Source organism: Ranitomeya variabilis, chromosome 2, assembly GCF_051348905.1.
Source record: "Ranitomeya variabilis isolate aRanVar5 chromosome 2, aRanVar5.hap1, whole genome shotgun sequence".
Classification (NCBI taxonomy): domain Eukaryota; kingdom Metazoa; phylum Chordata; class Amphibia; order Anura; family Dendrobatidae; genus Ranitomeya; species Ranitomeya variabilis.
Genome location: NC_135233.1, coordinates 882,610,657 through 883,187,372, shown reverse-complemented (window position 1 = coordinate 883,187,372; position 576,716 = coordinate 882,610,657). Strand labels below are relative to the sequence as shown.

Below are 576,716 nucleotides of genomic sequence, written 5' to 3'. Positions count from 1 at the left end.
CCAAGGACTCCTTTATATATTCTCGCATAGCCGCATGTTCAGGCACAGACAGATTAAATAAACGACCCTTAGGGTATTTACTACCCGGAATCAAATCTATGGCACAATCACACTCCCGGTGCGGAGGTAATGAACCAAGCTTAGGTTCTTCAAAAACGTCACGATATTCAGTCAAGAATTCAGGAATCTCAGAGGGAATAGATGATGAAATGGAAACCACAGGTACGTCCCCATGCGTCCCCTTACATCCCCAGCTTAACACAGACATAGCTTTCCAGTCAAGGACTGGGTTATGAGATTGCAGCCATGGCAATCCAAGCACCAACACATCATGTAGGTTATACAGCACAAGAAAGCGAATAATCTCCTGGTGATCCGGATTAATCCGCATAGTTACTTGTGTCCAGTATTGTGGTTTATTGCTAGCCAATGGGGTGGAGTCAATCCCCTTCAGGGGTATAGGAGTTTCAAGAGGCTCCAAATCATACCCACAGCGTTTGGCAAAGGACCAATCCATAAGACTCAAAGCGGCGCCAGAGTCGACATAAGCATCCGCGGTAATAGATGATAAAGAACAAATCAGGGTCACAGATAGAATAAACTTAGACTGTAAAGTGCCAATTGAAACAGACTTATCAAGCTTCTTAGTACGCTTAGAGCATGCTGATATAACATGAGTTGAATCACCGCAATAGAAGCACAACCCATTTTTTCGTCTAAAATTCTGCCGTTCACTTCTGGACAGAATTCTATCACATTGCATATTCTCTGGCGTCTTCTCAGTAGACACCGCCAAATGGTGCACAGGTTTGCGCTCCCGCAGACGCCTATCGATCTGGATAGCCATTGTCATGGACTCATTCAGACCCGCAGGCACAGGGAACCCCACCATAACATCCTTAATGGCATCAGAGAGACCCTCTCTGAAATTCGCCGCCAGGGCGCACTCATTCCACTGAGTAAGCACAGCCCATTTACGGAATTTCTGGCAGTATATTTCAGCTTCGTCTTGCCCCTGAGATAGGGACATCAAGGCCTTTTCCGCCTGAAGTTCTAACTGAGGTTCCTCATAAAGCAACCCCAAGGCCAGAAAAAACGCATCCACATTGAGCAACGCAGGATCCCCTGGAGCCAATGCAAAAGCCCAATCCTGAGGGTCGCCCCGGAGCAAGGAAATCACAATCCTGACCTGCTGAGCAGGATCTCCAGCAGAGCGAGATTTCAGGGACAAAAACAACTTGCAATTATTTTTGAAATTTTGAAAGCAAGATCTATTCCCCGAGAAAAATTCAGGCAAAGGAATTCTAGGTTCAGATATAGGAACATGAACAACAAAATCTTGTAAATTTTGAACTTTCGTGGTGAGATTATTCAAACCTGCAGCTAAACTCTGAATATCCATTTTAAACAGGTGAACACAGAGCCATTCCAGGATTAGAAGGAGAGAGAGAGAGAAAGGCTGCAATATAGGCAGACTTGCAAGAGATTCAATTACAAGCACACACAGAACTGAAGGGAAAAAAAAAAAAAAAAAAAAAAAAAATTCACAAGCCATTATGCTGTTCACATTTCATGTATTGCACATTTCCTTGCTTTAGCACAATAAACTTGAGTGCAGCCATTATCTATTTGCTATGTAAGACTTTTTGGTTATGCACCAGTTCAGACTAGATGGCTGTTCAGTCAGTTTTTCTATATTTACTATGCATTGCTTTTTCTGACTTGAACGCCCCGCCCTTCACCATGCTGTGATTTTAATTACATCCAAACACAGTTGGTTCTAACCTCCTCTATAAATACAGGCTTTACCATTTTATTAGCCATAGGTAAGTGTTCACACTAGGCAGACAGGTTAGTTACCCATTCGATCTGAGATTACCTTGACTATATAGTAAATATAGAAAAACTGACTGAACAGCCATCTAGTCTGAACTGGTGCATAACCAAAAAGTCTTACATAGCAAATAGATAATGGCTGCACTCAAGTTTATTGTGCTAAAGCAAGGAAATGTGCAATACATGAAATGTGAACAGCATAATGGCTTGTGAAATTTATGAAAAGACACATGAGATTTTTAGCACAAAATTTGGCCAAATGTTGTGAGCCCATTCACCAAACGTCAAGGTAATCTCAGATCGAATGGGTAACTAACCTGTCTGCCTAGTGTGAACACTTACCTATGGCTAATAAAATGGTAAAGCCTGTATTTATAGAGGAGGTTAGAACCAACTGTGTTTGGATGTAATTAAAATCACAGCATGGTGAAGGGCGGGGCGTTCAAGTCAGAAAAAGCAATGCATAGTAAATATAGAAAAACTGACTGAACAGCCATCTAGTCTGAACTGGTGCATAACCAAAAAGTCTTACATAGCAAATAGATAATGGCTGCACTCAAGTTTATTGTGCTAAAGCAAGGAAATGTGCAATACATGAAATGTGAACAGCATAATGGCTTGTGAAATTTATGAAAAGACACATGAGATTTTTAGCACAAAATTTGGCCAAATGTTGTGAGCCCATTCACCAAACGTCAAGGTAATCTCAGATCGAATGGGTAACTAACCTGTCTGCCTAGTGTGAACACTTACCTATGGCTAATAAAATGGTAAAGCCTGTATTTATAGAGGAGGTTAGAACCAACTGTGTTTGGATGTAATTAAAATCACAGCATGGTGAAGGGCGGGGCGTTCAAGTCAGAAAAAGCAATGCATAGTAAATATAGAAAAACTGACTGAACAGCCATCTAGTCTGAACTGGTGCATAACCAAAAAGTCTTACATAGCAAATAGATAATGGCTGCACTCAAGTTTATTGTGCTAAAGCAAGGAAATGTGCAATACATGAAATGTGAACAGCATAATGGCTTGTGAAATTTATGAAAAGACACATGAGATTTTTAGCACAAAATTTGGCCAAATGTTGTGAGCCCATTCACCAAACGTCAAGGTAATCTCAGATCGAATGGGTAACTAACCTGTCTGCCTAGTGTGAACACTTACCTATGGCTAATAAAATGGTAAAGCCTGTATTTATAGAGGAGGTTAGAACCAACTGTGTTTGGATGTAATTAAAATCACAGCATGGTGAAGGGCGGGGCGTTCAAGTCAGAAAAAAGGATGGGGGGAATGAGGTTTCTGCATTTGCCGTACTAGGACCATGGACTACAGGTTCAGGAATGACCACGCCAGGACCAAGGACTACGGATTCAGCACACTGGCTACACCTGGACCAGGGGACCTCACAACTCACCAGTAGACTACCAAACTACCTAACGATTCTATGTTGCTTCGGCACCTCCCTTTTGGGGAGGGTGCATTTTAAACAGGATGCCTCCTAGCTATTGCCTGGGAGCCATCTTGCAGGTGCACGCTTTACCCTTAATAATAGTGCAGCGGGATCACATTAGGGAACACAGGGGACTACGCCACGTGACCGGGGAGGTTAGTATGTTAGCGTCCCTGCATGGAGGCGGAAGGGGAACCATGCAGGGACGCAGGCAATAGTGTTACAAAAACTTGGTGCCAGTAATTTCAATGCCCTGTATCTTAACAATGGAAAAGAAAATAAACATTTTTATCTATACTATGACAATTCAAAAGCTGATTGAATGGAGGAATGGACTGGCGATGTAAAGGCATGCCTAGACTTGTCTTTGAAAGAGGTACATGCTCACATAGTTTGGGGGATGAAATACTTCTGACAGATTCCCTTTAAAGAGTTAAGATGAGCAGGCAGTTCTGGTTGTGCTGTGTCGTTTGTAATCCCAAAATCATTAAGGTAACAATCATACATTGTTCGGCCTTCCCACAGTGGAGACAGATTCTGTTCTTCGCATATAGCAATCCAGTTTCATGAGAAAATGGTTGCTGGTGGTTTATCTTACATTCTATGCAAACTGGAGTAATGACTTTATCCATTACCGCAATGATGATCCCAGTTTTTGGCCTCCTATTGCCTTCACTTATACTAATGAGTAACACATGTTAACATCCATCTGTAGTCAGCCATTCCATGTATTATTAATGTCAAAGTTCCACAGCCTTTGTAGGTAGAAATAATATCATTTCTCTGTCTTTTTTGCTGACTTCAGCTTGCACAGAAAAGATCACATTACCAAAGGCTTTACATAAACTTCCTTAATTTATGCTAGAGCACCATACATTGGCAGTTTCTGCTTTTCATCATTACTACTTTGTAGTCATTACATCAAAATTAAAAAAATGCAATTATAAAATATATGGTACCCATATAATTTTAGAGCCGTTTCACATGGGCTGATAATAGGAAAACAATCATTCATAAAACTCATTACTGATCTTGTAAAGAGAAGCAAGATAAGTTGATCGGATTGTTAAACAAGTCATTAAATCATAATTTTTGATGATCGAGCCAACAACATGTAAGCTGTATGGGCTGTAAGGCAGCACTTTCACAACAGTATGGTAAAGAGGCAGTGAACCAAGACAGTAAAACTCAAATGTCTTTATTTTGGCTACTTCCGAAAATAAACTCACGTTATCCTCCGGTTTGCACCCAGATCATCCGTAACAGACGGTATCAATATGTTGCTGTGGGTGACTGCACCACTGTGTAACTAATGGGTGCGGCAATGGCTTTGCTCTCTGGCTCTGGTCTGTGTTCAGTCTCAGGCCGGGATCACACATACGCGAAATACGGCCGAGTCTCGCAGGTGAAAACCCAGCTCTGGCGCCAGCACTCCGGAGCCGAGTGTGCAGCTCGATGTATTGCTGTGCAGCTGCGCGCTGCGCTCCGGAGTGCCGGCGCCAGAGCTGAGTTTTCACCTGCGAGACTCGACCATATCTCGCGTATGTGTGATCCCGGCCTTACACAGATCTGTCATACACAGAGCACTCGGCTCTGATACTTGCAAAACCAAATACTGACATACCCAACCAGGGAACTTGTCACTCCCCCCAGGGCCTATTAAGGTAAAAGAGCCACCTTCAGCAGCACTAAGGCTGCATGCTGTGAAGGTGGCTCTTATGTTTAGTATCCCTAGGAATGCTGAAATAATCACTTTTATAAATTTTAAGCCATACCTGTATTGTGTCAGGGAGGTATGATTTCTCCCTGACTCAAGCGCCTCGCAGCCGTTCATCATACCACTGGGCACCGCCTCCTCTCTGACTTGTGCCGTCACCAGCGCCTGCAATTATTTCTCGGGCATGCGCCGTGCACGCTGCCCTGGAACTTACATCAAGTGATGTAAGTAGATCACGCCTGCGCACAGCGTCATATTCCCAGCCCCGCAGTGTGAATACATCAGAACACACTGCGGGGCGGAATCTGGGGCCTCTGCTGTGCGCAGGCACGATCTACTTACATCAAGTGATGTAAGTTCCAGGGCAGGGCGCATGGTACATGCCCAATAAATAATTGCAGAGCGCAAGGGCCGGTGACAGCACAAGACAGAGAGGAGGTGGAGCCCGGTGGGATGATGGATGGCTGCGAGGCGCTTGAGTCAGGGAAACATCATACCTCCCTGACGCCATACAGGTATGGCGCGAAATTTATAAAAGTGATTATTTCAGCATTCCCCTGATACTAGGGGTCACGCGTGCAACAGATAGTAAGTGCAACAGGATAAAGTGCTTTGCAGTTATACAATGGCATTAAAGCTGATGATCCTCTCTTCTCTTCTTCACACAGGTATTTAATCCATCATCCGTTTGTGTGCTGACTGACAAGTGTGAACAGAATCATATCTAGCATGATTTTTTCATGGTATTTACTCCATCACTCCTGTGTGTTTTTTTCTGCTTTAAAATGTTCAAAGCTATTTTTTTCCACTGTTTTATGGCTTTGTTCAGCATTGGTTGTTTACCCTACATAGTAATACCTGCTCTGGCCTTGTGCTAATTGGTTAATTACTGATTGTGGCCATTTGATGCCTGATGCTAGCAGACAATTCATTTCATATACATTGTGTTCCAAATTATTATGCAAATTGCATTTAAGTGTCTTAAAGATTTAATTGTTTTGTTTTTCAAATAAACTCGTGGATGGTATTGTGTCTCAGGGCTCACTGAATCAATTGTGTCTCAGGAATCACTGAAATCAATCTTAAACACATGTGATAATTAGTTTTCCAGGTGATTCTAATTAAAGGAAAACTACACAAAAATGATGTTCCACATTATTATGCAGGTCACAGGTTTCAAGCAATATGGGAAATAAAAAGGATCTCTCTGCGGCAGAAAAGCGTTAAATAGTGCAATGCCTTGGACAAGGTATGAAAAAATTTGATATTTCACGAAAACTTAAGAGTGATCATCATACTCTGATGAGATTTGTGACTGAAACAGAGCACAGACAGAGTTCATGCAAATAAAGGCATAATGAGGAAGTTTTCTGGCAGACAAATTCATTGGATTAAGAGAGCAGCTGCCAAAATACCATTACAAAGCAGCAAACAGTTATTTGAAGCTGCTGGTGCGTCTGGAGTCCCTCGAACCTCAAGGTGTAGGATCCTTCAAAGGCTTGCTGTGGTGCATAAACCTACTATTCGGCCACTCCTAAACAGTGTTCACAAGCAGAAACGGTTGCAGTGGGCCCAGACATACATGAAGACTAATTTTCAAACAGTCTTGTTTACTGATGAGTGTCGAGCAACTCTGGACGGTCCAGATGGATGGAGTAGTGGATGGTTGGTGGATGGCCACCATGTCCCAACAAGGCTGCAACATCAGCAAGGAGGTGGAGGGGTCATGTTTTGGGCTGGAATCATGGGGAACCAGCTGGTAGGGCCCTTTAAGGTTCCTGAAGGTGTGAAAATGACCTCAGCAAAGTAAATAGAGTTTCTGACTGACAACTTTCTTCCATGGTCTAAAAAGCAGAAACGTGCCTTCAGGAACAAAATCATCTTCATGCATGACAATGAGTACCTCTGAGTAATTGGCTGCTATGGGCATAAAAAGAGATAAACTTATGGTGTGGCCACCATCTTCCCCTGACCTCAACCCTATAGAGAACCTTTGGAGTATCATCAAACAAAAGATCTATGAGGGTGGGAAGCAGTTTACATCAAAACAGCAGCTCTGGGAGGCTATTCTAACTTCATGCAAAGAAATACAAGCAGAAACTCTCCATAAACTCACAAGTTCAATGGATGCAAGAATTGTGAAGGTGATATCAATGAAGGGCTCCTGTGTTAACATGTAACTTGGCCTGTTAGGATGTTTTGGAGTTAAATAGCTTTTTTGTTCAGTGAATGCGACCTCCTAATGCTGCAAATTCCACAAATGAGCATTTTCAGTTCATTAAAACATATCAAATGTTTAGAAATACTACTGTGCCTAATAATTTGGAACAGTGCATTTTGAGTTTTTATTCATTTTGGAGATTATACTGTTATCATTGGGAGGTTTCTTCAATAAAATTCGATGTATACTCTAACGGGTGATGACTTTTATTAGACTGACTGTCATTTGCACCAACCATTTAGGAAAATCCGAGAAAAATGTCATTTGCATAATGATTTGGAACATAGTGTATATTCAGCTCTGGCTTGGGAAAGCATGTGTGCGGGGTCACGCGTGCAACAGATATTAAGTGCAACAGGATAAAGTGCTTTGCAGTTATACAATGGCAGTAGGGCAGGAGACAGGTAAGGTGCATAAGTTTTTCATATAAACATGCTTCTTGGTCAGTCGTACTACATTAAGCATTGATCATATCAATCTGCTTCTTATTTGTTTTTACTTCTGCTTTCTCACAACTCGCCCGCCCTTTAACCTATTCTGCGCACTCTCTTCATATCCACCCCTCCCTTCTTCCTTCTCCCATGTATAACTCTGAGGCTCTACTGACATTTCTTACCCACTCCAAACAATCCAATACCTCCATGCAGCACTCAAAACGTTCATACAAATCATCCCACCACCTGCTCTGTTTTTTCTCCTTTTACTAGCTGCAGGCGACATCTCCCCTAACTCTGGGCCTGCCCCCACTAGCATAAATTATTCTCCTCCAGCTGCATATAGAAACCCTGCTAATCTTAATAACATTCAGTGCATGCCTCCTCCTATCGCTTTCCAATGTACTCTCTGGAATGCACAGTCTGTGTGTAACAAACTAACTTACAATCACGATTGTTTCCGCTCTAATTCCCTTAGCCTTCTGGCTATTACAGAAACCTGGATCCAGCATTCAGACACCACCACCGCTCTCTTGTTTGGTGGGCTGAAATTTTCACATACCGCCAGACCTGAGAACAGACAGGGTGGAGGTGTTGGTTTGCTCCTTTCATTGCAATGTGCTTTCCAGGTCATCCCCCCGGTTCCCTCACTTACATTTCCTTCCTTTGAAGTCCACACGGTCAGACTCTTTAAGCCCTTCTCCTTGCAAGTGGCGGTTGTTTATCGCCCTCCAGGCTCCTCCCGCCAGTTTCTAGACCACTTTGCCACCTGGCTTACTCACTTTCTATCCTGTGACATCCCCACCCTCATCATGGGAGACTAACATCCCCATAAATGATCCCCTCTCAATCTGCCTCTCATCTTCTTTCTCTAACTTCTTCATTCGGCCTCTGACAGTTCACTAATTCTCCTACGCATTAGGACGGGAATACTCTGGACCTGGTTTTCTCCCGTCCCGGCTCGCTGCACAACTTTACTAACTCCCCTCTCCCGCTTTCGGACCACAACCTTCCTTTCCTGTATTCTGATAAGTGTCTGATAAGTGTGGTAAGTGGGGGTGTCTCGGGTGAGGAGACAATTCTTGACAGACACTTATCAGAATACACGTACCATTAATACCCAGCAGCTTATGGGCAATCTCCACACATCTTTAGCCCCAATCTCCTCCCTCTCCTGTCCAGACTTAGCATTGTCGCACTTAAATAATACACTGAAGAATGCCCTACATGAAGCAGCACCTTCTACACGCAGAAACACCCGACACAGACAATGGCAGCCCTGGCACACAATGCAAACACGCTTTCTTCAGTGCTGCTCAAGGTGTGCAGATACAAAGGAGAACAACGGGAGCGTTTATAGCAAAAGTGAATGTAAACTTTATTAAGAAAATTAGTTAAAAGCTGACATACTTAAAAGACACCAAAAGAAAACACCAGAGAACAATATCAATGCCCCTTTGTTAACAACAAAATTGTTGGCATATATTAATGCATCAGGAAAAGATCCATGATCCCCAAAGGCCACCCCAACGAAGGACCAAACTGCCTTAGACCTGCCTATATCTCCCGTAACTAATTAATATCGCCAATGTGGCTGGAAACATAAGAGGGGCCGGCCGAAACATGATCCCAAATCGGGGTAGTAATGGGGAGTGCCCAGAGGAGCAATGTAGGTGAAGTGCCGCCTGGCGTAAAGACACCCCTACCAGAGCACCAGCAGGATCTTACCCAGTAATAGAGTCCCTGGATTGGGCGCAACCCCCGACGCGCGTTTCGCTGCTTTCCTGCTGCTTTATCAAGGAGAAGTGTTGTTTCCTAACATCCAGGACCTTATATCCCACAAACCCCTAGTCACATGACGATCATGTGACCGGGTAATTACCAGGCTGTATGTAACGGCGCATGCTCCCGTGGCTCTCCGCCCCTCCACCCCGTGGACCGGCCAGCGTCTGAGAACAGGCGAGTAGCGGCCGGGTAGCCCCAGCAACCAAAACACCAATCACAGACGCATGGCGGCCGGGCACAGGAGGCGTAGGGAAGGAAGCAAGCCTGCGCACGCCCACCACAGCTTCTGGTCCCACGATATCCATACTGAAAATTTTGAAAAATGCAGCAACCATGAGAATAACATGCAAGATTGATAACATATAAATGACTGATAAATATGATTATAGCAATAGTCCAAGTTCCACAGTCGCTGCAGGATATAATGACATTGTGAAGTACTTTTGCTTAATACAACCATCTTCACCAGGGAAACAAATGGGTCCGAAGTTATACAAAAAAATCTAAATAGGAAAAAAGTAATATGTTAAAAACAATTAAAAGGAACAAAACAACAAACAGGAGGGAAATACCCAGGAGATAGTGCCTATATACGCATGTATATCACACACAAACGTGTTGCTAAGTCGTATTACAGGAATGGGGCAAAATTTAGGGCTTCATTCAGACCATGGGGTTTAACCGTGTCCAAAGTAACAATCCATTTGAGTTCACGCTGAGCGAGGAGTTGCTTACTGTTTCCACCTCTTATTCCCATATGGATCAAATCAATCCCCCGCACCTTAAAACTCTTTGGGTCACAGTTGTGAACCTCTTTAAAATGCTTGGGGATAGTGGTTAACTCAGATGTGTCCACCACTGTCTTCGCTGCGCCAATGCCCCGCACATGTTCCCTCACTCTCAATTCTCTGGAAGTCAAACCCACGTATATTAGTGGGCACCTTTAGGTGTAGTAGTTTGTTCCTCCAATAGCTCCTCCAAAATCCGGAGAGCCTCCTCCTCAGTGCAGCCCAGAGGGTCCGACCCCTGTCCCCCTCCGGAGTGTAACTTCTTCAAAACCAGTTTACGAGAAAAAGAGTGCAGGTCTTCCCATCCTTTCCCGTGGAGGATAATGGCATCAGGGAGAGGTGGGAGGAATGTGCCAGCAAATGTTCTGTAATATTTATGGAGATCCTCAAAGAGATGAATGCTAACTCACTTAAGGAGATGGAGGTCGAGTTAGAGGCTTTACAATCAATCATTAGGAAAGAGATGCCTAGTGAGGCCTTAAAGAAATTTAATAATGATATGGATAAGGAGGTCCAGAAATGGGTGGAGGATATCCAACAAATGAAATCAAAAAAATTTCAGCGTGATACAAATGACAAACAAACGAATAAAATGTATAAGTGGAGAAATGGTAATGAACGTTCACGCTCATACTATCGAAACGAGTCACGCTCTAGGTCCCGATCTACGTCATATAAGTCTACTACATCAGTGGATAACAGTTATGGAGGAAGAATGGGCCCCCGTGATAAAAATAAGGATGGTCTTCAAGGAAGTGACAGGATGACCACTAGACAGAATGCCAAGAAAGGGCCGGTGGGGAAACAGTCGGATGGTCGGTCCCAGGGGGGATTACAGGTAATCAATCTGTCCGACCATGTCCTCTCCAGTAGTCAACTTAGGGTACTGTCTCACAGTGGCACTTTTGTCGCTACGACGGTACGATCCGTGACGTTCCAGCGATATCCATACGATATCGCTGTGTCTGACACGCAGCAGCGATCAGGGACCCTGCTGAGAATCGTACGTCGTAGCAGATAGTTTGGAACTTTCTTTCGTCGCTGGATCTCCCGCTGTCATCGTTGGATCGGTGTGTGTGACACCGATCCAACGATGCGTTCGCTTGTAACCAGGGTAAACATCGGGTTACTAAGCGCAGGGCCGCGCTTAGTAACCCGATGTTTACCCTGGTTACCATCGTAAAAGTAAAAAAAAACAAACAGTACATACTCACATTCCGGTGTCCGTCAGGTCCCTAGCCGTCTGCTTCCCGCTCTGACTGACTGCCGGAAAGTAAGAGCAGAGCACAGCGGTGACGTCACCGCTGTGATCTGCTTTCACTTTACGGCGGCACTCAGTCAGTGCGGGAAGCAGACGGCAAGGGACCTGACGGACACCGGAATGTGAGTATGTACTGTTTGGTTTTTTTTACTTTTACGATGGTAACCAGGGTAAACATCGGGTTTATTAAGCGCGGCCCTGCGCTTAGTAACCCAATGTTTACCCTCGTTACCCGGGGCCTTCGGCATCGTTGGTCGCTGGAGAGCTGTCTGTGTGACAGCTCTCCAGCGACCACACAACGACTTTCCAACGATCACGGCCAGGTCGTATCGCTGGTCGTGATCGTTGGAAAGTTGCAGAGTGTGACAGTACCCTTAGTGTTCTTGGCAGAGGTCTCTCTTTTTCACCCACTAATGCCTTTAATTTCTTTACAGCCTTAAAAGACCTCCATCTTTTTTCTCGTAAACTGGTTTTGAAGAAGTTACACTCAGGAGGGGGACAGGGGTCGGACCCTCTGGGCTGCACTGAGGAGGAGGCTCTCTGGATTTTGGAGGAGCTATTGGAGGAACAAACTACTACACCTAAAGGTGAGTTTCCATCGGTAATATTTCCCAGATCCACAAGGTTTCCCCCCTTGTCTCTTTGCCCCGCTGTGGAGGTATTTACGAAATTAGTAACTGAAGACTTCAAGAAGCTCTCCACACGGAGGCAATATGACAACTTGACGAGGAATGAAAGAGAAGCTATTTGTCAGTTGCAATCAATGAAAGATGTGGTCTTTAAGGCAGCAGACAAGGGGGGAAACATTGTGGTCTGGCCAGTGGAAAAATACGAAAAGGAAGCATATAGACAGCTCCGTAATAATATCTATGTAAAACTTACCCATAATCCGGTGGCCACCTTCTCTGGGCAGCTACAGAGGATCTTGTATCGGGCATTTGAGGAAGGGACTATTAATAAAAAAGTTTTGGATGGCCTGACGGTTGAGTTTCTCAAGGTCCCAACATTCTACCTCCTTCCTAAGGTCCACAAGGACCCGGTCAACCCCCCTGGGCGTCCGATTGTGTCAGGAATGCAGGGTCTGTGTGACCCTATATGCAAGTTCATAGATTACTACCTGAAAACATTGGTGGAAACTTTGCCATCTTTTGTTAAAGACACAACGGACGTCCTGACTAGGGTTGACGGGGTCTCTGTGGACCGGGGGACTCTCCTTGTAACGGCTGACGTGGAGGCCCTTTATACCTGTATCGACCATTCCGATGGTCTGAAGCGGTCCGCTTCTTTCTGGGGGCCTACGACCTGGGCGGCCCTTTGTGTGAGCTTATCCTTGAGTTGTTGGAATTCGTCCTCACGCATAATTTTTTTACATTTAAAGATTCATTTTACCAACAAAAGCGTGGTGCAGCCATGGGTGCGGCCTGTGCGCCCGCGTACGCCAACCTCTTCCTGGGGTTCTGGGAGAGGTTGGTTTTTGGTGACGCGGGGCGGGGGCCGCTGACCATGTGCTGTGTTGGCTGCGCTATATTGATGATGTTTTGGTTTTTTGGCGTGGGACAGAGCAACAACTCAGGGATTTTATGGCTGTGCTTAATTTGAATCCATTTAATATCAGACTTACCTACAAATATGACGATAGTACAATCGATTTTTTGGATATTTGTTTGAAGGTGGGTCCTGATTTATCTATTGAAACAGATGTATTCCGTAAGGAAACAGCGGTTAATTCGCTGGTGCATGCATCATCTGGGCACAGCCAAGCCACGATTAGGGCCGTCACGGTCGGACAGTTCCTCCGGATGAGGCGGATCTGCTCGACTGACCATACCTTTGAACAACAGGCCGATGATTTGAGTAAACGTTTTCAACAAAGGGGTTACAGCAAACGGTGTGTTCGATACGGGTATAATAGGGCCAGGAGGACCCCACAAAATCAATTACTATATAACAAAAGGAGGAGGGATGGTGGGGATGAAGCAATCAGATTTATATCTGAATACAATCACAAGTGGGACAACATCAGAGCCATCCTGAGAAAACACTGGCGTATTTTAAGCACTGAACCCTCCTTGGGTCCGTTCCTATCCGACTGTCCACTCATGACTCCACGAAGGGCCAGGAATTTGAAGGACCTCTTGGTCAAAAGTCACTATACTGCGCCAACTATTAGCTTATTTGGTGCATCACGACCGACCAGGGGTTGTTATACGTGTGGCCACTGTCTGGCCTGTGCCAATGTCCTGCGCAGTACCTCCTTTCACTCTGCGGATGGGAAAGGGAATTTCAGATTAAAGAGTATATCTCTTGCAGTAGCAAGAATGTTGTTTATTATGCTACCTGTGGTTGCCCACTAATATACGTGGGTTTGACTTCCAGAGAATTGAGAGTGAGGGAACATGTGCGGGGCATTGGCGCAGCGAAGACAGTGGTGGACACATCTGAGTTAACCACTATCCCCAAGCATTTTAAAGAGGTTCACAACTGTGACCCAAAGAGTTTTAAGGTGCAGGGGGATTGATTTGATCCATATGGGAATAAGAGGTGGAAACAGTAAGCAACTCCTCGCTCAGCGTGAACTCAAATGGATTGTTACTTTGGACACGGTTAAACCCCATGGTCTGAATGAAGCCCTAAATGTTGCCCCATTCCTGTAATACGACTTAGCAACACGTTTGTGTGTGATATACATGCGTATATAGGCACTATCTCCTGGGTATTTCCCTCCTGTTTGTTGTTTTGTTCCTTTTGTTTTTAACATATTACTTTTTTCCTATTTCGATTTTTTTGTATAACTTCGGACCCATTTGTTTCCCTGGTGAAGATGGTTGTATTATGCAAAAGTACTTATTATTATTATTATTTATTTATATAGCACCATTGATTCCATGGTGCTGTACATGAGAAGGGGTTACATACAGGTTACAGATATCACTTACAGTAGACAAACTTACAATGACAGACTGATACAGAGGGGCGAGGACCCTGCCCTTGCGGGCTTACATTCTACAGGATTATGGGGAAGGAGACAGTAGGTTGGGGGTTGCGGGAGCTCCGCTGTTGGTGAGGCGGTACTTCATGATGTCGTTATATCCTGCAGCGACTGTGTAACTTGGACTATTGCTATAATCATATTTATCAATGTCATTTATGTTATCAATCTTGCATGTTATTCTCACGGTTGCTGCATTTTTCTAAATTTTCAGTATGGATATCGTGGGACCAGAAGCTGTGGTGCGCGTGCGCAGGCTTGCTTCCTTCCCTGCGCCTCCTGTGTCCGGCCGCCATGCTTCTGTGATTGGTGTTTTGGTTGCTGGGGATACCCGGCCGCTACTCACCTGTTCTCAGACGCTGGCTGGGCCATGGGGTGGAGGGGCGGAGAGCCGCGGGCGCATGCGCCGTTACATACAGCCTGGTAATTATCCGGTCACATGATCGTCATGTGACTAGGGGTTTGTGGGATATAAGGTCCTGGATGTTAGGAAACAACACTTCCCCTTGATAAAGCAGCAGGAAAGCAGCGAAACATGCGTCGGGGGGGGGGGGCGCCCAATCCAGGGAGTCTATTACTGGGTAAGATCCTGCTGGTGCTCTGGTAGGGGTGTCTTTACGCCAGGCGGCACTTCACCTACATTGCTCCTCTCGGCACTCCCCATTACTACCCCGATTTGGGATCACGTTTTGGCCGGCCCCTCTTATGTTTCCAGCCACATTGGCGATATTAATTAGTTACGGGAGATATAGGCAGGTCTGTTGTGATCCTAATGGCAGAGGATCTCAGGGTCTTCAGCAAAGTCTGCAAACATAAAAACTAGCTCTTAGGGAGGTGGTAACTGAGCTGACCACATACCTGATCCTAGCCCACAACTAATAGCGGGAACGTACCTACGTTGGTTCTAGACGTCTCGCGCCAGCCGGAGATCTAACTAACCCTTTCAGAGAAAATACAGATCTCACTTGCCTCCAGAGAAAGGTACCCCAAAGTAGATACAGGCCCCCAACAAATAATAACGGTGAGGTAAGAGGAAAGGACAAACGTAAGTATGAACTAGATTCAGCAAAGAGAGGCCCACTAAATAATAGCAGAAATATAGAAAGCGGACTTATGTGGTCAGCGAAAAACCCTACAAAAATATCCACGCTGAATATCCAAGAACCCCCGTACCGACTAACGGTATGGGGGAGAATATCAGCCCCCTTAGAGCTTCCAGCAAAATCAGGAATCACATTATGAACAAGCTGGACAAAAAACAGAATAATACAAATAACAAAAAAAAACAAGAAAGCAGGACTTAGCTTATGTTGCAAAAATCAGGACCAGTAGACAAGAGCAACCAGACAAGGACTGATTACATGGATGCCAGGCAATGGACTAAGACTCCAGGAAGTTTAAATAGAAACACCCAGAGTCTTAACGAACCAGGTGACTACCAACCTGGGGAAAGAGTATCTAAGAGCCATACCGCTAGTGACCACAAGAGGGAGCCAAAAAGTATAGTTCATAACACAGGTCTAAGGCAGTTTGGACCTTCGTTGGGGTGGCCTTTGGGGATCATGGATCTTTTCCTGATGCATTAATATATGCCAACAATTTTGTTGTTAACAAAGGGGCATTGATATTGTTCTCTGGTGTTTTCTTTTGGTGTCTTTTAAGTATGTCAGCTTTTAACTAATTTTCGTAATAAAGTTTATATTCACTTTTGCTATAAACGCTCCCGTTGTTCTCCTTTGTATATACATGTCTTACTGGGAGTAGTGCTTATAGGGGCTTAGACATTGTCTTTGGCCACCTTGTTTATTATGAGTCTGGGTTTATGTGTAGCGTCAAGGTGTGCAGAGCGGCAGTGGAGAAAATCTCTCATAGCAGAAGACTTCACCCACTATAAGTTCATGCTCAAAACCTATAACTCTGCCCTTCATCTGGCCAAACAATCCTACTTCAGCACCCTCATCACCTCACTATCCAACAGCCCAATCTCCTAAGTGCCTGGATCCCCTTTCCTGCCGCACCTCAAGCTCACTATACATCTTTGAGCCTGTTTCAGAAGAAGTTTCCAAGCTCCTCGCTTCTGCTCGGCTTACAACCTGCAACCCCATTCCTTCACATCTCCTGCAGTCTCTCTCACCAGTGGTCACCACTCACCTGACTAAAATATTTAACCTCTCTCTTCAGGTATCTTTTCCTCATTTAAACATGCCATCATAACCCTTTGACTTAAAAAGTCATCCCTGGACCAGAACTACACTGCTAACTGCATACCTGTCTCTAACCTTTCCTTCATCTCTAAACTCCCGGAAAGCTTGGTCCACTCCTGTCTAATCCGCTAGCTCTTGGATAACTCTCTTCTCGACCCCTTACAATCTGGTTTCCACTCTTTACACTCCACTGAAACTGCCCTCACTAAAGTCTTTAATGATCTAATAATCTAATAACAGCTAAATCCAAAGGTCATTGCTCCCTGCTGATTTTCCTGGATCTCTCTGCCGCATTTGACACTATGGATTACAGCTCCTCCTCACTATGCCCCGCTCTATAGGCCTCAAGGACACAGCCCTCTCCTGGTTCTCCTCCTACCTCTCTGACGCCTTCACTGTATCTTTTACCAGGTCCTCTTCCTCTCCTCGTCCCCTTACTATCGGGGTTCCGCAAGGCTCAGTCCTAGGCCCTCTCCTCTTCTCTCTATACACTGCCCCTATTGGACAAAAAAATCAGCAGATTTGGGTTCCAGTATCATCTCTATGCTGATGACACCCAATTATACACTTCTTCCCCTGACATCACCCCTACCCCATTTCAAAATACCAAGGATTGTCTGTCTGCTGTCTCTAACATCATGTCCTCCCTCTATCTGAAACTAAATCTCTTCAAAACTGAACTTCTTGTTTCTTCCCTCTACTAACCTTACTCTACCTAACATCGAAATTACCCTGGAGGGTCAAACCATAACTCCCAAGCAGAATGCCCGCTGTCTTGGGGTCACATTTGACACAGAACTTTCCTTTACTCCCTATATACGATCACTCACTCGCTTTTGTCACCTGAATCTTAAAAACATCTCCAGAATCCGACCTTTTCTCACCTTTGAAACTGCTAAGACTCTTACTGTAGCACTAAAGGTACCGTCACATTTAGCGATGCTGCAGCAATCTAGACAACGATCCCGATCGCTGCAGCGTCGCTGTGTGGTCGCTGGAGAGTTGTCACACAGACAGCTCTCCAGCGACCAACTATGCGAAGTCCCCTGGTAACCAGGATAAACATCGGGTTACTAAGCGCAGGGCCGCGCTTAGTAACCCAATGTTTACCCTGGTTACCAGCGTAAACATAAAAAAAACCAAACACTACATACTTACATTCCGGTGTCTGTCCCCCGGCGCTGTACTTCTCTGCACTGTGTAAGCGCCGGCCGGAAAGCACAGCGGTGACGTCACCGCTGTGCTCTGCTTTCCGGCCGGCAACGAAATAAAGTTCTGGCCTTTCTGCTCCGACCAACGATGGCACAGCAGGATCCTGATCGCTGCTGCCTGTCAAACTCAACGATATCGCTAGCCAGGACGCTGCAACGTCACGGATCGCTAGCGATATCGTTCAGTGTGAAGGTACCTTTATTCATTCTCGTCTGGACTACTGCAACTCTCTTCTGATCGGTCTCCCTCTTACCAAACTTTCTCCTCTCCAATCCATCTTGAATGCGGCAGCCAGGGTCATATTTCTGTCTAGCCGCTTCACCAATGCCTCCATCTTGTGCCAGTCATTACACTGGCTACCCATTCGCTACAGGGCCCAGTATAAACTCATCTCTCACCCACAAAGCTCTCCACAGTTCTGCACCGCCTTATATCTCCTCTCTCATCTTTGTCTATCGCCCTACACGTGCCCTCCGTTCTACAAATCATCTATGACTAACATCCCCGTAATCCAAACCTCGCACCTCCGTCTCGAAGACTTCTCTCGTGCTGCGCCAGCTCTCTGGAATGCACTTCCCCAGACTGATACCTAGCCCCGACCTATTCAAGTGCGCTTTGAAAACCCATCTCTTCAAACTAGCCTACCACATTAACTACTCAGTAAACTAACTTTGCCCTGTTCCCTCCTTCCAAATATTACTCTGAATCTGCACCATACTATTCATCTGTCTCCACACCCTCCATGCACATGATAACTGGACTTGATACTTGACTATTGCACTTAAGCACACGGTCTGATGACCGGATCATGCAGCTTTTATGAAAATCCCTATTTATTATAATTGCCAGACTGCTGAAATAACAAGCACTTTTCACCTATTGTGTCCCCCCCATTTCCTTGTTGATTGTAAGCTTGCGAGGAGGGACCTCACTCCTAATGTCACTGTTTAAATTGTCTTAACTTGTATTGAATTTATTGTATGTACATGTCCCCGCTTAACTGTAAAGTGCTGCGGAATATGTTGGCGCTATATAAATAAAAATTATTATTATTATACTAAACATAAGAGCTACCTTCACAGAATGCAGCCTTAGTGCTGCTGAAGGTGGCTCTTTTACCTTAGTAGGCCCTGAGGGGTGACAGGTTCCCTTTAACGGAAAGTTTAAATGGGAGTGGAGGGAGAGATCCATCCCACTACCTTCCTACAGATCTCTCAAAATATAAAAGATCATGTCAGGTTTTCTTAAATCTGATTTTGTCAAATACAGGGCCGGCGTCACCACCTAGTGCACCCGGGAAAGTGTTGAGGCCCTGAGCAAATGGGGGGACCTACTCGCCATCAGTGACACAAGCACGCTATGGGGCCCGTGAGTCAGCGGAACCCGATGCGAATACGGGCGCTGCCACCGAACCTCCCCTATCATGATTTACGGTAAACTGTTTGAAATGCTTCTCTCTCCCTATTCCTCAGCAGTTCCAGTTTCTTCCCCATCTTCAGACTCAGGGACGTCTCAGGGCAGAGGATGAGTTGATATCACTATAGTGTGCCCTCTGTGCTGAGCACTGCAGAGTCAGAAGTCGCTGAGAAGACTGGAGCTGCAGCCAACAAGGAGAGGTATTTGATTTATTTTTTATGTATGGAGCATTATATGGGACCCATTCTGTATAGAACATTATATGGGGCTACTTTGTAGCATTATATGAAGCTCATTCTGAATGGAGCATTATATGGGGCCCATTCTGTAAAGAGTATTATATTATTTTTTTATTATTATTTATTTATATAGCACCATTAATTCCATGGTGCTGTACATGAGAAAGGGGTTACATACAGGGTTATAGCTATCATTTACAGTAAACAGGTTTACAGTGACACACTGGTACAGAGGGGAGTCCTTGCGGACTTACATTCTATGGGATAGTGGGGAAGATACAGAAGGTAGGGGTGGGCGGCGGCGGCTCTGGCGGTGGTGAGACGGCGGCTCGGTTATTGTAGGCTGTAGGCTTTCCTGAAGAGATGGGTTTTCAGGTTCCGTCTGAAGGATCCGAGGGTGGTGGATAATCGGACGTGTTGAGGCATGGAATTCCAGAGGATGGGGGATATTCGGGAGAAATCTTGGAGGCGATTGTGTGAAGAACGAATAAGTGCGGAGGAGAGTAGGAGGTCTTGAGATGAACGAAGATTACGTGAAGGAAGATATTGGGAGATTAGTTCAGAGATATAGGGAGGGGATAGGTTGTGGATGGCTTTGTAGATCAGTGTTAGTAGTTTGAACTGGATTCGTTGGGGGATTGGGAGCCAGTGGAGGGATTTGCAGAGGGGAGAAGCAGGGGAGTAGCGAGGAGAGAGGTGGATTAGGCGGGCAGCAGAGTTGAGGACAGACTGGAGTGGTGCAAGAGAGTTAGCGGGGAGGCCACAGAGGAGGGTGTTGCAGTAATCGAGGCGGGAGATGATGAGAGCATGTACAAGAGTTTTGGTAGATTGTGGGCTGAGGAAGGGACGGATTCTGTCAATATTTTTGAGTTGGAGGCGACAGGAGGTGGCAAGAGCTTGGACGTGAGGTTTGAAGGACAGGGCAGAGTCAAGAGTTACCCCGAGGCAGCGGATTTCAGGAGCGGGAGAGAGTGTGATGCCGTTTACCATAATAGATTGGGTAGGTTGGATACGTGAGGTGGGGGAAAGATGATGAGTTCAGTTTTGTCTACATTGAGTTTTAGGAAGCGAGAGGTGAAGAAGGAGGATATGGCTGACAGACACTTCGGGATTCTGGACAGCAGGGAGGTGACATCTGGGCCAGAGAGATAGATCTGAGTGTCGTCTGCATACAGGTGGTACTGGAAGCCATGGGACTTTATGAGTTGTCCTAGGCCAAGGGTATAGATGGAAAAAAGTAGGGGTCCTAGGACAGAGCCTTGAGGGACTCCAACAGAGAGAGGGCGGGATGAGGAGGTAGTGTGGGAGTGGGAAACGCTAAATGTGCGGTTGGATAGGTATGAGGCAATCCAGGACAGGGCGAGGTCTTTGATGCCAAGGGAAGAAAGAATCTGTAGCAGTAGGCAGTGATCGACTGTGTCGAAAGCAGAGGACAGGTCAAGAAGGAGGAGGATGGAGAACTGTCTGTTAGCTTTGGCTGTGACTAGGTCATTAGTAATTTTTGTCAGGGCAGTTTCGGTGGAGTGGTGGGGGCGGAAGCCAGATTGGAGGTTGTCAAGGAGAGAGTTAGATGAGAGGTGGGAGGAAAGTTGACCATGGACATGCTGCTCAAGGAGTTTTGAAGCAAACGGGAGCAGCGATATGGGGCGATAGCTGGGCATAGCAGTTGGGTCAAGGTTAGTTTTTTGAGGATAGGTGTGATGGTGGCATGTTTGAAGGCAGAGGGGAAGGTACCAGAGGAGAGCGATAGGTTGAAGAGATGGGTTAGGGCTGGAATAAGCGTGTTAGTGAGGTTGGGGAGCAGGTAGGAAGGCATGGGGTCAAGTGCACAGGTGGTGAGGTGTGATTTGGAAAAGAGGCGAGTAAGCTCTCCTTCAGTGATGTATTATATGCGGCCCATTATTCTGTATAAAGCATTTTATGGGGCCCATTCTGTATGGAGCATTATATGGGGTCCATTATTCTATATGGAGCATTATATGGGATCCATTATTCTGTGCGGAGCATTATCTGGGGTCCATTATTCTATATGGGGCCAATTATTCTCTATGCACCAATATATGGGGCCCAGTATACTGAATAGAGCAATATATGGGGACCACTATAATGCATGAAGGACTATGTATAGCCCATAATACTGTATGGAGCACTATGTGGTGCCCGTAGTACTGTATGGAGGACTATGTGGTGCCCATAATACTGTATGGAGCACTATGTGATGCCCATAATACTCTATGGGAGATTATTTTGTGCCCATCATACTGTATGGAGGACTATGTGGTGCCCATAATACTGAATTGAGGACAATACAGTCCAGTCTAAAATGAAAAGTCTGCAGTTACTCTGACTGTAGACTTTTGAATTGTCCCAGAGCACACATTGTGCGCTGCAAGGATTCGCCAGTTTCTGAGCTATTTTAGAATTTACAATAGATATCACTCACATAATGTAAGAAGTGAAATCTTTGGCATTTTACTATACCTCTATTTTTCTGCCGTATCTATGCATCATAAATCGTCGTATGTGTTAAAGGGACACACAGACTCTCTTGACCGGGGCCCACAAAAACCTAGAGTTGGCTCTGGTCAAATGTCTTGACCAAGTGCACACTCTTACTTTGCATTGTAATCACAGCGTTTAGTATGTTTCTATGCATATTCAGGGAGACACGTAAGGACCCTCGTATATGATCCACCTCACATACCCCCCTGTTCAAACTTGGGGGGGTTGAACACCTGTTACCAGTGGCGTAACTACAAAGTTATGGGCCCCGGTGCGAACTTTCAAATGGGGCCCCCCCGCCAAAATATTTTCCACCCAAATCCACATCCTGCCCATGCTCCTGCCCCATCTGTCTCCACATTCTGCCCCATCCGTCCCTGCATTCTGCCCCATCCGTCTCCGCATTCTGCCCCATCCGTCTCCGCATTCTGCCCCATCCGACTCCGCATTCTGCCCCATCCGACTCCGCATTCTGCCCCATCCGACTCCGCATTCTGCCCCATCCGACTCCGCATTCTGCCCCATCCGACTCCGCATTCTGCCCCATCCGACTCCGCATTCTGCCCCATCCGTCTCCGCATTCTGCCCCATCCGTCTCCGCATTCTGCCCCATCCGTCTCCGCATTCTGCCCCATCCGACTCCGCATTCTGCCCCATCCGTCTCCGCATTCTGCCCCATCCGTCTCCGCATTCTGCCCCATCCGACTCCGCATTCTGCCCCATCCGACTCCGCATTCTGCCCCATCCGACTCCGCATTCTGCCCCATCCGTCTCCGCATTCTGCCCCATCCGTCTCCGCATTCTGCCCCATCCGACTCCGCATTCTGCCCCATCCGACTCCGCATTCTGCCCCATCCGACTCCGCATTCTGCCCCATCCGTCTCCGCATTCTGCCCCATCCGACTCCGCATTCTGCCCCATCCGACTCCGCATTCTGCCCCATCCGTCTCCGCATTCTGCCCCATCCGACTCCGCATTCTGCCCCATCCGTCTCCGCATTCTGCCCCATCCGACTCCGCATTCTGGCCCATCCATCTCCCCATTCTGCCCCTGTCTCACCAGAACAGCAGGAACCGGAAATCTGCTGCTGGTTGATACCAGGGAACACGAGCTGCACACAACCAGGACGGAGCTGCTGAGAGCTGAAGGACCTGTGGTGACGTCATCGTCATGTGATCAGGAGGCGGAGCTGATAAATGGTGAAAGACATATGATAGTGATGACTTCACCACAGGATCTTCAGCTCTTCCTTTCAGATCAGGCGTCGGCTGCTGATCTGATGTGTGCGCCCGGCAGGTCAGGTGGAGGGCAGGTCTGTCTGTTGCCGTGTGGGAGGAATCACCTGCACGGCAACAGTTTTTAACTTTTTGCTGGTGTCGGCGTGCATCTGACCTGCCGGGGCCCCTGACTGCCCCGGGCCCGGTCGCAGTGGCGACTGCTGCGACCGTGGTAGTTACGCCCCTGCCTGTTACCATACAAGGTGCCCGTGACAGGGCATCAAAATTTCTTTGCGACTTCCCAGCTTGTTCCACTGAGAAAATAAAGTTTTGCAAAGCCAAAAGCCATCTGGTGACTCAAGCATTTGTCATCTAGACCATGGGAGAATGGTCTATAACCAAGCAAAAGTGTTGCCAAGTAAATAATAATGTAGGGACTCCAAAACCCACTTAATGGCCAAGCCCTCCTTCAGTATATAATTTTTCTATGCCACGGTATCACCTCCCCAACCTTTCCCCGGAATTCATATCGGCCTTGTCACTTGACCATGAACTTACTTTCTGTGGTGGGCACTAAAACGAATACCCTATCCCCTTTTTTAAAGGACCTGACTGTGGCCTTTATATTGTACACTCGGCTCTGCGCTGGGCATCCACTAGATGTTCATTTACAATCGGTATCACAGCTGTGATCCAGTCCTGCAAACTTACAGTGTGCTCTATTATGCTTTTAAAGTAAGTAAGCTCCTGTTCCCATGTCTCTTTGGCTATGTCCAGTAGTCCCCTGGGATGTCTACCTTATAATAGCTCGAATGGAAAGAACCCTATTCTTCCCATCTTTGGAGACGATTTCTTTTAGCATAGATTTAAGGGTTTTGTTAAATCTTTCCACTAGACCATCTGTCTATGGGTGTTACATACTATTTGTTTTATCTAGAGCATCTTACATAATTACGGTACTTTGTAGCCTTGGACATAAAAAGAAACCCCTTATCAGTAAGGATTTCATTAGGCAGCCTGTCATGATCTAGTCCGGGTTTTTGAGTCCTGTCTGCCCTTTTCCCGGACTGATCATGTCAAGGGTTAACTTTGCTTTGCCTCATTCTGGGTTAAGGTTTGCTATTTAGTCCTGCTGCATTCTGCAGGCGGTGTAAGTTACATTTTTCCCCTTTGTACTACGTGATGGTCTAGGTTTTGACTCTGCTTGTTTGACTATTCTGCTGCCACCTGGTGGCAGCTTCGCTGCAGCACTGCAGGTCTGCTCTTGATACAGGAAAGATATATATATTGGTACCGTGTTAGCCAGTGGATAGAAAAATATTAAGAATTGAGAGTCCTCAGTGGTTGATACCTTTTAATGGCTAACTGAAAAGATGGTAACAAATTAGTCGGATCCTACACAGGACTATTACAAGGAACTAAACAAGTTGGTATCTTGTCTGCCTGATGAATCCATAAGAGCCGATGACCTGATACCAGAAAGTCCAAGAATAGGGACATTCTACATGCTTCCCAAAATCCACAAATCTGGAAATCCAGGGAGACCAATTATTTCATGTGTGGGCACTCTTAGGCCGGAGTCACACTACAGTGAGATACGGCTGAGTCTTGCAGGTTAAAAACAAGCTCTGGCACTCCGGAGCGGAGCGTGCGGCTCCATGTATTGCTATGCGGCCGCATGCTCCGGTCTGGAGTGCCAGGGCTTGGTTTTAACCTGCGAGACTCGGCCGTATCTCACTGTGTGTGATCCCGGCCTTACTGAGCAGGTATCTGGATGGTTAGAGGGTATTCATTAACCACTGGTAAAGGATACCAGAAGGAACAATCCTGGCCACCATGGATGTGGAATCCTTGTACTCCAATATCCCACACCAGGATGGATTAAAGGCCTGCAAATTCTTCCTGGAAAACAGAGGGTCTGATGCTGATTATGTGGTGAAACTTATAAAATTCATCCTCACTCGCAATTACTTTGAATTTGACAACAAGATATATCTACAGGAGACTGGCACAGCAATGGGAAGTAAAATTGCTCCACAGTATGCAAATCTTTTCATGGCCAAGCTTGAAAGCGACTTTTTGTCCTCATGTCCCATCAGGCCTCTGGCCTACTACCGGTACATTGATGATATTTTAATCATCTGGACTGAGTCTGAGCCACAGCTATAGACGTTCCATGAACAGTTTAATCAATTTCACCCTACCATCAACTTGACACAACTACTCCAGCACTGAAATTAACTTTTTGGACACCATCATTAAGCTGCAGAACAATGAAATAGAAACATCCCTGTATCAAAAGCCAAACGACCATCCAACATACCTTAAAATGGGACAGTTTCCATCCAATACACATAAAAAAACTCTATTGTCCACAGCCAAGCCATCAGATACAATCATATATGTTTCAACCCATGGATAGGGATAGGCCTCAGAAAGGCCTTTTTGAATCAGGGCTACCATCCAAGAACAATTCAAAACCAAATTACAAGAGCAACTAGAATATCAAGGAATCACCTGCTACATTACAAAGCTAAAGAAGAAAATAACCGGGTGCCTCTAGTAGTCAACCAACAATCCAAATCTGGAGGTGCTAAGAGGAGCTGCACGAAAATTACAACGTTTACTACAAAAAGATGCCCACTTACAATCCATTTTTCCAGACCCCCCACTACTGTGTTTTAGGCAGCCCCCAAATCTAAGAAGCATCATTGTCAGAAGCTCCCTGTCCTCTCAAACAGCTGCAGGAACCCTTCCTTGCAACCAGAAAAAAAAATGTAAAACCTGTCCTTTTATAATGACCATGGAAAAGAAGGATCCCCAATTCACATCAGGACTACAAGATCCCAGGTACTTTCAGCTGCATCACATCTAATCTGATGTGATGTGGTACCTAATTATTTGTACTAAATGTCTAACTGGGGTCTGTATGTAGGGGAGACAGGGCAAAAACTTTGAACAAGAATGAACTCTCATCGCCACACAATAAGATAAAAAATAATGGATCTACCTCGGGCAATACATTTTTGTCTCCCTGATCACAACATTATGGACATGAAATTACTTGTATTAAAAGGCAACTTCAAATCTCAGAGAGACAGAAGATATAAGCAGAATATAAGCTGATGATGACCTTTGACACACTCAGTGCAGGAATGAATGTGTCACATGGATTTATGTCTTTTTACATCAATTAAGGAATTTGCTCCTTAGACCATGTGGGGGCATCATAACATAGAACCAGACCCCAATCAGAGGACAATAAAACATTCACACTCCTTATCTATGAACTGTTCCAATATTTATGGACATACCTGTTTATCACTCACACAATGGTAGTTCTGCTTCAAGTCACCTGTCTTATCTATGGCATTATTTCTGTGCTGTGTTGTGCATAACTATGTGATTCTTCAGAATTTCTATTAGTCTATGCCTGATGAAGGGACCTGAGTAGTCTCGAAAGGTCTGCTCTTGCAGACTTGTTACTATCCTTTCACTCTATTGCCATCTAGTGGAAGTTGCAGTTACCTGCATAGCTGTAGCGTGACACATCCCAAGGAGACAAACTATGGAAAACTGCTCCCAAGCAATAAGTTTAGCTGAGGTGTGACAAAGCGCAATTGCCTCAGGATAACGAGTAGCATAGTCTACTACCACTAACATGTGTTGGTGGCCACGGGCTGACTTTACTATGGGCCCTACCAGATTCACAGCAATCCGCTCAAAAGGTACCTCTATAATAGACAGAGGAACCAATGGACTACGGAAACTTGCGGTGGGTGTGGTTAGCTGACACTCCGGGCAAGACTCCCAAAACCTCTGAACCGCGGCATAAACTCCGGCCCAAAAGAACCAATGAAGAATACGCTCGTGTCTTTTAACTCCTGGGTGACCAATAGAGTTGAGCAAATTTCTTCAGGTCACCGCTTATTCAGCAAAATATAACGCTTACCGAATAAGTTGCATAAGGAATCCGGATACAATGAGCGTGCCAGCTGATCAGTGTCGATCAGCTGGCGCGTTCAACGTATCCAGGTCCCCTCTGCAGCTTATTCGGTAAGCGCTATAGCTTGCTGAATGGGTGGGGACCTTAAGACAGTCTCGTAAGGGTCTTTACTATTCCCACCACGTTTATCCTCGCCTCATGGAGTGGAAAAGATAACCTCCGCCGTTGGATACTCCCAGAGTTCACCATGTATACAAATGACCCTTTCTCCCCAGTGCTTTCTTACCTGGAGATCAATGACGCACAGGCTAATGTCATTAGGCTCCTGGTATCCACTGAAGCGCACCAGGCAGAGATGGCCATGCCCTCATTCCATAAACTTGTATGGAGAGAGTATGCGCCCATTAGATAGCCTCTGCCCGGGAGTATGCATATCGCATACATCACTACCATTCCCAACAAAGAAACCAGAGAATCCTCACTGCGTGCACTGGGGGTATTCAAAAGTCTGCAGTTAGTGCGCTGGGGGTAGTCAAAAGTCTGCAGTTACTGTGTGACTGCAGACTTATTCTAGACCGGACAACCCCTTTAAGGTCTTTTATCTGTACATATTTAATATGCAAATTGCCTCTTCTGAAAAAAAGAGGACTTAACTCTATAGCGCCACCTGTTGGAAGTAGCGATCCTACAAGTCACAACCAACCCTTTAACGAGTCGTGCAATATGACTTAGGATAAAAGCCAAATCAGTATCTCAATTCGCAGACACGGTGTTTCGGGCTGTTGGCCCTCGTCAGTGCGAAGCATGAGAACTGATTTGGCTAGGTGAGAGGCTCTGGACTGGGGTCTAAGGGGTATCGTTTCTCCTTATAGTGACATACCATCTGTGGCTTGTCAAGGTAAGGAGGCTTATTCGCCGTGCAATGCTCCTCTGGGAAATATAATATGCAAATTGCCTCTTCTGAGAAAAAGAGGACTTAACTCTATAGCGCCACCTGTTGAAAGTAGGCATTCTTCCCCTTTTCTGGAATTTTGTTGTTTAGATGGGACGTCAACAATATATTGCTGAATATAAGCCATCTCTGTTTATTATTTTGTGATGTTCTGTAGTGCACAGCTGTTGAATACTTGTCTATATTTATAGCATCAGGCAGCAGAAATTGGCCACTTTTATTCACAAGAGACTCATGTAATTATGATGATCTGATAGTTATCTCCTCAAATGGATCTAGAGTCATGATATCTACTAATTTCTCCTATTCTGTAAAGCATTCTTTTCTAATCATACTTTTCTTTGTGAGGAAACAAGCCGGCTTGATGAAACAAGTTTGAGTGCTTTTGTAAACTGATAACATTTATCAACACATTTACAGCAGGGGAAATACACTCCCTGACAGAAGTTATGTCGCTTAGGCTACTTTCACACTAGCGTCGTGCACTGCACGTCGATATGCGTCGTTTTGGAGAAAAAACGCATCCTGCAAAAGTGCTTGCAGGATGCGTTTTTTCTCCATTGACTTGCATTAGCGACGCATTGCCACAAGTCGCAACCGCCGTGCGTACATGTAACGTTTTTTGGTGCGTCGTCTGCAGCATTTCCGACCGCGCATGCGCGGCCGGAACTCCGCCCCCCCGCACCTCACAATGGGGCAGCGGATGCGTTGAAAAACAGCATCCGCTGCCCCCGTTGTGCGGCGCTTCCACAGCTAGCGTCGGTGCGCCGCAACGTCGCATAGCGACGTGCAGCGCATGACACTAGTGTGAAAGTAGCCTAATCCATGTTAGGTAAATAAAAGCTTATAACCATAACCTGACGTTAAATTCATCCATTGGTTGTATAAATTATTCTTTTGAAAGCTGAAACCCTCCGAAATGTGGTTTAGGTTAAGAAAATAAATTGGCATCAATGCAGAAATATTGATCAGTTAATGGACACAGAATGGTCAGATTTTGGAAAGACAAAAGTTTTGTCGCCTGGTCATATAATGCACCCAATCCTAGTTTATATCCTCACCTGTGCTCAGTAAATGATCGGTTAATTAGCGTGTGTGTGTATATAAAAAGAAACCCAGCACTCCAGACCTTAACTTGAACTGCAACTTGAGCTCTGACAACAAGCCAAAAATCCACCCTGCGACCAAAGCCTGGATTATCAAGAGGCTGAAGACCAGATCCACTGCAGAGGTGGCTGGCACCTTTAAGAATTAAAAAAAGATTTGAATTGACTGGAGATGTGTTTGACAAGCCCAGGTCTGGCAGACCCCGCAAGATAACTGCTCAGGAGGGAGGTTTGTTGGTTAGAAAATCCAAAGCAAACCCCTCTTCCACTGCAGCAAAGCTCCAACAGGCCTGGTCACCTCAAGTCCCTGTGTCAACTAGAACAGTTTGTAGGATTCTGTCTCGCAATGGCCTCCATGGTCAAATCAGTGCCCAGAAGCCAGTACTAAACAAAAGGCAAATAAAAAACCGTGTGGCATTTGCAAAGTCCCACAACCTGCTAAACAGATGGACACTGGAAAAGTGGCAGAAGGTGGATTTCTCTGATGAATCTTCAGTAGAATTACACTACAGCCGCCGCAAATAATGCAGGAGACCTACGGGAGCCCGTATGGATCCAAAATACACCCAGAAAACAGTTACATTTGGTGGTGGAAAGATCATGGTCTCGAGTTACATTCAGTATGGGGGTGTGCAAAACATTTGCAAGGTGGAAGGCAATATCAATAGCCTAAAATGTCAAGAAGTGTTACCTACCTCTTATATTCCAAATCATAAATGGGGTCAAATTCTACAGCAGGATGGTGCTCCATCTCATACACCCATCTCTACAACAAAGTTCCTCCAGGCAAAAAAGATCAAGGTGCTCAAGGACTGGCCAGCCCAGTCACCAGACATGAACATCACTGAGCATGTTTGGGGTAGGATGAAAGAAGCTTGGAAGACAAAACCAAAGAATCTAGATGAATTCTGGGAGGCATGTAAGGTTAGTTTCACACTAGCGTTCAGCAGGGCTGCGGACTTCCTCCGTGAAGCCCGCCCACTGCCTTGCCTCTTCATTCAGCTCCGCCTACGGCTGCATGCAGCGTGCATACCCTATCTTTAACACTGGGTACGCAGACCATGCCAATGTATGCCGCGCATGTGTCTTTTTGACGGTGCGAGGACCAGCACCGAACGCAATGAGTTACAATTTTGTGCAGTTGCTGCACCGTCAAAACGACGCATGCGGAGGCATCCGCATGGCCTGCGTACCCAATGTTAAAGATAGGGTACGCATGCTGCATGCAGCCATGAGCGGAGCTGAATGAAGAGGTGCAGCAGAGGGCGGGGCTTCACTTAGGAAGTCCGCAGCCCTGCTGAACGCTAGTGTGAAACTAGCCTTAGACTGCATTCTTTGCTATTCCTGATGACTTCATTAATAAATTGTATGAATCATTGTTGAACCGCATGGATGCAGTCCTTGAAGCTTATGGAAGTCACACAAAATATTAAATATGACTAATAGCACCACAACTTCATTCACCAATGTTATGCAACATATACTTGTATTTTAAGTTAATTATTTGTTTGAATATCACATTACTTTCTGTGGGCGACAAAACTTTTGTCTTGCCAAAATCTGACCATTCTGGGTCCATTAACTGATCAATATTTCTGCATTGATGCAAATTTATTTTCTTAATCTAAACCACATTTTGGACAGTTTCAACTTTCAAAAGAATAATTTATACAACCAATAGATGAATTTAACGTCAGGTTATAAGCTTTTATTTACATAACATGGATAAGCGACATAACTTCTGTCAGGGAGTGTAAGTATTTGATCCCTTGCTAGTTTTGTAAGTTTGCCCACTGACAAAGACATGAACAGTCTATAATTTTAAGGGGAGGTTAATTTTAACATTGAGAGATAGAATATCAAAAATAAAGTCCAGAAAATCACATTGTATAAATTATATAAATGTATTTGCATTTTTGCAGTGAGAAATAAGTATTTGATCCCCTACTAACCATTAAGAGCTCTGTCTCCTACAGACCAGTTAGACCCTCCTTCAACTCGTTACCTGTATTAAATACAGCTGTCTTATATAGTCACCTTTATAAAAGACTCTGTCCACAGACTCAATTAATCAGTCAGACTAACTTCTACAACATGGGCAAGACCAAAGAGCTTTCTAAGGATGTCAGGGACAAGATCATAGACCTGCACAAAGCTGAAATGGGCTACAAAACCATAAGTAAGATGCTGGATGAGAAGGAGACAACTGTTGGTGCAATAGTAAGAAAATGCAAGAAATACAAAATGACTGTCAATCGACATCGATGTGGGGCACCATGCAAAATCTCACCTCGTGGGTTATCCTTGATCATGAGGATGGTAAGAGATCAGCCTAAAACTACATTGGGGGGGGTGGGACTTGCTAATGATCTCAAGGCAGATGTGACCACAGTCACCAAAAAAAAAATAGTAATACATTACGCCGTAAAGGTTTAAAATCCTGCAGTGCCTGCAAGGTCCCCCTTCTCAAGAAGGCACATGTGCAGGCCCATATGAAGTTTGCCAATGAACACCTGGATGATTCTGTGAGTGATTGGGAGAAGATGCTGTGATCAGAGGAGACAAAAATTGAGGTCTTTGGCATTAACTCAACTCGCTGTGTTTGGAAAAAGAGAAATGCTGCCTATGACCCAAAGAACACCATCCCCACTGTCAATCATAGAGGAAACATTATGTTTTGGGGGTGTTTCTCTAATAAGGGCACAAGACTACTTCACCACATCAATGGGAGAATGGATGGAGCCATGTACTGTAAAATTCTGAGTGACAACCTCCTTCCCTCCGCCAGGACGTTAAAAATGGGTCATGGCTGGGTCTTCCAGCAAGACAATGACTCAAAACATACAGACAAGGCAACAAAGGAGTGGCTCAAAAAGAAGCACATTAAGGTCATGGAGTGGCCTAGCCAGTCTCCGGACCTTAATCCCATAGAAAACTTATGGAGCGAGTTGAAGCTCCGAGTTGCCAAGCGACAGCCTCAAAATCTTAATGATTTATAAATGATCTGCAGAGGAGTGGACCAAAATTCCTACTGACATGTGCGCAAACATTAACTACAAAAAACATCTGACTGCTGTGCTTGCCAAAAAGGGTTTTGCCACCAAGTAATAAGTCTGGTTTACCAAAGGGATCAAATACTTATTTCTCACTGCAAAATGCAAACGTATATAATTTATACAGTGTGACTTTCTGGATTTTATTTTTGATATTCTATCTCTCAATGTTAAAATTAACCTACCCTTAAAATTATACTGTTCATGTCTTTGTCAGTAGGCAAACTTACAAAATCAGCAAGAGATCAAAAACTTCTCCCCCCCCCCCTACTGTATCTTTCACTTGTTTGCTATTGAGGAGGTATATTATAGAGCATAAATTACTTAGTTAAAATCCTGACTTCTGCAAGATCTTGTCAAAATCAAATTTGTTAGTATCACCAGCACTATACCTTTCCTGATATAAAGCTCTGGCAAAAATTAAGAGACCACCACATCAAAACCCTGTCATGGGCAGCCCAATCTCCAGACTTGAACCCCATTGAAAACCTCTGAAATGTAATCAAGAGGATGATGGATAGCCACAAGCCATCAAACAAAGAACTGCTTAAAATTTTTGCGCCAGAAGCAGTGTGAAAGACTGGTGGAAAGAATGCCAAGACACATGAAAGCTGTTTTTAAAAACCATAGTATTCCACAAAATATTGATTTCTGAACTCTTCCTGAGTTAAAAAATCTGTATTGTTGTTTCTGAATGATTATGAACTTGTTTTCTTTGCATTAATTGGAGGTCTGAAAGCTTTTTTTTTTTTTTAAATTTTGACCATTTTTCTTTGTCGGAAAAAAAATCCAAAATGTATTGCTTGGAAATTCGGAGACATGTCAGAAGATTATAGACTAAAAGAACAATTTCCATTTTACTCAAAAATATACCTATAAAGAGAAAAATCAGACAAACTGAACATGGTGGTCTCAATTTTTGCCAGAGCTGTATTTTAAGGATAAATATGGAAGTCCAAAGGTTAATTTATGCATCGGAGTGCTCCTATAAAAAAGAATGCCTACTGTAAAGTCTCCACCAGCAAAGCAGAGAAATGTGATGATGGCTCATATCAGTCATCCTGCATTATGACTGGCTCATGTGAAGCAAAGCATAAACCAATGAACCCAGTGTAATTTGGGAGCCTTTTTCAGCAATCCCTGTCTAACATAATCATCCCCTTAAAATATACACTTTTATTAGGTTAAAATGTCCAAAAAAAATTCCAACAAAAACATGCATCAATAAACAAAAATTGTGTACATGAACGGTCTGATTTTTATTGTATTTCTAGCTTGAAAAAGGCCAGTTAGGGCCATAACATTGCATTGTCTACCTAATTTTTTGTATTTTCACCATGCATTTTTAAGTATGGAATAAAAGCTATGTTTTATCCCAACTATCTCTGGTGCTTCTTAGGCTACTTTCACACTAGCGTCGGGAACAACCCGTCGCTGCGCGTCGGGCCGACGTTCCCGACGCTAGTGTGGTCTCCGCCGCACAACGGGGGCAGCGGATGCATATTTCCCACGCATCCGCTGCCCCATTGTGATGTGCGGGGAAGTGCGGGGAGGTGGGGGCGGAGTTCCGACTGCGCATGCGCGGTCGGAAAAAGCGGACCGTCGGGAGCAAAAAACGTTACATGTAACGTTTTTTTCTCCCGACGGACCGCTACCATACGCCCAAACGCCGCCAAACGCATTCACCGTTTGGAAATGCGTCGCAAATGCGTCGCTAATGTTACTCTATGACGAAACAACGTATCCAGCAAAAACTTTTGCTGGATGCGGCGTTTCGCAAAAACGACGCATTTGCGACGTATTGCAGTTAACGCTAGTGTGAAACTAGCCTTAGGAGCTTTTATTTCTTTGGATCTTGTGGTGGTGGTGGGGGGGGTCATACTAAGCCAGCACTAAATAACCAATGGTGCATGAAAATCATTACTGGACAATGCCAGGCCTGGCTTGTCACACTCAAGGGGAAACGTTACCCCTTAGATCCTAGTCTTAACCCTCTCACCTAGCCAAATCAGTTCTCATACTTTGCACTGATGAGGGGCAACACCCTGAATCACCATTTCTGCAAACTGAGATAGTGGTCTGGGTTTTATCCTAAAGGTACCTTCACACTGAACGATATCGCTAGCGATCTGTGACGTTGCAGCGTCCTGGCTAGCGATATCGTTGAGTTTGACACGCAGCAGCGATCAGGATCCTGCTGTGCCATCGTTGGTCGGAGCAGAAAGTCCAGAACTTTATTTCGTCACTGGACTCCCGCAGACATCGCTGAATCGGTGTGTGCGACGCCGATTCAGCGATGTCTTCACTGGTAACCAGGGTAAACATCAGGATACTAAGCGCAGGGCCGCGCTTAGTAACCCGATGTTTACCCTGGTTACCAGTGTAAATGTAAAAAACAAACACTACATACTTACATTCCGGTGTCTGTCCCCCGGCGCTGTGCTTTCCTGCACTGTCAGTGCCGGCCAGCCGTAAAGCAGATTACAGCGGTGACGTCACCGCTGTGCTTTCCGGCCGGCGCTCACAGTCAGTGCAGGAAAGCACAGCGCCGGGGACAGACACCGGTATGTAAGTATGTAGTGTTTTTTTTTTTTTACATTTACACTGGTAACCAGGGTAAACATCGGGTTACTAAGCGCGGCCCTGCGCTTAGTATCCTGATGTTTACCCTGGTTACCCGGGGACCGGCATCGTTGGTTGCTGGAGAGCGGTCTGTGTGACAGCTCTCCAGCGACCACACAACGACGAAACAGCGACGCTGCAGCGATCGGCATCGTTGTCTAGATCGCTGCGTCGCTAAATGTGACGGTACCTTAAGTCATGTGGCAAGTCTTGTTAAAAGGATCAATATTGACTTTTAGGATTGCTACTTCCAATAGGCGCCACTAGAGTTCCAATTCTTTTCCACTATGAAGTGGCAATTAGCATGAAAAATACTAAATCACAGACTACCGTATTTTTCGGACTATAAGACGCACCGGACCTTAAGGCGCACCCCAAATTTGGGGTGAAAATTGCAGAAAAAAAGATTTTTTTATAAGATGGGGGTCCGTCTTATTGTCCGAATTTACAGTATCTTACCTGAGGGCTGGCGGTGGCAGAGCAGGGTCACAGGAGGCATGGTGTCGGCAGAGGTGGGGTGATGCGGTACGGCGTGCACCTGAGCAGGGTCCCTTCCTGCTTGGGTGGGCGACGCCACAGCCTGGTGTCCATGGGAGAGTTGCAGCAGTGGTTACCGGCAGAGGTGCTGGGATGAGGAGGTGCTGGGATGAGGAGGTGCTGGGATGAGGAGGCGCAGTGAGAGGTATGGCATCAGAGGGGTCCCTTTCCCCGGTGAGGTGATGCAGCAGCCCGGTAAGCAGCAGAGCCGGGTGAATACTGTTGTTAGCTGTGGTGGCGGCCATCTTACCGAGGCCGCGGGTGCGCAGATGAAGCGCTCTGCTTCCCGGGGCTTCAGGAAAATGGCTGCGGGAGGCCGCGCGTGCGCAGATGGAGATCGCGGCGGCCATTTTCCTGAAGCCAAGAACTTCAGGAAAATGGCCGCCGCGATCCCCATCTGCGCACGCGCGGCCTCCCGCGGCCATTTTCCTGAAGCCCCGGGAAGCAGAGCGCTCCATCTACGCACGCGCGGCCTCCGGAAGATGGCCGCCACCACCGCTAACAACAGGATTCACCCGACTCTGCTGCTTACCGGGCTGCTGCATCACCTCACCGGGGAAAGGGACTCCGCTCATTGCGCCTCCTCATCCCCGCACGTCTGCCGCCGCACCTCTGCCACCGCACCTCTGCCGCCGTACCTCGGCCGCCACGGTAAGCCTGCATTGCGACTATTTTTTGGGGGGGAAAAAGTGCGTCTTGTAGTCCGAAAAATACGGTAATTGCAAGCAGGTTGATCTGAATTGTGATCTATTATAGTATTATAGCATTCGACCTGCAAAGCTGTACTAGAAATCCAGCAGGCTGTGCTCCCCCCAACTATGTTCTGTGTTTTGTCATATGCTACACTGTGACATTATCATTAGATCTGGAAACTGAATGTGAAAAATGACAGAATTCTAATGTGCAAAAAGCTTTACATAAAGGCTACTTGGAACAGAGGGATTTTTGGTACTCACCGTAAAATCTCTTTCTTGAAGCCTTCATTGGGGGACACATAACTATGGGTGTATGCTGCTGTCGCTATGAGGCTGACACTAGGCAAAAAAAAGGAAAATAGCTCCTCCTCAGCAGTATACACCCACCAACAGGCACAAAGTACCTCAGTTAGTGTTAAAGCAGTAGAAGCAACCAAAAACTCAACATATGTACCAACTCAACAACAAAGGCAAGCAGGCCCAGTAGCGGTACAAACAGTTAGGGAGGATGCTGTGTCCCCCAATGAAGGCTCCAAGAAAGATTTTACGTGAACACCAAAAAAGCCCTCTTCAGCGCTTCATTGGGGGACACAAGTAACCATGAGAAGTCCTAAAGCAGTCCCAAGGGTGGGAAACAAAAAGAATGCAAAGAAAAACAGTCTTGGGTCGGTCGGTGCACAACTGCCGCCTGCAACACTTTGCTTCCCAGGCCTGCATCAGACGAGGCTTAAGTATGAACCCAGTAAAACCTCGAAGGTGTGTAAAGATGACCAGGTTGCGGTCTTACAAATCTGTAAAGCCGAGGCCTAGTGATGAACTGCCCTGGAAGCTCCCAGCGCCAGGGTGGAATGAGCCCTAACCTCCGGAGAAGGCCGTTTGTCCTGAACACGGTATGCCTCCAATATCGCCGAACGAATCCAATGGCAATAGTGGACTTGGAAGCCCCTTTACGACGACCTTCAGAGATAACAGATAGGGCATTAGAGAGGTGACAGGAAGCAGTCCTTGAAAGGTAGACTCGGATAGCTCAAACCAGATCCAACTTGTGGAGGGACTTCTCCAGGGGATGAACTGGAGGGACAGAGACGGAAGGACAATTTCTTCATTAATGTGAAATGAAGAAAGCACCTTAGGCAAGAAGGAACGGGTCTGAGAACCGCCTTGTCCTGATGTAGAATCAGGAACAGAGAACGGCAGGACAATGCTGCCGACTCAGAAACTCTCCTGATGGATATAATGGCAACTTTCCATGACAGGAGAAAAGACAGAATGTCTTGAATGGGTTCAAAAGGAGCGCGCTGGAGTGCTCCAAGAACAAGGTTAAGATCCCATGGATCTATTGGAGGACGATAAGGAGGTCCCAGAACTCCCTGAAGGAAAGTTTTAACCTGAGAACGAGAAGCCATATTTAGTTGGAAAAGGACCGACAGTGCAGAAACGTGACCCTTAAGGGTACTAAGTCATAGACCAGAGTCAAGACCTGCTTGGAGAAAACCCAGGTTGAAGGGAAAAGGTCATACGGACAAAATTGTCCTCATTCCACCGAAAAAAGGCCCTCCGGCATCTGTGATAGATACGCGAGGATGGTGGTTTTCTTGCTCTAATCATGGTCTGGATGGCCTGATGGGAAAAACCAGCTTCCCTCAGGACTGCAGCCTCAACGGCCATGCCGTTAAACTCAAAGACTGAACTCTGGTGGAAGAGGGGGCCTTGTGAGATCTGGATGGTCTGGGAGCCTCCACGGAGAGTCCATGAGCATGTTCACCAGCTCCACGGTACCAGGCCCTTCTTGCCAGTCTGGAGCTACCAGGATTACGGGAATGCCTTCTGCCTTTTTCACGACTCTCGAAAACAAGGGGAGAGGCGTAAAAAGATAAGGCAGCTGGAATTGGGACCATGGGATTACCAGAAAATCGCAACCGATGGCTAGCGGATCCTGGGACCTGGCTACGTACTGAGGAACTTTGTGGTTCATCCAAGACACCATCAGGTCACCATCCGGTGTGCCCCATCTCTGGCATATCTGGTCGAAAACTGCGGGGATGAGAGACGACTTGCAAGATGCGAGATCCTGATGACTCAGAAAATCGGCTGCCCAATATTCCACCCAGGGAATGTGCACAGCTGATATGGCGGGAACATGACGCTTTGCCCATCGCAGAATCCTTGCTACCTCTGCCGTAACATGTTTGCTGCGAATCGAGTCCCGCCTTGATGGCTTATGTAAGCCACGGCAGTGGAGCTGTCCGACTGTATGCGGACCGGCTGGCCTGCAAGGAGGATCTGCCAGCAGCGAAGGGCAAAGAAAATTGCCCTGATCTCCAGGAGTTTGATGGGGAGAGCGGCTTCTTGGATGTTCCAGCGACCCTGCGCTGTGTGAAGAAAAAACGCTCACCAACCAAGGAGACTGGTGTCGGTGGTGATGATCTGCCACCGGAGAGGAAGAACTTTCCGCGCAGGACAGAGGCAGATAGCGTCCACCAGGTCAGGGACTGCCTCACCTTGAGAGGCAGAAATATGGACCGGTCCTCTTGTCACAAGCAGACAAGAGGGCCAGCTGAAAAGGATGGGTATGGAACTGGGCAAAAGGCATGGCTTCCAAGGCGGCAATCATCTTTCCCAGAACTCTCATGCAGGACTGAAGGGGGAGAAGAGCTGGTCGCTTTAAAGAGCGGATCCCCTGGTAGAGGGAGAGAAACTTCTCCTTTGGAAGGAAGACACGGGCTTGGACTGTGTTGAACCTCATGCCCAGAAAGTACAGGTGCTGTGATGGGTCAGGGAGGACTTCTCCCTGTTGACTATCCAGTCAAGATGGACCAGAGTGTCCAAGGTGATCTGAAGACTCTGCTTGCAGTCTCGGCGGGATGGCTCCTTGATCGTCCAAGTAAGGAATTATGAGAATCCCCTTGGAGCGAAGGATGGCCATGACCTTCGTGAATACTCTGGGGGCAGAGGCCAGGCCAATGAGAAGAGCCGCGAACTGATAGTGTTTCTCCTGAATCGCAAACCTTAGGTATCTCTGATGCTGAACACAAACAGGAATGAAGATAAGCATCCTGAATGTGTACAGAACAAAGAAATTCTCCTGGCTCCATGGAGGCGATTACCGAACGTAGGGACTCCATGCAAAATTCAAAATTGAATGGAGCAGTCTTTTCTTCGAAACTAAGAAAAGATTGGAGTAGAACCCTGAAAACCATTCGTTCCTGGGAACGGGTACGATTACTCCTGTTGCGTAGTAGGGAAGAGAAAGTCTGAAGAATCCCTAGGGCCTGAGATGGGAGTCTTTTCGGGCGAGACAGAAAGAAACGTCTTCCAGGTAAGGGGGGGTGGAAGGGGATGGAAAAGTCAATTTTGTAACCAGAAGTCGCTCTCTCTCTGACCCAGGCATCGTCGACCACCGATAACCATGCGTCCCGAGAGAGAAGAAGCCGGCCTCCCACCCTGGAGAGATTCCCGGGTGGGGAAGACCTGTCACGCCGAGGAGAACCTGTTTGCGCGGGACCCTGAAGGCTTGGAAGAACGACCCTTTGGTCGCCAGTGAGGAGCTGGTTAGTAGGACGGCTTCTTCCTTTCCGCTTGGGCGGAAGAGCGGTCCTGCTGGAAGTCCCTGAAGAAGAGAAGGGCCGACAGGAACGAAATTGAAGTGACCTTTTCCTATTAAAAGGAAGTTTAGGCTTGGACTAGTGAAGCGAGGTGCGCTTTTCCCACCAGTAGCATCTGAAATTATTTGATTCAGTTTGGACCCAAAAAGCCTAGAGCCTTGGAGGGCAAGGTTAGTGAGGGACTTTTTAGACGGTGGATCTGCATTACAAGCTTTCAACCAGAGAATACAGCGTATAGCAACAATGTTGCTGGTAGACCTAGCAGAACAACCGGCCGCATCCAAGGAGGCGTTCAGAAGATATTTGCCGACATGGGCAATCTGGTCTGCCAAATCTCCCATCTCATCCAGAGGCAGGGGGCAAAAATGGGGCAGAGCGAGGCACCAGCTGCTTCGAAGGCTGACTTAACCAAGGATTCAATCTGTCCATCTGTAGAGTCCTCAAGAGATGCACCATCCAGTAGAGACAAGACTGTCTACAAGACAGGCAAGAAAACGGAGGGTCCACATTAGGGGACTCTGCCCATCTACCAATGACGTCTGGGCTAAATGGATAGAGAACATTTAGCTGCTTCCTTCCTGGGAAGCGCTTTTCAGGGTGTTCCTAGTGTTTAGACATAATCGCTTCAAATTCCATGCGATTGGGAAAATTCCAGAAAGGATGTTTTACCCGTTTGAAGGAAACTGAGTGCTCATAAGCAGGTGTCTCGTCCTCCTTTAGGTTGAGTTTGGGTAATTGCCAAGATAAAGCTATTGAGCATATCCTGCATTTTTTAGGCCTGGTCCATATCGAACTCAGACTAGGAATAATAATATTCTTTATTTTTAAATAGTGCCAACATATTCCACAGCGCTTTACAGTTTGCACACATTATTATCGCTGGAGTACCCTGAGTAAACTCACGCACCCAACACGGGGAGAAAATACAAACCCGCATTTGACCCAAAAGCCGACTCCGAGCAGGGGGGCATGGGGTGAGGAATGCATCCTGGAGGATGCAGAGGGACCCGAAGAACTGATGGAGGAACTGGAAAGAGCCCGCAATTCTTTTGCTTAGTACCCGATCTGTCCCTGTGAAGGTCATGGTCAGGTGCAAGCAAATCACTGTGAGAGGCGTTCAGAGCACTGGTGGAGGTAGACAAATGTGGAAGTCGCTCCAGGACCTGGACTGTGATACTTTTCACTGTAAAGGCCCCGTCTCACATAGCGAGATCGCTAGCGAGATCGCTGCTGAGTCACAAGTTTTGTGACGCAACAGCGACCTCCATAGCGATCTCGCTATGTGTGACACGTACCAGCGATCAGGCCCCTGCTGCGAGATCGCTGGTCGTGTCGGAATGGCCTGGACCTTTTTTTGGTCGTTGAGGCCCCGCTGACATCGCTGAATCGGTGTGTGTGACACCGATCCAGCGATGTCTTCACTGGTAACCAGGGTAAACATCGGGTTACTAAGCGCAGGGCCGCGCTTAGTAACCCGATGTTTACCCTGGTTACCAGCGTAAATGTAAAAAAAAAACAAACAGTACATACTCGCCTTCTGATGTCCGTCAGGTCCCTTGCCGTCTGCTTCCTGCTCTCACTGACTGCCGGCCGTACAGTGAGAAGTGAGAGCACAGCAGTGACGTCACCGCTGCGCTCTGCTCTCAGTGTACGGCCGGATCTCAGTCAGAGCAGGAAGCAGACGGCAAGGGACCTGGACACCGAAAGGCGAGTATGTACTGTTTGTTTTTTTTGGTAACCAGGGTAAACATCGGGTTACTAAGCGCGGCCCTGCGCTTAGTAACCCGATGTTTACCCTGGTTACCCGGGTGCTGCAGGGGGACTTCGGCATCGTTGAAGACAGTTTCAACGATGCCGAAGTCGTTCCCCTGATCGTTGGTCGCTGGAGAGAGCGGTCTGTGTGACAGCTCCCCAGCGACCACACAGCGACTTACCAACGATCACGGCCAGGTCGTATCGCTGGTCGTGATCGTTGGTAAATCGCTTAGTGAGACGGGGCCTTTAAGTGGCAACAGCCCACTCAGGAGGGAGGGGTGTGCTCTCATTCCGGGCCTTACTGGGCTCCTGTGGGGCAGACATGGTGGAAGGGCTGCAGGACTGGCAGAAAGGAAAAGGCTGACCTGAAGACCACTTTCTTTTGCAGAGGGCACAGGCGTAATGAATCACAGTAGGCTTAGAGGGGGAAAAAAAAGAAGCCTCTCTAGTGTTGGGCATAAGTAGAGCCTTGGGAATACTGCTGAGGAGGATACCAAGAGAAATAGAGCAGAGCCTACCCAATGCCAACGACGACCAGCAGAAAAACTGTGGATGGCTGTGTCCCCCAGTGAACAGTGTGTCCGCAGGTCAGGTTCAGAAAGCGCTGGATATGGCAGTATAAAGAAGCTGATGTAGCCTCGGCTTGTGTCACCCATGTTTGATGCACTGCAGTCTGCCTGATAAAAGAGAAAGTATCCTATAGGTTGACTCAAAGGGGGTGTGAACAGCCAGGAAAGAGAAGCTCTGTCATAGAAGCGGAAAAAAAAAGCACCGAAGAGGCGCGTGCTGCGGGGGGGGGGGGGGTATGGTTTGGGCGTTCCCACGCTGAGAAAGAAGAGGCCTCCTATTGAATAGAAAGAGCATGTGATTCAAAAGCGCGATGGTGACTAGCCATAAAAAGGCAAGAAGTGGGCCAGCAAAAGGAGGGAGTGTGATCGCAAGCACAGAGACCGGCCATGGGAGAAATGACAGTGGGTGTGCTGGCTTGTCCCTTCTACTAACGCCGCCCTGTCTGGCAAGATGAAGAGACAGTGTTCCCAGGGAAGACGCCTGCAGCTGCAGAGGGAGACATACCTGTGCGGTGAGTCCCGGTCCCTCTGCATATCATGAGCCCTTGGTAAGGTGAGGGTTGCTGGAATTAGGGATCCTCCTTCCTGCACAGTCTCCATACGGAGCAGAAGACGGTGTCAACCCCTTACAAGGATGAAGGCCACCGCTGGTGACCAGTCTTCCTCCCAGCTGCCTAAGAGGAGACGGGTGGGGAAAAGGCAAGGACCGGCCACCAGGAATCACCCTAAAGCACCCATAAAGGTGACAGGAGATTAGGTCCCGCCTTGCGGGCCCAAGAGTGGGTGACACCACACTGCTCTCTCGATCGCATAAGTATGGGAAAAGAGGGTGAGAAAGTACATCCTGTTACCCTGAGAACAAAGTAACCTGAAAGACAAAGTGAAAAGATTAACCCCTTTACCCCCAAGGGTGGTTTGCACGTTAATGACGGGCCAATTTTACCTTTATGAGGTTATAACTCTGGAACGCTTCAACGGATCTTGGCGATTCTGACACTGTTTTCTCGTGACATATTGTGCTTCATGATAGAGGTAAAATTTCTTTGATATAACTTGCGTTTATATGTGGAAAAAACTGAAATTTGGCGAAAATTTTGAAAATTTCGCAATTTTCCAACTTTGAATTTTTATGCCCTTAAATCACAGACATATGTCACACAAAATACTTAATAGGTAACATTTCCCACATGTCTACTTTACATCAGCACAATTTAGGAACCATCATTTTTTTTTTGTTAGGGAGTTATAAGGGTTAAAAGTTGACCAGCAATTTCTCATTTTTACAACACCATTTTTTTTTTAGGGACCACATCTCATTTGAAGTCATTTTGAGGGGTCTATATGATAGAAAATACTCAAGTGTGACACCATTCTAAAAACTGCACCCCTCAAGGTGCTCAAAACCACATTCAAGAAGTTTATTAACCCTTCTGGTGCTTCACAGGAATTTTTGGAATGTTTAAATAAAAATTAACATTTAAATTTATTTTACACAAAATTTATTTCAGCTCCAATTTGTTTTATTTTACCAAGGGTAACAGGAGAAAATGGACCCCAAAAGTTGTTGTACAATTTGTGCGGAGTACGATGATACCCCATATGTGGGGGTAAACCACTGTTTGGGCGCACCGCAGAGCTCGGAAGGGAAGGAGCGCCATTTGACTTTTCAATGCAAAATTGACTGGAATTGAGATGGAACGCCATGTTGCGTTTGGAGAGCCCCTGATGTGCCTAAACATTGAAACCCCCCACAAGTGACACCATTTTGGAAAGTAGACCCCCTAAGGAACTTATCTAGATGTGTGGTGAGCACTTTGACCCACCAAGCGCTTCACAGAAGTTTATAATGCAGAGCCGTAAAAATAAAAAATCATTTTTTCACAAAAATTATCTTTTCGCCCCCAATTTTTTATTTTCCCAAGGGTAAGAAGAAATTAGACCACAAAAGTTGTTGTGCAATTTGTCCTGAGTACGCCGATACCCCATATGTGGGGGTAAATGACTGTTTGGGCGCATGGCAGAGCTCGGAAGGGAAGGAGTGCCATTTGACTTTTCAATGCAAAATTGACTGGAATTAAGATGGGACGCCATGTCGCGTTTGGAGAGCCCCTGATGTGCCTAAACATTAAACCCCCCCACAAGTGACACCATTTTGGAAAGTAGACCCCCTAAGGAACTTATCTAGATGTGTTTTGAGAGCTTTGACCCCCCAAGTGTTTCACTACAGTTTATAACGTAGAGCCGTGAAAATAAAAATTCTAACAAAAATTATTCTTTTAGCCCCCAGTTTTGTATTTTCCCAAGGGTAACAGGAGAAATTGGACCCCAAAAGTTGTTGTCCAATTTGTCCTGAGTATGCTGATACCCCATATGTGGGGGGGAACCACTGTTTGGGCGCATGGCAGAGCTCGGAAGGGAAGGAGCGCCATTTGGAATGCAGACTTAGATGGATTGGTCTGCAGGCGCCACGTTGCATTTGCAGAGCCCCTGATGTACCCAAACAGTAGAAATCCCCCACAAGTGACCCCATATTGGAAACTAGACCTCCCAAGGAACTTATCTAGATGTGTTGTGAGAACTTTGAACCCCCAAGTGTTTCACTACAGTTTACAACGCAGAGCCGTGAAAATAAAAAATCTTTTTTTTTCCCACAAAAATAATTTTTAGCCCAAATTTATATTTTCCCAAGGGTAACAAGAGAACTTGGACCCCAAAAGTTGTTGTCCAATTTGTCCCGAGTACGCTGATGCCCCATATGTTGGGGTAAACCCCTATTTGGGCGCACGGGAAAGCTCAGAAGGGAAGGAGCACTGTTTTACTTTTTCAATGCAGAATTGGTTGGAATTGAGATTGGACGCCATGTCGCGTTTGGAGAGCCCCTGATGTGCCTAAATAGTGGAAACTCCCCAATTCTAACTGAAACCCTAATCCAAACACACCCCTAGCCCTAATCCCAAAGGTAACCCTAACCACACCCCTAACCCTGACACACCCCTAACTCTAATCCCAACCGTAAATGTAATGCAAACCCTAACTTTAGCCCCAACCCTAACGGGAAAATGGAAATAAATATTTTTTTAATTTTTTTATTTTTCACTAAGGGGGTGATGAAGGGGGGGTTTGATTTACTTTTATAGCATTTTTTATAGCGGATTTTTATGATTGGCAGCCGTCACACACTAAAAGACGTTTTTTATAGCAAAAACGTTTTTGCGTCTCCACATTTTGAGACCTATAATTTTTCCATATTTTGGTCCACAGAGTCATGTGAGGTCTTGTTTTTTGCGGGACGAGTTTACGTTTTTATTGGTACTATTTTCGGACACGTGACAGTTTTTGATCGCTTTTTATTCCGATTTTTGTGAGGCAGAATGACAAAAAAACAGCTATTCATGAATTTCTTTTGGGGGAGGCGTTTATACCGTTCCACGTTTGGTAAAATTGATAAAGCAGTTTTATTCTTCGGGTCAGTACGATTACAGCGATACCTCATTTATATCATTTTTTAATGCTTTGGCGCTTTTATGCAATAAAAACTATTTTATAGAATAATTATTTTGGCATCGCTTTATTCTGAGGACTATAACTTTTTTCTTTGATGATGCTGTATGGCGGCTCGTTATTTGCAGGACAAGATGATGTTTTCAGCGGTACCATGGTTATTTATATCTGTCTTTTTGATCGCGTGTCATTCCACTTTTTGTTCGGCGGTATGATAATAAAGCGTTGCTTTTTGCCTCTTTTTTTACACATGTGGAAATTTTTTTTTTTACCTTGTCCCAGGGGGGGGGGGGGACATCACAGATCGCTGATCTGACAGTTCACACAGCACTCTGTCAGCTCACCTATCTGACTTACAGCACTGCAGGCTTACCAAGCGCCTGCTCTGAGCAGGCACTTGGTAAGCCAACTCCCGCCCTGCAGTACTGGATCCGGGCACCTGCAGCGAGGAGGTAAGAGACCCTCGCAGCAACGCGATCACATCGCGTTGCTCTGGGGGTCTCAGGGAAGCACGCAGGGAGCCCCCTCCCTGCGCGATGCTTCCCTGTACCGCCGACACACCGCGATCATGTTTGTGCCGGGGGTTAATGTGCCAGGGTCTGTCCGTGACCGCTCCTGGCACATAGTGCCGGATGTCAGCTGCAATAGTCAGCTGACACCCGGCCGCGATCCCCCCGTGAGCGCCGCCGATCGCGCTAGACGTACTATCCCGTCGGTGGTCATACGGGCCCACCTCGACGGGATAGTACATCCGATGTCAGAAAGGGGTTAATAAAAACACATAGGGAAAACCAGAAAATAATAAAATGCGGATGTGGGATAAGATCCAGGTCCACCTCCTACAGACACTAAGCTTAAACTGAGGTACTTTGTGCCTGTTGGTGGGTTTATAGAGGAGCTATTTTCCTTTTTGCCTAGTGTCAGCCTCCTAGCGACAGCAGCATACACCCATGGTTACTTGTGTCCCCCAATCAAGCGATAAAGAAAGTCATGTTCCTCACACTTTGGCTATGTGCAGATAAGAAAAGAAAAAATCTAGGTGATCAAAAGTACGAGTTTTCAAAGAAAAAAATTGCTTCGGGAAGCGATCCTTCTATGGGAAGTTTGGAAGAGATTTGAAGCATTTTAAATCTTTACATATGAACAAGACTGAATTAACATTGAAATGAATATGAAGAGTCTGTCAAGTGTTTTTTTGCCAATTTTTGGAGCAGATCCACTAAAGAAAACTTAAGAGTTTGTTTACAAGTAGCATCTCCCTTGTGTAAAGGGAAGCATCACTCAAAGGAGGTCACATAGCCTGTACTCAAGTCATTACCTGTAGGTCAGAGATCCTGCTATACGTTACTAATAAGAGGTCAGGATAGTACAAGTAAGAAGTCGTGCAGCCTGCACTCGGGGGTCTCACTAGCGGGAGCTCGCAGCCTGCACTCGGGGGTCTCACTAGCGGGAGCTCGCAGCCTGCACTCGGGGGTCTCACTAGCGGGAGCTCGCAGCCTGCACTCGGGGGTCTCACTAGCGGGAGCTCGCAGCCTGCACTCGGGGGTCTCACTAGCAGGAGCTCGCAGCCTGCACTCGGGGGTCTCACTAGCAGGAGCTCGCAGCCTGCACTCGGGGGTCTCACTAGCAGGAGCTCGCAGCCTGCACTCGGGGGTCTCACTAGCAGGAGCTCGCAGCCTGCACTCGGGGGTCTCACTAGCAGGAGCTCGCAGCCTGCACTCGGGGGTCTCACTAGCAGGAGCTCGCAGCCTGCACTCGGGGGTCTCACTAGCAGGAGCTCGCAGCCTGCACTCGGGGGTCTCACTAGCAGGAGCTCGCAGCCTGCACTCGGGGGTCTCACTAGCAGGAGCTCGCAGCCTGCACTCGGGGGTCTCACTAGCAGGAGCTCGCAGCCTGCACTCGGGGGTCTCACTAGCAGGAGCTCGCAGCCTGCACTCGGGGGTCTCACTAGCAGGAGCTCGCAGCCTGCACTCGGGGGTCTCACTAGCAGGAGCTCGCAGCCTGCACTCGGGGCCTCACTAGCAGGAGCTCGCAGCCTGCACTCGGGGGTCTCACTAGCAGGAGGTGGCAGCCTGCACTCGGGGCCTCACTAGCAGGAGGTGGCAGCCTGCACTCGGGGCCTCACTAGCAGGAGGTGGCAGCCTGCACTCGGGGCCTCACTAGCAGGAGCTCGCAGCCTGCACTCGGGGGTCTCACTAGCAGGAGCTCGCAGCCTGCACTCGGGGGTCTCACTAGCAGGAGCTCGCAGCCTGCACTCGGGGGTCTCACTAGCAGGAGCTCGCAGCCTGCACTCGGGGGTCTCACTAGCAGGAGCTCGCAGCCTGCACTCGGGGGTCTCACTAGCAGGAGCTCGCAGCCTGCACTCGGGGGTCTCACTAGCAGGAGCTCGCAGCCTGCACTCGGGGGTCTCACTAGCAGGAGCTCGCAGCCTGCACTCGGGGGTCTCACTAGCAGGAGCTCGCAGCCTGCACTCGGGGGTCTCACTAGCAGGAGCTCGCAGCCTGCACTCGGGGGTCTCACTAGCAGGAGCTCGCAGCCTGCACTCGGGGGTCTCACTAGCAGGAGCTCGCAGCCTGCACTCGGGGGTCTCACTAGCAGGAGCTCGCAGCCTGCACTCGGGGGTCTCACTAGCAGGAGCTCGCAGCCTGCACTCGGGGGTCTCACTAGCAGGAGCTCGCAGCCTGCACTCGGGGGTCTCACTAGCAGGAGCTCGCAGCCTGCACTCGGGGGTCTCACTAGCAGGAGCTCGCAGCCTGCACTCGGGGGTCTCACTAGCAGGAGCTCGCAGCCTGCACTCGGGGGTCTCACTAGCAGGAGCTCGCAGCCTGCACTCGGGGGTCTCACTAGCAGGAGCTCGCAGCCTGCACTCGGGGGTCTCACTAGCAGGAGCTCGCAGCCTGCACTCGGGGGTCTCACTAGCAGGAGCTCGCAGCCTGCACTCGGGGGTCTCACTAGCAGGAGCTCGCAGCCTGCACTCGGGGGTCTCACTAGCAGGAGCTCGCAGCCTGCACTCGGGGGTCTCACTAGCAGGAGCTCGCAGCCTGCACTCGGGGGTCTCACTAGCAGGAGCTCGCAGCCTGCACTCGGGGGTCTCACTAGCAGGAGCTCGCAGCCTGCACTCGGGGGTCTCACTAGCAGGAGCTCGCAGCCTGCACTCGGGGGTCTCACTAGCAGGAGCTCGCAGCCTGCACTCGGGGCCTCACTAGCAGGAGCTCGCAGCCTGCACTCGGGGGTCTCACTAGCAGGAGGTGGCAGCCTGCACTCGGGGGTCTCACTAGCAGGAGCTCGCAGCCTGCACTCGGGGGTCTCACTAGCAGGAGCTCGCAGCCTGCACTCGGGGGTCTCACTAGCAGGAGCTCGCAGCCTGCACTCGGGGCCTCACTAGCAGGAGCTCGCAGCCTGCACTCGGGGGTCTCACTAGCAGGAGGTGGCAGCCTGCACTCGGGGCCTCACTAGTAGGAGGTGGCAGCCTGCACTCGGGGCCTCACTAGCAGGAGGTGGCAGCCTGCACTCGGGGCCTCACTAGCAGAAGCTCGGGGCCTCACTGGTAGGAGGCAGCCTGCACTCAGTACTTTCTCCAGTCCTCTCGCTACATTCCCAGCTACAACAATGGTATAATCCGGGCTGCACCTCGCCCTGCGCCTTCCCGGGCCTCCAGCCCTCCCTTCCCTCCAGGGTGACTCATCCTCTTCCCTGTTGTGCTCAGTCACCAGGCGCGCCCTCTGCTGCCCTGAGCCTGCCGGCTGTTAGCTGGCTGGGATGTCACTCACCGTGCTGAGGGCGGGGCCGGTGCTGAGTGTACGGGGAGCTGCAGTGTGCACGGTGGGGACTGGGGACGTGTGCAGCAGCGCCACATAGCGGCCTCCGGTACCGCTTCCTGTCCGGCTCTGCTGACCCTGATCGCGGCCCCGGAGCCTGTCCCTACCTCGCGCAGCCCAGAGAGCTTCAGTCCGGGAACATGAAGGTGACGGTGGATTTCGAGGAGTGCCTGAAGGACTCGCCCCGGTTTAGGTAACGTGGGACTTCTGTGCTGTGCGTGTATTACTGGGGGCATGGGACTCTGAAAGTGGGGGAAAGTATCCTGAACAGCGTCCCTGCACAGGATCCCTGATGTACAAGCTGCGACTTGTAGTACTACAGCTGCCATAGGTCACCGCTGAGGGCATGGTATGGGGGCTGGAAGGGGTATAGTATTGGGAGCTGGAGGGGGTATAGTATGGGGATTGGAGGTGACCTGGTACTGGGGGGCTGGAGGGGATATGGTATGGGGGGCTGGAGGGGATATGGTATGGGGGGCTGGAGGGGATATGGTATGGGGGGCTGGAGGGGATATAGTATGGGGGGCTGGAGGGGATATAGTATGGGGGGCTGGAGGGGATATAGTATGGGGGGCTGGAGGGGATATAGTATGGGGGGCTGGAGGGGGGGTATGGTATTGGGGGCTTGAGGGGGTATAGTATGGGGGTTGGAGGTGGCATGGTACAGGGGGCTGGAGGAAGTGTATGGGGGACTGGGGGGCATGGAGCTGGAGGAAGCATGCGGGGGGGCATGGTACGGGGAGCTGGCCACAACACTTGTCTTTTTCCACCTATAAAGGAGTCGTAGCTGTGAGCGGTGAGGGCTAGTGGTGGCCGAGCGCAGACGCCGGAGGCCATCGGATGGCTGACTGTGGGGCTTGTACGCTCTGCTGCTTTGTACATTGGCTATAAGTTTGTGTTATTCGTCACGTTCCCTCTCTGCCTATTATGTCCCTGTGAGGACGGTGCAGAAGGAAACCATCTATCGTCCTGTGTAATCACTGACATGGGTAGCTGGTAAAAATAAGGAAACTCCTGGTCCCCGGAAGTTCCCATCCGCAGCCAATCAGAGGGCGGACTGATGTTGGAATGAGCTTTGCTTTCGATCTCTGATTTGTACTGACATACTATAGTGGGCACCTTGTGTGCTCCCACCGGCCGGGGGCTTCTGGGCACAGCGGGGCAGATCTGACCCTCACCGAATGGAATCATTGTGGAATTTCTCATTTTTACCTGTGACATTTGATACATTGTTAAGATATTCTTCCAAAGATTCTGTGTCATGTGATCTGCAGGCAGGGTGCATAGAGTGCAGGAGCTGATCAGTCTGTGACTTGTATTCCCTGAAGCCCCCGGTGTTTGTGCACATGTCCAGCGGGCGGTCCCAGCGGTGACTGACAGGCTTCTCTAGAGAGCTGCATTTATATCATTAACAAACGTTCCTAAAAATGCTCCTTCATGATAATCCTTCAGTTTAACCAGGCTGCCGATCACCAGATAAAAGAACAAAACGCTTGTTCATTGGGTGAGATCATCCTTTGTGCGTTCTCGCTGGTGCATCTCCTGTGTAAGGAGGGCTCGCACCGCCGATGAGCTATGGCCGCCAATGTGCACTGAGCGATCTCCTGCAGATCTATAGAGATCTCCTACAGATCTCTGGCAGATCGCTCAGTGCACACCATTTACTACAGTCTGCCTGTGTAAGTAGGCAATTATCCAACCACCGATGGATTACATTTACACTCTGCAGTCTTTTAGTGCTGCTAGTTGATACGTTTACATAGAATCTGACTGTGCATGCATAGGTACCTGTCAATCACTGAGTAGGACCGCCCACTGGATTCTTGTATGCAAGCACCAATGATTTGAATGAGTAAAATACAAGATATCCAGAATAATTTCCCACTATACATTATATTGCTCTGCTTCTCCTTTTCTATACTGTGCTGCCCACAGATCAGTCTGTATGTACATAATGGTGGTTTCCCTTTAAAAAGTCAGTTTCCTGTGGTGGTCTTCTGCTTGCGTCCTGAATAATGGGAGCGGGCAGTAAGGCTTCTGTACACATTAGATTGCTGCCAGCCAAATGCTTCTATACCCAACAGCTATCTCAGTGGGAGGATGGGAGTAAGCCAATGCCAGACACCTGTGGGAACAGCTTACGTCCCATGTAGTAGATTTATCTGCTTTTGAGCTTTCTTTTTCCCCAACATCTGCCTTTGGGGAGAGTCAGGTGGCCTCTGCACCCATTAGACTAAAAACAGGCCACCCTGCAGATATTGATGCGATCTGAGGACAATCTATTGTGTATAGGGGCCTCCATGTCTCCCTCAATACATGGTGGGGGAGAGAAGGATCGGACACTGAATTTTTATACCCAACCCTATTAATCCCCTAGTAGATAAGTGGCGTCTGGCAGCGGCTTTCTGTGAATGTTCATGTGTGTGGCCGAACACTCTTTTGTATGTGCATGGCCAGCTTTGGATTGCTGGCTGGGTCAGCGAGTAAGCATCTATTATGTGTATCACCAGCTCAAACCGCTGCCTGATTCTTCTGATGGCTGATTATTGCCCCTGAGAACTGTAGAACGAGGCATGGTAACGCTCACCATGATCGATGTTGCTTCTCCATGATAAGTGTTGTAAGGGAAAGTCCATGTAGAAGTCAACAAACTCTCTGGGCTTGTCCCACATGAGTTGCGTGTACATGGCCATCATTAAGGTCATTCTTCCAGTCTGAAATGGTCACCGCTGGTTTACTCGATAGGTAGTGATTTTTACACTCCTCTCCTGGATGAGCCGCTTATGTACTCTGCTCTTCCTTGGTTCACTTGAATGGGTTGTGCCTCAGTTAGATATGGAGCGGATGGTGGTCTGCAGGAGAAAGGCTAAAGGATCCTCGGACACTTTCTTACTGACATCAGTAAAGGTCACAGAGTTTGGACCTTCAGCCAATCCTATGTTCTGGCATACCCTACTAATATGTCTCACAACTAACAGTTCACAATACCCCTCTAATGTATGCATTGTGTAGCAGAGCTGAGTTATCATCTGACTCTTGGCACAATTTATCTCTGTCTTATTTGTGTTTGTCCAACTACATCCCCGTCTCTGTTGCATTTTTTACTTTTACGCCGTGAGAAGGGAAACTCTTCAAAGATGCTTATGTAATGAAGGAAGGAAATGCGTCTGTATATATTTCAGTGGTGGTCCACCCTAGACTGCGTCCTGAGGGGTCTTGTGTATGCTGGGGCTTCTGGCACTGAGGCTGACCTCACCCTTAGTTGTTAGTAATGCTGTAATGTCTATTGTCTGTACAAGTCCCCTCTATAAGTTGTAAAGCGCTGCGGAATATGTTGGCGCTATATAAATAAAATAATTATTATTATTATAGTAAGGCTCAGCTGGAAGGTCTGTAGTCCCTGAAGCCATTATTAGCCGCATTGGGCCTTCTGGCCGCAGAAAACCACCTCAGTTACATCATTTGCTCATTTTGCTTGTTAATGCGATTCTGAGTTCAGGAAGCAAAAACACTGTGTAAGGCTAAGTTCACACTAGCGTTGTGCGCCGCTGCGTCGACGACGCAACGCACAACGCACGCAAAAACGCGGCAAAACGCACGCAAAAACGCTGCGTTTTGCGACGCATGCGTCGTTTTTTGCCGAAAATCGGACGCAAGAAAAATGCAACTTGTTGCGTTTTTTTGGTCCGACGCTTGCGGCAAAAAAGACGCATGTGTGGCACAACGCAACAAAAAAAACCGCATGCGTCCCCCATGTTAAGTATAGGGGGCGCATGACGCATGCGTCGCCGCTGCGTCGCTGACGCAAACCCGACGCACATTAGCTTAACGCTAATGTGAACGTAGCCTTAATGGTGTGTTTCACTGTGGCTTAATCTTTCATCACTGAACACAGCCACATGGGTCACACGTCATTGGGGTTACTGGGCGCCTCTACTAATCTTCCATGGCATCGCATTGTGATTGTCGCAAACGTTTCCAAATGTGTTGGTTTTCTATCATTGGTTACAAGTTGCATGTGAATCCTTTGCCATACACATTTTTGCGACTGCATTTTGCCTGCGATTTGGGTGATCTGTTACTGCAAAATTACAGACTCAAAATACTCGCAGTGTAGCCACAGGCTAAGGCCTCATTCAGACGTTTGTGAGTCACGTACGTGCTCTTGGGTTTTTCATGCTTAGAACATATACCCATACGAGACTGTGGGGCTGTCCACATGCAGTAGTGGTCCCAAAAAATGACACATGAATGTTTTGATCAGAGTCATGGATTAAAATTACTAATATAATTGTATGGGTCCATGAAAATCACAGAGCACACACGCATGGCATCAGTGTTTTGTCCGTGTGCTGCCCGTGATTAACATGGCAAAGGACAGGAGAAGCTTTCCAATTTGTTTTCATCCGTGAACAATCACAAAACACTGATGGTAAAAACTGACCAAGCATTGATGTACCGTATATACCTGAGCCAGCGGCGACTTCGGCACCTGGCCCCCCGTAGCACGCCGGTGTCCCCGCCTGCTCAGGACACGGCACATGGCCAGGTGAGTGTGTCATATTTTTTTTTTTAATCGCAGCAGCATACGGGGCATATTATTCTATGGAGCATCTTATGGGGCAATCAACCGTTATGGAGCAGCATATGCGGCATATTATTCTAATGAGCATCTTATGGGGCCATCAACTTTTATGGAGCATTATGGGGCATATTATTCTATGGAGCATCTTATGGAGCCATCATTAACCTTTTATGCAGCATTATATGGGGCATATTTTAATATGGAGCATCTTATGGGGTCATTATTAACCTTTGTGCAGCATTATGGGGCATATTTTTTGTATGGAGCATCTTATGGGGGCCCATTATGAACTGTATGGAGCATTATATGGGGCTCCTGATTCAATATGGATATTCAAAAACATTTAACCTACTGATGTCTCAACTAATTTTACTTTTATTGGTATCTATTTTTATTTTTGAAATTTACCAGTAGCTGCTTCATTTCCCACCCTAGGCTTATACTCAAGTCAATATGTTTTCCCAGTTTTTTGTTTTTTTGTGGCAAAATTAGGGGTCTTGGCTTATACTCAAGTGTATATACGGTAACTTGGATCCAAAACATGAATGAACAATTCTGAGTGTCGCCCCGAGTAGGGTTGAGCGACCTTTACATTTATAGGATCGGGTCGGGTTTCACGAAACGCGACTTTTTCAAAAGTCGGGTCGAGTGAAATCGGCCGATCCTATAAAAAAGTCGGGGTCGGCCGAAACTCGAAACCCAATGCAGTGCATTGGGTTTCCAATGGTTCCCAGGGTCTGAAGGAGCGGAAACTCTCCTTCAGGCCCTGGGATCCATATTTAAGTGTAAAATAAAGAATTAAAATAAAAAATATCGCCATACTTACCATCTGATGCGCCCTGGTACTAAGCGGGAACCTTCCTTCCTTAGAATCAGCCTTCCAGGACCTTGCGGTGACGTCGCGGCTTGTGATTGGTCGCGCGGCCGCCCATGTGACCGCTCGCGCGACCAATCACAAGCCGCGACGTCACCGTGACGTCACCGAGGGTCCTGGAAGGGCTGATTCTTAGGAAGGAAGGCTGCCGGAAAGAAGCCGAGGGTGAGTATATTCCTATTAGGTATATACTCGCCCTCGGACGCGCCCTGCTTCTTTCCGGCAGCCTTCCTTCCTAAGAATCAGCCCTTCCAGGACCCTCGGTGACGTCGCGGCTTGTGATTGGTCGCGCGAGCGGTCACATGGGCGGCCGCGCGACCAATCACAAGCCGCGACGTCACCGCAAGGTCCTGGAAGGCTGATTCTAAGGAAGGAAGGTTCCCGCTTAGTACCAGGGCGCATCAGATGGTAAGTATAGCGATATTTTTTATTTTAATTCTTTATTTTACACTTAAATCTGAATTCCGATACCAATTCCCGATATCTTAAACATCGGGAATCGGTATCGGAATTCCGATTCCAGATTCAGAAGATCGCCGACTTCATGGCCGACCCCACACAGGGGTCGGGTCAGGTTTCATGAAACCCGACTTTGCCAAAAGTCGGCGACTTCTGAAAATTGCCGACCCGTTTCGCTCAACCCTAGCCCCGAGTGTCGCCCCGAGTGTCGCCCCGAGTGTCGCCCCGAGTGTCGCCCCGAGTGTCGCCCCGAGTGTCGCCCCGAGTGTCGCCCCGAGTGTCGCCCCGAGTGTCGCCCCGAGTGTCGCCCCGAGTGTCTTGAACATACTGAATGCTGGATACAGACATGGTTTGTATATTGTCTAGTCATCTACTGATCCTCGGTTACACTTCCCACTTTTAGAAGCAGTGTAGGTTTTCTCCATTTTTGAGACTGCTGATGGCATTTTTTTTTGAATTCTCTGTAACGGAAGTGAAAACCTGACTATAAGAAAATGTAACAGTGTTTTAATGAAAATCCATGTTGCTCAGTAAAATGCAAATCTAAGGCCTGGTGACCACGATCCGGAACTAGCAGCACTTTGGTCAAAGTGCATGTTCGTTGGGTCCAAAGCGCTGCCGTCCATTGAACGCAGGTAAATCAGCATGTGATCACTGAATTGTGGGGATTCACCACATCCAATACATTGCATGGGTGAAATTTCTCTTGCAGAGACCAGATAAATAGACATACTGCAGTGTGGAAAGACGCATCGTGAACATGGGATTTCTAGAAACGCCATCCACTATGCCGGAACATCTGGCCGCTGCTGGTTTGACGCTGCATAAATACGCAGCAGTTCCTGATTGTGAGCACATACCAAGGCTTGTTTGTTTTTGAGCTGTTTTCGTGTGATGCTGTATGTGCAAAAGGAAAGCTTTGAACCATAAGCCCAAAGATCTTCTAATCCATTTCTGTGGCTGTCTGATCTGGTCAGAGCTGTATCAGGAAGTAAAACCGCTCTGTAAGGTCTGCTTCACACCACGTTTTTGTGGTCTACGTGACATATCCGCTTGTACTGTAAAAATAGTATTTACTTGGATACATTTGTTTTAACATGGGTTTTCCCCATTATATTCCATTACAAATTGGAAACCATATAATGTACATTTGTGTTTATTACAGGTTTTTTTCTTTTCTAAAAAGCAAAACAAAAATGTTGGAAAAACTGATCGATTTTTTTTTTTTAAGCACTGCACACTATGGAAGACGGATGTAAACATATTGGAATATGTTAGCATCCATTATTTCATCCGTTTATCATGTTTTTTTTCCCAGAAAACAAGTCGCATAATGCGATATGCCGTGAATATCTGATAGAAGCGCGCCTCACCTGTAGGTCTCACAATAAGATTAAGAACAGCTTATTTAGCTTTTTTCAAAATTCCCTTATGTGTAAGCAATAAGAGCCCTGCACATGTGACCAACTCTCCATTCACAGTGCCCACGAGGCCGGGGTTGGAGAACCCTATTCTAGAGAGATAGGAGTCCAAAAAGTGAAACTATATCTATCAGGTTTATGGCACGCCCCATTACAAATTGCTTCACATTGTAGAGCTTAGGTGAATTGAGACACACTAGTTGGTGGGAAAGATGGACCTAGCCTTTAACCCCTTCATGACCTTTGGACTTTCCGTTTTCCCGTGTTCGTTTTTCACTCCCCTCCTTCCCAGAGCCATAACTTTTTTATTTTTCCGTCAATTTGGCCATGTGAGGGCTTATTTTTTGCGGGACGAGTTGTACTATTGAACGACATCATTGGTTTTACCATGTCGTGTACTAGAAAACGGGGAAAAAATTCCAAGTGTGGTGAAATTGCAAAAAAAGTGCAGTCCCACACTTGTTTTTTGTTTGGCTTTTTTGCTAGGTTCACTAAATGCTAACTGACCTGCCATTATGATTCTCCAGGTCATTACGAGTTCATAGACACCTAACATGACTAGGTTATTTTTCACCTAAGTGGTGAAAAAAAATTCCAAACTTTGCAAAAAAAAAAAAAAAATGCGCCATTTTCCGATACTCGTAGCGTCTTCATTTTTCGTGATCTGGGGTCAGGTGAGGGCTTATTTTTTGCGTGCCGAACTGGCGTTTTTAATGATACCATTTTGGTGCAGATACCTTCTTTTGATCGCCCGTTACTGCATTTTAATGCAATGTCGCGGCGACCAAAAAAACGTAATTCTGGCGTTTCTAATTTTTTTCTCGTTACGCCATTTAGCGATCAGGTTAATGCTTTTTTTTGATAGATCGGGCGATTCTGAACGCGGCGATACCAAATATGTGTAGGTTTGATTTTTTTTTTAATTGATTTATTTTGATTGGGGCGAAAGGGGGGTGATTTAAACTTTTGTATTTTTTTTTATTTTTTTTCACATTTTTTTTAACTTTTTTTTTTAACTTTTGCCATGCTTCAATAGCCTCCATGGGAGGCTAGAAGCAGGCACAGCACGATTGGCTCTGCTACATAACAGCGATCATCAGATTGCTGCTATGTAGCAGAAATTCAGGTGTGCTGTGAGCGCCGACCACAGGGTGGCGCTCACAGCTACCGGCGATCAGTAACCATAGAGGTCTCAAGGACCTCTATGGTTACCATTCTAAAGCATCGCCGACCTCCGATCATGTGACGGGGGTCGGCGATGTCATTTCCGGCCGCCCGGCCGGATGCGGTAGTTAAATGCCGCTGTCTGCGTTTGACAGCGGCATTTAACTAGTTAATAGCGGCGGGTGAATTGCCCGCCGCTATTGCGGGCACATGTCAGCTGTTCAAAACAGCTGTCATGTCCCGGCTTTGATGCGGGCTCACCGCGGAGCCCTGCATCAAAGCAGGGGAACTGACCTCGGACGTTCTATCCCGTCCGAGGTCAGTAAGGGGTTAAAGAGAATCTGTCAGGTCATTTTTATGTAGTATAGTAATAGTATCCTGAAATACGGCTGGGGCAACCCTTTCAGGAGACAGTTGTGGCCAAAAGTATTGACACCCCTGCAATTCTGTCAGATAATACTCAGTTTCTTCCTGAAAGTGATTGCAATCACACAACAGGAACAAGTAGCCTTAATTGCCTCCGTTAAAAGGCATATCTGTGGTTGTTAATGGGGTTAATGCACACCTGAAACACACTGCTTCTTTGTGTGGCATCATGGGAAAGTCTAAAGAAATCGGCCAAGATATCAAGAAGAAAATTGTGGACTTGCACAAGTCTGGCTCTTCTCCTGAAGGTGCCTAACAACTTCCACTGGTCTTTCTATTGGCTTGGGAACAAACACTTCTCTTCAGTGACACAAAAACAGATGAGGACAAGAACCACATACAGTATGCATGCCAAATGTGTGGATGTTGCCATTTAAGGGAATCTGTGGCCAAAATCTACCCTCATAAGTTGTCTATATGGTTATGCAGGTCATACGAAGCTGAATAAAATAATGCCGTGATACCTGCAATTTGATGTCTTATTCTTGAGGAATCCACATTTTTATTAATTTGTAAATGATCTTTTAAGATGTATTGACCGAACACTGATCTGCATGAGAATCTGCCTCCAGAGCTTATTTTACATGAAAGGTGGAGTTACCAGTGTGATGTGTGATGGCCGCTCTCTGCTCTCCTGATCTCACTGTAGAGCTGCTTGTGGTTATAACTGATGCAGGGCAGCATTAAAGTGAACCTGTCGCCCCCAAAATCGAGGGTGAGCTAAGCCCACCGGCATCAGGGGCATATCTACAGCATTCTGTAATGCTGTAGATAAGCCCCTGATGTATGCTAAAAGATGAGAAAAAGAGGTTAGATTATACTCACCTGGGCGGGCGGTCCGATACGGGGGGCGTCACGGTCCGGAGCCTCCCATCTTCATAGGATGACGTCCTCTTCTGGTCTTCACGCTGCAGCGCAGGCGTACTTTGTCTGCCCTGTTGAGGGCAGAGCAAAGTACTGCAGTGCACAGCCGCCGGGAAAGGTCAGAGAGGCCCGACGCCTGTGCACTGCAGGACTTTGCTCTGCCCTCATCAACAGGGCAGACAAAGTACGCCGGAGCCGCAGCATGAAGACCAGAAGAGGACGTCATCTGATGAAGATAGGAGGCGCCGGACCGTGACACCCATCAGACCGGACCGCAGCGGGACCGCCCCTGGGTGAGTATAATCTAACCTCTTTTTCTCATCTTTCAGGTTACATCAGGGGCTTATCTACAGCATTCCAGAATGCTGTAGATAAGCCCCTGATGCCGGTGGGCTTACCTCACCCTCGATTTTGGGGGTGACAGGTTCCCTTTAAACACATCTGGTTCCTCTCAGTGCTTCGTCTTCCATCTCACAGGCTGACAATGTTACAAAACAGCAGAGCTGTGAGAGCTGCAGCTGCTAACATGTTTATGAGATAAAGTTCAGTTGTACCGTGCTCCCATATTACCGTATATACTCGAGTATAAGCCGACCCGAGTATAAGCCGACCCCCCTAATTTTGCCACAAAAAACTGGGAAAACTTATTGACTCGAGTATAAGCCTAGGGTGGAAAATGCAGCAGCTACCGGTGAATTTCAAAAATAAAAATAGATGCTCCATACTGTTCATTATGGCCCCATAGCTGTGCCATATAGTGCTCTGCACCATTATTGCCCCATAGCTGTGCCATATAGTGCTCTGCACCGTTCATTATTGCCCCATAGCTGTGCCATATAGTGCTCTGCACCATTATTGTCCCATAGCTGTGCCATACAGTGCTCTGCACCATTATTGCCCCATAGCTGTGCCATATAGTGCTCCGCACCGTCCATTATTGCCCCATAGCTGTGCCATACAGTGCTCTGCACCATTATTGCCCCATAGCTGTGCCATATAGTGCTCTGCACCGTCCATTATTGCCCCATAGCTGTGCCATACAGTGCTCTGCACCATTATTGCCCCATAGCTGTGCCATACAGTGCTCTGCACCATTAATGCCCCATAGCTGTGCCATACAGTGCTCTGCACCATTATTGCCCCATAGCTGTGCCATATAGTGCTCTGCACCGTCCATTATTGCCCCATAGCTGTGCCATATAGTGCTCTGCACCGTCCATTATTGCCCCATAGCTGTGCCATATAGTGCTCTGCACCGTCCATTATTGCCCCATAGCTGTGCCATACAGTGCTCTGCACCATTATTGCCCCATAGCTGTGCCATACAGTGCTCTGCACCATTATTGCCCCATAGCTGTGCCATATAGTGCTCTGCACCGTCCATTATTGCCCCATAGCTGTGCCATACAGTGCTCTGCACCATTATTGCCCCATAGCTGTGCCATACAGTGCTCTGCACCATTATTGCCCCATAGCTGTGCCATACAGTGCTCTGCACCATTACTGCCCCATAGCTGTGCCATATAGTGCTCTGCACCATTATTGCCCCATAGCTGTGCCATACAGTGCTCTGCACCATTATTGCCCCATAGCTGTGCCATACAGTGCTCTGCACCATTATTGCCCCATAGCTGTGTCATATAGTGCTCTGCACCATTATTGCCCCATAGCTGTGCCATATAGTGCTCTGCACCATTATTGCCCCATAGCTGTGCCATACAGTGCTCTGCACCATTACTGCCCCATAGCTGTGCCATATAGTGCTCTGCACCATTATTGCCCCATAGCTGTGCCATACAGTGCTCTGCACCATTATTGCCCCATAGCTGTGTCATATAGTGCTCTGCACCATTATTGCCCCATAGCTGTGCCATATAGTGCTCTGCACCATTATTGCCCCATAGCTGTGCCATATAGTGCTCTGCACCATTACTGTCCCATAGCTGTGCCATATAGTGCTCTGCACCGTTGCCCCATAGCTGTGCCATATAGTGCTCTGCACCGTCCATTATTGCCCCATAGCTGTGCCATATAGTGCTCTGCACCATTATTGCCCCATAGCTGTGCCATATAGTGCTCTGCACCATTACTGTCCCATAGCTGTGCCATATAGTGCTCTGCACCGTTGCCCCATAGCTGTGCCATATAGTGCTCTGCACCGTCCATTATTGCCCCATAGCTGTGCTGCTGCTGCAATAAAAATAATAAAACACATACTCACCTCTCTTGCAGCTCCTCGGCGCCATCTTCCCGGCGTCTCCCTGCACTGACTGATCAGGCAGAGGGCGGCGCGCACACTATATGCGTCATCGCGCCCTCTGACCTGCACAGTCAGTGAGGAGAGAGAGACACCGGGAAGATGGAGACAGCGCCCGGCGTGTGGAACGAGGACAGGTGAATATGCGATACTTACCTGCTCCCGGCGTCCCGCTCCTTCCCCCTGCCTGTCTTCGGTGCCGCAGCCTCTTTCTCTATCAGCGGTCACCGGCACCGCTTCATTAGAGAAATGAATAGGCGGCTCCGCCCCTATGGGGAGGTGGAGCAGCCTATTCATTTCTCTAATGAGCGGTCCCACGTGACCGCTCAGGGGAAGAGGCTGCTGCACCCGGAGACCGTGTGACAGGCAGGGGGAGCGACAGGAGCGCCGGGACTAGGTGAGTATGCATCAGCGCCCTCTCCCCCTCACCCGCCGACCCCACCGCCGACCGTGACTCGAGTATAAGCCGAGGGGGCACTTTCAGCCCAAAAATTTGGGCTGAAAATCTCGGCTTATACTCGAGTATATACGGTAGTTACATGTAATCTCTGGAGGCAGATTATCGTGCAAATCAGTGTCCAGCCCATAGATCTTAACAGATCAATTACAAGAAAAACATGTATATCTCTGGAATAAAATGCATGCGCATATAGATGGCTTAGGCGGGATGATCTTGCTGACAGATTCCCTTTTAAAACCATAAAACATTCCTTGATCAGCAAACCCATACTTCCTCAGTGAGACTAAATAGATATTTGCATGGTAACTGTTTTTTCAGGTTTTATTATTTTTCAAGGGAGCAGACCTGGAATAAAAATCAAAAAATGAAAAAATGGCCTTTTTGTTTATTGCCACCTCTAATGCATGGTGCTGGTCATGGTGCCCATTTTCTTTGCCTGCATATGTTGTCATTTTTAACATGCCTACTTTAAATAATGGCTCTACTTGCTGTTTAAGCTGTGGTTTAGTGTTTTCTTAACACTTGTAGGATCGCTACTTCCAATAGGTGGCGCTATAGAGTTCAAGTCCTCTTTTTCTCTGGAGGCAATTTGCATATTACATTTCCCAGAGGAGCATTGTACAGAGAATAAGCCTCCTTACCTTGACAAGCCAGAGCTGGTATGTCACTCTCCACAAGGAGAAACCTTACCCCTTAGACCCCAGTCCAGAGCCTCTCACCTAGCCAAATCAGTTCTCATGCTTCGCACTGACGAGGGCCAACAGCCCGAAACACCGTGTCTGCGAACTGAGATACTGATTTGGCTTTAATCCTAAGTCATATTGCACGACTCGTTAAAGTGTTGATTGTGACTTGTGGGATCGCTACTTCCAACAGGTGGCGCTATATAGTTCAAGCCCTCTTTTTCTCTGAAGAGGCAATTTGCATTCTTACCAGCTTTAACTTTTCTTTAAGGTAAATGAATGGTTAAAGGAATTCCCGGTTCTAGCGGATTCCTGGTGTGCACATTTGACCTCATTGTGGCCTGGTGAAACTTTGAACTTCCTTGGATTATTTACTGTTGGCAGTGAGAGCAAATCCCAATAGTGTTAGGCTATGTGCACAAGTCAGGATTTCTGGCAGAAATTTTCCTGACAAAAACCGGACATTTCTGCCAGAAATCTGCATGCGTTTTTACCTCGTTTTTGATGCGTTTTTATGCGTTTTTTCCCAAATGCATAGAATTGTGGGAAAAACACGGAAAATCCGCAAAATTAATGAACATGCTGCTTTTTTTACCGCGATGCGTTTTTTTCGTGGAAAAAAACGCACCATGTGCACAAATCATACAGAATGCATTCTAAATGATAGGATGCATAATGTATGCGTTTTTAATGATTTTTTTATAGCGTTTTTATCGCGAAAAAACCTGAACGTGTGCACATACCTACTGTCCAGTTGGAAAGTAAATGCAAAGAAAAGCTTTTTATATGGAAAAAGAGCAGAACCGCTGTCACTGCTGCTACACCTGTAGATTAGATAAATTGGGAAGTGTGATATGTAAAAATCCTGTACCCATCAGCCAGGTATGATGGTGCTCAGCCCACAAGGAAAGTCTCATAAAACCAGGTTATCTGGGTGGATTTTGTAATGTGAATTAAGGGCTCTTTATTGAGGCCGTCACACGAGGATAGGAAACATGGAGGAGTGACTGGGTGCGCACAATCACTTTTCTATGTCTTCCATCCTCATGTGAGAACATCAAGATTTAGGGGCAGAGACCCTGCCGCCCACAGCACAGATTGGCAGCTTTCTGTGTTCACTGTGCATAGGCAGGAAAGTTTCCAATCAGTGGAGGGGACGGGGTTATACAGAGCTCATGATTATGGAAGACTATATAGCTGCAGGTTTACTAGTCCTGTTATGAAAATTTGCTGATAGAACAGTGATTTTATCAATATTACAGCGAGCAGCCCAGTAAGTGACAGTTGATTTGGGGCCCTGTCTCTAGATATGCGGGGTTCTCTCTCTTCATTATGCTTTTCTCAGATTAGGTTGCAAAAACTGGTGACAGATTCTCTTTAAAAAACTGAACCGGTGATTGCCTCATCTGTTGGCAGAGTATCAGAAAATTCTCTGACAATTCCATACTTACTGATAACTTATGTAAAACCCTTCCTGGCTTTTCACAATAAGGGCATGTATGTGGCATCACAGCCTACTACGTTTGTAACCGGTGGCCATAAAATCCCTGTGGTTCCTCTCCCCCATTTGTGTATTAACTGTCGTTTTACTTGGCAGAATACAGTGGAAATAAGTATTGAGCAAGAGGCTGAAAACCATTGTAATATATAAAGCATTTACCAAACATCTGTATCTAATTTTTTTTTTTACTCTTTAAAGCAGTTCATGGACTTGAAAGGGTGGAAAGCAGTTGTTTTCAGCTGTTTATGAAACTTTCTACCAGAATTGTAAAGAAAACTTAATAAATGCAGAAAAATGATGTAATATAGTAAATCAAGAAAGGTTACATACACCTCAGTGGAGGCTGATTTTTATTACGTTCTGACTTATGTCATGGTATACCGGACTGTGTTCTCAAGAGTTTGCAGGGGTTTTTTTTTTAGTTGTAAATTATCCTTAAAGAATCAACTTTGAGATCCTGATTCATTAAGACCGGTGCTATATGCGCCAGTTTTAATGAAGGGGCATAGTGTAGTAAAATATGCCTAAATCATAGGTCCCCACCTTTCTGACCTTGAGAGCCACATTCAGTGCTGAAGACCGGTTGCTGTGGGCGACTGCACCACCGTGATATGCTGAGGGTTGCCAGGCCTTTTGGTTCCGCTTGGCTCCATGTTACTTCACACCGGCTGAGCTTTGCAGAGCCACCTGCTCTGCAGTTTGCAAACCAAGACTGACACACACAACCCTATTGTTGCAGGGTTTGCCCCACTACCATCCTGTAGTTCGCTTCAAAAATAAAAGCCAATGCCGGGTTTTCTTAAATCTGCCTTGGGCAAATGGCTTGCCCAAGGCCAATCTTACTTTTATTTTGCACTGCAATCAAAGCTAAATCTGTGACTGCAATGCACTCCAGTGGTCTTAATACGCTTCTATGCGTATCCTGGGGAACACATAGCGACCCTCGCATACCACACCTTTCAATGCCTCCCAAGCACCAACATATTCTGCAGCACTTTACATTTTAGATGGTACTTCTACAAACAATAAAGACATCACAGAATATCACAACTCAACAGATACCAAGAGCAGTGAGGTTCCTGCTCGCAAGCTTACAATCTATGAGATGATAGGGGATACATGAAAGGTAAATGGTAAATAATGCTTGTATTGTACAGTACAGCCATCAGTATAATAAATAGAGTATTCACATAATTCTGCATGAACCGGTGACCAGCCAGTATGTGTACAGTACAGATGGAGAGGGCTATTAACTGCAATGGAGTGTGTGAAGAGATGCTTCGAAGATTCTTAGTTTGAAGAAAATTTTATGTGGGCAAAACTGGGAGAGTTAGATAAGTGAGGTGAAGCTATAGACCAGTTTAAAGAAATACATTTTTAGTCCATGCTTAAAACTGGATATTGACAATTAATAGAATTATCCTGGGTAGGGCATTCCAAAGAATTGGCGCAGTACATGAGAAGTCTTGGGAGCGGGAGGTTCGGATTATTGAGAATGTTAATGTCTTAGGTCGTCAGCAGTAGGGTGATAAACTGAGATGAGGGAGGAGATGTAGGGTCGTGCTGAACCGCGGAGTGTTTTGTGGGTGAGAGTGATAAGTTTATATTGAGATCCATAATGGATGGGCAACCAGTGCAACTACTGGCACAGGGTGGAGTCATCGGTGTAGCGGTTGGAAAGGATTATGATCCTGGCTGCAGCATTCAGGACAAATTAGAGAGAGGAGAGTTTTGTAAGTGTGAGACCAATTAGAGAGTTGAAATAGTCCAGTCGAGAATGGATAAAATCAACATTAATATTTTTTGCCGAGTCAAAGGTAAGAAAAGGTTGAATGCCAGAGATGTTTTTGAGGTGTAGGTGATGTGGGTGATGGATGTGGGGAATGAAGGAAAGATCTCAGTTAAATATGACCCCAAGACAGCAGCCATGTTGCTGGGGAGTACTGGTAGAACCACACATGGAAATGGCAATATCATGGCCATAGATAAGTTAGTGGAGGGAGGAAACACATGAAGTTCAGTTTTTTACATTCATTTTTAGATAGAGGGAGGACATAATGTTAGAGACAGCTGAAAGACAATCACTGGTATTTTGTAGTAATGCAGGTATGATTTCAAGAGACACTGTTTATAATTGGGTGTCATCAGCATAGAGTTGGCACTGAAATCCGAATCTAGTGATGGCTTGACCAATAGGGGCAGTTTATATGGAGAAGAGGAGGAGGGGACCTAGAACTTAAGCCTGAGGAACCCCAACAGTAAGGGGAAGAGTGGAGCAAGAGAAGCCAGCAAAAGATAGTGAAGGAACAGTCAAAGAGGTGGGAGGAGAACCAGGAGAGAGCGGTGGCTTTGAGGCTGATAAACCGGAGCATATTGAGGAGGTGTTTGTGAGCCACAGTGTTGAATGCTGCAGAGAGATCCAGGAGAATTAGCGTTGGAGCAGTGGCCATTAGATTTAGCTGTTAGTAGAAATGTTAATAAGGACAGTTTGGGTATGTGCACACGTCCGGATTTCTTGCAGAAATTTCCTGAAGAAAACCGGAAATTTTCTGCAAGAAATCTGCATTTTTTTTTTTTTTTTTTCGCGTTTTTTTTAGCATTCTGCAAGCGTAATTAGCTTGCAGAATGCTAAAGTTTTCCAAGCGATCTGTAGCCTCACTTGGAAAACTGACTGACAGGTTGGTCACACTTGTCAAACATAGTGTTTGACAAGTGTGACCAACTTTTTACTATAGATGCAGCTTATGCAGCATCTATAGTAAAAGATAGAATGTTTAAAAATAATTAAAAAAATTAAAAAAATGGTTATACTCACCCAGACATCTCATCAGCGGCGTCCGTTCCTCTTCCTATAGCTGCTGTGCGCGCAGGACCTTCCATGACGTCGCGGTCATGTGAGCGGTCACGTGAGCGGTCACATGACCGCTCACGACCAATCACAAGACAGTGACGTCATCGGCAGGTCCTTCACCGCACAGCAGCTATAGGAACCGAAGCGGCAGCATGCAGCGGTGAGGCGGGAAGACATCGAGGGTGAGTATAGGACTATTTTTTATTTTAATTCTTTTTTTTTTTACCAATTATATGGTGCCCAGTGCGTGGAGGAGAGTCTCCTCTCCTCCACCCTGGGTACCAACCGCACATAATCTGCTTACTTCCCGCATGGTGTGCACAGCCCCGTGCGGGAAGTAAGCAGATCAATGGGCTCCTAGGTGTGCGGAATCCCCGCAATTCTGCATTTTTAATGAACATGTTGCTTTTTTTTCCGCGATGCGATTTTTTCGCGGAAAAAATCGCAACATTTGCACAAAAAATGCGGAATACACTGTAAATAATAGGAGGCATATGTTAGCGTTTTTTTCGCGTTTTTATAGCGAAAAAACGCAAAAAAAACACTAATAATCCTGAACGTGTGCACATGGCCTTTCAGTCTAATGAACGGAAACCAGATTGTAAAGCTTCGAGAAGAGAGTTATCTGAGACATAGCTCACTAGATTAGTTTAGAGATGAAGGGAAGATTAGATACTGGTCTGTAGTTAGCAGTGCAGTTCTGGTCAAGGGATGGTTTTTTAAGGGATGTGTATGCTGTCTTTAAATGAGGAAATATACAATAATAAGGAAAGATACAAGATAAGAGAGGTTAAATAGTTGTCAGGTGAGTGGTGAGAGGCAGGGAAATGTTCTGAAGAAGATGTGAGGTAATAGTCACTGGTTCAGGTAGTAGGGTGAGAAGATGCAAGGAGCCTGGTCACTTCTTCTGTTCAAAGACCGAAAGTGAGCTAGATGCAGTGCAGGAGGCAAGAGATTGCATGATATTAGGGGATTTGGAGAAAGTTTGTTGTTGAATATAGTCAATTAGGTCGGTGGTGGGGACCTGCACTCTTGGATTGAGGAGAGAATGAAAAGTGTTGTGAATTCTGCTCTTGGGCTCCCTCCGGTGGTTGTTGGTGGTAGTGCAGTTGTCTTGGGGTTGTAATCCAGGGCAGGTGTTTCTGCTGATTGCAGCTCTATTAGGTATTTCGGTGTGCAGTATCCATGAGTCAATGCCAGTTGTCCATTGTACTTGGAGGGATTGCATCTCTCTCTGGCTCCTCATGCCTTGCTGCCAATTCAGCTAAGATAAGTGTCTGTTTTTTTGTCTCTGTGCACACATGCAGTGTGCTTTGCAATTCAGTGCAATTCATTGTGTTTTTGTCCAGCTTAGACTTTGTTTGGATTTTTCAGTCATGCTGTATTCTCAGGAGATGCAGATATACTTTCTATGTCTTTAGTTAGATGTAGTATATTTGTATTATCTGCTGTGGATATTTTTAGTATTTTAATACTGACCGCTTAGAATTCTGTCCTATCCTTTTCTGTTTAGCTAGAAGTGCCTCTTTTGCTAAATCCTGTTTTTCTGCCTGCATGTGTTTTTCCTCTTATACTCACAGTCAATATTTGTGGGGGGCTGCCTATCCTCTGGGGTTCTGCTCTGAGGCAAGATAGAATTCCCATTTCCATCTATAGGGGTATTTAGTCCTCCGGCTGTGTCGAGGTGTCTAGGACGTGTTAAGTACATCCCACGGCTACTTCTAGTTGCGGTGCTAGTTTAGGGTTTGCGGTCAGTACAGGTACCACCTACTCCTGAGAAAGTCTCTCATGCGGCTCCAAGGTCACCGGATCATAACAGAAAAGTGTCAGTCGTTTAGGATTGTTGGATAGTGCGGTGGTGATAAGGGTGTTGATGTAGGTTTGTTTGAGGAGGTGAAGGGCTGAGCAAGACTGTGGAGTCGGTAAGCCAAACCTCCGACTCCTCAGTTTCCATGACACCGACTCCACCAAAATGGGCTCCGACTCCACAGGCCTGGGGCAGAGGTGTATGTTTTTAGCATGAACTTATAATTGATGAAATCTCCTGCTAGATTGGATTTTTTCCACAGACGTTTGGTGCACCTGGAGCACTGCGGGAGAAAACGTGTTTGCAGCGTGTCCCAGGGTTGTCACCGTCTCTGCCGAGTTATTCTATATGTAGCTTTGTCCAGGGCACTTTGCCATGTTTCAGTGCAGAGTCAGGACATGAGAGGGAGGAGATTGGGGCAATGACTGAAAATTCTTCAGACATTTCTGAATATTAATGGCACATACACTCACCGGCCACTTTATTAGGTACACCATGCTAGTAACGGGTTGGACCCCTTTTGCCTTCAGAACTGCCTCAATTCTTCGTGGCATAGGTTCAACAAGGTGCTGGAAGCATTCCTCAGAGATTTTGGTCCATATTGACATGATGGCATCACACAGTTGCCGCAGATTTGTCGGCTGCACATCCCAAAGATGCTCCATACAAGGCAGGATGGATCCATGCTTTCATGTTGTTTACGCCAAATTCTGACCCTACCATCCGAATGTCGCAGCAGAAATCGAGACTCATCAGACCAAGCAACGTTTTTCCAATCTTCTACTGTCCAATTTCGATAAGCTTGTACAAATTGTAGCCTCAGTTTCCTGTTCTTAGCTGAAAGGAGTGGTACCCGGTGTGGTCTTCTGCTGCTGTAGCCCATCTGCCTCAAAGTTCGACGCACTGTGCGTTCAGAGATGCTCTTAGGCCTACCTTGGTTGTAACGGATGGCGATTTGAGTCACTGTTGCCTTTCTATCAGCTCGAACCAGTCTGCCCATTCTCCTCTGACCTCTGGCATCAACAAGGCATTTCCGCCCACAGAACTGCCGCTCACTGGATTTTTTTTCTTTTTCGGACCATTCTCTGTAAACCCTAGAGATGGTTGTGCGTGAAAATCCCAGTAGATCAGCAGTTTCTGAAATACTCAGACCAGCCCTTCTGGCACCAACAACCATGCCACGTTCAAAGGCACTCAAATCACCTTTCTTCCCCATACTGATGCTCGGTTTGAACTGCAGGAGATTGTCTTGACCATGTCTACATGCCTAAATGCACTGAGTTGCCGCCATGTGATTGGCTGATTAGAAATTAAGTGTTAACAAGAAGTTGGACAGGTGTACCTAATAAAGTGGCCAGTGAGTGTATATTTCCATGAGTGTGTTAAGTGGAGATGTCCTTCTTAGCGTGGTTAAAGTTTTTGACATCGAATGAAAGAAGTTTGGGATGGTTAACTAGTGCAATAACTGGCACAGTGTGGAGGCATTAGTTTAGCGGCTGGACAGGAATATGAACCTGGCTGCTGCAATCAGGATGGATTGAAGAAGGAAGGGTTTATTAAGAGGGAGACAGATTAGTCGAGTGTTGCAATAGTGGATACAAGAATAAAGATCTAAATCTGCGAACTCGGCTTCAGGAAAATGGCCGCCGCGATCTCCATCTGCGCACCTGCAGCCATTTTCCTGAAGCCCCGGGAAGCACGCACAGCCTCAGGAAGATGGCCGCCGCCACTGATAAAGCCATGATTCACCCGGCTCTGTTGCTTACCTTGGATACCGGGCCGTTGCGTCACCTCACCTTTGGAAGGGACCCTGCTCACGCCATACTGCTCACTGCGCCTCATCTTCCCTGCACCTCTGCCTCCGCCACAGCACTGCTGCAACCCCCCCCCCATGGACACCAGGCCGTGGCGTCACCCACGTAAACAGGACGGGACCCTGCTCAGGTGCACGCCATATCGCACCTCTGCTGACAACATGCCTCCTGTGACCCTGCTCTGTCTCTGCCAGCCCTCAGGTAAGATACTGTAAATTCGGACAATAAGACTGACCCCCATCTTATAAAAAATCTTTTTTTTCTGCAATTTTCAACCCAAATTTGGGGTGCGTCTTATGGTCTGGTGCGTCTTATAGTCCGAAAAATACGGTATTCCTAACCTGCACAAACTCCTCATCCTGCTAATACCCCAATGCTGAGCTCCTGCTGCCGTTTGTGACCCTATTACTGCACCTGCTGTGTAGTTCAATGTGCCCTCTAAATTCTAAAGCAACCATCTAGAATATAGTAATACCGGGTGCAAGTGCCCTAGAAAAGTGCCCACATTTTGTCCCCTAGAAAGTAATAATGCTCTGTGTGCCCCTTTGACAATCACAGTAACCTGAGTTCCCCTATAACAATAAGTGCCCACTTTACATTTGATAACATCCCAAATCTCCCCCCCTGTACAGCCCCCCCACACACAGTATGATACTCACTTATGCACAGTATGCCTCCTCACTATATATATATATATGTATGTATGTGTATATATATATATATATATATATATATATATATATATATATAATATATCTGACCTCTTAGTATCACCCAAATTGTTTGATGGCTCCAATACTGTATGATGACCCCGTCACTGTAATATCCACACTGTATTATGGCACCCTAGATGGCCTCCATATAGTATAATTCACCAGATAGTCCTCCAAATAGTATAAAGCACTCCCCATAGTCCTCAATATGGTATAATGCACTCCGCATAGGCCTCTATATGGTATAATGCACTCCCCATAGGCCTCTATATAGTAATGTACTCCCCATAGGCCTCCATATAGTATAATGCACTCCCCATAGGCAGATTCTATATAGTGTAATGCACTCCCTATAGGCAGACTCTATATAGTGTAATGCACGCCCCATAGGCAGACTATATATAGTATAATTCACTCCCCATAGGCAGACTCTATAGCAGGGGTGGGGAACCTCAGGGCCATTTACGGCCCTCGATTATCTTTTATCAGGCCCCCGAGCAGATTCTCAGGGACCACATTCTTGGGCAGGGAGGTGTATTTTGGTTACAACCAGCTCATTAATTTCTTCTTGCTCTGTTAGTACACACATGCAGTGTTCACTACTGAACACTGAAGGGCATGCAATAATAATAATAATCTTTATATAGCGCCAACATATTCCGCAGCGCTTTACAGTTTAATACAATAATTAAAGCAACATAAGACGACCCTGCTCGTGAGAGCTTACAATTAATGGAAGATTACGTCCTCAAACCAGTGCCAGAGTCAGGATGTACTTTGTGGACGGAGTTTGTACGGCCCCCGAAGGATAATATAAATATCCAAATGGCCCTTGGCAGAAAAAGGATTCCCCACCCCTGCTCTATAGTATAATGCACTCCCCATAGGCAGACTCTATATAGTATAATGCACTTCCCATAGGTAGACTCCGTAGTATAATGCACTCCCCATAGGCAGACTCTATATAGTATAATGCACTCCCCATAGGCAGACTATATAGTATAATGCAGCCCACCCAGGCAACCTAATATAATGCAGACACATAGGCAGACTCTATAGTATAATGCACTCCCCATAGGCAGACAGATTCAGCACTGATGGTGATAGGGGCCTGTGCTTTAGGGATGAGAAGGCAGAGAAAAGTGTCAGTCATTTAGGATTGTTGGGCAGTGAGAAGATGAGAGCGGTGAAGTATGCTTTTTTGGAGAGGTGAATGGCAGCGTTGTATGTATTAAGCATAAACTTGGAATAGATAAAGTCTATGTCCAATAGGGATTTTCTCTCCAGACATTCTGCGCACCTGGAGAACTGCTGGAGAAAATGTTTGCAGCATTTGCCAAGGTTACCTCCGTCTGTGCCCAGTTATGGGGGGTGCAGCTTTATCAAGGGCTCTTTCCAGTGTTTTATTTTAGATTTATAACTATTAACCCCTTAAGCCCGTATGACGTACTATACCGTCGAGGTGGGGTGGGCCTTAATTCCCGGTGACGGGATAGTACGTCATACGCGATCGGCCGCGCTCACGGGGGGAGCGCGGCCGATCGCGGCCGGGTGTCAGCTGCCTATCGCAGCTGACATCCGGCACTATGTGCCAGGAGCGGTCACGGACCGCCCCCGGCACATTAACCCCCGGCACACCGCGATCAAACATGATCGCGGTGTACCGGCGGTACAGGGAAGCATCGCGCAGGGAGGGGGCTCCCTGCGTGCTTCCCTGAGACGATCGGTACAAGGTGATGTACTCACCTCGTACCGAACGTCTTCTCCCTGCAGGCCCCGGATCCAAAATGGCCGAGGGGCTGTATCCGGGTCCTGCAGGGAGCACTTCCGGGTCGGAGCAGGCTGCAGATGAAAGCTGCAGCCTGCTCCGATGAAAGTATGATCGCGGATCTGATAGAGTGCTGTGCACACTATCAGATCTGCGATCTGTGATGTCCCCCCCTGGGACAAAGTAAAAAAGTAAAAAAAAAAATTTCCACATGTGTAAAAAAAAAAAAAAAAAATTCCTAAATAAATAATAATAAAAAAAAAAATATTATTCCCATAAATACATTTCTTTATCTAAAAAAAACAAACAAAAACAATAAAAGTACACATATTTAGTATCGCCGCGTCCGTAACGACCCAACCTATAAAACTGGCCCACTAGTTAACCCCTTCAGTAAACACCGTAAGAAAAAAAAAAAAAAACGAGGCAAAAAACAACGCTTTATTACCATACCGCCGAACAAAAAGTGGAATAACACGCGATCAAAAAGACGGATATAAATAACCATGTTACCGCTGAAATCGTCATCTTGTCCCGCAAAAAACGAGCCGCCATACAGCATCATCAGCAAAAAAATAATAAAGTTATAGTCCTCAGAATAAAGCGATGCCAAAATAATTATTTTTTCTATAAAATAGTTTTTATCGTATAAAAGCGTCAAAACATAAAAAAATGATATAAATGAGGTATCGCTGTAATCGTACTGACCCGACGAATAAAACTGCTTTATCAATTTTACCAAGCGCAGAACGGTATAAACGCCTCTCCCAAAAGAAATTCATGAATAGCTGGTTTTTGGTTATTCTGCCTCACAAAAATCGGAATAAAAAGTGATAAAAAATGGTCACGTGTCCGAAAATGTTACCAATAAAAACGTCAACTCGTCCCGCAAAAAACAAGACCTCACATGACTCTGTGGACCAAAATGTGGAAAAATTATAGGTCTCAAAATGTGGAGACGCTAAAACTTTTTTGCTATAAAAAGCGTCTTTTAGTCTGGTTTCACACTTGCGTTTTTATCTGCATGCGTTTTTTAAAAAAAACGCATGTGTGAAAAAATGCATGTAAACGCGGTAAAACGCATGCGTTTTTATAGAAAAACACAAGAAAACAAGAAAAAACAAAAAACCCTAACCCTACCCCTAACCTGAAATACGTGGCACTGAAATACGTGGCACTGAAATATACGTTTATATACGTATATAAGTGCCACGATATTTCAGTGGCCACGATATTTCAGTGGCCACGATATTTCAGTGGCCACGTATTTAAGTGCCACGTATTTAAGTGCCACGTATTTAAGTGCCACGTATTTAAGTGCCACGTATTTAAGTGCCACGTATTTAAGTGCCACGTATTTAAGTGCCACGTATTTAAGTGCCACGTATTTACGTGCCACGTATTTACGTGCCACGTATTTACGTGCCACATATTTTTCAGTGCCTGAAATACGTGGCACTGAAATATCGTGGCACTGAAATATCGTGGCACTGAAATATCGTGGCACTGAAATATCGTGGCACTGAAATATCGTGGCACTGAAGTATTTACGTGCCACGTATTTTTCAGTGCCTGAAATACGTGGCACTGAAATACGTGGCACTGAAATATCGTGGCACTGAAATACGTGGCACTGAAATACGTGGCACTGAAATACGTGGCACTGAAATACGTGGCACTGAAATACGTGGCACTGAAATACGTGGCACTTAAATACGTGGCACTGAAATACGTGGCACTTAAATACGTGGCACTTAAATACGTGGCACTTAAATACGTGGCACTTATATACGTGGCACTTATATACGTGGCACTTATGACTGTCAGAAAATGTTCAGTAAACGGTTAGGGGTGTGGTTAGGGTTACTGTTGGGATTAGGGTAAGGGGTGTGTTTGGATTAGGGTTTCAGTTATAATTGGGGGGTTTCCACTGTTTAGGCACATCAGGGGCTCTCCAAACGGGACATGGCATCCGATCTGAATTCCAGCCAATTCTGCGTTGAAAAAGGAAAACCGTGCTCCTTCCCTTCAGAGCTCTCCCGTATGCCCAAACAGGGGTTTACCCCAACATATGGGGTATCAGCGTACTCAGGACAAATTGAACAACAACTTTTGGGGTCCAATTTATCCTGATACCCTTGTGAAAATACAAAACTGGGGGCTAAAAAATCATTTTTGTGAAAAAAAAAAAAAAAAGAATTTTTATTTTCACGGCTCTGCGTTATAAACTGTAGTGAAACACTTGGGGGTTCAAAGTTCTCACAACACATCTAGATAAGTTCCTTGGGGGGTCTAGTTTCCAATATGAGGTCACTTGTGGGGGGTTTGTACTGTTTGGGTACATCAGGGGCTCTGCAAATGCAACGTGACGCCTGCAGACCAATCCATTTAAGTCTGCATTCCAAATGGCGCTCCTTCCCTTCCGAGCTCTGTCATGCGCCCAAACAGTGGTTCCCCCCCACATATGGGGTATCAGCGTACTCAGGACAAATTGGACAACAATGTTTGGGGTCCAATTTATCCTGATACCCTTGTGAAAATACAAAACTGGGGGCTAAAAATCATTTTTGTGAAGAAAAAAAAAAAGAATTTTTATTTTCACGGCTCTGCGTTATAAACTGTAGTGAAACACTTGGGGGTTCAAAGCTATCAAAACACATCTAGATAAGTTCCTTAGGGGGTCTACTTTCCAAAATGGTGTCACTTGTGGGGTTTTTTAATGTTTAGGCACATCAGGGGCTCTCCAAACGCAACATGGCATCCCATCTTAATTCCAGTCAATTTTGCATTGAAAAGTAAAATAGCGCTCCTTCCCTTCCGAGCTCTGCTATGCGCCCAAACAGTGGTTTACCCCCACATATGAGGTATCGTCGTACTCAGGACAAATTGCACAACAACTTTTGTGGTCTAATTTCTTCTCTTACCCTTGGGGAAATAAAAAAATGGGGGCGAAAAGATCATTTTTGTGAAAAAATATGATTTTTTATTTTTACGGCTCTGCATTATAAACTTCTGTGAAGCACTTGTTGGGTCAAAGTGCTCACCACACATCTAGATAAGATCCTTAGGGGGTCTACTTTCCAAAATGGTGTCACTTGTGGGGGGTTTCAATGTTTTGGCACATCAGGGGCTCTCCAAATGCAACATGGCGTCCCATCTCAATTCCAGTCAATTTTGCATTGAAAAGTCAAATGGCGCTCCTTCCCTTCCGAGCTCTGCCCTGCGCCCAAACAATGGTTTACACCCACATATGGGGTATCAGCGTACTCAGGACAAATTGCACAACAATTTTTGGGGTCCAATTTCTTCTCTTACCCTTGGGAAAATAAAAAATTGGGGGCGAAAAGATCATTTTTGTGAAAAAATATGATTTTTTATTTTTACGGCTCTGCATTATAAACTTCTGTGAAGCACTTGTTGGGTCAAAGTGCTCACCACACATCTAGATAAGATCCTTAGGGGGTCTACTTTCCAAAATGGTGTCACTTGTGGGGGGTTTCAATGTTTAGGCACATCAGGGGCTCTCCAAATGCAACATGGCGTCCCATCTCAATTCCAGTCAATTTTGCATTGAAAAGTCAAATGGCGCTCCTTTCCTTCCGAGCTCTGCCATGCGCCCAAACAGTGGTTTACCCCCACATATGGGGTATCAGCGTACTCAGGACAAATTGTACAACAAATTTCGGGGTCTATTTTCTCCTGTTACCCTTGGTAAAATAAAACAAATTGGAGCTGAAATAAATTTTGTGTGAAAAAAAGTTAAATGTTTATTTTTAACATTCCAAAAATTCCTGTGAAACACCTGAAGGGTTAATTAACTTCTTGAAAGTGGTTTTGAGTACCTTGAGGGGTGCAGTTTTTAGAATGGTGTCACACTTGGGTATTTTCTATCATATAGACCCCTCAAAATGACTTCAAATGAGATGTGGTCCCTAAAAAAAAAATGGTGTTGTAAAAATGAGAAATTGCTGGTCAACTTTTAACCCTTATAACTCCGTCACAAAAAAAATGTTGGTTCCAAAATTGTGCTGATGTAAAGTAGACATGTGGGAAATGTTACTTATTAAGTATTTTGCGTGACATATGTCTGTGATTTAAGGGCATAAAAATTCAAAGTTGGAAAATTGCGAAATTTTCAAAATTTTCGCCAAATATTCATTTTTTTCACAAATAAATGCAAGTTATATCGAAGAAATTTTACCACTATCATGAAGTACAATATGTCACGAGAAAACAGTGTCAGAATCGCCAAGATCCGTTGAAGCGTTCCAGAGTTATAACCTCATAAAGGGACAGTGGTCAGAATTGTAAAAATTGGCCCGGTCATTAACGTGCAAACCACCCTTGGGGGTGAAGGGGTTAAAGAAGTGACAAGTCTTATAGGTTATTTCCATAAAACCACCATTTTAAACAGCTGTTTATATATTTTTGTAATGGGCCCCCATAAACTTTAGATTATGGGAAGCCAAGCTGGACAATAGCGGCAAGATTAAACCATCATATGAAGGTATGTATTGGTTCCTAGATCGTATTCCCAGACAAATGATCATTTGCTTTTCATCTGGATAAGCTCATTCCACCTCCTGTGATAAAACAGGCAAGGAAATGAGAGAGAAAAAACTTTGATCGACTGTTTTTTATTTTTTTTTTATTTTACTACATCCAGTTGTGGAACTTATTTTTAATGCTAGCTCTGTTGATTAACATGTTCTTTGTATGTGGAAGGGTTGTCCCACAAACATAGAACATATTAAGTCTTGATATTCTTGTGCTTCTATGGAAATTGACACCATTTACAGTGAGGTGCTGAATGTGTTCATGTGCTCTGAAGCATGGAATTGCTTAATTACAAGCTTGGCTTAAAAGAATAAAAATAGCTCAACTCGCTATAGCAAAAAGCAGCGCATAGCCATTATAATCTAAGTACCTCCCTATATTCAGAATATGTCATGGGTCTTATCTAAAGTGGACCAGAAATCCAAGGAATAACCCTAAATAATAAAAATGTTCAGATTATTTTTTCTCCAATTATTGTTTTTGTAAATAAACACTTGAATGTATATACACTGCTCAAAAAAATAAAGGGAACACTTAAGGTACCTTCACACTGAACAACTTAACAACGATAACGATAGCGATCCGTGACGTTGCAGCATCCTGGATAGCGATATCGTTGTGTTTGACACGCAGCAGCGATCAGGATCCCGCTGTGATATCGTTGGTCGGAGCTAGAAGTCCAGAACTATTTGGTCGTCAGATCGGCGTGTATCGTTGTGTTTGACAGCAAAAGCAACGATGCCTGCAATGTTTTACAATGGTAACCAGGATAAATATCGGGTTACTAAGCGCAGGGCCGCGCTTAGTAACCCGATATTTACCCTGGTTACCATTGTAAAAGTTAAAAAAAAACACTACATACTCACCCTCTGATGTCTGTCACGTCCCCCGGCGTCCGCGCTGCTGCTCAGAGCTTCCTGCACTGAATGTGTCAGTGCCGGCCGTAAAGCAAAGCACAGCAGTGACGTCACCGCTCTGCTTTAGGGCCGGCGCTTACACAGTGCAGGGAAGCGGACGCCGGGGGACCCGACAGACACCGGAATGTAAGTATGTAGTGTTTTTTTGTTTTTTTTTTACATTTACACTGGTAACCAGGGTAAACATCGGGTTACTAAGCGCGGCCCTGCGCTTACTAACCCGATGTTTACCCTGGTTACCCGGGGACCTCGGCATCGTTGGTCCCTGGAGAGCTGTCTGTGTGACAGCTCTCCAGCAACCACACAACGACGAAACAGCGACGCTGCAGCGATCGGCATCGTTGTCTATATCGCTGCAGCGTCGCTTAATGTGACGGTACCTTTAAACAACAGAATATAACTCCAAGTAAATCAAACTTCTGTGAAATCAAACTGTCCACTTAGGAAGCAACACTGTTTGACAATCACTTTCACATGCTGTTGTGCAAATGGAATAGACAACAGATGGAAATTATTGGCAATTATCAAGACACCCTCAATAAAGGAGTGGTTCTGCAGGTGGGGACCACAGACCACATCTCAGTACCAATGCTTTCTGGCTGATGTTTTGGTCACTTTTGAATGTTGGTTGTGCTTTCACACTTGTGGCAGCAGGAGACAGACTCTACAACCCACACAAGTGGCTCAGGTAGTGCAGCTCATCCAGAATGGCACATCAATGCGAGCTGTGGCAAGAAGGTTTGCTGTGTCTGTCAGCGTAGTGCCCAGAGGCTGGAGGCGCTATCAGGAGACAGGCCAGTACACCAGGAGACGTTGAGGGGGCCGTAGGAGGGCAACAACCCAGCAGCAGGACTGCTACCTCCGCCTTTGTGCAAGGAGGAGCACTGCCAGAGCCCTGCAAAATGACCTCCATCAGGCCACAAATGGGAATGTGTCTGCACAAACGGTTCGAAACCGACTCCATGAGGATGGTCTCAGTGCCCGACGTCCACAGGTTGGGGATGTGCGTACAGCCCATCACCGTGCAGGATGCTTGGCATTTGCCATAGAACACCAGGATTGGCAAATTCGCCACTGGCGCCCTGTGCTCTTCACAGATGAAAGCAGGTTCACACTGAGCACATGTGACAGAGTCTGGAGACGCCGTGGAGAGTGATCTGCTGCCTACAACATCCTTCAGCATGACCTGTTTGACAGTGAGTCAGTAATGGTGTGGGGTGGCATTTTTTTGGAGGACCGCACAGCCCTCCATGTGCTAGCCAGAGGTATCCAGACTGCCATAAGGTACCAAAATGAGATCCTCAGACCCCTTGTGAGACCATATGCTGGTGCGGTTGGCACTGGGTTCCTCCTAATGCAGGACAGTGCCAGACCTCATGTGGCTGGAGTGTGTCAGCAGTTCCTGCAAGATGAAGGCATTGAAGCTATGGACTGGCCCGCCCGTTCCCCAGACCGGAATCCTATTGAACATATATGGAACATCATGTCTCGCACCATCCACCAACGTCACATTGCACCAAAGACTGTCCAGGAGTTGGCGGATGCTTTACTCCAGGTCTGGGAGGAGATCCCTCAGGAGACCATCTGCCGCCTCATCAGGAGCATGCCCAGGCATTGTAGGGAGGTCATACAGGCACGTGGAGGCCAGCATCATTTCCTTGTCTTGAGGCATTTACACTGAAGTTGGATCAGCCTGTAACTTCATTTTCCACTTTGATTTTGAGCATCATTCCAACTCCAGACCTCCGTAGGATATTAGTTGGGTTTTACATTGATCATTTTTAGGTTTTATTGTTCTCAACACATTACACTATTAGTAAACATCTACAACTAGAATATTTCAGTGATATCTAGGATTTTAGTGTTCCCTTTACTTTTTTGAGCAGTGTAGTTTTTGCATGTACATTGTCTCACACGTACATTGTCTATTTATTAAAATAGAGTAAATATGGTTTTGGAAAATGGTAATGGGCTTGGCTGCTTGAAAAAATAACATATGGTTCTTTTGTGACACCCCAGGAGTCCGGTTGCCACAATGGCATTGCCTTCCTCGGGGGGGGGGGGGGGGTGATGATGTCATTCCTGGAAGTAATGAGGGATCCACTTAGCAGGTAGCACAAACATACAACACCTTCCTAACTCCAGACCAGAAGGGGGAGCTCTAAACCCGGTTTTCAGGGTAGCTTTCCTATGAGTTCTGGTCTGGAGGCGGGGTTAGGGAGTTCAGTGTGAGACACTGAAGGGAAAGTAAGCGTGTGAGGAGAGAGAGTGGGAATGGACCTATAACTGAGCTCTTCCCAGGATTAAGCGCACAAGAAACCGGACACCGGAGTCCGTGGTTGCACTGATACTAAAGGCCCGGCAACTAGAATCGGAGGGCAGGAGACTACAGGTCTCCTGGCCCATCTGACACCTGGAGGCACCATAGCAAGTCACGAGCCTGGGACTGCCAGTGAGAGGACCGTGCCTATGAAAGGCTCATGCTGTCAACCATACGGGTTAGGAGACATTAAAAGGAACTTGTGTAAAGCTTCAGGCAGCAAAGGACAGAGAGCACAGCGCAAAAGGAAGGCTTCCGAACCCACCTGAGTATCCCACGGTCCTAGCGGGCGCTCCAATTTCCTAGCACAGAGTACTATTATTTAGCTTTTACTAATATACTTTTATTTCCAAAGGTGCCCAGATCCTCTTATATCTGCTTCAGTTCTTGTCATACGCTTAACACAGGTGTGAGTTTAATATGCTGGTATGTCATGAGTGCTGTTTGTGAAGGGGGCTGGCTCGTTTCAGTAGCTAAGCCAGTACCCTTCTATGTGACATTTGATGCAAAGACAGACAAGGGGCGCAATACTAGCTTTTCAATGAGCCAGACAAAACCTGCCCTCTTCACATCCTGAAAAAAGAGAACAAAAAAGACCTAACTCATGCCCAAATAATCATATTAAATAATATTTATTTGTGAAAAAGTACACCATATGGTAGGGGCAAAAGAAACAAAAAAAGGGGCGCTATACCAAGGAGACGGAGAAATATTTTTAACAGAGTCCTGAAGTGGCTACATAATAATGAAGTAGATCATAAGAATAAATCAATAAATGAATGCATGCCACCCCCTGACGAAGGCTGACGTCGAAACGCGCGTCGGGGACGGGCACATCCAGGAGACTGTTGCACTGCAGGTAATTTTGGCTCTGGTCATTATTTATACTATATTACATTATAGGACTTATCCTTGGCAGCTATCATCACACTGACTAGTACTTTTGAGCATATACCTGCATGTGCTATTCTCTTAGCTCACGGTGGCTGCACATTTGCACTTTACTCTGGCATACCTATATATATACACTCCTGTTGCAGTACTCCGCATTTACTACATGCACTTTAGCCTTAAAGCACACTTCAGGCTGCACTATTTTTATGTTTAAGTGTTGTTGCACCTGCACTCTAATCTGCAAGATTTTATCCTTGCATATACCTTTGCACATTCTTATATTTGTGTGTATATTTTAATTATTTAGTTATTTATCTCAGTTCCTTTTTTGGTGGCATGCATTTATTTATTGATTTAATTCTTATGATCTACTTCATTATTATGTAGCCACTTCAGGACTCTGTTAAAAATATTTCTCCGTCTCCTTGGTATAGCGCCCCTTTTTTGGTTTATTTTCCCCCTACCATATGGTGTACTTTTTCACAAATAAATATTATTTAATATGATTATTTGGGCATGAGTTCGGTCTTTTTTGTTCTGTTTTTTTGTGTATAATTTCCGATTTGTCCATTACTTTGTCCATATTGGTATACATATGAGGTTTGAATGTGACATTTTGTTTCCTTTGATACTTTTTTACAATTGACTTGATTGTCTATGTATACCTTGCTTTGAGTTGTATATCCTCTTCACATCCTGGACTAATAACGGAAGCACTCTATGTCCAGTGCAAGCTACGATCAGACGTCATAGTTGATATCTAAATAGCATCTTTGTAATTGCAAATATATTAGTAGCTTTTATGTATTTTCATAGCTAAACAGGTTGAAAAAAGACCTAGGTCCACCAAGTTCAATTTTTCTCCAACAATTGTGTTGTTTGTCACTAAATTATCTCTAACCCTCAATGTTATGAGTACTGAGGAAATCATCCAGCCCTTTTTTAAAAACTGTTGTAGTGTCTGCCATCACTACATCTTGTTGACATTCCACAGTCTGACTGCTGTAACTGTAAAGAACCCTTTCCTATTTAGATGCCGTAATCTCCTTTCTTCCACCCGTAATGAGTGCCCCCTAGTGCTCCGTACGGTCTTTGGAAGGAATAAGTAATGTGCCAGTGTTTTGTACTGATCACACATGTATTTATACATGTAAATAAAATCCCCTCTGAGGCATCTTTTTTTTGTAAGCTAAACAAGCCCAACTTTTCCAACCTCTCATCATATGAGAGGCCTTCCATCTCTTGTAATAATCTAGTTGCCCGTCTTTGAACTGATTCTAATTTCTGAATGTCCTTTTTAAATGTGGAGCCCAAAACTGAATCCCACATAAAGAGGTAACAATACAATGGGGTCGCAGGATTTTATCTCTTTTTATACATCCTAAAATCTTGTTTGCTTTTGAGGCTGCTACTTGACATTGAGTACTGCTGCTCAGCCTGCTTTTAACCAGAATACTCAAGTCCTTCTCCTGTTCTGTAGTCCAGAGTATATACCCATTTAATGTATATGCAGCAATAGGATTACTCTGTCCTAGGTGCATTACTTTACATTTAAATACATTAAATCTCATTTGCCAAGTGTTTGCCCATTCAGTCATCTTTTTCAGATCGTTTTGCAATATTGTAATGTCAATGTCAGATTTTAGTATCCTACATATTTTGGTGTCGTCAGCAAAGACTTTACTCTAAATCCCATCCACAAGGTTATTAATAACTAGATGGTGGTCCGATTCTAACTCATCGGGTATTCTAGAATATGTATGTATGTATGTATGTACGACACGCTGTGAGTGGGGGTTAAATTACGCGCCGATATTGCTGATTGGTCGCGCCCGGCTGGCCGATCAGCAAAGTGTGGTTCAAGTCCCGCGCCAATTCGCAGCCGGACTGCACCTGTCGCTGATTGGTCGCGGCCGGCCACGACCAATCAATCACCGAAGCGGTGTTTAAATCCCGCACCAATATTGCTGATTCGTCGCGCCGGACCGCGAACAATCAGCGAAGCCTGGTTCAAATCTCGTGACAATTCGCGGCCGGACTGCGCCAGTCGCTGATTGGTCGCAGGATGTCGGGGGTTGGGGGCACTGCATGTCGGTGGTTCGGGGTGCAGGTTATAGTACAGCCACGTAATATATAGCACAGCCACGTAGTATATAGCACAGCCACGTAGTATATAGCACAGCCACGTAGTATATAGCACAGCCACGTAGTATATAGCACAGCCACGTAGTATATAGCACAGCCACATAGTATATAGCACAGCCACATAGTATATAGCACAGCCACGTAGTTTTTAGCACAGCCACGTAGTTTTTAGCACAGCCACGTAGCATATAGCTCAGCCATGTAGTATATAACAGCCACATAGTATATAGCACAGCCACGTAGTATATAGCAGCCACGTAGTATATAACACAGCCCACGTAGTATATAGCACAGCCACATAATTGCCCTGTGTGAAAAGCTGCTACATATCAAGCATATAATGAAAGTTTATATGTATTTTTTAATGATGCCGTTTACAGTATATATCTAGAAGGTATTTCAGTGGGTGAAACAAAGCAGAAGAGATTCTTCCAGTGGTTATCAGATGAAGAATGCCGGTCCTGTTCTCTCGCTTATTATACCTATGCCTTCCAGGTTGTCCTTGGTTCTAATTTTAATGAAATCTGATCTCATTCTCACAGAGCCGCCCTAGAAGATGTAGAAGGAGACGTATCTGAGCTTGAGCAGAAGCTTGACAAGGTAAATGTGACTTTATTTTACTAGAACGTGTCGTCATATTTCCATACATGAAGAAAAACAGTTATGGCTTTTTGCCTCTGTATACAATCCAACTTCTACTTTCGAAGTATTCTTTCTTTTCATGCAGTTACCTCCCATTTTTTTCAGGCATTCTTATTTCTATTAAAGTGTTTGTATTTCGTAATATTTATCCTATCGACATATCAGAAGTTTTGATCACTTGGTGTGTGGTAAGCAACCTCCATGGATCGCTAAAGGTACCGTCACACTAAACGATATCGCTAGCGATCCGTGACGTTGCAGCGTCCTCGCTAGCGATATCGTTTAGTTTGACACGCAGCAGCGATCAGGATCCTGCTGTGATATCGCTGGTCGCTGAATAAAGTCCAGAACTTTATTTGGTCGTCCGATCGCTGTGTATCGTTGTGTTTGACACCAAATGCAACGATACCAGCGATGTTTTACACTGGTAACCAGGGTAAACATCGGGTTACTAAGCGCAGGGCCGCGCTTAGTAACCCGATGTTTACCCTGGTTACCAGCGTAAAAGTAAAAAAAACAAACAGTACATACTTACATGCGTCCCCCAGCGTCTGCTTCCTGACACTTAGGCTACGTTCACACTAGCGTTGTGCGCCGCTGCGTCGGCGACGCAACGCACAACGCACGCAAAAACGCGGCAAAACGCACGCAAAAACGCTGCGTTTTGCGACGCATGCGTCGGTTTTTGCCGAAAATCGGACGCAAGAAAAATGCAACTTGTTGTGTTTTCTTGGTCCGACGCTTGCGGCAAAAAAGACGCATGTGTGGCACAACGCAACAATAAAAACCGCATGCGTCCCCCATGTTAAGTATAGGGGGCGCATGACGCATGCGTCGCCGCTGCGTCGCCGACGCAAACCCGACGCACATTAGCTTAACGCTAATGTGAACGTAGCCTTACTGAGCGCCGGCCCTAAAGTGAAAGTGAAAGCACCAGCGGTGATGTCACCGCTGTGCTTGTTAGGGCCGGAGCTCAGTCAGTGTCAGGAAGCAGACGCTGGGGGACGCATGTAAGTATGTACTGTTTGTTTTTTTTACTTTTACGCTGGTAACCAGGGTAAACATCGGGTTACTAAGCGCGGCCCTGCGCTTAGCAACCCGATGTTTACCCTGGTTACCCGGGGACCTCGGCATCGTTGGTCGCTGGAGAGCGGTCTGTATGACAGCTCTCCAGCGATCAAACAGCGACGCTGCAGCGATCGGCATCGTTGTCGCTATCGCTGCAGCGTCGCTTAATGTGACGGTACCTTTAGAGGAAAGGACAGAAGTGATCAAATGACGACCTCAACTACAGCCCTGAGTTTTGCCCAACTCTACTCAGAGAGTGTGTGGACTCAAACATTTGCTGTGAGTTTGTGTAACCACTCTGAAGAGACATTTTTATTCCAACGTGTCTGCACACTGAGGAAGATGGGCAAGGATGCTTCTCAATATAATTGACTGCCATTAAGATGGCAACCCCTACTGCATAACCCCTTAGTAAAGGACCCAACGAGGCGGAACCCTCCCAATGATCACCAGCCGGGCCGACAACTCTCCTCCATACTCAGTAATGCGCTTTCTTTCAGCTGGGAAGACATGAGAACGCTTTAGCCGATCAGCAGCTGTTGATGGGCTGCAGTGCTTTTGTTATTCCTGCTCTATATTAATGTCAAGAGACTGACACTGGATATGCAGCACTGAGTATGGAGGAGTAGCACCAGTCCGGAAGTCGAGTATCCTTTTTTTTTTTTTTTTTTCCCCTGGGTTCATTATAAAGGGGCTGTGTCCTAGGGGGCAAACCCTTAATTAGACTCCTGATAGTGTAGTTGGCTGACAATAGAAACCCCGAAACTAGGGAAAGAAGAAAGCAGACTGAACTTACAAGAAAAAAATACTCTTAGGCCACGTTCATACGTTGAGTATTTGGTCAGTTTTTTACATCAGTATTTGTAAGCTAAAACCAGGAGTGGAACAAATAGAGGAAAAGTATAATAGAAATACGTCACCACTTCTGTGTTTATCACCTACTCCTGGTTTTGGCTTACAAATACTGAGGTAAAATACTGACCAAATATTGAATGTGTGCATGTGGCTTTAGGCCTTATTTGCCTCTGCTATGGTTTCCAGTGCAAGCAAACAATATGTGAGAATATTCTCACTTTGTGACCAATTTGAATTTCTTAATAAAATACATATAATTATATCTAGTCCTGATTGATAAGGAGGACATAGTATGACTGAGACTTTGTATGCTAAAGGTACCGTCACACTAGGCGATATCGCCAGCGATCCGTGACGTTGCAGCGACCTGGATAGCGATATCGCTGTATTTGACACGCAGCAGCGATCTGGATCCCGCTGTGAAATTGCTGGTCGCTGCTAGAAGGTCTGCACTTTATTTGGTCGCTAGGTCGCCGTGTATCGCCGTGTTTGACAGCAAAAGCAAGGATACCAGCGATATTTTACACTGGTAACCAGGGTAAACATCGGGTTACTAAGCGCAGGGCCGCGCTTAGTAACCCGATGTTTACCCTGGTTACCAGCGTAAAAGTTAAAAAAACAAACAGCACATACTCACCAGCGCGTCCCCCAGCGTCTGCTTCCTGACACTGACTGAGCGCCGGCCCTAAACTGAAAGTGAAAGCACAGCGGTGACGTCACCGCTGTGCTGTTAGGGCCGGAGCTCAGTCAGTGTCAGGAAGCAGAGGCTGGGGGACGCGCTGGTGAGTATGTGCTGTTTGTTTTTTTAACTTTTACGCTGGTAACCAGGGTAAACATCGGGTTACTAAGCGCGGCCCTGCGCTTAGCAACCCGATGTTTACCCTGGTTACCCGGGGACCTCGGCATCGTTGGTCGCTGGAGAGCGGTCTGTGTGACAGCTCTCCAGCGACCAAACAGCGACGCTGCAGCGATCGGCATCGTTGTCGCTATCGCTGCAGCGTCGCTTAATGTGACAGTACCTTAACTGTTCTCTTTAATTTCCTGATTGGTCATCACTGGAGATAGCAGATGTTGGCTGCTCGCTATGCGTCTCAGAGCCAACACCCAATCACACTCATTGCTCAAAATGAGTTTTCCAGTTTTCGAGAAGCCGAACATAACTGATGACTGAGCAGAGTCTGTTATCTGCCCTGATAAACATTGTGCTCTCTTCCTCCAGCTGGTGAAGCTCTGCATTGGAATGATCGATACGGGAAAAGCTTTTTGTGCTGCCAACAAACAATTTATGAATGGAATCCGGGACCTGGCCCAATTTTCTAGCAAGGATGAAGTGATTGAAGTAAGCAGCATCTGCTCCTAAGAGAGGTTACATAGCCCGGTGTCCTTCACACACTGTGCAGATAGAGGTGGTCTGTGCTGTGTGTGTGGATAACGAGGACAGAGGCTTATTGTCATACAAGGTATTTGTTTTCTCTGGCTCGTCATACACCGCAGATAGCTGATGGCTTGAAAATTCTTCATTCTGACCCTACTTAAACATTTACATGGGAACAAGATGGAGAGGGGAGTAAGCCACTGACACACATCAAATGGTGGCATATTTTTGATGAACATAAAAGAATATTGAATATGGCATCTGCCATGAAAACACCCCATACATATTCGCTGGTTGTCCAGTCCTGCTAAATTCAGTGGATTCTGCCCACATTGATCTAATGTGTATGAACACTTTTACAATAAAACTCCTTTAACCCATTCAGGATGTGGCCAAATTTTGCATGTTCATTTTTTCCTCCCCTTCTTTCCAGAGCCATATCTTTTCTTTTTATTTTTCTGTCCAGATAGACATAATGATGCCATAGAATTGCTGCATATAGTGAAAATCACAGTGGACTTCCAAGCCCAGCCACAGGCAGGGTTTCAAGCGAGATCCATAATGACAAGCATGGAGGTCTTCAACAGATCCACTGCTGTTATAGTAACTCATCGGCGACTCGCAATCACATCACGAGCGCACCGATTTACACAGAGAATGAAGCGCCCCCGTGCCGGCTTGGTGTTGATTGATAGCGGCATTCAAAAGGGTTAACAATCACAGTTGATGCTTTGCACCACCTGTAATTCTTGGAGGAAGGTCCTGGCTGTAAAACACAGCCATGACCTGGTTATGGGGCAAGTTCATCATGTGAGCTCCCTCCATACACGCGCTGCCGACTTGCAACATCCATCTATGGCAGTCGGTAAGTGGTTAAAGGAGTTACCCACAATATGCCACAAATGTCCCACCTTTGGCACATGTGCGGCTACTAGTGATGAGCGAATGTGCTCGGATAACGTGTTATCTGACATATCTTGGGCGTGCGCAAATATTATGTTTAAGTCCCTGCAGCTGCTTGTGGTTCGTTTGCTAGACAGCCGCAACACATGCAGGGTTTGCCTAACAAACGGGCAGTCCCCGCATGTGTTGTGGCAGTCTAATGGCCGCTAATCATGCAGCCGCGGGAACTCAAGCATATTATTCCAGCATGCCCAAGATACTCCGATAACACCCAAGCATGTTCGCTCATCACTAGCAGCTACCCCTCCTTTTAGTGTGGTTGGGGACTAAGTTGCACTTGCACATCAGGAGAGGTTGGGGTCATATAGATGGAATGTGCAACCACTATGGTATGTGCACACGTTAAGTATTTAAAGACCTTTCTGCATAAAAAAACACTGCGCATGTGCTTTTGATGCTTTTTTCCTCCCATTCATTTAAGTGAGAGAAAATTGCTGCAAAACTCTGAAAGTATTGACATGCTACAGATTAGAAACTGTTAAATCTGCAAGGAAAAAAATAAGCAACATATGCACAAGATTTTAGAGCTCTCATTTGCTTTACTGGGACAGTAAATTGCTGTGCAAAAACACCACATAAAAACGCAATGTGTGAACATACCCAAAGGCATTGTGGCATGTACAGTCATGATCTAAAATGTAGGCACCCTCAAAATTGTTCCAGAAAAGAAAGTATTTCTCCTAGAAATGTATTGCAATTACACATGTTTTGTTATACACATGTTTATTTCCTTTTGGGTATTGGAACAACACAAAAAAAACTGAGAAAAAGGAAAATTGGACATAACTTCACACACAACCTGAAAAAATCGGTCTGACAAAATTGTTGGCATCCTCAACTTAATATTTGATTGCACAACCTTTGGATTAAATACCTGCAGTCAATCTCTTCCTATAACCATCAACAAGCTTCTTACACTTTTCAACTAAAATTTTGGACTACTCTTCTTTTACAAACTGCTCCAGGTCTCTCATATTTGAAGGGTGCCTTCTCCCAACATCAATTTTAAGAGCTGCCCAGGGGTCTTCAATAGATTGTCAATTCAGACTCATTGCTGGCCACTTGAGAACTCTCCAGCTCTTCGTTTACATCCATTTCTGGGTGCTTCTTGAAGTATGTTTGGGGTCATTGTCCTGCTGGAAGACCCATGACTTAGGACACAAACCCAGCTTTCTGGCACTGGACATTACGTTGCGACCTAAAATCCTTTGGTAATCTTCAGATTTCATGATTTATTGCACACAGTCAAGGCCACTGTATTTGACTGTAGGTAATGTCTTCTTTTTTTGCAGGCCTCATTCCATTTTGAGTAAACTGTAGAATGATGAGCTTTACCAAAAAGTTCTATCTTGGTTTCATTTGTCCACAAGACGCTGTCCCAGAAGGATTTTGGCTTACTCGTTGACATTTTGGCAAACTGCAGTCTAGCGTTTTTATGTCTGTGTCAGTAGTGGGGTCTTTCTGGGTGTCTTTCCATAGCGTTTCATTTTATTAAAATATTGGCGGATAGTTCGCATTGACACTGAGGCACCCTGAGCCTGCAGGACAGTTTGAATTTCTTTGGAACTTTATTGGCACTGCTTATCCACCATCCAGACTTTCCTGCATTGCAACCTTTCATCAGTTTTTCTCTGCCGTCCATGTCCAGGTAGATTAGCTACTTTTCCATGGGTTGTAAACTTCTTGATTGTGTTGCGCATCATGGACAAAAGAACCTCAAGATCTCTGGAGATGGACTTGTAACCTTGAGTTTCTTGATATTTTTCAACAATTTTGGTTCCCAAGTCCTCAAACAGTTCTATTCTCTCCTCTTTCTGTTCTCCATGATTAGTGTGATACACACAATGCAAAGATTGAGTCAACTTCTCCCCTTCTTATGTGGTTTCAGGTGTGATTTTTCATATTGCCCACATCTATTACTTGCCACAGGGGAGTTTGTTTCATGCATATGATGCTCGTTCAAAGTTGTTTACCCACAATTTTGGAAAGGTATAAACAATTTTGTTCGGCCCTTTTTTGGGGTTTTGTGTGAAATTCATATCCAATTTGCCTTTTTTTCTATAAATAAATAAAAACATGTATTTAACAAAACATATAATTGCAATAATTTTCTGGGAGAAATACTTCATTTTCTGGAACAATTTCAAGGGTGCCAACACTTTCAGCCGTGACTGTATGTGGAGAAGCCAAAACTGTCAGTCCAGAATTGGCCAACTTATCTCTTCAAGTCAGAAATGATATTTTCTAACCTTCTGCTGTCCTGATTTTTGTTCATTTAAAGGGAACCTGTCACCCCTAAAATCGAAGGTGAGCTAAGCCCACCGGCATCAGGCGCTTATCTACAGCATTCTGGAATGCTGTAGATAAGCCCCCAATGTATCCTGAAAGATGAGAAAAAGAGTTAGATTATACTCACCTGGGCGGGCGGTCCGATGGGCGTCGTGGTCCGGTCCGGGGCCTCCCATCTTCATAGGATGACGTCCTCTGCTTGCCTTCACGCTGCGGCTCTGGCACAGGCATACTTTGTCTGCCCTGTTGAGGGCAAAGTACTGCAGTGCGCAGGCGCCGGGCCTCTCTGACCTTTCCCGGCGCCTGCGCACTGCAGTACTTTGCTCTGCTCTCAACAGGGCAGATAAAGTACGCCTGCGCCGGAGCCGCAGCGTGAAGACAAGAAGAGGACGTCATCATAAGAAGATGGGAGGCCCCGGACCGCGACACCCATCGGACCCAGACCGCAGCTGAACCGCCCCTGGGTGAGTATAATATAACCTCTTTTTCTCATCTTTCAGGAGACATCCGGAGCTTATCTACAGCGTTCCAGAATGCTGTAGATAAGCCCCTGATGCCGGTGGGCTTCGCTCACCTTCGATTCTGGGGGTGACAGGTTCCCTTTAAAGGAATTTTGCTCTGAATAGCTTTCAAACATATACTGTATGTGTGCATCTAGTACAACTTCTTGGCATGACTTTTAGATTTGTATCTGTCAGCTTGGGGTTATGTTGTTTTTTTTTTCTAAAAATAATATTATTGATTTTAGTTAAAACATAAAAAAATTGCTCTGGATCTTACATTTAGTTCCCAGCCTGCAGACCTACAGCATATATGCATTAAAGAAGTTGTCTAAATATTTTTATTCTATATCCCTTTGCCTTCTAATGAAACAAAGTACAAAGATTGCTGGTTTAGGTAAAATATTAGGTATATTACTGTGATAATGTAAATGCCTTCACATATATGTAAATAGTGGCTGTAATGAAATAGAGGCAGTCTGTGTCAGCGTGGCTTTATATTTGTTTCACTATGTGTACTGTCTTCAACAGCGCAGCCTGACAAAGTTTTCAGACAGTCTGCAGGAGATGATCAATTATCATAATGTAAGTCAAGATTTTATTTGTTGTTCGTTAACTCTTTTTTTCAGGTTTTAAATGGGGAAAATGAATCCTTCTTATTAAAGCATTTCATCATATAGTTACATGTTGAAAGGAATCATTTCTATCGTAATTTATTATTTTTTTTAAGCGTTACTTCTTTAAGTTTTGAATGCAAGAAGCAGGGCTGTGGAGGCGGTAAGCCAAGCATACAACTTCTCGTTTCCCTGACTCTGACTCCACAGCACTGGTCACTACTGAGCATGTGCATAAAGTGCAGCACAGATTCATCTCCACTAAAAGCCCAGATCCTCAGATCAGGAACAGATTAGACATTTATAGGACATTTCATAACTTTCCCATATTTTCAGAACATTTATAGCACTTCCTGCATTGTACTGCTCTACATATGTGTATATTTTAGGAGTCGATCCACCAAAATGGACACCGACTCCACAGACCTGGCAAGAAGGATCCATGGCACTTGAACCTTGCTTTTATGTGTATGTGCTCCACGATATAGCATTGAGACATGCCTTATGTTTATTTTTTAACACTCATAGGGGACTTTAATAGGCCGCCAGCTGCAGTAGCAATGGCAGCCCATTGGGACCCTGCAGTTTGGCCACAAGAGGAACTCATTGGCACTAGGGATCAGCAGACCCATGGAAATTCGGGCTGTAGTACCCGATCCGAACCTTAGTTCAAAGTTCAGTTCGGGTACCAAAACTGTACCTAAACTTGAACTAGAACCCCATTTAAAACAATGGAGACCTTAACTTTGGATCTAGAAAATTCTCTCTCTTTCTTTCTCTCTCTTTCTTTTTTCTCTCTTTCTTTCTTTTTCTCTTTCTCTCTTTTCTATTTCTCTTTTTCTTTCTCTTTTTTTCTCTTCTCTAATTCTTTCTCTTTTTATTTTTCTCTTTTTTCTTTCTTCTCTTTTTCTTTCTCTTTTTTTCTTTCTTTCTCTTTTTTCTTTCTCTTTTTCTATTTTTTATTTTTCCTTTTCTATTCTTCTCTTTTTCTCTCCTTTTCTCTTTTTCTCTTTTTTTCTGTCTTCTCTTTTCTCTCTTCTCTTTTCTCTCTTTTTCTTTTTCCCTTTTCTCTTTCTTTTTTTTCCTCCTTTTTTTCTCTCCCTCTTTTTTTCTCTTTCTCTCTCTCTTTTTTTTCTCTCTTTTTCTTTCTCTTTCTCTCCCTGGAACTCCAAACATTGTCTGCAATATTTAACGTTTTGAACGGCAGTTATTGGTGCAAACTCTGGTCGTGTCTAATAGTCAGCACCCAATGTGTGCAGCAGGCTTAGGCCACTCCACTCCATACCCAACATAATATCATAACCTGTGTTGGAAAAGGGGTTACCATTTTGCATTATTTTGCTTTTATATTTGTGGTAAATTGTAGCTAAAATTTGATCATTATATTAGAGCGAGGGATGATCATTAAGGGGAATGTTCCCTTTCAGACAATGTTCTGTCCTGGCTGCAGTTTGTTATAAAATAACCAACTATGCTGCACTCACTGTCCCCAGGTCCAGCTGCAGTCTTGGTCACTGGCATTGACTGCGATGCTGACATGACGCTGACAGTGCGGCAGCCAATCTATGAGCTCAGCGGCTCTGAAAGGGCGATCCGTCTGGCTACGCCATTTAGCTCACTGGTTGCAGCTCTGGCGGACACAATGTTAGCACTGCAGCCAATGCTGGTCGCTGGTTCTCGGGATGGTGAGTACAGCGTGGTCGCAGCTGGGGGAAATCATTCCCTGAAAGCACAACCCCTTTAAGGCTCTGATCCCACTGTGCTTATAGTGTATATTGTTTGTGTACACCGGTTATATCTATATACTAAAGGCACTTGTCTTGAAGGGGTTGAATAGTTCAGAGATTGCAGTAGTCACTAAAAGTGGGATTTTGTGGTGGATTTGGAGCAACCAATTGCTTATATTAGCTGTATTGAGATATATAAATTGCTCTTGCTTGATTTATTGCAAACAGCAGAACGTTTGTCAATTTTGGAAAAAACTAATTTGCAAATTGAATAATTTTGTGTGCAGTGTTCACTCATCGTCTAACCCGGACATGTGACTCCAGCCTTATCTATAGCTTTTATGTAAAAAGTCTAGGAAAAATGCAAGTTTTTATGCTAATTGCTATACATTTTTCCTTTCTAAACAGCTTGACCCTTTTTCCCCAATTTTACTTGCTACTGTCTGATCTGTATGCCAGAGATCTGTCATTGATGAATTTCAGTATTGTTTGCTGGCCTGATTCCTGGACTGAGCAGATAATGTCTGAGGAAACAGGATATCGTCCTTGGAACCAGAGGGAAGGAAACTGTTAGACTTACTGTGCTTGTATACTCCTACTTGATGAATCTTGTTCTGAAAAGGCTTCTCATTTTCAGCTGTTTTATCCCATAGACTTCATGTAGTATAAACTACCAAACTGAGCTTTGCTTTGCTCCCTGAGACCAGTGCTGCCTCCCTGAGACCGGTGCAGCCTCCCTGAGACCGGTGCAGCCTCCCTGAGACCGGTGCAGCCTCCCTGAGACCGGTGCTGCCTCCCTGAGACCGGTGCTGCCTCCCTGAGACCGGTGCTGCCTCCCTGAGACCGGTGCTGCCTCCCTGATGCTGCCTCCCTGAGACCGGTGCTGCCTCCCTGAGACCGGTGCTGCCTCCCTGAGACCGGTGCTGCCTCCCTGAGACCAGTGCTGCCTCCGTGAGCTTTGATTGGCTGCAGCAGGGACTCCATATCGTCACTACTTTGGCCAAGCACTGAGCTCAGCGGCTCATGCCGTCAGTATCAGTACAGGCGGAGTGACAGCACTAGACCGAGGGAAGGCAAGTTGTTTAATGTCACTTACCCAATAGTACAAGCTACTATAATATTACTTATGTAAGTATTTACCACTAAGAGCAGAGACAGACTGCCACATTTCTTGTGCAAGAATCGGATCGCACTGCACGGACTGGCCCAGCACCTCTCCTGACCTGAGAAAGACAGTATGATGGATTTCTATGCAGCTGTCAAGCTCGGGTCAGGAGAGCCGACAGCCAGTACGATGTTTATGATGTGATTCTCGCAGGAGAAATACGGCAGTCTGTCTCTGCCCTAATACGTATTTGGTTACTCTATTTGTCTTTTTTATTGTGATTATTTTTTAAACATTAGTATACTATTTTAGTGGCTCATTGACAGAACAAAGAAGACCCATATTAATGTGATTATCAGTGTCTAGGAAGTACAAAATAATGTGATTTAAAAAGTGCGTCTCTTATTTGCCACTTAGAATTCTTTTTTTATGAGGCCGCGTTCTGATGCATTGCTTTCCCATGTTAGTATGGCTTTTTCCATTCACTTTGTGCCATAAACCATCATGTGACCCCTGCACCCAATCACTGGCCGTGACCGTGATGTTACACTACTACTACGTATTACTACTTTATTTTATGGCATTCTACATGTGTGGGCTTTTTTTTTTTTAAATCAAGTGTAGCTGACCGAACAGCCCCTCTAAACAGATCACCTGCTCTTTTCCTATATCGCTTCAGAGCAACAGTTGTTTGTTATGGTTATTTCAGATCCTTTTTGACCAAGCCCAAAGATCAATCAAAACACAGCTCCAGACATTTGTGAAAGAGTAAGTTGTTGCATTTTACATTTCATCTATGTTTTTTCCCTACAGTGATACATTGTACGCTGTCAAAAGAAGATAATATGTATGTGTGTGTAAAGAAGCGAGGGTAGAATTATTGTGCAGAGGTTCCAAACCATTATTAAAGTGAGAACATGCCTGTTACAAGTTGGCAAAAATCTGATCATTTTCTAGCAATGTTTTTTTTAATAGAGATTTATAACTCTTTTTTCCTGGTGTCAGCAAAGCTTCTGCATATTGTAACATACAGGGGTATGTTGAAGTTTAGAATTTATCCTTATCTATTATATAGGGGATACTGTCCTGAAAACTGCTGGTCCGACCACTGGGACCCCACCAATCTCTAGAACCGAGCCCTGAGCACCCTGTGTGAATGAAGTGGTGGTCGATCATGCACACATTCTCTCCATTCATTCTTATGGGAGTGCCGAAGGCCAGCTGATGAGGTGCTCAGATACCTCGGCGGTCCCATTATTAATTAATGGAGCAACAGTGCATATGATCGATTACAGCTCCATTCGCAAGGGGCTCTTGGGAGCCTCAGTTCTGGGCATTCATGGGGATCCCAGGGGTTTCACCCCCAAGCCAATGTGAAGTTAACCCCTATCTTATGGTTAGAGGATAACTTTCAAGCTTGAGACTACCCTTATAAGTCTGACTGCAATACAGTTAAGTTTTATGGTAGCCAGCCATAGTATTTATAACCAATTCTCAAAAGACAGGATTACACCACTGGTAAATTATGGATAAAGTGTAATTAAAATGTAACTTTTATTCCATATATGTTAAAATTAACAGTATATCAAATGTACTTGCATACATCCAATATGGATGTATATATAGGGTCAGAAAGGATTTAAATGTGACCCATAAATTCCTTATAGTGAATAAATGTGGGAGATTAAATATCAATTCAGAGGATTCTTGACTATTGTCCCCATAAATTATTGTCAACTAACTCCAATAACAATTGTGCTAGGATCCCTGATAAATGGATAGAGGTACAGTTATTGTGATTGGTGCCTTTTGGTGTAATAGAAAGTAGGATCACTACAAAAATCTTAGGATGATAAATTATTATTTATTGCAGTGCCATCTAACGATGCATAATTAAAAATTTCAGTTATAATTCTGTCCGCAATTTCAACAGTTCAAAACTCATCAAATTGAACCTGCAACTAAGTGACCGGCAGTTGAATAGCGCCCTGAGTTGGTACAACATGCGGTGGGGCAGAGTCGCGCCGATGCCATTGCATGATTTTACTCAGGAATTGTTGATAAGGAGCAGAGCAACGCACATGTGATGGGATGATCGATGCCCAAAAGCCGCTGTTAGTGGTGATATCCTGCGGCAGCGATAGTATATGTATACCGCTCAGTATTTCAGGTGTGATCTCTCCCCAACCATGCTATGACATGTGGCGTGCTAGGAGCAGGAGTGAGCACACGTTATGTGATTCAAAGCGTGAAGCCTCCACTGCAACTGGGTAAGAGCAGATTCACTTCAAAGCAGACTACTGAACTAATGTGCACTGTGCCTCAATTTCCCATGTCACTGTGCCTGACTTCCCCACATGTTATTCTAACTACAGGACATGTGTCCCGACGTGCGTTTCGCCGGTATGCCGGCTTTTTCTAAGCTAACCAGTAGTGATGAGCGAGTATACTCGTTGCTCGGGTTTTCCCCAGCACGCTCAGGTGTCCTCCGAGTATTTGTTAGTGTTAGGAGATTTAGTTTTCATCGCCGCAGCTGAATGATTTACAGCTATTAGCCAGGCTGAGTACATGTGGGGGTTGCCTGGTTGCTAGGGAATCCCCACATTTAATCAAGCAGGCTAATAGCTGTAAATCATTCAGCTGTGGCGATGAAAACTAAATCTCCGAACACTAACAAATACTCGGAGATCACCCGAGCGTGCTCGGGAAAACCCGAGCAACGAGTATACTCGCTCATCACTACTAACCAGCCATAGTGCAGTAAAGGATTGTTTAATGTCCACAAATATGTAATAATTACACAATAAAGTAGAATACAGCATTTACTACCAAAATAAATATTTCGTAGAATTTAGCATGGCAAGCATAAAAACTGAGCTTTTGCTTCACAGAGATCTCAGAAAGTTCAAAGATGCTAAAAAGCAGTTTGATAAAGTTAGCGAGGAAAAAGAAAATGCACTTGCAAAAAATGCCCAGTTACCACGAACTAAGCAACATGAAGTTGAAGAAGCTACAAACATCTTGACAGCAACACGGAAATGTTTCCGGCATATTGCCCTGGATTATGTCTTACAGGTGATTTTTGTTTTACTTAAGTGGTTAAATGCTGACCTGGAAGTTCTTGACATTATCTCTCTGATCTTTATTAACAACTGATCATTGATGCATAGACTTTAGAAAGGAACACATACATAAAATGCTTTTGTCAGTAGATCCAGTGACTTATTCCAGAGAAATCCACATTTTCTTAATATGTAAATGAGGTGGTAAGATTTATGGGCTGGACATAGATCTCCCCGAGCATTTGCTCCCAGAGTTTATTTTAAATGAAAGGGTGTGAGACATGTAATGACTGAAAGTCTCCACTTCTGATCTCATTGCAGAGCTGTGTGTGATTATGACTAACACTTCTTCAGCTTACATCTCCTGGCAGCCAGTGTGGTGGGAGAGGAGTACAGCTGAGCTGACACCACTATGAGAGGAGAGCTAGAACTGTAGATATGTTTGTAATGAGGCAAAGCTTAGCTCTGTTGTACTGTGTTAATTATAATCATATATGTCACTCCAGTGAGATCAGAGGAGCCGACCTTCAGTCGGTATATTTCTCATGCTGATAAAGCTCCCTCATGTAAAATAAATTATGGAGGCAGAATTTCAGGGAGATCTGTGTCCTGCCCGTACTTCTTAAAGGGAACCTGTCACCCCGTTTTTTCAGTATGAGATAAAAATACCATTAAATAGGGCCTGAGCTGTGCTGGACAATAGTGTATTTTGTGTACCCTGATTCCCCACCTATGCTGCTGAAATACCTTACCAAAGTCGCCGTTTTCGCCTGTCAATCAAGGTGGTCTGTTATGATCCGGTGACCTTGGAGCCGCATGAGACTTTCTCAGGAGTAGGTGGATCCTGTACTGACCGCAAACCCTAAACTGTCACCGCAACTAGAAGTAGCCGTGGGGTGTACCTAACACATCCTAGACACCTCGACACAGCCGGAGGACTAAATACCCCTATAGATGGAAATGGGAATTCTATCTTGCCTCAGAGCAGAACCCCAAAGGATAGGCAGCCCCCCACAAATATTGACTGTGAGTATTAGAGGAAAGACACCCGCATGTAGAAATCAGGATTTAGCAAAAGAGGCCACGCTAGCTAAATAGGAAAGGATAGGACAGAATACTAAGCGGTCAGTATTAAAACCCTAAAAATATCCACAGCAGATAATACAAAAATTCCACCATCTAACTAAAGACATGGAATGTATATCTGCATCTCCTGAGAATCCAACTAGACTGAAATATCCAAACACAGTCTAATCTGGACAAGAAAAAACATTGAATAGTACTGAATTGTAAAGCACACAGCATGTGTGCTACAAAAACAAAACCAGACACTTATCTTTGCTGATTTGGCAGCAGGGCAGGAGGAACCAGACAGAGATGCAAAACCTCCAAGAACAATGGACAACTGGCAAGGGCTAATGAATCCTGCACACCTAAATATCCCAGTCAGAGCTGCAATCAGCAGGGACACCTGCCCAGGATTGCAACCCAGGGACAACTGCATTACTACCAACAACCACCGGAGGGAACCCAAGAGCAGAATTCACAACAGTACCCCCCCTTGAGGAGGGGTCACCGAACCCTCACCAGAGCCCCCAGGACGAGCCAGATGAAAGGCACGGACCAAATCAGCAGCATGGACATCAGAGGCAAAAACCCAAGAATTATCCTCCTGGCCATAACCCTTCCATTTGACAAGGTACTGAAGCCTCCGCCTCGAAAAGCGAGAATCCAAAATCTTCTCAACCACATACTCCAACTCCCCATCAACCAACACAGGGGCCGGAGGATCAACAGAGGGAACAACAGGCACCACATATTTCCGCAATAAAGATCTATGGCAGACATTATGGATAGCAAAAGAAGCCGGAAGGGCCAATCGAAAAGACACCGGATCAATAATCTCAGAAATCCTATAAGGACCAATAAAGCGAGGCTTAAACTTAGGGGAAGAAACCTTCATAGGAACATGACGGGAAGACAACCAGACTAGATCCCCAACCCGAAGCCGGGAACCAACACACGGACGACGGTTAGCAAAACATTGAGCCTCCTCCTGAGACAATACCAAATTGTCCACCACATTAGCCCAAATCTGCTGCAACCTGTCAACCACAGAATCCACACCAGGACAGTCAGAAGGCTCAACCTGCCCCGAAGAAAAACGAGGATGAAAACCAAAATTACAAAAGAAGGGTGAAACCAAGGTAGCCGAACTAGCCCGATTATTAAGGGCAAACTCGGCCAATGGCAAGAAAGCCACCCAATCATCCTGATCAGCAGACACAAAGCATCTCAGATAAGTTTCTAAAGTCTGATTAGTTCGCTCGGTCTGGCCATTTGTCTGAGGATGAAATGCGGAAGAAAAAGACAAATCAATGCCCAGCTTAGCACAAAAGGCCTGCCAAAACCGAGAAACAAACTGAGAACCTCTGTCGGACACAATATTCTCGAATACCATGCAAACGAACCACATGCTGAAAAAACAACGGAACCAAATCAGAAGAGGAAGGCAATTTAGGCAAAGGCACCAAATGGACCATCTTAGAGAACCGGTCACAAACAACCCAGATGACAGACATCCTCTGGGAAACCGGAAGATGAGAAATAAAATCCATAGAAATATGCGTCCAGGGCCTCTCAGGGACCGGCAAAGGCAAAAGCAACCCACTAGCACGGGAACAACAAGGCTTCGCCCGCGCACAAGTCCCACAGGACTGCACAAAAGAACGCACATCACGTGACAAAGAAGGCCACCAAAAGGACCTACCAACCAAATCTCTGGTACCAAAAATACCAGGATGGCCAGCCAACACATAACAATGAACCTCAGAAATCACTCTACTAGTCCATCTATCAGGAACAAACAGTTTCCCCACTGGACAGCGGTCAGGTTTGTCAGCCTGAAATTCCTGAAGAACCCGTCGTAAATCAGGGGAAATGGCAGAAAGGACCACCCCTTCTTTCAGAATGCCGACCGGTTCAAGGACCTCGGGAGAATCAGGCAAAAAACTCCTAGAGAGGGCATCAGCCTTAATATTCTTAGAACCCGGAAGATACGAGACCACAAAATCAAAACGGGAAAAAAACAAAGACCATCGAGCCTGTCTAGGATTCAGCCGCTTGGCAGACTCGAGGTAAATCAGATTTTTATGATCGGTCAAGACCACAATACGGTGCTTAGCTCCCTCGAGCCAATGTCGCCACTCCTCAAACGCCCACTTCATAGCCAACAACTCCCGATTGCCGACATCATAATTGCGTTCAGCGGGCGAAAACTTACGGGAAAAGAAGGCACACGGTTTCATCAAGGAACCAATAGGATCCCTCTGAGACAAAACGGCCCTTGTCCCAATCTCAGAAGCGTCAACCTCAACCTGAAACGGAAGAGAAACATCCGGTTGACGCAACACCGGGGCAGAACTAAATCGGCGTTTAAGCTCCTGAAAGGCAGAGACAGCCGCAGAGGACCAATTCGTCACATCAGCGCCTTTCTTCGTCAAATCGGTCAAGGGTTTAACCACACTGGAGAAGTTAGCAATGAAACGGCGATAAAAATTAGCAAAGCCCAAAAATTTCTGAAGGCTCTTCACAGATGTGGGTTGAATCCAATCATGAATGGCCTGAACCTTAACCGGATCCATCTCTATAGATGAGGGAGAAAAAATAAAGCCCAAAAAAGAAACCTTCTGCACTCCAAAGAGACACTTAGACCCCTTCACAAACAAAGCATTATCACGAAGGATATGAAATACCATCCTGACCTGTTTCACATGAGACTCCCAATCATTGGAAAAAATTAAAATGTCATCCAAATATACAATCATGAATTTATCAAGATAATTCCGGAAGATATCGTGCATGAAGGACTGAAAAACAGATGGAGCATTAGAGAGCCCGAATGGCATCACAAGGTATTCAAAATGGCCTTCGGGCGTATTAAACGCAGTTTTCCATTCATCACCCTGCTTAATACGAACAAGATTATATGCCCCTCGAAGGTCAATCTTCGTAAACCAACTAGCCCCCTTAATCCTAGCAAACAAATCGGAAAGCAGAGGTAAAGGGTATTGAAACTTGACCGTGATCTTATTCAAGAGGCGATAATCAATACAGGGTCTCAAGGAGCCTTCCTTCTTAGCAACAAAAAAAAATCCCGCTCCCAACGGTGAAGAAGATGGCCGAATATGCCCTTTCTCCAAAGACTCCTTAGCATAACTCCGCATGGCGGTATGTTCAGGCACAGACAGGTTGAAAAGTCGGCCCTTAGGAAACTTACAGCCTGGAATCAAGTCAATCGCACAATCACAGTCCCTATGCGGTGGAAGGGAACTGGACTTGGGCTCATCGAATACATCCTGAAAATCAGACAAAAACTGGAAATTCAGAAGTGGAAGAAGAGGAGATTGACCTCAAAGGAACGTCATTATGAACCCCCTGACATCCCCAACTAGTCACAGACATAGACTTCCAATCCAACACAGGATTATGTACCTGCAACCATGGAAAACCCAGCACAATAGCATCATGTAAATTATGCAACACCAGAAATCGACAATCTTCCTGATGGGCTGGCACCATGTACATGGTCACCTGTGTCCAGAACTGGGGCTTATTTTTAGCCAAAGGTGTAGCATCAATGCCCCTTAACGGAATAGGGTTCTGCAAAGACTGCAAGGGAAAACCACAACGCGTGGCAAATTCAAAGTCCATTAAGTTCAAAGCGGCGCCTGAATCCACAAACGCCATGACAGAAAATGATGACAATGAGCAGATCAAGGATACAGATAATAAAAATTTAGGTTGTACAGTACTGATGGTAAATGAACCAGCGATCCTCTTTGTACACTTAGGGCAGACTGAAATGACATGAGAAGCATCGCCACAATAAAAACACAACCTATTCTGACGTCTGAATCCCTGTTGTTCCGTTCTAGACAGAATCCTATCACACTGCATTGACTCAGGCATCTGCTCTGAGGACAACGCCACAGCGCGCACAGTTCTGCGCTCCCGCAAGCGCCGATCAATCTGAATGGCCAGAGACATAGAATCACTCCGACCGAAAGGCGTGGGAAACCCCACCATAACATCTTTAACGGATTCAGAAAGACCCTTTCTGAAAATTACCGCCAAAGCATCATCATTCCATTTAGTCAACACAGACCATTTTCTAAATTTCTGACAATACAATTCTGCCGCTTCTTGACCCTGAGACAGGACCAACAAGGTCTTCTCCGCTTGATCCACAGAATTTGGTTCATCATATAATAATCCTAAAGTCTGAAAAAAGGCGTCTACATTAAGCAAGGCCGGATTCCCAGATTCCAGGGAAAATGCCCAATCCTGAGGATCGCCACGCAGCAGGGAGATGACAATTTTAACCTGCTGAATGGAATCACCAGAGGATCGAGGTCTCAGAGCAAAAAACAGTTTACAGTTGTTTTTAAAACTCAAAAATTTGGCCCTGTCCCCAAAAAACAAATCAGGAGTAGGAATCTTAGGCTCTAAAACTGGAGTCTGAACAATATAATCAGAAATACCCTGTACCCTAGCAGCAAGCTGGTCTACACAAGAAACTAATCCCTGAACATCCATGCTAGCACAAGGCCCTCAGCCACCCAGAGGAAAAGAGGGAAGAAAAGACAAAGCAGGCTACAGAAAAAAAAATGGCTCTTTCTTCCCTTCTTCTGAGATGCATTTAACTCATTGCTGGCCAGTTGTACTGTTATGATCCAGTGACCTTGGAGCCGCATGAGACTTTCTCAGGAGTAGGTGGATCCTGTACTGACCGCAAACCCTAAACTGTCACCGCAACTAGAAGTAGCCGTGGGGTGTACCTAACACATCCTAGACACCTCGACACAGCCGGATGGACTAAATACCCCTATAGATGGAAATGGGAATTCTATCTTGCCTCAGAGCAGAACCCCAAAGGATAGGCAGCCCCCCACAAATATTGACTGTGAGTATTAGAGGAAAGACACCCGCAGGCAGAAATCAGGATTTAGCAAAAGAGGCCACGCTAGCTAAATAGGAAAGGATAGGACAGAATACTAAGCGGTCAGTATTAAAACCCTAAAAATATCCACAGCAGATAATACAAAAATTCCACCATCTAACTAAAGACATGGAATGTATATCTGCATCTCCTGAGAATCCAACTAGACTGAAATATCCAAACACAGTCTAAGCTGGACAAGAAAAAACATTGAATAGTACTGAATTGTAAAGCACACAGCATGTGTGCTACAAAAACAAAACCAGACACTTATCTTTGCTGATTTGGCAGCAGGGCAGGAGGAACCAGACAGAGATGCAAAACCTCCAAGAACAATGGACAACTGGCAAGGGCTAATGAATCCTGCACACCTAAATATCCCAGTCAGAGCTGCAATCAGCAGGGACACCTGCCCAGGATTGCAACCCAGGGACAACTGCATTACTACCAACAACCACCGGAGGGAACCCAAGAGCAGAATTCACAACAGGTCTGGTCAAATGGGCGTGGTGAAATCGCTTCTTCTCCCCCAGATCTTGCTTATCTTTCCGTTGGTGGCATAGTGGTTTGCGCATGCCCAACAGCGGAATGCACTGCGCAGCTGAAGAAAAAGAGCGCGATCTGCGCTATTCACCGCTTTAACGCTGGCGGCGGCCATCTTCCTGAGGCCGTGCGTGCGCAGATGGAGCGCTCTGCTGCCCGGGGCTTCAGGAAAATGGCCGCGGGATGCCGCGCGTGCGCAGATGGAGATCGCGGCGACCATTTTCCTGAAGCCGAGATGCGAACATAAGATATAAGATGCGGCCACTGCCTTTCTGGGTATACCGTATCTACAGCATTCTATAATGCTGTATATAAGTCCCGGGTCCAACCTGAAAGATAAAAAAAAAAGAAGCTTTATTATACTCACTCAGGGGGGTTCGGTCCGATGGGTGTCGCAGGTCCGGGTCCGGCGCCTCCCATTTTCTGCCCTTTTGAGGGCAGAGTAAAGTACTGCATTGCGCAGGCGCCTCTCTGACCTTTCCCAGCGCCTGCGCACTGCAGTACTTTGCTCTGTCCTCAACAGGGCAGATAAGTACGCCTGCGCAGGAGCGCGATGCCGGGGAGCCATGAAGCAACAAGAGGGTGGCATCCCAAGAAGATGGGAGAGGACCCGGACCTGTGACACCCATCGGACCGGACCACTCCCTGGGTGTGTATAATAAAACTTATTTTTTAGGTCGCACAGGGGGCTTATCTACAGTAGAATGCTGTTGATAGGCCCTAAAAGGCAGTGGGCGCATGTTATATTGGCCAAAACAGCTGACAGGTTCCCTTTAAGTCATTGCTCACCTAATATACAGTACATGACAAAAAGTGGGGGTTGTACTATAACTAACCAGCTAGCTTTGTATTGGCCAATCTAATGGCTTTAATTCTTGCTTTCTAGATCAATGTGCTTCAATCAAAAAGAAGGTCTGAAATTTTAAAATCTGTGAGTATAGAAAGAATCATTATCAGCTGCTCTAATAACATCTGAGGATCGTGCATAGTGTTTGATTCCTGCAGCAATGTGGATGAATGGTTTACATGAATGCTCAAATGCTTAGCAATAAATGTTAAGACTAATGCAAAAATAATGAATCCAACTAAGAAAAGTTTAGCAATATATAATTTTACAGAAAAATGCTCCTTTGTCTATTTCTTTTAAATTTGAGTAGGAGACTGTATGGTATAGGGGCTTAAAACACTGGAACTACTGGTATAGTCATTTTGACTACTTGCACTTTTTAGTTCTCTTCTGTGACTACATTTTTCGGAATTCCCGCTTGAGGCTCGGTGACTTTTCCTCAAGTAAGATGTGAAAAAAGATTTTGTGACATTAAATAATTTTGGTGAAAAAATTGCGCGTTTTTTTCAAAATTTACCTTAACTACTAAAGGTAGTCATTTTGACTATCTACTATATTTTGCTGTCCTTTTGTCACTAAATGTTGCTGTAAAGTTTTGTGCATAATTTTTTCACTGTATCTTATTTACCCTGATGTTCATATAGATGTAGTTCAATTCAGATGGCAACTTTTCACATTTTCCTTGTGTTAGGCTACTTTCACACTAGCGTCGGTACGGACCCGTCGCAGTGCGTCGGGCCGACGTACCGACACATCCTGTGAAATAAAATCACAACGGGGGCAGCGGATGCAGTTTTTCAACGCATCCGCTGCCCCATTGTGAGTTGCGGGGAGGAGGGGGTGGAGTTTCAGCCGTGGTCGTAAATGGCAGACACGACGCACAAAAAAAGTTACATGGAACGTTTATTGGTGCCGACGGTCCGCCAAAACACGACGCATCCGTTGCACGATGGATGCGATTTGTGGCAATCCGTCGCAGTGTGCCGCTAATGAAAGTCTATGGAGAAAAAACGCATCCTGCGGGCAACTTTGCAGGATGCTTTTTTTCTCCAAAACGACGCATTGCGACGTGCGTCGTACGACGCTAGTGTGAAAGTAGCCTAAGATACAGTGAAAAAATTATGCACAAAACTTTACAGCAACATTTAGTGACAAAAGGACAGCAAAATATAGTAGGACCTGGTTCTATATACTGTGTGATGCTTAACTGAAAAGAGTTTGTTTGAAATACTGTAGGCTCTTATCTTATGCTAAGAAGGGTGTTGTTTTTCTCTGGTCCTAGCAGTAGACAGTAGTCTGGATAGTAAAGGTACCGTCACACTAAACGATATCGCTAGCGATCCGTGACGTTGCAGCGTCCTGGCTAGCGATATCGTTTAGTTTGACACGCAGCAGCGATCAGGATCCTGCTGTGATGTCGCTGGTCGCTGAATAAAGTCCAGAACTTTATTTGGTCGTCCGATCGCCGTGTATCGTTGTGTTTGACACCAAAAGCAACGATACCAGCGATATTTTACACTGGTAACCAGGGTAAACATCGGGTTACTAAGCGCAGGGCCGCGCTTAGTAACCCGATGTTTACCCTGGTTACCAGCGTAAAAGTAAAAAAAACAAACAGTACATACTCACCTGCGCGTCTCCCAGCGTCTGCTTCCTGCTCTGACTGAGATCCGGCCCTAAAGTGAAAGTGAAAGCACAGCGGTGACGTCACCGCTGTGCTGTTAGGGCCGGAGCTCAGTCAGTGTCAGGAAGCGGACGCCGGGAGACGCGCAGGTGAGCATGTACTGTTTGTTTTTTTTACTTTTACGCTGGTAACCAGGGTAAACATCGGGTTACTAAGCGCGGCCCTGCGCTTAGCAACCCGATGTTTACCCTGGTTACCCGGGGACCTCGGCATCGTTGGTCGCTGGAGAGCGGTCTGTGTGACAGCTCTCCAGCGATCAAACAGCGACGCTGCAGCGATCGGCATCGTTGTCGCTATCGCTGCAGCGTCGCTTAATGTGACGGTACCTTAAGTTTACTTTCAGTTCAGCTGAAGAGACAAAGAGAACACATTCAGACATAAGAGCTCAAAAAACTCATACAAGTATATAGCAGATACAACATTTTATTGTCATATTATTCGATTATTTTGTACTTTATAGTGTGAAGCAGCAATTTTTTTGGGGGAAAAACTATTTGCATACAGCTTGATGTTATTAGTTATAGTTTACAGCTAGAAAGAATATTTTTTTATCTGCAAATGGGCAATATGCATGAATATAGCAGTAATGGTTTATGACTAGTGTTGAGCATTCCGATACCGCAAATATCAGGTATCGGCCGATACTTGCTGTATCGGAATTCCGATACCGAGTTCCGATATTTTTGTGATATCGGAAATCGGAATTGGAAGTTCCCAGTGTATAGTTCCCAGGGTCTGAAGGAGAGGAGACTCTCCTTCAGGCCCTGGGATCCATATTCATGTGTAAAATAAAGAATTAAAATAAAAAATATGGATCTACTCACCCTCTGACGCGCCCTGGTAGTAACCGGCAGCCTCCATAAGAATGAGGAGTTTAGGACCTGTGATGACGTCGCGGCTTGTGATTGGTCGCGTGAGCGGTCACATGAGCGGCACGCGACCCAATCACAAGCCGCGACGTCAGCCGCGACGTCATCGAAGGTCCTAAACTGCTCATTCTTAGGAACGGAGGCTGCCGGTTAACAGCGGTAAGGTCCAGGGGCCGCCGGACGGGTGAGTATATCCATATTTATTATTAAAAATTCTTTATTTTTTACATTAATATGGATCCCAGGGCCTGAAGGAGAGTTTCCACTCCTTCAGACCCTGGGATCCATCCAGGATACCTTCCGATACTTGTGTCCCATTGACTTGTATTGGTATCAGTTATCGGTATCGTCGATATCTGATATTTTTCGGGTATCGGCCGATACTATCCGATACCGATACTTTCAAGTATCGGAAGGTATTGCTCAACACTATTTATGACGCGAAAACGATAAGAATTACGTGTTTTTTTTTTTTTCATTTTTCTTTTGTTTATGATCAACCATGTTCACATACAGTATAATTCTGCGAAAAAATGTATAAATTAGCTAAAACATCAAGACTTTTATAGGTCCAGTCAAAAATGAACGAACATTATACGTCTATTATTATTGTTTTACTTAGTTTACTTTTGTTATTTCCTGTAGAAAAATATGAAAAATCAGAAAAAAAACATTCCAAAGCATTACTGTTGGATCTCACAATAATAATACATTAAAAAATATATAATTATTAATAAATAAGCACAAATGAAACTCTAAAAATAAACGAAAACAAGTCAGTAGTCAGAATGACTACATTCAGTAGTTCTAGTCGAGGTCACGAGTCCAGTAGTCCTAGTGGTTGTTCACCTTTTGGGGCAATTGGACGTCATTAACAATTTTGCACAGTTTGCTGGCTGCAGAATGAGTTAAAGGGGACAGCCACATTATGCACATGTTGGCCAGTATGAGTTAAAGGGGTTGGCCCAGGCTGCGCGGCTCTCCTCACAGGCTGCGCGGCTATCCTGTCCATAAAATGGCTGCTGATGGAGGAACATGTAACCAGACCTGTCCATCAGTCTCCTTCAATAGAAAAGCAGTTTTCTGATGTGAGGTTTTCAATTGGACAAGACTGATGGACAGGTCTGGTCACATGCACCTACATCAATAGCCATTTTATGGACAGGAGAGTTGTGCAGTCTTTGAGGAAACCTGCCCTAACAAGAGCAGGAGAACCGGTCATACCTATATTGTAGTAGTGCAAACTGTAGGAAAACAAGGAGCGCAAATAGGGTCTTATCCCACGTTATACAATGTGCAATTTTGATAAAAAACTGCTCACCTGGTGGTGTAGAAACAAGGCTTGTATGTCAGCTGCCGCAGATCCACGGGTGGGCTAGCGACTTAATTACAGCTATTATCAAGGAAGATCCCACTGTCTTTGTGGTATTTCCTGAAGAATTCGTCATGATGACTTCGAAAAGTGTAGAATAAACCACCATCCTCCTTTAACCATATTTTGCATTCTGAATTGTCTGGCAGCGCGGATATAATCCACTATCTTCCTTGATAATATCTATATAGTAGTAAGTGCCACAAAATTATGTCCCCAACACATCTATTAAAATAAAGTGGCCAACCCCAGCCAGCAAAAGGCAGCGTTATACAGCGGCCAAAGGAGTCAAACGGTTCAAACCTTGTAATGAAACTCAATTGTAAAAACGAATTTTAGTGCCAAATGCGTACTTTTCAGTAACAATAAAAAATTGTCTCAAAAGGTGGACAACTTCTTTAAGAGCCCAGTTCTGTCAACTCGATTTTCTGTGTTTTGTGTTTGTCCAATGCTTCTTTCACCTTCCCCCCTCCTGTATCTGAGGGTGACGGCTAGTGATGAGAGTAGACCTACCAGGACAGAGAGGCATGGTGTGTGCTATGCATCATGCTGCCATGGACATTGATAGTTGGGTGAGGTTGAGCGCATGGTTATTAGTGTGAGCTATTGATGTTGCTTAAAAGAAATGTTAGAGTAGGCTAGCACTAGCACTAATCCAAATATAATTCTGTTTGGGGGCCCCAATAATTCTTTGGTATCCTAGAGAAACTGTTACCCCCATCAGCTTAATTTATTGTCGCACTAAATGCTCTGTGTCCATTGGCGGCTCTGGTCTGGGAGCCATGGCTGTGGCTGTACCTCGATGTAAAGGAGGCTGTTTGGGGTTGGCAGACAGAGAAGGTGACGCAAAAACAAGCTAGGACAGCCACAATTATTATCGAAAGCCCTCCTCCTCAGTGGTCTGCCAAAGGTAATCCAAAGCAATGAGCATCTGATTTCTCAAAAACTTTTCCATTAATTTTAGGAAAATTCTTCAGACTGCAAAATTCTATGGGCAAGTGTTTCTTCTGATTTGGCTGAATTGGATTTGCATGTAGTGGCATAAATTCATAATTGGCAGCACTTTGGCTGATGTAAATGGCGGACATACTGCTGACACCGTGATGCTGTATGAGGACAGAACAAATGTATTAATAATCTTTTGTCCCCATCATTTTTCATAGGTTCTGTAAACAGACGTGTAAACAAGGACTAATCAGCTTGTATAGAGTTGTTCAGCACTCGTTAATAGGTCCAGATTGAATTTGCTTTAATTGTTATTTTGGACATTTTACCCGCCATTAGTATTTTTTAAAGTGGCTACATGGATTAGATGAACGTTGGCCAAAGGCTCAACTTGTGGCAGGACAAGTCAGCCATTGATTGTGCATATGTATAAAGGGATTTGTGTGGTTGGAATAATTTCCTTTTTTTTAATTACAATTATAATTACCACTATTGATCACCGCAGATCTGTATTGACATGTCCGTTTATAAACATGTATGGCGTAAATTGAATATTGGATTAGATTAGAGCATCAGTGTACAGGACTAGTCCACAAATTGTCATTTATTGGCCTTCAGCCCATCATGAAGCTGATTTCTGAAATCATTAATACTCCCGGCTAAAATACTGACTCTCCGAGATCTTCACATTTGCTTTTTCTGATTCAAGGGGGAATATTGATCGGTGGTCATTCCTCTTGTCTGCAGCATAGGTCTGAGCTAGCGTGTCTCCGTAGTTGCCGGTATGAGCTGCTGCAGGGCTGCTTCCAGCTGCTGGTGTTTCTTCTTCCTTTGTAATACAGAGATCTATAGCCTGTTTTCTGCTGTTTGCTTTTCAATAAAATATAAGAGCTGGAAGAATGTTTATTAGATGGAAATCGTAGATCTTTTAAAACGTGTTTTTTTTCCCCTTTGTGTTAGACAGGAGAATGGGTTTGTACCAGATTTTGCTGACTCACTGAATGCACGGTCCTCGCTGTGCAGGCTGAGTGTAGTTTCCATTAATGTGTTACTCGAGAAGACAGGATATATATATATATATATATATATGTATGTATGTATGTATGTATATATATATATATATATATATATATATATATATCTACTGTATCTATCTATAGCAATGCCACAATCTCACAATCTGCATGCTCGCTTGTACTCTACGTCTGCTTTCTCCTGCATCAGTCCTTTCTTTGTCTGTCCACAGATGCTGTCTTTTATGTATGCCCATCTGGCTTTCTTCCACCAAGGATATGACCTTTTCAGTGAACTGGAGCCTTACATGAAGGATTTGGGAGCACAGGTAAATATTTTCATTTTCCTTTGTTATAGGCATATGACTAATCTGCTCTGTGTGTTGGGCGCGATACCTTATTAATGGTTTTATTTTTATATATGAATGTAATAGAGTTCTCACCACCATCTCTGGGCTGATACCCTACCACTGTGCTTTTTTTTTTTTTGTATGGAGGCGCGCTGAGATTTCATCAGATTTTTTTGAAATGGCTATCCCCAAAGGATATGGGGACAACTTTCTGCTTGTTGCTCGGCCTGTGCTTCATTGTCTATGGGACTGCCAGAAATGACTGACTGATATACTCTACTTTATCAAGCAGTTCTATAGACAATGAATGAAGTCAAGCATGCGCACCTTCGCTCCATTCCAGAGGCGGCCCTGTTTTCAGGGTTGTAAAGCCCCATTCAGTGCCTCTCTGGTGTTCCTAGTGAATGGACCCCCAGTGATCAGTGAATTATTCCGCATACTATTCTAACGCTAGGGCATAACTTGCTACTTTGGGAATACCCCTTTAATATTTCAGTAGGGAAAAATTATAGAGGCCACCATTGTTCTGCGGATTAATACTTTGCCTGACACCGAGTCACCATAAAGCCGCCATGATTTCAGGGGACTCAACAACTCTGTATTTAGTTTTGTGTGCAGAAAGGGGAGCAGAAGTAGAACTTATGTTACCTTCCTAGAATTCTCCCCTTTAATCGTCACCATATAATCAAAAGGAAAATGGATTCAGACAAGGAGCTGACATGTTCATGTACAAAACAAAACCTCTTTACTCCACAACAAAAATGTGCGAATTGTACAAAGAGGAGGTTGTTCATCTTGGTAGAAGTGATCACCTTTAGGCTCATTATTTGGGATTTTGAAGATTGGTAAAAGCTGGAATTTACACAGGCAGTTTTCTGGTAGTTTTTGATCAAGCTTTTTTTGAGCCTGAGCCATTTATGAGAATTGGTAGAAGTAATGAAAGCTTTAATAGATGGGATAAGGAATACATTACATAGAAAAAAATGACCCACTGCGCTTCTGTCATGAATAAACTCATATTATAGGTCTATACATTGACTGCCAAGTATATGTCCTGCGACTGATCTTCATCGGAAAACCTCAGTTGCTCAATGCCATGGTGTAGTATTGCCGTGTATTGTATAAGCCATCAGTTGATTGCATATTCAAGTCTCCTAATTTGACTAATTAAAAAAAAAGTTTTTAAGACACCCCTTTCACCAAACATAAGTAACAAAATGTAAAAAAAAAAAAATTAACATTTGGAAAAGCCACGTGGATAATTCCCAGAACTAACAAAATATCTATTCCATAGCATGAACTACAAAGCAAAACACTAAGAAATGGCAGCATCGCTGCATTTTTGTGATGCCAATTCCCCCTAAAAATGGAAAAACAAGAGGTCTGAAAGTCTTATGGAACCCAAATTGGTACCAAAGAAACTACAGCTTTCCCCCTGGAAAACAAGCCCTTACATAATTGTCTGGAAAAAAAAAAGGCCCTCAGAATATGGCAACTGAAGTCAAGTTTTTTATGTATTTATTTTTTGTGATTTTGTTGCTTAGAAAATAAATAAATTGTCATTTTCCATAACCATACTGACCCGTAGATGGTTAATATTTCATTTTTACCGCAAAGTGATTAGCGTAAAAACAGAACTAAAAAAAACAGTGCTGACTTTGTTTTATTTCACCTGACTTTTTTTTCATCCCAAGTTTTTCAGCAGATTATATGGTAAAATGAATCTTATTAAAAACAACAAACTGGTCCTACAAAAAAAAGCCTTCATATGGCTGTGAATGGATAAATAAAAAAGATGTGGCTCTTGGCAGAAGCAGAGGAAATGACAAAAGGGCAAAAATGAAAAAATTCTCAGGCTTTAAGGGGTTAAACGTTTGAAAGGTGGTCCTGCAGAAAATCTCTATTTTCTGGTGTACTGTTCCCCCTACTATACATTAGGCTACATCTCGGACCTGTGTACATGCACAGTAGCCTCGTGCTCCATTTATAGGCTGATAGTCACGGATTTGTGTGTCGTGTCCTTAATATCGCCTTATATTGTTCTATGTTCTGGTTTGTCCAGGGGTTGTTCTAAATACACAATCTTCTGACAATTGTTTAATTGTCAGATGAAAATGAATTTACTGGAACATCTGGCAGTCGCATCTGCATTGCACACTCCATAATAAGAGGTCTCTTTTTGCCTCTGTTCAACTTTATTTTACAGCTGGATAATCTTGTGGTCGATGCTGCTAAAGAAAAACGAGACATGGAGCTTAAACACTCAACAATTCAGCAAAAGGTAGGTGTAAAGAATAGAAAGCTGTAGAAGGTATGCAAAAGGGTGATTGTCTTCTCCTTGTGTCATATTGGCGCTGTCATACTGATTAAAATGGTACCGCGGGTGAAGAAATCTGTTTTGTAGATTTTCTTTAACCTTTGTTTGACGTTTCCTTGTATTCATATCTTCATGCATCGGGGCGAGACCGTGGACGGGGTCTTCAGCAAATATAATTTTTAGCCCTATTTAGATACATTTAAGTAAAAAAAAAAAAGTCCCCAAAAGTGGACAGCTCTTTTAAGCCAGAAAATAAAGCCTGAGGTGGATTTCCGCCGCAATACAATCAAGTTTTCTTTAAGCTACACACCCTTTTTTTTCTTCTAAGCACCACTCAGTTTTAGAAAAAGTTTTGGGCCAGTGTTAAAAAGCAAGAAGTCTCAAAATACCACTTACAAGTTTTGTTACTTTTTGAAATGTTTTTGGGCATAGTGGGGATGATAAATTCCCCTCCCCTGTGGTAGATCGGCTCACTCTGCTGCTTAGGTAGACACGGGAACACTGCTGCTTGAAAGATGCTATTGGTTTATTAAGTACGGCATAAACTAAGGGTTAAGCACAAAATAAACACGGCCCTCTGGGCAAATCAGCAAAACAAAATGTTAGCACTAGGTGCAGTCCTTGCGTTAGTGGGGCTCAGCCCACTCAGGGTTAGCTTTGTTCTTTAACAAAAATCCCATGTGCACAAACACTTTCCTGGAGTCCCTTCTCTCCAGACACTCAACACACCCAGACTGACTCTGGAGCCCAGGTATTTAAGCTCAGACCATGTGACTCCTCACCCATGTGACTGATCACATGATTGTGACATCACACAGGTCCTGTCAGCACACGGTGGTGCCGTCTCTGCAGGTGGAGATAAGATGGAAATTCTCCCACCCGCTCTAATGTCCACATAAAACAAGCCCATGTATGCAACATAAGCCTCACTTTAGTACGCTGGAGGAAAATACTCTGGCTTTATTTCGCTTACGCCATTAAGTGTAGTGACATGTATTTCCCCTCCAGTACTTTACCAGTGACTGTCACACCCCATAGTGATTGTTCACAAGCTTCGAGTGGAAATGGTAGGTCGTAAAAATTGATGTTGCCCATAATACAACATACAACTAATAAAAAAAAAAATTTCTTCCACGTAAGTTGTTATCCTGATGTAGTAAGTCGTTGAACATTTTCCGTCAATGCCTCCATTTGCTCCACATATGCTGTGTGGCGCCACATAGTGTACTCCATGTCCTCACTGTTCTGCCTTCTCTCAGGGATTATCTGCTGATGACTCCAATTTGGAATGCAATGTTGATGCAGAAAATGGCATAGTTATGGAGGGATACCTGTTTAAACGAGCCAGCAACGCTTTCAAAACCTGGAACAGGTAATAACATGAGCACAAGGTGCAGGCCACCATGGGTGGTCTTTTCATGCTGATGAATCGCCAACTGAGGAAAGACTTTGTAGGTACCGTTCAGACACGGGCTGCAAGCCGGCATCAGCGGAGAGCGTTTTATTTTTGATGGCTTTAGCTGCAATCTTTGATTTCTGATTTCATGTCATGCTGCTGCTCTTATTTTGCATTTCACACCTTCTCCTCCTTTTTAGTATGTTTTAATCCTGCCCCATTTTTTCACATGACAGGAAAAAGCCCGACCACACCAGGTATCAACCAGCCTCTTCTCCCCCTCCATGTGTTCCATGTGGCACGTACCTTTCACTGTGAACCCTGTACTTAGACCACCTGCAATGGATGGATCTCATGCTAGAAAAATAGATTTGATAATTTACGGCCCAATATTCTTATTTTATCCTTTAAAATTTAGCGACTCAGAGTGAATATTAAGTGTACTGGGTACCTTATGTACTATATTTGTGTGGTGTTGTGCCTCTGGATATTCCTCTACACTATTTAGCAGAATTCTTACCACTATTTCATGGACTTGAGCACAAAAGACACCAACGTACAGCTCCGAAAATGACACTTGATTATAATTTGCCACAGAATATTGCATGAATAACTTCCAAACCAGTTTCTTAAGTATTCCTTTCTTGGAAGCTCTTGTAAAATAGTCTCCATTGCATGTTGTCTTCCCCACAGGGTTGCCTATTCTGCTTGTGCTTGCAGCAAATACTTCATCGGGAAACTGTCAGCATGTTTATGCTATTTAATTTCAGAGCAGCAAGATGCAGGACAGAGACCCTGATTCCAGCAATATGTTGCTTACAGGGCTGCTTGGTGTAGTTTTGATAATCTCCTACTGATAAAACACTGATTATCACTATTAGACTAGTTGTCTTGTGTTTCCTAGTCAACTGCTCTGTGTAACCCCGCCCCCGCCTGATCATCAGCATTCTATCAATATAGACCTACCCAAAAAAGTGAATACACCAGAAAGAATATAAAATCAAACATATAATTTTATAAAGTCATGATGTTAAAAACGTATATAAAATAGGGGAAACCAAAGAGCAAGAGCAGAAATCACAGCACAGGAAGACATCATAAATAGGAATACTGACCAAATGACAAAATAGGAATCCTATATAAATAGTGCAGACATCTAATAGACAAACATGTCTATAAGTGCATAGAAAAATAAGATGAGGACTGGGAAGCCGAGCCATGCATACAAGATGGGACGGGGGAGCCATGCATACTACAGGGGTAGCCACGCATACCAGGACAGGACGGGGGAGCCACACATACCAGGACAGGGATGAGAGGGGACAATGCATACCTGGCTTATACTCGAGTCAATAAGCTTACCCAGTTTTCCGTGGCAAAATTAGGTGCCTTGGCTTATACTCGGGTCGGCTTATACTCAAGTATATACGGTAATAATGTATACCAGCAGTCAGTTACCCGTGACTCCAAAGTAAGTTTCGCCCAGTGGCTTTCTCAAGGGGTATGAAGGGGAAGTGTATAGGGGATATACACTGCTCAAAAAAATAAAGGGAACACTAAAATACCACATCCTAGATATCTCTGAAAGAAATATTCCAGTTGCAAATTTTATTCATTGCATAGTGGAATGTGTTCAGAACAATAAAACATTACAATTATCAATGTAAATCAAAATGAATATCCCACGGAGGTCTGGATTTGGAATGATTCTCAACATCAAAGTGGAAAATCAAATTACAGGCTGATCCAACTTAAGTGGAAATGCCTCATGACAAGGAAAAGATGCTCAGTATTGTGTGTGGCCTCTACGTGCCTGTATGACCTCCCTACTGTACAATGCCTGGTCATGCTCCTGATGAGGCTGCGGATGGTCCTGAGGGATCTCCTCCCAGACCTGGACTAAAGCATCTGCCAACTCCTGGACAGTCTGTGGTACAACGTGACGTTGGTGGATGGAGCGAGACATGATGTCCCAGATGTGCTTAATCGGATTCAGGTCTGGGGAAAGGGCGGGCCTGTCCATAGCTTCAGTGCCTTCATCTTGCAGGAACTGCTGACACACTCCAGCCACATGAGGTCTGACATTGTCCTGTTCCTCCTTGCACAAAGGTGGAGGTAGCAGTCCTGCTGCTGGGTTGTTGCCCTCCTACGGCCCCCTCCACATCTCCTGGTGTACTGGCCTGTCTCCTGGTAGCACCTCTAGCCTCTGGGCACTACGCTGACAGACACAGCAAACCTTCTTGCCACAGCTCGCATTGATGTGCCATCCTAGATGAGCTGCACTACCTAAGCCACTTGTGTGGGTTGTAGAGTCTGTCTCCTGCTGCCACGAGTGTGAAAGCACAACCAGCATTCAAAAGTGACCAAAACATCAGCCAGAAAGCATTGGTACTGAGATGTGGTCTGTGGTCTCCACCTGCAGAACCACTCCTTTATAGGTGGTGTCTTGATAATTGCCAATAATTTCCTTCTGTTGTCTATTCCATTTGCACAACAGCATGTGAAATTAATTGTCAAACAGTGTTGCTTCCTAGGTGGACAGTTTGATTTCACAGAAGTTTGTTTTACCTGGAGTTATATTCTGTAGTTTAAGTGTTCCCTTTATTTTTTTGAGCAGTGTCACACAGACCAATCAAAGCTAATAGTTCCTAGAGACAGGTGATGTGGCATGATAAGATAATTAATTGTCAAAGTAGAAAAAGCATAGGACCATGATATAATATATCAAAGATGAATAAAAATGAATTTGGCCATAAAAAATGTAAACCGTTCATCTGTAAAGATATGTGCATTCCACTGGAAGCGACATGTAGTGCGCCCGGCGGGGAACAACTAAGATGGATGGAGAGGTGTGGTTTCCACAGTGGAACGCACGCCGCGAACAGGCACTCCTGGAACCAGAAGTGACGTGCCGCGATAATGTGCTCGTCAATATACTTTGTACACAAAAGCGGCTAATCATTAGTGGGTGGGGTTATACGGAGCTCAGCATTCAGAGAACTGCTAGATCTGCAGTAGAGAAAACGGCGATTTTACCAAAACTGCATCAAGCAACCCAGTAAGTGATACATCGCTGGAATCAGGGTCTCTGTGCCTACATCATTCTGCTCTCAGGTTACATAGCAAAAGCATGCTGACATATTCCCTTTAACTTTTATGTTACTAATATGCAGTTACTTGACATCTTGCATTACATTGCATCCATTTGTTCATTTATTACAAATTTTGCACTGTTATAAATGTTATGATCTGTTATTACCAGCCATTGGTTAACTATACATAATTTTCTAATTTTCCTGGTCTGCTGGAACAATCCAAATATATATATCACATAGAAACATGATAAAACATGTTTTTTATTTTACTTTATACAGTTTCCAAAGTATTTTAAGGGGGACCCGTCACCTGGAAAATGCCGACCCGTGGAGATGTGGGGGAGGGGGTGGGGCAGAGCAGATTGATGTATAGTTTTGTGAGAAAAGATTCAGATTCTGTATCTATCTTTTAATCATTTAATCTTCTGCACGTTCTGAGATTTTGGGTCCAGTGGGCGGTCTTATCACTGAAAGGACCGCCCACTGGACTGAAAATGTCAAAGTGCAAGGAATTAAAGAAGTAAAACACAGGTTATACTGAATCTTTTCTCACACATCTATGTGTCAATCTGCTCTGTAATGTAGTGCCTGCAGATTGTACGGCATTTTCATGGTGTGTTTGCGTGCTGGAGTTTGGTTTCCTCTTTTCTCCTGTGTCACTTTTTCCCTTGCAGCCTGCTCTTTTCCGTGCATGTTGATGCTTTCCATTTCCGCTCTTCTGCTTCAGTATTTCCTTTTTTACTTCCAATGGACAAGTATTGGAAAACCGCCAGATTGTCGCCTTTAGTGCTTTTGGGTCTAATGCCAAAATGTTGTAATTACTCATTTCTAATCAGAGTCTCTGTTTATAACAAACATTTTGTCCGTTGTCGTGTATTACTTTTACTTATTCTGTATTTACATACATTGTGTAATGGTGAATTGTTGGTTCCATTTCTGCTTTTACTTTGCACAAACCAAATTGATCCAGATTTTGTCTTAAATTCTTTCTCATCTGCTGAACTAAGATCTAGTTAACCACCAGCAAAATATCGAAACAAAAAATGAGAGATTTAATCGACTGGATTGCTCATTTTGCAATTGCCCTAATAGCTATTAATTTCCCATTTATAGAGGGCACTAAGAAGGGATTCTAAAAGCTTTCATTTTTCCATGTTGGCCCTCCCAGTTGGGTGACAGCGGGGTTATATTAAAGGGAACCTGTCAGCAGGATTTCACCCCCAAACTATTTATATATACATGTAGTTATTTCAAAGACAAGTCCAGCAATACCTTTACATGGTCAGTCCATTCCTCTGTTACTGAGAAATTGGCATGCAAATGAGGCTGTAGATCTGAAGCCTCTGTCACTCCAGCTCTATTACTTGCCCAGCGCTGCTTCCTCCTGGTTGACGATTGGCTTCTTTGCCTGAACTCACATACAGCATAGAGGATGTCAGTCAAGCAGGAGAACTCTGCATTGGCAGGGGAATAGAGCTGGTGTGACGGAGGGCTTCAGATCTGCAGCCTAATTTGCATATCTATCCAAACCCCAATTTCTCCGTAACAGAGAAACAGACCGGCCATGTATCATTATTGCTGCACTTGTGCTTGAAAGAGCTACATGCACATATAAATAGTTAGGCGGGGATTGAAATCCTCACAAAGCCCCTTTAAAGGTTAGATCTTAATTCTAAAGCTGGAGGCAAATAACGCACCAATTACAATAGGTTAATGGGGCAGGTGTGTGACCCCCTCTGTACAACGCTGCAGAATATGTTTGCCTTATAAGCAACATAAATCAATAAATAAATGGGGACGGCTAAATTCTAATCCCCAGTTAGCTGAGCATGCACTGAACACCCCCATGGTCATTGAGTTCTCTCCAGACACGTTTCCTTAGTGGTTGCTGTAAAGCAAATCTCCAAACTGATGTTTGTAGGTCAGAACAGAAGCTGAGGCAGTATGACTACCCCCGAAATCCATAGGACAAAATCTACCATCTTAAAACTAAAGTAAATCAGAAAAGGATTATTTTCAATATCTGGCTTTTATTTGTGCATAGAGCAAGAAGAGTGGAGTAGATTGATGGAAGTTTTTGTGAGAAAATATTCAATGTAAGCGCATAACTCGGCTAAGAGCTATCCAATGTTTTATAGGAGAGCACTCAGCCCAGCATGCTGCAAGTGCATTCGATATAAGTTGATGGGTGCGTGTAAAACATAGGATTGCACTCGGATGTCATCCGAGTGCAGTCTAATTTACACGAACATAGACAATGGAGAAGATGGAGAAATTTAGTTCTCCATCTTCTCCGTACCTCTGATGCAATTCTCTCATGCAAGAGAATCGGATGACACTGGGCTCACACTCAGGTCAGAGCATAATCAGTCCTAACTGGTGTAATTTGATTCTCTGCTGTCCCAGAGGTTTTGGGTCAAGTGGGCGGTCCTATTGGTGACTGACAGCTTTCCTTATACAAGTGTGCATGCAGAGGTAGCTGTCAGTCACTGATAGGACCAAGCATCCCAGAAAGAGCAGAGGTTTTAATGATTAAAACTCCGGTTATACTGATTTCTTTTCTCACAAAGCTATATATCTATCCGCTGAGCTCTCAGCTCTATAACATGGAGCCTGCAGATTAGACTGCATTTTCATGGTGACAGGTTCCCTTTAAATCCGCAATCTGTAACAAATCATATCTACCCTCCAGATATCACTAAAGTAGATACTTATTGAGAACAAACATAACATGTAATCCTCTGCTGGATATACATTTTTTTCAGAATGGATTTAGATTTTGATTAATCTCTCCTCAATAACAACCACATTAAGGGTAAGTTCACACAGGGTGTTTTTGCCGCTTTTTTTAATGCTAATTTTCAGCTGCTGTTTGCAGTAGGGGCGGCACGGTGGCTCAGTGGTTAGCACTGCATCCTTGCAGTGCTGGGGTCCTGGGTTCAAATCCCACCAAGGACAACATCTGCAAAGAGTTTGTATGTTCTCTCCGTGTTTGCGTGGGTTTCCTCCGGGTTCTCCGGTTTCTTCCCACATTCCAAAGACATACTGATAGGGAATTTAGATTGTGAGCCTCATCGGGGACAGTGATGATAATGTCTGTAAAGCGCTGCAGAATATGTTAGCCCTATATAAAGATTATGATTATTACAGTACCAGCAAAGCCTATGAGATTTCAGAAATCTCATGCGCGCACACAGTTTTTTTTCTGTGATCAGTATTTTGTGCTTTTCTGAGTTTTTTGGACATAGAGCATGTCCCTTCTTTCAGCGTTTTCCACCCACTGACGTGAATGAATGGTGAAAAAACTCTGCAAATACGCAAGGTTGACTTTTCTTGCAGCATATTTGCTGCAGAAAAGTCAAGGACAGCAGGATGTGACCCCACACTCGGCTCTGCTACATCTAGATGGCAGGCTGCATGGTGCATCCATACAGCCTGTCATCCAGCAGAGCGTTCCTGATCCCCATTCACTTGAATGGGGGGTCCAACAATACAGTGTTTGACACGCTGACATATGCATGACAGAGCGGCAAACACCACTTCTGATCGGCGGGGAAATCCTCCCGGCCGGTCAGAGAGCCGCGGTTCCCACGCTGTCAAAAGACAGAGGGAGCACTCAGCTGTGACCGGAGGTAGAAAGTTTACCTCCGATCACTGGTGTCTGCTGATGTGGGACTACTGCTCCCATCATCCGACACCTGTGCTACTGCTAATAACAGCGAGAGCAGGAGAGGCGGATGAGAGTTTTCTTCTGCTGCTCCTGCGCTATAAATAAATAATTTAAAAAAAAAAACTGCGTGAGTTCCCCCTTATTTTTGATAACCAGCCAGACAAAACAGTGCAATATAACGAGTGTCCTGCGCAGTATCTGGGGGAGATAAAGCTTACAACCAGAAGAGCTGCTAATGTGACTGCTCCAGACTGTGAACTACTGGGGAATGAATGAGACGGAGCGGGCGCAGGCTCAGTAACTAGCGGTGACGTCACCGAGCCTGCGCTCCCTCACAGCCTGACCTGAGGTGACCCCTGCACCGTGGGAAAATGCCATGGAAGAGGTTACCGCAGGTAATGTATCGATCTATTCTATCAATCTATCTATTCTATCTATCTACAGGAAGTTGTTTTTTTTTCCCCTCTGGGGGCACTCAACTTTTGGCATGCACAAAGAGCAAAAAACACGCATGAAAAAAACACACCAAAAACGCGACAAAAAATGCACCAAAAAACGCACCTAAACCTGCGTTTTTGGCACATCTTCTTTCCTGCCAAGATGATCAGGTTTTGCTGCAGAAAACAGAAAAAAAAATGCAGCAAAAACACCCTGTGACCTTACCCTAAATGTCCCCGTCAGCTCTATAGTGTAAGATTCAAGGGTTATCTTGTGATTAAATGATCTTCTTCTTTTGGCGTGGGGAGGTATAAATTAGCATTTGCTGTGCTCCCCCCTTGCTGCTCCTGCTGTGTTTCTTGATGAGCTGAAGTTGTGGTATCATGACTACGCCACATGTGAGCACTGCAGCTAATCACTGGGCTCAGCGGTGCATCAACATGATCCCATTGGCTGCAGCGGTCACATATAGTGTAGTCGTGACGTCCCTTCTTCAGCCTGTCAACAAAGACTGGTGGCAGCGGCTGAAACACATTGGTAGAGGACTAATTGCTCAGTCTAGTGGCTTTTCTTATTTTTATTAAGTGGTTGGTCAGACAACTTCTGATTCTAAGCTACTCTGCTATTGTCTGGTTGGTGGTTAACAGTGTCCGATCATGTTCTACTAATTGTTTGTATTAACGTTCCTGTAGTACTTCTTATGAATGTATAACGCGGCTCATTCACAGTTTTTTTTTTTTTTTTTTTCCCCACTTCCATATGTGCAGGCGCTGGTTTTCAATACAGAATAATCAACTTGTATATCAGAAGAAATTTAAGGTGAGCGATAATTAATGTTGTAGTTTTAAAAAGCCTACTTAGAGCAATACTGTACTCTGCTCCTATGGATTTTCTCCACATTAATTTACATTAGCGCTACATTCTCAGGCCTAGCTCCATGTTTTTCCTCTTTCTCCACAGGATAATCCCACGGTTGTTGTAGAGGACCTGCGTCTGTGCACAGTGAAACACTGTGAAGATATTGAGAGACGCTTCTGCTTTGAGGTGGTTTCTCCTACTAAGTAAGTGTTCTGTATATGAGGATTTACAAACACTCACTGCAGAACCCTGAGAATTTGGAGACCTCGAAGGCTTCTGGGAGATGTAACTTTTATTTAAAGAGTTACTGCTGTTTTAATAAATTAATAGTCCACATAAACATAAGAAATGTTATAATAAATTTTGGCCACGGTTTATCAGAGCAGATTCAGCAGAATTCTGGTGTATATTGCTTTGAAAAGTCAAAAAATTTTGGTGCAACTCAGATTTGCGCAAAATTTTTGCAACTTTTAGCGTTTTCACACCAGGTTCTCTCAGCTATGGCAAATGTGCGCAGAGCTGGTGCATGACGGGGCGAGGCAGGTGCATGTGCAATAGAAGATCCTCCCCTTCCCTCCCTTCATGTGTAGGAAGTTGTTTTCCCAATGTATACTCTTGATATTCTGTAACACTGAAGATACCAGGGGAGCTGAGGTAAGAAGAAATTTCTCACACTGCTATTTACACTGTCATTAATCTGATACTGAAATACCAGCAATGCTGAGGTAAGAAGAGGCTGCTCACACAGCTGTCCACCCCGTCTTTCTGATCTAAAATGAAACACCATGGTGATGAGGTAAGAAGAGGCTTCTCACACTACTGATCACCCCATCTGTCTGATCGAATACTGGAGATATCAGGGGTTCTGAAGTAAGAGTAGGCTGACCACAGAGCTGCTGTCCAACATGGCTCTCTGATTTAATACTGGAAATACCTGGGGCCTCTCCGATGGATGTCCACCCCGTCTTTCTGATCTAATACTGAGATACCAGCAGTTCTGAAGTAAGAAGAGGCTGATCACACAGCTGTCCACCCTGTCTTCCTGATCTAATACTGAGATACCAGCAGTGCTGAGGTAAGAAGAGGCTGCTCACACAGCTGCCCACCCTGTCTTCCTGATCTAATATGAAACACCATGGTGATGAGGTAAGAAGAGGCTTCTCACACTACTGATCACCCCATCTGTCTGATCGAATACTGGAGATATCAGGGGTTCTGAAGTAAGAGTAGGCTGACCACAGAGCTGCTGTCCACCATGGCTCTCTGATTTAATACTGGAAATACCTGGGGCCTCTCCCATGGATGTCCACCCCGTCTTTCTGATCTAATACTGAGATACCAGCAATGCTGAGGTAAGAAGAGACTGCTTGCACTGCTGTCCACCCCATCTATCTGATCTAATACTTGAGATGCCAGGGTTTTTTGAGGTAAAAAGATGCGGCTCACACTGCTTTCCACCCTGTCTTTTTGAGTGACGATACATGGTATAGATTATCTCAAGGTCACAACAGTAGAGCTTTCTTCTGCACATGCTCCCTTACACCTGTCCTAACATTCTCACTTTCAATAGTGTCGCCCTACCATGCATTCATCTTTGGTCGTGCTCTTAAACAAAGTTGTTGTTTTTTTCCTTAGTGCTTGTCTACTGTGCATTGTTGAGAAGTCAAAATGTAGTAATTAAATTATTCAAAAATAATGTGTAGAACAGAATATAATTTACTTGTGCTTTATCCTGGATTACAGGAGCTGTATTCTGCAGGCCGATTCTGAAAAGCTGCGCCAAGCATGGATCAAAGCTGTTCAGACCAGTATTGCTACAGCTTACCGGGAGAAAGGGGAAGAAGCAGAGGTCCGTTGATATTTGTGTGTTCTGGATATGCACATATATGTATAGGCCTTTAGAACTTATTCAGTTAGATTTTCTTTCTTGAATTCAGTGTTTTACTTTTTTTTGGTTTAGAAAATGGACAAGAAACCTACCTTGTCAACCACTAGCCCAGTGTCCGAAGCAAAAGAGAAGCTGGTTAAAGGGGAGAGTGCTCTGCAGCGAGTGCAATGTATCCCTGGTAATACAAAGTGCTGTGACTGTGGCTTACCCGATCCTCGCTGGGCCAGTATTAATCTTGGCATCACGTTATGCATCGAATGCTCAGGAATTCACAGGTAGGCAGTTGTTACTGCCCCCACATCTCTAACTTGGTTGTTGATTTCATGCGAATAAATAACATTGGACTGTTCATAGCTGATCTGTCATTTTTCTAAAATATTTTAGAGTGCAAAATTATTACGTGTTGAATAACCATATAAACACCGAAAAAATATATCTTTGTACAGTGTCAGCCTGTAGATAGAAAAATATTAAAATTAAAGACTTATCCGTGGTTGATTTAATGGCTAACTGAAAAGATGGTAACATCTTTGAGACCACGCAGGTTCCTTCATCAGGTATTGAAACTATTCTATGCCTGGTAGTCTCGAAAGCTTGCGATTTGTTACCATCTTTTCAGTTAGTCATTAAAAGGTATCATCCATTGATGACTCTCTCTAATTTTAATAATTTCCATATAAAAAAACAATTTTTCATTGCAGATGTTTTTTTTTTCATTTAATTGGAAGGGTTGTGTTCAGAGCTGTGTTTTGACTAATCTGTGGGGATATTGGGACCTGGACCCATATGTATAATATATTAAAACATCCAAAAACAACGGCAGCACTCCTCCAATAAGTGAAATAATTAGGTGCTTTTATTAGTGCGTATCCAACATCAACATTTTTTGTCTTCATGGAACCTTTCTCTGGCAGTTACAGGAGGAGCTGAAACGATGGATAAGCAATGATAAAAGCATATTATTTTTTTTTAATTTGGAGGAGTGCTACCGTTTTTGGATATTATCTATAATCGACCTGGTTGAGGTTTTGGATTTTCATTTAATGACTATGTTGGTGCTGCTACTATTATCTATCTATATAATCGTCTAAGGGGTACTTCCGTCTGTTTTTCTGTCTGTTTGTCTGTAACGGAAATCCCGCGTCGCTGATTGGTCTCGGCTTAGTCCGGCCGCGAATTGGCCCCTCCCTACTCTCCTCAAGTCAGTGCCCCCTCCTTACTCCCCTCCAGTCAGCCCCAGTGTGTCGCCCCATCCCGGACTAACTTTTTACTATTGATGCTGCCTATGCAGCATCAATAGTAAAAAGATATGTTAAAAATAATTAAAAAAAAATAAAAAATTGTGCTATTCTAACCTTCCCATGTCCACTGATGCGCGCGATGCTGTGGCCAGCTTCCGTTCCCAGAGATGCCTAGCGAAATTACCCAGATGACTTGGCGTTCTCTGTTCAGAGCACTTTCCAATAACAGGGTTAAAAATAATTATAAATTAGTATTTACCAATAAAAACTACAAGTGGTCCTGCAAAAAAAACAAGTCCTTACACTTCTGTCTACAGAAATCTGAAGGTTATGATTACAGGACTGTGGAGTCGGAGTTGTGGAGTTGGTATAAAATGGACTGACTAAAATATATAATAGATTGGGTAAAGTTTAGAATGTGCGGTGAGATTACCATATTTTTCGGACTATAAGACGCACCGGACGATAAGACGCACCCCAAATTTTCAGAATAAAAATAAGGGAAAAAAAAAATGTTTCAAATGGGGGTACGTCTTACAGTCCGAATTCAGCTTACCAGTGAAGGGATCGCCACAGGTGGAGAAGTGGTCACAGGGGCCTTTCGGTGGTCCACGCTGGTGCGTTGGCCTCCAGGAAATCCCATCCCAGGCTGGTGCTCTGTGCTTGGGCAGGGGTGGAGGCTCTGTGCTCCGGGGCAGGGGCTGTGCTCCGCTCCAGAACAGTGGCTGGGCTCCGGGGCACAGGCTGGGCTCTGGGGCACAAGCTGTGCTGCGGGCAGTGGCTGGGCTCTGGGGCACAGGCTGGGCTACGGGCAGTGGCTGGGCTCTGGGGCACAAGCTGTGCTACGGGCAGTGGCTGGGCTCTGGGGCACAAGCTGTACTGCGGGCAGTGGCTGGGCTCTGGGGCACAGGCTGTGCTACGGGGCTGTGGCAGCGGCTCTCTGGGCTCAGTGGGGGCTCCGACGGCATTTCTTCAAAGCCCGGAGGCCCCCCGCTCATCCGGCATGTTGCGGTGGCCTCCGAGAACATGGGCGCCAGGAAAATGGCCGCCGGGCTGGCGCACGCTCAGATTCAGATCTTGTTGCCGAGATCTCGCCCCGAGATCTCGTTGACGAGATTTGAATCTGAGCGTGCGCCGGCCCGGCGGCGATTTTCCTGGCGCCTATGTTCTCGGAGGCCACCGCAACATGCCGGATGAGCGGGGGGCCTCCGGGCTTTGAAGAAATGCCGTCGGAGCCCCCACTGAGCCCAGAGAGCCGCTGCCACAGCCCCACAGCACAGCCCCTGCCCGCAGCACAGTCCCTGCCCGCAGCACAGCCACAGCTGCACCAGCATGGGAAGGGAGGCTGCATCGGGACCGCCGCCGCTGCCGCTGTCGCATAATTTGTAAGTATATTCCGACTACAAGACGCACCCCCAGTTTCCCCTTACATTTTTGGGGAAAAAAGTGCGTCTTGTAGTCCGAAAAATACGGTAATTTGTGCTGCACTTTATGTACATGCTCAGTAGTGAGGCAGTGCTGCGGGGTCGGAGGTTTAGGTGAGCTGAATCTGTGCTGCATTTTACGTACATGCTCAGTAGTGAGGCAGTGCTGTGGGGTCTGAGGTTTAGGTGAGATGAATCTGTGCTGCACTTTATGTACATGCTCAGTAGTGAGGCAGTGCTTTGGGTTCAGAGGTTTAGGTGAGATGAATCTGTGCTGCACTTTATGTACATGCTCAGTAGTGAGGCAGTGCTTTGGGGTCGGAGGTTTAGTGGAGATGAATCTGTGCTGCACTTTATGTACATGCTCAGTAGTGAGGCAGTGCTGTGGGGTCGGAGGTTTAGTGGAGATGAATCTGTGCTGCACTTTATGTACATGCTCAGTAATGAGGCATTTATGAGGGAGTCTGAGTTGAAAGTTTGGCTTACCGACTCCACAGCCCTGGTTATGAGACTCTCATAACAGACACAAAATTTTATTTTGTGAAACAATGTACGTAGAGATAAAGCAAACTATAAATTTAGTGTTGCTGTAGTCCTACTGAATCACACAATAAAACTAACATAGCTTATGAAGCAAAATTAATGACATTAAATAAAATCCTTAAAAACAGTGGCGAAATTGCTGGGTTTTTCTCCACCCACAATGTCACAAAACCTATTTAATACCATATGGCCCCAATTCATGAAATAAATTTTGCTAAGATTCTGGTTTAAATGGCTTTGAAAAGTTGCAAAATTTTGGGGTAGCTTGAAATTTGCACAAAACTTTAGCTACTTTTTGCGTTTCCACGCAAGTTTACTTAAGCTCTGCCCAAATCGCCAGATCTGGGACCGGATAGAGCGCTACAACTCCTCTAATTCATGACCATCTGTGGCATTACTTACTCCAGAAATCTTACTCCGATCAGGGACTGGAGTTAAATTTCTGGCATAGCGCACCTCCTCATGAATCAGAAGCATATCACTCCACCACAACTATTAAGAACAGCAAAAAAATTGACCGTTTTGATGAATCGTGGCCTGTATGTACCCCAATAATGGTGTAAAAATAACAAGGTCTTGTACAACTACACTAAAACATTTTTTTTTTTTTTAAGTTATTACTACTTGGAAGCAAAATCAGAAAAAAATTACCCATCCCTGAGGTTGATATTTTGAGGGTGTCGTGTGGAGTGAATATGCGTGCCCGTGCTATGTGCATATGATGGAGAGCAGTGTACGTCTACGTGCTGTGACACTTGCCAATATTTTTGAGTTGCTAATTTTACAAGAATGAAGCAATGTGAAAGGTTTCTGAATTCTAATGTGACTGTTAAAGAGGAACAATAGTATAGTATGCTAATTTTTGGGCATGACCGTGTGTATTGCCTTTATAATCGTAATTTTTTTTTTTTTTTTTTTACACTACAGGAGTCTTGGTGTGCATTTTTCTAAAGTGCGATCTTTAACTTTGGACACATGGGAGCCTGAACTACTAAAGGTACTTATTTTAATCTCTTTATAGCAGACGGCTGAACCATACAATCCTGTAGTCTGGAGATCTATTTAACTTTATAAGGCTAGGTTCACATTGCGTTAGGGCAATCCGTTTAGCGATAGCGCTAGCGGATTACGCTAACGTAATTTTTTTTAGGGGTCGCGTTAACGTCCCCGCTCTCGCAGATCCCCGATCTGCGAGAGCGGGGAACGGACCTCGGGCGCACCGCGGACGCTGCAAGCAGCGTCCGAGGCGCGCTACAAAAGACCGGCACATCGCTAGCGCGAACCGAAAAACGGCACGCGCTTGCGATGCGCTAGAGGGAAACTTCACATTGCTGTCAATGGGCACGCTAACGGACCCGTTGCACGGCGTTAATTGCGACATTTTCGCCGTGCAACGCTGTCCGTTAGCGTGCACACATTAACGCAATGTGAACCTAGCCTTAGGATAATTTTTTTAAGGTGTGATCTGGGCAGATGTCACTGTACAGGGGAGAGGGATGAAATGGGTTGGGACCATCACCTAATGTCAATGATGGTCCTGTGACCGCTTTTATAATAGATTTGTTACCTCTCTTTTAATGGGAATCCTGTGTTTGATTACTAAGATATATCTCTTTTAAAGCAAGATTTATACAATAGGAAGTACCAGCCTATTGTGAGGCCCAGTGCACAGTATGAAAACTACAAACGTGAATATTTCAGGAGTTTGTTCAAAATACAGATGTCCTAAAAAATATCAAAATTCTTTAGAGCAATATAAGCAAGATTTCATTTTCGTTCCCTTTAAAGCATTGAATGTGCCTTTTATACATTGTGACAGGGATCTAAGGGGTAACGTTTCTCCTTATGGAGAGTGCTAAGCCTGGCATGTCAGTCTGGAGACTTATAAGCCATGCATGCTCCTCTGGGAAATGAAATATGCAAATTGTATCTTCAGAGAGAAAGAGGACTAAAACTTTAGCGCCACCTATTGGAATACTAAACGTCAATATCAACCCTTTAAAAATCCTTGCAATATGACTTGAGATAAATAGCAAATCAAAATCTCAATTTACTGTTACACTGTTTTGGGGTGTTGCCTCTCGTCAATGCAAAGTATGAGATTTGATTTGGCTAGGTGACTCTCCCACAAGGAGAAACGTTACCCCTTAGACTCAAGTCCAGAGGGTCTTAGCTAGCCAAATTAGTTGTCATACCTTGCACTGACGATAGGCAACACCCTGAAACACCATGTCTGCAAATTGAGATCCAGGTTTGGCTTTTATCGCAAGTCATATTGCAAGGCTTGTTAAAGAGTCGATATTGACTTTTAGGATCCTTTTTCCAACAGGTGGTGCTAGAGTTCTTGTCCTCTTCCTCTCTGAAGAGAAAATTTGCATACCTTGTGATGCTATTGCATTTGTAAAGATTGTGTATATTGCATTTACAGTGAACTTTATATTTAATGTATTCTAATTTTCCCCTTATTTACATAGCTGATGTGTGAATTAGGGAATGATGTAATAAATAGTATATATGAAGCACGTGTTGATGCCATGGGAATAAAAAAGCCTCAAAATGGATGTCAGCGGTAAGTTCAAATATAATAAGTGTCTATGATGTCTTTTTTGTTTCCTTATAATATCTATATTATTTGGGGTATTTTACTGTTGAAATAGAAATAGGGTAAAAGTATGACCTTGCCAACATAACCATTATTAAGAATTTCTATATGATTGTTTTCTTACCGGTAGAGGTTTGAATTTGCTGAAGGAATTTCCCACAACCTGGACAACCCCTTTTTTTAATGTAGTCCTGCTTTTAAAATAAAATATACTCCCGTCCTACACTGACTCCATTCCAAGGATGTCTGCTTGCGGTCTCTTGGAGCGTGCTTGACATTGTAATGCCACGAGACCCCTGTTGCCAATCAGTGTCTGCAGCGCTTTCACTTCTGCTTGTCTGAAGGGGGGGAAAGTGCTTCAGCCCAATAGTTGACTCTTACTGGCAGCACGGCTCACGTGACATAACAATGTCACACAACACCCGACAACGATGGAATGGCTCGAGTACGGGAGGTAAGTGCTGTATACACTGTGTGCAGAATTATTAGGCAAGTTGTATTTTGATCACATGATACTTTTTATACATGTTGTCCTACTCCAAGCTGTTCAGGCTTGAGAGCCAACTACCAATTAAGTAAATCAGGTAATGTGCATCTCTGTAATGAGGAGGGGTGTTGTCTAATGACATCAAAACCCTATATAAGGTGTGCTTAATTATTAGGCAACTTCCCTTCCTTTGGCAAAATGGGTCAGAAGAGAGATTTGACTGGCTCTGAAAAGTCCAAAATTGTGAGATGTGTTGCAGAGGGATGCAGCAGTCTTGAAATTGCTAAACTTTTGAAGCATGATCACCGAACAATCAAGCGTTTCATGGCAAATAGCCAACAGGGTCGCAAGAAGCGTGTTGGGCAAAGAGGTGCAAAATAACTGCCCATAAATTGAGGAAAATCAAGCGTGAAGCTGCCAAAATGCCATTTGCCACCAGTTTTGCCATATTTCAGAGCTGCAACGTTACTGGAGTAACAAAAAGCAGAAGGTGTGCAATACTCAGGGACATGGCCAGGGTAAGGCTGAAAAACGACCACCTTTGAACAAGAAACATAAGATAAAACGTCAAGACTGGGCCAAGAAATATCTTAAGACTGACTTTTCAAAGGTTTTATGGACTGATGAAATGAGTGACTTTTGATGGGCCAGATAGATGGGCCACAGGCTGGATCAGTAAAGAGCAGAGAGCTCCACTCCGACTTGACGCCAGCAAGGTGGAGGTGGGGTACTGGTATGGGCTGGTATCATCAAAGATGAACTTGTGGGACCTTTTCGGGTTGAGGATGGAGTGAAGCTCAACTCCCAGACCTACTGTCAGTTTCTGGAAGACAACTTCTTCAAGCAGTGGTACAGGAAGAAGTCAGCATCGTTCAAGAAAAACATGATTTTCATGCAGGACAATGCTCCATCACATGCCTCCAACTACTCCACAGCGTGGCTGGCCAGTAAAGGTCTCAAAGAAGAAAAAATAATGACATGGCCCCCTTATTCACCTGATCTGAACCCCATAGAGAACCTGTGGTCCCTCATAAAATGTGAAATATACAGGGAGGGAAAACAGTACACCTCTAGGAACAGTGTCTGGGAGGCTGTGGTGGCTGCACGCAATGTTGATCGTAAACAGATAAAGCAACTGACAGAATCTATGGATGGAAGGCTGTTGAGTGTCATCATAAAGAAAGGTGGCTATATTGGTCATTAATTTTTGGGGGTTTTGTTTTGCATGTCAGAAATGTTTATTTCTAAATTTTGTGCAGTTGTATTGGTTTATCTGGTGAAAATAAACAAGTGAGATGGGAATATATTTGGTTTTCTTTATCGCTTCATTGGGGGACACAGATAACCGTGGGTGTATGCTGCTGCTGCTGCTAGGAGGCTGACACTATGCAAAAAAGGAAAAAGAGTAGCTGCTCCCTGGCAGTATACACCCACCGACAGGCACCAAGCACCTCAGTTTGTGCTTAGTGTCTGTAGGAGGCGGACCTGGATCTTCAGATCCGCAGCTAACCTTTGTTTCCTTACAGGTTTGTTGTTTTTTTTGTAACTTTCTTCTTTGTTTTTCAGATACAGCAATCCAGGGAATCAGGGTGTTATTTTCTCTCTGCCTTCCCAAGAGAGGCGACTGTGCGAGCAGTGTGGTGTCACCCACATCGCATCTCTCAGGCCGCTGGCAGGACTTTATCCCATGTCACCTTCACAGGTGCTCCAGGGTCTAAATGGTGGCTGTCCTGGCCAAATGTCCCCCTCACCCCTCTCCTTGGAGAGTGCTGAGAGGAAGACGGTGGTGACCTCCCCCCTTCGTTAAGGGAGTTGATACCATCTTCTGGATGACAAATTTGTGATCCAGCGACCCTCCCTACCATGGGCCCCTGGACGATCCTCATGACATGTGGAGCCGGATTGGAATACAAGAAAGGTAAAAGATCATGGACCCCACGGTCTCTGCAGCGTCCGGGGAGTTTTTTGAATTGCGTGCCCGCAGCATGTTCTCTAGCTCTCCCCCTTACCGGGTATCCCAGCACTCCTCTTTTTCTTTAGTTTGCGGTCACTTCCCCTCTTCCCCAGGAGTCTTACTTTCACTTTTGTCGCTTCGGCTGGCCACGCCCCCTTTTTGGACGTGTTTTCTTTGTGTCATTTCTCCGGCCACTCACAGGCCGCCCCCTCATATGTGGCACGCCCCCTCTTGCAGCGACCCTATCAGGAGCATTTGGCCTTCTCCTTCATCGGCCAATCTCTGAGGCACGCCTCCTTCTTCAACGCAGAGACTTCCTGCTTTTCCTCCATCTTGGAAACTGCAGCTCAGTGCGCATCGCTTCCAATCTGGAGGGAGGAATCTCGGTTTGAGGGACACAGATAACTCTGCTGTCTGCGGTACCGGTAGGCTTTTTTCTGCGCTATCTCAGCACCTCCCTTCAGGATCTCCCTTATACTGGGCCAGGTTCTCCCAAGCCTATTATTATTAGTATAAGCGCATCAGAATCTACTTATGTTCAACTCTCTTGGGGCCTCTCATTACAAACCTACCATAACTCATTACGCTTGCGCACGCTGCAAGAAGAAGTGGTCAGCAGGCCAGTCGTCGCCTTTCTGCCAGTCCTGCAGTCCTCCAACCATGTCTGCCCCTCAGGAAACCTCCAACGCACGGGTTGAGTGCACTCCCCCTCTTCCAGAGTGGGCCGTTGCCATGTCCCAGTCGGTCTCTTACCTGACTAAGGTATCTCAGTCTCTGGTCCAGGTGCTTGAACGACTTCCACAGCTGTCTGCAGCCACCAGTGCTCCGAACGTCTCTCATGGCGATTCGCACACACCTGATACCGACCCTCAAAGAGACAGACCCGCCAGCCGTTCTAGAAAGAGGACTCTGTCTGGCTCTTCATCCAGCTCTCCAGTGCCCGAGCTGCTCTCCTCTTCCCAATTCCCCTCTTTGGAGGAGGACCTTGGGTTGGATATAGATTCCCAGTCCGGGTCTGACTCTGATTCAGACCAGACTTCTAGTATGCAGGCTATCGTTGATAGTCTCATCTCGGCTAGCTCTCAAACCCTCAAACTTAAGCAGGACGAGTCTCCTTCCCAGGATCCTTCCGTGTCCATTAAGCGAGTAAAACGTCCCTCTCGCTCCTTTCCCAACCACTAGGAGTTTGAGTCTACCTTGTCTAAACACTGGGAGCATCCCGAAAAGCGTTTTTCGGGCAGAAAACACCTGGACGTTCTATATCCTTTTAGTGCCGATCTTCTTTCCAGGTGGGCAGAGTCCCCCAAAGTGGACCCGCCAGTTTCCCGTCTTTCTTCTAAGACAGTTCTGTCCTTACCGGACGGTGCGTCTCGTAAGGACGCGGCGGACAGACAGATTGAGGCACTAGCCAAATCAGCCTTTGAGGCAACGGGCGCTTCCCTCTGCCCCAGTTTCGCCTCCACCTGGGTGGCGAAGGCCATCTCTGCCTGGGCCAAGATTCTTCGCCGGGGCATTTTAGCTTCGGCTTCTCCAGACGAGCTAGCCGAACTTGCACACCAGATTAACCACGCTGGCAAATACCTTCTGACTGCCTCCTTGGATGCAGCAGCTTGTGCGGCCAGAGCAAGTAGCAACATCGTGGCTATTCGCCTCATCCTTTGGCTGAACGCATGGAGCGCAGATACCACTTCCAAAAAGTCCCTCACCAACTTAGCCTTCCAGGGCTCCAAGCTGTTTGGAGCTCAGCTAGAGCAGATAATTTCGGACCCAACTGGAGGCAAATGCACCTCTCCTCCTCAGTGTAGGCCCAAACACTTTTTCAACAGAAAGGGCCCTCGGCCCTTTCGCCCATTTGCAACCTCAGACCCCTCATCGCAACAGGAGCGCCCCGCGGCCTCGGGCGAACGAAGGAAACCTTACAAGCCAGCCTCCAGCTGGAGGCCTAAGAGCCAACCTTCAAGGTCCTCTGGGTCCCGTTCCAACAGATACCGTTCTAAGTGATGGGTTGCCCCACCTGGAAATCTTTCCAGGGTGGGAGGCAGGCTTCTTTCAAGGACGCATGGCTATCGGTGGTCAGCGATGCCTGGGTCAGAGAGATCGTCACCTCCGGCTACAAGATCGAATTTTCTTCCCTCCCGGAAAGTCGCTTCTTTCTCTCTCGTCCACCGAAACAGCTGTCCCAGTTACCCGGTTTTCTTCAGGCCGTGTCTTCCCTGGTTGCCGCCAGAGTAGTTGTTCTCGTTCCTTCCAATGAACGGTTTTCCGGGTTCTACTAGAACCTCTTCGTAGTCCCGAAGAAGGACGGCTCTCCGTCCGATTCTGGATCTAAAGCTATTGAACCGCCACGTCCGTCTCCGCCACTTCAGGATGGAATCCTTACGGTCAGTGATCACCGCCATGGAACCCGGGGAGTTTCTCTGCTCGGTGGACATTCAAGATGCATACCTTCATGTTCCCATTTGTGAACTGCACCAGAGATTCCTTCGGTTTGCAATCCAGGACTACCACTACCAATTCACGGCCCTTCCTTTCGGTCTGGCGTCTGCCCCCAGAGTTTTCACCAGGATCATGGCGACGGTCATGGCAATTCTTCGTTCCAGGGGGATTCTAATTATCCCTTACCTGGACGACCTGTTGATCAAGGGATCATCCCATCGAGACTGTGCTCGAAGTCTCCAAATCTCTCTGGACACTCTGACTCGTCTCGGCTGGATCATCAACCGAGACAAGTCCTCTGTGATTCCTTCCCAGTGCCTGTCCTTCCTGGGTATGAAATTCGACACGAAGTTGGCTCTGGTCTTTCTCCCAAAGGACAAGTTCACTGCTCTCTGTAAAGCAGTCCGATCTCTAAAATACCCAGCTCCCCGCTCACTATGGTTCTGTATGGGAGTCCTGGGAAAGATGGTAGCCTCCATGGAGGCCGTACCCTTCGCCCAGTTCCACACTCGCACTCTCCAGCTGTCTCTTCTGTCTGCCTGGAAAAGGTCCGCGACCTCTTTGGACCATCCTGTTTGTCTTCCTCTCCAAGTACGGCAGTCCCTAACCTGGTGGACTTTGTCCTCTTCGGTCCTGAGAGAGAGGTCCTTCTTTCCCTTTCGGTGGCAGGTCATCACCACCGATGCCAACCTGCTCGGATGGGGAGCAGTCTTTCAACAACACACAGCGCAGGGCCGCTGGACCGCCCAGGAGGCTCTTCTTCCCATCAATCTCCTGGAGATCAGAGCAATCTTCCTTGCCCTATGCCACTGGCAGTCTCTCCTGACCGGCCATCTCGTCCGCATTTAATCGGACAACGCCACAGCCGTGGCGTACTTGAACCACCAGGGCGGGACTCGCAGCAGTCAGGTGATGGCGGAAACGGCAAAAATTCTAAGGTGGGCGGAATGCCACGTTCCGGCCAGATCAGCTGTTAACATCCCGGGGGTCGAAAATTGGGCAGCCGATTTCCTCAGCTGCCAGGGTCTGGCAGCAGGCGAGTGGTCTCTCCATCCCTCAGTCTTCGAACAAATTGGTCATCGCTGGAGCACTCCGGACGTCGACCTTATGGCGTCTCGGATGAACCACAAGGTACTTCAGTTTGTAGCCAGATCCTGGGACCCTCTGGCCATTGGCCACGACGTTCTGATAATGCCGTGGTCCCAGTTTGTTTCCTTACCTGTTCCCCCCTCTTCCCTTGATTCCAAGGGTAGTAAAGAAGATAAAGTTGGAGGGAATTCCATTTATCCTGATAGTGCCAGACTGGCCAAGGCGCCCTTGGTACGCGGAGCTCGTGAACATGCTCGCCGATACCCCTTGGAGACTCCCAGACCGCCCAGACCTTCTCTCACAGTGCTCGCTTTTCCACCAGAGTTCTCAGTCTGAGTTTAACGGCATGGCTGTTTAGGCCGCGGTCCTGAGGGAGTCCGGTTTTTCTCAACAGGTCATACAGACCATGATCAGAGCCAGAAAGCCGGCTTCTTTTCGCATTTACCACAGGTACTGGAAGGCCTTTTTCCAGTGGTGTGAAACAAACCAGGTTTTTCCTATGTCCTTTTCCCTTCCGGACTTTCTTGGCTTCCTTCAGTCAGGTCTCGATTCGGGACTCTCCCTCAGTACCCTAAAGGGCCAAGTCTCCGCTTTGTCCATTCTTTTCCAAAGGGACTTGTCTTCCATTTCTCAGGTAAAGACCTTTCTCCAGGGAGTTGTGCATCTTGCTCCTCCTTTCCGTTCCCTTCGAGTTGGCAGCCTTATCCTGCCGTTCCCCGTTTCTGGTTCTTCATCAGGACAAGGTAGTTCTCAGACCTGTCCCTGCGTTCCTTCCCAAGGTGGTATCTTCTTTCCACATAAATGAGGACATCATCCTTCCCTCATTTTGCCCTTCCCCGGTTCATCCCCTGGAGAAGTCTCTTCACAAACTGGATGTGGTCAGGGCCATTCGGGTCTATCTAGAACTGCCCCCTTTTGCCAATCCGATTCTCTGTTTGTCATCTCTGAGGGTCGCCGGAAAGGCCTTCAAGCGTCCAAATCCATGATCTCTCGCTGGATTCGTTCAGCGATAACGGAATCCTACCGTGTTCATGAGACACGGCCCCCTCCTGGGGTGCGGACCCACTCCATCAGAGCTGTCGGAGCTTCTTGGGCTGTTCGTCACCAGGCCTCCGCCTTGCAGGTTTGCAAGGCCGCAACCTGGTTGTCTTTGCACACTTTTACAAGGTTCTATAGGGTTCATACACAGGCCTCGTCTGATGCAGGTTTTGGTAGGAAGGTACTATAGGCGGCGGTTGCACACCGGCTGACCTGAGCCCTTCTTAGTCTTTTTCTACCCACCCTTCTCTGGGACTGCTTTTGGACGTCCCACGGTTATCTGTGTCCCCCAATGAAGCGATAAAGAAAGAGGGATTTTTTGGTACTTACCGTAAAATCTCTTTCTTGGAGCCTTCATTGGGGGACACAGCACCCTCCCTGCTTGTTTGTTTTTGTACCGTGTTTGGGGCCTGAGCTCCCTGGTTTAGTTGGTACTTATACATTCTGAGTTGTCGCTTCTCCTACTGCTTTTTACACCAACTGAGGTGCTTGATGCCTGTCTGTGGGTGTATACTGCCAGGGAGGAGCTACTCTTTTTCCTTTTTTGCATAGTGTCAGCCTCCTAGCAGCAGCATACACCCACGGTTATCTGTGTCCCCCAATGAAGGCTCCAAGAAAGAGATTTTACGGTAAGTACCAAAAATCCCTCTTTTATTAAGTTGCCTAATAATTCTGCACGGTAATCGTTACTTCCACAAACAGATATGCTCCTAAGATAGCCAAATCTAAAAAAACCACTCCAACTTCCAAAAATATTAAGCTTTGATATTTGAGTCTTTTGGGTTGATTGGGAACATAGTTGTTGATCAATAATAAAAATAATCCTCTAAAATACAACTTGCCTAATAATTCTGCACACGGTGTATGTTGTTTGTATTTTACAAGGGGGATGACTACATTTGAAAATGGGTTTCCAGGTAGTGAACTCCCTTTTAAGAATAATTTTTATTCTTTAATTCTCATTAATTCTATTAAATACAATATATATTGAATTTGCTTGACTATTGTCCCTTTTATGAAGAGCACTACATATCTACCTGCTGCTTTTCTTGTAGTAGATCCTCAGGAGACACGCATATGAATTAATTGTTATTCCTAAAGGCAACATTGCCTCTTCCCACAGCGGGATGTAAAAGTCAAACCCATAATGTCTGCATTGTTTGTGCTTTTAGTCAGTAGATAGAGTTGTGATGGGTTTTTGAGTAACTTATGAAGAAGATTCTTGTAATGGCAACCTTCTTTCTCACACTATGAAAGGCAGGAGAAAGAGGCCTACATCAAAGCAAAGTATGTGGAGAAGAAATTTGTGGATAATAGTGTTGAATCCAAGCTAATGGCCAGGAAGAAAATGTTATCCCGGAAGAGCAGTGATAACCGCCTGAGCTCCAGTGATAAAAGCTTGGGTGTAGAAGAGCTCAGCAGAGCTGCATCCAGAGCCTCCGGTAAGCCCCAGTGCAGTGTGCACACTGACTACATCAAGTGCTACTATCTTTGGAGTTAAAATTACTTTTTTTTAATTCCGCGTTATATGACCTCCCATATATATGGAATTAGACAGAAAATTATAAAAACAGATTTTTCATAATTGAGAAAGGGAATTTTACTAAGTTTTTAATGATGCACTAATAAATACACATTGTGGTTATAGAAACTGAAAATTCACTTAGCATGCTAATACAATCCCTTTTACATAACTGTAGTTACCATTTAGGATAACATATGCTAAAACACTGATTCCTTCATTGTCTAGAATTTGTTGGAGGGCTGATGAACATCGCACACATATAAATGTGCTCATCTTTACTATTGCATAAACTGACCCTCCACCTTAAGTAACTTTTAAAAATAACTTAAAGGGTGCATTGTCGTGTACTGATCCAATATGAATGACCTATCCTTAGTACACGTAATTTATAGGGTAGGACATCAATATGCGAGTTCTGGAGACCGCCTTGTATGGGTTTTACACTTCCAAACCTTTGGGACCCCCATGATTCTGAGAATGCTTTACATTCAGGTGAATGGACCTGTGCAGCCGAGCTGGCAAGAATTAGAGAGTGACTCTATGCCATGTCAGTGCTGTGGCCCATTTATTTTCAGAAACCGTTGGCGTCTGATAGGTTGAAGCTCCACAAACACAAAGAGATGGCATAGCCTAATGATATGACTTCACTCTATGGGATAGGAGTATCCCTTTATCACTTTAAAGTGGTTTTTGAGTTATTTGGGAAAATCTACCGTATTTTTCAGACTATTAGACACACTTTTTTTTCCTCCCAAAATGTGGAGGAAAATGGAAGGTGCGTCTTATAGTCCGGATGTACCGGCTTTGGCTGTTGTGGGGAGGTGCATCGGCGGAGCAGCGGGTCTAAAGAGAAATGAGTATTCACTGCATTCCACGCCTAGGGGTGTGGAGGGCAATGAATATTAATTTCTCTTTAGCATCCTGATCCCAGTCCTGGTATGCATGGTCCCATCCTTATTCTGGTATGATTGGCTCCCAACCCTGCTCCTGGAATGCATGGCCCCATCAGAAAACATAAAAAGACCAAACCATTACACTTAACTTCCCGACGCTCCCTCGCAGTGTCCTGCTCCATTGCCAGCAGCTGCTTTATGCTTGTAAGCAGCACATGGCAGGGACGTCATATGCTACTCACAAGCAGAGCACAGCTGCCGGAATACTCACTGCTCTGCACGCCAGGACTGTGCACGCAGAGAGCAGTGAGTATTCATTGCTCTTCAGTATCGCGCACAGTGACAGCTGGAGCCTTCCTGCAGCTGACGGGCGGTCATGTGTGCCGCTACTTAAGAGAAATTAATATTCACCTCTCTGGCCGTGGAGAGAGGTGAATATTCATTTCTCTTAAGTAGCGGCACACGTGACCTCCGGCAGCAGCAGGAAGCCGGCAGCTGGCACTGTGCGCGTTACTGAAGAGTAATGAATACTCACTGCTCTCTGCACGTACAGTCCCAGCGTGCAGAGCATTGAGTATTCCGGCAGCTGTGCTCTGCTTGTGAGTAGCATATGACGTCCCTGCCATGCGCTGCTTACAAGCAGAAAGTAGCTGCTGGCATCGGAACAAGATGCTGCGAGGGAGCGCCGGGAAAGTAAGTGTAATGTTTTTTTCTATGTTTTCTGATGGGGTGGGGGCCAATAGGATGGGGCCAATCATACTAGAATAAGGATGGGGCCATGCATACTAGGACGAGATGGGGGCCCTGCATACCAAAATATGGAGGGGGCTCTGCATACTAGGACGAGATGAGGGCCCTGGGGCCATGCATACCACTATAAGTATGAGGGCCATGCATACTAGGGCGAGATGGAGGCCCTGCACACCAGGATAGGGATTGGGCCATGTATACTAGGACAAGATGGGGGCCCTGCATACCAGGATAAGGATGGGGTCCAAGCATATTAGGATGAGATGGGGACCCTGCATACCAGGATAGGGCTGGGGCCATGCATACTAGGCCTGGAAGGGGGCCCTGCATACCAGGATGGGGATGGGGCATGCATAGTAGGATGAGATGAGGGCGCTTCATACCAGGATAGGGAATGGGGGCATACATACTAGGACGAGATGATGGCCCTGCATACCAGGATAGGGATGGGGGTATGCATATTAGGATGAGATGGAGGCCCTGCATATTAGAATAGGGATAAAGGCGATCATTCCTGCCTGGATAGGGATGAAGGGGACCATTCCTACCAGGATAGGGATGAGAGGGCATGCATCCCAGGATAGAGATGAAGGATCCATGCATACCAAGGTAGGGAAAAGGGGGCCATGCATACCAGGGTAGGGATGAGGGGACCATATTTACCAGTATAAGGGATATTAAGTACAGATTTGACCACATTTTTTGCTTCAATTTTTTTTCCTAATTTCCTCCTCTAAAACTTAGGTGCGATATCAGTCAGTCTGCATGGCATGTCATTGCTATAGCTTAGTAGTTAAATTACGGGGATGATATCATATTAGTAAAAGATTGGAAAATCTTTACATTCCACCTGCAGTGCTGATCATTACTCGTGAATATCTTGCATTGATGCGTAGCTTGTGTTCATGTGTTATTCCAAATGCTTGGATTTGGATGTTCATGTGTTAATATATACTGTATGTATTCTTGTGTTTAAAAGTATTGTCCAGGACTAACACATTGAAAAGGGATAACCTTTCCTTTGGTTTAGCCCATCAATATCAGATGGGTGGAAGTCAACGTCCGACTGGACATCAGGAGCTGCAGCCGAAGGAAGGTCACAATGTACTGCGCCAGACACCTCGACATCACATCCAGATGACATCCATTTCATTGGGATCTGAGCTGTTTCTGAGGATGATCACTACCCTGTGTATGGAGATGTGGTGTTCTGGTTCCATACACTGTAAGCTTCCGTCTGCCGCAGTTCCTCATATCAGTTGATGAGGGTTTTGAACCAAACAGTAGGAGAAGTCATTAGAATCTTAAGTCCCGGACAACCCCTTCAATAATCAAAGCTTCCTGGGGTTTACACCCAGCCCAAATTCATGATTTCATAGTATCAATAATTCTTTATAGTGAAAACTGCAAGAAATGTAATCAAAATTAAAACTTTATACTGGTATTAATGCACAAAATACATTTTAAAATATAATTTCCACCGAAAAATATAAATGGTAGTATAATGATAATAAAGAACGGTGCAGTTGCCAAAGTTGTGGAATTATATTAATTTTACTTGAAGAGGTTTTTTTTATATTTTTCAAACTGCAGCCATTTTTGTAGAACTTATAACAGAAAATGCAGCTAATTTGGTTGTTTAAGAATCTGACTTTAGATTGTCATATAGTCATCATATTAATAAAAGTGACAGTCTTGCCTGCAGTCGCTGAAGGTTTTGCAAAAATGTTTGTATAATCTATCACTGTGATTAACATTAACCATGTTACATTGCAGCAATATTCCCTGTGTCAACTTCTTATCATTAGCTCTGATAATTATTTTTTCTATGTAAGATGTGGCTTGATATGACTCAATTTCTTCCTCTAATCAAAAGTCTGAGCAAAGGCAGCTTCTTGTTATGAGGAAAATTCATTATTCAGTATATGTAAAAACAACATATCTGCTTAATGCTAAATATTAGCTCACACCATTAATCCACACTAGAGAGAAGCACAGTGTCTGTTCCAAAAAAGGTGATTTTTGGCACTCTCCATTAAATCTTTCTCATGGCCTTCATTGGGGGACACAATAAACCATGGGACACCCAGAAAGTCATAGGTGAAGTCTGGTGCAACCTCAAAAAAAACCTGTGTTCCCCAGTTAAGGCTACGAGAAAGATTTTTTCCTCTGGCATTTTATTGAGTTGGGTGACAGTAGAAACCATGGGACATCGCAAAGCAGTCCCTGGGTTAGGAAACATAATGACATTGTTGCAGTAGGTAGAGTAGCAATCCGTTGGGCTACCATGCGAACAACTACAGCCTGCAGCGATTTTCAGCCAAGACCTGCATCTACTGGTAATCAGTAAAATGTTGAAAAAATGTTGAAGACCAAGTAGCAGACTTAAGGAGCTGAAGAACAGATGCTGAACTTGTCTGCTGGCACAATATGCCCTCCTCAGTGAACTACTGAGAAGTACTGTGGCCCCATGAGCCACACAGTGCCAGATGGAGAGGGGAGTGCGCAGAGGAATGAAACTGATATGGGCAGGCCAAGGGGGGAGAGTTGCGCTGCAAAGGACCATACTCGCCATGGGCCAGGCAGGCGTGTTACAGGGGTCGCCATAGAGGAATAGATTTGCTGAGGGCTGATGAGGGAAACATTGCGAGAAGGAAACGTGGCCGTAGGGGAAGATGCTAGCGCAATGCAGGCCTAGATGGAGGGACATACTTAATTGTTCTGAAAATGCTTGGTTCTGTGCGCACTGGACCCATCATCATCTCTAAGGAAAATGCCATGCTCTGGGGAATAAGCAAGGAGGGGATTAAGGCAAAGTACTGGCCACGGGGTTACCTGATTGTTGACTGCATCAGATACTATGAGCAATCCCAATGAGATACAGATTAAACACTACAGGCTGTTCTTTCCGTCGTTTGTGGGGTGAACAGAGTGGCACATCCCACTCTGTTATCCAACCTTAAGGGCAAAAGAGAGCAAGGTTAGCACTGTGCAGGAAAACCTATAGGTAGGAATATGTCTAGATATACAACCCCTGGCGCAAATTATGGAATCACCGGCCTTGGAGGATGTTCGTTCAGTTGTTTAATTTTGTAGAAAAAAAAACAGATCACAGACATGGCACAAACCTACAGTCATTTCTAATGGCAACTTTCTGGCTTTAAGAAACACTAAAAGAAATCAAGAACAAAAAATGTGGTAGTCAGTAATGGTTACTTTTTTTAACCAAGCATAGGGGAAAAATTATGGAATCATTAAAAAAAATAAACCAAAAAACACTCCAAAACATCACTAGTATTTTGTTGCACCACCTCTAGCTTTTATAACAGCTTGCAGTCTCTGAGGCATGGACTTAATGAGTGTTAAACAGTACTCTTCGTCAATCTGGCTCCAACTTTCTCTGATTGATGTTGCCAGATCAGCTTTGCAGGTTTGAGCCTTGTCATGGACCATTTTCTTCAACTTCCACCAAAGATTTTCAATTGGATTGAGACCTGGACTATTTGCAGGCCATGACATTGACCTTATGTGTCTTTTTTTTCAAGGAATGTTTTCACAGTTTTGTTCTATTGCAGGATGCATTATCATCTTGAAAAATGATTTCATCATCCCTAAACATCCTTTCAATTGATGGGATAAGAAACGTGTCCAAAATATCAACATAAACTTGTGCATTTTTTGAAGATGTAATGGCAGCCATCTCCCCTTTACCTGACATTCAGCCTCATGTCATCAATGACTGTGGAAATTTGCATGTTCTCTTCAGGCAGTCATATTTATAAATCTCATTGGAACGGCACCAAACAAAAGTTCCAGCATCATCGCCTTGCCCAATGCAGATTGGCGATTCATCACTGAATATGACTTTCATCCAGTCATCCACAATCCACGATTGCTTTTCCTTAGCCGATTGTAACCTTGTTTTTTTTCTGTTTTGGTGTTAATGATGGCTTTCGTTTAGCTTTTCTGTGTGTAAATCCCATTTCCTTTAGGCATTTCTTTTACAGTTCGGTCATAGACGTTGACTCCAGTTTCCACCCATTTGTTCCTCATTTGTTTTGTTATGCATTTCCTGTTTTGGAGACATATTGCTTTAAGTTTCCTCTCTTGACGCTTTGATGTCTTCCTTGGTCTACCAGTATGTTTGCCTTTAACAACCTTCCCATGTTGTTTGTATTTGCTCCAGATTTTAGACACAGCAGACTGTGAACAGCCAGCATCTTTTGCAACATTGCATGATGATTTACCCTCTTTTAAGAGTTTGATAATCCTCTCCTTTGTTTCAATTGACAGCTCTCTTGTTGGAGCCATGATTCATTTCAGTCCACTTGGTGCAACCGCTCTGCAAGGTGTGATCACTCCTTTTTAGATGCAGACTAATGACCAGATCTAATTTGATGCAGGTATTAGTTTTGGGAATGAAAATTTACAGGTTGATTCCATAATTTTTTTCCTCAAAATTGAGTGACTCCATAATTTTTCCCCTATGCTTGGTTAAAAAAGTAACCATTACTGACTACCACATTTTTTGTTCTTGATTTCTATTAGTGTTTCTTAAAACCAGAAAGTTGCCATTTGAAATTACTTTAGTTTTGTGCCATTTCTGTGATCAGCTTTTTTTCTACAAAATTAAACAACTGATTGAACATCCTCCAAGGCAGGTGATTCCATAATTTTTGCCAGGGGTTGTATATACAGTACTTACAAAAAGTTAGGGATATTTGGCTTTCAGGTGAAATTTATGGTAAATATAATAAAATATCAGTGTAATGTAAACTTATCATGAAAGTAGGACCTTTAAGTAGACTCATGCAATGGTGATTTCCTCATCTCAAACAATTTATTGAAACAAAAGTCAACAACAGTGGTGGGCATACCCCAACAAAAATGTCAATGTCTCAGTAACTTGTGATGTGGCCTTGTGCTTCAATTACCGTACAGCTTGACAACAGCATCTCATGCTGTGCACAAGTCGAGTTATTGTCTGCTGAGGCAAGGCATATCACTCTTCTTGAAGGGCGGCCCTTAAGTCATTGAGATTCCTGGGTACAGACTTACGAGCCTCTACATGGTGAATCAGCTGATCTCATAGGTATTCTATGGCATTCAGGTCATTTGAGTTACCCCACTCTCCAGCTGCAGTTTCCTAATGATGCAACCTCGATGAGCTGGAGGCTTGTTATCCATGAAATTTAAATTGGGCCTGTGTTTATGCAGAGGCACCATGACTGGATTAATGATATTATTCAAGTAGTAGGGGCTTGACACTGTGCCATTCACAACGTGTAGGGGAGTTCTGTATTTACTAGGCACACTTTCCAGCACTGTAACACCACCACCACCAAAGGCCCTTCTGGTGACAACCAGTGGCTGATGCATGTTGCTCTCCTTGACGTCTCCAACATCATTTCTGATTAGTATGAATCGACTTTCATCAGTGAACAGCACTGAGGCCCACTGCTCCCTCGTCCAGCATAGATGCTCCCTGGCTCATGCAAGATGATGACGTCTTTGACTGGTGGTCTGGTCAGTTACCCTTGCAGGTCGTCTAGCACACATACCACACTGATGAAAACAGTTGAGTAGACTGATGTGACACTTAGGTCCTTCTCACCTCCCTTAAATGTGCCTGGATTTGTGTGACATTCATCATCAGGTTCCGAAGGGCATTGTTCACAATGAAGCTGTCATCCGTTTGGGATGTGACCATAGGACGTCCACTTCTATGCCTTTCTGTGAATCTTCCAGTCTCTCTGTATCTGTTTCATCCTGCTGATGACACTCTGTGACCTTCTAAGCTCGGTGGGCACTTCCGTCTGAGAACATCCTGCTTGAAGCCTCTCAGTGGTGATGTACTGTTGATGAATTGTAAGGTCTCGTCTTGATCTCATGATGTCAAAATTGAACAGCATGATGTGGAGGGCTGTTTGAATACCAATTGTAATTGAACCCTGAAACTTATTGGGCGATTCATGGATTAAACACCTGTTGTGAATTTTGTCATTAAGCTCCTTGTTAGAGAACAGCAAGTTGTGCAGAGAGTACTGAAACATTGAACACTTGGACATGTGCATTTAGGAGTTTAGAGAAGGTCACATTAAGGGTATGTTTCCACTTTCAGGAAACGCTGCGTTTTTGACGCAGCGTAGAGCCGCAGCGTCAAAAACGCAGCGTCCAGATGTTACAGCATAGTGGAGGGGATTTCATGAAATCCCGTCTCCACTATGCAGTAAAACACGCATGCGGCATACCCGCAGCATGATCGCGGCAAGATCGCAGCATGTCCTTACAATGAGCAAAACACGCAAGGACAGCGCAGGTGACCTGCCAGTGACCTCAGGTGCAGATTTGGTCAGGATTTTATGCAGGTAAAATCCTGATGCAATCCTGAACGTGGACACATACCCTTAGTTAACCTGAAAAGGTTAGAGTACATTTTAGGATTATCCTGAAATTTCACCCAAAAGCCTAATATCCCTAACTGTGTGTATGTACATATGACATACAATACCAAAATCTTTGTGTTGCTTTAGTCAATATAGGTGAGGTACTAAGGATAATTTGTGTCACTGTTTGTAATTGTAGGCCTACTAAATAAGATTCAGTTGATTTGCACTATTCTACAGCTTCAGCACATCTGTGGTTAGCAAGCAATGTGTTGCAGTTATAGCTTTTTATATATAATTTCTCTTTATTAGTAGATGCTTGTTGGTCATATTCATAGTGCCATTTAACCATCATTTTGCACTGGTAGATGTTAATGTTTTCAGTGGAAATATTGCATGGGACTGTATGTTGCATTCTATTTTCTGGAGATTGCATACTTGTATATGTATTAGTACTGCTTTTATTGGACATCTAGTTGGCATTCTCTTTGGCACTGCTATAAGGGAATACAGTATGATCTCATAATTAATTTTCACAGTCTTTCTTTTGCCAGATAGCTGTCTGGTTTACTTGACCTCTTTCCTCTTTTACTGCCTGCTTTATGCTTTGCTAACCTCTATGTGGCCAGCGGTTGCCGTTAGCAGTGACGAAGCAAGGCGGGAGTCTCTCTTCTGTCCTGATGAGCTAGACTCACTCTTCTCCTACTTTGATACTTCCTCAAAGCTCCGTAGTAGTAAGTAACCTCTCTTATACAGTGTGTAGTCTTGGCTGCTTAGGTTCTTTCCAGTTGCCTTCATTTGCTGCTTCTTGTAAATATAAATCTTTATTTTCTTTTATTTTTCATGAAAATCTCCATTTCTATTCCCTTAAGTATTCGAAAACTGTCTCAACTTTTTATCACGTTGAGGAGATTACTGCACTAATATTATACATATAATTACAATTGTTTCTTCCCACTAGTATGGTTTGATAATGTAGAAGGGGGTACATAGTGGTCAGTATATAGTGATGACCTTCATAATTATAATGGCACAGTAATCAAAGCTATTTTGTTTTGGGGGGTTTTGGCGGGTGGGGGTTGTAGTTTTGTTTTTTCTTTTCTGTGTGGTAGCTCAGATTCACTAGTATTTGGAAATATATTAATTGATTATTTTACAGAAAAACCATTGTATATACAGCGAGAAAGTGTTAAGTGTAGCCCTGTAATAATAAAAAAAAAAGTTGCTGAAATTTTTTTATGCGTTATGTGGAAGTTATATTTAAAATTACTTATTTGAAACTATCTTATGACAAGAATGTATCGGAAAATGTCCCATTGTATTAATCAAATTTTATAATTTTTTTGATTTCCAATGTCTATATATATATATATATATATATATATATATATATATATATATATATATATATATATATATATATATATATATATATATATATATATATATATATATATATAAAAATCCGAGAATATTACAGGTATTACTACTCGAGGTAGTCCTCGGTTGACACTTCCTGTTCGATGGAGATAATTTCTCAGGAGTAATTTTATCATCATTATAGACTTGATTTCAATAAAAAGGTATCACCTCTATTAGGCCTCATTAAAGAAGTTGTCCACTACTAGGACAACCCTTTTCATGCCCCACACTTGGCCCCAATCAAATAATAAAGCTTGTACTCACCTCCCGTGTCTGCACCGTGCGTTCCAGCAGTGTCGGCACTCATGTTCCCACGGCTCTCATACGGTTGTTATCACACAACCCCAGCACCCAATCAGCTCTGGTGTCACTGGCCCCGCCTTCGTACGGTTAAGTAATTAACAGGCAGTGAGAGCTGTCCATGTTTTAACATATAACTTGACTAAATGAATTGTAACAAATGCTGTCATCTTTAGAAAACAGTCAGTAACAACTGTGGCTTTTTTACATACCATTTTGTATTTTAATGAATTTAAATAAGGGTAGAGTCAGACAGCCGTATAAATCGGGGCAAGGTCAGAATGCAGTACGTGGACTGGCCAGCGGCTCTCCCAATTCGAGAGTGACAGCTGCATGTATTTCTGTGCAGCTGTCATGTTCAGGTCGGGAGAGCCGCTGGCCAGTCCCTGCACTATTGAAATTCATTAAAATATGAAACGGTATGTAAAACAGTTGTACTGACAGTGATCTAAAGATGACAGCATTTGTCCTAAAACAAAAAAACATTTAAATGGCAATATAGGGAGTTTGGATGTTTCTCCCTTTTTTCCTGGGTTGCTATACTTAGGAGACTGGCTCATAATTAAAGGGCAACTGTCAGTAGGATCAACCCTCCTAAGCCGTGTATATGGGCATGTATGGGCATAAAATGATACCGTGGTATATGTGATCCATTGTCCAATTCCAGAGAAATCAATGTTTTTCTTACAGTTGAAACCAGAAGTTTACATACTCTATAAAAAGATACATACACTACCGTTCAAAAGTTTAGGGTCACCCAGACAATTTTGTGTTTTCCATGAGAACTCATACTTTTATTAATCAAATGAGCTGCCAAATGAATTGAAAATCTAGTCCAGACATTGATAAGGTTCGAAAAAAAGATTTTTGTTTGAAATAATAATTTTCTTCTTCAAGCTTTGCTTTCGTCAAAGAATGCTCCCTTTGCAGCAATTACAGCATTGCAGACCTTTGGCATTCTAGCAGTTAATTTGCTGAGGTAATCTGGAGAAATTTCACCCCATGCTTCCTGAAGCCCCTCCCACAAGTTGGTTTGGCTTGATGAGCACATTTTGCACACCATACGGTCAAGCTGCTCCCACAACAGCTCAATGGGGTTGAGATCTGATGACTGCGCTGGCCACTCCATTACAGATAGAATATCAGCTGCCTGCTTCTTCTCTAAATAGTTCTTGCATAATTTGGAGGTGTGCTTTGGGTCATTGTCCTGTTGTAGGATGAAATTAGCTCCAATCAAGCGCTGTCCACAGGGTATGGCATGGCGTTGCAAAATGGAGTGATAACTTTCCTTACTCAAAATCCCTTTTACCATGTACAAATCTACCACTTTACCAGCACCAAAGCAACCCCAGACCATCACATTACCTCCACCATGCTTGACAGATGGTGTCAGGCACTCTTCCAGCATCTTTTCAGTTGTTCTGCATCTCACAAATGTTCTGTGTGATCCAAACACCTCATACTTGGATTCATCTGTCCATAACACTTTTTTCCAATCTTCCTCTGTCCAATGTCTGTGTCCTTTTGCCCATATTAATCTTTTCCTTTTATTAGCCAGTCTCAGATATGGCTTTTTCTTTGCCGCTCTGCCCTGAAGGCCAGCATCCCGGAGTCGCCTCTTCACTGTAGACGTTGACACTGGCATTTTGCGTGTACTAGTTAATTAAATTGCCAATTAAGGATCTGTGAGGCATCGATTTCTCAAACTACAGACTCTAATGTACTTGTCTTGTTGCTCAGTTGTGCAGCGGGGCCTCCCACTTCTCTTTCTACTCTGGTTAGAGCCTGTTTGTTCTCTCCTCAGAAGGGAGTTGTACACACCGTTGTAGGGAATTTTCAGTTTCTTGTCAATTTCTCGCATGGAATAGCCTTCATTTCTAAGAACAAGAATAGACTGTCGAGTTTGACATGAAACTTCTTTTTTTCTGGCCATTTTGAGAGTTTAATGGAACCAACAAATATAATGCTCCAGATTCTCAACTAGCTCAAAGGAAGGTCAGGTTTATAGGTTCTCTAATCAGCCAAACTGTTTTCAGCTGTGCTAACATACTTGCACAAGGGTTTTCAAGGGTATTCTAACTATCTATTAGCCTTCTTACACAGTTAGCAAACACAAAGTACCTTAAGAACACTGGAGTTATGGTTGTTGGAAATGGGCCGCTATACACCTATGACCATATTGCATTACAAACCAGACGTTTGCAGCTAGAATAGTCATTTACCAAATTAACAATGTATAGAGTGTATTTCTGAATCATTTATTGTTAGCTTCATTGGAAAAAACTGTGCTTTTCTTTCAAAAATAAGGACATTTCTAAGTGACCCTAAACTTTTGAACTGTAGTGTTTGGATGTTTTTCTCAATGTCTGACATGAAATCAGAATAAACCTTTTCCCATTTAGGTCAGTTAGGATTACCAGAATTATTATTTGCCAGAATAATGAGAGAGAAAATGTTTTAAGGCATTTTTATTACTTACTGGAAAGTCAAAAGTTTACATACATTTTATTAATATTTGGTACCAATACCCTTAAACTGAATGACTTGGGTCAAACTTCTGGGAGATCCTTCCACAAGCTTCACACAATAGTTGATCGAATTTTGGGCCCATTCATCCTGACAAAAGAGGTGTAACTGATCCAGGTTTGTAGGTCGCCTTGCTCGCACCTGCCTTTTCAGCTTTGCTCATAAATTTTCAGTAGAAATGAGATCAGGGCTTTGTGATGGCCACTTCAAAAATATTGACTTTGTTATCCTTAAGCCTCTTTGTTACCATTTTGGCAGTATGCCTCTGGTCATTGCCCATTTGGAAGACCCATTTACACCCAAGCTTCCTTGCTGATATCTTGAGATGTTGCTTCAGTATTGCCACATAATCTTTTCTCATGATGCCATCTATTTTGTTAAGTGCACCAGTCCCTCCTTCAGCAAAACAACCCCCAACATGATGTTTCCCCCGTGTTTCCCAGTTGGGATGGTATTCGTAGGAATCCCAAGCTTCTGCCTTTTTGCTCTAATTAACTCAGATGTTTCCAAAAACCAGAAGCTTCCAAACTTGACATCCTCATATGGGCAGTCCAGAATTGTTTAAAGGTGTCTGTGGTATTTTCCTGATGAAGGGACCAGATAGACCTTGAAATGCGTTGAATAAACCACCAGAGTTTTTCATTACATTTGAATCTGTATTATTGTGGCAGTACGGACTAAATCCACAAACTATCCTGCATAACGTCTTTCAGAATTGTTTAAAGGCATAGTAATCTTAGTGTATGTAAACTTTTGACTTTGCAGTAAGTAATAAAAATGCCTTAAAACATTCTCTCTTTCTCTCTCTCTCTCTATCATTAGTCTGGCATTTGGTAAATAATAATAGTTATGGTAATTTCAATTTACCTAAAATAGGAAAGGTTTATTCCGATTTCATGTCCGATATTAAGAAAAACATCCATTTGTGTCTTTTTAATGAGCTGTTCCAGGCCATGGATGGGACACTGATCTGCATGAGAATCTGCCTCCAGAGCTTATTTTACATGAAAGGGAGTTACCAGTGTGATGTGTAATGGCCGCTCTCTGCTCTCCTGAGTTTCGTGCAGAGCTGTGTGTGATTATAACTGACACATCTGCAGGTTCCTCTCAGCTCCAGCCTCCAGCTTCCAGGTAGATAGGGTTGTAATATTGTTGCAAGCAGAGCTCTGAGAGAAGCAAAAAATGTTTGCAAGACAAAGTTCAGTTCTACTGTTCTGTGTAACTTACATGTCTCACATTGGTAACGCCCCCTTTTATTTAACCCCTTCGTGACATGCGCCATACTAGTACGGCGCTGCCGGCACTGCATTAGTGCCAGCCGCAGTACTAGTACGGCGCATCGATCACCGCGGTCTCGCGCTGAGCGCCGCGGTGATCGGGTGCGGGTGTCAGCTGTATATGACAGCTGACACCCCGCAGCAATGCCCACGATCGGCGCTATCGCCGATCGCTGGCATTTAACCCCTCTGATGCCGCTGTCAATAGTGACCGCGGCATAGAGGGGGATCGCGCAGGGACGGGGGCTCCCTGCGGTCTCCCACCGGAGCAGCGCGATGAGATCGCGCTGCTCCGGTGACCTGGAAGGAGTCTCCGGATCCAAGATGGCCGCGGGACTCCTTCCGGGTCATGAGATGACCTAGCTTGCCGGCGCCTGCTGAGAGTTCCTAATAACAGGCGCCGGCAAGCCTCTGTAACGTGCCTCTAAGATCGGTGATCTGACAGAGTGCTGTGCACACTGTCAGATCACCGATCTGTGATGTCCCCCCCTGGGACAAAGTAAAAAAGTTTAAAAAAAAATTTCCACGTGTAAAAAAAAAAATAAAAAAAAAATTCCTAAATAAAGAAAAAAAAAAAAAATATTCCCATAAATACATTTCTTCATCTAAATAAAAAAAAATCACACAATAAAAGTATGCATATTTGGTATCGCTGCGTCCGTAACGACCCCACCTATAAAACTATATCACTAGTTAACCCCTTCAGTGAACACCGTAAAAAAAAAAAAAAGCAAAAAACAACGCTTTATTCTCATACCGCCAAACAAAAAGTGGAATAACACGCGATCAAAAAGACGGATATAAATAACCATGGTACCGCTGAAAACGTCATCTTGTCCCGCAAAAAAAAAGCCGCCATACAGCATCATCAGCAGAAAAATAAAAAAGTTATAGCTCTCAGAATAAAGCGATGCAAAAACAATTATTTTTTTATAATAAAATAGTTTTTGTGTAAAAGCGCCAAAACATAAAAAAATTACATAAATGAGGTATCGCTGTAATCGTACTGACCCGAAGAATAAAACTGCTTTATCCTTTTTACCAAACGCGGAACGGTATAAACGCCCCCCCTAAAAGAATTTCAGGAATTGCTGATTTTTGTTCATTCCGCCTCCCAAAAATCGGAATAAAAAGCGATCAAAAAATGTCACGTGCCCGAAAATGGTACCAATAAAAACGTCAACTCGTCCCGCAAAAAAACAAGATCTCACATGACTCTGTGGACCAAAATATGGAAAAATTATAGCTCTCAAAATGTGGTGATGCAAAAACTATTTTTTGCAATAAAAAGCGTCTTTTAGTGTGTGATGGCTGCCAACCATAAAAATCCGCTAAAAAACGCTATAAAAGTAAATCAAATCCCCCTTCATCACCCCCTTAGTTAGGGAAAAATAATAAAATTTTAAAAAATATATTTCCATTTTCCCGTTAGGCTACTTTCACACTAGCATCGGTACGGGGCCGTCTCGCTGCGTCGGCCCGACGTACCGACGCATGCTGTGCAAGCGCCGCACAACGGGGGCAGCGGATGCTGTTTTTCCACGCATCCGCTGCCCCATTGTGAGGTGCGGGGAGGTGGGGGCGGAGTTCCAGCCGCGCATGCGCGGTCGGAAATGGTGGACCGTCGGCACAAAAAACGTTATATGTAACGTTTTTTGCTGCCGGCGGTCCGCCACAACACGACGCAACCGTCGCACGACGGTTGCGACGTGTGTCAATACGTCGCAATGCGTCGCTAATGTTAGTCTATGGGGAAAAAACGCATCCTGCAGATGACTTTGCAGGATGCGTTTTTTCGCCAAAACGACGCATTGCGACGTATGCAAAAAAACGCTAGTGTGAAAGTAGCGCTAGGGTTAGGACTAGGGTTAGGGCTAGGGTTGGGGTTAGGGTTAGGGTTTCAGTTAGAATTGGGGAGTTTTCACTGTTTAGGCACATCAGGGGCTCTCCAAACGCGACATGGCGTCCGATCTCAATTCCAGCCAATTCTGCTTTGAAAAACTAAAACAGTGCTCCTTCCCTTCCGAGTTCTCCTGTGCGCCCAAACAGTGGTTTCCCCCATATATGGGGTATCAGCGTATTCAGGACAAATTGGACAACAACTTTTGTTGTCCAATTTCTCCTGTTACCCTTGGGAAAATAAAAACGTGGGGGCTAAAATATCATTTTCGTGGAAAAAAAAATATTTTTTATTTTCGCGGCTCTGCGTGATAAACTGTAGTGAAACACTAGTTGGTTCAAAGTTCTCACAACACATCTAGATAAGTTCCTCGGGGGGTCTAGTTTCCAATATAGGGTCACTTGTGGGGGGTTTCTACTGTTTAGGTACATCAGGGGCTCTGCAAATGCAACATGACACCTGCAGACCAATCCATCTAAGTCTGCATTTCAAACGGCGCTCCTTCCCTTCCGAGCTCTGCCGTGCGCCCAAACAGTGGTTTCCTCCAATGTGTGGGGTATCAGCGTACTCAGGACAAATTGGACAATAACTTTTGTGGTCCAATTTCTCCTGTTACCCTTGGGAAAAAAAAAATTGCGGGCTTAAACATCATTTTGTGGAAAGAAAAAAAGATTTTTTTAATTTTCACAGCGCTACATTCTAAACTTTAGTGAAACAATTGGGGGTTAAAAGTGCTCACCACACCTCTAGATAAGTTCCTTAGGGGGTCTACTTTCCAAAATGGTGTCACTTGTGGGGGTTTCCACTGTTTAGGCACGTCAGGGGCTCTCCAAACACGACATAGGTTCCGATCTCAATTCCAGCCAATTTTGCATTGAAAAGTCAAATGGCGCTCCTTCCCTTCCGAGCTCTGCCATGCGCCCAAACAGTGGTTTATCCCCATATATGAAATATCAGCGTACTCAGGACAAATTGCACAACAACTTTTGGGGTCCAATTTATCCTGTTACCCTTGGGAAAATAAAAAATTTGGGGCAAAAAGATCATTTTTTGTGAAAATTAATATGAATTTTTTTTTACGGCTCTACATTATAAACTTCTGTGAAGCACTTGGAGGTTCAAAGTGCTCACCACACATCTAGATTAGTTCCTTAGAGGGTCTACTTTCCAAAATGGTGTCACTTGTGGGGGTTTCCACTGTTTAGGCACGTCAGGGGCTCTCCAAACACGACATGGGTTCCGATCTCAATTCCAGCCAATTTTGCATTGAAAAGTCAAATGGCGCTCCTTCCCTTCCGAGCTCTGCCATGCGCCCAAACAGTGGTTTATCCCCATATATGAAATTTCAGCGTACTCCGGACAAATTGCACAACAACTTTTGGGGTCCAATTTATCCTGTTACCCTTGGGAAAATAAAAAATTTGGGGCAAAAAGATCATTTTTTGTGAAAATTAATATGAATTTTTTTTTTACGGCTCTACATTATAAACTTCTGTGAAGCACTTGGAGGTTCAAAGTGCTCACCACACATCTAGATTAGTTCCTTAGAGGGTCTACTTTCCAAAATGGTGTCACTTGTGGGGGTTTCCACTGTTTAGGCACATCAGGGGCTCTCCAATTGCGACATGGGTTCCGATCTCAATTCCAGCAAATCTTGCATTGAAAAGTCAAATGGCGCTCCTTCCCTTCCGAGCTCTGCCATGTGCCCAATCAATGATTTACCCCAACATGTGGGGTATCGGCGTACTCAGGACAAATTGTACAACGACTTTTTTGGTCCAATTTCTCCTGTTACCCTTGGTAAAATAAAACAAATTGGATCTGAAGTAAAAATTTTGTGAAAAAAAAGTTGAATGTTCAATTTTTTTTAAACATTCCAAAAATTCCTGTGAAGCACCTGAAGGGTTAATAAACTTTTTGAATATGGTTTTGAGTACCTTGAGGGGTGCAGTTTTTAGAATGGTGTCACTTTTGGGCATTTTCTGTCATATAGACCCCTCAAAGTCACTTCAAGTGTGAGGTGGTCCATAAAAAAAATGGTTTTGCAAATTTTGTTGCAAAAATGAGAAATCGCTGGTCAACTTTTAACCCTTATAACTCCCTAACAAAAAAAAAATTATGTTTCCAAAATTGTGCTGATGTAAAGCAGACATGTGGGAAATGTTGTTTATTAACTATATTATGAGATATAACTCTCTAATTTAAGGGCATAAAAACTAAAAGTTTGAAAATTGCTAAATTTTCATAATTTTCGACAAATTTTTGTTTTTTTCACAAATAAATGCAAGTCATATCGAAGAAGTTTTACCACTATCATGAAGTACAATATGTCACGAGAAAACAATGTCAGAATCACCAGGATCCGTTGAAGCGTTTTAGAGTTATGACCTCATAAAGTGACAGTGGTCAGAATTCTAAAAATTGGCCGTGTCACTTAGGTGAAAACAGGCTTTGGGGTGAAGGGGTTAAAGAAAAAAAAGCCCTGGAGGCAGGTTCTCCTGTAGATCAGCATCTGGCTTGATTGCCTGGTACAGCTCATTTACATAGAATAAAAACATGGATTTCGCTGGTATAAAACATCAGATCACACATATCAGCGTGTCAATTTATTCAGCTTCCTGTAACCTACATGCCAATATAGATGGTTTGGGAGGGTTAATCCTACTGACAGATTCCCTTTAAAAGACCTGACAGTAAGTCCATGCTGCCCGAAGCATGTCCAACTTGGTTCATACAATGGCTGAGTTTTTGCAGCTGTGTATGTTTTACTCTGAAACGCTACGGCATATCGTTTAAAACCATAATTGGCTGACAGGTCTCTCCAGTATGAGTATATAGGGAGAGAACCGGTAGTATAGAAAAGAAAATATATCTTCAGTTTGCCCTAGGCAGCAAATCTAAAACCGCGAGCTTCCAATTATGGACATTGCACAGACAAAGTCTTGTGTCGGTAACAAGCAAAGGAGATCCAAGTAAAGTGCAGATGTCCGACGTCTTATCCAAAATGTATTGGTATAAAGTAAAAAAAGAAAAAGGGAAGCAGAAAAATTCCAATGAACTGGCCTACACTGATGGCAGCTAGAATCTGTTAGGTTCCCATAGAATCCGGTTAACAAGTTAAACTAACCAGATGGCTTACAATTTTGTCTGCTTATATCATTTACTTCATGAATGACTGAATGACTTGCTTTTACTATATGAATGGGGTTTACAAAATCCTAAAGAGTTTGTATTAATTGTTACTGCTTTTGATCTTAATTGATAACCCATATCATTTGTATTTTTAGTGAAAAGCAATGACAGCGGAATACAGTTTAGTGCTGATGGCAGTCGGGAGCTCCTATCATCTGCAGGGTCTTCCAACAGTTTATACGATGCAGGTTAGTGTCACTCTGTGCTTTATACACACACACACACACACACACATATATATACACACTGCTCAAAAAAATATAAGGAACACTTAAACAAAATATAACTCCAAGTAAATCAAACTTCTGTGAAATCAAACTGTCCACTTATGAAGTAACACTGTTTGACAATCAATTTCACATGCTGTTGTGCAAATGGAATAAAGAACAGATGGAAATTATTGGCAATTATCAAGACACCCTCAATAAAGGAGTGGTTCTGCAGGTGGGGACCACAGACCACATCTCCGTACCAATGCTTTCTGGCTGATGTTTTGGTCACTTTTGAATGTTGGTTGTGCTTTCACACTCGAGGTAGCATGAAACGGACTCTACAACCCACACAAGTGGCTCAGGTAGTGCAGCTCATCCAGAATGGCACATCAATGCGAGCTGTGGCAAGAAGGTTTGCTGTGTCTGTCAGCGTAGTGTCCAGAGGCTGGAGGCGCTACCAGGAGACAGGCCAGTACACCAGGACACTACGCTGACACACAGCAAATCACCTTGCCACAGTTCGCATTGATGTGCCATCCTGGATGAGCTTCACTACCTGAGTCACTTGTATGGGTTGTAGAATCCGTCTCATGCTACCACAAATGTGAAAGCACAACCAACATTCAAAAGTGACCAAAACATCAGCCAGAAAGCATTGGTACTGAGATGTGGTCTGTGGTCCCCACCTGCAGAACCACTCCTTTATTGAGTGTGTCTTGATAATTGCCAATAATTTCCATCTGTTGTCTATTCCATTTGCACAACAGCATGTGAAATTGATTGTCAAACAGTGTTGCTTCCTAAGTGGACAGTTTGATTTCACAGAAGTTTGATACACTTGGAGTTATATTCTGTTGTTTAACCCCTTCATGACCTTGGGATTTTTCGTTTTTCCGTGTTCGTTTTTCACTCCCCTCCTTCCCAGAGCCATAACTTTTTTATTTTTCCGTCAATTTGGCCATGTGAGGGCTTATTTTTTGCGGGACGAGTTGTACTTTTGAACGACATCATTGGTTTTAGCATGTCGTGTACTAGAAAACGGGAAAAAAATTCCAAGTGCAGTGAAATTGCAAAAAAAGTGCAGTCCCACACTTGTTTTTTGTTTGGCTTTTTTGCTAGGTTCACTAAATGCTAAAACTGACCTGCCATTATGATTCTCCAGGTCACTACGAGTTCATAGACACCTAACATGACTAGGTTATTTTTTACCTAAGTGGTGAAAAAAAATTCCAAACTTTGCTAAAAGAAAAAAAAAAAAAAAAATTGCGCCATTTTCCGATACTCGTAGCATCTCCATTTTTCATGATCTGGGGTCGGTTGAGGGCTTATTTTTTGTGTCCCGAGCTGGCATTTTTAATGATAGCATTTTGGAGCAGATACGTTCTTTTGATCGCCCGTTATTGCATTTTAATGCAATGTCGCGGCGACCAAAAAAACGTAATTCTGGCGTTTCGAATTTTTTTCTCGCTACGCTGTTTAGCGATCAGGTTAATGCTTTTTTTTATTGATAGATCGGGCGATTCTGAACACGGCGATACCAAATATGTGTAGGTTTGATTTTTTTTTTATTGATTTATTTTGATTGGGGCGAAAGGGGGGTGATTTAAACTTTTATATTTTTTTTTATTTTTTTCACATTTTTTTTTACTTTTTTTTTTTATTTTCCATGGGAGGCTAGAAGCAGGCACAACACGATCGCCTCTGCTACATAGCAGCGATCTACTGTTCGCTGCTATGTAGCAGAAAATCAGGTGTGCTGTGAGCGCCGACCACAGGGTGGCACTCACAGCTGCCGGGGATCTGTAACCATAGAGGTCTCAGGAACCTCTATGGTTACAATACTGAAGCATCGCCGACCTCCGATCATGTGACGGGGTCGGCGATGACGTCATTTCCAGCCGCCCGGCCGGATGCGGTAGTTAAATGCCGCTGTCTGCGTTTGACAGCGGCATTTAACTAGTTAATAGGCGCGGGCAGAATCGTGATCTGCGGGCACATGTCAGCTATTCAAAACAGCTGACACGTCCCGGCTTCGATGCGGGCTCACCGCCGGAGCCCGCATCAAAGAGGGGCTTCTGACCTCGGATGTACTATCCCGTCCGAGGTCAGAAAGGGGTTAAGTGTGCCCTTAATTTTTTTTGAGAGCAGTGCGTGTATGTATGTGTATATATGTGTATGTATGTATATATATATATATATATATATATATATATATATATTATTAATGATGAGTGAATGTCTCGCGCCTGTTTGTTTGGCAATCCCTGTATATGTTGCGGCTGTCGGACTCAACATATTTACATATTTTTCAAGAACACTAAAGACACTCTTAGCACATGAGCATGGTTGGATAATGCCTTATCCGAGGACATTCGCTCATCACTAATTATTATATAAAAAATATTACTGTTAGTGAACCACATGTGATTGGAGGCTTAGTTTATCTTTTACACAGTAAAAAGCAGTAAATTATAAACTAGACTGTATTTTTTTGTAAAGACAGTGCTTCCTTTTCTCATATTCCAGAGATGGAAAAGAAACATGAAAAGAGGGATTCTACTGTGTTTCCAGACACTCCAAGCACTAAAGAAATCCCTGGGCTGCAGCTGTATCATGCAGCTTTTCAGCAAAACCTTCCTGCAATGTCTGAGGCTTTGGCTCATGGAGCAGAAGTCAACTGGGTTAACAAAAAAGAAAGCAATGCTACACCTCTAATAAAGGCCGTACATGGGGTAAATATAGAGATTATAGTTTACACGCTTGGCTCTGCTTAGAGTGGAATGATATTACAATGCTTTTCATTTTTTTAACCACCACATCGCACTAATATGGCTTTCCCTTTTCTTTCATTTTTTTGTTTTCATTATGTAAATAAGTATTTTATGTTGACTTCAATCTCAGCTGGATTTTTTCCCCCTCCACCAAACAATTTATATTTACATGTAGCTTTTTCAAAGTTACAAGTGCAAAGAAATATCAGAAATACCTTTTATATGGCCTGTCCGTTCCTTGTTATTGATTGATATGCAAATGAAAAGCTGTTGGTTGTAGATGTGAAGCCTCTGTCACTCCAGCTCTATTCACCACCCAGCACCACCTTCTGCTTAACTGACAGCCTTATACAGGCAAAGGAGCCATCAGTCAAGCAGGAGTAGGCAGCACTGGGCAAGAAATAGAGCTGGAGTGACTGAGTCTTTCAGATTTTTACCATAGTCCTTCAGCTTTGATTGCATATCATTTCAAATGCTGATTTCTCAGTAACAGGAACATACCAGCCATGTAAAGTTTTGCTCGACTTGTATTTGAAGCTGCTACATGCCCATATAAATAGTTTGGGGGGGTGGGGGGTGATATCTTCCTGACAGATTCCCTTTAAAATTTTTCTCTTATATATTCTCATAAAATGTCTTCTTAGGGCTCTCTAGTGACCTGCGAGTTTCTTCTCCAAAATGGGGCCAATGTTAACCATCGGGATGTCAAAGGAAGGGGACCATTACATCATGCAACTGTGCTTGGTCACACAGGGTGAGGATCAGAGCTGCATCTTTGGGGTCTCCTGTGTGCAATGTTTCATGGTTTTAATTGAAATTGCCCAATATTGTACCCTAGTAAGAAATGAACCCTGTTTAAATGGGACTTCCTCTTGGCGTGCATGTCCACAAAAATGTCATCCTCCCCACTCATACTCACCAGGACATTTAATTAAATATTATCTCCCGTCTATCAGAACGTCACTGTAAATTCTGAATTTAGTTACTGTAGAATTATTGGTATATAAATTTAGGATTTAACCCATTCCCGACATGTTCATCACATGAGGGGTCTCATTACATGCACCGTGCTAAGGAGGGTTTCATAGAAGGTAGCTAAAATGTACAATGCGCCACCATGCAGAATTATTGCAGCATATTGTTCTGAATACAAGCGCTCTATGGGGCTAATTAAAAAAAAAAAGCGAAAAAGGAAAACAAATAGAAAAACACAGAAAATAATAACAAATAAAATTACCCCCTCTTCCATTTAAAAAAAAAAAAAAAACAACAAATCTATTGAGTATCACCAAATTCACAAAAGTCATATAGTAATGTATATTGAAATGCTATTTAGGGCAGCTATTGCTAATACTATGTGAAGGAAATTAATTTTAAACTTGTGAATGTCCATAGCAAAAGTTAGAGCAACATTTCTGTGAAAATGCACCACGGTCCTCCTCCGGGTGACTTAATTGTGCCCTTGTAATTTGTGCAAAGTATTTGACACTCTTGAAAAGTGTGTGTGTGTGTGTGTCTGTGTGTGTGTATATATATAGGTGTGTGTGCATGGCCAACCTTTTTTTCTCTGATCGCCCATGACGGCACCACGGAGAGAGGGGATCCGCCCACCAAGGACAGGAAACCTACGGATAAAAAAGGCGGTACCACTCTCCCGCATCAGTTGGTTTCCTGTCCTTGATGGGAGACCTATGGACTTACCAGATCGACGTGGGAATTCCGGGGCCATCTAGTCCGGTTCAGGCAGCTGGGGTCCCTCTGCCTCGGCTAAGGTGGTGACCCGAAGCGCCACCGCGAAGGGCTAGTGGGCCTCTAGGGTGTGCGGGGGAGGTGACAAGGAGTTTGCGGTCACCTCCCCAGGTAAGATGCAGCAGGCAACATCCAGGGGGGTCCCTCTGTGGTTGCGGGAGGTGCGGCGCGGCCCTCCCCAAAAAACATGCGTCAGTCTGCACACTGCACCGCCATCGGGCGTGCAGAACCGCGCAGTAGGGGCTGCATAGGACCAGAGGCGCCGGTCAGCAGCGCCATATATGCACTCCCGGCGCCATCTTGCTAGTTCGGCGCATGCCCGGGATTAAGCTGGTCTCGCGAGGCGCCGGCGAGGCGCTCGTACGGCTTCTGCGCAGGCGCCGCTTAAGCCCGACTGCGCAGGCGCCGGCGTTCGGCGCTCCTAGCCATCAGCCGGGCGCTACTGCGCAGGCGCCGACGTCGGCCATCGGCTGGGCGCTACTGCGCAGGCGCGGATGTAAAAAAAAAAAAAAAAAAAAAAAAAAGCGGCGCGAAGGCTTTAAATGAGGAAAGTTACTTCCTCCTAGCGGCTCCGCAATATATCAGCAGAAGCCTCAAAAAAAGCTACTTGCAACTACACCAGAGTGTTGTCAAAGCAGTAACCGCAGACCAGCAGCAATATGAGCGACCCGGCATCTCCCTTGCCAGAATCATCTCCACCTATAGCAGCGCCACAGCAGCAGCAGCAGCAGCAAAAAAGGCGACAGCAGCGCCAGGACACCAGCAACGAACGCCAGAGGTCCCAACGCAGTAAGGGGTCCAGTACGGCGTCGGGGAAAAAGCCAGAGGCGGAGAATCCCCAATCGGTATTTATGGGTCCTGGAGGTGGTAAGTGGATCTTCGTGAAAGTCAGAGACAGTAAGGTTATTATTTGTCTCTTTTAGGGGAGGAAGAGCGTAGGCAAAACAAAGCATAAAATTTGTGCCATCTGTAGAGAAGATCTTCCACCTGCCTGGGAGAAGACGCTGTGTAACACTTGCATACAGCAGACAGTATCTGAAAGTCTGCCAGGGTTTGCAACCGACTTAAAAAACCTGGTTAAAGAGCAAGTAGAAGACACCCTTAGATCCCTAAAAAAGGGGAAAAAACGGAGAAAGACCAAGGATAGGTCTCCATCTCCGGTCTCAAAATCTGACAGCGACAGTGCGAGCTCAGTATCCTCCGACTCCTCCTCCTCCTCATCTGCATCATCCACTTCTTCCTCGGGGGGGCACAACTGTTTCCCACTAGAGGACACCGATGGCCTCATAAAGGCGGTGAGAAGTACTATGGGGTTAGTAGACTCCCACCCCAAAAAATCGGTACAGGACATCATGTTCGGGGGCCTAGAACAAAAAAAGAGGAGAGTTTTTCCACTTAATGATGCAATTGCGGCTTTAATCAAAAAAGAATGGAAAAAGCCCATGAAAAAGTCTCTCTTAACTCCCAAAAGGAAATACCCTTTTGAGGATGAATCCTGCTCCTTTTGGGAAAAAGCCCCCAAATTAGATGTGGCTATAGCCAAAGCATCAAAAAAATTCGCACTCCCGTTTGAAGACATGGGGGTACTAAAAGACCCTATGGACAAGAAGGCGGACGCCTTCCTCAAAGGCTCTTGGGAGGCAGCAGGGGGGGGCTTAAAACCTGCAGTAGCAGCGGCGTGTACATCTCGCTCCCTAATGATTTGGCTAAACCAACTAGAGGGTCAATTAAAAGGGAAGACTTCCCGAGACTCAATACTGAATACTTTACCAGTAATGAGGGGAGCCGCGGCTTTCCTGGCTGACGCCTCGGCCGACTCAATCAGACTAGCCGCTAGGTCAGCAGCACTGGCTAATGCGGCCAGGCGCGCCCTCTGGCTTAAGAACTGGCCAGGCGATCTCCAAACTAAGACAAGACTGTGTACCATCCCCTGTGAAGGAGAATTCTTGTTTGGTTCCACTTTAGATGACATTTTAGAAAAAGCTGGGGACAAGAAAAAGTCCTTTCCTCCCTTGGGCCTCCCCTCTTACCGGAAGCCCTTTCGGAGCAAGAGGTTTTTCCGAAAGAACCCGGGGAGAGGCCAGGGGAAATGGGAGGATAAGAGGAACAAAAACAAGGGGTTTATCTTTAATAAAAACCCCAATGATAACAAGAAACCTCCGCAATGAAGGTTCGCCCCAGGTGGGAGGGAGGCTGTCTCGCTTTCTCCCAGCCTGGAAAAAGATTACCTCCAGTCAATGGATACTGAACATTATAGAATCAGGACTGAGGTTAACATTCAAGAGATACCCTCGTCCCTCTTTTACGATGACATCTACAAGGTCTTCGGCAGAAGAGCAGCTGGCACTAGAAAGAGAAGTCATCGGGTTAGTAGAAAAGAGAGTTCTCCTGGAGGTCCCCCCTCAAGAAAGAGGACAAGGATACTATTCCCCTCTATTTCTGAGAAGAAAACCAGACGGGTCTTTCAGAACCATCATAAATCTGAAAAGTCTAAACAACTACTTAGAGGTTCAGGCATTCAAAATGGAAACGATAAAGTCATCTATCAAAATGCTGTTTCCTCAATGCTTCATGGTGGTTCTAGACCTAAAGGACGCATATTATCACGTCCCAATACACAAAGATCACCAAAGATTCCTCAGGATGGCGGTTCACATCAGAGGAGTCCTAAGCCACTTCCAGTTCTCAGCTCTGCCTTTTGGTCTAGCCATAGCCCCGAGGATTTTCACAAAACTGATTGCGGAGGTAATGGCCCACCTCAGAGAAGAAAATACCTTAATCGTACCATATCTGGACGATTTTCTGGTAATAGGCTCCTCCCCGCAGCACTGCGAGCATCAACTGGCAATTGTGATTCATTCCCTAAAAGAACTAGGCTGGCTAATAAACATAGAAAAATCCAGACTAATACCTTCTCAAGTTCAGGAGTACCTAGGTCTCACCCTAGACTCCATAAAAATGGAATGTCGGCTACCGGAGAACAAAATACAAAAACTAAAAAGTTTGGTATCGAGGGTTCAATCTCTCCCCTCCATAACACTCCGTCAGGGTATGTCCCTCCTAGGCTCCATGACCTCTTGCATCCCCGCAGTCCAGTGGGCCCAATTACATTCGAGAGACCTCCAATGGCAGATATTGTCAGAACAAACCCGTCTAGGAGAGCATTTAGACGGGCGGTTAATTCTATCTCCTCGTACCAGCCACTCTCTGACATGGTGGAAATCGCAGGAAAATCTTTCCCAGGGGGTCCCGTGGGTAATTCAGATCTCAAAAGTCCTAACTACGGACGCAAGCCCCTCAGGGTGGGGAGCTCATCTAGACGATCTGGTAGCCCAGGGCACCTGGTCTCCATCCCTAGCAGACAAATCCTCCAATATGAAGGAACTTCTGGCAGTCAAATTTGCCCTTCAGAAATTCTTGAAAGTCCTTCACTCTCATCATGTAAGAGTGATGTCGGACAACCGGGTGGTAGTATCTTACCTCAATCACCAGGGGGGCACCCATTCCAAAAATCTAATGGAAGTGACCAACTCAATCCTGCAAATAGCCGAGAGCAACCTCCTATCCATAACAAGTCTACACATAAAAGGGGTAGACAACTACAAAGCGGACTTCCTCAGTCGGTCCAGCCTAAAACAGGGAGAATGGGAACTGAATCAGGCAATATTTACCCAGATCACAGAGAAATGGGGGGTTCCCAAAATAGATCTCTTTGCGAGTCACCTAAACAAAAAAGTAACCTCCTTTTGCTCCCTATCTCCCCTGGGGAACCCAGTAGTTGTGGACGCTTTCCTGATGTCTTGGAGCCATCATCTGCTCTATGCCTTTCCTCCTCTCATTCTGATTCCAGCGGTGCTGAGGAAGATTCGGGAGGACGGGGCGCTGGTTATCCTAATTGCCCCGTTCTGGCCGAAGAGACCTTGGTTCTCATGGATGAGGAAGATGTCAATGTCCGACCCCTGGGTATTACCAGACCTTCAGGATCTATTGTCGCAGGGCCCAGTCTGTCATCCAAGGGTCAAGAACTTGCACTTGACAGCTTGGCTCTTGAAAGGAAGCTGCTAAAAGACAGGGGGTTCTTCCCAGGGCTAATCTCAACCTTATTACAAAGTAGGAAGCCAGTTACAACGAAACAATATGGCAAGATATGGAAAAAGTTTCTGTCTTCATCAGGTGAAAAAATAGGGAAAGAAATTCCCCTTAATTCCATATTAGAATTCCTACAAAATGGGTTGGAGATGGGGCTGGCCACTAGTACCCTGAAAGTTCACGTGGCAGCATTGGGGGCCCTATTCAATTTTGATTTAGCTTCAAATAGGTGGGTCGCTAGATTCATAAAAGCAGCAGGAAGATCAAGGCCTCTTCCGATAAAAATCGTTCCTCAATGGGACTTAAACTTAGTCCTTAAAGCCCTGACCAGTCCACCATTCGAACCATTACACGAAGTTTCAATAAAAAACCTATCTCTCAAAACCGCTCTGTTAGTCGCCCTCACTTCTGCCCGTAGGGTCAGCGACTTACAGGCTCTTTCGGCTAACCCTCCTTACACACAATTTCTAGAGGATAGGGTCATTTTAAAAACAGACCCAGCATATCTCCCGAAAGTGGCATCAAAGTTCCACAGGTCTCAAGAGATTTCTCTCCCTTCCTTCTGTCCCAACCCTGTAAACAAGAAGGAACAAACATTACATACACTAGATGTACGAAGATGTCTCTTACGCTACCTAGAAGTCACTAAGGAGAGTAGGGAGGATGCTTCTCTGTTTGTGTGTTTCCAGGGTCCCCGGAAGGGGAAAAAAGCATCGAAAGCCACCATAGCAAGATGGATTACGGATGCCATCAGTCTTTCATACTCAGCAAGTGGGATGTCCGTTCCCGGGGAGGTTAAGGCTCACTCAACAAGGGCAGTGGCATCTTCCTGGGCGGAGAAGGCCGGAGTTCCTATAGACCAGATATGTAGAGCTGCTACCTGGTCCTCACCATCTACATTCTATAGGCACTATAGATTGGACCTAAACTCCTCTTCGGACCTTACCTTCGGTAAAAGGGTTCTGGAAGCGGTGGTCCCTCCCTGAATGTACTATCTATGCAATTCTCTCCGTGGTGCCGTCATGGGCGATCAGAGAAAAATATAGTTCTTACCGATAACGGTATTTCTCTGAGCCCATGACGGCACCCGTACATTCCCTCCCTTCACTTATGGGTGCTCACATTAAATAGTGCCATAATTTATTTATAGTTTATTCATAGTTTTAAAGTCACGCGGTATCTCGTTATGCTAAACAGTTAAAGCTAACAAATGTTTTAGTAGTCTCCCATCATTTTCTATGTAAAACAACTGATGCGGGAGAGTGGTACCGCCTTTTTTATCCGTAGGTTTCCTGTCCTTGGTGGGCGGATCCCCTCTCTCCGTGGTGCCGTCATGGGCTCAGAGAAATACCGTTATCGGTAAGAACTATATTTTTCTTCTTGTGACATAGAGGAGGAAAGGAGTTGTCCACTAAATTCATATGGCGACCGATCCATTAGGAAAGGTTATTAACACCATATTCTATTGTCACCAGCTTCAGTGACGGAGATGTACAGATTGGAACACTGTGTCTGTTCTAATGTTACGTGGCTGTTCTCGGGTCTCGCAGCTCGTCTTCTATTGAACAGAGTTGATAAGTGTGGTAGCGGCGTGTCAGTTCCTCAATGATCATATATTGATGACCTAGACTGAGGATAGTTCCTCAGTATACATTTAGTGGAAAATCCCTTTAATACAAAACCAAACCTGTGAAAAATAGAGGAACTTGCAAATTTCAATTTTGTTATTCTTTTGTGATTTTAGCAACGTCACCAGGTCAAAAATGTCCAATTTTGTTCTTTTTTTTTTCTTCTTTTTTTCTTTACTCCTTATTATGTTTTCTATTTTTTTTTAATTTATTTATTTATTTAAAATCTGCCATATGGTTCCGGAGACGGGGGCCTTTTTACTTGACGCAAATATTTATGGATATTACCAAGTGGGCATATCTGACACGACTCTCCGAGGATATGTCTTTAGACTGCTCTGCACTAGTATGCTGGGAACTACACCCTCTTGATATAGGCCATAAAAATTAGCACTAAATAAGAGGGGCTGTATATCTTGAACTGTATGATGGATATAAAAAAGGAATACCCAGGGGAGCAGCTGGAATAAAATAAGAGCAAAAACGGTTTGCTTTAATGCAAGTCTCGTTCTGACGCTCCATAGACCTACATTGTTATAAAGTGACTTCCGGCTCGCACACACATCCTGGAGTGAGCCGGAATAGTTCTGTTAGCCAGAAGAGGACTGGAGCTGCGCTGGAAACTGGGGAGGACGGCAATCACTGAGTATACTTGCACTACATATACATTTACACAGTTTTAGGGAATATTTTGTGAGAATGCTTCATCAAGGTTATTAGTAAAACCATAAAAATGTATGCTACACACAATTCCTGCATTCTCATTTGTATATTGAAAGTATTTTTTTTTTCTACACAGGATTGTACTAGGTTAAAAACATATGTGGGCTGATAATGGAATATAAGGATTAGGACTGTATTCAGACCGGATTATGTATGTATTTGTTTTTACCACCTTCAATTTTCATTTTTATGTTCTACCAGACAAGTCTGCTTATTTTTGAAACGTGGAGCCAATCAACATGCCACCGATGAGGATGGAAAAGATCCGTTAAGCATTGCTGTGGAAGCTGCTAATGCTGATATAGTAACCCTGTACGTAATTTCTAGTATTAGTTATTCTCGAGGCGAGAGTCATATATAAATATAGCATATTATGGTGACAGATCCGAAGGACTATTAGCCCAAAGGACACAAAAAATATGCACCATTTTGTTAATAGCCTGTGATAAATAATACAGCAGACTCGTAATGATGATTGTTTTCCACCTTCCACAATTCTGGCATATCCCCACCACTGGGACTCACATCTGTCTTGAAAATGTGTCTTTGTTGCACACTTCTGTCTGAAGAAAGGTTCTCAGCTATTTTGGGATTTCTTATAGACAGCAGAGTTTGACAGGGCCCAATTCTTAAGATAGATGCAGGTTCCAGAGGTGGGACTCATGCCTACAACATTGAAGGACATCCAACCACTGAGGACTCTCACATCTAAATAATTTTCTATCTACTGCCTAAGGCTACTTTCACACTAGTCCGTCGGTACGGGCCGTCGCAAACCATCGGCCCGACGTACCGACGGACAGTGTGTTAATTAAGGACAACGGTGGCAGCGGATGCAGTTTTTCAACGCATCCGCTGCCCCATTGTAATGTCCGGGGAGGAGGGGGCGGAGTTCCGGCCGTGCATGCGCGGTCGGAAATAGTGGACACGACACAAAAAAACGTTACATGTAACGTTTTTTTTGTGCCGACGGTCCGCCAAAACACAACGCATCCGTCGCACGACTTGTGACCACACGTCGCAATGCGTCGCTAATGCAAGCCTATGGAGAAAAAATGCATCCTGCGGGCAACTTTGCAGGATGCGTTTTTTCTCCAAAACGACGCATTCTGACGTACAGCAAACAACGCTAGTGTGAAAGTAGCCTAACACAGTACAAAGATACATATCTTTCCTGTGTTACTATGTTTACTGGCAGACACATGGTTGCCGTGAGTCAGTGGTGTTAATTCTGAGATTACAGTGGCTTGATAAAGAATTCATACCCAGTGACGTTTTCCATGTTTTTTTCATATTACACCAACATTCGTAAATGTTTTGTTTTTGTTTTTTTTGGGGATTTTATGTGATATACCAATACAAAGCAAGTATTTGTGAAGTATACAGGAAATTATACAAGGTTTTCTAAATATTTAAAAATTATAAATCTGAAATTTGTGATGTACATTTGTATTCATCCCGCTGTAGTTTGAAACTATAATTAATAAATTGAGTCCACCTTGGTGTAATTTATTCTCAGTATTACTACAGCTGTTCTGTACAGGCCTCAGGAGTTTGTTTGAGAACATAAGGGACCAAACAGCATTCTGTTAGGCCAGGTTCACATTGCGTTAATGCAGCCCGTTCAACACATGCGTTAACGCAAGTGCCGACTTGCCCTCACGCTAGCGCAGATAGAGCATCTGCTAGCTCTATCTGTGCTAGCGTTGACGGACCCGGAAACGCTGCCGCCCGCGTCCCAGGGTCCGCCACTCAGTGACGGTACATCGCTAGCGCACGCCCATTATGGGCGTGCGCTAGCGATGTGCCCGAAATAGAGCTCAATGGCAGCGTTAACGGACTACGTTACACCGCGTTATGCCGCAGTGTAATGCAGTCCGTGTAACGGACTGCCAGAACATAATGCGAACCTAGCCTTAACCAAGGAACACACCAGATAAGTCAGGGATAAACTGCAAACCTATCAAGACATGGCTGTCCAGTCCACCTAAACTGACATCCCAAGCAAGAAGAGCACTGCATAGAAAAGCAGCTAAGATGGTCACTCTGGAGGAGCTGCAGAGATTCACAACTCAGGTGGAGAAAGTGTCTACAGGACAACTATTAGTCTTCTATTCCACAAATCTGGCCTTTATGGAAGAGTGGCGAGAAGAAAGCCAGTTTTGAAAACAAGACAAAAGAAGTCTCATTTGCAGTTTGCAAAAAGCCATGTACAACACACAGCTAGCATGTGGAAGAAAGCTCTCTGGTCAGATGAGATCAAAGTAGATTTTTGGGGTCAAACTGCTATGTGTAGTGGAAAACTAAGACTGCACATCACCTAAAAACACCATCCCCTGCAATTCTTTTTTTAGCAGGGACCGGAAAACTGGTCAGCGTTGATGAGAATATGGATGGAGCTACAGTAAATACAGGGCAATCCTGGAGTAACACCTTTTAACAGGACAACGACCCTAAACATATTGCCAGAGCTACAATGGAATGGGTTAGATCAAAGCATTTTCATGTGTGTGAATGGCCCAGTCACAGCCCAGACCTGAATCCCATTGCAAATCAGTTGCAAGACTTAAGTATTGACTCAGAATGGCTAAAATCGAATTTTCAATTTTCAGATTTATATTTTTAATATAATTATAAAATCATGTATCATCTCCTTTACACTTCACAAATACTACTTAGTGCTGGTATATCACATAAAATCCCAATAAAATAGTGGGTGTAACGTGAGAAAAATCAGGAAAAGTTCACAGGATATGATAAATACTTTTTTAAGGCTCTGTATAGTGGATTGATCACTGAGTCCTCTGTATACGTTGTGTTGTTTAATAGTACAGCGCAGCCATCACTATAAAATGTTGCTTTTAAAGGGACACGGTCACCCCCTCCAGCCGTTATAAACTAAAAGAGCCACCTTGTGCAGCAGTAATGCTGCAGTCTAACAAGGTGGCTCTTTTAGTTTTTGATTCAGTTATTCCCTCAATAAAGCGTTTTAAAATTTGTACAAAATAACCTGTCCTTAGACCTGGAGGCGGTCCTAAGCTTCCTTGGTGAATCTCCCAACGGCCGTCACTCTTCTCTTCTGGGGATGTGGTTGCCGCCCCCTGCGCGCTGTTTCTTCTTAAATCCGGCGCCTGCGCTGTGCGTGCCTGAACCTTAAGTTACATTCTCCCTGCAGCTGCTCACTTCCTGTCATCATGGCAGTGCAATGAGCTATTAGTCATCAGTTATTCTACAAGGAGTGTGCACTGATCACTCCCAATCAAATTCATTGACATCCTGCTCTGCGGTGTACTTGTGCAGAGCAAGGTTGTCTGTCGACGTCTGAAAGCAAGCTGCTGCAGGGAGAATATAAGTTTGTTTTCTCCCTGTAGCCACCTTCCAGTAAACGAACCTAGCATGACTGCTATGTACTTGGCAGATTACCACTATATCCGCAGGTAATAGCATTTTTGTAGCTGACGGGTTCTCATTAAAGTAATGAGTTGATATGTTACATTGGGTTGTTGTGATACAGGAAGATGAAATATAACAATGTCTGTTTAAGGAAAATTTCCCAAAATTAATTATTGATTTTTATGTAAAAGTTATCTACTTTTGAAAGAATTATTACACTGAAAATTAGACTAAAAATCCTAGCACAGCCAGGGCCAAGCAAACTGTACACCTTCAGTAAATCATGCTGACAGTATAGCTCTCTCAAGTATTTAATTGACTTTTTGACCTCCTTTTTCTAGATTGCGCTTGGCACGTATGAATGAAGAGATGCGGGAATCGGAAGGTCTTTACGGGCAACCAGGTCAATATTCCACCAACAGCCACACAGAAATGCAATATAGAAAGTGCATGCAAGAGTTTATTAGCCTGCAGCTTGGTCATCCTGAGTCTTTAGGGAGGAAGATGAACAGCAACTCGTCTGATTAATGGAATTTCTATGCACATACTATGCCGCCTGCTTTTAGGATGAGATGATGTTTTCATACTTCACTGAATTAGTCGCCTTATTTTCTTAGATGCTATAAAAATTGTTCTCTGTAAGGTGCACATCTTATCCACATAACCTTAAATGCTGCAATATGTTTTCTTCCCTGTGTTATCTTAATAATTTTTATGTCAATGTAATAGCGACCAAAGAGGTTTTAGATTGGTAGATCAACAGCAGAACACTGAGAAATTGGAGTAACAATAAACCACCAATAAGGCTAGAACAACATTGAAAAATTTCATAAAAACAGTTACCATTAATAACATATGTGTCAAATAAGAAGGAAAAAGAGTGAGGAGCAACAAGTAGATCCTCAACTGTATCAAGCAGCACTCAAGGTGCATAGTACCTATACAGACCATCTCTGATCACCATTCATAGTGGCAACGCTCAATGGCTGTAAACAAGGGGGTGAAGCAGAGAGGGGATTGTAGGTAGATAACTTACCCATAATAGGGGAGGATTGAGATGGCCCACCAGCACAGCCCCTGAAGTGAATATTATTTATCTTTAACCAATACTCACCTCGTTGCTTACCTTTTCAGCTGCTTTACTACTCGCCATCCCGCCCCTTTCAAATGTCACACACCGCATCTCCAGCCTCTTCACTTTAGGGCAAGAATTTTGGCCGTGTTGTGGGCTTATTCCATCTTTTGAAGTTTGCTTGCATTCAGGAATATAGGTTGTGATACCATAAGCTGAGAGTGAAAGGAAACCTGTCAGTCGATTGATGCAGTATGAATAAGAGCCTGAATGCATGATTGCAGCCAGGTATATTTTCTTCAGAACACTCCAGTGTTTTATAGAAATTTATAGTTGGAAGATCCAGCTGGGGACTGTAGGGAGAGAAGATATAGTCTGGTGCCACTACCAAATAGCTTGTCGCAGTGCTACTCCAGGTGATTCATTATTGTTGTGTGTGTGTATATACACGTGTGTATTTATATTATACACGTTAAATAAGAGTATACTCGGGTCTACAGAACAGGAGAAGGACTTGGGTATTCTGGATACAAGTAAGCTGAGCAGCAGTACTCAGTGTCAAACAGCAGCCGCAAAAGCAAACAAGATTTTAGGATGTATAACGAGAGATCCAATCCAAAGTACAGTATTATTACCTCTTTATAAATCACTGGTGAGGCCACAACTAGAATATGGGATCCAGTTTTGGGCTTCACATTTAAAAAAGGACATTCAGAAATTAGAGTCAGTTCAAAGACGGGCAACTAGATTATTACAAGGGATGGAAGGCCTCTCATATGATGAAAGGTTGGTGAAGTTGGGCTTGTTTAGCTTAGAAAAAAGACGCCTCAGAGGAGATCTCATTTACATGTATATGTGTGGCCAGTACGAAGGACTGGCGCATGAATTTTCTTTCTCGCTTCATTGGGGGACACAGGTAACCATGGGTGTATACTGCTGTCACTAGGAGGCTGACACTATGCAAATAAAGAAGGCGTAGCTCCTCCCCGGCAGTATACACCCTCCGACAGGCACCAGGCAACTCAGTTTTTGCTTAGTGTCTGTAGGAGGCGGACCTGGATCTAACACCAGATCCGCATTTCTTTTACAGGGATTTGTTGTGTGTTTTTAATCATTTCCCCTTTCTTTTTCAGACTCTTTCTTCAGGGTAACAGGGTGCAGTTTTCTCACCCTGTCTTCCCCACTTTGAGCGACCGAGAGAGCAGTGTGGTATCACCCACATCGCACCCTCTCGGACCCGCTGGGCAGGACTCTGTCCCCTGTCACCCATTCGGGTGTTCAGGGTGACCCTTTCTTCGGTGGCCAGTCCTGCCCGTTTCCCCTCCTCATCCCTCTCCTCGGAGCGGGCTGAGAGGAAGACGGCGGTCACATCCAGTGACCCTCTCCCCCTGTTCAGGGGTCGACGCCGTCTTCTGCGCCGGAGAGTCGTGGCGCGGGAAGGAGGACTACTTCCAGGACCCTCTATCTACCAGGGATCCTGATGATTCCTCATCTGCAGGTAGGGAATCTTCAATCAACAAACCCCCCATCCCCACCAATACCCTGCCCAGCAGCGATCTCCTCTTACCATAGGGGAGCATCTGACAGGGAAGTGGGCTGCATATTCGGGCGTTGAGACCACGTAGGAATGAGAACAGGAAGGCTGGCATCTTTTCCCCCTCCTTATTCAAACTTGCAGGCTCGTTCGCCCGCCATTTCTCTCTGCCTCATTTTCCCTTTCTTAGCGCTTGAGCGCCCTCTGGTGGTGGCCGGAATTAGTGCGGCCGGGATGTGCAGCGTCTCCCTGTTTTTCCCTTTCTTGCCGCTTGAGCGCCCTCTTGTGGCGGTCGACGGTATAGCGGCCGGATTGCTTTCAGTTTTACAGGGGGCGTTCCTTTCTTTCCCCCCTTCGGTCCTGTGCGCGCCCACAGCGTCGCACTTTCTCCGCCCTCTTTTCTCCTGCTTCCTGCTCCCTGTCAGCGTCTGCTCATCGCGTGGGACACAGGATTTCTCGGGGGAACACAGGCACCTGCGGTTACCGCTGTCTTTCACCAGGCTCAGCGCTACCTCCTACTCCACCTGGCAGTATTCTCTGGGGTCAAGGTAATATCCACCTATGTCCGACCCCACCCCGGCCTTTGCCCCTACGGCCATCCATTACGCCTGCGCTCACTGTAAGAAAAAGTGGGTTTCAGGTCAGCCCTCTCCCTTCTGCCCGTCCTGCATTCCTCCCACCATGTCAGCTCCCCTGGAAGCTTCAGGGTCCCGGGACGAGTGCACCCCCCCTCCCCCGGAGTGGGCTGTTGCTATGTCTCAATCTGTGTCCGACCTGACTAAGGTTTCTCAGTCCCTGGTCCAGGCACTTGAACGCATCCCGCTTCTCTCTAATGCCACCAGTGCCACGAACGCCTCTCACGGCGATTCGCCCGCACCTGTCCTAGACTCTCACAGAGGCAGACCGGACAAAAGAGACAGAAAACGGACCTTATCTAGATTCTTCTCCAGTTCACCGGACCACATCGGGATTCCCCTATCTGCCCGTTCCCCTTCCTCACAGGCGGACCTCGGGTCTGATGTCACTTCTCAGTCGGAATCTGACTCGGATGCAGATCAGACTTCCGGAACACAAGACATGGTTGATAGCCTTATCTCAGCTATCATTCAGACGCTTGATCTTAAGGAGGATGAGGCAAGCTCTCAGGACGTCTCCGTTGCTTTTAAACGGATTAAACGTCCCTCTAGGGTTTTCCCTAATCACAAGGAGTTTGACAACACTACCGCCACTCACTGGGAAAACCCTGGCAAGCGTTTCCCAGGCAGGAAACTGCTTGATGTGTTATACCCTTTTCACTCCGACCTGGTCTCCAAGTGGTCCGAGTCTCCTAAGGTCGACCCGCCTGTGTCCAGGCTATCCTCACAGACAGTTCTGTCTATTCCGGACGCGGCTTCCCTTAAGGACCCCTCGGACAGACAAATCGAGGCGCTAGCAAAATCAGCATTTGAGGCCTCCGGAGCCTCCCTTTGCCCTAGTTTCGCCTCGTCATGGGTAGCCAAGGCTGTTTCAGCCTGGGCCAAGACCCTGCGCAGGGGCATTTCGGCCTCTGCTCCTGCTGAAGAACTGTCTGAATTAGCGGATCAGATTTCACTGGCAGGAAAATACCTGATGAATGCCTCCCTTGATGCAGCGGCCTGCTCTACCAGGGCTAATGGCAACATTGTCGCCATTCGCCGGATTCTTTGGTTAAAGGCGTGGAACGCTGACCCCGCATCTAAGAAATCGCTCACGGGTCTGCCCTTCCAGGGCTCCAGACTCTTCGGCTCGCAGCTAGATCAAATGATCTCGGACGCTACTGGCGGTAAGAGTACCTCCTTACCCCAGTCCAAGCCTAAACGTCCCTTCAACAGGAGGGGTCCCCAGTCCTTTCGTCCCTTTCGGTCTTTTGCCTCTTCGGGAAACCCCGTCCAGGACCGTTCCTCCTCACAAGGGGACCGAAGAAAACCTTCTTTCAGCCCTCCGCCACGCTGGAGAGCCAAGAGCCACCCCGCAAAACCATCGGGATCTCGGGGCCGCAGGTTTTCTAATAAATGACGGGTCGCCCCCACCTGGAACTCCTTCCAGGGTGGGAGGCCGCCTTCTTCTATTCTCAGAGGTTTGGCTTTCAGTAGTCGACGACGCCTGGGTCAGGGAGATCGTCACGTCAGGCTACAAAATAGAGTTTTCTTCGCCCCCAGGAAGACGTTTCATGCTCTCTCGTCCTCCCAAAAAGCCCTCTCATCTCCCAGGGCTTCTCCAAGCCGTCAATTCGCTCCTCGCCTCGGGAGTCGTAGTGCCGGTGCCTTTTCGTCAGCGGTTTTCCGGGTTTTATTCAAACCTGTTCGTGGTTCCAAAAAAGGACGGCTCTCTCCGTCCGATTCTGGATCTCAAACGATTGAACCGCCACCTTCGGATTCAACACTTCAAAATGGAATCTCTGCGCTCGGTGATCGCGTCCATGGAGCCGGGAGAGTTTCTGTGCTCAGTGGACATTCGGGATGCGTACCTTCACATTCCTATTTGCGTGCAGCATCAGAGGTTCCTCCGATTCGCGATCAGGGAGCATCATTACCAGTTCACTGCCCTCCCCTTCGGGCTGGCATCTGCTCCCAGGGTCTTTACGAAGGTCATGGCAGCTGTCATGGCCATCCTGCGTTCAAAAGGGGTTCTGGTAATCCCATACCTCGACGACCTATTGATCAAGGGCCCATCCCAGGGGGATTGCAGCCAGAGCCTCCATCTTACTCTGGACACCTTAGTTCGCCTAGGCTGGTTGATCAACTACCAGAAGTCTTCCTTGATTCCAACCCAACGGCTGGAGTTCCTAGGCATGGAATTTGATACCTTTCGGGCTCAGGTCTTCCTTCCCAAGGACAAGTTTCTTTCTCTTCGTCGGGGTGTCAGAGCGCTAAAGGGTCCGAGTCCTCTGTCCCTTCGTCTAGCCATGAGAGTTCTGGGGAGAATGGTCGCTTCTATGGAAGCGGTCCCCTATGCTCAGTTCCACTCTCGTCCCCTCCAGCTGGCTCTTCTGTCTGCCTGGGACAGGAACCCGCTTTCCCTGAACCGTCCGTTTCGCCTCTCCCCCAGGGCGAGACAGTCTCTCTCTTGGTGGACGCTGTCCACCTCCATTCTGCGCGGGAGGTCATTTTTACCCCCCCCACTGGCAGGTGATTACCACCGACACCAGTCTCCAAGGTTGGGGAGCGGTCTTTCTCCACCTCACAGCCCAGGGCCGCTGGACTGCTCAAGAGGCGTGCCTCTCGATCAACCTCTTGGAAATCAGAGCCATCTTCCTAGCCCTCATCCGCTGGGAGTCTCTCCTTTCGGGAAAGCCGGTCCGCATTCAGTCGGACAACGCCACGGCCGTGGCATACATAAATTACCAAGGGGGGACTCGCAGCAGTCAAGTCATGGCGGAAGTGGCAAAAATTTTCCGCTGGGCGGAGGGTCATGTTCCCTCTCTGTCAGCCGTCCACATCCCAGGAGTGGACAATTGGGAGGCCGACTTTCTAAGTCGCCAGGGCATCGTGGCGGGCGAGTGGTCTCTTCTTCCAGCAATCTTCAGCCAGATTTGCCAGCGGTGGGGCGTTCCGGACGTCGACTTGATGGCCTCCCGGGCAAACCACAAAGTTCCCCAGTACGTCGCCAGGTCTCGGGACCCGATGGCCGTCGGATGCGACGCTCTCGTGATCTCTTGGGCCCAGTTCCGGATGCCCTATCTGTTCCCGCCTCTCCCTCTGATCTCAAGGGTCGTAAAGAAGATCAAGTCGGAAGGGGTCCCCGTACTCTTGGTAGCTCCCGTTTGGCCTTGCAGAGCCTGGTACGCAGAGCTGATAAACATGTTATCGGATGTTCCGTGGAGACTTCCGGATCTTCCGGACCTTCTTTCACAGGGGCCTCTCTCCCACCCGAATTCTCGGTCGCTGAATTTAATGGTATGGCCGTTGAGGCCGCGATCCTGAGGAATGCGGGTTTCTCTCATAGCGTCATCCAGACTATGATAAGAGCGAGAAAACCGGCCTCATCGCGTGTCTACCACAGATGTTGGAAGGCCTTTTTCCGGTGGTGTCAGGATAACAATCTGTTTCCTATGACCTTTTCCCTTCCTTCCCTTCTCAGCTTTCTTCAAACGGGCCTAGATTCGGGTCTTTCCCTTAGCACCTTGAAGGGTCAGATCTCCGCTCTATCAATTCTTTTTCAAAGAGATCTGGCTTCCCTGCCTCAGGTGAGGACCTTCATCCAGGGGGTCGCTCATATAGCTCCCCCTTACCGGTCTCCTGTTGAGCCTTGGGATCTCAACCTCGTCTTAGATGCCCTGCAGCGGCCGCCCTTTGAACCGCTTCAGGATGTTTCCTTCTCGCTTCTATCCTGGAAGGTAGCCTTTTTGATCGCCATCACCTCCATTAGAAGGGTTTCAGAGCTGGCGGCTTTATCCTGTCGTTCTCCCTTTCTGGTCCTGCATCAAGACAAGGTGGTTCTTCGTCCGGTTCCTTCCTTCTTACCGAAAGTTGTCTCATCTTTTCATATCAACGAGGACATTGTCCTCCCGTCCTTTTGCCCTTCCCCGGTTCATCCATTGGAGAAATCCCTTCACAAGCTGGATGTGGTCAGGGCTATCCGGATTTACATCGCCAGAACTGCCTCTTTTCGTCAGGCCGATCCTCTGTTCGTCGTCTCGGATGGGCGTCGAAAGGGTCTTCCTGCCTCCAAATCCACGATTGCTCGTTGGATCCGTTCAGCGGTTTTGGAGGCATACCGCGTCCAAGACAAACAGCCTCCTTCGGGGGTGAAGGCTCACTCTACCCGGGCAGTGGGAGCTTCCTGGGCAGTTCGTCACCAAGCTTCGGCCTCGCAGGTTTGCAAGGCCGCTACGTGGTCTTCCATGCACACCTTTGTCAAATTCTACGGGGTGCATACTCAGGCTTCCGCGGACGCGAGCCTGGGTAGGAGGATACTGCAGGCGGCGGTTTCTCACCGGCCAACCTGACTCCTCTTTTTCTGCAGAATACCCGCCCTAGGGACTGCTTTGGGACGTCCCATGGTTACCTGTGTCCCCCAATGAAGCGAGAAAGAAAGAGGGATTTTTGGTTCTTACCGTAAAATCTCTTTCTTGGAGCCTTCATTGGGGGACACAGCACCCTCCCTTGAAGTTGTACCGTGTTGGCTAACGTGCCGTTGTTGTGGGTTGGTACATAGGTTGAGTTTTATATTACCTGTTCCTACTACTGCTTTTGCACCAACTGAGTTGCCTGGTGCCTGTCGGAGGGTGTATACTGCCGGGGAGGAGTTACTTCTTTATTTGCATAGTGTCAGCCTCCTAGTGACAGCAGCATACACCCATGGTTACCTGTGTCCCCCAATGAAGGCTCCAAGAAAGAGATTTTACGGTAAGAACCAAAAATCCCTCTATTCCTTCCAAAGACCGTACTGAGGACTAGGGGACACTCACTGAAGAAAGGCGATTCCGACAGCTAAATAGGAAAGGGTTCTTTACAGTTACAGCAGTCAGACTGTGGAATGTCGACCACAAAAGGTAGTGATGGCAGACACTATAACAGTTTTTAAAAATGGGCTGGATGATTTCCTCAGTACACATAACATTGCAGGCTATAGTTAATTTAGTGACACAATTTTTGGAGAAAGGTTGAACTTGATGGGCCTAGTTCTTTTTTCAACCTATGTAAATATGAGGTTAATCTGCAGGTACATAGCATTCGTACACAATGCGGCACCGCACTGAGAGCCCCGCTGCCAGGAGGAAATTAACTTTACTCCTCCCAGCAGTGTTGGGCGTTACATCATGGGGAGGCGCTGGCACATTTTCAGTCACCGCTCTGTGCATAAAGATTGGCGGCTGTAACCGCGTCTCCGGCACTGACTGGCAACCGGCCTTAATGATGAGGCGCCGCTGAGTGGTCACTGAAACCGTGATTGTGCCACCCCTATGACTGAAAGGGTGAGACTGCCGGGGGGAATAAAGTCTTTTCTTCAAATCAGTAGGGCTCTCAGTGCGGGCACAACACAGTGTCAGAAAGCTATTAATCTGCAGAATAACCTCATATCTGCACTGTTATTTTACATGACAGGTTCTCTTTAAAGAGATATTCCAATATTGATGTTATGGCTTATTTCTAGGTTGTGCCATAACACTACGATACCCCATACCTGCTGGACAGGAAATTGCAACACGGGTCCATTCAAGTCAGGAGGGTCATGCTCCAGCTCCCTGTAGTCAGTGGCCAGCCTGATTGATGTGTAGGGTAGACCTTTGATACAGTGCAGCAGCATTGTGAGCTGTAGTAATCGGTATGATGGTTTATATTACTGATGAATTTGCCATCTTTTACTGTAGTTGTAAAACCACTTTGAAGAGGTTGTGTCTTAAAGGGAACCTGTCACCTGAAATTGGCGGGACAGGTTTGCGGTCATATGGGCGGGGTTTTCGGGTGTTTGATTCACCCTTTCCTTACCCGCTGGCTGCATGCTGGCAGCAATATTGGATTGAAGTTCGTGCTGTGTTCTCCGTAGTACACGCCTGCGCAAGGCAATATTGCCTTGCGCAGGCGTGTACTCCGGAGGACAGAGAATGAACTTCAATCCAATATTGCGGCCAGCATGCAGCCAGCGGGTAAGGAAAGGGTGAATCAAACACCCGAAAACCCCGCCCATATGACCGCAAACTGTCCCGCCAAATTCAGGTGACAGGTTCCTTTTAATTTCACTGGATATAGGCAGATACAATAGTCGACTACTTCTGTCAGTCCAATAAACTTTAAATGGAGCTGCAGTGTGGATGCTCGACCACTGCTCCATTCATATTGGGTACTGGAGATCCTTAGGGTACCGTCTCACAGTGGCACTTTGGTCGCTACGACGGCACGATCCTTGACGTTTCAGCGATATACATACGATCTCGCTGTGTCTGACACGCTACTGCGATCAGGGACCCCGCTGAGAATCGTACGTCGTAGCAGATCGTTTTAAACTTTCTTTCGTCGCTGGATCACCCGCTGTCATCGCTGGATCGGTGTGTGTGACACCGATCCAGCGATGTGTTCGCTTGTAACCAGGGTAAACATCGGGTTACTAAGCGCAGGGCTGTGCTTAGTAACCCGATGTTTACCCTGGTTACCATTGTAAATGTAAAAAAACCAAAACACTACATACTTACATTCCGGTGCCTGTCACGTCCCTCGCCGGCGGCTTCCCGCACTGACTGTGAGCGCCGGCCGTAAAGTAAAAGCAGAGCACAGCGGTGACGTCACCGCTGTGCTGTGCTTTACGGCCGGCACTGACACAGTCAGTGCGGGAAGCTGACGGCGAGGGACCTGACGGACATCGGAATGTAAGTATGTACTGTTTTTTTTTTTTTTACATTTACAATGGTAACCAGGGTAAACATCGGGTTACTAAGCGCGGCCCTGCGCTTAGTAACCCGATGTTTACTCTGGTTACCCGGGGACTTAGGCATCGTTGGTCGCTGGAGAGAGCTGTCTGTGTGACAGCTCCCCAGCGACCACACAACGACTTACCAACGATCACGGCCAGGTCGTATCGCTGGTCGTGATCGTTGGTAAATCGTTTAGTGTAACGGTACCCTTATTCTCATGACAGTGGGGGTGCCAGCAATCACCGCTGTGATTGTAACATAACCTATCTAGTGACCCTGTGTGACTCCAGCCTTACACTTATAGATAGCTTTTATATACCATCAATACTGTGTGTTTGTTCTTTTACTTTCCTGTTCCGCAAGCAGTTGTTTTTTTATATGCTTAAATATGGGATACTCTGCTTTTTCTCCTTCTTGTCATCTGTCTGGATTCTTGGAGTCTTCCTGCAGGTAGAAATCCTTGTAAATTTCATTTTAGCCCATGCATGCCAAAGGTCTCTATGGTTAACACTTTCATCATGTCATAAAGAACAAGTTACATTGTAACGTTGACATTTATAATTTGTCCTAAGGCGTATGCAGTGACTCCTCATAGTATAGGGGAACCTGTCACCATGAAAATGCCGTCCAGTCTGCAGGCGCCATGTTATAGAGCAGGGCAGCAGAGCAGATTGATATACAGATTTGTGAGAAAAGATTCAGTATACCTGGAGTTTCAATGATTTAGAGCTCTGCTGTTTCTGGGCTTATCGGTCCTATCAATGACAGGCAGTTTTCTTTGTATACGTGTGAATAGGTAGACCACTAATAGGGCCACCCGGCGAAGCACGTAAGCAACAAGGGAAGAATGCCGACACGTCTGTCCAATAAAATCAAAAACCTTCATCCTATGATTTGTTGTGCCAGAAACGCGTTGTGTTTTTAATCTGCTATGTGGTTCCACATGTTTTTATGGATATCTAAAGAAAGTTTTTTTCTTTTATTGGACGGACGTGCCAGTAATTTTCCCTTGGCTCTCTTTGTTACTTACTGTGCTTCAGTGGTTGGATTCCTTCTAGATTTCAGTGAATCTCATTTTGCAACAAACTTTATGAGCAGCAAACCTTCCCTTTGTCTCTGATCAGACCCCCCCAGTGGACCAAAAATTCCAGAAAGAGCACAAAGTTAAGTTAATAAAGAACAGGTTATACTGAATCTTTTCTCACAAAACTATACTGTATATCTGCTCTGCCCATCCTGCTCTAACATGGTGCCTGCAATTTCATGGTGACTGTTTCCCTTTTAAAGGGTTTTTCCAGTACTATGATATTGATGACCCATCTTTATAGTTCACCAGTAGCAGATCAGTGGGGGTCCGACCTCTGGCACTCCCATGCATAAGCCATTATTTGAGTAGGAGCTAATGTGTAAATCGCAGGAGTGAAGGTGCTGTGATCCGCCCGGAGATGGTAACAGGTGCTGGAGATGGTAACAGATGCTATATGTTGGACCCCCACTGATCTGAGACTGGATAGGTCATCAATAACTTAGCACCGGGAAGCGCTGTCAACCTATGTGTTATTTTACCAGTAACGACCATCATTATAAGCATTTTTTTTCATATATTGTGTATAATTCATATTTGGTCTTTTTTCTGTCATTTTACAGGTGATGAAACTTACCAAGATATTTTCAGAGATTTTTCCCATATGGCATCCAACAATCCCGAAAAACTGAATCGTTTTCAGCCGCCAGATTCTCAGAAGTCTTGAATTCTATACATTCTGAGCTTTACTTTTTAAAATGAGTATTTAATCAGAATAGAAAACCTATTTATTAGCCCTAGTGTATTTTGCAGGCCAGTGCTTAGCTGCTCTCGGTGGAAGGGTTTAGCATTCCATGGCACCACCTGACAGGATCACTGCTTTGCGCTTTGGATAAATCACTATTTTACTTAAGTGTGACACCGTTAAGTGTTATGGTGACTGATGGCTGCCTTGCAATATTGTGGCCGTTTTCTTTTGTGACGAGCATATGAACAAATAATGCTTTCAGTTGTTTAGAGTGAATACTATATAGGGTCCACCATAGGCTGTGCTGCCAAGTTTTCTTGTTTCTATGTAAAAAGGACCAACAGACGGCTTCAACCATTATACCCGGTGTTATGTTCTATAGAATTCTGCACCTTCGTTGACAGCTAATTTGTTAGAACAGTCAGACATTTTGAAGGAAAGTTTCCAAACATAATGTTCCATACGATGTCTGAAAGAAGACAAAGAAACATTACCTGCTATGCAAAGAGATGCCTCCTTCAGATAACCTACCATCCATTTCTTATCGTAGATACCCTGCTCTTTTAATGGGTAGTTTAAAATATATGACTGACACTATGATGTCTGTTCTCTTAAGTTTCCAACCATTACAGTCTATATAGTCTGAAAAGGAAAATTAAAACCGTTGTGCAATACACCAAATTACCTATTGTCAGTATATTACTGATTGTACTACATTAAAACATTCACTATTTGCTACCTATTAAATTGTGCCCTGCTTATAAAATCTGTTCTCAAATCAAATTTACCTTCATTTTCTTAAAGGGATTCACTCTGTGCCTGCAGACTATGTGCACTCTCACAATTCCTTCCCCTTTATGCCACGAGCGACTGGGCATTGACTTGTATGCAATTTGCATCCTTGTGGTCATGTGCAGACTAGTCTTATCCATCTTTTGAGAAGAGCAGGATAAGACTAGTTGAAAAGTAAAGGCAAGTATGCAAATCACATACGTGCGTTCACATGGCCGCCCACTCGCTTGGGGAAATAGTGACCGTGTACACATCGCACAGTCATCACATCACATTGACTGACTGCATACTTCTCATTTTAGACCAGAAAACCCCTTTAACTATTGTTCAGCTTTATGCATACAGTGACCATGATACAATATGCAGCTCTGAAACCTCCATCTTACATACATGGTGTCCTATCAGTAAGACTGTATATGAAGTATGTGGAAAGATGTCTCCACTAGCTGGATTTCTTCCTGCTTGTAGAAACCTGTAAATTGTGATCCAGTTCTGCAGCATTATTGCTTTAGTATGGGGTAGTCCGTCTTCAAGCTTTCTAATCTGTGAGCCATACGGTATATCTTATTTTATACAGATATTTTGTCACTTAGAGTTGTACATAGAATGTAGTTATATTAGATTTATTTTAATGTATTGATTATTGGACTCTTAACAACTGGTTAAACTGTTAGCATTGAACATGTGTTCAAATGTGGCAAGGAAACCTGTAACGAAGAAGACAGGACATAGTCTTCTATAAGAAAGCACATGTTATGTATAGCACCTTTTAAGTCGTTTGGAAGCACCAATGATGAAATCAATATCAGGCAGCCTAAAGAGCTTTTCTTATCAAATCCTTTTTTACTGGTTTTGGAGCCATTTAGATTCTTATGTGCTGTTTGAGGGTTATTTTTTTTTTTATTAATCTGTGGACCTTTAGAATAATCACTGATCATGAATATTCATTAGAGGATTTGTTTTGTCAGATAACTACACATACACTCCTGATTGGTAAAAGCATTGGTTAAAACCCTTAAAGAGAATTGGTCAGTGGGATCATCCCTCTTAAGCCGTCTATATGGACATGTAGGTCATAGGAAGCTGAATAAAATGATACATTCTTATCTGCGATCTGGTGATTCAGTCTAAAGAAATCCATATTATTCTTCTACGTAAATGAGCTGTTCCAGGTTATGGGCCGGACACTGATCTGCATGAGAATCTGCCTCCAGAGATTATTTCTAATAAAAGGGGAGTTACCAGTGTGAGACATGTAACTAACACATAACAGTGCAACTGAATTTGTCTTCTTGCAAACACATTTTTTGCAGCTTTCACAGCTCTGATGTATTGTAACAATATTACAATCCTGTCTACCTGTGAGATGGAAGCTGCAGATGTGTCAGTTATAATCACACACAGCTCTGCAGGGAGATCAGGAGACCAGAAAGTGGCCATTACACATCACACTGGTAATGCCCCCTCATGTAAAATAAGCTCTGGAGGCAGATTCTCAAGCCGATCAGTGTCCGGAATAAGACCTCAGATTGCAGATATCATTTTATTCAGCTTTCTATGACCTGCTTGGCCATATAGATGGCTTAGGAGGGCAGCGGATCCTACTGACAGATTCCCTTTAAAGTGGTTGTCCAAGACCTAAGTATTAATTGTCTGTCTGCCTCATAGGTCACCAATATCATATAAGATTAATTATTTGCTTTGGCGCTTGCAGGATAAAAGCCAATATGGGGTGGAACAGCGGGGCTCCATACATTGTTTAATGGGCTCTGCCACAGAATGTAAATGGATATATAAAAAAAAGTAAAGGAGAATAGATTGTAGAGCATGCATTATAAGATAATTGACTATAATAAACAGGGTATTAGATGCTTTTAAGGAATAAATCTTATGGGACCACAGTGAATAGTTTTTGTGGGTTTTACTTAATATAGATGAATATATGTCTATGGTAAACCCAAGAAGCACAAGTGTTATAGATTGTTTGTCTGAATTATTAGATAATTATTTTATTGGTAAGATGATCTTTTGCAGTAAGCAGTTGTGAATAAGCTGTTGCTGATGCCATTGATCCCATTGGCAAAGCTTTGTGAGAAGTCAGTACACAGGTATCTGAGTAGACGTCTCATTTTTTTAAAAAAAAAATCCTTTTCTAAGTGCAGAATTATTTACTCTGATTTAAAGTACGTTTACATGAAGTACATACACGTCAGAAAAAAAGGCTAATTGCCCTAGAATCCGCAGCAGAAATCCGAGACAAACCAGAGCCTTTCAGGTTAAGCTGCTGTGGGCCTGCACAGGGAGAAGCCCAGATAAATGGAGCTGTTTTCATAAAGAATCTAATCATAAACCACTTCAGTAAGTGACTTGTGGTTTATTAAAAGTACAAAGAGCTAAAAACTCAAATCTATGAACAGCGTGTGATTTTTGTTTTGATGCAATAGGTGTAGTTTCACAAATGTTTTTCTGTGGATTTTGGCACAGAAGATACCCGTTTTCCATGGCAAAACCTGTATTAAAAAGGTGTATCTGCAATTGCAAAAACACTGGATTTTCATCCTGCCTAAGGGTATGTGCATATGTCGCATTTTTGCCACGAAAAACACCGCATTTTACTGTCCCAGCAAAGTGAATTAGATATCCGAAATCCCATGCAAATGTGGCTGCTTCTTTCCTTGCAAATTTGAAGCAGTTTCAGATCTGCAGCATGTCAATTCTTTCATTGTTGCAGTGTTTCTCACCCATTTGAATGAGTGTAAAGAAAAATACATAAAAAACATGTTTTTTTTTTATGCAGGAATGTCTGCAACAATTCATGCAAGTCATGAAGGAAGGCAAACCTTTGTTAGGGCTGCGCTATATAGTGCTACTGATTGAATGGCAATGGCAGGCAACACAGTTGCATACAACCCATTATTTCTTTGGACTACAGATGTAGGTTGATAGATAAAACCAGTTGGTAGCCTCAATACTTGAGGCTTTTCTGCCTCATACTCAAAAATCATGTCTATTTGCACACAAAAAGTCAACTTTTTTTAAAGCGTTTCTTGGAGATTTTCAGTCTGAAAAATCAAAGACAAAGTCCGTGTGAACATACCCTCGCAGACCATCCATGAGCAATAGCTCTCAAAGAAAGCTGCCATCTACATCCTTAGTATATGGTTAGCTTAACTATCTGGTTAGCAAAAACTTTAGTAACATCTAAGGTGCAATAAACAAGTTGCCAAAGTACAGTTGTACTTAAATCAAAAGTGAAGTGCGGTCATTTAGTTTCCCTTGGGCAAGTGTGCCATACTAAGTCAGTGTGTGACTGAACAAAGTCTCCCAAACACTGCCAGGTCTAATGGTGACCTCAAGAACAAGGTGCGGTGCGAAACCAATCCATCCCTTACCGTAAGGCAGTCACTCAGTTGTAAAATCTCTTGTGATTTATACTGCAGGTTTCTTTCTGTAAGTACTGCACTGTGTACAGTGCTAAACATGTTCTCATTCACTTCTTGGTCATCTGAACAGGCAGAAAAATAAGCCTAGTTATAGCCTCTAAGGGACCTAAGAATGAATCTACAGCAGCCTACGAAAAATGGCCCCTTCTATGAGGGTAACTTTTGTGTGTTGATTTCCACATTTCACCTTCTGTGTCCTCCATACTCTGAAGTGCAATATTTTTTCACTAGGATAATAAATCTTCCGCTTTTCCATTGATGGACATCATTTTTTTGCATTGCAATATTCCTTCCAGATACTGTGCTATGAAGAATGTCAAACATATTATGTTTTATTGTAATAACTTTTGTAAGTTGAACTTGAATGTAGCGTTATTTTTGCTCACACAAAATATAGAGAACGTATTTCAGTGCACATGTACATTATGTAACAAATGTAAATACTTGATTGAATAATTTGTACACTGCAGAATCAGAGCAATATGCAATTTCAATAAAAAAAGAAAAACATATGTTTGAGTGTCTTTCCATGTGTATTTGCTAACAGTTGCCCATGCTAGTCTATACCTATAATACAGAATAATACTTGGCCTGAGCTGCATCCACCTTTATTTTGTCACTATTTTTAAATGGACAATGTGTGGTAAATGGTGCTTGAAGTCACTGCATCTTGTACGCAGTGCGAGTACCCACAGAACCTTACTAGCGTTTGTTGGGGTGTGATATATACACTGACGAGTAAAAGGGTAACAATGTTTTGAACTTTTGACTTTAAGGCTCCATATCTGACCATCCACTACTGCTTCAAATGTGACACTACCATCACTTTATAGACAATCATCTTGACTATCTCATACGTAAGCTTAACTTGCAACTATTTAGCATATGATTAGTCATGCAGTTCTTGTCATGTCACTGCATTGTTACTGTTTTGCTCCTAATAATCAAAATTTAAATTTGTATTACTTTGTTAGTATTTTGTAAATCCACCTTTGATTTTTAACACTGCCTGAATCCTTCTGGGCATGCTCTCAATCAGATACAAGCATGTGTCGATCGAAATCTGATCCTAGGTCTCTTCTATATGTTCCAACAGTTGGTGCATACTGGTCGAATCACTTGGGTATGTGTACAGCTTTTTCTTCAATTTTACCCACAAGTGTTCAATTGGGTTGAGGTCTGGGGACTGTGTGGGCCAATACAGGACCTCTAGTTCTTTGTCATTGAATCATTTCTTTGCCAATCTCTACATATGCTTCAGGTTGTTGTACTGCTGGAACACTGTTATCCTTTTCATACCCATAGTAGTTGAGTGTATGAAGTAACTTGTCTTGTAGAATACTCACATATAGCTCAGCATTGACACCACCATTGATCCTGGTCAAGTATCCAATGCCTTTGGCTGTGAAATAGCCCCATAGCATCAGGCTTCCTCCAGCGAACTTAACAGTTCTTTTAATTTTTAGATCAGTTAGCCGCTTTTTTCTTTTGTTTCTTCCTGACCCAATTGCACCCATCAGAGCCTAGTCTATTGACTTTCTCATCACTCCAAATCACCCGTTTCCAATCTTCTACTGTCCACTTATAAGTAGTGTTGAGCATTCCGATACCGCAAGTATCGCGTATCGGCCGATACTTGCGGTATTGGAATTCCGATACCGAGTTCCGATATTTTTGAAAATCGGAATCGGAAGTTCCCAGTGTATGGTTCCCAGGGTCTGGAGGAGAGGAGACTCTCCTTCAGGCCCTGAAATCCATATTCATGTAAAAAATAAAGAATTAAAATAAAAAATATGGATTTACTCACCCGTCCGGCGGCCCCTGGACCTTACCGATTGTAACCGGCAGCCTCCGTTCCTAAGAATGAGGAGTTTAGGACCCTCGATGATGTCGCGGCTTGTGATTGGTCGCGTGCCGCTCATGTGACCGCTCACGCGACCAATCACAAGCCGCGACGTCATCGCAGGTCCTAAACTCCTCATTCTTAGGAACGGAGGCTGCCGGTTACAATCGGTAAGGTCCAGGGGCCGCCGGATGGGTGAGTATATCCATATTTTTTATTTTAATTCTTTATTTTTTACATGAATATGGATCCCAGGGCCTGAAGGAGAGTTTCCTCTCCTTCAGACCCTGGGAACCATCCAGGATAGCTTCCGATACTTGTGTCCCATTGACTTGTATTGGTATCGGGTAGGTATCGGTATCGGCGATATCCGATATTTTTCGGGTATCGGCCGATACTATCCGATACCGATACTTTCAAGTATCGGAAGGTATCGCTCAACACTACTTATAAGACTTTTTGCAAAACGAGACGATTATTCTTATAACAATATTAAAGTTGAGGCTAATTCACCTTTTTTGGAGCCACCAGTCCAAACTTGTGTAATGTCCATCTCTTGGCTTTTGAATGTATTGACGGACTTTATTTTCTATTCTTCCAACTGTCATGGCACTCATTGAACTGATTTAGTTTAGCCATTTTTTTGACCAAGATATTGGTATCGATGAGCTAAATAATGCTCTTTCTTTTTTTCTGGCACATCTTCATAGCTGCTCCTCAATTGGAAGCAGGGACCTTTCACTTGGAAATCAGCCTCATAACACTGAGCTATTAGGGAACGTGAGAGCAGGTTGTATTTTGTAGTATACGAGAAAATATTTTTCCACCATCAGGAGCAATCCAGTAACAATGCAGTGACATTGACAAGAATTTGCATTACATGACAAGAATCTACATAAATCGTATGTTAAATAGTTGCAAGTCAATTTCATGTATGAGGTACTCAAGGTGATTGTCTATCGATGGATGGTACTGTCACGCTTGAAGCAGTAGTGGATAGTGCGATAAAGAGCCTGAAAGTCAAAAGTTCAAAACATTGTTAACGTTTTGCACGTCCGTGTATACCACATACATACAGTGGGTAAGGAAAGTATTCAGACTCCTTTAAATTTTTCACTCTTTGTTTTATTGCAGCCATTTTTTAAATTCAAAAAAGTTCTTTTTTTCACATCAATGTATACTCTGCACCCCATCTTGACTGAAAAAACCACAAATGTAGAAATTTTTGCAAATTTAATAAAAAAGAAAAGCTGAAATGTAACATGGTCATAAGTATGCAGACCCTTTGCTCAGACACTCATATTTAAGTCACATGCTGTCCATTTCCTTGAGATCATCCTTGAGATGGTTCTACTCCTTCATTGGAGTCAAGCTGTGTTTAATTAAACTGATAGGACTTGATTTGGCGAAAGGCGCACACCTATCTGTATAAGACCTCACAGCTCACAGTGCATGTCAGACCAAATGAGATTCTTGAGGTCAAAGGAACTGGCCAAGGAGCTCAGAGACAGAATTGTGGCAAGGCACAGATCTGGCCAAGATTACAAAAGAATTTCTGCAGTACTCAAGGTTCCTAAGAGCACAGTGGCCTCCATAATCCTTAAATCGAAGAAGTTTGGGACCACCAGAAGTCTTCCTAGACCTGGCTGTCCAGACAAACTGAGCAATCGTGGGAGAAGAGCCTTGGTGAGAGAGGTAAAGATGAGCCCCAAGATCACTGTGGCTGAGCTCCAGAGATGCAGTAGGGAGATGGGAGAAAGTTCCACAAAGTCAACTATCACTGCAGCCCTCCACCAGTTGGGCCTTTACGACAGAGTGGCCCGACGGTATGGCGTGGAGTAGCTGTCGGCTGGGGAACATGGGCAGGGAAGGAGTGGGCTGTTTCCAGGGTCAGGCTGAAAAGTTCAGTAATGATTGTTGGCGGGCAGGCGGGCTGAAAAGGACTTAAAAAAACAAAACCCTTGCTCAGGTGCCGCCCCCTGCATCCTGGCGCCCCTAGGCACATGCCCTCAAGTGCCTAGTGGCAAATACGGCCCTGTCGGGATGAGATTTATGCTCCCATTGCAGCATAGGACAGAGGTGAATGGTTGACTGAGTGAGAGGAGATAGATTAATCCTTGCAGGTGCAACCCCAAGTCACATGCTAAGAAGCGGGTACATGACAAATTGATGGCAGAGCGGTGGGATAGAATTTATTTCTATTAGAGCATTAGTGCATGGTTTAAGCAATTACTCCCTGTACTAAAGAATTGGTATCCTTGCGAGGAGTGCACCAGTTTTACAAGGTTCACCTCAGTGCTTACTTAGACATACTTGCAAACAGTTTCCCTTCCCCATTTTTCTTTTCTACCTTTTATTTGGCAAAGGCTGTTCATTGATATGGCAGCCCTGTACAAGAAACAGGTACTGTGCTTCCTGGGTATGGCTGGCTACTATAGGAGGTTTGTGCCACACTACAGCGCTCTTGGCAAGCCGTTAACTGATCTGACCAGGAGGAAGCTCCCGCAAATTGTTTCCTGGACTCCTCAGTGTGAGGAATCATTTTCTGCCCTAAAGTCGGCATTGGTTAGTTCACCCGTTCTTCAGGCCCTAGATTTTACTCAGGTTTGTAGTGCAGACAGATGCCAGCACCTATGGGCTAGGTGCGATTCTCAGCCAGGTGAACCAGCAAGGCGAGGAGCACCCAATTCTCTACCTAAGCAGGAAAATTCTACCCAGAGAAGTGGCTTATGCCACCATTGAAAAGGAATGTTTAGCAGTTATGTGGGCTCTGCAGAAACTTCAACCCTCTATGGGCGCAAGTTCACTGTGATAACAGATCATAACCCATTGAGTTGGCTCAACAGAGTAGTTGGGGACAACGGGAAATTGCTTAGATGGAGCCTGATATTACAGCAATATGATTTTACCATTCAACATAAGAAAGTCTCCTGAACACACACAATTGGAAACATTTCACACCTTCTGACTCTTTTGAACAGACACGCCAACTGCAGCATGACACTATTTACTATGAGAAAAGTCACACATATAGGTTCAAAGAAAAATAATGTATTCATTGGTAAAATAGCCAGGATCCAGTCACAAACCATGGATTAAAATATTAAAGGGAACCTGTCACCCCCAAAATCGTAGATGAGCTAAGCCCACCAGCATTAGGGGCTTATCTACAGCATTCTGGAATGCTGTAGATAAGCCCCCGATGTATCCTGAAAGATGAGAAAGAGGTTAGATTATACTCACCCAGGGGCGGTCCCGCTGCGGTGGGCGTTGCGGTCCGGGGCCTACTATCTTCTTACGATGACATTGTCTTCACGCCGCAGCTCCGACGCAGGTGAACTTTGTCTGCCCTGTTGAGGGCAGAGCAAAGTACTGCAGGGCGCAGGCGCCGGGCCTCTCTAACCTCTCCCGACGCCTGCGCACTGCAGTACTTTGCTCTGCCCTCAACAGGGCAGACAAAGTACGCCTGCGCTGGAGCCGCAGCGTGAGTACAAGAAGAGGACATCATCGCAAGAAGATGGGAGGCCCCGGACGGGACCACGACGCCCATTGGACCGGACCGCAGCGGGACCGCCCCTGGGTGAGTATAATCTAACCTCTTTTTCTCATCTTTCAGGATACATCGGGGGCTTATCCACAGCATTCCAGAAAGCTGTAGATAAGCACCTGATGCCGTTGGGCTTAGCTCATCTACGATTTTGGGGGTAACAGGTTCCCTTTAACCTGAGAGGCTGGTCAAGAAATTTGACCTCCAGGTTCACTCTATAAATTAGGCCTTTACACATAGAAAGCTGGTCACAGACTGAGGGACAGCCAAGCTGGTGTGACCCATTCCATATTCATCCCCCCTCAGGGAGCAGGATACCAGACTGCAAAGTTCGATATTTCTGTAAGTTTTCTCCCTTTTATTTTATCACTGTTTTTGCATATTTGTATGTCACTTTTTATTTCCATTTTTATATCCTTTTATTGTAAGCACTGTACCTTTTCTATTAAAGCTTAAAACTTTAATAAGTCTGAACCTTGTATGCTCTAAAGGATCCATAGCCTTAGAGTGTATGACCCTGGTGCTTGGCAGACAGTAGTAGTAGTACTTCCGGGACTCATTGCCCATGTGATCGGTGAGTGGTGGCAGCATGTACGATGTGGGGTGCGTGGTCTGTGTTGAGGTGTGATTTATGCTCCCATTGCTGCATAGGACAGAGGTGAATGCTGGACTGAGTGAGAGGAGATAGATTAACCCTTGCAGGCGCAACCCCAAGTCACGTACTGAGAAGCGGGTACGTGACACCCAGCGACAGGCCCAAAACATAACTTCTGCATGGAGGAATGGGCCAACATACCACCAACAGTTTGTGCCAACCTTGTGAAGACTTACAGAAAATGTTTGACCTCTGTCATTGCCAACAAAGGATATATAACAAATATTGAGAACTTTTGTTTATGACCAAATACTTATTTTCCACCATAATTTGAAAAATAAATCTTGCCAAATCAGACAAGGTAATTTTCTGGATTTGTTTTCTCAGTTTTGACTCTCATAGTTGTGGTCTACCTATGATGTAATTACAGGCCTCTCTCATCTTTTTAAGTGGGAGAACTTGAACAATTGGTGCCTGACTAAATACTTTTTTTCCCCACTGTAAAAAAGGAGTGGCTTCAGAACAACTCTGTGACCATTCCAAACTGGTAAAGCCAGATCCCTGACCTAAACCCAATTGAGCATCTCTGGAGAGACCTGAAAAAGTCCACAAGGGTTCACCATCCAACCTGACGGAACTGGAGAGGATCTGCAAGGAAGAATGGCAGAGGATCCCCAAATCCAGGTGTGAAAAACTTGTTGCGTCATTCCTAAGAAGACTCATTGCTGTACTAGATCAAAAGGGTGCTTCTACTCAATACTGGGCAAATGGTATGAATACTTATGACCATGTGATATTTCAGTTTTTCTTTTTTAATAAATTTGCAAACATTTCTACATTTCTGTTTTTTTCAGTGAAGATGTGGTGCAGAGTGTACATTAATGTGATAAAAAAATGAACTTTTTTGAATTTTCAAATGGCTGCAATGAAACATAGAGTGACAAATTTAAAGGGGTCTGGATACTTTCAGTACCCACTGTAAATCTGGCAGGAGCCCATATACTCTGGTGTAACTGATATACACCTGACAGGGACCCATATACTCTGGTGTCACTGATATACGCCTGACAGGGGCCCATATACTCTGGTGTCACTGATATACGCCTGACAGGGGCCCATATATTCTGGTGTCACTGATATATACGTGACAAGGACCCATATACTCTGGTGTCACTGATATACACCTGACAGGGACCCATATACTCTGGTGTCACTGATATACACCTGACAGGGACCCATATACTCTGGTGTCACTGATATATACCTGACAGGGGCCCATATACTCTGGTGTAACTGATATACACCTGACAGGGGCCCATATACTCTGGTGTCACTGATACAGTATATACCTGACAGGGGCCCATATACTCTGGTGTCACTGATATACGCCTGACAGGGGCCCATATACTCTGGTGTCACTGATATACGCCTGACAGGGGCCCATATACTCTGGTGTCACTGATATACGCCTGACAGGGGCCCATATACTCTGGTGTCACTGATATACACCTGACAGGGGTCCATATACTCTGGTGTCACTTATATACTCCTGACAGGGGCCCATATACTCTGGTGTCACTGATATACGCCTGACAGGGGCCCATATGCTCTGGTGTCACTGATATATACCTGACAGGGGCCCATATACTCTGGTGTCACTGATATACACCTGACTGGGGCCCATATACTCTGGTGTCACTGATATACACCTGACAGGGGCCCATATACTCTGGTGTCACTGATATATACCTGACAGGGACCCATATACTCTGGTGTCACTTACACTCACCGGCCACTTTATTAGGTACACCATGCTAGTAACGGGTTGGACCCCCTTTTGCCTTCAGAACTGCCTCAATTCTTCGTGGCATAGATTCAACAAGGTGCTGGAAGCATTCCTCAGAGATTTTGGTCCATATTGACATGATGGCATCACACAGTTGCCGCAGATTTGTCGGCTGCACATCCCAAAGATGCTCCATACAAGGCAGGATGGATCCATGCTTTCATGTTGTTTACGCCAAATTCTGACCCTACCATCCGAATGTCACAGCAGAAATCGAGACTCATCAGACCAAGCAACGTTTTTCCAATCTTCTACTGTCCAATTTCGATGAGCTTGTACAAATTGTAGCCTCAGTTTCCTGTTCTTAGCTGAAAGGAGTGGTACCCGGTGTGGTCTTCTGCTGCTGTAGCCCATCTGCCTCAAAGTTCGACGCACTGTGCGTTCAGAGATGCTCTTAGGCCTACCTTGGTTGTAACGGGTGGCGATTTGAGTCACTGTTGCCTTTCTATCAGCTCGAACCAGTCTGCCCATTCTCCTCTGACCTCTGGCATCAACAAGGCATTTCCGCCCACAGAACTGCCGCTCACTGGATTTTTTTTCTTTTTCGGACCATTCTCTGTAAACCCTAGAGATGGTTGTGCGTGAAAATCCCAGTAGATCAGCAGTTTCTGAAATACTCAGACCAGCCCTTCTGGCACCAACAACCATGCCACGTTCAAAGGCACTCAAATCACCTTTCTTCCCCATACTGATGCTCGGTTTGAACTGCAGGAGATTGTCTTGACCATGTCTACATGCCTAAATGCACTGAGTTGCCGCCATGTGATTGGCTGATTAGAAATTAAGTGTTAACAAGAAGTTGGACAGGTGTACCTAATAAAGTGGCCAGTGAGTGTATATACGCCTGACAGGGGCCCATATACTCTGGTGTAACTGATATACACCTGACAGGGGCCCATATACTCTGGTGTCACTGATATACACCTGACAGGGACCCATATACTTTGGTGTCACTGATATACACCTGACAGGGGCCCATATACTCTGGTGTCACTGATATACACCTGACAGGGACCCATATACTCTGGTGTCACTGATATACGCCTGACAGGGGCCCATATACTCTGGTGTCACTGATATATACGTGACAAGGACCCATATACTCTGGTGTCACTGATATATACGTGACAAGGACCCATATACTCTGGTGTCACTGATATACACCTGACAGGGGCCCATATACTCTGGTGTCACTGATATATACCTGACAGGGGCCCATATACTCTGGTGTCACTGATATATACCTGACGGGCCCATATACTCTGGTGTCACTGATATACGCCTGACAGGGGCCCATATACTCTGGTGTCACTGATATATACCTGACAGGGACCCATATACTCTGGTGTCACTTATATACGCCTGACAGGGGCCCATATACTCTGGCGTCACTGATATATACCTGACGGGCCCATATACTCTGGTGTCACTGATATACACCTGACAGGGGCCCATATACTCTGGTGTCACTGATATACACCTGACAGGGACCCATATACTCTGGTGTCACTTATATACGCCTGACAGGGGCCCATATACTCTGGTGTCACTGATATACGCCTGACAGGGGCCCATATACTCTGGTGTCACTGATATACACCTGACAGGGGCCCATATACTCTGGTGTCACTGATATACACCAGACAGGGGCCCATATACTCTGGTGTCACTGATATATACCTGACAGGGACCCATATACTCTGGTGTCACTTATATACACCTGACAGGGGCCCATATACTCTGGTGTCACTGATATACACCTGACAGGGGCCCATATACTCTGGTGTCACTGATATACACCTGACAGGGGCCCATATACTCTGGTGTCACTGATATACGTCTGACAGGGGCCCATATACTCTGGTGTCACTGATATACACCTGACAGGGGCCCATATACTCTGGTGTCACTGACATACAACTGACAGGGGCCCATATACTCTGGTGTCACTGATATACACCTGACAGGGGCCCATATACTCTGGTGTCACTGCTATATACCTGACAGGGGCCCATATACTCTGGTGCCACTGATATACACCTGACAGGGGCCCATATACTCTGGTGTCACTGATATACACCTGACAGGGGCCCATATACTCTGGTGTCACTGATATACACCTGACAGGGGCCCATATACTCTGGTGTCACTGATATATACCTGACGGGCCCATATACTCTGGTGCCACTGATATACACCTGACAGGGGCCCATATACTCTGGTGTCACTGATATACACCTGACAGGGGCCTATATACTCTGGTGTCACTGATATATACCTGACGGGCCCATATACTCTGGTGCCACTGATATACACCTGACAGGGGCCCATATACTCTGGTGTCACTGATATACACCTGACAGGGGCCCATATACTCTGGTGTCACTGATATACACCTGACAGGGGCCCATATACTCTGGTGTCACTGATATACACCTGACAGGGGCCCATATACTCTGGTGTCACTGATATATACCTGACAGGGGCCCATATACTCTGGTGTTACTGATATACACCTGACAGGTGCCCATATACTCTGGTGTCACTGATATACACCTGACAGGTGCCCATATACTCTGGTGTCACTGATATACGCCTGACAGGGGCCCATATATTCTGGTGTCACTGATATACACCTGACAGGGGCCCATATACTCTGGTGTCACTGATATACACCTGACAGGTGCCCATATACTCTGGTGTCACTGATATACGCCTGACAGGGGCCCATATACTCTGGTGTCACTGATATACACCTGACAGGGGCCCATATACTCTGGTGTCACTGATATATGCCTGACAGGGGCCCATATAATCTGGTGTCACTGATATACACCTGACAGGGGCCCATATACTCTGGTGTCACTGATATACACCTGACAGGTGCCCATATACTCTGGTGTCACTGATATACACCTGACAGGTGCCCATATACTCTGGTGTCACTGATATACACCTGACAGGTGCCCATATACTCTGGTGTCACTGATATACACCTCACAGGGGCCCATATACTCTGGTGTCACTGATGTACACCTGACAGGGGCCCATATACTCTGGTGTCACTGATATACACCTGACAGGGGCCCATATACTCTGGTGTCACTGATATACACCTGACAGGGGCCCATATACTCTGGTGTCACTGATATACACACGACAGGTGCCCATATACTCTGGTGTCACTGATATACACCTGACAGGGGCCCATATACTCTGGTGTCACTGATATATGCCTGGCAGGGGCCCATATACTCTGGTGTCACTGATATACACACGACAGGGGCCCATATACTCTGGTGTCACTGATATATACCTGACGGGCCCATATAATCTGGTGTCACTGATATACACCTGACAGGGACCCATATACTCTGGTGTCACTGATATACACCTGACAGGGGCCCATATAATCTGGTGTCACTGATATACACCTGACAGGGGCCCATATACTCTGGTGTCACTGATATATGCCTGACAGGGGCCCATATAATCTGGTGTCACTGATATACACACGACAGGGGCCCATATACTCTGGTGTCACTGATATATGCCTGACAGGTGCCCATATACTCTGGTGTCACTGATATACACCTGACAGGGGCCATATACTCTGGTGTCACTGATATACACCTGACAGGGGCCATATACTCTGGTGTCACTGATATACACCTGACAGGGGCCCATATACTCTGGTGTCACTGATATATGCCTGACAGGGGCCATATACTCTGGTGTCACTGATATACACCTGACAGGGGCCCATATACTCTGGTGTCACTGATATACACCTGACAGGGGCCCATATACTCTGGTGTCACTGATATACACCTGACAGGTGCCCATATACTCTGGTGTCACTGATATACACCTGACAGGTGCCCATATACTCTGGTGTCACTGATATACACCTGACAGGGGCCCATATACTCTGGTGTCACTGATATACACCTCACAGGGGCCCATATACTCTGGTGTCACTGATGTACACCTGACAGGGGCCCATATACTCTGGTGTCACTGATATACACCTGACAGGGGCCCATATACTCTGGTGTCACTGATATACTCCTGACAGGGCCCATATACTCTGGTGTCACTGATATACACCTGACAGGGGCCCATATACTCTGGTGTCACTGATATACACCTGACAGGGGCCCATATACTCTGGTGTCACTGATATACGCCTGACAGGGGCCCATATACTCTGGTGTCACTGATATACACCTGACAGGGCCCATATACTCTGGTGTCACTGATATACACCTGACAGGGCCCATATACTCTGGTGTCACTGATATACGCCTGACAGGGGCCCATATACTCTGGTGTCACTGATATACACCTCACAGGGGCCCATATACTCTGGTGTCACTGATGTACACCTGACAGGGGCCCATATACTCTGGTGTCACTGATATACACCTGACAGGGCCCATATACTCTGGTGTCACTGATATACACCTGACAGGGCCCATATACTCTGGTGTCACTGATATACACCTGACAGGGGCCCATATACTCTGGTGTCACTGATATACACCTGGCAGGGGCCATATACTCTGGTGTCACTGATATACACCTGACAGGGGCCCATATACTCTGGTGTCACTGATATATGCCTGACAGGGGCCCATATAATCTGGTGTCACTGATATACACCTGACAGGGGCCATATACTCTGGTGTCACTGATATACACCTGACAGGGGCCCATATACTCTGGTGTCACTGATATACACCTGACAGGGGCCCATATACTCTGGTGTCACTGATATACACCTGACAGGGGCCCATATACTCTGGTGTCACTGATATACACCTTACAGGGGCCCATATACTCTGGTGTCACTGATATACACCTGACAGGGGCCCATATACTCTGGTGTCACTGATATACACCTGACAGGGGCCATATACTCTGGTGTCACTGATATACACCTGACAGGGGCCCATATACTCTGGTGTCACTGATATACACCTGACAGGGGCCCATATACTCTGGTGTCACTGATATACACCTGACAGGGGCCCATATACTCTGGTGTCACTGATATACACCTGACAGGGGCCCATATACTCTGGTGTCACTGATATACACCTGACAGGGGCCCATATACTCTGGTGTCACTGATATACACCTGACAGGGGCCCATATACTCTGGTGTCACTGATATACACCTGACAGGGGCCCATATACTCTGGTGTCACTGATATACACCTGACAGGGGCCATATACTCTGGTGTCACTGATATACACCTGACAGGGGCCCATATACTCTGGTGTCACTGATATACACCTGACAGGGGCCCATATACTCTGGTGTCACTGATATACACCTGACAGGGGCCATATACTCTGGTATCACTGATATACACCTGGCAGGGGCCATATACTCTGGTGTCACTGATATACACCTGACAGGGGCCCATATACTCTGGTGTCACTGATGTATACACCTGACAGGGGCCCATATACTCTGGTGCCATACATCCTAGGCTCAGCCGTGTTGTGAGTGATATGGATCTGGCCCTACAGACGAAGCGCCACAACCTCTCGGTTTGTGTCTCACTCAAACTCATCACTGTGCTGTGCAGCCAATCCCAGCAACTGCCTGACAAACTAACCAATGAAATGAGCTAGATCCAGCAGGAAGCTGGCGTCCTCTGCGCTGATTGGCTGCCAGCGTGTTGCCTGCTGATCGCCCAGCCCTTCCAGCATGGCTTCCCCCTGTTGCCCGGCGGCGCTGCTGGGTAGCTGTGTGTGAAGACGCTGGTGTGCAGTGGGATGAGTGACGGGCAGCGTCGTTACTATGAGGTCCTACCAGGCTGTGCTGCTGCTGCTCGCCGCCCTGGCAGTGTTTGCCTTCTATTACCTGGGCTCTGGGAGGGAGAATTTCTCCAGCGCCACTCGGAGGATGAAGGAGAACAGCGCAGTGCACAGCGCCGACCCAGAGCTGCTGCTGCCGGCGTCTTCTGCGGAACTGAAGCTCAGTGAGGGGAAGAGTAAGAACCTGGAGAGCCGCGGGGTGCAGGACTACCACCTGCTCGTCATGTTCACCAAGGTGGACAGGAGCCCGGGGCTCAGGGACAAGTTCCAGGCGGCGCTGCGCTCCTTGGTCCGATACGGCAAGTTCGAGAGCAGCGAGGTGCTCAGCCTGCACTTCATAGCGGACGAGTCAAGTAAAGAGATCGGCAAAGGTGTCCTCCGGGACCTGCTGCAGGAGGCCAGCTTCAAGTATAAGGTGGGTGCCCATTACTGCAGGGGGCAGCTTCAAGTATAAGGTGGGTGCCCATTACTGCTGGGAGGCCAGCTTCAAGTATAAGGTGGGTGCCCATTACTGCTGGGAGGCCAGCTTCAAGTATAAGGTGGGTTCCCATTACTGCAGGAGGCCAGCTTCAAGTATAAGGTGGGTGCCCATTACTGCAGGGGGCAGCTTCAAGTATAAGGTGGGTGCCCATTACTGCAGGAGGCCAGCTTCAAGTATAAGGTGGGTGCCCATTACTGCAGGGGGCAGCTTCAAGTATAAGGTGGGTGCCCATTACTGCAGGAAGCCAGCTTCAAGTATAAGGTGGGTGCCCATTACTGCAGGGGGCAGCTTCAAGTATTAGGTGGGTGCCCATTACTGTAGGAGGCCAGCTTCAAGTATAAGGTGAGTGCCCATTACTGCAGGAGGCAGCTTCAAGTATAAGGTGGGTGCCCATTACTGCAGGAGGCCAGCTTCATGTATAAGGTGGGTGCCCATTACTGCAGGGGGCAGCTTCAAGTATAAGGTGGGTGCCCATTACTGCAGGAAGCCAGCTTCAAGTATAAGGTGGGTGCCCATTACTGCAGGGGGCAGCTTCAAGTATTAGGTGGGTGCCCATTACTGTAGGAGGCCAGCTTCAAGTATAAGGTGAGTGCCCATTACTGCAGGAGGCAGCTTCAAGTATAAGGTGGGTGCCCATTACTGCAGGAGGCCAGCTTCAAGTATAAGGTGGGTGCCCATTACTGCAGGAGGCCAGCTCCAAGTATAAGGTGGGTGCCCATTACTGCAGGAGGCCAGCTTCAAGTATAAGGTGGGTGCCCATTACTGCAGGAGGCCAGCTTCAAGTATAAGGTGGGTGCCCATTACTGCAGGGGGCAGCTTCAAGTATAAGGTGGGTGCCCATTACTGCAGGGGGCCAGCTCCAAGTATAAGGTGGGTGCCCATTACTGCAGGGGGCAGCTCCAAGTATAAGGTGGGTGCCCATTACTGCAGGAGGCAGCTTCAAGTATAAGGTGGGTGCCCATTACTGCAGGGGGCAGCTTCAAGTATAAGGTGGGTGCCCATTACTGCAGGGGGCCAGCTTCAAGTATAAGGTGGGTGCCCATTACTGCAGGGGGCAGCTTCAAGTATAAGGTGGGTGCCCATTACTGCAGGGGGCAGCTTCAAGTATAAGGTGGGTGCCCATTACTGCAGGAGGCCAGCTTCATGTATAAGGTGGGTTCCCATTACTGCAGGAGGCCAGCTTCAAGTATAAGGTGGGTGCCCATTACTGCAGGGGGCCAGCTTCAAGTATAAGGTGGGTGCCCATTACTGCAGGGGGCCAGCTTCAAGTATAAGGTGGGTGCCCATTACTGCAGGAAGCCAGCTTCAAGTATAAGGTGGGTGCCCATTACTGCAGGGGGCAGCTTCAAGTATTAGGTGGGTGCCCATTACTGTAGGAGGCCAGCTTCAAGTATAAGGTGGGTGCCCATTACTGCAGGGGGCAGCTTCAAGTATTAGGTGGGTGCCCATTACTGCAGGAGGCAGCTTCAAGTATAAGGTGGGTGCCCATTACTGCAGGAGGCAGCTTCAAGTATAAGGTGGGTGCCCATTACTGCAGGGGGCAGCTTCAAGTATAAGGTGGGTGCCCATTACTGCAGGAGGCAGCTTCAAGTATAAGGTGGGTGCCCATTACTGCAGGAGGCAGCTTCAAGTATAAGGTGGGTGCCCATTACTGCAGGGGGCAGCTTCAAGTATAAGGTGGGTGCCCATTACTGCAGGGGGCCAGCTTCAAGTATAAGGTGGGTGCATTACTGCAGGGGGCAGCTTCAAGTATAAGGTGGGTGCCCATTACTGCAGGGGGCAGCTTCAAGTATAAGGTGGGTGCCCATTACTGCAGGGGGCCAGCTTCAAGTATAAGGTGGGTGCCCATTACTGCAGGGGGCCAGCTTCAAGTATAAGGTGGGTGCCCATTACTGCAGGGGGCCAGCTTCAAGTATAAGGTGGGTGCCCATTACTGCAGGAGGCCAGCTTCAAGTATAAGGTGGGTGCCCATTACTGTAGGAGGCCAGCTTCAAGTATAAGGTGGGTGCCCATTACTGGAGGAGGCCAGCTTCAAGTATAAGGTGGGTGCCCATTACTGCAGGAGGCCAGCTTCAAGTATAAGGTGGGTGCCCATTACTGCAGGGGGCAGCTTCAAGTATAAGGTGGGTGCCCATTACTGCAGGGGGCAGCTTCAAGTATAAGGTGGGTGCCCATTACTGCAGGGGGCCAGCTTCAAGTATAAGGTGGGTGCCCATTACTGCAGGGGGCCAGCTTCAAGTATAAGGTGGGTGCCCATTACTGCAGGGGGCCAGCTTCAAGTATAAGGTGGGTGCCCATTACTGCAGGAGGCCAGCTTCAAGTATAAGGTGGGTGCCCATTACTGTAGGAGGCCAGCTTCAAGTATAAGGTGGGTGCCCATTACTGCAGGGGGCAGCTTCAAGTATAAGGTGGGTGCCCATTACTGCAGGGGGCAGCTTCAAGTATAAGGTGGGTGCCCATTACTGCAGGGGGCAGCTTCAAGTATAAGGTGGGTGCCCATTACTGCTGGGAGGCCAGCTTCATGTATAAGGTGGGTGCCCATTACTGCAGGAGGCCAGCTTCATGTATAAGGTGGGTTCCCATTACTGCAGGAGGCCAGCTCCAAGTATAAGGTGGGTGCCCATTACTGCAGGAGGCCAGCTTCAAGTATAAGGTGGGTGCCCATTACTGCAGGGGGCAGCTTCAAGTATAAGGTGGGTGCCCATTACTGCTGCAGGAGGCCAGCTTCAAGTATAAGGTGGGTGCCCATTACTGCTGCAGGAGGCCAGCTTCAAGTATAAGGTGGGTGCCCATTACTGCTGCAGGGGGGCAGCTTCAAGTATAAGGTGGGTGCCCATTACTGCTGCAGGGGGGCAGCTTCAAGTATAAGGTGGGTGCCCATTACTGCAGGGGGCCAGCTTCAAGTATAAGGTGGGTGCCCATTACTGCAGGAGGCCAGCTTCAAGTATAAGGTGGGTGCCCATTACTGCAGGAGGCCAGCTTCAAGTATAAGGTGGGTGCCCATTACTGCAGGAGGCCAGCTTCAAGTATAAGGTGGGTGCCCATTACTGCAGGGGGCCAGCTTCAAGTATAAGGTGCGTGCCCATTACTGCAGGGGGCCAGCTTCAAGTATAAGGTGGGTGCCTATTACTGCAGGAGGCCAGCTTCAAGTATAAGGTGGGTGCCTATTACTGCAGGAGGCCAGCTTCAAGTATAAGGTGGGTGCCCATTACTGCAGGGGGCAGCTTCAAGTATAAGGTGGGTGCCCATTACTGCAGGGGCCAGCTTCAAGTATAAGGTGGGTGCCCATTACTGTAGGAGGCCAGCTTCAAGTATAAGGTGGGTGCCCATTACTGTAGGAGGCCAGCTTCAAGTATAAGGTGGGTGCCCATTACTGTAGGAGGCCAGCTTCAAGTATAAGGTGGGTGCCCATTACTGCAGGGGGCAGCTTCAAGTATAAGGTGGGTGCCCATTACTGCAGGAGGCCAGCTTCATGTATAAGGTGGGTGCCCATTACTGCAGGGGACCACGTCCTCGTATAAGGTGGGTGCCCATTACTGCAGGAGGCCAGCTTCAAGTATAAGGTGGGTGCCCATTACTGCAGGAGGCCAGCTTCAAGTATAAGGTGGGTGCCCATTACTGCAGGAGGCCAGCTTCAAGTATAAGGTGGGTGCCCATTGCTGCAGGAGGCCAGCTTCAAGTATAAGGTGGGTGCCCATTACTGCAGGAGGCCAGCTTCAAGTATAAGGTGGGTGCCCATTACTGCAGGGGGCAGCTTCAAGTATAAGGTGGGTGCCCATTACTGCAGGGGGCAGCTTCAAGTATAAGGTGGGTGCCCATTACTGCAGGGGGCAGCTTCAAGTATAAGGTGGGTGCCCATTACTGCAGGAGGCCAGCTTCATGTATAAGGTGGGTGCCCATTACTGCAGGGGACCACGTCCTCGTATAAGGTGGGTGCCCATTACTGCAGGAGGCCAGCTTCAAGTATAAGGTGGGTGCCCATTACTGCAGGAGGCCAGCTTCAAGTATAAGGTGGGTGCCCATTACTGCAGGAGGCCAGCTTCAAGTATAAGGTGGGTGCCCATTACTTCAGGAGGCCAGCTTCAAGTATAAGGTGGGTGCCCATTACTGCAGGGGGCAGCTTCAAGTATAAGGTGGGTGCCCATTACTGCAGGAGGCCAGCTTCATGTATAAGGTGGGTTCCCATTACTGCAGGAGGCCAGCTTCAAGTATAAGGTGGGTGCCCATTACTGCAGGGGGCAGCTTCAAGTATAAGGTGGGTGCCCATTACTGCTGCAGGAGGCCAGCTTCAAGTATAAGGTGGGTGCCCATTACTGCTGCAGGGGGGCAGCTTCAAGTATAAGGTGGGTGCCCATTACTGCAGGGGGGCAGCTTCAAGTATAAGGTGGGTGCCCATTACTGCAGGGGGCCAGCTTCAAGCATAAGGTGGGTGCCCATTACTGCAGGAGGCCAGCTTCAAGTATAAGGTGGGTGCCCATTACTGCAGGAGGCCAGCTTCAAGTATAAGGTGGGTGCCCATTACTGCAGGAGGCCAGCTTCAAGTATAAGGTGGGTGCCCATTACTGCAGGGGGCCAGCTTCAAGTATAAGGTGCGTGCCCATTACTGCAGGGGGCCAGCTTCAAGTATAAGGTGGGTGCCTATTACTGCAGGAGGCCAGCTTCAAGTATAAGGTGGGTGCCCATTACTGCAGGGGGCAGCTTCAAGTATAAGGTGGGTGCCCATTACTGTAGGAGGCCAGCTTCAAGTATAAGGTGGGTGCCCATTACTGTAGGAGGCCAGCTTCAAGTATAAGGTGGGTGCCCATTACTGCAGGGGGCAGCTTCAAGTATAAGGTGGGTGCCCATTACTGCAGGGGGCCAGCTTCAAGTATAAGGTGGGTGCCCATTACTGCAGGAGGCCAGCTTCATGTATAAGGTGGGTGCCCATTACTGCAGGGGACCACGTCCTCGTATAAGGTGGGTGCCCATTACTGCAGGAGGCCAGCTTCAAGTATAAGGTGGGTGCCCATTACTGCAGGAGGCCAGCTTCAAGTATAAGGTGGGTGCCCATTACTGCAGGAGGCCAGCTTCAAGTATAAGGTGGGTGCCCATTGCTGCAGGAGGCCAGCTTCAAGTATAAGGTGGGTGCCCATTACTGCAGGGGGCAGCTTCAAGTATAAGGTGGGTGCCCATTACTGCAGGGGGCAGCTTCAAGTATAAGGTGGGTGCCCATTACTGCAGGAGGCCAGCTTCAAGTATAAGGTGGGTGCCCATTACTGCAGGAGGCCAGCTTCATGTATAAGGTGGGTGCCCATTACTGCAGGGGACCACGTCCTCGTATAAGGTGGGTGCCCATTACTGCAGGAGGCCAGCTTCAAGTATAAGGTGGGTGCCCATTACTGCAGGAGGCCAGCTTCAAGTATAAGGTGGGTGCCCATTACTGCAGGAGGCCAGCTTCAAGTATAAGGTGGGTGCCCATTACTTCAGGAGGCCAGCTTCAAGTATAAGGTGGGTGCCCATTACTGCAGGGGCCAGCTTCAAGTATAAGGTGGGTGCCCAGTACTGCTGGGAGGCCAGCTCCAAGTATCAGGTGGGTGCCCATTACTGCTGGGAGGCCAGCTTCAAGTATAAGGTGGGTGCCCATTACTGCAGGAGGCCAGCTTCAAGTATAAGGTCGGTGCCCATTACTGCAGGAGGCCAGCTTCAAGTATAATGTGGGTGCCCATTACTTCAGGAGGCCAGCTTCAAGTATAAGGTGGGTGCCCATTACTGCAGGGGGCAGCTTCAAGTATAAGGTGGGTGCCCATTACTGCAGGGGGCAGCTTCAAGTATAAGGTGGGTGCCCATTACTGTAGGAGGCCAGCTTCAAGTATAAGGTGGGTGCCCATTACTGCAGGAGGCCAGCTTCAAGTATAAGGTGGGTGCCCATTACTGCAGGGGCCTGCTTCAAGTATCAGGTGGGTGCCCATTACTGCTGGGAGGCCAGCTACACGTATAAGGTGGGTGCCCATTACTGCAGGGGACCACATCCTAGTATAAGGTGAGTGACCAGTATTGCTAGGATCCCAGCTTCAAGAATAAAGTGGGTGCCCATTACTGCAGGGGGTCAACTTCAAGTATAAGGTGGGTGCCCTTTACTGCAGGGGTCCAGCTTCAAGTATAAGGTGGGTGCCCATTACTGCTGGGAGGTCAGCTCCAAGTGTGAGGTGGGTGCCCATTACTGCAGGGGGCAGCTTCCAGTATAAGGTGGGTTCCCATTACTGCTGGGAGACCAGCTTCAAGTATAAGGTGGGTGCCCATTACTTCAGGGGGTCAGCTCCAAGTATAAGGTGGGTGCCCATTACTGCTGGGAGGCCAGCTCCAAGTATAAGGTGGGTGCCAAGTACTGCTGGGACGCCAGCTCCAAGTATGAGGTGGTTGCCCATAACAGCAGGGGGCCAGCTTCTAGTGTAAGGTGGGTGCCCATTACTGCTGCAGGAGGCCAGCTTCAAGTATAAGGTGGGTGCCCATTACTGCTGCAGGAGGCCAGCTTCAAGTATAAGGTGGGTGCCCATTACTGCTGCAGGAGGCCAGCTTCAAGTATAAGGTGGGTGCCCATTACTGCTGCAGGAGGCCAGCTTCAAGTATAAGGTGGGTGCCCTTTACTGCAGGGGTCCAGCTCCAAGTATGAGGTGGGTGCCCATTACTGCTGGGAGGTCAGCTCCAAGTATAAGGTGGGTGCCCATTACTGCTGGGAGGCCAGCTTCAAGTATAAGGTTGGTGCCCATTACTGCTGGGAGGCCAGCTTCAAGTATAAGGTTGGTGCCCATTACTGCTGCAGGAGGCCAGCTTCAAGTATAAGGTGGGTGCCCATTACTGCTGCAGGAGGCCAGCTTCAAGTATAAGGTGGGTGCCCTTTACTGCAGGGGTCCAGCTCCAAGTATGAGGTGGGTGCCCATTACTGCTGGGAGGCCAGCTTCAAGTATAAGGTGGGTGCCCATTACTGTAGGAGGCCAGCTTCAAGTATAAGGTGGGTGCCCATTACTGCAGGGGGCAGCTTCAAGTATAAGGTGGGTGCCCATTACTGCAGGGGGCAGCTTCAAGTATAAGGTGGGTGCCCATTACTGCTGGGAGGCCAGCTTCATGTATAAGGTGGGTGCCCATTACTGCAGGAGGCCAGCTTCATGTATAAGGTGGGTTCCCATTACTGCAGGAGGCCAGCTCTAAGTATAAGGTGGGTGCCCATTACTGCAGGAGGCCAGCTTCAAGTATAAGGTGGGTGCCCATTACTGCAGGGGGCAGCTTCAAGTATAAGGTGGGTGCCCATTACTGCTGCAGGAGGCCAGCTTCAAGTATAAGGTGGGTGCCCATTACTGCTGCAGGAGGCCAGCTTCAAGTATAAGGTGGGTGCCCATTACTGCTGCAGGGGGGCAGCTTCAAGTATAAGGTGGGTGCCCATTACTGCTGCAGGGGGGCAGCTTCAAGTATAAGGTGGGTGCCCATTACTGCAGGGGGCCAGCTTCAAGTATAAGGTGGGTGCCCATTACTGCAGGAGGCCAGCTTCAAGTATAAGGTGGGTGCCCATTACTGCAGGAGGCCAGCTTCAAGTATAAGGTGGGTGCCCATTACTGCAGGAGGCCAGCTTCAAGTATAAGGTGGGTGCCCATTACTGCAGGAGGCCAGCTTCAAGTATAAGGTGGGTGCCCATTACTGCAGGAGGCCAGCTTCAAGTATAAGGTGGGTGCCCATTACTGCAGGAGGCCAGCTTCAAGTATAAGGTGGGTGCCCATTACTGCAGGGGGCCAGCTTCAAGTATAAGGTGCATGCCCATTACTGCAGGGGGCCAGCTTCAAGTATAAGGTGGGTGCCTATTACTGCAGGAGGCCAGCTTCAAGTATAAGGTGGGTGCCTATTACTGCAGGAGGCCAGCTTCAAGTATAAGGTGGGTGCCCATTACTGCAGGGGCCAGCTTCAAGTATAAGGTGGGTGCCCATTACTGTAGGAGGCCAGCTTCAAGTATAAGGTGGGTGCCCATTACTGTAGGAGGCCAGCTTCAAGTATAAGGTGGGTGCCCATTACTGTAGGAGGCCAGCTTCAAGTATAAGGTGGGTGCCCATTACTGCAGGGGGCAGCTTCAAGTATAAGGTGGGTGCCCATTACTGCAGGAGGCCAGCTTCATGTATAAGGTGGGTGCCCATTACTGCAGGGGACCACGTCCTCGTATAAGGTGGGTGCCCATTACTGCAGGAGGCCAGCTTCAAGTATAAGGTGGGTGCCCATTACTGCAGGAGGCCAGCTTCAAGTATAAGGTGGGTGCCCATTACTGCAGGAGGCCAGCTTCAAGTATAAGGTGGGTGCCCATTGCTGCAGGAGGCCAGCTTCAAGTATAAGGTGGGTGCCCATTACTGCAGGGGGCAGCTTCAAGTATAAGGTGGGTGCCCATTACTGCAGGGGGCAGCTTCAAGTATAAGGTGGGTGCCCATTACTGCAGGAGGCCAGCTTCATGTATAAGGTGGGTGCCCATTACTGCAGGGGACCACGTCCTCGTATAAGGTGGGTGCCCATTACTGCAGGAGGCCAGCTTCAAGTATAAGGTGGGTGCCCATTACTGCAGGAGGCCAGCTTCAAGTATAAGGTGGGTGCCCATTACTGCAGGAGGCCAGCTTCAAGTATAAGGTGGGTGCCCATTACTTCAGGAGGCCAGCTTCAAGTATAAGGTGGGTGCCCATTACTGCAGGGGGCAGCTTCAAGTATAAGGTGGGTGCCCATTACTGCAGGAGGCCAGCTTCATGTATAAGGTGGGTTCCCATTACTGCAGGAGGCCAGCTTCAAGTATAAGGTGGGTGCCCATTACTGCAGGGGGCAGCTTCAAGTATAAGGTGGGTGCCCATTACTGCTGCAGGAGGCCAGCTTCAAGTATAAGGTGGGTGCCCATTACTGCTGCAGGGGGGCAGCTTCAAGTATAAGGTGGGTGCCCATTACTGCAGGGGGGCAGCTTCAAGTATAAGGTGGGTGCCCATTACTGCAGGGGGCCAGCTTCAAGCATAAGGTGGGTGCCCATTACTGCAGGAGGCCAGCTTCAAGTATAAGGTGGGTGCCCATTACTGCAGGAGGCCAGCTTCAAGTATAAGGTGGGTGCCCATTACTGCAGGAGGCCAGCTTCAAGTATAAGGTGGGTGCCCATTACTGCAGGGGGCCAGCTTCAAGTATAAGGTGCGTGCCCATTACTGCAGGGGGCCAGCTTCAAGTATAAGGTGGGTGCCTATTACTGCAGGAGGCCAGCTTCAAGTATAAGGTGGGTGCCCATTACTGCAGGGGGCAGCTTCAAGTATAAGGTGGGTGCCCATTACTGTAGGAGGCCAGCTTCAAGTATAAGGTGGGTGCCCATTACTGTAGGAGGCCAGCTTCAAGTATAAGGTGGGTGCCCATTACTGCAGGGGGCAGCTTCAAGTATAAGGTGGGTGCCCATTACTGCAGGGGGCCAGCTTCAAGTATAAGGTGGGTGCCCATTACTGCAGGAGGCCAGCTTCATGTATAAGGTGGGTGCCCATTACTGCAGGGGACCACGTCCTCGTATAAGGTGGGTGCCCATTACTGCAGGAGGCCAGCTTCAAGTATAAGGTGGGTGCCCATTACTGCAGGAGGCCAGCTTCAAGTATAAGGTGGGTGCCCATTACTGCAGGAGGCCAGCTTCAAGTATAAGGTGGGTGCCCATTGCTGCAGGAGGCCAGCTTCAAGTATAAGGTGGGTGCCCATTACTGCAGGGGGCAGCTTCAAGTATAAGGTGGGTGCCCATTACTGCAGGGGGCAGCTTCAAGTATAAGGTGGGTGCCCATTACTGCAGGAGGCCAGCTTCAAGTATAAGGTGGGTGCCCATTACTGCAGGAGGCCAGCTTCATGTATAAGGTGGGTGCCCATTACTGCAGGGGACCACGTCCTCGTATAAGGTGGGTGCCCATTACTGCAGGAGGCCAGCTTCAAGTATAAGGTGGGTGCCCATTACTGCAGGAGGCCAGCTTCAAGTATAAGGTGGGTGCCCATTACTGCAGGAGGCCAGCTTCAAGTATAAGGTGGGTGCCCATTACTTCAGGAGGCCAGCTTCAAGTATAAGGTGGGTGCCCATTACTGCAGGGGCCAGCTTCAAGTATAAGGTGGGTGCCCAGTACTGCTGGGAGGCCAGCTCCAAGTATCAGGTGGGTGCCCATTACTGCTGGGAGGCCAGCTTCAAGTATAAGGTGGGTGCCCATTACTGCAGGAGGCCAGCTTCAAGTATAAGGTCGGTGCCCATTACTGCAGGAGGCCAGCTTCAAGTATAAGGTGGGTGCCCATTACTTCAGGAGGCCAGCTTCAAGTATAAGGTGGGTGCCCATTACTGCAGGGGGCAGCTTCAAGTATAAGGTGGGTGCCCATTACTGCAGGGGGCAGCTTCAAGTATAAGGTGGGTGCCCATTACTGTAGGAGGCCAGCTTCAAGTATAAGGTGGGTGCCCATTACTGCAGGAGGCCAGCTTCAAGTATAAGGTGGGTGCCCATTACTGCAGGGGCCTGCTTCAAGTATCAGGTGGGTGCCCATTACTGCTGGGAGGCCAGCTACACGTATAAGGTGGGTGCCCATTACTGCAGGGGACCACATCCTAGTATAAGGTGAGTGACCAGTATTGCTAGGATCCCAGCTTCAAGAATAAAGTGGGTGCCCATTACTGCAGGGGGTCAACTTCAAGTATAAGGTGGGTGCCCTTTACTGCAGGGGTCCAGCTTCAAGTATAAGGTGGGTGCCCATTACTGCTGGGAGGTCAGCTCCAAGTGTGAGGTGGGTGCCCATTACTGCAGGGGGCAGCTTCCAGTATAAGGTGGGTTCCCATTACTGCTGGGAGACCAGCTTCAAGTATAAGGTGGGTGCCCATTACTTCAGGGGGTCAGCTCCAAGTATAAGGTGGGTGCCCATTACTGCTGGGAGGCCAGCTCCAAGTATAAGGTGGGTGCCAAGTACTGCTGGGACGCCAGCTCCAAGTATGAGGTGGTTGCCCATAACAGCAGGGGGCCAGCTTCTAGTGTAAGGTGGGTGCCCATTACTGCTGCAGGAGGCCAGCTTCAAGTATAAGGTGGGTGCCCATTACTGCTGCAGGAGGCCAGCTTCAAGTATAAGGTGGGTGCCCATTACTGCTGCAGGAGGCCAGCTTCAAGTATAAGGTGGGTGCCCATTACTGCTGCAGGAGGCCAGCTTCAAGTATAAGGTGGGTGCCCTTTACTGCAGGGGTCCAGCTCCAAGTATGAGGTGGGTGCCCATTACTGCTGGGAGGTCAGCTCCAAGTATAAGGTGGGTGCCCATTACTGCTGGGAGGCCAGCTTCAAGTATAAGGTTGGTGCCCATTACTGCTGGGAGGCCAGCTTCAAGTATAAGGTTGGTGCCCATTACTGCTGCAGGAGGCCAGCTTCAAGTATAAGGTGGGTGCCCATTACTGCTGCAGGAGGCCAGCTTCAAGTATAAGGTGGGTGCCCTTTACTGCAGGGGTCCAGCTCCAAGTATGAGGTGGGTGCCCATTACTGCTGGGAGGCCAGCTTCAAGTATAAGGTGGGTGCCCATTACTGCAGGGGGCCACCTCCTAGTATAAGACGGGTGCCCATTACTGCTGCAAGAGGCCAGCTCCAAGTATAATGTGGGTGCCCATTGGATCATTCCATATCAAGTGATCCAAATGTGAATTTTATTTTTTTATCTGACGTCTTTAGTTTTTTTTTTATGAAGTACAACTTTAGTTACCGTATATACTCGATTATAAGCTGACCCCTAATTTTGCCGCAAAAAACTGGGAAAACTTAATGCCTCAAGTATAAGCCTAGGGTGGGAAATGCAGCAGCTACTGGTAAATTTCAAAAATAAAAATAGATACCAATAAAAGTAAAATGAATTGAGACATCAGTAGGTTAAGTGTTTTTGAATATCCATATTGAATCAAGAGCCACATATAATGCTCCAAAAATTTCATGATAGGCTCATAAGATGCTCCATACAAAATACGCCCCATATAATGCTGCACAAAGGCTGATTATGGCCCCTTAAGATGCTCCATAGAAAATGTGCCCCATATAATGCTGCATAAAGGTTGATTATGGCCCCATAAGGTGCTCCATAGAAACATTTGCCCCATACAGTCTGCAAATAGGTTGATTATGGCCCTATAAGTTGCTCCATAGAAACATTTGCCCCATACAATGCTGCATAAAGGTTGATTATGGCCCCATAAGATGCTCCATAGAAACATTTGCTCCATATAATGCTGCACAAAGGTTCATTATGGTCCCATAAGATGCTCCATAGAAACATTTGCCCCATATAATGCTGCATAAAGGTTGATTATGGCCCTATAAGATGCTCCTTAGAAACATTTGCCCCATATGCTGCTGCTGCGATTAAAGTAAAAAAAATGACATACCTCTTGTCCTGAGCAGGCGGGGACACCGGCACTTGCGATATTCACCTGTCCCCGTTCCACCTCCGCTCGCTGCTCCGTCTTCAGTCTCTCTGCAGTGACTGTTCAGGCAGAGGGCGGAGCGCACACTAAACCCGTTATTGCGCCATCTAACCTGAACGCCACAGCCAGAGGACGCGGAAGACTGAGCCCGGCTGTGGAACGGGGACAATTGAATATCGCTCACCCTCCCCCCGTCATACACACCCTCCCGCTCTGGTCCCTGCTTCTCCGATACGATGGTCTCTGACATCGGCAGCTTGTTCCTGTGTTCAGCGGTCACATGATACCGCTCATTAAAGTAATGAATATGCGCACCACCACTATGGAAGTGGAGTCGCGTCCATATTCATTACTTTAATGAGCAGTACCACGTGACCGCTGAACACAGGAAGAGCTGCGGGCGCCGGAGAAGCAGGGACATGCAGAGATGCGCTGGGAGCAGGTGAGTATGATGGACAGCTGCCGCTCCCCCTCCCCTGCCGACCCCCTTGGACAATGACTCGGGTATAAGTCTAGAGGGGCACTTTCAGCCCCCCAAAAAATGGGCTGAAAATCTCGGCTTATACTCTAGTATATACGGTAATTACAAATTATAAGTTTTGAAATTTTTTTCTTCATCAGTTAATTTTTTACAGACTTCTAAAGTTTTGAAAGTGCAAATTTTGGCCTGGTATGGCTTTACATTTTTTTTTATCATATCTTGGGCTAGAATTAAGATAAAGAGGTGGGAGAGGCATAATTTTTCTCAGAATGGTGCCGGCTTTCATTTGATAAGTCACAAGACTAAGTTTCTTTAGATTTTGTTTTGAAGAAATCAAATTCAAAATTTTGATACGCAATTGTGAAAAAAACATGTTTTAAAATTGTGAAAAAATGCATGTGTGTTACTTGTCGTCTTGTTTAGATTTGTACAGGGATTCAACTTGGGACCTATAAATTTTTTTTTTATTTTTTTTTTTTTAAGCCTTGAATCATCTGATTTTATGTTTGTGTGAGTTTCTACCTTTTTTTTTTTCTTTTCAAATTACAACTTACCGTATATACTCAAATATAAGCCGAGATTTTCAGCCAAAATTTTTGGGCTGAAAGTGCCCCTCTCGGCTTATACTCGAGTCATGATCGGTGGTGGGGTCGGCGGGTGAGGACTTTCATATACTCACCTAGTTCCGGCGTTCCTGGCGCTCCCCCTGCCCGTCCCACGGTCTCCGGGTGCCGCAGCCTCTTCCCCTGAGCGGTCACGTGGGACCGCTCATTAGAGAAATGAATAGGCTGCTCCACCTCCCATAGGGGCGGAGCCGCCTATTCATTTCTCTAATGAAGCGGTTCCGGTGACCGCTGATAGAGGAAGAGGCTGCGGCACCGGAGACCAGCTGTCCGGGGGAAGGAGCGGGACGCCGGGAGCAGGTAAGTATTACATATTCACCTGTCCACGATCCACACGCCGGGCGTCGCGCCATCTTCCCGGCGTCTCTCCGCACTGACTGTGCAGGTCAGAGGGCGCGATGACGCATATAGTGTGCGCGCCGCCCTCTGCCTGATCAGTCAGTGCGGAGAGACGCCGGGACCGGACGCCGAGGAGCTGCAAGCAAGAGAGGTGAGTATGTGTTTTGTTTTTTTTATTGCAGCAGCAGCAATGGCACAGATTTATGTGGAGCATCTATGGGGCAACGGTGCAGAGCACTATATGGCACAGCTATGGGGCAACGGTGCAGAGCACTATATATATGGCACAGCTATGGGGCAACGGTGCAGAGCACTATATATGGCACAGCTATGGGGCAACGGTGCAGAGCATTATATATATGGCACAGCTATGGGGCAACGGTGCAGAGCATTATATATATGGCACAGCTATGGGGCAACGGTGCAGAGCACTATATGGCACAGCTATGGGGCAACGGTGCAGAGCACTATACGGCACAGCTATGGGGCAACGGTGCAGAGCACTATACGGCACAGCTTTGGGGCAACGGTGCAGAGCACTATACGGCACAGCTATGGGGCAACGGTGCAGAGCATATATGGCACAGCTATGGGGCAACGGTGCAGAGCACTATATGGCACAGCTATGGGGCAACGGTGCAGAGCACTATGTGGCACAGCTATGGGGCAACGGTGCAGAGCACTATATGGCACAGCTATGGGGCAACGGTGCAGAGCACTATATGGCACAGCTATGGGGCAATGGTGCAGAGCACTATATGGCACAGCTATGGGGCAATAATGGACGGTGCAGAGCACTATATGGCACAGCTATGGGACAACGGTGCAGAGCACTATATGGCACAGCTATGGGGCAACGGTGCAGAGCATTATATATATGGCACAGCTATGGGGCAACGGTGCAGAGCATTATATATATGGCACAGCTATCTATGGGGCAACAGTGCAGAGCATTATATATGGCACAGCTTTATGTGGAGCATCTATGGGGCCATAATGAACGGTATGGAGTATCTATTTTTAATTTTGAAATTCACCGGTACCTGCTGCATTTTCCACCCTAGGCTTATACTCGAGTCAATAAGTTTTCCCAGTTTTTTGTGGCAAAATTAGGGGGGTCGGCTTATACTCGGGTCGGCTTATACTCGAATATATACGGTATTCAACATTTATATGCAACAATAAAGAAACATAAAAAACAAATACCGAAGTGCCAGAATAAATACATCTTAATCATCATAACACAACTTGTGCAGCATTTTCCCCCTGAATGCATTGAACAAGCCAAAAGAAAAAAGGTGATCATATCCTCAAGTGTGATTTTTCTAAATACAGCCTCATTCTAATTTGTTAAAAACCAGATTAAAAGAACCAATATTTTTACCACCCATTTATACATGTAACGATTTTTTTTCTATTATATCACTAAACATGTCATTTATGAAGTGTTTAAGAAGAATAGTACAGTAGTTAAATCCTCGTTCTATAAAATATGAACTAATCGAACAATTAATAGTAGGTTTTTACACTGGCCTGTTATCATCAATGTGTGCCTTCTAGTGGGTGAAATGTCATCTTGTCCATAAGCGCTCACTAGCAATGGCCGTTTCCTTTTGTGTCAGAGCATGTGCGGCCTGTCATGTGTCCGGCTCCACCTGAGTTACTATCTGATTTTTGTTCACTTTTACAATGTCTGGTTTTCTTGGATACACAAAGGACGGCGCTGGACCAGAAGGTGCAGAAAAGTCACTTCTACGTCTTCATTTTCACAATCTTTGGAGTGTACAGTAGCCGCCACCAGCGCCGATCATATTCACAGGTCACATCACCAGTTCTGTCATCCATTGCCAATCTTGTGCCGCCTTCTACCACTTCATGGACTTCACTGTCTTTGCTGAATGAGAAAATCCTTGTTTTTATTTCTGTGTCACTACATGGAATGACAGTGTGGTATTGCCGAGTCCCTGTGATGGGTTCTGCTTCCTGTAACCGATGTTTTCACAAACTCTCCTCCTCTTCATAGTTCTGGTTTGTACAATGCATGAACTGGATGTTAAGAATATTTTACTCCATTTGAGGAGTTGCCTGGGTGTTCAGATTTGGTGTGAATACGGCCTCTGGAGGCTGGAGCTGGTGACCTGTCATCTGCTCTGCAGTCACTGTCTACCCCTGCTCATTCTCAGGTTGGGCCCTAACAAAGCTTCTCCTCTGTCCTCTCCTGCTTCTAAGCTGTAACATAATAAAATAATACAGTAATATCTAACAATCATGGATTTGGTAAATATGGACCCCACACTTTGACACCACAGGCTGAACAGATCTGAATTAAAGATTTTAGAATTGACACTGTAAGTTTTATTTTTTTAAATATTATCCCAACTTGTATTTTGGTACGGATGTGACTAGGAGCATAGCAGGCACATGTGCATGTTTTTACATTTTTAAATTAAACGGTTTTTTTTTATGGAAATGCGTCTTAAAAATGTTGCGTTTGCATAGGTAAAATATTAACAAAGATACTCTTATGACATATCTGGTGAAAGCCTGTACAGTTCTGAGTAGAATGGTGTTTCTTTTGTTTCTCTATCTTTTTTTCTGGCTTGAGTTATGGGGAGAAATGTAAAGGCAGGCAACACCGAAATTCACACTTTTTCCGAACTTTGAAAATCAACTTAAAAAAAAAGTATCTAGATTTTTTTTTTCTTAACATTTTGCATTCTCTGACACACTATTACCAAATAACAAAATCTCACAATAATTAAAAATATAGAGGTAAAAATCATTGGTTCACTTGACATGGAATAACTCCATTACTGCTGGGAGGCCAGCTTCAAGTATAAGGTGGGTGCCCATTACTGCTGGGAGGCCAGCTTCAAGTATAAGGTGGGTGCCCATTACTGCTGGGAGGCCAGCTCCAAGTATAAGGTGGGTTCCCACTGCTGCAGGGGGCCAGCTCCGATTATAAGGTGGGTGCCCATTATTGCTGCAGAAGAGCAGCTCCAAGAATAAGGTGGGTGCCCATTACTGCTGGGAAACCAGCTTCAAGTATAAGGTGGTTGCTCATTACTGCTGAGAGTCCAGCTCGAAGTATAAGGTGAGTGCAGATTACAGCTGGGAGGCCAGCTCCAAGTATAAGTTGAGTGCTCATTACTGCTGGGAGTCCAGCTTCAAGTATAAGGTGGGTGCCCATTGCTGCAGGGGGCCAGCTTTGATTATAAGATGGGTGCCCATTATTGCTGCAGAAGGCCAGCTTCAAGTATAAGGTGGGTGCCCATTACTGCTGTGAGGCCAGCTTCAAGTATAAGGTGGTTGCCCATTCAATGATAGGGTGGGTGCCCATTACTGCTGTGAGGCCAGCTGCAAGTATAAGGTGGTAGCTCATTACTGCTGTGAGGCCCGCTCAAAGTATAAGGTGGGTGCAGATTACTGCTGTGAAGCCAGCTCCAAGTATAAGGTGGATGCCAATACTGCTGCCGGGTGCCACCTCATAGTATAGGGAGCAATCCGGCATCAACAACCACAGACGCACTGATGACCCCTGATCATGTTAAGTGGGTCGCCAGTGTACGCATTTCCGACCGGATGTAACTGGTTAATAGGCGTGGGTGGATCGCGATTCCCCCGCGCCTATTGCTGGCACATGCTGGCTGTTCAAAAGAGCTGACATGTCCCGACTTCAAAGCGAGGACACTGTCATTTGCGTAATAGTACGTCCGATGGCAGTAAGGGGCTAATATTGGATTTTGTTCACCATTTTCAGATAAAACTATCCACACTTCTGAGAATGCTTTCTAGAACATCTTTGTGTCCTGGAATTTTTGCCTCTTCCTAAGTGTTTGTGAGGTCAGACACTGATGTTGGGACGAGAGGAGTTGCAGTCTCTTTTCTAGTTCACACTAAAGGTGTTCAAGAGAATTGAGGTCAGGGCTCTGTGCTGCCAGTCAAGTTCTTCCACACCAAACTCTCCCGACCATGCCTTTATGCAACTTGCTTTGTGCAGTGGGGCCAATTCATGTTGGAACAGAAAAGGCTTTCCCCAAACTTCCCACAAAAATGGGAGCATTCAATTGTCCAAAATGTCTTGTATGTTGGAGTGTTAATATTTGGATTCACTGGAGCTAAGGGGCCTAGGCCATCCCCTGAAATACAGCCCCATAACTTTTATCCATCCTCCATCAAACTTTACTCTTGGGACAATGTTATCAAGCAATTAACGTTCTCGTGGTATTTGCCAAACTTAGACTTGTCACATGACTGTCAAATAAGGTAGAAAGTTTTGTCACTCAACAGAACACCTTTATACTGCTGCAGAGTCCTTTTGTGGCAGTCTTTGTATCACTCCATCCTATGCTTGGCGTTGTGCTTGGTGATGTAAGGCTTGCATGCAGCTGAATAGCCATGAAGCTACTGGCGTACAGTTTTGTGCTGATGTCAGCAGTTGAGTTGTATGCACTTTGCGCCTCTGCAGTGAGTGAACCTGCTCTGTAACACTACATGGATTGACACTTTGTGGCTGAGTTGCTGTAGTTCCTAAACACTTCCACTGTTCAATAATACCACTCACAGTTGTTTCCGGAGTATTGAGGAGGGAAAGAGTTCATGAACTGTTACGGTGTCCCATTACAAGACCACTCTAGAATTCAGTGAGTGCTTTATAACGTCACATTATTTCACAAATGTTAGTAAAGGCGGACTGCATGGTGAGGGGCTGTATGTCCTACATCTGTGATGGGACTGAAAAGAGATCCCAAGTTCAATGATTAAGAGGGGTCCCAATACTGTTATCCATTTAGTGTAAAAGGTGGGTGTCTATCATTGCTTGCAGGGTGCCAGCTTAAAAAAAAAAGTTTTTAGAGTATTTAGACAATGGGGAATATTGTCTGATATAATGCTAAAATATCACTAATTAAAGTTTTTTTTTTTTGTTTAACAAAAAATAGTTTAAAGGGAACCTGTCACCCCCCCCCACCAGGCGTTTGAAACTAAAAGAGCCATCTTGTGCAGCAGTAATGCTGCATTCTGACAAGGTGGCTCTTTTAGTTATTGGTGCTGTAACTGCAGAAATAATCAGTTTTGTAATTAGTCCCAAATACCTTTCTTCAGTCCTGGAGGCAGGCCTTTCCCCCCTGCTGCAGACGCCACACAGCCATCACTCAAATCTTCTTGGCGCCGGGCGCCGCCTCCTCAGCGCTGTTTTGAAATGAGCCGGCGCCTGCGCTCTTTTCTCCTGCCTGGTGCAGGCGCAGTGAGCGCTGCCCGTCTGTCCTCATATGCAGTCTAGCTGACTGCGCCTGTGCGGCCGCCCTGCCCGTGAATCCCAGCCCCGCAGTGAGAATAAATCAGAAGACACTGCGGGGCTAGGATTCCCAGGCAGGGCGGCCGCACAGGCGCAGTCAGCTAGACTGCATATGAGGACAGAGGACGGGCAGCGCTCACTGCGCCTGCCCAAGGCATGACAAAAGAGCGCAGGTGCCGGCTGATTTCAAAACAGCGCTGAGGAGGCAGCGCCAAGAAGACTTGAGTGACGGCTGTGTGGCGTCTGCAGCAGGGGGGGAAAGGCCTGCCTCCAGGACTGAAGAAAGGTATTTAGGACAAATTAGGCTGCTTTCACACTAGCGTCGGTCCGACGTACCGATGCATACTGTGCAAAAAATGCCCGACGTGGGCTTCCGCTGCCCCATTGCAAGGTACGGGGAGGAGGGGGCGGTGTTTCGGCCTCGCATGCGCGGTCGAAAATGGCGGTCTCGACGCACAAAAAAAGTTACATGTAACTTTTTTTGGTGGCTACGGTGCGCCAAAACACGACGCAACCGTCGCACGACGGTTGCGACGTGTGGCAATGCGTCGCTAATAAGTCTATGGAGAAAAAACGCATCCTGCGGGCAACTTTGCAGGATGCGTTTTTTATCCACAAGGACGCATTGCGATGTGCAGTGCATGATACTAGTGTGAAAGTAGCCTTACAAAACAGATTATTTCTGCAGTTACAGCACCAAGAACTAAAAGAGCCACCTTGTCAGAATGCAGCATTACTGCTGCATAAGGTGGCTCTTTTAGTTTCAAACGCCTGGGGGGGGGGGGGGGTGTGACAGGTTCCCTTTAACGATTTTAACACCTTTAACCCCGAAGGTGATTTGCATGTTAATGACCAGACCCAATGTTTACAATTCTGACCACTATCAGTTTATGAGGTAATAACTCTGGAACGCTTCAACGGATCCTGGTGATTGAGATGTTTTTTTTTTCATGACATATTGTACTTCATGATAGTAGTAACATTTCTTAAATATGACTTGCGTTTATTTGTGACAAAAATGGAAATTTGGAGCTAATTTCACAATTTTCCAACTTAGAATTTTCATGCCCTTAAAGGGAACCTGTCACCCCGTTTTTTGAAGATGAGCTAAAAAAAAGCGTTAAATAGGGGCAGAGCTGGGCGTTACATTAGTGTCTTTTGTGTGCCTTTATTACCCACCTATGCTGCTGAAATACCTTTGTAAAGTCGCCGTTTTCTGCTGTCACTCACGCTGGTCTGGTCCTATGGGCATGGTGACAGCGCTGTTTCTCCCCCAGATCAGGCTCATCATTCCGTTGGTGGTGTAGTGGTGTGCGCATGTCCAACAGAGAATATCCACTGCCCAGGAGATGAAAAAGAGCGCGATCTGCGCTATTCAGCCACTTACCGGTGGGCGCGGCCATCTTTCTGTGGCCGCGCGTGCGCAGATGGAGCGCTCTGCTGCTCGGGGCTCAAAGGGAAGGATCATCATTGACTTTTTGAATGTAAAATTTCCTGTCAACATTAGCGGACGACATGTAGCATTTGGAGAGCCCCTGATGTTCCTAATCAGTGGAAACCGCCACAAGTGACCCCATTTTGGAAACTAGACTCCTCAGGGAATGTACTTAGATGCGTGGTTGAGCCGTGAAGATAGAAAAATCAAATTTTCACCACAAAAAATTAATTTTGGCCCCAAATGTTGCATTTTCATAAGGGTAACAGGAGATATTGCACATACAGTTTATGTAATTTCTCCAGCGTACGCCGATACCCCATATGTCGGGGAATTCTACTTTTGAGGCACAGTGCAAAACTCAGAAGGGAAGAGGTGCCATATTGGAGTTAAGATTTTGCTGGAATGGTTTGAGGGTGCCATGCCACATTCTGGTACCTCGGGGGCTCTGTTAATATCAGAAATCCCTTATACGTGAACTCATTTTACAAACTACACTCTCCAATGAATTCATCTAGTAGTGCAGTGATCATATTGACACCACAATGACGCACAGAATTTTATACCATTGAGCCGTGAAGAAAGAATAAATTACATTTTTACCACAAAAATATTGTTTTAGCCCCAAGTTTTCAAATTTTGTAAGGGCTAATAGGATTTTTTTATATATAACAAACCGAGGTCCGTTTTTTCCTGAGAGACTTTACTGTTATGGTGTGCAGGTGCCATGACCCACTGGGAGAGCCCATGAGGTGCCAGAACAGCAGAACCTCCCTTAAGTGACCCCATTTTACAAACTACACTTCTCATTGAATTCATCTGGGGGTGCAGTGATCATATTGACACCACTGGTATGTCACAGAATTTTATACAATTGGGCAGTGAAGAAAAAATAGCTACATTTTTACCACCAATTTTTTTTTTTTAGCCCCAGATTTTACATTCTCACACAAGAAGTGGGTAAAAATGACACCAAAACTTGTCCCACAATTTCTAGTGAACGTGGCACTACCCCATATGTGGCTGTACAGTACTGCTTAGCCACACGGAGAGACTCAGGAGGAACGGAGCTCTATTTGCCACCTGAAGTGCAGATTTTCCTAGAACAGTTTGCGGACTCCATATACAGATCCCCTAATTGCTAGAAGAGCAGAATCAACCCTCAAGTGACCCCATTTTGGAAACTAAACTCCTTGGGGAATTTATCTACGGGTGTAGTGATGATTTTGACTCCATGGTTATTTTCCAGAAACAAGCAGCAATGAATGTTGCAAAGTGGAAACTGCCGTTGTAGTGACCAGAACACTGTAGTTGCCAGTACGTTGTAGTCACCAGTACGTTATGCCCAGCCCATGCTTCTGGAGGCATGCACCTGTAAGTTAGGTGGGCTCTGATCGCTTCAGAAATGCCAAACGTGGACACATTATGTGGTTTAGATACACTGTGGGGCTCGGAAGGGAAGGGGGCATTTGGATTTGAGCCGAGAATTTGCTAAATTTCTTTTGTTGGGTGAGGAGGCATTTTGCTTTTACAAAGCCTTTGTACCACCGGTTACATGGAAGCCCCCTATATTTCCATTAACAGATGACAGACCTGAGTGGGGACTTGTTTTTTTTTGTGGATTGAGTTGAAGCTTTTATATGGAACATTTTACATAACGTTTTGGATTACGTTTATCCGGCGCTCTACGCTGAGCACTTTGGAGTTTCCATCTAAATTTGTGAGTGACGTGATTCAGATGAAACCTCTAAGAAATCCATTCACTATAATGAGGCAGCAGAGTTACTCTGGACTCCATCTGGCCTCTGTTCAGCGGTGTCCTTTTCAGAAGTGCACAAAACTGTGGCTGATGGCACTTTTATGCAATCCTAAAAAGACGGACACCGCCGGATCACAGGTCAGACGGCTTCTACCGTGCGTCCATCTGCCTCATTATAAGGAATTTCCCGCCAGGTTCCGTCTGAATCACGTATTTCAGAGATTACGGATACCCTGGTGTAACCGCAGAGCACAGGATAAATGTGCGCCCAGCCTTACTGCAGTCTTTGGGAGTCAGAATGAAAAAACTCAACAGCAGGTGAAAAACTGGTTTTATTTATTTATTTTTTGTACATCGTTCCTGGTGCAGTATAAGTGATTAGGCGACACTATTCTTTGGGTCGGTGCGATTACAGCGATATCCGTTTTATATCGGGTTTTTATGTTTGGCAGCTGTCACGCACTAAGACGCTTTTTATTGCAAAAAAATAGTTTTTGCATTGTCATATTTTGAAAGATTTAATGTATATAAATGTCCAGAACATGGAAAGAGGGACATAGAACTCAAACTGATATATGCCAAAAAGAATAGGTCTATAGACCACAATAGAGTATAATCCATATATATTTTATTTGAAAAACAAATACAAACACAAATAACAAGATAAAAGAGAACCACAGGAAGCCAATATGTGGGACACCACAGGCCCAACACACCAGGAGAATAATGATGTACAGAGATATATAGGAGTCACATCAGTGCTATAAGGCATGTGTATAAGCAGGCTCAAAGATATATGCAACTGCTTAATGCTGAAGAAGCACTTCACTTGAATCCCATAACTAATGGCTAAGGTGCACAGTGCATAAAGTGCAATGTTACAAGAATTATATATAGGCAGGCTAGACTAAACGTCTGTGCAACAGCTTAGTAATAAGGCACTTCACATAGCAAATAAATAAGGTGCACGGTGCATAAAAGGCCAAATGAAGCCATAAGCTTGGGCAATATAGCTTATGTGGATACAAGCGTTCTGTACTTACATAGTATACCTGGGTGTAGACAGCCGGTGGGTCCCCGCCGCCCCAACGCACGTTTCGTCGAGACTTCTTCAGGAGGCCTCCTGAAGAAGTCTCGACGAAACGTGCGTTGGGGCGGCGGGGACCCACCGGCTGTCTACACCCAGGTATACTATGTAAGTACAGAACGCTTGTATCCACATAAGCTATATTGCCCAAGCTTATGGCTTCATTTGGCCTTTTATGCACCGTGCACCTTATTTATTTGCTATGTGAAGTGCCTTATTACTAAGCTGTTGCACAGACGTTTAGTCTAGCCTGCCTATATATAATTCTTGTAACATTGCACTTTATGCACTGTGCACCTTAGCCATTAGTTATGGGATTCAAGTGAAGTGCTTCTTCAGCATTAAGCAGTTGCATATATCTTTGAGCCTGCTTATACACATGCCTTATAGCACTGATGTGACTCCTATATATCTCTGTACATCATTATTCTCCTGGTGTGTTGGGCCTGTGGTGTCCCACATATTGGCTTCCTGTGGTTCTCTTTTATCTTGTTATTTGTGTTTGTATTTGTTTTTCAAATAAAATATATATGGATTATACTCTATTGTGGTCTATAGACCTATTCTTTTTGGCATATATTTTGAAAGATGTAATTTTTCTATATTTTGGCCCACAGAGTCATGTGAGGGCTTGTTTTTTGTGGGATGAGTTGACGTTATTATTGTTACCATTTGTGGGCACATGACATTTTTTGATTGCTGATTGCTTTCTATACCGATTTTTGGCAGGCAGATGAGAAAACACCTGCAATTCAGGAATTTTTTTTTGTTGGGTGGGGGGTTTATGCCGTTCCGTGTGTGGTAAAATTGATAAGGCAGTTTTATTCTTAAGGTCAGTACAATTACAGCGATACCTAATTTATATCTTTTTTTTATTTATTTTTTTCATGTTTTGTCACTTTTACACAATAAAAACTATTTTATAGACAAAATAATTATTTTTGCATTGCTTTATTCTGCGAGCTATGATTTTTTTATTTTTCCACTGATCGAGCTGTATTACGACTTTTTTTGCGGGCCAAGATGACGTTTTCAGCAGTAACATGTTTATTTATATCCATCTTTTTCATCGCGTTTTATTCCACTTTTTGTACAGCGGTATGATAAAGCATTTTTTTTCTGCCATTTTTTATTTTTCTTTATGGTGTTCACTGAAGGAGTTAACTAATGGCACAATGTTATAGGTCGGGTCTTGCGGACGCGGCGATACCAAATGTGTACTTCTATTGAGATATAGATATATATGGGAGTTAACTAATGGCACAATGTTATAGGTCGGGTCTTGCGGACGCGGCGATACCAAATGTGTACTTCTATTGAGATATAGATATATATATAGATATATATATTTTTTTTTTCATTCAAACATTTATTTATAGATACAATATCTTTTGATATTTTTTTTTAATTAACATTTTTATAATTATTTAAATAACGTTTTTTTTATTTTTATTTTTTTTTTTTTTTCATTGTCCCAATATGAGACTATTATTGTTTGCAGTCTGATCACTTGTACAGCGTGGGGATGCAGCGACATCCCCATGCTGTATAAACTGTTAGCTCAGTACTGACAGGGAAAGTTGGCGATCATGCACAAACTGCGCATGATCAGCAAGTTTCCTAGCTCTGGTGACCTGGATGTTGTCATGACAACATCTGGTCGCCATGGCAATGATTGGGACACCGCGGGGTGTCCGATCCAAAGGCAGAGAGGGTCTGTCAGCTCGCTGCCAGCTCGTGGAAAGCTGCGATCTCATTGGATCCGGGAGTGGTGCGTGACCACTCCTGGCCCTTAGTGCCGGGTGTCAGCTGTCAGAATCAACTGACACTAGGTGGTGATCGCCCGCTCACCACCCCATATGCCACCGCTACAGGGCAGTGGAAATAGAGAGGCTAAGTGCCAGAATTGGCGCATCTTAGAGATGCTCCATTTCTGGGGTGGCTGTGAGCTGGTATTTGTAGCCAGGTGAGGCCAATATCCATGGTCCCTCTAGGCTATGAATATCAACTAGCAGCTGTCTCCATAGCCTTTTCTGTTTATTAATTATAGGGGGACCCCACTTATTTATTTTTTTTTTGGGGGGGGGGCCCACAATTTTAATAGCCAGTAAAGGCTAAATATACAGCTGCGGGCTGATATTCATAGCCTGGGAAGATCCATGGGTATTAACCCCTTCCTCAGCTATAAACATCTGTCCCCAGTCGCTGGCTTTCCCTCTCTGGCGCAGAAAATTGCACGGGAGCCCATGCCATTTTTTACCCCGAAAAGATTCTTTTATTAAATACACACGTCCCATAATTTGCACACACACTATACTAATTGTATTGGTAACTGACATTTATATATCTAACTATTCTGCATGGATTTACTGTATGTAAGCCATGTCTCCTATCCTGTTGGCTTCTGCAGTGATTTTACAGAAGCTGACAGCTGAATTAACGGCTATTCTATCTATCTATCGGTCTGTGAAATATAACGACGTGTGTGTATATATATATGTGTATATATATATATATATATATATATATATATATATATATATATATATATAGTACTTGTTTAGCAGATGTTTGGTGATAGTTGAAAAGCTCAAAACAACTGTTTAACCCCTTAAGGACCAAGCCACTATGTAGATTAATGACCGGGCCTTAATTTTGAAATCTGACCACTGTCACTTTAGGTGGTTAGAATTCTGGAATGCTTCAACGGATCCCACTGATTCTGAGGTTGTTTTCTTGTGATATATTGTACTTTATAATAGTGGTACAATTTCTTCAAAAATGATTGTGTAAAAAAATGTGTACAAAAATGTAAATTTGGCAAAAATGTTGAAAATTTCACAATTTTCTAACTTTCAATTTTTATGCCCAAAAATCAGAGTGTTATATCACACAAAATAGTTAATAAATAACATTTCCCATATGTCTAGTTTACATCAGCACAATTTTGGAAACATAATATTTTTTTGTTGGGACGTTATAAGGGTTAAAAGTTGACCAGCGATTTCTGATTTTTTATTTTTTTTTTCCAACAAAATTTACAAAACCAATTTTTTTTCTGGGACCGATCTCCCATTTGAAGTAACTTTGAGGGGTCTGTATGACAGAGAATACCCAAAAGTGACACCATTCTAAAAACTGCAATCCTCAAGGTGTCCAAAACCACATTCAAGAAGTTTATTAACCCTTCAGGTGCTTCACAAGAACTGAAGCAATGTGGTAGGAAAAAATTAACATTTAACTTTTTTCACAAAATTTTTACTTTGGACACAATTTTTTAAATTTTCTCACGGGTGCCAGGAGAAAAGGAACCACAATATTTGTTGTGCAATTTCTCCTGAGTACGTCGATACCTCATGTGTGGGGTAAGACCACTCCTTAGGTGCACGGCAGGTCTCGGAAGGGAAGGAGCTCCATTTGAGGTTTTGAACGTAAAATTGGCTGTAATCTCTCCATGTCTCGTTTGGAGAGCCCCTGATGTGCCTAAACAGTGGAAACCCCCCACAAGTGACCCCATTTTAGAAACTAGACCCCTCAAGGGACTTCTCTAGATGTTTGGTGGCACCTTGAACCCCCAGGTGCTTCACATAAGTTTATAAGGTAGAGCCCTGAAAATGAAAAATCAAATTTTTTCCACAAAAATAAACTTTTAGCACCACATGTGTTGAGGGTGCCATGACTCACTGGGAGAACCCCTGAGGTGGCAGAACAGCAAGACTCCTAGTAAGTAAGCCCATTTTACAAAATACACCTCTTGATGAATTAATCTAGGGGTGCATTGTTTACTTTGACATCATCGTTGGGTCACAGAATTTTACACAATTGAGCAGTGAAGAAAAAATTACATTTTTAATACAAAAATTTCATTTTAGCCCCAGATTTTGCATTTTTACACAAGTGGGTAAAATTGGCACCAGAATTTGTCCCACAAATCGTGCTTAATATAGAAATACCCCATATGTGGCTGTACAGTAATGCTTAGCCATACAGAGATTCTCTATAGGGACGTAGCGCTATTTGCCTCCTGGAGCGCAGATTTTCCTAGAATAGTTTGCAGACTCCATACAGACCCCCTAAGTGATCCCATTTTGGAACTTATACCCCTGCCAAATGTGAACGCTAAAGGTGGTTTATGCACACTGGGGCTCAGGAGGGAATGGGGGCATTTGGATTCGCAGAATTCGCAGAATTTCTTTTGTGGATAAGAAGCTATTTTGCTTTTCCAGTCTTTGTACTACCAGTAACATGGAAGCCTCCTGTATTTCCATTAACAGATGATGGACCTGAGTGGGGACTTGCTTTTTTGGTGGATTGAGTTGAAGATTTTATTGGGTACATTTTTCATAATGTTTGGGATCACATCTGTTGTGAATTAGACTTTTTTGGCTCCCTCTTGTGGTCACTGGTGATATGACTCTGGGATTGTCTTTCTCAGTTTGGCACCCACCTGGGTCGTTAGTCCAGGGGTGTTGCTATATAAGCTTCCTGGTTTCTCAGTCCAGTGCCTGGCATCGTTGTAATCAGATCCTTTCTGTTTGCTCCTGTCTGCTGATCCTGGTTCTTGCAAAATTAAGCTAAGTCGTGCTTCCTTGTTTTTTGGTTATTTGTATGGCTCTTATTTTCTGTCCAGCTTGTACTAAATGTGATTCCTGATTTTGCTGGAAGCTCTAGGGGGCTGGTATTCTCCCCCCGGGCCGTTAGACGGTTCGGGGGTTCTTGAATATCCAGCGTGGAAATTTTGATAGGGTTTTTGCTGACCGTATAAGTCATCTTACTATATTCTGCTATTAGTCAGTGGGCCTCTCTTTGCTAAATATCTAGTTCATTCTTACGTTTGTCTTTTCTCCTTACCTCACCGTTATTATTTGTGGGGGGCTTGTATCCAACTTTTGGGGTCGTTTCTCTGGAGGCAAGAAAGGTCTATCTTTTCCCTTCTAGGGTTAGTTAGTTCTCCGGCTGGCGCGAGACGTCTAGAACCAACGTAGGCACGTTCCCCGGCTGCTGCTATTTGTGGTGCTAGGATTAGATATACGGTTAGCCCAGTTACCACTGCCCTATGAGCTGGTTTTTTGTGTTTGCAGACTTGGTATGTACTTTTGAGACCCTCTGCCATTGGGGTCATAACAGTATGCCAGGCCAAAATTGAATGTTTAATGCATTGCAGAAGTGGGATAATAAGAAAGGAAATTCTGAGTTTTTTTTTTTTTCCTCTCTTTGTTCCTCCCCTTTACCTCTGAGTGGCTTGTGCTTGCTGCAGACATGAATGTCCAGACCTTGATTACAAGTGTGGATCAGCTTGCTGCTCGTGTGCAGGGCATACAAGATTTTGTTACCAGTAGTCTAATGTCTGAACCTAAGATACCTATTCCTGAACTGTTCTCTGGAGACCGATTCAAGTTTAGGAATTTCAGGAATAATTGTAAATTGTTTCTATCTCTGAGACCCCGTTCATCTGGAGACTCAGCTCAGCAAGTTAAAATTGTTATCTCTTTCTTACGGGGCGACCCTCAGGAATGGGCCTTCTCGCTAGCGCCAGGAGATCCGGCATTGGCAAATATTGATGCGTTTTTTCTGGCGCTCGGATTGCTTTACGAGGAACCCAATCTTGAAATTCAGGCAGAAAAAGCCTTGCTGGCTATTTCTCAGGGCCAGGATGAAGCTGAAGTGTATTGCCAAAAATTTCGGAAATGGTCCGTGCTTACTCAGTGGAATGAGTGTGCTCTGGCCGCAAATTTCAGAAATGGCCTTTCTGAAGCCATTAAGAATGTGATGGTGGGTTTCTCCATTCCTACAAGTCTGAATGATTCCATGGCGCTGGCTATTCAAATTGACCGGCGTTTGCGGGAGCGCAAAACTGCTAATCCTCTGGTGGTGGTGTCTGAACAAACACCTGATTTAATGCAATGTGATAGAATTCAGACTAGAAATGAACGGAAAAATCATAGACGTCAGAATGGGTTGTGTTTTTACTGTGGTGATTCTACACATGTTATATCAGCATGCTCTAAACGCCTAACAAGGGTTGTTAGCCCTGTCGCCATTGGTAATTTGCAACCTAAATTTATTTTGTCTGTGACTTTAATTTGCTCATTGTCCTCCTACCCTGTTATGGCGTTTGTGGATTCAGGTGCTGCCCTGAGTCTTATGGATCTGTCATTTGCCAAGCGCTGTGGTTTTGTTCTTGAGCCTTTGGTAAATCCTATCCCTCTTAGAGGTATTGATGCTACGCCATTGGCGGAAAATAAACCGCAGTTTTGGACACAGGTAACCATGTGCATGACTCCTGAACATCGGGAGGTGATTCGTTTTCTTGTTCTGCATAAAATGCATGATTTGGTCGTTTTGGGTCTGCCATGGTTACAGACCCATAATCCAGTCTTGGATTGGAAGGCAATGTCTGTGTCAAGTTGGGGCTGTCAGGGAATTCATGGTGATTCCCCGCCGGTGTCTATTGCTTCCTCTACTCCTTCGGAAGTTCCTGAGTATTTGTCTGATTATCAGGATGTATTCAGCGAGTCCAGGTCCAGTGCTCTGCCTCCTCATAGGGACTGTGACTGCGCCATAGATTTGATTCCAGGTAGTAAATTTCCTAAGGGAAGACTATTTAATCTGTCTGTACCTGAGCATACCGCAATGCGTTCGTATATCAAGGAGTCTCTGGAGAAGGGGCATATCCGTTCATCCTCTTCCCCTCTTGGTGCGGGATTCTTTTTTGTGGCCAAGAAGGACGGATCTTTGAGACCTTGTATTGACTATCGGCTTCTGAATAAAATCACTGTTAAATTTCAGTATCCTTTGCCTCTGTTGTCGGACTTGTTTGCCCGGATTAAAGGTGCCAAGTGGTTCACCAAGATAGATCTTCGTGGTGCGTACAACCTTGTGCGCATTAAGCATGGAGATGAATGGAAGACTGCATTTAATACGCCCGAAGGTCATTTTGAGTACTTGGTGATGCCTTTTGGGCTCTCTAATGCTCCTTCAGTGTTTCAGTCCTTTATGCATGATATTTTCCGGAAGTATCTGGATAAATTTATGATTGTTTATCTGGATGATATTCTGTTTTTTTCTGATGATTGGGACTCGCATGTAGAGCAGGTCAGGATGGTATTTCAGGTTTTGCGTGAGCATGCTTTGTTTGTTAAGGTCTCAAAGTGTCTCTTTGGAGTACAGAAGGTTCCCTTTTTGGGGTTTATTTTTTCCCCTTCTGCGGTGGAGATGGACCCAGTCAAGGTCCGAGCTATTCATGATTGGACTCAGCCCACGTCAGTTAAAAGTCTTCAGAAGTTCTTGGGTTTTGCTAACTTCTACCGTCGTTTTATCGCTAATTTTTCTAGCGTTGTTAAACCTTTGACGGATATGACCAAGAAAGGTTCTGATGTTGCTAACTGGGCTCCTGCAGCCGTGGAAGCTTTCCAAGAGTTGAAGCGCCGGTTTACTTCGGCGCCTGTTTTGTGCCAGCCTGATGTCTCACTGCCTTTTCAGGTTGAAGTGGATGCTTCTGAGATTGGGGCAGGGGCCGTTTTGTCGCAGAGAGGCCCTGGTTGCTCTGTAATGAGACCATGTGCCTTTTTCTCTAGGAAGTTTTCGCCTGCTGAGCGGAATTATGATGTTGGCAATCGGGAGTTGTTGGCCATGAAGTGGGCATTTGAGGAGTGGCGTCATTGGCTCGAGGGTGCTAAGCATCGTGTGGTGGTCTTGACTGATCACAAAAATCTGATGTATCTCGAGTCTGCTAAACGCCTGAATCCTAGACAGGCCCGCTGGTCATTGTTTTTCTCCCGTTTTGACTTTGTGGTCTCGTATTTACCAGGTTCAAAGAATGTGAAGGCTGATGCTCTTTCAAGGAGCTTTGTGCCTGACTCTCCTGGAGTCGTAAAACCAGTTGGTATTCTTAAAGAGGGAGTTATCTTGTCAGCCATTTCTCCGGATTTGCGACGTGTGTTGCAGAGATTTCAGGCTGGTAGACCTGACTCTTGTCCACCTGACAGACTGTTTGTTCCTGATAAGTGGACCAGCAGAGTCATTTCCGAGGTTCATTCCTCGGTGTTGGCAGGGCATCCGGGAATTTTTGGCACCAGAGATCTGGTGGCTAGGTCCTTTTGGTGGCCTTCCTTGTCACGGGATGTGCGGTCATTTGTGCAGTCCTGTGGGACTTGTGCTCGAGCTAAGCCTTGCTGTTCTCGTGCCAGCGGGTTGCTCTTGCCCTTGCCTGTCCTGAAGAGGCCTTGGACACACATTTCCATGGATTTCATTTCAGATCTTCCGGTGTCTCAGGGCATGTCTGTCATCTGGGTGGTATGTGATCGCTTTTCCAAGATGGTCCATTTGGTATCTTTGCCTAAGCTGCCTTCCTCTTCCGATCTGGTTCCTTTGTTCTTTCAGAATGTGGTTCGTTTACACGGCATTCCTGAGAATATTGTGTCTGACAGAGGATCCCAGTTTGTTTCCAGGTTCTGGCGGTCCTTTTGTGCTAAGATGGGCATTGATTTGCCGTTTTCGTCTGCCTTTCATCCTCAGACTAATGGACAAACGGAGCGAACTAATCAGACTCTGGAGGCTTATTTGAGGTGTTTTGTTTCTGCAGATCAGGATGATTGGGTGACCATCTTGCCGTTGGCTGAGTTTGCCCTTAATAATCGGGCTAGTTCCGCTACTTTGGTTTCGCCTTTTTTTTGCAACTCTGGTTTCCATCCCCGTTTTTCCTCGGGACATGTGGAGCCTTCTGACTGTCCTGGGGTAGATTCCGTGGTGGATAGGTTGCAGCAGATCTGGAATCATGTGGTGGACAACTTGAAGTTGTCACAGGAGAAGGCTCAGCGTTTTGCCAACCGCCGCCGCGGTGTGGGTCCCCGACTTCGTGTTGGGGATTTGGTATGGCTGTCTTCTCGATTTGTTCCTATGAAGGTCTCCTCTCCTAAATTTAAGCCTCGCTTCATCGGTCCTTACAAGATATTGGAAATCCTTAATCCTGTGTCCTTTCGCTTGGATCTTCCGGTGTCGTTTGCCATTCACAACGTGTTCCATAGGTCTTTGTTGCGGCGGTACGTTGTACCTGTGGTTCCTTCTGTTGAGCCTCCTGCTCCGGTCTTGGTTGAGGGCGAGTTGGAGTACGTGGTGGAGAAGATCTTGGATTCTCGTCTCTCCAGGCGGAGGCTTCAGTATCTGGTCAAGTGGAAGGGCTATGGTCAGGAGGATAATTCCTGGGTGGTTGCCTCTGATGTGCATGCGGCCGACTTAGTTCGTGCCTTTCACGCTGCTCATCCTGATCGCCCTGGTGGTCTTGGTGAGGGTTCGGTGACCCCTCCTTAAAGGGGGGGTACTGTTGTGAATTAGACATTTTTGGCTCCCTCTTGTGGTCACTGGTGATATGACTCTGGGACTGTCTTTCTCAGTTTGGCACCCACCTGGGTCGTTAGTCCAGGGGTGTTGCTATATAAGCTTCCTGGTTTCTCAGTCCAGTGCCTGGCATCGTTGTAATCAGATCCTTTCTGTTTGCTCCTGTCTGCTGATCCTGGTTCTTGCAAAATTAAGCTAAGTCGTGCTTCCTTGTTTTTTGGTTATTTGTATGGCTCTTATTTTCTGTCCAGCTTGTACTAAATGTGATTCCTGATTTTGCTGGAAGCTCTAGGGGGCTGGTATTCTCCCCCCGGGCCGTTAGACGGTTCGGGGGTTCTTGAATATCCAGCGTGGAAATTTTGATAGGGTTTTTGCTGACCGTATAAGTCATCTTACTATATTCTGCTATTAGTCAGTGGGCCTCTCTTTGCTAAATATCTAGTTCATTCTTACGTTTGTCTTTTCTCCTTACCTCACCGTTATTATTTGTGGGGGGCTTGTATCCAACTTTTGGGGTCGTTTCTCTGGAGGCAAGAAAGGTCTATCTTTTCCCTTCTAGGGTTAGTTAGTTCTCCGGCTGGCGCGAGACGTCTAGAACCAACGTAGGCACGTTCCCCGGCTGCTGCTATTTGTGGTGCTAGGATTAGATATACGGTTAGCCCAGTTACCACTGCCCTATGAGCTGGTTTTTTGTGTTTGCAGACTTGGTATGTACTTTTGAGACCCTCTGCCATTGGGGTCATAACAGTATGCCAGGCCAAAATTGAATGTTTAATGCATTGCAGAAGTGGGATAATAAGAAAGGAAATTCTGAGTTTTTTTTTTTTTTCCTCTCTTTGTTCCTCCCCTTTACCTCTGAGTGGCTTGTGCTTGCTGCAGACATGAATGTCCAGACCTTGATTACAAGTGTGGATCAGCTTGCTGCTCGTGTGCAGGGCATACAAGATTTTGTTACCAGTAGTCTAATGTCTGAACCTAAGATACCTATTCCTGAACTGTTCTCTGGAGACCGATTCAAGTTTAGGAATTTCAGGAATAATTGTAAATTGTTTCTATCTCTGAGACCCCGTTCATCTGGAGACTCAGCTCAGCAAGTTAAAATTGTTATCTCTTTCTTACGGGGCGACCCTCAGGAATGGGCCTTCTCGCTAGCGCCAGGAGATCCGGCATTGGCAAATATTGATGCGTTTTTTCTGGCGCTCGGATTGCTTTACGAGGAACCCAATCTTGAAATTCAGGCAGAAAAAGCCTTGCTGGCTATTTCTCAGGGCCAGGATGAAGCTGAAGTGTATTGCCAAAAATTTCGGAAATGGTCCGTGCTTACTCAGTGGAATGAGTGTGCTCTGGCCGCAAATTTCAGAAATGGCCTTTCTGAAGCCATTAAGAATGTGATGGTGGGTTTCTCCATTCCTACAAGTCTGAATGATTCCATGGCGCTGGCTATTCAAATTGACCGGCGTTTGCGGGAGCGCAAAACTGCTAATCCTCTGGTGGTGGTGTCTGAACAAACACCTGATTTAATGCAATGTGATAGAATTCAGACTAGAAATGAACGGAAAAATCATAGACGTCAGAATGGGTTGTGTTTTTACTGTGGTGATTCTACACATGTTATATCAGCATGCTCTAAACGCCTAACAAGGGTTGTTAGCCCTGTCGCCATTGGTAATTTGCAACCTAAATTTATTTTGTCTGTGACTTTAATTTGCTCATTGTCCTCCTACCCTGTTATGGCGTTTGTGGATTCAGGTGCTGCCCTGAGTCTTATGGATCTGTCATTTGCCAAGCGCTGTGGTTTTGTTCTTGAGCCTTTGGTAAATCCTATCCCTCTTAGAGGTATTGATGCTACGCCATTGGCGGAAAATAAACCGCAGTTTTGGACACAGGTAACCATGTGCATGACTCCTGAACATCGGGAGGTGATTCGTTTTCTTGTTCTGCATAAAATGCATGATTTGGTCGTTTTGGGTCTGCCATGGTTACAGACCCATAATCCAGTCTTGGATTGGAAGGCAATGTCTGTGTCAAGTTGGGGCTGTCAGGGAATTCATGGTGATTCCCCGCCGGTGTCTATTGCTTCCTCTACTCCTTCGGAAGTTCCTGAGTATTTGTCTGATTATCAGGATGTATTCAGCGAGTCCAGGTCCAGTGCTCTGCCTCCTCATAGGGACTGTGACTGCGCCATAGATTTGATTCCAGGTAGTAAATTTCCTAAGGGAAGACTATTTAATCTGTCTGTACCTGAGCATACCGCAATGCGTTCGTATATCAAGGAGTCTCTGGAGAAGGGGCATATCCGTTCATCCTCTTCCCCTCTTGGTGCGGGATTCTTTTTTGTGGCCAAGAAGGACGGATCTTTGAGACCTTGTATTGACTATCGGCTTCTGAATAAAATCACTGTTAAATTTCAGTATCCTTTGCCTCTGTTGTCGGACTTGTTTGCCCGGATTAAAGGTGCCAAGTGGTTCACCAAGATAGATCTTCGTGGTGCGTACAACCTTGTGCGCATTAAGCATGGAGATGAATGGAAGACTGCATTTAATACGCCCGAAGGTCATTTTGAGTACTTGGTGATGCCTTTTGGGCTCTCTAATGCTCCTTCAGTGTTTCAGTCCTTTATGCATGATATTTTCCGGAAGTATCTGGATAAATTTATGATTGTTTATCTGGATGATATTCTGTTTTTTTCTGATGATTGGGACTCGCATGTAGAGCAGGTCAGGATGGTATTTCAGGTTTTGCGTGAGCATGCTTTGTTTGTTAAGGTCTCAAAGTGTCTCTTTGGAGTACAGAAGGTTCCCTTTTTGGGGTTTATTTTTTCCCCTTCTGCGGTGGAGATGGACCCAGTCAAGGTCCGAGCTATTCATGATTGGACTCAGCCCACGTCAGTTAAAAGTCTTCAGAAGTTCTTGGGTTTTGCTAACTTCTACCGTCGTTTTATCGCTAATTTTTCTAGCGTTGTTAAACCTTTGACGGATATGACCAAGAAAGGTTCTGATGTTGCTAACTGGGCTCCTGCAGCCGTGGAAGCTTTCCAAGAGTTGAAGCGCCGGTTTACTTCGGCGCCTGTTTTGTGCCAGCCTGATGTCTCACTGCCTTTTCAGGTTGAAGTGGATGCTTCTGAGATTGGGGCAGGGGCCGTTTTGTCGCAGAGAGGCCCTGGTTGCTCTGTAATGAGACCATGTGCCTTTTTCTCTAGGAAGTTTTCGCCTGCTGAGCGGAATTATGATGTTGGCAATCGGGAGTTGTTGGCCATGAAGTGGGCATTTGAGGAGTGGCGTCATTGGCTCGAGGGTGCTAAGCATCGTGTGGTGGTCTTGACTGATCACAAAAATCTGATGTATCTCGAGTCTGCTAAACGCCTGAATCCTAGACAGGCCCGCTGGTCATTGTTTTTCTCCCGTTTTGACTTTGTGGTCTCGTATTTACCAGGTTCAAAGAATGTGAAGGCTGATGCTCTTTCAAGGAGCTTTGTGCCTGACTCTCCTGGAGTCGTAAAACCAGTTGGTATTCTTAAAGAGGGAGTTATCTTGTCAGCCATTTCTCCGGATTTGCGACGTGTGTTGCAGAGATTTCAGGCTGGTAGACCTGACTCTTGTCCACCTGACAGACTGTTTGTTCCTGATAAGTGGACCAGCAGAGTCATTTCCGAGGTTCATTCCTCGGTGTTGGCAGGGCATCCGGGAATTTTTGGCACCAGAGATCTGGTGGCTAGGTCCTTTTGGTGGCCTTCCTTGTCACGGGATGTGCGGTCATTTGTGCAGTCCTGTGGGACTTGTGCTCGAGCTAAGCCTTGCTGTTCTCGTGCCAGCGGTTGCTCTTGCCCTTGCCTGTCCTGAAGAGGCCTTGGACACACATTTCCATGGATTTCATTTCAGATCTTCCGGTGTCTCAGGGCATGTCTGTCATCTGGGTGGTATGTGATCGCTTTTCCAAGATGGTCCATTTGGTATCTTTGCCTAAGCTGCCTTCCTCTTCCGATCTGGTTCCTTTGTTCTTTCAGAATGTGGTTCGTTTACACGGCATTCCTGAGAATATTGTGTCTGACAGAGGATCCCAGTTTGTTTCCAGGTTCTGGCGGTCCTTTTGTGCTAAGATGGGCATTGATTTGCCGTTTTCGTCTGCCTTTCATCCTCAGACTAATGGACAAACGGAGCGAACTAATCAGACTCTGGAGGCTTATTTGAGGTGTTTTGTTTCTGCAGATCAGGATGATTGGGTGACCTTCTTGCCGTTGGCTGAGTTTGCCCTTAATAATCGGGCTAGTTCCGCTACTTTGGTTTCGCCTTTTTTTTGCAACTCTGGTTTCCATCCCCGTTTTTCCTCGGGACATGTGGAGCCTTCTGACTGTCCTGGGGTAGATTCCGTGGTGGATAGGTTGCAGCAGATCTGGAATCATGTGGTGGACAACTTGAAGTTGTCACAGGAGAAGGCTCAGCGTTTTGCCAACCGCCGCCGCGGTGTGGGTCCCCGACTTCGTGTTGGGGATTTGGTATGGCTGTCTTCTCGATTTGTTCCTATGAAGGTCTCCTCTCCTAAATTTAAGCCTCGCTTCATCGGTCCTTACAAGATATTGGAAATCCTTAATCCTGTGTCCTTTCGCTTGGATCTTCCGGTGTCGTTTGCCATTCACAACGTGTTCCATAGGTCTTTGTTGCGGCGGTACGTTGTACCTGTGGTTCCTTCTGTTGAGCCTCCTGCTCCGGTCTTGGTTGAGGGCGAGTTGGAGTACGTGGTGGAGAAGATCTTGGATTCTCGTCTCTCCAGGCGGAGGCTTCAGTATCTGGTCAAGTGGAAGGGCTATGGTCAGGAGGATAATTCCTGGGTGGTTGCCTCTGATGTGCATGCGGCCGACTTAGTTCGTGCCTTTCACGCTGCTCATCCTGATCGCCCTGGTGGTCTTGGTGAGGGTTCGGTGACCCCTCCTTAAAGGGGGGGTACTGTTGTGAATTAGACATTTTTGGCTCCCTCTTGTGGTCACTGGTGATATGACTCTGGGACTGTCTTTCTCAGTTTGGCACCCACCTGGGTCGTTAGTCCAGGGGTGTTGCTATATAAGCTTCCTGGTTTCTCAGTCCAGTGCCTGGCATCGTTGTAATCAGATCCTTTCTGTTTGCTCCTGTCTGCTGATCCTGGTTCTTGCAAAATTAAGCTAAGTCGTGCTTCCTTGTTTTTTGGTTATTTGTATGGCTCTTATTTTCTGTCCAGCTTGTACTAAATGTGATTCCTGATTTTGCTGGAAGCTCTAGGGGGCTGGTATTCTCCCCCGGGGCCGTTAGACGGTTCGGGGGTTCTTGAATATCCAGCGTGGAAATTTTGATAGGGTTTTTGCTGACCGTATAAGTCATCTTACTATATTCTGCTATTAGTCAGTGGGCCTCTCTTTGCTAAATATCTAGTTCATTCTTACGTTTGTCTTTTCTCCTTACCTCACCGTTATTATTTGTGGGGGGCTTGTATCCAACTTTTGGGGTCGTTTCTCTGGAGGCAAGAAAGGTCTATCTTTTCCCTTCTAGGGTTAGTTAGTTCTCCGGCTGGCGCGAGACGTCTAGAACCAACGTAGGCACGTTCCCCGGCTGCTGCTATTTGTGGTGCTAGGATTAGATATACGGTTAGCCCAGTTACCACTGCCCTATGAGCTGGTTTTTTATGTTTGCAGACTTGGTATGTACTTTTGAGACCCTCTGCCATTGGGGTCATAACACACATCCAGTGCTCTACGCTGAGCACTTACTTTGGTGTTTCCATCTAAATCTCCGAGTGATGTGAGGCAGCAGAGTTACTATGGACTCCGTCTGGCCTTTGTTCAGCGTTGTCCTTCCTTTCAGAGGTGCACAAAGCTCTGGTGGACTGTGTTTTTATGCACGCCTAAAAAGAGGGACACCGCCGGATCACAGGTAGTTTGGCGTTCACAGTGCCTCTATCTGCCTTATAGGAAATCTTCCGCCGGGGGTTCTGTCGGAATCACATATTTCAGAGATTTACACGGAAACCCCGGTGTAAGTGCTCAGTGTAGAGCACAGGATAAATGTGCACCGAGCCTTGCTGCGATCTTTGGAGGCAGAAAGAACTAATCCACAGCAGATTAAGAATTGTTTTTATTTTTTACGCCGTTTCTCGTGTGGTATAAGTGATTAGACGACTTTATTCTTCGGGTCGGTGCGATTACAGCGATAACAGATTTATATCAGTTTTTTGTGTGTTTGGCTGCTGTCACACACTAAAAGACACTTTTTTTTGCAAGAAATAGTTTTTGCAGTACCATATTATGAGCGCTATATTTTTCCCACATTTAGTCCCACAGAGTCATGTGAGGGCTTGTTTTTTTGCGGGACAAGTTGACTTTTTTTATTGGTACCATTTTCGGGCACATTACATTTTTTGATCACTTTCTATTCTGATTTTTGTGGAGGCAGAATGAAGAAAAACCAGCAATTCAAGATTTATTTTTTTCTCCGTTCTGCGTGTGGTAAAATTGATAAGGGGCTGCTTTATTCTTGGGGTCAGTACGATTACAGCAATGCCACATTTATATAGTTTTTTTTATGTTTTGGTGCTTTTACACAATAAAAACTGTTATAGGAAGCATAGTTTGCTACTTTTTTTTACGGCGCTCACTGAAGGGCTTAACTAGCATGACACTTTTATAGATAGGATTGTTCTGATACCAAACGTGTGCTTTTTTTTGTTGAATTATTTTACATAAAAAATGTGTATTAGTGGATTTTTTTTTTATTGTGTAATTTTTTTTTTTCCCCCTTTTTTACCTAGTCCCTTTATGGGACTCTCACTTTTTTACTTTGATTGCAGGTATAATGCATTGCAGTGCACTAGCATTACAGCGCATTATACCTATACTAAAAGCTTCTGACACCATGCTGTTAGCATGGTCGTAGAAGCTTTCTTTAGCTTGGTGACCCAGGGGTCGTCATGACAACCGGGGTCACCATGGTAAGGATCGGGCCCCTGCGATGACGCCGATCTGAAGGCAGAGGGAGCTCCTGTCCCTCTGCCTGCCTTCTGAATGCTGCGATCGCACTCAATCGCAGCATTTAGGGGGTTAACAGCCAGGGGCGCCGCTGACACGGCTCCTGGCTGTTACTGCAGAAGCTCAGCCACTAACGGAGCTGAACTGCTGCACTGATCGGGCAGAAGGTGCTGATATTTCAGCATCTCCTGGGCGATCATGCTGTGATCGGTCAGTCAGATTGACTGACCTCTTCCAGTGCCTCTCAGCTGTCATTGACACGCAGTGGCAGTTGAAATGCATGACGGACATAGCCCGTCCTGGTGCGGTAACTGACACCCGGCCATGATGGACTAAGCCAATCATTGGACATTAAGGGGTTAATGCCTGTGAGAAATGGCACACAGCTGCATCAATAAGTCATCTATAATTAAAAAAAAAAGTAGTTATTTTGCTCACTTATGTAGCACCCTTAATTCCACAGTACTTTACAGACATTAGCATCACTGTCCCCATTAGGGCTCTAATCTAATCAATCCAAATTCCCTATGAGTATGTCTTTGGAGAATCGGAGCAGAGACAGCATGGTGGCTCAGTGGTTAGCACTGCAGCCTTGCAGCGCTGGAGTCCTGGGTTCAAATTCCACCAAAGACAACATCTGCAAGGAGTTTGCATGTTCTCCCCGTGTTTGCGTGGGTTTCCACTGGGTTCTCCGGTTTCCTCCCTTGCTCCAAAGGCATAACTGATAGGGAACTAAGATTGTGAGCCCCAATGGGGACAGTGATGATGTCTGTAAAGTGCTACAGAATATGATAATCTATGCATAATAAATAATAGGAGAAACCCACAGAAACACAGGGAGAACATGCAAACTCCTTGCAGATGTCCTTGGTGAGATTTGAGCCCTGACCCCAGCACTGCAAGGCTGCAGTATATATTTTTTTACTCTACACTCTGAGATAGTATAGTATGTATATGTGTACTTGATGGGCTGGTGTCAGACGGAAACACTTTTGGCCTCTGGACATTTAGATCGTACTTCAGGAGCTTGTTTTGGCGCCAGAGCAAAAATGTCATGTCAACATGTAGTTCCCTAACATTGCCACAAGATGTCACTATTGCTCAGTAATTTATTTTTGTTTGAGAGCTGATTACTATGTAATTGAAAAATATTTCGAACTGAGTGTCCTCAGTGGTTGATACCTTTTAATGGCTAACTGAAAAGATTGTAACAAATTGCAAGCTTTCGAGACTACGCAGGCCTCTTCATCAGGCATAGACTAATAGAAATTGTGAAGAATCACATATTTATGCACAACAGCACAGAAAAATGCCATAGATAAGACAGGTGACGTGAAGCAGAATTACCATTATGTGAGTGATAAACAGTTATATCCATAAATATTAGAACAGTTCATAGATAAGGAGTGTGCATGTTTTATTGTCCTCTGATTGGGGTCTGGTTCTATGTTATGATGGCCCCACATGGTCGGTCTGAGAAGCAAACTCCTTAATTGATGTAAAAAGACATAAAGCCATGCAACACATTCATTCCTGCACGGAGTGTCAAAGGTCATCATCAGCTTATATTCCCAGACTCTTCTGTCTCTCTGATATTTGAAGTTACCTTTTAATACAAGTAATTTCATGTCCATAATGGTATGATCAGGCAGACAAAAATGTATTGCCACAGGTAGATCCATTCTTTTTTCTGTTATGAATGCGCTTGTATGGCAGAGACCTGTCACTCCTGAGCAGCAGGTGAGGAAAAGCCATCAGAGACCCGCCTGTCTGACTACGACTGCAGCGTTTTTAGAGTCAGCATACCTGGCTGAGATCATACAGCCTGTGCCTGATACTTACTACCCAATCCGTGGGCAGCATGTATCGGCGGTCAGGGTTCACTTTAAGGCTCTCTGACAGCTGTGATGAAATCTGCTATTCCAAATTACCATATGCACCTTCCGTTTTTCTCCCCAAACCACATGTAATAATTTACTGGACTCTCACAGATAAATCCCAGTAGAAGAAGCAAAGTTGATGAGATTTAGCTTCTTGTTCTGCATATGGGGCTGGCAACATTTTGTACAGCACACTGATTCACTGCACAGTCCTATCTCAGACATGCGATAAATGATAATGCACTGTACCCCCAATCGGATACCCCCACATTATACATTTAAAATGTCCTAAAAACCTCAAATGGTACTACTTATTCCCCAGATGAATAACCTAAGAGGTGAAGTTTACCAATATGTCTGCTTATTGATAGTCTCTACTTAAATGGAACCTGTCACTAAAAAATCATTATTAATCTGCAGGTTAATGGCGTTACCTGCCTGGTGCCCGCATGTAGCTGAACTCTGCAGGGAGAAAATTAACTTTATTCTCCCCGGCAGCATTCTGTTGGTCACAGGTGGTGGCACTGACACATGTTCAGTCACTGCTCTGAGTATAGAGAGCGGCAGCTGTAACTGCCTCCGGCCCTGACTGACATCGGACCCCAGTGCAGAGCCAGTGTCAGGAGCGCAGTTACAGCTGCCGCTTTCTATACTATATATAGAGCGGTGACTGAACCCGAATGCTGACTGAGAGAGTAAAGATCATTTTCTCCCTGCAGCTTTCTGCTACATGCGGGTGCCGAGCAGGTTAGTAACACTATTAACCTGCAGATTAACCCCATATATGTATGTTAATAGCATTTTCTCTGGGGACTGGTTCCCTTTAACTGATACTTCAGAGGCTCTGCAAAAATGACATGGCACGCAGTATCAATCCTGCAAAATCCACGCCTAAAAGCCAAAATGCGCGCCTTCACTTCTGAACACAGCAGGGCATCTAGTCAATATTCTACATGCACATGTGGTATCTCTGTACAGTGGGAGCCAGTAATACATTTTTGAGGTGTATGTCATCGATAGGCTGATGTTGGCCGCAACATATTGGGCTCTGACGTGGATTATCTGTGGATAAATTGCAGTTGTCACTTTGCACTGACTGCTGCCCATAATGGGGTTAACATGCTCACACTCCTAGATGTATTCCTTGAGGCGTGCAGACCTAAAGGAGCACCCAACGGATTTTGGGATCGTCTTTCTATTAGCAGGTTTTACAGGCACTGGGGGGGGGGGGGGTGTTTCATTTAAATTTGTCAGTTGTCCCATAAGGTTATGTGCACACTGCAACTTTTACATGTGAGGGAACTTGTCAGCTTGTTCCGGACACTATGGCGTCTTTTATCCTGAAACCTCTTTTCAGTGTCTTTTCAGTCGTTTTTTTCCAACATCTTTGGCTGACAGCTGAAAAATAGCCTGGTCTCTCTTTTTAATCACTTTGCGTGTTCGGAGACATGAAGCGGTTAAGAGAAGCTGCAAAGGCTGAACATGCACACAAGTCATTTTTACATTGTAAAGCTTCCGTTCTTTATTTATGGAGCATACCTGCCTGACAAAGACATGGTGGGCAAAAGCCAAATTGGCAGTAATGTGTTAGGCAGTAAGGGTTCCTTGTAAGACAGCCACACAGCTTATTACAAAAATTGTGTCTTTAGTTTCTTATTTAAGCATCTAGAGCTGTAAGTTCATAGCGTCATGTACTTGTAGAATTAGTGAAATAACAGCATGTTTCAGGACCTGTGTTTACATTACTGCATTATGGTCCAATAATTGAGCCCCTGAAAGACACAGATCTTATGTGCTTTAAAAGCAAGTTAGAAATATTCAGCTAAATGGCAGTGGGTTGGGAGGGGCAGGATGTCGGTGCGAGCACAGGATATGGGGAAAGGAAGCAAGCGAAACCTTCCCCATCTGTCGCTGCTATGATGATTCGGGTTCTATTAGCAGAATGTGAGACTGTATTCTTCTCTCAAGAAGTCATGACAAGTATACCACTTAATTTAGAAGTTAGTCTGCTAGCATCTTTCTGTTCATTAAACCAATAGTAGTGTTATGTCGAGTACTTAAAGGAAATCTTTTCGCAGGTGAATGGTATGTAATCTGAGAGCAGCATGATGTAGGGGCAGAGACCCTGATTCCATGTATGTGCCAATTGCTGATCAGCATGCTGTCATTTTAACACAATCACTGTTTTCTCTTCTGCAGATGTAGCTGTGCTCAAAATGCAGGGCCCTATATAACCTGCCCACACCACTGATTGGCAGCTTTTTGTGTACACTGTACATTGACAGAAAGTTGCTTATCAGTGGTAGGGGCAGGGTTAGACCTGACAGATTCCTTTGAAATGGTCATTGCAGAAATCCGTAATAAAGCAACTATAGTAAACTTGTAATATATCGAATCAGAGAAATGTGCTTTTTTTTTCTCTCCACATATAAGCCTTTTCTAATCTCTGCTTCCTAATATCATCACTCACTCTTAGAAAAAAACAGCTGAAATCCATTTTTTCAAATCACCATGAACCTCCAGCTCCTTAAAATAACACGTTACAACTTCTATTAAATTCCAGGGAGGAGTGAGGCGCACTGGGCACAATGAGACGCAGGCGGATGGTGCAGTAACTATCTCGCTATTTTATCTCAACCCAGTGCTGGATTCACCACTACACTTCTCAGTACTTCTGTTTAATGACCGTGGTGCTGCTTCTGTCTGTATGCTACACAGAAAAAGAAAACAGGAATCCCTCTGTTTGTGTGAAGCTATTCTCTGTTATGATCCGGTGACCTTGGAGCCGCATGAAACTTTCTCTGGCGTAGGTGGAAACTATACTGACCGCAGATCCTGAACTAACACTGCAACTAGAAGTAGCCGTGGGGTGTGCCTAACAAACCCTAGACACCTCGACACAGCCGGAGGACTAAATACCCCTATAGATGGAAATAGGAATACTACCTTGCCTCAGAGCAGAACCCCAAAGGATAGGCAGCCCCCACGAATATTGACTATGAGTAGGAGAGGAAAGACACACGCAGGCAGAAAACAAGATTTAGCAAAAGAGGCCACTCTAGCTAAATAGGAAAGGATAGGACCAAATACTAGGCGGTCAGTATTAAAACCCTTCAAAAAATATCCACAGCAGATAATACAAAAAATTCCACAATCTAACTAAAGACGTCTGCAACCCCAGAGAATCCAACAAGACTGAGAAAATACTGACACAATCTAAGCTGGACAAGAAAACACAAAAGAATAGCACTGAATCATGAAGCACCCAGCATGTGTGCCACAGAAAAAAACAACCAGACACTTATCTTTGCTGATTTGGCAGAAAGGCAGGAGGAACCAGGCAGAGGTCCAACACCTCCCAACAACAATTGACAACTGGCAAGGACTAATGGATCCTGCACACCTAAATACCCCAGTCAGAACTGCAATCAGCAGAAACACCTGACCATGACTGCAACTCAGGGACAACTGCATTACCACCTACCACCACCGGAGGGAACCCAAAAGCAGAATTCACAACAATTCTCTATCCACTGGATTGGAGGCAATTTGACATGAGAGAGAGCTGCAGAAAGAAAAGCTGGTGAATTATGCATGACAAGTCAGAAGATGACCGGGACTAGTGTTAAAGGGAACCTATTATGTAAAAAAAAAAAATCCTTATTAACCTGCAGATATTTGTTAATCTCACTCTGAAGCTGCCCACCGTCTGCACCGAGAGCCCTGCTGTCAGGAGGAAATTCGAGTCTGGGCACAGTTAGCCGCTGCTCACTGTGCACTGAGTGTGATCGAAGCTGCACCCCTATGACAGCCCGAGGCTGACCGGAGGAATAAAGCACATTTCCTCCTGGCAGCGGGGCTCTCAGTACAGGTGCTTGGCAGCTTCAGAACACTACTTGCCGATTAACCCCATGTATGCAGGTCAATAGCGGTTTTTTATTCTTGAGAGGTTCCCTTTAATCCTCATTTGCACATCCATGCCATGGCATTTTCTAAAGTACCTGAAAAGACAGGTACACTGTAAACAGAAGCGCACTTTTGAAAGAGGTCTAATATAGGAAGCATGGGTGCCCTCATCTTGGTCCTCTGACTATTCCAGCTGTCCCTTTCCATGATATGGATGTCTGCAGCCAAGTACAGCACGTGCGCTGCACCTTTGTGCTGTGCTCCCAGAAGACAGCGCACCTCAGTGAAGGAGAGTACTGCACATACTGTTACTAGGGGTCATCCCTAAATGATGGAGCAGTTAATGAAGACCAAGGAGGCGCCATGGGGAAGAGTTTACCTAAGAGAACTTGAACCTTCGTTGGGCTGAACACTGGCCCCTTGTAACCTGCTTTTCTGAAATAAAAGTAGGATATTTTTTGCTTGAGTCACACTCTTTCTCAAATACCACAAATGTATATTTACTTTTATCGTTAAGTACCCTACCCAGTGATGCTTATTGGTTTAAAGGGAGTCTGTCACCAGATTTTTGCCACCTATGCTGATGGATCTGGGAGAAAACCATGGGATTGTGTTTGGAAAGTGCACGTCTGACCTCTGTAGTAGGTTCCACAATGTGGATGCAACTAGGGGCACCGCATTTCAAAACAAATGATGCACAGGTGTTAAATTTTGTTGTTTTTGTTTTTTTGTCTCAAACACAATATTTTCAGAAATAATTTCATATTATGTTACTTGTTTTAATGTAATTGTAAAACTCCTTCTATTTATTTATTTATTTTTTTCAGTAACAAACCTCTCCCTAGGGAAGTGACTCTACGTCAGGAAACTGTAGGACTGCATGCCAGTAAATCGTACACAAATGGGCAGATTCATCAAAGCTATTTTACTCCTGGAAAGTAGCAATAACATTTAGAAAAGTTGACGACTTTTGGCAGTTTCATGCCACTTCTGGATCAGCTCTGCTGAAATGGGCAGAGCTGGGGAGGAGCCAGTATGAGATTGATGAAAAGTGGTGGCATTTGTTACACCAGAAATGCTACTCCAGTCAATGACTGGAGTAGCATTTCAGGCACCGAGCGCGCACCACAGAGGAGGCGCCGAATTCAAGAAGTGATGTGTGCGTGTTAGGCTTCTTTTACACTTACTGTGGTTTTGTGTCCCGTTTTTCCGGCCCCAATAGTTTTCTATGGGGCTGCAAAACCGGGACGCAATAATTTCAGAGCGCTGTACGCCGTATGGCCGTGAGGGCAGTATTTACGGCCGTGAAAAAAATCAATGGGGCTGCAAAAACAGAAGCTTGTTTTTGCGGTGCACCATGAATACCGTTTTGGCAGAATGCCGTTTTTTTATTTCCAATACTTTTTTCCATGGTATTAGAAACCAGAAAAACGGCAAGTTTTTTGCGGTCCGTTATTGCAGAAGACCGTGAAAATTGCGGTAATATGGCCCACAGAAACAGGCCGCGAAAAAGCCTTAATGAATTTGGCACCCCTTCAAGATTTGATAAATCAACCCCCTTAGCTTGTTGGGATCGGTTAGCCTATTTCGTTTACCAATCCAAAACTGTTTCATGTACTGTATGTTCCTGGACATGTGCATAAAGTAAGTATTTATCCAAAACCAATGTGCTTATGCTTTAATTCCACTTAGGCCCCATTCTCCATTCTTCTTGTTACGTGCATGACTTTTTTTTTTTTTTTTATCTATTAATGTTTTTACAAATTTACCTATTTAGGTTAATAAGTCTGAAAAAATGGACAGCACATGGCGAACAACATGCATACGTATTTGCTGTTGAAGTGTTACCAGCTATCTGTAATAGAAAAACTATACCCTTATTTATCCAGCTCAGTGAAAACCGTAAAAACAAAAAAAACAGAATTGCTATTTTTTGTTGTTTCACAAAACCTGAAATAAACAGTGATCAAAAAGGTACATGTACACAAAATGGTAGAAATAAACACCGCTTGTTATGCAAAAAAAAAAAAGATAGCTCTGTGAATGGAAAAATGAAGGGTCTAAGATCTCCAAAATCTACAGTATTATTTTAATGTAGTTTCTTTGTGTAAAAGTAGTGACACCTAACAAAATATAGTTTTGTTATCACCATAAACATTGACCTGTAATATAAAGTATAGAATTACCGTGCACGGCGAACACCATATAGAAAGTGATTAAAAGTGACATTAGTGAAAACTACAGCTTGGCGTGTTTAAAAAAAAAAAAAAAAAAAAAAAACCCACTAAATAAAGTGTTAAGTTATAGGTTTCAGAACATGATCGTGGTTTGTCCTGATGAAGAAGTTTTAACACTTCGAAACGCGTTGACAAACTAACACTTTCATACCTGTCTTCTGATCATCAACGGCAGCACAGGTTAACCCCTTTATTTCAGTCTTCTGTCTTGAACTTTTCTCATGGGTCTGCAGCCGTCTAAGTCTCTTTAATGGTTCCGTGAGCACGATGGTGCACTTCTATTTATAACTTATACCCAGATAAGACCTTTATTGCGTTTTTTGTCATTTTCTACCTCCAAATTAGGTAAGTTTCATAACATTGCATCTCAACAAAAGATAGCTATAAGTTTGCCATGGTTTTATCGTATTGATCCGCAGCATGCAGGTAACATGCCAATTATAATGATTAGTGAACAGTGTTGTAAAAACAAAAAAAAAATCTAAAATTTTCTTTATTTTGTTTGTTCATTCCACCTCTCAAAACGAATAATAAAAAGTGATAAAAGTGTGGTATCACAAAATAATACCAATGAAAACTTCAGTTTAACACTATAAAATAATCTCATGCACAGCAACATGGCTGTAAAATGTATGAACATGATGACAGAAAAGCAAATTAATTATTCTATGTTAAAACGGTGTATTTATTGTACAAAGTAATAAAGGATGAATAAAACTTTATGAATTTGGTATCTCCACAATCCTATTGACCCAAAGAATAAGGCAAACACTGTATTTGGGCAGCAAAGTAAAGTGTCAAATTTAAATAATAGGAAAAAGAGCGGAAGATTGCTGTTTCTATTTCTCTCCATAAAGTTAATAAAAGCTTCCATGTAAGAGGACTTTTAGCCCTGTGTATCAGGTGCATGTTCCCGATTTTGCATACGGGTGCCCTTTGGTTATCATTGATATTGTGTGTATGGAGCATTATTGTTACTTGACTTTTAGCCTTCCCTTGGGAGATGTCAAAGTGGTGAAATAAAATGCTCTCATAGCAACCGATTTGGCGCACTGGTTAACTTTCTTTATGGGGAACTGGTCACCTCCAGAAGCACTATTTGCCTGCAGATACAGTGGTAATTTGAAGGCTAATAACATTTAAATCACATCTGACTGACGTACTGGTTCAGTGACTACAGGGAGAAAATGAAGTTATATGCTCCCTGCAGCTGCTTGTTTCCAGTACACAGTGAGTGCTGTGTAATCTGTCCCTCTGCACGTTGACAGCCAGCTATGCAGAGTGTGTGTGCAGAGCAGACTCGGTGTGCCATGGAGTGTTTACCGGTGTCACCCCTTTGAGGGGAAGCGAGCAACTGCATGGAGAATATAAATATCATTTTTGTTTGTATACAAAGATAAATCCTAGAATCATAATATCTGGAATCTTGTAACTCTGATGGAAACCTACACTAGAATGTAATAGGACATGGATCTGTGACCATATGCAGTAGGAAGCTTTGCTGCTATTACCTGAAGATAACCTATACCACATACTGTCAAGCTACCACCAGCACATAATAACTGCTTAGCATTCAGAAAGACAGGGTGGACAGCAGTGTGAGCAGCCTCTTCTTACCTCTGGTACCTCCAGTACTGGATCAGATAGGATGGACAGCAGTGTGAGCAGCCTCTTCTTACCTCTGGTACCTCCAGTACTGGATCAGATAGGATGGACAGCAGTGTGAGCAGCCTCTTCTTACCTCTGGTACCTCCAGTACTGGATCAGATAGGATGGACAGCAGTGTGAGCAGCCTCTTCTTACCTCTGGTACCTCCAGTACTGGATCAGATAGGATGGACAGCAGTGTGAGCAGCCTCTTATTACCTCTGGTACCTCCAGTACTGGATCAGATAGGATGGACAGCAGTGTGAGCAGCCTCTTCTTACCTCTGGTACCTCCAGTATTCAATCAGACAGGGTGGACAGCAGTGTGAGCAGCCTCTTCATACCTCAGCACCTATGGTACTTCCAGTATTCAACCAGAAAGATGGGGTGGACAGCAGTGTGAGCAGCCTCTTCATATCTCAGCACCTCTGATATTTCCAGTGTTAGCTGTCCACCCGGTGTTTTTTTTTTTTTTTTATCAGGTAGATTTTTATTATCCATAACAAAAATAACCACCCGGTCTTTTTACTCTGTGAGTAGCATCATCTTACCTCAGCCCCTGATATTTCCAGTGTTTCGAGACTGGGTGGACAGCAGTGTGAGCAGCCTCTTCTTTCTTTAGGACCATTAGTATCTCTAGAATTAGATCAGGAGGCCATTACCAGAAACCATTATGCTAAATTTTGGCATCCATGAAGCAATGAGGTTATCTGATGACTTGCTATGGGCACTTTGAGCATTTATTCACCAGTTTTTAGCTAACTTCCCGTTGCCTTGTATAAATGTTGGATGAAACTGTATTTCCTTGCGCTTACCAAAGGTCGCAGCCTGTTTTGCATGTGTGAGGCATATTGCAAAAAGCCTCACATATACTTAATTACTTTTTATCATTTAAAAAAAAAAATCAGTACCACCAGGATCTAAATGTTCCATCATCTTCTTGGACCCTTTGATGGCAGAATATTTAGTGAATAAGCTGTGCCTCATACTGTATGACATGGCCTTGTCTTGAGCACCACTCGGTGTCACTAGCGCTTCACGGCTCCTGGTGCTCACATGATCAGCAGATGTTATTGGTAGACGCTTGCATGTAACCCATTCTTCTCTGACTGAGCAATATCATCCCTCCTCACTTGTTTTGTTGGTCTAGTGCAGGCATTTTCCCCTCAACTTGTTCCTCTGCCTGGTCACTATGGTGATGCCCTATTTCTCATGTTCTCTATGTTATCCTGAGATTGATTTTGTAGACGTTACTTCTGAAAGTGACTGAGGCTCAGGGAAATAACAGTCCCTAGCATCTCAGGACTTAATATTTCCCATTTGTCATAAAGCAGGATATCATTATGATTTTAGCCCCCGCTGTTGTATTTTGTCCCATGGGGCTACAGTCCGGACAGTGTCCAATATGTCTCTTTCAGCTTTGTTCACCTTGTATGATACTTGCTTCACCTACTAACCCAAGGTGGGACTCGCTTATAAATTCTGGAACTGCTAGTGGAGCTGTTGTGACGAGTAGCCATGATCCGTACTAAACCTTACAGCTAAATGGGATACATGAAAAACAATCTTGTGACCTCTCATTTCTGGGAACAACAATCTTGTTCCTAGGAAATAGGTTGGTTGGCAGATAATCCAATTTTCACAGCATCTATCACATTCGGATCCCTGCCTGAAAGAAAACCAAATTAATATTTCACACATTCGGTTACAGGATTAAGTGATATTTGGATTTTAAGTTTATGGGGAAATTCTTTGTTTTGTCATGCCGGGGTTAACTTCCCACTGGTTCTTATCCCTTTCACTGATGGGTTTGAAACTTGTATGTGCAGCGCCCCAGAGTCCTGGTCGTTGCAGTACTGTGGCTCCGCCACTAAGGGGAGCTATGGTACGTCTGATGGCACTGAAGGAGTTCATCTGACCAGGTATCACAGACACCAATACATTTCACAGCCGGGCCACCAGGGGGAGCTAAGGGTTCTATTCATTAGGCCACTCCCCACCATTGTGGGTAAACTGGGGGTCAGGCAGGAAGTTAGACAGAAAGCTGACTGGGTTGGAACCAGGCAACACCTTGTGGCAGAGGGTGTTGTAGGAGAAGATTCGGTAGGGTCCCTGTCAGGGGTGGGATCCTGACAGAGGCTTGGCAACTTGAGCGAACGTAACGGGACCGTGCCTGCTCAGTATAGCGGCGGTACCCAAGAAGGGACTGGAAGCGAGATAGATTGTGCTGAGTGAGAAACGAGATCAAAGCAACAAGGAGAATACCAGTAGGAGTCGTGCTGTAAGACCGAGGCAACATCCTACTGAGGCGCACAACCGGCGGCCGGAACGCCGAGGGAGTATTACAATATTCAGCTTCAAGCAATACTCTAAACCACGGCAGGACAGTCAGTCTAAGGCGGGCTGTCTCACCTAAATCACCTATGCAGTCTTGGGGGGCAACTTGTGGAGAGGGGCGACTCTAGGGTCCCGGAAGAGCTCCGAGCCTACCCGTCATACGGGTGCCGTTCCAACCGTAACATCAGGGAGGGACGGAGGATTAGCAGAACATCATCTAATCGAGTTGTGAGGGAACTTAAGAAACGGACACAACAGTTGTGGGGACTTTCCGTAAGCACAGCAGGGAAGGACCACAACACATAGCGCTAGCAGGAAGGCGCAGATTTCCACCTGTTAAGAGAACTCTGGAGGTGCCATTGGACCGGCCGGACTTGCGCAGCCTGGTTATCCGGATTCCGGACTGAGGACCCAGAGATCTTCAGTAAAGAGGTAAAGAGACTGCAACCTGGTGTCCTCGTTATTTACTGCACCGCACTGCTACAGCATCACCACTACCATCATCTACCCACATCTATTACTGTACGCCCCTCAGCAGGGTCACGGACCGGGCCTAGCCACCGTGACAACCCCAGAGCAGAGACTCAGTGGCCCGGTACCGGGTACCCCTCGGCCCTGCGGCAGTGGGGGCGCTACATATGTCCTTGCAGGATGACAACTCTGGCTAACCAAATAAGTCATGGCTACTGATGGCCATATATATCTTAGCCTGGATCACAGCTACAGAAATTATTCAGGGCTCATTAAAAAGCTGAAATTGTTATTTGAACCTTCTCCGCTTTAGGGCTCGCTCACACTAGTGTATAACACGGCCGAATGCTAGCCGATGTTTTTATAGCATAGCACCCAGCCCAATGCTATATTATGGGGCAGGTCAGATCTGCATGCTGAGTGCCTCCTGTAATCAGATCATGCGCCCCATACGAGTTGATGGGTACGTGTGAAACATCGGACTGCACCAAGGGCGGTCCAGTTACCCTGGACACTGAATGGAGAATATAAAGAAATGAAGTTCTCCATCTTCCCCACATCTATGCGATTGTCATGCGAGAGAATCGGATCACACTAAGGCGTCACTTGGATCAAACTCTGAGCTTGTAACCAAACAAAATCATCTGATTTTTATCCAGAAAAATGGACAATGTTTTATCTATATTGTCATCGGTTTGCCATCGTGTGGTATTTGTATACATTAACAGTTGAGAACATTTAACAAGACAAAATATTGCTTCTTATGTTAAAGACCTGCTAAGTATCTGTAATCAGATACTAAATGGCTGATCTATATGGGAATTTGTTTGCTTTTTTTTTTTTTTCCTCATGCACACATTTGAGTAGGCTGGCAAGTGCATGCTGCAATTTTTTTTCCATGGACATTCGTTCTGAGTGAAAAATGCCAATCACGTGAACAGCTCAAAATAATCACATTGATGTCTGTGATGTCAGTTTTTTCATGGTTGTGTGTGTACACTATAAAACGAGACCAGGATCTATTCAGTAGTTGTGACCTAGCCAGAGATATAAGGGGTTAAAGTGAGATCTGCGCTAAATGTAGGGTGGCATCACGGGAATCTGTGACTGAATTATTTCAGGAAGACTCGCACAGGAACGGCTCCAGATCTCTCTGGCTTGGTCATGACTACCACTGTGCTCTGGTCCTAATTTTAATGCTCTCACGTTATCTCAGGCTGGATTGTGACCACCACAGCAGTTCTGATCTCCTTTTAAAGCTGAGAATCCCTTCTGTAACTGCGATCAGGGCTGATCAACAGCCAGTTAAAATGTCCACCATTCCCACAACTTCACACAGTGTGAAGGAGCAGAGAGTTGTAAGTGAGCTGACAAGCTGCAGGGACAGGAGAGGAAAGATGTGTGATCTTCCTCATACGTATATATCTTACCTGCAATGTAAAACCAAAAAAGTATTTAGAGAAATTAAAAAGATGGAAAAAAAATCATATTAAAAGCATAAGCCACCTTTTTTTGTGATTAGTTCTTAAGGCTGCGTGCAGCTGGCTTTTTTTTTTTTTTTATCTAAACTGGTTCACTGTTGGTGGTACTGTAATTTTTCCGGTGGCTCTGCCCTAGAATTGCCTTTTTTTTGGTTACTTCATTTAGAAAAAAAGTCACAAGCACAAAAATTATACCAACTAAAATAAACTGCAGTTTGTCTCAACAGAAAATAAATCCTCCTAAAACCTAAAGTTAAAAAATAGTTATGAAGTTATGGCTATTTTCACATGGCATTTTTATTTATTTTCTTTTAATTGGATTTTATTGTGAGAAAGTAATTCAATATAAATAAGTTATATATGTTGATATTGCCATGCCCATAACGACCCAAACAGTAAAATGGCCATTCTTTTTATCCCACCTAGTGAACACCATGAAAAAAAAGTTAATCTCTGCTTTTGTCTTGCTGTCTCAAAAGATGGAATAAAACGTTATCATAAAGTCGCATATACCACAATATGGTACCAATAAAAACTAGAATTCAGCCTTCAATAATAAGCCCTGGGGTACATCAACAGACAAGTAAAAAGTTATGTCTTTTTTTTTACAAAGTGGTTTCTTTTCTCTGCAAGGGTTGTAGTGGCTTTGCAGCCGCACAGGCCTCTATTCTCCTGCCCGCCATTGATTTATCTGATCAGTATAGGGCAGGAACATAAACTCAACATGCATAGCACTAAAGTAGAATGGGACTTTCATTGTCCCACCTTTCTCTAACAGCACACTATGGAGTCCTAGAGTTGAAGTATCTTCTAGGATATTATTCATGTGGCCAGTCACATGCCTTGAGGAAACTGAAAAGTATAGGGAAAAATAAAACTATACTGGGTAATAAAGTACTCATGATTAAAATCGTTGTGCTGTTAACAGGTTTGTGTAAATCATATTTTTTTTTTGTGTACAGTGTGTCCTTGAGACATGTCCATTTTTGATTCGAGTCACGGGTCAAAATCACCCATACAAGTCCATGGGTCTGTGAAAATTGTGGACTGTGCACAGACGCTCATTGATTTTCGTGCTCATTGATGACTTGCAGGGACCCTTTATAACCACTTCTGGGTAACTGAATTTTTTCCTATCTTGGAGGTAAAACTGAAAATAAAAGCCTAGTTCTGTATCTGCAGATTAATTCTCTGAATAGACGTTTTAATTTCTGTTTTTCTCCAAAATGAAGATCTGCTGTAGCATCTGAACCCATTGTTGCTTGAATGTGACATTTTCACCAAAGGGTGTTAAAAATGATAGATACTTTCTGAGAATTCAGTTCTGGCAAACAAACTTGTTTGGCGTTTTATTTTTGAATTTTCTTATAAGATGTATCTGGTAGTGGTCCGTCTAAGATGTGAAGGTAAAAAAACAATTACGTTTGGATATTGGACTTCAATGGAATAGTTTTACTAGTAAATGGAGTAAAGTTATTGTTGACAGGTCAAATGTCAATCTCAGTGAGGGAATGTACTTATGTACATAAATGTTAGCCTACATTATAAATAATAATCCACTTATATAAAACGGGAATCAGAAATGGTTACCCTGCCACAGGCGCTGAGCTCACCACTTAGGGAATAACACTTATTACACTGTAGTGGGAGATTAGAGGAATTGTTTTGCTAAAAAGCTTTAAAACAATTACTATAAAATGTGTTGTCAGAGTTAAGACTAGTGGTGCAATCATATATATTGTATCTAGGCCATTACTTGTTGTCTGAGCCCCATACAACTGATAAGCCTTTTGTTCTGTTTCCCTATCCAATGACTATAGCCAAACATTGAAACCGTTCATATAGTGCTTCTTCATCTTCATTGGGAGCAGGTTGCCCTTTTCTTGTGTTTTAGTAGATTTCAGAAGGGAAAAATGGAAGGCATTAAATATCCTTAAAGGAGAACCTGTCACGAGATTACACAACACAGATTGCATCCTTTAAATAGATCTTTTGAGACGTGTGCTCACTTTCAAAATGCATGTCAGTAAGCCTGTATAATAATTTTCTCAAGTTTTGGTCCAGCAGAATAGTGAAGAGCTCCGGAGTCCAAGTGTATTCATGAGCCAAACTTGATCTGCCCACCCAACCTGATTGACAACTGTTAGTGTCCTTCCCTGGTTTTGCTGAACTCTTAAGGATTAAGGCCAGGTTCAGATAACATGTTCCACAATCTATATAGAGACCACAATGCCCAGACAAGCCATAGGTCTCCTGACCCGAACTTACAGACTCATGTGTCCATGAGGCTGCAAGTTTGAGTTGGGAGACCTGTGTTCAATTCAGACACTGAGGTCCATATGTGTACCATGAAACCCAGCCTATGGGCTACTGCACACCTCAATGATCTTTCTTGTGCTCAATAATGGGTCCTAGTTTCATCAGCGTTTTTGAACAGCAGATCATCAGATTTTGGCCGGCGTGTCATCCGTTTTTCTGACAGAGATTTCGTAAATGAAACCTGACATCTGATACATGCTGCCCGATCCACAAGCTGCTTGTGTGAGTTCAGCCATATAGGTTTACTCAGCATTTCAGAGAAAATTAGTTTAATAGCTGCTGGGGAAGGAGACGCACATGAGACTAGTTGGACAGCCGGTCCCTGGTGGCTTCACCCTGCCGGCTTCACCTTGAGTGATAGATCTCCCCCTATACAAGCTGGCTGGGAGAGACCTGTCGCTGCGCGCGAGCTGGCAGAAGTTTTCTGGTGACTGGCCTTTCTGACTAGTCTCACGTGCGGGTTGGTCCTGTAGCGTTTCAGAATAAACATATATGGCTGAAGTCGTGCAGCCAGCATCTAAAACATAATGAAGGTGCATAAGGCAGCATGTATTGGCAGTGAGGTTCTATCAAGCAATCCATGAAAAACTTATAGCATCCAAGTATTGTCCCATTTTTTTTTTTCTCCCCTAAGCTTCTTCTCTTGGCAAATATGGCTCCAGAGTCATTTCATATTTTCACTTCAGCAAGTTTGAACCCGGATTGCTCCCTAAGATGTTGTTTACTCTGTGTAAGCAAGGTTTTCTTGCATTCAACATTTTCTACAACTTTTATCATCTTAGAGACGCTATTTCTTTGGGTCTATAATTTTTGGGGGGTCAATCTTTCTAGCCTATAACTAGTTGATTTATAACATGTTGCTGTGAATAGTCATTCAGCTTTGACCATTTCATGCTGGGCATTTTTGTATATTTATAGACTTTATTGGTTTAACCATATAATTGGATTCCATAAAATTGTTTTGTTCCCTATAAAAAATGTTGTCTTTTCTCTGGTACCATTTACTGATATATTGCCAATTGAACTTAGTTTAGGTTGTTTATTGCCATATTAAGGGTGTAATCAGTCATTGAACCATTCTTTTGGTTTTTTAATTGTTTTTTATAGTCTATTTTGTTACATGTGATATGGTGGTGTTCATAATAAAAACAATTTTTTACCTAAGTTTTGGGTGTTACCGACTTTTTCAGCATGCATCTTTCTCTCTTCTGTTTAATCCATTGTTATATAGCATGCTTCAGGTGAACCCTTTTTGTCTGATTACTGAGTAGTGGTGCCCTGTTTCTATGTTTTGACTGCAGTAAGAAGTAGCGCACCATTGTATATGGATGATAATTTACCTATTACATGCAGTATGTTTTTTTTTCTTTTGTGAAGGACTGAAAATAGATTAGCTTTCTATAAAAATAGTTTACTGGTCTTCAGTCGGGTGTTATTCTCCTTGGGAACTGTATAATGGCTCAGTAGAAAGAGTGTAAGTCCGTCTTCAGCTGACGAGGGTAGACAACGCATGCCATGCGATTTTCTTCAGTAAAAGGATGATTTCGTTAGTGGGATTCCATCGGAATCCGCTGGTGTTTGTCATGAAGCTTCCATTAATTTTATTGTTTTGCTCCCATAACAAAACGCCGACATGAGCAGATCTTCAGTTGACTTTTCTGTACACAAATGCATTTGATAGCCAAACCTTTTTCGATGCCATTGTACTGAATGTATCATTTGTGAATAGAACTTTTGCACTGAGCAGTATTTTATACTGGGCCACAATATTTTGTCATATCTATTTGGGCCTTTTATAAAGGACAATGTTTTGCATCGTATTTGGTAAAAGAAATGTTGGTATATTTCTGCTCATACACGTTTTCTCTGCACGGCAGGTGATTTTCCATGACGTCGGCACCCTGACCGAGAAGCTGTTTCCAGTGGTAGAAGCCATGCAGAAGCTCTTCAGTGCTGGCACTGGCACATACTACAGTGATTCCATCTTTTTCCTTTCTGTTGCACTCCACCTGCTAATGCCAAAAGGTAACGTGGTACAGTCATACAGTATAATAACAAAAATGATCACTGTAAATGCTAAAGATTTATTCCTATATTGACTGGAGTAATTTTTACATACAAGACCACTAAATGAATGAATGTAATATTATTCATGTTGTTCTTGATTTTGAATGCAATTGTTACATAGTAACATAGTTATCAAGGCCGAAGAAAGACATTTGTCCATCCAGTTCAGCCTGTATTCCGTCAGAATATATCCCCATATCTACGTCCTTCTAAAGAACCTAATAACTGTAAGATACAAAATTGTTACACTCCAGGAAGACATCCAGACCTCCCTTGAACACCTCGACTGAGTTCGCCATCACCACCTCCTCGGGCAAGGAATTCCGGATTCTCACTGCCCTAACAGTAAAGAATCCTCTTCTATGTTGGTTGAAAAACCTTCCCTCCTCCAGACTCAGAGAATGCCCCCTTGTGACCGTCACCTTCCTTGGTATAAACAGATCCTCGGAGAGATATTTCTACTGTCCCTTTATGTACTTATGCATGGCTATTAGATCGCCCCCTCAGTCGTCTTTTTTCTAGACTAAATAATCCCAATTTTGCTAAGCTCTTTGGGTATTGTAGTTCCCCCATCCCCTTTATTAATTTTGTTGCCCTCCTTTGTACTCGCTCTAGTTCCATTATATCCTTCCTGATCACTGGTGCCCAAAACTGTACACAGTACTCCATGTGCGGTCTAACCAGGGATTTGTACAGAGGCAGTATAATGTTCTCATCATGTGTATCCAGACCTCTTTTAATGCACACCATGATCCTGTTTGCCTTGGCAGCTGCTGCCTGGCACTGGCTGCTCCATGTAAGTTATCGTTATCATTAACTACGATCCCCATTTCCCTCTCCATGTCAGATTTACCCAGTGGTTTCCCATTCAGTGTGTAATGGTTATTGAATCCTTCTTCCCATTCTTATCCAGTTCCATCTGTAGCAGAATACTATCTTCTCTTGTATTGACTGCTTTACATAGTTTTGTATGTATGGTTGTTTTGTTGATTCATTCCATCAGTTTGTACAATTTATAAGCTATATACAGTATTTTATCAGATTTCCTTTATATGGAAAAAAGAATGTGAACACCAGACCATCATACCTTTTTATGACCATATAGGATTTTCCTTTCGGAAACCATGGATGTTAATATGGAGCTGGATGACATTTAAGGCTATAACAGCATCTCCTGTTCTAGGATGCCTTTCACAAGATTTTTCAGTGCATATTGTAGGTATTTAGGTTCTTTCAGCAAAAATGGCATTTGTGAGATCAGAAATTGATGTTGGTGGACAAGGCAATGTGGCCTTCAATCTCCATTCTAATTCTTCCTAAAAGTGTTGTACGTAGTTGACATTGAGGCTGTGTCTGGGCCAAGACAACACCATTCCGATTTTTCTACACCAAACTCTGTAAATCATGTTATCAACTCGTATCACTGTGTGATGAGCTCCTCACTGTAATCCCACACTATATCGTGGCCCCCTAAATAGCCTCCATCTATATATATAATTGTCTAAGGTCCACGTCTGTCTGCCTGTCTGTAACGGAAATTCCGCGTCGCTAATCAGCGACGGGCACATGCCGGCCGAGAATTAGTCCCTCCCTACTTCAGTCCAGTCAGTGCCCGGCGCCCGCTCCATACTCCCCTCCAGTCAGCGGTCACACAGGGTTAATGGCAGCGTTAACGGACGGTGTTATGCCGCGGTGTAACGCACTCTGTTAACGCTGCTATTAACCCTGTGACCAACTTTTTACTATTGATGCTGCCTATGCAGCATCAATACTAAAAAAAAAATCTAATGTTAACAGTAATAAAAAACAAAAAACCCGCTATTCTCACCTTCCGTCGTCCGCCGGTGAGTGCGCGGCTTCCGCCAGCTTCCGTTCCCAGAGATGCATTGCGAAATTACCCAGAAGACTTAGCGGTCTCGCGAGACTCTGGGAATGCGACTCTGGGAACGGAAGCTGGCGGCAGCAGCGTGCGCATCGGGACAGCTTCGCTGGACGCCGGAGGGTGAGTAAATAACTATTTTTTATTTTAATTTTAATTTTTTTTTTTAACAGGGATATGGTGCCCACACTGCTATATACTACATGAATATATATATTATATTATATACTGCGTGGGCTGTGCTATATATTACCTGGGCTGTGCTATATATTACCTGGGCTGTGCTATATATTACCTGGGCTGTGCTATATATTACCTGGGCTGTGCTATATATTACCTGGGCTGTGTTATATACTGGGTGGGCTGTGTTATATACTGCGTGGGCTGTGTTATATACATGCGTGGCTGCTACATACATACATACATGCATGCATGCATGCATGCATGCATGCATGCATATTCAAGAATACCAGATGCGTTAGAATCGGGCCACCATCTAGTATAGCATAATGCAGTCCCAATAGGCCTCCACATAGTATAATGCAGTCCCAATAGGCCTCCATATAGTATAATGCACTCTACATAGGCCTCCATATAGTATAATGCACTCTACATAGGCCTCCATATAGTATAATGCACTCTCCATAGGCCTCCGTATAGTATAATGCTCTCCCCATAGGCCTCCGTATAGTATAATGCACTCCCCATAGTCCTCCGAATAATATAGTGCACTGCCTATAGACCTCTGTATAGTATAATGCACTCCCCATAGGCCTCTTTAGTAAAATACACTCACCATAAAAAAAATACAATACTCCACTCACCTCCTCGTTCCCTTGCTGCTCCAAGCACCCGTACAACTTAGCACAGCGGGCACCGTATAGTGATGCTCATGGGCCCCATAGTGGCCGGGTGGCAGTGCAGGGAGATTGTCTCCCTGCTCTGCTGCAGAGTTAAACTGCATGTACGCCGATACAGTTGATGGTAGCGTAGCACGGGTGGGCCCCTGAGAGCGTGTGGCGACCGTCCCCTCTGCCCCCACTGGTGGCTGCGCTACTGGGTGAAAGGTTCTCTTTAACATTTCAGAGAACCCATTTTCCCTGCTTAGTCTAGTGTCTTTATGCTTTATTCCATTCTAGCCAGCGCTTCGCATTAGATCACTAGATGCAGCTGCAGAGCTACAGAAACGTATTTCATGAAGCTCTCAGCTTAGTTCTTTTGCTTTTGTCACTTCTATAGACAGTTTAGAACTCTGTAGTGAGGAGATAATTGATTTGTGCCAGACATTTCTGCATCGATAGTCCCACTTCATGAGAATGGATGCTCCACTGTGGCTGAGCTATTGTTGCTCCTAGACACATCCACTTCATTATAATAGCACAGACCATTGCCTAGGGCAGATATAGCAGACCAGGAATTTTGCAAACTGACTTGTGGCAAAGGAGGCATCCTAGCTTAAAATCTCTGAGCTTTTCAATTTGACCCCTGATCTCACTATTGCTCCCCTATTGACCTTGCATGGTGGTGCTTTTGATTTAAAGTGAACTTCGCCGTATTTATACCTTGAAGGTATTAGGATATGTGCAGACGATCAGGAATTGGCAGCGCGTTGGAAATCCGCATGTACACAAGTGGACAAAATTGTTGGTACCTCACGTTTAATGACAGAAAAACCCACAATGGTCACATAAATAACTTAAATCTAGCAAAAGTAATAATAAATAAAAAAAATCTATGATAATGAACAAATGAAAGCCAGACATTGCTTTTCAACCATGCTTTCAAAGAATAAAAAAATAAAAATAAAACTCATGAAATAGGCCTGGACAGAAATGGTGGTACCCTTAACTTAATATTTTGGTGCACAACCTTTTGAGGCAATCTCTGCAATGAAATGTTTCCTGTAGCTGTCAATGAGACTTCTGCTCCTCTCGACAGGTATTTTGGTCCACTGCTCATAAGCAAACTGCTCCAGTTGTCTCGTGTTTGAAGGTTGCCTTTTCCAGACGGCATGTTTCAGCTCTTTCCAAAGATGTTCAATAGGATTTAGGTCAGGGCTCATAGAAGGCCACTTCAGAATAGTCCAATGTTTTCCTCTTAGCCATTCTTGGGTATTTTTAGCTGTGTGTTTTGGGTCATTATCCTGTTGCAAGACCCAAGACTTGTGACTGAGACCAAGCTTTGACGCTGCGCAGCACATTTCTCTCTAGAATCCCTTCATAGTCTTGAGATTTCATTGTACCCTGCACAGATTCTAGACACCATGTGCCAGATGCAGCAAACCAGCCCCAGAACATAACAGAGCCTCCTCCATGTTTCGCAGTAGGGACAGTGTTCTTTTCTGGAAATGGTTCATTTTTCCATCTGTGAACATAGAGCTGATGTGCCTTGCCAAATCATCTGTCCATAGGACATGCTCCCAGAAGCTTTGTGGCTTGTCAACATGTAGTTTGGCGAATTCCAGTCTGGCTTTTTTATGTTTTTTTTTTTTTTTCCAGCAATGGTGTCCTCCTTGGTCGTTTCCCATGGAGTCCACTTTGGCTCATACAACAACGGATGGTGCTGACACTGATGTTCCTTGAGTTTGAAGTTCACCTTTAAGCTGTTTAGAAGTTTTTCTGGGCTCTTTTGTTACCATTCATAATATCCGTCTCTGATTTCTCATCAATTATCCTCCTGCGGCCACATCCAAAGAGGTTGGCTACAGTCCCATGGATCTTTACATTTCTGAATAATATGTGCAACTGTAGTCACAGGAACATCAAGCTGCTTTGACATGGTCTTATTACTTTTACCTTTAACGTGTTTGTCTATAATTTTCTTTCTAATGTCCTGAGAACTGTTTCCTTCGCTTCCTCTGGTCCATGTTGAGTGTGATACACACCATGGCACCAAACACAGTGAGTATGTGAAGCCTTAGGCCGGTTTCACACGTCAGTGGCTCCGGTACGTGAGGTGACCGTTTCCTCACGTACCGGAGACACTGACACACGTAGACACATAAAAATCAATGCATCTGTTCAGATGTCATTGATTTTTTGCGGACCGTGTCTCCATGTGCCAAACACGGAGACATGTCAGTGTTCGTGGGAGCGCACGTTTTACACGGACCCAATAGTCAATGGGTCCGCGTAAAACACGGACCTCACACGGACATTCTCCGTCTGGGGTCCGTGTGCGTGCAGGAGACAGCGCTACAGTAAGCGCTGTCCCCCCCACATGGTGCTGAAGCCGGTATTCATATCTTCCCTGTAGCAGCGTTTGCTGTTTAGAAAATATGAAGAATAGTGTTAAAAATAAAGATCCATGTGTCCGCCGCCCCCCCACCCCCTGTGCGCCCCCCCGCTGGTCAGAAAATACTCACCCGCTCCCTCGCTCCTTCCTGGTCTGGCCGCGCCTCCTACTGTATGCGGTCACGTGGGGCCGATCATTTACAATCATGAATAGTCGGCTCCGCCCCTATGGGAGGTGGAGCCACATATTCATGACTGTAAATGATCGGCCCCACGTGACCGCATGCAGGAGAAGCCGCGGCCAGACCAGGAAGCAGCGAGGGAGCGGATAAGTATTTTCTGACCAGCGGGGGGGCGCACAGGGGGTGGGGGGGCGGCGGACACATGGATCTTTATTTTAAACACTATTCTTCATATTTTCTCTACAGCAAACGTTGCTGCAGGGAAGATATGAATCGCAGCTTCAGCACCATGCAGAGTGGGTACCACACGCTCCATGTGGTACCCACTCGCCATACGGGCGGCACACGTGTGCCGCACGTATGGCCTCCGTGAGTTCCCAGGCACACGGACACGGATAACTCCGGTACCGATTTATTCCGGTACCGGAATTATCTGGACGTGTGGGACAGCCCTTATATACAGGCCCACTCACTGATTCCAAGATTGTAGACACCTGTGACGCTAATTAGTGGACACACCTTGATTTAACATGTCCCTTTTGTCACATTATTTTCAGGAGTACCATCATTTCTGTCCAAGTCTATTACATGAGTTTTATTTTATTTTTTTAAATTCTGTGGATGCATGGTTGAAAAGCAGTGTCTGACTTTCATTTGGTAATTTTCATAGATATTTTATTTATTATTACTTTTGTCTGATTCAAGTTATTTCTGTGACCATTATTGTGGGGTTTTCTGTCATTAAATGAGGGGTAACAACAATTTTGACCACGTATGTATTCACTGAATCGTGTGGAATCACAGTGTTCAATACATTGTACGAGTGAAATTTCTCTTGCGGAAACTAGTGTCGCCACAAGATAAATAAGCATGCTCTGGTCTGGATAGACGCGCCGCATGTCCGTCTCCGCTGGTGATCCAGGGGCGTTTCTGGACACATAGTGACATGAGATATCAAGACATCCCATCCACTATGTGGCAACATCTGCAGTGTCCAACCTGCAGCGTCCCGAAGTACGCACCGTCCAACCCACAGCGTTTACTGATCATCTGCCCATACCCGTAGGAGGGGGTTTTCAGCCTGCTAATACCCTCTTAAATGATTTCTGTATTAGCCCTAAATGTATGTGTTTAACCAGTTCTGGGGACATTTTCTCCACTGGTGTCCGTTTTGGTGGAGTTGGAGTCTGTATAAAATGGACCAACTCTGACTCCTAATATATATAATATGAAATGTCCTATAAATATTTGTTCCATTTATGATGTAAGGACCTCAGCTTTTAGTTGTGATAAATCTGTGCTGCGCTTTATGTACATGCTCTGTAGTGAGGTAGATGTGGTCCCAATACTTTTGTTGCCTACATCAGGCTGCTCTGAGGTGAGGTAGCAAAGAGACCCTGAATCCAACAATGTGTCACTTAGATTACTGGGTGCAGCAGTTCTGACACAGAGTACTTGGATATAGAATGATGCAGAGCTGAGGAAGCTAATCCCGCCCCCACCAGGATCTGTATTTACATAGTCTCTTGACAGTGAGCTGCACATCGGAGGGAACGGAGTTGATCCAGGAGCCAGCTAGTCACAGCATTGATAATGTCCTAGAGATAAAACCTTTATTGTAAGTAAAGAGCACACAGCTTGATGAATGACACATCATTGAATTCATTGTTTTAACCTCTACCTCATGCTGTTCTCAGATTACATAGCAAAAACCTGCTGACAGATTCCCTTTAACAAACGCTTGTTTCTCAATTATCTTGCCACGTAAGAAACTGCTGATCACCCAATGAATGAGCAAAATGCTCTTAATTGTATGAAATGATCTTGTGTTCAGCATAATCTTATCATGGGTGCATCATCCTGTGTAAACAGGAATCACACTGCCGAGAACATGGCAGTCTTTGTGCACTGAGCCATCTAGTACACATAACTTACTTTGGTCTGTCTGCATTTAAATGAAAGTTGTCAGTTGTATTGTGCTGCTTACATGGGCTTTTACACATGTAACTTTTGCCGTGTTTTGTGCCACATTTATGACTTTGGTGTGATTGTCCATTGAAAGGGTTACTCAATCCTCATCCATGTCCTCCGATAGCATTTAATGAAGATTCTATAAATCATTCATTACCCAGTATATATTTGTAACATCTCTTGCTGACAAATTACAGTGAGGCGCCACGTGCCGAAGATCTGGAGTGAACATGTGAATAGCAGGGACTTAGATTTAAGGGTTTAGAAAGGGTTGGCAGCGATCATTGTTTCCCGTTCACTCTATTCCCATTTATCTTCACCTGACACGGAGACAAGAATATCGCTGTCTAGAATAGCTTACTGGAGAGCTCACGATTCTGGCAGCGCTGTGCTCCCTGGAGCCTGTGTTACACTTCACAGATGTGACCGGCCGCCTATGAGACCGCTAATAGTTTAATTGTTAAAGCCTGTTTGTCATTGTCTTCTAAACTTAGTTTCCAGTGGGTATTTTTAGTGCATAATTATACTGTATTTTCTTGTGGTATTTAAAGCGTATCATTTTACTCTGAAAGTGTAACCAGAAAGTTGCCTGTTAGAAGTCTTACACTTACCACAGTGCGGGCCTTGTGTTTGTAGCACACGTTTGTGTAACCACACTGCTATTAATGGACTGTTCTAGGTTACAATGGCACGATAGAAATGATATTAAGGACTCTGCTTCTACGTTTCTTGTCATGTTGATATAAAAATGCTTCGCTTTTTTTCCTATTTTTCACTTAATTTATATAGTAATATAATGTGCACAATTTGATTTCATCAATTGAAACCTGAGGGATATAACCGTGTAGAACCAATAATATGAAGGCGAACAATAAGCCTTGCATTAATTCTTTACGTAATTTGAAGGCAATCTGTCAGCAGGTTTGCTATATAATCTGAGAACAGCATATTATAGGACAAGAAAGCCTGTTTCCAGTGATGTCACTTACTGGACTGCTTTGTGTAGTTTTGATAGAATCCTTGTTTGTCTGATGTAGATGTAGCTGAGCTAAGACTTCTTGGCTGTATATAAGCCCACCCAGACCCCTGACTGGCAGCTTCTTGTGAATTGTCAGCAAGCTGGCCATTGGTGGTGGGGGTGGGGTTACACAGATTAGTCTGACTGCCTAGCATGTGAGATGTAGTCCTGTAGTGATAATCGCCTGCTGATAAAATGCTGATTGTATTGAAACTAATACACCATAATAAGTGACACATTCCTGTAAGCAGGCTCTTGTGCCCTATATGATGCTGCTCTGAGATTAAGTATAAAAAAAATACGAAAACTAAAAACAAGTGCTTTAGAGAGCACTGACGCAAAACAACAAAAGGTGACCCAAAACTGTATAGCCATTCTAAACATGGACTTGAGTTTAGAATGGATGTTAGCATGTGTATATAGAAATTATTTATTATTATAGCGCCATTTATTGCATGCCGTTTTACATGTGAAAAGGGGTATACGGTACATAACAAGAAAAAGTACAATAATCTTGAACAAAACAAGTCACCAACTGGTACAGGAGGAGAGAGGACCCTCCCCGCGAGGGCTCACAATCTACAAAATATCTCAAGAAAATGCATAAAGTGATGTACACAGGATTGATAAACATCCCTAAACAATGGGAAAAAAATCAGTCAAAGTATGGAACAATGACAGCAAAGTAGCATAACTGCAGTACTCCCACCACAGAAAAACACATTAGTCATATGTTTCACCAAACTGCTTAGTCTGAGGTGGCTGGTGTGGAGGCAGTCCTGGCTTTTTAGGAGACAAATGAATAATTAGATCCTACTAGTGTATACCTTTTTTTTAAGGAATTTATTTAGGTGTTTGTTTGATTAGTCCATTTATTGGTTTTAAAAGAGGGCACAATCATGGCTGTGCAGTAGTGAAAAAATGTATGTATAATTAAGATGTCTTATATGATAATATGTAATTGAGCTGTAATTCAGGCCATGAAATCCACAGAGTGAGCTGTACCCATTGTATGTCTGGGTTATATTGAGTGAAAGAGAATCAAAGAATGTAATTCATTGACTTGCATTATTTGGAGCTCATGCTCTTTCCTTTATTGCCAGTGCACAAGAGAAACCGGCCTTTGTGTGAAGTGACAATACAGTTATTAACGGCTTGTTAAAGACACACAAGTTGCTGAGCTGTCGTGTGGCGAGGTTACACAAACACACTGTAATACATAGCGGGATTGTTTCCTAAAAGAGCAGTAGATTAAACCTCATTGATCTAATTAGTCTTCTGCCTTGATGTAGCCTAGTAGATGGCTGCTCCTCCATGACTATTTCACGGCTTTATTTTATTACTTCACCTCACATAGTTGTCGTCATGCTGTGTTTTTTTTTTTTTTTTTGTGTAAATCAGGTTTGAGTTGCATGTAAATAACAGTTGTAATCAGATGTTTAAATGCGGTTATAAGCACAAACAGGATTATGAGAGTGGTACAAAAATGGGTAGCTGTATGCTATAAAGGTACCTTCGCACGAAACGACTTTGTAACGATATCGCTAGCGATCCGTGACGTTGCAGCGTCCTCGCTAGCGATATCGTTTAGTTTGACACGCAGCAGCGATCAGGATCCTGCTGTGATGTCGCTGGTCGCTGAATAAAGTCCAGAACTTTATTTGGTCGTCCGATCGCCGTGTATCGTTGTGTTTGAAAGCAAAAGCAACGATACCAGCGATGTTTTACACTGGTAACCAGGGTAAACATCGGGTTACCAAGCGCAGGGCCGCGCTTAGTAACCCGATGTTTACCCTGGTTACCAGCGTAAAAGTAAAAAAACAAACAGTACATACTCACCTGCGCGTCCCCCAGCGTCTGCTTCCTGACACTGACTGAGCTCCGGCCCTAAAGTGAAAGTGAAAGCACAGCGGTCACGTCACCGCTCTGCTGTTAGGGCCGGAGCTCAGTCAGTGTCAGGAAGCAGACGCTGGGGGACACGCAGGTGAGTATGTACTGTTTGTTTTTTTTACTTTTACGCTGGTAACCAGGGTAAACATCGGGTTACTAAGCGCGGCCCTGCGCTTAGCAACCCGATGTTTACCCTGGTTACCCGGGGACCTCGGCATCGTTGGTCGCTGGAGAGCGGTCTGTGTGACAGCTCTCCAGCGATCAAACAGCGACGCTGCAGCGATCGGCATCGTTGTCGCTATCGCTGCAGCGTCGCTTCGTGTGAAGGTACCTTAAGTTTCAAAACTCAAACATTGATCAACAAATCATTAAAGTTGTAACTTCGTGAACAAATTACCTCTGTCAGAGGTCTAATAGCTTGAAAAGATTGCTTATGATGTATACATCACAGGCTCTCACTATTCAGCCAACGACCAGCTCCAGGTGGGGCCAAGCCACCGGATGAAAGCAGGAGTGCCTAAGCTCGTCCGAGCACTCATGTCAGTTATGGAATCTGTATGAAGCCGAGCCAAGCGAAGGGAAAGTAGAGAAGATAGTTAAAGAGAAAAGAAAGAGAAGAAGAGAAAGGAGAGAAGAAGAAGAGGGAAGAGAGAGAAGTGAGAGAGAGAAAAAAAAAAGGGGGGGTAAGGGGAGGTAAGGAGGAGGGGTGGGTGAGGTAAGGGTAGGAAGAATCTGGTCTTCAGTCCCAGTCTTTTTGAGACTATTATTCTTTTATGCTAAGGTATGGCTGTTAATGTATTATTTACTGTCTAGGGTAGGGGAGTTATGATTATGGGTCGCAAGGGGACCAATAGGATAAACAGTGTAGCCAAGTGTTCAGTTCCTCAGATTCTCTAAAAGCAATCCAGGGGGACCAAGTGTTAAACACTTGGTCTGTAGTTCTAGTATCCTGGCCAACCAGTTGCTCCATCCTGTAGATGCGGTTTAATTCAACCACAAAATCTGCACATGAGGGGGACAATGACTGTTTCCAGAAACGAGGGACCACGTTACGTGCGTCTGTTAGGAAATGTCATAATAAACCTTTCTTGAATTTGGCGATGGAGAGATCACATACAGACAACAGGGCCAGTTCCATGGTGGGTTAGACTCTATGGAGAGATAGTTTGTTATAAAGTGCAAAGATGCCCACCCAGAAGTCGTGAATAGGCGGGCAGGACCACCAGATGTGGGGTGTAGGTACCTCTGTCGTTCCAGCACCTCCAACAAGTGTCGGGAGTGGTGGGGAACATGAGGTGAATGCTAGACGGACATCTGTACCATCTGGCCAGGAGTTTATAACTCCTTTCTTGGTAATCTGAGCAGAGTGAGGATCTGAAGGTAAATAGCAGACTCTTGAAACGTTCCTCTGGAGTCAGACGCGTGCTTAGTTCATTGTCCCATTTCAAAAAGAATGTAGGGGGATCAAGTGAAGTTGGTTGGCAGCCCTGGAACATTCTATATAGCAGTGATATTGAGTGGGATAAGGGGCCCCCACCCAGGCACACGGACTCAAAAGAAGTTAACTGTCTAAAGATGTCGGCCCGCCTAGATAACATTGTGAGATAGCTTTTGATTTGCTCATAGAAGAACCATGAGCCCTGCGGCGGCTCTCTATCAGCAAAGATAGCCCCTAAGGTCTTAATTGAGGTTTGGTCTACGTAATCATGGGAAACTGTCTCTGTTTGTGTAGGAACATGATCTTGTCCTGACCTGCTGGAAAGTCTGGATTTTCAAAAATTGGTGTCAGGGGACCTGGTATAGAGGAGGTTTAATTTTTGGATGCCATGTTTAACAAACTGAGTTAGGTGTCTAGTAATGAAAGGCTGGTCGTCTCCTCGAATTCCCCCAGTGCCCTCTCTCCAGAAGTGCGTCGCCGAACCATGTCCCGAGAGCGTCATCTCAAGGCCTACCCATTTCTTACTTGACTTGTGATGGAACAGGTCGAGAACGCAAGTTCCCAGAGAGGCATAGCTATAGAGCAAGAAATCCGGGAGACCCAGTCCTCCGGACTGTTTATTCCTACATAGGAGGTGATATGCCAGCCTTGGACGTTTGCCGGACCACACAAATCTTAGTATCGCTGATTTGAGCCTGGAAAAGAAGGAGGCTGGAAGATACAGAGGGATGGTCTGGAAGAAATAAAGGAGGCGTGGTAAAAGGTCTATTTTGATTGTATTAATTCTTCCAAGCCAAGATAAGTGCAGTTTGTTCCACCTCTCCAGGTCAAGCTCCGCGTTGTGTAGTGCGACTTTATGGTTAGCATCTTATAGATGTGAGGACTTAGCGGTCAACTGTATACCTAAATAGGCAAGGGAGTCTGATCGCCATCTAAATGGGAGCGAGGAGCATAACTGTGAAACTAAGGGGGGCGGTAATGAAATGTTTAACATTTCAGATTTATGCGTATTAATTTTAAAATTACTCAGGGCTCCCTAGTTGTTCAATTCTGATAAAATATTAGGTTAAGCTAGTGATAGGGGAAGTGACATACATGAGTATGTCATCAGCAAATAATGCTAATTTGTGGTCTTCTAATTGGAACTTCATTCCTGCTATGGAAGGGTTATTGCGAATTGTGACTGCCAAGTGTTCCATAGTTAACACATAGAGTAAGGGGGACAGCGGGCACCCCTGTCTCGTGCCGTTCCGTATACCGAAAGAGTTGGACAATGAGCCGTTTAACCTGACCCGAGCAGAAGGGGACTCGTAGAGGACTTTTATACTCCACAATGCTTTTTTTTGAAGTCCGATACCTTTGAGCGTTTGGCACATAAATTCCCAATCCACTCTATGGAATGCTTTTTCAGCATCTATCGATAGTAAACACAGAGGGTCACCTTTTTTGTTGGCTCTGTCAATCAGGGAGATAGATCTGATGGTATTGTCTCTAGCCTCCCTTCCGGGCACAAAGCCCACCTGGTCTTGGTTAATTAGAAGGGGTAGGAAGCAATTGAGTCTCTTTGATATCATTTTGGCATAAATTTTAACATCGATGTTTATAAGTGAGATGGGACGGTAGTTGCTACAGAGCGAGGGGTCCTTACCCTTTTTTGGAATAACCGTAATATGGGCCATTAGGGCCTGGGGGGGAAAAGAGCCGCCAGAGAGAACATAGTTACATGTTGTTAGAAAGGGAGGGCACAGCATATCTGAGAATAGCTTATAGAAGCCTGCAGTATAGCCATCTGGGCCAGGGCTCTTGCCCGGTTTCAAGTCTTGGATCACGGAAGTGACCTCATCTAGAGAGAAATCTCTCCAGATCCTCCAAGCACTCTGCAGAAATTGAGGGTAATTTGTTGAGTTTGATGTATGCGTTAATTTTCTCTTGGAATGAGTGGGTAGGAAGGTCTTTGAATCGGCCCTTTATGTTATACAGTGAGCTGTAGCAATCAGAGAAGCTGGCCAAAATTTCTTTGGGGCTATGGACTGTTTTAACTCTAGCGTCTTTAATGTGTGGTATAAATGTTTGTGGGCCCCGTGGGTGTTGAGCCCTCGCTAAGTATTTGCCGCTCTTGTTCCCCAGGAGGTAAAATCTACTTTAATACGTTCTCTAAGACAACGTGATCTCTGGTCCAGAATTGTTAATAATTTCTGCCTAGCTGTGGACAGGTTTGTCAGAGTAAGGGTACGTTCACACAGGACTTTTTTGCTGCTTTTTTTTGCTGCTTTTTTTATGCTAATTTAGGTGCGTTTTTTTGGTGCGTTTTTTTGGGTACGTTCACACAGGACTTTTTTGCTGCAGATTTTTGCTGCTTTTTTATGCCAATTTTCAGCTGCTAGGACACCTCACAATGGCTCTTCACACCTTACTACCAGGAACTCCCTCACAATAGATCACAAACAGGACACCTCACAATGGCTCTTCACACCTCACAATGGCTCACAATGGCTCTTCACACCTCACTACCAGGAACTCCCTCACAATAGATCACAATCAGGACACCTCACAATGGCTCTTCACACCTCACAATGGCTCACAATGGCTCTTCACACCTCACTACCAGGAACTCCCTCACAATAGATCACAAACAGGACACCTCACAATGGCTCTTCAACCTCACAATGGCTCTTCACACCTCACTAACACCTCACTAACCACACCCCTAAGCTCTTGGCTGTGAGATCCCTTCCTGCTGGCCATGATTTTCTGCACAAAAAACATTCAAGTCAATGGGTGAAAAAACGCTGCAAAAACGCAGCAAAAACGCTGAAAGAAGTGACATGCCCTATGTCCAAACAAAGCAGCAAAGCAGAAAAAACTGATCAAACAAAAAACCAACGTGTGTGCATGAGATTTCTGAAATCTCATAGGCTTTACTGGTACTGTAAAAAGCAGCTGAAAATTAGCATTAAAAAAAAGCAGCAAAAAAAAGCAGCAAAATAGTCCTGTGTGAACGTACCCTAAGAGGGGACAAGTCCTGCTTGTGTTGCGTCTCTAGTTTGTGGATCTGTGAGGAGAGGTCAGCTATGTTGGTCAGGCGTTCTTTTTTGAGACGGGCTCCCTGAGAGATGAGTGTACCCCGCAGGACGCTCTTAAGGGCCTCCCATTGCATTGAAGAGGATGTTGGATCCCCTGCATGGTTTGCCAAAAAATCTGTGATTGTATCCTTCACCGCCGCCACACAGATCGGGTCCTGTAATAGACTTTCGTTTAGTCTCCAGGAGAAGCTAGATCTTGTGGAGGGATCTAGCCGTATTGAGAAATATATGGGTGCGTGGTTGCACCACAATACAGACCCTATATCTGCCTTCACCTCAAAATCCAGCAAACACTGAGAGAGAAAAAAATAATCAATTCTACTGTATGTGGAATGTATATGGGAGTAGAAACACTAGTCTTTTGTGCCCGGGTGAAGAGCCCTCCACACATCCATCAACCGCAAATCAAATAATTGTTTCCTCACTTTTTTAATTGAAGAAGGTGGGTATGAGGTCCTGCCCGACGAGACCTCAACCAAAGGGTCCACTGGAAGGTTGAAGTCGCCCCCGAGGATTATCGGAAGAGCGCCTGCAAATTTCTCCAGGAGTCGTCTGCATGTGCCTCCGAATCTTTGCTGGCCCTGGTTGGGAAAATAAACGTTTGCCAATATAATTACACGTGATCCCCACGCCACTTTCAGGAAAACATATCGGCCCTCAGTGTCGATTGATGAATCGAGAATCTCAGGAAGGAAAGTTTTATGAAAGCCTATTGATACTCCTTTGGATTTAGAATGGGGGTTCGTGCTATGGAACCACTTAGGGTAATAGTGTGAGGAACAGTTAGGGGTCACGCCAGTTTTCAAATGCGTTTCCTGGCGCATTAGGATTGATATATGTTGTTTATGGTTGGAGTACATGAGTTGGCTCCTTTTCTCAGGAGTGTTCAACCCTTTAACATTGTGAGAGCAGAAATTAATTCCAGCCATGTTTAGGTTGAGTGTCTAGAGCAGGATAATATGGACTTTGAGACCAGATCCTAGGGAATTTTAGGTGTGGATGTTGGGATGGGTGTGTTATAGGGAGTTGGAGGGGAAGGTGAAAGAAAGGAGAGACGGAAAGGAAAAAGAGGAAGAAGAAATAGTAAGAAATTTTAGAGTAAAAGAGAAGAATTAAGTGTGTGACGAGTGAGTACCTGAGGTGTGTAGTCATGGTGTGGTTATCCGGTGGGCAACCACCCAGAAAACTACCGGCGGGGTGGGAAAAAGCCGTAGGAGAGAATCTGCCCTTGGCCTTCGCCCCCGCAACCTAAACAATAAACAGTTATGACAGACTGTAGTGATCGAAAACTGAGCCTGATTTAACTATGGTTAGATTTACCTTGAACATAGGGAGCAGAAAAGAATGAGAAATAAAAAAAAAAAAAAAGGGTAGGGGGAGTGGAGGAAGGAGGGAGGGGGAGAGGAGGAAAGTGAGGAGGGGAAGGGGGGAGAAGGAGGAGAGGGGAGGGGAATTAATAGGTAAACCAATTATTCTATAATACTATCCCAGAGTCAAATAATCAGGACTATAAACTATTGAAAAGTAATACACGACTAAGTGTGCATAGTTCAAAACCAAATCAGAATATGAATCAGTGAAACTTGTGATAATCTTATGAGAGTAAAGTGGAAAACTTCAAATGGGGAAACAGCGTGCGACGAAGACTCCTCTCATGTTGGGTCTGGGAGGGAACCATTCTTCTTGTGTTGCTTGGAATGCTGCGCTTTTAGCCATCTTGGAGGGATATCTGGGAGTTGAGGAGAACGTGGCCAATCCGGGAGGTCGATCATTGGTAGCTCAAAAGTACCTAGCAGGTTGGCCAGATCACCCAGATTGCGGAAAGTGGCTGTTTTCCCACCTCTGGAGGCAATCAGCTGGAATGGAAATCCCCATCTATACGTAATGTCTCTTTCTTTAAGGAGAGATAATAAGGGACGTAATGCTCTCCTAAGATGTAGCGTGCGTCTGGATAGGTCAGACAGTAATAAGATCTGTGTTCCACAATAGTTAATAGTGCCCCTCTGCCTGGCAGCCAGCATGATGGCCTCTTTGGTTTTATAGTAGTGTACTCTGCAGATGACGTCCCTAGGTCGTGATTCCGACGACGGTTTGGGTCCTAGGGATCTGTGAATACGATAAAACTCAATTGCACCGCTTTCCTCACCGTTTAGGAGGTCTAGGAATATCCTCTGCACAGTAGAATCCAGGTCAGAGGGGATTATGGATTCAGGAAGGCCACGGATTCTGATGTTGTTACGTCTATTGCGATTTTCTAAGTCCTCCATTCCTGTCGCAAACTCTTCTAATCTTTGAGCATGGTTAGCTATAACCTCTCTGTGAGTCTGTAGTTCTTGTAAAATAATTTCTTGGGACTTCTCCACCTCTTCCACCCGAGTTGTGAATTCTGATTTAAGTGCGTGAAGCTCTTTTTTGTAAGAGTTTTCAATACTGCAGGCAAAGGCTTCCAGGTCTGTTTTGGTGGGAAGAGATCTAATGAATTTGCTAAGCTCATTTACAGACACATGATCTGGAAGTACGTTGCTGTCATCTCCATCATCAGTCATTCTATCTGGAGCCCTGGTGGGTCATGTGTGTTAGAATTATCACCTGGGGTCTTAGTGGAGGATTTGGATCTTGTGTTCCTATGTTGGCTATTTGAATTTAGAAAACGATCCATGTCGCCAGTGAATCAGAATCTGGAAGCAATCCAGTACATTTTTTGGTCTTGCCCATGTACACCTGTGAGTCTTTAATAGCAAGTAAATGGTTGCGGGGGGGGGACTGCAAGGCACGTGTGCCTGCATCAGGCAAACAGGTTCTCCAACAGCGGGTGCCTCTCCCCTATGTGGGTTTTGGGTTCAGGGGGGAATGTGGTTTGGTGTTTTATAGACTGTGAGCAAGTCGATACGGGCAGCCTTGTCTACAGTTAGAAGGCAGCTCCTTTATGAAGGCCCTGCGCCTGGCGCCAAAAATCAGGAGGAGATCCAGGGGGGGAGGAAGCCCGAGGAAGGCCGCCCTAGTCCCAAGCAGGCACCGTACTGCTCTCCCCACCTGAGTCAAGTGAAGCGTCTGCTGTGAAGACAGTAAGATGGCGGTATCTGGCGCCAAAAGAGGGACCAGGGAGAAGGAGGAAATGCAGGGGGCCTCCGGAACCCTGCTGGTGCCGTATTTGGTCGCCCCTCCTCGGGTGAATGGGATTGTTGCTGTTGCGGGCGGCTAATCGGTGAGGGGCTGCTGGGAGAGTGGAGCGGGGTCTTATCACAGATGGAAGGAGCCGCGGGTCGCCTGTCCTGAAGCACTCCGGCCAAGATGGCCGCCGCGTCTTCTTTGGGCTGCTTCCCTCCCGCTCCACTAGCTCCCTCACTCACAGAGTCTCCTTTGAAGTGCCCCGCGGTCCCGGGCGCACTCCCTCGCGTCGGCGATCTCACCGCCGCTCCTCTGTCACCGGGGCAGTGCACCTCCTCTTCCAGACTTCAGCCGGCTAGCGGCAATGGCGGCTCGCTGTGATAGCGCTCCAGCTCCCGTCGGCACTGGGCACCGCCAGGCACGCCGACCCCGATGTGTGGAGCGCCGCAGGCTCTGTAGTCCGGGGTCTGCAGGACACCGATGCAGATTTCGGCGTTCAAAACTGGAAGGGACCGAGGAGCCCGTCCGAGACACGTCTGCTCGTCTCCAGGTCCAGGCCACGCCCCGTCATGCTGTGTTTTATTAGTATGTACAGTGGCCTGATTAATATCAATTTCTCTATAGTAAATGGTTATTTGAGTTTATAACTAACCTTAAAGAAACACAGATCTAGACGAATATCATTGTGCTTGTCCAAGTGTTTGAGAAAGAGAAAAATGGAATGGCAAATATTCTAAAAGTGTAAGTCCCAGTACTCCCCCCTTCAATCACCCTCTGCCCCAGCGCTGGTTCTCCAGCGCCCCCTGCTGGTCTGTATTCACTGACGGACACATGACATGCAGACAGTCGGTGGCCGCAGCTGTCCGTTTTCGTATTTACTGAGATTATGCTAAAGTGTGCGGCATGTCATCCTTGCCATGCTGTCAGCAGCTGTAATGTTTCATCAGAGGATTGAAGAGGTGGGCACTTTTTTCTTTTCCAATAAATGGCCCTTGCTAAGTAAAGTTTATACAAACTGTTTGTGGCTCATTTACACAGCTAACTAGATGTCCAAAGAAATCGGCATATTAAGAAAACCTTCCCACTATGTTGGACCAGTTTACACCAGTAAGCAAGAACTTTGCAATTGGGATGTCTGAACCCTGGCAATAAGAGTTGTTGCAGTGTCCATCTTCCTCAAACAGTAGAAGCACAAGTACCGTACCTTTCTTATTCCGGTACTAGTAGTATCAGCAGCGACCCCTCTTCTACTTGTAGTAGCATTAGAGACTCTTCCTGTCCCCTAGTTGTAGAGACAGAAGAGTCTCCTTCCCTCCTGTCTTCTTAGTAGAAGTAGCAGCAAGGTCTCTTCATGTAAATAGGGTCAGATGCAATTACCTGACGGCCCCTTTATTTTACAGATCCGTGGGCACCTGAGAGCCCAAACTTCAGCTTGCTATGTGAGTTGTACTCCTTGTGGAGTCAAGTTGTGATGTGCAAATGTCAAATATACCATATTTGATTCAGCAAACAATTGGCAACATAGAGGCCAATGTACACACAGGCTAATAAAAAAAACAAAAACCAAGCGTTTGGATACTGAAAAGCCTAATGGAAGTCGAGAAATTCTCCTATATATAGCTTCATCTGAAGCCATAATGATTGTCAGGTCAGCTGCACAAGATACAAGAGTTATCGAAGTAGGATCAACAGAATCATGTGGTGACTTAAAATTGTCTAGTGGACATCATCCTAGATGACCACTGCAGTATGTTATGGTAGCAGAAGCTTGCTTCCATCCAATCAAGTGTGTTAATTCGCAGACAATGAGCACTGGTACATAAAAAAAAAAGCTCTATTTCAGCATCGCATCCGCACATCCATCATTGCTGCAACAAGGTCCTTGCCTGCCTGCTCATCTCTACTATTTCCAGGTGTTGTCCGCACACGTGGCTCTGCTGAATCTAGAACTTCTAGCTCCACTGATCTACGTACCATCCTGCATGTCCAGCTCTACAGGTCCTCACTTTTGTGTCTTCCACCTATATTCCCTTCACTGCATTAACACCTTTGGTCTGTGCTGTGACCTCCAACTTAGTGAATTGACCTCACACGGGAGGCCATTACAGTGATTATAGTTTCTTCCAGCAGGAAATTTTTATTTTTTTTCATCCATCCAGTAGATTATCTCAGATTCACAATAAATTATGGTCACAGCTTACCTCCTCCAACTCTCCCTCCTTTCACAATGACTTCTGCACAAATCAGATCTTCAAAACTCTTCCATGGAACTCGATGTACCTCTCCAGTCTATTTTTCAGTGTGGTCCAAGTACCTGTTGTAAAGCAGATCTCTAAATGATCTAGACAATTCTCAGGAAAGGTGTCTGCTCCCATACTCATGTACAGGATATAGTATAAAATAAATAACCTTCTTTCAGAAAATGAAAAAATGATATGAAGTATAGAATGTGAATGGTTTGTTTATTTTGCATATTTTTTTAAGGTAAATATGCTGGTGCCATGTCATCCAATACATAGTTACATAGTTACATAGTTATTAAGGTTGAAGGAAGACTGTAAGTCCATCTAGTTCAACCCATAGCCTACCCTAACATGCCCTAACATGTTGATCCAGAGGAAGGCAAAAAAAACCCATGTGGCAAAGAGTAACTCCACCATGGGGAAAAAAATTCCTTCCCGACTCCACATACGGCAATCAGACTAGTTCCCTGGATCAACGCCTTATCAAGGAATCTAGTGTATATACCCTGTAACATTATACTTTTCCAGGAAGGCATCCAGTCCCCTCTTAAATTTAATTAATGAATCACTCATTACAACATCATACGGCAGAGAGTTCCATAGTCTCACTGCTCTTACGGTAAAGAATCCGCGTCTGTTATTATGCTTAAACCTTCTTTCCTCCAGATGTAGAGGATGCCCCCTTGTCCCTGTCTCAGGTCTATGATTAAAAAGATCATCAGAAAGGTCTTTGTACTGTCCCCTCATATATTTATACATTAAAATAAGATCACCCCTTAGTCTTCGTTTTTCCAAACTAAATAGCCCCAAGTGTAATAACCTATCTTGGTATTGCAGACCCCCCAGGCCTCTAATAACCTTGGTCGCTCTTCTCTGCATAGATACAAAGAATACAAATTTAGGAGTTGATACCTTTTTAATGGTGAAATAAAAAGTTGGTATAAAAAAATTCTGTTTTTTTGTAATTATCTTTTCACTATCCTAGTCAGGCATTTTTCTGAACTGATTAAACACTTGAGTTTTACATTGTGTTTGATCCTGAAAGTGTTACAAAAAAAAATTAAATGGTGATGGGGGCAGGTAAAAAAAATTAATAAGACAAGAAAAATGTTTACTTAGGAAAAGAAGCTGTAAAGTTATGAGAAGAAGTGAAAGTTTCTCAAACAGCGATGTCGTAATTGAGGTCACCAGGGCTCATCAGCTGATGAACTCAAGTGAACTTTCTCACCACACTGCTGGAGTGATTACACACTCTTGTCAGTATGTCGCTGGCTTCCGGGTAGATCAGTGGCATCAGCTGATGTGACTGCTCTACAAGTGATTCAATTCATCTTGGGACATTATGGATTATGGTGGATAGGTGAGAGATAAGGTGTTTTATTATTTTTTTATTTTCCAGTTGGCATGGGCTTCAGGGATTAGGTGTAAGTTGAGTATATACTGTGTTTTTTATTTTTCTGTCAATATTTCTTTATTTTAACATTTTTCTTTTTTTTTTTTTTTTCTTTTTTTACTTTCAGCACAGGCGCCGGCCGATGGGCATAGTCCTGTAATCAATAGCAGCAGACGTTAGCTGCTGGGAGTAGTAGTCTCTCATCGGCTGACGCCTGTGACCTGCGGTACACAATATACATACCTTCAGATGATCTGTCACGTCCCACGAAGTAAATCCATCTGAAGGGGTTAAATCATTTTACAGCCAGGAGCTGTGCTAATGCACTCGCTCGTGCCTGTAAACCCCCGTGTACTGAAAGGAAAGCTGGGTGATCTGTACTTGCCTTGAGTCGCGGTGATGCGCCCTCTGCTGGATGTCCTCATATGAACTCGAGCGTGGGAACTTTTCCAAGGCTCCAGTTCATGAGGACATCCAGCAGAGGGCGCATCACCGCAACTCAAGGCAAGTACAGATCATCCTGCTTTCCTTTCAGTACCCGGGGTTTACAGGCACGAGCGAGTGCATTAGCACAGCTCCTGGCTGTAAAATGATTTAACCCCTTCAGATGGATTTACTTCGTGGGACGTGACAGATCATCTGAAGGTATGTATATTGTTGGTTTATTATTTTTCAGAGCGAGGGTCTTCAGGTGGATTGAGAGAGCAATGAAATATTAAAACAACCTGTGTGTTTATTTCATTAAAATACTTTTTAATAATGTGGTTTTTTTAACCCTTTCATACAATTGGATTAATAATGGATAGGTGTCATAATTGACTCGTCTCCATTATTAATCTGGCTTAATGTCACCTTACAATAGCAAGGTGACATTAACCCTTCATTACCCCATATCCCACCGCTACACGGGAGTGGGAAGAGAGTGGCCAAGTGCAAGAATAGGCGCATCTTCCAGATGTGCCTTTTCTGGGGTGGCTGGGGGCAGATGTTTGTAGCCAGGGGGGGCCAATAACCATGGACCCTCTCTAGGCTATTAATATCTGCCCTCAGTCACTGGCTTTACCACTCTGGCGGAGAAAATTGCGCGGGAGCCCACACCAATTTTTTCCACCATTTAACCCTTTATTTTAGCAGCTACAGCGCCCAAATTTTGCACATACACACTACTAACATTAGTAGTGTGGAATATGCAAAAAAAAGGGATATGAGATGGTTTACTGTATGTAAACCATGTCTCATCATGTCGGGTTTGTGAAGGAGAAATGAAAAGCCGGCAATTGAATTACCGGCTTTTCACTAACACCGCTGCATATTTCTCGCAAGTCACACTGCTGGTCCGTGTGGAATCAATATTTTTTTCGCCCCCATAGACTTTCATTGGCGATTTTTTTTTTGCGCAATACGGTGACAAACGCAGCATGCTGCGATTTTCTACGGCCGTACAAGACCGTATATTACGGATGCGTAATATACGGCAGATAGGAGCTGGGCTATAGAGAATCATTGGGCCGTGTGTAATGCGTATTTTACGGACGTAGTTTATGCGCTCATACGTCCGTAAAACTCGCTAGTGTGAGGCCGGCCTCTACCGTGGGTCACAGTCACATCTGCGGGGGTCACGCTGGCAACGTGACCCTGCAGCGCTCTGACCGGGGGTAATGATCTACCGGCGATATCGTTACCGCCAATCAGATCCGCTGGGCCAGTGTTTCTTGTGCTGTCACACAGATGACACCATAAGAAGCCGGTAAAAAGCAAGCAAAAACTTGGCAAACATTTTTATAGCTGCGTTTTTGTTGCTTATATGACTGACTCAATTAAAGTCAAAGGGTGAAAAACGCTAAAAATCTGCACAAAGAATTGATAGGCTGTGGATTTAAAAGCAGCACAAATCCATAAAGGAAAATGCCTGATCATGTGCACAGCATTTCAGGATTCTCATTGACTTTGCTGGCATAAGGATTCCCTAGAGTTTTTGAGCCAGTTCCGTGCTGAAATAATGCACCAAAAATGCACCGTGTGCACACAGCCTAAGTGAAAAGGCAATACTGATCTCTTATCTGTGTGAGAATTGTACAAATGACAGGTTACTGTTTCCTAAATCCTAAAGTTCACAAAGAAAAAGAACATTTACAGTCAAACTAGCATCAAACATATGTGCTATATCTTTTTATTTGATAGAATGACCAAATGAATTTCTTAAATCACATGTGAACGAAGTCCTATTGGATCTGCCAGTCTTTCTTTTTTCGGTTTTGAATAACTTTTGTAGGGTTGCATTTGTAAGTTAAACATTGCTATATCCGAATTGCTTGGTTATAACAGTAGAGATTTCCTATTCCACATTGTAAGCATCACATATATTGACCTCTTAACTACTACTATGCTTTACACCATATTTCCTGAAACCACACTGTTCATTGCTGTTTTATGCAGCTGTATATGTGTTGGATGGAGGAACCGCTGTTGTTTTTGGCAGAGGGGAGTGTCTTTGGACAGCTGTATGCATTATAGGTGACCTGCTCAGCCAAAGCTCCATTGCCCTCTATGCATTCCTCGCCACAGCTCACATTAGCACTACTTTTTAAACCTCCACTTTCCACGTAGAGAGAACTGAGGAAATAATGCCTGTGTGCACTGGCTGGGCTCTCTTGATCTTCAATGATAATAAATGTTGTAATACATCATGTGTAGAAGATCCCCTGAGAGATTGCACCTGTTCTACTTGATGTGTGTGGTCTCTCTTCTCCCTTCCAGGTTTCAGCTATAACCTCTAGTAAGATGTCACCCTACAAAAACAGTACTGCAACCGACATGGTTGGCGTTAGTTTCATGCAGTTTCTATCTTTTAGAAGTTGTAAATAATATGTGCATTATCATCTGTGTATACTCCATCCCCCCAGTAGTAAGGGCTACTGCAGATGTGTAATTCTAAATATAAAATATGTATTATACTCTTGCACTAATGTTACTTTTATTCATGCCCTGGGGTTCACATAGTCGTGTCAACTACCTTTACATTAGTGTCATGTCTTGTAGAGTTGCCAACTTTGATGGAAATACTCCTTCAAGGGCAAACCTCACTAAACTCCCCTTGTCATGTACTACTAGATCTTTTTCATTGCTTCACTTTCTGTTCTCCTTAAATTTGGGTTGTAACTTGCTCCTAGTTTCATATTTTTCACATATGGACCTGTCTTTCTTTTTAATACCTAATGGATGATGTAAATTGTGTCAAGGATGTGCTTCCTTCACTAGCTCCCATGTATCAGCAAATCTTTATTTCTACTTTTACTGCCCATGATGGACCTCTTGTCTCTGACAGACGATAAAAAGGAACATATTTCCCTTCTGTCCCAAAGTCTTTTTGTTTTTGTGTATACTTGGCACAACCTGTGACTTTTTCCTTTCTGTCCACACTCTGATATACTCCCACTTTGTGTAATCTCCCTTCCCTAACTCCTTGGATGCTTTCCTTCCTCTCTGCACAAAGAAAAGGGAGAAATTGGATGGAAGAACATTGTGCTGTTAGAACCAGGTCAAAATTTCAGGACAAGCAGCACTTGAGGAGGTAGCTTAGCTAAATGCTAGACAGAGACCAGCGACACCCATATGACTGGACTATGCTGGTCGGCCTATGGCTCAGGAAGATTGTAAAAGGTATTTTGTTAGATATGCGGGCAGCTGGAGCGCTGTTCAAGATAACTTATTAAAGGTGGTGGATTTACTTTTTAAAGGGAACCCATCAGCATGTTTTCACTATATAATGTTCATCTGCAAATGATCACTAAATATTCAGTTAACATTTTAGTAGGTGAAAGGTTCCCTTTAAGTTAAGTGGATGGAAAGGTTCCCTTTAAGTTAAGTGGATGGAAAGGTGGCAAGTGTCCTTCCTGTGTCCACGTAATAGAGAGTTGCTGATGGTGCTTGCTGTCCTTGTAGATTGTCAGTTTGCAATAGATTCCACTTGTGCAGTATGGCGGGCTATTGTAGAAGTGATAGTGATTGCAGTTTGAAGCTCTGTAGGGGACTAATTAATTAAAATAGTAAAAAATAGTCTTTTGGTTTTTTTTATATTGGCAAGGTCCGGTGCCCATATTCAGTTTATCCAGTCTTAAAGGCCTCTAGGCATGATGCAATGTAGCAGCCCCATGTTTTTAGTGTTGCAGCTAGTATTCTGTCATTGGTAGAATGGCAGAAGTATGATCAGTGCGGTAACATCCTTGGCAGATGCGTTATGTTCTTGTGAAAGCCTAACAAACAATGAAAGCCGCAGCTATGTTGTAGGTGACGGCACAAGGTCTCCTGCAGGGGCCTGGCTCGCCTTCGGTTTTGCCCAGGAGGCCATTGTGGTTTGGTGGTCTGCGGTTTCAAAACACACAAAACGCATTTCTGAAGACCTGGGGTTCGATAAGAAAAAGTTCTTTAATGGTTAGCAAGTGCATATTAAATGCACTAGAATACTATGTGTGGTCCAATTCCAGCTGTGACAGTGTGACACTGGAGAGGTTCTTCCTCTTCATTTGTCATGATGGGGACGGACTGTCTGACTTTCTCAGCGAGGCCAGACCCTTCCTCCTTTGTGGCTCAGTTGGACAGAAAAGAGGGGTCTGACTTAGCTAATAAACTGGGCCAGCCAGCCAGCCAGCCTCCCTTCATCATGTGGTCAGTGCACATGGCGGAAAAGGAAGCCCTTGGCCAGGGCTGAGCAGGAAAGGTTACAGAAGCTCCACATTCAGTAGGTTACATTTACAAAGCACTAAGGCCAATTTACCACTATCATTTCTAATTCTTTTGTTCTGATGGGTCATAGGTGCAGAACAATGAAATGAATAGAAGCGTCTGATTTGTCAATGATGGTAACCAGCAGCACCCTGCAGACTGTTGGTCCTTTTAACATCTTTGGTCTATTCTGTTTGGTTCTTCTATTGCAGGTGTGCACAGAGCCCAAAGGCCTTTGCTTTGCCCTGTAGTCAGATTTTCAATAGCGGTGGGCTTTAATATGAGCGTGATAAAATGCATTTCTTTTTTTATTTTTTAACCCCTTAATGACAGCCAATACGTCTTTTAACTGACCTGATATATGAGAGACTAGCATCCCCATACAGGTGACAATACAGCAGCTGTCAGCTGTACACTATAGCTGACAACTTGCTTCATCAGGCACGATCAGGGTTTGCACCGTCCAAATCTGTTTAACCCCTTAGATGCTGCTGTCAATAGTGACTACATCATTATAAATGGTTAACAGAGTGTGGGGGCTTCCTCTTTATCCCAATTGGCACCATGAGATCATAATTTTGTGGTCCTGATGTTTGCCATGGCAATTCATGACCAAATAGCGGCCTTAGTCTGATGGCTGTTGTAATCTGTTCAGAAGTTAGAGATATTTAGGTGGTAAAAATACACATTTTCATTTCTGTCATGCCACTTTGCATTAATTCCTGCAAAGCACCTGAAGGGTTAATAAACTACCTGACAGCAGTTTTCAATATGTCAGGGGGTGCTGTTTTTAAAATGGTTTAACATTTGGGGGTTTCCCAATATATAGGACCCCTAAGGGCACTTCAAACCTGGATAGGTCCCTAAAAAAATAAATGTTGTAAATTTCTTTGAAAAAAATGAAAAATTACTGCTACATTTTTAAACCTCCTAAAATGCTAACAAAATAAAATAACATTTTACAAATGGTGCTGATGTAAAGCAGACATGTTGGAAATCTTATTTATTAATGTTTTTCTATGGTATGACTATCTGGATTAAAGGGATAATCATTCAAAGTTTGAAAATTGCTAATTTTTTAAAAAAATTTCTCAAATTTCTGATATTTTTTATAAATAAACACAAAACATATTGACCTACATTTATCATTATCATAAAGTATAATGTGTCACGAAAAAACAACCTCAAAATTACTGGGATTTGTTGAAGCGTTCCAGAGTTATTACCACATATAGTGACACTGGTCAGATTTCAAAAATTTGGCTCCGTCACTAAGGGGTTAAGAATCCGGTTAATTAGTGTTGTGGTCATTGTACAGCTTTGCATGGCTGAGTGGACGCTGTTAGGCTACGTTCACATTTGCGTTGTGCGCCGCTGCGTCGGCGACGCAACGCACAACGCAAACAAAAACGCACGCTAAAATGCTGCGTTTTGCGACGCATGCGTCCTTTTTGGCCGAAAGTTGGACGCAAAAAAAATGCAACTTGCTGCGTTCTCTGCGCCCAACGCTTGCGGCCAAAAAAACGCATGCGTCGCAAAACGCAGCACAACGCATGTCCATGCGCCCCCATGTTAAATATAGGGGCGCATGACGCATGCGGCGACGCTGCGGCGCCCGACGCTAATGTGAACGTAGACTTAGAAGTGTGAATTGATTTCTCCATGTGATCATGCAGACAGTTCTTTTCCATATTAAAAAAAAGAAAATACGGGCTTTAAATAGACGAGCTAACGACAACCACGCAGTGTGATTATAGATAGCTAAGCGATTGTGTCAGCTTCAATTACTTGTTTTCTCCGCCCCCCTCTGTGCTATTGATTATGTTGTGTTCCGGATCTGTCACAGAGGCAAGCAGTGTGCACATGCAGTGAAGCAGCGGGGTGTGGACTCTGGCCTACAGGAGGCCTGCTGCTGACACCATTTCTCATGCCTGAGCGAGCTTGGCTTTTAAAGGAATGCATCATCAGAGTATGACTCTTATTATTAATCTTGTTTCTTTTTATTTGTGATTATCTGAAGTCCCCGTAAGCTCAGGGGTGGTCATCAGGAGGCAGTAGCGAAGAAGCATGATGACAGGGAAGGCGGTGCAGTTGCGGAACAAGAGCTAGCGTATGTGCTTGAAATTTATTTTTTTTTAAGCCATGTCAAGTGCAACAACGGGGGTGGAACATTTAGTTGTGCTTTAGGCGTGATCACAAAATAAAGATTTGTATTTCCTGTAAAAGTCATCAGATCCGCATTACAAAGCTATCCAGTTATGATGTTTCTGAAGAGTAATATTTATGTGCTCAGTTATGTTCCCATGTCCATTTATCATCTCCATTTAGATATCATTAGGATCTTGTGCATTCAGGTTTCAAACAGAAGCAGGGGGACCCTGTTGACTTAATGGGGTCTGTTTGTCTTCCCTTTTGGTGTCAGTTTCGTTTTAAAATAAACATAATCCAGATGAACCCCCATATTAATCAGTGGGCCCTCTGCTTCTGTTTGAAACATGAGTGCTCAGGTTCTAATTCTGTTTCTGCTCTGCTTGTCTGCTCTAACAAGAAAAGAAAAACAGCATATACCAGCATATATCCACTGAATGATAGTCCGAGTGTCTAATAGGTCATTGGGGTGTTTCTAATATGTGATTGGGGTGTATTGCATACCTCTAATATGTGATGTGCAAATAGCCTTGTCACCGAGGAAAAGGACCGGGTCTCTAGTACCACCTATAGGAGTGCTGCACGCATCTAATTTGAGTAGAGTGCATGGAGCATGCACCCAATATGTAAAATATGTGCTGCAGTATGCGAGCAAACTGTGTGCTCCATGCATCTAATATATGAATAAAATATGTGCTCCATTCTTCTGATGCTGTAATATTCAATACCAACAGACAAAGTGCTAATAAGTCTCATAAAACATATTTTTTATTTAAAACATGATGGATACTAAAATACAGTGTCCAAAACAGAGCACAACCATATACTAATATGTAAAAAGATCCATAGAAAATGCACACAAAAAAAAATCCTAATGTCCCTAGATTCTCCAATGAGCATAATGTCACAATATGATAGCAGGCAAAGTACTTACACCATGTGATGTACCTATGGATTTGTATGATGTCGTCACCCAGCCCCAACGCGCGTTTCACCCAAGACCTCTAAGCGAACGTGCTTGGATAAGGTGTTATCTGAGCATGCTCATGTGCTAACTAAGTTTCTTCAGCGTGCTTAAAAAATGTGTTCCAGTCCTCCACCTGCATGTCTTGCGGCTATTCGACAGCTTCAACACATGAAGGGATTGCCTGTTTGGCAGCCACAACACATGCAGGGATTGCCTGACAAGCAGCCGCGTGATATGCAGCCTTGGGGATTGAACATATTTTTCGAGTACACCAAAGACCCTCGGTTAGCACATGAGCATGCTCATCAGAACACGTTCGCTCATCGCTATTTGTTAGATATGTTCTGACATAATTGACATCACCCTCCCTTTCCTCTCCCTTCTCTCTCTATTTTTTTTCTTCCTTTTCAACTTTTAAATGCTTTTCTTGTTCTACTCCTCTTGTGGCTGCATACAGTGTAACCACTGCTACCAGTCACTGGCAGCTTCATGGACCCCGCCCAAAGACGAGGGGCATGAGCAGTCTTAGGAGCTTAGTGTTGAAGATTTTCTTAAAATGTGCTGGTGACTTTGCTTTAGTCCCTTTCCCTGCAGTTTCATTTATTCCAAGCAGACATACATGACTTCAGTGAGAAATAACAAAGGGAGCAGACTAACCATGTTTTCATGCCTGGCATTGTAGAGCAAGATTACTACATAAATCACGTGGAGCTTTTTCCAGTTAAGTCTATGGGGGTTACAGATGGAGCAGAACAGCTCTAGTCGCCTCTTCTATGGTGTTTAAAATGGGAAAAAATTACTGCAAAGGGAGGGGGGTGAACAAATAGGAAAAAGTCTGTGCACCTGACGAGTTACTTATGAAACCATCAGCTGTCCGCCTTTCAGTTGGCTGCTGCAGTCACATGTAGAAGGGGCCTTACGGTAGAATACATAACCGTGAACTACCATGGCTCCTGCAGGAGTAACCTTTGTAACGTTCCTTACCCGACATACATCTGCATCACATACTGCTGCGGTAATGTTGGAAATAGATGGAAGATTTCGGGTTTCCAGTGATTTCGGTATTTTATTTATATAGTGTCTTCCTTTTTAACACAGAGGATTGCGGTCATACAGAATTTAAAGTGTTTTCTGTCTGCTACTTAAAAGGAAAGTTATGACTGGAGTTCAGGCTGTTTCTTTGTGGTCATAATAGTGTGGTTGCATTCATTTACTCTCACGCTGAGGTCCCAATATATTTGGAGAGAAAAACAAAAAGTGACTAAAGAGCAAAACCCTTGTTCCATTGTTTACGTACTTCTCTTGCAGCCGAAGACAAAATATGAATTTTTTTTTTGTTTCAAAAATAGATGATTTCTTACAAGTAGAATTAGAAGACTAATTACTCAATAACCTGCTTCTAATTAGAAAGCTCTTCTGCTCGGCCATTTGAGACAGAGAAGGGCTTTTTCAGTTGTAAAATGTTCGTATGGAAGAATGACTTTAGCTCTAACAGTCACAAGTAGTGTTTGCTGCTTTTTGACTTACGTGGTCCATTTAAAGGATGTTTACTATAACCCACATTTTATTTTTTACAAACTAAATTCACTGACTCACATTTATTAAAATATGTTTTTATTTTGTAATTGTGGATTATTTGCTATACGTAGTTTTGTGAGCGGCCATCTGTGGAGACAGAAAGACTGCACTGGCCTGGGCTCATCCCACTGAACACCCCTACTCCTTCCCTGTGGGCTGAAAACTACTCAGACAAGACAAGATGAGGGTACCACACTCTGGTAAGACTTTATTGGATCACCAACAGCTATGAGCATATATTTCATTCCCAGCAAGAACACAAGATGATTCAAATTTCAAATTACAGTCTCACCCTTCTGATAGCTTGCCGGGGATTAGAACCTTCACAAATTCTGGGCATCCAGGGCCGACTACCTCAACAAGCAGCACCCCGCTTTTGGCAAGCACCCACCGAGAGGAGGTAGTGGCAACTTTAGGAAGCTGACAAAGCACAGCAAGGTATGTGGCCAGGTGACCCGATTGTCCCAACCTGGATTTTCTAAACGACTTTGTGGGTTCAGTGTTGGGTAGTGGAGCAGATCTGTATTCCACCAGCTGAAGCTTTCATCCCTGGGCTGATGTCTTGTAGAATCACATCGGTGACAGGAGCAGGGCCCTTTTTTTAACCATTTCAGAACATTGTCCTAAGTATTGGGGGTAGGTAGTCATGGCTGTTCACTCAGTGTTCAATTAGTCTGCATAATTGCCCTCAAACAATCAAAGTGGTGCAGACCAGTACAACACAGCCTGGACTGATGCAATCCGTAATTGGCAGGCATTCCACAAATTGGAATACAAAAAGGGGTATCGAACATAAAACAATGCCTCATGTACTTTGACTTACTGAACAAAGGAATAGTGCTTATGGCATAATTTAGATTAATTCACCTCGCACAAGTTGCCAGATTGATGCTAACTCGTCACACCATCTTGTCTAAGCTGAGGCTGATAAAAAAACAGACAATGTGATTTTCTGGATTTTTTTGTCTCCGTTTGTCTCCCATAGTTGAGGTCTACCTATGATGTAAATTACAGACGCCTCTCATCTTTTTAAGTGGTGGAACTTGCACTATTGCTGACTGACTAAATACTTTTTTGCCCCACTGTATATAATGAATCCAGCAGTAATGACCCATCCATCATTCTTCTATTCTTCTTACTGATAACAGGGCAATAATAGAGCCTTTATCCATTCCAGGTAAATGTGGAGAAATGGCTTATATTATTAGGAGCTGTTAACCCTTCACTCATGCTGTGCAGCATATCTAAAATATAATACAATGTTCTTCAAATTGTATCAGTTAATACAAAAAATGTTCACAAGACACATAATTAATCCAGGCTGGGGACAGCCAATATATTTAGTCCTCCCTAAATGAATATATAGAGTAAATAATGGAGTACTTCCATAATAATTAGAAACCCAGAGAAAATGAAAAGGATTGAGTAGCTGAAAGCCACCAAATAAAGGAGTAAATAAAATCAAATTTTTATTGATTACATTTAAAAATTCATCACCAAAGATATAACAAATAGAAGTCTAGTAAGGAGGATATGAATAGTGGGGAAACACATAAAAGTCCAATGCAAAACATATCTATATCTTCTATATAATTGTCTAAGGGTCACTTCCGTGTGTCTGTCCTTCTGTCTGTCATAGATATTCATTGGTCGCGGCCTCTGTCATGGAAATCCAAGTCGCTGATTGGTCTCGCCAGCTGCCTGTCATGGCTGCCGCGACCAATCCGCGACGGCCACAGTCCGATTAGTCCCTCCCTACTCCCCTGCAGTCAGTGCCCGGCGCCCAATCCATACTCTCCGCAGTCAGTGCCCGCTCCATACTCCCCTCCAGTCACCGCTAACACAGGGTTAATGCCAGCGGTAACGGACCGCGTTATGCCGCGGGTAACTCACTCCGTTACCGCCGCTATTAACCCTGTGTGACCAAGATTTTACTATCGATGCTGCCTATGCAGCATCAATAGTAACAAGACCTAATGTTAAAAATAATAAAAAAAACAAAAAACCTGCTATTCTCACCTTCCATAGTCCGACGATGCGCTCGCGCCTGCCGCCAGCTTCCGTTCCCAGAGATGCATTGCGAAATTACCCAGAAGACTTAGCGGTCTCGCAAGACCGCTAAGTCATCTGGGTAATTTCGCAATGCATCCTGGGAACGAAAGATGGTGGCAGCCACGCGCGCATCGCCAGAGGTTCGCTGGATCTACGCTGGATCCCGGCGGGTGAGTATAGAACTATTTTATTTTTTTAACAGGGATATGTTGCCCACACTGCTAAATACTACGTGGGCTGTGTTAGATACCGCGTGGCTGCTATATACTACCTGGCCAGTGTTAGATACTATGTGGGCTGTGTTCTATACTGCATGGGCTGAGTTATATACTGCGTGCTATATACTACATGGCCACTGTTAGATACTATGTGGGCTGTGCTATATATTACGTGGGCTGTGTTATATATTACGTGGGCTGTGTTATATATTACGTGGGCTGTGTTATATATTACGTGGGCTGTGTTATATATTACGTGGGCTGTGTTATATATTACGTGGCCAGTGTTATATATTACGTGGCCAGTGTTATATATTACGTGGCCAGTGTTATATATTACGTGGCCAGTGTTACATACTACGTGGGCTGTGTTATATACTGTGTGGCTGCTATATACTACCTGGCCAGTGTTATAGACTACGTGGCTGTGTTCTATACTGCGTGCTATATACTACGTGGCCACTGTTAGATACTATGTGGGCTGTGCTATATATTACGTGGGCTGTGTTATATGTTACGTGGCCAGTGTTACATACTACGTGGGCTGTGTTATATACTGCGTGGCTGCTATATACTGTGTGGGCTGTTATATACTACGTGGGCTGTGGTATTTACTGCGTGGCCTATATTAACGTGGCCTATATTGGCCTGTGCTATATACTATGTATCTGCTATATACATACATACATATTCTAGAATACCCGATGCTTTAGAATCGGGCCACCATCTAGTATATATAAAATCATCTAAGGGGCACTTCCGTCTGTCTGTTACGGGAATCCCGCGTCGCTGGATGGGCACAGTCCGGCCGCGAATTCGCCCCTTCCTACTCTGTCAGTGCCCCCTCCATACTCCCCTCCAGTCAGCGCTCACATAGGGTTAATGGCTGGGTTACACCGCGTTATGCTGCAGTGTAACGCAGTCCGTTAACGCTGCTATTAACCCTGTGTGACCAACTTTTTACCATGTGTGACCAACTTTTTACCACTTTTTTTTTATGCCTATGCAGCATCAATAGTAAAAAGATCTAATGTTTAACCCCTTAATCCCATATGACGTACTATACCGTCGAGGTGGGGTGGGCCTTAATTCCCGGTGACGGTATAGTACGTCATACGCGATCGGCCGCGCTCACGGGGGGAGCGCGGCCGATCGCGGCCGGGTGTCGGCTGCATATCGCAGCTGACATCCGGCACTATGTGCCAGGAGCGGTCACGGACCGCCCCCGGCACATTAACCCCCGGCACACCGCGATCAAACATGATCGCGGTGTACCGGCGGTGCAGGGAAGCATCGCGCAGGGAGGGGGCTCCCTGCGGGCTTCCCTGAGACGATCGGTACAAGGTGATGTACTCACCTCGTACCGAACGTCTTCTCCCTGCAGGCCCCGGATCCAAAATGGCCGAGGGGCTGTATCCGGGTCCTGCAGGGAGCACTTCCGGGTCGGAGCAGGCTGCAGATGAAAGCTGCAGCCTGCTCCGATGAAAGTATGATCACGGATCTGATAGAGTGCTGTGCACACTATCAGATCTGCGATCTGTGATGTCCCCCCCTGGGACAAAGTAAAAAAGTAAAAAAAAAAATTTCCATATGTGTAAAAAAAAAAAAAAAAAATTCCTAAATAAATAATAATAAAAAAAATATATTATTCCCATAAATACATTTCTTTATCTAAAAAAACAAACAAAAACAATAAAAGTACACATATTTAGTATCGCCGCGTCCGTAACGACCCAACCTATAAAACTGGCCCACTAGTTAACCCCTTCAGTAAACACCGTAAGAAAAAAAAAAAAAAAACGAGGCAAAAAACAACGCTTTATTACCATACCGCCGGACAAAAAGTGGAATAACACGCGATCAAAAAGACGGATATAAATAACCATGTTACCGCTGAAAACGTCATCTTGTCCCGCAAAAAACGAGCCGCCATACAGCATCATCAGCAAAAAAATAAAAAAGTTATAGTCCTCAGAATAAAGCGATGCCAAAATAATTATTTTTTCTATAAAATAGTTTTTATCGTATAAAAGCGCCAAAACATAAAAAAATGATATAAATGAGGTATCGCTGTAATCGTACTGACCCGACGAATAAAACTGCTTTATCAATTTTACCAAGCGCAGAACGGTATAAACGCCTCTCCCAAAAGAAATTCATGAATAGCTGGTTTTTGGTTATTCTGCCTCACAAAAATCGGAATAAAAAGTGATAAAAAATGGTCACGTGTCCGAAAATGTTACCAATAAAAACGTCAACTCGTCCCGCAAAAAACAAGACCTCACATGACTCTGTGGACCAAAATGTGGAAAAATTATAGGTCTCAAAATGTGGAGACGCAAAAACTTTTTTGCTATAAAAAGCGTCTTTTAGTCTGGTTTCACACTTGCGTTTTTATCTGCATGCGTTTTTTAAAAAAACCGCATGTGTGAAAAAATGCATGTAAACGCGGTAAAACGCATGCGTTTTTATAGAAAAACACAAGAAAACAAGAAAAAAACAAAAAACCCTAACCCTACCCCTAACCTGAAATACGTGGCACTGAAATACGTGGCACTGAAATATACGTTTATATACGTATATAAGTGCCACGATATTTCAGTGGCCACGTATATAAGTGCCACGTATATAAGTGCCACGTATATAAGTGCCACGTATTTAAGTGCCACGTATTTAAGTGCCACGTATTTAAGTGCCACGTATTTAAGTGCCACGTATTTAAGTGCCACGTATTTAAGTGCCACGTATTTAAGTGCCACGTATTTAAGTGCCACGTATTTAAGTGCCACGTATTTAAGTGCCACGTATTTAAGTGCCACGTATTTAAGTGCCACGTATTTAAGTGCCACGTATTTAAGTGCCACGTATTTAAGTGCCACGTATTTAAGTGCCACGTATTTAAGTGCCACGTATTTAAGTGCCACGTATTTAAGTGCCACGTATTTAAGTGCCACGTATTTAAGTGCCACGTATTTAAGTGCCACGTATTTAAGTGCCACGTATTTAAGTGCCACGTATTTAAGTGCCACGTATTTAAGTGCCACGTATTTAAGTGCCACGTATTTAAGTGCCACGTATTTAAGTGCCACGTATTTAAGTGCCACGTATTTAAGTGCCACGTATTTAAGTGCCACGTATTTAAGTGCCACGTATTTAAGTGCCACGTATTTAAGTGCCACGTATTTAAGTGCCACGTATTTAAGTGCCACGTATTTAAGTGCCACGTATTTAAGTGCCACGTATTTAAGTGCCACGTATTTAAGTGCCACGTATTTAAGTGCCACGTATTTAAGTGCCACGTATTTAAGTGCCACGTATTTAAGTGCCACGTATTTAAGTGCCACGTATTTAAGTGCCACGTATTTAAGTGCCACGTATTTAAGTGCCACGTATTTAAGTGCCACGTATTTAAGTGCCACGTATTTAAGTGCCACGTATTTACGTGCCACGTATTTACGTGCCACGTATTTACGTGCCACGTATTTTTCAGTGCCTGAAATACGTGGCACTGAAATACGTGGCACTGAAATACGTGGCACTGAAATACGTGGCACTGAAATACGTGGCACTGAAATACGTGGCACTGAAATACGTGGCACTGAAATACGTGGCACTGAAATACGTGGCACTGAAATACGTGGCACTGAAATACGTGGCACTTATATACGTGGCACTTATATACGTGGCACTTATATACGTGGCACTTATATACGTGGCACTTATGACTGTCAGAAAATGTTCAGTAAACGGTTAGGGGTAGGGTTTCAGGTAGAATTGGGGAGTTTCCACTGTTCAGGCACATCAGGGGCTCTCCAAACGCGACATGGCGTCCAATCTCAATTCCAGCCAATTCTGCGTTGAAAAAGTAAAACAGTGCTCCTTCCCTTCCGAGCTCTCCCGTGCGTCCAAAAAGGGGTTTACCCCAACATATGGGGTATCAGCGTACTAGGGACAAATTGAACAACAACTTCTGGGGTCCAAGTTCTCTTGTTATCCTTGGGAAAATAAAAATTTGGGGGGCTAAAAATCATTTTTGTGGGAAAAAAAATATGTTTTATTTTCACGGCTCTGCGTTGTAAACTGTAGTGAAACACTTGGGGGTTCAAAGTTCTCACAACACATCTAGATAAGTTCCTTGGGAGGTCTAGTTTCCAATATGGGGTCACTTGTGGGGGGTTTGTACTGTTTGGGTACATCAGGGGCTCTGCAAATGCAACGTGACGCCTGCAGACCAATCCATTTAAGTCTGCATTCCAAATGGCGCTCCTTCCCTTCCGAGCTCTGTCATGCGCCCAAACAGTGGTTCCCCCCCACATAGGGGGTATCAGCGTACTCAGGACAAATTGGACAACAACTTTTAGGGTCCAATTTATCCTGATACCCTTGTGAAAATACAAAACTGGGGGCTAAAAAATCATTTTTGTGAAAAAGAAAAATAATTTTTATTTTCACGGCTCTGCGTTATAAACTGTAGTGAAACACTTGGGGGTTCAAAGTTCTCACAACACATCTAGATAAGTTCCTTGGGGGGTCTAGTTTCCAATATGGGGTCACTTGTGGGGGGTTTGTACTGTTTGGGTACATCAGGGGCTCTGCAAATGCAACGTGACGCCTGCAGACCAATCCATTTAAGTCTGAATTCCAAATGGCGCTCCTTCCCTTCCGAGCTCTGTCATGCGCCCAAACAGTGGTTCCCCCCCACATAGGGGGTATCAGCGTACTCAGGACAAATTGGACAACAACTTTTAGGGTCCAATTTATCCTGATACCCTTGTGAAAATACAAAACTGGGGGCTAAATTTCATTTTTGTGAAAAAAAAAAAAATTATTTTCACGGCTCTGCGTTATAAACTGTAGTGAAACACTTGGGGGTTCAAAGCTCTCAAAACACATCTAGATAAGTTCCTTAGGGGGTCTACTTTCCAAAATGGTGTCACTTGTGGGGGGGTTTAATGTTTAGGCACATCAGGGGCTCTCCAAACGCAACATGGCATCCCATCTTAATTCCAGTCAATTTTGCATTGAAAAGTCAAATGGCGCTCCTTCCCTTCCGAGCTCTGCCCTGCGCCCAAACAATGGTTTACACCCACATATGGGGTATCAGCGTACTCAGGACAAATTGCACAACAATTTTTGGGGTCCAATTTCTTCTCTCACCCTTGGGAAAATAAAAAATTGGGGGTGAAAAGATTATTTTTGTGAAAAAATATGATTTTTTATTTTTACGGCTCTGCATTATAAACTTCTGTAAAGCACTTGTTGGGTCAAAGTGCTCACCACACATCTAGATAAGTTCCTTAGGGGGTCTACTTTCCAAAATGGTGTCACTTGTGGGGGGTTTCAATGTTTAGGCACATCAGGGGCTCTCCAAATGCAACATGGCGTCCCATCTCAATTCCAGTCAATTTTGCATTGAAAAGTCAAATGGCGCTCCTTCCCTTCCGAGCTCTGCCCTGCGCCCAAACAATGGTTTACACCCACATATGGGGTATCAGCGTACTCAGGACAAATTGCACAACAATTTTTGGGGTCCAATTTCTTCTCTCACCCTTGGGAAAATAAAAAATTGGGGGTGAAAAGATTATTTTTGTGAAAAAATATGATTTTTTATTTTTACGGCTCTGCATTATAAACTTCTGTAAAGCACTTGTTGGGTCAAAGTGCTCACCACACATCTAGATAAGTTCCTTAGGGGGTCTACTTTCCAAAATGGTGTCACTTGTGGGGGGTTTCAATGTTTAGGCACATCAGGGGCTCTCCAAATGCAACATGGCGTCCCATCTCAATTCAAGTCAATTTTGCATTGAAAAGTCAAATGGCGCTCCTTTGCTTCCAAGCTCTGCCATGCGCCCAAACTGTGGTTTACCCCCACATATGGGGTATCAGCGTACTCAGGACAAATTGTACAACAACTTTTGGGGTCTATTTTCTCCTGTTACCCTTGGTAAAATAAAACAAATTGGAGCTGAAATAAATTTTGTGTGAAAAAAAGTTAAATGTTCATTTTTATTTAAACATTCCAAAAATTCCTGTGAAACACCTGAAGGGTTAATAAACTTCTTGAAAGTGGTTTTGAGTACCTTGAGGGGTGCAGTTTTTAGAATGGTGTCACACTTGGGTATTTTCTATCATATAGACCCGTCAAAATGACTTCAAATGAGATGTGGTCCCTAAAAAAAAATGGTGTTGTAAAAATGAGAAATTGCTGGTCAACTTTTAACCCTTATAACTCCGTCACAAAAAAAAATTTTGGTTCCAAAATTGTGCTGATGTAAAGTAGACATGTGGGAAATGTTATTTATTAAGTATTTTGTGTGACATATGTCTGTGATTTAAGGGCATAAAAATTCAAAGTTGGAAAATTGCGAAATTTTCAAAATTTTCGCCAAATATTCGTTTTTTTCACAAATAAACGCAAGTTATATCGAAGAAATTTTACCACTATCATGAAGTACAATATGTCACGAGAAAACAATGTCAGAATCGCCAAGATCCGTTGAAGCGTTCCAGAGTTATAACCTCATAAAGGGACAGTGGTCAGAATTGTAAAAATTGGCCCGGTCATTAACGTGCAAACCACCCTCGGGGCTTAAGGGGTTAAAATAATTTAAAAAAAATAAAAAATCATTATATACTCACTTTTCGGTGCCTTTCCCGCTCCTCGCAACGCTCCAGGCCATGCATTGCGGTCTTGCGAGATGATGACGTAACGGTCTCACGAAACCACTACGTCATCATCTCGCGAGACCGCAATGCATTCTTGGGACCGGAGCGTCACGAGGAGCATCGTTAAACGCCTCGACTGGATCCGGGGGCCGACGGAAGGTGAGTATATAGGGATATAGTGCCCACATTGCTATATACTATGTGGGCTGTGTTATATACTACGTCTCTGTGCTATATACTACGTGGTCTGTGCTATATACTACATCGCTGTGCTATATATTACGTGGACTCTTATAAACTGCGTGAGCTGTTATATACTGCGTCTCTGTGCTATATACTACGTGGCTGTGTTATTTACTGCGTGAGCTGTTATATACTACGTGAGCTGTTATATACTACGTGAGCTGTGCTATATACTACGTGAGCTGTGCTATATACTACGTGAGCTGTGCTATATACTACGTGAGCTGTGCTATATACTACGTGAGCTGTGCTATATACTACGTGAGCTGTGCTATATACTACGTGAGCTGTGCTATATACTACGTGAGCTGTGCTATATACTACGTGAGCTGTGCTATATACTACGTGAGCTGTGCTATATACTACGTGAGCTGTGCTATATACTACGTGAGCTGTGCTATATACTACGTGAGCTGTGCTATATACTACGTGAGCTGTGCTATATACTACGTGAGCTGTGCTATATACTACGTGAGCTGTGCTATATACTACGTGAGCTGTGCTATATACTACGTGAGCTGTGCTATATACTATGTAGCTGTGCAATATACTACGTGGCTGTGCTATATACTACGTGGTTGTGTTATATACTACGTGGGCTGTGTTATATACTGCGTGGGCTGTTGTACACTGCGTGGGCTGTGCTATATACTGCGTGGGCTGTGCTATATACTGCGTGGGCTGTGCTATATACTGCGTGGGCTGTGCTATATACTGCGTGGGCTGTGCTATATACTGCGTGGGCTGTGCTATATACTGCGTGGGCTGTGCTATATACTGCGTGGGCTGTGCTATATACTGCGTGGGCTGTGCTATATACTGCGTGGGCTGTGCTATATACTGCGTGGGCTGTGTTATATGCTACTTGGCTGTGGTATATTTTTTGTCTGCTATATCTGTGCATCATGAATCGTGCTATGTGTTAAAGAGGGGGGCCCACTGACACTCTTTCGCCCGGGGCCCTCAAAAACCTGAAGCCGGCCCTAGCTTCACTGATTGTTGGCGGCTTGTATGCATGGCTCCTCATCCCCATCCTGGTCTGCACGGCCTCCCCATACCTATCCTTGTTTACATGGCTCCTCATCCCTATCCTGGTATGCATGGCTCCTCATCCCTATCCTGATATGCATGGCCTCCTCTTCCCTATCCTGGTATGCATGTCCTCCTCATCCCTATCCTTGTGTGCATGGCTCCACATCCCTATCCTGGAATGCATGGCGTCCTCATCCCTATCCTGGTATGCATGGCGTCCCATCCCTATCCTGGTATGCTTGACGTCCTCATCCCTATCCTGGTATGCATGGCGTTCTCATCCCTATCCTGGTATCCATGGCTTCCTCATCCCTATCCTGGTATCCATGGCGTCCTCATCCCTATCCTGGTATGCATGGCGTCCTCATCCCTATCCTGGTATGCATGGCTCCCTCATCCCTATCCTGGTATGCATGGCTCCCTCATCCCTATCCTGGTATGCATGGCTCCCTCATCCCTATCCTGGTATGCATGGCTCCCTCATCCCTATCCTGGTATGCATGGCATCCTCATCCCTCACCTGGTATGCGTGGCTCACTCATCCCTATCCTGGTATGCATGGCGTTCTCATCCCTATCCTGGTATGCATGGCTCCATCATCCCTATCCTGGTATGCATGGCTCCCTCATCCCTATCCTGGTATGCATGGCGTCTCATCCCTATCCTTGTATGCATGGCTCCTCATCCCTATCCTGGTGTGCATGGCTCCCTCATCCCTATTCTGGTATGCATGGCTCCTCATCCCTATCCTTGTATACTTGGCTCCCTCATCCCTATCCTTGTATGCATGGCTCCCTCATCCCTATCCTGGTATACATGGCCCCTCATCCCTATCCTGGTATGCATGGCTCCTTCATCCCTATCCTGGTATACATGGCTCCCTCATCCCTATCCTGGTATACATGGCTCCCTCATCCCTATCCTGGTGTGCATGGCTCCTCATCCCTATCCTTGTATACATGGCTCTCTCCTCCCTATCCTAGTATGCATGGCTCCCTCATCCCTATCCTGGTATGCATGGCTCCCTCATCCCTATCCTGGTATGCATGGCTCCCTCATCCCTATCCTGGTATGCATGGCTCCCTCATCCCTATCCTGGTGTGCATGGCTCCCTCATCCCTATCCTGGTATACATGGCCCCCTCATCCCTGTCCTGGTATGCATGGCTCCTCATCCCTATCCTGGTATGCATGGCTCCTCATCCCTATCCTGGTATGCATGGCTCCCTCATCCCTATCCTTGTATGCATGGCGTCCTCTTCCCTATCCTGGTATGCATGGCTTCTCATCCCTATCCTTGTATACATGGCTCCCTCATCCCTATCCTTGTATGCATGGCGTCCTCTTCCCTATCCTGGTATGCATGGCTTCTCATCCCTATCCTTGTATACATGGCCCCCTCATCCCTGTCCTGGTATGCATGGCTCCTCATCCCTATCCTGGTATGCATGGCTCCTCATCCCTATCCTGGTATGCATGGCTCCCTCATCCCTATCCTTGTATGCATGGCTCCTCATCCCTATCCTGGTATGCATGGCTTCTCATCCCTATCCTTGTATACATGGCCCCCTCATCCCTGTCCTGGTATGTATGGCTCCTCATCCCTATCCTGGTATGCATGGCTCCTCATCCCTATCCTGGTATGCATGGCTCCTCATCCCTATCCTTGTATGCATGGCTCCTCATCCCTATCCTTGTATGCATGGCGTCCTCTTCCCTATCCTGGTATGCATGGCTCCTCATCCCTATCCTTGTATACATGGCTCCCTCATCCCTATCCTTGTATGCATGGCTCCCTCATCCCTATCCTGGTATGCATGGCGTCCTCTTCCCTATCCTGGTATGCATGGCTCCTCATCCCTATCCTTGTATACATGGCTCCTCATCCCCTATTCTTGTATGTATGGCTCTTCATCCCCATCCTTGTATGCATGGCTCCCATCGCAGCATCTTGTTCTGGTGCCAGCAGCTTATTTATGCTTGTAAGCAGCACATGGCAGTGATATCATGTGCTGCTCCCAAGCAGAGGATAGCTGCCAGAATACTTCCTGCTATCCATGCTGGGACTATGTGCTTGGAGGGCAGTGAGTATTCATTGCTATTTAGTGACGTGCACAGTGTAGGCCGCAGCCACCAGCTTCCTGCAGCAGCCGGACTTTCACACGTGCCGCTACTAAAGGGAATGAATATTCCCTCCCTCCATGCCCATGTGAGCTGCTGGAAGCTGGCTCCAGCCTCCTGTGACCCGCTGCTCCGCCACTGCCGCTCCCCCTCATCTTCTGGGATCCTCCCTCTAGTATAAGCTGAGGGGGGTGTTTTCAGCACAAAAAAGTTTACTCGATTATATATGGTATGTTCTCAATACAGAATATAAATACTTCTAACTGTTGTGAGGCTGTGGCCTCTGATACAGCTAGGGGGCGCTGTTTGTTCTCCCCAGAATGTGCATGCAGACGGATGAAGTCCATAGGTGTGCATGAGAGTCATGGATTTCTGGTCCGGGTTTTCCATGTGGCTGAAGGCCACAGGTTTATGTGTGTTTAAAAGCCCTGCAGTAAGGGGTTTGGGTGTGTCAGGCCATGCAGGCCGTGTCAGGCCATGTCAGGTGTCTGGCCAGGTGAGGCCAGGTGTGCGAGGTGCACGTCAGTGTCAGTCTGGTGTGTGCTGGTCTGCAGAGTGCATGGAGGCCAGCAGAGCCAGCACCCAGGGCAGCTGAATAGCCTGGCACCCGCAGCGTACACAGAGATGCAAGTCGTCCATGGTACTGGTCTCTGATGTGGACAGTCCTGTGCCCGGAGGTGGTTGTCCTGTGCCCGTAAGAGTCGGATGTGGACAGACCTGTGCCCGGAGGTGGATCTCCTGTGCCCGAAAGAGGACTAGCATGTGCAACGATTGCAAACAGGTGGATATGGTGCCCGGCTGCTATCCGGAGGATATCCTGAACTGTGTACGACTGTGTGAGTAAAGAGACTGTGGGAGACTGTGATACAGCGATGTAGGACACCCACGAGAACTAGTCAGAGGAGGGCTGGCGTGAGTAGTGTCTGCAACATATGAGGCTGTGTGTATGGAGACGTATAGAGACTGAGATGGCATGCGGTCGCCCAGGGAAACTGGACAAGGGAAGTCTGGCCTGTTTAGGGACCGCAAATCTATAGCCATGTGAAATGTATTGCATTGAACTGGTGTAAACTGATCACTGAAGTTCTATGCATTTATATGTACCCGGCTGCACTCCAGAGGATAAAGAGTGCAGTGCGCTGAGTGAGTAGAGACTTGTTACCGGCGTGCGGTCACCCAGGGAAACTGGACAGAGGGAAGTTCAGCCTGTGTATTGACTGCGTCATATAGCCATGCATTATTAATGGACTGTATGAAGAAGCCGTTTACTATATTGACTGTGTGAAGTAACACAATAAAAGAGACTTTTGTGTTTGAATTTGTGGGTCACTGCTTCTTCACTGCGTACGAGAAGCTACTGCAGCTTTACACTGTACAGATGTATTTGACAAAACGTTTGCCTATATACCTTCTGTTATAGAAACTGAATTGGCTTGGAAATGCATAGTATGTTTTAATTTGATAAATTGGCTTCTATTCTTGTGTTTTCCCCTGTGTTTCCCAGCTATTGTATGCAGCAGGAGAGTTGCTTGATGCAATTCTACACAATTTTGCTCCAATACATGTGTTTGGTGAGGCCATTACAAACAGACTAGCTTGTGACATTTAACAACCAGAAGTGATGTATTACAGAAATCTGATGGTTAGTAGTTTTTAATAAGCATCTTTTATTTAGCAAACTGAACAGTGTGTATCCTGTAGTGTTGTCATGCGTCTGGATTCAAACCCTTCAGTCTGTGTTCGGCTTCACTTTTTGCCAAGCCACAGCAGATACAATTTTTTTCTGGTTAGTTCTGTTATCCTTGTTTCTGTTGGTTTTTAGTAACAAGTGTTTTTTCACTTACTTTGTTTTTCTTCCCTATCACCTTTGGGGTGCGGCTTTATACACCTTCTCCCTGGTAGTGTTTCCTGCTGGTGATGGTCTCTTTTGGATTCAGTTACTCTGCTGTGGTTTTTGATGGTTGCAGCCAGGGCCGTGGAGTCAGTAAGGTAACCTCCGACTTCTCAATTTCCCTGACTCCAGACTCTACAAGAACGAGAACAGACATAAAGTGCAGCTCAAATTTATCTCAACTGAAAACCTAGATCCTTAGAATAGACATTTATAAGACATTTCATAACGTTCACAAATTTTTATGAAAACATTTAGAGCACATCCTGCATTGTACTACTGTACCCAATTTATTATGTATTTTAGGAGTCTGAATCTCTCCTTCACCAAAATGGCCACCGACTCCACGAATTCGATCCTGACTGACAAGCTCCAAAGGTTTCCCGTCCCTGTTGCTCTTCAACCTCTGCCCACCTTGCCTGATTGACAGCTGGGTCACATACTAATCTGCATGAGAATCTGCCTCCAGTGTGAGACCTAACAAACACAGAAAGTAGAACTGAACTTTGTCTCATAACAAGCAGTTAGGCTGCTGCATCTCTGCTGTATTCCAACGATATTGCAACGGTGCCTGTGAGATGAAAGCTGAGAGTAACCTGCAGATGTGTCAAGTATAATCACACACAACTCTGCAGTGAGATCAGGAGAGCAGAGCGCAGATCAGTGTTCGCCCCATAGCCTGGAACAGCTTATTTACATATGAGAAAAGCATGAATTTCTCTGGAATGAAATATTGTAGATATCAAGGTATAATTTTATTCAGCTTCCAATGATCCATGTGCCCATATACACTGCTTAGGAGGGTTGATTCTACTGACAGATTACTTTTTAAGGCTGTGTGCGTTTTTGATGCGTTTTCTCAGTGCAGAAATGGGCCAAAAATGCTATCGACTCTTTATGCAATCTAATTCAATGACAATCCTGAAGTGTTGTGCATATGATCAATACATTTCCTTGAGTGTTTGCAGTGTGTTTTTTTTTTTTTTCTGCAGCATGTCAATTCTTTGTGCGCTTCTGCAGTGTTTTCACCCATTGACATCAAATAAGTCAATCAAATCTGCAGCAGAAACGCAGGTATAAAAATGTTTGCGGATTTGCTGTGTTTTTGTTCGCGTTTCCTCGTACTTCCTATTGTGTTTCCACGCTGTCATGTGTGTGACAGCGTGGGAAATACCGGCACAGTGGTTCTAATCAGCGGTAACTGTATCGCCGGTAAGACCATCGGTTAGATCGCTGCGGGGTCATGCTGTCAGATGTCAGCGTGACCCCGCAGCTGTGATTGTGACCCGCAGCGGTGACCTTCAGCAAAAAGCTTACCGCAGGTCTGCAGGCGTGGGCTGATGAGACAACTGCTCCCATCGGGCTACGTCTGCTGTCGCTGATGACGGTGACAGCAGGTGCTGCTGATCGTAGTCTCATCAGCTGGCGCCTGTGTTCACAGTTTAAAAAAAAAAAAAAAGAAGTTAAATAATTGCATACATATAAAAATAATTATACTCGCCTAACACCAAATTCCCGACGCCCTCGTCTCCTAGAAAAAATGTGAAATAATAAACCACCATATACTCACCTGTCCGCCGTAGTCCACGCAATCCCAAGTGTCCCACGGTGATCTCTCGTATAGAACAGTCACATCTCTCGATGTGACTGCTCTACCCGGCAGCTGGCGATACACTGACAGGAGGTAATCGCTCCCGCAGTGTATCACTGAGCTGTCGTGAAAGAGGTCACTGGAGTTGTTGAACTGATCAGCTCCGGTGCTCTCACTTACGATACTGCTGTGTGAGAACTTTCTCATGGAAGCTCAATGATACACTGCGGGAGCGATTACCTCCTGTCATTGTATAGCCGGCTGTCTTTGAGAGTAGTCACATTGGTGACTACTCGGTCATCAGGATAGTTGTGGTTCATTATGGATTGTTATCTTCTCTGCAAACAGGTGAGGAATATTGTGGTTTATTTTTGTTGCAGGAGACGTTGACGTCAGTGGATTAAAGGGCACCTGTCACCCCGTTTTTTCAGTATGAGATAAAAATACTGTTAAATAGGGCCTGAGCTGTGCATTACAACAGTGTATTTTGTGGACCCCGATTCCCCACCTATGCTGCCAAAATACGTTACCAAAGTAGCCGTTTTCGCCTGTCAATCAGGCTGGTCTGGTCAAAAGGGCGTGGTGTCTTCCCCCAGATCTTGCTTAGTTTTTTGTTGGTGGCGTAGTGGTTTGCGCATGCCCAAGGTCCCGAATCCACTGTACAGGGGAGTGAAAAGAGCGCGATGTGCGTTATTTCCCTGGTGACCGTGGGGGCGGCCATCTTCCTTTGGCCGCGCGTGCGCAGAAGCGGCGCTCTGCTGGCCGCGGCTTCAGGAAAATGGCCACGGGATGCCGCGCGCGTGCGCAGATGGAGATCGCGGCGGCCATTTTCCTGAAGCAGAGTTCGCATCTCGGCTTCAGGAAAATGGCCGCCGCGATCTCCATCTGCGCACGCGCGGCATCCCGTGGCCATTTTCCTGAAGCAGCGGCCAGCAGAGCGCCGCTTCTGCGCACGCGCGGCCAAAGGAAGATGGCCGCCCCCACCGATCACCAATGAAATAGTGAGTACGGTTTAATTAAGATTCATTTAAGAGTCTGTGTCATTATTTCAGATAAAAAACTTTATTCTGGGTGTCTGTGTGTTTTTGTTTTTTTTTACACAATATCTCTATGGGTTTAATAATGGATATGTGTCTTATAGACACCTTTCCATTACGAACATTGGGCTTGATGTCACCTGACAATACAAAGGTGACATCAACCCCACAAATATGAACCCCACTTGCCACCGCTACAGGGCAAATGGGAAGAGCGAGGCTAAGTGCCAGATTTGGTGTATCTTATAGATGTGCCTTTTTGGGGGCAGCTGAGAGCTGATATTTTTAGTCTAGGAGGGGACCAATATCCATGGCACCTTCCTAGGCTATTAATGTCAGCCTGCAGCTGTCTGCCTAGACTTTGCTGGTTAGATTTTATAGGTTGGATCCCCTGTAAACTAGCCAGTAAAGGGTAAGCAAACCTCTGTGAGCTGATATTAAGACAGGGAACCTTTATGGCTATATTGGCTCCTTCCCAGAATATTAACATCAGCCCTCCTCTTTTCCTCTGCTGGTTATGAAAATTACGTGGGAGCCCACACCATTTTTTTTCTTTAAAATGAACAGTTTCTGTTTGGTTTCAGCCTATGTACGTTAGTTCTGTTAACACTTAGGCTGGTGACTGTGTATGTTTGTGTTTACTTATCAGCTTAGTAATGAGGGTGTCGGAGCAGCACCTTTTCATTACTAAGCCTAGGGCTAGGTGTAAATGAACAGCTTCTGACACCAAGCTTGAAAAACTTTTTTTAAAATATCTTTATTTAGCTCAAAAAAGCCTTCATTGCTGTATAAATACCCAGCGTTTTTCCTGCAAAGAGATGCAGAAACCTTGCAGAAATTTCTGCAAGCAAATACTCAATGTACGCACATAGCCAAAGTGAAATTTTGCAACAGACTATCTGTGCCCTACTAACTTGATTGACAACCACTTTTCAAATGTCTTCCCTTTTTCTGAAATCTTGCATATACTCAGTATATCTATAGTAAAATCCTTTCTGTGTGCTGCATAGTACAAACGGACATCTTATTTGTATGACTTCTTCATATAGAATTCTATGTATCAAAGTTCAGGCTCCTATCAGGAGAGGGATACATTTTCATCTGATTTATTGCTAATTGGATGCATTTGTGAAATGATTCACCATGTTTTTGATTCTCCTTTGCACTCACTCTACTGAACAAAAAAAAAGTTAGGGCCCTTGCAACCATTCTTATGAGAAATTATGAGTTTCATCCACAAAACCTGGATGATTTTTTTCAAATTTTCATCCATGTTCCTTGTACAAAAGTAAACATGTACGTGATCAAATAGTTTTCTATTTTTAATAGAAATGTATCTGTAATGCCACTCGGATGTGGTTTCCGATCTTTCTTTCTTTCTTTTTTCAAATATTGGATGGCACACATCTGATTTACACCCTTTTCTGAGTGAACCCTAAAAAATGCAACTTTGTAATTTGGGAGATCATTTGATTTGTAGATTGTGAGCCCTTGCTGGCAAAGTCCTCTTGTACCAGTCGGTGACTCATTTTGTTCAAGATTGTACTTGTTTTTTATTACGGTATATATACCCCTTTTCACCTGTAAAGCACCATGGAATAAATGGCGCTGTAGTAATAATTTGCTAATTATTTATTTGAGAAGTCTTCATCTACTGTCACTTTGTTTTTCTCATAGCATGTAGGATATTTTTAAACTATCCAAACATGGCTGTAATCATAAACCATGTCTCATTACAACATTAGGAGACAAAAATGATGAAAATCACCTAATACAGGTTTTATGGAACATCTACTGGTTGTCACCCAGGGCCTTCAGTAAAGTGTCTACAAATGTAAATGTTTCCAAGACGTGAGATTTTTTTTTTTTATGCAGGTTCTATACGCCAAATACACATCCCCTCTTGTACACAGGAAATGGGGTACTGACTATAAAGTATGGCAGTAGAGGGAACTGTCCCCCCACCAGGTGATTGTTATATGTGAATGGAGGTAAGCAAGCAATGATTGACTCCCTGTATCGTCGATAATAACTTGTTGCCTGCAATTTATCAGCCTATATAAAAGGATGTTTGGCCTGAGCCCCAGATTTGCTGGAAAGAGTGGCTCTTCCTTTGTGATATGTGGCTTGCCTGTGCATATAGTGCTCTATGACATTGACTATATATTTGAGATAACTTTCCTGCTCCTGAAAAACCTTGGAGCCAGTTGACTGCCTCCTCGATGGTATTTGGATCATTAAGCATCTGCCTCTATTTTTATACGTTGAGTACACCAAGAAATGGACTATGTTCACGACAGAAGACAGTGGGGTTGGAGAAAAAAAAAACTTTGTGCTGCAGATGAGACCTCTCATGCTTACTTCCTGTAAACTATAAAGCCACTCCATCTGCTCAGAACTATCAGCAACCAGTTGGACCTGGCTACTTCCATCTCTGCTCGAAGATGTTTGTCCATGATTGGCCTTTTTGGAAGACTTTGACATAGAAACAAGGCCAGATGACTCAATTATGTATTAATTAAAGTATATGAACTGGGGTGCAGATAAATGGAAGTGGGTGCTCTAGACTGATGAGTCAAAATGTGAAATATTTGGCTGTAACAGCATACAGTTCATTTGCTGAATGTCTGGAGAGTTACAATGTGTACCTGTTGGCAACAGTGAAGCACTGTGTAGGTTCACTGTGTAGTAAAATATATCTCTGAATATTGATAACAGCAGTTCAGCAAAATGTTCAAAAGATCATTAAATCCACAATCCTAAAATAAGACAAGAAGAAATGTAGAAGTCTCTAGTTTTAATTAGAGGGAATTTATACCTATAGTTTTTATTTTCTAAGTTGGGAGGAAGTGTTCAGACTGCCGTTTGGTCCTCTGTTAGGCTAATGATGGTTACAAAGCGTTTTGAAACCTCCTAATAGCTGTGTGGGCAGCTGATTACACATGAGCAAGTACCATGCATGAAGTGAAATTACCGTTATTGTGAAATACAGATGTGAAAAGCTAAACCATGATAAAAGCACGGTGCGGGATCTGCATTGCGGTCCTGTCTGTAGTGCAGCACTGTGATTTCACATCTCTTCACGGCTCACAAGAGAGCAGAGGTACTTAAGAGTTTAAACAATCAAACTTTACTTATTTGAACTTCGCTGTGAGGTTTTAATTCTGAGACGTGCTGCTCTAGATAATGAACTGTGATCATCAGAATGCACAATGTAAAGGCCTTGTGGGGGATTCAATAAACCCAGTCATTGTAGTAACATGAGCCAGCCTCCCCGCTCTTTATACCTCGTCTATGCATTATGTGTTTATTTTTATAGCTGAAGTAAAAGGCATTTGCATTTAATTGTTTTTACCAAGCCTAGAAAACAAAAGATTGGAAACTATGTAAAGGACTTGCAAGATTAACCCTTTTGCTACAAGTGGTTTTGTTACATTTTGCACCTTTTAGTTGACTTAATCTATCACAACATAAGGCATCTAATACAGTTATATGAAAGTTTGGGCACCCCTATTAATCTTAAGCTTAATGTTTTATAAAAATTGTTGTTTTTTTTTGCAATAGCTATTTCAGTTTCATATATCTAATAACTGTTGGACACAGTAATGTTTCTGCCTTGAAATGAGGTTTATTGTACTAACAGAAAATGTGCAATCTGCATTCAAACAAAATTTGACAGGTGCATAAGTATGGGCACCTCACCAGAAAAGTGACATTAATATGTAGTAGATCCTCCTTTTGCAAAAATAACAGCCTCTAGTCACTTCCTGTAGCTTTTAATGAGATCCTGGATGAAGGTAGTTTTGACCATTCCTCTTTACAAAACAATTCCAGTTCAGTTAAGTTTGATGGTCGCCGGGCATGGACAGCCCTCTTCAAATGATCCCACAGATGTTCAATGATATTCAGGTCTGGGGACTGGGATGGCCATTCCAGAACAGTGCAATTGTTCCTCTGCATGAATGCCTGAGTAGATTTGGAGTGGTGTTTTGGATCATTGTCTTGCTGAAAGATCCATCCCCTGCGTAACTTCAACTTTGTCACTGCTTCATGAACATTATTGTCAAGAATCTGCTGATACTGAGAGGAATCCGTGCGTCCCTCAACTTTAACAAGATTCCCGGTGCCGGCATTGGCCACACAGCCCCAAAGCATGATGGAACCTCCACCAAATTTTACTGTGGGTAGCAAGTGTTTTTCTTGGAATGCTGTGTTTTTTTGCCACCATGCATAACGCCTTTTTGTTTAACCAAACAACTCAATCTTGGTTTCATCAGTCCACAGGACCTTCTTCCAAAAAGAAATTGGCTTCTCCAAATGTGCTTTTGCATACCTCAGCCGACTCTGTTTGTGGCGTGCTTGCAGAAACGGCTTCTTTCGCATCACTCTCCCATACAGCTTCTCCTTGTGCAAAGTGCGTTGTATAGTTGACCGATGCACAGTGACACCATCTGCAGCAAGTTGATGCTGCAGCTCTCTGGAGGTGGTCTGAGGATTGTCCTTGACTGACCTCACCATTCTTCTTCTCTGCCTTTCTGATGTTTTTCTTGGCCTGCCACTTCTGGCCTTAGAACTGTACCTGTGTTCTTCCATTTCCTTACTATGTTCCTCACAGTGGAAACTGACAAGTTAAATCTCTTAGGCTACTTTCACACTAGCGTCGTACTCGGCCCGTCGTAGTGCGTCGGGCCGACGTACCGACGCTATCAGTGAATGCGCCGCACAACAGGGGCAGCGGATGCATTTTTCCAGCGCATCCGCCGCCCCATTGTGAGGTGCAGGGAGGTGGGGGCGGAGTTCCGGCCACGCATGCGCGGTCGGAAATGGCGGTCCGTCGGCAGCAAAAAACGTTACATGTAACGTTTTTTGCAGCCGACGGTCCACCACAACACGGCGCTTTTGCAGGATGTGTTTTTTCAACCAAACGACGCTTAGCGACGTGCAGTGCACGACGCTAGTGTGAAAGTAGCCTTAGACAGATTTTTGTATCCTTCCCCTGAACTATGTTGAATAATCTTTGTTTTCAGATCATTTGACAGTTGTTTTGAGGAGCCCATGATGCCACTCTTCAGAGGAGATTCAAACAGGAGAACAACTTGCAAGTGGCCACTTTAACCCCTTCACCCCCAGAGCTTTTTCCGTTTTCGTTTTTCGCTCCCCTCCTTCCCAGAGCCATAACTTTTTTATTTTTCCGTCAATTTGGCCATGTGAGGGCTTATTTTTTGCGGGACGAGTTGTACTTTTGAACGACATCATTGGTTTTACCATGTCGTGTACTAGAAAACGGGAAAAAAATTCCAAGTGCAGTGAAATTGCAAAAAAAGTGCAATCCCACACTTGTTTTTTGCTTGCCTATTTTGCTAGGTTCACTAAATGCTAAAACTGACCTGCCATTATGATTCTCCAGGTCAGTACGAGTTCATAGACACCTAACATGACTAGGTTATTTTTCACCTAAGTGGTGAAAAAAAAATTCCAAACTTTGCAAAAAACAAAACAAAAAAAAATTGCGCCATTTTCCGATACTCGTAGCGTCTCCATTTTTCGTGATCTGGGGTCAGTTGAGGGCTTATTTTTTGCGTGCCGAGCTGGCATTTTTAATGATAGCATTTTGGTGCAGATACGTTCTTTTGATCGCCCGTTATTGCATTTCAATGCAATGTCGTGGCGACCAAAAAAACGTAAATCTGGCGTTTCGATTTTTTTTCTCATTACGCCGTTTAGCGATCAGGTTAATGCTTTTTTTTTATTGATAGATCGGGCGATTCTGAACGCGGCGATACCAAATATGTGTAGGTTGGGGTTTTTTTTTATTGATTTATTTTGATTGGGGCGAAAGGGGGGTGATTTAAACTTTTATATTTTTTTTATTTTTTTTCAAATTTTTTTTTACTTTTTTTTTTTTACTTTTGCCATGCTTCTATAGCCTCCATGGGAGGCTAGAAGCAGGCACAACGCGATCGGCTCTGCTATGCAGCAGCGATCATAAGATCGCTGCTACACAGCAGAAATGCCGGTGTGCTGTGAGCGCCGACCACAGGGTGGCGCTCACAGCCACCGGCGATCAGTAACCATAGAGGTCTCCAGGACCTCTATGGTTACAATGTACAAGCATCGCCGACCCCCGATCATGTGACGGGGGTCGGCGATGCGCTCATATCCGGCCGCACGGCCGGATGCGGTAGTTAAATGCCGCTGTCTGCGTTTGACAGCGGCATTTAACTAGTTAATAGCCGCGGGTAATCGCGATTTCACCCGCCGCTATTGCGCGCACATGTCAGCTGTAAAAAACAGCTGACATGTCGCGACTTTGATGTGCGCTCACCGCCGGAGCGCACATCAAAGCAGGGGACCCGACATCTGATGTACTATTACGTCAGATGTCGGGAAGGGGTTAAGTAGCTTTTTTCATGATTGCATACACCTGGCTATGAAGTTCAAAGCACAATGAGGTTGCAAAACCAAAAAAAGTGCTTTAGTAAGTCAGTAAAAAGTTAGGTAGGAGTATTAAAAACAAGAAAATGATAAGGGTGCCCATACTTATGCACCTGTCAAATTTTGTTTGAATGCAGATTGCACATTTTCTGTTAGTACAATAAACCTCATTTCAAGGCAGAAACATTACTGTGTCCAACAGTTATTAGATATATGAAACTGAAATAGCTGTTGCAAAAAAACAATTTTTATAAAACATTAAGCTTAAGATTAATAGGGGTGCCCAAACTTTTTTATATAACTGTAGGTGGTGCAAACTTAGACGAGGCAAATATAAAGGTACTTCAGATTTATCAAACCACTTTCATAAATTTGTTACCTCCAGAAACACTGGATAGTTACAAAGATAACTTACCTGTAAATAGCATTTAAGTAATTCCTGGTTGCCTTACTGGAGTTAGATTCTCCCTGCAGCCGTTGCTTTCCTGCCATTGTTACATTCTCCACTACCTGTACAGCCACAGTCATTCCCCGGCATTGATTAAAGTGCCTGGGAATGATTACTGCGCACTCAGTGGATAGTGAGTGTTGCTTGGTACAGCTCCCTGCACCGCCATGATGACTGGCAATGAGTGGCTGCAGTGAGAAAACAACCTAATTTTCTCCCTGAAACCATGCTTTCAGTAAGGCAATCAGGTATGCTATATATGTTATTTACATGCAAATTACCACTATATGTATAGGCAAATGATATTTGTGGGGTGACAGGTTCCCTTTAAGAATTGTCTAGTTTGTTTACACCTATGGGTCTGTGCCCACGATCCAGAGTTGCTTTGGATTGGACGCTGATTACTTATGCAGCGTCAAACCTGTAGCGGCCAGCTGTTACAGAATTGTGGATGGGATTTGAAGACATCCCTTGTCCGCTATGCGTCCTCAGATGCCTGTGGATCAGCCGCAAAGACTGACATGCGGCGCGTCTTTCCAGACCGCATCATATCAACTTCTCTTGCGGAGACGCTAATTTGAACAATGGAATGTATTGGACACTGTGAATCCGCACTGTTCAGTGAACGTATGTGGATTTATCTGCGTTCAATAGCCGTCTGCGCTTTGGACACAGAGAACATGCACTGTTCATCCTAAGCGCTGCTAGTTCAGGAACGTGGTTACCCAGCCTTAGACAGAATGGATGCATCGGTTATCTGAAATATAACTGTGAACCTTACTTTATCAGATTGACTACTTGTCTAAGTTATAGAATTGTGAGGGAGATATATATATATATATATCTCAATGTGTGTGTATAAATATATATTATACTGGCTGAAGAGCCCGGTGTTGCCCGGGCATAGTAACTAACTGGTTAGTTTTAGCACCTTACGTCTCTCATTCCCTCCCCCCCCTTAAACCTGTCATTTTCCCCTCACACCTCTCATTTTCACCTCACTTCTCATTTTCCCCTCAGTATATACCTTTATGTGATCTCCTCCTGTATATAGTATATCTCTGTATGTAATCTCCCCAGTATATAGTATATACCTGTCTCATCTGCTCCTGTATGTACCTGCGTATCATCTCCCCTGTATATAGTATATACCTGCATGTCATCTCCTCCTTTATAAAGGGAACCTGTCAGCAGAATTGTGCTCAGTAACCTACAGACAGTGTCAGGTTGGCGCCGTTGGTTGATAAAATCTGTCTCGTGGTTGTTGCTTAATCATTATATTCCGTTTTCATTGGTGCTCTGATTAGGTATTCATCTGTATTGTTATGACAGGTCACCGATCCCTCAGTGCCCTTCCCCCTATTTTACATACTGTATATACTATGGTGTGTTCAGAAAAAATAAATTTACATTGAGCAAAATGGTGGCGGCGCCTGTGCATTAGCATGTAAAGTATTATGCCTTATACTATTGCCAGGTAAAAAAAAAAAACCGCAAAAACTGAAGTTTTTGTTCTATTTTTTTTGTTTGCGTCACAAAAACCCCAAATGTTCAAAGTTGTAGGCATGTTCTTTACGTGAACTGATGCAAACCCTCAAAAACAGTGAAATTCCAGATTGTGAGGTAGCAAAACATGAAAAATGCCATGGGGGTGAACACTTTCGCAAGCCACTGTGCAAGCTAGCGACTTGTGTAGATAGAGCCTATTCAGGAAAGCTGTTTTACTAATAGACATCTTCATGATGTGTGCTCCATAAGGGTATGTTTCCACGGTCAGTAAACGCTGCTTGTTTGACGCTCAGCGTCAAACAAGTAGCGTCCAGATGTTCCAGCATAGTGGAGGGGATTTTATGAAATCCCGTCTCCACAATGCGTGGAAACCCGCACGCGGCGGCCCTGCGACTCCGGGCATGCTGCGCGTCTTTTCAGAACGCAGCATGTCCGTACACCTTGCGGGGACGCAGCGTCCCCGCAAGGCATATCACAGGGCCCTATGGCGAGGGGTGCGATGATCCCGGATGTTTACTGTACACATCCGGCACCATCTCGTCCCATTAAGGGGGCGGGGCTTAGCGCCGAGCGGCTTCGCCGCTGCGGCGATACCGCCGCGTAGCCTTAACGTGGAGACATAGCCTAAAAAATATATATTAAGGGTATGTTTCCACGTTCAGGAAACGCTGCTTGTTTGACGCTGCGCAGAGCTGCAGCGTCAAACAAGCAGCGTCCAGATGTTCCAGCATAGTGGAGGGGATTTTATGAAATCCCGTCTCCACTATGCGTGGAAACCCGCACGCGGCAGCCCTGCGACTCCGGACATGCTGCGCGTCTTTTCAGATCGCAGCATGTCCGTACACCTTGCGGGGACGCAGCGTCCCCGCAAGGCATATCACAGGGCGCTATGGGAGAGAGCGATCATCCCGGATGTGAAGAGTTAACACATCCGGCATGATCGCGTCCCAGAAAGGGGGCGGGGCTTAGCGCCGAGCGGCTTCGCCGCTGCGGCGATCCCGCCGGCCATCCTGAACGTGGAGACATACCCTATGTACAATTCTGAGTCATTTAGGAACAAGTGGCCTACATGGAGATCCCGGTAATCACACTGCAGTCTCCTGGAGTAGGATTAAATGGGTTCAGCACATCACAGAAAGTTAGTCTGTTCTCTTCAGTAGCTTCAGTGATTAAAGCTGATTAAATCTAAAACATTTAGATTACAGTTTCTTATGTAGATGGATTTAGTAGACTTCCACCCGACGAACATGAAGAAGTCAATTACGTAGTAATTCTTATTTACTAATCCAGTCGTCCTTTCTTCAAGCTTCCTCCTAGAAAAAAGAAACTCCGCATGAATATTTCTAGTCATACCCGCTAAGCATGCTGTGTAAGCTCCTCACTTATTTTTTTTATTAGAGTTCTACCTGAAAGGCTTAAAGGGGCTTTCCAAGGTTTCACGTTATCCCATTTGCTTTTCATAAATTTTTTTGTTTGTTTTATGGGGTTTTTTTATGTTTTGTTTGCATGAAATGTTGCAGCTGGACACATATTATGCCTCCTTTTAAGAAAAATGAAGGTTCCACTCTCAGGCCTTGATATTATTAAACAATACAGCAAGTATTCATTTATTTAACCCCTTCATGACCTTGGGATTTTCCATGTTCGATTTTTGCTCCCCTCCTTCCCAGAGCCATAACTTTTTTATTTTTCTGTCAATATGGCCATGTGAGGGCTTATTTTTTGCAGGACGAGTTGTACTTTTGAACGACATCATTGGTTTTACCATGTCGTGTACTAGAAAACGGGAAAAAAATTCCAAGTGCTGTGAAATTGCAAAAAAAAGTGCAATCCCACACTTGTTTTTGTTTGGCTTTTTTACTAAGTTCACTAAATGCTAAAACTGACCTGCCATTATGATTCTCCAGGTCATTACGAGTTCATAGACATCAAGCATGACTAGGTTCTCTTTTATCTAAGTGGTGAAAAAAAATTCCAAACTTTACTAAAAAAAAAAAAAAAAAAATGCGCCATTTTCCGATACCCGTAGCGTCTCCATTTTTCATGATCTGGAGTCGAGTGAGGGCTTATTTTTTGCGTGCCGAGCTGGCGTTTTTAATCATACCACTTTTGTGTAGATACGTTCTTTTGATCGCCCATTATTGCATTTTAATGCAATGTCGCGGCGACAAAAAAACGTAATTCTGGCGTTTCAAATTTTTTTCTTGCCACGCCAGTTAGCGATCTGGTTAACCCTTTTTTTATTGATTGATCGGGCGATCCTGAACACGGCGATACTAAAAAATGTGTAGGTTTGATTTTTTATTTATTTTTTTATTTATTTTTGTATTTATTTTGAATGGGTCGAAAGGGGGGTGATTTTAAACTTATATTTTTTTTTACATTTTTTTCACATTTTAATTTATTAATTTTTTTACTTTTGCCATGCTTCAATAGCTTCCATGGGAGGCTAGAAGCTGGCACAACTCGATCGGCCAGCTACATGGGAGCGATCACCAGATCGCTCCTATGTAGCTGAAATCCTGCATTGCTATGAGCGCCGACCACAGGGTGGCGCTCATAGCAATCCGGCATCAGCAACCATAGAGGTGTCAAGGACCTCTATGCTTACTATGCAGATGCATCGCTGACCCCCGATCATGTGACGGGGGTCGGCAATGCGCTCATTTCCGGCCCGATGGCCGGAAGCGCCAGTTAAATGCCGCTGTCAGCGTTTGACAGCGGCATTTAACTAGTTAATGGCAGCGGGTGGATCGCGATTCCACCCGTCGCTATTGTGGGCACTGCTTAAAACAGCTGACATGTCCTGGCTTTGATGCGGGCTCACCACCGGAGCCCGCATCAAAGCGGGGGTTCTGACCTCGGACGTACTATCCCGTCAGAGGTCAGAAAGGGGTTAAAGAGGTTGTCCAGTAGTTTTACTCACACCACAGCCGAGACTTATTCAAATCTCATCCATTTACTGGTACTGTAAAACACATGGTACGAAAATCTGCAGCATTCAAAATGTGTGTGAATTCTTATACTTTATCCTGTTTACAGTCCTGATGTTATACATCTGTCCTTAAAGGGACTCTGTCACCCCCAAAATCGTATATGAGCTAAGCCCACCGTCATCAGGGGCTTCTCTACAGCATTCTGCAATGCCATAGATAAGCCCCCGATGTATCCTGAAAGATGAGAAAAAGAGGTTAGATTATACTCACCCAGGGGCGGGCCGTCCGATCCGATGGGCATCGCGGTCCGGGGCCTCCCATCTTCTTATGATGACGTCTTCTTCTTGTCTTCACGCTCCGGCGCAGGCGTACTTTGTCTGCCCTGTTGACGGCAGAGCAAAGTACTGCAGTGCGCAGGAGCCGGGCCTCTCACCTTTCCCGGCGCCTGCGCACTGAAGTACATTGCTCTGCCCTCAACAGGACAGACAAAGTACGCCTGCGCCGGAGCCGCAGTGTGAAGACAAGAAGAAGACGTCATCATAAGAAGATGGGAGGCCCCGGACCGGACCGCGACGCCCATCGGATCGGACCGCCCGCCCCTGGGTGAGTATAATCTAACCTCTTTTTCTCATCTTTCAGGATACATCGGGGGCTTATCTATGGCATTGCAGAATGCTGTAGAGAAGCCCCTGATGACGGTGGGCTTACCTCATATACGATTTTGGGGGTGACAGAGTCCCTTTAAGGACATTTGTATAACATCAGGACTATAAACCGGATAAAGTATAAGAATTCAAATACGTTTTGAATGCTGCAGATTTTCGCACCATGTGTTTTACAGTACCAGTAAATGGATGAGATTTGAATAAGTCTCATGAAGATCACGTTTTTCATGCAGAAATAGACCTTTAGTGAAGATTTTCAATTATGCAGCATGTCCGTTCCTTTTGTGGCTTTATTGCAGATTTTCTTTCAGTTCAATGGGGAGGTCAGAACATTTTTTTATTGATCAAATGGTCGTTATCATGCAGAAAGATTAATTTTGTTCGCTATCTTTAGCTTTTTTTTTTTAGCAGAGGTCTGAAGGTTCTGATGCAAAATTGACTGATATTTGGAACTGTTCATAATTTCCTCTGCAATGACTAAAGCCCCAGTTTGAGCAGTTGAACGAAAAACAGCCCAAAGTGCAATGCTGCCTCCACCATGCTTCACTGTGGTATTTCGCTTGCATGAAATTTTGTGCAGGTGAGGCAGGTAATTAAAAGAAAAGTGGGCTGCCTATCAGAGACAGGAGGCAGGTGGAGAATAGGGATGGAGATCGTAAGTACTGCACTTTTGCTGTCATTACTATGAAATGAAAATGCCGGCATTCTCTAAAATGGAAAAACAATAGTCTACAAGCAAGTTAAGGGTTTAATCTGCATCAAAGCACCTTTATGCACGTGCTATTATGGGTGTGGTGTCTTGTTAATAGGTTCCATTTGAAATACCTTTGACAGGCCATTAGGTCAGAAAAAATCCTAAGCAAGACCCCATTTTAAAAGCTACCCCTCAAAACATTCACAATTTCATTCAGCGAAATATAAAGAGGACCATTCACCAATTTTTGCTTTATAAACTGTACATTCCTATACATGCTAGCAGGAATGTATATAAAAATGTTTTGTTTTGTTTTTTTCCCTCCACTGTTGTGAAGACAGGTCCCCAAAATTACTGGCGCCTAATCTGTTAATTTTTTATCATTTAAAGGGAAACTGTCATGTTATTTTTTTGCTTTTAAACTGCCCCCAATGTCATGTTAGTGATTCACAGAGCACCACTAACCTGTTTCTCTCAAGAAAAACGTCCCAGTATTTAGCTCAAAAATCACTTTTTATGTTTTGGTGATTGCCCCACATACCTTCTGTTTCAGTCATAGGGGTGGGCAACTCTAGATTTTCAGACAGTCAATGAAATGCGTTTTGAAATTCTCCACTCCCATCGTATTAGCATTGCTTCCCGTTACTGCTCCCTACGAGCAGATCCCGCGCTTGCTCAATGACTCAGCTTTCCCAGCATGCGCACTGAAACAGGGTGTGTGTCCCAGCATCATATCCTATGTGCGCATGCTCCGGAGCCGCTGAGTGTCAGCTCTGCAAACGGGAAGACAGGCTCACATAGCGTGCGTGCTCCCAAACTGTCATGTAGTCTCTGACTGACTCTCTGTGGCTCCGGAGCATGCGCACATAAGATGCGAAGCTGGGACGCACACGCAGAGTCAGAGCCGTGCGCATTCCCAGGAAGCTAACCATCATTGCACAAGCACGGGATCTGCTTGGAGACTGCGGTGACGTAGGGAGCATTAACAGGAAGGAATTATAATACGATGGGCGTGGAGAATTTCAAAACAAAGTTGATTTGACTTAAAAGCTAGAGATCCCACCTCTATGATTGAAGCAGAACTGGGGCAATCATCAAAGTATAAAAAGTGATTTTTGCACTTCATACTGGGCCGTTTTGCTTGAGTGAACCTCTCGCAACCATCTAGATGCCACAGACACAATTGACCACGACAACTATAGCATTAAATGGCCATAACTGGATCAGTTGCAGCAGGGTAACAGGTGGTCAAATAGAATGGCGGCTGACACCTGCTACTGACGGGGCAGTTCTGCTCTTGAGCTGTCTTCATCGCCATGACATACAAGTACATTAAATATGCTGCCTATTTTGATCTTGAGGACCACATGTTTTATTTTTGCATTTTGTGGGATGAGTTGTATTTTTCAGTCGCACCATACAACGTGTGTGACCACAAAGTCTAAAAACTACATTCTACAGATGACATACATGTTTGTAATTTTTGTGTAAGGGTTAAAAATAAACTAATAGCTTGTGTAATATATATATATGTGTGTGTGTGTGTGTATATATATATTCATATATATTCTAGAATACCCGATGCGTTAGTCGGGCCACCATCTAGTGTGTATATATATATATATATACTAGATGGTGGCCCGACTCTAACGCATCGGGTATTCTAGAATATGCATGCCCACGTAGTATATTGCCCAGTCACTTAGTATTTTGCCCAGTCACGTAGTATAATGCTCCATGCAGTTATGGTCCCATAGATGCCCCATATAATGCTCCATGCAGTTATGGCCCCATAGATGTCCCATAGATCGCCCATATAATGCTCCATGCAGTTATGGCCCCATAGATGCCCCATATAATGTTCCATGCAGTTATGGCCCCATAGATGCCCCATATAATGCTCCATGCAGTTATGGCCCCATAGATGCCCCATATAATGTTCCATGCAGTTATGGCCCCATAGATGCCCCATATAATGCTCCATGCAGTTATGGCCCCATAGATGCCCCATAGATCGCCCATATAATGCTCCATGCAGTTATGGCCCCATAGATGCCCCATATAATGCTCCATGCAGTTATGGCCCCATAGATGCTCCATATAATGCTCCATGCAGTTATGGCCCCATAGATGCCCCATATAATGCTCCATGCAGTTATGGCCCCATAGATGCCCCATATAATGTTCCATGCAGTTATGGCCCCATAGATGCCCCATATAATGCTCCATGCAGTTATGGCCCCATAGATCGCCCATATAATGCTCCATGCAGTTATGGCCCCATAGATGCCCCATATAATGCTCCATGCAGTTATGGCCCCATAGATGCCCCATATAATGCTCCATGCAGTTATTTATGGCCCCAGAGATGCTCCATACAGCATTGTGCCACATGTAATGCTGCTGCAATAAAAAAAAGAAAATCACATACTCCCCTCTCGTCGCTGCTCCTCAGCGTCCCGTCTCTCCGCACTGACTGTTCAGGCAGAGGGCGGCACGCACACTAATACGTCATCGCGCCCTCTGACCTGCAGAGTCACTGCAAGAGGACGGGAAGACGGAGCGCCGCCCGGCGGATGGAACGCGGACAGGTGAATATGAAATACTCACCTGCTCCTGACGCTGTCCCTGCCTGTCCCATGGTTCCGCAGCTTCTTCGCGCCTGCGCGAGAAGGACCTGCCATGACGTCACGGTCACATGACCGTGACGTCATGGCAGGTCCTTCTCGCGCAGGCCCTGTGATGACGTCATGGCAGGTCCTTCGCGCATACCATCCTTGCCACCGAAACCTGCCAGCGGAAGGTGAGTATATAATGATTTTTTATTTTTTTTATTATTTTTAAACATTAGATGTTTTTACTATTGACGCTGCATAGGCAGCATCAATAGTAAAAACTTGGTCACACAGGGTTATTAGCGGCGGTAACTGAGTGAGTTACCCGCGGCATAACGCGGTCCGTTACCGCCGGCATTAACCCAGTGTGAGCGGTGACTGGAGGGGAGTATGGAGCGGGCGCCTGGCACTTTCCTACAGGGGAGTAGGGAGGGACTAATCGGACTGTGGCCTTCGCTGATTGGTTGCAGCAGCCATGACAGGCAGCTGGCGAGACCAATCAGCGACTTGGATTCCATGACAGACAGAGGCCACGACCAATGAATATCCGTGACAGACAGAAGGACAGACGGACAGAAAGACGGAAGTGACCCTTAGACAATTATATAGTAGAGATATATATATGTATGTATGTATGATGTTGGGGGGCTATCTCTGCAGTTTTTGTATTAACACCTAACTTGTCTTCTTATTTATAGATATAGCTCGCATCATTCAGTTGGACTTGGATTTAAAGTTTCAGACCAACATCAGGGAACTGTTTGAAGAGTTTGATAACTTTTTACAGAACTCGGTGATTGGAATTGCACATGAAATGCAGCCTGTGTACAGGTACAGGCTTTTATCCTTTTATGCCTGGGAATTGTTTGTATTGGGAATGGATTTATTAGTATTTTATTGTTGGGTTTCCCCATTTTATTTTTCACTATTTGTTTTTTAGGAATAAAAATGTTTTTCTTAAAGGCTAAAACAGCCTTTGGTGGGAATGGATTAATGTAAGCAAACTTCTCATGTAAGGTTGCCCTAAGTATTTATGGCAATAAAAGTGTTACATGCAATGAGTAAATTCCAGCAATGGTAATAGTGGTGGATGTTGTATGCCAAACTTTTTGCTCAAATTGCGATATTTAATCGTCTTAAATACCTAAGCCAGATATATCAATAGTTTATAAAATTATTTTATAGTGCCTATGGCTAGAGCTGCTTTTCTTTGGTGCGATGTGTAATGTTAGGTGGTAGTGACGCTGCTACTCGCAAATGTTTTTCCAGATTTGTGTCTGGAGAGCAAGCGACTCTGCGATTAATTTTGAAAAGAACTCTTAGCACTAAGAAGTTCATAACTCAGATGTATATTACACTGCAGGTCTTCTCACAGTGGAAAATTAATCACTTCTCACTATATTTTTATAACGCAAACAGTGTGAGGTCTGCATTATACATAGCATAGGAGACACCAAGACTGCTGAATATATCACATAGGAGACATTGAGACTGCTGTATATACATCACATAGGAGATGCTGGGGCTGCAGCACATATATTACAGAGGGAATGCTGGCGCATATACCCCACAAGAGACACTGATGCATATACCTCACAAGAGACGCTGGCACATATACATCACAAGAGACGCTAAAGCTGGGACATATGCCTTGCAAGAAACGCCAGAGCTGGCTTATATACCTCACAAGAGATGCTGGTGCTTATGCCTCACAATAGACCCTAGATCTGGATCATATAAATCACAAGAGACGCTGGATCATATGCATCACAGATGCTGGAGCATATACATCACAAGAGATGCTGGATCATATACATCATGAGATGCTGGGACATAAACATCACAAAAGACATGTACAGTAGTGGAGACGTGGGGGCATATACAGCACAGGAGTTGCTGGTCTGTCGTAGCAGTCTTTGGTGGGATGGGAGCGCAAAAGCTAGCTGACTCCGCCCACAAAGTGAGTCCTCACGATGCCACTGGCCAGCGTGAGAACGTAATCCATTATTACATGCTCCACACTGCTCAGTGAATGCTGCGTACTCATGTTTGTTGCAAGGAGCAGCTAAAAGGCCAACCACCGGCTCGAGCATTGCGGTTCCAGGGATACTGCCCGCAGGCCGAGGGTCGCCTCCTTTGTATTAAAGTGTGACCACAGACTTGAATTTTAAACCTGCACAACCCCTTTTAGACAATATTACCCCATAAAATCAAAGGTGGTTTGTCTCTTTTTTTAATTTTATTAAATAATGATTATTAGACAGCTCTTCCCCGGACTTTGCTTGTGTCAGCTATTATAGCCCCTTATACTCTTTAGTGGTCTCCTATAGGCAGTAGCCCCTTTTCATTTCGAATTTTAAACAAGTCTACTTGCAACTAACATTCCTCATAACTATAGCATTTTGTTCACTTACAATTTGCCTAATTTCGCTGTCACCAAATTTTTCCTAAAGTCAAGAGCCTAGATCATTCCGACGGTGGAAAGCCATGCGACTTCTCCAGCTACATCATCTACGCTAATTAACCACTTGAGACCCTCCAATAGACATTTTCGGTCTCCTCAAAAACCTTCCATTTGTCTCAAATGTATTACTTTCTTAAATCCCTGCTGAGACCAATTGCAAACCTAGTCCCTTTGCAATTTAAATTGTTGGGGGGTCTTCTAAGGCGGTCATTTTTTTTAAATTTTACTCTCCATTCTCTCAAAATTGGTAATATCAATACAATGGGAAACTCATATAGGCTATGTAATGTGTTGTTTATTCTGCTCTTGGGCTCTCTCCGGTGGTTGTAAGTGGTAGCGCTGCTGTCTCTGAATCGCAGCAATTATCAGGTGTTCACTTTTTGCAATTTTGACTGGGCTATTTAGTCTTGCTTCACCCTTTAGTCAGTGCCAGTTGTCCATTGTTCCTGGAGGATTCACATCCCTGCCTGGTCCCTTCTGCTTTGCAGTTCATTTCAACTAAGATAAGTTCTGGCCTTGATTTTGCTGTCCACATGCTGTGGCCTTATTGTTCAGTTCTTTTCTATGTTTTGTCTTGTCCAGCTTGGTCTGTATAAGGATTTGTTTAGCCAAGCTGGTATCTCTGGAGATGTAGATATACCCTCCATATCTTTAGTTAGCTGTGGAGATTTTGTATTTTCTGTGGTGGATATTTTCTAGTGTTTTAATACTGACCGCATAGTACTCTGTCCTATCCTTTCTATTTAGCTAGAAGTGGCCTCATTTGCTAAATTCTCATTTCGGTCTGTGTATGTTTTTTCCCTCTCCTTTCACAGTCAATATTTGTGGGGGGCTGCCTATCCTTTGGGAATTTTCTCTGAGGCAAGATAGTTTTCCTTTTTCTATCTCTAGGGGTAATTAGTCCTCCGGCTGTGTCGAGATGTCTAGGGAGTGCTAGGTACATTCCACGGCTACTTCTAGTTGCGGTGTTAAGTTCAGGGTCTACGGTCAGTACAGGTACCACCTTCTCCAGAGTACGTCTCATGCTGCTCTTAGGCCACCAGATCATAACAGTAATGTTTATAAAGCAATGGAAAACTTGTTACATTATGGTAGTCTCTAATTTTCCTTACTGGAAACTCCAATTAGAGTACTACAAAGGATATTCTATGTCCCCAATCTCCTCCATAGAATATACCTAAATTTCTCAGACTGATGTTTCGGGCCTTGTTATTCAGTGGTTGACATTTGGCTTATATGATTGACCTGTCCTTCAGGAAAAGAACTCTCAGGGAGTCATCTCCTCAACGTGATAAATAACATACTCAATAAACAGAACTATTGCCAAGAGTCAAGAATTGAGTACAAGACCCCAATCATAAAACCCATTGATTTATTAAATCCTGCTTTATAGCAGCAAAGATTCCTATTGCAGCCAATTGAAGATCACCTTCTCTCCCCTTCCCAGCTATTGTGGACAGAGTTAACCTTATCATTATGTATGAATACATTGAAGCACACACATAAGATATTATGTACATATTTGACTGTGTCCAAGCTAAATCCTTTTGTGTCAGTGTTGTATATTAGTTTATCAGGTCGATCTTTAAGCTGATCTCTATTCATTGGAGGAGACAGTGACACCAGAGCAGAATGTCCTAAGCTTCACGGACAAATGGGATGAGCATTGTCGCTCAATCTGCTTCAAAACGGAACGCTTACTTTTCGGTGAAGTGCCTGATTTTCTTTCCTTTGTCAAAGCTATTGAAAAAGATTATTCTGAATAAGAAGAAAATAATTTGGCTTGAATTGCGAAGAAAAAAAATGTCTTCCCAGTCTGCTCAGGCTAGGATTTCTGTAGTGGCAGGAAAGCTAGGAATGTATGTATATGAGAGTATACTGTATTAGAAAAGAGTTTAGAGGCTTTAAATGTGTAAAAAGCTCATTTAAACCACATATGTCAAATAAATGAAAGTATCTGTCAAAAAATTGTTCTGTTTGTTAGGTGTTTTTGTGGGTTGTTATAGTTGAAAAATAGTTTGTGCTGAATAACAGATCTACATCCTTGAAGCCAAGATTGTCCAAAGATCACGGCGAGCAATTGCCATTTTTGGCACTAGGATCCAAATTAACAACCTTCAGAGATCAACCTTTTCGTTCAGAAAATGGCCATATAAAATGCCAGATCTTTGGCTAGTTTACTAGTCACATTAGAGCCTCATGTTCAATTTACTTAAACTGGGAATAATGAAATTATATCTTATCTTTATCAATGGCAGTAAGGTGAATGTGCACGTCCTGTTCAGCTTCTGATGGTGCCGGCTAAGGAGAGTGAGAACTGTGTGGCTATGATCAGCTGCACAGTTCTCTGAAAATCAGGCAAAGTAGTTTGAGTGCTCTGCAGGGTTTTTCCGTAATCATCTATTGATGACCTGAATTTAGATTGGAATAGGTCCGACACTTGGTACCCCTTGTGGATCAACTGTTTATAGAAGCCTTACTGCCTGGGTTAGCACTGATGTGACTTAATTGTTTACATTGCTCTTTCTACCTCCGTGCTGCAATGCATAGGAAAGGATGCAATTCTGGCTTTGTGAGTGTGCAGATGGAAAAGTGGTGGAAGTGTTTACCACAACTGATTTTGTGTGATATCCTTGGATTTGCTGTATAAATGATTTGTATATTTCTCCATTTTATTTGCAATATGAGACAAAATAGAACAAATTCCATCCTAAATAATGTAATCCATTTTGATCCTATTTTTTGTGAATTTTCTCAATTTTGAAAACTTATGCTTCCTAGTCAGGTGATTGTATTCACAGGATATTACCAGCAAATACTGCGGTATCCTTTCTCTCTCATTTCTGCTCATGAAGAGTGTTTCTGACCAGGTTGCAGGTCAATGGTGAAGGATTCCTGTAAGCTTCCATGCAGCCTATTTTTCTTAGCTTGCTCAGTACATGCTGTGCCATAATACTAGCTGCCAAAAACAATGTCCCGTTTTCCATTGATCGGCTGCCGTGACTGTATTTTTGTTATTAGACTCGCAGGACATTTACTAGTATTACAGTATTTCTTCACTAATGAAACTCCAATTTTTATTCGTGGGCTCAATTTCAGGAGACTGCTGTATATCCAACTCTCAAGCATACAACCCTATAAACCCAGTCTTGAGCTGGTTTCACACTTGCGTTGGACAGAGCTGCGGAGGACTGCGTAGTTCCTCCGCTAAGCCCCTACGTCTGCATGCATCCTGTGTACCTATCTTTAACATTGGGTACGCAGGCCATGCGGATGCGTGCGCATGCGTCATTTTGACGCTGCATCGAACGCAACATGTTGCATTTTGTTGCGGTCGGGGCAGCGTCAAAACCACGCATGCAGACGCATCCGCATGGCCTGCGTACCCAATGTTAAAGATATTTACACAGGATGCATGCAGACGTAGGGGCTTAACGGAGGAACTACGCAGTCCTCCGCAGCTCTGTCCAACACAAGTGTGAAACCAGCCTTACACTTTTGGTTTGCAGTGACCTTGTGACATTTAGTTAAAGATGTAGTGCACTGTTTTGCCAGAAGCATTATCTCTTAGGAATGAGATTTGCCTGGACATATAGGAACACTGGGCCCGATTCATCAAAGCTTTTACCCCAGTATTCTGGTGTAAAAAGCTTTGAGAAGTCTCTTAATTTTGGCACAACTGGTGGCTGCATTAACCTTCTACGACTTTTGCGTTCTCATACCATTTTTGCCAGCCCTGACAATGTTGGCGGAGTCGGGGTGGGCCAGGGGCATAGGGCAGGCCCCTTCATGAATCGGGAGCATCTGATTCCAGCATGCCTCCTCATCAAGACCAGCGTGAACAATGCCAGTCGTGATGTATTGGGCAGGAAATGTATTTCCTTGGTAAAGCCAACCATGAGGAGAGCTTGGATTCCTTTGTGTTTTTCTCGGAGATAGAAAGAGCTATTCTACTAATTTATTTTCCATAGAAAACATATCCGTTTTGGTATTTTGCTATTATAGTGCAAAGGAACGTATTTTATACTTAATGTATAAAATCCATTAGATAAATTCCTGTGTTCTTGAAATGAAGGGAAAATTGCAATAAAAGGTAACATACAGTGTTTTATCAGAAATAAGTAGCTTTTCTGTGCTACACGAGCTTATTGTATTTTAGCAGTAAAGTGAATAAAGCCCAATCCTCACCATAATTCCAAGTGTCACGAGAAACCTTTGTCATCTGTGCTACTTTATGGCTATGAATTATTCTATTTTTCTACATTATTAACATAATGTGCCTCTTTTTACACAAGTGATATCTAGCCATCATATCTGAGATTACGAGCAAATAACTCATGTTCTGAAGGGAAAATATACCGTCATTGAGAAATACATTGTAAAACGCCATTGTTTACGAACACCTTTTTTCTCAGGCAGTTTCTAAGTGTTATGGAAGGTGCTGATATAATCTTCCAAAGCTGCAGAAAACTGAAACGAACATTGCAACTGTGACAAAAGCCACAAGCAATCGCACTAAATCAATTCTCAATTTTCAGTTTTATGAACCATACAAATGCAGGAAGAAAAAGGTTGAAGAAAATAATTATTATTTTTTTCTTTTTTTTTCTTGGTGAGTTAAAATGAAAATACAATTCAGAATAGCTTCTTGCTTTGAAGCAAAGTATTTAGAGCTCTCCTTCTCTGGACAAAGCGACAGCTCTTCCTTAAAGTAAATGTCCTTACACACAAGCTCGGACTGGCCAACAGGGAAACAGGTGAATTCTGTGGTGGGCCGAACCAACCACCTACATGAGCAGTGCTTGCCACAGTACACTTAATGTAACTTGTACAGACAAAGGGATCATCCCATCATTCACTCAACAAACTATCCAGTTTATTATTTTATAGAAACACTAGTTGGTCCGTGCAAAATTTTCACACATTGGTTGTCGGGGGCGCAGGCAATTTCAGGAAAATCAAGCTGGTTAAATGTAAATGTATTTAATGAGATGATGAACACAGAGGTATGTGTCTCACTGACTGGTGTACTGGCCTGTCTCCTGGTAGCACCTCCAGCCTCTGGACACTACGCTGAAAGACACAGCAAACCTTCTTGCCATAGCTCGCATTGATGTGCCACCCTGGATGAGCTGCACTACCTGAGCCACTTGTGTGGGTTGTAGAGTCCGTCTCATGCTACCACGAGTGTGAAAGAACAACCAACATTCAAAAGTGACCAAAACATCAGCCAGAAAGTATTGGTACTGAAATGTGGTCTGTGGTCCCCACCTGCAGAACCACTCCTTTATTGAGCGTCTTGATAATTGCCAATAATTTCCATCTGTTGTTTGGACTTATATACTTAACAAAAAAGTGTGAAACAACTTATTTTTTCTTGCCATAATACAAATTCTAGCAGTCTATTCAGTAGGACTATCAGCTGTGTATCCACCAGACTTCTGCACAACACAACTGATGGTCCCAACCCCATTTATAAGGCAAGAAATCCCACTTATTAACCTGACAGGGCACACCTGTGAAGTGAAAACCATTCCCGGTGACTACCTCTTGAAGCTCATCAAGAGAATGCCAAGAGTGTGCAAAGCAGTCATCAAAGCAAAAGGTGGCTACTTTAAAGAACCTAGAATATAAGATGTTTCACACTTTTTTGCTAAGTATATAATTCCACATGTGTTAATTCATAGTTTGATGCCTTCAGTGTGAATGTGCAATCTTCATAGTCATGAAAATACAGAAAAATCTTTAAATGAGAACGTGTGTCCAAACTTTTGGTCTGTACTGTATATATAGATAGATTTAGACTGTATATATGTTTTCCCGAATATTTGGATCCATTATATGTCCATTTTGCAAACCGGCAAGAAAATCTCGCCACACGGATGCTTACATGCGAAAAAAATCGCATCCTCACACTGCACAGGGATGACATACGGATCACTGCTCAGGGAATTTTCTGTGATTCTCGTGCGTGTAAAACGGACCGTTTTTTTTTTTTTTTTTTTATACGTTGTGTGTGACTCCAGCCTAAAGGAGATCCCCCAATATTAAACATAATGGTATTTTACTTACTGATCAGAAGGGGTCTGATTGTCAGGACCTTGCAAAAGAACAGGAGCAGCAGCATTTTTTTCCCTTCCACAGCAGCACTGCCATCTATCTGCAGTGTAGGGAAGTGCAACAAAGCCCTATGTATGTGAACGGAGCAGCTCCCTGTACAGCAGCCCCACTTTGACAGTAAAAATGATGGAGAATTGACCCCATAACTGAGCGTATTTACACCATTGTATAATAATTGGGAGTATCCCTTTAAAAAAAAGAAATATCTGCAGATTATTTTACCTTTTTTTTTCCCCCTACAGTTGGTTTTTTTTTTTTCAATTTTTGCAAGGTTGTTTCCACCAGTCTCTCCCATCGGGAATCAATGTACAGTCTGAGTTATGTCAACGCTGCAGTTTTTTACTTGGAACCAGAGGTGACTCCAGGTCACCAATAAGCCGCAACCTTAGAACGAAGATAGACTTTTCAATGACTGTCCAATAATACAGAAAATCTGATGGCTCAGAACCTGTCCAGTCCCTTTTAGGCTGCATTCATTTATATCTTCAGTTTTAAAGCTGAAGTCTTAAACAGGTAAAGTTTTACTTTTTATTCTACTTCCACATATGTAGCAAATATTTTATATGTACCTGCCTGATATTGGCTTTGCAAGGAGTTGGGCGAGCTGGAAAGCCCCCAAGGCAAATGTTACGATTTGTTTCAGCCTTGTGGTATTGTGCTTTGGGGTAGTGTGCCACCTGCAGGTCATTTTTCTTTACTGCAGTTTTATGAAAATTAATGTTTAAAATGTATTTTGTGAGAACATCTTGGATTTGTGGTTTGTTTGGCTATTTTCTTGCTGAAGGGGGCAAGTTTACCTTTCAAATGGTGTATCATTTGTGTGTGTGGGTGCAGTATGAACGGAGATACATAGGAATCACCGAAAAAGGGTGTTTTGAAATAATATAGAAGGATATTCACATTTGTGAATGAGGTTCAAGTAATATTGCATATAGCTGAGCAGTGGGCCCCAAAATCAATTTCACTGGTGGGCTTGTGGCATCGAAGCTTGACACTCCCTGTATGCCATATCCATCAGATATTTTGAGTACAAAAGACACAAGGTTTAGTATTTCTTTTTCTTCTTTATGGCTTCCCAACATTCTAAAAACAGTTTTCAGAAGGACATGCCAACTCTTTATGATCACTGGAGGACTAACGTCTGGAATCACAATCCTGAAAATGAGGAGCAGCAACGCTAATTTAGTTCCATCCCCTTCTACGTTTTTCATGTACAGCAGCGACCAGAGTACCTGACTATACAAGGAACTGCTGCCAGCCCCATTCCCAAGAAGCAGACCTTCAGTTCCCTGCACAAGAATCCTACATTCTTACTCGCATTCTTATTTTTTTTCTCTTAGGCTGCGTTCACACATTGTGGTTTTGCTGCGTTTTACAGTACCAGCAAAAGCTATGAGATTTCAGAAATCTCATTCACATAGTTTCTTTTTCTGAGTTAGAAAACTGCTGCGTTTTTGAAAACTGCAACATGTCACTTTTCATCATTTTTTTCAGTGTTTTTTTTCACCCATAGAAAGCAACGAGTAAGTGCAAAAATGCAGCAAAAAATGCAGGTATCAGGTTTTGCTGCGTTTTTAGTGCAATAACCTAAGTGCATCATGTTTTTTTGGGGGGCAGTAACTATTATTAACAAGAGACTATAAAAACGCAGCAAAACCTTATTTTTGTAAGCAGCTTCTTTACTGCCAAGAGAGCAGGTTTTGCCTGAAAAAAAAAAAAAAAAAAACTGCAGCAAAAATGCAATGTGTGAACATAGTCTAAAAGTCACCTGTAGCTTAAAGGGGTTGTACACTACTAGGACAACCCTTTCTTAAATCAAATATTCGTCCCTTATACAATGATAAAGCCTGTACTCTCCTCCTATGCCGGCAGCGTTCCTGCGTTGTGGGCACTCTCTCCCCGGGGCTGTGATGCGGTTGAATGACACGTGAATGTTACTGTCTCCGCCTTCATACGAACTGAACGTGAAGAGGAAGCCAGGGATCAGCTGCAGCCCGGACTTTGTCCGAAGGCGGAGACAGTAACGCCAGCCCTGATTGGGCGCCGGCGTCCCGGGTCCTAACACTGCATCACAGCCCCGGTGAGAGTGAGTGGCGAAACATTGAGAACGGAGCCAGCACGGGAGGTGAGGATAGGCTTCATTATTTTATCGGTGCCGAACATGTAGTTTAAGAAAGGGTTGTCCTAGTAGTGGAGAATCCGTTTAAGGATTGTCTGTTATATAAAGGTACCGTTACACTAAACGACTTAACAACGATCACGACCAGCGATGCGATCGTTGGTAAGTTGTTGTGTGGTCGCTGGGGAGCTGTCACACAGACAGCTCTCTCCAGCGACCAACGATCAGGGGAACGACTTCGGCATCGTTGAAACTGTCTTCAACGATGCCGAAGTCCCCCTGCAGCACCCGGGTAACCAGGGTAAACATCGGGTTACTAAGCGCAGGGCCGTGCTTAGTAACCCGATATTTACCCTGGTAACCATTGTAAAAGTAAAAAAAAAAAAAAACACTACATACTCACCTTCTGATGTCTGTCACGTCCCCTGCCGGCGGCTTCCCTGCACTGAATGTGTCAGTGCCGGCCGGCCGTAAAGCAGAGCACAGCGGTGACGTCCGCCGGCAGGGGACATGACAGACATCAGAAGGTGAGTATGTAGTTTTTTTTTTTTTTTCCTTTTACAATGGTAACCAGGGTAAATATCGGCTTACTAAGCGCGGCCCTTGCCTGCTGAAAGCCCATGTACGTGTACTAAGTATAACCCCACTTTAAACCATGAATCCCTCCTGTGGTAGTCTTTATTTTAGTGCAATTACTGACACAAACTTATTTCCGGTGATCTAAAAGACCTATACGCAAATATTGTTTCATCATTGTGTTTGGCTCACACTAAGCTGCAGGTCGGGCTGAGCACACGGACAGAGGGCGATAGCACAGCAGTGGGGATCTGGACAATAAGCAATGCTGGATGGCAAGCAAGCGAAGCAGGACACACTGGGAGCCAGGGGTGACAATCACAGGAAAGCTGGCTGGTGCAAGGTCAGCAGAATGTCTGAACCAGGTTATGGATGCAAGTTGTAGGAACCACAGGAGATCAGTGCAGTGATGAATGTTGCGTATCGTGAACAGTCTCTACGAAACGGTAGAGCAGGCAACCAATGAATCAGGTAGCAAACGGTGGATTAACCAGCAGATCTGTCAGTCGGTGCACGTTGTCAATATCATGGGACTTGGCGAATCTTAATTCATCATAATATGAATTGTCTATAAATATCCGTTCATAATTCATACAGCAAATGATGGGTTAAAAAGCTTGTAGGTGCTAGTTGTTGAATTCAGAGGTTTAGTGAGATAATAATAGCTGAGGAAACTGGATGTTTTCAGAGTCCAAACACAAGGAGCAAGAAGGTTATAGGGAGATGATTTCACTGAGACGCTGAGCAATGTGTAAAGAATGAGGTGGAGCACAGTAAAGGGCATAGTCCATAGGAGAAGGGAGCAGAGCTGACTGACATGTGTAACCCAATATTTTATCACTTTTTTTCATGACTCTGTTTAAGCTTTTATTTTCTGAAATGTACTAAGCTATTTCTAATAAGAAACAATCTCAATGAACAATTAAGCAGCATTTTATCATAATTAATATTTTATATCAAAAATTAAAAAAAGATGGATCATCCATCTTTCTATTTTGATGGCCGCAAAAAAGCTGGGCATATACCAGGCCAAATCGCAACAAACATAAATGACTAACCAGAGAACAAAAAAAAGCGATCAAAGAAGGCCGAGATGAAAAAAAAATTGAAAACCTTTATTTATACATATAATTTAGCAGGAAATAACAGTGGGTACTCCCACAGGACAAATGTGCAATCTAACTAAAGAAAAACGCGGGACATCGACTGGTGACGGCAAACAGAGTCAATGCATATATAACTAAAGACAAATATTATACATATCACCCCTCATTACAATACTCATAATAATTGTAACATAGTCCAAATATACATAGATTCATAATATTACTGATGGTCCAAGAGATCACCCAGGACCCTATAAGGAACCCGGGAACTATATATTAATCCCACAGGTAGAAAGTCTGAGTCATAGAACGCTGTTAGTTTAGGAGTATCTCATACCTAGAGTTTAGTCAGGGACCACCAGAGTAATGAATGAGGGAGCCGTCCATACAGTCCACGTCACCCCGACGCGCGTTTCGGCAAAGCCTTCGTCAGGGGGCATGGTTAGAACTAATAGTGCACGTTTAAATAGGAAGCCGGAACCTATCAGTGAACACCCGGAAGTATTATCCCGTCACCATGGTAGCACAATGCTGTCAATGGGCAAACGCTACTACTAACAAAGTGGCGAAAGGGATGTCAAGCCCATCTACGGAGCGGCATGCAGCATTTAAAATATAAAATTTAGTGAAAATAAAGTGTCCCGCCGCTACCTTGATGACGCATGCGCTGCCGAAAACCGGGCCCTGTCAAGCGGCGTCCGCGTCACAGGGAGGCGGAGCCAGGACACCATGTGACCTGACCCACGTGACCCATCAGACGCCGGGAGACACAGCCCAGCACAGCGCGCATGCGTTCGGAGCGATGCATATAGATATGGGATGACCAAGGCAAGAAGGCAGATGTAAATATATAATACAATGGTCATGACAAGGATAAAGCAACTACATAGTAGTTGCTTTATCCTTGTCATGACCATTGTATTATATATTTACATCTGCCTTCTTGCCTTGGTCCTTGGTGATCCCGTATCTATATGCATCGCTCCGTACGCATGCGCGCTGTGCTGGGCTGTGTCTCCCGGCGTCTGATGGGTCACGTGGGTCAGGTCACATGGTGTCCTGGCTCCACCTCCCTGTGACGTGGACGCCGCTTGACAGGGCCCGGTTTTCGGCAGCGCATGCGTCATCAAGGTAGCGGCGGGACACTTTATTTTCACTAAATTTTATATTTTAAATGCTGCATGCCGCTCCGTAGATGGGCTTGACATCCCTTTCGCCACTTTGTTAGTAGTAGTGTTTGCCCATTGACAGCATTGTGCTACCATGGTGACGGGATAATACTTCCGGGTGTTCACTGATAGGTTCCGGCTTCCTATTTAAACGTGCACTATTAGTTCTAACCATGCCCCCTGACGAAGGCTTTGCCGAAACGCGCGTCGGGGTGACGTGGACTGTATGGACGGCTCCCTCATTCATTACTCTGGTGGTCCCTGACTAAACTCTAGGTATGAGATACTCCTAAACAGCGTTCTATGACTCAGACTTTCTACCTGTGGGATTAATATATAGTTCCCGGGTTCCTTATAGGGTCCTGGGTGATCTCTTGGACCATCAGTAATATTATGAATCTATGTATATTTGGACTATGTTACAATTATTATGAGTATTGTAATGAGGGGTGATATGTATAATATTTGTCTTTAGTTATATATGCATTGACTCTGTTTGCCGTCACCAGTCGATGTCCCGCGTTTTTCTTTAGTTAGATTGCACATTTGTCCTGTGGGAGTACCCACTGTTATTTCCTGCTAAATTATATGTATAAGTAAAGGTTTTCTATTTTTTATTATCTCGGCCTTCTTTGATCGCTCTTTTTTGTTCTCTGGTTATTCATTTAAGCTATTTCTAATGCAGCATACCCCAGAGCCATAACTAACTCATTTTGATACATTCCAGTTTTTGCAAATACATGTTTTATATTTTGAATATAGAATTTTACGCAATTATCCACTTTCGGGATCAGTTTTTCTGTTTTTGTAAAATCTCTTCTTGCATTTAATAGGAATTATTTCTCCTAATTTCTCAGCAGAAATGCAGTCCTGATCTCTTGCTTTCAGTCTTGCATATGACAATGTGGCACATGCTGATGACCAGTCATGCCTATGTAGACTACCTCTAGGTCCCTTTATAATTGCCTTTTGTCAGCTTGATTCTGCAGCCCAACAATTGTAGGCTTCATTTAAAAGCAGATCTGCCATGCTTGATTCTCTTCAGACTTTCAGTTGCCTGCAGTTGAAAAGTCAGTTGTGCTGTATTACATATTTTCTTCCCATTAAAGGGAATCTGTCACCCATTTTTTGCGATATGATGTAAAAATACCATTAAATTTAGTGTCACATAAGCAGTATAGCATTAGTTTTGATACCGACTGACTCTCCACCTTTGATGACTAAATACCGTTTTTATCTCTCCTGCGGTGTATATAAATCTCCTCGGTCCGGTCCGATGGGCGGTACGTCCGTAGGCTGCATTCACACTCATTGGTCACACTGCATCTGAAAACCGCAACTGCCCTGTGCCACAGTGGGTTTTTTCTATTTGTTTTTTTTCCTTTCCTTATCAATTTTTTCATGCATGAAGACGGCTGTGTCTCATGCAAATTTGTGGGGCCATTTTAATTGGCCTTATTGTTTTTGGTGGTGAAATGGCTATTTCCCAGCAAGAGTAAGTCCCCGATTCATGATTGCCTTTGCATATGATTTTTGTCTAGTTTTGAGCGTTTTGCACACTTTTTTTTCTTATTATTGTCCGCACAAAGTTTATTCTATTTGCATTTTTTTAATCTGTTTTATTTGCTCGTCTCCTTTCTGTTTTGTTTTCCACTTAGTAGGTGGAGTCTAGAGATTCCAGTTGTTTTTGCCTCATTCCTCAATTCGGACTTTTAAAAAGTTGATAAATTTGGCGCAACTGCATGTTTTGCAACTTTTTGATGCTAACATGCGACTTTTTGAATTGTAAAACTAGCTCAAGACGTGTAGAAAGACCATTTTCGACTTTGTGCCAAAATCATGAATCTCATGCGTCATTTTGATGAATTTGGCACCAAAAACTGCAACTAATACTATAAGACAAAAGAGGGAAGTGACTTAAAAAACGCAAATGACGAATCGGTACCTAGGTGATTTTGTAGGGAAACAGTGGAGAGACCACAACGGTAGAAGGCGATTGCAAATTTAAGCTGCAGTGTGACCACCGTGCTCCATTTAAGATTGTGTCGAAGTCTTGCGAGACTTCACAAATCTCACGAGACTTAAGCACTATCTTCAATGGTGCATGATGACCCGCTCCACTGCGCAGGCGCCTGATTCATAACACACTGCGGGGTGGGATCTGGGGCCTCGGCTACACGAAGGCGCCGTGACGTCAAGACAGAGAGGAGGCGGCACCCGGTGGGATGATGGACGGCTGCGAGGTGCTTGAGTCAGGGAGAAATCATACCTCTCAGACTCAATAGAGGTATGGCGCCAAATTTATAAAACTGATTTAATTCAGCATTCCTAGGGATGCTAAGCATAAGAGCCACCTTCACCGCATGCAGCCTTAGTGCTGCTGAAGGTGGGTCTTTTACTTAAAAACGCCCTGGGGTGACAGGTTCCCTTTATTCCTCCTTATCCCGCCTAGTTCTACTGATCAGTAGTGTTGCCCTACTTACCTTACAGGACCCGCATCTGCAAACTAATGGGATTTTCTTCATTCTTTGTATGACTAATTATAGCTAATAGTCTGCAAGAACATGTTTTCACTATTTTATATTTTTTGGTCCGTTAGCATTAATCCTTAAAGTGAAGTTGCACATGAACTTGTTCTGGAGGAACTAATAGCTCTTCTTTTTTTTTTTTTTTTCAAGATAACCTAGCAGTGTAATGTGGCATTAATCTGTTAGTTGGCGTATATAAAACAATGTGGGTGGAAAGCATTGTACATTATGTTAATTGTATGTGCTTTGTGCATCCAATTTGTCTTTCAGCTACCAAGTTGCTCTTACAAATTCGTTATACTTGGAACTGCATTTACCTTTTTTCTGGATTCTCTTATCATTTTTGTATTCTTAATAATTTGACGAATGAATGAATGAATTACGTTAGTTAGATAGTAGAATTGTTGAAAATATAGATAGAAAATTGCTGCATGGTAAAAAGGAAAAGCTTTTTTTTTTTTTTTGTATTTTTGGTAGCGCATTTAGAGTTCCTTTTTGCTAGAATCTACTCCTAAATCACAGGTTGTCAACTAGCTGAATGTGTATGAGCTTTGTTTACCCAACGACATTTGCGCTGTTTTCCCTCTTTCAAAATGAAGGTTTCCTCATTATGGAACATAAAAACACAAATGTAGTCTCTTATAAATGAACTAGTTATATTTGTGGGTCATAGGTTTGCTAAATATGAGCTAGCCAACATGTTCCCCCATAAGAGCACGCATCCCCTTGTAGCGATAACTGACAGCGTACCTGTCACATCTGTCTCTTAACAGAATGCTGTGACCCCTGCCCTGGTCGCTAGGCGGCACCACATTAATACGGTTACTACTGAACGCCGTCAGCGGCTGGCTGTTTAGCTTAAGATTGCTGAGACTAGTTGTCCCTTTCATGTCCACCTGTGTGTTGCTGTAGTGATCTGCTAATATACTTAAAAGGAACCTGTCACCCCCCCCCAGGCGTTTGAAACTAAAAGAGCCACCTTGTGCAGCTGTAATGCTGCATTATAACAAGGTGGATGTTTTAGTTATTGGTGCTGTAACTGCATAAATAATCCGTTTTGTAATTTGTCAATAAATACCTTTCTTCAGTCCTGGAGGCAGGCCTTTCCCCCCCTGCTGCAGACGCCACACAGCCGTCACTCACACTGCGCCTGTGTGGCCGCTCTGTCTGTGAATCCCAGCCCCGCAGTGTGAATAAATCAGAAGACACTGCGGGGCGGGGATTCACAGGCAGGGCGGCCGCACAGGCGCAGTCAGCTAGACTGCATATGAGGACAGATGTGGATTGCAGGAAGTTGCGGTAGTCTTTGTCTCCCTGCTCCTGGTCTCCTGTCTCTGAAACTGCAGAGAGACAGGCTTTCAAATACCAGACAAGCAAACCATTGAACGAATGGAAAGTGCATTTCAACCCTGAAGTGAAGGAAGTTCCAGTGCTGATAAAATGGTGTTGTAATGAAGGCATCCTCACTAAGAGAATAGATGGCTGGTGCAAGTGCTTCTCACTAAATTAGAATATCATCAAAAAGTTAATTTATTTCAATTCTTCAGTACAAAAAGTGAAACTCATATAGTCATTACAAACAGAGTGATCTATTTCAAGTATTTATTTCTGTTAATGTTGATAACTGTGACTTACAGCCAATGAAAACCCAAAAGTCATTATCTCAGTAAATTAGAATAATTAAAAAACACCTGCAAAGGCTTAAGTGTTTAAAAAGGTCTGTTTCAATAGGCTCCGCAATCATTGGGAAGACTGCTGACTTGACAGATGTCCAAAAAGCAGTCATTGACACACTCCACAAGGAGGGTAAGCCACAAAAGGTCATTGCTAAAGAAGCTGGCGGTTCACTGAGTGGTGTATCCAAGCATATCAACCCCTTTCTGCCTCCCAGTGGTCGGCGCTCATAGCATTGCAGTAATTCTGCTACATAGGGATGATCTGAGCATCACCCCCCTTTTCGCCCCATTCAAAATAAAATTAAAAAAAGCAAACCTACACATTTGGTATTGCCGTGTTCAGAATCGCCCGATCTATTAATAAAAAAAAAAGGATTAACCTGATGCCTAAACGTCGTAGCGATAAAATAAAAAAGTTAAAACGCCACAATTAAGTTTTTTTGGTCGCCGCGACATTGCATTAAAATGCAATAACGGGTGATCAAAAGATATCTGCACCAAAATGGTATAATTAAAAACGTCAGCTCGACGCACAGGAATAAAAAACCCTCACCCAGCCCCAAATCACGAAAAATGGAGACGCTACGGGTATAGGAAAATTGCGCTTTTTTTTATTTTTATTTTTTTTTAAGCAAATTTGGGATTTTTTTTTCACCACTTAGATAAAAAAGAACCTAGACATGTTTGGCATCTATGAACTCGTAATGAACTGGAGAATTACAATGTCAGTTTTAGCATTTAGTGAACCTAGCAAAAAAGCCCCCAAAAAAACCAAGTGTGAGATTGCACTTTTTTTGCAATTTCATCGCACTTGGAATTTTTTTTCTGTTTTCGAGTGCACGGCATGCTAAAACCAATGATGTCATTCAAAAGTACAACTCGTCCCGCAGAAAAAGAGCCCTCACATGGCCATATTGACGGAAAAATTAAAAAGTTATGGCTCTGGGAAGAAGGGGAGCAAAAAACAAAAACGCAAAACCGAAAAAAGCTGGTTTATGAAGGGGTTAAAAAGTGTGATGTTACCCATATACAGTGACCATATAGTGGTAGATATAAGTTCTGCCAACTATATTGGAGATTACAGTGCAGTTACGGTATATACAGTAAAGTATAGTGACTTGTAAGTGACATTCTTTCTGATTTGGTTTTATTCACGTTTCTCATCTTTTCCGTCTGGCCGAGATTGACATGACAGCTTTTTCCAGCCCTGACTTGTCTGGTGAGTTTATAAGAAACATATACTTGAATGTATGTAAAGCGGTGCAGAATCTGATAGCGCTATAAATGCAAAGCAAAATAAATAAATTAATAATTGACTTCTCACATTTCCAGCACAATCCCCACCTACCCCCAATCTACACAAACTCTCCATCTTGCATGCTCCTTCGACACGGAACAGTGACCCCAGTACTTCAGAAATTGTGTCGTCACTTTGATGCTCCTCCTCCTTAGAAAAACAACAATTGGACACCGTGTGCCAGATAGAGAATGCCCATAAAAAGTAAGTGTACTGCAGAAACTAATAATCCACCCACTGTATTACCTAGAATAAAACACTCATTGTGCCCCCCACAGGCAATAATAATGACTTGAATATTCCATTTGAGGGCTATAAAGTCCCAAGTAACCCAATCAAATAATAACTACCACCAAATGTCTCCTGAAAGGGGTTGTCCAGATTTGACACAAGTCTTCACATCACTCTGTACTGTAGACTTATGCGTCGTGACAGCATGCAATCCACATGCTGTCAGGATTACCCAGTTTTGCTGGTGTGCAGGCAGTCATGTCACCTTAGGTATGCAATTTGCATATCTGTGGTATCTTTAATGAGAGCATATCTAGTTGGCATGTGATTGCAAGTATGCATTTCATTCTGTCATGATTAAGAAGCCTGAAGTCACATAGTGATTGCAGACTGAAAAAAGTAATAATGCTCCAAATGTCCCCCTTAAAAAATAGTAACAATGTAGTATCCCCTTAAAAACTAATAATGCCCCCTGAGTTCCACAATCAAAGCTAATAATGCCTCCATTTAAAACAAATATGGTCCGATGATTGCCCCTGCAGAACTAATAATTCTTAATACCATGGCTTCTGTAGAGGTCATGGGGCCCTATTCAATAGTACTAATTTTGTCCCCCAAAAAATATTCAGTGCGGTCATTGCACATGGGCGCAATTACAAAAGGTCCTACTTTTAAAGACAGGGAGAGAGATATGCATTGCAGCACTTAAACAGTAATTTTGCCCCCAAAACAGTACAATGTCCCAATAGTGACGTAAACACATTATAATGCTCCCACAGCCTCCCTACACTGTATGATGCCGCCACAGTGACCCCATCACTATATGATGTCCTCACGCAGTATGAACTCCCACCCATAGTATGATTCCCACACACAGTATGATGCCCCCACAACTACCCACATGCACAGTATGATGCCCCCACAACTACCCGCACGCACAGTATGATGCCCCCACAACTACCCACACGCACAGTATGATGCCCCCACAACTACCCACACGCACAGTATGATGCCTCCACAACTACGCACACGTACAGTATGATGCCCCCACAACTACCCGCACGCACAGTATGATACCCCCACAACTACCCACACGCACAGTATGATGCCCCCACAACTACCCACACGCACAGTATGATGCCCCCACAACTACCCACACGCACAGTATGATGCCCCCACAACTACCCACACGCACAGTATGATGCCTCCACAACTACGCACATGTACAGTATGATGCCCCCACAACTACCCGCACGCACAGTATGATACCCCCACAACTACCCGCACGCACAGTATGATGCCTCCACAACTACCCACACGCACAGTATGGTGCCTCCACAACTACCCACACGCACAGTATGATGCCTCCACAACTACCCACACGCACAGTATGATGCCTCCACAACTACCCACACGCACAGTATGGTGCCTCCACAACTACCCACACGCACAGTATGATGCCCCCACAACTACCCACACGCACAGTATGATGCCCCCACAACTACCCACACGCACAGTATGATGCCTCCACAACTACGCACATGTACAGTATGATGCCCCCACAACTACCCGCACGCACAGTATGATACCCCCACAACTACCCACACGCACAGTATGATGCCTCCACAACTACCCACACGCACAGTATGATGCCTCCACAACTACCCACACGCACAGTATGATGCCTCCACAACTACCCACACGCACAGTATGGTGCCTCCACAACTACCCACACGCACAGTATGATGCCCCCACAACTACCCACATGCACGGTATGATGCCCCCACAACTACCCACATGCACGGTATGATGCCCCCACAACAGCCTCACAATATAAAAATGAATTATGCTTAGTCTCAGCTAATCCGGATTCCCTCTCCTTCCGACTTGTTTAAATGGCAGGTGGCACAAGTGACATCATTGCGCCCCCTGTGCTGGCAGGCTGATGTCTCTTAAGCTGTAGGCCTGTGGTCTACAAGAACGAGCGTGGTAGACAGGGAGCTTGTGTCTCCTTGCTCCATCAGGGGATTGAACTGTATTGATGTCTTGATGATGTTGATACAGTTGTGGTGTTTGCTAGAGATCCAGGGCTCTGGACAAAAAGTTAGGCTTGGTTCACACTGCGTTGAACCCGATCGTTAGACGGACTACGCTACATTACACCTCGGCATAAACGAGGTGTAACGTAGTCCTAACGGCCGCCATTAATTCCTATGTCGGACGCATCACTAGCGCATGCCCACAATGGGCGTGCGCTAGGGGTGTGCCGTCATTGAGTGACGGACCCTGAGACGTGGGCTGCAGCGTTTCCGGGTCCGTCACTGCTAGCGCAGATAGAGCTAGCAAATGCTCTATCTGCGCTAGCGATGGTGCCAAGTCGGCACTTGCGTTACAGCAGCCCGTTTAACATATGTGTTGAACGGGCTGCTCTAACGTAGTGTCAACCCAGCCTTAATGGGCTGGAGATCCAGTCCTTTGACAGTAGCGACACCACTGGCTGATGGCAAATTAATTTGGTCTATCGCCTAATCCTAAATGGAACTGTGAGATGAAGAGCGAGGTAGAAGGATTAGAATAATGTTGTGACCTATTGATGAGTATTTTTATTGTGCTATTCAAATGTTTATCATCACATAAAACTCTACTAAATAGAACAGAATTTCATTTTCTTTTTTGTATGTATAGCAGTGGTCCATATAATTTTTTTTTTTTTTTTTTTTTTTTTTTTAATCCTTTATCAGTCTATGATGTTCTTTAAACTCATTGAGGCCTTGGCCCAGTAATATATCGACCTTTGCTTTAATTTACAGCTGTCTCTGCAGGCAGTGACCTACATTATATTTATGGATCTATGCTACTAGGTTATCTGCTCAGACAGTCATATAACCTATATACCTGTTGCCTGCCACTTCTTTCACCTTCTGGGAGATTGATTTTTCTTTAGTGAGGATGTAAAGCAAATAGACAAAGTTTGAAAAGGATTGTCACAATGGAATTGCAAGTGTAAACATCCCTTGCTAGTATTGAAGAACTTTCTCTGCTAACATTTACACTATGGTTATTTTTCAAGTAAAATTCTAACATTGAAATCAAAGGGTCATCTTTTTTTGAAGACTACCCACTGATCTAGTTTTTTTTTAAGTTTTTTTTTATATATATATATATTCCGTATATATTGCTATCCCATGGAAACCCATTCTTCACAATTACATCCTGTTCTGCAAACTGGTGAAGAATATTCATGAATGCCTCAATATTTTGGGCATCAATTTTGAATACTTTGATGCAGTATGTTTGAGCTCCTCCTTAATTTCCCTTAATCACAGCAAGTCAATCAATTTCAGCGGTAGTAACTGAACACATATTAGAAACTAGTGCCCTCTTATACTTCCAAATAAGCAGCCCCTCTTATAGTGAACACAGAAAAACTTTCCTCCCTCCATAGGCAGTAAAGGCGAACTTCTTCTTATCCATCTCCTCCACCAGTTTTTGCATGGCCTTCCTCCATGCACTCACTTATGAGCCCTCTCAACACCCTTGGCAGGTAAGAAGCTACATACTTTATCTGTTAGATGTAGCAATTTGCATTGGTTAGTTTTTAACAAAGAAACACAGAAGGACTCCACACAACTGTCATTGTATTCCGATTGATCGTTGCCTTTGCACCTGTTTTATTGTCTTGTTTTGTGTATTTTGCATCTTTTGTTTTCACCCAATTTGTTATTCTATTTGTACTTTTTTGAAAGTTATTTTATTTTATGTGGTCACCTGTGTTTTTTCCCCCTTTGTGGGCTGAGTTTAGAGATTTTAGATGTTATTGCCCGATTCATCATTTGTGACTTTTAATAAGTCACAAATTTTGCTGGAACTCAACTCTAGTCCTCCACTCATTGCATTTTTTATGACGTCAGTATTTTGGGGACCTTTTCATGTCATTATTTTAAACATGTGACTTTTGGCACCAAAAAGCCGCAGAAACAGTTTGAAAAAAAAACCGACCATTTTTGACTTCGCAACAAATTTCATGAATCGCATGGGCTATTTTGAAGAAGTTGTTGCCAAAAAAATGGCAACTAATATTACAAGACAAAAAGTAAGATGACTTAAACCCCCCACCCCATCTGCAAATGAGGAATGCATTATAAGTAGGAGAAGAATCGGAGAAACTAAGTAAGGAGTAAAAAGGTACAAATTTTCTTAGAATGATTAAAAGAACACACTGTAAAACTGACAATCAGGACATACAAAATAAGCTATATATTAAGGTAAGGTGCACACGATAATAAAGTTCATCATAATATCATACATACACATCAGAGATGTACTGGTTACAATTGTAACGGGGATAAGTCTAACCAAGCAAAATGCCATAATATAAATGACCACAAAGCAAAGTAAGTGGGATTAAATGCAATGAAAGACTTACCACACGTGTGCACAGAACCCTAAAGATGACAAATAGCCCCGACGCGCGTTTCGTCTCCAGGTTGGACACTTCCTCAAGGGGAACTGTTCCCATGTCTTGTAGATCCGCTTGCAATCACCTGAATGGAGGCTGATCTGCAGTGGCTACTAAATGATGTAAAGGGTAATACTGTCCTGCTCTGTACATTGTGTCTGGCTGCTGCAGAAGCAGATAACAGCTGATCATGGGGGTGTTCACCACCGATCTAATATTGATTTCTTATCTTATGAACAGGTTATCAATATGTTTAGGTTCTTTTACACAAACTGACTGGCGTCGTGATGCAACCACCAATCAGTTGACGTTTGCCTGTTTACACAGGCAGACCAAAGGAAACGATGTGCACTGATATTCTAGATTGCTCACTGCGCATAGGCTTCCATTGTTCTCAGAGGCACATGTCCTGATTACACACAATGATGCATTGCTGAGAACAATCATCTTAAATGCTGCATACAAAATTTTACCTGGTGAACTAATGCTTTGCTCATTCTTTCGGTGATCAGCAGCCTGTTTACATGGCAAGAAAACCCTGAAACGAGCATTTTTAGCAATACTTATTCATGATTATCTTACAGTGTAAATTCTGCTTAAGTCCTGACAACAACCTAGTTATTATGGTCTGTGGTCTTTTATATTGGGTACATGAGAGAAATTACATAACTTAACGGCCACTAATGCATGGCCCAAAGGCCAGCATACCTTCAGGAGGTTGTCTCATCTTAAGCAGTAAGTATGCCCCGCACTCTGAGTGACTGCAGACTTGTGACTCCTCGCACTGCACGCTGTGAGGATTCATTGGGAGCTGGCGGTCATGTAACAATCAGTATGCGATATGTATACTCCCAGCCACATAACGACCAGACTATTTCCGGTTTCGCTCAATACACTTGCATTGACTGACGCTGCACCCATGTAGTCGGAATCTGAGATCAGAGAACTATACTTCCTTCTCCTCTTATGAGCCACTTCTCTCTCTCCTCTCTCTCCTCCCCACCTCATGAGCTCATTATACCCTCTGAAAAATAAATTGCTCAGTTCCTGTTGCTCAATCCAAAACAAGACTGTCCGCACAGTGAGATGTCTGGTTACACCTTCTTCTATATTCTATGGAGAGGGTAGGAGGAGGAGGCGTAAGGAGCAGAGCGAAAAACAGGAAGAGTTATATGCAGAAAGATTATGCTGAGCTGTCTAACAAGTCTTTTAACTTGCTCCAGCAGGATTTACATCTACACTGCCTATTACTGCTGTATAACTTCTTGCATGCCTCTCCTGCTTCTGTTTGTTTGCTAATAAGTAATACAAAGGAGGCATCTTTCTTTATGTAGTGTGATGTCTATAGAATAGATCATGGCAACAAGTCTCTTCTCACAGCTTACTGTCAATTGCAAATTAAGAGATTGAACCTACAATTTGGAAAACTGGTGAAAATACAGGTTGCAGGTCAAAGAATGGCCAGAAATGGTTATTATTATTTATTATTATTACTCATGTGAAACATAAAAATAGGGTAAGTGCTCCTTGTGTGTATCTTCAGATCAGTTATCACAGGAGAGAATGTTATCGTTTCCCAATTTTTGAATTGCAACTCATCCCATGTCATCTACACATTGGAATGTAGTTGCAATTGCCAGTATGTTGGTTGGACAATCCAGCGCAACCGAATGAACAAACATAGGCACAATATTCAGACTGATGTCCTGAATCACAGCCTAGTAAAGTATTTTTTAATCAAACATCACAAAGATCCTAGTCATCTGAAATTAACAATACTTGAACAAATACCTGATAATAGTCCACATTGATTCCAAAGATTAATAACTAAGGAACTCTTTTGGATGTTCAAATTTGCAACTTTGACGCATGAAGCTCTGAATAAGAAAATGCAATATATGATTGAGTCAGTTCACCTAATGGGAAGTCCAGAAAACTCTTTTCAGGTTTTTGGGGGGTTTTTTTCAATTAGGAAGTTTTTTTGTTTTTATGTTTAAAAAAGATTTTTTTTTCTAAGAGGAAGGGTTTTTTTTTCTAAATGGTAAGTTTATTTTGTGTTTTTAAAAGGGATTTTTTTTCCCCTCTGCATTTTTGTTATATATCTTCATGATTATAGCTATGTTAATATAACTACTCTAAGGAGTTAATATTTGGCGGTGATCACAATTTAAAATATATCTAAAAATTTACTAATAAATTGCTGTTTATAAATTCATTTATTGCTGTTTTTCAAGTGTTATGTTAATTGTAGCGTCATCACTGACCCTTAGACAGGTCAGAGGTTATGTCCTGATTTTATGTATCTGAAAAAGGAGTTGGATCAACTCCTAAATGCGTAATCCAAAAAAAACTCTTGATCTATCGGACTTTGGACATTATTATTATTATTATTATTATTATTATTATGCTTTGCTTATATAGTGCTACATCACTGTCCCCATTGGGGCTCACGATCTAATTTCCCTATCAGTATGTCTTTGGAATGTGGGAGGAAACCGGAGAACCCAGAGGAAACCCACGCAAACAAGGGGAGAACATAGACTCCTTGCAGATGTTGCCCTTGGTGGGATTTGAACCCAGGACCCCAGTGTTCCTTATCCACCGGCATCGCCCGGAATATCCCACAACATTTTTTTTCTGATTCTCATACGTTCATCTCTCATGGGCAAGCATAGGACAGCTTGAAAGTACAGTCACTCCTGCTACCACCGCACCTACGGTATTTTTAGTGCATCATTGAAAAATGTGAGAGGATAGCATCTGGAGGGGCTTCTATCCCTTCAGCTTTTAGCCTTGGAGCTTTTGTCCATTGTTTCTTTAGTGGAACTGTAATGCTTTTTTAGGCTGGGTTCATATTTGTTCCAGTATGGAAATAAAATGGCCGTTCTAGGTCCTAGGGCAACAGTGATGCTCAAGCCCTTCTGTCATGGTGTCTATCATTTTACTATAATAGAAAAAGAATAAAGTAAAAAAACTAGAAATAAAAAAATAGAAAAAAAAGCATGCTGCTTTTTTCCCACTTGGCTTTTTGACATAATCTGCATGGGTATCTGTCTCAGAACTATTGTAGACCACTAATAATTCACCGGAGGTCCTATGTAGCCTTAATTGTCCAGAATAGTGGCTCCTTTTGTACGTTGTTCAGTTTTTGATGAAATTATTATGACCGAGTCCCAAAGACTTCTCACATTACAGAAGGGCCTATAACTATATGAGCTGTTCTTGTCTCAATATAACACTATACTGGCTGCATTTGTCCAGCTACCCAGTGACTACATGGATTTTCTCATTGTTCAAAGGCATTTCTTGCTATCCTCGATTACATCTTGTTATTGCTATAGTACACTATTATAATAATGACCAGATTTTCATTACTCAGGTGCTGCCGGATTACTGTATCCGTGTAAGTACGGTCTTCAAAAATAAATTGTTTTAAACTTAGTTTTGTGTCTACCATTTAAAACATTACAAATCACTTTATTAGGTGATTTGACAGCTACTTACTGGACATGCAGAGGGTTTTTTTAAAGACAAATTCTCTAATAAAGTGGTTTACAAAGTTTCATAACTTTCTATGCTGGGCAAAATTATTAAAAATATAACCTGATAGTTTTGTTCCCTTAAGTTTGTTGAGGTAATATACCACAATCTGTTTATTCACTTACTTTATACTACTTTTTTCTCAATTTCTTCTGTAAATGAAACATAAATTTATGTATGGGAAAATATATATCTTAGTACCGTGTTAGCCAGTAGATTAGAAAAATATTACAATTTGAGATGCCTGAGTGATGCCTTTTAATTGCTAACTGAAAAGATGGTATCAACCAATGAGGGCGCTCAAATTTTAATATTTAAAATATGTAAAAAATAAGTTAACAGATGTGTATAGATTCATGTACTTTAAAATGTCTGATGTCTATCCATTTCTGTAGTTACATATTCTCTGTAGATGCATATTCTCACATGTGCCTGTTCCAATTTTCCTACTAAATATGTTCATGGAAATACCAAACATTTCGAAGGAAGGATGTACTCAGGATGACAGCAGTTTTCCATCCCAGGATCCAGGGAGCAAGATGTTAGCAGCTGCTGGCTTCACACAAGCTGTTTCTAGTCATTTAAGGACTGGTGTAAATTCTTGAGCCGTTGCTTTTAAATGACTTTTATTGAAGTGCAAACTCTACATGGTCTCCAAGAAGAATACTTGCATTAAAGTAGACAAGGCCAGCTCCAGGTTTTCAATGGCCCTTGGTGAAAGCATCTGTGGGCCCCTTTAACACATACCATGATTCATGATGCACAGATATGGCAGAGAAATCTAGGTATAATGCCAAAGATTTCACTTCTTACATTACATGAGTGACATACACACAGTATTATGGGCACCGCATAGTCCACCATACATTATTATGTACAATGCATAACTCACCATACAGTATTATGGTGACCACATAGTCCTCCATACAGTATTATGAGCACCGCATAGTCCTCCTTACAGTATAATGGTCCTTATATTTTGATCTATACAGTATAATGGACCCATATAGTGCTACATACATTATAATGGGCCCCATATAGTGCTCATGCAGTATAATGGTCCAATATAGTGCTAAATGCAGTATAATGGGCTCTAGAAAGTAAAATGGGCCCCATCTATTACTCCATACAGTATAATGGTCCCCAAATATTGCTTCCTACAGTATAATGGGCTCCATATATTGCTCCATAGAGTAATGGACCCCACATAGTCCTCCATACATTCTAATGGGCCCCATATAGCGCTCTATACATTAAAATGGACCCCTTATGCTGCTCCGTAAAGTATAATGGCCCCACATAGTGCTACATACAGCATAATGGGCCCAATACAGTGCTGCATACAGTAAATATTCCCCATATAGTGCGACATACAGTATAATGGGCTCCATACAGAATAATGGGCCCCATATATTACTACATGCAGTATAATGGGCCCCATATAACTCTCCATTCATAAAAAAAATCAAATACCTCTTCCCTTTCCCTGCTGTTCAGGTCTTCTCAGCTTCTTCTGACTCTCTGCGCAAAGGGCACCCTGTAGTGACGTCATCAGAAGATGCTGAGGAGACAAAGGAACCCAGGGAGGAGAGTATTTGAAACAGTTTAAGGTGCGGGGCCTGGGCTCCCTCCCCCAAACTCACGGGCTCCATAGTGTACCGGTGTCTCTGGCGAGTGGGCCTCCCCATCTGGCCAGGACCCCGGCACTTGCCCAGGTTTTGACGCCGGCCCTGTAGGCAGATAGTGTATACTGTTCCTTAAAGTGTATGTACAATTCATAAGAAAATAATTTTTTTTACATGTATTGGCATTTTTACTGATAGTGATAACCCATAGTCCGGACCTCCTGAAATCTGTACTGCAGCATCCTATTTGTCCCTCTCGGCAGGTACAGAAACAAATTACCTAATATCGACCTCTTCTCCAGACCATACGTTGGCTGCAGCGGTCAGATGACTAGAAGGGTCATTGGATGTTTCAACAATGATGCACTTTTCTAGTCACCTAGCTCAGCCAGTTACTGTTTGCAGCGGTAGTCACAGCACATCCAATGACGCCCTCTTCTAGTCACCTGTCTGCTGAAACCAATTCCACTTCTGGGGATGGCGCAGACCTTCAGATTGGCCTACATTTGATCCTGTGAAGCACTGAAAGGTGAGTATGGCTCAGTTCAATATTTTTAATCAATCCATACTGAAAAATATAAGTTTTAGTGATGGACAGCGCCGTTAAGAATGAATGTAGTAAAGTACGGAGATTTTTGTACTTGTTTTTCATGGATTGATTGAGAGAGCGCACAGCTCAGCATAGGCTCAGCACAGTACTTTATAGACTTTTCATGCACCATTCTGATTCGCTCCCTTTCTGCTTAGGCAAATCTTCTGTTCAAAGTAGTGTAGGCATGTTGAGGAAAAATTAGCAGTCTGACATAAATAATATGATGTCTAGTTACAGTAGGTCACTAGGGGCAGCTTTGGGTAATTGCTGTGATTATTTAAATATTATTTTTGGACAGCATTGTCATCTGTGAATAAAGATACTGTGGAAACAGGGAGTTGAGAGGCAAACATAATAATGGACATTACTGAAAACAACTTGCAAATTCCTGTGACAGAAAATCTTGGCAGGAATTTGCTAGCAGACCTGTACTGACGCACAAGTATCTCTGCTGAAAACAGACCCAGCTCTGAAATACTGCTCTCAGATGATTCCTCAATGCAAAAAATATTTGGATTCCTCCACTGAGTTCTCACTTTTTGTTTTGTAAAGTCTCTTGAATTGTTACTAGTGTTGAGCAAGTATACTCATTGCTCGGGTGGTCTCCGAGTATTTCAGCGTGCTCAGTGATTTAATTTGTCGATGCAGCTGCATGTTTTGCAGCTGCTAGACAGCTTGAATACATGTGGGGTTTCCCTAACAAACAGGCAATCCCCACATATATTCAAGCGTCTAGCAGCCACAAATCATGCAGCTGCTTCAACATAAACTAAATCCCGGAGCACGCCGAAATACTCGAGCAACGAGTATACTCGCTCATCTCTAATTGTTACCCAATTTTCGGATTTAATAAACTATTCAGAAATCAAAGCTTTATGCCATCTCCTCTGCCATATTCACAGTAATGCAGCCAAATAACACTAACAATGTATTACCCCAAACCCAGCTCGATTACTCTAAAAGCCCCCATAAGGATGAGCTATCCAGGGTGTAGGAGTTTCCTCACTTTGGTATAACTGCATTCTTAAGAGCCACAGTCAACTGGAAACCAAATAGACAGGCCTTCATACTCACAAAGGTACATAAGACCTGGGGGCTTTTGTTAGGCCATGGTTGTGAAGACTCGATATTGAAGACGAGTTTCCTTTCTCTATCCTTACACTCATTATTAGACTATGGTATTTACAAAAGGTGCAACTTACAGAATGCGATAGAGATCAGGGTATAGACACAACATTTTACACAACTAACCCTTTTAAAAATTGTATTTTATTAGAAATATAGTTAAAATTACTCAACCAAAAATAATCCCACCTATACAAAGTGATTAAAGTGCTATAGAAGATAATGCTTAGTCACAGTCAGGATCATATACCTAAGCAGGTAGGGGAAAAGCTCATCTTTCCTGTTCTTGGAGGTTGGCACCTTAGCTTCAGTATGGCAGTAGCACCCCCACTTATGCGTTTTTGGTATCCTAATCTCAATTTTTTTGTGTGGACATTGCAAGAACAAGAGAAAAGATTGGTACCGTCAATATATCTCACAGAGGGTGTAGGTGTCTAGATACAGTGATCAAACAGTCTGACATTAAAAATTGTTGGCAAGTGTGTATGTAGGGCTGTTTTATAGATATTAAATACAACCAATCAGAGTTGAATTGATGTCTTGCTGTACTCTGCTCCCCCTTATACTGACCATTCCTATCATTGGAGGTTGACAACCTATTCCTACATGTCAGTGGCACCCCACTCACGAGTCATCTAATTCTCAATTTCCACAACTATCCCTGATCCCACTAGTTGTGTAGATAGACCCAGTGCAAAGATGGGTAGATTGCAATCTATCTGCAGGATATACACTGGTGGATCCTTTTAACCGAAGATCTCCTAATTGTGATGACACAGCATTTGATCTTAATTATCCAGACGTCCATTTTCAGTAGGAGACACAGGCTATTATCTTTATGTTGACTTTTGAATTTGTGTTTTTTCTTTGGTTAAGAAATACAGACCATAGTTCGTATAAGCCTGGATGTTGACACTTGAGTTGAGGTTTGCTGCAACTTATTGTCTATCGTTGCAAGACAGGGATGCAGGGTCGTTGAACAATGGATGTTTGCTCAATATGTTGATTGACCATTGTTTGGTCTAGTGGCTTGTTAACCTGCAAAACAGAAGGACTAATTAGGCAAATTGATTAAATACTCAACAAATGTGAGTTAATCTCCTCACATCTTCCCCTTGACCTGTGGTTGATGGCTTGAAGGACAGTTGTGAAATATACAAGGGAGGTATGCCTCTGTATCAGGAGAGACTTAACAGACAACAGGCAGGACACTATGACTCCATAAAGGAAAACTTTATCAGGACAATATAGCTCCATAAGGCAGACACAGATTTAGATGCTACAGGATGCCAGCTTAACCCCTTCACCCCCAAGGGTGGTTTGCACGTTAATGACCGGGCCAATTTTTACAATTCTGACCACTGTCCCTTTATGAGGCTATAACTCTGGAACGCTTTGACGGATCTTGGCGATTCTGACATTGTTTTCTCGTGACATATTGTACTTCATGTTAGTGGTAAAATTTATTCGATATAACTTGCATTTATTTGTGAAAAAAACAAATATTTGGCGAAAATTTTGAAAATTTCGCAATTTTCCAACTTTGAATTTTTATGCCCTTAAATCACAGACATATGTCACGCAAAATACTTAATAAGTAACATTTCCCACATGTCTACTTTACATCAGTACAATTTTGGAACCAAAATTTTTTTTTGTGACGGAGTTATAAGGGTTAAAAGTTGACCAGCAATTTCTCATTTTTACAACACCATTTTTTTTTAGGGACCACATCTCATTTGAAGTCATTTTGAGGGGTCTATATGATAGAAAATACTCAAGTGTGACACCATTCTAAAAACTGCACCCCTCAAGGTGCTCAAAACCACATTCAAGAAGTTTATTAACCCTTCAGGTGTTTCACAGGAATTTTTTGAATGTTTAAATAAAAATGAGCATTTAACTTTTTTTCACACACAATTTATTTCAGCTCCAATTTGTTTTATTTTACCAAGGGTAACAGGAGAAAATGGACCCCCAAAGTTGTTGTACAATTTGTCCTGAGTACGCTGATACCCCATATGTGAGGGTAAACCACTGTTTGGGCGTATGGCAGAGCTCGGAAGGAAAGGAGCGCCATTTGACTTTTCAATGCAAAATTGACTGGAATTGAGATGGGACGCCATGTTGCGTTTGGAGAGCCCCTGATGTGCCTAAACACTGAAACCCCCTACAAGTGACACCATTTTGGAAAGCAGACCCCCTAAGGAACTTATCTTGATGTGTGGTGAGCACTTTGACCCACCAAGTGCTTCACAGAAGTTTATAATGCAGAGCCGTAAAAATAAAAAATCATATTTTTTCACAAAAATGATCTTTTTGCCCCCAATTTTTTATTTTCCCAAGGGTAAGAGAAGAAATTGGACCCCAAAAAATGTTGTGCAATTTGTCCTGAGTACGATGATACCCCATATGTGGGTGTAAACCATTGTTTGGGCGCATGGCAGAGCTTGGAAGGGAAGGAGCGCCATTTGACTTTTCAATGCAAAATTGACTGGAATTGAGATGGGACGCCATGTTGCGTTTGGAGAGCCCCTGATGTGCCTAAACATTGAAACTCCCTACAAGTGACACCATTTTGGAAAGTAGACCCCCTAAGGAACTTATCTAGATGTGTGGTGAGCACTTTGACCCACCAAGTGCTTCACAGAAGTTTATAATGCAGAGTCGTAAAAATAAAAAATCATATTTTTTCACAAAAATGATCTTTTTGCCCCCAATTTTTTATTTTCCCAAGGGTAAGAGAAGAAATTGGACCCCAAAAAATGTTGTGCAATTTGTCCTGAGTACGCTGATACCCCATATGTGGGTGTAAACCATTGTTTGGGCGCATGGCAGAGCTTGGAAGGGAAGGAGCGCCATTTGACTTTTCAATGCAAAATTGACTGGAATTGAGATGGGACGCCATGTTGCGTTTGGAGAGCCCCTGATGTGCCTAAACATTGAAACTCCCTACAAGTGACACCATTTTGGAAAGTAGACCCCCTAAGGAACTTATCTTGATGTGTGGTGAGCACTTTGACCCACCAAGTGCTTCACAGAAGTTTATAATGCAGAGCCGTAAAAATAAAAAATCATATTTTTTCACAAAAATGATCTTTTCGCCCCCAATTTTTTATTTTCCCAAGGGTAAGAGAAGAAATTGGACCCCAAAAAATGTTGTGCAATTTGTCCTGAGTACGCTGATACCCCATATGTGGGTGTAAACCATTGTTTGGGCGCATGGCAGAGCTTGGAAGGGAAGGAGCGCCATTTGACTTTTCAATGCAAAATTGACTGGAATTGAGATGGGACGCCATGTTGCGTTTGGAGAGCCCCTGATGTGCCTAAACATTGAAACTCCCTACAAGTGACACCATTTTGGAAAGTAGACCCCCTAAGGAACTTATCTAGATGTGTTTTGAGAGCTTTGAACCCCCAAGTGTTTCACTACAGATTATAACGCAGAGCCGTGAAAATAATTTTTATTTTTTTTCTCAAAAATGATTTTTTAGCACCCAGCTTTGTATTTTTACAAGGGTAACAGAATAAATTGGACCCCAAAATTTGTTTTCCAATTTGTCCTGAGTACGCTGATACCCCATATGTGGGGGGGAACCACTGTTTGGGCGCATGACAGAGCTCGGAAGGGAAGGAGCGCCATTTGGAATGCAGACTTAAATGGATTGGTCAGCAGCCGTCACGTTGCATTTGCAGAGCCCCTGATGTACCCAAACAGTACAAACCCCCCACAAGTGACCCCATATTGGAAACTAGACCTCCCAATGAACTTATCTAGATGTGTTTTGAGAACTTTGAACCCCCAAGTGTTTCACTAAAGTTTATAGCGCAAAGCCGTGAAAATAAAAATTCTTTTTTTTTTTCACAAAAATGATTTTTTAGCCCCCAGTTTTGTATTTTCACAAGGGTAACAGGATAAATTAGACCCCAAAAGTTGTTGTCCAATTTGTCCTGAGTACGCTGATACCCCATATGTGGGGGGGAACCACTGTTTGGGTGCATGACAGAGCTCGGAAGGGAAGGAGCGCCATTTGGAATGCAGCCTTAAATGGATTGGTCTGCAGGCGTCACGTTGCATTTGCAGAGCCCCTGATGTACCCAAACAGTACAAACCCCCCACAAGTGACCCCATATTGGAAACTAGACCTCCCAAGGAACTTATCTAGATGTGTTGTGAGAACTTTGAACCCCCAAGTGTTTCACTACAGTTTATAACGCAGAGCCGTGAAAATAAAACATCTTTTTTTTCCCACAAAAATGATTTTTAGCCCCCCAAATTTTTATTTTCCTAAGGATAACAAGAGAACTTGGACCCCAGAAGTTGTTGTTCAATTTGTCCCGAGTACGCTGATAACACATATGTTGGGGTAAACCCCTTTTTGGGCGCACGGGAGAGCTCGGAAGGGAAGGAGCACTGTTTTACTTTTTCAACGCAGAATTGGCTGGAATTGAGATTGGACGCCATGTCGCGCTTGGAGAGCCCCTGATGTGCCTGGACAGTGGAAACTCCCCAATTCTACCTGAAACCCTAACCCAAACACACCCCTAACCCTAATCCCAACGGTAACCCTAACCACACCCCTAGCCCTGACACACCCATAATTCTAATCCCAACCCTAATCCAAACGTAAATGTAATCCAAACCCTAACCCTAACTTTAGCCCCAACCCTAACTTTAGCCCCAACCCTAACTTTACCTCCAACCCTAGCCCTAACCCTACCCCTAACCCTAACCCTAAACGTGACTGAAATACGTGGCACTGAAATACGTGGCACTGAAATACGTGGCACTGAAATACGTGGCACTGAAATACGTGGCACTGAAATACGTGATACGTGGCACTTAAATACGTGGCACTGAAACACGTGGCACTGAAATACGTGATACGTGGCACTGAAATACGTGGCACTGAAATACGTGGCACTGAAATACGTGGCACTGAAATACGTGGCACTGAAATACGTGGCACTGAAATACGTGGCACTGAAATATGTGATACGTGGCACTGAAATACGTGGCACTGAAATACGTGGCACTGAAATACGTGGCACTGAAATACGTGATACGTGGCACTGAAATACGTGGCACTGAAATACGTGGCACTGAAATACGTGATACGTGGCACTTAAATACGTGGCACTGAAACACGTGGCACTGAAATACGTGATACGTGGCACTGAAATACGTGGCACTAAAATACGTGGCACTGAAATACGTGGCACTGAAATACGTGGCACTGAAATACGTGGCACTGAAATACGTGATACGTGGCACTGAAATACGTGGCACTGAAATACGTGGCACTGAAATACGTGATACGTGGCACTTAAATACGTGGCACTGAAACACGTGGCACTGAAATACGTGATACGTGGCACTGAAATACGTGGCACTAAAATACGTGGCACTGAAATACGTGGCACTGAAATACGTGGCACTGAAATACGTGATACGTGGCACTGAAATACGTGGCACTGAAATACGTGGCACTGAAATACGTGGCACTGAAATACGTGGCACTGAAATACGTGGCACTGAAATACGTGGCACTGAAATACGTGGTACTAAAATATGTGGCACTGAAATACGTGATACGTGGCACTGAAATATGTGATACGTGGCACTGAAATACGTGGCACTGAAATACGTGGCACTGAAATACGTGGCACTGAAATACGTGGCACTGAAATACGTGGCACTGAAATACGTGGCACTATGACTGTCAGAAAATGTTCATTAAACGGTTAGGGGTGAGGTTAGGGGTAGAGTTAGGGTTAGGGTTTGGATCCCTTTATCACCTTGATGGTGGTGGGTGGCTTTTCAGTGTGTTTAAATGCATGCGTTTTTAACGCAAACAAACGCATGTGCTTAAAAACGCAAGAAAATACTGCAGGTTGTATTTCTGAAAATGAACGCATGCAGAAAAAAAACGCATGCGTTTGAAAACGCGACCAAACGCGTACAAAAAAACCGCATGCGTTTTCAATGTTAAATATAGGGAAAAAACGCATGCGTTTTTTTGTGCAAAAAACGCTGCAGACAAAAACGCAAGTGTGAAACCAGCGACGCTTTTTATAGCAAAAAAGTTTTTGCGTCTCCACATTTTGAGACCTATAATTTTTCCACATTTTGCTCCACAGAGTCATGTGAGGTCTTGTTTTTTGCGGGACGAGTTGACGTTTTTATTGGTAACATTTTCGGACACGTGACCGTTTTTGATCGCTTTTTATTCCGATTTTTGTGAGGCAGAATGACCAAAAACCAGCTATTCATGAATTTCTTTTGGGGGAGGCGTTTATACCGTTCCGCGTTTGGTAAAATTGATAAAGCAGTTTTATTCTTCGGGTCAGTACGATTACAGCGATATCTCATTTATATCATTTTTTTATGTTTTGGCGCTTTTATACGATAAAAACTAAAATATAGAAAAAATAATTATTTTCGTATCGCTTTATTCTCAGGACTATAACTTTTTAATTTTTTTGCTGATAATGTTGTATGGCGGCTTGTTTTTTGCGGGACAAGATGACGTTTTCAGCGGTACCATGGATATTTATATCAGTCTTTTTGATCGCGTGTTATTCCACTTTTTGTTCGGCGGTATGGTAATAAAGCGTTGTTTTTTGCCTCGTTTTTTTTTTTTTTTTCTTACGGTGTTTACTGAAGGGGTTAACTAGTGGGGCAGTTTTATAGGTTGGGTCGTTACGGACGCGGCGATACTAAATATGTGTACTTTTATTGTTTTGTTTTTTTTATTTAGATAAAGAAATGTATTTATGGGAATAATATATATTTTTTTTTTATTATTTATTTAGGATTTTTTTTTTTTTTTTTTTTACACATGTGGAAAAATTTTTTTTTAACTTTTTTACTTTGTCCCAGGGGGGGACATCACAGATCATTGATCTGGCAGTGTGCACAGCACTCTGCCAGATCGACGATCTGCTGTGCAGGGCTGCAGGCTTACCAAGTGTCTGCTCTGAGCAGACACTCGGTAAGCCACCTCCTTCCCTGCAGGACCCGGATGCCGCGGCCATCTTGGATCCGGGACCTGCAGCCAGGAAGGAGGTAGGAGACCCTCGCAGCAACGCGATCACATCGCGTTGCTCCGGGGGTCTCAGGGAAGCCCGCAGGGAGCCCCCTCCCTGCGCGATGCTTCCCTATACCGCCGGTACACTGCGATCATGTTTGATCGCGGTGTGCCGGGGGTTAATGTGCCGGGGGCGGTCCGTGACCGCTCCTGGCACATAGTGCCGGATGTCAGCTGCGATATGCAGCTGACACCCGGCCGCGATCGGCCGCGCTCCCCCCGTGAGCGCCGCTGATCGGTGATGACGTACTATCCCGTCGGCGGTCATACGGGCCCACCCCACCTCGACGGGATAGTACGTCAAATGTCGGGAAGGGGTTAAGGGACCACGGACCTGGCTGGAAGAATACAGATCTGCTGCATTGACTATCGGAGAAACCATGGTGATGTTTGGGAAAATCAGATTGGGACTCACTGGTCACCTTACATAGTTACATAGTTACATAGTTATTGAGGTTGAAGGAAGACTTTAAGTCCATCTAGTTCAACCCATAGCCTAACCTAACATGCCCTAACATGTTGATCCAGAGGAAGGCAAAAAAAACCCATGTGGCAAAGAGTAACTCCACCATGGGGAAAAAAATTCCTTCCCGACTCCACATACGGCAATCAGACTAGTTCCCTGGATCAACGCCTTATAAAGGAATCTAGTGTATATACCCTGTAATATTATACTTTTCCAGAAAGGTATCCAGTCCCCTCTTAAATTTAATTAATGAATCACTCATTACAACATCATACGGCAGAGAGTTCCATAGTCTCACTGCTCTTACAGTAAAGAATCCGCGTCTGTTATTATGCTTAAACCTTCTTTCCTCCAGACGTAGAGGATGCCCCCTTGTCCCTGTCTCAGGTCTATGATTAAAAAGATCATCAGAAAGGTCTTTGTACTGTCCCCTCATATATTTATACATTAAAATAAGATCACCCCTTAGTCTTCGTTTTTCCAAACTAAATAGCCCCAAGTGTAATAACCTATCTTGGTATTGCAGACCCCCCAGTCCTCTAATAACCTTGGTCGCTCTTCTCTGCACCCGCTCTAGTTCAGCTATGTCTTTCTTATACACCGGAGACCAGAACTGTGCACAGTATTCTAAGTGTGGTCGAACTAGTGACTTGTATAGAGGTAAAATTATGTTCTCCTCATGAGCATCTATGCCTCTTTTAATACATCCCATTATTTTATTTGCCTTTGTAGCAGCTGCCTGACACTGGCCACTGAATATGAGTCTGTCATCCACCCATACACCCAGGTCTTTTTCATTGATGGTTTTGCCCAGAGTTTTAGAATTAAGCACATAGTTATACATCTTATTACTTCTACCCAAGTGCATGACCTTACATTTATCCCCATTAAAGCTCATTTGCCATTTATCAGCCCAAGCTTCTAGTTTAAATAAATCATCCTGTAATATAAAATTGTCCTCCCCTGTATTGATTACCCTACAGAGTTTAGTGTCATCTGCAAATATTGAAATTCTACTCTGACTGCCCCCTACAAGGTCATTAATAAATATGTTAAAAAGAAGAGGGCCCAATACTGACCCCTGTGGTACCCCACTGCTAACTGCGACCCAGTCCGAGTGTGCTCCATTAATAACCACCCTTTGTTTCCTATCCCTGAGCCAGCTCTCAACCCACTTACACATATTTTCCCCTGTCCCCATTACTCTCATTTTATGTATCAACCTTTTGTGTGGCACCGTATCAAAAGCTTTGGAAAAGTCCATATACACTACGTCCACTGGGTTCCCTTGGTCCAGTCCGGAACTTACCTCTTCATAGAAGCTGATCAAATTAGTCTGACATGAGCGGTCCCTAGTAAACCCGTGCTGATACTGGGTCATGAGGTTATTCCTCTTCAGATACTCCAGTATAGTATCCCTTAGAATGCCCTCCAGGATTTTACCCACAGTAGAGGTTAAACTTACTGGCCTATAATTACCGAGTTCAGTTTTTGCCCCTTTTTTGAATATTGGCACCACATTTGCTATACGCCAGTCCTGTGGTACAGACCCTGTTATTATGGAGTCTTTAAAGATTAAAAATAATGGTCTATCAATGACTGTACTTAGTTCCTGCAGTACTCGGGGGTGTATCCCATCCGGGCCCGGAGATTTGTCAATTTTAGTGATTTTTAGACGCCGCTGTACTTCCTGCTGGGTTAAGCAGGTGACATTTAATGGGGAATTTTTATCACTAGTCATATTGGCTGCCATTGGATTTTCTTTTGTGAATACTGATGAAAAAAAGTCATTTAGCAGATTGGCTTTTTCCTCATCCTCATCCACCATTTCACCCAGACTATTTTTAAGGGGGCCAACACTGTCATTTTTTAGTTTCTTACTATTTATATAGTTAAATAATATTTTGGGATTATTTTTACTCTCTCTGGCAATGAGTCTCTCTGTCTCAATCTTTGCTGCCTTGATTTGCTTTTTACAGAATTTATTTAATTTTCTGTATTTATTTAATGCCTCATCACTACCTACTTCCTTTAATTCTCTAAATGCTTTCTTTTTGTTCCTTATTGCGCCCCTAACAGCTCTATTTAGCCATATTGGTTTCCTCCTATTTCTAGTATGTTTATTCCCATACGGTATATACTGTGCACAGGTCCTATCCAGGATGCTAATAAACGTCTCCCATTTTCTTTGTGTATTTTTGTGTCTCAGGATATCGTCCCAGTTAATTGCACCAAGATCCTCTCTCATCCTTTGGAAATTTGCCCTCCTGAAGTTTAGTGTCCTTGTCACCCCCCTACTACCCATCTTATTAAAGGTTACATGAAAACTTATTATTTTATGATCACTATTCCCCAAGTGACCCCCAACCCTTATATTTGATATGCGGTCTGGCCTGTTGGTTAATATTAGGTCTAGCAGTGCCCCCCTCCTTGTTGGGTCCTGAACCAGCTGTGAAAGGTAATTGTCTCTCATAGTTGTCAAAAACCGATTACCTTTGCTGGAACTGCAGGTTTCTGTTCCCCAATCTATTTCAGGGTAGTTGAAGTCCCCCATAATAATGACTTCTCCTTGAGTCGCAGCTTCATCTATTTGCTTTACGAGGATATTCTCCATTGCTTCCATTATTTTTGGAGATTTATAACAAACCCCTATCAGTAATTTATTTTTTCCCCCTCCCCTTATCTCCACCCACAGGGACTCCACATTTTAATTAAATTCACCTATATTATCACGCAGGATGGGTTTTAAGGAAGATTTTACATATAGACACACCCCTCCCCCTCGCTTATCTGTGCGGTCATTTCTGAACAGGCTATAGCCCTGCAAGTTAACAGCCCAGTCATGGCTCTCATCCAGCCACGTCTCAGATATCCCCACCATGTCATAATTATGCTCCAACAACATTAGTTCTAATTCGTCCATTTTGTTGGCGAGGCTTCTGGCATTAGTATACATGCACTTGATGTTACTCTCTGTACCTCTATTCTTTCTTAAATTATTAACTGTTCTAACCCCACCCCCCATGCCACCGCCACCCCCAACTTCCTTATTTGTGCCCAGCTCTCTATCTGCACTATCTTCCCCTCCTATAAAATGAATACCCTCCCCCCCAATCCCTAGTTTAAACACTCCTCCAACCTTCTAACCATTTTCTCCCCCAGCACAGCTGCCCCTTCCCCATTGAGGTGCAGCCCGTCCCTAGCGTAGAGCCTGTAGCCCACTGAGAAGTCGGCCCAGTTCTGCAGGAACCCAAACCCCTCCTTCCTACACCAATTCTTGAGCCACTTATTAACCTCCCTAATCTCCCGTTGCCTCTCTGGCGTGGCACGTGGTACAGGCAGTATTTCGGAAAATACCACGTTGGAGGTCCTTGCTTTCAGCTTGCAGCCTAATTCCCTGAAATCATCTTTAAGGACCTTCCACCTACCTCTAACTTTGTCATTTGTGCCAATGTGCACCATGACTGCTGGGTCCTCACCAGCCCCTCCCAGTAATCTGTCCACCCGATCAGCGATGTGTCGGACTCGAGCGCCAGGTAGGCAGCACACCGTCCGACGATCCCTGTCTTTGTGACAGATTGCCCTATCTGTTCCCCTAATAATTGAGTCCCCCACTACCAGCACCTGTCTGGCCTGCCCTGCTCTCCTATTTCCCTCCTTACTGGAGCAGTCACTCCTCCGGCTTTCAGAGGACCTGACTCCCTTGGATACGTTAGAAGCCAGGTTGGGACATTCCAGTCACCTGGCTCCTTGGAGATGTTCAGGGAAGCCAGGTTGGGACGGTCTGGTCACCTTTCCGCTTGCTTCAATGGACTGTCAGGTTTCTAAGCTGGTCATTACTTCCTCTCAGTGGGTACCCGCCAAAAGCGGGGTGCCACAGGTGGGAGTAATTGACCCTGGAAACCCTGAAGTCACAGCTCCTCTAATTCTGGCTAGTTAGCGGATGGATAAGACTATGCAATTTTGCACCGTCTTGTCTTTTTTGCTGGGACTATTGTCTGTTGGTGGTTCAATAAAGTATTGCCACCCTGTTTGACCCGCACCTTGTGTTGTCTAAATAGTATTATGCCCACGGGAAAGGAGAACAGGCGTTCAGTGGGATGAGCCCTAGTCCATGTGATCTCGGGCCAACGGGCTAGAGCACCCACTGACCCCAGCATCTCCAAACTGATTAACATCCGGTGGGGTAACGCATTGAAGATGGATGGAGCAATGATGAGCATGTGGACTGATAAGTACCATGACAACTGTGTTTCTACTTGTATCATGTTCCTTAACGTTTTCTACATCTGCATTTTTTCATGATACTGATGAGTTTTGTTTTGGTTTATCTTTTTCTAAGTTGGTGTTTATTCTCCCGGTCATTGAAAATTGTTTGAAGTAAGAAGTTGACTTTCTTTGGGATGCATGTGCTGGCATAATATCATAAATTGTACCCTTCACGTGCCTCATATACTGATTTATTAGTGTGAGATTTAGTTACAACAGGTGCATCACAAAATTCTAAAAATGTAAGCTCCACGCTCAAGAGTACACCAAAATGCCCACTTTTAGGCTAAGACTAATGCTGTTGCAGTGGGAGGTGTATTTTAGCTACGGTAACACCAGCTGTTGATGGCTTGGGCACACTTCATGGGCTTGCGCTATAGATGTCCTGCACAGTAAGTTAAAGCATTAATGTCTGTGCAGTACATTTACAGTAGGGGAAGGCAGCTAAAATATAGACGTGTTATCACGTACTAGAGGACCATCATACATTGAATAAAATATATATATGTAATTTTTCTGCACATGATTGTTAGATTTATCACTTCACTGATGTGCTGCATTAGGTGCAGTTCACAAGTATTATCAACTTCTGTTTATACATGTGTCCATGTTTTAAAGGAACTTATTACCAGGTTTTCCCAATATAGTCCAAAGCTACCACCTTGAACTCTTCTTTTACTGCAGTCCAGTGACCTCTACCATTAACTCGCAATGCCTTTAAAAAAAAACTTTTTATTCCACCATATTGCATGGTCCGGTTGCCATCCTCTTGCCATGATTGATGTGATTGACATGTCAGTAGATCAAATGACAGTGCCTCAAACAGTGGTGAAAAAATAAGCTTTACATTTTATTCTGCCTCCTGTGGCGACGTTTCAAGCACCTTGAAACGTCACCACAGGAGGCAGAATAACATGTTAGGCTTATTTTTCACCACTGTTTGAGCCGCTGTCATTTGATCTACTGACATGGAATACGCTCTGGGATGGACTCCCTGCTTTTGACGTGCGCCTTTCTGTCTTAATAGACATGGACATTTTATACGGTGCGGTTTAACTCTTCATATTTTGATGTGTTTGACATGTCGTCATCATCCACACATGGCCAATCTCACTCCTGTGCAGTTCAACCACAGATCTGCATAAGCATGTGTGAAGAAACCAGGTTGTATCTTAATTTCCCAGACAACCATGTTTTTGAAAACCAAAAAGAACTGACTTTTTAGAAGACAGACTTGCAAACTTATATACTATCTAACATACTGTGTAAGTCTGTAATAGTGACTGTACATAGTGTGTGTTTAGCTTTGTTTATTGATGTGTGCTGATATGCTAATAGTGCATTATATTCTGGAACCAACTTGTTGGCTTCGAAAGCAGAGAGGGAAAGACTGTGCAAATAGATTGAATGGTCAGGTAGTGCTACTTGATCCCATCACCATTGTTTACCTTATATTGATATTGGACTGAAGGACACTGGGTAAATCTAAAAATAGCTGACAGGCTTCGGGTATAAAAGAGATTTCTTTTCTTCTGGTGGTTTGGACTCTTCAGGATCTCAGCCGAGGGTACATCGGACCCAGCTGAAGAACACGGGACTGCTCTCAGATATCTCCCTACGCTTGTCGTTTCCTCCTCTCTGCGTGCATACCACAGATGGAGTAGCGACCCTAGGAGCTCTGATGTAACATCTACCATTATCTCGGCGAGTCAGCGGAAGGGTGAGGCCCTGTAATGTGCACCATCTTGGGGTAATTGTTGAGATTGTTCTGTTTGCTATTGTGTTGTGGTTCAATAAAGTATTGCCACACTGTTTTACCTTAACCCTGTGTTGTCTGTGTAGTGTATTGCCCACCGGGAGATAGAGCGGGTGTTCAGTGGTATGAGCTCTGGTCCATGCAGTCTTTCTAAAGACAGCTGGGCCAGCGGACAAGAGCACCCACTGACCCCATTTCTCCACAGCATGTGTCACAGGTTTACCGCGACAGAGAGGGGCAAGAAGACCGCAGCATCTTATTTCACATACTATTGCGTTGACTAGAAGCACATCTCCTTCATATTAATCTGTGCGGGTTTCTGTTAGTAGTGCAAAGGTTAAACTGTTCAGCTTAGAGTCTATGAAGTCTCCCTGCTTGGATGATCTCAGCTGTGCAGTATTGTCCACTCTCTGCTATATATACTCGACTCTGGCAATCTGGATTGCCAGTGTTAAGTCTTGCACTGCCTGGTGTGGAGGAGTCAGTTGTTGGTACAGGTGTTTGGAGTATTGTTTCATGACTGTTGCTTGGACTTTTTGGCTGTTTCCTCTTCTTCTTGGTTGTTTCCTCTTCTTCTTGGTTTACATTCCTTTTCTCCCCGTAGTTCCCCTCTGTTGTCTGTGAGTGCATATTTGTATGATTGGTATTTTTCCTTTATACCTGTACATCCTTCCTTGTTAGTCTGGTTTGTGTATATACATATACTATTACTTCCCTGGGTGTGGAAAGGGGACAGATATAGGGCTGATTCAGGCATTCAGTAAGGTTCATGACCCCGGCGTCTTCACCATTAGAAGTAATTTGGGGAGCTGCGGCAGGGAAGGAGCCCGTGGCCCCGAGTAATCGGCCAAGAGTCGTAACGTCATGTTTTACTCTGCTGCATGTGTGCATAAAAGCTGAGTGCGTTCTGGAATCCAAACAGACTCTTGCATCTTTCATCCAACCACTGACGTTTCTGGATTGAGTCATGGGGAAAGCAAAAGAATTGTCAACGGATCTACTGGAAAAGGTAGTTGAACTCTATAAAACAGGAAAGGAATACAATAAGATATCCAAGGAATTGATAATACCAGTCAGCAGCATTCAAACTGTGATTAACAAATTGAAAACCAGGGGCTCTGTAAAAACAAAACCACGGTCAGGTAGACCAATTGCAAGGAAAATTGTTTGGGATGCAAAGAAAAACCCAGAAATAACATCAGCAGAAATACAGGACGCTCTTAAAACTAGTGGTGTGGCTGTTTCAAGATGCACAATAAGGAGGTACTTGACAAAAAATGGGCTGCATGGTCGAGTCGCCAGAAGAAAGCCATTACTGCACAAATGCCACAAAGTTTATCGCCTACAATATGCAAAGCAGCACAGAAACAAACTCAAAACTTTTGGAACAAGGTAATTTGGAGTGATGAGACCAAAATTAAGCTTTTTGGCCACAACCATAAATGTTACATTTGGAGAGAGGTCAACAAGGCCTATGATGAAAGGAACACCATTTCTACTGTAAAGCATGGAGGTGTATTGCTGATGTGTTTTGGGGATGTGTGAGCTACAAAGGCGCAGGAAACTTGGTCAAAGTTGAAGGAAAGGTGAATGCAGCACGTTAACGGCAAATACTGGAGGCAAATTTGCACTCATCAGCCCGGAAGCTATGCATGGGACGTACTTGGACGTTACAACATGACAACGATCCAAAACGCAAGGCCAAGTCGTCCTGTAATTGGCTACAGCAGAACAAAGTGAAGGTTCTGGAGTGGCCATCTGTCTCCTGATCTCAAAATCGTTGAGCCACTCTGGGGAGATCTCAAGCGCACAGTTCATTCTAGACAGCCCAGGAATTGGAGGCTTTTTGCCAAGAAGAGTGGGCAGCTTTACCATCTGAGAAAATAAAGAACCTCATCCACCACTGTCATAAGACTTCAAGCTGTCATTGATGTTAGAAGGGGCAATGCACGGTATTAAAAAATCAGGTTTGTGAACTTTTGCTCAGGGTCATTTGGATGTTTTGGGTTGCCATTATGATTTAAAAAGAGAAAACACAGTAGTTTGACAATAAATGGCTTCACCCAACCACTAACCATGAGTGGAGAAAGTTTTGATGTTATCATTCATATTCTCTGAAAAAAGGCCAAGAAAGCAAAAATTCTGCCGGGGTATGTAAACTTTTGAGCACAACTGTACATATATATGTATCTCAATGCACATAAATAGTTATTAGCATGTACGAAAGTGTAAACAAGAAAATATCCTATGCATCTTCCAATCTTCATAGCTATCATGTGCGGAATAAACCATTAATCTGTCTTTTTTTTTTCCAATTATATAATTTCTACTCAACAGCATCCAATGCTCAGGGGTCAATCGATGTACAGTATTCAGCATAGCACACAGTATTCTAAGGCTATGTTAACACGTTGCAGATTTTGATGCAGAGCCGCAGAGTTTTTGGACGCATGGAATTGCATCAAGTCCACAGTGTAGTGCACAAGCAATGTTAGTCAATGGGAAATTGACAATTGGTGTGCACATCCTGTGGGAAAAAAACGCTTTTGCAGCGCTTTATTTTCTGCAGCATGTCAACTCTTTCTGCGGATCTGCAGCGTTCCTTCACCCACTGTCAGGCAAATCCGCAGCAAAACTGCAGGTTTTAAAAGATCTGCGGTTTTGCCTTCGAGAAACGCTGCAGATCGGGAGGAGGAAGAGTGTGTGGGTGGAGACTGTGTGCGGAGAAGATGTGCTTGTCTGTGTGCGGTTGATAGATCTATAGATAGATCGATCTATCTATAGATCTATCATTTATCGATCTATCTATTGATCTATCATCTATCTGTGTAAACATTATTGTTCAATGGAGTATGTAAATGAAGAGGTTGGACAAGAAATTACATCGCAGTTTTTTTTTTTTTTTTTTTTTTTTTTTTGTTAAATAGATCTTTATTTAGCTTGCAAAAACGCATACCAATCCAAATGAAAAAAAACCGCATGAAAATCCACATCAAAAACGCTCGGATTTTTACCTGCATTTTCTGCCAAGAGATGCAGAATCTGCGCAGAAAATTCCACAGGCAAATCTGCAACATGTGCACATACTTTAACAGTATTTCTTATGTAATAAACAGCTGCAGATGATCATTGTGAAATTTTAGTCATGTTATGCAATAAGAATAATCTCTCATTCACGGCCATTTAATTACAAGAACTTGAGCTGACCATACACATTTGGTAATAGTTGGCCAAGACCTTCTGATTTTCGGGAGATCAGCCTACAATCTGTTGCGACCTTCTGACTGGGAAGGGAGGGAGGATTGGGCATTTTGGAATTTATGTTGGTTTTGATTCTGTGGATTATAAACCTCTGATAAAAAAAACAGGTGCGTATGCATTTTTATTGTCAACTCTTAAGTATATAGCAACGGGATTGTACATAGCTATGGAGTGAATAAGCTGGTTTATGCTGAATAATTGATACAATATTTTTGAGTGATAGTGCTGATCATTAACCTTTGTTAGGTAAATGCGCAATATACCATAAACTGATTACTTAGATCGATTGTCCTGTTGCAAATGTCTGTCCACTCTTCAATACTAATTTTTAAACCTCTTGGTATTAGTCAAGCGATGTAAAGTAAACTTTTGTCTTAAAGTTAATTGTTCCTTTATCCCCAATGTCTCTTATGGAGAGAAATGTGTGTCATCGCTATTCTTTTACACACATGCACTAGCTAAGACCTAAGAGAGAAACAAAATGAACACATACCCTGCAAGTACCCTATTTATTTTAATGCACTATTGCTTTTACTTTTGTTATTTACAGCAGGGTATATGCACTGGCTGTATAATGAAAAATTGTCGCTGGACCCATTTTTGTAGTATTTTTAGAATGCAAAGCAAAACTCATCAGTCTTGCAGTTAAATTGTGTTTTATGAAGCATTGTCCCAGTTAGCGCCTTTGTTTTTGTGTATGTGGAGTGTCTGTGTCTTTTCTCTCCATTGTTTGTTATAATGAAGGCTCCAGGAATGATCATACAGCTTCTAAGTTTAGCCTTTTGTTGTCATTCTAGAAATAACTTTGAGAACAGGGGTGCCGAGCGTTGCCTTTCTGTGACTTCCTGTTCGAGGTTTCAGTCTGGGCTGGTTACGTCAACCCATTTTTTTTGTGAAGAAGAAAGTTACATCAATAATTTTGTCACTGGTGATATAATCCCTTACATAAGTGGTAAATAGACTTTAGCCTATTTTCCTACATTTTCTGAAGGACAGATTCATTGAACTAGATTTTAATTAAGTTTGTTACCAACTGGGATTGAGTGTTGCTGGACAGCGTGACACACTTGCTGTATGTGCCCATGCCAGGACCCCTCAGAGTTACACACTTTATGATGCACAGTGGAGATGTCAGACTTGACCCATTTAGTGATTTCGCCTTTGCAAGCTCCTGTAATGTCAAAGATTTATGCACTTATAAAATGATTGCAGACACTTCAGCCAAACACTCTGTCGAAGTCCTGTTGGGTCCGTAATTGAGCTCAAGCTGTTATTGCCTAATCTGTTTTTAAGTATTTGTATTGTTCTTTTGGGACACAACCACTAGAATCCTTACTGATTTCATGGCCTGCGCAAATGAAAGAACTAGTTTATATGCACTTTTCCATATAAAGCAATAATTGAACTTGGAAAGCAGAAACGTTATGGTTACCATACAGTGTGTGCGGAAAGTATTCAGACCCCCTTACATTTTTCACTCATTTTTCATTGCAGCCATTTGGTAAATTCAAAAAAGAAATTTTTTTTCTCATTAATGTACACTCCTGCACCCCATCTTGACTGGGGACAAAAAAAAAAACTTTTCCAAATTTATTAAAAAAGAAAAATTGAAATATCACATGGTCATAAGTATTCAGACCCTTTGCTCAGTATTGAGTAAAAGCACCCTTTTGAGCTAGCACAGCCGTGACTCTTCTTGGGAATGATGCAGCAAGTTTTTCACACATGGATTTTGGGATCTGCCATTCTTCCTTGCAGATCCTGTCCAGTTCCTTCAGGTTGGATGGTGAACGATGTTGGACAGCAATTTTCAGGTCTCTCCAGAGATGCTCAATTGGATTTAGGTCAGGGGTCTGGCTGGGCCAGTCAAGAATGGTCACAGAGTTGTTCTGAAGCCTCTCCTATGTTATTTTAGCTGTGCACTTAGGGTCATTGTCTTGTTGGAAGGTGAACCTTTGGCCAAGTCTGAGGTCCAGAGCACTGGAACAGGTTTTCCTCCAGGATATCTCTGTACTTGGCCGCATTCATGTTTCCTTCAATGACAACCAAGTCATCCTGTCCCTGCAGCTGAAAAAAACCCTCATAGCATGATGCTGCCACCACCATGTTTCACTGTTGAGATTGTATTGGACAGGTGATGAACAGTGCCTGGTTTTCTCCACACATACCGCTTAGAATTATCACCAAAAAAGGTCTATCTTCATCTCATCAGACCAGAGGATCTAATTTCTCATAGTCTGGGAGTCCTTCATGTGTTTTTTATCAAACTCTATGCGGGCTTTCATATGTCTTGCACTGAGGAGAGGCTTCCGTCGGTCCACTCTGCCATAATGGCCGACTGGTGGAGGGCTATAGTGATAGTTGACTTTGTGAAGCTTTCTCCCATCTCCCTATTGCATCTCTGGAGCTCTGCCACAGTGATCTTGGGGTTCTTCTTTACCTCTCTCACCAAGGTTCTTCTCCCATATTTGCTCAGTTTGGCTGGACGGCCAGGTCAAGGAAGACTTCTGGTGGTCCCAAACTTATTCTATTTATGGATTATGGAGGCCACTGTGCTCTTAGGAACCTTGAGTACTGCAGAAATTCTTTTATAACCTTGGCCAGATCTGTGCCTTGCCACAATTCTGTCTCTGAGCTCCTTGGCCAGTTCCGTTTACCTCATGATTCTCATTTGGTCTGACATACAGTGTGAGCTGTGAGGTTTTATATAGACAGTTGTGTGCCTTTCCAAATCAAGTTCTATCAGTTTAATTAATCACAGCTGGAGAAGGAGTAGAACCATCTCAAGGAGGTTCACAAGGAAATGGACAACATGTGACTTATATATGAGTGTCTGAGCAAAGGGTCTGAATACTTATGCCCATGTGATATTTCAGTTTTTCTTTTTTAATAAATATGCAAACATTTCTACATTTCTGTTTTTTTGGTTTTTTTTTCAGTCAAGATCAGGTGCAGTGTGTACATTAATGATTAAACAAATTAACTTTTTTGAAGTTACCAATGGCTGCAGTGAAAGAATGAAAAATTTAAAGGGGTCTGAAAACTTTCTGTAGCCACTGTATAATACTTAGTTTATGCTTTTTTTAATCATATGTGCTGTGTGTGAGAATGTTTATACACACAATGACATGTAAAAGTATGGGCACCCCTTGCTAAAATTACTGTTGTTGTGTACAGTTAAACAAGTTAAAGATTAAATATTTTATATATATATATATATATATATATATATATATATATATATATATATATATATATATACACTCACCGGCCACTTTATTAGGTACACCATGCTAGTAACGGGTTGGACCCCCTTTTGCCTTCAGAACTGCCTCAATTCTTCGTGGCATAGATTCAACAAGGTGCTGGAAGCATTCCTCAGAGATTTTGGTCCATATTGACATGATGGCATCACACAGTTGCCGCAGATTTGTCGGCTGCACATCCCAAAGATGCTCCATACAAGGCAGGATGGATCCATGCTTTCATGTTGTTTACGCCAAATTCTGACCCTACCATCCGAATGTCGCAGCAGAAATCGAGACTCATCAGACCAAGCAACGTTTTTCCAATCTTCTACTGTCCAATTTCGATGAGCTTGTACAAATTGTAGCCTCAGTTTGCTGTTCTTAGCTGAAAGGAGTGGTACCCGGTGTGGTCTTCTGCTGCTGTAGCCCATCTGCCTCAAAGTTCGACGCACTGTGCGTTCAGAGATGCTCTTAGGCCTACCTTGGTTGTAACGGGTGGCGATTTGAGTCACTGTTGCCTTTCTATCAGCTCGAACCAGTCTGCCCATTCTCCTCTGACCTCTGGCATCAACAAGGCATTTCCGCCCACAGAACTGCCGCTCACTGGATTTTTTTTCTTTTTCGGACCATTCTCTGTAAACCCTAGAGATGGTTGTGCGTGAAAATCCCAGTAGATCAGCAGTTTCTGAAATACTCAGACCAGCCCTTCTGGCACCAACAACCATGCCACGTTCAAAGGCACTCAAATCACCTTTCTTCCCCATACTGATGCTCGGTTTGAACTGCAGGAGATTGTCTTGACCATGTCTACATGCCTAAATGCACTGAGTTGCCGCCATGTGATTGGCTGATTAGAAATTAAGTGTTAACAAGAAGTTCGACAGGTGTACCTAATAAAGTGGCCAGTGAGTGTGTGTATATATATATATATATATATATATATTATCTCATCCCTTGGCATCACAGACTTGGCCCTATCCTGGATCTCATCATACCTGACAGACCGGACATTCAGCATCTCCCACTCACACACCACTTCCTCACCTCGCCCCCTATCTGTCGGAGTCCCACAAGGTTCAGTCCTTGGGCCCCTGCTCTTCTCCATTTACACCTTTGGCCTGGGACAGCTCATAGAATCTCATGGCTTTCAGTATCACCTCTATGCTGACGACACACAGATCTACATCTCTGGACCAGATATCACCTCCCTACTAACCAGAATCCCTCAATGTCTTTCCACTATTTCATCCTTCTTCTCCGCTAGATTTCTGAAACTTAACATGAACAAAACAGAATTCATCATCTTTCCCCAATATCATGCGACCCCCCCAACGAACCTATCCATTACAGTAAACGGCTGCCCACTCTCCCCAGTCCCACAAGCTCGCTGCCTCGGGGTAATCCTTGACGCTGATCTCTCCTTCAAACCACATATCCAAGCCCTTTCCACTTCCTGCCGACTTCAACTCAAAAATATTTCACGAATCTGTACATTCCTCAACCAAGAATCTGCAAAAACCCTAGTCCATGCCCTCATCATCTCTTGCATTGACTACTGCAACCTCTTGCTCTGTGGCCTCCCCTCGAACACTCTCGCACCCCTCCAATCTATTCTAAACTCTGCTGCCTGACTAATCCACCTGTCCCCCCGCTATTCCCCGGCCTCTCCCCTCTGCCAATCCCTTCACTGGCTCCCCATTGCCCAGAGACTCCACTACAAAACCCTAACCATGACGTACAAAGCCATCCACAACCTGTCTCCTCCATACATCTGTGACCTCGTCTCCCGGTACTTACTTACACGCAACCTCCGATCCTCACAAGATCTCCTTCTCTACTCCCCTCTTATCTCCTCTTCCCGCAATCGTATACAAGATTTCTCTCGCGTATCACCCCTACTCTGGAACCCTCTACCACAACACATCAGACTCTCGCCTACCATCGAAACCTTCAAAAAGAGCCTGAAGACCCACCTCTTCCGACAAGCCTACAACCTGCAGTAACCACCGATCAACCAAACCGCTGCATGACCAGCTCTATCCTCACCTACTGTATTCTCACCCATCCCTTGTAGATTGTGAGCCTTCGCGGGCAGGGTCCTCTCTCCTCCTGTACCAGTTATGACTTGTATTGTTTAAGATTAATGTACTTGTTTTTATTATGTATACCCCTCCTCCCATGTAAAGTGCCATGGAATAAATGGCGCTATAACAATAAATAATAATAAAAGATATATATATGATATATATATATATATATATATATATATATATATATATATACCGTATTTTCCGGCGTACAAGACGACTTTTTAACCCCTGAAATTTTTCTTAAAAGTCGAGGGTCGTCTTGTACGCCGGGTGTATATGGTGGGTGGGGGGGGGGGAGTGGTCCTGATGACGACGAGGGGGCGTCTCACAGGAAAGTGAGTATCCCCCATTACCTTATCATAGCGCTGCAGCGTGGGGTCTCTGTGCTGGGAGCGGCGGCTGCTGTGCTGTGGTGCGGCGGCTCCTCTTCTGCAGTGTGGGGCCTCTGGTGCTGTGGGGCGGTGGCGGCGGCGTATCTTCATGCAGTCGGGGCTCCTCCGGCATCTCAAAGCCTGGAAGCCCCGCCGGCAACTCCATCGATGTAATGCGGTGGCCTCCGGGAAAATGGCCGCTGCTTAGATTCAGATCTCGTGTCCCGAGATTTCGGGACGAGATCTGAATCTGAGCATGCGCAGCCCCCAGCGGCCATTTTCCCGGAGGCCACCGCATCGCACCTATTGAGCTGCCTCCGGGAAAATGGCCGCTGCTCAGATTCAGATCTCGTCTCCCGAGATCTCGGGACGAGATCTGAATCTGAGCAGCGGCCATTTTCCCGGAGGCCACCGCATTGTACCGATGAAGTTGCCGGCGGGGCCTCCAGGCTTTAATGAGATGCCGGAGGAGCCCCGACTGCATAAAGATACGCCGCCGATGCCACCCCACAGCACAGAGGCCCCACACTGCAGAAGAGGAGCCGCCGCACCACAGCACAGCAGCCGCCGCTCCCAGCACAGAGACCCCACGCTGCAGCGCTATGATAAGGTAATGGGGGATACTCACTTTCCTGTGAGACGCCCCCTCGTCATCATCAGGATCACTCCCCCCCCCCCCCCCCCCCCCCAAAAGGCACATATTCACCGGCCCTATAAGACGACATACGGTGTATAAGAAGACCCCCGACTTTTAAGAAGATTTTATTTTTTAACTGGTAAAGTTGGGGGGTCGTCTTATACGCCCAGTCGTCTTATACGCCGGAAAATACGGTATATATATATGTATGTGTGTATATATATATATATATATATATATATATATATATATATATATATATATATATATATATATAATTTCCTTTTTTACAGTTTAAAAATTGCAAAAAGGAAAATTGTCTGATGCAAATGTTTGGGCACTCAGCATGGTTAGTATCTATTAGCACCCCCTTTGCAAGTATCACAGTTTGTAAACCCTTATTGTAGCCTGCCAAGAGCCTTTCAGTTCTTGTTTGAGGGGCTTTTTTTCATTCTTCCTTGGAAAATTCTTCCAGTTCTGTGAGATTCGTGGGTCATCTTGCATGCACTGCTATTTTGAGATCTAGTCACAGATTTTCAATGCTGTTCAGATCAGGGAACTTCGAGGGCCATTGTAAAACCTTCTGATTGCGCCTTTTGAGGTAGTCTATTGAGTTTTTTGATGTGTGTTTGGGATCATTATCCATTTGTAGAAGCCATTCTCTTTTCAATCTCAGCCTTTTTACTTTTTACAGATGGTGTTATGTTTGCATCTAGAATTTATTGAAATTTCATTAAATCCATTCTTTTGTCAACCCTTTAAATGTTCTCCTTGCCATTGGTGGCAACACCGCTCCAAAGTATGAATGATCCACCCCCATGCTTAGTGGTTGGCGAGATGTTATTTTCCTCAAATTCTGTGCCCTTTTTAGTCCACACATACAGTACAGTACAGAACAAAAGTTTGGACACACCTTCTCATTTAAAGATTTTTCTGTATTTTCATGACTATGAAAATTGTACATTCGCACTGAAGGCACCAAAACTATGAATGAACACATGTGGAATTATATACTTAACAAAAAAGTGTGAAACAACTGAAATGATGTCTTATATTCTAGGTTCTTCAAAGTAGCCACCTTTTGCTTTGATGACTGCTTTGCACACTCTTGGCATTCTCTTGATGAGCTTCAGGAGGTAGTTACGGGGAATGGTCTTCCAACAATCTTGAAGGAGTTCCCAGAGATGCTTAGCACTTGTTGGCCCTTTTGCCTTCACTCTGCTTTCCATCTCACCCCAAACCATCTCGATTGGGTTCAGGTCTGGTGACTGTGGAGGCCAGGTCATCTGGCGTAGCACCCCATCACTCTCCTTCTTGGTCAAATAGCCCTTACACAGCCTGGAGGTGTGTTTGGGGTCATTGTCCTGTTGAAAAATAAATGATAGTCCAACTAAACGCAAACCGGATGGAATAGCATGCCGCTGCAAGATGCTGTGGAAGCCATGCTGGTTCAGTATGCCTTCAATTTTGAATAAATCCCCAACAATGTCACCAGCAAAGCACCCCCACACCATCACACCTCCTCCATGCTTCACGGTGAGAACCAGGCATATAGAGTCCATCCGTTCACCTTTTCTGCGTCGCAGAAAGACAAGGTGGTTGGAACCAAAGATCTCAAATTTGGACTCATCAGACCAAAGCACAAATTTCCACTGGTCTAATGTCCATTCCTTGTGTTCTTTAGCCCAAACAAGTCTCTTCTGCTTGTTGCCTGTCCTTAGCAGTGGTTTCCTAGCAGCTATTTTACCATGAAGGCCTGCTGCACAAAATCTCCTCTTAACAGTTGTTGTAGAGATGTGTCTGCTGCTAGAACTCTGTGTGGCATTGACCTGGTCTCTAATCTGAGCTGCTGTTAACCTGCGATTTCTGAGGCTGGTGACTCAGATAAACTTATCCTCAGAAGCAAAGGTGACTCTTGGTCTTCCTTTCCTGGGGCAGTCCTCATGTGAGCCAGTTTCTTTGTAGCGCTTGATGTTTTTTGCAACTGCACTTGGGGACACTTTCAAAGTTTTCCCAATTCTTCGGACTGACTGACCTTCATTTCTTAACCCCTTAGTGACGGAGCCAATTTTTTGAAATCTGACCAGTGTCACTTTATGTGGTAATAACTCTGGAACACTGTAACATATCCCAGTGATTTTGAGATTGTTTTTTTCGTGACACATTATACTGTATGATAATGGTAAATTTAGGCCAATGTTTTGTGTTTATTTATAAAAAAAAATATCAGAAATTTGAGGAAAATGTTACAAAAATTAGCAATTTTCAAACTTTGAATAATTATCCCTTTAATCTACATAGTCATTCCACAGAAAAACATTAATAAATAACATTTTCCACATATCTTCTTTACATCACCATTTGTAAAATGTTTTTATTTTGTCAGCAATTTAGGAGGTTTAAAAATGTAGCAGTAATTTTTCATTTTTTCTAGGAAATTTACAATTTTATTTTTTCAGGGACCTATCCATGTTTGAAGTGGCTTTAGGGTTCCTATATATTGGGAAACCCCCAAAATTTATACCATTATAAAAACGGCACCCCCCGACATACCTAAAACTGCTGTCAGGTAGTTTATTGACCCTTCAGGTGATTTTCAGGAATTAATGAAAAGTGGTATGGCAGAGATGAAAATGTGTATTTTTACCACCTAAATGCCGCTAACTTCTGAACAGATTACTACAACCGTCAGATTCTAAGGCCGCTATTTGGTCATGAATTGCCATGGCAAATATCAGGACTATACAATCATGATGTGAGGGCATCATTTGGGATAAATAGGAAGCCCCCCACACTCTGTTAACCATTTATATGATGTAGTCATTATTGACAGCAGCATCTAAGGGGTTAAACAGATTTGGACGGTGCAATCACTGACTGTGGGTGATGCAGCAAGTTGTCAGCTATAGTGGACATCCGACAGCTGCTGGATTGTCACCTGCATGGGGAGGCTATTCTCTTATATCTCAGGTCAGTTAAAAGTCGTATTGGCGGTCATTAAGGGGTTAAAGTAATGATGGTCACTCATTTTTCTTTACTTGGCTGCTTTTTTCTTGCCATAATACAAATTCTAACAGTCTATTCAGTAGGACTATCAGCTGTGTATCCACCAGACTTCTGCACAACACAACTGATGGTCCCAACCCCATTTAAAGGCAAGAAATCTCACTTATTAAACCTGACAGGGCACACCTGTGAAGTTAAAACCATTCCCGGTGACTACCTTTTGAAGCTCATTAAGAGTGTGCTTAGCAGTCATCAAAGCAAAAGGTGGCTACTTTGAAGAACCTAGAATATAAGACATAATTTCAGTTATTTCACACTTTTTTAAGTAAATAATTCGACATTTGTTAATTCATAGTTTTGATGCCTTCAGTGTGAGTGTACAATTTTCATAGTCATGAAAATACAGAAAAATCTTTAAATGAGGTGTGTCCAAACTTTTGGTCTGTACTGTACGTTTGATCATTGTGGCTAAAGAGTTCTTTTTTAACCTTTTCAAACCACAGGACGTGTTTGCAAAATGCATCAGGCTTGTTTAGATATTCTCTTCCGTACTTCTGACCCTGAATTTTATGATGAGGACGTATGAGAGGTTTTCTTCTGATGATTACTCCATAAAGGCCATATTTGTGCAGGTGTCTCTGAACAGTAGAAGAATGTACCACAACTCCAGTGTCTGCTAAACCTTTCTGAAGATCCTTTGCAGTCAAGCAGGTGTTCTGCTTCGCCTCTCTAGCAATCATACGAGCAGCTCTCACTGAAATTTTGCTTCATCTTCCAGACCTTATCTTGACCTCCACTGTTCCTGTTAACTGCCATTTCTTAATTACTTTTTGAACTGCGGAAAGGGCAACTTGAAAATGCTTTGCCATCATCTTATGAAAAATTGCAGCATGCACTTTTCTGATCCATCTTTTGGCTGTTGGGCATGATTAAGGCAAAATCTGCAGAAAAATATAGACCAGTTAATGGTCTATATTTTATGTCATATTTTAACCATGATTGAACGATGATTGAATAAACATTGTCTTATGGGATTATCTCTGAATTGCTGGATCTTTTGTACGTCTTATAATAATAATAATAATAATAATCTTTATATAGTGCCAACATATTCCTTTACAGTTTAACAGTTTCAAACACAAGTATAAGTAACAACACAATAATGAAAGCACAATAAGACTACCCTGCTTATGAGAGCTTAAAATCTACTATGAGGTGGGGGAGATACAAAGTACAGGAGCTCATTTACAATTATGTATTTACAATGATGGTCCAGCCATCTTCCGGGAGTGGGGGATGGATGAGATAGTGAATGGGCCACGCACGCCCCCTTACACATAAAATTACTTTTATTAGGGAACGTGATAGGCCGCTCTGAACAAATGTTTTGAGGGCCCGCCTAAAACTATGCAAATTGTGGATGTCCTGAATTCTTGGAGTAGAGCATTCCAGAGGATTGGCGCAGTGCGGGAGATGTCTTGGAGTCGGGAGTATGAGGTATGGATTAGCGCAGAGGTTAGTCGAAAGTCATTTGCAGAGCGCAGCGGTCAGCTAGGCCGTTAGTCATAAAAAAGTGAGGAGATGTAAGGTGGTGCCGCACTGTGAAAAGCTTTGTGGGTGAGAACAAGTACTTTGAATTGGATCCTGTAATGAATGGGCAGCCAGTGTAACGAGTGGCGAAGAGCGGCTGCATCTGAATACCGATTAGCCAGTAGGATGACCCAGGCTGCTGCATTAAGGATGAACTGGAGAGAGGAAAGTAGAGTGAAAAGGAGGCCAATTAATATGTCGTTACAGTAGTCCAGACGGAAGTGGATCAGGGCAACAGTGAGGATTTTTGTTGTTTCTATGGTGAGAAAAAGACGGATTCTAGAGATGTTCTTTAGGTGTAAGCGGCAAGAGATTGTATATGGGAAGTGAAGGAGAGAATGGTGTCAAATGTAACACCCAGACTGCGCGCCTGCTGTCGGGGTGTTATTATGGTGTCACCCACAGAGAGGGAAATGTCAGATTTAGGGAGGTTAGTAGACGGCAGGAGCAGAAGTTCAGTTTTGGAGAGGTTGAGTTTCAGATGGTGAGCGTACATGATGTTAGAGACTGCGGACAGACAGTCACTAGCAATCTGTAGTACAGCGGGGGTAAGGTCAGGGGATGACGTGTATAGTTGTGTGTCATCGGCATAAAGATCGTACTGAAATCCAAATCTGCTGATCTGTCCAATTGGGGCTGTGTAGAGAAAGAAGAGAAGTGGGCCAAGGACTGAGCCCTGAGGTATCCCAACAGTGAGAGGATGAGGAGTTGAAGTGGAGCCAGCGAACAACATTGAAGGTGCGGTCAGAAAGATAGGAAGAGAACCAAAAGAGAACAGTGTCCTTAATGCCTAGTGACTGGAGCCTAGAGAGTAGGAGATGGTGGTCAACAGTGTCAAAAGCTACAGAGAGTGGTCACCGTTACACTTTCATGTCTGAGGTCATTGGTCACTTTGAGTGCAGTTTCTGTTGAGTGTAGGGGGCGGAAACCGGACTGTGAAGGGTCTAGGAGGGAATGAGTGGAGAGGTAATGGGTAAGGCGGGAGTAGACCAGGCGCTCCAAGAGTTTAGAGATGATGGGGAGGTTGGAGACTGGTCTGTAGTTATTTTTGCATGATGGGTCGAGAGCGGATTATAATGGAGTAATGATATTGTTTGAAGGAGGATGGGAAAATGCCAGAGGAGAGGGAAAGATTACAGATTGTAGTTAGGTGAGTTGTGACGACTGGAGAGAGCGACTGGAGGAGGTGTGAGGGAATGGGGTCAGTAGTGCATGTAGTTGGACGAGAAGAAGAGAAGAGCCTGGAGACTTCTTCTGTGATGGGATCGAATGGAGAGTGAGCCAGGGAAAATGCAGGGATGGGAGTCACAGCACTTAATGGCTGGGAGCAGATTTCCTGTCCGACATTCCCTATTTTCTCTATAAAGTGGGAGGCCAGGTCATCAGCATAAATGTCTGTGATAGGGGCTTGTGCTTTTGTTCTGAGGAGGGAGTGAAAGATGTCAAAATGTTTCTTGGAGTTGTTGGATAGTTGGGAGATCAGGATGGTGTAGTAGGTCTGTTTGGTGAGGTGAAGGGCAGAGTTATAGGTTCTTAACATAAATTTGAAGTGGATTAACTCTTCTGGTGTGTGAGTTTTCCGCCATAAGCATTCAGCACACCTGAAGCATTGCTGGATAAGCAGAGTTTGCGATGTGAGCCAGGGTTGTTTTACTCTGTGCTTGGAGGTTCTGAGGGTGAGGGGCGCTACCTGGTTCAGGGTACTTCTTAGGCTACGTTCACACTTTGCGGGTTTTGCCGCGGATCTGCAGCGGATTTGACACTGTGGATCCGCAGCAGTTTTCCATGCAGGGTACAGTACAATGTTACCCTATGGAAAACAAAACCCGCTGTGCCCACGCTGCGGATTTCCGCGGAAAAAGCCGCGCGGCTTTTCTGTGGAAAAAAAGGAGCCTGTCACTTCTTGGTGCAAAATCGCAGCGATTCTGCACCCATAGAAATGCATTGATCCGCTCACTTTCCGCATGGGGCTGTGCCCACGTTGCGGGAAGTTAAGCGGATAATGTGCAGATGGTACCCGGGGTGGAGGAGAGGAGACTCTCCTCCAGGCCCTGGGAACCATATTTTGGTGTAAAAAAAAGAATTAAAATAAAAAATGATGCTATACTCACCTCTCAGCGCTGCCCGCGGCGTCCGGTCTCAGTTGCTGTGGGAGCAGGACCTGTGGTGACGTCGCGGTCACATGACCGTGATGACGCCGCGGTCACATGACCGTGACGTCACGAAGGTCCTTGTCGGCCCAGCCGCCTGCAGCACCGAGGAGATCCGGACATCAGAGGGTAAGTATAACCAATTTTTATTATTTTTTACATTACTATTGATGCAGCATATTGCTGCATATGCAGCATCAATAGTATAGGTGGAAACCCGCAGCGGAAACCGCGGAACAAACCGCGATAAATCTGCAGGGATAACCGCAGCGGTTTTGCCCTGCAGATTTATCAATTCCGCTGCAGGATTAACCCGCAGAGCAGGCCGCAAAGTGTGAACGTGGCCTAACAGTGTCATTGTAGTGGTGTACAGTCAGATCAGAACAGAAAAAAGATGAGATTGGGGACAATGATGAGTGTAAGGAGTCTGAGAGTTAATGGCTTGTAGATTTCTGAATGTGTGGTAGGTAGGAGTATGCTGGGGTGGGCGAGGGATTGTGAGCGCAAAGGAGAGAATATATGGTCAGAGAGGGGAAGTGATGAGTTATCTAGGTGGGAGATTGAGCAGAGCCAGGCGAAGACCAGGTCAAGGGTGTTACTATATTTGTGTGTTTCCGAGGTTGAGAGCTGTGGTTAGTGATAGAAGCTGGGATGCAGATGTGTTAGTAGGGCTGTTTATGGGGATGTTGAAGTCTCCCAGGATAAGGGTTGGGAGTTCTAAGGACATGAAGTGCAGCAGCCAGGCTGAGAAGTGGTCAAGGAACTGAACAGGCGAGCCTGGGGCCGATATTTGACCGCTACTCTGAGGGAGAGGGGACGGAAGAGCCTGATGGTGTGGTCCTCAAAAGAGAATGAGAGTGATGGAACTGGGGGGATGACCTGGAAGGTACATTGTGGGGACAGAATCCCAGATTCCAGTAGGTCACATGCGATGATTTTTTTCTTTACATCTCCTGGTCATTGACGGAAATCTTCCTTGTTCCACCTGACTGTATTGGTATTACCAGAACACTTCATTTTTAACTTCAGAGTTTGAACAGAACTGATTTTTAAATCTTTGGATAGCTTTTTTTTATCTTTACCTTGTTATATTCTCTTCCAGGCTGATAGCGAACCTGTCAGCAGTTTTGGCCGATATAAGATATGGCCACTGTCTTTCAGGACTTATCTACAGCATTCTACAATGCTGTAGATAAGCCCCCGAACCAACCAGAAAGATCAGAAAAATATTTTTATTATACTCCCCCGGGGGGCAGTCTGGTCTGGCGCCTCCCATCTTCTTATGATCGCCACCCTCCTTCTTGCTTCACAGGCTCCCTGGCATCATGCTGTAGATAAGCCCTGAAAGGCGGTGGCCTTATCGTATATCGACCAAACCTGATGACAGGTTCGCTTTATACAGTTACAATACTTTTCTTGCAGATATATGGCAAGTTATTTATCATTTTTCAGTAACTAGCAAAATCAGAGTAGCCAGGATAAAGTGCTAAAGATTTCTCAGGAGCTCAAGAAACTCATTGGCTATTTATGCTAAGACTAGACATAGATATTTTCTAGATTTTTTTTTCTTATAGAATCCATACCTTAACAAGAAATGTCACATTAATTTTCCTGTTACGCTATAAAGTAGCTACTACTTCTTAATATCAGTCAGCAATCCTAGCACGTAGTGATTAACATGAACCTCTGGTGACACTCGACTGGTGGGATTTTCTAGCTATGTAATTCCCACAGACAGTGATGTAGGAGCAATTTTGTTTCTTATGTCGTATATTTTTTTTTTTTAATAGATAAAAAGTTTAATTGGTGATGTAGACATAGGGGCAACAGTGCAGATTTATGCAAAGTCTTTTAGACTTTATTAGAATTAATTAATTTGGCTCATTTTGTTTGACTAATCTGGTGCATCTGTAGAGTGTCTAGTCTAAGTTTACACCCTTGGCTTACTTTTCACCAATAATTTACGTCACATTTTGGGTAAGACAAGCTGACATCTTCTGCTGTGCCACACTTCCTTTTAACCCCTTAGTGACTGAGCCAATTTTGACCTTAATGACCAGGCCAAATTTTGTAAATCTGACCACTGCCACTTTGAGGTAATAACTCTAGAACGCTTCAACAGATCCCACTGATTTTGAGATTTGTTTTTTCGTGACATATTGCACTTCACAACTGTGGTAAAATTTGTTTGATATGGCTTGCGTTTATTTGTGAAAATATTGGAAATTTGGGAAAATGTAGAAAATTATGAAATTTTCACACTTTTAATTCTTATGTCCTTAAAACAGACCAGTTATATCACACAAAATAGTTAATAGAAAAAAATTCCCACATGTCTACTTTACATCAGCACAGATTCTGAAGCATTTTTTTTTTTTGGTTAGGAAGTTATAAGGGTTAAAAGTTGACCCGCAATTAATTATTTTTCCAACAAGATCTACAAAACCATTTGTATAGGGACTACATCAGATTGGAAGAGGCTTATACTAAAGAAAACACCCAAAAGTGACACCATTCTAAAAACTGCACCCCTCAAAGTCCACAAAACCACATTCAAGAAGATTATTAACCCTTTAGGTATTTCACAGGAAGTGAAGCAAAAAAAAAGGGAAAAAAAATGAACATTTAACTTTTTTTTTTTTTTTTTTTGGAAAAATGTTACTTTAGCCCCAACTTTATTTTCACAAGGGTAATAGGAGAAAATGGACCCTACAATTTGTTGTGCAATTTCTCCTGCGTACTTCGATACCCCTTATGTGGGGAAAAACTACTGTTGAGCACGCGGCAGGGCTCAGAAGGGAATAGAGCACCGTTTGACTATTTGAAAGCAAAAATGGCTGTAATCGAGAGTGAATACCATGTCGTGTTTGGAGAGCCCCTGATGTGCCTAAATAGTGGGAAAACCCCCACAAGTGGTGATCCCATTTTGGAAACTAGACCCCTCAAGGAATGAATCTAAATTTGTATTGAGCACCTTGAACCCCCGTATGTGTCACAGAAGTTTGTAACGTAGAGCTGTGAAAATAAAAAAAATAAAAAAATATGTTCCCACACAAATGTTTTTAGCCCAAATCCAAGAATAAAGTGGATTTATTCTTTGGGTCAGTGCAATACCAGATTAATATGTTTTGGGTTTTTTTGTTGTTTTTTTTTAAGTTTTGCTGCGATCATACAGGTGCGATTATTGACTTATGTTAGCAGCATTACCAGCTTCAGCACCAAATATCCCCAGCATATCTCACCCGCTAGTGTCCCGTTTCTCTATAGAGAGGTGCAATAGCTTCATCAGGAGCTGAATAAGAAAGGTAGGGTAAGGCCGGTGTCACACTCGCAAGTGCAATGCGAGAAACTCGCGCAAGTCTCTCTCATCAATACCCGGCACTCGGGACCGGAGCGTGCGGCTGCATGTATTTCTGTGCTGCCGCACGCTCCGTTTCCGAGTCGGGTATTGATGCGAGAAACTCGCGCAAGTCTCTCGCATGAATACCCGGCACTGGCACTCGGGACCAGAGCGTGCGGCTGCATGTATTTCTGTGCTGCCGCACGCTCCATTCCCGAGTCGGGTATTGATGCGAGAAACTCACGCAAGTCTCTCTCATTAATACCCGGCACTGGCACTCTGGACCGGAGCGTGCGGCTGCATGTATTTCTGTTCTGCCGCACGCTCCATTCCCGAGTCGGGTATTGATGCGAGAAACTCGCACGAGTTTCTCGCATTGCACTTGCAAGTGTGACAGCGGCCTACAGTAAAGAACAAGCTCATTTGTCAGACTGCAGCTCCTGAAAACAAGGGTAATTTCCTTCTTGTCCTCTCCCTATAGTTTAATTGCAAACAGACCAAGGAGGTCTCAAATGCAAAGCTAAAGTCATAATTCTCCTTTCTTTAGGCTAGGTTCACATACATACAGTGCTCTCCGCTGAGCACTGCATCGTGGTTTCTGTCAATTTCCCCCCAAAAAACAGGGTTCCTCCAGAAAACCCGACAGACCTCTAATAGAGCCATTCCCCATTATTAGGTTGATAGTCACTTCGAACACTGTCATTAACTGCAAAAATGTGACCTTCTCTATTTAATCTACATATGTACAGTGGTATAAATGTATAATGAGAAATTATTAGCACAATGTATACAATAACAAAAAACCCAAAAAAAAGTGAGTTACTAAAACTCGTAGTTTTCGTTATTAGAAAATGTACTTCAAATTTAAACATTTAAAAATTGGGCAAGTTTGCTTTACTTTACGTGTGCGTTTACAGCTCGCAGACTTGAAGGGGTTGTCCAGATTTGAGAGGTGCCTGCAATCACTATGTGTGACTACAGACTTTGACATGGTTTCCAAGTACTGCCCGTATGAGTGACGCATACAAGTGATCACATGCCAGCTAGTCTCATCCAACTTCTCTTACACTGGCATGATTCAAAAGTATGCAGTCAAACCCCTTAGGCCTCTTTCACACTTTCGTCTTTCAGCTCCCGTCACAATCCGTCGATTTTTGAGAATGCAGGATCCTGCATTTTCTCATAGACTTGTATTAGCAACGGATTGTGACAGATGGCCATCCGTTTCATCCGTCGTGCTCTGGATCCTGTGTAAAAAAAACGGTCCATCGGGCAGAGAAAACGTTCAGAGGAACGTTTTTTTGCACGTCGGAAAATCGGTCAGCGACGCATCCTGCGCTGCCCGTCACTGTCTACAATGGAAGCAGGATGCGTCGCTGACTGTGAAAAGCAGGAATCCAGCATCGGGTCCTGCCTTTTCAAACTGAGCATGCGTGGAAGAATTTCCCGTCAGGGAAATTCTCTCTCTCTCGCTCGCTCACTTTCTCTTTTTACTATTGATGCTGCCTATGCAGCATCAATAGTAACAAGATATAATGTTAAAAATAATAAAAAAATAATAAATCGCAATATTCTCACCTACCGACGTCCCGCGCAGTGTCACCGTTTTTTTTTTTGTTTTGTTTTGTTTTTAAACCTGGTTTGTGTTGTGTATGCGTTTTCGCAGCGGAAAACCGCTTTGAAGACGCATACACATCAGGTGCACATAGCCTCGACGGGTCTGTCAGAATGCACACGTTTTCCACAATCTGCACAGAATACGTCATTTCAACGTCTTGACTGATCCTGTGCAGATTTGGAAGACAGAAGTGTGAAAGAAGCTTTAAAGAAGAACCATTTTGTCAGATTCCAGTTTTCATTTTTCATAGGCCCATTGGAAAATGGAAGCAACAGTTTTTAGTGAATGCTGTAAAGAGCCTTACATTTCTTTTGACCTTTTTTTTTTTTTTTTAAAGCCTACATTATTAAGCAAAATATAAAATAAGGATCAGTGCATTCACAGTATTTCTCTGCATAATACACCTTTTATTTTGAGAAATGAATCTACCTCTTGGTGAATTGTATCTTCACGAGTTAATCTGAATTGAGAAGTAAGCTGTTTATACCAAAATGTTAACATATTCCATGTTTTTAGAACGGCAGAATGTATTTGATATCTTTTGCTTAGTGGTTTACGTTTTCATTGTGTTCTTTGGCGTGACCTAGATATTTCATGATGGAAGTAAAATGCTGTTCTCTGCTTCTGTAGTAGATGGAATAAAGCAATCATTTCCTATTCCAGGTGGTTTAGTGAACACACACAGCCTTCTAAGTTGCTTTGTATAAGACCTTACATACGCGGCACACACAGCAATATGACTGTGGAAGTATTTTTTCATTATTTCAAAATATAAAATATGTTCTTGTTTTGTATATCAGGGTATATTGGCAGAAGTAAGACACAAGACAATTTTATGCAAGTCTAAACCTTTGGAAAAATTAAAGGTGAATGTGTTGTCAGAAAATAACCTATTGTTTAAATCAAATTTTTTTGTTACATTTATTTTTAAAGATTTTTTGATCAAACAAATTTTAATACAGTTATATGAAAAAGTTTGGGCACCCCTATTAATCTTAAGCTTAATGTTTTATAAAAATTGGGGGGTTTTTTTTTGCAACAGCTATTTCAGTTTCATATATCTAATAACTGTTGGACACAGTAATGTTTCTGCCTTGAAATGAGGAAAAATGTGCAATCTGCATTCAAACAAAATTTGACAGGTTCATAAGTATGGGCACCTCACCAGAAAAGTGACATTAATATTTAGTAGATCCTCCTTTTGCAAAAATAACAGCCTCTAGTCGCTTCCTGTAGCTTTTAATGAGTTCCTGGATGAAGGTATTTTTGACCATTCCTCTTTACAAAACAATTCCAGTTCAGTTAAGTTTGATGGTCGCCGAGCATGGACAGCCCTCTTCAAATGATCCCACAGATGTTCAATGATATTCAGGTCTGGGGACTGGGATGGCCATTATAGAACAGTGTAATTGTTCCTCTGCATGAATGCCTGAGTAGATTTGGAGCGGTGTTTTGGATCATTGTCTTGCTGAAAGATCCATCCCCTGCGTAACTTCAACTTTGTCACTGATTCATGAACATTATTGTCAAGAATCTGCTGATACTGAGAGGAAAGCATGCGTCCCTCAACTTTAACAAGATTCCTGGTGCCGGCATTGGCCACACAGCCCCAAAGCATGATGGAACCTCCACCAAATTTTACTGTGGGTAGCAAGTGTTTTTCTTGGAATGCTGTGTTTTTTTTGCCACCATGCATAACGCCTTTTTGTATGACCAAACAACTCAATCTTGGTTTCATCAGTCCACAGGACCTTCCAAAAAGAAATTGGTTTCTCCAAATGTGCTTTTGCATACCTCAGCCGACTCTGTTTGTGGCGTGCTTGCAGAAACGGCTTCTTTCGCATCACTCTCCCATACAGTTTCTCCTTGTGCAAAGTGCGTTGTATAGTTGACCGATGCACAGTGACACCATCTGCAGCATGTTGATGCTGCAGCTCTCTGGAGGTGGTCTGAGGATTGTCCTTGACTGATCTCACCATTCTTCTCTGCCTTTCTGATGTTTTTCTTGGCCTGCCACTTCTGGCCTTAACAAGAACTGTACCTGTGTTCTTCCATTTCCTTACTATGTTCCTCACAGTGGAAATTGACAGGTTAAATCTCTTATACAGCTTTTTGTATCCTTCCCCTGTACAACTATGTTGAATAATCTTTGTTTTCAGACCATTTGACAGTTGTTTTGAGGAGCCCATGATGCCACTCTTCAGAGGAGATTTAAACAGGAGAACAACTTGCAAGTGGCCACTTTAAGTAGCTTTTCTCATGATTGCATACACCTGGCTATGAAGTTCAAAGCTCAATGAGGTTACAAAACCAAAAAAAGGGCTTTAGTAAGTCAGTAAAAAGTAGGTAGGAGTATTTAAAACAAGAAAATGATAAGGGTGCCCATACTTATGCACCTGTCAAATTTTGTTTGAATGCAGATTGCACATTTTCTGTTAGTACAATAAACCTCATTTCAAGGCAGAAACATTACTGTGTCCAACAGTTATTAGCTATATGAAACTGAAATAGCTGTTGCAAAAAAACCTATTTTTATAAAACATTAAGCTTAAGATTAATAGGGGTGCCCAAACTTTTTCATATAACTGTATATATCTTATTCCAAAGACCTACTGATAGGGAATTTAGATTGTGAGCCCTAATGGGGACAGTGCCGATAATGTATGTAAAGCGCTGTGGAATTAATGTCGCTATATAAGTAAAATAAATAAATCTTTATTAAAAAAAGCAAATTTTGTAACTATTCAATTTTCACGTTGGCCACTAGGACTATTTTAGGTCTTCCTGTCCTTTCATAAAGCGTTTCCTGCAGGCTCCTTATCACATGTAAGTTTATGATGACATGTAACACTTCTACACACCTCTGATAAATAATAGCGTATCCTCTAATCACAACAGCGATGCGGCAGCTGACCCTGCTCCCCCTCCCTTCACAATGACTTTTGCACATGCTTGTTAAATGAAAAGATAGGGTTTGAGTCTGAGATTAGAATAGTCCCAGTGACCACTGGGAACATTAAGATTTCTAACTTTTATTTTAAGTTTTGTCAACTACTAGGACAACCCCTCCTTGATCTGAATGTTTGGTGCCGATAAAATAACCTTTACTCACCTCCTGTGTCAGCGCCATTCCAGCGGTGTTGACACTCACATTCCCGTGGTTGTTATGACACGTGAGCCCTGCACCCAATCTACCGCACGAGAGCCCCGGGAATGTGAGTGCCAACACCACTGTAATGGCGCCGGTACGGGGTATAGGTGTTTTTGTTTTAATGGCCTTACAGCAGCGATTGGAGCTGAGCTCCATCCTCTGCTGTTAACTCCTTGAATGCACCTATTGAACTCGGACAGCAGCATGTATACAATCTATGGGAGGGGACGCTCCATTTCACACGCCCATTGACCTTCTGCAAAGCAATCACAGGGTGCTAATGGGTTATCATGACCACTGGGGTCTGCTGAAGATGGTGAAACTATGAAAATCAGACTGTTTGTCATTCATAGGAAACTGTGATTTTTACTATGTGGTCTCCAGATGGAAACTGGAGGCTGGAATGGAGATCTATCCTCTTCAGCAAGGAGTCCTGCTTTTGTCTTGAGTGCAATGATACCCGGACATTGATCCGGAGACCATGTGGGCAACTCCATGAAGAGGACTTCATGAGGGATTGTTGCACTAGTCATACTCCCAGGATTATGATGTGGAATGGTATAAAATACAGTAGCCGATTCTGTCTAGCTTTTATTCCAGGTACACGAACAGCTTGACGTTTCCATGCTTTGGTAGTGTAAGCAGTCTTTATGGCCGTTTTGTCAAACTGTCCCAGAAGCCGTTTATCAACACCACAGCACCAGACTCTATATTGGTCATGCTGCTGTGAGTAGCCTGCATGACCTAAATGTGCTACTATGGCCTGCAGCATCTCCAAAATTATATCTGATCCAGAACATAACATCTGGGATGCCAATGGTTGGCAATTGCAAACGGAGCTGCCATCAGTGGATCTTGATGACTTCCTGCCAAAATGCAGTGTGTGGCAGAACATTAATCAGACAACCATTATTAATCACACTGATAGCATACTAAGGTGTGCAAGTTTGTATATTTTATATCATACTTGATATTGAATATATTGAGATGGATTGAATTTTTTTCCCATTTTCATATAATTATGATGTCTATCAATTCAGTAATTTCCATAATTCCACAACTTTCACTTAATGTTGTAATTTCAATGTTGAGTGTGCATATGCCTGTGAACTGATCACTACTAGTAGCTGTATATAGTGTCTTTCATAACCCCCAATCTGGCATAAGAAAGCATACAGCATTATTAGAGGGATTTTCCACTACTATGGTATTAGTAATCTATGCATAGGTTAGGTCATGAATATCAGTTTGGTGCCGGTCCAAGATCCAGCACCTTCACCTCTCAGCTGTTTCCAGCAGCAGCCAGATGTAAACAGCGTACAAGGCTGAACACTACAGTCCTGTCACATTGCAGTCTGCTCACATCTCCGGTGCCTTTTGTCAGCGGGACGTACCAGAGTATACCTTGAAATGGCCATATGTGTTAAATAAGGCTGAAACACATAATTTTAGCAGTTTATTGCTGGTGATCCCCCCCCACCCCTCCCTCCCCCCAAAAAAATGCAGGATTTTCCAGAAGTGTCTGACAAAGGCTCCATCTCCCATTTTGATATAAATATGGAATCTGCAGCCATTTATTCTTTACAGAATGAAATATCAGGAAATAAGTTAACTTTCTTCTACTAAGTCATTTTCATCAGATGGATTTAGCAAAGTGAGGCAAATATGTAGTTACTCTTAGCCTAAAAGACAACAAACTTGACTTTCAGTTATTAATTTCTTCCTTTCTTCTCTGCTAAGAATTGCTTGTTAGAAAAGATTTCCTTTGAGCCAGGATTGTTGACAGTTCTTGACCTAAGATCAGAGTCTTTGTTGAGCAAAGATTTGCAAAGCACTAAAAATACATTGGATTACGAGAAAATCTATAAAACTTAAAACACAACATATTTTCTGAAAAAGAGTTCTCTATAATCGTTCAATAATACTTACCCAGGAATTAAATATTTTTAGAAAGTAGTAGTTTTTAAAAATGGTAATACCAGAACTATACAGGGATACATGTGTTTACATTGTCATCTTTCAGCACCTGGTGACTTTTGGTCTTTGCTCTTTAATTTTTTTTCCTTCCTCTTATTTCAAAAGCCATAGTATCAATGGCCATTAGTAAAAACACGATTCAGACAAAACCCGTGACAGAGCCACTCAATTATGAGCAGATGGAGTGTCTTTGGACTGGTCTTTGTTCCGGTAGTGTCCCATCATTTAAACTCCTTTCTGACATAGTACATTTTAATACGTCCCTGCGCCCTGGTTCTTATTGACCATGGAAGGATTCTTACGTCAACGCGATCAAGCACTCAAAGAGGATGTGCGTGCGCGATCATTATCGGATGTCAGCTGATTCTGATAGCTGACACCCGGCATGAAGTGCCAGGAGCGGTCCCACACCGCTCTCGGCACTTTAACCCCCTAAATCCTGCGATCGAATGCGATTGCAGCATTCAGTGAGCAGGCAGAGGGAGGACAGCCCCTCTGCCCTTGGATCGGAGACCCGCGGTGTTAATTCATAACCCTCGATTGTCTGCTCCTCATCTAATCCATAAATTAAATGCATGCACAGAAGAAATGACACCAGACACAAAGTCAGATGTATGCTCCTCTCTTGATTAGAGTAGGTGCAGAACTCGCTCATTGGTACAGATACAGTATCTTATATAGTAGAAAGTGATATGGCGGACATATGCATATCTTGCAAGCCGCATGTATGTCCGTGATTGGCTGGTTCCTTATATGGTCTAGTGTGCTGCATCAGCCTCCTCCCGGATCCATCTTGCATAGCAGGGTGTTGTTCCGGATGCAGGCGCTATCTTGCCATATTATGCTTAAACGAGCTTATGTAAGGTCAATAATTGATTTCATCAGCCATACTCTCCTTCACAATGGGGTCCTGATCATTGCCATGTGACCTAATATTCTCATGACGACATCCGGATTTCCAGAGCTAGGAAAGTTGCTAGATCTGGCTAAGAGCATGATCAACTTTCTCTGTCAGTGCAGAGCTGACAGTTTGCACAGCATGGGGATGCTTCTGCATCTCCTTGCTATACAAGTGATCAGCCTGCAAAAAAATAATAGTCCCATAATGGGACAAAGTAAAAGAAGTTAAAAAAAAAAAAAAAAAAAAAGGTTTTTTTTTTAATAATTGTAAATATATTATACACTGTTCCAAAAAAAAAGGGAACACTTAAACAGAATATAACTACAAGTAAATCAAACTTCTGTGAAATCAAACTCTCCACTTAGGAAGCAACAATTGACAATCAATTTCACATGCTGTTGTGCAAATGGAATAGACAACAGATGGAAATTACTGGCAATTATCAAGACACACTCAATAAAGGAGTAGTTCTGCAGGTGGGGACCACAGACCACATCTCAGTACCAATGCTTTCTGGCTGATGTTTTGGTCACTTTTGAATGTCGGTTGTGCTTTCACGCTCGTGGTAGCATGTGACGGACTCTACAACCCACACAAGTGGCTCAGGTAGTGCTACTCATCCAGGATGGCACATCAATGCGAGCTGTGGCAAGGAGGTTTACTGTGTCTGTCAGCATAGTGTCCAGAGCCTGGAGGCGCTACCAGAAGACAGGCCAGTACACCAGGAGACGTGGAGGGGGCCGTAGGAGGGCAACAACCCAGCAGCAGGACCGCTACCTCAGCCTTTGTGCAAGGAGGAACAGGAGGAGCACTGCCAGATCCCTGCAAAATGACCTCCAGCAGGCCACAAATGTGCATGTGTCTGCACAAACTGTTAGAAACCAACTCCATGAGGATGGTCTGAGTGCCCGACGTCCACAGATGGGGTTTGTGCTCACAGCCCTACACAATGCAGGATGCTTGGCATTTGCCACATAACACCAGGATTGGCAAACTCGCCACTGGCACCCTGTGCTCTTCACAGATGAAAGCAGGTTCACACTGAGCACGTGACAGAGTCTTGAGATGTCATGGAGAGCGATCTGCTGCCTGCAACATCCTTCAGCATGTTGAACAAAGAGTACCAAAGGAGCATATAGTCTTATGCACTTTATTAAATACTGGTTTATGTACACTGCATGCACTTTATGCTTGATTAAAATTAACTCAATAAAATATTACTATTTTTAATTACCTATATGCTCCTTTGGTACTCCTTGTTCAACAGCTTATATGGAGTTGGTTTTTTGCTTTGGTTGGGGGTTTTTCTGCACTACCTAGTGCTTTAATCCCCCTGTTTCGTCAAATATGTTGCCTGGTTTTGTTATTAACATCCTTCAGCATGACCGGTTTGGCTGTGGTTCAGTAATGGTGTGGGGTGGCATTTCTTTGGAAGGCTGCACAGCCCTCCATGTGCTCGCCAGAGGTAGCCTGACTGCCATTACGTACCGAGATGAGATCTTCAGACCCCTTGTAAGACCATATGCTGGTGTGGTTGGCCCTGGGTTCCTCCTAACGCAGGACAATGCCAGACCTCATGTGGCTGGAGTGTCAGCAGTTCCTGCAAGATGAAGGCATTGAAGCTATGGACTGACCCGCCCGTTCCCCAGACCTGAATCCAATTGAACACATCTGGGACATCATGTCTCGCACCATCCACCAACGTCACTTTACACCACAAACTGTCCAGGAGTTGGCGGATGCTTTAGTCCAGGTCTGGGAGGAGATCCCTCAGGAGACCATCCGCCGCCTCATCAGGAGCATGCCCAGGCATTGTAGGGAAGTCATACAGGCACGTGGAGGCCACACACACTACTGAGCATCATTTCCTTGTTTTGAGGCATTTCCACTGAAGTTGGATCAGCCTGTAACTTCATTTTCCGCTTTGATTTTGAGCATTATTCCAACTCCAAACCTCCATGGGATATTAGTTGTGATTTAAATTGATCATTTTTAGGTTTTATTGTTCTCAACACATTCCACTATGTAATAAATATTTGCAACTGGAATATTTCATTCAGTGATATCTAGGATGTGGAATTTTAGTGTTCCCTTTATTTCTGTGAGCAGTGTATGAGTCATTAGTTTGTTGATGATTATGGCTTACAGCCAATGAAAATCCAAAAGCCATTATCTCTGTAAATTAGAATACTTTATAACTCCAGCTTGAAAATGATTTTAAAATCCGAATTGTTGGCTTATTGAACTGTATGTTCAATAACTGCACTCAATACTTGGTTGGGCTCCTTTTGCATGAATTACTGCTTCAATGCATCGTGTCATGGGGAAAATCAGCCTGTGGTGTTATATGGAATCCCAGGTTGCTTTGATAGCAGCCTTCAGCTCGTCTGCATTGTTGGGTCTGGTGTCGCTCATCTTCCGCTTGACAATACACCATAGATTCTCTGGGGTTAAGGTCAGGCAAGTTTGCTGGCCAATCAAGCACAGTGATACTGTTGTTTTTACACCAGGTATTGGTACTTTTAGCAGTGTGGACAGGTGACAAGTCCTGCTAGAGAATGAAATTTCCATCTCCATAAAGCTTCTTGGCTGAGGGTAGCATGAAGTGCTCTAAAATTTCCTGGTAGGCGGCTGGGACTGACTTTCGTCTTGATAAAACATAGTGGACCTACACCAACAGATGACATGGCTCCCCAAACCATCACTGATTGTGGAAACTTCACACTAGACCTCCAAGCAGCTTTGATTGTGTGCGCCTCTGCTAGTACAAAGATTACCTCTGGTGGGTGCCAATGCCTGCCCCTACGTACGTTTCGGCTGATTGCCTTCTTCTGGGGGTCCAATTTGTACTACTAATTATACACGTTTGCTTTTGATTATTTTAAGTCTGTGGATATAATAATCTTGTACCAAGTATCTTGTTCTCTTTGCTTGACGTGTAATCATGTGTAGTACATCAGTGTGTTTAGTTTTATGTAGTGCCTCTGTAGAATATATGGTGGGTCTCCTTTGCCATTTTTCTGGTTTTTTTTTTTTAATGCCTTGCTTGTTTTTTTGTTTTTTTTCCTTTTGTTAATAAAATTTTGTATTTTTTATGATCCTTTCTTATGTACAATTTTTTCTTATCGGATTCCATATTTGCCCACATACAGTGTGTCTATATACTTTTCTTTTTACCAAATATATGAGAAATTGGGAATAATAATAATTTGGAATGTTTTATGCATATGCAAGCCAAGAATTTCTCTTTAAGGGTATGTGCACACGTTGCAGATTCTCTGTGGATCCGCAGCGTTTTTTTCAGTGCAGAAACGCTGCAGATCCGCAATTGATTTACAGTACAATGTAAATCAATGAGAAAAAAAATGCTGTGCACACTTTGCGGAAAATCCGCTGCTTAAACGCTGCGGTTTAAAAGAAGTAGCATGTCACTTCTTTTTTGTGAATCTGCAGCGTTTTTGTACCCATTCCATTATAGAAAACCGCAGGGGTAAAAAACGCAGCAAATCGGCAAGAAAACCGCAGCAAAAACGCACAAAAAAAAGCTGCGAAACCGCACAAAAAACCACAGGTGCGTTTTCTGCCAGGAGGGACAGAATCCGCACCAGAAATTCCTAAGCCTAATCCGCAACGTGTGCACATAGCCTTACACAAAGAGGAACTGATTACAGCAAATGCTAGCTTCATTAAACCAGAATTCAGTGACTGCTCTGCAGGTTATGAATCTTCTGGAAATCCTGTCTGCCTTGAATCAGTGGCAAGTTCTATTGACTAGTGGAATAGAAAAAAATATATACAGTTGAAACTATAAGTTTACATACACTATATAAAAAGACACATGAGTATTTTTCTCAATATCTGACATGAAATCAGAATAAACCTTTCCTGTTTTTGATCAATTAGGATTACCATAAGTATTATTTGCCAAATGGCAGAATATTAAGTGAGAGAGAATGTTCTAAGGCATTTTTATTACTTACTGCAAAGTGAAAAGTTTAAATAAGCAAAGATTACTATGCCTTTAAACAGTTCTGGACTGCCCATATGATGATGTCATGTGTTTAGAAGCTTCTGTTTTTTTGGCAACATCTGAGTTAGAGACACACCTGTGGATGTATTTTAATGCACACCTGAAACACACTACTTCTTTGTGTAGCATCATGGAAAGTCTAAAGAAATCAGCCAAGATATCAGAAAGGAAATTGTAGATTTTCACAAGTCTGGCTCATCCTTGAGTACAATTTCAAGATACCTGAAGGTGCCTCGTTAAACTGTACAAATAATTAATAGGCAAGTACAAATAAGATGGGAATGTCCAGCCATCATGCTGCTCAGGAAGGAGACAGATTTTATGTCCCAGAGATGAACTTGCTTTGGTCCGACGTGTGCATGCCAACCCAAGGACAAAGGCAAAATACCTTTTGAAGATGATGGTGGAAGCTGGTAAGATTGTGTCAATATTCACAGTGAAACGAGTACTGTATCATCATGGGCTAAAAGGCCATTCTGCCAGGAAGAAGCCATTACTTCAAAAGAAACATAAAAAGCCAGATTAATGTTTGCAGATGCACACCGGAAAACAAACCTTAATTTTTGGAGACCTGTCCTGTGGTCTCATGAAAGTAAAATTAAACCTTTTGGGCATAATGACGTAATCTTTATGTTTGGAGGAAACAGAGAGAAGCTTGGATGCCTAAGAACACCATCCCAACTGGGAAACACAGGGGTAGCAGCATTATGCTTTGGAGTTGTTTTGCTGCAGGAGGGACTGCTGCACTTCACAAAATAGATGGCATCATGAGAAAAGATGATTATGTGGCAATACTGAAGAAACATTTCGGACATCAGCCAGGAAGTTAAAGCTCGGACGGAAATGAGTCTTCCAAATGGACAATGACCTGAAGCATACTGCCAAAATGGTAAGAAAGTGGCTAACCAAGTCAATCTTTTGTAGTGGCCCCCTTTGCAGAAAAACATCCCCAAAGTATGTTTCTCCTACCAGGCTACACAGTTGGAATGGGGTTCTTGGGATTGTACTCATCCTCCTTCCTCCAAACACAGCGAGTAGAGTTGACATCGAGAAGTTTTATTTTGGTCTTATTTGATCACAAGAGATTCTCCCATGCCTCCTGTGAATCATCCAGATGCTGTTGGCGAGCTTCAAATGGGCCCTGTACATGTGCTTTCATGAGCAGGTGGACCTTGCGTTCCATGCAGAATTTTAATCCATGACATCGTAGTATGTTTCTAATGGAAATGTTTAAGACGGTGGTCGAGCTCTCTTCAGGTGACTTTTCTCAGAATAATCGTTACCCCACGATGCGAGATCTTGCATGTGTCCCAGACTGAGGAAGATTGACAGTGATCTTTTGTTTATTCCATTTTCTAATAATTATGCCAGTAGTTGTTGCCTTCTCACCAAGTGGCTTGCCTGTTGTCCTGTTGCCCATTCCAGCTTTGTGCAGGTCTACAATTTTGTCCCCGGTGTCCTTACAGTTCTTTGGTCTTGCCCATGGTGGAGAGGTTGAAGTGTGATTGAGCATGTGGACTGTCTTTTATATACTATAGGTAATGAGTTAAAACCATTGCAATTAATACAGGTAATGAGTGCAGAGTAGGAGGACTTAGAGAAAAACTAACAGGTCTGTGAGAGCCAAAATTCATGCTGGTTGGTAGGTGATCAAATACTTATTTCATGCAATAAAATGCAATTTAATTATGTAAAAATCATACAATGTGATTTACTTGATTTTTTTTTCAGACTGTTTCTCACAGTTGAAGTGTAACTTCTATAAAAAATACAGACCTCTCCATGCTTTGTAGTTGGGAAAACTTGTAAAATAGTCAGTGAGAGAGAGAAGGTTGCAGTAGTCAAGACGAGAGATGATGAGGGTATACACTAGTGTTTTTGCAGATTCTTGGTTGATGAATGTGCGGATCTGAGAGATTTGTTTTTTGAGTTGGAGTCAGCAGAAAGTGGAAAGGGCTTGGATGTGTTTGGTTTGAAGGAAAGTCAATGGTTACCCTGAGGTAGCAACAGGGTGGATAAAAATCAGTTTTTAAAAAAAAAATCAAAAAAATCGGATTTTTTTTATTTAAATCGGATTTTTTTGATTTAAATCGGATTTTTTTTCAATAAACTGCTTTTTGAGGAAAATATTTTACCATCCAAAGGTTCTTCCATCATGAGATAAAGCTGAGTTGTTTAACTCCGTAGAATAAAGGCTGTATATGTGTAACATTCACAATGCCATGCTCTTCCAGAGGTTTCTGTAAGATTAGTGGGCAGTTTCTCTCCTATATTATCACAGACGCTCGCTTTACTTACGCAGTTCTCAAAACTGAATTTGACTCCGCAGAGGTCCCAGCCTCTTCTTCACGGCAAAAATGTTACAACATGAACAGAGTTGAGAAAAAGACCTTAATCCTATTCTACAAACCTATGAATACAGAATCAACCCCTTCAGTGCCAAGTCCAAGAAGTTAGACAATATGTTTCTGATTGTTTGGAGTGGAATAGATCTGCACAACACAAGAAGAATGTGAATCTAAGTGTGAGGAGGAGGAAGGGCAAGCAGACCAGAAAATGAAAGTGAAACTTTGAGCACAATACTGCAGCATAGCCACAGACAGACAAGTCTGGATCTGTTTGTGTGTACGATCTGAGGTTTATTACATTCTTTCCTTATAATGGCAGCAGGCCGTAAAAGAGACCCAGTTTGGGAATATTTTAATGAAGCTCCTTCGCCTATCGGTAAGGCAGGCATGCGTGCAAAATGCAAACGATGCAACAAAGAGATGCAAGGCCTGGTGGCGCGAATGAGGCAACATCATGAGAAGTGCGGTGATGAAGATGACCAAAGAAACACTTCTGAACAGGCAGGATCTTCAGGTTGGTAAACATTTTTATTGAATCCTATTTCCAAAGACTGAACTGTCATGTGTGAGAAAAATTATATTTCTTATTATTACTGCATGTTACTGTCATTTGGTACAGTTATGAAGAAAAACAAATATTCCTTTTGGGGCAGGGGCAGTGATGTGTTGTGTACAATAAGCAGAAATTGTATAAACCATAAAATAACAGCATTGACTTTTTTTGTTTAGGGGAATTCATGGATTCTGGAAACTATCCAACTCCAAGATCACCATCATCCTGTTCTACAGTTTCAGAGTTATCCATCCAGGATAGTGCTTCATTAGCAGCAGCATCATCATCAGACACCCACAGCCACATATCACCATCACCCAAAAGGAAGAAAAAACCTTTACCTCCTGGAACCACCATAGATAGGTTTGTGATAAGAACTAGCAGATTAGAAAAAGAGTTGATTGATGAAAAAATTGCCCAGTTTATTTATGCAACGAACTCTTCTTTCCGTCTGACTGAGAACCCACATTTCATTAATATGGTTCAGTCACTGAGACCAGGATACAGTCCACCCAGCAGAGCTGATGTTGCAGGGAAACTGCTGGATCAAGTGTATGACAGAGAAATGGAGCAATGTGCAACAGCTCTGGAGGGTAAAATTGTTAACCTAAGTATTGATGGGTGGAGTAATGTCCACAATGATCCTATTGTATGTGCTTGTATAACAACAGAAGAAGGTAAAGTCTTCCTTGCACAAACAACTGATACGTCAGGAAATGCACACACAGCAGAATACTTACAAGAAGTGGCAGTAAAAGCTATAACGACATGTGAACAAAAATTCAAATGTCTAGTACGCAGTTTGGTCACTGACAATGCTGCAAACGTATCCAAGATGAGAAGAGATTTAGAAGAGCAGGGAGGGAATACAAAGCTGCTAATAACATATGGTTGCAGTGCTCATTTGCTGCACCTCTTAGCCAAAGACTTAAGTGTTCCAGAAATAAAGGCTAATGTTGTTGAAATTGCTAAATACTTCCGTAATAATCATTTTGCTGCAGCAGCTCTGAAAAGGATGGGTGGAACCAAGCGAACGCTCCCACAAGATGTTAGATGGAACTCTGTGGTGGACTGTTTTGAGCAGTATATCAAAAACTGGCCTATTCTGATGACACTTTGTGAAGAAAATCGAGATAAAATAGATGGCACTGTCACGGCCAAAATCCTCAACATTGGGCTTAAGAGAAATGTTGAACATATGCTGAGCTTCCTGAAACCCATCTCTCAAGTTTTAAACAAAATACAGAAAAATAGCTGTTTTATTGCGGATGCTGTTGAAATTTGGAAGGAACTGAGTGAACACTTAAAAACAGAACTACACATGGACAGAATTAAATTACAAGCAGTAAACAAACGAATGGGACAAGCACTGACTCCAGCTCATTTTTTGGCAAATATTGTCAATATCCAATATCAGGGTCAAAACCTAAGTGCTGAGGAAGAGGAGTTAGCTATGACATGGGTATCCAGCAATCATCCATCTTTAATGCCAACTATCATAAACTTCAGAGCTAAGGGGGAACCATTCAAGAAATATATGTTTGCTGAAGATATTTTAAGGAAGGTCACACCAGTAAACTGGTGGAAGTCACTTAAGCGCTTGGATTTAGAGACTGTTCAAGTAATGATTTCACTTTTAACAGCAGTAGCTTCTCCTGCAGGCATTGAAAGAATATTCTCTTCCTTTGGACTCATTCATTCTAAATTGAGAAATCGGTTGGGACCCAATAAAGCAGGAAAGCTTGTTTTTCTTTTCCAGATTATGAATAGGAACAAAGAAGAAGATGATGATGAAGATGACGACAAGTGAGCTACAGAGGACAGCAGGGCCAGTAGTATTTAAGTTTTTCATGTGTCGGCTGGGCTGACAGTCTAAGTTTCTTAAAATATATATATTTTTTGTTTAGCCAAATTAGTTAACAAACATGGATGTTTGTTTAAGCAAATAACTTATGCTGTAATGTTGTTATTGTTTCAGTTGAATAAATCTATTTAAATTGTTGTTAAGGTCAGGATTATTTTTCTCCTTCCTAAGTACAACAGAACAGTGGTGTCCAAATATGAATGATTAACCCATTAAACTGGGGAGAAAAAAGTAATATAAAAAGTGATTCTAAAAATCTTCATCTACTTGCATGTTAAAGTAGCAAGAACTAGTTTAGGTAGAAACTTTGATTTAAATCACTGATTTAAATCAAGCCTTACTGACTAGTGATTTAAATCGTGATTTAAATCAGTTAGATTTAAATCAAATCCACCCTGGGTAGCGAGATTTTGGGATTAGGGAGTGTGGACAGCCATTGACTTCAATACATTTAGACTACATGGGGGGGGGGGGATTTTTGCACCCATTTAGGCAGCAGTACTTGTGTGTCCAACCTGGAGACCAAGTAAGAGGGTAGCCACCTTTAAGTCACCACTGAGGGGCCACAAATGTTGGTCATAGTTGAGGCACCTCAACATCTGTTTCATGTCAGTTTTTTCATGTGGACTGCATAACCAACTAGAATTGAATGTAACACATTGCCATTATGCAGCCAGACGGCTTATAGGCTTGTTTTCGACAAAAAGATAAAGATCCTCTATTCCTCTGGATTATGATTTCCATGAAACTGTTGATGATGTTGCATGCACAATATCTCTCAATGAAGAAGTATTGGAAAATATCTTTATCACCATTATGGAACAAAGAAATCCGGACATCGCCCGCAAGGAGGTTCCAGTGCTGTAGCCTGGAACCTAAGAACTCAGCCATAACTCTTGGGCAGATCCAAATCTCTAACTAGATCGTTCAGTTGACTTTTTGTTATAAGGTGTGGTTCATGAGAGGAGGGTGCTTCATGACACCAAGCACCCTCGTCTTCCTTGTCTCATCTGAAAATGTTTCTGGCAGAACCGGCAGTTCTTCTGTATGTGGTCCTGAGCATAATGCAGACGGAATGTTTGGATACTGTAAAGTTCACTTCTTTCTTGAAACTCCTTTACTAATGGAGGGCACCATGCAGAAATAGCAATTGGTAGTTTAATCGGTTGGCTCTGTTCAGATTATTGGGCCTGCAAAATGCATAGATTGCTTCTTCACATGCAAGTACTGGATAAGATGTGATGCATAACTATTGCAGCATATGTGTGGAGCCCAACTCTTGTCCTGATCTCCTATTCTGTAGCTAATATACAGGTTGTAGGTTTTCCTTATCATGGTAGTCAAGTTTCATGTGTGATACAAAAGTGACTTCTAGCATATCAAGCAAAAACTATCTGCTTTGTTAATGCAAGAATGAGGCAAATTTGAAAACGCATATAGAAAAAGGTCAATTTGCTAAGAAACTAAGATTTTAGGCTTGTATACCTTACACAGAGAGCATTTATAAAAGTAGATGATGCATCAGTAATTAGGATTTTGTCATCAGAGCGGAGTTGGCATTTTTTGATTGGTCACCCTAAAATGATAGAGTGCTGTAGGCGCATAGACTAAATAGATCATGAAATAGACTCGCTACTAACAATGCAATAATGATGATGAAATAATAATGATACAATTTTTCTATAAGCTGCATGAAAGGTGTCATAAGTACCTCCTCTGGATCTTGAACATTTAGAGCCAATCAGCAAATTTAAGCATCATATTAATTTTGAGCACCACAAAATTAGCTGAGCTTTTTTTTTTATTTTATTTTTTTTTTTAGTCTCTGAACCTATTCGACTTAAGAACAGTGTAACTGAAATGCCGGACTATAAAAATTGTAAAATCCCTAACTTTGTGCAAGTGTAGCTAGAAGACTTGATGCTGTTTGGAGGCAATGGGCAGTCACACCAAATACTGTTTTGATTTAGCTTTTGCTTTTGTCCATTTTTACTTTGCACTTTAATTGACAAATATAAGCTATCCAATACCTTCCACCAATGCTTATGAGATAGACAGGATAGCCAGCATATGCAGAGCAGTCATTGATCTCTAGTTTCATGAAAGCAGCGTATTTTGTTACTAGTTCCTCCTTGTGTTGAAGATAATTGTTGACTAATATATTGTATATGCATTGGTAAAACATTCCCTATTTTTCCCTATTCTTTTTTCTGACCATCCACAGGTAATATAATACAACCTATAGCTATGTATGTAGCATTTCATAAATGAGGTCTTACAGCAGCACATGCTAGGCCCAACTGTGCATGTCATTGCTTAAGAAGGTTATGCTCAGCTTCCTTCTTTTTAATATCCCCTATTGTGTCAAATGTTTTTTTTTTCCCTAATCCTTGGAATCCCACAAATAAAACAGCAACTGTCTGATTATATTGGCCAGAAGTCAATAGTCGTTGCAGGCGGCGTTACTACATCCAAGGTCAAATATGGATCAAATCGCATAAGCTTAATGAAATATCCTTTTGTGTGTCGTGTCCTCTTTTGTGTATGAAATGAAAGTCTTCTGCATTCCAAGTGCTGATTAACTGGAAACGAAAACATGTTTAACGATAATGACCTCTATACTTGTTTTCTTCCCTTTTTAAAATCCATAAGTTTGTCACATGGCTTTAATAGAAGTTACTTAATACTTAAATAGTAAAAGTTATAAAAAATGATTTCATAAATCAGTAGTACACATAAAAATAAGCAATTTTATAATCCGAGAAATTGGCTTTTTTTCACCTTCTGGATTTCTTTCCATCTCAATTCAGAATGACAGATTTTGACATTACTGATAGAAGATGAAGCTGGTGGAGAGGAGAGGGGCAGGAGGGTGGACAAGATACACAGACAGATATTCTGCTGCAAGGTCTCCTGGAAAAAAGTTGCAATTCTCCATAGATCTTTGAGAACCATTTTTCATCCATCTCAGTAATGGGTAAATCTGTATTCACTGGTCTGAATTTTACCAGTGAATTGAGAATATTCCGAATTCAGTCCAGGAGGAATAAAAAGTATATTTAAAATTAAGCTATATTACAAAGTTTTCAATTCACATTTTCATAGCAGAGCATAGGACACAGACCACATCAGATGCTTGAAGTTAGAAAATGTTTAATTAAATTTGAAAAAAATTAACTTATTCAGAAATTGATGGCAGCAATACATCACAAAAAAGTTTTGGAAAGGGCCATGTTTAGAATGACAGAAAACCGAGTAAAACAAGGAGGGATGCCAGGACGAAATGTAAAAGTAAGCAAATAAATATTAGCATTAAAAAACAATAATTTCAGCCATACAGACTAAGGTTAAAATTGGTGGGTGAGTCACAGTGGGGACCCCAACATTAATGGTACAAAACACAAAATCTCAGGTTGAATAAAATGCAAAGTAATATATATAATAGTTAATCAGTGGTATAAATAGTTGAGAGGTTCTTCCCTCGACTCCAGTAGAACTATTAACTATTGAGGTCCCAGAACAACACATAGGTGAAATTGTCATGGAAAGCGCATAAATAGCATAAACGGTTCAATCCCTAAGCACTTACGTTGTCCCACGGCAACTGCGGTGTGAGTATTCTGCCACCTAGAGTCAAGAACATGGGTAGCTAGAACTAGTTCTGCTACGATTGTTAAACCATAGTTAAAATTGTATACGTACTAATGAGTTGTAAGTTCAGTGGGTGGGCACTACACCTACAACTCTCCTCATTCTCTGCCTGCCTCCTGTCTCTGACTGGTAGGTCACGGAAACATGAGTGAATTGGAGGCATGAGGCAGCGGGTGGGAAATAGGGTGGGCAGGAGAGCTGCAAGTGCAGGGCCCACCTCACTGCTCTTGTGGATCATTCACATAAAATTTCAACTATGGATTTTTCTGAATTGACAAAATGGATTTCTACAAGAAAGGTAAGGATTTTCCCAGCATTAAAGTACCTTTTACATACACACCATTTAGTTTGGGGTATAAAATTCTGATGACAGGTTCTCTTTAATAATGGTGACAATACATCTGAACTATGTAATTCATTATACCAATTTCCTTTGTGATCATTCATATATAGGTTTCACTAATGGATTAAAGGCATATTCTCGTGCAGATCAGTGTCCGGACCATAGTCCTGAACAGTTCATTTACATATGAGACAAACTTGGATTTCTCTGGACCTCAGCAGATATTAATTTGTCGTATTATTTAGCTTCCTATACCCATATAGATGGCTTAGAAGGGTTGATTTATTGACAGATTACCTTTAATATTTGAGGGAGTCTTTAAAAAGGCCTGCAGCAAAGTACAAACTATAATGTTGTGTTTTAAATATGCGTGTTTTATCGTTTAACTACTGAGCTTATGCACACAAAGGGGTTTTGTGGAAATATACACTGCTCAAAAAAGTAAAGGGAACACTTAAACAGAATATAACTCCAAGTCAATCAAACTTCTGTGAAATCAAACTGTCCACTTAGGAAGCAACACTGTTTGACAATCAATTTCACATGCTGTTTTACAAATTATTATTATTTATATAGCACCATTAGTTCCATGGTGCTGTACATGAGAAGGGGTTACATCAAAATACAAATATCACTTACAGTAAACAAAGCTAACAATGACAGACTGGTACAGAGGGATGAGGACCCTGCCCTTGCGGGCTTACATTCTACAGGATTATGGGGAAGGAGACAGTAGGCCGAGGGATGCAGTAGCTCCAATAGTGTTGAGGTGGCAGTGTGGTCTTTACAGGCTGTAAGCTTCCTTGAAGAGGTGGGTTTTCAGGTTTCTTTTGCAGGATCCAAAAGTAGTGGATAACTGGATGTGTTGGGGCACTGAATTCCAGAGGATGGGTGATATTCGGGAGAAGTCTTGGAGGCGATTGAGTGAGGAGCGAATAAGCGTGGAGGAGAGGAGGAGGTCTTGGGAGGACCGGAGATTACGTGAAGGAAGATATTGAGAGATTAGTGTGGAAATATACGGAGGAGAAAGGTTATGGATGCCTTTGTAGATCAGTGTTAGTAATTTAAACTAGATACGCTGGGAAATTGGGAGCCAGTGAAGGTATTTGCAAAGAGGTGAAGCAGGAGTGTAGCGAGGAGAGAGATTAATTAGTCGGGCAGCAGAGTTAAGGATGGACTGGAGGGGTGCAAGAGTGTTAGAAGGTAGGCCACAGAGGAGTATGTTGCAGTAGTCGAGGCGGGAGATAAGGGCATGCACGAGCATTTTGGTAGAGTGTGGGTTGAGGAAAGGACGGATTCTGGAAATATTTTTTAGCTGGAGGCGACAGGAGGTGGCGAGAGCTTGGATGTGCGGTTTGAAGGACAGGGCAGAGTCAAGGGCTACTCTGAGGCAGCGGATTTTGTGGATAGGGGAAAGTGTGATTTCATTTATTTTGATAGATGGATCAGGTAGGAAAGATATGCGTGATGGAGGAAAGATAATGAGTTCAGATTTGTCCACACTGAGCTTGAGGAAGCGAGAGGAGAAGGAGAATATGGCTTGATAGACACTCTGGGATTCTGGAGAGCAGAGAGGTAGATCTGAGTGTCATCGGCATATAGATGGTACTGGAAGCCATAGGACCTTATGAGTTGTCCCAGGCCGAGTGTATAGATTGAGAAGAGTAAGGGTCCTAGGACAGAGCCTTGGGGGACTCCAACAGAAAGTGGGCGAGATGAAGAGGTAGTATGGGAGTAGGAAACGCTAAATGTGCGGTTGGCAAGGTATGAGGAGATCCAAGATAGGGCAAGGTCTTTGACCACAAAGGAAGAGAGGATCTGTAGTAGGAGGCAGTGGTCAACTGTGTCGAAGGCAGAGGACAGGTCTAGGAGGAGGAGTATAGAGAATTGTCTGTTAGCTTTGGCTGAAAGTAAGTCGTTAGTAATTTTGGTCAGGGCAGTCTCAGTGGAATGGTGGGGACAGAAGCCAGATTGTAGGTTGTCGAAGAGAGAGTTAGATGCAAAGTGAGAGGAAAGTTCAGCATGGACATGCTGCTCAAGGAGTTTGGAAGCAAATGGGAGCAAAGATATGGGGCGATAGCTGGACATAACGCTTGGGTCAAGGGATGGCTTTTTGAGGATAGGTGTGATTGTGGCATGTTTGAAGGCAGAGGGGATTGAAGAGATAGGTTAGGGATGGGATTAGTGTGGTGGTGAGGTTGGGGAGGAGGTGGGATGGGATGGGGTCAAGTGCACAAGTGGTGAGGTGTAATTTTGAGAGATGATGAGCAAGCTGCCCTTCAGAGATTTTGGAGAATGAAGTTATGGGGTTTGGGCATTGGTCTCTCATTCAAAGGGGTTGTGGTGGTTGGGCAACAAAGACTTGCCTTGTTTGGTCTATCTTATTTTTGAAGTGCGTGGCAAAGTCCTCGGCAACGATTAGGGAACTCGGAGGGGGCAGTAGTGGGCGGAGGAGGGAGTTAAGTGTTGAACAACTGTTTGGGGTTGTGGGATAAGGAAGATACGAGGGTTGTGAAGTAGGCCTGTTTAGCAGAGGTGAGAGCTGATTTGAATGACAGTGTTGCTTGTTTGAGTGCAGTGAAATCATCTTGCGAATGCGTTTTCTTCCAACGCCGTTCTGCAATTCTGGATACTTGCCAAAGCTTTTTAGTGATGTTATTGTGCCAGGGTTGTCTATTGGTTCGTCGCACTCTGCTATGCATGACAGGGGCGACCGTGTCAGTAGCTGATGCAAGAGTGGCATTGTAAAAAGCAGTGTCTGTGTCGTGGAGTGAGGATATTGAGGACAGTGGTAGGATAGAGTCAGAGTGTGTTTTTGTCTAGGTGTGCGAGTTTCCTGCGTGGGTGTGCATGGTGCTGGACATGGGTGACAGGTGAGGAGGACAGGGATGAGAAAGTGAGTAGATGGTGGTCAGATAGAGGGAGAGAGGAGGTTGTGAAGTTAGATAGGGAGCATAAATGGGTGAAGACCAGGTCTAATGTGTGGGTGGCTGAGGAGGACCACTAAATGGAATAGATAACAGATAGAAATTATTGGCAATTATCAAGACACACACAATAAAGGAGTGGTTCTGCAGGTGGGGCCACAGACCACATCTCAGTACTAATGCTTTCTGGTTGACATTTTGGTCACTTTTGAATGTTGGTTGTGCTTTCACACTCATGGTAGCAGGAGACGGACTCTACAACCCACACAAGTGGCTCAGGCAGTACAGCTCATCCAGGATGGCACATCAATGCGAGCTGTGGCAAGAAGGTTTGCTGTGTGTCAGCGTAGTGTCCAGGGGCTGGAGGCGCTACCAAGAGACAGGCCAGTACACCAGGAGATGTGGAGTGGGCCATAGGGCAACAACCCAGCAGCTGGACCGCTACCTCAGCCTTTGTGCAAGGAGGAGCACTGCCAGAGCCCTGCAAAATTACCTCCAGCAGGCCACAAATGTGCATGTCTGCACAAACGGTTAAAACCGACTCCATGAGGATGGTCTGAGTGCCCGACGTCCACAGATGGGGGTTGTACTCACAGCCCAACACCGTGCAGGACGCTTGGCATTTGCCACAGAATACCATCATTGACATATTCACCACTGGCGCCCTGTGCTCTTCACAGATGAAAGGTTCACACTGAGCACATGTGACAGACGTGACAGAGTCTGGAGACGCCGTGGAGAGCGATCTGCTGCCTGCAACATCCTTCAGCAAGACCGGTTTGGCAGTTGGTCAGTAATGGTGTGGGGTGGCATTTCTTTGGAGGGCCGCACAGCCCTCTATGTGCTTGCCAGAGGTAGCCTGACTGCCATTAGGTACCGAGATGAGATCCTCAGACCCCTTGTGAGACCATATGCTGGTGGGGTTGGCCCTGTGTTCCTCCTAATGCAGGACAATGTCAGACCACATGTGGCTGGAGTGTGTCAGCAGTTCCTGCAAGATGAAGGCATTGAAGCTATGGACTGGCCCACCCGTTCCCAAGACCTGAATCTGATTGAACACATCTGGGACATCATGTCTGGCACCATCCACCAACATCACGTTGCACCAAAGACTGTCCAGGAGTTGGGGGATGCTTTAGTCCAGGTCTGGGAGGAGATCCCTCAGGAGAGCATCCGCCGCCTCATCAAGAGTATGTCCAGGTGTTGTAGGGAGGTCATACAGACTGATCCAACTTCAGTGGAAATGCCTCAAGATAAGGAAATGATGCTCAGTAGGGTTTGTGGCCCCCACCTGCCACACACACCCCCACTTCATTGTCCACTTTGATTTTGAGCATCATTCCAACTCCAAACCTCCGTGAGATATTAGTTGTAATTTACGTTGATCATTTTTTAGGCTTTTTGTACTCAACACATTCCACTATGTAATAAAGATTTACAACTGGAATATTTCAATCAGTGATATCTAGGATGTGGGATTCTAGTGTTCCCTTTTTGAGCAGTGTGTATTTCTCAGTCTGTATTTCTTACTTGCTTACAGCATTGTGCAAGCATATGAAAGCATTTATATTGCAATAGAAACCTGTGTAGAGTCTCTGATCGGAATAATTGCAGTTTTTCTGCAGCGGCAGGTATCTGCATCTCTGAATGCGGTCTTGTGAGGATTGCATTTATTAACAGACAATTGTATTTTGTCTTTCTTTTTGTACTTGTTTTCACGAGGAAGAGAACCAGGGGGTAGAGATAATTCCCCAGGCCGCATCCAGCTGCCCAGTGAAATAACATAGTAAGAAGCACATCAGATTCAGAAATATGCGAGTGTGTGCTGAGACAGCAGGGGAAGTCCTTGTGGAATGTCCTGCCTTGCTCTTTGTGTTTCAATGCTTGGAAGTGCAATCCTGCAGATGTTTCCTCAGGCTAGAGATGCTGTTTACAAACAGCGCTTTCAAGCTAGTGGCCCTCCGGAGAGACGTATCGGCCATGAAAAGGAATGCGCCATGAAGGTCAACAAGAAGCCTATATCTGCTTTGTTGAGTTAGTCTTTGCACAACACTCAGTTAAAGAACTCCTGAGTCACAAATAAGCAAGTTGTCAAACGATCTACAGGAGTTACAAGAACCATCTCTATGTCTTCACCTTACGAAAGCCTTTAAAAAGGTTCTTCTGTCCCACCGTTTCCAGGGTCTGGAGGGGAATACTTGTGTTATTGTGCAAATAAAGCTCTTTTCCTTACTAATCTGTGACGCTTAATAGCAGTCTCTATACACATGATAACATAAATCCACTAGACTATAAAGGATTTTCTGAATAGGCGTAACTCAGAAATAATGCAGATGCAAAGAAATGAGCCGGAATAGAAGTTGGTATTTATGCAAAGTATGTGTGTTCACACTGGCCATTTAACAGACCAAAGCCAAGATAGCAACAAAATGAACATATACCCTGCTGTAAGTAAAAAGCAATAATGCATATAAATAACATTAGGTACTTGGTAAACAAATTTAAAAAAAAGCGCAAAAGCCATCCCACAACAACAAGGTGTACCCCAATCAGGATGGTCCTGCTCTGCCCCCAATTACATTGAGGTTAGCTGACAGTAGGTGAGGTTTTAATATTAGAGCAGGAGTGCACAACTCCAGTCCTTAAGTGTCACCAGCAGTGCATGTTTTCAGAATTTCCTTAGTATTGCACAGGTAATGATTCCAACACCTTGTGCAATGCTAAAGAAAACATGCACTGTTGGTGGCCCTTAAGAACTGGAGTTATGCACCCTTGTACACTGTGTTCCAAATTATTATGCAAATTGGATTTAAGTGTGATAAAGATTTAATTGTTTTGTTTTTCAAATAAACTCGTGGATGGTATTGTGTCTCAGGGCTCAATGGATCACTGAAATCAATCTTAAGCACATAGGATAATTAGTTTTCCAGGTGATTCTAATTAAATGAAAACTACTTTAAAAATGATGTTCCACATTATTAAGCAGGTCACAGTTTTCAAGTAACATGGGAAAGAAAAAGGATCTCTCTGCTGCTGAAAAGCATCAAATAGTGCAATGCCTTGGTGAAGGGATGAAAACATTAGAAATTTCCCGAAAACTTAGGCGTGATCATCGTACTGTTAAGAGATTTGTGGCTGTATCTGAGCACAGATGTGTTTGTGCTGATAAAGGCATAATGAGGAAGATTTCTGCCAGGCAAGTTCATCGGATTAAGAGAGCAGCTGCTAAAAAGCCATTACAAAGCAGCAAACAGTTATGTGAAGCTGCTGGTGCCTCTGGAGTCCCTCGAACCTCAAGGTGTAGGCTCCTTCAAAGGCTTGCTGTGGTGCATAAACCTACTATTCGGCCACCCTTAAACAGTGTTCACAAGCAGAAATGGTTGCATTGGGCCCACACATACATGAAGACTAATTTCCAAACATTCTTGTTTACTGATAAGTGTTGAGCAACCCTGGATGGTCCAAATGGATGGAATAGTGGATGGTTGGTGTATGGCCAGGAGGTGGAGGAGTCATGTTTTGGGCCGGAATCATGGAGAAACAGCTGGTAGGGCCCTTTAAGGTTCCTGAAGGTGTGAAAATGACCTCTGCAAAGTATATAGTGTCATGTCGGACGCTGTTCAGACCAGGTCGTTCGACAGACAGCGATAATTCCGCTTTTGACCACTATGTGCTCATTGGTGTCGGCTAGATTTTATCTAGCTGGTCCGGGGTTAATTTACCTGATGCTCGGATTGGAAGCTGGGCCATGCCCGTTGCCTTTAAATAGTTCTCCTGAACATTGGGCGTCGCCGATTATAGCTTCTGTCTTGTGCGTTATCTCGGTCTGGAGTGGTGAGCTAGAAGTTGGAGTATCGTTGCTGGTGGTGTATTTCCCTTTGTCTTATTTACTCCTTCCTATATTAGTATTTATTTTGCCCTGCGCATTTATAGTGTATTCCTGAGTGACTGCGGCGTGGTGTATATTTTCCGTTATTCTTGTCTGTTCTAACTGTGGGTATTGGTGTATGATCTTTTCACTGGGTGGTGGGCGGTGGTTTCAGCCTAGGGTTGAAACCGGAGACAGGGCGAGGGTCGAGGCCTAGACATGCACACCATCAGTGTAAACTCTAGGTAGAGGGTCAGTCAGGATTTCCCTAGTCTGAGGGAAATTGCAGGGGCCCGGGTTATTAGCTCTTGCCCACCTAGTCTACCCGTGACATAGAGTTTCTGACTGACAACTTTCCTTCATGGTATAAAAAGCAGAAATGTGCCTTCAGGAGCAAAATCGTCTTCATGGATGACAATGCACCATCTCATGCTGCAAAGAAAACCTCTGAGTCATTGGCTGCTATGGGCATAAAAGGAGATAAACTCATGGTGTGGCCACCATCTTCCCCTGACCTCAACCCTATAGAGAACCTTTGGAGTATCATCAAGCAAAGATCTATGAGGGTGGGAGGCAGTTCACATCAAAACAGCAGCTCTGGGAGGCTATTCTGACTTCATGCAAAGAAATACAAGCAGAAACTCTCCAAAAACTCACAAGTTCAATGGATGCAGGAATTGTGAAGGTGATATCAAAGAAGGGGTCCTATGTTACATGTAACTTGGCCTGTTAGGATGTTTTGGAGTTAAATAGCTTTTTTGTTCAGTGAATGTGACCTCCTAATGCTGCAAATTCCACAAATGAGCATTTTCAGTTCTTTAGAAATTCTACTGTGCCTAATAATTTGGAACAGTGCATTTTGAGTTTTTATTCATTTTGGAGATTATACTGTTATCATTGGGAGGTTTATTCAATAAAGTTCGATGTATACTCTAACGGGTGAATACTTTTATTAGACTGACTGTCATTTGCACCAACCATTTAGGAAAATCAGAGAAAAATGTCATTTGCATAATAATTTGGAACATAGTGTATTAGTGAATAGGACTGTCCCAATTGGGGTCACCTTGTCGTAGTAGGATGGCTTTTATGCTTCTTATTAAACCCTTCAAGACCATAGGTATTTTTGTTTTTTGCTCTCCTTCTTCCCAGAGCCAAAACTATTTTATTTTTCGGTCAATATTGCCATGTGAGGGCTTGTTGAACTTTTGAACTACACTATTGCAAAGTGCAATTCCACAGTTCGTGGTGTTGTTTTTTTTTCTTTTATAACCATGTTCACTAAATGCTAAAACTGACCTGCCATTATGATTCTCCAGGTCATTACCAGTTCATAGGCAAGAAAACATGTGTGTGTTCTTTTTTTATTTAGGTGGTGAAAAAAAAATCCAAAGTTTGGTTAAAAAAAAAAAAAAAGCGCCATTTTCCGACTCCCGTAGCGTCTCCATTTTTCGTGATCTGGGGCTGGGTGAGGGCTTATTTTTTGCGTGCTGAGCTGACATTTTTATTGAGGCCATTTTGCTTTAAATACGATCTTTTGATGGGGTCATCGATGGGTGGGATTTACAACACTCTTACGGTAAGCACGAGTTAAATTCCGCTGTCAGAAAAACTAGTTAACAGCCGTGGGTGGATCGCGATTCCACCCTCGGCTGTTGCGGGCACATGTCAGCTGACTTGTGCTCGGAAAGGTGTGGGCTCAGCACCAGAGCCCGCACCAAACAAGGGGGGGGTCCGACATCGGCGTACTATTATTCCTGATGTCGGAAAGGTGTTAATAAAAAAAAAAAGTGTTTATTAAGTGCCAAATGTTATTTAGATGCCCTATTGCTTTTTACTTATTTACTTACAGCAGGGTATTTGTTAATTTTGTTTTAAATTCGGTTTTAACTCTGAAATAATGTACAGTGTCCATGCTAATGTTAGCTGGGTTCCAGACATTTGCTGTAGCAGTTTTGTAAAAATTAGGGACATGTGACAATTTAGTTGGAGAAATGATCAAACTGGTTGGTTGAAAATGTTGCAAAGTTTTTCTCTGGAATATTGAAGCCTGAATTGAATATTATTTATGAGTTAGACATGTCTGCATTATAGCATTATATGGCTGTGAGAAGATGGTGGATTCATATCCCTTATTTAAAAGAACTTTTAAGGTCTGATTTATTGAGAGTTGACCTCCAGCAGCGTACAATTCTCTGCTTGTATAGGAGTAGCTGTAGATAAAATATTGAATATCTGCATTGAGGTTCTTAATGTTTTCCTAGCAGTGAAGGAAATCTCATCTATCACGTGCTGCTCGCCGAAGCATGCGCTGAACAGAGCGGATCCTGAACAAACAGCCACCAGACCTTCGAGTCAGGGCCATTTTTCTGAGTAAATATTTCTCCTGCTACCAATTTTGTTTTTCACTTATAGCCCCAGGAGTAGGATGCTGAAAGTACGGAAAGCATATTACTAGCACTCCTGTATGAAGTGGTGACAGAAGTGTGGCATTTCATCCAGCCTGCTTCATAGTCCCCAAATGTATCTGCTCATTAAATATCGAATTCCAAAATGGGATTTATAACTCCTCTGCGCTCGCGAGTATGATATCCTATTAAACGTAATGATTAGTTTGCGATTTTCTTGTGTAACCTTTGGATCATGAATTAGCTGATATTTTTTCATTTTACGGTGCGATGATGCTTAAAGGTGCATATAACGTCTTTGGTACTTGGATTTCCCAGTGAGATCTTGGACATATCCGGGGAAACACAAAATGATGTTGCAAAATGGACATTATGGATATATGGGAAAATCACAATGTATTTTAAGATTTGACTATTTCCATTCTATCACACATGCACCTCCATGGTCACCCCGTCAATATTTGTAAGACTGACAGTTTTATCAGTGGGGTTTTTTTTTACTGGTAAATTAAAGAGGATGTCCACCCCTGGGATAATTTTATTTAAATTAAATGCATGTTTTTAGGGCTAAAAATCATTTTTGAAATTGGGTTTTATTCAATATTTTATTGCACTGTTTCCCTGCACATTGAACTTTAATGTCCCCACTCATCCTGTATCTGTCTGCTATTCCTGGTATGTCCACTGGCTGCAATATCATCACCATCACCTATCTTTCCTGATCCCACTAACCCTGTATCTCTCTGTTATTCCTGGTATGTCAACTGGCTGGAATATCATCACCCATCTTTCCTGATCCCACTCACCCTGTATCCTTCTGCTATTACGGTTAATTTTTTTTTTTCTCTATTTTCTTCCAACATGTTTTCCCACCTTAATTCTTTGATGCTAATACACAGTTGGATTTATCTTTCCATTTGAATCTATTTCCTTTTGCATTTTCCCTTCCAACTTCTAATTAATCCCCTCCTGTATCTGTGATCAGTCTCCCTGCTGCCCCTCCCTCCTAATCACACCTGGCCTATTTCATGTGCACTTAGCTTGTTATAAATTCAGAGTCAGAGGTCTGTTTTGACTGTGGTCTGACTCTAAAAGGATAGAGCAGAAATATGCCAGAAATGAGCCAGAAGTGAACAGAAGGTACGACTAACCACGATTATTAAATATACTACATTTCTTTCTCTTTCCTCCACACTTACCCTCATCATGCTGACAAAGGCTCTAACAGTTTTGGCTCCATTACTCCTCACTCTCCTTCGCTATCCCCAAACCCCAGCACCAAGTAATAATCTCTCCTTCCCTCTTGCCTCCCCATCTGACCTCCTCCACTGACCTGCTCCTCAACCTCAGATCTCTCCTAATAAAACACAAAACAAGCCACCCACTCTTCATCTCCCACCTGCTCTGTCTCTCTCTGCGTCTCCTCACTGCTGGCGACATATCTCCCAAACCTGGATCCCCACATCTCATACCTCCCATTATTACCCCCTTCTATCGCTCCCAACCCAATATAAACACCCAAAATCTTGCCCACCTCAAATCCGTGCCCTTGACGCCCACCACTCTCATCCCTTTCTCTGGATCACTCTGGAGTGCCCACTCGGTCTGCAATAAACTCCACATGATTCACAACCTCTTTACCTCTCGTAATCTTTCCTTCCTGGGCCTCACCGAAACATGGCTGACAACCTCGGACGCCTCCGCTGCTGCGCTATGTTACGGTGGCCTCCACTTCACCAACACTTCTCGCCCTGGCAACAGACATGGTGGAAGAGTGGGCCTTCTCCTTTCTTCCAACTGTACCTTTAACCCAATCCCACCTCTACTCTCCCTTATCCTCCCCTCTTTTGAAGTCCTCTCTGTCTGTATCTACTCTCCTTCCAACCTCCAAGTGGCCATCATATACCAACCTCCGGGCCCGGCCACTGCCTTTATTGACCAATTCTCCACCTGGTTTCTTCACTTTCTGCTGACATTCCCACAATCATCATGGGTGACTTCAACATCCCCATTGACACCCACCAGTCTGCAGCCTCCAAACTCCTGTCTCTTCATATTTTGGACTTACTCAGCCACCCACACAGACGGACACACATTAGACCTGGTCTTCACCTGTTTCTGCTCCCTATCTAACTTAACAACCTCCCCCCTACCTCTATCTGACTACAATTTACTCACTTTCTCATCACTGTCCACCACACCAGTCACACATGTCCAGCAACATGTGCACCAACGCAGAAACCTCGCACATCTAAACACTCGCACACTCTCTGACTTTATTCGACCACTGTCCTCCGTAGCTTCACTCCATGACACAGACACTGCCACTAGTTTCTACAGTGCCACTCTAGCATCAGCCAATGACTCGTTCGCCCCTGTCATGCATAGCAGAGTGCAACGAATCAATAGACAACCTTGGCACAATAACATCACTAAAAAGCTTCGACAAGTGTCCAGAATTGCAGAGCGGCGTTGGAAGAAAATGCATTCACAAGATGTTTTCACTGCACTCAGACAAGCAACACTCGCATTCAAATCGGCTCTCATCTCTGCTAAATGGGCCTATTTCGCATACCTCGTATCTTCTTTATCCCACAACCCCAAACAGTTGTTCAATACCTTTAACTCCCTCCTCCGCCCACCACTGCCCCCTCCGACTTCCCTAATCTCTGCCGAGGACTTTGCCACGCACTTCAAAAATAAGATAGACCAAACAAGGCAAGTCTTTGTTGTTCACCACCACAACCCCTTTGTATGCCAGACAAATGCCCTAACCCCATAACTTCCTTCTCCAAAATCACTGAAGGACAGCTTGCTCATCTTCTCTCCAAATCACACCTCACTACTTGTGCACTTGACCCGATCCCATCCCTCCTCAACCTCACCACTACACTTATCACATCCGTAACCTATCTCTTCAGTCTATCACTAACTTCTCGTACCCTCCCCTCTGCTTTCAAACATGCCACAATCACACCTATCCTCAAAAAACCTTCCATTGACCCGAGCGCTATGTGCAGCTATCGCCCCATATCTTTGCTCCCATTTGCTTCCAAACTCCTTGAGCAGCACGTCCACGCTGAACTTTCCTCTCACCTTGCATCTAACTTGCTCTTTGACAACCTACAATCTGGCTTCCGTCCACACCATTCCACTGAGACTGCCCTGACCAAACTTATGAACGAGCTACAGCCAAAGCTAACAGACAATTCTCTATACTCCTCCTTCTAGACCTGTCCTCTGCCTTCGACACAGTTTACCTCTCCCTCCTACTATAGATCCTCTCTTCCTTTGGTGTCAAAGACTTTGCCCTATTCTGGATCTCCTCATACCTTCCCAACCGCACATTTAACGTTTCCTACTGCCGTACTACCTCTTCATTTCACCCCCTCTCTGTTGGTGTCCCTGAAGGCTCTGTCCTAGGACCCCTTCTCTTCTCAGTCTAAACCCTTGGCCTGGGACAGCTCAAAAAGTCATATGGCTTCCAGTACCATCTATATGTTGATGACACTCAGACCTACCTCTCTGCTCTCCAGAATCCCAGTGTGTCTGTCAGCCATATCCTCCTCATCTCGCTTCCTCAAGCTCAATGTGGACTAATCTTTCCTCCATCTCGCACACCTTCCCTACCTGATCTATCTGTCACAATAAATTCACACTTTCCTCTGTCCCGGTAATCTGCTGCCTCGGAGTAGCCCTTGACTCTGCCCTGTCTTTCAAACCGCATATCCAAGCTCTCGCCACCTCCTGTTGCCTCCAGCTAAAAAATATTGCCAGAATCTGTCCTTTACGCAACCCTCACTCTACCAAAATGCTCGTGCATGCCCTAATCATCTCCTGCATCGACTACTGCAACATCCTCCTTTGTGGCCTAACTTCTAACACTCTCGCACCCCTCCAGTCCGTCCTTAACTCTGCTGCCCGACTAATTAATCTCTCTCCTCATTACACTCCTGCTTCCTCTCTTTGCAAATCCCTTCACTGGCTCCCAATTTCCCAGCGTATCCAGTTTATACTACTAACACTGACCTACAAAGCCATCCATTAACCTTTCTCCTCTGTGTATTTCCAAACTAATCTATCAATATCTTCCCTTTTGTAATCTCCGGTTCTCCCAAGACCTCCTTCTCTCCTCCATGCTTATTCGCTCTTCACCAAATCGCCTCCAAAACTTCTCCCAAATGTCCACCATCATCTGGAATTCTGTGCTCCAACACGTCTGGTTATCCACCACGTTTGGATCCTTCAAACGGAACCTGAAAACCCATCTCTTCAAAAAAGCTTACAACCTGTAATGAACAGACGGCCCCCTCAGCACCATCGGAGATACTGCAACCCCCGACCTACTGTTTACTTCCCCATAATCCTGTAGAATGTAAGCCCGCAAGGGCAGGGTCCTCTTCCCTCTGTACCAGTCTGTCATTGTTAGTTTTGTTTACTGTAAGTGATATTTGTATTTTTATGTAACCCCGTCTCATGTTCAGCACCATGGAATTAATGGTGCTATATAAAATAGTAATAATAATAATAATGTGGTGTGTAGTCAGAAATCAGCTTAGAGGTGCTTAAAAAGACATATTAGCGTTAGTAACTCTGTCATTGGGCAATCAGAATGAGCTCACCGACAGAACCCATTCAGCAGCCAGCAATGGATAGTGGGAAAACAAAGGCTATAGAAGGCAAACTGTGCAAAATGTTAATGAAAACCCAATTACAAAAAAATGTAAGTAAAAATGTATTTAAAAATGCTTTACTGAAAATCAGAACAAAATCCAGACTTTGATGCCATTACCCCTAAGGACTTTCTGTTGGTGCGGTACCCAACTCTAGTGATTATGATGGATCTCTTGTGGTCCTGTTGCTAAATAAAAATGTAACAGACAGATTCTTAAAATCTACATTCATTTGTAACCATCTGCTTAATGGCAACCTGACAAGGAATCCAAGGGAGAATAGTGTTGTCTGTATCAGCAGAATCATACAAGGTCGGTTATTACGTTCCCTGTAAGGAGAGGAGAGAAAAATTTGCAGACAGATGGATCATAATGTAGGTGAAGTTAGAAAAAGCAAAAGCTGCAGGCAGTGTTTAATAATGTGGTTATGTCTGAGCATCTTAAAGCAACTTACTGCAAGAGAAAGACTATGTGGAGCCTCTGTGTAGCTCCAGATGACCGTGTTATTCTATGGACTTGGGAGACGAAACGTGGATGTTCCACATCTGTGATTATGCCCTGGGGAAGAAGTGTGTGTACTTTGAAAAAAGTAGATTAAACGCCCCAATTATAAAAACTCCTGGATCTTTAATCTACTCATCAGCAGCGAGGAATCATCCACGTTTCCTCTCCCAAGGCCATTGTGTCAGTCGGATGGCCTGTGGATCTGGCAGCAGCTGGAGTTTCTGTACCTATACATTGTTGTGTGATCACAACTCCATCTGGTTAGCACAACCTTTTTATTTATTTATTCTGATTTATTCCAGGTAAGCCCCTACACATATCGTGTTATTTTATGGTGGAATAAACTAAACTTTCTATGGCTGAATCCACATGTCCCGTCCATACTGCATAGTCCTTTTATGGACCACAATGCCTAGACCAGCGCAGGGTTCCCTGATCTGAACAGCCTAATATATGATTTGCAGTCTGTAAATGGAACTTAAAATAAGACCATGTGAATTCGTCCTCACTTTCTTAATTTTCCAACTGTAGTGCATGTACAAGTTGTCATTTTTATAATGTATTTTTTGACAGGTTGACTTTCCTTGGAATAAGGACTCAGGGTTTGTTCGCATGCTCCACTTTTGCCGGATTGTTTTTTAAGCATAATTTTGTTGTGGAAAAAAGTGACACATTTTACTAATAGATACACCACCTTCTTATTTATTCATCCAAGCATACTATGCACAGGTTCCGTATTTCCTTCAGAATATGGTCTGTAACTACTTTCATGTCATTTGAACGGAGTGGTTGCATTAGGATGAAAACGAAGAAGAAATTCAGTATGTTTAAAGAGCTATTCCCATATGATAAAATGATGGAATATAGTGAGAATGTGCCATCGCTTTTTAATTAGTTGAGCTCCAACCACTGGGCTCCCAACAAATACTGATAATGAGGGGCCACAGAGTGTTGTACTACATGCCCTACAGTTCCACTACTATGCAGGGAACTGCTGCAAGGTCCCAGTTAAGTTAATGAGACAATGATGTAGCTACCTGTGCAGCCAGTGCTCAGAGAAAACTGTGCTGCAAGCCCTTTAGTCTCAGGATTGGTTAGGGAGTCCCATAGGTTGAGCCACCAACGATCATACAGTGATGGCATATTCTAGCAATATGCTATTCCATTTCATCATATTGGAATAACCCTTCAAGTAATGTTGGTCGTTTTTATGACCAAATGTTACATCATTTAAATCTGCTAGTATTAGATCAAAATAAACAATATATTCATTGAGAAAGACAGGCATATAGTAGAGGTGAATCTTTTGAAATTAAGTATCCAGGTTCATCAGATTTTTCCCCAAAATTCTATTCACAAATTTCAAGTACGGCAAATGCCAGGAAGAGAGTGTAACATTGAGGCCTTCCAGGATTGAAATGAACCCCATTCAAGCTCTTCACTGCAAGCACAGACTTAGTAGTATTCAACTGACCAAAATATATATATAGCTATAGGTAAAAGCATGGTATCTGTTTGTCACTACTGTCCTGTCGCACACTATCGGTAATGTTTATTCAGTGTTATATAGCTTTCTTTTATGTATGGCTAAGCTGTGTCGTCCTCTCACTATCTAGATTCATTACAAAATGGTTGCTGCATTCCTTGCCTCTGCTTTTATACAGGTTCTGAGGGACCCTACAAATTGGCAGTGCTGTGCAAACTGATATAATAGCTGCAAGGCATTATGGAGAAGATCATAGTCACACCTGAGGTTATACGAGCCTTTTCTGGCTCATGTAATATTTTCCTTTGTGTAAGATGATGGTGAAACGTTTATTAGATGAATCACAAATTGTTCCAATTCACCAGCTCCAGATTTGCACTGAATCAATTCTCTCATCTCTAGTATAAAGGTATACATTTAGTAGTCGGAAGTTTCACTAAAATCTTCCGATAATCTAAATGCAGTAACATTTTTTTATAAACATAATGTCTTTAAAGGAGTTTGTGATTAGGTAAGCACTAAATCCATTAACATCTCCCTGTGGAAACTTGTATATAACAACCTATAAGCGTAAAATAACTGAACAGAGTGCAGGGTTCTTATGATATCTGCATTGCAGAATTTTATTCCATACACCAATAGGAAGCAGACGTGTAATGAAATCAGCAAACATAAAGCACAGCATATGCAGTGTATGCACTGGCAATGAATGAGCTCATCTTTCTCCTTTACTGAAATCAATGACCCTTGTAATCACTGAAAAAGGATCAGAGAATTCAGATTATGACATTGTGATATATGTCTTTCTTTAATATTACTTCATTGTGAGTCATTTTCTTTTCCTGCTAATATCTGCAATATATTTGTTATTTTATTGTTGATGTCAAATCGGAGATGGATCATCTGGGAACACACTGCTGAACTGCAATTCAGCCTAAGCCCCGATTACAGAGAGAAGAGTGTAATTGTAACAATGTATTTATCCCTTGCATCAGTGGTCCCCAACCTTTCATACCTTGACAGCCACATTCAGATGTGAGAGATTGTAGCAAACCACATCCAACCCCCCTATACTCAATCACATACTGTAGTGACACCCAGAGCGCCCAATTACCGGTATAATGACGGTCAAAGCTTCCCCGTAGAAAGCACACCGAGACCTTGTGCCCTCCCTTTATAAGAAGTAGACTCACATCCAGGAGTTCTTTCATTAGTCCCTTTCAGTATTTTCACATCCAGCACATTCACAACACTATTATTCCCAGCTTCAAACATCTCTCTGACTGGCAGTATAATCCTATCTCCATCTTACTGCTCTTATGCACATTCAGATCTGCTCTTCTGTGTCGGACCACGACGCCGACCGGACCGCACCCCTAGGTGAGTATAATCTAACTTTTTTTCATCTTTCCGGTTACATCGGGGGCTAATCTACATCATTACAGAATGCAGTAGATAAGCCCCTAATGGCTCATATAGGAAAAATAGGTGACCGATTCCCTTTAACTATTAAATATCTCAGAAACTAGGGCCAATCTGGCAAAACCGAAGTCATACTCTTAACACCATAAAGTAATAGAAAACCGTTCAGACATCGTTGGGACCAAAATAACTGTATACCAGTGTTATACGTCCCAACATATCGCTTCACTATGTTTCATATGATAGAATTGCAACCTTACAGCTTTGGTTTTGTTCAGCCCGGCACTGCCAAACTTTCCTTATATTACAAACATAGTATTTTCTGTTCACTGATATTTTTTTAGACCTTTTTTTTATTGTAGGGGGTTAATGCTCTCAGGTAGCCACTTGGATACACGTGGCACAGGGTTTTATAGCAAAACAGCATGCAGTTTATTTTCCATCATAAACTTTACAGCTCCAAAAAGAAAACTGCTTTCCTTCAGTATCTGAGGACATAATGAAACAGTCCCTTTCTTTAAGGTACCTTCACACTAAGCGACGCTGCAGCGATACAGACAACGATGCCGATCGCTGCAGCGTTGCTGGAGAGCTGTCACACAGACCGCTCTCCAGCGACCAACGATGCCGAGGTCCCTGGGTAACCAGGGTAAACATCGGGTTACTAAGCGCAGGGCCGCGCTTAGTAACCCGATGTTTACCCTGGTTACCAGTGTAAATTGTAAAAAAACAAACAGTACATACTCACCTTCGCGGCCCCCGGCGTCCACTTCCTGCACTGACTGTGAGTGCCAGCCCTAACAGCAGAGCGGTGACGTCACCGCTGTGATCTGCTTTCACTTTACGGCCGGGAGTCAGTCAGTGCGGGAAGCAGACGGCAAGGGACCTGACGGACACCGGAATGTGAGTATGTACTGTTTGTTTTTGTTTTTTTACATTTACGACGGTAACCAGGGTAAACATCGGGTTACTAAGCGCGGCCCTGCGCTTAGTAACCCGATGGTTACCCGGGGACCTCGGCATCGTTGGTCGCTGGAGAGCTGTCTGTGTGACAGCTCCCCAGCGATCACACAACGACTTACCAACGATCACGGCCAGGTCGTATCGCTGGTCGTGATCGTTGGTAAATCGTTTTGTGAGACGGTATCCTTACAGAGCAGATTAACCAGCAGCTTTTCCTTTCTCTATTTTCAATACTCCACAGCTGCTCTTAATAAACCTGTAAACCCCGGATTGGGCCATGGGATCAGCTTTTCCCAGCCACGTTCTTCTGGTAACTCCAAAAATCCGGACCCAAAATCCAGTCACATTAAACCGTTTCAATAGCCTAGTGTTACTGGTAGAGCTTACATTACCGACACATATCTACCATGCAGGACCTTTCATCCTGATTTCCTACATAAGATAGGGAGAATGGTCGAATTTTAAAGTAAAACAAATTACAATAGTGGTTAGGGCTTAAAGATGGATATCCTTATAGCACAACCACTTTAAATCATACATTAGATGTCTATGACCATAGGATTTAAGTTGATAATATTTACTGCTTTAATTTATGTACGGTAATATGAGAAAACGTGATTTACCAGTATTCAATGTAAACCAAAAATAATCAACCAATCCAAACCTGAAAGTTGGATACACTGATACATAATGTTCCAGATGTTCTCAACTGGATTCATGCAACTCTCAAAGGACATGACTGCCCAAACTATCACTGACCCACCACCAAACTGGTCAGACAGCATTATGTTGCAGAAAAGATAATGTTCACAACAGCATCTCCAGACTTTCACATACGTTACATGTGCTTAGTGTGAATCTGCGGTCATCTGTGAAGATAACAAGGCGTCAGTGATGGACCTGCTAACTCAGGTGTTCCCTAGTGAATGCCAGTGGAGTTGAGCAATGCTGGGCACTGTTCCCACTGTAGGAAACCACCGTCATGTGGTCTGTTTTTGTTCTGACAAGGACCCCAGACTGTGACTTGCTGAACATGGACGACACTCCTCCGACTGCTGTGACCAATGGTTACACGATTTTGGGACATAGTCGTGCAGCCCTTGGTCAATGTGACTGCATAGTGTTTCGTACACATGGCCAGCCGCTCCATGTGGTCTCACACTGAATGGTCAGATATATCCCTGAAGTTTAGTTTACTTGCGGTGATACTCAAGTGTTCCCTTATTTGTTTTGAGCATTGTCTATCCGTTTGATTGTGTAAACATTATATTGTAATAATATGGTAATGTCATATTCATAACTGTGTCAAGGTTATTCAGTGAACCAGATTTTGCCTCAGAAATGCTCCATTTGCACATCTGAGTTTGTCAAAAATGACACGTTTATCATGTAGAACCAGCTTCAGAAATGCTTCTTGCATGAGACTTTTGTAAATATTTTGTAAATATTTTTTGAGATTTTTCTCACTATTTTTAAATACATTAAAGAACAAATAAAATGCTTTTGAGGTGAAAACAACTCGAAAATACTGACCTCTATTGTAAAGTATGGTGAGGCTTCATAGACAAAAAATTCCTAAGTTGAAGTCTACCCCGACAATCATTTGTCCGGGGTCAATTCTCATTAGATGGTTGGCTGGTTCGGCTCACATTAGTCTAATGGGTAGGAAAATGTAATATATATTTTTTTGTTAGCCAAGTTACAAAAAGGTTGTATAAAATGCCAAAAAATCCAGTCACTCTTACGCCCACAGGCCGAGACAAAGTAGAGTGGACTCACTAGACCACTGATGATGCAGTGGCAGCTGTATACCTGATACTCAAAAGACAGGAGAGTGGTTCTCAAAAACCAAAAGATATTTATTAACAAGGTTAAACAAAAAGGGAAAAGGTGTTAGAGGGAAAGAACCTCTGGATCACGACACTGTACCATGTAGTGGAGCACCGGGCAAGGTGTACCCCTATACAGGGATTCCCCCGTCACAACACCAGGTGGCCTGAATGCTGCAAATCCAGGACCAGAGGACGACCCGTATTGACAGATTAGAAACACTGTGGAATACTTGGCTCTGCTTGTTGAGAGAATCCCGGAAGCTCCATGAAATCCAGAAAGGTTGATCCCGCCGGTAGCAAGACCTGCAGAGTTCCGTGAGGAGAGGCAAGTCAACTTGGAGTGGGAACCTGAGAGACCAGAGGGATCCATGATAGGAGTCGCCAGAAGAGGACTCTGTGAAAATAGAAATGTAAGTATAGTGCAGAGCTTGGCCTGAAGCTGAGTCAACAATCCCAGAGAATGAACATGTTGCCCAGGCACCTCCCTTAAGGGGAGGATGCTTTTTATGCACAGAGCATCATAGCACAAACAGCCCTAATGGGAAACAGGTGCCCTACTGTTTCAAGTATGTGCAGGAAGCGGGGCACGGCTCCTAAAAGCACTTCCAGGAGACCTACCAAGAGGATGCAGGTTCTTAGCAGAGAAAGGAGCTGCTGATCGTCTGGAGCCACAGACAGGGTAAGACTGTGTGATAGTCGCCGGTCTCCCTGCGCAGTGGAAACCGGACCTGCGGCTGAGGGCATGACAGTCACTTAAAGCAAGCCCCAAAATATTCCTTACCTCAAACATATACACACACTTAGGGATAACATAATAGGTGTAACGCTAGTGCCGACGTCCCTACTTGTCCTTCTCCATCACGGCAGTGTCCCTGTTTTCTGCTGCGGCTTTTCTGGGCCTATGCAATGCTGCTCAGTCTCCCAGCAGTGCGCCTTGTTTGCATGCACCCACTGATTCTTAAAGGGGCAGCTTGTGCACTTTGCAAATGTCCCCAGCCAATAGCTGGCAGGCATCAGCTATATAAGCCACCCTCCCCAGTAGGGAGGTGACTGAGCGGCCACTGTACTTTCACTACTTAGTTCATGTGCAACTAATATGTTGCCAGGTCCCTGTCCTTGAGTCCCGTATTATCTGAACCTGTCCCTGAAACCCATGTTGTCTGTACTAGAACCTGTACCTGTAATTCTTATTACTTTAGCCTGAAACCGCTCTGGTGGTTCCTGAGCCTGAATCAGCTCTGGCGGTACCTGAGCCAGTGCCGTGGCTTTCAAAACCAGTGCATGCTGCACTATCAAATGTTGGCCCATCAGTTCCCCTCTGATCTGGCTAAAGTGTGATTCCAATGTCCCACCTAGCAGGAGAGACCATAGCGTGGCTCAACCCCTTGTGGGGGAGAAGGGACCCTGTGTCCTTGGATCTGCAGGCCTTCCTAGTGACCTTCTGTAAGCTCTTCAATGAGCTGGGTCGTGTTTCTTCTGCTGCATCTTATATTCTCAGACTGCGTCAGGGAGGTGTATCTGTTACCCAGTATGCTGTTCGGTTCTGCACCCTATCTACCGGACTTGGTGGGAACGATGAAGCTTTGGTGGCCTCCTGCCTGGAAGGATTAAGGACTAATAAGCTGTTCGAGACATCCCTCCTGCTCTTGACTATCTGATTTCCCTGGCAATCAGGATTAACCTCAGGTTCCAGAAATGGGCCAGAGAGGTGATGCGTGAGAAGACAGTCTCGTCTGGCTGCGTCCTTAGGAGACCTCATTCCCCAGCCTTCTGAGACAGCCGTCTTCTTTGATCCCATGCAGGTCGATTGTGGTTGACTAGCTGAGCAGCAGCCGGAACACCATCGTGCCAGTGGATTGCGCTACTGCTGCGGTATTGCAGAACATTTAATTTGTTTTTGTCCTGAATGTCCGTGAAACTCCCGAAGCTTAGTATCTGTAGGAAAAGCTACCCTGGGCGAGAGTAATTCCTCTCCACCATTGACTCTGAATGTATATGAATCATGTGTAGGCACCTGGTTCATTGAGATTGCCTACCTAGACTCCGGTTCAACAGGAAATTTCTTGCAGCAAGCCGTGGTTGATCGGTGTCAATTTCCCATCCAACGCCTCCTGAGTTCTTTGGTGTCCTCCTTTGAGGGAAAGGCCCTTTCCAAAGTCATTCAAGTGGTTACAAAGCAAGTATAACTCTAGAAAGCAATGCTGTGTATGGAGAAGATTGCCTTCTTTGTGTTGTCAGGTCTATTGCATCCACTTCTGGTCCTTCTGTGGTTGCAAACTCATGAGCCCATTCTGGACTTGACTTGAGGTCCGGTGAGGTGCTTCCTTGAGACTGTCGCGTCACAAGAGGCGCCTGGTTCCTGCACGTCCAGTTTGGCTGTCGGTGACATCATCCTCTCCGCCAGGTCTGCTGTCCGCCGCCTGGTCAAATGCTGACATTTTCAATAGCAAAGAGGCAGAGACTATCTTAACACTGATTGGACAATTGTTCCATAGACCTACCTCACGGGATACTCACCGCCTCGGTGACATATGTTCAAGAACATAGGTTTGAAGATGGACCCAGAGAGAGTATCTTCAATTATGAAGTGGCCGGCTGACGAGGTTGTTAAGGTGGGATCGCTTTCCAGGTCTTTCCTATTCATCGACCAGGAGGAAAAACCTCAATTTGTCTTCGATTCTTCCAAGATGGTGGCTGGTCTTGCCAGGCAGAAAGAGACTTTGCAATTCAAGGATCCTGGTATTATACCCGCTTTTGTCTGCTCTGAGGATGTCTTGGTGGTGAAAAGCATCCTGACCATGAAGAAGGTGAGAGATAAAAAAATTTTCTGGTGGACTGGAGAGATGATAGCCATGAAGAGAAATCGTGGGAGTCCAAGGTAAACACTCATGCCCCACTTATTCTGCAGAGATTCCTTGTAGGCTTAAGGGAGTTGTTCTGTAACGACAATGCTAGTGTTCCTGCATGTCCTCCTTGTAGGGATGCCGACATATTACTTTTCCAGGCTGATTGGTGGTGTCCCCGTTTCTGTGGCTGCTCTGAGTCTTCACATGCAAACTTATGGCGGCGCACCTGTTACGCACGTGTTTTCCGGTTCTTCAAAGGGCTCGCACTTTGGAAATGCCCTCAGCCAATAACTGGGAGGCATCAGTTATATAAGGCACCCTACCCAATAGGGAGGTGCCTGAGCAACCCTTGTAGTTTCACTCCTTAGATTGTGTGCAACTAGTATGTTGCTAGGTCCCTGTTCTTGAGTCCCATGTTGTCTGAACCTGTCCATGAAACCCATATTGTTTGTAGTAGAACCTTATCCTGTTACCCGTATTACTTGAGCCTGAAGCGGCTTCAGCAGTACCTGACCTTGAAACCACTTAGGCGGCACCTGAACCAGTAATGTCATCCTCTCTTGTGTTTGAGAATCCACACTCCCTGAACCAGACCGAGTATCCAAATCCTGTCCTGCTAGTGATTTTGACCTTTGAGGTCAGCTGCTGCAGTATTGTGGACTGCCCAGTAGTGGTACGCAAGCTTAACCCCACTATCAGGAGCTCTAGCAAAGACCAGGTAGTTGCTTAGCCATGCCTCTCCTGGGTAAGCCCAGTTTGTGGCACAGTTGGTCTATGATCCACTTGTGTGACATTAGGAAACTACTTAGTTGTTCATGTAGTGTAAAATGAAATCTGACTTTCCATGGAAAATCCGCTCAAACACAGTGAGAAAATACAGACTCCATGCAGATAATGCTCATGGTTGGATTTGAAGCCTTGAACTCTGCTAATCTACTGTCCCTTACCTACTTGTAATTTAACATCCTCTTGATCAGATGCATCTTGAATTTGTTTGTTTTTTTTCATAGTTTCTTCTTGTCTAGTAATCCTTTGGCTCCTCTGCACGTAAGGTTTTGCATCAAGTATCTTTTCTGACTGCTGGCTCTTAAGGAGAAACTCTCAATCTAATGTATAAAGCTGAATGTGTGTATGTATGTATGTATGTCCGGGATTGGCATCTGAACCGTCGCAGCTACAGCCACAAAATTTTGCATAGTCACACGTCTGGACTCCGAGAGCGTCATAGGCTATGTTGTGAGGTGAAATTTTAACCCCGCGCTTTCCAATTCACCAAACAATTTTGCCCCTATCTACATAATGGGGAAAAAGTGAAAGGAAAAGTGTTGGAGGCAAATTAACAGCTGCCAGATGTGAACAAGGGGGACTTAAAGAATGAGAGCGATGGCGCCAAAGAGTATATACTGTACAGTTGCTAAGGTGGGGCCCCAACATGGGATAATCACCACACCACCACGGGGATATGAACACACACACAAAATGCGCCAGACTCTACCACACGCTCGAACACATATACGACCCTCAGCGCACATTTCACCACACATACACCAACCTCGCCACATACAAGTCGAAACACAAAAGTCGCCGCTCAAAACTCTCCACATGCAAAACTCGCCACACGTGCAAAACTCACCTCATGGAAAACTTGCCACGCGCAAAACTCTCCACATGCAAAACTCGCCACATGTGCAAAACTCACCTCATGGAAAAATTGCCACATGCACAAAAGTTGCAACACATGCAAAAGTTGCCTCACACAAAACTTGCACATACGCAAAAGGCACCACACATAAAACTCGCCACGCGCAAAACTCGCCATGCGCAAAACTTGCTGCACACAACTTGCTACACTAACCTGTCACATGCAACTCGACACACAAAAAGTTGCTACACGCATGTCGCCACACAAAACTCATCTCACAAAAGTCGCTACATGCATGTCGCCGCACGCAACTCAACACACACAACTTGACACACGAAACTCGCCCTAAAACACACACAAGTCTGGTATTATCCTTCAAAAATAAAAATCTGATTAATAAGCTGAAAAACTACAAGAGCAACAAATGTACCATATAGGAATCCGGCAGCTGTCAGTCACATGACCAGTCTATTATGTGTATGTGTGAGCTAATATATACTGCCAGGGGGTGGGCTTACTGTTGGCTGGGGATTTATCAGGCTGCCAATTTAGCTTACAAATACTGAGGTAAAAATACTGACCAAATAACGTGTGAACGAGGGCTAATACAGGAGGAGATGACATACAGATATATACTATATACAGGAGGAGATGACACACAGGTATATACTATTTACAGGGGAGATGACACACAGGTATATACTATATACAGGAGGAGATGACACAGATATATACTATATACAGGAGAGATGACACACAGGTATATACTATATAGAGGAGGAGATGACATACAGGTATATACTATATACAGGAGGAGATGACACACAGGTATATACTATATACAGGAGCAGATTACCTACAGGTATATAGTATATACAGGAGGAGATGACATACAGGTATATGCTATGTATAGGAGGAGATGACATACATGTATATACTATATACAGGAGGAGATGACACACAGATATATACTATATATAGGTGAGATGACACACAGGTATATACTATATACAGGAGATTACATACAGGTATATCTAATATATAAAGCTGAATGTGTGTATGTATGTATATATGTGTGTATGTCCGGGATTGGCATCTGCACCGTCACAGCTACAGCCACAAAGTTTTGCACAGTCACACGTCTGGACCCCGAGAGCGTCATAGGCTATGTTGTGAGGTGAAATTTTAACCCCGCGCGTTCCAATTCACCAAACAATTTTGCCCCTATCTACATAATGGGGAAAAAGTGAAGGGAAAAGTGTTGGAGAAAAATTGACAGCTGCCAGATGTGAACAATGGGGACTTAAAGAATGAGAGCGATGGCGCCAAAGAGTATATACCGTACAGTTGCTAAAGTGGGGCCCCGACATGGGATACTCACCACACACGGGGATATGAACACAAACACAAAATGCGCCACACACTACCACGTGCTTGAACACATATACGACCGTCAGCGCACATTTCACCACACATACACCAACCTCGCCACATAAAAGTCGAAACACAAAACTTGCACACACAGAAAAATTGCCACATGTACAAAAGTTGCACCACATGCAAAAGTTGCCTCACACAAAACTTGCACATACTCAAAACGCACCACACATAAAACTCGCCACGCGCAAAACTCGCCATGCTCAAAACTTGCTGCACACAACTTACTATACTAACCTGTCACATGCAACTCGACACACAAAAAGTTGCTACACGCATGTCGCCACACAACTCATCTCACAAAAGTCACTACATGCATGTCGCCACACGCAACTCAACACACACAACTTGATACATGAAACTCGCCCTGAAACACACACAAGTCTGGTATTGTCCTTCAAAAATAAAAATCTGATTAATAAGCAGACAAACTACAAGAGCAAAAAATGTACCATATAGGAAATACGGCAGCTGTCAGTCACATGACCTGTCTATTATGTGTATGTGTGAGCTAATATATACTGCCAGGGGGGAGGGCTTCCTGTTGGCTGGGGATTTATCAGGCTGCCAATAGCAACCAATCACAGCTCAGCTTCTATTTTGCTACAGTTAATTAACCTGAGCTCTGATTGGTTAATATAGGCAACAAAGACATTCTCAGTATAACAAAGCTAATATATGTTGTGAAATTCTTCTATTAGCTTAGTTTTTGCCTTTTAATAATTACATTTCTATCTATTTGTTTTGTGGTTTTTGTGTGCAGAATAAATTTTTGTTAACACATTCTATTTTGCTAACAGCAGTCATTAACCCGGGCGAAGCCGGGTAGTACAGCTAGTTTTACTATATATACCGAGAGATAATAAGCAAAGATCCAGGGAGTCTGAATTATTATCTTCTGCATGATAGGGGTTGTCTATCATCAGTAACTGTGATTGTGCAGAGAACCTATGCGGAACACTCCATTTAAATACATCATATAGGATTTTCTGGCTCCTGTGTGACACGTATGCTGTGTATACATGTTCGATTATGCAGAAAGTGTCACTGAAGTCTGTGTGTGGCATTGCAACTAATCCCTATTGAATTCAATAAAGCAGATATACGGTATTAGATACAACCCATGGACAGCTGCTGATTGTGAAAAATAAATCCTCATTTTGTTAATTAGTTGGTCAACAAATTTATTGGAAAACATGTAAAACTCTTGTTTTGAGTGGAGTTTCCTGACTGATATTTTAAATGAGCGTTAAATATCAGAAATGGAAGATACAGACTGAAAATGTCAGAGGGATGGACTGTATAATCCATTTTCATAGTAAGTACATCAACCTCATCAGGTCTAAGAGATCTATTTTATTGTGACATTGGATGAGAGATCTGCTTCAACAGTTGGTGACTAAACCTAAATGTAATCCCCCCCAATTTGTAAGGAATCTCTTTACAATAAGTTACATCTAGCAAATTCTGTTTAGGCATGTGCTATGGGTATAACAATTGCTTAGTAAAGCTGATCATGTTGTAAAAGGAAATAACAAAATCTATACAATGTGTTAGAATTAGGTAGCGGATATTCTTGATGTGTGTAATTGTATATACAGTACCTGCTCATCCACTGTTGTGTAAAATTATACATGTCCGAGTCCTTTCTATTTTACTTACATGAGCCGTGGAGAAAACCTAGAACAAGTAGTCGCTTTTGATGCAGTGAAGGTTATAACCGTTGCGCAGTCTTTATGTTTATTTTTCGTCTTAGAGGGAAACATGCTGGCATTTCCTGCTTGTGAGACAGTGTCGCCCTGAGGTTATTAGAAGCTGGATGACCTGATTTCACTCAGGCTGACCTAGACATGGCTTGTATCTGTACTTTGCCTCTGCAAAAATGCTACCTCAATTATATTTGTCCTTCTAACTTTATGGATTAGAATTAAAAGAAACATCTAAGCCAAAAAGTCTCTCAGCAGATCCTTTATTTACAAGATTTTATTTTTTTTTCTTACTCGAAGGGAGGAACAAAGGCTTTGTTTCTGTTGGTCTTGCATGTACCACTTTAGAGACCAGAAGCATTGCTCTTAGGTTTCTATGTATTCGTATTTGGAGTGGTGTTGACCTTTTTTGGGTCGGTTAGGATACTGGTTGCAGGATGTCCCAGGGAGACCACCATGTCCATCACAATGGTTTCAGTGAATTTTAGGGAGCGGGCTAGTTTTGTTTTTCGTATGATCTATTATCATTTGGTAAGTAAGCATTATATTGTAGTTGTTAGGTTAAAGGAAACCTGTCAGCAGGATTGTGCACAGTAACCTACAGACCGTGTCAGGTCGGTGCCATTAAACTGATTAAAATTATACCTTTTTGAAATCCGTCTTGTGGTTGTTGTTCAATCTTTATTTTCAGTTTTGAGTTAATGATATGCCCATGCTCCAGCGCTGTTGAGATAGGGGGGGTCTTCATGTGGTGCTCTTATGTATTCACCAGTATGGCTCCTGACAGGTCACTGATCCCTCACTGACCTGCCCCCTAGTTTACATAATGAATATTATACTATCTATCTCTCTCTCGCTATATATATATATATATATATATATATATATATATATATATATATATATATATATACATACATACATACATACATACATACATACATACATACATACATACATACATACATACATACACTAGATGGTGGCCCGATTCTAACGCATCGGGTAATTATATATATATATATATATATATATATATATAAGAGAGAGATATATATGTAAAAAAAAATTCCCTTCTGCAGGCAGGCGCCTGTGCGGCACCGTGATCGCATCCATAATATGCAGTTAATTATTCTTTTTGATGGTATCCATAAATTCCATAAATAAGAAAAAAAAAAGTTTGAAAATGGCCCGACCGTGCCTGCGCAGTAGCAGCTATCGGTGACCTGATAGATGCTACTGTGCAGGTGTCGCCATCTTGGAAGAAGCAATTTTTTTCCTCTAACAAGATGGCGCTGCCTGCGCAGTAGCGGCTATCGAATAGCCTATAGATGCTACTGTGCAGGCACCGCCGTTGCCATTTTCAAACTTTTTTAAAAAACTTTTTGGAATTTATGAATACCATCAAAAAGAATAATTAACTGCACATTATGGATGTGATCATAGCAGCACAGAAGGGGATTTAAAAATAGATCTAATAATCATTATGTAAAATAGGGGACAGGTCACTGAGGGATCAATGACCTGTCAGAACCCATACAGATGAATATCTATTCAGAGCACCACACGAAGATCATCCCTACCTCCACAACCCGCAGCACAAGCATATCATTAACTCAAAACTGAAAATAAAGATTAAACAGCAACCACAAGATGGATTTCATCAACCAAGGTATCATTTTAAAGGTCAGTGACGTCTTGTAGGTACCTACACTAATTCTCGTACTACAGCTTCCAATTCCCTAATCCAGGCCCTCGATGACCTTTTATCAGGCCCCCGAGCAGATTCTCAGGGCAGGGAGGTGTATTTTGATTGCCACCAGCTCATTCATTTCTTCTTGCTCTGTTAGCACACACACACATACAGTGTTAGTGTTCACTACTCCACACTGAAGGGCATGCAATGAAGATTCCGTCCTGACCCCAGTGCCAGTGCGGAGTTTGTACGGCCCCCGAAGGATGGTATAAATATCCAAATGACCCTTGGCAGAAAAAAGATTCCCCACCCCTGCTCTACTCATTGCTTTTCATGGTGAATATTTTCTTGCATAACCTCACAATATGGTGAATTTAAAAAAAATATATAATTCAACAGTTAATTCCTGGAGACCTTGGATCATAAATAGATCTGCATAGTTTACTCTTGATATCTCAATCTTTCAGTCCTCAGGGCAATAGTTAGTTGCTTGGTAATCACTTATAGCTGTGAAGAACCATCAGTGGGAAATCACAATGTGAAACGTTAATAAACTTTTTCATAATAATCACCCCTCGCACAAACAGACTTCACACCCAGCCTATATTACTGTGAGAGACACTCCCACAAAAGAAACATTTGAAACTTCGATCAGGCTGCAAATTGGTCTTCAGAGAGTCTGAAATGAATGAATAATTAACTAACGGAAACCTCTAACATATGTAATAATATTTTTTTCCATGTCAAAGATATCCAGAGCCTTTGAGATGGCCATACAGATTAGTCAAAGCTTGATGAAAGGTTTAACAAAATCATTGTCTGTATGGGCAAATTTAAGAAAAATATTATTGTTTTAGTTAACTGATGACACACTATTCAAAAATGAAGATCTTGGCACTGAAATATGTGTGAGTTGTCTTTTATTTATTTTCATGCAATCTAAATGTTATGCTTCGGTTGTGAACTCTGACCTTCAGACAGATGGATTGTGAAGGAATGGCGCAATGAATAGAATGAAACAGTGCTGGACGTAAGGCAGGCACTTTAAGAAACGCAATATGACTGCCTTACTTGCATCATCATTGTACTCTTTATATTATTTACAACACTCCTTCACAATCCTTAGGTCTGAAAAAGATTACATTTCATGACCAAAAAGTAACACATTATTTGGATTGTGTGAAAATAAATAAGACATTTTACAATATATCGGAGTGCCACGTTCGTCATTTTTCAATATTTATTTTTTGTGCATTACTGCTTCAGGAGTGTGGTGTGATGCCGACTGGTGACAATCATCGCCTCGTAGGAGATTGGTCATGTTTAAAATTTTCATCCAATATTCGAGAGCCCAGAAAAGACCTTTCTGTGAGTGAACATTCACATAAATATCCCAGCACTTTCCCAAGAAAGACATTGTACACATATGGCTTTACTGTATAATCCTATATAGACCAAAATATGTATGTTGTGTGATCAATTGCTCACGGTTGCTCAGCCATCAACCAGTGACTCAGATTATGTTTAGTACATCAGTAGACGGTATTGCATTGTACAACTTTTTTTTTTTCTCCACTTTTCATTAAGTCTAACAAAACTTTGAAAAATGTTTAATAATGGTTACATTGAAATTCAGAATGTGAGATTTCTTCTAAACATTCACTTAACATTTTCCTTATATGACCGTGTAATGTAAGTCAATATGCTGAAGGAAAAATAATGTACGGTACATTGTATATCAATGATTCCAATCACTGCGTCCTTCTTAAACATTGTGTTCCTGTAACAAAATTAAAATATATAAAGATAAAAGAAAACCGCTATAAGCATTTTTTTCTCCTGAGATCTAATACATAAAAAAAATTAAAACGATTCAGTTATAGATATAGAAGTTGATACATTTAGCAGAATACGATCACTTTAGCATTGTTATTATACCGAAGATAAAAGGCCACTTTGTTATTCTACAGTTCCTCTGCATCTCCAACTGCTGGAGAAAGTACAGGAAGCCAGCTCTCCACCTGGTAATATCAGCTGACTGAGGAATGACCACCACGATCAGTTGCGGTGTATCTGCTCATGTGGGCTTCTTTCCATTCCTTTGTATGGGAGCTATGAAAATTGACAAGTTTACTGCTTCGTAATTTTCAGAACCTCCATTTAATTGAATGGAGAGAACTAAGTACAGACGCCCTTAAGGCTGCGTATGTATTGAAAGCCGCACGCTATGGTGCTGTGTTCTAGAATTACCGTATTTTCCGGCGTATAAGACGACTTTTTAACCCCCGAAAATCTTCTTAAAAGTCGGGGGTCGTCTTATACGCCGGGAATCGACTTGTACGCCGGTGTATATGGTGGGTGGGGAGGGGGAGTGATCCTGATGACGAGGGGGCGTCTCACAGGAAAGTGAGTAATCCCCATTACCTTATCCTAGCGGTGCAGCGTGGGGGTGTCAGTGCTGGGAGCGGCGGCAGCTGCTGTGTTCTGGTGCGGCGGCTCCTCTTCTGTGTGGGGCCTCTGTGCTGTGAGGTGGCGGCGGCAGCGGCGTATCTTTATCCAGTTGGGGCTCCTCCGGCATCTCCTTAGCCCTGGAGGCCCCGCCGCAACTCCATCGGTGCAATGTGGTGGCCTCCGGGAAAATGGCCGCTGCTCAGATTCAGATCTCGTGTCCCGAGATTTCGGGACGAGATCTGAATCTGAGCAGCGGCCATTTTCCCGGAGGCCACCGCATCGCACCTATTGAGCTGCCTCCGGGAAAATGGCCGCTGCATTGCACTCGTGGAGTTGCGGCGGGGCCTCCAGGGCTAAGGAGATGCCGGAGGAGCCCCAACTGGATAAAGATATGCCGCCGCCACCGCCACCGCCACCGCACAGCACAGAGGCCCCGCACAGAAGAGGAGCCGCCGCACCAGAGCACAGCAGCCGCCGCACCAGAGCACAGCAGCCGCCGCCGCCACTCCCAGCACTGAGACCCCCACGCTGCACCGCTACGATAAGGTAATGGGGGATACTCACTTTCCTGTGAGACGCCCCCTCGTCATCAGGATCACTCCCCCCCCCCCCCCCCCAAAAGGCACATATTCACCGGCCCTATAAGACGACATAGGGTGTATAAGAAGACCCCCGACTTTTAAGAAGATTTTATATTTTAACTGGTAAAGTTGGGGGGTCGTCTTATACGCCCAGTCGTCTTATACGCCGGAAAATACGGTAGGTGCTTTTTATGGTATATCCAGCAGATATTCCGTAAGTATCAGAGTCTAAGTTGGATTTATTTTGTCAGATAATCCAAGTCATAGAAAATTTAGGGCATTTCAAATGAAGGGCATTGGATCTGCAGTACCTAACCTTATTAACGAAGTATTTTTTTTATTAACTCATCCATTATTTTACTTGTAGCCAGGGCTGTGGAGTCGGTCAGCAAAACCACTGACTCTGACTCCAATTTCCCTGACTTCTGACCCCACAACACAAACCACTACTGATCATGTACATAAAGTGCAGCACAGATTCATCTCGACTAAAGCTGAGATCCTTGGATCAGGAACAGAACAGACATTTATAAGGCTACGTTCACATTTGCGGTCAGCGCCGCAGCGTCGGGCGCCCCTATATTTAACATGGGGGCGCATGGACATGCGTTGTGCTGCGTTTTGCGCCGCATGGCCGCAAGCGTTGGACGCAAGAAACGCATCAAGTTGCATTTTTTTTGCGTCCAACTTTCGGCCAAAAAGGACGCATGCGGCGCAAAACGCAGCGTTTTAGCATGCGTTTTGCCGCGTTTTTGTTTGCGTTGTGCGCTGCGGCGCCGACGCTGCGGCGCACAACGCAAATGTGAACGTAGCCTAAGACATTTCATAACTTTCCCAAATTATTAAGAAAACATTTACAGCACAACCTGCATTGCACTACTGTACCCAATTTATTATATATTTTAAGGCTATGTGCACACGTTCAGGGTTTCTTGCATAAATTTCCTGACAAAAACCGGACATTTCTGCCAGAAATCCGCAGAATTAATGAACATGCTGTTTTTTTTTTACCGCGATGCGTTTTTTTCGCTGAAAAAAAAAATGCATCATGTGCACAAAAATTGCAGAATGCATTCTAAATGATAGGATGCATATGTATGCGTTTTTTATGCGTTTTTATCGCGAAAAAACCTGAAGGTTCCTGAACGTGTGCACATACCCTAAGAGTCGGTCCTTTTTATTCCGACTCCACGGCCCTGCCTGTAGCAGCTCTGTGGAGATAAATTACGCTTTTATACCAGTTATAGCTGCAGGAAATAACTGAGCTCTTGATACCACTGCAATTTGGTTAGGGAAGGTAGGCTTCAGCTTAATAATTGTCTGCTCATGTGATGTAGAAAAACATCTCTTTGGATTTGTGACATTGTTATCCAATAGAAAACTAAGATTTGGTCAGATCTTGTTGTGCTCGTCTATATTAATAAGTAAGTTATAGGTCACAACTCTTTAATTGAATATCCTGAGAGTGTGCCTTCATTTTTATGAGAAGTGATAAGTTTTATGTATTTCATTTCCAGGAATATAAGATCCATTTTAATGTCCTGTCTTTTTAATCTCTTGGTTCCTATTTGATTTGTCTTTCCTGTTTGCTTTTAGTTTTTCGCTTTGGTATTATTTATCATTTATTCAGTTTGAGTAAAGAAACCATTTCCTTTTTGGAAAAGTCTCCATCCTTCAGCTTCACAGTGTGACATCCCGATCAAGCGCTTTCCTCTAGCGGATATACTTTTCTTTCTCATTTTAAAAGTATTGTCTCTAGAATGCAATATGAAACTTCTTGAAGGGGATTAATGATCATGTCTTGTAGTGATGGGTACTGCTGTGCTTTTGTGACTTTTATGTCAGCAGCATCTATGTGTTACAGATACATTCTCTGTGAATATACAAATCTAGCGCATTTACACTTTATTGTTCGCAGACTAAAAACCGCATGTGAAAAAAACAAAAACCTAATAGGTAATGTATATTGACGATGCATTTTGCCGATACATTTTTCCAGATACTAATGCATGAAGCAAGCATGTCTCCTGCTGAGTCTTCTGTAAAGTATTGTCTAGTACTAGTAGCAGCTGTTCTGGAAATGTCAATGGGGCTGGCGCGAGAATAGCTATGACACCATTGAATGCTGGAGACTGTGAGTAGTGACCTGCGTCTGAGGTCCCAACTAGCCTCAATAATACATTGCTTAAAGGAACACTTAATGCTCAGCCACCGCACCTAGACTGCAGCGGTGGACAGTCCTTCTGGCAACAAGTAGGAAATATCACTGGAACAGGAGAAACTGAAAATAATAAATTCTTTTACGCCAAAAAAAGTTATGTTTTTACAATGCTAAATTGTCCAGTCCCACTTCAGAGGATGGAAATAACGCTTTAGTGGGTAGAACTCAGAGCCTACTCACTTACTAACGTCTTCTGTGTGTGTCTCCTATGTTGCTGAATATCCTCTATGAGGTATCATTTTAGGAGTAGACTTTAGTTAATTTTATTAATTTGTTGTAATCTTAAATCTACGATAAACTGGCATAAATTATTCTTGGTGAATTGATTTTGGTACCTTTTTTTTGTTTTAAAGGAATATTTTAACATATATTATGGAGCTAAAGGTCATACCTGTTGAACACCTTAACAAGATGTTTTCTTTTCTTTTTTTGTCTCCAACAGACATACCTTTTGGCAATACCGTCGTGAGAACCCAAACACCAAAGTTGGCAGCCCTCCACCTGACGGGATGCCTGGATTTAATAGTGGAGTGATGCTGCTGAACCTAGAAGCCATGCGACAGTCTAAACTTTACAATCAGCTGTTGGAACCCAATGCCGTGCGTCTACTTGCAGAAAAATACCATTTCAAAGGCCACTTGGGAGATCAGGATTTCTTCTCCATGATTGGGATGGAGCATCCAGAACTGTTTTATGTTTTAGACTGTGGTTGGAATAGACAGCTGTGCACTTGGTGGAAGGATCACGGCTATGCTGATATCTTCGACTTGTACTATAAATGTGAAAGCCACATTAAAATCATCCATGGCAACTGCAATACCCCGATTCCAGAAGAATAAGTCTTAGTTGTTAAAAGATTAGAATGAATGGAAAAATCAATGAAAAAGTTTACTATAATTTTATAAAAATGGGACTGATTTATTTTTCATCTTTTAAAGTAATACCCAGTGATTATCATTAAGAAAACAAATCTAAGTAGTCGTGGCATTGTATTTCATATCTTGCGTGTCACTGAATAAATACCGTATATACTCGAGTATAAGCCAAGTTTTTCAGCACATTATTTTTTGCTGAGAAAGCCCCTCTGCTTATACTCAAGTGAGGGTCCCAGAAGGCTGAGGGGGAGCGGCAGCGGGTCACAGAGGCAGGAGCATGCTGCTGCTGAAGAGAAATGAATATTCACTGCACTGGCCGTGAATATTCATTTTTCTGTAATAGTGCGCACAGTGTCAGCTGGAGCCACCAACTTCCAGGAGCGGCCGGGCAATCACGTGTGCCCACTACTTAAGAATAATGAATATTCGCTTCTCTCCACTGCCATGGGTGTGGAGGGCAGTGAAAATCTTGATTTTCCTTAAGTAGCGGACACACGTGATCGCCCAGCAGCTGCTGGCACTGGAAGAAGATGCTGCGAGGGAGTGCAGGGACGGTAAGTAGGATGGTTTATTTGTTTTGTTTTTCTGATGGGGGCCATGTATACTAGGATAGCGATGAGGAATCTATGTATACCAGGATAGGGTTGAGGAATCCATGTATACCAGGATAGGGTTGAGGAATCCATGTATACCAGGATAGGGTTGAGGATCCATGCATTCCAGGATAGGGATGAGGAGGCCATGCGTACCTGCATAGGGATGAGGAGTCATGCATACCAGGATAGGGATATGAGGAGCCATGCATACCAGGATAGGGATGAGGAGGCCATGCGTACCTGCATAGGGATGAGGAGTCATGCATACCAGGATAGGAATATGAGGAGCCATGCATACCAGGATAGGAATATGAGGAGCCATGCATACCAGGATAGGAATATGAGGAGCCATGCATACCAGGATAGGGATGAGGAGGCCATGCGTACCAGGATAGGGATATGAGGAGCCATGCATACCAGGATAGGGATATGAGGAGGCCATGCGTACCTGCATAGGGATGAGGAGTCATGCATACCAGGATAGGGATATGAGGAGCCATGCATTCCAGGATAGGGATGAGGGGGCCATGCGTACCTGCATAGGGATGAGGAGTCATGCATACCAGGATAGGGATATGAGGAGCCATGCATACCAGCATATGGAATATGAGCATAGGGATGAGGAGGCCATGCAGACCACGATGGGGATGAGAAGCCATGCATACCAGGATAGGGATGAGGAGGCAATGCATAACAGGATGGGGATGAGGGGACAATGTATACCCGGCTTATACTCGAGTCAATACGTTTTCCCAGTTTTTTGTGGTAAAATTAGGTGCCTCGACTTATACTGGGGGGTCGGCTTATACTTGAGTATATAAGGTAATTGGATTTATTTCTTCTTAATAGTGTGGAAGCTTTTCTTATTTAAGAATAAAAAAGATTACTCAAACTAAATATTAGTGCAATTTTACCAGAATTCCTAGAATCGTTGAGAAATGTTTTGACCTGGAAAGTGGAATCAATGTGCCAGTCTCTCAGTGACACAGTGGTTGAATGAATACCAGATGTTCACTTTTATGAATGAAGTGTCAGACACAGAACATAAAAACGATGCCGAATCTCAGATGTGCCGTACAAGCACCGTTCGCCTTTTGATGTGCACTTGGGGTTATTTTTCTAAAATCATTTGCTGTAAATGAACAATATATTATTTTGAGATTACAACTAACTAGAGTTCCATTCTGGAAAGTTTTTAGGATTCCAGAACTAATCCAGAAATATTGGTGCTTTCTTGTAAAAATTAAGTGACATTTCTGCATCCTCAAAAAACATATATACAGTGGGTATGGAAAGTATTCAGACCCCTTTACATTTTTCACTTTGTTTCATTGCAGCCATTTGGAAAATTCAGAAAAGTTCATTTTTTTCCACATTAATGTACACTCTGCACCCTATCTTGACTGAAAAAAACCCAGAAATGTAGATATTTTTGCAAGTTTAATAAAAAAAGAAAAACTGAAATATCACATGGTCATAAGTATTCAGACCCTTTGCTCAGACACTCATATTTAAGTCACATGCTGTCCATTTCCTTGTGATCCACCTTGAGATGGTTCTACTCCTTCATTGGAGTCCAGCTGTGTTTAATTAAACTAATAGGACTTTAATTGGAAAGGCACACACCTGTCTATATAAGGCCTCACAGTGCATGTCAGACCAAATGAGAAGCATGAGGTCAAAGGAACTGGCCAAGGAGCTCAGAGACAGAATTGTGTCTAGGCACAGGTCTGGCCAAGGTTACAACAGAATTTCTGCAGTACTCAAGGTTCCTAAGAGCACAGTGGTATCGATAATTCCTAAATGGAAGAAGTTTTGGACCACCAGAAGTGTTCCTAGACTTGGCTGTCCAGCCAAACTGAGCAATTGTGGGAGAAGAGCCTTTGTGAGAGAGGTAAAGAAGAACCCCAAGATCACTGTGGCTTAGCTCCAGAGATGCAGTAGGGAGATGGGAGAAAGTGCCACAAAGTCAACTATCACTGGAGCCCTCCACAAGTCGGGCCTTTATGGCAGATTGACCCAACGGAAGCCTCTCCTCAGTGCAAGACACATGAAAGCCCCCATAGAGTTTGCTAAAAACGCATGAAAGACTTCCAGACTATGAGAAATAATATTCTCTGGTCTGATGAGACGAAGATAGACATTTTTGGTGATAATTCTAAGCGGTATGTGTGGAAAAAAACAGGCACTGCTCATCACCTGCCCAATACAATCCCAACAGTGAAATTGGCAACATCATGCTATGGGGGTGTTATTCAGCTGCAGGGACATGATGTCTGGTTGTCATTGAAGAAAACATGAATGCAGCCAAGTACAGAGATATCATGGATGAAAACCTCTTCCAGAGTGCTCTGGACCTCAGACTTGGCCGAAGGTTCACCTTACAAGACAATGACCCTAAGCACACAGCTAAAATAACAAAGGAGTGGCTTCAGAACAACTCTGTGACCATTCTTAACTGGCCCAGCCAGAGACCTGTCCTAAACCCAATTGAGCATCTCTGGAGAGACCTGAAAATGGCTGTCCTCCAACGTTCACCATCCAACCTGACGGAGCTGGAGAGGATCCCCAAATCCAGGTGTGAAAAACTTGTTTCATCATTCCCAAGAAGACTCATGGCTGTACTAGCTCAAAAGGATGCTTCTAATTAATACTGAGCAAAGGGTCTGAATACTTATGACCATGTGATATTTCAGTTTTTCTTCTTTAATAAATTTGCAAAAATTTCTACATTTCTTTTTTTTTTTCAGTCAAGATGGGGTGCAGAGTTGTACATTAATGAGAAAAAAATGAACTTTTTTGAATTTACCAAATGGCTGCAATGAAACAGTGAAAAATTTAAAGGGGTCTGAATACTTTCCGTACCCACTGTACTTGCCTAATTATTAGTAAATATAGGTGTTGTACAATCTGAGAACAAGTGCAGTTTTTCTAACCCCTAACCCTATGTGTAATCACCAGAGGAAGCTCCGTTCAGCTACTGATTCCCCCCAATGTAGCTACTCTGCCTGGGGGAGACCTCATCTTTCCTATATGGGCATCGTTTAATTTTTGCTGTTGGTGTGGAACACTGAAGGATAATATTCATTCAGAAATACTAGAAAAGGAAACTATACTTCTTGAGATCTTAGTAATGATATTCCCTTTTCCGTGCTCTATCGGAAACTGTCTAAAATATCATAAAAAGTACATTGTCATGTACAGTGGGGCAAAAAAGTATTTAGTCATTCAGCAATAGTGCAAGTTCCACCACTTAAAAAGATGAGAGGCGTCTGTAATTTACATCATAGGTAGACCTCAACTATGGGAGACAAACTGAGAAAAAAAATTCCAGAAAATCACATTGTCTGTTTTTTTATCATTTTATTTGCATATTATGGTGGAAAATAAGTATTTGGTCAGAAACAAAATTTCATCTCAATACTTTGTAAAATATCCTTTGTTGGCAATGACAGAGGTCAAACGTTTTCTGTAAGTCTTCACAAGGTTGCCACACACTGTTGTTGGTATGTTGGCCCATTCCTCCATGCAGATCTCCTCTAGAGCAGTGATGTTTTTGGCTTTTCGCTTGGCAACACGGACTTTCAACTCCCTCCCAAGGTTTTCTATAGGGTTGAGATCTGGAGACTGGCTAGGCCACTCCAGGACCTTGAAATGCTTCTTACGAAGCCACTCCTTCGTTGCCCTGGCGGTGTGCTTTGGATCATTGTCATGTTGAAAGACCCAGCCACGTTTCATCTTCAATGCCCTTGCTGATGGAAGGAGGTTTGCACTCAAAATCTCACGATACATGGCCCCATTCATTCTTTCATGTACCCGGATCAGTCGTCCTGGCCCCTTTGCAGAGAAACAGCCCCAAAACATGATGTTTCCACCACCATGCTTTACAGTAGGTATGGTGTTTGATGGATGCAACTCAGTATTCTTTTTCCTCCAAACACGACAAGTTGTGTTTCTACCAAAGTTCCAGTTTGGTTTCATCAGACCATAGGACATTCTCCCAAAACTCCTCTGGATCATCCAAATGCTCTCTAGCAAACTTCAGACGGGCTCGGACATGTACTGGCTTAAGCAGTGGGACACGTCTGGCACTGCAGGATCTGAGTCCATGGTGGCGTAGTGTGTTACTTATGGTAGGCCTTGTTACATTGGTCCCAGCTCTCTGCAGTTCATTCACTAGGTCCCCCCGCGTGGTTCTGGGATTTTTGCTCACCGTTCTTGTGATCATTCTGACCCCACGGGGTGGGATTTTGCGTGGAGCCCCAGATCGAGGGAGATTATCAGTGGTCTTGAATGTCTTCCATTTTCTAATTATTGCTCCCACTGTTGATTTCTTCACTCCAAGCTGTTTGGCTATTGCAGATTCAGTCTTCCCAGCCTGGTGCAGGGCTACAATTTTGTTTCTGGTGTCCTTTGACAGCTCTTTGGTCTTCACCATAGTGGAGTTTGGAGTCAGACTGTTTGAGGGTGTGCACAGGCGTCTTTTTATACTGATAACAAGTTTAAACAGGTGCCATTACTACAGGTAATGAGTGGAGGAAAGAGGAGACTCTTAAAGAAGAAGTTACAGGTCTGTGAGAGCCAGAAATCTTGATTGTTTGTTTCTGACCAAATACTTATTTTCCACCATAATATGCAAATAAAATGATAAAAAAACAGACAATGTGATTTTCTGGAATTTTTTTTCTCAGTTTGTCTCCCATAGTTGAGGTCTACCTATGATGTAAATTACAGACGCCTCTCATCTTTTTAAGTGTTGGAACTTGCACTATTGCTGAATGACTAAATACTTTTTTGCCCCACTGTAAATGAATGATACTTGGGCATGGCAAATGAGAGGGGGCTGAACCTGGGATTGCTCTGCATAGCGGCACAGGTTAGGGGCTTCACATCACAACTCTGGGTTCCTACAGAGCAGACATGAGAAGAGGCCATACCTCAATAAACAGTGAGGAGACACAAGTATAGAGACACTTGGCAGTCTGAAGGGCGGTGCATAACCAAGAAGGGGTAGAGTCACAACCCTGTTCTTCCACTACATTATTCTGTGACATAGGGCAATGGAGGGCTGGATGCAGATATTTCAGCACTCGCCAGGTCGTATGACACATGGGAAACTGGTGGTGATAAAACAGAACTGCGCAGAGACTGACGGGAGCTATCAGCTTACTGTTAGTACACTGACCAGGTATAGTCAGCAAGATAATTCGTGGAACACCTCTCTGATTCATTGCATAAGAAACCATATTCTGTGCCTTTATTCAACTAAAAGGAGCATTTGAGATGATCAAATTAGAATTGCTCTTCTCAGTATTGCTGATTGATTGAAAGCAACTTTTTCGGTTAGATGTCGGTACATTTCTGTTTTTTTACCCACACTTAACATTTTTATGCTGATGTGGCCGTAAGAGCATTTCTTTGCAAGATGAGTAATATTTTACAGTAAAATGACACTGTTTAGGGGGTGCATATATATACTGTGTGTGTGTATGTGTGTATATATATATATATATATATATATATATATATATATATATATATATATATATATATATATATATATATATATAATAAAAACAGTAATATATATATTTGTTGGTGGGGAAGGGGCATAGCGATTCTGCAGTTGTTTTGTTTCCAGTGTGTAGCATGCAGTATTAATATGTAGATTTTATTCTGTGAGATTATAAGATTATACTGATGTCAAATTTGTTTTGTTTTTTTATTGTGCATACCTCCCACTCACCACTTTTCCACACTAAAACACAATTGTTTTTGTGTATATATGTGGTGTGTGTGTATATATTCAGTGTATATATTATGTTGCTATATTACAAGTGCCCTAACTATTCATTTTACTCACCAATTGAGCTATGTGAGAGATTTTTTTTTTTGCTGGAAAAGATGTCTTATACCATTTTGGAGCATATATGACATTTTGATTACTTTTTATTCTATCTTTATTCTGTTTTTTTGGGGTGGCAAGATGAACAAAATAAGTGCAATTTTAGCATTTTGAGTATACCGTATATACTCGAGTATAAGCCGACCTGAGTATAAGCCGACCCCCCTAATTTTGCCACAAAAAAATGGGAAAACTTATTAACTCGAGTATAAGCCTAGGGGGGAAAATGCAGCAGCTACCGGTAAATGTCAAAAGTAATAATAGATACCAATAAAAGTAAAATTAATTGAGACATCAGTAGGTTGTGTCTTTGAATATCCATATTGAATCAGGAGCCCCATATAATGCTCCATAAAGTTTGATTGCCCCATAAGATGTTCCATATTAAAATATGCCCCATATAATCCTGCATAAAGGTTAATAAAGGCCCCATAAGATGCTCCATAGACACATTTGCCCAATATAATGCTGCACAAATGCTGATTATGGCCCCATAAGATGCTCTATAAAGATTTTTGCCCCTTATAGTGCTGCACAAACGTTATGGCCCTATAAGATGCTCCATACAGACACTTGCCCCATATGCCGTAGTGCCCTACAAACGTTATTTATGGCCCCATACAGACACTTGCCCCATATAGTGCTGCACAAACATTATGCCCCTATATAGTGCTGCAGAAACGTTATGGCCCCATATAGTGCTGCAGAAACATTATGGCCCCATATAGTGCTGCAGGAATGTTATGGCCCCATATAGTGCCGCAGGAATGTTATGGCCCCATATAGTGCCGCAGGAATGTTATGGCCCCATATAGAGCTCCAGGAATGTTATGGCCCCATATAGTGCTGCAGGAATGTTATGGCCCCATATAGTGCCGCAGGAATGTTATGGCCCCATATAGTGCTCCAGGAATGTTATGGCCCCATATAGTGCTGCGGGAATGTTATGGCCCCATATAGTGCTGCGGGAATGTTATGGCCCCATATAGTGCTCCAGGAATGTTATGGCCCCATATAGTGCTGCAGGAATGTTATGGCCCCATATAGTGCTCCAGGAATGTTATGGCCCCATATAGTGCTCCAGGAATGTTATGGCCCCATATAGTGCTCCAGGAATGTTATGGCCCCATATAGTGCTCCAGGAATGTTATGGCCCCATATAGTGCTGCAGGAATGTTATGGCCCCATATAGTGCTTCAGGAATGTAATGGCCCCATATAGTGCTCCAGGAATGTTATGGCCCCATATAGTGCTTCAGGAATGTTATGGCCCCATATAGTGCTCCAGGAATGTTATGGCCCCATATAGTGCCGCAGGAATGTTATGGCCCCATATAGTGCCGCAGGAATGTTATGGCCCCATATAGTGCTGCAGGAATGTTATGGCCCCATATAGTGCTGCAGGAATGTTATGGCCCCATATAGTGCTCCAGGAATGTTATGGCCCCATATAGTGCTGCAGGAAAGTTATGGCCCCATAGATGCTCCATACAGACACTTGCCCCATTTGCTGCGATAAAAAAAAAAAACACATACCTCTCCGTCGCTCAGGCCCCCGCACTTTCAATAGTCACCTGCTCCTCGTTCCGGGCGCCGATCTGTCTCCAGCACTGACGTTCAGCAGAGGGCACGCACTGACCACGTCACCGCGCCCTCTGACCTGAGCGTCAGTGCTGGAGACAGATCGGCGCCCGGAACGAGGAGCAGGTGACTATCGCGCTGCGCTCCCCTCCCCGTATACTCACCTGGTCCTGCCGCTGTGTAGATCCTGCTTCCCCGATGCCGCAGCGCTTCATCCTGTACTCAGCGGTCATATGGTACCGCTGATTACAGTAATGACTATGCGGCTCCACCCCTATGGGAGGTGGAGCCGAATATTCATTTACTGTAATGAGCGGGACCATGTGACCGCTCAGTGCAGGAAGACGCTGAAGCTGCTGCTGCCGGCTACGGGGAAGACATGGACCTGCAGGGACCGCGCCTGGACTAGGTGAGTATTTTTAGCAACAAAGAAAAATTGTTCCAGCTTCTTCATAAAATTTGATACCTTAATCCAACATATTAAAATAGAAAAGGACACACTCCTGGGACAATGCCATAGCACATGTGAAGAGAGCTACGCGTTTCGACCTTGCGGTCTTTGTCACAGCTGATCTATTAGGTAGCCCCTCTGATATAAGAAGGACTACTACACCAATGGAAAGGTGAGAAAAAGTCACCTGATCCGAAGGTTCTATGCAATATAAAATATAAAATATTATTAAATTGCTATGTGTATACAATCGAAAAAATTCAATAAAATACAAAGAATCCATAAACAGACAGAAATAAACGGAAAAAAAAAACAAAAAAAACAACATAAAAATATATGTGAATATATACATCAAAGTACTGCTGTTATGCATGTCAATAGTTGTTATATACACCAAAATCCTGCTATTATCTATGTTAATAGTGAAACATGAGTTCACTTTTTTTATTAAGACCAAACGGAAATCTTGTGCCTAAATTGAAAATCCAAAAGGCTTCCCGTGTGAGCAGAGCCCTATGCATATCACCTCCTCGTGGAGATTTTTTTATTTTTTCAATACCTGTTACTCTCAGGGAGTCCGTATTGCGTGAGTGTACTTCGATGAAGTGTCTGGCTACAGAGGAGATGGTACGACTGTTCTTAGTTGTGCATTTAATATCGTACAAATGTTCTGATATTCTGTTTTTTAGTTTTCTTATTGTGCAGCCAATATATGATTTCTCACATGAGATACAATCTATTTTGTATACTATGAAGCGTGTATTGCAATTAATGAAAGTTTGAATTTTATATTTGTTTTCCATGTCGCTCGTACCAAAAAATTTTGTGATATTTAAATGGTCACACGTGGTGCAGTTGGTAACATTGCATTTATAGCACCCTATGCAACTCAACCAGGTGCTATTTAGTTGTTGAGAGGAAAAACAATTAGGGGATAATATATTGCCTAGCGTGGGTGCCCTTCTGGCTATAATATTGCAACCATTATTTAGTAACACAGCAAGAATAGGATCTTCAAATAAGATTGGAATAGCTCGATTAATGATAGTTTTGATTTCATTAAATTGCGGACTAAATTGTAAACAAACATATGGTTTTAGAAATTTTTTTGATATTTTTATTTTTATTGTTGTTCTTGCTGTTTGACTCTGCATAAATGAGATCTGATTGATTTTTCAAATTGACCACATTTGTCGCTCTATTAAGCATCCACTTAGGGTAACCCCGCTTAGTAAATTTTTTCCGTGATTGAGATAGATCTTCATCTAAGTCCTTGTTATTATTGCAATTCCGCTTCAGTCTGGTCAATTCACCCACAGGGATGGCTTTGATTGTATGTCTGGGGTGGCTGCTTTTCTCTCAATGAGCCCATGGAGTATAATCTAGCCAAACAATCAAATCAAAAAACGCAAAAGGCGCGGTGGGAGGAAGCACAGAAAATCATTATGGTGTGCAAACCCGCCGCAATAAAAGCATGATGAGATAAGTCAGAATGTTGTAAATTTGTCTTCAAAAATTTTTTCACAGGAACAACTGCAAGTTTTGGCATTTGGTCTTAATTTTGCACCGGATCAAGACTTTAACCTGTTTGCAAGTATTTTGGATGTGAACAAATTCATCAGGAACTTGACTATAAAAAAACTTTTTTTCACCTAACCAGGAACAGGACATAGAAACTGAGGACCGGGTTGAAAATGAGTTTCATGCATTAGATTTCCACGAGCAAATGTCATTGTTAATTTTGCAGGATTTGCAGGGTAGTGATGAAACAAATAAATGTATTAATCAGGCAGATAATTTTGGTACAAAAAATCCCTATTTCTATCCTATAAATTCTCGAGCTGAATGCATGAATAAATTTCAAGAAATAGTAGAACGTGATCTTAAACTCCTACATGAAAATAAACAACCAGCTAAAAAGAACATATCTAAACAACAAAGTAAAGCCATTCAGGAAATTAAAGCCATGAAAGATATAGTCATAAAAACAAGTGATAAAGGGGGTGTAATTGTTATAATGAATTGTATAGATTATAAAAATGAGATTTTCAAACTAATTTCTGACAATAACATTTACAAAAAATTAACTTCTGACCCCACTGTCCTATTTAAACAACAAATAGACATAATGATTGATGAAGGTGTATCCTTAGGGGTTTTAACCGCTAAACAAGCGGATTACATGCATGTCTCACACCCTGTTATGCCCATTTTATATGGGCTTCCCAAAATTCACAAGCAGGCTGAATTTCCCCCAATGAGACCTATAGTCTCTAGTATACGATCACTAAATGAATTTTTAGGTCAATGGCTGGATTCTCTGCTCCAACCATTAGTTGTAAGAACCCCAGGGCATATTAAGGATACCAAAGAGGTTCTGGGTATTATAACACAAAAACAGTGGAAATCAGACTTCACATGGTTAAGCTGCGATGTAATATCATTATATACATGCATTCCGCATGATGTAGCCATGACAGCACTGCAATTTCATTTAAGGAAATACAGTACCTACTCAGAGGATTTGACCAATTTTATTTTACAGGTCACTTTTTTTCTATTAACGCACAATTTTTTTTCCTTTGGGGATTATTATTTGCAGTGCACAGGTGTTTCTATGGGCGCAAAATTTTCACCATCTTTGGCAAATTTAGTGATGGCCCATTGGGAATATTTATATTTGTTTTCATCATCCAATCCATTTTCTTCATTTATTCACTGGTATGGCAGATACATCGACGATACGTTGATTATATGGAGGGGCGATGTATCTGCCATACAGGAATTCATAAGCTATATTAACAATAATAATTGTAATATAAAATTCACTTTTGTACATGCGGTATCCAAAATTTCTTTTTTGGATCTAGAATTGACAGGTACTCCGAATGAATTAGTGTCCACACGCACATTCATAAAACCAACAGCAGGCAACACGGTTCTCCATGCAAAAAGCAGCCACCCCAGACATACAATCAAAGCCATCCCCGTGGGTGAATTCACCAGACTGAAGCGGAATTGCAATAATAACAAGGACTTAGATGAAGATCTATCTCAATCACGGAAAAAATTTACTAAGCGGGGTTACCCTAAGTGGATGCTTAATAGAGCGACAAATGTGGTCAATTTGAAAAATCAATCAGATCTCATTTATGCAGAGTCAAACAGCAAGAACAACAATAAAAATATCAAAAAAATTTCTAATAAACCATATGTTTGTTTACAATTTAGTCCGCAATTTAATGAAATCAAAACTATCATTAATCGAGCTATTCCAATCTTATTTGAAGATCCTATTCTTGCTGTGTTACTAAATAATGGTTGCAATATTATAGCCAGAAGGGCACCCACGCTAGGCAATATATTATCCCCTAATTGTTTTTCCTCTCAACAACTAAATAGCACCTGGTTGAGTTGCATAGGGTGCTATAAATGCAATGTTACCAACTGCACCACGTGTGACCATTTAAATATCACAAAATTTTTTGGTACGAGCGACATGGAAAACAAATATAAAATTCAAACTTTCATTAATTGCAATACACGCTTCATAGTATACAAAAGAGATTGTATCTCATGTGAGAAATCATATATTGGCTGCACAATAAGAAAACTAAAAAACGGAATATCAGAACATTTGTACGATATTAAATGCACAACTAAGAACAGTCGTACCATCTCCTCTGTAGCCAGACACTTCATCGAAGTACACTCACGCAATACGGACTCCCTGAGAGTAACAGGTATTGAAAAAATAAAAAAATCTCCACGAGGAGGTGATATGCATAGGGCTCTGCTCACACGGGAAGCCTTTTGGATTTTCAGTTTAGGCACAAGATTTCCGTTTGGTCTTAATAAAAAAAGTGAACTCATGTTTCACTATTAACATAGATAATAGCAGGATTTTGGTGTATATAACAACTATTGACATGGATAACAGCAGTACTTTGATGTATATATTCACATATATTTTTATGTTGTTTTTTTTTTGTTTTGTTTTTCCGTTTATTTCTGTCTGTTTATGGATTCTTTGTATTTTATTGAATTTTTTCGATTGTATACACATAGCAATTTAATAATATTTTATATTTTATATTGCATAGAACCTTCGGATCAGGTGACTTTTTCTCACCTTTCCATTGGTGTAGTAGTCCTTCTTATATCAGAGGGGCTACCTAATAGATCAGCTGTGACAAAGACCGCAAGGTCGAAACGCGTAGCTCTCTTCACATGTGCTATGGCATTGTCCCAGGAGTGTGTCCTTTTCTATTTTAATATGTTGGATTAAAGTATCAAATTTTATGAAGAAGCTGGAACAATTTTTCTTTGTTGTTGGGATTCTACTACGTCGTGTCAGGACGAAGTTCCGTGCCTCTTGCATCTATCGGTGAGCTGGCTTTTTTTCTCTTTTTTGTTTGATATTGAGTATTTTTAGACCGCTCCCCCTCCCCTGCCCACCCCCGGGTATGACTCGAGTATAAGCCGAGAGGGGCAATTTCAGCCCAAAAAAGTGGGCTGAAAATCTCGGCTTATACTCGAGTATGTACGGTATATAGACTTTTTTTTTTACTTTTTTTAATTGATTTATTTTACTCAAAAAGCACCATTAATTTTCACAGTACTTTAGACATCATCTATTCTACAGGTCAATCCAAGTAGTGAAAACAAATTTTAGATTTGTTAATGTTTTAATACTTTTGTTCAAAAACAATGTTTGTGTCAATGCATTCAAAGACCCTTGACTTTTATTTTCTGTTGATGAGAGAAGTCTTGCCTCACCAGAGCACTGTTCGTAGTAGCCAGGCAGCTCTCAATAGGGCTTCCACAAACAGGTTTAGTGCTAGCCAGTTTTTTCTACCCGGACATAGTTTGTCATGGCCTTTATCCTTTAATCCCTGTACAAAGATCTGGACTTAGGGTACTGTCACACAGTGCAATTACGATCGCTACGACGGTACGATTCGTGACGTTCTAGCGATATCGTTACGATATCGCAGTGTCTGACACGCAGCAGCGATCAGGGACCCTGCTGAGAATCGTACGTCGTAGCACATAGTTTGAAACTTTCTTTCGTCGCTGGATCTCCCGCTGTCATCGCTGGATCGTTGTGTGTGACAGCGATCCAGCGATGCGTTCGCTGGTAACCAGGGTAAACATCGGGTTACTAAGCGCAGGGCCGCGCTTAGTAACCCGATGTTTACCGTGGTTACCAGCGTAAAAGTAAAAAAAAAACAAACCGTACATACTCACCATGTGATGTCCGTCAGGTCCCTTGCAGTCTGCTTCACGCTCTGACTGTGAGCGCCGGCCGGAAAGTGAGAGCAGATCACAGCGGTGACGTCACTGCTGCGCTCTGCTCTCACTGTACGGCTGCACTCAGTCAGAGCAGGAAGCAGACGGCAAGGGACCTGACGGACATCACATGGTGAGTATGTACGTTTTTTTTTTTTATACTTTTACGCTGGTAACCACGGTAAACATCGGGTTACTAAGCGCGGCCCTGCGCTTAGCAACCCGATGTTTACCCTGGTTACCAACGAACCTCGGCATCGCTCCAGCGCCGTGATTGCAAAGTGTGACCGCAGTCTACGACGCTGGAGTGATACTCATACGACGCTGCGACGTCACGGATCGTGCCGTCGTAGCGACGAAAATTGCACGGTGTGACAGTACCCTTACACAGGTTCCCCTAGGTTGGGGCCTTGGTGTAATCTTCTAGCTTATGGAGCAAGCTGGTAGCAAGAGTGAGCATTATCAGGAGGTCTAAGTCAGGTACAGAATCTGAAAGCAAGCAGGAGGATAGAATACAAGCCAAGGCAAGAAAGCAGAATAATCAAAATAGCACTGCAGAGAGCAGGGATGTAGACCAGGTCAAGCTGAACTTAATAACTGTCAGTGTGGAACAGGCAACAGGAATTTATATAGCAGCAGCCACACCCAAGGCTAATCTGTAGGAAGCCACATGGAGCTTAGAGGTTAACTTCTCTGTGTGGCACCACCAGGTGTAAATACACTTTTTGAAGCTTTTTATTCTGTTTTTAAGAATTACAGCAGTTTGTGTGGTTTCTTTTTCACCACCATGTTCTTCATACGGGTAAATGACAAAACTTTACAGCTTTCATCATTGCAGATGCAAGTTTTTTTTATATTTATACTATAGCAGTAAATGGTTTCTTTCACTGATTTTATTCTTTGGGTTTTTTAATGTTTCTAAGGTCTTTTTTTGTTCCACTAAGAGACTTGAAAGTGCAGTCGATCTTCTGTATTCTTGGGTATTATGCCAGTCAGCATAACCTATGTTTGAAGGGACCAGTATTGAAAGGAAGTGAGAACCAAGGCACTCCGGTTATGATGTACATTTAAATAGACCAACATTTTGGTTCTATCCTCTGGCCTTGGTCATGGTCTGTTTGGTAAAATTACAGCATCTGAATGTTGAGTTGAGGGTATCCTATGAGACCCTTCCTCTGGCAAGGAGTAATGAGATTGGTACTGTTGTGGGTTATTGTTAGGCCCCTTTCTAAATTAATTTTGTTTATTCCGCTACTTCAGTGATGAAAGACTTTATGGTGATGGATACAATTAAATTTATCAATGAGAAGTGGCATTAAAGGGAAACTGTCACCCCTGGGACGTAGATGACCTATTAATATGGGCATACAAGTAATAGAAATGTTAAACTAGTCCTACCTGTATGCCTCAAATTAGTGTTCTTAGGGGCCACAATTGTCGTGCATGGGAGGGGGGGGTAGTATTGTAATGAAGACAGAAGTCAGGTATTTCTTCCAGGCACTGTATGCCCAGACCCTAGAAGAAATAATTAGCATAAGTAAAGAATATAATATTTCTCAACAAGACCATTAATATGAGGCATACAGGTAAGTCTAGTTTAACAATTCTATTACCTGTATGCCCATAATAATAGGTCATATACGTCCCAGAGGGTGACAGATTCCCTTTAATATTCATTGGGCAAAATCTACTACATGTGCATGAGGTTTAAAATATTCTCGGTTTTCACAAATATAAAAATACGAAAACTGCTTTTGAGCCTCACATGGGCATACTGCTTTTCTCCGATGGCCGCAAAATGTTTGGCTATGACTCCCATGGTAAAATATACACATACCGCATGATTTTTTTTTCCAGATGCCCATGTATTAAACAGCCGAGGGCACTTTTGGTATATGTTGGGTTAGTAAGGCCCTGACTGAGATAAAACGATGATAAAGAAACATTTTTCAAATCATTTCACAATCAAATATTGCAAATGTTTATAAAATATTTTGAAATAAACATCTGTCCTAATTTTGTTAGAAAAATCAGAAATGTGTTTAAATGTATCTTGAACTCATGTGTATTCTGTTCAGGTGTGGTGCTGAAATTTGTGTGAAATCTTAAATGAGCTGCGGAAGTATTTGTAAATAAAAAAAATCTACGAAAAACTAAAATTAAAAGAATTTGTTTCTTTTTATTTGCATCTGTTGTGATATATCCTACATAAAGCTTTGTTCACATGTATATTGGTTTATTCTGCACTTCTGTTCCATTAAAGGAAGTGATGGTAGTACAGAGATGAATTGTGCCCCACAGACCCTATGACTGTAATGAGGTCTACCGGACTTTCATCACAATGTCTACCCTTTTACAGGACAAAAGAGTGCAACATATTATGCGATTTTCTCCAGTAATAATGGCAGTTCTGTTATGGAGGCTTTGATTTGCTTTAATATTATGGAACACTTAAATGCTTGTACCTATTTTTAAGACTATTTTAGGGCTTTTTCATGAATTTTCCTAAATCTAAGCAGTAGTTTATGTAAGACATAAAGCAGTTCTGTACCAGATTTTACTAAACCTACTGCATACATTATTAATCCCTACCCGACCATGGACATATCTCGTGCATCATGGAAGGGAAAGACATCCCGAAGTCTTCAAACCAAGGCTGGACAGACAACTGCCTAAGGCTCATTTCACGTTTGCTTTCGGGGGCTTTGCGGTGGGCTGCATACTTCCTCCGTTAAGCTCCGCCTACTTCCGCATACTTCTGCACGTGTCCTGCGTACCTTTCTTTAACCTTGGGTAAGCAGGACGTGTATGTATGCGGTGCGTTGTTTTGATGCGCCCGCTATCCACACAAGACGCGATATGTCATGGTGATTTTGCACGCGCAGGCTATATGTGCACGATTGCTTTTGGCGGTTCAGCTAACATTATAGCTGACGCCAGCTCTTGCTGCCAGGAGCAGTGCCCGCACCGCTCCCAGCAGCTTAAGCACTTTGATGCTGGGATTAATATCGATTGCAGTATTTAGAAGGCAGATGCCCCACGACATCATCATGAGGGCCCGATTGTTGTCATGGTGACCTGAGGTAGTCATGGCGACATCCGGGTCACCAGGTTGCGGCAGGCCCCTTAGACCTAGCGCAGAGCATGTGGTCTAAGGGGCTTGTGTCACTGCAGCACTGACGAGTAAGATGAGTAAAGAAAATTGGCGCGCACTCAGAGTAATGGGGGAGCGAGGTGCAGGTGTAGTGGGCTGTATAAGCCCTACGTACATAGAGAATATAGTACACCGCACACTCAATATGTGTATTTGCAAAAAAAGTGAAAAATTTATTTGACATGAAAAGCGACCAGAGGTAATTATAATGACGTTTCGGCCCTACCAGGGCCTTAATCATACAATCGCTATGGAAAAAAATAAAGACAGAATGTATAAACATGTGATATATACAATAACTCATATTCCAAAAACAAAAATAAAGTTCCCAACCTGGATAAAAGAAACAAAGGATAGGTAAAACAAAGGGGTATAAAATATGACATCAGTGGCATGGCATGATACATATGTCTAAAGTAATATTATACAGATCTCCACCTGGAGATATAATCAGAAGTAAGTTCACAGGGCCAGACTAAGGCTCCTGAAGCCAGTACATATGACAATCAACATAAAAGATACACAGGAAGGAAAAGTATTACCTTAAATGTGCACATAGAAGAGGGAAGAGTCCTTGTAGTTAGAGGCATACACTGTAAAGAGGATGATATATGTATATGAGATAAAGCAGGTACATAGAGAATAAAAAGTGGTAAAGGTATGTGATGTACCTTAAATGCCGGGTACTAATGCGTGTATTGACGCAATGACCGCCCTGAGGTGGGTTTTGTGGACCTGTGGGAGATGAGCATTATCAGGGGCATGCCATGACCAAAGTTATACTGCGGTACAGGTGACAGGGTGGATAGCAGTGGATGGCCCAGTAAGAGAGAGTGTATTACCTGGTACTTGTGGTAACTGTGCGGCGCTCCCGCGCCTTGCTGCCGGTGTATAGTGTGGCCGGGGCCGCAATGTTTTAATGGCGCTGACAGGAAGTGGTGCCTCTGACACCGGAAGTAAGGTCGGCGGTCAGGGACCGCTATTGCGCATGCGCGGCCGGCGATTCAGTGTGTGCCTGGTTGCTGAGTAACCCAGGCGCTGTGTGTGACAGCCGCTGATGACCGACAATTATGTCTGCATGTGCTGTACCATTAGAAGGCTCTAGTAACACTGGGGATGCTGTAAATAGCCAGGGGGGGCGGGGGCCATGCCTAATGTGTGCTGTGTTTAATAACTATATCCCCAAAGGGGAATGTAGAAAAAATGGGCAGGGCAGTATGAATTGAAGAATGGTAGGAAGACTGTGGCGCCAGTGGCACATAGTAGGATGGTCAGCTACACTACGGGTGATACATTTGGTGTGGATAGATGATATGGATGGGTAATATAATGTTAATAAAGAGGACTCACCAGGTGACTTAACGGATCTGCAAGGAAAGAGGAAAATATTAGTGAGCTACAACAATTAGATCAGCCAATCTATTTCCCTATTTAAGCCCCTAGGTGCAAGGGTGTCTAGTGTGTATATCCAAAATGTTTCCCTGGATCGCAGACGTTTGATGTGATTACCTCCCCGTCTAGGACGGGGCACATTTTCCAGGACCTGAAATTTAAGTTGGGCCACTGTGTGTCTTGCCTTTACAAAATGGTCAGGAAGGGGAAGCCAGGTTTTGCTACACCTGATGGTAGACTTGTGGCTTGCGATTCTCTCCCGTATGTGCTGCGTGGTTTCGCCCACGTAGAGTAGGCCGCAAGGGCACTTAATGACGTAAATTACAAAGTTTGAGTCGCACGTAAAGAATCCGCGAATAGGATAAGATTTCCCAGTCCTCGGGTGTGTCACGTTATCCGATTTTATCACATTTGAACAAGCGGCGCAGTTCAAGCACGGGAAGGTCCCATTGCGGCGTGAGCTCAAGAATTGCTGTCTTGGTATTCGATGTGTGCTGCCCATGTCCGCCTTGACTATTTGGTCACGGATATTGGGAGGTCTCCTTGTGCTCATAAGTGCGGGAACTTTGAAGGACGGGATTTCAGGATGAGCTCTGGTCAGAAGGGGCCAGTGCTTTTTTATGACTGAATACACCTTAGTCATAAAAGGGTGATGGGTGTGCACGAACGGTATCCTTTCTTGGGGCTGGCGTGATGCGGGACTCAACGGTGGATTGGTAGACCTGTTGAGTTCTTGTGTCAGGAGACTGGAAGGGTAGCTCCTGTCGCTGAACTTCTGTGCCATGGTTGTGAGTCGAACCTGTCGCATCTCGGGGTCCGTGACAATGCGGGAAACTCTTTTGAATTGAGACCTGGGCAAACTGTTTTTAGTGGTGGCTGGATGGCAGCTGGAGTACAGTAGCAAACTATTGCAGTCCGTGGGTTTTGTGTAAAGATCTGTTTTTAGGAGTCCGTTGGCATCTTTCAATACTAGGGTATCCAAGAAGGCTATTTGTGCTTCGTGAGTATGAATGGTAAATTTCAGCTCCTGGAAGGTAGAGTTGAGGGTAGAGTAGAATGTATCGAGGGTATTGGATGACCCTGTCCAAATCAGGAAGATGTCATCGATGTACCTGCAGTAGTCAAGGACATGTTGAGAGAAAAGCTCATTGGTGTAGACGTGGTGTGATTCAAAGTAATCCATGTACGCATTGGCGTAGGCCGGGGCTACATTCGAGCCCATCGCGGTCCCGCATATTTGGACATAGTAGGTGTCCTCATATAGGAAATAATTCTCAAAAAGGACCATATGTAGAAGTTCAAGACAGAAAGATATAGCATTCCTGGACATGTCTGTGTGTTCCAGAAGTTCTCTGGTGGCACGTATGCCCTTCTCGTGGGTTATGGAGGTGTATAAACTGTTCACGTCCATGGTGACGAGGACACTGTGGGGAGGTACCTGGTGTATCTGTTTAATTTTGTCAAGAAACTGGTTAGTGTCTAATATAAAGGACCTGGTGTTTTTTGTCAACGGTGTCAGAATCTTTTCGAGAAATATGGAGAGTGGTGAAAGAACCGAGTCGGTGGAGGCCACAATTGGTCTTCCAGGGGGGTTATGTAGGGATTTGTGGATTTTTGGCAAAACATAGAAAACCGGAATGATTGGATGGGGGTTCTGCAAAAACGTGGCCGTCTTGCCATCGATCGTGTCATTTGCTAGATATATTTCAATGAGTTCCCTAATTTTTTTGGCGATGGCTGTAGTGGGGTCCCTAGGTATGGCCTTGTAGGTGTTGGTATCTGCTAGTTGTCTAAATATTTCACCCCGGTATTGTGACCGGTCCATGACAACCGTGGCTCCCCCTTTGTCAGCAGGTTTTATGGTGATGGAATTGTTGGACCGTATGGAATAAAGTGCCTGTTTCTCTTCAAGTGTCATGTTGGTATGTGTAGGATAGAATCCCAATCTATGTTCATGTGATAGGGATTTAATATCACGATCCACCAGAGAGATGAATGTTTCGATAGCATGGTAAGAGTGAGGAGGAGAAAAAGTACTGACATTACGAAGTCCCAGAGAGGAGATAGATAGTGCCGGGATGGTATCAACAGATCCGGAGGGCCTCCCAACTGGGTCCGATGTAGGTATATTGCCAAAATGAGTCTTAAGTCTAATGGATCTGTAGAAGCGATGTAAGTCTTTCTCAAGTTGGAATGGATCCCAGTGGGGTGTTGGACAGAAAGATAATCCTTTCTGTAGGACTGTCAGTTCCGCTGGTGATAAGGAGTAACTGGAGATGTTAACCACTTGATTGGCTGGCTTACCTGGCTTCGGGTCACCATTCTTTCGCCGCGATCTTCGGGTTGGTCTGTTGGATGTCGTCCTCCCCTGCGGCCTGCAGCTAAAAAATGTTGTCTGTTGGAACCGGTGGAGGAGTCGCTGCCGGAGCTGTAGGATCCTGGTCTCCTGGAATGGTTGCGATATCGCCAGTTTGTGGTTTTGGACAAGTCGCTCCATCGATATACCCTGTCGGTAGCGTAATCTTCACTGTCTCTCTGGAACTTAAGTCTCTTGCGTTCCTGTAGGGTCTTCTCGAACTCCGTGATGGCTTTGTCCGTTTTCGTTTTGAGTGTCGTCCAGTCGGTAGATGAAAGGGTGGTCGTCAGCTGGGTCTCAATGGCCTGGATATTTTTTTGAACGTCAATAATTTCCTTCTGGAGGTATTCAATTGTGAGGACGATAATGTCCAATGAGCATTTATTCAAAATGTGTTTGTATTTTTCACAAAATTCCGGATTGTCTGCAAATAGTGTAGGTCGCAAATTACATCTCAATCCCCTTGGGATTTTGCTCTGGCGAAAGTATTCAGCCAGGGTAGTGCAATGTAAATCATATGAGACTAGCTTCCGCTTAGTCTTTTCATAGTCCCTGGTTCTCAAATCGGTAGCGGGTATTCTGAGAAACTCAGTGGAGCCAGTCACTGCTGAAACAATGTTAGCGCTAGTGGCTGTATCATATGCAAAAGTAGAGGTGGACATTAGGGCAGACTGGTGCAGCGGCCAAGACTATGGTAAGATGAGTAAAGAAAATTGGCGCGCACTCAGAGTAATGGGGGAGCGAGGTGCAGGTGTAGTGGGCTGTATAAGCCCTACGTACATAGAGAATATAGTACACCGCACACTCAATATGTGTATTTGCAAAAAAAGTGAAAAATTTATTTGACATGAAAAGCGACCAGAGGTAATTATAATGACGTTTCGGCCCTACCAGGGCCTTAATCATACAATCGCTATGGAAAAAAATAAAGACAGAATGTATAAACATGTGATATATACAATAACTCATATTCCAAAAACAAAAATAAAGTTCCCAACCTGGATAAAAGAAACAAAGGATAGGTAAAACAAAGGGGTATAAAATATGACATCAGTGGCATGGCATGATACATATGTCTAAAGTAATATTATACAGATCTCCACCTGGAGATATAATCAGAAGTAAGTTCACAGGGCCAGACTAAGGCTCCTGAAGCCAGTACATATGACAATCAACATAAAAGATACACAGGAAGGAAAAGTATTACCTTAAATGTGCACATAGAAGAGGGAAGAGTCCTTGTAGTTAGAGGCATACACTGTAAAGAGGATGATATATGTATATGAGATAAAGCAGGTACATAGAGAATAAAAAGTGGTAAAGGTATGTGATGTACCTTAAATGCCGGGTACTAATGCGTGTATTGACGCAATGACCGCCCTGAGGTGGGTTTTGTGGACCTGTGGGAGATGAGCATTATCAGGGGCATGCCATGACCAAAGTTATACTGCGGTACAGGTGACAGGGTGGATAGCAGTGGATGGCCCAGTAAGAGAGAGTGTATTACCTGGTACTTGTGGTAACTGTGCGGCGCTCCCGCGCCTTGCTGCCGGTGTATAGTGTGGCCGGGGCCGCAATGTTTTAATGGCGCTGACAGGAAGTGGTGCCTCTGACACCGGAAGTAAGGTCGGCGGTCAGGGACCGCTATTGCGCATGCGCGGCCGGCGATTCAGTGTGTGCCTGGTTGCTGAGTAACCCAGGCGCTGTGTGTGACAGCCGCTGATGACCGACAATTATGTCTGCATGTGCTGTACCATTAGAAGGCTCTAGTAACACTGGGGATGCTGTAAATAGCCAGGGGGGGCGGGGGCCATGCCTAATGTGTGCTGTGTTTAATAACTATATCCCCAAAGGGGAATGTAGAAAAAATGGGCAGGGCAGTATGAATTGAAGAATGGTAGGAAGACTGTGGCGCCAGTGGCACATAGTAGGATGGTCAGCTACACTACGGGTGATACATTTGGTGTGGATAGATGATATGGATGGGTAATATAATGTTAATAAAGAGGACTCACCAGGTGACTTAACGGATCTGCAAGGAAAGAGGAAAATATTAGTGAGCTACAACAATTAGATCAGCCAATCTATTTCCCTATTTAAGCCCCTAGGTGCAAGGGTGTCTAGTGTGTATATCCAAAATGTTTCCCTGGATCGCAGACGTTTGATGTGATTACCTCCCCGTCTAGGACGGGGCACATTTTCCAGGACCTGAAATTTAAGTTGGGCCACTGTGTGTCTTGCCTTTACAAAATGGTCAGGAAGGGGAAGCCAGGTTTTGCTACACCTGATGGTAGACTTGTGGCTTGCGATTCTCTCCCGTATGTGCTGCGTGGTTTCGCCCACGTAGAGTAGGCCGCAAGGGCACTTAATGACGTAAATTACAAAGTTTGAGTCGCACGTAAAGAATCCGCGAATAGGATAAGATTTCCCAGTCCTCGGGTGTGTCACGTTATCCGATTTTATCACATTTGAACAAGCGGCGCAGTTCAAGCACGGGAAGGTCCCATTGCGGCGTGAGCTCAAGAATTGCTGTCTTGGTATTCGATGTGTGCTGCCCATGTCCGCCTTGACTATTTGGTCACGGATATTGGGAGGTCTCCTTGTGCTCATAAGTGCGGGAACTTTGAAGGACGGGATTTCAGGATGAGCTCTGGTCAGAAGGGGCCAGTGCTTTTTTATGACTGAATACACCTTAGTCATAAAAGGGTGATGGGTGTGCACGAACGGTATCCTTTCTTGGGGCTGGCGTGATGCGGGACTCAACGGTGGATTGGTAGACCTGTTGAGTTCTTGTGTCAGGAGACTGGAAGGGTAGCTCCTGTCGCTGAACTTCTGTGCCATGGTTGTGAGTCGAACCTGTCGCATCTCGGGGTCCGTGACAATGCGGGAAACTCTTTTGAATTGAGACCTGGGCAAACTGTTTTTAGTGGTGGCTGGATGGCAGCTGGAGTACAGTAGCAAACTATTGCAGTCCGTGGGTTTTGTGTAAAGATCTGTTTTTAGGAGTCCGTTGGCATCTTTCAATACTAGGGTATCCAAGAAGGCTATTTGTGCTTCGTGAGTATGAATGGTAAATTTCAGCTCCTGGAAGGTAGAGTTGAGGGTAGAGTAGAATGTATCGAGGGTATTGGATGACCCTGTCCAAATCAGGAAGATGTCATCGATGTACCTGCAGTAGTCAAGGACATGTTGAGAGAAAAGCTCATTGGTGTAGACGTGGTGTGATTCAAAGTAATCCATGTACGCATTGGCGTAGGCCGGGGCTACATTCGAGCCCATCGCGGTCCCGCATATTTGGACATAGTAGGTGTCCTCATATAGGAAATAATTCTCAAAAAGGACCATATGTAGAAGTTCAAGACAGAAAGATATAGCATTCCTGGACATGTCTGTGTGTTCCAGAAGTTCTCTGGTAGGGCCGAAACGTCATTATAATTACCTCTGGTCGCTTTTCATGTCAAATAAATTTTTCACTTTTTTTGCAAATACACATATTGAGTGTGCGGTGTACTATATTCTCTATGTACTGCAGCACTGACAGTTATAAAGCATTGCTTGTGCATTACAATGCTTTAGAACAGCTTTCAGAGTGAAAGTCCCATAGAGGGACTAAATAAAAAAGTAAAAATATAGTAAAAAAAAATAATCACAAAATAATGTAAAAAATATACATTATACCTATAAATTTGTATTTTTATGGGGGAAAAAAACAAAAGTAGCTTTAGCCTTAGAAAGGTGTTCACACTAGATAGGTTTCCAGCGAAACCGGATATCACCTTGTCATTGGCTGCTGGTCATGAATTTGCCAAATTTGCCAAGTATCTCAATTTTTTCTTATCTAGAGCAGTTATGCTATTCATATTTAATATATTTCATATTTACATGCTTTAGCACTACAAAGTGCAACTTTGTTTGATGTGTATAGAGATGGTTGCTCTTAGATTGCACCCGCGCACACCAGTTTCCTGGTTTTGAAGTGCCAGTCAGTCTTTTGTTATCATTATAGTGAATGGATCCCTGAAGGGTTTCATCTGAATAAAGTCACTTGGAGACTTGGATGGAAACCCCAAAGTACGTACTCAGGGTAGAGCACAGGATAAATGCGATCTAAAATGTTATGTAAAATGTTTCCAACAAAAGCTTCAAATCATTCCACTCATGTCCATAATCTTACGGAAATATAGAGGGCTCCACGTTACTGGTAGTACAAAGGCTGTGAAAAAGTGAAATGACTCCTTTCCCCCAAATGAAATTTAGCAAAATTCTGCACTCTGCAAACCACATTTAGCGTCTACATATTTGGCATTTCCGTAGCGATGAGAGCATGCCTAACTTACGGGTGCATGTCACCAGCAGCATGAGCTGGGTACAATGTACTGGTCTCTACAACGGTAGTTTGCATTTTCACTCACCAACATCCACTGCTGCTTCTTCCTGGTTATCACCCATTCACAGCTAACATTTAGGGGCTCTGTGTATGTATATTCTAGGAAAATCTCTGTTCCAAGAGGCAAATATCGCTCCGTCCCTCCAGAGTCTCGCTATATGGCTAAGCAGTACTGTACGGCCATATATAGGGTATTTCTCCATTCAACAGAAATTGTGGGACAAATTTTGGTGCCATTTTTACCCATTTCCCAGTGTGAAAATATAAAATCTGTGTCTAATACAAAATTTTTGTGGTAAAAATTTAATTATTTTTTGTCCACTGACCAATGGTATAACATTCTGTGACAGATCACTTTACCCCTAGATTTAATTCATTGAGAGGTGTAGTTTGTAAAATCGGATCACTTATGGGGGGTTCTGTTCTGGCAGCCGAGAGGCTCTCCCAATGGGTCGTGGCACCTGTAAACCATAACAGTAAGAAAAATATGCATTATAATATGGCACTCCTTCCCTTTTGAGCTTGGAACTGTGCCTGAAATTTTTTTCCAATTACATGTAGGTTATTGGTGCACTCAGGAAAAAATTGCACAACAAATTGAGATCCATTTTTCCTATTAGTCCTTTAGAAAAATTAAAACCTTGAGGCTAAAACAACATTTTAATAGTAAAAATGTAATTAAACTTCACTGACCAATGGCTTAAAATTCTGTGAGGCACATGTGGTGTCAACATGCTCACTGTACTGCTAGATGAATTCATTGGGGAGTGTAGTTTGTAAAAATGAAGTCACTTATGGGGAGGTTTCTGCTGTTCTGGCACCTCAGGGGCTCTGCCAATGTGACATAGCTCTCTCAAACCATTCCAGCAAAATCTGAACTCCAATGTGGTGCTTCTTCCCTTCTGTGCTTTGCTCTGTGCCTCAAACATAGTTTTCAACCACATATGGGGTAACCATGTTCTCAGGAGAAATTGCATAACAAATTTTGGGGTCCATTTTCTCCTATTGTGGAAATGAAAAAATGTGGGGCTAAAGCAACATTTTTGTGGGAAAAATTAAAATTTTCACAGTTCAATGTTTAGGCACATTAGAGGCTCTCCAAACGTGACATGATACACGCAGGTCACTCCATCAAAGTCGGTGTTCCAGAGTGTTAGTCCTTCTTTTGAGTTCAGCTGTGCGCCCAAACAGTAGTTTTTCCCCCATATATGGATATCTGCATACTTCGGAGAAATTGTGTAACAAATTTTGGGTTACATCACTTGTGGGGGGGTGTCCACTGTTTAGGCACATCGGGGCTCTTCAAGCATGACATGGTGTCGACTAACGATTCTAGCCCATTTTGCATCCTAAAAGTCAAGTGGTGCTGTTTCCTTCTGAGCCCTGCCATGCACCCAAACCATAGTTTTCCCCCACATATGGGGTATCTGCATACTCAGGAGAAATTGCACAAAAAAATCTGGGGGCCATTTTCTTCGGTTACCCTTGTGAAAATAAAAAGTAAAATTTTTACGAAAAAAAGTAAAATGTTCATTTTTTCCTTCTACATTGAATTAATTCATGTGAAGTATCTAAAGAGTTAACAAACTTCTTGAATGCGGTTTTCAGAACTTTGAGGGGTGCAGTTTAAAAAAAAAAAAAAAAAAAGTTTTGTAAATTTTGTTGGAAAAATGATTAATTGCTGTTCAACATTTAATCCTAGTAACTTTCTAACAAAAAATGTTTAAAAAATTATGCAACTGTAAAATAGACATGTGGTAAATGTTATTTATTAGCTATTTTTGGTGACTTAAAGTGAACCTGTCAGCAGGATTTTGCTAAGTAACCTGCATACACTGCCAGGTTGGCAGTGTTAAACTGATTAAAATGATCCATGGGGTGAAGAAATCAGTCTTGTGGTTCTTGTGTAATCAGGGTTGGAAGTTTTCAGTTAATGAGATCCCCGTAATCCGAGGCGGACTGTAGGCAGTCTTCTTGCTCTAAGCCAGAGTAGCCAAGGAAAGGCCTGCTCACAGGCCGCCCCGAAGCACCAACAGTCTCTCTCACTCTCTCTATCAATGTTTCTGATGAGACAGAGAGGTAAACGGCATAAATCTACCTCTTTGTTACCATATGGAAGGGTGAAGAGTGGACTAAAATGTGGAAGAAAATATTACTTTTACTGATAAATTTTTAAATAATGAGATTAAAATCATAATCGCAGTGGCACTCTGTTCAAATGGTGAACATATATTTTGGACCACGTTTGGGTATTATAGGTAAGTATCCCACAGAAGTGGTCCAAATTAGGTCTCAATGTATAGTGACAGGAATTTATTCCTGTCTTAATAGGGTTTTGGCCAATGTCCGTTGCTTGGCCATGGAATTAATGGCCATTTAATCTGGACAATCAGCCCACTGTAATAGATTTGTAGGGTAAGTATATATGATAGTTTATCAGAACCAATGTATTTTATCATTTTATAATTCAATCAGCTAATATGGAATAATGTTATATATAGCTGGTAATCATAAGTGTATTCTGTGATTAAATATGCAACCAGTGCCTGATGTGATATATAATGTGATCAATAAATTGATGCAGCCAATGTTAAGCACATACTCCAGAAATCAACCTTTTAGACCTAAAGAGACTGTCTGAATGGCTTTATGGCAGGTCCCAAAATGTTTGCACTGAACAATATAGTTGTACGTTAAAAAATACAGACATAGAATTAGACTTGAAACATTAAAAAGTATTTGATTCTGCAGCAGCCACTACAAGTTGAATGTAGTGGCTGCTGCTGCTGTAGCTGTTTTATTCAGGTTTTACAACATCTAGCTGTGGCCAGGGATAGTAACAGCTGATTGATGGGGGAGCACAGTGTTGAAACCTAAAAGGAGATCATCAATATTATATGGCCATTTAAATAAACCCTTTAAGATTTGTTGGGGTTGTGGTCATAAGTTTATGCCTGAGCAAGTTACATACAGTGCCTTGAAAAAAATATTCATATCCTATGAACATTACCACATTTTTTTCATGGTTCACTCACAAACTTAAATGTATTTTATTGAGATTTTATGTGAGAAACCAACACAAACTAGCAAGTATTTCTGAAGCGTAAAGGAAATGATGCATGGTTTTCTTAATTATTTTAAGAAGTAATAATTTGAAAATTGGCACGTGTATTTTAATGATGAGCGAGTATACTTGTTGCTCAGGTGTTCTCGAGTATTTGTTAGTGCTCGGAGATTTAGTTTTTGTTGACTCAGCTGCATGATTTACGGCTGCTAGCCAGCCTGAGTACATGTGGGGGATTGTTATGATCTGGTGACCTTGGAGCCGCATGAAAACTTTCTCTGGAGTCGGTGGAACCTGTACTGACCGCAAATCCTGAACTAACACCGCAACTAGAAGTAGCCGTGGGGTGTGCCTAACAAACTCTAGACACCTCGACACAGCCGGAGGACTAAATACCCCTATAGATGGAAATAGGAATGCTATCTTGCCTCAGAGCAGACCCCCAAAGGATAGGCAGCTCCCCCACGAATAATGACTGTGAGTAGGAGAAGAATAGACACACGCAGGTAGAAAACAGGATTTAGCAAAAGAGGCCACTCTAGCTAAATAGGAAAGGATAGGACAGATTACTAGGCGGTCAGTATTAAAACCCTTCCAAAAATATCCACAGCAGATAATACAAAAAGTTCCACAATCTATCTAAAGACATGGAATGTATATCTGCCACTCCAGAGAATCCAACAAGACTGAGAAAATACTTACACAGTCTAAGCTGGACAAGAAAATACAAAGAAGAGCACTGAATTGTGAAGCACACAGCATGTGTGCCACAGGAAAAAAAACCCAGACACTTATCTTTGCTGATTTGGCAGAAAGGCAGGAGGAACCAGGCAGAGGTCCAACACCTCCCAACAACAATTGACAACTGGCAAGGACTAATGAATCCTGCACACCTAAATACCCCAGTCAGAACTGCAATCAGCAGACACACCTGACCAGGACTGCAACCCAGGGACAACTGCATTACCACGTACTACCACCGGAGGGAACCCAAAAGCAGAATTCACAACGGGATGCCTGGTTGCTAGGGAATCCCCACATGTGTTCAAGCTGTCCAGCAGCCGCAAATCATGTAGCTGAGGGGACGAAAACTAAATCTCTGAGCACTAACAAATACTCGGAGATCACCCGAGCGTGCTCGGGGAAAACCCGAGCAACGAGTATACTCGCTCATCACTAGTGTATTTGTATTCAGCCCCTGTAGTCTGATACCTCTGAAAAAGATCCTGAGTGCCTACAGAAGTCACATAATTAGTATATTGAGTACGCCTGTGTGTAGTATTTTCTCAGTATAAGTACTGTTTTTTGTATAGGACTCAGAGGTTGTTTGAGAACATTAAGGATCATCGTGAAAATACAGGAATACACAAGACAGGTAAGGGATAAAATGGTGGAGTAAAGTAGGGCTAGATAATAAAAAAAAAATAGCCTAAGCTCTGAACATCTCATGGAGCATTGTTCAATCCATCATCCAAATGTGGAAGGAGTGTGGCACAACTTCAAACCTACCAAGACATGGCAGTCCACCTAAACTGACATACCAAGCAAGGAGAGCACTAATTTGAGAAGCAGCCAAAAGGCCCATGGTTACTCAGGAGGAGTTGCAGAGATCCACAGTTCAAGTGAAAGAATCTGGCCACAGGACATTTGTCGTTTACTCCACTGATATGGCCTTAATAGAACCATGGCAAGAAAAAGCCATTTTTGAAAGCAAGCCATAAGAAGTCCGATTTGCAGTTTTCAAAAAAGCCATGTATAGGACACAGCTAGCATGTGGAAGAAGGTAATTCTGGTCAAATAAGACCAAAGTAGAACATTTTGGGCTAAATGCAAGATGCTATATGAATGTGGGAAACTAACATTGCACATCACCCTGAAAACACCATTGCCTCCATCAAACGTGGCAGCATCATGCTGTGGGGATGCTTTTCTTCAGCAGATACAGGGAATTTGGTCAGAGTTGATGGGAAGATGGAGCTAAATACAGGGCAATCCTAGAGGAAAACCTGTTAGAGGCTGCAAAAGGCTTGAGACTGGGGCATAGATTCACCTTGCAGGAGGATAATAACCCTAAACATACTGCCAGAGCTAAAATGGAATGGTTTAGATCAGGGCCGGACTGGCCATCTGACAATTCTGACAAATGCCATAAGGGCATGTCTGGTCTCGGGCCGCCTTGGATGCTACATCAAGATCTGCAACCTGAAGATGCCCACACTTACCAGTTGTGAAACAGCACAAACTTGTAGGAAATAACATGAATGAAAGGTAAATTAGCATCCAGAACTGATGTAGGTGAAGTGTAACCATCTTAATTGTCCCCGCAATGTACTATATAAGTCTGATTTACTAAATTTAAGGGGATATGATTGGAGATTTTCTAAATTGTCATGAGTGATTTTTTTCTGGGGATTTTTTTGTAAAACATTAGTATATTTATTCTAGTTGTCTGATTGGTGCAGTATTTGGTGATTCCTGATTTGATGTCTCGTGTGAGTCCCATATTTATGACATCACACCAAAAGGTTTAAAAGGCCTGGTTAGCCATGTGGTTGCTCAGTCTATCCTCAAACCCTGATGAAGCCAGGTTGACTGGCGAAACATGTCGGGGAGGTCTAGGAGTTGGTTTTAGAAGCTAGCTTGTGGAGTGTGTATAAACTCCCAATGAGAGTAGTGGTAGCGCACCATGCGCTATGCAATAATTTATTAGGAAGGAAGGATATTGAAAATCCAGAGGATGAGATAATACATTAATAATATCCTATAATTGACACCAACCAGCTTAGCAAATTTTATCCTTATCCCTTTAATAGTTGAATTAAAAGTTATGTTTTACCTTAAGTTAGGGTTTAGTTGACTGTTGGCAAATTGTAATTATCGTATTTACCCTACGCTGGTTAATTGAACAGCAATTGTCGTGTAGTAATATACAACCCAAACAAGGCAGGGACGAGGGGTAGGCAGGTTAGGCACCTGCCTAGAGTGATACCTCCTGCCTACCTGAGGGCAGCGCAGGCACAGAGGTGAGCAACGTCAGTCACTGACACCGCTCACCTCTCTGGCTTGTGCGCCGGCCGAAACTCCCTCCCTGCGCTCAATTGCATTTGGGTGTAGAAAAATAAATTTTATTTGAGTCCAAAACACACAAAACTTGAATAAAACCATTTAAAAACCATGTAACATCATACCCCAATGAGAGGTAAAACCCCCCTAGGCCCCCACATACACAGTTGGTAGTAATGACATGCGGACAAAATAGTGCTAAATAACGAGGCTATATGGATGCTAGAAAACAGACCCCATGAGATGAGCTTAAAGCAATTTAAGGGCACATGCCACCTATAACAGTAATTCAGCGCTTTCAATAGCTGCACACGATACCTGTATTAAACATACATGGCTAAATATGGGGTCTAAAATACCCACAACAGGTTAAGTGCACTAGCACAAAGCAAAAACCAAATCTTAATTAGTTGCTAGACGAAAGGCAGACCAGCCGGATTTTCCTACCCAAATATGTCAGATAGTGGCATGCCCAGAAAGCAAAGATGATAAACACAATTTAGCAAAGCTCGAAGAAGAAGTAAAGTAATTAGTCCCACGGACAAATTACCCATGTGGGAAAGGATCACATGAAGAGCCCGTCACAAAGCTGTGTATGTGTGGAAGGAGAAGCCAGGGGGGGGTCAGAGACCCAACGCGTGTCGCCACAGGAGTGGCTTCATCAGGGGTGAGGGTAAAAGACTCAAATGGTGCTTTATATACAAAAAGCAAGATTGGCATAAATGAAAACAGCTGAACACGTAAGTAACGTATATGTACAAAGGACGCCATACCTGGAGGTAATCTGAAGGCAGAACACCGGGTCTAACAAACATGGACGAAGCTGGCTAAATGCGCATGCCCAAACAGCGAGGACCCGGAAGTAACCAAAGTAAAACCGGGTATCATGCGTCGGCTTCTAAACAATTAAACGCCGGGTATACCAATATGGACGGCGCAGATATAAGTGCGCACGCGCAAGCCACAATAAGAATGCAAATAGGTAGTATAACCGGGTGCCATGTATTGGCTTCCAAACACTAGACACCGGGTGTGCCAATATGGACGACGCAAATATAGGTGCGCACGCGCGAACAACAAAAATGCAAGTAGGTAATGAGCTGAAGCGCTATTGAGTATAGACGCAAGGTGTACCAAAGTGGCACAGGATGAAATTCGCTAGCGCAAGCCCAAAACTAGGGCCTGTATAGTCAGAAAGAAATGCATCAGTATTGCTAGAAGAGCAATGCGGGCAAAAGTGCATGTTGCTTTGTCCCTCCTTGTCCGCTATATATATATATTTCTTGTATTCTTTGTGCCTTCTCGTTACATCCCTGTGGCATCTAATTTACGGCCTAACCGTTTAAGCTATTTTCTTAATAAATTTACTTTGTACTAAATATCATATACGAAATAGCCTTCTTACAGACTGACGCCCGTAATGTGGACATCATGGTTAGTACCAACAGACCATATATTGGGCGTACCGTATCCATGTATTCCCTTGCAGAGATTACACTGTCTCTTTCTGCAATGGGGTTTTCTTGCCCTCTGGTATGAGCATTATGTAGTTTTTTCTGTTGATTACTATTACTTTTATTTTGGCTCAAGCGTATGCGTTCTGTTACTTTATTGTCTGGTTAACATTTCTCTAACCTGCGCCATCCCTGTATCCCTTACGTCTACTTCCTTTATTGTTACCAACAGTTTGAGTTTTCTCTTATATATCGCATGGGTCTCGTCGTTTGTTTATTCTTCGCCATGCATACTGGTATACCTGGCTCCTATTTGTGAAGCGGCTAATGTCTGTTTTTTTACTGATATTGATGCACATATTTTCTAACAGCAATGATTCCAGTCTTGGATTTGCGCGGCGCACCCTACCCTGGGCCATGTCGGTATACCCAGCGCCTTTTTTCTAAAGCGCTGTGGTCCACCATTCATTTATATTCTGGTTGGCGTATACGCAACTTATACTTGCGCCGTACATCTGGCCTCTATATGTGAAGCAGCCAATATTTGGCTCTTCTAGCAATACTGATGCATTTCTTTCTGACTATACAGGCCCTAGTTTTGGGCTTGCGCTAGCGAATTTCATCCTGTGCCACTTTGGTACACCTTGCGTCTATACTCAATAGCGCTTCAGCTCATTACCTACTTGCATTTTTGTTGTTCGCGCGTGCGCACCTATATTTGCGTCGTCCATATTGGCACACCCGGTGTCTAGTGTTTGGAAGCCAATACATGGCACCCGGTTATACTACCTATTTGCATTCTTATTGTGGCTTGCGCGTGCGCACTTATATCTGCGCCGTCCATATTGGTATACCCGGCGTTTAATTGTTTAGAAGCCGACGCATGATACCCGGTTTTACTTTGGTTACTTCCGGGTCCTCGCTGTTTGGGCATGCGCATTTAGCCAGCTTCGTCCATGTTTGTTAGACCCGGTGTTCTGCCTTCAGATTACCTCCAGGTATGGCGTCCTTTGTACATATACGTTACTTACGTGTTCAGCTGTTTTCATTTATGCCAATCTTGCTTTTTGTATATAAAGCACCATTTGAGTCTTTTACCCTCACCCCTGATGAAGCCACTCCTGTGGCGACACGCGTTGGGTCTCTGACCCCCCCCTGGCTTCTCCTTCCACACATACACAGCTTTGTGACGGGCTCTTCATGTGATCCTTTCCCACATGGGTAATTTGTCCGTGGGACTAATTACTTTACTTCTTCTTCGAGCTTTGCTAAATTGTGTTTATCATCTTTGCTTTCTGGGCATGCCACTATCTGACATATTTGGGTAGGAAAATCCGGCTGGTCTGCCTTTCGTCTAGCAACTAATTAAGATTTGGTTTTTGCTTTGTGCTAGTGCACTTAACCTGTTGTGGGTATTTTAGACCCCATATTTAGCCATGTATGTTTAATACAGGTATCGTGTGCAGCTATTGAAAGCGCTGAATTACTGTTATAGGTGGCATGTGCCCTTAAATTGCTTTAAGCTCATCTCATGGGGTCTGTTTTCTAGCATCCATATAGCCTCGTTATTTAGCACTATTTTGTCCGCATGTCATTACTACCAACTGTGTATGTGGGGGCCTAGGGGGGTTTTACCTCTCATTGGGGTATGATGTTACATGGTTTTTAAATGGTTTTATTCAAGTTTTGTGTGTTTTGGACTCAAATAAAATTTATTTTTCTACATTCTTGATTTTCAATATTGGCTATTTATATTCAGGATGTTCCCCAATTGGTGTTGTTTCTTTTTTCTTTGTTTTTTTCAGTGTACAATTTGACACACCTTGGGTTGATTGCCCTTTATTTTGTGATATATTACGGGTGGTGCCCTCCATTTCCTTCCAGTTTTCCAATTGCATTTGGGTCTATCAGACGTGAATACAATTGCTGTGTGTGCCACCTGGGACAGGAGCAGAGTAACTAATCTCCTCTGCTCCACCGGGATCTCCAGCAAGACAGGCCACTTTTGGACTGCGCCTTGATGGAGAAGGCACACGAAGGGAACATTGGATGGCGAGATGCAGTGATATGCCATCCAGCGTTCACTGCTGCACAAAGGAGATGGTAGACAGGGAGCCTGGATTAGGTGAGTATAAGCTTTTTTTTTTTTTTTTTTTATACTACTACTATGCAGGCATAAAATGAGGGGAGGGGTTGTGCAGATGGGGGGTAAAATGAGTGGAGGGGCTGTGCTGATGGGGGCAATAAAATGACTTGAAGGGGCTGTGCTGATGGGGGATTAAAATGAGTAAAGGGGTTGTGCTGATGGAATAAAATGAGGTGAAGGGCTGTGTTAATAGTGGAAATAAAATGAGGTGAGGAACCGTGCAGATTGGTGGAATAAACTGATGGGATAATAATCTGATGGGCTGTGCAGATGAGAGGAATAAGCTTAGGGGCAATGCAGAGGGGTATAAAATAAGGGGCTGTGCAGATGGGATAAGCTGAGAGGCTGGACAGAGGGGGATAAAATGAGGGGCTGTGAAGATGCGGGTAAATAAACAGAGGGTCTGTGCAGATAGGTGAGAATAAATTGATGGGCTGTGTAGATGGGAGAATAAGCTGAGAGACTGTGTAGATGGGGAATAAGCAATCTTAGGGGCTATGCAGAGGGGTATAAAATAAGGGTCTGTGCAGATGGGAGGGATAAAATGAGGGGCTGTGAAGATGCGGGTAAATAAACGGTCTGTGCAGATAGGTAAGAATAAATTGACCGGCTGTGTAGATGGCAGAATAAGCTGAGAGACTAGATGGGGAAAAAGCTAAGGGGCTGTGCAGATGGGGTTAATAAACGGCTGTGTAGATGGGAATAAAGTGGTAGGTTGTGCAGATGGGGAGAATAAAACTAGGGGCTGTTCAGATGAGGGTATAAGCTGATGGACTGTGCAGAGGGGGGATAAAATTAGGGGCTGTGCAGATGGGGGAATAAGCTGAGGGGCTGTGCAGAGGGGGTAGAATGAGGTGCTGTGCACAGGGGGAATAAAATTAGGGGCTGTGCAGATGGGAATAAAATGAGGGGCTGTGCAAGGGTGCATGAAATGAGAGGCAGTGCGGGGGAGGGGGACATAAAATATGGGGCTATGCGGGGGCCATGAAATCAGAGGATGTGCGGCTTGGCCATGAAATCAAGGGCTGTGAATGTGGGACAGCAAAGTATATGAGTAGCTGTGGTGACCATACTGTATATGGGGCTGTGGAGGTCATAATAGGGGCTGAGGGGACCATACTGGATAGGGGAAATCATGAAATCGGGCTATGAATGTGGGACAGCAAAGTATATGAGTAGTTGTGGTGACCATACTGTATATGGGGCTGTGGAGGTCATTATAATAGGGGCTGCGGGGACCATACTGGATAGGGGACTGTGGAGAATATCGTACTGTTTGGAGTGTTGTTTATGGCCATTTATACTGTACTGGGTGTTGTGTGGATCATCTTCGTATACATGGGGGCTGCTTAGAACATCATAATATTTATGGGAGTCTGTGGTGAACATGATACTATATATGGGGGCTGTGGTGGTGACCATACTACATATTGGGGGATTGTTGTGGATACAAAAAAAAAAACAAATTAGATGAACAACCAAGGTTCAAGAAAAACCAAAAGAAAACCTTGTACCCTAACAAGTAATGGATAAAACTAAATATTTATTGTTCACTTTAAAACATTGAACACACAATGTTGTGGATATAATACCGTATGGACAGCTGTGGTGACAATGATTTGAAGTTGGAAGAGGACTAAATAGCAAAGCCACTAGAGACTCAAGGTCTACAAAAATTCAATTTTCCTGCCTTTTTTTTTTTTTTTTCTGCTGTTGAAAATTTAAGTTTGAAGAGGGCAGCATGGTGAGCAGTATGAGGGCATAGTCTTAAAGGGCCACTGTCACCCCCCTCCAGCCGTTATAAACTAAAAGAGCCACCTTGTGCAGCAGTAATGCTGCAGTCTAACAAGGTGGCTCTTTTAGTTTTTGATTCAGTTATTCCCTCAATAAAGCGTTTTAAAATTTGTAGAAAATAACCTGTCCTTAGACCTGGAGGTGGTCCGAAGCTTCCTCGGTGAATCTCCCAATGGCCGTCACTCTTCTCTTCTGGGGATGTGGTCGCCTCCCCCTGAGCGCTGTTTCTTCTTAAATCCGGCGCCTGCGCTGTGCGTGCCTGCCTGGGGCCTGCGCAGTCTTCATTGTCAGTCACAGCTCAGATCCAGGGTGCCTGACTGCGCCTGTGCGGGCAGTGCGGCCACCCTGTTGCTGAATCCCCGCCCCGCACTGTGTTATTCATTATGCACAGTGCGGGGATGGGGTTCCTGGGCATGCGCACTGAGCTGTTCAGACGCTCCCCCGGTCCCCCGCCTTCCAGCGTTGACGTAATATACAGGTTTCCTTGCCAGCGTTTGGAATGAAGCAGCCGCAAATAACAATGCTGGAAGGCGGGGGACCGGGGGAGCGTCTGAGCTGGGGGAGCATCTGAACAGCGCAGTGCGCATGCCCAGGAACCCCAGCCCCGCACTGTGCATAATGAATAACACAGTGCGGGGCGGGGATTCAGCAACAGGGTGGCCGCACTGCCCGCACAGGCGCAGTCAGGCACCCTGCATCTGACCTATGACGGACAATGAAGACTGCGCCTGCCCCAGGCAGGCACGCACAGCGCAGGCGCCGGATTTAAGAAGAAACAGCGCTCAGGGGGCGGCGACCACATCCCCAGAAGAGAAGAGTGACGGCCGTTGGGAGATTCACCGAGGAAGCTTCGGACCGCCTCCAGGTCTAAGGACAGGTTATTTTCTACAAATTTTAAAACGCTTTATTGAGGGAATAACTGAATCAAAAACTAAAAGAGCCACCTTGTTAGACTGCAGCGTTACTGCTGCACAAGGTGGCTCTTTTAGTTTATAACGGCTGGAGGGGGGTGACAGTGGCCCTTTAAAAGGGGCACAGAATGTATATGGAGAGGGGACAGCGTAAAATGGAGGCACAATATGGAGAGGGGTTAGCATGGTGTGGGGACAATGTGGAGATATAGATAGTATAATGGGAAATTAGAGATGGGAGAGCCATGGTATAGGCCATGTTTAATAAGAGCAGATGGTATGACTTTTAGAACTGATAATGTGCAAGCTGTATTTGTTGCATGTTGGGTGTAAAAACCATCAGATGTATCCCTTTATTTATAATGAGGGTCTGTTTATTTTGCACTAGGGTATTTGCCAAATGCTGGATACCTTAATTGAAACCAAACAGCCCCAATTATAGTTACACTTTATTAGTTTCCATAGTTATCATTGGGTTCTACATTTAAAATATAGGACGTCAGGGATGAATATCACTATTTTCTCTCCTGTATTGTGTAAATGGTCTGCAATGATTCTGCATCTGACTTTGAAATTGCACTCCCTGTTAAGTCACATCCCTAAAGTACACCGTTTTGTTTTTTTTACTTTTGATAACATTTTATTGGGAAAAAAAACTAACAATTCTAGTAGAAGTAGTCATCAGATTTGGCTACATAACCCATCATCGGAGAAGTGAGGATAAGCATTAAGGTTCCTGTTACGTTAATTTCCGAGCCATTCCTTTGCTTTGGGATGGGGGGCACCATTGGCTTCATCCTCCTAGGGCACCAAAATACTTTGTAAATCTCTGAACCCACTTTATGGTAGGTAGAGGGTTCTAGACCCACAAGATCGCTGCCGGCAGCTTGGTGTAAGTAATAGCAGAGACCCGCTTGTCACTGCCAAGAGCAGTGAACACACCACCCAGGCTATTTAACCCACTAAATGCTGCCATCAATAATGATCGCAAAAATTGGGCAATGTCATGGCGACCTCCGAGTCTATCAGCTACAGTGGGTTTGTTAGACCATGTTGAGAGCATGGTCGAATGTTTCTGCCATTGCAGCACTGACATGTATATTGCTGCAAAAAAAACAAACTGCAATACAGTTCCATCAGCAGAGAATTAAGTTCTAGCTCTCAGAAAAAAAATATTGTTTTTGCATTGCTATATCCTAAAAAATTAGTGTTTAATGTGTTTAATAGCGCCAAAACATAAAATGATATAAATATGGTATCGCTGTAATTGTACTGATCTGAAGAACAAATCTATCCCTAATTGCTAGTTTTTGTTAATTTAACTTCAAAATCAAAATCTGCTTCTGATCAAAAAATGTTATGTGCCCAAAAATGCTACCAATGAAAAAAGTCAACTCATTCCGCAAAACACAAGCCCTGACATTACTCTGTTGGCAGAAATATAGGAAAATTATAGCTCTCAAAATATGGCGATGCAAAAACTTTTTTTGTTAAAAAAAAAAAAAAAAGTGCCTTTTAGTATGCGACAGCAGCAAATGGGAAAAAAACAACTATATGAATCTGCTATCGCTGTAATCGCACCAACCTGAAGAATGAAGTAATCTAATCACTTTTAACAACATGAGAAATTTTTCACCTGCTGTTTTGTTCATTCTGCCTCCCAAAGATAGCAGTAAGGCTTGGCTTGAATTTTTCCTGCATTTCCATATAAATCTCTGAAATACGTGTTTCAGACAAAAACCTGGACAGAAGATTCCGTATAATGAGGCAGATGGAGGCATTGTGGATGCCATCTGACATGGGATCCGGTGGTGTCCGTCGTCTTAGGCCTCTTTCACACTTCCGTTTTCATGGCTCCGTCGCAATCCGTCGTTATGGCAAAAAAACGGATCCTGCAAATGTGCCCGCAGTATCCGTTTTTTTGCCATACACTTTAATGGATGACAGATTGCGACGGATGGACACACGTCGCATCCGTCGTGCGATGGATGCGTCATGTGTTTGCGGTTCGTCGTGACGAAAAAACGTTCAATGGAACGTTTTTTCATCCGTCGAATCCGCCAGTTCCGACCGCGCATGTGCAGCCGGAACTCCGCCCCCTCCTCCTCGGAACTCATAATGGGCAGCAGATGCGTCTTAAAACTGCATCCGCTGCCCACGTTGTGCACAATTGTGCACCACGTACGTCGGGCCGACGGTTTGCGACGGCCCCGTACCGACGGAAGTGTGAAAGTAGCCTTAGGAGTTTACAAAAGCGCTGTCTGGCACAGTTTTGTGCACTTCTGAAAAGGACAGTGCTGAGCAGAAGCCAGACGGAGTCCATAGTAAATCTGCCACCTAATTATAGTGAATGGATCCCTCAGGGGTTTAATCTGAATCACCTTATTCAGAGATTTAGATGGAAACCCCAATGTGAGTGCTCAACGTAGAGCTCAGAATAAGGCCGGCGTCACACTGGCGTGTTTTACGGACGTATGAGAGGCGCAGAAAATACGGATTGCATACGGTACCATGATTCTCTATGGCCCTGCTCCTATCTGCCGTATTTTACTGATCCGTATTATACAGTCTTGTACAGCCGTAGAAAATCGCAGCATGCTGCGTTTGTCAGCGTATTGCGCAAAAAAATCCGCCAATGAAAGTCTATGGGGGCGAAAAAATTACGGATTACACACAGACCATGGAATAGGTATATACACTCACCGGCCACTTTATTAGGTACACCATGCTAGTAACGGGTTGGACCCCCTTTTGCCTTCAGAACTGCCTTAATTCTTCGTGGCATAGATTCAACAAGGTGCTGGAAGCATTCCTCAGAGATTTTGGTCCATATTGACATGATGGCATCACACAGTTGCCGCAGATTTGTCGGCTGCACATCCCAAAGATGCTCCATACAAGGCAGGATGGATCCATGCTTTCATGTTGTTTACGCCAAATTCTGACCCTACCATCCGAATGTCGCAGCAGAAATCGAGACTCATCAGACCAAGCAACGTTTTTCCAATCTTCTACTGTCCAATTTCGATGAGCTTGTACAAATTGTAGCCTCAGTTTCCTGTTCTTAGCTGAAAGGAGTGGTACCCGGTGTGGTCTTCTGCTGCTGTAGCCCATCTGCCTCAAAGTTCGACGCACTGTGCGTTCAGAGATGCTCTTAGGCCTACCTTGGTTGTAACGGGTGGCGATTTGAGTCACTTGTGCCTTTCTATCAGCTCGAACCAGTCTGCCCATTCTCCTCTGACCTCTGGCATCAACAAGGCATTTCCGCCCACAGAACTGCCGCTCACTGGATTTTTTTTCTTTTTCGGACCATTCTCTGTAAACCCTAGAGATGGTTGTGCGTGAAAATCCCAGTAGATCAGCAGTTTCTGAAATACTCAGACCAGCCCTTCTGGCACCAACAACCATGCCACGTTCAAAGGCACTCAAATCACCTTTCTTCCCCATACTGATGCTCGGTTTGAACTGCAGGAGATTGTCTTGACCATGTCTACATGCCTAAATGCACTGAGTTGCCGCCATGTGATTGGCTGATTAGAAATTAAGTGTTAACAAGAAGTTGGACAGGTGTACCTAATAAAGTGGCCAGTGAGTGTATATGTATATATATATATATATATATAGATATAGATATAGATATAGATATAGATATATATATATATATATATATATATATATATATATATATATGCATGTCAGTGAGACATAGGACAGTGAGTTCATATGAGTTCATCCAGCAGAGGGCGCATCACCGTGACTCGAGGTAACTATAGGACATTCCCCCGTACTCCATTCATTCACCAAATTTTACAGACAGGAGCAGGGCTGCATTAGCAGAGCTCCTGGGTGTAAAATGATCTAACCCCTTCAGATGGATTTACAGCGTGGGACATGACTGATCGACGGAAGGTATGGAATATTGTTGTTTGTTTTCTTTAACTTTATTTGAGATGACAAGGGTCTTCAGGTGGATTGAGAGTATAATAAAATATTAAAACACCCTGTGTCTTTATTTCATTAAAATACTTTTTAATAATGTGTGTGTGTTTTATTAACCATTTCATACTATTGGATTAATAATGGATAGGTGTCATAATTGACGCCTCTCCATTATTAACCTGGCTTAATGTCACCTTACAATAGCAAGGAGACATTAACCCTTCATTACCCCATATCCCGCCGCTACACGGGAGTGGGAAGAGAGAGGCTAAGTGCCAGAATAGGCGCATCTTCCAGATGTGCCTTTTCTGGGGTGGCTGGGGGCAGATGTTTTTAGCCAGGGGGGGTCCTATAACCATGGTACCTCCCTAGGCTATTAATATCTGCCCTCAGTCACTGGCTTTCCCACTCTGGTGGAGAAAATTGCGCGGGAGCCCACGCCAATTTTTTCCGGGATTTAACCCTTTAATTTAATAGCTAGAGCTTCAAAATTTTACACACAGACACTTGTTACATTAGTAAAGAGGAATATGTAATTAAAAAAGGGATATGAGATGGTTTACTGTATGTAAACCATGTCTCATATCCTGTCGGGTTTGTGAAGAAGATGGCAAAAGCCGGCAATTGAATTACCGGCTTTTATGCCATCTTGCACTGAATTAAATATATATATATATATATATATATATATATATATATATATATATATAATAACTGTATATATGTCTTTAGGAATATTTTAGCCGATGGATCCATGATTTGTCCATTTTGCAAGCCTGCGCAAAAAAATCGCCATACGGATGACACCCGGATACATTTATCCGTAAAAATTGCATCCTCGCATTGAATACGGAACAGTGTTTTGGGAAAATTACTGCGTATTAAGGCCGTAAAATACGGACCGTATTTCCCTACGTTGTGTGACACCGGCCTAAATGTGAACCGAAATGTTATGTAAAATGTTCCCAATAAGAGCTTCAACTCAATCCACAAAATAGCAAGTCCCCACTCAGGTCTGTCATTTATCAGTGGAAATATAGGGGGCTTCCTCATTACTGGTTGTACAAAGGTTCTGGAAAATCAAAAAGGCTCTTCGCCCCCCAAGGAAATCCAGCAAATTCTGCTGTCCAAATTCCTAATGCATCCTCCCTTTGGAGCCCCACAGTGTGCCTAAACTGCAGTTTGCATTTCTGTAGCAATGAGAGCCTGCTTAATTTACGCGGTGAGTATCTCCAGAAGCACAAACTGGGCATAATGTACTGGGCACTACAATGTACTAGTGACTACAATGGCAGGTTTGCAATTTTCACTCAGCAACATCTATTGCGGCTTGTTTCTGGAAAACAGCCATGGAGTCAAATCATCACTACACCTGTAGATAAATTCTCAGAGGGGCACAATTTCCAGAATGGGATCACGCGAGTGGGGATTCTTCTCTTCTGGCACTTAGGGGTTCTGTATATGGAGTCTGCAAACTATTCTACAAAATTTGTGACAATGTAAAATCTTGGGCTAAAACAATTTCTTTTGTGGTAAAAATGTAATTATTTTTTCTTCACTGCCCAGTGGTATAAAATTTTGTGACATACCCATGGTGTCAATATGATTCTGCACCCTTATATTAATTGAGAGGCGTAGTATGTAAAATGGAGTCACTTATGGAGAGGGGGTTCTGCTTTTCTGGCATCTCAGGGGCTCTACCAATGTGACATGGCACCTGCAAACCATAGCAACAAAATATGTTCAATAATATGGGGCTCCATGCCTTCTGAGCTTTCCACTGTGCATGAAAAGTATTTCCCAATTACATTGGCTAAATCAGGAGAAATTGCACAACAAACTGAGGTCCATTTTTTTCCTATTCGCCCTTACAAAAATTAACAACTTGGGGCTAAAACAACATTTTAATGGTAAAAATGTAATTATTCTTTCTTCATCGCCCAATATTATAAAATTATGCAAGGCAAATGTGGTGTCAACATGCTCACTATTTAGGCACATCAGCGGCTCTGCAAACGCAACATGACATACGCTATCTATTCCAGCAAATTTTGCGCTCCATAAGTCAAATGGCGCCCCTTCCCATATGGTCCATTTTCTCCTGTTACCCTTGAGAAAAGGGGCTAAATGTACATTTTTTTTGTGGGAAAATGTTTTTTTTGTTAGTTTTTGTTTTTCACGGCCCAACGTTATAAAACTCTGAAGCACCTGCAGGTTCAAGGTGCTCACCATGCAGCTAGATAAGTTCCTTAACGTCTTAGTGACCGGGCCAATTTTTTTAAAATCTGACATGTCACTTTATGTAGTAAGAACTCTGGAATGCTTCAATAAATCCCATTGATTTTTCGATTTTTTTTTTTTGTGACACATCATACTTTGATAATGGTAATTTTAAGTTCATATGTTTTTTCATTTATTTATAAAAATGTTGACCCCCCAAAAAAATTGCAATTTTCAAACTTTGAATGATTATCCCTTTAATCCAGATAGCCATAGCACACAAAAACATTAATAAATAACATTTCCCTCATGTCTGCTTTACATCAGCACCATTTGTAAAATGTTGCTTTATTTTTATAGCATTTTAGAAGGTTTAAACATGAAGCACTAATTTTTTATTTTTTTGAAGGAAATTTACAAAACTTATTTTTTTATGGACCTGTTCAATTTCAAAGTTTAACTTGTGAGTGCTATATATTGGAAACTCCCAAAAGAGACACCATTTTAAAAACCGACCCCTTCAACATATTCCAAATTGATTTCAGGTAGTTCATTAACCCTTCAGGCGCTTTTCAGAAATTAATGCAAAGTGGCATAACAGGAATGAAAAAATTTAATTTTACCACCTAAATTTTGACAACTTTTGAACAAGCTGCTAAAGCTGGCAGACTCTAAGGCCGTTATTTGGCAGTCAACTGCCATGTCAAACATCACGATCACACAATCAAGATCTCTAGGTGCCAATTGGGATAAAGAAGAAGCCCCCACACTCAACCATCTAGATGGCGTAGTCACTATTAACAGCAACATTTAAGGGGCTACACGGTCACAGTGCAAACACTGATTGTGGCTGATGCAGTAAGTTATCAGCTATAGTGTACAGATGACAGCTATAGGATTGTCCCCCGTTGGGGCAAGCTAGTCTCTTATAATGCAGGTCAGTAAAAAGACATGTTGGTGGTCACTAAGGGGTTAAGGGGAATAGTTTCCAAGATGGAGTCACTTGTGGGGGGTTTCCACTGTTTAGGCACATCGGGGGCACTGTAAACATGACAGTGTCTGCTATCTATTCCAGCTAATTTTGTGTTCCAAAAGTCAAATGGTGCCAAACAATGGTTTTCCACCACATTTGGCATATCGGTGTACTCAAGAGAAATTGCACAACACATTGTATGGTAAATGTTCTCCTGTTACACTTGGGAAAATGCAACCCTGCGAAACACCTAAAGGGTTAATAAACTTCTTGAATGTGGTTTTAAGCTTTTTGTGGAATGCATATTTTAGAATGGTGTCACTTTTGGGTATTTTCTGTCGTATAGGCCCCCCAAAGTCACTTCAAATGGCATGTGGTCCCTAAAAAAAATTGGGGGGGTAAATTTTGGTGGACAAATTAGAAATTGCTGATCTAATTTTAACCTTTCTAACTTCCTAACAAAATACGGTGTTAAAAATGATGCTGATGTAAAGTAGACATGTGGGAAATGTTTTTTTTGTGTGTGTGTGTGATATAACTATCTAGTTTAAGGGCCTAAAATTAAGTTTGAAAATTGCAAAATTCCAATATTTTTACAAATATATGCCTGCGCACTGCAGTACTTTGCTCTGCCCTCAACAGAGCAGACAAAGTACGCCTGTGCCGGAGCCACAGCGTGAAGACAAGAAGAGGACTGCATCACCAATGTGACGGACTCAGTGCTACAGGACCCTTGCAGACTCTGCCCACTCCGGACTGCTTCTTCACCTTTTCTACTCTCTATTAGAAGTGTGGTTTTGACAAAGACCAGCCTTGGTCGAAACGTTAACCGTAACTTAAAGTATCCGTCATTTTCTCTGAACACGAATAAGTATTTGGTGATGCCTGTACTAATAATAAAAAATACAACTTTCACGTAAAAACCTGCAAGTCTTGAGTGTGCGGCTGTTTTTTCTATAGACACTGTGACTTTGTGTTCAGCCTGCACCTTTTTTCCATGCGGAGTGCACCACATCTCTTGTACTGCCTGAACATTATGTTTTACACTGGCTACTGTTATTCAATAGAGCTGTTCGGATGAAAACAAACAGCCTCTGACCCAGTCTGAATGACAGCTGGAATTTGTACTGAGCAGTGCAAGATTTTAACATGGAGAAGGGACATTGAGGAGCTGTCAGTTTGTCTGGGTGGGTAGAAATTGAATTCAACTGTCACAAAGGATTATACTGCCATGCTAATGTAAAGTGACCGCAGACAGTAGCCATGGTCGAGCTGCACCCTGGCACTTTACAGGAAAATCATGTCCCAGTGTGGGGTGCATCACATTCATCTGTAGACCGCAGGCCTCTGCATTCTCTAGGTCTCCCTCCTCAGGAGACGCTGCACATAACTCAGGGAACACTCAGTTCATTGTAACAAGCAAACATTTATTGGGCAGATCAAGTTCCTCAGACTGTAACATGCAGTTTCGGGCACAACACTTCTTATTCCTTGTTTCTTTAGTACAGTACGTCTCCAGCATCGCTCTCTGTTCCTCCTGGACTATCCTCATGTTAACTGGTTTTCCAGGGATTTCCTGTCCAGTCCCGCAGTGCAATGGGGATCCGTTACTATCCATTAATGCAGTTTCATATCCACTTCAACTATACACAAGAGGATTTAGACACTCTTGTAGTATCTGTACCGGGCCCTAGACTCCAGATGTTGCAGGAATGTCCGCGAGAGATTCCTGTAAGGCCTCCCACTGCCTTGAATGATGGCTGCCCGCTATACTGTACTTCCCTATCGTACTATCAGGAAGTAGTCCTCTTTTACTAGGGCTTTCCTCTCCCACTATGGGCCAGTCCCAAGATTTAACTATGTCTGTCCCTACGGTATGTAGCTGGGTAGATTGCCACCACAAACACTAAGTATTACATTTACATACATAGTACAGTGGGTACGGAAAGTTTTCAGACCCCTTTAAAATTTTCACTTTGTTTCATTGCAGCCATTTGGTAAATTCAAAAAAGTTCATTTTTTTTCTCAATAATGTACACTCTGCACCCCACCTTGACTGAAAAAAACAAATGTAGTAATTTTAGCAAATTTATTAAAAAAGAAAAACTGAAATATCACATGGTCATAAGTATTCAGACCCTTTGCTCAGTATTGAGTAGAAGCATCCTTTTGAGCTAGTACAGCCATGAGTCTTCTTGGGAATGATTGAACAAGTTTTCACACCTGGATTTGGGGATCCTTTGCCATTCTTCCTTGCAGATCCTCTCCAGTTCCGTCAGGTTGGATGGTGAACATTGGTGGACAGCCTTTTTCAGGTCTCTCCAGAGATGCTCAATTGGGTTTAGGTCAGGACTCTGGCTGCGCCAGTCAAGAGTTGTTCTGAAGCCACTCCTTTGTTATTTTAGCTGTGTGCTTAGGGTCATTGTCTTGTTGGAAGGAGAACCTTCGGCCAAGTCTGAGGTCCAGAGCATTCTGAAAGAGGTTTTCATCCAGGATATCTCTGTACTTGGCCGCATTCATGTTTCCTTCAATGTCAACCAGTCGTCCTGTCCCTGCAGCTGAAAAACACCCCCCATAACATGATGCTGTCACCACCATGTTTCACTGTTGGGATTGTATTGGGCAGGTGATGAGAAGTGCCTGGTTTTCTCCACACATACTGTTTAGAATTATCACCAAAGAGGTCTATCTTCGTCTCATCAGACCAGAGAATCTTATTTCTCATAGTCTGGGAGTCCTTCATGTGCTTTTTAGCAAACTGTATGCAGGCTTTTGTATATCTTGCACTGAGGAGAGGTTTCCATTGGGCCACTCTGCCATAAAGGCCTGACTGGTGGAGGGCTGCAGTGATAGTTGACTTTGTGGAACTTTCTCCCATATCCCTACTGCATCTCTGGAACTCAGCCACAGTGATCTTGGGGTTTTTCTTTACCTTTCTCACCAAGGCTCTTCTCCCTCGATTGCTCAGTTTGGCTGGACGGCCAGGTCTAGGAACACTTCTGGTGGTACTAAACTTCTTACATTTAAGGATTATGGAGGTCACTGTGCTCTTAGGAACCTTGAGTACTGCAGAAATTCTGTTGTAACCTTGGCCAGATCTGTTTCTTGCCACAGTTCTGTCTCTGAGCTCCTTGGCCAGTTCCTTTGACCTCTTGATTATCATTTGGTCTGACGTGCACTGTGAGCTGTGAGGTCTTATATAGACAGGTGTGTGCCTTTCCAAATCAAGTCCTATCAGTTTAATTAAACACAGCTGGACACCAATGAAGGAGTAGAACCATCTCAAGGAGGATCACAAGGAAATGAACAGCGTGTGACTTAAATATGAGTGTCTAAGCAAATGTTTTGAATACTTATGACCATGTGATATTTCAGTTTTTCTTTTTTATTAAATTAGCAAAAATTTCTACATTTCTGTTTTTTTTCAGTCAAGATGGGGTGCAGAGTGTACATTAATGTGAAAAAAATAACTTTTTTGAAAGTACCAAATGGCTGAAATGAAACAAAGAGTGAAAAATTTAAAGGGGTCTGAATACTTTCCGTGCCCACTGTATACCCAGACTTTGGCCCACAGGAGAACAAGAAAATCCTCAGGTAGGTCACTGTGCAAGAGTGGGCCACCTCCTTCTAATATGAGCAGTTCTTGGCATAATATACCTTGTTAAATGAATAAGATGCTGCCTATGTACATAGTGAATAATCTACCCAGTTCATTGTTATATAAATTTGTGATTGAGTGCAATGTCATATTTGCTTGTAGATGTAAAAGTGGGGCCCTGGAGTTGGTTACTGGTGGGCCCTTGGCACCCCACTCCTACACTTCTTGCATCTCTTGTATTCTGCAGCGCTGTGTCCCTGTCTTCAGTCTTCTATCTGGTAGTTTGTTGTGTAGGGCATATACTATTTAGGGCCCTGCCTCCATAACCCTTTTAATGTAACTTGCGACAGGAGATGACATTATGATAACACAATGGGTGGAAATATATATTGGTCTGCCTTCTGTAGAGTATTGAGGGTAGTAATGATCACTGCCATCATTGTAACTCTGTAAAAAGAAAGTGAATACAAAAAAACTCCCATGACACTTTTATTTTATGTTTATTTTTTTTAATTAAATTAAGCAATAAGCAACACTGTAATAAAAATATTACTGGTCCTTTAAGAAATTAAACAATGATCACAATGACTCTCAGGTCAGGCCCTATACGGATCACAGAACTAGCTGTAGGCATTGAGGACCAGCTGAGAGCCACTGGACGAAAAGATCCACAGGAAGGCAAAGAAACCCCCCGGAGAGTTCTGCCTCAGGGGGGAAAAAAATTCCTTCCTGACCCCAGTTGTGGCGATCGGATATTTCCCTGGATCACATCTGTCCTGCTGCATATTGCATGTATTTTAAGCTCAGGAGAGTCCGATTTGGAAGGAAAAAGAGAACTACACCTTGTTCTTAGGAGCTTACAATCTATTATACAATATACACCCTGCTCCTAGGAGCTTACAATCTAATATACAATATATACCCTGCTCCTAGGAGCTTACAATCTAATATACAATCTGATCCTCGGAACTTACAATCGAATATACACCATACATTCTGTTGAGAGCATACAGAATAATGTACAGGTAAAAGATGGAGGGGGAGTATAGGAGCTCACCACATTGACTGCTTGCGATCTTCAGTTCAGCCTGGAGACATGCTGGTGGGTGCCGCACCCACTGGTCATTACCGCGATACAGAAATGACGAGAGGGTATATGTTGGCACATCCAACCAGGAAATGCAAGTTGAAATATTTATTCGTGTAACATTAAAAGAGCTTACAATCTAATATACAATATACAGGCTGCCCCTGAGAGTTTATAGACTAATCTACACCCTGCTCGTAGTTTACAATATAGTATACAATAAACATGTGCAGCGCCCCAGAGTCCTGGTCGTTGCAGTACTGATGCTCCGCCGCTAAGGGGGGCTATGGTACGTCTGATGGCACTGAAGGAGTTCACCTGACCAGGTATCACAGACACCAATACACTTCACAGTCTGGCCTCCAGGGGGAGCTAAGGGTGCTATGTATTAGGCCACTCCTCACAATCTGGTAAAACTGGGGGTTCGATAGGAAGTTAGAGAGAAGCTGACTGGGTTGGAACCAGGCAACATCCTGTGGCAGAGGGTGTTGCAGGGGAAGATTCAGGGGGGTCCCTGTCAGGGGTGGGATCCTGACAGAGGCCTAGCGAACTGAGAGAACGTTATGGGACCGCGCCTGCACCTGATCGCTGCAGTACCCTAAGAAAGGACAAGAAGCGAGGTTTATTGTGCTGAGTGAGAAACGAGATCAACACAAGTAGGAGTCGTGCTGTAAGACGAGGCAACATCCTACTGAGGCGCGTGGCCGGAACGCCGAGGAAGTATAGAGCTCCAGGCCTAACTTCAAACCTACGGCAGGACAGTCAGTTATAGGCGGGCTGTCTCACCCAAATCACCTAAGAAGACATAGGGGGCAACAACAGGAGAGGGGTGACACTAGGGTCCAGGAAGAGCTCCGAGCCTACCCGTCATATGGGTGCGTCCTAGCCATATCATCTGGGGGACGAAGAAGAACATCATAATCGAGTTGTGAGGGAACTTCAGAAACAGACACAACAGTTGTGGGGACTATCCCGTAAGCACAGCAGGGGAGGACCACAACACACAAGCGCTAGAAGGTAGGCACAGATTTCCACCTGCAAAGGGAACTCTGGAAGTGCCATCGGACCGGCCGGACTTGTGCAGCCTGGTTAACCTTATTCCGGACTGAGGATCCTGAAGCCTTCAGTAAAGAGGTAAAGAGACTGCAACTTGGTGTCCTCGTTATTTACTGCGGCCTGCACCACATCATAACATCATCACCATACCTTCACCTTCATTGTACGCCCCTCAGCAGGGTCACGGACCGGGTCTAGCCACCGTGACAACCCCAGAGCAGAGACTCAGAGGCCCGGTACCGGGTACCCCTCGGCCCTGCGGCAGTGGGGGCGCTACAACTTGGCGTCACGAACAGGATCTACTTAAGCCTGAAGAATCAGGTCATGTGTGCCTTGGAACTGTGATTTGTTATACTTAGACTGTGACTTATTGCAAAGACTGTGTATTGCCACTTGCCGCCAAAAGTTCCCGCCAAAACCCGCCGCCATTGCAGCGCCACAGGGAGAGCAGAGGAAGAAGAAGGGCGTGTCATGGGAGGAGACTACCAAAGCGGCGCCAAAAGCAGCGACCGCCCCCTCCGACTTCTACTGCGAGATGACGACCTGCCCAGCAGCAGAGGAGAACAGCCCCCTGATTTGCAACAGCGGGAACGCGTTGAAGAGGGAGCTCGACCTCAGAGAAATGGCGGAGTCAGGTGCATGCACGGCTGCCGATCTCAAGACAGCGAAGATGATCAGCAGGTGCCCGAGCGGTGATGAAGTGATCCTGGCTTGCCCTCACCCACCAGAGGCGGACCCGCATCCACCGCAGCTGAAGGATCTGAACTCCTTGGAGCCGCCGGCGGAGGAGCCGAGCCTACCTATCCCGACCACGGAGCCAGCAGGTGCGGAGCCATGGAGAGCGGAGTCACATCGAGAGGCCACCTTGGAGGAGCCGCGGTCCGGGCTGCAGCCGATTCCAGTGTCCTTGTCAGCGGAACGGATCGACATCGGTGGAATCACATCAGGCGCAGGTATGGAAGGCGCCCCTACTCCCCCGGCCGATTCTGCTCCCCCGACCGATCCTGCTCTCCTGACCGATCCCGCTCCCGCGACCGCTCCTCACCCCAACAATAACTGTTTCCTCTCGGTGGAGCGGGTGATCCTCACCCCCGACACAATGGGGAGGCTGGTACCTCCACTACCGACCAAGATGGGAGAACCCATAGACGTGAGCTCAGACGGGGTGGTCCTCCGGTGGGACACCCGCTGGATCGGGCCAGATGGAGCTCGGGAGGAGGGCCTCACCCTTGCTGTGCTCACTTGGGAACAATATAAACAATGCCTAATCTTACACTGGAAAAACCGAAAAGAGACAGAACAAACTGACGCGCCAAAAGTGAAACACCCGACGCCTGCGCATGGCAGGAAAGACGTGGTAAAGCGGGGAACTGTGCTGGCCTTTCACCCAAAGCGGGGTTGGGGCTCCATACAGGTACCGGGACTACCGACTGACATCTTCGTTACTAGTCATGATGTGAAGACTCCTTTCCGCAACCGATATGGTGACCCACTATTGCAAAGGGGGGACCAGGTGACCTACACCCGCCACCGGAGTGCACAAGGATGGTGCGCTCGGAACATCCAACGATGTGGGCCTGAGGGGGCGTCACCTGTTGCCTCGACCATGATTGAACGAGACTTGACAGATCTTGCTACTATCGCCACTGTACGCCTTGTTGCGGCTACTGAGCTTGCAGCTAAAGTTAGCCTTCGAATCCAGACACCGGTCAGGGTTACTCTTAAAGGGATCCCTTCGTTTACCCGGGATCCCTTCTGCTGCTTTTGTTTTTGTTTCTCGTTTTATCATTGTCGAAAGAACTGCTGGATCATGAACACTGCATGATTACAAACTCATTGTAAAGAGTTTGCACCTTCTTAAAGGTGCCCTCTACTGGTTTTACAAAAGAAAGGACTCTGTGCGAAGAAACTGTTCCTGGAAACAGCACCGGAGTCCTTACTGCATACGGACTTACAGCTTGAGAAGTTGCACTACCTCATAGAGACTTGGTCCCTTCTTAAAGGGGACGTTCATCGATAGCACTTAGAGAATGATGATACTTTAACAGAAGAAGTAATAATGCTGACATGTGGCAGTTATATGTAGTTAGCTAGGTAATTGTAAGGAATGTTTAATAATGTGTTAGAGAATGAGGACAGGAAGTGAACCCGTACGGGGTTAGTCGGTGAGTCCTCCTAGGAGCCATACAGAGATAGCTCGGTGATCCTGAACTGAGAGATGGATGATACGTTCTATACTGTGTATAGTAGCAGAAAGGCAGAAGGCCCTGGTGGAAAGGGGCAGTACTGCAACAGAACGAGAGGCAGTAGGCCTGGGGCAGATAGACAGGCGGTCCTGCAGATGTAAAAATGGAAAATGAAGGAAAAGTTGATTAGCCTTATAGTGTTTTATAAGAAGGTCTTTAGTGGATTCAGTGTGTACGTCCTTAAAGGTAACGTTAAATTATTGTTCAAAAATTTGCACTTAGTAGAATACCCGGTTGGGTAAGAAAAAGTTATTTATAGTACGTTATTTAAAGTATTTAACTATGTTTGTAACGTTCAAGTGTCCTCACCTCCCATAAAGGGAAGCTCTGTTCAAATTTGCTTGTTGTTATTGCATTTCAAAATTGTATGTCTTTTTGCTGACATGTTGTTGTGAATTCCGCTCTTGGGCTCCCTCCGGTGGTTGTAAGTAGCACTTTTGTGAGTTCTGCTCTTGGGCTCCCTCCGGTGGTTTTGAGTGGTATTGCTGCTTCTTGGATTTAGCATCAGCAGCTGCTTCCACTGATCGTCTTTCTGGCTCGGCTATTTTAGTCTGGCCTTATCCCTCAATCAATGCCAGTTGTCAATTGTTCCTGCTTGGAGTCACGGCTCTTTTGGATTTCCCTGACACTCTGACCTGTTCAGCAAAGATAAGTCCTTGCTTGTCCTTTTGCAGTCCTCTTGTTGTGGACTTATTGTTCAGCACATTCTATGTTTTGCTCATTTGTCCAGCTTATCAGTATGGATCTATTCAGCTAAGCTGGAAGCTCTGGGCAGCAGATTTTGCCCTCCACACCTTTAGTCAGGTGTGGAGATTTTTGCATTTCTCTGCTGTGGACTTTTTCTAGTTTTTATTACTGACCGCACAGTGTTCTGTCCTGTACTATCTATCTAGCTAGAAGTGGCCTCCTTTGCTGAATCTTGTTTCATTCTATGTATGTCATTTCCTTCTCCTCTCACAGTCATTATTTGTGGGGGGCTGTCTGTCCTTTGGGGATTTTCCCTGAGGCAAGATAGCTTTCCTGTTTCTACCTTTAGGGGTAGCTAGTTCTCCGGCTGTGACGAGGTGTCCAGGGAGTGACAGGAACATCCCACGGCTACTTCTAGTGTTGTGTTAAGATCAGGAACTGCGGTCAGTATAGTTACCACCTGCTCAGAGCTAGTCGCATGTCGCTCCTAAATCACCAGTCCATAACACATGTATTGTTGTTTTCTTCCCAGTCCAGGAGTACTGGATTTAACCGGGGGGGAGTGCAGCGCCCCAGAGTCCTGGTCGTTGCAGTACTGATGCTCCGCCGCTAAGGGGGGCTATGGTACGTCTGATGGCACTGAAGGAGTTCACCTGACCAGGTATCACAGACACCAATACACTTCACAGTCTGGCCTCCAGGGGGAGTTAAGGGTGCTATGTATTAGGCCACTCCTCACAATCTGGTAAAACTGGGGGTTCGATAGGAAGTTAGAGAGAAGCTGACTGGGTTGGAACCAGGCAACATCCTGTGGCAGAGGGTGTTGCAGGGGAAGATTCAGGGTGGTCCCTGTCAGGGGTGGGATCCTGACAGAGGCCTAGCGAACTGAGAGAACGTTACGGGACCGCGCCTGCACCTGATCGCGGCGGTACCCTAAGAAAGGACAAGAAGCGAGGTTTATTGTGCTGAGTGAGAAACGAGATCAACGCAACAAGGAGAAACACCAGTAGGAGTCGTGCTGTAAGACGAGGCAACATACTACTGAGGCGCGCAGCCGGTGGCCGGAACGCCGAGGAAGTATAGAGCTCCAGGCCTAACTTCAAACCTACGGCAGGACAGTCAGTTATAGGCGGGCTGTCTCACCCAAATCACCTAAGAAGACATAGGGGCAACAACAGGAGAGGGGTGACACTAGGGTCCAGGAAGAGCTCCGAGCCTACCCGTCATACGGGTGCGTCCTAGCCATATCATCTGGGGGACGAAGAAGAACATCATAATCGAGTTGTGAGGGAACTTCAGAAACAGACACAACAGTTGTGGGGACTATCCCGTAAGCACAGCAGGGGAGGACCACAACACACAAGCGCTAGAAGGTAGGCACAGATTTCCACCTGCAAAGGGAACTCTGGAAGTGCCATCGGACCGGCCGGACTTGCGCAGCCTGGTTAACCGTATTCCGGACTGAGGATCCTGAAGCCTTCAGTAAAGAGGTAAAGAGACTGCAACCTGGTGTCCTCGTTATTTACTGCGGCCTGCACCACATCATAACATCATCACCATACCTTCACCTTCATTGTACGCCCCTCAGCAGGGTCACGGACCGGGTCTAGCCACCGTGACAACCCCAGAGCAGAGACTCAGAGGCCCGGTACCGGGTACCCCTCGGCCCTGCGGCAGTGGGGGCGCTACACATGCTGATAAAAGCATAAAGACTAATCTACACCCTGCTCCTAGAAGTTTACAGTCTAATTCCATGACTACTTGGCTGAACTAATTAACAATAGATAATCTGCTGCCAAAGGTGCATTTATATTGCACAACTAATGCGAACATGAGTTTCTTAGGGAAGCTCGTTCACCATAATTTTGCAGTCTAAATAGACTGACGATCATCCAATGAATGAGCAAAACGCTCGTTCATCAGGTGATATGATCTTTTGTGCCTCACAAAAAGATCATCGTTCTTGGTGGCACCTCATCCTGTGTAAGTAGGACATGTGCTGGCGAGAATATTGCACACTGAATGATTTATTACAGATCGTTCATTGAACATCTGAAGTTGAGTCTACCAGTGGGAATAAGCCACACATCAGGAAATTTAATGCACCACAAGGCTTCTAAACATCTATGCAAGGCCGGCGTTAAAGGCGTAAACTTGACACTTGACCATACACAAAGCAACCCCCTGCTTCTGCAGGCATACAGCATTTTTCGGATTATAAAATGCCCTTTATTTCCTTCAAAATTTTGGAGAAAATGGGGGTTCGTTTTATAATCTGAAGGTAGCATACCGGGGAGGCGACTGTGGTGGAGTGGGGTCACAGGAGGCAGGGTCGTTGCTTCAGGAGGCTGGCGGAGGCAGCAGGAGTGGGCCAATGCTGCTGGCCCTGGGCTCTCATAAGATGTCAGCGCTGGTGAGCAGAGTCTTCTTTTCCATTGATTTCCCTGCTGTGAGCTTCGAAAAAATGGCTGCCGGAGGTGGCGCATGCGCAGATGAGATCTCGTCTTCCAAGATCCCAATCTGCACACACATGTGGCCTCTGGCAGCAATTTTCTCGAAGCCCACCACAGGGAAATCAATGGAAAAATGGACTCCACTCACCAGCGCAAACATCTTACGAGAGCCCAGGACCTGCAACATCGCCCCACTCCTGACACTGCTGGCTTCCTGAGGCAGTGACCTCCTGTCTCCTGCCTCCTGTGATGCTGCCCATTGGCAAGCTGCCATTAAACCATAACCCATGTTATTTAACAATGTTTTTTTCTTATTTTCCACTCCAAAAATTGGGGTGCATCTTATGGTCAGATGCGTACTATAGTCCACAAAATACAAATAAAAAAAGTTGCAGACTCCGATCAGGCTTTGATCAGAGTGGCATCAGTTTCTCACGGAGGTGGAGAGGGGGAAAAAAAAATTCTCAATTTTGTCAGTCTCTGAAAATCAGAGAATATATATATATATATATATATATATATATACACATATGCATAGATATATTTATATATATTTAATTTATATAGTGTGTATACATAGTGCTGTGGAATTAATGGCCCTATGTAAGCGAGTAAAATACAGGCGAATAGACTTTCTATTGAGCCCGCACATAGCTTTGAGCCGGCTCAGGCAGAGCTCTGTGCTTCTGTCTGCTGATCAGCATGCCATAGGGCAGCTGTTTTGAGCAATCAGTGGGTTTCTCAGGACCCAGTCACCCACTGATCAACTCCACATAAGACCTCATGCACACAACCAATTTTATCATCTGAATGCTATCCGTGGTTTTGACGGATAGCACTCATACCTATGATATTCCATGGGGGTGTGCAAAGGTTAGATTTTTTCCTCAGACCCAGTAGTCCATGGAAAAAAATCTGAGACAAGTCCGATTTAGATCCCAGTGTCAGATCGAAATCAGCAATGCAAGTCTGTGAGCCCGTGAAAAAATTGGACCCCACTTGGATGACATCTGAGTGTGATCCGATTTTCACAGACTGACATAATGGAGAAACCTTTTTTTTCCTACTCTCCACATCTGAGAAATACTGATGCCACTCTGATCAAACTTTGATCTGAGTTTGATCAGAGTCTGTAACTCTATTACGCCAGTTGCTGTTTCAGCAATTCTGCTCATAATTAGAGATGAGCGCTTTTGCTTGGGTTCCCTCTTATTCGGCAAGTTATAGTGCTTGCCGAATTAGCTGCAGAGGAAACCCGGCTTTCTGGATTGTGCTAGCCGATCAGCTGATGATCTGCCCTTATCTTTTGTAGGACTCTTGGTAGAATTGGTAATGGAGGAAAAGCGTACGCCAGTGTGAATGTCCATGGTTGGGCCAATGCGTCCACACCTAGCCCCAGATTGGTTGGATCCAGCGAGAAAAACTGGTCCATCTTTGTGTTCTGACCGTTTGAGAACAGGTCCACTTCTGGCTGTCCCCACCTTCTGGCCAGTATCTGAAAGATTTCCGGGTCTAGGCTCCATTCTCCTGGATGGATCTTTGCCCTGCTCAGGAAGTTGGCCTGTATATTTATTTCTCCTTTTATATGTAGGGCAGATAGAGAGAGAACATGTTCCTCGGCCAGGCTCGGACTGGCCCACCGGGGAATCGGTGGATCCCCCGGTGGGCCCCTCCCCCAGAGGGCCCCTGCCTCCGACAGACTCTCTCTTCTGAGCAGTGCTGCATGCTCGATTTAAGCTCCGCCTCTCCCCGCCCATCAGAAGAGGAGAGAAAAGCTGTGCTCCTGCATATGCCTGCTATAATGGTGGGGATCATTGCCTCAGACTGCAGCATAGGGAAAGAGCAGTGTGCGGCTGGATCTCTTCCCTCCCGGAGTCTCTGGCTAGGATGGGAGGAGGGAGGCTCAGCACAGCCATTTACCTGTCCTGCACTCAGACGCTGCTCCTGGAGCCCGACAGCAGTAAGCCCCGCCCAACAGCATGGACCGGGTCAGGCTGCTGCAACTAGCGGCCAGGAGAGCTGTGCAGGCGCTGAAGCTAGCAGTGATGAAAGTGCTAATGGAAGTGAAGAGGCGTCTGCGGCTCCTGCACTGCTCCAAGCCAGGCTCTGAGCTCTGTCGTCGGCACAGACAGGAGGGGGAGGGGAGGCTCCAGAGGAACACAGTGATTGACCTGAAGTGAGTACTGGAGCTTCCTGTTTGTCTCTATCCTGACCTTGTTCTGTCCTCCACACCACACCAACAAAAGCTGTTTTTTTTTTTCCGTTTGCCCCTCACAGCTGCACTCTTTCTGCCCCCTCTACCCTTTCTGCCTTCTAGTAGTTGATATCACTTTACCTTCCCCCACTGCTCAGCTGTGATGGTGACAAGAGTGTCCCCATCTTCTTCATGGCACTTGCTGCCCGAAATCCTATTTTATTTCTGTGTGTGTATAAGGTGTGTACACAAATCATAATATGTACACTATCTAGAGATGTACAATGTGTATGTCTGCAATGCATTTATGTCAATAAGTGACTGTGTGCATACATGTGACATTTTTAGTTTATAGTCAGACATTAAAAAGCGCCACAACAAAACACGTGTACCTTTTAAAAACATACCTGGCATTTTTATATGCAGAATGAACAATGAATATATTTATAATGTCATTTATCACAAAAATCTAACAGTAAAAAAAATGCCATCTCTCCAGTTTGCATTGGGTGCTCTATAAGGGTATGTTTCCACGGTCAGGAAACGCTGCTTGTTTGACGCTGCGCAGAGCTGCAGCGTCAAACAAGCAGCGTCCAGATGTTACAGCATAGTGGAGGGGATTTTATGAAATCCCGTCTCCACTATGCGTGGTAACACGCACCCGGCGGTCCTGCGATTCCGGACATGCTGCGCTTTTTAGATTGCAGCATGTCCGTTTACCTTGCGGCGCCGCTGCGCTGCCGCAAGGTAAATCACAGGGCCCGATGTGTGGGGTGCGATGATGCCGGATGTGTGCAATGAACACATCCAGCATCATCGCGTCTTCAGAAGGGGTGGAGCTTTGGGCGGAGCGGGTTTTCCGCTCCGTCCAAAGTGCCGGCCATCCTGAACGTGGACACCTACCCTAAAAGGCCGGGGTCATATTTGCAAGTGCAATGCGAGAGACTCACACGAGTCTCTCACCTCAATACCCGGCACTGCCGCCGGCATTCGGGATCGGAGTGTGCGGCTGCATAGAGATACAGTGCTGGTATTGAGGCGAGAGACTTGTGCGAGTCTCTTGCTTTGCACTCAGAAGTGTGACCCCGGCCTAAGGCTAAGTTCACGCTGGGCGTTTTTGCTGTGTTTTAATACGTTTTTTATACTAATTTTCACCTGCGTTTTACAGTACCACCAAAGCCTATGAAATTTCAGAGATCTCATGCACATACATTGGTTTATTTTTTATCAGCATTTTGTGCTTTGTATGGTTTTTGGATCTAGAGCATGTTACTTTTTTCAGCGTTTTTTAGTGTTTTTCACCCATTGAATTGAATGGAAAAAAATGCATGAAAAAACGCACCAAAAATGCAGTGGAGCCTGCCAAGCACTCAGGGTTTGCTGCAGAAACTGATGTAAAATACTGATAGGCTGTGTGCACACGTTGCGGATTTCCTGCAGATCCACAGCGTTTTTTCCGTGCAGAACCGCTGCAGAACCGCAAGTGATTTACAATACAATGTAAATCAATGGGAAAATAAAAGTGCTGTGCTAATGGTGCAGAAAAGTCCGCACGGAATCCGCAGGGGATTAAAAAAAGGACCATGTCAATTATTTGTGCATTTCTGCACCCATTCCATTATAGAAATGCGCAGGGCTAAAAACGCATAAAATCCGCAAGCAAAAAAACGCGCAGATTTTGACCTGCGTTTTCTGCCAAGAGATGCAGAATCCACACAGAAAAGTCCAGAGGCAAATCTGCAACATGTACACATAGCCATAGTGTGACCATAGCGTTAAAGAAATGGATCTATCAAAAATAGACAAAAATGGCGATGGAGAGAACCAATTAAATACAGTAATCAGGTTATTGTTGTTTCCGTTAGTGCCCATTTTTTTAGCAGAAAAAAAATGTGCAGCATGTTGTACCTGTACTAGTGAATACGATGAAACTTACTACTGAGCCTCCTAACACATACTACAACACAAAGGTGAACCTAGCCTGGGTATTGAAATTAAAGGTACCTTCACACTAAACGACTTTGCAACGAGAACGACAACGATCCGTGATGTTGCAGCGTCCTGGATAACGATATCATTGTGTTTGACACGCAGCAACGATCTGGATCCTGCTGTGATATCGCTGGTCGTTGCTGAAAGTCCAGAACTTTATTTGGTCATCAGATCGGCGTGTATAGTCGTGTTTGACACCAAAAGCAACGATGTCAGCAATGTTAAACATGGAGCTAACGACCTGTGAGAACGATAAGTGAGTCACCACTACGTCGTTGTCTATATCGCTGCAGCGTCGTTTAGTGTGACGGTACCTTTAGAGTGGGCCCCTGGAGCCAGTTCCACTGGTAGGCCCTAGACACCTCAGTCCGACACTGTCCTCGGCCCACGAAAATATTCTGGCTGATATTGTTTTTAGATCCTCGTGTCTTGTACTTCCCTGATGGCGAAGGTGGGCAACTGCTGTCATGTTGTCCGAGTATATTTTTATATGGGAATTCTGAACACGAGTTACTGCTGCCTTGAGAACCTCCTCTACCGCTTTTAGTTCTCTGAAGTTCGAGGATCGTTGGCTTATCTCGGTTGGCCAGTATCCCTGGAATATGTGCTGGTCTACCGTAGATCCCCAACCTTTTCTGCTGGCATCTACTCTTATAGTCACCGCTGGGTCCTGCAACCAGGGAACTCCTCTGATTAAGTTCTCCTTTTGTAGCCACCATGTCAATGAGGACTTTACGTGCGGTGGTATTCGAATCTTTTTGTCTAGAGAATCTGGGGATCCGTCCCAGTTTGACAGAATATGAGTTTGGAGTATTCTGGTGTGGGCTTGTGCCCATGCCACCATCTGGATGCATGATGTCATGGTCCCCAGAACCGACATGGCCCATCTTAGGCTAGTTTCACATTAGCGTTTAAATCCGCAGCGTTTAAAATGCATCCGCAAGTGGTGGAAAAAACGCATATAAACGCGTACAAACGCAGCGTTTTTTAGATGCATACGTTGTCGCATGCGGTTAAAAAAATGCCGCGTTTGTACGCGTTTATATGCGTTTTTCCTGCGTTTGCGTTTTTGGTGCGCATGATGAGAAATTTCACAAGAGAAAAATCAAGATAACCAGACACCGCCAATGGGACTACAGAGGGCGTGTATTATGGGATCTCTATATATAGACCCTAGGGCTACTGAAATTTTAACAGTTTGCTACTGTATCCTGTGTCATGATGGATCTTCGCATGGAGAGCTTTTATTTCAACCTGGATTTCAGCTTCAAAATGTTTCTTGCCTGTGCTTTTGCTTGGGAGCAAGACAGAAATCGCGAAAGATGGAGAAGGAGACAACGTAGGCGTTTTTGGAGGCACCCCATTATCGAACTACGTGAGAGCCGTGGAGCCTATCACACGCTCTATGCCGGGCTTAATGCCAACCCGGAGAAATTCCAGGAATACACCAGGATGTGGCAAGACTCGTTCCGGGATTTGCTTTCTCGTGTCCAAGGAGCCATACGGCGACAGGACACCCAGCTCCGTAGATTCCACCGGAGGAACGTCTGCTGGTTACATTAAGGTACGTTCAAAATCTAAACCAATGACAGTCCAAATTTAGTGTTTTCTGACATGTATTTTTGGGGTATTTTCCTTTCTTTCTTTAGCGTAACCACACCATAAAAAGAATGTAATGTTTTTTGTGTTTGTTTTTCTTCCAGATTTCTGGCAACCGGAGAGAGTTTATCATCCCTCCACTTCCAATACCGGCTTGGAATATCCATCCTGTCCGGAATAGTTGTGGACACCTGCCGGGCTTTGTGGAATGTACTCCGGGATGAGCTTATACCCCTACCCACCTTGGACATGTGGCTTGAAATTGCGGAAAAATTCTGGAGCTTACAAATACTGATATAAAACACTGGCCACATGCTGCTAGTAATGGCAGCCATGTTGCTTTATTGGTAAGTTTTTGACGTCATTGCGTCATGATTCTCTTCTCCTGTATCCATTGGACAGAAACTGAAGAGACAATCACAGTCACACTATCTATACTCATCAAGTCAGGTGTCAGAAATAATGAATTCATGATAAACATATACAGGCTCATGAATTCACTATTTCTGACACCTGTGCAGGTGAGCATAGATATGTAGTGTGTGACCACCATTGTCCCTCAATTTGTGTGTAATAGATTATGTATAAAGAAGAGAAAATGGAGGTTATACAAGGCAGTTCTCTACTCAACAGGTCAGGTGTCATAACTAATGAGTTTTTTGACACCTGACCTGTTCAGTAGAGGTCTGCACTGTATTTCCACCATTTTCTCTTCAGACTGCCACACTAGGCACAGACAAAAAAAGATTATGGAGATACATGTAATATTTTTTGGCCCACCTCATATCTGTATACTAAAGACACACAAAGCTGCAGTCTTTTTATTTTTAACTACTGGAGATATGATGTGGCCCAAAAAGTAAGTGTGTGGCGAAGTTTCTTGGCGCACGGTGTGTGTTGCCGGCGGTGGAAGACACAATAAACCAAACATAATTGTGGCAAATCAAACTGTTTTTATTTTGTAAACAACTAAAACATTTATTTACTGTGCCGGCTTGGGGTAGAGTGATGTAAACGGGGGGGGGGGGGTGAAGAACTGAGGCCTGGCTAACCGTGGAAGACACAGAGGTGGCAGGAGAAGGGGCAATGAAACTAGAAGGGTCTGGAAGTTCGGGGATGGGGCTTGACACATGAGAGGCTTGAGAGGCACTGGAAGGGTGAGACGAACCTGACATTACAGACACATTGGGAGGTGAAGGGGGAGGAATGCTAAGAGTCCTCTGTTTGTTTGTTTTTTCTGTGTTTTTTTTTTGTTTGCCTGGTTGTGGGAGGTCTTGGTGGGCTCATATGGCGTGGCGTGGTGGCGGGTGACCTGTCAGGGTCCGGCTGCACTGTGTCAGAGTCCATAGTGCTCGTAGATCCGTAGATCATGCAGCCATGCCAGAGTCTATAGTGCTCGTAGAGCGTGCAGCCAAGCCAGAGTCCATAGTGCTCGTAGAGCATGCAGCCATGCCAGAGTCCATAGCACTCGTAGAGCGTGCAGCCATACCAGAGTGCATAGTGCTCTTAGAGCGTGCAGCCATGCCAGAATCCTTAGCGCTTGTAGAGCTGTAGGCCATGCCAGAGTCCATAGCGCTTGTAGAGCGGAAGGCCATGCCAGGGTCCTGCTGCATCGTGGTGGTGGCGGTACGGAAGGCCATGCCAGGGTCCTGCTGCATCGTGGAGGTGGCAGTACGGAAGGCCATGCCAGGGTCCTGCTGCATCGTGGAGGTGGCGGTATGGAAGGCCATGCCAGGGTCCTGCTGCATCGTGGAGGTGGAGGTACGGAAGGCCATGCCAGGGTCCTGCTGCATCGTGGAGGTGGCGGTACGGAAGGCCATGCCAGGGTCCTGCTGCATCGTGGTGTCAGTGGAGGAGGTCCAAGCAGGAGCAGCGGATGTCATGGTGGTGGCGGTGGGATGTCCTACTGCACTCGGCATGGTGGTGGTGCTGTAGTGGTGTCCGGCTGTGGAAGGAATTGAGGTGGCCATGCAGTGGGATGCAGCAGAGTTTGGCATTGAGGACAATCGTGACAGTGAAGGCACAGGTGGATATACCGACTCTGCTGCATAGCCTGCACGGCCTGCATGACACTCAGCTGGAGATCAGGAGTAAGGTGTTCCGACGTGCCCTGCTCAATTTGATTAAAAAAATTATGTGCTGGCCTCTGGAGGTCGGCTTTTAATTGATCAAGGCTTTTGCTGACCTCCTGGATACGTGCATTCAAGAGGTTATGTGAAACATCCATTCGGTCACCCAAAGCCTTGATTGCGTCTTGTAAAACCGAGCTCAAGTGCAAAAACTCGGGCATGAGTGACCTGTCTGAAGCCCTCTGCCGCTGCCGGGAGGAGCCCCAAAAAAAAGGGGCAGCGGAAGAGGACTGCGAAAGGGGAAGACCTGATGGACCTGCTCCCTGGTCTCCAGTTAGTGTGGAAGGCCCACTTGCTGCCGCGCTGCTTGATGGCTGGGACGGGTCCGTGGCTGTCGGATGAAGGACCGCTCCAAAACCTGGGCCAACAGTAGTGCTGTATGTGCTGTGAAAAAAGAAAAAAGAAAATTACTATCAAAAATTTACCAGACGCAAAATCCTGTGGAATGTAAAAATACAGATTATGGCAATACAATACAACCTAATGCACGTGATAAATACTTACGTTCTCTGGGCAAGGACCGGTCTTAAAAATGACAGTACTCAATGGTATTTGTATCGTCTGATCCTTGCTCCTGAACCACTGGGAACACGGCTCTCTTGACGCAGGTCCTTGTTGAAGCGGTCGTTCATCGAACACCAACGTGTTTTGACTTTGGATACTGTTAAAAAAAAATTGTGGTCAGAAAAAGGACTTTTGGCCATGCTCACACAACTGTGTGTGATGAGAGAAACTCCTGAGAGTTTCTTTCATCACACACAGTCGAGTGAGCACGGCCAAGGTCTCTGCTGCTTCACACTGCAGTGCAATACTTACCAAATGCAGTTCGGACCCGTGTCGGGGCGTTGTCCCAGCCATCCCACATCGCTTGGGCCACCTCATTCCATAACCGCCGGATCGTGATGTTGTTCGAGTGCAGTGGATCCCCGGTGTCCCACAACGGGACACGCTCCTGGACCAGGGTGATAAGGAAGTCATTCTCGATTAGGTCATCCTCCCGTTTGTAAAAAATTAAAGAAAATCATTAAAGTTTGCTCAATTAAAAAGAAAGAAAAAAGATGCTGAGAAATGACATGAATAGGAAAGTCAACATACAAAAGGATTCCAGAAGAAAAAAGTAAAGAAATACGAGTGGAAAGAAAGGAAGATTCAAGAATATTACACTGAGGACAGTCAGCCTTGTATACGTACCCGCTGCCGTCTTTCCACCGGACCTTGACTCCGCTGCTCCTGCCCTGTCTCTGCCGCAGTAGAAGAGCTCTAAAAAAAAGAAAAAATCAAATTGTCACATGTGTCGATGTGACAGTGAATACTTACCAATCTGACGAGGCAAGTACTCACCTCACTGACATGCTCCACTTCCGACTGTCCTGGGCGAAACTCCTCACCAGATGAAGAATCCGAAGAAGACATTCTGATGCATGTAGAAAGAAAGAAATGGCAGAAATTAGGACATGTAGAGACAGAAAATAGAAAATAAAGGCATTGGCTAGGATATACTCACATTGTTCAGGGTCTTGTTTTCCTCCAAGATGTAGCCTGTGTCTCGTCTGCTTCAGAGTCTGGTGAGAAGTGACCTGCAACTGTCCACACCCTCCCTTTATCACCTTGATGGTGGAGGGTGGCTTATCAGTGTCTAGACATGTTTTTCTCTATTGAAACGCATGCGTTCAAGAACGCAACCAAACGCATTTTGTCGCAAATCTTGCGCAATCAACCGCATGCGTTTCCAGGCGGAAAATAGATGCCTCTAAAAATTACTACATGTTGCATTTCCGCGCCAAGCCGCAAACGACGAGACGACGCATGCGTCGTCAAACGCGGCAAATCTCGAACAAAAAAACCGCATGCGTCGCTAATGTTAAATATAGGAATACACGACGCATGCGTTTATATGCAGTACAAACGCTGCGGCCAGAACCGCAAATGTGAAACCAGCCTTAAAGATACTATTTTTTTGTCCCGCAACATTCTTATCTTTGATGTAAGCAAGGTCCGTTTTTGTTCGGGCAAGAAAGATGTTTGGTTGTGAGAGTCTAACAGGACTCCTAAAAAGATCTTTGTTGTTGACGGAACCATATCCGATTTTTTGGGGTTTACTACCGAGCCTAGAGACGTCAACATCTGGACTGTCAATTGAGGATGCTCCTGTAGAATTGGAACTGTGGGAGCCACTACCAAGAGGTCGTCGAGGTACAAGATTATGCATATATGCCGACCTCTGATGTAGGCCATTACTTCGGACATGATCTTTGTGAAGATCCTTGGGGCTGAGGATAGACCAAACGGGAGAACATTGAACTGAAAGTGGTCTATGTCTTTCCCTCTGGTGACTGCAAATCTTAGGAATTTCCGATAAGTTGGATGGATTGGGACGTGATAATATGCATCCTATAAATCTATAGTCGCCATGACGAAATCTTGTCCTATTAGGGGTACTGTTGATCTGACAGATTCCATCCTGAATCTTCTGTAGATTACATATTGATTCAGGGGTTTCAAGTTGATTATTATCCGATGGGTTCCATTTGGTTCTTTTTATCAGGAATGAGTTAGAATAATGACCTCTGTTCCTCTCGTTCTCCGGGACTGTGGAGATCACATTGTTGACTAAAAGATCCTGTACTCCCGCTATCAATGTGGATTGTAGCTTTGGTGTAGATAAAGTTGTTGTCTTTAACCTTTTTTGGGGATATGATACAAACTCTATCTTCATCCCCTCTCTGACCAATCTTAACGTCCACTGATCTAAGCAGATCTTTTGCCAGTATGGGAGGAAGTTCGAGATCCGACCCCCCACTGTGATGGTGTCATTGCTTTCTCTGACTTTGGGTGTGGGGAAGAAAAAGATTCCTGTCTTTCCCCCCTTTTGGATAACTCCAACGTCCCGTCTTGCCCTTCCCCTTGTATTGAGGAGTATGCTCTTGCTGAGTGCGGAAGGGTCTTTTCCTAGGGTTTCTAGGTTCTCGTAAAGTTTTCTTTTTGTCTGAGGCCTTTTCCAGAAGATCATCCAAGGCAGGTCCAAACATATACTTTCCTTTCAAGGGAATAGAACACAGCCTCATCTTAGAAGTCATATCACCAGACCAAGATCTTAGCCAGAGTGGTCGTCTTACTGGGTTTGACAATGCAGATGATCCCGCTGTCACCCTTACAGATTCTGCAGAGGCATCCGCTAAAAAACCTGTTGCTTTCTGGAAGATAGGTAGGTAGGCTAGAATATCCTCTCTGGGAGTACCTGAGGACAAGTGTTCTTCTAGTTGTCCCAGCCAGCGATGCATTGACCTAGCCACACAGGTAGATACGGAATTCATGTTCAGTAAGGAAGTTGACCTATCCCACGACTTCCTTAGTAGTCCGTCCATCTTACATTCCAGAGGATCTCTCAATTGGGAGGCATCCTCGAATGGTAGCGTGGTTTTTTTGGCTACCCTAGCAATCTGGACGTCCACTTTTGGAACCTCCGACCAGCATGAAGCTGTTTCGTCATCTACCGGAATTCTGTCCTTAATCTCCGCTGGAGTAGTCAGCCTTTTTTCTGGGGATTCCCATTCTTCTAGAACTAAATAACGGATATTTTTATGAATGGGAAACACCTGTCTTTTCTTAGAACGAAGACCCCCGAACATCTCTTCCTGTACTGACTGAGCCGTTTTCTCTTCCTCAATTTCCATAGTCTTCCTTACTGCTGTGAGGAGTTCTTCTATGTCAGTCGAAGAAGCAATATCTCTCTTGCTGGAAAGTTTGAGTCAAGGGATAATTCACCTTCCTCTGGGGGTTAGTCCGACGTCTCCCCTTGAGAGTCCTCCTGCCCATCATCCTGTGGATCAAGTTTTCTTTTCTTAAGGTACCTTCACACTGAACAACTTAACAACGATATCGCTAGTGATCCGTGACGTTGCAGCGTCCTGGATAGCGATATCGTTGTGTTTGACACGCAGCAGCGATCAGGATCCTGCTGTGACATCGTTGGTCGGAGCTAGAAGGCCAGCACCTTATTTCGTCGCTGGATCTCCCGCAGACATCTCTGAGTCGGCGTGTGTGACGCCGATTCAGCAATGTCTTCACTGGTAACCAGGGTAAACATCGGGTTACTAAGCGCAGGGCCGTGCTTAGTAACCCGATATTTACCCTGGTTACCAGTGTAAATGTAAAAAAAACCAAACACTACATACTTACATTCCGGTGTCTGTCGCGTCCCCCGGCATTCTGCTTCCCTGCACTGTGTCAGCGCCGGCTGGCCGTAAAGCAGGGCACAGCGGTGACGTCACCGCTCTGCTTTACAGCCGGCGCTTACAGTGCAGGGAAGCAGAACGCCGGGGGGACCCGACAGACACCGGAATGTAAGTATGTAGTGTTTGTTTTTTTTTACATTTACACTGGTAACCAGGGTAAACATCGGGTTACTAAGCGCGGCCCTGCGCTTAGTAACCCGATGTTTACCCTGGTTACCCGGGGACTTCGGCATCGTTGGTCGCTGGAGAGCTGTCTGTGTGACAGCTCTCCAGCGACCACACAGTGACGCTGCAGCGATCGGCATTGTTGTCTAGATCGCTGCAGCGTCGCTAAATGTGATGGTACCTTTAGCTTCAGGAGGGGCACTAGGAGAGGGTGTAGGTTGGGAAAGGGTGGCCAGAGAGGATTTAATTTCGTGCTGGATTAAGCCCTTGATCTCTTCCATCAGAGATGGCTGCTCTTCCCTGATAATTTTCTCTGTGCACTCTTTGCACAATGCTTTCTTGTATGAAGAGGACAGCTTCTTCATACAAACTGCGCATTTGCGGGTAGTTTTAGATTTGCCGCCTGATGCGGGTTCCTTGTCCCCCTAAAAAGAAGGGGAGAAGGAATCATAAGATTACAACCCGCAACAGGGAGTGGACATGCAGCGCCCCAGAGTCCTGGTCGTTGCAGTACTGTTGCCACTGAGGGGGGCTATGGTACGTCTGATGGCACTGAAGGAGTTCACCTGACCAGGTATCACAGACACCAATACACTTCACAGTCTGGCCTCCAGGGGGAGCTAAGGGTGCTATGTATTAGGTCACTCCTCACAATCTGGTAAAACTGGGGGTTAGATAGGAAGCGAGACAGAAGCTGACTGGGTTGGAACCAGGCAATATCCTGTGGCAGAGGGTGTTGCAGGGGAAGATTCAGGGGGGTCCCTGTCAGGGGTGGGATCCTAACAGAGGCCTAGCGAACAGAAAGAACGTTACGGGACCGCGCCTGCACTTCATTGCGGCGGTACCCCAAGAAAGGACAAGAAGCGAGGTTTATTGTGAAGAGTGAGAAACGAGATCAACCCAACAAGGAGATAACGCCAGTAGGAGTCGTGCTGTAAGACCGAGGCAACATCCTACTGAGGCGCGTAGCTGGTGGCCGGAACGCCGAGGAAGTATTGAGCTCCAAGCCTTACTTCAAACCTACGGCAGGACAGTCAGTTATAGGCATGCTGTCTCACCTAAACCACCTAAGCAGACATAGGGGGCAACAGTGGGAGAGGGGGCGACTCTAGGGTCCCAGAAGAACTCCAGGCCTGCCCGTCATACGGGTGCGTCCTAGCCATATCATCTGGGGGACGGAGAAGAACATCAGAATCAGTTGTGAGGGAACATCAGAAACAGACACAACAGTTGTAAGGACTATCCCGTGGTGCTCAGCAGGGAAGGACTACAACACACAAGCGCTAGAAGGAAGGCACAGATTTCCACCTGTAAAGGGAACTCTGGAGGTGCCATCGGACCGGCCGGTCTCAGCCAGCCCTGTTAACCGTACTCTGGATTGAGGATCCTGAAGCCTTCAGAAAAGAGGTAAAGAGACTGCAACCTTGTGTCCTCGTTATTCATCGCACCCTGCACCACACATCATCACTCTCAACTTCTACTGGACGCCCCTTAGCAGGGTCACGGACCGGGTCTAGCCACCGTGACAATCCCAGAACCGAGACAGAGAGGCCCGGTACCGGATACCCCTCGGCCCTGCGACAGTGGGGGCGCTCCAACTTGGCGTCACGAACAGGATCTACTTAAGCCTGAAGAATCAGGTCATGTGTGCCTTGGAACGGTGATTTATTGTGCTTGGACTGTGACTTATTGCAAAGACTGTGTATTGCCACTTGCCGCCAAAAGTCCCCGCCAAAACCGCCGCCATTACAGCGCTAAGGAGAGCGCAGGAGAAGAAGAAGGGCGTGGAGTGGGTGTAGACAAGCTGGAGAGCGCGAAAGACAATGGCCGCCCAGTCTAAGTATTTCTGTCCCTTGAGGACCTGTCCGTCAGCAGCCGAGATCCGCCTCCTGATTCTCAATGGAGGGCGGAGACAAAGAAAGCGAAACCGCCCACGAAGGAGAGAGCGGGAAAGGGACGAAGAAGAAGTCAGCCACGTGGAGGACGCCATGGCTAGCCACCCAGAGCGTGGGGTCGGAGCAGAGGACTCCCCCAGCTATCCGGAAGGGCACCGTAACCAGGCCTCCACCGCTGATGCTGATTTCCTGCAGGCCAGTGTGGAAGAGCTCAGCGACCAACTCCTGCGGACGCAGCTGAGCACTGAGGCCGGGTGGAAGAAGACCTTCATCGGGAGCCTCGCCAGGCACCTGTCGGCAGCCTCGTCTGGTCCGGAGCAGGAAAGAAGTTCCAGCGCTCCAAAGCTGGAAAGCAAGGCCCTGCCGGAAAGCGGGATGCTGCAAGCAGAGATGACAACGTCGCAGCACAAGGCCCTGCAACCAGCGTTCCAGACCCCAGCGGAGACGGAGCACACCGGCACCGGAGGGACCGCATCTGAAGCAGGTATGAAGGATGACCCTGCCCTGATGACCAACACCACTCCAGTGACTGATCTTGCAGCAGCCGCTACCTCTGCTGCAGCAAATGCCCATACTCAAGCTGCGCAGACCTCCATCGCTGCGCATGATTTAACCATACATGAAAGACGGATTAACGGCGTTTGTCCAGCACTGGGTGTAACCCTGGACCTCACTTTTCCCAGGCCAAGAAGGGTTAAGTGCCAGGTGCAGCCCTTGAAGCCGTCCAACTAAACCTCGGAAACCTGAACATGTAAATAGTTAACTGTTTGTCTTTTTGTGTTTCTCTGCTGCTATAACCCGACTAGGGTTAACTCTTAAAGGGATCCCTTAGTTTACCCGGGATCCCTATTTTTGCCCTTTTTGTTTTGTTTCCTGTTTATCACTGTTACAGAGAACTGCTGGGTCATGAACACTGCATGATTACAAACTTATTGTAAATAGTTTGCACCTTCTTAAAGGTGCCCCCTACTGGTTTTACAAGAAAAAGGACTCTGCGAAGAAACTGTTCCTGGAAACAGTACAGGAGTCCCTGCCTTACACGAACTTGCAGCTTGAGAAGTTGCACTACCTCCGAGAGACTTGGTTCTCTCTTAAAGGGAACATTCACCAATAGCACTTAAAGTATAATGTTGCCTTAAAAGAAGTAGTAATAATGTTTATATGTAAAAGTTATATGTAGTTAGTTAGTTGATTGTAGGAAAAGTTTAATAATGTGTTAGAGAATGAGGACAGGAAGTGAACCCATACGGGGTTAGTTGGTGAGTCCTCCTAGGAGCCATACAGAGATGGCTCAGTGATCTTGTGCTGAGAGAAGGTTGATAAGTCCTATACTGTGTATAGAAAGAGAAAGGCAGTAGGCCCAGACGAGGAACGAGGCGGTCCTGCAAAAGAGCGAGAGGCAGTAGGCCTGGGGCAGATAGACAGCCGGTCCTACGAATGTTAAGTTGGAAAAATGAAGAAAAGTTGATTAACATTGTAGTGTTTTATGAGTAAGCCTTTAGTGGATTCAGCTTATACGTCCTTAGAGGCAAAGTTAAATTATTGTTCAGTGATTGCACTAAGTAGAATACCCGGTTGGGTAATAGAAGTTATTTATAGTATGTTATTTAAAATATTTAACCATGTTTGTAACGTTCAAGTGTTCTCACCTCCCATAAAGGGAAGCTCTGTTAAAAATTACTTGTTTTTGCATTTCTAGAAATTGTATGTCTTTTTGCTGACATGTATTGTTGTTTTCTTCCCAGTCCGGGAGTACTGGATTTAACCGGGGGGGGGGGGGAGTGCAGTGCCCCAGAGTCCTGGTCATTGCAGTACTGTTGCTCCTCCACTGAGGGGGGCTATGGTACGTCTGATGGCACTGAAGGAGTTCACCTGACCAGGTATCACAGACACCAATACACTTCACAGTCTGGCCTCCAGGGGGAGCTAAGGGTGCTATGTATTAGGCCACTCCTCACAATCTGGTAAAACTGGGGGTTAGATAGGAAGTTAGACAGAAAGCTGACTGGGTTGGAACCAGGCAACATCCTGTGGCAGAGGGTGTTGCAGGGGAAGATTCAGGGGGGTCCCTGTCAGGGGTGGGATCCTGACAGAGGCCTAGCGAACAGAAAGAACGTTACGGGACCGCGCCTGCACTTCATTGCGGCGGTACCCCAAGAAAGGACAAGAAGCGAGGTTTATTGTGAAGAGTGAGAAACGAGATCAACGCAACAAGGAGATAACGCCAGTAGGAGTCGTGCTGTAAGACCGAGGCAACATCCTACTGAGGCGCGTAGCCGGTGGCCGGAACGCCGAGGAAGTATTGAGCTCCAAGCCTTACTTCAAACCTACGGCAGGACAGTCAGTTATAGGCGGGCTGTCTCACCTAAATCACCTAAGCAGACATAGGGGGCAACAGTGGGAGAGGGGCGACTCTAGGGTCCCAGAAGAACTCCAGGCCTACCCGTCATACGGGTGCGTCCTAGCCATATCATCTGGGGGACGGAGAAGAACATCAGAATCAGTTGTGAGGGAACATCAGAAACAGACAGAACAGTTGTAAGGACTATCCCGTGGTGCTCAGCAGGGAAGGACTACAACACACAAGCGCTAGAAGGAAGGCACAGATTTCCACCTGCAAAGGAAACTCTGGAGGTGCCATCGGACCGGCCGGTCTCAGACAGCCCTGTTAACCGTACTCTGGATTGAGGATCCTGAAGCCTTCAGTAAAGAGGTAAAGAGACTGCAACCTTGTGTCCTCGTTATTCATCGCACCCTGCACCACACATCATCACTCTCAACTTCTACTGGACGCCCCTTAGCAGGGTCACGGACCGGGTCTAGCCACCGTGACAATCCCAGAACCGAGACAGAGAGGCCCGGTACCGGGTACCCCTCGGCCCTGCGACAGTGGGGGCGCTCCAGACACCCTGGACCAGACTACTCACTGGGGCCGGGATGGTGCTGGGATCTGCAGATGCAGAGCGCGAGGTAGCGGACATCTCCATGGTCTTCACCACACAGTGGTCTTACCTGAGATGTCTTCCTGTCCGGGGCCTAATATAGGCGACCGGACCGCAGCACCTGTCCTCATTAGAGAACCTCCTCCTCCGATGTCCGGATGTATGTGGGGGTGACCGCCGACATAATCCACGTCGTTCACCTTGTGTTCCAGCGTGGAACGCAAAAGGACCTTCCAATTCACTGAAGCCGGCCGGCGTCTGACGTCACATCCTGCCGCCGGCCTCAGACCGGAAGTCCTCACGCCGTGCGCACGGAGGAGGAGAAGGGCTGGAGAGCTCAGAGAGGCCTCCAGCCGAAAGACCTTCCCTGAAGGTGCGGAATGGTGGCAAGAGTCCCGAGTGGGAAGAGACGTAAGTCCGATCCCCCGCTGCCCGGCAATAATGCTATTCCCCCCGGTGACCGCTGCCGGCACAGTACACCTGGGATGACCTCTTCATCCCTAGTAGGGACAGGAAAAAACACTGAGGGGGAGGATGAGGGAGGGGTTATTTAACCTCTTGGTCATTTCCTGTCCCTATTAGGAAAGGGGTAACATCCTCCAGGTGTGCTGTCGTGGGGGGTTACTAGAGAAAAATGGGCTGAAAATCTCGGCTTATACTCGAGTATATACGGTATATACACTCACCGGCCACTTTATTAGGTACACCATGCTAGTAACGGGTTGGACCCCCTTTTGCCTTCAGAACTGCCTCAATTCTTCGTGGCATAGATTCAACAAGGTGCTGGAAGCATTCCTCAGAGATTTTGGTCCATATTGACATGATGGCATCACACAGTTGCCGCAGATTTGTCGGCTGCACATCCCAAAGATGCTCCATACAAGGCAGGATGGATCCATGCTTTCATGTTGTTTACGCCAAATTCTGACCCTACCATCCGAATGTCGCAGCAGAAATCGAGACTCATCAGACCAAGCAACGTTTTTCCAATCTTCTACTGTCCAATTTCGATGAGCTTGTACAAATTGTAGCCTCAGTTTCCTGTTCTTAGCTGAAAGGAGTGGTACCCGGTGTGGTCTTCTGCTGCTGTAGCCCATCTGCCTCAAAGTTCGACGCACTGTGCGTTCAGAGATGCTCTTAGGCCTACCTTGGTTGTAACGGGTGGTGATTTGAGTCACTGTTGCCTTTCTATCAGCTCGAACCAGTCTGCCCATTCTCCTCTGACCTCTGGCATCAACAAGGCATTTCCGCCCACAGAACTGCCGCTCACTGAATTTTTTTTCTTTTTCGGACCATTCTCTGTAAACCCTAGAGATGGTTGTGCGTGAAAATCCCAGTAGATCAGCAGTTTCTGAAATACTCAGACCAGCCCTTCTGGCACCAACAACCATGCCACGTTCAAAGGCACTCAAATCACCTTTCTTCCCCATACTGATGCTCGGTTTGAACTGCAGGAGATTGTCTTGACCATGTCTACATGCCTAAATGCACTGAGTTGCCGCCATGTGATTGGCTGATTAGAAATTAAGTGTTAACAAGAAGTTGGACAGGTGTACCTAATAAAGTGGCCAGTGAGTGTATATATATATATAGAGAGAGAGAGATAGATAGATAGAAGCAGGTAAACAATGTTAGGCGTAATAACAATAAGAGCGGTACTGTACTTTATGACACACTAAATTAAATGCAATATCTCATTCAGCGTTCTATTTGTACGCATTATCCTTATAGTTCAATAGTCAAATGAATATTTATTCCTTTCTGTCTTAGCTCTCAACAATAGACCTGTCGCAGTCGTATTCTCTACAAGCGGTTTTGATTGTTACACTGGCAGTAATGCAGCGCACCAGTATTTGCCGCTAGGCCTCAAATCCTTCATAAGTGATTCACTTAGTGCACTGCATGTGCTCGCCACACTATCCACCCTTGTTCTCTTCCGAAGCGTGGCCACAGCCCACACCCTGTACCATATGTCTATGCAGGCGCGGCCACTGACAGCTTGGGGCCCCTGTGCAAGAAATGTGTCTTGGCCCCCCACCCTACCGGGTACGCTGCTTATAATGAGAGCAATCTGGCAATGGGACCCCTGGAGCCTTGGGCTCTGAGAAATAAGCCAGAACACCCTTATTATTACTGCCCTGCGAGCAGTGACGTACGTAGAGTTCATAGGGCACCATAGCAGTATATATATATACTAGACTGTGGCCCGATTCTAAAGCATCGGGTATTCTAGAATATGCATGTCCCCTTGGTATGTGATTCGCGGCAGACTGTGCCCGTCGCTGATTGGTCGAGGCAACCTTTATGACATCATCGTCGCCATGGCAACCATTATGACATCTACGTCAATACTGTGCCCGTCGCTGATTGGTCGAGGCCTGGTGGCCTCGACCAATCAGAGACGTGGGATTTCCATTATGACATCATCGTCGCCATGCTGTGCCCGTCCCTGATTGGGCAAGGCCTGGCGGCCTCGACCAATCAGAGACGCAGGATTTCCAGGACAGACAGACAGACAGACAGACAGACAGACAGACGGAAAAACCCTTAGACAATTATATATATAGATTTATAGCTTTTCACTGAGATGGAGATGTATGTATATATATATCCATTAGCATGCGATTCTGCTGGTCCCAGTGCAGTCATACTTGCAGTCAGCTGACATCTAGTGTCGGCTCTGTCAGTGAATAGAACACTGCCAGACATTGGTGACACTGTAGTCAGCACATGACAGCAAGTGTGCAAGGCTCATCCTCGTGGTTAGGTGATAACTGCTGGAACCGGCAGAGCCCCGACCATGTGTATATTATATTACATTATATGTCTGGCATCTGTATCCTCTGATAAATACTTTATTCATTGTCTATGGAACTGATGGAAATAGCCGAGCGCAGCGCTCAGCAGCTCTATAGATAATGAATAGAGCAGAGGCTGAGCATCTACTCCATCTAGAATGAGACTGCAGACCCCTGTTCTCAGAATTTCTGGGGAGGCCCAGTGGTCGAATCCCCAGTGATCAGCAAGTTATCCACAATCCGATGGATCACACATACATTGTACATATACCGTACATACATATACCATACAAACATATACTGTGCATACACACAGATACACATACATACCGTACATACATACACATATATACCGTACATACACACACAGATACACATATACCATACAAACACACATACACCGTTCATACATACTTACAGACTTGTGTACACACAGTATACACATACCGTACACACATATACATACACATACTGTATATACACACATACGTACACAGATGTACAGACACATACATACACATGCATATACTGTACATAGATACACACACGTAGATACTCATATACATATACTGTACATATACACACACAGATATATACACAGATATATACACACATACATAGATACACATATACATACACACAGATACACACATACTTATACTGTACATATATACACTCATAGATACTCACAAATTCATACATACACACACACATGCACAGATACATACATATATTGTACATACGAACACACACATTGATACACATACATACACAGATGTACACATACATATGCACATACATACACACATATACGGTACCCACACATATGTACATATACAAACACAAATACTTATCTATGACATCAGTTGTTCAGATGAGCTGTGGAGGAGGTCGGCCACAAAGTGCAGAGATTAGCAGGAGAGGGGATGGGGACACAGCAGAGAGCACTGATATCAGCTTTCTGCTGTCCAGTGCAGTGAGCGTCCTCTTCTCTGAGGTGCTGCAGCCTGCTGGTAATAAAACAGTGGAGGGAGCAGAAGATACAACGTAAGTCCTGCTCTTCCTTCACTGTTGTCCAGTGTGTACTCACCATTGGGACGCGCCATGCAGTAGGACAGAGACAGCAGCCAAGTGAGCGCTCTCATCACTCTGATAAATAGAAAACTTGGCACTCATATTGGGAAGAAGGATGAAGGTTATTACACATCCAGATGAACAAATCAGTTGCTAAACGTTTTCGGTCCCACATGGACCTTCCTCAGAGCAAGTGAATTTATCTGGTGTGCTGGACCTGACAGGTAATCCTTCAATGTTAATATTGCCAATATTGCGTTTTGTGGAGGCTGCTGGTAAGGCATGCAGAGTTACTTGATGATGCGGAGTTCCGCACTAAGGCACGCTGTGTGCCAGGAGCGCTGTATGCGTGCTGTGACGCTGGGGAGAACGCGCTCATCACTCTGGTGGGCAAAGCGTTCATTGGCCAGTGTCTCATCCTGCATGACACGCACCCTTTTTGAACTCCTGCACTTGCGCACTGCGCTCTCCCCGGCTCTGGGTAGTACTAGTTGCAAGATTACAGGAAATAATCTTGACTCAGTGGCCCCATAGCGGCTGCATACTCGGCCGCTATGGGCAGTACACCCTTTCCTGTAGTGGCCCCCTCAACCTTTGGGCCCCAGTGCAGTTGCATTGGCTGCTCTGGCAGTATGTTTGCCCCTGTGTCTACACTGAAAGTAACAGCCCAGAGGAATGGTCCTTCGCTCCAGCTAGTGAACACGGTGCCTTTGGCAGCAACACCCATCATGTAGCCCAATCACAACACAAGTATTGCATTGCAACCGCGAAGGTGCTTAGACAAACCAGCTGCAAAAAATTCAACTGGGTATGATTTTTGCGTCTTGTTTGTCATGGTCGCATTACCATATAGGATTGCAATGCGACCTGGTTCACTTGTATTATGCTGCAATGCAGCAGTAACACCTAGCAATGTTTGGTTGCCCGACATGATGTGGCCAAAGTCACCAGGTAGCTCCAGCCTTACAGTGCCATGAATTAAAGGTATTCTGAGAAAAACAAGCCAGTAACTTATTTGCCATGGAAACTTCAGCTAATCTTTGCCCACTGTTATCTGTATAGTATTCTGTCTTATCTAAGTGACTGCAATTTGACAACCTGCTAGTAAAGTAACTAGCAGACATGTGGGACATGTTAAATCCATTGTAGGGGTGGTTCGTGTAACCATTTTCTGAGACCCATAACTTTATTTTATTTCTCCATAGACAGAACTATATGAAAACTTTTCTTTTTTTTTGTGTGTGGAACTGTAGTTTTGGGATCATTTCAAGGTATATTTGGACTGTTTTGATTATTTCTTACATTTTTTTCAGCAAGGTGCAGAAATAAAAAAATTAATGTCAATTCTGGTCTTTTCATTTCTTTTCTTATGATGTTTACTGTATGGTTTGACACCATTTTGACTTTTAATTATGAAGCGATACCAAATATGTTTTTTAATTTTAGCTTGAGAAAGGGAGGATGATTTGTATGTGTATATATAATATACACACACACACACACACACACACACACACACACACACACACACATGACACGGAAAGTATTCAGACCCCTTTAATTTTTTCACTCTTTGTTTCATTGCAGCCATTTGGTAAATTCAAAAAGGTTTTCTCTCATTTTTTCACATTAATGTACACTCTGCACCCCATCTTGACTGAAAAAAAACAGAAATGTAGACATTTTTGCAAATTTAATATAAAAGAAAAACTGAAATATCACATGGTCAGTATTCAGTAGAAGCACCCTTTTGAGCTATTACAGCCATGAGTCTTCTTGGGAATGATGCAACAAGTTTTTCACACCTGTATTTGGGGATCCTCTGCCATTCTTCCTTGCAGATCCTCTCCAGTTCCGTCAAGATAGATGGTGAACATTGGTGGACAGCCATTTTCAGGTCTCTCCAGAGATGCTCAATTGCGTTTAGGTCAGGGCTCTGCCTGCGCCAGTCAAGAATGGTTACAGACTTGCTCTGAAGCCACTCCTGTGTTATTTTAGCTGTGTGCTTAGGTTCATTGTCTTGTTGGAAGGTGAACCTTCGGCCAAGTCTGAGGTCCAGAGCACTCTGGAAGAGGTTTTCATCCAGGATATCTTTGTACTTGGCCACATTCATGTTTCCTTCAATGACAATCAGTCATCCTGTCCCTGCAGCTGAAAAACACCCCCATAGCATGATGCTGCCACCACCATGTTTCACTGTTGGGATTGTATGTGTTGGGCAGTTGATGAGAAGAGCCTAGTTTTCTCCAGACATACCGCTTAGAATTATCACCAAATCTTATTTCTCATAGTCTGGGAGTCCTTCAAGTGTTTTGTAGCAAACTTTGCGGGATTTCATATGTCTTGCAGTGAGGAGAGGCTTCATTTGGCCCACTCTGCCATAAAGGCCCAACTGGTGGAGGGTTGCAGTAATAGTTGACTTTGTGGCACTTTCTCCCATCTCCCTAATGCATCTCTGGAGCTCAGCCACAGTGATCTTGGGGCTCTTCTTTACCTCTCTCACCAAGGCTCTTCTCCCACAATTTCTCAGTTTGGCTGGATGGTCAGGTCTAGGAAGACTTCTGATGGTCCCAAACTTCTTCCATTTAAGGATTATGGAGGCCACTATTCTCTTAGGAACCTTGAGTATTGCAGAAATTCTTTTGTAACTTTAGCCAGATCTGTGCCTTGCCACAATTCTGTCTCTGAGCTCCTTGGCCAGTTCCTTTGACCTCGTGATTCTCATTTGGTCTGACATGCACTGTGAGCTGTGAGGTCTTATATAGATGGGACTAGATTTGGAAAGGCATACACCTATCAGTTTACTTAAACACACCTGGACTCCAATGAAGGAGTAGAACCATCTCAAGGAGGATCACACAGAAATGGACAGTATGTGACTTAAATATGAGTGTCTGAGCAAAGGGTCTAAATATTAATGACCATGTGATATTTTCTTTTTTAGTAAATGTGCAAAAGTTTCTACATTTCTTTTTTTTCAGTCAAGATAGGGTGCAGAGTGTACATTAATGAGAAAAGAAATGAACTTTTTTGAATTTACCAAATGTCTGCATTGAAATAAAGAGTGAAAAATTTAAAGGCATCTGAATACTTTTCATACCCACTGTATATACTGCATGAGGCCCACACAGCCTCCCCATATACTGCATGAGGCCCCCATAGCCTCCCCATATGCTGCATGAGGCCCCATAGCCTCCCCATGTGCAGCATGACACCCCCATAGCCTCCCCATGTGCAGCATGACACCCCCATAGCCTCCCCATGTGAAGCATATCACCCCCATAGGCTCCCCATGTGCAGCATGACACCCTCTTATCCTCTCCATGCCCACTCAAACATGCCATACACATGAAAAAAAGAACACCACAAACTCACCTCAGTCACATTCTCTGGCGCTCTGCTCCTGTCTCGGTGTCTCCAGTGTGCTTAATCTCCGCAGCACACAGCTGACGCAATAAAATTACATCATCGTGTCAGCTGTTTCACACGCTGATTGGTGGAGTAAGTGGCCAGAGGCCCCTCCTCCACCAATGAAGTCAGCACAAATAGAGACTGAGCGGTTGGGCAAGGTGCGGCCTGTGGACCTCTGGGCACTTTGCCCAGGTCTGCTCTAGAACACTGAAACTGCACTACTGCCACAGAAAATGGGAAAAAAGGAAAAAGAGTGCTGTATAGTGTATATATGAAATATTAATCTGCAAAATTGCTGTGAAAAATACAGTAAAAAAGTAGGTACTTAGTGCATAGATTGGCCAATATATGTGAGCCCGACTGCCATGTCAAGGCGTCCTTCAAAGGCGAGTCCCTGACCTCATATGTCACCTCTCCTGGGGCAAAAAAACTACAATTTATGGGGCAGGAATGGACCAGCTAACTACTTAAAATCATCTGTGGCCGATGGGGATGGGAGTGCACATATCCAAAAAGGATTTGAAACAAATAGAGAAAAAGACCAGCATATCCAAGCAAGTGCGAATAGGTGCCAACCAAAAAAAGCGTATAACTGGAAAAACTATAAAGTTTGCACCATGAATTACCAAGAATGATTACTCTAGAACATTGAAACTGCATTACTGCCATAGAAAGCGAGAAAAAAGCGCTATATATTCTATATATGAAATATTCATCTGCAAAATTGCTTTGAAAAATACATTAAAAAAGAAGGTGCTTAGCGCATAGATTGGCCAATGTGTGAACCCAACTGCCACATCAAGGAATTCTTCAAAGTTGGGTCCCTATCCTGATATGTCACCTCTCCTGGGCAACAAAGCAAAATCTCTAATGGGGCCCCCAATTATTGCAAGTCTTTATTAGCAATAGTCTTTTTTTATAGGCCAAAGGGACTTTTGGGCCCCCTAGGCTCCAGGGCCTGGGTGCGATTGCAGCCCTTGCACCTACTGTAGTTTCACCCCTGATGATTTTACCACAAGTGTGCGATTTGCATACATGCAGTCAGGCGCTGACTAGATGTGCACGGCCTCGCTCACTGCAAGTCAAATTAGCAAAGCCATGATGGCTCGCTCCCAATGCCAGCATCGGAGAATCCTCACAGTGTGCGCTAGGAGGATTCAGAAGTCTGAAGTTACATAGACCTTAACCTCAACCCCTTACTTAATCTTATATAGCAATATTATTGGTATTATTAGAAATATTGGTCTTGTAATAAATCTTGATTTCCTCCACGCAAGGTAATATTAATAATATCTCCCTGTCTGGGGTTTTGGGGAGAGGACAGCATGGGCCTCTGTGATTTCAAATGCCAGTGCCGAATTTCAGTCCTAGTTCGTCTCTGGTTTAGAGCAAAGCATATTCATATGTGTGAATGCAGTCACAGCCCAGACCTGAATCCCACTGAGAATCTCTGGCAAGAGCGGAACATTGCAGTTCACAGATGCCTCCATCCAATCTCAGTGAGCCCGTCTGCAAAGAATGGGCAAAAATGTCAGCCTCTAGATGTGCAAAGCTGGTAAAGAAATACCCCAAAAGATCTGCAGCAGTAATTGTAGCAAAAGGTAGTCCTATAAGGTATTGACTCATGGGGATTGAATACAAACTGAGACAGAAGAGGCATGCCTGCGATTGTGGAGGAATAACACCAGTGAGCAGGGCCGTCACTTCCAGCTCAGAGAGCCTTGCAGCCTAGCGGTAAAACCTGGTGACCCCCGCTAGGGCCAGAGCTGTAGCGAGAATTTACTTGGTGACTCCCTCGAGCTCACCACCTCTGTGAAAAGAACATTAACGTTATATAGTGAAAGACTTTCTTTGCTACTCTAAACTTATTGTTGATCGTTTTAATGATGATTTGCCTAGTTACTAACACTAACTGTTTACAGTTACTTTAAATCTCTGTAAAGTTACTTCTGTATAGAAATAGAACTATATCGATCCCTGACAGTTTCCGCGTCATGTTCTCTGTGCGTTGCATCCAGACACCTGAATTACATATGAATACTTTTTCATGGCATTATATGCATATATAGAACTTGCACTAACCAAAAATATTATATTTGTAAATGAAGGGTGTCTATTATGCCACCCAATATGACACATAACCAGAAGCAAGACCTGAGTGTCCTTGTACATACCAAACTATTCGAAGCATGCAACATCTACAGTATGTCTTCTATTATGTACCTGGGGTACATGTGACCGCGTATGTTTTAGTCCTGTCTGTACATTAAGTTCTGAGTACAAAAATGTCTGGTTGTTCGGCTCTTTTGTTTATATATAGGAGGCCACGTCAGACCTGGTCTAGATCTGAATGTCCCAATGTTTGGTTTTAATTATGAACAATTAGAATAAACATGCACATATTCCGTATATTCAATATTCTCTTTAATGCTATTATTGCATATTTAGTGCATATCATTTTGACCTCTTAACTGTCTTCTTTGGTTAGAGAACATATAATTGACATTTTTCTTCGGTCTTTTTGTGTCTGTCTCCAGTATCAGAATAATTCTTCTCTTTCATGTTTCCTTTGGGTTTGTCTTCATCTGTATGCAGGACTGAACATATAGCTGGTGTTATCTGCAAAAGCTTAGTGGTTTTACACACTTCACAGATGGTTTATTTTATTATTCTGCTGTGGGCCGACATATGTTAGTGCCTAGCTGCTTCCAAACCAAGGTTAAGTATTATTTGGTTGTAAACATTGTAGTTCGCATTTGAAGTGCTTCAGACAATCCGATTGTCTTAGATGTGCAATCTGTGTTACAGCGATAATATGTAACGAGATGCATTTACTACAGCCAGAAGATAAAGCACCGGTCTGAGGAATGTCATAGACAAAGAGTTTAAAATATCTTCTAAATTTGGAAAACAAACAAAAATTTTGAACAAATTTTGAGAATGCTGGATATTGAATGAACTGCTGTTAGCCTGGAATGCTGAGTCCTGTGCTAAGTGAATACAGAGAATAGACATTTTATTTCTATAAATGGGATAAGTTGCTGTTAGACTTTTCTGGATCAAACATACTGGACTTGGAAATGGCAGGGGCGTCAGGATTGCGGTTGCAGGGGCCATGCAGGCGAGGGGCCCGCCACCCGCCGACGCCAGCGCAACCTACAACTGGATGTGCATCCTTGGTGTCAACTGGTATCTGGTGAAATGTCTGCCTATTTGATGTATAAGAGTTGTGCCTCCTATAGATAGTATACAATAGTCCAACATTGCACTCATTACTGGAAATGACCAGGCCCATTTCCCTTATAAATCGTTACATCAGCCAAAGGACAGAATTATTGCTGAGCATTTACTACAAGTGCTGCCAGACTCAATAATGCCTGCACAGTTTGGCTGCTCAGAAGTGGTCAATATATTTGAAAAGCATTTTTGATGTTTGTGGTGGTGCAGTATATGCCCAAGATGTATGAATCCTCAACCCTTAGAAAGAAAGCTGACATTACACAGCTGAATTGGTCCATCTATTGTGATGCACAGATTCTAGGGCAGCTGGGGGCTTGTATCTGGGACTGTTCCAACCTGATAATATAAGCCCGCAGCTGTCCACTTTACCTTGGCTGGTTATCAAAATTAGGGAGACTCCATTTCATTTTTTGTAATTATTTATTTAATAAGTTAAATAAAGCTAAATACCCTTTAGTACCACATGAAAGGTACTAAAGGGTGCTAGTTTATTATATATAGGGGGCTTGTGACATTAAATATGTGCAGGACATCTATTCTATCTACTCTATATATCTATTCCATATATCTGTCTATTCTATTCTGATGGTTCAGGCTGTGAATTTACTGTATTTGGCTGATGAAATGTCGGGTTTCCTTTGAGATGGAAGTGTAACAATCGGGCTGCAAATGCATGGTCTGTGTGCCATTCAATTTTTTCTCACTTGCATTGGTGACTGTGATCCTATACTCGCATTCCCTCGCAGCATTCTGTGATTTTGTGCTTCGGTCCAATTAGAGCTGAGAAAGAGTCACATAAGAGCACTGACTCATTTATTAACATTGGTCAAAGTGCAGTGTGTTGTTTTCTCGCATTGCATTCCTCCGTCTTATACCCCAGTGTGAGCTAAGAGTGAGCAAACCTCCGACTAGATAGCTTTACAGCTGCTTTGCCTGTGGCTGTTGAACTAGGAATTGACCAATAGTGGTCTGGTGTTAATAACTGGGCTGCATGCTTATATAGCACCATCATATTCCATAGCACTTTACAGACATCATGATCAGTGTCCCCATTGGGGCTCACAATCTAAATTCCTGATCAGTATGTTTTAGGTGTACCCGGAGGAAACCCACACAAGCACAGGGATAGCATACAGACTCCATGCAGATGTTGTCCTTGATGGGATTTTAACCCTGGACCCCAGCGCTGCATCACTACAGTGCTAACCACTCAGCCACCATGCTGACCAGGTGGGCCTCCAAGTTGTTCAGTGTGTACTGCAGCCTAAGTGGTGATGGTTCATCAGCCCAGGTGGTTTGCTCTGTAAAGTCTGCTGAGGCTGTGAGAATTAATGAGCCCAATTAGACAACCAGTAGAGGGTGAAGTTAGTGAGCTCAAACAGATGCTGTAGCCTGGTTCTGTTAAGGGGTTGGGATGATTGATGTGTGATGGTTTAGACTGCAGACACCTGCCTTGCAGACTGGACAGACCACACAGAGAGAGGAGTAGACAGGATAGAGCTCTAATGAAAATCAGGGTATAAGTGGAAAATGCGTAACTGCCAGTACATGTGTGTGGATAGGACCTACAGAGTGCTCAAAGTGTCTTGCGGTAAGATCGCCAATTACCTGGAACCGGGGGAAGGTGGGGGGGGGATGTGTAAGAAATGTGTTACACAAAGAGGCAAAACCCTTGAAATGGACCAGTCATGGGGATATCCTTTGTAGACTGAACAGCACTGACCGTAACATAGGACATGAAGGAGGCCTTGTGAGCAGTGTTCCACCTAAAAGGACAGAGTCCTTGGTGTTGGTTCAGCGTGAGAAACTGATGTCTCAGAAATAGTGGGAGCTTCGTGTGAGACTGTGTTCGGTAACACAATGTTATTGTCGCCTGTGGGAAGAAACAGATTTCCAAGTGGGAGAATTGCCAATGTTGTCTTGTGATTAAGTTTTGTTTGTTTTGCAGTATAAAAAAGAATAATCTCTCAGTGCTGAATCTTATGTATAATATTGTGCCTGGTGAAGTGTCAGTAACATTACATGTGACCAGCAGGTAACCAGAGATCAGGATCTGTGAAACTATATGAACATTTGGTGATGTGGTTTTTTATTGAAGGCATCATGAATTCTGGTAGTACAAATGATTCTGCACAAGATAGCAAGCCCAAGCATTGCTGACGTCAAGATGCATTCAATAACTGCTGATGTCCTGAGTGAATGGGAATTCTTGGCAAATCCCGAAAATAATACAGACTTTTCTTAAAGAAAAAGGCCAGGGGTGTGACCCTATCTTAAGTTTCCCCAACCCTATCTCACGGCTGCATGCTAAGTAATTGAGGGAGTAAAATGTACAAGAAGAGGAACAAGTTTGTAATTGCTAAAAATGAATACAGCAGCTTCATATTAAGTACTTAACAAAGTACTCCCATCAAAGTCTTTCTTCTTAATATACTGCAATCATCATATTATATAGCACTGTGTACTTACAATTGCTTGTTTTGCCTTTCTACCCAGTTAATTATTCTGTTTTCTTTGCTTTGTGCAGAAACAGGAAGTCTTTTGTCTCTGCATGACTCATCCCTCTCTTCAACTTCTAAACCAGCTGCAACCCCTCACACCCATGCCATAGACTTTTGCAGCAACTCATCATTGTACAGAGAAAATTGTCCTCCTGGTTCTGCATAGAGCTTAGAAAGATTCAACTAGTCAGTTTTTAATCACGTGATGTCATAGACCTAACGGAAAATAGAAGAATTATTTGGGTAGAAAGGCAAAATGAGCAATTGTAAGTACAGAGTGCTATATAATATGATGGCTGCAATATATTAAGAGGATAATAACTTTGATGGTAGTGCTTCTTTAAAGATCAACCTCACCAGGATGACGATTGTTGGGGAAGGCTCTATTGAAAGTTTTGGATTCAACAAAAGAGATCTACAAATGAATGGACAATCTCTCAACCAAATGATTGGAAAATACTGGGCTCATAAAAAAACAAGGAAGCAGGAGCAAGAATGTATTAGAAAAGAGATGTATTAAAATATCATAAGGTAGGAGATGGATGCTATGTCTGACAGGGTTGGGTACTAGTGATTATTAAGCAGGAGAGATGGAAGGAGAGGAAAGTACATGAACGGGGACTTTGGTATATGGTTGTGGGAGTGTATCTGTGTTTTTTTTAGATTTATTTATTTATTTCTCTTTTGCCTTTAGGTCATCAGACAAGGAGGATATTAAATAAAATTGTATTCTGGAACATACAAGAGATAGGAGATGATTAAGAGGCCTTCATTGTTTGAAATGAGAAAAAGGCAACAAGATTCTCAAATTCTCTGCTGTTTTATGGGAGACCCATCTCTTTAGAGAAACTATTGAAAGTGTGCATGACTGGTGGATTCTATTCTAAGGTGTTACCTATTTTGACTGTTGTAAGAGAAAAATGTAAACTATTACCTGACAAAGTACATCAATATGGTATGTAATAATTCCATTGTTGTGCATAACTCCACCATTTAAGCTGGATGTGATTCTTACATTCCTGGAGTTTTTAAAAAAAGGGAGGGAGGAATGTTCTTTTTTCTTAAGGAGGGAAATAGATAAGTTACAAATAGATAGAAAGAGGAGCACTGGGTTAAGTACACTAGGTAAAAATAGTAAATGAGTTGAATTCTATAGACCAAAAATCAAAGTAAAAAAATCCATACTTAAAAGAATGTACTTGTTTAAAAATTGCTGTTATGCAACACATAGCCCCAGACTAAATGAAAGGTCACGCACGAGGCACAAGTAAGCCAGGACTATTCTCTACTGACTTTTCGCTGTGCACTGTTCGATGTGTACAGTGACAGCACTCATTCTCTTGTCAGCTCAGATCTACAGTCCTGAGCCAGCAAAACAGTGGTGTTACACTACTTGGCAGAGACCAGGGATGTCACCTGCAAGGGTGGCGCTGATCTCTTGCAGGACGAGTAAAGTAACACTGCTGTTTTACCGGCTCATTATTGCAGATCTGAGCCAATAAGAGAGTGGGCGCTGTCACTGTGCACAGTGCACTTAACCTCTCTCTTAAACGAGCATCACTGATGACGCTTTGCTTCAGGGAAAGGGCGGAGACTGTAGCAGTGACCACAGTCTCTGCCCCCTGCTTTGATCACTTTTCGTTTGAGTATCCCAGCATGCACTGAGGGCTCTCAAATGAATCGTCATCGGACAGAAAATTAAAAAAAAATTGAATAGCAGTTAGATAGTGTAATTAGGGAATGATAGGGATTTTGTAAAGCAAGTATATTAGAAAATAGCTTAAATTATGGCACCAAATAGATAAAATGTACTTTCGCTTTTAGGCCACCCGTTTAACAGATTGACATTAAATTGAATTGGTGGTGGTGATTTCTCCAAAATGTCCTAGAATCCTATTTTGTATGTTTGATTATTTCGTGAGCAGCCTACATTGCCTTAACGTGCTATTGTGGCCTGCAGTATCTCTGCACTCGTCTCTCATTAAGCACATCCAGGATATTATTTATTGTCAATTGCAAAGAATGCTGCCAGCAGCAGATCTTGATGATGTGTATTGAAGTAAATTCAATCTGGCAGAACATTCCTCAGACAAAAATGAGTGGCCTTATTCATAGCATGTGATGCGATTTCAATAGTGAGTAATGTATGTATATATATATATATATATATATATATGTGTATATATATATATATATATATGTATATATATATATATATATATACATACTGTATATACACAGTGCCTTGCGAAAGTATTCGCCCCCCTGGAACTTTTCAACCTTTTCCCACATATCATGCTTCAAATATAAAGATAAGAAATGTTAATTTTTGGTGAAGAATCAACAACAAATGGAACACAATTGTGAAGTTGAATGAAATTTATTGGTTATTTGAAATTTTTGTGGAAATTAAAAAACTGAAAAGTGGGGCGTGCAATATTATTCGGCCCCTTTAACTTAATACTTTGTTGCCCACCTGCACCAGCTGCAAGTCGCTTTGGGTATGTCTCTATCAGTTATGTACATCGAGAGACTGAAATCCTTGCCCATTCTTCCTTGGCAAACAGCTCGAGCTCAGTAAGCATTGATGGAGATCATTTGTGAAGAGCAGTTTTCAGCTCTTTCCACAGATTCTCGATTTGTGAACCATTCCATTGTAGATTTTGCTTTATGTTTGGGATCATTGTCTTGCTGGAAGACAAATCTCCATCCCAGTCTCAGGTCTTTTGCAGACTCCAACAGGTTTTCTTCAAGAATGGTCCTGTATTTGTCTCCATCCATCTTCCCATCATTTTAACCATCTTCCCTGTCCCTGGTGAAGAAAAGCAGGCCTAAACCATGCTGCTGCCACCACCATGTTTGACAGTGGGGATGGTGTGTTCAGGGTGATGAGCTGTGTTGCCTTTATGTCAAACATATCGTTTGTAGTAAACGATTCAGCTGAGGTGAAAACTAAATCTCCGAACACTAACAAATACTCGGAGGTCACCCGAGCGTGCTCGGGGAAAACCCAAGCAACAAGTACACATGCTCATCGCTAATCGTTTGGCATTGTTGCCAAAAAGTTTAGATTTTGATTTCATCTGACCAGATCACCTTCTTCCACATGTTTGGTGTGTCTCCCAGGTGGCTGGTTGCAAACTTTAAATGACACTTTTTATGGATATCTTTGAGAAATGGCTTTCTTCTTGCCACTCTTCCATAAAGGCCAGATTTGTGCAGTGTACGACTGATTGTTGTCCTATGGACAGACTGTCCCACCTCAGCTGTAGATCTCTGCAGTTAATCTAGAGTGATCATGGGCCTCTTGGCTGCATCTCTGATCAGTCTTCTTATTTGAGATGAAAGTTTAGAGGGACGGCCAGGTCTTGGTAGATTTGCAGTGGTATGATACTCCTTCTATTTTAATATGATCGCTTGCACAGTGTTCCTTGGGATGTTTAAAGTTTTGGAAATCATTTTGTATCCAAATCTGGCTTTAAACTTCTCCACAACAGTATCACGGACCTGCCTGTTGTGTTCCTTGGTCTTCATGATGCTCTCTCTGCTTCAAACAGAGCCCTGAGACTATCACAGAGCAGGTGCATTTATACGGAGACTTGATTACACACAGGTGGATTATATTTATCATCATTAGGCATTTAGGACAGCATTGGATCATTCAGAGATCCACAATGAACCTCTGGAGTGAGTTTGCTGCACTGAAAGTAAAGGGGCCGAATAATATTGCACGCCCCACTTTTCAGTTTTTGAATTTCCACAAAAATTTAAAATAACCAATAAATTTCGTTCAATTTCACAATTGTGTTCCACTTGTTGTTGATTCTTCACCAAAAATGTACATTTGGTATCTTTATATTTGAAGCATGATATGTGGGAAAAGGTTGAAAAGGTCCAGGGGGCCGAATACTTTCACAAGACATTTTGCGACAGGCCAGAGCCCCGGCACTTCCAGGGTTCCACGTGCGCTGGTCTCCGGGAATATGGCCGCTGCCGGGGGCAGCGAATGCGCTGATGGTGATCTCGGGATCAAGATCTCGAGAGATGAGATTTCAGTGCGGTCCTCCGAAGGCGGACATATTCCCGGAGACCAGCGCACGTGGAACCCTGGAAGTGCCGGGGCTCTGGCCTGTTGCAAAATGTCAGCAGAGTCCCAGGCAGCGCCGGACACCCATGCAGCACCGCTGGGCACCGGAGACACCCGCAGCAATGGCCAGCAACCACCAGGCACTCGGAGACACCCGGCAGCAGCACAAGAACCCCGCAGCAGCACAAGATCCCCACAGCAGCGCGCCACACATCAGAGCCCCCACTCATCCCTGCCTGCAGCCTGAAGCATCACCCCACTCCTGCCTCCTCCAGCAGCGACCCTGGACCCCGCTTCACTGCAGCCACCACCCCTGGTAAGCAATAAGATGCAAGGATTATAAGAAGCACCACTAATTTATTAAAAAAAAATTTTTTTTCCTATTTTTCTCCTCAAATTTGGGGTGCGTCTTGTAATCCGGAGCGTCTTATAATCCGAAAAATATGGTATATGTATATATACAGCTCTGACAAAAATTAAGAGAACACTGCATGTTCAGTTTGTCTGATTTTTCTCTTTATAGGTATATTTTTGAGTAAAATGTAAATATTTCATTTATTCTATAAACTACTGACAGCATGTCCCCGAATTTCCCAGCACTAAATTTCGTATTCTTTTTCTGAAAAGGAGAAGTGGTCAAAATTGCAAAAAAAACAGTGCTTTCAGACCTCAAATAATGCAAAGAAAACAAGTTCATAATCATTTAGCAACAACAATACTAATGTTTTAACTCAGGAAGAGTTCAGAAATCAATATTTTGTGGAATAACCATGATTTTGAATCACAGCTTTCATGTGTCTTGGCATGCTTTCCACCAGTCTTTCACACTGCTTCTGGCGAAAAAATGTAAGCAGTTCTTCTTTGTTTAATAGCTTGTGACTATCCCTCATCCTCTTCTTTACATTCTAGAGGTTTTCAATGGGGTTCAGGTCTGGAGATTGGGCTGCCCATGACAGGGTTTTGATGTGGTGGTCTCTTAATTTTTGCCAGAGCTCTATATGTATACATACACAATTATTTATAGTTTTTCTTTCTAATTATTATTTTTTATTTTCTCTTCTACATTTACTTTATCAGGGACGGTTGAGGGGGTGGGAAGGGTTTGGGAATATAACATTAATTTTATTAAATTTGTAAATGTAATATGGAATTAATTAAATGTATACAAAAAGAGTGATCTACTTATGAATGGTAAACTGTCAGATTCGAAGCAGCTGGTGAACAGATCACCATTCTCGCCAGGATACTGAAGAATTAATAGCTTTTATATAATTACTATTTTTATTTTTAATTAAATGAAGGAAAGAGTGGTGCTGAATTTCATGTAGTACTCCAGATATGAAATAACAAGCATCTCCGGGATACTGGTCACACGAGCACAAGTACGCTCATGCACAAACATTATTAGTGGTGGTAAATGTTCATTTCCAACCTCTTTACATGTTAGAATAAAAGAGACTGAAATCATAAATGCCATTTCTATTATTAAGTCACAATTGCGGCAAAATAGCAAATCTTTAGGGTATGTTCCCACGGTCAGTAAACGCTGTGGGTTGGATGCTGTGTACTTGTGCAGGCGTCCAACCCGCAGCAGCAAGATGTTACAGCATAGTGGCAGGGATTTCAAGAAATTCCATGTCCACTATGCGTGCACCAATGCCTGAGGATCACCCATGGAGACAGACATGGGGCACGTCTTTCCAGACAGCAGCATGTCAATTTATCTTGATGAGACGCGAGCATCTGCAAGATAAATTTCACCCGTCCAATGTATAGGGACGTGGTGAATACGCATGGTTCAATGAACACATGCAGAATCACCTGTGGTCAAAAGCCAGCAGCGCCTTGGACGCAGCAGATATGTGCTGTGTCCAAAGCGCTGACGATTCCTGTCCATGGGCACATACCCTTACATGTGCCATAATGTAATTGTAAAATAGAACCAAACTCTAAACCAATCTCTTGAGAGTAGACTTGTTACCCTCATATTAAGCACAGAAGCATGGCTTCATTATAAATTGTAAATGGAAAAAAGAGCAGAAACTCATTATAAATGGAAATAAGAACACTGACCCCCTTTTTCTTCTACGAGCATCCACTGTGGACATATAATTGAAGTGGGCTATCTGATGGAGAGCAGACATAAATCCTGTTTCAGACAGGCGTAGGTCCTATAGTTAAGGGAGACATATTTTTGACATTGTGGCCCAGGGATGACGCAATGCATATACTTGTAATGTGGTGCTGCTGGCCGTTATGCCCCAAATTAATATCTGCCAGATGGATAATGTTATATATGCCATGTTTTGTACCTATCAAAAGCTAAACTTATGATCAGTAATATGGCATTAATATCTCCCGCCTCGGACCTCCATGGGGGCAGATATTCTTAAGACTGGGGAACCCTTAATTTTTGGGGCTTGAACCACATTCTATTGACTAGCCACCATCTGAGGTCACTACGGGGAGGTATGTGGGTATGACTCTTATCTGATAAAAACAGATTCTGAATTATTGCCATTGTTCAGTGCTGGGAGTTACAGCTTGCTGTAGGATTATACCATTTTTAGACAGTGAGCTTCGCTCCATAAAGATCTTGCCATTCCTGCAACCACAAGTCTAGTAATTTTCTTTTTTTATCCCTTTTATTTTTATATGAATGTATATACTGTATTGTCTTGTTCCCTTTGTAATATCTTTTGTATATTTTTATAAACACTGCCAATTTTTTTCTTCTTGCTCTATTAACCGAATCCCTGAAGCCTCGTGAGGCCATACATTACCAGAAATGGGTGTCCATCCAGCCTGTATTATCCATTGGTGGTGACAGCTAGTTTTTTTCTGTGGTTATTGCAGAGCTTGGTGGTGAGAGTACCAAAGTATATGTATTTATATACCCATGTGTTGGTATCAGATGTTTCAGGTTACCTATCCCACATGAACCTTCATCTAAGTTTAATGAAATGCAACACACACTTGACCCACATGCTGTTGTTGCGTTCCAGGACTTCAGTCCTCTGCATATCAGTCATAGACACCAAGTACATTTTGTGCCCAAGGCTCTTCTGAAGGCTTGCCAGCTATTGTACTAGCCAAATGATATCACGAAAAGCAAACTTCCTCTTTTTTGTTTAATACTTTGAAATGGGCATACAACTGAATTTCTAGGTCTCATTTTAATATAAAAGCAGATAAAACAGAAAACATTCGTATCATCATGCTGAGAGCACATTACTCGCTGACCCATTTTTTTGTGCAGTATTAAGCAATATATCAGCATTATCATACTCCCACTTAGAGAAACTTCATCAGCATGAGATGTTTCCCAATGCCAAGTAGCAGGGGCACTTTCTGTAAGTGATTTGTGCTGATTAATGTTTTAGCTGGTTTAAGAGAAGTGTTCCAACCAACATAAAAACTCTAGTTGAGCTTTAGACACCAAACCGCAATTACAGCCACTAAAATCGTTTCTCTTTTTCAAAGCCCGGGTTTTAACAAGAACACAGTGTTCGGTCTATTCTTGTGAAGTCATAAAGATTACAAAAATGCAATCCATTTTAAAAAGATAGAGCCATTACCGCAAAGTGTTTGCAATCAAAGCCTTAGATATTTGAGATGACTGAGTTAAATTGTCACATTTTCCCTACCGCTGGGAATAGAGCTGCCGTGTAATGTGACGGTAGCGTGCCTTCTCAGCGCAGCAGCTGTGTTCACTGCACTCTGTATTCATCATTTATATAAAATGAACAGTGGCTACTAAACTAGGATTGTCACTACACGAGCTGTGGAGATTTCTGATTCCATATTAATTTTACCTACATGAAAAACCATATAGATTTATGATCAATAGGGAATTACACTTTCCAAAACACCTACATAAGGAAGTATATTAAAGAGAACCTGTCACCTCTGAAAACGCTATTTTCCTGCAGGTAAAGGATTAATCTGCAGGTAGATAGCATCAGAATGCTGCCCGTCCATCTTAAAGGGAACCTGTCACCCCCAAAATCGAAGGTGAGCTAAGCCCACGGCATCAGGGGCTTATCTACAGAGAGGCGAGGGCAATGATCGGGCTGATGGGGAGAGGGCAATAATTGGGATGAAGGGGGAAGAGGAAATGAAACAGTACTAGGGAATTGGGGGCATGTATGAGGAAACAGTACTGGGGAATGGGGGGCATATCTGAGGAATCAGTATGGGGAAATGGGGGCATATCTGATGGGTGCAGACAGTATGAGGAGCGAACGGGGGAATGTATGTGGACACAGTATGAGTAGCGATGTAAAAAATGTATGTTTACAGAGTACGGGGAGTGAGGGTGATGGGATGTGTGCAGACACAGTATGGGGAGTCAGGTGAGTAGGCAGTGTAGAAAGTGAGGGGGTAAATATATAAGGAGACAGTATGGTGAACAGGGGGATGTGAAAGAAGACAGTATGAGGAGGGAGGGGAATAGTGTGAGGAGACAGTATGGGGGGAGAAAAGTGATTGGGCACAGAATAGAAACTGAGTAGTGGGGGCGTAGCATGGAGGGACAGTGTAAAAGCACAGCCAGGAGGGGGCAGTATACCAAGGAGGGGGAGTATGATGACAGAGTACAGTATAAATACTGAGCCCTATAGGGGGACACAGTATGAGAGGACAGTGTGAAGAGGGGTCCGGTATGGAAAGGAGAGGTCAGTGTGAAGAGCATGTACCATAAGCGGGACAGTGTGGGGGTCATATTTTGTGCAGACAATATAGTGAGGGGCAATTTTTTATTCAGGAGCATTATAATGACACATATATCTTTAAGGGTATCGTGTGGAGATTTTCTGCAAAAGAGCGGAGAAGATGGAAGTCTGCAGAGACGGCTGTGGATGAGAAAACTCATCATGGGGTCTGGACAAGATGAAGAAAAGAAGGAGAATGACTCCAGAGTAGTGTTGAGCGATACCGTCCGATACTTGAAAGTATCGGTATCGGAAAGTATCGGCCGATACCGGCAAAGTATCGGATCCAATCCGATACTGATACCCGATACCAATACAAGTCAATGGGACTCAAGTATCGGACGGTATTCCTGATGGTTCCCAGGGTCTGAAGGAGAGGAAACTCTCCTTCAGGCCCTGGGATCCATATAAATGTGTAAAAGAAAGAATTAAAATAAAAAATATCGCTATACTCACCTGTCCGACGCAGCCTGGACCTCAGCGAGGGAACCGGCAGCGTTGTTTGTTTAAAATTCGCGCTTTTACTTGGTTACGTGAAGTCCCGGCTTGTGATTGGTCAGGGCGGCCATGTTGCCGGGACGCGGACCAATCACAGCAAGCCGTGACGAAATTACGTCACGGCTTGCTGTGATTGGTCCGCGTCCCGGCAACATGGCCGCCATTAACCAATCACAAGCCGTGACGTCACGGGAGGCTGGACACGCGCGCTTTTTAAAATGGGCGCGTGTCCAGCCTCCCGTGACGTCCCGGCTTATGATTGGTCACGGCGCCATGTTGCCGGGACGCGGACCAATCACAGCAAGCCGTGACGAAATTACATCACGGCTTGCTGTGATTGGTCCGCGTCCCGGCAACATGGCCGCCATTAACCAATCACAAGCCGTGACGTCACGGGAGGCTGGACACGCGCGCTTTTTAAAATGGGCGCGTGTCCAGCCTCCCGTGACGTCCCGACTTGTGATTGGTTGCGCCGCGGTCAACCAATCACAAGCCGGGAGGCTGGACACGCGCGCATTTTAAAATTTTAAAATGCGCGCGTGTCCAGCCTCCCGGCTTGTGATTGGTTGATCGCGGCGCAACCAATCACAAGCCGGGACGTCACGGGAGGCTGGACACGCGCCCATTTTAAAATGCGCGCGTGTCCAGCCTCCCGTGACGTCACGGCTTGTGATTGGTTGCGTCTCCCATGTGACTGCGACGCAACCAATCACAAAGCTGGGACGTAATTTTAAAATCCTTAAGGACCTGAAATTACGTCACGGCTTGCTGTGATTGGTTGCGTCGCCCATGTGACTGCGACGCAACCAATCACAACGCCGGAACGTAATTTTAAAATCCTGAAGGACCTGAAATTACGTCACGGCTTGCTGTGATTGGTTGCGTCCCGGTCACATGGGCGGCACGCAACCAATCACAAGCCGGGACTCACGTAAAGGAAAGAAAAGCGCGAATTTTAAACAAAGAACGCTGCCGCTTCCCTCGGTAAGGTGCAGGCTGCGTCGGAGAGGTGAGTATAGCAATATTTTTTATTTTAATTCTCTCTTTTACACATTTTTACATTAATGTTGTTTCGATACCGATACCCGATATCACAAAAATATCGGATCTCGGTATCGGAATTCCGATACAGCAAGTATCGGCCGATACCCGATACTTGCAGTATCGGAATGCTCAACACTACTCCAGAGACGACGTCATCTATAAGGTACCTGGATGTAAATGTTATGTGTGATACTAACTAACTCATGTTTTTATTTATGTTAGGAGCATTAAAGGGGATGTCCAGGTTTGTAATGAGTCTGCAGTCAATCTTTGTGACTGCAGACTTCTGAGTTCTCACAGTGCGCCCTGCACGCTGTCAGGATTCTCTCGTGCTGGCGATTTACATACATGCAGTCATGCGCTGACCGACATGTGTGGCCTTACTCAATGAAAATGAACTGAGCGAGGCCGGGCACGTCTGGTCGGAATGTGGTCAGAAGTATACAAATCACATGCTTGTGCTGACATGACCGTCCTCCGGCAAGGGAGAATCCTAAAAGTGTGCAGTGCATGAGTTGTGAGAATTCAGAAGCTGCGATGTCAGGATTCAGCTCTGCAGGTTCCAGTAGTCGTCACATGGACACTTCACTCATTTATGATTTTCATACTTATGGTCCTGTGACACCGAGCTTCTCTTCTGCTTCTCTCAGTTTTTCACTGAATATTAAGAGCATTAGGGAGAGCGGCTCGTCGGTACATGACTAAGTGTGCAAATCGCATATGTCCTTGGGAAGGGGGGGGGGGGGGCGCCAAAATGAATTCTTGCCTCGGGTGCCAGAAACCCTAGATACACCTCTGACGCCTGTGCCGGAGCCGCAGCGTGAAGACAAGAAGAGGACATCATCGTAAGAAGATGGGAGGCCCCGGACCGCGACGCCAATCGGATCGGACCGCCTGCCCAGGTGAGTATAATCTAACCTCTTTTTCTCATTTTCAAGATACATTCCAGAATGCTGTAGATAAGCCCCTGGTGCCGGTGGGCTTAGCTCACCTTCGATTTTGGGCGTGACAGGTTCCCTTTAAGCCATACATGACAAAACGGTACCAGTGTCATCAGTGTTTTCCATTAATGTGTCATCCGTGTGTTCGTTTTTACTATCAGTGTGTACGTTTTTACCATGAGTGTGTGATCCGTGTGCCTGTTTTTACCATCAGTGTGTCATTCGTGTGTGTCCGTTTTTACCATCAGTGTGTCATTCGTGTGTGCATTTTTACCATCAGTGTGTCATCCGTGTGTCCGTTTTTACCATCAGTGTGTCATCTATGTGTCCATTTTTACCATAAGTGTGTCCGTTTTTACCATCCGTGTGTCATCCAGGTGTCTGTTTTAAACATCAGTGTGTCATCCGTGTCTGTTTTTACCATCAGTGTGTCATCTGTGTGTCCGTTTTTACCATCAGTATGTCTATTTTTTACCATAGTGCCTCATCCTTGTGTCTGTTTTTATTATCAGTGTGTCATCCGTGTGTCCATTTTTACCATCAGTGTGTCATCCGTGTGTCCGTTTTTATCATCGGTGTGTCATCCATGTGTCCGTTTTTACCATCAGTGTGTCATCCGTGTGTCCATTTTTACCATCAGTGTGTCATCCGTGTGTCCGTTTTTATCATCGGTGTGTCATTCGTGTGTCTATTTTTACCATCAGTGTGTCATCCGTGTGTCCGTTTTTACCATCAGTGTGTCATCCGTGTGTCCGTTTTTACCATCAGTGTGTCATCAGTGTGTCCATTTTTACCATCAGTGTGTCATCCATGTGTCCGTTTTTACCATCAGTGTGTCATTCGTGTGTCCGTTTTTACCATCAGTGTGTCATCCGTGTGTCCGTTTTTACCATCACTGTGTTATCAGTGTGTCCATTTTTACTATCAGTGTGTCATCCGTGTGTCCGTTTTTACCATCAGTGTGTCATCCGTGTGTCCGTTTTTACCATCAGTGTGTCATCCGTGTGTCCGTTTTTACCATCAGTGTGTCATCAGTGTGTCCATTTTTACCATCAGTGTGTCATCCGTGTGTCCGTTTTTACCATCAGTGTGTCATCCGTGTCCATTTTACCATCAGTGTGTCATCCGTGTGTCCATTTTACCATCAGTGTGTCATCCGTGTGTCCGTTTTTACCATCAGTGTGTCATCCGTGTGTCCGTTTTTACCATCAGTGTGTCATCCGTGTGTCCGTTTTTACCTGTCATGGCTTTAAACAAATGCATATAATCAGTTTCACTATGTTTTGTAATAGTATTGGATTTTCATATTGTGATAACTTATCCAACAGCTCTATCTGTTGACAATGTTCTCTCATTTACAGCTTGTTTATTTCCTGCTCCATTGGTTACTGTGCAATTAAATTTCATCAAGGCTTCCATAGTTTCCCATCAGCCTCTGCACTAGTCTTGCCCCTTCTTCAGCAGCCATTTTGGCCTCATGAATGCTGACATGCTGATCATCTCTCTCTGATTTCCAGCCCATATGGTTGCTTACCTCCACATAGCACAGTTGGTGAGTTATGCTCCACTTGTTAGAGCTCACCATATGGTATGATGTTACTTCTCTGTTTTACATGTTTTATTATCAAAGTAGTCTTCTGCTATTATAGCTATTTAGACTATTCGTCATGTTGTGTAATTACGCTGTGCGTGTCCTGTACCACGTATAATGCTAGGTACTTTAGATATGTTGTATGCCTTGTCCTGAGTACTTTCATTTTTCTTGTAGTTTTACACTGATCCTACCAATAAAAGTTGTAAAGGACCCCCTGCGTCTACCTCAATGCATCCATAGGAAAGAGTTTAGCTGTCTGTTAACTCACTTTTCTTAAGCACAAAGTTGAGGGTGCCAGAACATTATCATCAGTGTGTCATCCATGTGTTTGTTTTCAACCATCCGTGTGTTATCAGTGTGTCATCTGTGTGGCTGCTTTTACCATCAGTTTGTCATCAGTGTGTTATTAGTGACTGCAGTGACTATTTTGCAACATGCACGCCAGGTTTTTTTTGCTGGACAATTGAAAATCTGCCAGTCTAGTACCCATACCTTGTGCTTTTGGAGACACACACCCCATAAATTAAGTGCACTCTCCCCGCTGCAATAATGCCAAACGTCTCCACTTACTGTGGTGTAGGCATGGTGGAACTCAGAAGGAGGGGGGAATTTGGATTTGAGAGCTCAGATTTCACTGGATTCTGTTTGAGGGGCTGGGAGCCTTGCCACTTTTCCAGAGTCTTTGTTTTACCAGTAGAATGAGAACCCCCTATATTTCCATTGACAGATGACTGACCTGAGCCGGGCTGGTTTTGTGAGGGATAAGTTAGGATTTTTATTGGTAACATTTTAGGGTGCATAACGTTTTTTTATCACTTTCAGTATAAGGCTGGGGTCCCGTTCTTGTGTTCTACACTGAGCACTTATGTTGGGGTTTCCGTCTCATAAAAAACTATTTAGACAAAACCCCGACGGTACCACCCACTATCATGAAGCAGACTTATGCTCTAAAAAGACACCTAAAATGATGGGACACCACCAGAACAGAGACCAGACGGATTCCAAAGGGTCTCCATTTGCCTCATAAGTGAGCGGTTCTGTTGGGGGTTTCATCTTAATCTCATTTTGGGGGATTTACACGGAAACCCAGATGTAAGAACTCAGAGGAGAGTGCAGGATAAATGTGACCAGAGCCTTGTTATGATTTTTGGGAGGTAGAATGAAGAAATAGACATCAGAACAAGGATAGTTCTTACTTTTATTTCTGCGCGGTTCACTGTGATAAAACGAGTTTATTCTTCATGTCTGTGTGATTCCAACGATACCAGATTTATATTGTTTTTTATGTGTTGATGCTTTACCATAGTAAAAATGTTTTTTTATAAAAAGTTGTTTTTGTTGCCATATTCTGAGATCTGTATCTTTTTTTATTGTTTAGCGAACAGAGCTTTATGAGGGCTTATTTTTTGTATGACGATTTGGAGATTTTTTTTGGTACCATTTAGGGGTACATAACATTTTTTCATCCAGTTGTAATCACATTCTCCAGAAGCAGAATGAACATAAAACAGTAATCCAGTTATTGTTTTTATTTTTTGCACGGTTCACTGTGTGGTAAATGTGATAAGACCTATTTATTTATTGGGTCAGAACGTTTATGATGATACCACATTTAGGCTATGTTCACACGATGCGGTTTTTGCTGCGGATCCGCAGCGGATTTGCAGCTGCGGATCCGCAGCAGTTTTCCATGCAGGGTACAGTACAATGTTACCCTATGGAAAACAAAATCCGCTGTGCCGACGATCCTTTTTTTTCGCAGGCAAATCCGCGCGGATTTGCCTGCAGAAAAAAAGAAGTACCATGTCAATTCTTTCTGCGGATTCCGCTGCGGGTTTCCAACAGCACCAATAGGAAACTGCAGTTGGAAACCCGCAGTGGAATCCGAAGTAGAAAAAGGACACAAATCCGCGGTGAAAAGCACCGCGGGTTTTCACTGCGGATTTTCCCAAAAAAGGACCTGAAAAATCCGCAGTGAAAAAAGGATCGTGTGAACAAGCCCTTATATAGTTTTTTCATGATTTGCTTTTTTTACACACTAAAAACAATATTTTACAAAAATGATTTAGTTTTTTCTTCGTAATATTCTCAAAGCTGTAACTTTTATTTTTATTTTTTTGCCATATGATCCATATTAGGACTTGTTTTATTTGTGGGACAGTTTGGCGTTTTAATTTTACTATTTTTTTTTACAAATGACTTTTTGATAGCTTTTTATTACATTTTTTGTGTCAGTATGATGAAAGTTACATTTGTTACGTGTTTTTTGCATTTTTTTTATGGTGTTCACTGTATAGAATAAATAAAGTGACAGTTTCTTAGATCTGGTAGTTCTGGACGTGGCAATAACAATTATGTGTACTTTTCTGTGTGATGCCGAGGAGAATGTGTGGATGGTGTAGGGAAGCGTCATCCACATGAAGCAAGCAGGAGGACGGCGATCATAAGAAGATGGAAGGCGCCGGACCAAGACCTGCGAGACCCCTTGGACCGCGCAAGTGAGTATAATAAAAGTTATTTTTCTTCTCTTACAGGTTGGGTTGGGGGCAGATATACATTATAGAATGCTGTATACCAGCCCAGAAAGGTGGTGCCCTTACTTCACATTGGCCAAAACTAGTGACAGATTCGCTTTAAAGTATTCAAGGGGTTTCTTCAAAACACGTAGAGCTGACGTCTGGACATATAATGCTTTATTTTTTTCCCAATTTTTTTTGTTTTAGATTTTGTTGTTTTGATATAGCAGCTGCCGGATGAAAACAATTTTCTCCTATAAATATATAGACCTTCATTATGTACATTTATTAAAATAACTTGAGTTTCACTTTTATACAGTTTGTGGTATGAGACAAATGACTATATGACAACATTTATTACTGTTATATCATTTTCAGCCAGAAGTTGCTATCTTATCATGCCATGCAGTAACCGTGCGCTCATTGAGCTTCTTGCCAGAGATGTCTGCTTTCATCATGACTGTCCTGTTGATCTGTAGTCCTGTGTATGATCACCCACAGTAAGCCTTTCTCTCGTTGCATATTAGAGCGCTGTCTCTTTGCTGGCAGTCACTGCATATCTTGCTCATGCAGTGCTGTTTCCCTCTGGGTCAGGATCCTGATGTATTAATGAAGCATCATGTCATGTCCTCCTACATCTCCACCAATCAACATGTGCCGCCTTCTGCCACCAAGAAATGCAATTGAATACCTCTTGCCCTGAGGAGAAATGTAGAGATGAGTTTTTGACTGTATTTGGGATTGCTTTATAGAAAGTCAGTGCTTGTCTGGGTCATTTTAGTCACAACGTATTGTATTTCATATGTACAGTTTGGGAATTGTGAAAGAACCGGGTTGTAAAATACCTAAAAACACATACAGTGTGGATTGTGTGAAACTTGTTTTGACAGCAGTTTGAAACATATAGTAGGCAGACATACAGTAAAGTTGTGCAATTTTGGTGGGTTTTTTTATGTTTTTTTAAAGTTAAGTTCCCACAATGAGTTTCTGATGCTGCACTGCGCGAAAAATGCAGTGTCTTCACAACTTTTTGCGTATCATATCAATTTTTTGTATCATTTCAAAAAGATTAACCCCAAAATTCTGGTGAATCCTCCTTGATGAATCAGGGCCCACATTTCAGGAATAACATGAAAAGATAGTCTCATATGACAATAGTGTACAGTGACTATAATTGAAAAAAAGAGCAACACAGTTATCTATTTATGTATTTTATTAATAATAATTTACCAATTTACATATTCAAGATTCACTGCTCTCCATACTTTTATTACATAAATAAATATTTTAGCCCCTCACTCAAATAAATTAATGTAAGATAAAATAATAAAATAAAATGTTGAAGTAAAGTATGATTTCTAGTTGTGAGAAGGTCACTGGTAAAATACTGGAGAGGAGATATGTGTCACTGAGGATATTAGCCTCAGTGATATGAATCCAGAATTATGCTCCAGCATGTTACGTGCTGAGAGGGGCTAATTGGTCATGTTAGGGCAGGGTTTTGTAGAACAGTGAAGAGTGGGTGGGAGGCTGTTCACCATATCTCCACCCCATGATGTGGTCCTGAAGATAAACATGGAGCCTTTGGACTCATTAAGTGTTCGTTGTATCTGGAGATGAGATCTCCAGAGCTGTGCTCGTGTTATAGAGAGCTGGACCTTGTTTCCATGAGTAAACAGGGCTGTGTATGTTTACCTAATTTTGGACTGTACGTTTTTTTAATAAACCAGTTGAAAACGTAAATGGAAAATGTTCCTGTGACTACCTCTTTGAGCAGCTGAGTGAGTCAATCTACCACATAGTGTAATAAACAAGGACACCCCACAGTGTTTGTGCTTTGGAGGCTGCTTCATTTTGCATCTGACCCATTACTTCCCACTGTGCATGTTCAGAATTCTGGCATGATTATCTTGACTCTGTCTTACCTCTAACCTCTCTCCCACAGTATCATAATGTGAAGAACAAATCTGTTTGATAAACTAAGTCAATTATTCCACAAGTGTAATGCAAAATAAGAATGAGGCTATAACTAGTGCTACTGGCTAAGCAGGGGGACTATGAACACTACATGTCCAGAGAGTATTCCAGATCCACAACGGTCGGGGTGGTAATCAACTTGTAATAAGCGACATATTAAAAAAAAAGTACTTCTAATAGAATAATTAGGTGGCACTCACCCTTGATACAGGCACACATGTTTTTATTGGTTAACATGAAGAGAGGTCAGTGGGATGGCGCCCGCAGGTAGCATTCATAAAGCAGCGGTGGCTGTTTTGCGCTGCAACTTGCACTTTTTCTGGTGTGACTAACTGTAGAAATCTCAGCATAATAATAATAAGTAATAATAATCTTTATTTTTATATAGTGCTAACATATTCCACAACGCTTTACAGTTTGCACACATTCACAATCTACATTCCCTATCAGTATGTCTTTGGAGTGTAGGAGGACCTGGAGGAAACCCACACAAACACGGGGAGAACATACAAACTCCTTGCAGATGTTGTCCTTGATGGAATTTCAACCCAGGACTCCAGCGCAGCAAGGCTGCAGTGCTATCCACTGAGCCACCGTGCTTCCCAAAAAAGTTTGTTCCAGAATACGAAATAACTACAATTGCCAGTAAGAAATCAGTATTATTATTATTCTAGCCAGATCCATTTATCCATCCTGTTCATTTGTTCCATACATCCATATCATTACTATCATGTCACAGGTCAATTACAGGGAACCAGTTACAAATGTTTAACCTCAAACCATTAATATGATTGTTTAACCCTTTCAAAGTTTTATCCCTTAACGACCCCAAAGAACTGTTCCAGCAGTGAAAAATCACTTTTTGAAGTTATGTCTGGAAGTGGACTGAGAGGTGATGATGCACTTACAGCTTCTGAGCCTCACACTCTAGATCCTACCTAGCAGCACCCTCCTCTGACTGATTGATAGGTAGGAAATACAGCGTTGGGCGAAGAAGCTGTAAGTGTGCGGCGGGTCCTGGTCGTCGCAGTAATGTCGCTTTCCTCCCGGGGAGAGTGATGCTACGTTCAGAGGCAAGGAAAGATAAGTGCATCCAGGTATCACAAACATGCAACACATTCATACTCCAGGCCACCAGGGGGAGCTTTTGATCCTATTTACTAGGTGACTCCCCATATATATATATAACTGGTAGTCTGTAGGGAAAGTCAGTCAGTCCTTCAGGGAAGCTGTTCCTGGCAGGAGCGAATTCCTGTCAAAGGACAGAGGAGAGGGTCCACGGAGCTGTGCATGCCCTAAGAGCTGCAGCTCCCAGAAAGACATTTTGAAGGCAGAATTGCATTGCAGTGAGCATGAAGGAAGGCAAAGCAAAGGAGAGGATACCAGAAGGGGAACAGCCCCGAACAGGCTGCCTCCTTCTGAGGCGCAGAACACCGGTAGCCGGAACACCGAGGTAGTAGTGACCTCTATGCCTTACTTCAGAGACCGGTAGGACAGCTAATTGCATGTTACCTGTCCGCACCTACACCCAGGAGGCACGGTGGCACCCCTCAGAGGCCGGGGCATGCTAGAATCCCTATAAACAGCCTCAAGCCACCAGTCATACGGGTTTTGTCCTATCCGACTACGGGGGACAGAGAGAGAGACACTACATCTGTGAGGACCTTATGTGAAGCTTATGCAGTAAGGGACTACACCACTAGAGCGCAAGGGAAGGCTATTGATTTCCACCTGGTCAAGGGGACTCTGGACTTGCCTCCGAGCCGGCCGGACTCTGCCTGCCCTGTGGTCTGTTGCCCTGGACTGTGGATGCTGAAGCCTTCAGTAAAGGTAAAGAGACTGCAACCTTGTGTCCTCGTTCTTCACTGCGCCATTCACCATACCACCACCTACACACCGGGAAGCCCTGGGGACATACTTCACCTGTGGGAAGGTATACCATCTAGCTGCCATAACATCACCCCATGGACCCCTTAAAGCAGCGTCGGTCACCCTGACCGAATACCACAGGTGGCGTTCCGAACACAAACTTTATCCCTTTAAAGACCTTTCCCTTTTATAGGGACGTCCCAGGGCCACGGACCGGGTCAGCCACCGTGACATTCCCCTTTGACCCGATCGGACCCGGTACCGAGTATCCCCCTTGCCCTGATGGGGCGCTCCAAACGCATCGCCCCATTTCAATTCCAGACACAACTTCAAATACCGCTGGAGCAGTGCTTTGTGGTCATAAAGGGCCTCTCTCAGCAGTCTGTGTCCACTTGTGGCTGGGGTGGTTGTAATTGGACGCCCTCACCTTTTATAAAGCATCACTGTTATAGATGGAGATTTAGTCAATGTTATTATTGCAGTCTGTTAGTGGTGTATTCTGAGGTTTTATAAAGCCAGTTACAATACATCTTGTGCCAGTTTTGGTTTATAAACAGTGCATGAATCCTGTAAAAAGTCAACATTGAAGACCTGGAGCTATAGATCCCCTTCAGGTGTTTCAGCTTAGTTTATGCTTTATACAATGCATACACATTGGATTCCAGTGGATGGATTGCAGCTACTGACGTAGAATTCTCTGTGTTCCCAGAACAAGCAGTAAATCCTCAGATTCTTTGTCTGTGATGTTTTTATGGCATTGTGCAGTATCCTCTTTATCTGATCATTCTTCCTGCCTTAGGAGACTTTCTCCCTATGAATTCTAATTAAGCTGTTCTTTAAAGAGACGGTATCTCGAAGTTTTCAGCTGAACATCATTTCCAAAATATAATCACTTCTTTCTGAAAAGTGCTTGCCTTTATCTCCTGCTGAGTTTTACTCATTTAAGTCTAATACACTGTGCACAGAATACTTGGCGGTTGATTGCAGATTTATTGATTAGAGCACACAGTTTTTCATATGTATTTTATTAACGATCGTCCTATTCCCATCAGTATTCATCAGCCTGTGTAAACCTGTAAATAAATGAACACCGATTGACTTATATATCATCATTCTTTGCTTGTTAACAGGACATCATTGCCCCATCCAATGCTGCGTTCACACGTTACAACCTTACCTATGGTCTAGGTGCTCACCGTCAGCCATCAACACTACTGAGCTAACACTTCAGCGTCTATTCATCAGTTAAGAAGCTTGTAGGAAGTGTGCTGGTTGCAAATGCACACAATGTAGTAGAAATGAAGTTTTATACTGCTGTAAGACAGCAGTTGTGAAACATAAATTCTCACATGCAGTTCCTGAAATTCTGCCATAAAATGTTGACTGCCACATAACTAAACAAGACTGAGAACATTATTGCTCAAGATGCACTATATGGACATCTCTACTTGGACACCTACACATTAGATATGCACAAACATGCGGCCGTGGTGACTCGAACATGTCACTCGTGCAACCGCAATACTATGTGCATACCTGAGTACTAAAGGCAAACATGAATAAGTTATAATTATCTTCTAATTATATTCTAAGTCTATAGGCATTAAAATGGAGTTGATCCCCTTTTGCAGATGCAAGAGCTTCCAGTCTTCTGGGAAAATGTTGGTGTCTCTGTAGGAATGCAAAAACATTCATCCAGAAAGGCATTTGTGGAGTGAGCCACTCTTGTTGGACAAGAGAGATTGTCTCGCAAACTCAATTCTAGTTAATGCCAAAGATTTTCAGTGAGATTGAGGTCAAGATTCTGTGCAGGCCTCAAGTTCTTACACTCACCTAACCATATCCTTGTGGACCTTCCTTTGTGCCCTGAGGCACGATCATGCTGGAACAGAAAAGGGCCTTCACCAAACAGTTCCACAAAGTTGAAAGCAAACTATTGTCCAAAATGTCTTGATATTCAAAAGCATTAATATTTATGGAACTAAAGACCCCAGAACAATCACTGAAACACAACATTTGGCATTGTGTTTAGTGATGTAAGGCTTGCACACAGCTGATCAGCTGCAGAAATCCATGCCATGAAATTGCCAGTGGACAGTTTTTGCGTTGATGTGCTAGAAATTTGCAATTAAGGTCATCTGAGGTCTGATGACTTTTATGCAATATGCGCCATTGGTGCACCCGCTCTGTAACTTTACATGGTGTGCAACTTTGTGGTTCTTAAAAGCTTCTACTTTTTAATAACACTACTAACAGTGGATCATGAATATTTAGAGCTCTGCCTGCTCTATAAAATGCTGCCTGCAGATTGGAGTGTGTTTTCGTGGTGACCGGTTCCTTCTAAATAGCATGATCACTGGTGTGTGCATCCTCGGCGATGTGATCACGGCGACCAATGGGTTGCCATCTTGGTACTCCTCTCAAGCTCGGTTGTAGACTGAGTTTCAAAGGAGACTGACAGTGAGACAATTTTTTATTTATTTTTTTACAAATTTCAGATTTTTTCACTACTAAAATGTAAAAAATAAACTGTACAAGTTTGTTATCGCCATGATTGTATTGACATGGGGAATCCTGTTGCCTGGTCATTTTTACTGAACGCCGTAAAACCAAAGCCTGAAGAACAATGGTCGAATTGCAGTTCTTTCACTAGTTTACTCTAATTGTTCTTTTTTTTATGTTTTTCAGTTAAATGAATTTAAGTCAAAACTACAATTTGTCCCACAAAAAACAAGCACTTATGTGGCTATACCGACAGAAAAATAAAAACTGACAGGAAAAAACAAAAGTGCTAAATAGTGATGAGCGAATATACTTGTTACTCGAGATTTCCCGAGCACGCTCGGGTGTCCTCCGAGTATTTTTTAGTGCTCGGAGATTTAGTTTTCATCTCCGCAGCTGAATGATTTACATCTGTTAGCCAGCATAAGTACATGTGGGGAATCCCTAGCAACCAGGCAACCCCCACATGTACTTATGCTGGCTAACAGATGTAAATCATTCAGCTGCGGCAATAAAAACTAAATTTCCGAGCACTAAAAAATACTCGGAGGACCCCCGAGCGTGCTCGGGAAATCTCAAGTAACGAGTATATTCGCTCATCACTAGTGCTAAATTAAAAAATTAGCCAGTCAAAGGGGTTAAAAAAGCACAAATTAGATTATACATTATCTTAGCAGCCATGTAATAACTTTAGGTAGATTAATAAAGAGAATACCTCTTGAAAAAAGGAGTTAATATTTCATTTTTGGCTCACCCGCACACCTCCAAACTGCTCTCTTATTCAGTGTGTACTACTACATAATTTTCTTTTCCCATTATGTAGGTCAGATCTGTGGGCGCTTATTAGAAGCGGTAAGGCAGGGAATTAGGTGAAGCCAGTTAAATGTATATGATGTGCATGCTCTGCTAGAAATTATGCATCACTAAAGCAGTTGCATAACTAGAGGAAACCAATTATTACATGAATATGTCTCTAAACTTTTAATCTGCTTTGTGCCCTTGGGAGGTTAGTGTACCGAATGTTAAAGTACTTGATGCTTTTCCTTGACCTATATTTCTGACAGTGGGATTTCCACAATAGACATTGAATGGCATCAAGGGCACTCCTACTGTGTGTTACAGGAATAATAAGCAAATAATAGCTATGAATGGAATATAGAGCACCGACCTACGCAGAGCTGCTGGAGTCCTTTTTAGTGTTTGCTGAGGTTTCTTAACAAAAGGCTCATTCCTATTAGGAACATAAGGCTACTTGTTAAGTAATTACAGTCGTACATTTAAACTGACTGAAGAGAGCCCATGAAGACGATGTTTGTAACTAAGTGCTTGGATGGATGAACATCTTACAAGGATGTTGTCATTACCCTGCTAAAACAGAGTCACATTACACTTTTTGAATGAGTCTTCCTGAAGGTACAGCACTTGAACGTTTCTGCAACAATATAACTCAAGTCAGCAGAGTTTGCACAGACTGCAGCTGATGGCTTCTTGCTGCTTCGTCACTTTGATAATAGCAGGTTGACTGTTTAGGCATAGAAGACATGCTGGTAACTCAGATCACTTATTCAAATGAACACTTGAGACTGCCAAGTCTGTTACTTGCAGGTTGTAACTAGGGGTGAGCGGACCCGCGGATGTTCGGGTTCGGCCAAACTAGAGTTAAAATTTCGGTCCGGTATAGGAACTTGACCGGAACCCAATACAAGTCAATGGGAACATGAACTTTGGTGCGTTAAAATAGCTGTAAAATGGTCATAGTAAAGGCTAGGGGGCTGCAAAAGGAAGGTAAATGGGGGTAAGACTAGGACAATTGCTCTGCAAATAAATTTGGATACGGAAATGACTTAAAATAACAGAATAAAAAAAATTATAATCTTGAACCAGGAGGCGGAGGTCCAAGTGGAGGAGGAGGTGGAGTGAGGGATGAATGGTGAGGCCAGAACAACTAGAGGTGGTTATAGATTGGTTGGGTGAGAGTGCCTTCAGTTCCTTTGCTTTGTCTTCTACCTGGTCTTCTGCTGAAGTCTTGCAGGCGATTGTATGAGGAAAGTACAACTGTGGAGAAGAGAAGGAATTCTTCGTAGGACCAGAGGTTACGTGGTAGAAGGTATCGGGAGATTAGTTCAAAGGTATGTGGGGGAGACAGATTATGGACAGCTTTGTGGACAGTGTTAGTAGCTTGAAGTGGATACATTGTGGAATTGGGAGACAATGAAGAAATTTGCAGAGGGGAGAAGCAAAGGAGTAGCGAGGACAGAAGTGGATTAGTAGGGCAGCAAAGTTACAGACAGACTGGAGAGGTGTGATGATGCAATGGAGGATGATGAGGTCCTAAACCCCACATGGGGTCAAAGCCATTCGAGTGATGTGGGCAGTTCGGCGGAAGAGGTGGTGCTCACACTGCCCCAGCTGCACTGCAAATGAGGGAGCAGGCTGCAAAAGCTTCAAAGCCAGCCCCTAGCTATTAAGTTGGCTGCTACTGTGCACCGTGGTCGATCACTAGTGTGGACCATCTGTGCCCGCTTTTGGCTTTTTCACCCTGCCTGTGGTGCAGTGTCACTTCTGCTTTACTGCTCCCTGCCTCGTATGCAACATACCAATAAGGTGAAACTCCACCTTGCACATGCTGGAGAGACTGTGCGAGCAGCAGGTGATACTGGAGTTTGAGCTGCTGCACGCACGGATGAGTTGCTTTCCAGAACAACACCACTTCATGACCAACAAATGGGCCTTCATGTGGGACGTGTTACGTATTGCTCTGTTTTGACTGCTCCACGAACATGGCCAGCGCTGATCACACCATCATCAGTGTTACTATCCCAGCTCCAAACAATGATGGATGAGGTGGTGGCACAGGAGGAAAAGTAGGTGAAACATTCACACCATTATCAGGCCAGGTGTCCACACATGTCTTGGGGGATGTATTCCTGTACCAACTGCGGCCAGGTATTGCAATGTCCAGCTAGGGAACAGTTTTGGAGGATGAGGAGGATAAGGAACAACAGTGTTCACAGCAGGGTGGCACTGAAAGCATCTCACGGGCATCACTGGAGCATGGCTGGAGAGATACAGATGATACAAAGGACCCAGACGATATACCTCCCAACGAGGACAGCATGTCGTTGCCTCTGGGAAGCCGGGAACAAATGAGACAATACATGCTGCTGTACCTGTGCAACGATGCCAAGTTGCCCGAATTGTTACACGTGTTATAAATGCTGCCCTGCTGGATCCCCGCTATAAGCAATGTGCCATCCTTACTTCCTTGACTAGAGAAAGATCTGAAAATGCAGGAATACAAGCGCACCACACATGGTATTCTCACCTGACAGCGGGGGTTTAGTGGAAGCACAAGGCAGAGGAGGATGAAGTCGCCAATGCAGCTGGGGCAATTGCACCACCTCACAAGGGATGGTTAGCATGGCAGAAATGTTGAAAACCCTACAAGAAGAAGAAAAGGCTTTTTGGTATAGTAGAAACAGAGGCTTTTTGGCATATAAAAGGGAAAGAGACGGCAGCATACTAGAATTATTTTTAGACACACCACTCACAAAAAGACGGTCCAGAGTAGAATTTTTTTTTTTTTTAGAAACACTTCTCGTATAGACACGGCTGTAGAATAAAATAATTTTTTTCGGCCTACAAATGGGAAAGAGATGGCTGCATAATAGAATATTTTTTTTTACATACACTACTCACAAAAAGACAGTCGCTGAGTAAAAAAAAGTTAAATCGCGGGAGCTGGGTGAGTATTTCTCTGCAAGGGACTGGGTGATGCACTGGGGATGGGAGGCGCGGGAGGTCACGTACAAACTTTATTTTTACCAAAAAAGAACAAAAACTTGATCTTTCATCTCTTCTCTCCTGTGGGGGAGAAGAGATGAATGCCGCCTTCAGCACCACACACAGGGGGGACCGCGCTTACTGTAGCGCTGTCTCTCCTGCACGGTCCGTGTGGTCCTCAGGCAGACACGGATGTGCCACGTGAGCACACGGACACGGATAACTCCGGTACCGATTTCTCTGGTACCGGAATTATCTGGACGTGTGAAACCGGCCTTAGAATGAAATATTTTTTAGGCTCACAAATGGGATAGAGATGGCTGGGTAGTGGAATTTTTTCTTATATATATACACTACTCACAAAAAAGCTGTAGAACATTTTTTTAGAAACACTACTCATATAGACATAGCGGTACAGTAAAATGATTTGTTTCGCCTTCAAATGGCAAAGAGTTAGCTGCAGAGTACTACTGTTTTGTACCAAAAATTACAAAGACACAACGGTTTAGTAGATTTATTATTTTGCCACACTACTGGTATAGTCATAGCAGTATAATAAAAAGATTTGTTACGAATGGCAAAGAGATGGCTGCTGAGATTTTTTTTCAGTTGCCACACTACTTGTATAGAAACTGCAGTACAGTAAAATAATTTGTTTGGCCTACATATGGAAAAGAGATGACTGCAGAGTATACTGTAATTATTTTTTTTAGGCACACTGCTCATACAGATATGGCTGCACAGTACACAGAGTGGCTTTTTGGTACAGCACTCCCGCAGATGGTATTGCAGAGTACACACATCAGCTTTTTGACACATTACTAACACAGATATGGGTGCAGAGTACACCCAGCAACTTAAAGGCACAGTAATCCCACAGGCGGGGGTGCAGAGTACACACAGTGACTTTTGGCACAGTACAGCCACAGAACCCGTGCAGAGTGCACACAGTTGGTTAAAGGCACAGTGTGACGGGGTGTACGGCAGAGCAAGAAAGGACAACAGGCCAAGGGATGAGTCAACAGATTTATTATCAAGAACGCTGGAACAAAACATGCAGGTATATCTACAGAGTCCACAATTAGTCCAACGGAACAGATTCGGGGCACCTCCCGATAATCCTTGTGCCAGCTAACAAAGCAATAGTCCACACGAGTCCAAGGGATCTCAAAACAATCCCACGAATGACGAGATATGTCCTCAGCTCAAGTCTCGCCCCGTTCGCTTCCGCAGTCACAGATGGACGTGGGGTCTTGCATCGGCTAAGAATACCACTCCTCCTTCAAGGGTCAACTCACATCTGATCTCAAAAATAAGAATGGATTGTCTGAGCTCCTGGGATCAGCCCAGGAAGGGGGTAGGGGTCACACCTTCTATTCAATGGTTGGGTCCACCAGAAGATTCTAGACTGGTAGGCTCCGCTTAGTCTATCAAGTATGTGCATTTGACTAGCCACCTGCTGTGAGGAAGAATGGCTATTCCTTCACTAGTGGTGTTGACAAAGCTTAATTACATTATAGCTTAGGGCTGCAGGTATTGGGGGAAGGAGACAGGTTAAGTTACATACATCCCATGGCATTGCAAAGTGTACAGTAAATACAACCAAAGAGAAGTCGCACCGCATCATGACATATTATACAAAATACAGGACAGGGAAAAAAGTACATATCATGACAATCCCTTCCCCTCCCAATTTGTGTATGTACTAGGGACCTCTACAGGTCGCTAGTTAAGTACACACAGGCATGGCTGACCGGACTCATGGTTCCTCCTGCCTGGATAACCCATCTGCATTTTACATCCTCTTTGACTTAAACTCTGCTTCCTGCACCCACAAATCGACATTGTAGCTCTCCCACATCATTTCCTAAGACAATATCTGCAGGCAGGCCCCTCATCACCCCAACCACGCATTGCTTGACCCCAAAGCCAAAGTCCAGTTCTACGCTTGCTTTTGGGATATTCTTCCATTGGCCTCCAGCTAATTCAATGGTAATCCCAGGTCCATGCTGTATTGCCTCTGGCCGAACCACTCTGGGATCAGCTATGGTGAGAAATGCCCCAGAGTCACAAAAGCCAATAACTCTCTGACCGTCCAGCATGACCTCCTGTACGTGCTTTCTTTGAGGATTAAAGGAACTCATGGCTGTGGCCCGCACCCCATAAACCCCTAATGGTCGAACATGGGTTTCTGAGCTGTTAGGCAAATCAATTTGTAGCGGTGGCACCTCTTCCTCCATTGTATTTGGCTGTAAATAATTGATAGGCCGATTTGGTGCAGGGTCAATCCTCGATTGACTCTGAGTGCAGGTGTCTTGCAGATGCCCAGCCTGCCCACATCGGTAACATCTGCGCTGTATCGCACTCCTTCCCATGTGCACTCTGGGGACCGAGGTAAGGGAGCCTGGAGGCTGATATCTATGTGACGGTGCATGTGGTGGTTGTTGTGATTGAGACCGATTTCTCCACTGTATAGCTGGGCAGGTGGCCTGCAGATGCCCACATCCATAACACCTGCGCTCTACTACTTTCTCTCCTTGTAGCATTTCAGAGGAAGGAGTAGGACTAGCTGGAAGGTGAGTCACATGGGTATCAACATGAGGTGGTGGTCTAGTGGGACAGCAAACTTTGGGGACTGAAGGACAAGAGACCACTGGTGGTGGGGTGTTGGTAGTATTTACTCCATCCACCAGTCAATTTTTCCAATGAGGCTTGATAGTGAGAACCTCATCAGCTAAAGCAGCAGCTTCCTCCACAGTGGCTGGTCTCCGCTCACGCACCCATTCCCGGATCTCAGCAGGGCACTTGAAGTAAAACTGCTCTTTTAGGATAACCTGGAGGAAGGTCTCCCAGGTTAAGGCCTCCTCTGCCTACATTTGCCTCCTCTGCCTACCTATATTTGTTTGAGTCTGTGGGCATACATCTTGAAAGACACTTCCTCATCACAGGCTAAAGTACGGAACTGAGTCCTGTAAGTGTCTGGGGTAACAGCATAATGTTCTAGAATAGTCTGTTTAATCTCCGCATACTCACAGTTCCCCCGAGGGTCCATAGCTCTATAGGCTGCGGCAGCTCCACCCTCTAAGAGCCCCACCAGATGTCGGACTCGCTCCCTTTCCGGGACTTCCATTAATCGATACTGATGCTCAAAGTCCTGGAAGAAGCCCTCAATGTCGCCTGCAGCCTCATTAAACGGCTTGAAGTCTTTGCGGGACACTCTGGGGAGTTTCCTCATGGTGGGTGCTGGGGTTACTGTTATGATGACCTGGTGGTTAGGAGCACTAGGAATGACCAGATGAGCAAACTAGTAATACAGGACAAGCTCTGGGAAGTGGGAGCTCTGCTGACCGCAACCCCTAATCCTATCACAAACAACTAGAAATAGCCGTGGAGCGTACCTGACTCTGCCTAGACGCCTCTTCACAGCCTAAGAGCTAACTACCCCTAAAGATAGAAAATAAAGCCTAACTTGCCTCAGAGAAATTCCCCAAAGAAATAAGCAGCCCCCCACAAATATTGACTGTGAGTTAAGATGGAATTCACAAACACAGGAATGAAATAGGTTTCAGCAAAGGAGGCCAGACTTGACTAAACAGACTGAGGATAGAAAATGTATCTTTGTGGTCAGCATAAAAAACTACCAAAAAACCACGCAGAGTGTGCAAAAGAGACCCCCGCACCGACTCACGGCGTGGAGGTGCCACTCTGCATCCCAGAGCTTCCAGCTAGCCGGACAAAATCATGATAGCAAGCTGGACAAGAAAAACAGTGGTAAAAAAATAAGCTAGCAGGGACTTAGCTTTTGCTGGAGTAGACAGGTCATCTGAAAGATCCAAGAGAGAACTGAACCAGTACTAGAACATTGACAGCTGGCATCAAGTAACGATCTAAGTGGAGTTAAATAGAGCAGCAGCCTAGAACTAAACGAGGTCAGCTGAGGAAGGAACCTCAGAGCCAGCAGCTCCATTCACAGCCACCAGAGGGAGTCCATGGACAGAACTCACCGAAGTACCATTCATAACCACCGGAGGGAGTTCGAGAACAGAATTCACAACAGTACCCCCCCCTTGAGGAGGGGTCACCGAACCCTCACCAGAGCCCCCAGGCCGATCAGGACGAGCCAAATGAAAGGCACGAACAAGATCGGCAGCATGAACATCAGAGGCAACCACCCAGGAATTATCCTCCTGACCATAACCTTTCCACTTGACTAGGTACTGAAGTTTCCGTCTCGAAATACGAGAATCCAAAATCTTCTCCACCACATACTCCAACTCCCCCTCAACCAACACCGGGGCAGGAGGGTCGACGGAGGGAACCATAGGAGCCACATATCTCCGCAACAACGACCTATGGAACACATTATGGATGGCGAAAGAAGCTTGAAGGTCCAAACGAAATGACACAGGATTAAGAATTTCCAAAATCTTATAAGGACCAATGAAACGAGGCTTAAAGTTAGGAGACGAAACCTTCATAGGAACATGACGAGACGATAACCAAACCAAATCCCCAACATGAAGTCGGGGACCAACACAGCGACGGCGGTTAGCGAAACGCTGGGCCTTCTCCTGGGACAATGTCAAATTGTCCACCACATGAGTCCAAATCTGCTGCAACCTGTCCACCACAGAATCCACACCAGGACAGTCCGAAGGCTCAACCTGTCCTGAAGAAAAACGAGGGTGGAAACCAGAATTACAGAAAAAAGGCGAAACCAAAGTATCCGAGCTGGCCCGATTATTAAGGGCGAACTCAGCCAAAGGCAAGAAGGACACCCAATCATCCTGATCAGCAGAAACAAAGCATCTCAGATATGTCTCCAAAGTCTGATTGGTTCGTTCGGTTTGGCCATTTGTCTGAGGATGGAAAGCTGAAGAAAAAGACAAATCAATGCCCATCTTAGCACAAAAGGACCGCCAAAACCTCGAAACAAACTGGGAACCTCTGTCCGACACGATGTTCTCCGGAATGCCATGTAAACGAACCACGTGCTGGAAAAATAATGGAACCAAATCAGAGGAGGAAGGCAATTTAGGTAAAGGTACCAAATGGACCATCTTAGAGAAGCGATCACAAACCACCCAGATAACCGACATCCTCTGAGAGACAGGGAGATCTGAAATAAAATCCATGGAAATATGCGTCCAGGCCCTTTTCGGGACCGGCAAGGGCAAAAGCAACCCACTGGCATGAGAACAGCAGGGCTTAGCCCGAGCACAAGTCCCACAGGACTGCACAAAAGAACGCACATCCCGTGACAAGGAAGGCCACCAAAAGGATCTAGCCACCAAATCCCTGGTACCAAAGATTCCAGGATGACCAGCCAACACAGAACAATGAACCTCAGAGATAACTCTACTAGTCCATCTATCAGGTACGAACAGTTTCTCCGCTGGGCAACGGTCAGGTCTATCAGCCTGAAACTCCTGCAGCACCCGCCGCAAATCAGGGGAGATGGCAGACAAAATTACCCCATCTTTGAGAATACCAGCCGACTCAGGAACTCCCGGAGAATCAGGCACAAAACTCCTTGAAAGGGCATCAGCCTTCACATTCTTAGAGCCCGGAAGGTACGAAACCACAAAATCGAAGCGGGAGAAAAACAGCGACCATCGAGCCTGTCTAGGATTCAACCGCTTGGCAGACTCGAGATAAGTCAGATTCTTCTGATCCGTCAAGACCACCACGCGATGCTTGGCTCCTTCAAGCCAATGTCACCACTCCTCGAACGCCCACTTCATGGCCAACAACGCTCGATTGCCCACATCATAATTGCGCTCAGCAGGTGAAAACTTTCTAGAAAAGAAAGCACATGGTTTCATCACCGAGCCATCAGAACTTCTTTGAGATAGAACAGCCCCTGCTCCAATCTCAGAAGCATCCACCTCGACCTGAAACGGGAGCGAAACATCTGGCTGACACAACACAGGGGCAGAAGAAAAACGACGCTTCAACTCCTGAAAAGCCTCAACGGCCGCAGAGGACCAATTGACCACATCCGCACCTTTCTTGGTTAAATCAGTCAATGGTTTAACAACACTAGAAAAATTAGCGATGAAGCGACGGTAAAAATTAGCAAAGCCCAGGAATTTCTGAAGGCTCTTCACAGAAGTAGGCTGAGTCCAATCATAAATGGCCTGAACTTTAACAGGGTCCATCTCGATAGTAGAAGGGGAAAAAATGAAGCCCAAAAATGAAACCTTCTGAACTCCAAAGAGACATTTAGACCCCTTCACAAACAAGGAATTAGCACGAAGGACCTGGAACACCATTCTGACCTGCTTCACATGAGACTCCCAATCGTCCGAAAAAAACAAAATATCATCCAAATATACAATCATGAATCTATCCAGGTACTTTCGGAAGATGTCATGCATAAAGGACTGAAACACAGATGGAGCATTAGAAAGCCCGAATGGCATCACCAGGTACTCAAAATGGCCCTCGGGCGTATTAAATGCAGTTTTCCATTCGTCGTCCTGTTTAATACGCACAAGATTATACGCCCCTCGAAGATCTATCTTGGTGAACCAGCTAGCCCCCTTAATCCGAGCAAACAAATCAGACAGTAACGGCAAGGGGTACTGAAATTTGACGGTGATTTTATTGAGAAGGCGGTAATCTATACAAGGTCTCAGAGAACCATCCTTCTTGGCCACAAAAAAGAACCCTGCTCCCAATGGTGACGACGACGGGCGAATATGCCCTTTCTCCAAGGACTCCTTTATATAACTCCGCATAGCGGCGTGCTCTGGCACAGATAAATTGAACAGTCGGCCCTTCGGAAACTTACTACCAGGAATCAAATTAATAGCACAATCGCAATCCCTATGAGGAGGTAGGGCACTGGATTTGGGCTCATCAAATACATCCCGGTAATCTGACAAGAACTCAGGGACTTCAGAAGGATGGGAAGACGAAATTGACAACAATGGGACATCCCCAAAAACGACCACATCATGCAGATTATGCAACACCAAAAAGCGAATATCCTCGTGATGTGCAGGAGCCATGCACATGGTCAATTGAGTCCAGTACTGAGGCTTATTCTTGGCCAAAGGCGTAGCATCAATTCCTCTCAATGGAATAGGATACTGTAAAGGCTCCAAGAAAAAACCACAGCGCCTGGCAAACTCCAAGTCCATGAAATTCAGGGCAGCGCCTGAATCCACAAATGCCATAACAGAATAGGACGACAAAGAGCAGATCAGAGTAACGGACAAAAGAAATTTTGGTTGTACCGTACCAATGGTGGCAGACCTAGCGAACCGCTTAGTGCGTTTAGGACAATCAGAGATAGCATGAGTGGAGTCACCACAGTAAAAACACAGCCCATTCTGACGTCTGTATTCTTGCCGTTCAGCTCTGGTCAAGGTCCTATCACGTTGCATAGGCTCAGGCCTCTGCTCAGAAGATACCGCCAAATGGTGCACAGTTTTGCGCTCACGTAAGCGTCGATCGATCTGAATGGCCAAGGACATAGACTCATTCAGACCAGCAGGCGTGGGGAATCCCACCATAACATCCTTAAGGGCTTCAGAAAGACCCTTTCTGAAAACTGCCGCCAGGGCACACTCATTCCACTGAGTAAGCACAGACCACTTTCTAAACTTCTGACAATATACCTCCGCTTCATCCTGACCCTGACACAAAGCCAGCAAGATTTTCTCTGCCTGATCCACTGAATCTGGTTCATCATAAAGCAACCCAAGCACCAGAAAAAACGCATCTACATTACGCAATGTAGGATCTCCTGGCGCAAGGGAAAATGCCCAGTCTTGAGGGTCGCCACTGTTGTGAAATTGGATTTTGGGCTCCCCCGGTGGCCACTGGTGGAATTGAACTTGTGTGCATCATCCCCTCTGTTCACCTGTTCCCATCAGGATGTGGGAGTCGCTATTTAACCTTGCTCCTCTGTCACTTCCATGCCGGTCAACATTGTAATCAGAAGCCTTTCTGTGCATGTTCCTGCTACCAGACAACTTCCAGCTAAGTCGGACTTTTGTCCTTGTTTGTTTTTTGCATTTTGTTCCAGTTCACAGCTGCAGTTTCGTTTCTGTGTCTGGAAAGCTCTTGTGATCTGAAATTGCCACTCTGATGTTATGAGTTAATACTAGAGTCTTAAAGTAATTTCAGGATGGTGTATTGATAGGGTTTTCAGCTGACCATGAAAGTACCCTTTCTGTCTTCCTGCTATCTAGTAAGCGGACCTCGATTTTGCTAAACCTATTTTCATACTACGTTTGTCATTTTCATCTTAAATCACCGCCAATATATGTGGGGGCCTCTGTCTGCCTTTCGGGGAAATTTCTCTAGAGGTGAGCCAGGACTATATTTTCCTCTGCCAGGATTAGTTAGTCCTCCGGCCGGCGCTGGGCGTCTAGGGATAAAACGCAGGCTACGCTACCCGGCTACTGTTAGTTGTGCGGCAGGTTTAGTTCATGGTCAGTTTAAGTTTCCATCCTTCCAAGAGCTAGTTCCTATGTATGCTGGGCTATGTTCTCTTGCCATTGAGAACCATAACAGTTTGACCGGCCCACAAAGGGTTAAATTAATTGGCAGAGAAAGGAGAGAAAAAAGAAGTCTGCTGAAAAATTTTTTTTTTTTTTTTTTCCTTCAGTTCTGAGTGTGCTTTCAATTGAATCACTTGCAAGTCTGCCTATATTGCAGCCTTCCTCTCTCTCTCTCCTTCTAATCCTGGAATGGCTCTGTGTTCACCTGTTTAAAAATGGATATTCAGAGTTTAGCTGCAGGTTTGAATAATCTCACCACGAAAGTTCAAAATTTACAAGATTTTGTTGTTCATGTTCCTATATCTGAACCTAGAATTCCTTTGCCTGAATTTTTCTCGGGGAATAGATCTTGCTTTCAAAATTTCAAAAATAATTGCAAGTTGTTTTTGTCCCTGAAATCTCGCTCTGCTGGAGATCCTGCTCAGCAGGTCAGGATTGTGATTTCCTTGCTCCGGGGCGACCCTCAAGATTGGGCTTTTGCATTGGCTCCAGGGGATCCTGCGTTGCTCAATGTGGATGCGTTTTTTCTGGCCTTGGGGTTGCTTTATGAGGAACCTCATTTAGAGCTTCAGGCGGAAAAAGCCTTGATGTCCCTATCTCAGGGGCAAGATGAAGTTGAAATATACTGCCAAAAATTCCGTAAATGGTCTGTGCTTACTCAGTGGAATGAGTGCGCCCTGGCGGCGAATTTCAGAGAGGGTCTCTCTGATGCCGTTAAGGATGTTATGGTGGGGTTCCCTGTGCCTGCGGGTCTGAATGAGTCCATGACAATGGCTATCCAGATCGATAGACGTCTGTGGGAGCGCAAACCTGTGCACCATTTGGCGGTGTCTACTGAGAAGACGCCAGAGAATATGCAATGTGATAGAATTCTGTCCAGAAGCGAACGGCAGAATTTTAGACGAAAAAATGGGTTGTGCTTTTATTGTGGTGATTCAACTCATGTTATATCAGCATGCTCTAAGCGTACTAAGAAGCTTGATAAGTCAGTTTCAATTGGCACTTTTCAGTCTAAGTTTATTCTATCTGTGACCCTGATTTGTTCTTTATCATCTATTACCGCGGATGCCTATGTCGACTCTGGCGCCGCTTTGAGTCTTATGGATTGGTCCTTTGCCAAACGCTGTGGGTATGATTTAGAGCCTCTTGAAACTCCTATACCTCTGAAGGGGATTGACTCCACCCCATTGGCTAGTAATAAACCACAATACTGGACACAAGTAACTATGCGAATTAATCCGGATCATCAGGAGATTATTCGCTTTCTTGTGCTGTATAATCTACATGATGTGTTGGTGCTTGGATTGCCATGGCTGCAATCTCATAACCCAGTCCTCGACTGGAACGCTATGTCTGTGTTAAGCTGGGGATGTAAGGGGATGCATGGGGACGTACCTTTGGTTTCCATTTCGTCATCTATTCCCTCTGAGATTCCTGAATTCTTGTCTGACTATCGTGACGTTTTTGAAGAACCTAAGCTTGGTTCATTACCTCCGCACCGGGAGTGCGATTGTGCCATAGATTTGATTCCGGGTAGTAAATACCCTAAGGGTCGTTTATTTAATCTGTCTGTGCCTGAACATGCTGCTATGCGAGAATATATAAAGGAGTCCTTGGAAAAGGGACATATTCGTCCTTCGTCATCTCCCTTAGGAGCCGGTTTTTTCTTTGTGTCTAAGAAAGATGGCTCTTTGAGGCCGTGTATTGATTATCGGCTTTTGAATAAAATCACGGTAAAATATCAATATCCGTTGCCACTGCTGACTGATTTGTTTGCTCGCATAAAGGGGGCCAAGTGGTTCTCTAAGATAGATCTCCGTGGGGCGTATAATTTGGTGCGAATTAAGCAGGGGGATGAGTGGAAAACCGCATTTAATACGCCCGAGGGCCACTTTGAGTATTTGGTGATGCCTTTTGGCCTTTCAAATGCCCCTTCAGTCTTTCAGTCCTTTATGCATGACATTTTCCGTGATTATTTGGATAAATTTATGATCGTGTATCTGGATGATATTCTGATTTTTTCGGTTGACTGGGACTCTCATGTCCAGCAGGTCAGGAGGGTTTTTCAGGTTTTGCGGTCTAATTCCTTGTGTGTGAAGGGTGCTGATGTTGCTGATTGGTCCCCTGCTGCTGTGGAGGCCTTTCGGGAGCTTAAGCGCCGCTTTTCTTCCGCCCCTGTGTTGCGTCAGCCTGATGTTGCTCTTCCTTTTCAGGTTGAGGTCGACGCTTCTGAAATCGGAGCTGGGGCGGTTTTGTCGCAAAGAAGTTCCGACTGCTCCGTGATGAAACCTTGTGCTTTTTTTTCTCGTAAATTTTCGCCCGCCGAGCGGAATTATGATATTGGGAATCGAGAGCTTTTGGCCATGAAGTGGGCTTTTGAGGAGTGGCGTCATTGGCTTGAGGGGGCTAGACATCAGGTGGTGGTATTGACCGACCACAAAAATTTAATTTATCTTGAGTCCGCCAGACGCCTGAATCCTAGACAGGCGCGCTGGTCGTTGTTTTTCTCTCGGTTTAATTTTGTGGTGTCATACCTACCGGGTTCTAAGAATGTTAAGGCGGATGCCCTTTCTAGGAGTTTTGAGCCTGACTCCCCTGGTAATTCTGAACCTACAGGTATCCTTAAGGATGGAGTGATATTGTCTGCCGTTTCTCCAGACCTGCGGCGGGCCTTGCAGGATTTTCAGGCGGATAGACCTGATCGTTGCCCACCTGGTAGACTGTTTGTTCCTGATGATTGGACCAGTAAAGTCATTTCTGAGGTTCATTCTTCTGCGTTGGCAGGTCATCCTGGAATCTTTGGTACCAGGGATTTGGTGGCAAGGTCCTTCTGGTGGCCTTCCCTGTCACGAGATGTACGAGGCTTTGTGCAGTCTTGTGACGTTTGTGCTCGGGCCAAGCCTTGTTGTTCTCGGGCTAGTGGATTGTTGTTGCCCTTGCCTATCCCGAAGAGGCCTTGGACGCACATCTCGATGGATTTTATTTCGGATCTTCCTGTTTCTCAGAAGATGTCTGTCATCTGGGTGGTGTGTGACCGTTTCTCTAAGATGGTCCATTTGGTTCCCCTGCCTAAGTTGCCTTCTTCTTCCGAGTTGGTTCCTCTGTTTTTTCAAAATGTGGTTCGTTTGCATGGTATTCCGGAGAATATCGTTTCTGACAGAGGAACCCAATTCGTATCTAGATTTTGGCGGGCATTCTGTGCTAGGATGGGCATAGATTTGTCTTTCTCGTCTGCTTTCCATCCTCAGACTAATGGCCAGACCGAGCGGACGAATCAGACTTTGGAGACATATTTGAGGTGTTTTGTGTCTGCAGATCAGGATGATTGGGTTGCTTTTTTGCCTTTAGCGGAGTTTGCCCTCAATAATCGGGCCAGCTCTGCCACCTTGGTGTCTCCTTTTTTCTGTAATTCGGGGTTTCATCCTCGATTTTCCTCCGGTCAGGTGGAATCTTCGGATTGTCCTGGAGTGGATGCTGTGGTGGACTGGTTGCATCGGATTTGGGGGCAGGTGGTGGACAATTTGAAGTTGTCCCAGGAGAAGACTCAGCTTTTTGCCAACCGCCGGCGTCGGGTTGGTCCTCGGCTTTGTGTCGGGGACTTGGTGTGGTTGTCTTCTCGTTTTGTCCCTATGAGGGTTTCTTCTCCTAAGTTTAAGCCTCGGTTCATCGGCCCGTACAAGATATTGGAGATTCTTAACCCTGTGTCCTTCCGTTTGGACCTCCCTGCATCTTTTTCTATTCATAATGTTTTTCATCGGTCATTGTTGCGCAGGTATGAGGTACCGGTTGTGCCTTCCGTTGAGCCTCCTGCTCCGGTGTTGGTTGAGGGCGAGTTGGAGTACGTTGTGGAAAAAATCTTGGACTCCCGTGTTTCCAGACGGAAACTCCAGTATCTGGTCAAATGGAAGGGATACGGTCAGGAGGATAATTCTTGGGTGACTGCCTCTGATGTTCATGCCTTCGATCTGGTCCGTGCCTTTCATAGGGCTCATCCTGATCGCCCTGGTGGTTCTGGTGAGGGTTCGGTGCCCCCTCCTTGAGGGGGGGGTACTGTTGTGAAATTGGATTTTGGGCTCCCCCGGTGGCCACTGGTGGAATTGAACTTGTGTGCATCATCCCCTCTGTTCACCTGTTCCCATCAGGATGTGGGAGTCGCTATTTAACCTTGCTCCTCTGTCACTTCCATGCCGGTCAACATTGTAATCAGAAGCCTTTCTGTGCATGTTCCTGCTACCAGACAACTTCCAGCTAAGTCGGACTTTTGTCCTTGTTTGTTTTTTGCATTTTGTTCCAGTTCACAGCTGCAGTTTCGTTTCTGTGTCTGGAAAGCTCTTGTGATCTGAAATTGCCACTCTGATGTTATGAGTTAATACTAGAGTCTTAAAGTAATTTCAGGATGGTGTATTGATAGGGTTTTCAGCTGACCATGAAAGTACCCTTTCTGTCTTCCTGCTATCTAGTAAGCGGACCTCGATTTTGCTAAACCTATTTTCATACTACGTTTGTCATTTTCATCTTAAATCACCGCCAATATATGTGGGGGCCTCTGTCTGCCTTTCGGGGAAATTTCTCTAGAGGTGAGCCAGGACTATATTTTCCTCTGCCAGGATTAGTTAGTCCTCCGGCCGGCGCTGGGCGTCTAGGGATAAAACGCAGGCTACGCTACCCGGCTACTGTTAGTTGTGCGGCAGGTTTAGTTCATGGTCAGTTTAAGTTTCCATCCTTCCAAGAGCTAGTTCCTATGTATGCTGGGCTATGTTCTCTTGCCATTGAGAACCATAACACGCCACGTAGCAAAGAAATAATGATTTTTACTTGCTGAATGGGGTCACCAGAGGAGCGGGGTTTCAAAGCAAAAAACAGTCTACAATTATTTTTGAAATTCAGGAACTTAGATCTATCCCCAGAAAACAAATCAGGAATTGGAATTCTGGGTTCTAACATCGGGTTCTGAACTACATAATCTTGAATGCCTTGTACCCTTGCAGTGAGTTGATCCACACAAGAGGACAGACCTTGAATGTCCATATCTACACCTGTATCCTGAACCACCCAGAGATTTAGGGGAAAAGAAAAACAAAACACGCTGCAGAGGAAAAAAAAAAATAGTCTCAGAACTTCTCTTATCCCTCTATTGAGATGCATTAACACTTTACGGGCCAGCTGTACTGTTATGATGACCTGGTGGTTAGGAGCACTAGGAATGACCAGATGAGCAAACTAGTAATACAGGACAAGCTCTGGGAAGTGGGAGCTCTGCTGACCGCAACCCCTAATCCTATCACAAACAACTAGAAATAGCCGTGGAGCGTACCTGACTCTGCCTAGACGCCTCTTCACAGCCTAAGAGCTAACTACCCCTAAAGATAGAAAATAAAGCCTAACTTGCCTCAGAGAAATTCCCCAAAGAAATAAGCAGCCCCCCACAAATATTGACTGTGAGTTAAGATGGAAGTCACAAACACAGGAATGAAATAGGTTTCAGCAAAGGAGGCCAGACTTGACTAAACAGACTGAGGATAGAAAAGGTATCTTTGCGGTCAGCATAAAAAACTACCAAAAAACCACGCAGAGTGTGCAAAAGAGACCCCCGCACCGACTCACGGCGTGGAGGTGCCACTCTGCATCCCAGAGCTTCCAGCTAGCCGGACAAAATCATGATAGCAAGCTGGACAAGAAAAACAGTGGTAAACAAATAAGCTAGCAGGGACTTAGCTTTTGCTGGAGTAGACAGGTCATCTGAAAGATCCAAGAGAGAACTGAACCAGTACTAGAACATTGACAGCTGGCATCAAGTAACGATCTAAGTGGAGTTAAATAGAGCAGCAGCCTAGAACTAAACGAGGTCAGCTGAGGAAGGAACCTCAGAGCCAGCAGCTCCATTCACAGCCACCAGAGGGAATCCATGGACAGAACTCACCGAAGCACCATTCATAACCACCGGAGGGAGTTCGAGAACAGAATTCACAACAGGTTACAGTCTGTCTGGAGCTTCTAGCTGCTTCCAAAGCGATCTGCCTCTCCAGCAATGCCATCTCCTGAGCTCTGTGAATGGCCTCCCTCTTATTGTCTATGGTGGCCTCTTCTCCCAGCAATGCCAACTCCTCCTCGTACCACACAACCCACTGACTTTTTTGGGTGTTTACCTCCGGCTGCCGTCTTTCCTCCGTTTGTTGTGGGGATCCTTCCTCAGCGTAATCTTGCAGGCAAACTCCTTCCAAAGCCTCAATTAGCTGCTCCATGGAGAGTCCCTTGTAGCTGACTTTTAATTCACGGGCCTTTGTCTGTAGGTTCATCACAGTCCAGTTCCTGTATCCTGAGGTTCTGGTTCCATTTGTTGCTGGGCCGCTGATCTCCATTCCCTCTGCTCTGATCCCGCTGCTTGCCACCAGTTTGTGACGGGGTGTACGGCAGAGCAAGAAGGGACAACAGGCCAAGGGATGATTTAACAGATTTATTATCAAGAACGCTGGAACAACACATGCAGGTAGATCTACAGAGTCCACAATTAGTCCAACGGAACAGATTCGGGGCACCTCCCGATAATCCTTGTGCCAGCTAACAAAGCAATAGTCCACACGAGTCCAAGGGATCCCAAAACAATCCAATGAATGACGAGATATGTCCTCAGCTCAAGTCTCGCCCCGTTCGCTTCCGCAGTCACAGACGGACGTGGGGTCTTGCCTCGGCTAAGAACCCCCACTCCTTCTCCTTCAAGGGTCAACTCACATCTGATCTCAAAAATAAGAATGGATTGTCTGAGCTCCTGGGATCAGCCCAGGAAGGGGGTAGGGGTCACACCTTCTATTCAATGGTTGGGTCCACCAGAAGATTCTAGACTGGTAGGCTCCGCTTAGTCTATCAAGTATGTGCATTTGACTAGCCACCTGCTGTGAGGAAGAATGGCTATTCCTTCACTACTGGTGTTGACAAAGCTTAATTACATTATAGCTTAGGGCTGCAAGTATTGGGGGAAGGAGACAGGTTAAGTTACATACATCCCATGGCATTGCAAAGTGTACAGTAAATACAACCAAAGAGAAGTCGCACCGCATCATGACATATTATACAAAATACAGGACAGGGAAAAAAGTACATATCATGACACACAGTACTCCCCAGGGCTGGACTGGGACTAAAATTCAGCCCTTGTATTTGAAGTCACACAGGCCCACTTGTCACATGGTGACTGTATAATATCTTTGTGCACTTGTAGGTTACAAGAAGTGAGGGGAATGTAACACGACTATATAACATATAATTACAGCTGTATCCAGCATTACAGCTCAGTCCCCATAGAATGTAATACAGTACAGCCCCCATAGAATGTAATGCAGCACAGCCCCCATAGAATGTAATACAGCCAGCCCCCATAGAATGTAATACAGCACAGCCCCCATAGAATGTAATACAGCCAGCCCCCATAGAATGTAATACAGCCAGCCCCCATAGAATGTAATGCAGCACAGCCCCCATAGAATGTAAAACAGCCAGCCCCCATAGAATGTAATGCAGCCAGCCCCCATAGAATGTAATGCAGCACAGCCCCCATAGAATGTAATACAGCCAGCCCCCATAGAATGTAATACAGCACAGCCCCCATAGAATGCAATACAGCCAGCCCCCATAGAATGTAATACAGCACAGCCCCCATAGAATGCAATACAGCACAGCCCCCATAGAATGTAATACAGCCAGCCCCCATAGAATGTAATGCAGCCAGCCCCCATAGAATGTAATACAGCACAGCCCCCATAGAATGTAATGCAGCACAGCCCCCATAGAATGTAATGCAGCACAGCCCCCATAGAATGTAATGCAGCACAGCCCCCATAGAATGTAATGCAGCACAGCCCCCATAGAATGTAATGCAGCACAGCCCCCATAGAATATAATACAGCACAGCCTCCATAGAATGTAATGCAGCACAGTCCCCATAGAATGTAATGCAGCACAGCCCCCATAGAATGTAATGCAGCACAGCCCCCATAGAATGTAATGCAGCACAGCCCCCATAGAATGTAATGCAGCACAGCCCCCATAGAATGTAATACAGCCAGCCCCCATAGAATGTAATACAGCCAGCCCCCATAGAATGTAATACAGCACAGCTCCCATAGAATGTAATGCAGCACAGCCCCCATAGAATGTAATGCAGCCCCCCCCCAATAGCCCCACAATCCAGTTATCACTCATTGATATATTATAATAATAATAAAAAAAAAACACTCTACTCACCTCTCCTCGTGCCCCGCGCTGCTCCTGGCTCTGGTCTCAGCAGCTGCAGTCTGCCCGCCTGGTCACACAGCAGGTGCGCGATGATATGACGTCATCGCGCACCCGCAGTGTCAGCGGCAGGCATATTGGGGAATGATGGGAGAGGGGGCGTCAGCGGACACTCTCTCCTCCATCATTGCATTCAACTGTATGGGCGTCTATGACACCGGTATAGTTGAATGCGGGGCCGGGAGTGTGCAGACAGCGCACACTCGAGCGGCCCACGACTGCCACCGGCCCTTCTGGCATTTGCCAGAACTGCCCGATGGCCAGTCCGGCCCTGGTACTCCCTCAGGCTGAGGTACAGAGTACACGCAGCAGCTTTTTGACACAGTACTCCAACAGGCAGGGTTGCAGAGTACATACAGCAGCTTTTGGCACAGTACTCCCACAGGCGGGGTTGCAGAGTACACACAGGGGCATTTGGCACAGTACTCCCACAGATATGGGTGTAGAGTCAGTACAGCATCTGAAAGGCACAGTACTCCCACAGGTAGGGTTTCAGAGAACACACAGCGGCTTTTTGGCACAGTTCTCCCCCTGAGACCAGGGCTGCCACGAGGAATTTCGGGGCCCCATACTGGCAAAATTTTTGGGGCCCCCTTGAGACTCCACCCAGGCTCCATTCCAGCCTCGCCTCCATCCCTTGAACTGTCCACAGTCAAAAGATTTTTTAAGCCGCCACATGACAAAGTAGACTCTTTTGGTCGGGCATTACTCTACTCTATCATATTAATAATTTGCTAAAATATATGCCACTCAAAGGCACAGGTTTTCATGTTGGTGCTATTAAAAATCATGCACAATTTTACACCTCCGTATGAGTGGTTGATTTTGAGGCATTAATATTTTTTAACCTCGGGGAGCTTTTTTCGGTTTTGCGTTTTCGTTTTTTTGCTCTCCTCCTTCCCAGAGTCATAACTTTTTGGCTTATTTTTTGTGGGACGAGTTGTACTTTTGAACGACCTCATTGGTTTTACCATGTCATGTACTAGAAAACGGGAAAAAAAGTGCAATCCCACACTTGTTTTTTGTTTGGCTTTTTTGCTAGGTTCACTAAATGCTAAAACTGACCTGCCATTTTGATTCTCCAGGTCATTACGAGTTCATAGACACCAAACATTTCTAGGTTCTCTTTTATCTAAGTGATAAAAAAAAATTCCTAACTTTGCAACAACAACAAAAATTGTGCAATTTTCCGAGACCCGTAGCGTCTCCATTTTTTGGGATCTCGGGTTGGGTGAGGCTTATTTTTTTGCGTGCCAAGCTGGTGTTTTTAATGATACCACTTTTGTGCAGATAAGTTCTTTTGATCGCCCATTATTGCACTTTAATGCAATGTCGCGGTGACTAAAAAAACGTAATTCTGGTGTTTGGAATTTTTTTATCGCTACGCCGTTTAGCGATCAGGTTAATTCTTTTTTTTTTTATTGATAGATCGGGCGATTCTGAACGTGGTGATACCAAATATGTGTAGGCTTGATTTTTTTTATTGTTTTATTTTGAATGGGGTGAAAGGGATGATTTGAAATTTTATATTTTTTTATTTTTTTCATATTTTTAAAAACATTTTTTTTACTTTTGCCATGCTTCAATAGCCTCCATGGGAGGTTAGAAGCTGGCATAGCTTGATCGGCTCTGCTACATAGGAGTGACGAAGATCGGTGAAACGCGCGTTGAGGCGACAGGCTGGGGCCCGGTATCCACATTCTACTTTAGGTAATATGTTATACTAAACAGCTTCAATTGCATTTACTAGTGTTGTTTCTAGGTTCAAACCTTGGTTGTATTTTTACTATGGCACTATGGCACTTTGTATCTAGAGTTTTATGCTAGGCTAATTAATGCCTCTACATATCCACGCTATTTAGCACTGTCTCCTCACGTTTCCAGGTTCAAACCCTTATTGCATTTTGCACAATGGCACTTTGAACTGGGAGCTTTACGCTGGCTGTGCCAGGTTAATATAGGTTTTTTTGTACATTCATGGTGCTTAGTATGCACCATGCACAGCACTTTAAGATAATTTTGGTTAATTCTACCTAGATATATATTTTCTATCCGACTGTGTTGTTGCTATTAATTTTTGTTATATGTGATTAGCCAGGCTCCGTATCCTGTACAATTAGCCCTACCCTGCTTCTATTTTCATGTAATTTTCTCTCATTGGGTTCTTTTCTATAATTTGAAATCCCCCTTTTTTTTTTGTTGTTGTTGTTCTATATGTTGTTTGAGTGATCTATTTATATAAGAAATCATTTGGTGGAATTAGATGTTCTAATTACATAGGAGTGATGCATAGATCGCTCCTATGTAGTAGAATTACAGCATTGCTATAAGCGCCGATGCCGACCACAGGATGGCGCTCACAGCAATCCGGCATCAACAACCATAGAGGTCTGCAGGAGACCTCTGGTTGTTATGCCAATGCACCGATGCCCCCCGTTCACGTGACGGAGGTCACCGGTGTGCGCATTTCCGGCCATATGGCCAGAAGCGCTTGTTACATGCCGCTGTCAGCGTTTGACAGCCGCAATTAACTAGTTAATAGCAGCGGGTGGATCACAATTCCACCCGCCGCTATTGCGGGCACATGTCATCTGTACAAAACAGCTGACATGTCCCGGCTTTGATGCGGGCTCACCGCCGCAGCCCACATCAAAGCAGGGGATCTGACCTCGGACGTACTATCCCGTCTGATGGCAGAAAGGGGTTAAGCAGTTGCCCACTTTTGTGCATTAAGTAAATATATAAAATATTAGAATGCTACATTATATCAATAATATGAATAGCATCCAACTGCTGTTTTTTTAGGGTTAAATGTTCGTAGACTAAGGTGGACTCTCTAAATAAAATGTAACCTTTATTGATAACCTATATTAAAATTAATAACCACCTTACTAATTTGCAGCCTCATCTACCCTGTCTTTCTGTGTCAGAGTTTGGTACTAATATTATTAGTAACAACGGTGGTTATTCATTTTAATATAGGTTATCAATAAAGGTAATATTTTATTAAGAGTCCAAGTTTAGTCAGTGATTCCTTTAATTTTAGTGGGCTCCTTATTGGAGTCTTAAGGTTCTCATTCAGTGAATTGTGCAACCGTTAATGGCAGGTTTTTTGTCGGCCATTCTTAGCACAAAGAAGTGGTTGGAGGAGGCGAGAAATGTTTCTCGGACAGGGATGTAGGATCCTACCCATTATCATTGAACGTGGCGTTTTAAAAACTGACGTCCGTTTATAAGGATTAAATAAGTGCATGGTGGGAGGTCCAAGGATTGCAAAATTATCTACAACATAAGATAGTCCCAAGGGGATTAAGGATCCCCATAGTTCCTGGTCGCACACTGAGGTCACCAACACTACTGGCAAAGTGGGAGAAGGAAGCCACAGAGAGTTCTCTGGGATTTATATCTATGCTATTAGAGGAGGAACGATTCTGAATCAGGGTAAGAAAAGTCTAACTTACTTAATTGAACAAATAAAAAGATTCTCTTCTGACTCAGAATTTGAAAAGAAAGAAAAAAGTCCTACAATTGAATATTTCAAAATTTACATCTTTTATTAAAGGATGGAAACATCATCAGTTCCTGAGGGATGTAGCAGACTTTAAAGAGAATAGGGCCTATGACCCCCGAACCTTATAAGTGGAAGAGGGGCTGATATATCATCATACCTCTGATAGTGAAAGGACTCAGTCTAGCATAGGGAGAGGAAATAGGATACGGGGACGAATTAGGGGAAGAAGGAATATTGAGAGAGGCAGGGGGAGATCCGAGTATCACACTAGGTTAAGGGATAATCAGACATGCCCAGGGCCAAATTTGAGTTCTGGGGGTATGCGGCGCCCCAGTGTCCTGGTCGTCGCAGTAATGTCATTATCCTTTCAGGGGAGAAGTGATGTCATGTCTGAAGGCAATGAATGACAACCACATTCAGGTACCACACACATACAACATGTTCACACTCCAGACCAGAAGGGGGAGCTCTAAGCCTGTTTAGGGTGAACTCCCCTATTTAACATCCTGATCTGGAGGGAAAAAGGGGTTCAGAGTTCAGTTCCTGTCTGGCAGGGAGAAGGAGAGGAGCTCTGCTGGCATGAAGTGCTGCAACTCCTGGGAAAAGACACAAAAAGGTGATCATACTGCAGAGAGTGTGCAGGAAAGCAGAGCACAGGAGAGGAATACCAGAGGGAGATCAGCCAGGAACAAGCTGCTCCTTTCTGAGGCGGAGAAGCCGGTAGCCAGAAACACCGAGGGAGTAACTGTCTCCAAGCCTTGCTCCAGAGACCGGCAGGACAGTCAATTCCAAGTTGGCTGCCCGACCTTAATACCTAAGAAGACACAGTGG

The 576,716-nt window shown here is 44.2% G+C and overlaps 2 protein-coding genes across 5 annotated transcripts; both read left to right on the top strand.

Moving 5' to 3' along the window:
• The first annotated feature begins 49,323 nt into the window (after nucleotides 1-49,323).
• Nucleotides 49,324-185,468, top strand: ACAP2 (ArfGAP with coiled-coil, ankyrin repeat and PH domains 2). Of its 2 annotated transcripts, XM_077290366.1 has the most exons (24): nucleotides 49,391-49,623; nucleotides 84,453-84,510; nucleotides 87,695-87,814; nucleotides 92,134-92,187; nucleotides 95,758-95,816; nucleotides 97,940-98,123; nucleotides 105,541-105,585; nucleotides 111,618-111,713; nucleotides 113,941-114,015; nucleotides 115,311-115,423; nucleotides 115,684-115,704; nucleotides 123,418-123,469; nucleotides 123,611-123,711; nucleotides 125,252-125,357; nucleotides 125,469-125,671; nucleotides 129,532-129,601; nucleotides 131,079-131,173; nucleotides 139,468-139,652; nucleotides 158,477-158,569; nucleotides 161,120-161,325; nucleotides 162,009-162,118; nucleotides 169,755-169,865; nucleotides 173,288-173,349; nucleotides 184,569-184,811. In XM_077290366.1, exons 1-24 carry the CDS (start codon nucleotides 49,571-49,573, stop codon nucleotides 184,670-184,672), a joined length of 2,376 nt encoding a protein of 791 aa, XP_077146481.1. In that variant the 5' UTR covers nucleotides 49,391-49,570; the 3' UTR covers nucleotides 184,673-184,811. The 2 variants fall into 2 exon arrangements, with proteins under 2 accessions (XP_077146482.1, XP_077146481.1); XM_077290367.1 differs by lacking the exon at nucleotides 115,684-115,704 and having other exon boundaries at nucleotides 49,324-49,623; nucleotides 184,569-185,468.
• A 16,983-nt stretch (nucleotides 185,469-202,451) lies between these two features.
• On the top strand, nucleotides 202,452-444,231 carry XXYLT1 (xyloside xylosyltransferase 1). Of its 3 annotated transcripts, none has more exons than XM_077290362.1 (4): nucleotides 202,452-203,006; nucleotides 261,000-261,147; nucleotides 324,893-325,025; nucleotides 443,638-444,231. In XM_077290362.1, exons 1-4 carry the CDS (start codon nucleotides 202,575-202,577, stop codon nucleotides 444,032-444,034), a joined length of 1,110 nt encoding a protein of 369 aa, XP_077146477.1. In that variant the 5' UTR covers nucleotides 202,452-202,574; the 3' UTR covers nucleotides 444,035-444,231. The 3 variants fall into 3 exon arrangements, with proteins under 3 accessions (XP_077146477.1, XP_077146478.1, XP_077146480.1); XM_077290363.1 differs by lacking the exon at nucleotides 202,452-203,006 and adding an exon at nucleotides 203,629-203,657; XM_077290365.1 differs by lacking the exon at nucleotides 202,452-203,006 and adding an exon at nucleotides 214,496-214,518.
• The last annotated feature ends 132,485 nt before the right edge of the window (nucleotides 444,232-576,716 follow it).

Bases quoted from the DNA above. Each gene is read 5' to 3' on its own strand.
- XXYLT1 (XM_077290362.1), top strand. From the start codon at position 202,575: ATGAGGTCCTACCAGGCTGTGCTGCTGCTGCTCGCCGCCCTGGCAGTG. The intron at 261,148-324,892 runs GTAACGTGGTAC...TCTTATTTATAG, and splicing joins CCACCTGCTAATGCCAAAAG to ATATAGCTCGCATCATTCAG. The intron at 325,026-443,637 runs GTACAGGCTTTT...TGTCTCCAACAG, and splicing joins GAAATGCAGCCTGTGTACAG to ACATACCTTTTGGCAATACC.
- ACAP2 (XM_077290366.1), top strand. From the start codon at position 49,571: ATGAAGGTGACGGTGGATTTCGAGGAGTGCCTGAAGGACTCGCCCCGG. The intron at 49,624-84,452 runs GTAACGTGGGAC...TCATTCTCACAG, and splicing joins AAGGACTCGCCCCGGTTTAG to AGCCGCCCTAGAAGATGTAG. The intron at 169,866-173,287 runs GTACGTAATTTC...TCCTTTTTCTAG, and splicing joins AATGCTGATATAGTAACCCT to ATTGCGCTTGGCACGTATGA.